We start from the raw sequence: 532,195 nt of genomic DNA, 5'->3' as shown, positions 1-532,195 counted from the left end.
CACCAGAATGTGACTATATTTGGAGATTTGGAGGTAGGGCCTTTAAAGGGGTAATGAGGATAAATGAGATCATATGGGTGGGCTCTAATCAAATATAACGGGTGACTTTATCAGAAGAGTATACAGACAACGTATGTGGATGACCACATATGAGCAGGCAGCCATCTGCAAGCCCAGGAGAGAGGCCCAGAAGAAATCAAACCCGTGACGCCTTCATCTTGGATTTCTAGCCACCAGAACTGTGAAAAAAAATAAATTTCTGTTTAAGCCACCCAGTCTGTGGTATTTCGTTACAGCAACTTTGCAAGCTAATACATTTCCAAATTAATACACAGATTCAATACAATTTCAAATAAAAGTCGCAATTGTTTAAAATGAAACTTTACATGCCAATGTTGATATATACAATAGCAAAAGACCAAACTAGCTGACACACTCTAAAAGAAGAAAAACAAGTGCCTGGGTGGTTCAGTCCATTAAGCATCCTACTCTTGGTTTCAACTCAGGTCATGATCTCAAAGTCATGAGATCGAGCCCTGGGACAGGCTCTGCACTCAGTATGGTGGAGTCAGCTTTGAGATTTTCTCCTTCTTCTGTTGCCCCTCCCCCCTCTCTTGCACACTCTTTCTCTCTCTAAAATAAATAAAATCTTTTAAAAAGTATAAGAAGAGAAACAAGGGAGAAGACTTCCCTAACTAGAGATCATGAATTTTTCTTTCAATTTCAAGAGTAATAAACATTGTGGCAATGGCACTGGATAAAAATAGAAAAAAAAAGTACAAAGTAATAGTCCACATACAGAAAAATCTAATGAATGACAAAGCTACATTGTGGATTAGAGGGAAAAGAATAATATTAATAAAGTTCTTGAGGGAGATTGGAGGCAGATATTTCCCTAGTTCAGTTTATGGATGAGGACACAGCGGGCCCACACCTTGATTTCAGCCTTCAAAATAGCAGAAGTCCCAGTTAAAACATGTTGGACTCCTAATACATGCAAACTGTGGGATAACAAATTTGTGATATTTCAAGCTGTTAATTTTTAAAAACTGAGGTATAACGGACATAACAGTTTCAGGTATACAACATAATGATTCGATATTTGTGTATATTGCAAATGATCACAACTTTTGAATATGCAATATAGTAGTATTAATTATAGTTGCCATACTGTACATCACATCCCCATGGCTTATTTATTTTAGAACTGGAATTTTGTACCTTTGACCCCCTTTACCTATTTTGCCCACTCCTCCTTTCACACTCTGCCCTTCCACCCCATCTCTGGACACCACTAACCTGCTCTCAGTATTTATCAGCTTGTTTTGCTTTTTTAAATTTAGATTCTGCATATAAGTGAGATCGTAGAGTATTTCTGTTCCTCTGTCTGACTTAGTTCACTTAGTATAATGCCCTCGAGATGCATTCATGTTGTTAAAAATTGCAAGTTTTTTTATGGCTGAATAATTTCCGTTATACATATATACCGCATTACATATATATCACATTTTGTTTACTCATTGATCCATGGATTGATACTTTGGTTGTTTCAATATCTTGGACATTGTAAATAATGCTGCAATGAATATAGGAGTACAGATATCTGTTCAAAATACTGATTTCATTTTCCTTGAATATATACTCAGAAGTGGGCTTACTGGATCATAGAATAGGTCAATTTTTTTTTCTTTTAGAAAACTCCATACTGTTTTTCATAGTGGTTATACCAATTTACATTTCCACCGAAAAGGCACAAAGGTTCCATTTTCTCCACATACATACCAACACTAATTATTTCTTCTCTTTTTGATAATAGCCATTCTAACAGATTTTTTCCCCAAGATTTTATTTATTTATTTGACAGAGGGAGAATGCTCACAAGTGGGGGAGTAGCAAAGGAAGAGGGATAAGTAGGCTCTCTGCTGAGCAGGGAGCCCATTGTGGGCTCAATCCCAGGAACCTGGGATCATGACCTGAGCCAAAGGCAGATGCTCAACCGACTATGCCACCCAGGCACCCTAATTCTAACAGATTTGAAATGATATTGTGGTTTTTTGATTTGCATTTTCTTAGTGATGAGTGATGTTGAGTACCTTTTCATGTACCTGTTGGCCATTGTATGCCTTCTTTGAAAAAATGTTTATTCAGTTCCCCTGCCCATTTTTAAATTGGATTGGTGTTCTGCTATTGAATTGTATGAGTTCTTTATATATTTATATATTTAGAGTATTAACTCCTTAACTAATATATGGTTTGCAAATATTTCTCCCATTCCATAGATAGCTTTTTCATTTTGTAATTTCTTTTGCTGTGCAGATGTGTTTTAGTTTGATGTAGTCTCACGTATTAATTTTTGCTTGTGTTGCTTATGCTTTTGGTGTCATATCCAAAAAATCATTGCCAAGACCAAAGTCAAGGAGCTTTGTCCTGTTTTTTTCTAAAGATTTTATTTATTTATTTGATAGCGCATGCAAGAGAGAGCACAAGCAGGAGGGAGGGCAGAGGAAGAGGAAGAAACAGACTCCCCACTGAGCAGGGAGCCTGACTGGGAGCTCTGGGATCATGATCTGAGCCAAAGGCAGATGTTTAACCAATTGAGCCACCCAGGCACCCCTGGTTTTTTTTTTTTTTTCTAGTTTTATCACTTTAGTTCTTATGTCTAAGTCTTTAAACCATCTCAAATTAATTTCATTATTCTTCATGTGATTATTCAGTTTTCCCAACATTATTTATTGAATAGTCTGTCCTTTCCCCATTGTCTAATCTCAGCTCCCTCATCAAGTATTAGTTGACTCTATCCTACAAAAGTTTATTCCTGGGCTTTTGATTTTGTTCCGTTGATCTATATGACTGTTTTTATGCTAGTACAATACGTTTTGATTACTATAGCTTTGTAGTATAGTTTGAAATCAGGAAGTTCAGTGCCTCAAGTTTTGTTCTTATTTCTCAGGATTGTTACCTCTATTTGGGGTCTCTTGTGATAACATACACATTTTAGGACTTTTTTCCTATTTCTGTGAAAAATGCCATTGGAAATTTGATAGAGATTGTGTTGAATCTATGGATGGCTGTGGGCAGTATGGACATTTTAGCCATATTAATTTTTCCGATCTGTGACTATGAAATATCTTTTCACTGGTTTGTGTCTTCTACAACTTCTTTAATCGAAGGCTTTAGTATATAGATCTTTTACCTCCTTGGTTAAATAAATACTTAATTCCTAAGTATTTCATTGTTTTTGATGTAAGTGTAAATGGGATTATTTATTTCTTTTTCAGATGTTTTATTGTTAATATATAGAAATGCAAATGATTTCTGTATGTTGTTTTTGTAGCTTGCAACTCTATCGAATTTATTGATTAGTCCTATCCGTTCTTCAGTGGAGTCTTTAGGATTTTCTGTATATGAAATCGTATCATCCCCAACAAAGGTGATTTTATTTCTTTCCTGTTCTGGATGACTTTTATTTCTCCTCCTCCTCCTCCTCCTCCTCCTCCTCCTCCTTCTTCCTCTTCTTCTTCTGATAGGAACTCTGTGCTATTTTATTTATTTATTTATTTAAATGTAATTAGTCAACATATATTGCATCAGTAGTCCTTGATCTAGTGTTCAATGATTCATTAGCCTTTTATTTCTTCTTATCTGATTGCTCTGGCTAGGACTTCCAGTACTATGTTGAATAGGAATGGTGGGAGTGCACACCCTAGTTTTGTTCTGATTGTAGAGGAAAGGTTTTCAACCTTTCATCATTGGATATGATGTTAGCTGTGGGCTTGTCATATGAAGCCTTTGTTATGTTGAAGTAGGTTCCTTTTATACCCAAATTGAACATTTTTATCGTGAAAGGATATTGTATTTTGTTAAATGCTTTTCCTGCCTTTATTGAGATGATCGTAGGATATTATCCTTCATTCTATTAATGCAATATATCACAGTTATTGGTTTGCATATGTTGAACAATCCTTGCATCCCAGGGATAATCCCACTTGATCATGATCTGTGATCATTTTAATGTGCTATTGAATTTGATTTGCTAATATTTTATTAAGAATTTTGCATATATATTTATCAGGGATATTTCTCTATAGTTTTCTTGTAGTGTCCTTATCTGGCTTTCATATCAGGGTAATGCTGGCCTCACAAATGACTTCATGAGTATCTCCTCCTTTCCAATTTTTGGATGATTTTGAAAGGGTTTCGTGTTAATTCTTCCTTAAATATTTGGTATAACTCACCAGTGAAGCCATCTGGTAGTAGGCTTTTTGTTGGGAGGTTTTTGATTACTGATTCAATCTCTTTACTCCTTATTGGTCTGTTGCAATTTTATATTTCTTCATGACTCAGTCTTGGTAGTATGTTTTAGGAATTTATCTATTTCTTCTGGGTTATCCAATTTGTTGGCATATAAATGGATAAATGTTCAAAGTCTCTTATGATCTTTTTTATTTCTGTGATATGTTATAGTGTCTCCTCTTTTATTTCTGATTTTATTTATTTGAGTCTTCTTTTGTCTTAGTCTACTTAAGGTTTGTCAATTTTGTTTCTCTTTCCAAAAAACCCAGTTCTTAGTTTCATTGGTCTTTTCAGTTTTCTTTCTTTCTTTTCTCTTTTCTTTTCTTTTCTTTTTTCTTTTCTTTTCTTTCCTTCCTTCCTTCCTTCCTTCCTTCCTTCCTTCCTTCCTTCTTTTTCCCCCTGGGATCTTTGTTATTTCCTTTCTTCTGCTAACTTGGGACTTACTTTGTCTTTTTTTTTTTTTTTTTTTTTTTTTTTAGTTCCTTAAGGTACAAAGTTAGGCTTTTTTCCTTGATGTCTTTCTTTTTCCTTTTTCTTTCAAAGACTTTATTTATTTATTTAGAGAGAGCATGTGAGCGAGGGTGGAGGAGGAGAGGGGGAGAGAGGGGGGAGAGAGAGAATCTCACGTAGACTCTGTACTGAGTGTGGAGCCCAATGAGGGGCTTGATCTCACAACCCTGAGCTCATGGCCTAAGCTGAAATCAAGAGTCAGAGGCCTAACTGACTGAACCACCCAGGTGCCCCAAGATTTTTTTATTTTTAAGTAATCTCTATACCCAATATGGGGCTTGAACTCACAACCCTGAGATCAAGAGTCATGCTCTACCAACTGAGCCAGCCAGGTGCTCTTATATCTTTCTTTTTTCTTAATGTTTCTGTAAACATCCCTCTTAGAACTGCTTTTGCTGCATCCCATAAATTTTGGTATGTTTTGTTTCCATTTTCATTTGTTTTGAGATATTTTTTTATTTCCCTTTTGATTTCTTCTTTGCTCTATTGGTTATTCAAAAGTATGTTGTTTAATTTCCATTAATTTGTTAATTTTCCAGCTTTTCTCCTATTATTTATTTCCAGTTTCATTCAATTGTGGTTGGAAAAGATACTTGGCACGATTTTAATCTTCTTTAATTCACTCTGACTTGTTTTGTGACTTATCATGTGATCTCTCCTGGAGAATGTTCCGTATGCTCTCTGAGAAGACTGTTTATTTTGTTGCCGTTGGATAAAAGGTTCTGTATATGTCTGTTAGGTTCATTTGATTTAAAATATGGGTCAAGTCCAATGATTCTTTGTTGATTTCCTGTCTGGATGATCTATCATTTGTTGAAAGTGGGGCACTGAACTCCCTATTATTTCTGTGCTGTTTTCCATTTCTACTCACAGATCTGTTAGTATTTGCTTAATGTATTTTGGTACTCTGATTTGAGTGTGTACATATTTATAACTTTCTATCCTCTTGATGAATTTACCCCTTTATCATTATATAATGACCTTCTTTGTCTCTCATTATTATTTTTTGCTTAAAGTCTATTTTGTCTGTTATAAGTTTAGCTACCTCTGCCTCTTTTGGTTTTTCCTTGCATGGAACATATTTTTTATACCTTCACTTTGAGCCTACATGTAGGTAAGGACTTACTGATACCATCTTATTAATTGTTTTGGAGCTGTTCTATAAGTCTGTTGTTCTTTTCTTCCTCTCTTGCTGCTTTCTTTTGAAATTGATGATTTTCCATGTGATACTCAGTCTATTTTAAGCTGATAACAATTTAACTTCGATTGCATACAAAAACTCTTCCATTTTATGTTTTTAATGTCACAATTTACCTCACCTTTATAATATATATCCATTTACAAATTATTGTAGCTGTACTTATTTTTTAATACTCTTAGTTTTTTAATACTCTGATACTTTAACCACTCCATCATATTCCTGACTAAGGTCCTAACACACCTCTACTAGGATGTTGTATGTTTTTATGTGACTGATTAGCATCTTTTCATTTCAGCTTGAAGAACTCTTTTAAGCTTTTTTTTGTAAGGCAGGTCTGGTGGAAGCAGGTGTAGGCCTGAAGGAACAAAGAGAAAAACTTAGGGAAGGAGCCTTGGGGTGTTGAAACCTAGATGTCTGGGGAGCAAACACCAGCCAGTTAGTGCTGGTGTCTGTGTGGGGTGGCGATGAGGCTGGTTCCGCAAGTGTTGAAAAATTGCAAACTGGATTCAGCTGCTGTTACAGAAAAGCATGACTGCTACAGGGGAGAACAGGTGCGGCCAGAGTGAGTTTTAGTAGAACCAGTAGCAGATAGGAAGCCCCCAAGAATCAAACAGGAAAGAGCAAATCCCTTCTTCCTCTCATATTGTAGATTTCCTTTCTTGCCCCTGCCGCAAGAGCCTAACATGTGATTTACAGAGTCCAGATGTCCTCCACTACATAGGAGATAGTGAAACGGTGGGTGAAGCTAAGAGAAATTATCTGGCCCAAGGATTTATAATAGGGGAAAGCAGAAAATATATATGTGTGTTTGTGTCACTGGTGATGAATCTAAAGGAACATGCTAGCTTCTTAACGTGCTCTCCACTTCCCACATACATGCCCAGTCGGCTGTATTTCCTGCTGACACCACCATTTACCAAGTCACCATTAGAGAATAATCTTTGATTCCTTGTGTGCAATTATTGACTTAATGTCAATTAAATAACTTTGTCATGTATGCTGTCACTCACCTCGTTTAGGCACACATCATTTTTCACATGATCTAATGTAACACCCTTCTAAGTGGTACTTCTATATCTAGTTTCATCTCTCTTTAGTCTAGACACTCTCACCCCATGCTCTATAATAATACCATCTGGGAAACTTTATAAAAAATCTCATTCCCAAGGATCCTGATTTAATTGGTTTGGACTGGAGTCTGAGGATCAGCATTTTTAAAGCTTCCTAGGTAGTTCTAAAGTGTAGCCAGCTTTGAGAACCATTATTTCAGTCTGCCTGTATTAGTAACAAATTATTTTATTATTATCGTGTGGCAGGCAAATCCAATAATGTCGGTCCACGACCCAAAATTCCTCAGTGGTTATCTGTATCAACAGACCTTGTATCCAACAGGCATGCCCATGGTGCTTGGTCCAGTTTCTACATACTTCTCCAATGCCTGTCCTGTTAATTCTTCCTAACATTCTCACTGAACTGTAAACTTCTCACTTTATTTTCCAACAGTATTGAGGCACTTGCAATTTCTAACATAAGATATTCTCTCACTTATCCATGCATGTGCATATTTCATTCCCTGCAGGAAAGGGACCTCACTCAAACCACAGCAAGTTTTAATCACATGGTTAAAAACACATAATGTAATTTGAATGTTTTAAAGTATCCCTCAAAATAGATCACTTCCTGTGATGTCAATTATATGAAAAATTGTGAATGCATGGAAAAGAACTTGAACAAAATTAATTAAAATGTTAACTATAGTTGTCTCTAGGTGACAGGATTATAGATTTTGCCTTCTTCTCTATAATTTTTTGTAGTTCGGAAATTTTCTGCATTGGCATATATTATACTGTTAAACAGGAAAAAATAAAATTTATCAGCAAAATAATTTATATATTTAAAAATACAAGATATATCTACTTATCTGAACCTCTTTGACTCCTAAATAAAGATAAAAGTCTTTGGTTAATAAAATGCGTAATGGGGAAATACCAACATTTGCTTAAACAAGTTTTACCCCCATCCTATGCAAAAATATATTTCTTCATTAGCCACTAGATGGCAGTCCCTTCACATGTGTTGGCCCATTTATAATCTTGAAGCGCCTTTGTAGGGATTGTGCACGGTTTACACACAGATTTTTATTTTTCAACTAACAAATTATAATATATTTATATTTACAAGATGTTGCAATACATGCTAAGAAAATTATGGTTTTTTAATTATTTAAAATTTATGTCCATTTCCTTTTAAACACCTCACATGTATTGGTATCATCACAATCAATTGTATTCTAATAGCCCCATCTCACTACTTAAAAGATGGCAAAATTCCTTTCATGCTTGAATTTCCTTTTGCTTTTATTCTTGATTTAGACCTTTAGGCTTAAAGATGATAACCACAGGAATTACTTGGTCTAGCTAATGTTATTCAGGGCTAGGAGGCTACCAACTCTATGTTGGCAGAGACCTAAGAATTGGGTCAATCTTCCCAAAGTCAGAGAGTAGTAGGAGAAAGAATATTTCTGTGAAGAATGTCCTAATGATACATATATATGGCAGAATGATTTAAAGTCTTTCTTGAAATAATATATTCAGGGATATTGATATTTATTTCTAAGATTTTAGAGGATACCAAATCTTTAGTCATGATTTTTAGAATTAATTATTGCCCATTTCTTACTGCTGTTTGCACATAGGCTATTACAGGCATCAAAGACATCCCAAATCCTCTCCAATTGTTTTCTCTTACTCTATTCCTTTCTTTCCAAGTCCAGTTGCTTGTTAAAGATGATTCCTCCCTATGTTTCACTTTATTTAGATGATGACTTATCTGCCTGGCATTACATTTTCAATTTATAATAAACAGTACTCAGGGAATAAGTCAAATTTGGAAGAATTGGAGCAGTTTTTCAGATCAACTGGGCCTTTTTCTTTCCAACATGTGAGGTGCATTTTTAATGTCTAAATTTAAGGCCTGAACATTATGTTCAAGGGGAATTACTATATATTAAAGAAGAATATATGTGCACTTTATAACTTTCATATTTTTTTCTGATTAAAAAATATATGTGCTTTATAAAATTTTTGATTCCAAAAGCTCAAAGAAGAAAAATTAAAATCATTCCTAATTTCCCTACACAGGGAAATATATCCCATAATATATACCCAATTATAAGGGCTTGTCTTTAGAGAAGTAAATCAGTATCTCTGCCTTCTCATCATTTTCCCCAGTGACATTTTCTTATTTGGAATTCTGCTGCTGTTGTGAATGATTTTAAAGACTGTAGCAAAAAATATAGTGCATTTTGGTCTTAAAGTAGATGTCAACCTATATTTAAGAACAAACCAGTTTCATAAATTATTAACAGCTTATTTTCTTTGCATGATGTGTAAGGTTCAATATTTTTCTTAATTTATGTTAACACTTTGGGCTACAAATGAACTCTGTGACATGAACCGGAGCTATTCGACGGAATCTTTCCTAGGATAACAGAAGCTCTGAATGCCGTTCTTGCTACTCCATGATTTTCTGTGGGGGCTCAGCAAGTTAATTACCTTCTTTGTGTGTTTAATCCTCTTAGAGAGCAGCCGTCCTCTCTTCTGCCAGCTATGCCACTCTATGAGGATGAATGTTTCTCTTTATCCTCTGCATATAGAAATGGAAAAAGGAGAATTAAAATGAGAGAACGGGAAGCCTAAGTTCTCTCAACCTAAGAAATATGGCCTCAGTGTCTAGAGAATTAAAAATATCTGCTTCAGTCCTTCTGTGCATTACAGAGCATAATTTGAATTTTAAAATAAGAAGATTAGAAGTCAATATTCAAAACGAATATGGGTTGCTTTTCAATTATTTTTCTCGTCTTTTCAAACAAACAAACTTAAAAATAACACCATCTGTGCCTATTAATTGCAAATTGGTGTGAGTGTTAAGTGATTTTTTGAAATAAGTGGAACTGTGCAGTTCTTCTAAAAACCTTTCATATTAATTCACCCAAAGAACACTGTAGATCACAGAGATAGATGAATAAGACATAGCCTTTACATAGAGCCTAGTAAAGGAGTCAAGAAAAATGTAGAATTATAGCGTATGAAAAATATTTACAGTGCTACTGTGTTCCAGGCAGTGTCTTAAACACAGGGCTAGAGCAGTGAACAAAACACACAAATATTTCCGCTTTTTTTTTTTTTTTTTTTTTTTTTTTTTTTTTTTTAAGTAATCTCTATGCCCAATGTGGAGCTTGAGCTCATGACCCTGAGATCAAGAGTTGCATGCCTACCAACTGAGCCATATGGGTCTTCGGGAACATTGTAAAGACTTTGGCTATTACTCAGAGTGAGGTAGGAAGCCAACTGGAAAGTTTTGAACAAAAGAGTGAGATGATCTGTGGTTAACAAAGGGACACAAGTTAGGAGGATGTTGCAGTAATCCCCTGGAGAGGTGTTGGAAACTTGTACCACCATGGTACAAGGAGGTGATACACGGTGGTCAGGTTCTAGAATGTTTTGAAGGAAAAGCTGACAAAATATGCTGATGGATTGGATGGAGGCCATGAGAGAAAGAGCCAAGGTTTGTTTGTTTTAGTGAAAACATTCACATTTTTTAAATGTCTCTATTATGTTGTATAAAATACAGCTTCTATTCTGCTTTGACTACTGTTTATTCCAGCAACTTCTTGAGGTCGGTTTTTATTTTTATTTTATGGTTTTAAGTGGGTATTTTTTGGTCATCTGTTTTATCACTTACTCGTCTAGCTAAGTCCTCATCTTACATCAAAACTTTGCAATTCCAATAGAATACAATTGAGAATATGGAGATGTAGCTTTTGTCAGAAAAGGCAATATACTTCAAAATCCTGACTTACCAAATTATCTCTGGAAAGCAATTAAACCAATTATATTCTCATCTTATATCCAGTATTACATAATAAACTTTGAAGGTCCTTCTTTTCATGTTTCTCTCTTTCTTTTTGATTGAACAAAGTTAAAGCAGTTGTATTACAGGTTATTACAGAGCCTGTAATATTCTAATTCACACATAACAAAAGACCAATACAATGTGTGCATTTTCCACCACACATGTTTGTTCATAGACTTCCCTTTTTTTCTACCACCTTCTGTAGAACTAATGTTTGCAAAACGTACTTAGAAATATTTTAATTTCTGGGAAGCCACCTTGGTTCCTCAATTTCTAGTGTCATTTTCAATGTGCTAATTCTGAAATTGTAATTTAAATCTTAGCTACAGTGTTGGTTAAAAGTGCAAATGAAAGCAGACACAGAATTACAAGAAAGATATTTTTCTATTATTAAAAATTCAACGTAAATTATAGTTAAATAGTACACACTTTTAATGGTTTTTTAAAAAGTTTTTACTTAAATTTGAGTTAGTTAACATATGGTATAATGATTTCAGGAGTAGAATTTAGTGATTCATCATTTACATATAACACCCAGTGCTCATCATAGCAAGTGCCCTCCTAAACAGCCTTCACCCATCTAGCCCAACCCCACCCTCCATCTCCCTCCATCAATCCTCACTTTGTTCTCTATAGTTAAGAGTCGCTTTTTTTCCCTTCTGCTATATTCATCTGTTTTGTTTCTTAAATTCCACATATGAGTGAAATCATATGGTATTTCTCTTTCTCCAACTGACTTACTTCGCTTAGCATAATATATTCTAGCTCCATCCACGTCGTTGCAAATGGCAAGATTTCATGCTTATTTCTATAATGTTCGCAGAAAAGAACAAGCCCCAGTGCACCTTTCTTTAATCTTATCACAGTAACCCATCACAACTGTAAATGCGTTGAATCCTTCAATTAGAGACAATGCAGCACTGCAATAAATTCTCCAAGCACCAAACCATTGTTGGGCTGCTTTTCCTATGAACTGAGTCTGTGCTCCGAGGAGAATTGTGTTATGATGTGGTAAGTGGGGGTGGCAGCATGTCAAGGAACCAGTATTCATTTCTTTGGGCTGTGGTAACAAAGTACCACCAACTAGGTGGCTGAAAGCAACTGAGATCTATTCCCACACAGTTCTGGATGCTAGAAATACAAAGATCAAGGTGTTGGCAGGGCTGTGCTCTCGCTGAAGTTTCTAGGGAAGAATCCGTCTCGTGCCTTTATCTTCGCTTCTGCCGCTGCCAGCAATCCTTGTCGTTCCTTGGCTGTAAACGCCTCGCTTCAATCTCTGCCTCTGTCTCTGTGTGGTGTCCTCCCTGTGTTTTAAATCACCGGTTTATTACAAAAGCAGGAACAGCCAGATGGAAGAGATGCTTAGGGCAAGGTATGTGAGAAAGGATGGTGGAGCTTCCACACCCTCCCGGGGTGTGCCCCTCTCCCAGCCCCTCCATATCTTCACCAACCTGGAAACTCGAGTCAAGATTTGTGGTCCAAGCAATAACATTTTTAGTTAATGAGAATCAACATTGATAATTTTACACTATGACAGAGCCCATGTAATTTCTTTAACGCTAAGGTCATAGATTTCTGCCAAAAAAGATTTATTTCTTTTCCATGCCCTAATATGCACCATACTCCGTATAACTGGTTAGGCGTCCTGTAATCTTCAATCAGAAAAAGAATAAGAAACTCTTATTCTGTAATGACTATGAGGCTTCAACAGTATTTCTACCAAAGATCCTGCCAGATCTTTTTCAGTTTTCAAGGCACCAGGTTATGGACCAGATCCCAGGAATGAGCCAAGTGAAAGACCATCTCCATTCACTACCTTTAATAACAGTGACTTGAAACTTTGTTTGCATCATTCAAATGGTGTGAAGTCCCTGCTCTTTTCTAGTGAACCAAAGTCTTTCATTATCTATGGTAAGAGGCAGTGCTTGCCTGGGGAGTGTTATTTGGCTGATCCTTCCATATAAGCCAACTTCGTCTAAGCCATTCGGATATAACCAAGACCTTATGAACTCTGTTTCAATCCTGGTTCCAGCAGCTGCTTATGGCGCTCCTTCTTCACGCGAAGATTGGTTTGAGAATTCATTTGGGTTTAAGCTTGCAGGTGGGGCTGTCTGTGAGCAGAAGAAGCTGGCAATGACAAAGGCAAAGGAAGTGAGGCAGAGACTGACACCTTATTCACAGTTGTTCCTAAGTAGCACCTTTTTAATATTCAAAAGTCATCACCAACTTTACTAGCTATTTAAATAAGGGTCATTGGGACATATCACTTCTGCCACCACTGTCATACCTGGGCCCTAGGAGGTGTAATGATTCTTTTAAGGAATACTTCCTGAGTACTTAAATCCATACTTAAACGTCCTGGTGCTAAGGATTCAGTGATGAATAAGGGCTCCACTGTCATAGTGTTTGCATTTTATCAGGAGAGATAAGTAAGTACATATGTTAATTAAATAATTTCCCCAAATGATAAAAAAAATAAACAGGGAAATGTAATAAAGTTACTTTGGTAGGGGGTGGGTGGGACCATGAGGCTTCTTTAAAATGAGTTAACAGGAAGGTGACGTTTGACACGAGACCTGAAGGGTGAAAAGGAACCTGTCATCTTAACTTAATAAACATTCATTTAAAGCCTAAGATATAGGGGCTCCTGGATGACTCTGTCGGTTAAGCCTCCAACTCTTGATTTTGGCTCAGGTCATGATCTCAGGGTTGTGGGATCGAGCCCTGCATCAGGCTCTGCACTCAGTGGGAGTCTGTGTGAGATTCTCTCTCTCCCTCTCCATCTGCACCGACCCCCCTCCCCGGCCCCTGCTCACGCATGTGCACACCCTCTTTCTCTCTCTCAAATAAATAAATATTTTTTTAAAAGTCTAATATATATAAGCCTCGTATCAGGTATTGGAAAAGGTGTACTGAGAGAAAAATATAAAGATGAAGACAATATGGTCCTTGCCCTTTGGAACCTGATATATAATGAGAAAGACAAACATATATGTTAATATATGCAGTAGGGAGAAGTATAAGAGAGATGTAAGCAAAATGCCAAAGGAGTACAGAAGGAGAGGGACAGTTCTCATTAAAGTATTTGGGAATATTCAAGAGATGAGCTTCACAGATGAGGTGACAGCTGAGCTTGGCAATGATCATAATGGCTCGGAGTCATCAAGTCCCATCTCTGTGTCAGCCACTATGCTAATGCGATTTACAGGAAATTTCTCATTTAATCCTGCTAACCCTAAAAGGCAGAGACTATTAATCATTCTCATTTCACAATAAATATATGGACCTGGCTTTGAACTCAATCTAAATATAGAACTCATTCTTATACAGATACTATGCAACTAAGTAAGAATCAATTTGTTCATATGTTTTTCTCTTTTTAGCTTATTCTTTTGTATTGTGTATTATCTAAACAACTCTTACCACATAATTCTGATTCATAGTATCATTCCCAAAATCTATGTACGTAATATAAACATTTAAAACTATGAGAAAGATGTTATAGCTCCCGTACTTAAGAACACAGAAGTTATTTTTTTATATTTCATGTATCATTTTTTAATAATAATTTTTTATTATGTTAGTCACCATACAGTACATTCTTACCTTTTGATGTAAAGTTCCATGATTCATTATTTGCATATAACACCCAGTGAACCATGCAATACGTGCCCTCCTTAGTACCCATCACTGGCCTATCCCAATCCCCCACCCCCCGCCCCTCCGAAGCCCTCAGTTTGTTTCCCAGAGTCCACAGTCTCTTGTGGTTCATTCCCCCTTCTGTTTACCCCCCTTCATTCTTCCCTTCCTTCTCCTACTGATCTTCCTGCTATTTCTTATGTTCCATAAATGAGTGAAACCATATAATTGTCTTTCTCTGCTTGACTTATTTCACTTAGCATTAGCTCCTCCAGTCCCGTCCATGTTGCTGCAAATGTTGTGTAATCATTCTTTCTGATGGCTGAGTAATATTCCATTGTATATATGGACCACATCTTCTTAATCCAGTCATCTGTTGAAGGGCATCTCGGCTCCTTCCACAATTTAGCTATTGTGGACATTGCTGCTATGAACATTCGGGTGCTTATGGCCCTTCTCTTCACTAAGTCTGTATCTTTGGGGTAAATACCCAGTAGTGCAATTGCTGGATCATAAGAAAGCTCTATTTTTAACTTTTTAAGGGACCTCCACACTGTTTTCCAAAGTGGCTGTACCAACTTGTATTCCCACCAACAGTGTAAGAGGTATCACCTTTCTCCACATCCTCTCCAACATTTGTTGTTTCTTGTCTTGTCAATTTTTGCAAATCTAATTGGCGTAAGGTGGTATCTCAGTGTGGTTTTGATTTGAATTTCCCTGATGGCTAATGATTTTGAACATTTTTTCATGTGTCTGTTCGCCATTTGTATGTCTTCATTGGAAAAGTGTCTGTTCATATCTTCTGCCCATTTTATGATTTGTTTATTTGTTTCTTGTGTATTGAGTTTGAGAAGTTCTTTGTAGATCTTGGATACCAGTCTTTTATCTGTAGTGTCATTTGCAAATATCTTCTCCCATTCTGTGGGCTGCCTCTTAGTTTTTTTGACTGTTTCCTTGGCTGTGCAGAAACTTTTTATCTTGATGAAGTCCCACAAGTTCATTTTTTCTTTTGTTTCTCTTGCCTTTGGAGATGTGTCATGAAAAAAGTTGCTGTGGCCGATGTCAAAGAGGTTACAACCTATGTTCTCTTCCACAATTTTGGTGTGGATTCCTGTCTCACATCGAGGTCTTTCATCCATTTGGAGTTTATCTTTGTGTATGGTGTGAGAGAGTGGTCAAGTTTCATTCTTTTGCATATACCTGTCCAATTTTCCCAGCACCATTTATTGGAGAGACTGTCTTTTTTTCCACTGGATGTTTTTTCCTGCTTTGTCAAAGATTAGTTGCCCATAGAGCTGAGGGTCCATTTCTGGGTTCTCTATTCTGTTCCATTGGTCTATGTGTTTGTTTTTGTGCCGGTACCATGCTGTCTTTGTGATCACAGCTTTGTAGTATAGCTTGAAATCAGGCAACATGATGCCCTAGCTTTGTTTTTCCTTTTCAACAATTCCTTGGAGATTTGGAACCTTTTCTGGTTCCACACAAATTTAAGGGCTGTTTGTTCCAGTTCTTTGAAAAATGTCATTGGTATTTTGATTGGGATAGCATTGAAAGTGTAGATTGCTCTGGGTAGCATAGACATTTTAAGTATGTTTATTCTTCTGATCCATGAGCTTGGAATATTTTTCCATCTTTTTGTGTCTTCTTCAATGTCTTTCAAGAGTGATTTGTAGTTTCTAGAATATAGATTCTTTACCTCTCTGGTTAAGTTAATTCCGAGATATTGTATGATTTTTGGTGCTATTGTAAATGGAATGGATTCACTAATTTCACTTTCTTCAGTCTCATTGTTCGTGTATAGAAATGCAACTGATTTCTGAGCATTGATTTCGTATCCTGCCACATTACTGAATTGCTCTATAAATTCTAGTAATTTGGGGGTGGAGTCTTTTGGGTTTTCCATATAGAGTATCATGTCACCTGCAAAGAGAGACAGTTTGACTTCTTCTTTGCCGATTTCAATACCTTTTATCCCTTTTTGTTGTCTGATTGCTCTTGCAAGTACTTCTAGTACTATGTTGAATAATAATGGCGAGAGAGGGCATCCTTGTTGAAGAACACAGAAGTTATTAAGATAAAGTGCATCCCAGGTGTCTTGGTTTGCTGTTTCTAAACAGAACTTTATTTATTTCATATGAAATTAATAACATAAAGTAATTCCCTAAACCATCAAGCTAAGAATGGCAAGTCTGTAAACCCTAAAGCCAACAAAAGATCCATAATCTGCATAGAGTGTTAACAAACAGAATCAAGACTTTTGCTGGAAACCTAATATGTGAGCTTTAGGCTCAGGCAGGTGTTTTCTTTGGAAAACAAGATATTAGCTTGTAGAATTTGTATTTGGAAGGAAACAACAAAATAAAACATATTCTCTTTCTCTCTCTTTTGTCTTTTATGAGGAACATTTTGGTGACCCTGGAGATGTAGGAATGTCACATGTTGATTTGTTATTTTCTGCCTGTGATAGATGATAGATGATTCTAAAAGTTACATTCTACTGTATTTCAGGTAGTAAAGCTGAGTTGAATATCAGACTACATCAAATTTTAAAAATGAAACATTTATTATTAATTTGGAAGGTCTCTGGTTTAAGTTTACTTAGGTGCTGACTATAATTTTTTTCAATCTTTTAAAAATTATGTTCCAGGAGAAATAAATTGAGGAGCACAGTTAATATTCTAGGATATTAATGCTTTTTTAAAAAATTGCCCATCTCAGCAGAAAGTATATAAACTGAATGACATTGTCTATTTGACTACCTCACTTTTGTAAGACTTAATTCTTTAACAACATGGTTGAAGGGGGAGTTTTTGTTTGCTTGTTTTACTTTCTTGCCTCTTCAAAAGCTGGGAAAAAGAAGGATAGACACATGACAGGGGTATAGATTTGATTATCAATCAGCATTTAACTTAGATGCCACTGTGGTATCTAATTTGATACTGTAATGCATGAAATTATTTACATGATATGCGTTACTACATTATGCAATCATTATATAATCCATATATATTATATACAATACATATATAATGTATATTATATACAATACACATATAATGTATATTATATACAATACACATATAATGTATATTATATATTATATATATAGAATAGGTTATTAATATTATATGATACTATAATGTATAACGATTTGGCAACATAATGTATGAAAGCAATTTCCTACTACTTTAAACACTTGGGGAGAGCTAGCCAAAAAGTTGCACTAATTAGAATTGGAGAGGCATATGGGTTAGCATTTGAATTATGTGTATAATCCAGAAGTAACCTACAGAAAGTGAATTGGCACTTCAGTCACTGTAGCAGACTGTGATTTTATTTTATTTTTTAAATTTTAGAAATATATTTACTTTTAAATTTTATTTTATATAAATTCAGGTAATTAACTTATAGTTCATTATTAGTTTCAGAGGTAGCATTCAGTGATTCATCAGTTGCATATAACACCCAGGGCTCATTACATCATGTGCCCTCCTTAATGTCCATTGCCTCAGACTGTGATTTCAAAAAAACAGTTGCAATGATGTCTCCTACCCATGTTCCCTTCAAGACCCTTGCCACTACTCAAAAATTGGAGTCTAGGTCCTTTCTCTTTGAGCCCGGGAAGGCCGTTGTGACTGCTTCAAGTAAAGCAAGGCCATATCCACTTGTTTTCTTGAGACACTCACTATCGAAACAGTAACTATACTATAAAGAAACACAAGAAAGCCATGGAAGGACACATCTAAAGAGAAACTAAGGCCCCTGGCCACAGCCACAGCTGAGCTCTGAGCTGACAGCCCACACCAACTTACTAGGCATGTGACTGAGCCATACTGAAATTGGATCCTCCAGACCCCAGTCAAGCCATTCCAGCTGACAGTCACTTTGCAGAGCGGAGATGAGCCACCCAGCTGAGCCCTGTGGATCTGTAAGCAAAGAAATTGCCTTGCTTTAAGCCACCGTGTTTGGGTGTGGTTTGTCATGAGGCAATAGATAACTAATATAGTAACCTAAAAGTTGCACGAGAAGATAAATCTGGAAAGGAGCTCTGCTTTTAGTCCCTGAAAATGGTAGCCAATGAATATCAAAGAATTAAGTATTTCCTGTGTAGATAATATTGTTTGGATCTTAATATTTTGACAATGATAAAGTGTTCAAGAATTTGCATCCGTGGGGAAGACAGTGGAAGCTACCAAAGAAGAGAAATCACCTAAAGTGACAGGAATTTGTAAGAAAAGAAGACCTAGAAAAAGTCACAAGCAGCTTTGGTATTTGAGGGCTGGGTAGAGGAGAAGGAGTTGGCAGAGTTGGCAGAAAAGAAGCTGCGTGGGAGTAGCAAGATGAGCAGAGTCTGGGGTAAAGAAGAAGCCAAAGGGAGAGTGTTTTAAGGTGAAGCAACTGTCCATGTTGATCATGTTTTATTTTTGTTAGAAGTGAGAATTAAAAATAAAGAGGTTTTGAAGAAAATGTTATATATTACCAAGATCGAGGTACAATCAAATGTTACCTATGAGAGATATAAAAAAGTAGCATACAAGCATATATATCTTTTAAAAGTTTACAACATAGTTGAGAAATGAACTATATATATAATGGCATAGAAGTAAGAGGAGAATATAATTAGATTTGGGGATATAGGATAGTTCAAAGATGATTAAGAATTATCTTAGTCAGTTTGGTTGGAGGTGGGGCTTGAGCCGTAGTAGTTAGAATGGCAGAGAGCAAGATAGGGATAGAAGAATGGATGTAGGAATGAAATGCATGTAGACAAATGGCAGTTGGGCCTAGGGAGTTAATATTATCACCAAGGACAAATATAATACTACAGGGAAAAAAGATCTGCAGGGAATTGAAGAACCTGTAGGAGAGCACCTAAGGGAAGACTTGAAGACAAGGTAGTCTACCGCAGAGTAGTCTATTGAGTAGCTGAAGGATTAAAAAAAAAAAAAAAAAAACTAGAAAGAATTGAAATGTGAAATTTTACAAAGCGGTTATCCACACTATCCAAAGCTAGTCTGCACTAGTGAGAGATGCTTTATTTCTAGAAACAGTTATTTTAAGCATTTCCATATCAAATATATTTATTAATAAATTCTATTGCTAATGAACCATCAAGTCTGAACAGTACAAGACCAAAGATTTGTTTTTTTTCATGGCAGTTTTGTACGATACAAATTTTCCGTGTAATCATTCAACCCTTTAATTGTGTACGTATAAATTTTTACAACCTTTCTAGCTAGTGCTAATCTTAACTTTCCATTCATTTTAACTGTGGAAAAAGTCAAAGAATATTAATTTTTCTAAGTCTAGCATTTCCGCATGTGTTCCATTCTTCTTCTAGATGTCAGAACTAATCTTACCGTCCTTAAGTTTAGCTCACGACTGGGCTATGATCCCACGATTTGTCTGGCCAGGAAAACTCCAAATTCATTGGCTACTTTTCAAAAGATCAACAGATGTTCCTGCTAAGATTGTTTGTTCGTCTCCTGAGTCAAAAGGCACCCAACAGAGACAGAATTAACAGCATACTAGATTTCTAAACCATAGCCTAACGCAAAAGAGAAAGAAAACGATTCCTAAGAAGGTAAAGAAACACAAGTCCTTTGAGTAAAGGCTTATCTGTACAATATTTTTCTTAAAGTTAAATTTTAACATCTAAAGAGATACACTACTGTATTTGTACCAACCAAAGCAACAATTTTCAATTTACATTGGCCTTTGGAATTCTCACACCAATAGTCCTGAGAATCATAATAGCTTAAATGATTCAGGTGCTAGCCTAATTATTATATTGATTAAGCCATTTGGTTTTGAGTGATTCTAAACCATACCTTTTTAGAGAGCATGGATTTTCTTTGGAAACAATAGTGCAAGAGAAACCTTAAGATTATTTGCTCCCTACAATCAAAAATGCCTTCAGTGTCTGCGAAATTTACTGTAATATGTTATAGTGGATGGTCAGCCAGATAATTTTTTAATGTATTTATTCATCTCATTTATGAAATACATAAATTATCAGAATTTGTTTTTTAATATTAGAAGCAGTAATGTTGCTCAAAAGTTTTAAAAAGTAGCAGGAGGGTACTGAAGAGCAACATGAACAGATCTATACCTTACTGAGTATCTGGAAACCAAAAAAAAAAAAAAACCTTACTTACCTTAAGTTTTGCATTGCTCAAAAGTCACTCTTACCTATGATTTCAACTCAATGATTCATAACTCGGGGTTATTTCTTGAAGGTTAAGATATCCACCAGCTAGCATTTTTTATAATGATTCCACCTTTCCAATTAGAATAATTTTTTTACAATATAAAGGCAGAACATCCTCACCTAAAGTTATAACCTACTAAACATAATTTTATGGTTTATGAGTTAAATTTAATAATTTAATATTGCTTGAATGATTCAAGAGTTTAGAAAATTTTAGCATCAGTATTTTGAACATTAATTCTAATTATGCAAAGTGACATATGGACTTTTTATCATTTCTTTTTAAATAACTGTTGTGTTAATCTAGGTGCTCTGAGAAGCAGATGCTGAGACAGCAGTAAATGGGGAAGAGTTTGTGTTGGCGTGAAATGGAAGAGTCCAGAGAGGTCGAGAGACAGGTCCGATCCCAAATGAAGGAGAGAGAAAGAGAAGATTGGGAAGAAGGAAGTTTGGGTGGGACCCCGGTACCCTGGACCACAGTGGATAGAAGCCTCAGCAAAGCGGTTGGTGAGTCCTTGAGCTCAAGTTGGAGGACAAAGAAATCCTTTGTCTTCTTAGGCTGATCTGCCTTAGTATTCTACGGCACCTGCTCATTGGCTGGAAGCCACCGGTCAGAGGCCTGTCCTCAGCTCAAACCCTGAGGGCAGTTTAAAGTCTAACAGCTGGAGCCCTCAGTTAACGGCTTTCCCTACAGTAGGAAGCTTGTCAGGCATATTCGCATGGCTGCCACAACCCCTAATTCAGCACCTCCAAACCTGGCCTTCTTCATGATTTCTGCTTCGAAGTTGTGAACCGCACACTGGAAAGCTCCATCCGAATGATCTGCTGACATCTCAGATTTAGTGATCCAGTGCTTTCCAAAATGAATACATCAGTTCTATCTAACTCACATCACTGTTCCGCAAGTACCAAGGGCAACCTGTCTCTTCTCCCCTTTGCCTTCCAGATCCAAATAATGGATTTTGTGGATCAAATCTCTACCCCATTTTTCCCTTCTGTCCCTTCTGTAGGCTCCCTGTGTTACTGCTATAGTTTAGACTCGTTACCTTCATGCTACGTTATCTGTATTGTTGGCCCCTCTGCAGGTGTCTCCCGTCTCCCAGCTCTCCTTTGTAATACTCTGAAAATGCTGTTGTCAGGTTACTCTTTTCGGAAGGACAGTTTTCACTGTATTATTAACGTACTTAAAAAAACAAACGCGACGTCTGGGTGGCTCAGTTGCTTAAGCGTCTGCCTTCCATTCCTTCTGATCCTGGGGTCCTGGGATCGAGTCCAGCATCAGGATCCTTGTTCAGCCGGGAGCCTGCTTCTCCCTCTGCATGCCACTTGCCCTGCTTGTGCGCGCTCTCTCTCTCTCTGACAAATAAATAAAATAAAATCCTTAAACAAACAAACACCTTCAATGGCTTCCAATTTCTTACAACATGAACATCTATATCCATAACCTGTCATTCAGGGGCCTCCACGATCAGGCTCCAATCAGGCTTTTCGATTTTACCTCCTAAAATTCCTTTTACACACACTGATTGCAGTCTTCTTGAGTTACAGCAATACCACAATTATGCTCTGAACTTTCCTACCTTCATGGAATTTCCTCACAGACGTGCTTTCATTTCTGTCAGTCTTGTCTCTGTTGCTTCCAAACCATCCATCACAGCCGTGCTCAAATGTTATTTCATCTGTGGATCTTTCCCCAAATCCCTTAACTGGAAATACTCTATTTGCTGACCTTTGTTGGTAGGTAAAATATACTACCAGTTTATAATAAAATTCGTGTTGTGGGAGGCGGTGATGAGTGAACATTAGCAAACATGCTTTGAAATGGTTTTGTGAGGAAACATGTATTATTTGGTTTATGTAAATACAAAATACTATAATCCAGCAGGAAGGCATAAATTCTGGGTAGGCAGAACCTATAACCCTTAGCCCTGAAACACGGAAATCACTCATTTCAAAAGAAATGTTTTGGTGTCATGGACGACTGGCGCGTAGCAGGCAGGTACACAGTAAATTTCCTGACGATTGGAAATCACGCGATACAGTAAAGCAATGCTTACTACGGTATTTCAGTGAGTGTTTGAACGAAACGTGGAGCCACAATGAACATAAGTGGCTGAAGTACTGTAGAGATAGCTCAAGTATATGTAGGAAAAACTATTTCTTTAAGGACCAGAACAAAATATAAGGCACAATGACAAACTTGAACAAATTTTGGTATCGTGTGTATGAATGAAGCAAGTATTTGTCAGGGCGCCTGGGTGGCTCAGTCAGTTGAGTGTCGGACCCTTGATTTTGGCTCAGGTCCATGATCTTGGGGTTGTGAGATTGCCTGGAGTCGGACTCTGAGCTCAGTGGGGAGTCTGCTTGTCCCTCTCCCTCCGCTTTTCCCCTAGCTTACACTCTCTCTCTCACTCAAATAAATAAATAAATAAACAAATACACAAATAAATAAAATCTTTGAAAAACAAATAAATAAATGAAGCAAGTATTTGTTGAATATTGGCACCTGGCAAAAAACAGGAAAGAGAATTAGGTAAATACATTAGCTTGTACGCGATGTTATAGTAATGCCTTTGCTGCCTTTAGTTATGGTTTATGTTGGCAATAAATTTAAACACGAAACATTTGGGGAATAAATGAAACACTACTTTGGATCGGCCTATGGTCTGTGGTTTTTATAGTTTTGCTAAGAAAGATGCCAAAATGATGCCAATGCAAAAACTGCAATTTTATTTCCATTCTCTGAGCACTCTCGGTCCCAAGCATCTTGCTGCTTGTACCCGCTTCACCCCGTCGTGGCTCCACTGAACTCCACTGCACTACAAGATTCTTGAGAGTAAGCTCTACGTTGACTCAGCTTTGTATCTTCATAATTATTTGCACATGCACGAGTGAAGGGAATGAGATCCACAGAAAAGACAGTCAGGACAAATAGAAGGAAACATAAAGGCTGATCATGTGGACCAGGAAGGAAAGGGAATTGGTGGTAGGCTGAGAGAAGAGTGTGTGAGAAGCACTTTCTGTCTGTGGAGAAACTGTGAGAAAAGAAGCTGAACTGGTCAAAGCCAAATCGTGAAAAACCCACATGTCATGCTAAAGAGTTTGGACTTTATTCTTTAGGCAACGGGAAATCATTCAAGGAAGTGGAAAGACAAGACTTGTATTTCAGAAAGATCATTCTGGCACCATAGAAGTTAGCTGGGGATGTGAGGGAGGGATAGACATGTGACAGTGGGGGCAGGGAGACCAATTAGATGGAGGCTGTTCTAGGGTTTCAGACAAGACATGACTGGGGTTGTTAGTCTTAAAGCCAAAGTGATGGGAAGGAAGCAAAGGGGAGGGATCTGAAAAATATCTGGAAGTTCTAAGCAACAGGAGCTGGTGATTGTACACAGGCAGTGAAAGAGAGAGAGCGTCTAGGACAGATCTTGGATATTTGCGTGGTGGTGCTATCCGTGATAGCAGTGCTTTAGGACAGATACTGAGTTCTGTTTGGGGACCTGAGAGGTGGGAAAATAATGGGGCTCGTAAAGCAAACAGAAGAAATTCGATTCAAGGGACAGCTGGAGAACCAAGAGAGAGTTGTTTTTAATACTGTACTTTCACTGTGCTTTAACTTTTCATAGCTGGGGCCATCATTCTTTCCTTCTAATCATTTGTTCAGGCTTTCAGAACCTTTTAATATTCATACTGTCTGTGGAAGAGCCCTAACAGAATCCTCTATTTTCCTTTATACATAAGGACCCCTTGATCTAGTGTATGTATGTTCCCTATGTTTTACTGATCCTACAGAGCCCCTCCCCATCCTCACTATTCCAAGGGTAAAATTTAGGAAGAGACCTAGTAGGCCACTAGGTCATTCTAACAGGAAATTACTTTTCAACATATAATAAGAACATCTTGGACATTTTAGAACCCTCAAAGAATAACACTTCCCTTATATTTTTTTTGTATCAAATTGCGAATGAGACTTTTTGGTGAGCAACAGTATAAAACTATAAAATTGAAGCTGCAAATTCTTAAATACTAGTAGAATCCTTGAAGATAATATTTTCATAGGCAAAAGATGTCATGCTCCTTTAAAAAAAAATCAATCTCTACTTTTCTACAACAGTACATTGTCCTTCAAAACAAGCAGAGTGGGGAGCTGGGTGGCTCGGTTGGTTAATGGCTGCCTTAGGTCATGATCCTGGGGTCCTGGAATGGAGCTCAGCGGGGGAGTCTGCTTCTCTTTCCTCCTCTATCCTCCCCCCCCCCACCAACCCCCTCTGCCCATGCTCTCTCTCTCTCAAATAAATAAATAAAATCTTAAAACAAAACAAAACAATTATTTCTAAGGGCAGGACTACAAAGATAGCAAAGGTAGTTGATGTTTAAAATTTAAAAAGGAGAGAGGAAAAAACATTCTTGTTTAACTGAATATCGAACTGTTTCTCCATTGAAAAGCAAAAATGCCTGCTTTAAAAAATGAAATAAATATGATAAACTCACAACCAACATAAAACAGCTCACTGTCTCAAATAATTTACTTTATCTTATTAAGGATACATTTATATCCATGGGGGAAATAAGTAAATTTTTCACATAAGTAAAAATTTTGGGACATCTCACCCCATACTTCCCCGTACCAGCACAACCTTGAAAAAGTAACTTTGTGCATTGTTCAAATGTGTTTCTAACAAGAAAGAACTCTTTTCTTTATACGGTTCCTTCTCGTAGTGCTCAAACGTCAATTTTAACCTTGCTGAAATCAGCATGTTCCATGCTGACTCTTTCTTCACTGTCAAAGAGTAATTTTTAAATCCACTCATTTCAATCATAATACTTGGAATCTTGAAATGGTCAGGATCACTTACAAATTTCAAAACCCAAGGGCTAAAATGGCTAACAGACCTATACGTGAAAATCATTTATTTTTACCAGTGATATGAAACCACCTCTGGGGACATACAAATCATCTCAAATTGTACCAACTTGATGCTTAACATCTCTTAAAGCAGAAAGTGAAAAGCTTTAAACTGTAGGAGAATTGCTAAATTTCAGACAACACATATTTACACTGGAATTTAACCCCAAACCCTGGAACTGATACTCAAATTATCTATGACACATAGACCAGAATTGAAGCATTTGAATTCTCAACACAGAGATCTTCTTACATAGACGACAAACAAAATTAACAGCTGCCAAGTTTTATGATTCGGTCAGAAGACGATTTGTTGAAATTTTTTTCCATGATCTCAACATCTTCAGACTTCAGAGAGTGAAGTCAGAGAAATTGTAAGTAGTGCAATAACTAAAATATGAAATACTTCAAAGCCTACTTCTAAGAACCAGGACAGTAACTTGAATTCATTGCACTCCAATTCTGAGATGTGCAGGTACTGTTTATAGACTTTCATTTTCTTTGTTTTGGTTCCTGAATAATTATAGATGTCCACAGGATAGTTTGGCTATGCCATTTCAATAGACTGTTTTCGGTAGTCTATTTTTCACTTGTTCTTCTTAGTGAATATTTTTTCTTGAAAATGTTATTGGAGATAACTGTGACAATGAGGGAAGAAATTCTGTATTTCAGAAGCTCACTGGGAAAAAAAGTCCCACATGTATTTAGCATCTTCTGTATTTCAGGCACTGTACTGGGTGTTTTCACTTCTATTTACTCGAAATGCCTCAATTTATGTCAACTCCAAATAGGCGCATTGTATTAGCTGGTATGTAACAAATTACCACAAATTAGCAGCTTTAAACACCTGACATTTATTAGGTCACTGTTCTGAAGGTCAGAAGTGTGGTCATGGTGTGACTGGTCTTAAGTAGCTAAAATGAAGGTGTTGGTCAGGCTGCATGCTCATCTGGACCACAGGGTCCTCTTCCAAACAGAATTCAGTTCCTGTGACTATAGAAATGAGACCTGCATTTTCTTGCTGGCTGTCAGCAGGGAGCTACTCTCACTTCATGGAGACCTCCTGCATTCTTTGCCATATGGCCCCCTCCATCTTCAAAGCCAGCAGTGGAGAATCTACCTTGGGTTGAACTCTCCCCACAATTCAGATCTCTCAAGGAAGGTCCTAGTCCCTTTTATAGACTCACCTGATTAGGTTAGGATATCTGATTATCTAGGATGATCTCCCTGTTTTAAACTGATCTGAGATCTTAATTACATCTGCAACATCCCTTCACAGCAGCACTTAGGTTAATGTTTGATTGAATAACTGGGAGAAAAGATGTGTACACCAGTGGGTGGGGAGTCTTGGGGACAATCTTAGATCCTGCTTATCACTCTTACAAGAATGTAATCAAAGTGTCCACTAGGCTGTCTTCTCATCTGAAGGTTTGACTGGGGAAGACTGTGCTTCGGGCTGATTCAGGTTCTTAGGATTCATTTCCTTGTGGCTGGCTATATGACTGAGGACCTTGGATTTTTATTGGCCATTGGCTAGGCACCACTCATCAGTGTTAGAGGATACCCATCGCTCCCTGCCATGTAACCTTCTCTATAGGCAATTCACAACATGGCTGCTTGCTTCTTGAAGGCCAGTAGGAGAATACCTTTCTCCAGTCTGCTAAAACAGAGTCTTTTATGATGTAATCTAATCATGAGAGTGACATTACCTTTCCCATATTCTTTTGGTTCAGAGCAAGTTACAGCTTTTATCCAACACTCAAGGGAAGGAAATTATGCAAAGGTGTGACTCACTGAGAGTCACCTTATGCTGTGTCTGCCAGAAAAAGTACACTCAGAGTGACTGTGGAAGAAGTTCAAATCAAAGTGGATTTCAGTTTGTCTGAGTTCCATGAACAGGTCCTTGGGGGGTGCAACTTTAGGTGTGTTGAGTGTACAGTAGTTGCCATTAGAATGTCAATCCAAATGGATAAAAGGATGTCCTATCTTCAGACCCCAGACCTATAGCCAATTGTGTGGGTATGAATCCCAGTTCTGTCATGGATTAACTATGCAACTTTACTTCTGTGCCTCAGTTTTCTCCTCTGAAAAATGAATATGGTAGTACCCCCAATTAAAGGTCAGTATGAGGATGAAGAAGATACCATTTAAAAAGCCTGACATACAGTAAGTGCTCAGTAAATATTAGACATTATTTTAAATTCCTTATTTCCCTCTTGGTGATCTACAGTGCATCTGTCATTCATGAATTTATCTAAATTTTTAATCCCGTGTATTTTGTGTGATATGAGGATTTTGGTGTACCTTGTCCAGGCTCCTCAATTTTAAGGGCTCATCCTTAAAGTTCATTTAACATGTTTGAATTATATGTGTTGTGTTCTTCAGTTGAGGTTGAGTGGTAGATTACACGTAAGAGCTGATAAAATCCAGTGAGTGTTGGTACTTAAAAATATATATATATATATATATATATACAGTTTGTAGTGCTGATTAAAGAGCTGTGTGTAGGAATGCTCATACACATGGCCAAACATCCTGGGAATTTACACAGTCTGTGTGTCGGGGGAAAGCTGACTCAAATTTACTGAATTAAACTGAGTAGCACCAATTCTGTGCTCAGCTCTACACCAAACTCTCTACAGGAACGAAAATGAGATAAGCCTCATTTCCTATTCTGGGGCTTATAGTGTTGCTAAGGAAACAAAGCTCATACATATTAGACAGACATAATATAAGATTGCATGGGATTGCATTAAAATGAGATAAATGAGTATATGGGTATGAGTGATATAGGATCTCAAAGGAAGGAGGATGGATCAGGGAGGGTTTCCTACACAAGCTTGAGACCGGTTTGGATTACAAATAGAAGCTGGATTATTGAAACGTGAGTTTATCATTGTTCTCATCTTGTCACAGCAGACGTTAGGGTAACAGGGATTAAAATACCCATTTGAAACATGGGAAACAAAATGCCAAAATATGAAGTGACACGATCCATGTCATCCTGCCAAGTGTTAACATAGGATCGTGTTGTCTAGTTTTTTTGTTTGTTTTAAACAGAAAACCCTACCATTAATTTTTTCAGTATCTCACAACTTGAGAAAATGTGAGTAGCCTTACATGTAATTGCATATGAGTATCAGAGACAACAAAACAGGATATTAATTTCTCATCTAATTAAAAGATGTCACAAAGTATAAAATGCTCCCTCTTGTCTTACAGTTATGTAAGTTGAAAAAGTACTTTCGGGTCCACACTTTCTTTAGATTGCCACGACAAGTCTTTGACTAGAGAGCATGCTTTATAGCTAGCTACATTCTATGTGATAACCTATCTACAAAGTTATATTTCACGATATGTAATGGGAGAATGTATTTTAAATGGCTATTTATAAATCGCATTAAATCATACAGGCAACATTATTCGTTGAGAAAGCTAGTAATTGAATGTTATTATCCAATTGTTTATGACCTTATCATTTTTCAGAGTCTCTCAGAAACCAATTTTCTACAGTGAGCTATTGGAGTAAGTAGAAAGATAGTCAGAAATTCTTATAAGCTGAAGTCTACTTCTCCCAGCCATAAATTCTTTGTCTAGTAAATACAAGTTCATCCCGTGCTTGGAAAGCAGGGCACTACACTTCTTTTCAGCTATTTTAGTACATCTTGAATGTGTTTCCTTTTTAACTGAGAAAAGAATTGTACTCATAAATTCTCCCTGAACTCCTGAAAGTCACAGTGAGCACTGCCTACAGAGAATCCATTCCAGTAGATAGCCCTGGGATCAATATTGATAGTGACATTGAATAAATGGGTTGGATCTTCCCTTTTAAACACTCAAGGCTACAAGTAATGCAATCTCAAGGCAACAGATGAGGAAAAATAGGCGTGGGGGTGGGGTATCCAGTCTTACGTCTTACTGCACTAGAAACTAGATTAATCGTCTTTTGAAACCTCTGTCTATTTTCAAGTCAGACAGGAGAGAGGGACGGGACCTCCTACATTTACTTTAACCTGAAGGTTGCCTGTTTTTTGTTTGTTTTACTGCAGGGTATGTGCCACTGAAGGGCACCTGGCTAAGGGGGCAAGTGGGGTTAAATTCCGTTCTTACTTAGCTTTTGCCAATCTATGTGCCTACATGGGAATATATCTGCTTGGATGAAGTTGGCATCCTTCTAGTAGATGGCCCTACTGAAAGCCACCCTATTTGTACCCAAGCAAATGTATTAACCGTACCCGGAGAACTTGAACCACTGTGATAAATGTCTTCACTCTGCTTATTCTAGTTAAAAGTGAGTGCCTCCTTCCTCTGTGAAGACTGTGTGAAGAAGAAAATTTTCAACTCATAAAGACAACTTTCAACTCTCTTTAATAGAGAAGAAGAGAAAAATACTCCAGCTTCATAAAAGGCTATTGTTTGTTAATTCTACCTTTCTGTCATGACATTTCAAAGAAAATATTTAGCTCTGAAATAAAATATAATGTCACCAGTCCCTTACATGAATTCTTACCCCCGCTAAACAGTTCTACAGTGTGACTCCCAAACACACGTTGTAATTTTATAGTTGACGTTTTACCTCAAACTCAGAAAGCTCTCCTTTATTTTTTCTGCCCTTCAAAATTCCCCTTCCTCCATGTTTCAAAGCTTAGGACAAGGTCTACCTTTTCCAAGAACCATTTCATTTTTCTCTCTTCTATGCTAGAATATTCCTCTATTCTGTCTGTTCATCTCCATAACATACAATTGGGTTGACACAGCCCAGACTGTAGGAAAAGACCTCATCAGTCTTAAGCAGAGTGGCTTGGGTTTAGTGGGGGTGGAGCAGCAGCCTCCGTAGGAAGACAGATTTAGATAAAAGGTGAAGTTGGTGGCAGTAATGGCATTGGGCAATGCCATGGAGTTGATGAGAGGAGGCATTCACCAAAAAGAAACAGCACCACTTCAATCTTTAGGCCCCCAGCAGAGACTACTGTCATTAGCATGCTCATGGGCCCACATAGAGAGCTCTTGATCCCTCTGATACTGCCTGGGAAAAGAAAGGAAATCTGGGTAACTAGGACAGGTTTCACCTCGTAAGTACTCACCCAGAGACTCTGTAGAGTATCTACTATTTTATAATTCTGCTCAAAACCCCTCGACTGTCTTACCTTAGGCCAATGAATGGGGAATCCTAGTATGCACAACCACTGACGTGTCCAAATTGCCTCTGTGCAACTCTGCTACCCTCTTAAGCTATTCCCTGCTTTATTTTACTGTGTATTTACTTCCTTCTCCATCTCCATACTGCCTTTTTCTAGCATATTAGTTCTTTGCCCTAATATCAGGATTAGTCTTTGAGCGTGAGGATAATGTGGTCAAATAGTCCTTGCGAGTAGAGCAGTAAGTAAGTAGCTGGGAACCTAATAGACAGAAACACAGCAAATTAACCTGTCCACTCTTTCTGAAATGTGCCCTGGTGTCTTTGCTCATACGAGTTTCTCTACCTTAATTAATTTTCTCACTTTCTCAACCTATTAAAATCAAACCCATCCTTTAATATTTAAGTCAAACACTACTTCTTAAAGTATTTCCTGAAATACATGTGTTTTTTTTTTGTTTTTTTTTACTTCCTGTTGGCATGTACCTTACAGATTTAGAAGCAACCTGAGGCGGGATGAGAGCATGGAAGGCCAAATGGATGAGTCAGGATGCCAATGGTCCTGGATAGTAAGTAAGGGTGTAGTGATTGGAGAGAGAACGTAAATCACCTCTAGCATGTTAACACTAAGAATGTGGAGCAAGTGGGAAAGCTGGTCTGGATCCAAAAACTGTAGCCAAAATTTTGGATATAATTATAGAGTATTGACGCCAATGTGAAGAATCAGTGGATGATCTGGGGGTAAACATGGAGCAAAGCATGTTGGATAACATTTTGAAGTTCACATCTAGCTCTAGATAATCTTTTTTTTTTTTAAAGATTTTATTTATTTGTTTGTTTGTTTGTTTAGTGCAAGCAGGGGAGGGGCAGAGGGAGAGGAAGAGAATCTCAAGCAGACTCCATGCTGAGTGCCAGCCCGTCCCAGGGCTTGATCTCATAACCCCGATCTCATGACCTGAACTGAGACCTGAATTAAAATCCAGAGTGGGCCACTTAACCAACTGAGCCATTCAGGCACCCCTCTAGATGAATCTTTCTTCCTTTCCAAAGAGTTAGTACTTGTGAGGTAGTTCCAGAATTTTCAGTCCTTAGTTTGTACTTTTCTTATAATACTTATCATGCTATGCTTTGAAATGCTCATCCCCCTTACTATCTTATAAGCTTCTTGAAGGTAGACACTGGTTTACTCTTACTCATCTCACGTGCATCATCTAATGCAGCGCCCTTTACCCAGGGATGTCAACAAATAACTTTTGAATTGTAGCTTTGAAGATGAGTTGAATTAATGGAAACTATTAAGAATTTAGTACATGTTGAGATTACAGACATCCAGTGGGAAATATTCCACAATCAGTTGGAGGTGAAAGACTCCATGTTCAGAGGGATTGGATGGATGAACAGGTATATTGGGATGATTTCCATATAAAGGTGAAAGCCAAAGACGTATGTGCAGAGATAAAAAACCTCTAAGTTGAGGGCTAATTAGAGGGGGATAAAAATTCATTTATTCAATCAATATTTATTAATTATTTAGAAAGTTCCAAACACTTAGCTATGCATAACTATACAAATAAACTTAAAGGAATAAGAAATAGTCTCTCCAATCAAAGATTTTCAGTCCTCCAGTGGTGTGACATACTGATAAGGAGATGGTTGTCATATATATGAAGTGGAGAAAGAATATTCAAAAAGGTAGGTGTGACTAGCAATGTCTTCAAAAAATGAAGACAAAAAGGAGCACCTGGGTGGCTCAGTCAGTTAAGTGTCTCCCTTTGGCTCAGGTCATGATCCCAGAGTCCTGGGATCAAGCCCCGCATCAGGCTCCCTGCTCAGGGAGCTTCTCCCTCTGCCCCTCTGCCCACACATGTGTGCACACTCACTCTCTCTCTCTCAAATATATAAATAGAATCTTTTTAAAAAATGAAGACAAAAGGAAAACAATTTTATTTGCCCATAATGAGATCACTGACCATCTTTGAAAATTCTGTTTCCTAGGCAGATCTGTGGCAAATCTGCTTAATGTTTGTCATACTGGTTATGTGATGACATAGAAAATACATATACATTTTATAAAGTCTTGCATTATTATTTGGTACAACACCTGCTAGGAAAATTCACCTATCTCCATGTTTCTTTTTCTTCCAATTTCTTCTTTTTCAGCCAAATGTGATGCTCTGAATAATCTAAATGTTTTCTCTGACGTTCATTCATAAAGATGGGATTTTAATGGTCATGTTAGTCCAAATCTTAGGGTTCCAGAATCCTATATAAATGAATTGTTTAGAAAAACAGTGGTGGCAAATAGTGTAATGAGGTTATCTACAAAGTCCAATTTTGTTCTCTCTTTATGATAAAGTACTTTGCATCTTCAATATAATTTTAGACATCTAGAGAAGATTATGCAGAAAGATCATTTCAAGGCAATCACCATATTTAAAGATTTGAATTAAATATTGGCGGTCCATTTTGCTCACTCAAGTTTTGTTCAGTGTTATTTGTGCCTCCGCTGGTAGCTTACAGTTTCACATCATTCGAAACGAAAAGGAAGTTCTTTTCAGCTAAAACAAATTCTACAACATCTCACCAGGAAAAAAAAACGTTGCCTTTCCCATAAATTACCAAGTATTTAGAAAGGTGTGGAGCCCACATGCAAAAGGATTGCAACATATTGAGGAAAATACAATGAACCCGTTATGGAGACTTAACACTGGCCGTGTGTTGCAAAGAGATTATGCATCACTGTGGATATGAAAGTACATCACACAGAGACCAGTACACAGCACGTGCCCTGCAAATGTTAGTTCAAGTCTAAGCTGTTTACTTCTCTAGTGTATAAGGGGATAAAGATTCAGTTGAAAGGTATCATTAATCAATGGTTATTCATTTTATTGACAAATCAATTATAGACACAAGTGAGAGGATTATCCCTGAGGTCTTAATGGAAAATGGCTTTAGAGAATCTGAGAACAAAGCCTTCCTTGGGTGAAGGGGAAAATGAAGTTGTTTATTTTTCTAAAGCATCCTATTCTGGATTCTGGTCTGGATACAATGAAAAACTAATGGTGATAGGTCTTTTTTTTCATTCCTTTATTAATTGTTATTATCTTCATAAAATCATTTTTATATTAAACACATGAATTTAAAATATGATATGTAATTTAATTAAGATTTTGATGCCGTTTCTCAAATATCTACGGTAACTGATAGCACATGATTTGAGAAATATTCAGAAATTATTGGCAGCATTTCTTTTCTCTTTCTTTCTTTCTTTCTTTCTTTCTTTCTTTCTTTCTTTCTTTCTTCCAATGGGTTATATTAGTTTCAGGTGTACAATATAGTGATTCAACAGTTCCATACATTACTCAGTGCTTATTAAGATAAGTGTACTCTTAATCCCTGTCACCAATTTCACCCATCCCCCTACCTCCCTCCTTCTGGTAACCATGTTTATTCTGTATAGTTAAGAGTCTGGTTTTTTTGGTTTGTTTCTTCCCCCCACCCACACCCTTTTGCTCACTGTTTTGTTTCTTAAATTCCACATATGAGTGAAAGCATATGGTATTTGTCTTTCTCTGACTGACTTATTTCACTTAGCATTATACTCTCTAGATCCATCTATATTGTTGCAAATGGCAAGATTTCATTCTTTTTATGGCTGAATAATATTCTGTTGCATGTTTATACCACCTCTTCTTTATCCATTCATCTGTCAGCACTTGGTCTGCTTCCAAAGTTTGGCTATTGTAAGTAGGGCTACTGTAAACAAGGGGTGCATATATACCTTCGAATTAGTGTTTTTGTATTCTTTGGGTAAATACCCAGTAGTGCGTGAACTGGATCTTAGGGTAGCTCTATTTTTAACTTTCTGAGAAACCTCCATACAGTCTTCCACAGTGGCTGCAGCAATTTGCATTCTTCCCAACAGCGCACGAGGCTTCCTGTTTCTCCACATCCTTGCCAACACTTGTTTCTTGTGTTATTAATTTTAGCCATTCTGACAGGTGTGAGGTGATAGCTCATTGTGGTTTTGATTTGTATTTTCTTTTTTTTTTTTTAAGATTTTATTTATTTGAGAGACAGAGAGTGAGAGAATACAAACAGGGGGAAGGGCAGTGGGAGAGGAAAAAGCAGGCTTCCTGCTGAACAGGGAGCCTGACATGGGGCTCAATCCCAGCACCCTGGGATCAGGACCTGAGCTGAAGGCAGGTGTTTAACCAAATGAGCCACCCAGGCACCCCTGATTTGTATTTTCTTGATGATGAGTGATGTCGAGCATCTTTTCATGTGTCTGGTGGCCATCTGGATGTCTTCTTTGGAGAAATGTCTGCTCCTGTCTTCTGCCCATTTTTAAATTGGATTATTTCTTTTTTAAGTTTTGGGTACTGTTTATTGGATATGTCATTTGCAAATGTCTTCTCTCATTCAGTAGGTTGTCTTTTAGTTTTGTTGGTTGTTTCCTTTGCTTTACAGAAGCTTTTTATTTTGATGTAGTCCCAATAATTTATTTTTGCTTCTATTTCAATTGCCTCAGGAGACATATCTAAAAAGGTGTTGCTACGGCCAATGTCTGAGAGATTACCACCTGTCCTTTCTTCTAGGATTTTTATGGTTTCAGGTCTCACATTTAGGTTCTTAATCCATTTTGAGTTTATTTTTGTGTATGGTGTAAGAAAGTGGTCCAGTTTCATTCTTTTGCTTATAGCTGTCCAGTGTTCCCAGCACCATTTGTCAAAGAGACTGTGCCTATTCTTGCTTCCTTTATTGAAGATTAACTGCCTCTATAATTGTGGGTTTATTTCTAGGCTCTCTATTCTGTTCCATTGATCTATGTTGTGTGTGTGTGTGTGTGTGTGTGTGTGTGTGTGTGTGTGTGCCAGTACCATACTGTTTTGATTACTACAGCTTTGTAATACAACTTGAAGTCTGGAATTGTGATGCCTCGTTTTGGTTTCCTTTTTCAAGATTACTTTGGGTGTTTGGGGTTCTTTGTAGTTCCACACAAATTTTAGTATTGTTTGTTCTAGTTCTATGAAACATGCTGTTGGTATTTTGATAGGAATTGTATTAAATCTGTAGATTTCCTTGTGTAGTATAGACATTTTAACAATATTTGTTCTTACAGTCCATGAGCATGGAATGTCTTTCCATTTTTTATCAAAATTTTATAGCTTTCAGAGCACAGGTCTTTCACCTTCTTGATTTTGTTTATTCCTAGGTATTTTATTATTTTTGGTGTAATTGTAAATGGAATTGTTTTCTTAATATCTCTTTCTGCTGCTTCATTATTAGCGTATAGAAATTATTAGCAGCATTTCTTAATGGAAACTCCACTAACTCCATTTTATTTGAATTTAAGCAGCAAACACCTAGCATGATCTTTTAACCAGGAATAAATTATTCACCATGTGATTTCATAAGAATATATTGACAAATTTAATGCTCATAAATGAAGCTAATAGTGAGATAAATCAAATTCAAATCTTTATTAAGTAAGGGACTCATTTAACAAATGGAATGGCCCCTTTTTGCTGGATATTACTCTGGGCGCTGGGACTAGAGCTATGAGGAACTGTGAAGGGTCTGGAATTTTACTCTACTGTCAAGCTAGTAAGCTAGTCTGTTACTGTGTCATGATGCTGGCAAAAGACAGAGACTCTTGAGTCAGAGACACAGGACTTCATTGCTCATGGCACAGCAGGCAGAATAAGCTTCATGTTCACTCGTGTCAATTTGTCACTCTCCCCAAATGCCACTGAACGACAGGGGGGACATATGTGGGTGCCACACACTCATTGGATTGCATGACAGGGGAACATTGTGCTTGGTGAATCTATCAATTTCAGAATGAACGGTAACAAGCCTGTCCTTTGTCTGGGAGTTGTTACTTCTTCCCTCCAAAGTTGCTTGATACTAACATATCCCTGAAAAATGGCCCAGGCAAAGACCACTGAGGGTCTTGTATTCTTATCAGATCTAACAAGACAATGCAGAGATTCTCAGGACCCATGAGCAGATTGCCTCTCCCCACAAAAGCCCTAAATCCTTGCCCTTGAGCTTACATTCTGAGGTTAAGATTCTTACTGGTTTAAGGGATTTCATAGTAGGCTGTTTTATTCAAGAACTACTGTCAACATTACCCTGAAGCTAGCACTGGTCTCTTCCTCATTTTCAGTTTTTACGCTCCCTGTTGCTCTATTGTCTGTGGTTATTTACATCTTAAGTCTCATGTATTTGTCAGATTTTGCCCAATCCTATATCCCAGGAGCCACCTTGCTGTCCTCAAGACTGGACTGAGTTCCTCAGAGATATTTCCCAGGCAATTTCTTCAAAGCCTCACTACCCATTCAAAGTATCTCTTTTGCCTAAAGCAATTGTCCCATTTAGGTCTGAAGTCCGGGTCAGTCACAGTTTTGCCCAGGACATTGTTTAACAGTCCTGAGCTGGACTTCGAGACTGTGGGTCTCTGTATCTGGTCTGTCCAGCTGGCTGTTACACATCTATGGTCCTTTGCCCCTTCTTCCTATCCTCAGCTCTGGTTCTTCATAACATGATTGTGCACTGAAATTTTGTTTTGAATAACGACCAGTGTTAGAAAGAGAAAGGTTTGTTTATGTTACAGTTGCTCTGCTCTGAACAATCTAGAGAATCTGAAACACCTAAGTCTACTTTCTTTCTTTCTTTTCAAGATTTTATTTAATTTTTTATTTAGAGAGAGAGAGAGAGTGTGTGTGAGTGAGGGGAGGGGCAGAGGGGGGGAGAGAGAGAGAGAGAGAATCTCAAGCAGACTCCTTGCTGAGCGCAGAGCCTGACACGGGGCTCGATCTCACATGGCCTGAGCCGAAGCCAAGAGTTGGATGCTTGACCAACTGAGCCACTAAGTCTACGTTCATAAAGGACTATAAAGAACCACAAATTCATCTTTGCTCTCCCAAGATAGAACCAGTGTTATGGGGTGACAGCAACAATGCTGAGAAATAGAAAAGAAAGGTGGTTTCTTAGAAGAGAGGGTAACTTGATGATGCCCATAGAAGGCTTATTATGTAACCTCAGATGAGATGATGTGGTATAAAAGAAAAGAAATATTTTGAACTATTCTGTAAAGTCCGGTTGTGTTTATTCTGGAAAACACTTCATCTGAATGCTCTTCCAAACAGTTTTAGGCACAGTAGTTGGGTTACCCATCAGTACACCACGATCCCGGTGATGACAAATGTGGTTAAGGAGAAAATAGAAGAGTAGGAGATTATGGCTGTATGGATAGGCCTGTGTCGTATGTCTAGATCACAACAGTTAATGTGTATGTATGACTAGGTACGTGAGTCTGTATATAATACACTGTTTAAAGGGGGTTGTGTACTGTATCTATATTTACACACACACACATGTATGACTGAACTAACTAGCTCATAGTATGTTAGGTCCAAGATAACATGGTTTTAGAAGACTGAAGTAGTCATCTCCTTACCAGTTTCGTTATGTCTTATAGAAATACATGTTCTGCATAGGAAAGAAAAAAAATGTTGTATAGGTGAGGAAATTTGTATGAAAAAGATACAGAGTGTTTGAAAGAGACTTAAAATCTGTGGCTAAACGAGAGAAGGAAATGACGTTTCGAATACAATGCCGTTGGCAGGATATATTAGAGAAAATTTATGTCATCGACTAGCCAAAGAAAGAGGCATTTGGATGCTACTGACAGTTGATAAAATACGTATGAGGAAATGAATTTAAGTGTGGGGTGAAAAAAGGAAAGAGAAAATTGAAAGAGAACCAACTACAGAGAGGGAACACCAATACAAAACATAAAATGTTTAGCCACATGTAATGATTTTAAATATCATCACGTTAGATTCTCAGTGATGGATCTGTGCTGACATGGCGTCTAGAATTTCCAACCAAGTACTCTGTTCACCTGGGATTAAAATCATTACTCTAGACTTGAGCCAAGGGCTTCCCTCTGTCGTGGCAGCTCAGCTGTTCATATAGTGGAGCATAGGAGTCTAAGTTGATCAGGCAGAAGTCCTTCTGGTTTCAGAATAAAATGACAAAGTCATGGTGCCCCCGTGAAGATGATGCTGTGTTCAAAATTGCAAATTCTGGCTTACGATAGTTTCAACATAGCGTTGCAAGCAAAGAACCTAAGTGACATTATGAGTTAACTAAATTAAAGAAATCTACTAATGTTTCATAAGTTGCAGGAGGGGAATACATTTTTAAATATTACCCTCTACAGATGCCTAGTTTCTTAAGAAATTGCCCTTCTTTTTGGAAAATGAGACACCTTTTGGATTCATGCAAGCCAGTGCCTTGCCTGCTGGCTGCAGCTGAGTGCTCCGGGATATAGCTGTGACTATATCTTGCCATGAAGTAGGCTTTGGACCACTGGTAGGAAGAACTCCCTCCCAGAAACCAGAGAAATTCGAGAGGGATCTGAGAACTATGAGTCATGTTTGGCACATACTGAAAAGTACTGCTAAAAAGGTGGGCTCTGGAAGCCAAGAAATGAAGGAGATTAAGTGAGAGTCTATATCGTCCAGCACTGGGGGTTATTTGAATAACATACACTGAGCTCAAGTGAGCTTTTGATAGATACTTGATTGATGAACTCCTTGATTAAATCTTCTCTAAGTATTTCCTATCCCTCATGAATTGTGGAGGCTAAAACCAGATTTGGTGTGTTGATGTCATTATCATATATGTATTCCAACACTGAGCAAACAAGTAAGTAACTTGTGTTGGTAAAACATAAAACTTGTTCTAGGTGGTGGGAATAAAAAGAAATACCAGAAGTGACCCTGTTATTAAGGGCTTATACCTTGGGAGACAAGACATATCCATAAAAGGAGAGATAATAACCCAAGATTGCACCAGCTTAGTTCTGAACATATTTGTTTCCTCTCTCTCCAGAAACTTCAGAGGCAAAGCTTTACTCCTTTGAACTAGTTTCTTCCTCTTCAATCATCCTTTCACCATCATCCTCAATCCTGAGGAGCTGGAAAATTTAGATCATTTATAAGTTCTTGTCATAACTTAATTTGAGAAACACAGTGTAGGCAGTAATTGAGGAAGAGGAGTAAATGTGTGTGGGGGGTGGTAGTTGTCGGGCCTCTTACAGAAGGAGCAGGGCTCGGATAACTAGATAGATGTGGAATGGATATTGCAGGAAGGGGGAAGAGCCCAAGCAGCCCATGTTTGAGGAATAAACGAGTAGACATGTTTTGCTGAAATAGGTAGGATAAGGTACTCTGGGAGCAAAAAAAGAATGTTGAAGAGATATGGGGCAGTAGGCAAATTGTGAAAGATCCTTTTTTAAAAAAATTATTTATTTATTTATATGAGAAAGAGAGAGAGCATAAGCAGGGGAAGGGGGCAAAAGGAGAGGGAGAAGCAGACTCCTCACTGAGCAGGGAGCCTGATGTGGGGCTCGATCCCAGGACTCTGAGATCATGACTTGAGCCGAAGGCAGACACTTAATGGCCTGAGCCACCCAGGCACCCCTGTGAAAAATCTTTAATAGAGACTTATTAACCTGTAAGCAATGAAAAGTCAATATAAGTTGACATACGTAACAATATAAGTTGACATATATTCCAAGTGTGTAATATATTCAAAGCAAGTTTAACAATTCTGCATTGATATTTAAGTGGAATAAAGATTTGAGAAGCTAAGAGTTGGACAGACTACTGTAACAAAAGCTAGAATGAATTAAATAATAGTCTTATTCAACTTCCTCCTTTTCTGATAAGGTGAGAGAGTGTGTGTGTGTGTGTGTGTGCGCGCGTGTGTGTATTAGGGTGAAGGATGAGAATGTTTGAAGCAAAGGTTTTCTCAGGTCACAAGCTAATCAATAGCAGAGACAGACTGGGACTTACGTATCCTCACTCAGAATTTAGGACTATTTCCCCTTTATCATGATTAGGAATCTACTGCAACATCGGAGCTTAACAAATGAAGGCCTGAACTAGATACTGCCATTGAAATTGAGATGAAACAGACATTTGAGAGGAAGTGTAAAGTAAGAAACAATGGAGGCGTGATTGGTGATTGGATAGCATATTCCTTTCTTACAGCTGCGCTAACAAATTACCACAAACTTGATGGTTGGTCTAGAACAACACAAATTTATTATCTTACCATTCTGAAAGATCAGAGGTCCAAAATGGGTTCCACCAAGCTAAAAATCAAGGTGTTGGCAGGGCTGCATTCCTTCTGGAGGCTCTGGGAGAGGGTCTGTTTCCTTGTCTTTTCCAGCTTCTAGAGGTTGCCCGCCTCTCTTGACTTGTGGCTCAACTCGCATCTTCAAAGCCAAAAATGGCCTGTTGGGTCTTTATGAGGCCAAGTCACAATAACACTGACTCTAAAGGATCCTTGTGATTACCTTTGGGCTCACCCACCAAACAGGATGATTTCCTTATTTTAATGCCACTGATTAGCAACCTTAATTCCATCTGCAACCTTAATTTCTCCGTGCTATGTAACATAATATATTCACAAGTTCCAGGGATTGGGACATGGACGTCTTTTTGGAGGAGGGGCATGTCCTTATTTTGCCTACTCTGTGTAGATTATATGGGAGGTAAAATAAATCAAGGATAACTCCAAGGTTTTGAACCTGGAAAAATGTAAAGAAAATGATAACAATGTCAGAAATAAGGCAGTTGAGAGGGGAAACGGACATTTTGGCAAATCATCTTGAGAAATGTTGAGTTTCAAATAATGCTATATTCAGATGAAATTTCCTAGCAGGCTTTATCAGTATTAGAAAAGTTGCCGTTTGACTACTGCTAATTACTACTATGGTAAGACCTTCTCCATGTTCTTAATTTTTCTATTTGTATGTTTCAGTATATTCAATAATTTTTGCAGTAATACTTTAATATAAAGCATATATAGAGATTTGTTATGCATCATAAAAACTCATATTATGATTAACATGTCTTACTCTTCCGGAATTTAGTTATTTTGCTTTTAAAATCATTTTCCCATGCATGGTATTATATTATATATGAAAAACTGAAAACAAGGTTCTAGTGTATTTCTCATAGATCCAGTGTTCTAATAGTTCTAGGCATCTTCAGATGAAAATACGTCGTATTTTCCATAGTAGATACAATATTCAAAGTCCAGAGGCAGTTGGCCATGATTCAAAACATGTTCAGATAGTTGCACATATCACTAACAGGTACCACTGTGAATTATTCCAAACAACATTCCAGAATCAATGCCAACATCTTATCATTTTGAGAAATTTAATTCCCCAAATACTTTGCTCTACATGTTTATAAGTTTATTATGTGATCGGTCTAAGCCATGCTGATTGGGTACAAGAAAAAATAGCAAGACAGCAAGACTTGTATGGTATAGCAATTAAAACGGCATTGTATTAACACAAGAAAAGACAAATAGGCCAAGGGGAAAGAATCAATAATCCACAAATAGACAAAAAAAGGGAACTGGGTGTGTAACAGTTTTATTAATCAGTAAGAAGAGGATTCTAGGGTAAGCGGCCTTTAGAGAAAAGAAGAAAAGCATCTTCCTACTTCACACAATACAAAAAGTAAATATGAATCATATTAAGATTCATATATGACAAGTGAAATCTTAGAATATTTAGAAGAGAATATAGCACAGTACATTCATGTCACTGAAAGCACCGGCCATAAGGAAATGGATTGTTACGTTTAATGACATAAAAATTTAAAAACTGCATTTGACAAAGACGTTATTTAAAATCTTAAAATGCAAACCAAAATTGAAAAAGATGTTTAAAATAGATCTAACTAACAAAGAATTACAATCCAGAATACATGAAGAGTCCCTGCAAGTCAGTAAGCATAAGACAAATAACCCAAGAAGAAAATAAGCAATGGATCGGGAAAAAATATAGAAACAATATCCAAAAGGTAGTAAAGACAGAGATGTTCAATTACGCCCAAATTCAAGAAGAAAAAAAAAATACAATGAGATATAAGGGGCAGAAGGAGAGAATCTCCTGCAGACTCCCCATTGAGCTCGATGCCTGACGCAGCGCTCGATCTCACAACCCCATGATCGTAACCTGAGCTGAAACCAAGAGTAGGACGCTCAACCAACTGAGCCCCCCAGGTGCCCCAAAATACAATGATATATTATTTTACCACCATCACACTGGCAAAACCTTGAAATGATTGATAATAACAAGTGATAGCCAGGGTGGGAGGAATTCGTGCTCCCAAATTCTGTCCACAAGGATGAAATTTGGTACAAAGGCTTTGGAAATTAGCCTAGACTTTATTTAAAGTGATAATAACCTCTAACCCAGAGACTTGCAACTTTAAATGTATACTCCTTGATAAACATTTGTAAACACATTCAAGGAATGTTTGTTCCAGTATTTTTTATTTTTTTCTAGTAGCAAAAGTTTGGAAACAAATTTTTATTGCTGGAACGATAAATTAATTGTGCTATTTTAACACAGTGGAAGATTATATGGAATGTAAACGGATGTACTGTCTACATATGTATACATGGATAGAGTTTTACATTTTAAACACCATGCTAAGTGTAAAAGAGGAGGCTTTGAAAGCTATTTTTATATCATGCATGTAAAATGTCCAAAACATTCAAAACAGATACATATTTAATTTATGGATATACACATAAGTAGAAAAGAATCAAATATGCATGGGAATGATGCACACCAACTTTATGACAGTGGTTATTTCTCAGCAAGGTGGCAAATGTGAAGGCCAGGATTCCAACTTATTTTGTAGCTTTTTGTTTTTCCTAAAAAAAATTTGGCGCAAGGACGCCTGGGTGGCTCAGACTCTGTCTTCTGCTCAAGTCATGATCCCAGGATCCTGGGATTGAGTCCTGCATTGGGCTCCTTGCTCAGCAGGGAGCCTGCTTCTCCCTCTGCCTGCCACTCCCCCAGCCTATGCTCTTTCTCTCTCTGAAAAATAAATAAATAAAATCTTTAAAAAAAAAATTTGTTGCAAAAATGGCCAAACAACATATTTTGAAATCTTGAAGGTATGTTTATGGGTCTACCATGTATTATATGTGTAATATGCAGGGGTTTTTTTCATTCTATATATTTTCTAACAGTTTTACTGAAATATAATTTGCATACCATATATATTCACCAATTGAAATTACACAATTCAATGATTTTTTTAGTATTTTCACAGAGTTGCGCAACTATATAATCAACTCTAGAATATTTTCATCACTCCAAAATGAAACCGTGTATCCATTAGCAGTCATCCCTCACTTCCTCCAAACCCCCCATTGTCCAAGGCAAGCACTAATCTCCATCCTGTCTCTGCAGATAATTTGCCTGTTCCGTACATCTCACGTAAGTGGAATTATACAATATGTGTTCTTTTGTGGTTAGTTTCTTTCACTTAGCATAAAGTTTTCAAGGTTCATCTGTGTTGTACCATGTATCAGTATTTTTATTATTTTTATGGCCAAATAGTATTCTATTGTTTGGGTGTATCATATTTTGTTTATTCATTCATCAGTTGTGGACATTTGTAATGCTTCCACTGCTTGACCACCGTGAGTAACGCTGCTATGAACGTTTGTGTACAAGTTCTTCTGTGGACATACGTTCCTATTATCTAGGAATGGAATGGCTGGGTCATCTGTTAATTCTGTATGACGCATTTTGAGGACCTGCCAAACTGTTTTCCAGAGCAGCTACGTCATTGTATGTTCTCACGAGTAATGGGTGAGGATTCTGAGTTCTTCACATCCTCACCAGCATTTACTATCATCTTCAGTTTGAATATAGCCCTTCTATGGAGAGTGAGGTGGAACCTCACTGTGGTTCCAAGTTGCGTTTCTCTAATGGTTAATGATATTGAGCATCTTTTCACGTGTTTATCATTTCTCCGCCTTTTTGAATGTATGAAATATTTTATAAGTAAAAAAAATTGACGACAATCCTTGCGAATTAAATCTTGATAGGGAGCTGATGGCCTATGAAGCCTGTTAACATTGATTTGGCTGAGTGTTGGAAAAAGAATAATGCTTTAAGTATTTTTTTGGTTACATATTTGGGACAAAGCTGCGCAGAACATAAAGCAAGAGCAATATTCAACCAGTGGTAGAGAGAAGCGCTGTTAGTTGAGTGTTAATGTAATTATATAAAAAATATAAAGCCCCCATTTCACAATTAGAAGAAAAGGGTGTAAAAGGGTGTCAACATGATTGATGAGTCATTATCTGTATCCATTTTTATGCAATAAAATACTAACAAAATAAATCGGGACACAGTGAGACAGAGAGTCTAGTGGGTGCTCTCCCTTGATAATTTAAAATAGAGAGATCATAAAATCTGGGACAGAAACTTCTAGTGAAAACAGTCTGTTCGGTAAAAATACATTAAGTTGAAAAGCAAATGTTGATCTCTGTTACAGACTGTTGTAATTCAGATTCATTTACAAGTTTGATGAAATTTGATTATGAGGTCAAGGATCAGAGCAATACATTCTTCTATTCCATGAATAAGATGACACTGCCAGAAAAACGACAGGATGGTGCAAAACTTATTTACAAAGAGCTGTGAAATCATAGTGAGAATGGATTGGGAGAATTAATCAAATCTTTGTTTCCTGAAGTACTAGCATTCTTTCAAATACTGTGCCTTGTTTAAGGGGAAAGTACATCTTTCTCCTCCCTCTCCCACCCCCTCACTCCCCTTCTTCTTCTTCCTCCTCTTCTTCTTCTTCTTCTTCTTCTTCTTCTTCTTCTTCTTCTTCCTCTTCTCTCTTCATAGTGAGAAAGGAGCATTAGAAAGTGTTCATTGTGAGAAAATTTACTTAGTGAGCACATAAAAAGAAAGATAAACCTCCTTTGGCAGCCATGTTGGAAGCAAGAAGTAATATATCTATATTTTAAATATTTGGACACGTTCTAATTATCATCAATTTAATTCATATAATACGTGAAAAAATCAGTAATAGCTTCAGTGACTATAACCAAGGAAGGAAAAGAAAATTTTGTCATTGTTTTCCTCTTAAGTCCTTTTCTGCTCTCCTCACTAATTTCAATCTTGGTCAAACTTATTTGCACATTAAAGGAAGAACCAGCTTCCAGCTCACATGACTTTCAAAGAAGAAAGGGCACGTGCAGACCTCCTAGGACTGGCGCAGTGACTATACAGGACCAAGAGGGTTACTGGCCCTTCGTTCACCCAACAAATATGACTGCAGCCTACCTGAATAGGCCAGGCACTCCAGAAGCACACGGTGTAAAAAGCAAGCAGATAAGTAAACATCCTAACAATGCAGGGTGATGAAGCGTAAGGCTCTGAAGCGTTCTAGGAAGGAATAGAGGAAGCTAGGTACCGAGACTAAATTCTAGTCAGGAAAGCCTTCTTAGAAAAGGCAACCTTTTTTTTTTTTTTTTAAAGATTTTATTTATGTGACAGAGAGAGAGACAGCCAGTGAGAGAGAGAACACAAGCAGGGGGAGTGGGAGAGGAAGAAGCAGGCTCCCAGTGGAGGAGCCTGATGAGGGCCTTGATCCCAGAACGCCAGGATCACACCCTGAACCGAAGACAGACGCTTAACGACTGAGCCACACAGGTGCCCCAGAAAAGGCAACTCTTGAGCTCTGCCCCAAAGGATGACTTTCAGAGACACCACCAGGTGAACAGTTTGGGAAAGTGAATCACAAACAGAGACAGTATCACGTGTCCAGAGGTGAAAGAGAGAGAAGCACATTTGGAGAAATACTCGTAATTCAATATATTTGAGTTTGAAGGCCTGTCGTATGGAGACAGAAGGCTAGTAGGACAGGTTGTTAGCAATACGACTCTTCAGGCCTTGTTTGTGCCATGCTAGGGACCTTGAGCTTCCTTTGAAGAGAGCGGGGAGGTACTAAAGGTCTTAAAGCAGGGCATTAATGTGATTAGTGTGATTTAGAGGTCTCGGCCTTAACAGCTTATGGCTAAAAATAAGATTGTACTTACTGTCAGTGATCAAATTATGTTGCTCATAATGACAAACGTTTATATAGGGTTGTCCATGTAGCAGCTGCTATTCTTGGTCATTGCGGTTTATTTATTTGTTAAACCCAGCTTGCTCTATTTTGTATCCACAGGGCTGCTCCTGTTGCCCGTGACCCTCATGAAATATCCACCTTGCTGGGCATAGCTGCCTTCTGTTTGCTGCTTTTGCAGCTCTCAGGAATTCAGTACAACTCTGTACAAATCCCTCTTCTTGTCCCCCTCCTCTGATCAGGCAGACACCTCGACTAAATCTATGTGCCAGGGGCAGCTCCTCAATGTCCACCAAAACCATTTCACATATTTCCTTTATTGCGAGACCAAAATTATCTGCTTTCTAGTTCAAGAAATAGGAAACTTCTTCCCCTCTCGAGCCATCACCTGCTGTCTGATTCATGGGATTTACTTAGTGGACGGATGATTGATACGGCAAACATATGTCCCCTTTAGAGAAAACACGGTTCTCAACTGTTGCTCTTATGATCCCAAAACTGTGATCACAAAATGTAGTCTAATCCGACTACTACAATTAAAAGGAAGTTTGGTACTGTTGTGATTCCTCATTTCTCCCCATGAAGGGACTAGAGAAACATGGTCAAACATGGGTAAGGAATTCTCTCTGTTTTAGTTCAGTAGATGAGAACTTGCCTTTCAAGTCAGATTTTAAGGCCTGACTCTGTCATTATGCTAGGTGATAATTTAAGTCTCATAACCCCCATAAGACAGAGGTTCTTCATCTGTAAAATGGCATAAATGGTAATATCTATATGGAAGATGGTTGTTAGGATAAAATGAGATAAGATATACAAAGTTCTAGAAGTGCCTGGCATGTAATAAGCAATAAATATTAGAGATTATTATTTTGATTTATAATTCTTCTTTATAATTCTTCCTTTCCTACTGATTATGTTTTATTGCCCTTCTTATTATTTTCCTAGTATCAGGGTGTTTATTCTGTAGTAAACAGTTTTCTGTCCTTTCTGTCTCTACAATTGTTTGGAATATCAATTATTTTATTTGCTTTTTTTCTAATCATGTCCACTTCTAAATTCTGACTTTGTTACATAGAAAAGTATCTGATACTACTTATTAAAATCTGACAGAATTTTTTTGTTGTGACTGGATTTCAAAGTGTTACTACTTCTGGATATTTGATTTTTATGGCTTTTCTCTCCTACAGTAGAATGTGGTTCTTACTCCCTCAGCATAATTTCAGGAATTCGTAAACATTCACATCTAGTGCAGTTCATCTTTACATGTTTCTTTCATTGATACTACACGGTTTACTGGATAGGTTTGGTGGAGGGTCCTACAACTAGCTGCTGCTGGTAAGAAGCCATGGTTCCTGCTCTTAAAGAACTCATGCTCTTCTACAGAAGATGGACATGCAAAAGATAATGGAAACACAATATTGTAAATGTAATAATAGGAGTTAGGTGTGGTTTAGGCAAAATTGGTAACATAATGCATTTAATAATAAGCCACCTGCAGCAGAGAAGGAGGGGTGAGGGAAAGCTTCAAAGAGAAGGCCATGTTTACACTAGATCTTGGCAAACAGAGACGCTCCCTATACTTACCAAGAGGGGGAAGGCATTCCGCTTAGGAGCGTGCATTGCGCGTGCGCGCACAAAGGCATGGAGGCACGAAACATGATGGCTCTTTCAGGAAACTGAACAGTTTGGGAAATCAGTGCAGGAAGAAGATAATAGAGAAGAAGATAAGGGCCATATCATATTGTATTTGAGGACAGAGACTGGACAGTACTCTGTAAGCAATGAAGGTTGGTATTTTAAGTCACATGTTCTTATATGTATTTGGGGGACAGGCTGGCAGCAGTTGGTAGGCTGCCTTGGAGTGAAACTGGAGGTACTTTGACCTATAAGGAGATCTTTGGAATGACTAGGAAAGAAATGAGGGCCTGAAATATGTTAGTAGTAATGATGATGGAAAGGATCTGGCAAAGGTAAGTGTGTTTTAAGAAGAAATTGACCTAAGAACTACTGAGCTAATGGATGTGGGAGAAGGGGAGAAACTCAATCATTTAGGGAGAAGGATGACGATTCTAATTTGGGACTGATGAGTTGAGATTCCTGTAAAACGTATAGATAGAAATGTTGGCTTATCGGTGTGGAATTCAGTAGAGAACTTTGGGCTAGAGATATAAGTATTGGGAGCTGTGGTCAGAAAATGTAGAATTATAACAGAAGAGGACCAGGAGCAACACCCTGCAGATACCAACACTCTTCAGGTAGAAAGAGGACACAAGACTGCCAGAGACTGAGAAGAAGCAATGGATCAAGGAGGAAATGGTCCTCTGACTGACAGTACTAGAAACTCTGAAGAGCTTATCCTTGGAAGGAAAGACACTACCAGTGCAAATACATACTCTTTTATTTTTTTAGTCTCTCATTTTATTGCTTTGACTGCTCATGCCTAACCTTGCCCATTGCTGTTGAAAAATAACTGACAAGCAATATTAATGATGCCTGTAAAACTAGAGAACATAGAGTTTTCTCACAAATCAAAAAAAAAAAAAAAGCCATTCTCTTCAGCAGCAAAATAATAAATAGAAGAAAAACCTGTAAGATTTGTCATTTACTGTATCATGAAATCTTTCAATTTCTATAAAATCCAACTATATCATCCTCTAAAAATAAAAAGTTAATTGAGAACTACCTCATGGTGTCTTCTACTGAATTAATACTATTCTCTCACTATAAAAAATTTTTTTTCATTTATTTATCTTCAGAAGATTCTGCTATGTTCCACATAACTCCGTATAGATAAGCTTCCCATTCTAGTTCACTCTTTTATAACTACATATCAAATACGATTTCAGAATATTTAACAAATTCCATAATTAGAATATTGCTTTTTAAAAGAAAAAAAAATCTTACCCAGTTAAGAATTATTTAATTAAAACAAAGAAGTATAAGCAAGGAACATTTTCTTAGTCATGCTTACTGTATTAAATATTGCTTCATGGTGAAAATTTCGCCAATTTTCTGAGTAGAGTAGAAAAGCATCGGTTGGATACTAAAGTTGAGTCCTGATTCTGTTGCTCATATTTTTAATAATCTTGAAAAAAATTAACTCACATAGGTAGGCTTTGGTTTTGTTGTCTAAAAAGTGTGATAAACAAAATGTTCCCAGTATATGTTGTAAGGATAAAGGTATCACAAAAAAAGACTTAGAAAAAAAATTGGGATTCTGTAATTTAATTAATCTCAGTTCTGAACGAGCAAATATATCCAAATAACACAAAAAGAAAATAATCAAGCTATGACTCTGTAATACTCAAAACCCAAAGTACTTATCTAAAAGAATACATAGCGTTAGCATAATTTATAAGTTATAAAGTACACGATTTAATTTTAGATATCAGAAAATATTGCTGTTTCCAGTTAAAACTTTAATAGAGGATATTTTTAATGCCAAAAATTATGGTAGTTTCTATGCTTAAACTCTACTATATTTTCATTGTGGTTTTTATTTACAAAACTGGTAATCTTCAAGGTTTGTCTGTACTATATTATAAAGAATAGAGAATTTCCATAGGAATGAACCTTGAAAATAGAACCAGATTCTCCTTCTAGTCTATGGCGATTAAAGATGGCCACTTTTCTCCTTCTTCCTCTTCTTCTTCTTCTTCTTCTTCTTCTTCTTCTTCTTCTTCTTCTTCTTCTTCTTCTTCTTCTTTTGGTGGGTGGGGGGGAGGGATACTCCCCTCATTAAAAGGAGGAATTTATGTTTGCTTGCTTTCACTCTGGGTCCGGTTTGTGTGACTAATAGAATACAGCAGAAGTGGTAATGTGACAGTTTGTGAACCTGAGCCTTAAGATACTGACAGTTCAACTTCCTTTTGAAATATTAGCTTCTGGAATCCGTTTGCCATGCCATGAGGAAGCCCAAGCAGTCCTGTGGAGGGGCTCACACAGAGAAGCTCATGTGTAGAGGACCCAATGCACTGAGCCAATAGGCGCAGCTGAGTTTGAGCTAAGCAAGGGCAACCAGGTAGCTGTGTAAGTGAACCATCACGGAAGTACAGTCTGCCCGGGTCAAGCTGCCTCAACCGATGCTGGGCTGAACAAAACATGCCATTCTGACAAAGACCTGCCGAAGTTGCAAACTCATGAGCAAAACCAATGATTATTTTATTTTAAGTTACTAAGTTTTGGGTGGTTTGTAATGCAGTAATAAATGACTGGAATATAGTCTTAAAAATATCACAGTATGGGTGAAGAAGAATCCTTAAGTAAAATACTTATATTGAAGCTTCAAAGTTACATGATGTTAAAACAAAATTTTTGGTTTTTGTTTTTTGGGTTTTTTTGGAATGGCTGAAATGTTCTGTCATTCTGCACACAGATGATAGTAGAGTTACCACTTCCATGTTTGGACTGAGCAAAGTGGGAAGTTGGAACTCCAGGTAAATACAGGAAGTATAAGAAACTAGCACATAAATTCAGACAGAGGACTACACTGACAGATACAATGTTTTCAGATATGCTAGTGACGCACATTTCTCTGACATTCCTGTAAAGTCTTCACAAGGACCAGTTTTTATTACCTAGTTGCTAGGAGGAGCCCCCTCAGCAAAATTTTCAGGGCACAAATTGGACCAAATGACAAAGGAAATATATAAAACTTTACCTTAATCACTATTTCCATCTATACAATACTTACTGTTTCTTGCTACTAAAGTGAAACTAATGTACGTTTGGGGAACTAGACTGTGGCCATGGCTGACAAGTAGAAAACTAGTGTAATAATTCTATTAAGAGCAGTAATTATAAATTCTATTATCAGCGCAAACATACTGCTTATTTAGACTGCGGTCTTGGGAGGTACTGAGGAGGCAGTTCATGGGGGACGGGGGGGTGTTACTACATCATGGCAATCCTGTTGTCCTTCATCATTGATTGCTCTAGGGGTGAGCATGTGAACCAAGTCAGGCCAAAGAGAAATGGGGGAGATTAGCTGGGGCTGCTTGGAAAACATGTCTTCCCCTGTAACAGAGAAAGTCCCTTAAGGGGAATACCTTCTTTCTTATTGCTTTTGCAACTTTGGGGGGACTGCACAATGCTGGAGCAGATCCTCCAACCATTGTGCAATCACATAATTGGCAGAGGGGAAAGATGGGAAGACCCTGTGTTTTTCATGCTACTGAGACTCTTGCCCTATTTTCAAATTGCCTACCTCCAGACTTTTTGAGTGAAATAACAAAATGACTTACTATTGTTTAAGCGAATTATAATGGGATATTTTACAACATAGAGCCAAAAGCAATCCTAATTCATTAATGCTGTGAACTGTCTGCATAGTACCTGAAAAACAGCATGTGTTTAAAAACTTTGGTTATTACTCCTGTAAGTAAAATATTAGGTACAACATAAAGGTGAATATGTCAAAATCACTGTTGATTCCCACTAGGTACTCATAATCTTTCCTCGTTCTGAAATGTCAAATTATTTTGTCCTTTTTTTTTCATAAAAAAAATCACATATACTTTAAATTTGAATCATTTGTGTGCATGGATTACATTGTCCACTGGATGATAATCTCTTTCATACCATTGATAGCCTTATATTCAGTAAATACTCAAAAGCTATTTGTGTTGAATGAATTAATAATTAAGTCAATGTATTTAAATTATGTAAGTATGAAGAAAAGCAGACATCTTAATTTCCAAGGAGAACTGTACCCTTGAGGTGTGTGTGTATGTAATTTAACAAAATCACACAATAATTACTAAACTTCCTGGTGGTTTATTTCTCTTTTCACTTTTGGAGTTTATTGTTAAATATAATTTTAATCCTGACTTCAAGATGGAAGTTACATAAGAAAATGTAAAGCCATTTGTGTGTCTCAACTAGGGTTCCTCTCAGGAAATAGAGGATAGGTCAGCCTAGTTTCCTGAAGTTTTACTGCAGATGGAAACCAGGTTCCTGCCAATGTGTTGCCCTAAACTTAAGTTCATTTCTTTTTTAAAAAATTTTTTATTGTTATTATTTTTTTATTTTTAAAAAAGATTTTATTTATTTATTTGACAGAGAGAGAGACAGCCAGCGGGAGAGGGAACACAGCAGGGGGAGTGGGAGAGGAAGAAGCAGGCTCCCAGCGGAGCAGGGAGCCCAATTTCGAGCTCTGCGGAGCTTGATCCCAGGACCCTGGGATCACGCCCTGAGCCAAAGGCAGACGCTTAATGACTGAGCCACCCAGGCGCCCCAATATTTTTATTTTTTTATTTATCTGAGAGAGAGGGTCATGAGCTCCTGAGCACAAGTGAAGGGAGGGGCAGAGAAAGGGGGAGAAGCAGACTCCCCGCTGAGCAGGGACCCCCCCCCCCATGCAATGCGGGGCTTGATCCTAAGACCCTGGAACCATGACCTGAAGGCAGATGCTTAACCAACTGAGCCACCCAGGCGCCCCGAGTTCTTTTCCTTCCTTCCTTCCTACCTCCTTCTTTCCTTTTTTTTTTTTTTTTTAAAGATTTTATTTATTTATTTGAGAGTGTGAGATAGAGACAGCAGGAGCAGCAGGGAGAGGGAAAAGCAGACTCCCCACTGAGCAGGGAGCCCAACGCGGGGCTTGATCCCAAGACCCTGAGATCATGACCTGAGCCGAAGGCAGCCGCTTAACCAACTGAGCCACCCAGGTGCCACCCACGGAGTTCATTTCTTTTGATTACAACAACCGCAGTGACATTTTGGCCATAAAATCATGACCAGATAATTCTAGACACTTCTAACTTTAAATGTTGGAAAGGAATAGTTACCTAATAAGCAAGTTTTCAATCTCAAAATTGCAAGTGTTATGAAGCAATGAGATACAAGATTTGATGAAGGGTAATCGGTCGTTAGTATGGCTGAGGAGAGCTGGGGAAACAGATCAAGGCACGCAGGCTCCCAGTGAGGGAGGAGTGTCCACAGCCGAAGCTTTTTGGAGTTGGTTGGAATGGATAAATCAAAGAGTTTGGGCACCAAAACTTAGGTCTTGAGGGGAAAGAAAAGAATTGAAGATTGATTCTATTTTTAAAGTTTTCCTTAGGACCAGCCACAATAGAGAAAAATGGGAAAGAAAGGAATTTGTCTAGGTCATGTTTATCTTTTACGTTATTCAAAGAGACTATCTTCGGGGTTTAATAATTTTTAACTTTCTACCCGTGTAAATTTGGATAAGTTATTCCCCTCCCTTCCTGAGTTTCTGTTTCCTTGATTGTAAAATGGGGATAATAATACATCCTTCACAGGGTTTTGAGATTACATGAAATATATACAGGGTGTGTGTGTATGTGTGTATTTTATATATATATATATATATATATATGTAAAATTACTTAGCATAGTGCCCTGGACATAATACCGCCCTCATATCCCCTCCAGAAACGTTAGGCTTATTTAACCCATGCTAATTTCATGTCTACCAGCTGTTCTGCTTTAGGCACTGGTCATATAAAGGTGAACAAGATGAAGCCTACACGTAGGGGATGAGTATAAAAAGTGTTAAGTAGAAATGACTAACTTTAGTGTTTAAAAGACACCCAAAACAGGGCACCTGGGTGGCTCAGTCAGTTAAGCATCTGTCTTTGGCTCAGGTCATGAATTCAGGGTCCTCGGATCAAGCCCCATATCAGGGGCTCCCTCCTCAGTGGGGAGTCTGCTTCTCCCCTGCTCATGCATTCATGCGCGCGCGCTCTCTCTCTCTCTCTCAAAAATTAATAAATATTTCACAAACACAGGGCTGTGTGCTATGGGTGGTCCCTGTGCTAATAAAGACTTTTTGAATGTCCACTCCAAATAAATAAATAAATAAATAAATAAATAAATAAATAAAATCTTAAAAAAAAATAAAAGATACCCAAAAGAGATTCTTGATGTTTGGAAACTTACGTATAACGTGAAATAAACATATAGAAGATCGGCAAATCTTCGTAAAGGGAAATGCATACTGAATTTTAATGCACAATAGATTTGTTGTATAGTATTTAGAATTTCCTTTTAAAACAGTTTTATTTCTGGATTGTAGTGGACATGACAGTATCATCTCCTGGAGGATTTTGTAAAGAAGGAAGGGGAAAAGTTGAGTAGAACTCATAAATGAAACTAAAACATAGAGGATTTAGATCCAAACAAGGTTAGGAAAAATAGCCCAGAGTGAAATCAGTAGGTATAATGAGGCAGAAAAAAGAAGTATTGTTGACAGTCGATCATAGAAGAATAGGATAAAGATAGTCTATTTAAATTATGCAGATATTAAACAAACAAATCACACTAACAAAACCCAGCTGGAGGCTAACTACAAAGAATGACCAGGGGAGAAGCTGAAGAAGAATGAATAGCATATAAAATACTTTTCATGCATTAGGAGCCCTTAAAGAAATGCGTATGAAATATGTGCTGGACATACACATATCTTACCAGGATATCATTAATACAAAGTCAAAAAAAAAAAAAAGCTGGGGAAATGACAAAGGTGCATAATCCAACAGTAACAATTAGTTGCATGGAAAAAATGGAATAATTTTCTATTCACACTATAATCCCTTCAAAGAGATTATGTGGATAAATGCCTGTGTACATGTCTTAGGAAAAAAATCTATATAATGCCATTAATCTGAGGCCATTTCTAAAATATTTGGGTTTTATGGGGTGGTTAAGAGAAATATTTTTGTTTTCATTTATGTCACAGACCCACACGTTTTCTTAGTAAATCAATTTTTGGACCAGAGCAGATCAGAAAGCCTGCAGTTGTTTAGAGCTTTTGAAACATCTGGAAAGTTATTCTGGCAAGTAGGGTCAAATCCATGAGCAAAACAGATGTTTTCCACTGCGGCGGGAAAACACAACTCTCTTATGTGTATTGCATATGGTCCAAATCCATTTCGGAAATAAGATTCTATCTCTTAAAGGGTCTTGGTACCACAGTACTCTCCTAGACTCTGCCGATAAAAGCATGGCTAAGACCATTTAGATGTTGGAAAGTCAGTATTTTATGATAATCTTTTAATGTAATGTTTTATGAAACTAGAGAAACAAGTTATAAAAATCTAAGTTGCCTTTCCAGGGCCGCAGTTAAAAAGTTGGAACTGGATTAAAACCAATTGACAGGACCCCTGGGAGCTAAGAGTGGGGAAAGGACAGTAGGTCACTAGAGAAGAACAGAAGGGAGTTGCGCTGGCCTTTTCCCCTAGAGAAAGTAAAGAGGAGCTTCTTCCCACCAACCATTAGGACAGAGTTTCAGAAGCTCTAGGAGATGGGTCTTGTCAAAAAGTCAGAAACTGTTGTGTCCCAGGAATATAGAAAATGGATCGATTGCAGAAGTACATTTAGGGGAAACTGTTCCTTTCACAGATGAATCTCACATACAGATGAATCCTCATTATTGGAGGGCATAAAGCACCTATTCTAGGGTGTTTTTTTAGCCTTTTAAAAATAGACATAATATTTTAATCAACAGGAAGCATTCACATTGGTTATTTGCCACTTAATTGTTTTCACCTAAGAAGTTCCATATTCCTAGCCAATGTAACATTTTCCTGGTTTAACACTCGGTTTCTGCTTTTTTTTTTTCCAATCAAGAAAAATCAGAAATAAGGAAAAACAGAATGAAGGAATTATTTTTATTATATCAAATAATGTAAAAAAATTTTTTTTTACCGAGAGTAAAATGAAGGAACACTTGCCCGATCAAGCTGATTATATTGGTTTAGAATCATCAGCGTTGTCAATATTTGAAAATGTTCTTACCGTATAAAAAAGTACTTGGGCTGCCCCAGGTTACTGCTGACTATTCTAAAATCTTTTGTAGTTACAAAACATAGCCTATACAGATAAAGAGTGCAAATCATTATTTGGATTCAGAGCTACGAAGGTTTCTGCTGTATCTAGGAAAGTATTGTTGCCTGCTGTCACAAGATGTTTTAGGTCTCTTTATAATGAGGTGCTATCATGGGACAGGCTAGAGTACCGACAGAGATTCTCTATCTGAGTTCCGTTCATCTTTGCCCGGTGCATAAGTCTGCCAGAATAACTATTGTTGCAAACGATGGGATTTGGATTCACATGTGTCAGGGAAAATGTGAATAGACTTAATCACTGATACTAGACAGACACTTCTTATTTTCAACTTCTTATTAACATTATAACCTGATTCACTTATGATGTCATTGCCGTTTCTATTTACCCTCAGTCCTGTCTGAAGCTAGCTCATCAGGAATTTTAGAGAGAACGCCTTTGAACCTGAAACACTTTAATTATCACCTTGCTCCAGGGAATTGTGAGCCAGAAAGATATCCTGTTTTAGAGGGGAAAATAAAGATCTCTCTAGGAAGATTATTTGCATTTGTCTAGGAGATAACGTTATTCATCCATTGTATGGAGGGGTGCCCAGAATAGAAATGAGGAAGAAGCAAAGATTTGCTAAGTGGACAGCTTTCTAATTCGTTTTGAGACATGTCTTCCAAGGATAGCTTTACTTCGTTTGAAGTGTTGTGATTTTTCCAAAAGTGGGGATATACCAATTTTGGTAAGTGTGAAAACACATTGGAGAGCCAGAAAAGAAATGAGTTCTATACTTTTTTTACAGCCAATCTCTCCCCCATCTTACAGCCCTACTAGTGGATAATGGAAAACTGACATTGTGTGGATAGGACAAGAAGCAACTGGAGAGAGAAAGGTTGTACAGAGGTATGAAACGAATAGGAATATGTGTAACTGAAGGACGTGTGCCAAGAAAGGGCTTTGTGCAGATGAGAGTAGAGGCAAAATGAAATGCTAGTATAATTTCTGGAATTGGCATGTGTCCACTGAAGTCAGGTACGGGAGGAGAAGGGAGGGGGAAGTTTAGCGTAAGAGTTGGGAAAAGAGCTGAGGTGTTTCAAGGGATTTAGTAGAGAGGGAATGGCAGGAGACCACACTCATGATGACATTAAGACATATTGTGAAAGAGACAATATTGCTTTTCTATAACTTCCTGCCCTTTAATTTTTTCCTGTGGAAGGAAGGGAAGATCACAAAAATGAAAGGCAGTGGAGGAAAAGAACATGAACCCAGATGACCTCAACTCCTTTTTTCCTAAGCTTAGGAAAGAAAGCAAAAAATATGTCATCAGGCCAAATCCGAAGACAGCAAAAACATCAGGTCTCTCGCATCAGGACAAGCAGTGTCACAGACCAGGATGGGAAAAAATTAAAAGCTCATGACTTAGAAGGAAACAAGAATAAATAGGCACTTAGGTTTCTATTTAAATCCATCTTTAGGAGTGGATGAGATTATTTTTCCAACTAATTTTATTGAGTGAAATCTTCCATCTGGCTGCACTGGGAGAGAATTTCCGAGTTGTGCAAGAGTGGAATCAGAGTTGGAAGTAACCTGCATGTCTTTTCCTCCAACCCCCTCATTTTTCTTCTAGCAATTCTGGAGTGCGATGTAAACAGAATCCATCAAGTGCACATGTTCCAGACTTGCTCATTAAGCACCACACAGCTTCCGCCACGCCTGTGTTCCTTTCCAGCTCTTACTGCAGCCCTCTTCCTAACTAAGCTTCGTGCAACCAGCAGTCAGTCTGCATTTGCTCTCCCCACTTCCTCACCTTCCTTTCACCTCCCCAGGCCACTGAGCTGCCACCGTATGGAAACTGGCCTCCCCGAGGGTCCTCGTGAAGCATCCATCTGCACAAACGTGGGCTTTGGAGCAGGACGGCTGAACTTGAAATCTTGCCTCTGTCACTTGCTTCCTGTGTGACCCTGGGCAGCAAGTTCACCTCTCTCTCTGCTTCATTTTCTCATCTAGAAAGTGGGAATAATAATAATGGTCTGTGCTGCACAGGGTGTTGTGAGCACGGATGGTATCAGGCCACGCAAACTGTTAACAGTGATCCCTGGCATGTCAGAATCCCTTAATAAAACAAATCCGGGATCTTAGGGATCACTGTCTTTCTTGATATTTTTGGAGTATTATTGATAACCAAGGCTCTCTTTCCAAGCTTCCTTCCGTCCCTCCCTCTTGCTTTACTTCCCATGGGCTCACCTCCTAATTGTCCTCTTTCACTCTATTACCTGCTTCTCTGTTTTCGGTGGAGACTCCTTTGCCTCTCTCTGCCTCTTGACCTCTTAAATTATCTTTAAAACTTGTCTTCTTACATTAATACATTTTCCTAAAGATAAAGGCATCCATGCTATTCCAAACCGTCTTCCGCCTTGACTTCACTCATAGCTCTATGCTTGTCTCCACCTCTTACAAAGATACTTCAATCCCAAGATGTCCAACGCAGAATGGATTAATCTTGCTAGTACAGCCTCTTTTCACCCGACCTGGTTGTACCTTGTACTCAATGGCACCACCACCCATCTGGACACCCACAACAGAACCCTCTTTCTTCATTGACTTCTCCCACATTCAATCACGTGACAATTCTACTTGTGTCCCAAGTGTGGTCTCTCTTCTCTATTCCCACTTTCTTAGTTCAGGCCTTCATTATTTTTCTCTCTACAGAAGACCAGCCTTCTAACTTGTCTCCACTTCCTACCTTCTATTCCACCAATGCTCACATATTTTCTAAGATAAAAACTAGATCATTAATTCAATCATGTATTCGCTCACTCACTCATTTACTCACTTACTTATGTACCTAATCACATTTAATGAAAACCCACTGTAGGTCAAGTACAGGTCATCGTACCCCGCAACACACGCATGCTTGTGCATAAGTGCGAACACACACACACGTACACACGCGCAATGTTTCTCTCTTAAACCCCCCCACAATTGCCTCACATTGCCTTTTTGTCATAGCACTTAACACAGTCTGAAATCATCTTGTTCAATTCTTTATTGTCTTTCCCTTATGTAAATTCTGTGAAAGCAGGGATTTATAAGTTGTATTTGTTACTGAATCCCCAGTGCCTGAGCAGAATTGAATGAATTAATGAGGAAAATTTTGAACCAAGTTATGAACATCCAGCAGTTTGTCAAGGGAACCTGGAGTGAGGGGCTGGGGGAGTGGACACAGAATGTACAGAGGCACAAGTGTAATAGAAAGGAGTCAAGACACTTTGAGGAATTTAGAGGGAAATAAAATGATCTGTACTTGGCACACAGTGGGTTTTCATTACATGCTATTAAGTAAAAGTGAGCAAGTGAATAAACAAGTGAGTGAATGCACGATTGAATTAATGATAGGTTTTCATCTTAGAGAATATGTGAGCATTGATTGGTGGAATAGAAGATAGGAAGTGGAGATAAGTTAGAAGGTTTTAAATAGGGTAATTGGTCAGAGAAATCTTTTCTGATGAGGTAACATTTGAGCTGAGCCCTGAATGAGGTGAAAGAGTGAGCCATGCAGTTATCCGGAAGGAGAGCATTCCAGGGCATGGGAACAGCAAGTGCTAAGGCACTGTGGTGGAAGTGTGCCAGAGTGCTTGAGCAAGGAAGTTGGAAGGAGATCAGTGAAAGGCCATACAGCAAGTCTCTAGGATGCCAGCCTGAGTTTGCAATTTTTGTTGGGCATCCATTTCTCTGTGCTCAGACAGGGCTTGGTATGACATTGTGCTGCTATGACATGGCGTATGGTGGTCACTATTGGTTTATGTCTGTTTAACTGCTAATACTGCAAGCCCTCAAGTGTGCGGACCATTTCATACTCCTTGTTGTATCCCCAGGGCCTATCCCTGTGCTTGGTAGGTGTTTGAACCTTTGCTGAAAAGATGAATCAGAGGCCCTTAAGATGTTTTCTCATGTCTGAGTCACCTGAATGGGTTTCTGGATCCCATTGTTTTCAACACTCTTCTTTTCATCACCTCATTCTCTTAGTATCTGGTAGTAATCTTCTACTGGCTTTGGCTACTTCCCTCCTGGCACCTTGCATCACGGACATTCCTGTATTGATTTCTAGTCATGACCCTCTACTCCTCCAACCAATGCTCAGGTTTCCAATGTATTTGCAGTGATAAGTGTGGCCTGTGGGGCCAGAGAGCTCTGATTATTGGAGCTGTGGGAAGGCTCACCAGTGCACTGATAAATGAAGATAAATATATTGGGGGAGGGGTCAGGAAATGGAAGAACTTGCAAGTTGAGCGAAGACAGGAAACTGACTGTGATTATTCAGAAATGTTATCCTGCAATCGTACTCTAAGATTTTATACATACTTTGATATTTACTGTCATAACCCATTTTTTTGTGCAAGAATGAATCAGCTCTAGACTTTAGCTTACTTGAGATGACCAAAAAGACATGTTTGCATATATTAGAATAACATAGTTTCGTAAGATATCAGTCCCTGTAAACAGGTGACATCTATAAATTAAACTCTTTTTTTTATAGCAAGAAGTTGGAGTTAATTTTTAAAGGATAACAATCTCAAAGATTGTGAATACAAGTAATAACCATTAACAAACAAAAAAGCCTCTCAATTGTCGAAATAGGTGTCATCAAGAATGTGAGCAAAATCTATACATCTTATCATAAAGTAACTTTCGAGTTCCCTATGTAAAACCTCCTTAGTCAAATTTCATACACAATTATAATAATTTGGTTGCCCATTGTTTTAAGTCACAGCAGACTAAAAGTAATAAATTACCAGGGCAGAAGATGGTAGAGGAAGTCACAGCCACAAAGTGGATGGAGGGATGCCCAACTGCCCAGAAAAGGCAGGACGACTTAAAGAAGCAGACGTCAAGGACTCAAAATGATGCCTATTGAGGGAATAATGCAGTTACCCTCTGTGGCATCGCCACACAACTGCATAAGACTTAATCTGCAACGCTGAGTTGAAAGATTCCAATTTTTAAAAATAATTATTTATTTGCTTTTCAAATCTCATATGCTGACAGAGCCTCCTTGAATTGCACTTGTGTGGCCCCAGATCTGGTCTGAACTGGTAGAAGTTGATTTACAAACTTTATTCTAATTCGTGTGAATATGTTCTCTGCAGAAGCAATGTGTTAATTACAGACCCTGCTGGGGGTGTTAGGAATATATGAAATAAGCACCATGCAAGATCCTGCGAAGGTTATCTGTATCTTCAGAGTGCCTTCACACAATGTAAACGTCTTAGTTGCAGGAGCTTTGCATAAGGGGGTTGTGCACCTGTGTAGTAAAGTCGTGAATACACGCAATGATACCTGTGGTTAATAAGATCGGAAATGCTCTGCTTAATGTGGTAAGAAAGTGCGGGAAATGCTTTGAAAGCTTTGTATTTGCAAGTGTTCATTAGAGGAAAGGAAAGTTGCAGTGTATTTGGAAAGTCAACAAGTCTTTATAGTACATTTTAGAGGTTTTCCTCTGTGTGTGTGTGTGTGTGTGTGTGTGTGTGCTTCCAAGTCTTTTAAGATGAAATTAGACATGGAATCTGGGGGATGTATTTGCTCTTGCCCTGCTGAAACTTGGATTTATACACTTATCAGAGAAATTATCTTCAAGGTTGTTGGTGTTTTCTCGAGGATATCTGAGTGAGAAAGCTATTCAGAGATCTGATTTTGCTTTTTAAAACCTTACAAATTTGTAATAAGAGTTCTCTTTTGTTTTGTTTGATCCCCTCCATCCCCCAGGATTCTACTGCCAATGAAGAACAAATTTTGGGTGCCAACTTGAGGAAGCGGAGTCTGTGTTTGCAATGCCAATGAGCGTACCCAAAGGGAATTGTCAAATAGCTTGAGGGTTATTATAGCTCAGAAACCTAAAGACATAAAAACACAATTTTAGACGTTAGGGCTGAACATTTTTAAAATCTAGCTGAGTTACAGAGGAGTAAAGAATTCAGAAACACCCAAAAATCACAATAGATGATAAAGTATTACTATCTTATCTTCTTTGCCTCCAAATAATATAGGTCCATAGTTAAAAATTCAAATATTATAGAAATATGTTAACCGAAAGAGTGGAAATAACTCCTCGCTACCCTGTCACCTGTCTCCCCATAAAAGTGCTGTTAAAATGTTGGCTTGTATTTCTCTTACATTCTCTTTTATATGAATTAACTCCTACTGTATAGTGCATTGTAACATGCCTCCCCCCACTTCACTTAACAACTATATACCTTTTTTTAAAAAAAATTATTTATTTATTTGAGAAAGAGAGAGAGAGCATGCATAAGCAGGGCGAGGGACAGAAGGAGAGGGAGAGAGAATCTCAAGCGGACTCTGTGCTGAGCATAGAGCCATACTCGGGGCTTGATCTCAGGATCCTGCGATCATGACCTGAACTGAAATCAAGAGTTGGATACTCAGTGGACTGAGCCACCCAGACACCCCAACAACTATATCTCTTGATGTCCATCCAAGTTAGTAGTTAATTACCACCTCATTCTTTTCAATCATAAGGTAGAATTCTGTTTAATGGCTCTACTGTAATTTAAAATTGATGATTATTTACTCTTCCCTGTGGTTATTTTACTTTTCCCTTTTGAATCTCTTCTGCTTAGACACACACTGAAAAATAAAAAGCCTAGTTGGACTAGAAATAGTTGCAAATAGTGAAACAAGGGCTACCTTTGAATGGCAAATTTCCAGTTCTGTGGAATAAGCACAAAATGATTTCAAAAAGATAAAACAAATGATGTCTGTTTTGCATTTTAAAGAAAATTCAGAAAAAAATTAAAAGAAAGAAAAATATTCAGGTGTTACTAGTAAATGGATCAATATCTCTCAGACTCAAAAATTAAATTTCCTTCGGGGTGCCTGGGTGGCACAGCCGTTGAGCGTCTGCCTTCAGCTCAGGGCGTGGTCCCGGCGTTCTGGGATCAAGCCCCACATCAGGCTCCTCCGTTATGAGCCTGCTTCTTCCTCTCCCACTCCCCCTGCTTGTGTTCCCTCTCTCGCTGGCTGTCTCTGTCTCTGTCGAATAAATAGGTGGAATCTTTTTAAAAAAAATTAAATTTCCTTCAATTGTAGAAGCAGAAGAAGTTCTAGGGGAAATAAATTGTACTGTAACAATAAACTTTCACATTAAAAATGAGGAACAGAATATCTGTGGTCCTGCTCAGAAAGCAGTGCTATATCTACAGAGCTCATCAGTCATTGAAAGGTCAGGGATAATGAGGAATGAGGCATTCTGATGACCTGTGTCCAGGTAAATAAAAGAACTGGATCACTTGCATCACAAATTAGACAATTTGCCTTGCCCTTCTCCTGTCATTCTGCCTCATCTCTTTCAGGCTCTCCGTAGCTATAGCTGTCTCCCTGCATTAATGTCCTCCCTGCTGTATGCAATCCAACAGTCTTTTCCTCTTGCAGGAGCAAGGACAGCAAGTAAGGTGAACACCTATGCTCACTATTGCAATTTACCTATGTTAGCCTTGCTGGTCTAGCTCCCTTCTTGTTCCTCGGAGGTAACTACTGTCTTGAATTTTATGCTTAACGTTCCTTTGTTTACACACTAGTTTTAAACAAATGTATATGTGTTCCTAGATAACATATCATTTAGTTTTGCTTGTTTGTAAGCTTTGTCAAAGGGCAACTAGAACAAAATCTGGGGACTCCAGTCATTGTTATGTTTCTAAGAGAGTTGTCTATGCTGCTGGACATACCTGTTGTTTCCTCATGTTCCCCACTATAGAGTATTTCATGATCTGGATATATCAAAATTTATTTCTCTTTCATTCAATGGCGAGCACTTTTAAATTTTCATTCTTGATTTCTTCTTTGATCCATGAGTTATTTAGAAGTCTATTTTAAAATTCCATTCATTTAAGTTAATCTTTAGAAATTAAAATGTACTGTTACTTAAATTTTAAGTTAAGCTTATATCTTTAAAAAATTAGTCTATGAATTTCTAAATCTATTGGGACATTTTAGTAGAGATTACAGAGTCTAAGTCAGTGATCAACAAACCCAGACTGCCATCTGCTTTTCTACACTAGCGAACGAAGGATCGTTGACACATTTTAATTGGTTGAAAAACGCAAAAGAAGGATAATACTTTGAGGCAGACGAAAATGACATAAAATTCAAATTCAGTGGGCCCCTCAGTGGCTCAGTTGGTTAAGCTGCTGATTTGATTTTGGCTCAGGTCATGATCTCAGGGTGGTGGGACTGAGTCCCAAGTCTGGCTCCTCGCTCAGCGCCGTCTGTCTGTCCCTCTTCCTCTGCTCCCCCCAGCCCTCCCCCTGCCCGCTCTTGCACGCGCTCTTTCTCTCAAATAAATAAATAAAAATCTTTTAAAAAATTCAAACGTAGCATGCCTCAATAAAGGTTTACTGGAAAACAGTCATGGCTATTAACTTAATTACTACCCTTGCTCCTGCAGGAAAAGATAGTTGAATTGCGTAGGCATATTTTCTATGGCAGCTTTCATGCTACAGTAGCAGAGTTGAGTAGTGGCAACAGAGACCTGCAAAGCCAATGAGCTTACTATCTGGTTCTTTACAGGAAAAGTTTTTCTACCCCTGGTGTAGATAATACAAATTCTTTGAAATGTATTAATATGCTGGTTAATTTACATAACTATTTCTCTCTTTTTTAAAAGATTTATTTATTTGAGGGAGTGTGCATCTGCATGTGGGTGAGCGGGGGAGGGGCAGAGGGAGAGGAAGAGAATCCCAAGCAGACTCCCTGTTGAGCACAGAGCCCGACAAGGGGTTGGATATTACAACCCGCCTGAGGCCACCCCAGCAGAAACCAAGATTTGGAGGCTTGACCAACTGAGCCACCCAGGTGCCCCAATTTTTGGAAATATTTCTTATGGGTTTGATGAGAATATACATTCTCTAAATGTTGTGTATCTACAGCTCTACATCTATCTATATACATGGAATTATATATTTATATATATATTTATATATAGATTATATATATCTATCTATATACATGGAATTATGATAATTTATCAGTAAGTGAGAGGGTGTTGAAATGTTCCCCCATAAGGGTGGATTTGTCAATTTCTCCTTTTAGCTTTATCATCAATGATACTTTTTTTTTTTTATCTTAAGTCCACTGTGTGTGATATCAATATAGCTACACCAATCTTCTTTTCATTTTTTTATACCTGATATAGCATATGTTTTTAGTTCCTGGAACCTCAAAACAATAACAATAGAAACATCAAAGATCACTGATTACAGAATCATCATGCCAAATGTAATAATAATGATGCAAAAGTTTTAAATACTGCAAGGATTACCCAAATGACACAGAGAGATATGAAATGAGCAAATGCTTTTGGAAAAAAGGTGTCGATAGACTTGCAAGATGCAAGGTTGCCACGAACCTTCAATTTGTAAAAAAAACCAAACCCACCTTTGAACCATCTTTGAAGTGCAATAAAGTGAGTGTAATAGAACAAATGATGTCTGTGTACCTTTTCTAATTTATTACAGATATGTGTTGCATTATTTGCTTTTAAGACTGCCTATAAAGCCACACACGGCAGTCCCTAAATGATATTCAGGCATTACATTGGGGGATTGGAATGGGGAGGGGTATTTGAAGAATATATTTGACTCCTCAGTAGTTTAGATACAGTCTTAGTCTTCAGATTACATACATTCAGCCACTACAATTTCTTCACATTTTCTGTGTCTAGTTTTTACACCCGGCTGTAGACTAAATCTGTTCCCCAAGTTTTGCAACTTCACTCCACCTCTGAAAGACCTTATTCACTCCGTATATCTCATCCCCCACACCAACATTAACAAATGAGGTTTTTAGAAAGGGGAAACTTGGGTATGGTGGCACTACAAACAGGAAAGTTTGACCAATTCTCAGCAAAATTATAAAAGAGATTATTAACATTGGTTCTAAGCACTTAGAAAAGGTAATGGGGATCATTGATGCCAGAATGGGCTAATTTGAAAATGGGTCCTGCTTAGCTAAATTTGCCTTTTTTTCTTTTTTTCCCCTTTCTTTAATAGGTACTTGGACTGGTGTATTTAGGGATCCTAGATGCAGTGAATTTTCATTTCAGTAAAGCACTTAGGAAAACCATTCATGAAATCCTTGTTGGTTATAGTATGACTGCATGAACTAAAGTGCTTGATCTCGAAAAGTGTTGGTTCATAAATTATTATTATCTTGGAGATTATTTTTGGTGGTGGGCTACAAGACTCTTTTATAACCCTGTTTTATATAACTTTATTAGACTTAAGTGGAAACAAAAAAGCCATGTTCATTAACTTTACAGATACTATAAGTTAAAAGTGATCACTAATAAGATTTTAAAATCTGAAATTATGTCTTAAAACAAACAAGATGAAATTTAATATGGATTAAAGGCAAAAATTGGGTTTAAACATGTAGAATTATAGGAACATAGACTATGAAAAGTGGAAGCTATGGTTGATTGTAGTCCATGTAAAATAGACTTGGATGCTTTATTCAACTCTAAGTAATACATTTGCTAAAAGAAAAACATAACACAAGTTTGGATGCCTTACTGACAGGGTATGTTGGATCAAGGGGTACTGATCATTACGTGACAAAGTTCTTGGCCCACTGTATTTGAATGTTGGGCTCTCCTTTGAGTGCACAATTTAAGAAGGAAAAGGAAAAGTCGAAGGACATGCAAAGCAGGGTAAAGAGTGTGGTTATGAGGGCTCACCATTCCATTTGCCAAATAAAAGGATATAAAAATTTTGAAAAATAGAAAAACATTAGATATTCTGTTGGTTACTTAATAGTTTGCTTCAAGTATTTCAAGGCTTGCAATGTCTATAAAGAGTGAGATCAATTAATTCTTAGGGGTCAGAATCAGAACGAGTGGTGTTAAGGGAAGTTGAACTGATGTTCACAAAGCAAATGGTCATAGACCTTTTAAGCAGACCTGGGTTTTATAGCATCAGTACCGGCTGTGGCAAAAAGATGATACTTCTGAGCTTACTTCCCTGTTGAATAGGGAAAATAAGGCTTATCTTATTTTAAGGATTAGAAATAATATATGAAAATTGCTTAGTTCCTGGCATAGGTAAAAATTGAATAAATAATTGTGATTATGCATAATACCAATAAATATAAAGACTTCCAACATTGTAAAAGTTTTAGTGGATGATGGTCTGATGGAAATATTGCAGAGAGGATTTCTACTTCAGATAGGGGACTGAACTTAATATCTATCTGAACTTTTAGCATAATGGTTTTAATTTCCCCCATGGTGTGAAACTTTGCTTTCCCTTGACTGCGCTGTCCTTTTCCTTGTCTCACAAAGCAAGCGGGTCCACTCTGTTTTAACCAAGTTTACCTTCGTTGATTTCTCAGAGTCAATTGCCTTTAAAGAAGTTAGAACAGGAAGGGGGCGTAGCTATGACAAATGAGTGTTTTAAGAGTAAGAAAATACAGCGCTCGAAGACCACAGGGCTTCTCATTTAGTGGCTCAGTGAGCTACTCATGGAGGAGGCAACGATTGTGCGGGTTGGTTAAGTTACGAGAGGGATTAAGTGAAAGAAGTCTCCACTACTTCAAACCACGTCAGGCTCTTGGCAAGAACTACGTGAAGGATGGGATCTAAGGCAGGCTTGCGAAGCGGGTCTGGGCTTGCTGGCCGGAGCTAAGGACCGAATGGAGGCCCTTGGGTGCCACCAGTTGATGGCATGAATTGAAACAAGAGGAGAGCGACAAAAGGGGGAAATAGGTGGCAGGGCCGCCAGAAGGAAGACGAAGGTTGGCGAGTCGTTGAGCGCGGCGAGCTTTCTGCACACGAGTTGTGCGCCAGGACCCGGGGCGCTGTAACTGGGCACTCCCACGGCCAGAGGCATCAACCCTTGCCCCGGGGCGAACCTCTCCAGCCGCTCTTGTTCCCCGTCCCGCGTCTCGCAGCTGCTAGTCGGTCCTGCTAGGGCACTTCTCGAAACCTGTCCGCAGCTAGGAACCCTGGCCCGACTTTGATGGCCTCGATAACTTAGCGGGGCACCCTGACCTCTTTCCTCCCGCCCCTCTCACGCCCACCCGGCCCTACCGCCCGGTTTGCCTCCAGCACTGGGGTCGACCAGATACTCTACGGCTCGGCTGCCGGCAAGACCCGGAGAGTGGAAGCAGCTCGGCCCGCGCTGGGCGCGCGCGCGCGTTCTCGCTCGCTCCTAGCAGGGGTAGTGGGCATGCGCGGCGCGCTGCTGGCTTTGGCGGCGAGCGGGTGAGCGGGCGGGCAGCTCCAGACTTCGCAGGCGGCGGCGGGCGCGGCGGTCTTGCCCAGCGCGAGGCCGGCGCTCTGCTCGCCCGGGAGATCACTGCACTTCAGCCGGGCGCAGACGGCGGCTTGGCGGCTCGCGGAGGATTGGAAGGGCGTGGTCCAGGTCGGGGGCTTTCTCCTGGCCACCTCTAGCCTCGTCCCGCCTCGAGGCGTCTCCGGGGAAAGCCACGGCCCCGAGGGCGGATCCGAGGTAAGAGCCCCTCGGGGCGAAAGGCGCCGGCCGGGGGTCCAGCTGTTTGAACTCAGCCTCGGTTTTAAAAATCCGCCTTTGTTGTGCCTGGATGGAGCGGTGCCAGGCGCCGCGTCCGCTTTCATTCACTTTGCCTGCTTTCAACTGGTGTTGGGAGCCAGGTGTGCCAGGGCGCTGCTACCGGAGCGCGTCCGTGCGCCGGGTTGTGGTGCGCCGCGGAGCGGGTGCTGACCTTCGGCAGCCCAGCTGCCCCGCGCCGCGCGCCGAACCCGGGGCTCCGGGAGGGGTGGGCAGAGAAGATTCTCAGTGTCCTTGTAATATTTCCTGGTAACCTGAGCTTCCGCACATACACCTGCGCTTATCTGGTCGGTGGGGCGACTACGGAACCGGTATCCTCACGACTTATTTTAGGCTTGGGGTTTCGAGAGCTACCCTCCCCACCCTCAAATGGAGGGGGTCTTTTCGAATTGAGAGTTTGGGGCAAGGTCCCACCATCGCAGACCCTCTCAAATTAAGATAGCTCATTGTTTTTGAATAGTTGTCACTCCTGATTCCTGTTGACTTTCCGTTCTTAGTTTGTTCCACTTTACTCACCATTTTACTTTTGGAAGATGGCCTTTCTGGTTTCTTTGTCAATTAATGCCTTTGGAGATTTCCCCACGTTTGAAGACCCGGCTCGCTTCTCTTATGGTCACACTTCCTACTTTCAAGGACTATCTGTATGCAAAAATCTGCACGGATTGTTCTCTTCCTTTGCATTGTTTCTCAAATCCTTCTTTTCCTCTAGTACCCATAGTACTGCTGGAATCTCTTTGGGGGTAGGACGCCTGTGGTATTAGGATTTGAAAACCATAGACGTCTAGGGCAGTAGAGCGTTAAGAATTGGAATTCTCCTTTACAAAATGTATTTCAATGAAATGTATTACTGCTTTTCTTTCGAAGGTTTCAGTTTTTGTCTCATAGTAAGAGGAATCGGTAATACCTTAAGTTCAGATAAAACTTGGTTTCAGATGCATATGAACAGCCTCATTTTGGCTTTGTTATTCTTTTGGGAGATAGGAGAATTAAGATTCCTAGAAGAATATAAATACACACACACACCTCTCTCTCCATATGTGTATGGATATATCCATATACGTGTAGATACATATATATGTGTATGTATCCATATGTATCCAGACACACACATATATGGATATACACAGGAGCAGCAAAGTAGCTGTGTTGTGAGTTGCTTCTAATTTATTTCTACTGAGAGGATACCATTCTAAAGGGACTTGGGTTTTGCAAAGTGTGCACTAAATGTAGATCGTGTGGTCATTGAAATTAAAGTCAATGTCATCCTCTCTCACCTAGTATGGATTTTCAGTTTGGATTTGGAGTTTTTCAGACAGATTGTTATAGTTCTTAAGTTGCTAGTGTGAGAAAATTTTGGTCATGAGTTCACACTTTGACTTACAATCAGAAAAATAATGCACTTTATAGAATTGCCACTAAAGGGTATCACAAGTGTAATAACATTTTATAGACATGTTTAGTGCAGAATTCATAGATTAAGACTTTTTAAAATTCCACAAGTCATTCACTCCACAGCAGGGAAAAAAAAAGAAAAGAAGAAAACTTTTTATTCCACTATTCTGAAATAACCACTGTTCACAATATTTGGTACATTCTTTTTGAAATCTTTTTTCTTCTCACTTTCCAGTGTCCTTGAATATCAATAAATTGTAATTTTCAGCCTTTTATTAATGATGGGAGAATACTTGAAGTTGTATTTAGGGTGATTCTTCAGCATGGTTTGTTCTGGTTTGTTCTCTGTCAGGAGTCTAATGTCTAATTTCGAACACTTTGCTTGTTTCTGATCAAATGAAAATATTTCATTTTGTTTTCATTTCGTATTTTTCCTGTTTTCAATTTTTTTATCTATGCTGATACTTTTCATTTATCAGGCCTTTTCTATGCTATAACATAGGCTTCGTACTCTTTGCTTTCAGTCTCTGATAGACCCCAAATCCTGGACCCTTCCTTTTCTTGTGCTATACTACATACATGTTCACTCACTGCCTTTTATTTTTCTGATGAGTCTCCTGTTTTCTTCATTTACCTATTTTAATTCCGCAACAGCTCACTTAAACCATGGTTTGTATAAGAGAATATAGTATCCACAATAAAAGATGATAGTTTTTTTTCAAGGTCTCTCTTTAGATGCTTGAAGTTTTGTTGGGTGAGTTTTTTAACACTGATTTCATTTATATAAAATTTAAGTTAACTTTGGTGAGTTGTATTAAACAGATTTGGATCACCACAAAACAACACAAGTTAATGATAGGTTACCAACTTTCAGACATCTGCAGTGGTATGTAAGGGGAAAAGTGGAATTTTAGTTAAAGTACTTTAGCTATAGGACATCCCTGCTGGGAATTACTGCATGAAATTGTTTGCAGCTGTTAGTGATTGAAAATATTTTCTTAAGGAAAATTCTGTAACAACATAGTTGTCAACATTTTAACTTTAATGTATGCAGGGAAGGTGTTCAGTGTTTCACTACAGCCTCTGCGGTGTTTTCTAGATACATTCTTAGATGGTATTTTAAAAAAATATATATTATTTTTTAGATCAGTTTTAGATTTATGGAAAAAGTGTAAAGAAAGTGCAGTGACTTCTTATATACACTTTTACCCAATTTCCTCTCTTATTACATCTTACATTAATATTTGTGATAATTAATGAAATGGCATTGGTACATTATTACTAACTGAAATTCATATTGTATTTAGCTTTCCTCAGTTTTTTTTTTTAAGATTTTATTTATTTATTCAACAGAGATAGAGACAGCCAGCGAGAGAGGGAACACAAGCAGGTGAGTGGGAGAGGAAGAAGCAGGCTCATAGCGGAAGAGCCCGATGTGGGGCTCGAACCCAGAACGCCGGGATCACGCCCTGAGCCGAAGGCAGACGCTTAACCGCTGTGCCACCCAGGCGCCCCAGCTTTCCTCAGTTTTTATCTGATGTTTTTATTCTGTTTCAGGACCCTACCATCTTAGATACTACATTACACTTAGTTGTCATGTCTCCTTACGGTCCTCTTGGCTGTGACAACTTGTTAGACCTCATTTTTGATGACCTTCACAGTTGTGAGGAGTATTGGTCAGGTGTTGTGTAGGATGACCTTCTGTGGGAATTAGTGTGACTTTGTTCTCATGATCAGACTGGGCTTTTAGTTTTTTGAAAGGAGGATCAGAGAAGTAAAATGCGGATTGTATTACATCATATAAAGGGTATGTGCTATCAACCTGACTTATCACTGTTGATAATGATCTTGATCACCTGGCCATTGTGTTTCTGCCCTGAAAAGTCACTCTTCCTTCCATGCTGTACTTTTAGAAGGAAGTCATTGTGCACAGCACCACATTTAAGGAGTGGATAGTTTTACTTCTCCCTGAGGGTGGGATATCTATATAAATTATTTAGAATTCTTCTGCATGGCAGATTTTTCTTTTCTCCCCATATATGTGTTTATTCAATCTTGTACTTAAATTGGTCTGTACTCATGGATATACATTATATACTTTGGGTTATAATCCAGTACTACTTTATTTCGTTGCTCACGCTGTTTCAGCTTTGGCTATTGAGAGCTCTTTCAGTTGGTTCCTTTGTCCCTTTGACATGTCTCCATCAGTGTGAGTTTTTTTTTTTTTTTTTAATCATTTCCTTACTTTCTGGCGTTAAAAGATGCTCCAGGCTTATCTTTTATATTTCCATTTCCTGTCCCAGTCCTAGAATCAGCCGGAAAACAATCTGTTTCTTCTTCTTGGGAAATAGTGTTAGAAGCCAAGATTTGAATGCTGGGTTCTTGTTGCTACTGGGGCGTCATTGCCTCTAGACCCTCTGATCTACAGAGCAGGAAACAGATGTATGTATACAAACCCTGTATATACACCTATCTATACATATTTCTCTATGTAATCGTATGTATCTATGTTAGGCAAAATATGAGTTCATATGGATGCCTGCAACTTTACCTACTCCGTTACCACCTGTATCATTCTGTTCTTCTCTTCTCGCTTATCTGTAAACTCATTCCAACTATGAAAAGAAACCTGGCTCCCACCATCTGTCATTCATTTACTTAATTGTCAATCCTATTATATACTTATAGCAGTATTGAAATTGTTCAATTATATTCTTTTTACAGAGAGTGGGAAACAACTTTATCAACTAGAATGCAGTGCTTATGTACAGTTCCTTTGGTTTTAGTTTATAGATTCCATTCCTTTTTCTCCTATCCCACTTAGTGGGGTAGTTGCACACATTACTAATTGTATCAGATCCTTTTGTCACAATTTTCATTCCATCCTGGGATCCTTCTGACCTTCTAAATGATTTTTTAAAAATTTGCATACATTAAAGTTCTCTCTTTGTCCTGTGAAGTTCTCTGGGGTTTGACAAATGCATCATTTCATGTATCCATTATTTTAAGTATCAAAGTATCCTACATTAAAAAAAAACCCTGTGCTTCATTTATCACTCCCTTATCCCCCCTCCCCCTTTCTACCCTCTCCCACAACCACTGACTTTTTTTTTTAATCCCTATAGTTTTGCGTTTTCCAGACATCATATAATCAGGATCATACAGCCTTGTTAGACTGGTTTCTTTCACCTGTGAATATGCATTTAAGGTTCTTTCGTGTCTTATTGTGATTTGATAGCTCATTTCTTTTTATCACTTGATAATTTTGCATTGGGTGGGTGTAACACAGTTTGTGTATCTGTTCATTTATCAATGGACATCTTTGTTGCTTCCAGTTTTTGGCCACTGTGAACAAAGCTGCTACAAATATTCATGGGCAAGTCTTGTGTAGACACAAGATTTCATATCATTTGGGTAAATACCTAGGAACATGATTGCTGGATCATATGACAAGATTATTGTTAGCTTTATAAGATATTGCCAAACTGTTTTCCAGAGTGGTTGTGACATTTTGCATTCCTATCAGCAATTAATGCAAGCTCCCGTTGCTTTTCATCCTTGTCAATTTTTGATACTGTCAGCTTTTTGGGTTTTATGCATTCTAATATCTATTAGAAAATGAGCAAATGTTTTTAATTTAAATAAAACCCAACTTGTCAATTTCATGGATAGACTTTTGGTGTTGTATTTTAAAATCTCATTGCCAAACTTAAGGCCACCTAGATTTTATCCTTTTTTTTTTTTTTTTAGGAGTTTTATAATTTTACTTTTAGGTCTTTGATCCATTTTGAGTTCATTTTTATGAAAGATGTAAAGTCTGTGTCTAGATTCACTTTTTTCACTTTACCAGTACCAAGTAAATGAGATTTTTTAAGTCAAGTAGATTATAAATTGGGCTTAGGATTGAAAAGAAAGTGTTTTTATTTGATTTTTAAAAACCTTCTGCAAAACTGCTTAAAGGAAACAGTTTTGAAATGACTTGGAAACTAAAATGTAGTAATACATATAGACTGTGTGTTGAGATTGGTTCCTGGACATTTGTGGAAGATGAAATTGTTTTATTTTATTTACTTATTTATTTTTAAAAAGATTTTATTTGTTTGACAGAGATAGAGACAGCCAGCGAGAGAGGGAGCACAAGCAGGGGGAGTGGGAGAGGAAGAAGCAGGCTCATAGCGGAGGAGCCTGATGTGGGGCTCGATCCCGTAACGCCGGGATCACGCCCTGAGCCAAAGGCAGACGCTTAACCGCTGTGCCACCCAGGCGCCCCTTTATTATTATTTTTTAAAGATTTAATTTATTTATTTGATAGAGCACAAGCAGGAGTAAGAGGGAGAAGCAGGCTCCCCACTGAGCAGGGAGCCTGATGCAGGACTTGATCCCAGGACCCTGGGATCATGACCTGAGCCAAAGGCAGACACTTAGCCAATTGAGCCACCCAGGCGCCTGGAAGATGAAATTGTTAATACAGAGTGATATCTATCAGTTCTTTCAGATCTAACAATAAGAAATAATTAATAAGGTTTTCTTTTTCACAAAGACGATCCGAAATAAGGGATTGCAAGGATATGCTGAGAAGAGGCAGATGATATGTACCATCTAGAAACTTGAGACTTAACTTATCCCATGCCACTCTTCTTGCCAGAAAGAAGTAACTTTTTTTAAAGTACGTTTCTTTTGGTAAACACTTTGTGTTATTGACATTGGGACCAGAATTTTTATATTGTTATGCTACAGACAGAACCACTGGGTTCCAGAAAGTATCTAGTGAGGTCTGACATAGTGAAAATAGCACCTTTGGTATGGCAGGTGTTATACACATTATCTTTTAAAACTCTTACAAGAGCTCTTTAAGGCAGTTCTCCTTATTTCCATATTACAGGTAAGACATATGTTCAGAAAGATAAAGTGACTTGTCTGTGATCCATATGGGAAGAAAGGGACAGAGTTTGGATGGGAACTTTGATCTTTTTTGTCCAAAACTTTCCAGTTGACAATGTGGTCTCTCATAAGAGAAATAGTGCAAGAATAGTTAGTATCAGGTGTCCTTGATTTTATTCTTTTCTTTAAGGTTGTACATTACTTAAATGACTACTGAGTTAAATGAGAATGGCTCAAAAATTGTATTTTTGAGTTACATAGAAATTCTTTTAACCTTTATCTTTTTTCCTGTTGACTGATCTGCATCTATTGGCCCAGAGGTGTGAATTATTGGACAATGGTTATAAAGAATGAAGCTCCTTTAAAGAGAGGAACTTGTGAGATTTAGGAAAAATTAAAAAAAAAAAAACACATAATAGTAGAAGTAGCTAATACCTTTTCCTCACTGAATTGTAAGTTTCTTGAGGGCAGGGAACTAAATTCAGTTATCTTTAAGCACAGCATATCGTATATGATATACACTCATAATATGTTTGCTGAATGAAATAAGCACTTACTAGCATACTCTTTACAGAAGAATGTTTAGAAGGGGAGGAATTTTCCTCCCAGAAGAAGCTGAACATCGTTACATTTCATTTATTCATTCATTCATCATTTATTGAGCATTTGTGGAGTATCTGTTCTCTGCCAGGCATTGGGAATACAAAGATGAATGAGACAGGATCTCTGCCTTCTGTCTTCAGGGAACCCGGAGAATGGGGCAACCATTTTAGAAGAGTACAGAACTAATGAGAGTATATATTAAATAAACAAGCAAGCGAGCAATGAACTTCGAAATCAGAAAGTCTTTACCTGCCTTAGTTTTCTTATCTTGGAAGTGGAAACCATAATAGTACCTATTTGACACAGTTATTGGGGGTAGGTTAAATGAACAAAAATTATGTTTCTATCTCATTACATAGGAAAAGGGAAAGGCTCACTGTGGCTGAGGAATCAGAAAAATCTTTATTGAAGAATGTGACATTTGAGTTTTATAGGATGAATTTTTGTGGCCAAGAATAAGAATCTAAGGTGGGACTCTAGGGCATTCCAGGCAGAAAGATGAATATGTTTGACGTGCGGAATTGGTGGATATGACAGGAGAAGTGGGAAATTCTGCACATTCTCACAAAGCCTAAAGGGATATTAGAAAGAACTGAATAATCAGTTATTTTTCATTTTTGTAGTAACAATACAATACAGTTTTCACTGCATTGTAGTAGAAGAGGATAAAGATCCCAAACCTGTTTTAATTGCATGAATCTCCTCTTCTAATCTTATGACTTTCTAAATATAGTCCTTTATGTAGTAGATAATTTTTTTTTTCTCCCAGTCCTGTGATACTCAAGTGATTTTATTAAGAAAGAGGACTTGTGTGTTTTGGGATGAAACCAGAGGTTCTGTCTCAAACCATGCTTATATTTAGTAGCATGGCAACATTAGAATGTAGCATCCTGTAAAGGCACCATCTAGTCCTGTTGAGCCAATCCAGAATTATAAGAGCCACGAATGGTTTCTGAATAGAACCTGAAAGAATACTTAGCAATGTGCTAAAATAATTTGTTAATTGTATGTGCTTGTTGGGGGTTAGAATTCTACAGCTTCCCTTTTTAATATAAGGGAAGAGGGAAAAAAAAGCAAAGACAAAATAGAAAATAAATGAATATCAACAGAGGGAAGAGAAGTTTATATTTAAAGAGAGTGGCAAAAGTCCAGAAGCAGACTACTTCACCGTTACATTTTACCAAATATTTAAAGAAGAGTTAATACCTACCCTTCTTAAACTGCTCCAAAAAATTTAAGAGGAAGAAGTGTTTCCAAATACAATCTCTAAGTTCAGCATTAGTCTGATATGAAAACCTGATAAAGGCACGACCAAAAAAGAAAATTACAGACCAATATATATCCCTGATGAATATAAATGCAGAAATCTTCAAAATCTTAACAAACTGATTTCAGTAATACATTGAAAGGATCCTATACCAGGATAAAGTGGATACAAAGATATCCACTTTGTATCTGAGGATACAAAGATATTTCAATATCTGCAAATTAGTGTGATATACCACATTAGCAAAATGAAGAGTAAGAATTAATATGATCAACTCAGTAGATGCAGTAAAAGCATTTGACAAAGTTCAACATTCATTTATGATAAACACTTTATTAGGAGGGAACATACCCCAACCTAATAAAGGCCATATATGACAAACCCACAGCTAACATCATACCCAACTGAGAAAAACTGAAAACACTTCTTCTAAGACAAGGTTGCCTACTTTCACCACTTTTATTCAACGTAGTACTGGAAGTCTAGGCACAATATTCAGACAAGAAAATTGGAAAGGAAGAAGTAAAATTCACTATTTGCAGATAACATGCTACTATACTCTATATGGAAAACCCCAAAGGCTCCATAAAAAAACTGTTAGAACTAATAAATTCAGTAAGTTTGCAGGATACAAAATCAACAAGCAAACATCATTTCCTTATGCTGACAACAAGTTATCTGAAAAGGAAATTAGAAAAGCAATTCCATTTACAATAGCAACAAAAAGAACAAAGTACTTAGTAATAATCTAAGGAGGTGAAAGACTTGTATACTGAAAACTACAAAGCACGGATGAAAGACGTTAAAGAAAACACAAACAAATGGAAAGACATCCCATATTCATGGATTGGAAGATTAGTATTATTAAAATGCCCACACCACTCGAAGCAATCTTAAGATTCACTGCAATCCTTATCAAAACACGAATAGCATTTTTCACAGAACTAGAACAAATCTTAAGATTTGTATGGGACCACAAAAGACCCCAGATGGCCAAAGCAACCTTGAGAAAGAACAAAGCTGAAGGTATCGCACTCCCAGATTTCAAACTGTACTGCAGAGCTGTAGTACTCAAAACAGTATGGTATTAGCACAAAAATAGACCAATGGAACAGAATAGAAAGCCCAGAAATCAACCCACACTCATATGGCCAATTAATCTATAACAAGGGAGGCAAGAATATACAGTGGGGAAAAGATAGTCTCTTTAGGAAGTGATGTTGGAAAAACTGGACAGCTACCAGCAAAAGAATGAAACTGGCCACCTTTTTATACCATATCCAAAAATAAACTCAAAATGGACTAAAGAGCTAAATGTAAGACCTGAAACCCTAAAACTCCTAAAAGAGAACTAGGCGGTAAGCTCTTGGACATCAGTCTTAGCAACATTGTTTTGGATTTGTCTCCTCAGGGAAGGGCAACAAAATTAAAAATAAACAAGTGGGACTACATCAAAACAAAAAGCTTTTGCATAGCAAAGGAAACCAACAAAATGAAAAGGCAACCTACTGAATGGGAAAGGATATTTGCAAATGATATGTTTGATAAGGGGTTAATATGCAGAAATATAAAGAACTTAGTACAGCTCAACACTGGGTGCCTGGGTGGCTCAGTTGGTTAAAAATCTGCCTTCAGCTTAGGTCATGATCCCGGGGTCCTGTGATTGGGCCCCAAATCAGGCTCCTTGCTGAGCGGGGAGTCTGCTTCTCCCTCTCCCTCTGCTCCCCTCACCCTGCTCATATCTCTCTCTCCCTCTTTCTCTCTCAAGTAAATAAATACAATCTTTAAAAAAAAAATACAATTCAACAGCAGAAAACCTCAAACAATCCAAACAAAGGGCAGAGGACCTGGCTAGACACTTTTCCAAAGAAGACATAGAGATGGCCAACAGACACATGAAACAATGCTCTACATCACTACTAATCATCAGGGAAATGCAAATCAAAACCACAATGAGATATCACCTTACACTTGTCAGAATGGCTGTTAACAAAAAGACAGGAAATAATAAATGTTGGCAAGGATGTGGAGAAAAGGGAATCTTCAGGCTCTGTTGGAAGGAATTTAAATTGGTTCAGCCAACTATGGAAAACAGTATGGAGCTTCCTAAAATAATTAAAAATAGAAATACCATATGATCCAGGAATTCTACTTTTGAGTATTTATTTGAAGAAAATGAAAACACGAATATGTACTTGTATGTTCATTGCAGCATTGCTTACGGTAGCCAGGATATGGAAGCAACTTAAGTGTCCATCAGTAGATGAATGACTAAAGATGATATAATATATATATGTGTATATATATATATACTTGTTTATATATATATATATGTATATATATACACACACACACACACAATGGAATATTAATCAGCCATAAAAAGAATATTAATCAGCCATTTGTGACATCGTGGATAGACCTAAAGGGTATTATGTAAGTGATATAAACCAGACAGAGAAAGACAAATACTGTATGATTTCCCTTAAATATGGAATCTAAAAAACAAAGGAACAAACAAGACAGAAACAGACTCATATAAATACAGAGAACAAACTGGTGGTTGCTAGAAGGGGGTGGAGAATGGGCAAAATAGGTGAAGGGGATTGATTCTAAAAGATGAAGGGGATTAAGAGGTATACATTTCCAGGTTTTTTGTTTTTTTTTTAGATTTTTATTTATTTATTTGACAGAGAGAGACAGGCAGTGAGAGAGGGAACACAAGCCAGGGGAGTGGGAGAGGAAGAAGCAGGCTCCTAGTGGAGGAGCCTGATGTGGGGCTCGATCCCATAACGCCGGGATCACGCCCTGAGCCGAAGGCAGACATTTAACGACTGTGCCACCCAGGCTCCCCTCCAGTTATAAAATAAATAAGTCATGAGGATATAAGGTACAGCATAGGAAATATAGTCAGTAATATTGTAATAATTGTGTATGGTAACTAGGCTTACTGTGGTAATTATTTCATAATGTATGTAAATGTTGAGTCACTATGTTGTATATCTGAAACTAATATAATATGGTGTGTCAACTCTTCTTCAACAACAATAACCAAAAAACTAAAAAAAAGGGGAAAAACATTTTTAAAGTCCTATTAAAGGCTATTGATATGAATTTCATTTTATTTAGAAAGTCTTTTATTAGCACCATTAAAATGTTATATTTCTTTTAGAGTATCACCATTAAAATATTATTCCTTGTTCTAGAAATACATGTATATTATTTATTTGCTTAGTGCAACAATAGAATGTTGCCAGTGTCTGAAATATGAAGTTTGTGATCATTAAACACTGTTATTTTTTTTTGCTGATTCTAGTTTTTGTAATGTTTTGTAATATTGTAATTGTTTCTATTTTTCAATAGAAAATAAAATATTTTAAAGAGTACAAGTAGGGAAACAAATCCATAAAGAAAAGTATGTGTGAAATTTGTCATTGAAGACATCAAATACAATTTGTTTCATCTTCTATAAAAATTTTGACATTTGAAGTTAACGGTATTTTTAGACATGAACATACAGTAAGGTGATTTTAAATATGTTGACTTTTAAATTTAAAGATACATTTAACTTTGATAGATGTAAGAAAATAGAACATTACTATATCTCTTTAAATTTAAAGATACATTTAACTTTGATAGATGTAAGAAAATAGAACATTACTATATCTCTTTAAATTTAAAGATACATTTAACTTTGATAGATGTAAGAAAATAGAACATTACTATATCTCTTTAAATTTAAAGATACATTTAACTTTGATAGATGTAAGAAAATAGAACATTACTATATCTCTTTAAATTTAAAGATACATTTAACTTTGATAGATGTAAGAAAATAGAACATTACTGTATCTCTGTATAGATTCCCCCTCCGCACCCCAATAGCATGCTCAGCTTGTTTGTGTTTGTATGTCTGTGTGTAAGTAATTTCCAGTTTCCTTTCCAGTGTGTTTTCAAACTTTTAACTGTTTTACGACCAACCATATAGTGAGATTTTAAAATATTACTTTTTAATATAGAAAAAAATATTCATTAGAAGCCCTGTCTTTAGGTTGAATTGTCTTATTTTAGCATGTTTATCTTCATTATTAAAACTTGTGATGTATAATCTGTTTATTTTTCAGCAATGGAATTCTTTCTGTGATAAAAATCTAGTCATTGGGACAAATCTTATAGCATTTTTCACGTGAGACTCATGCATGTAAAGGTGTGGAATTAATATGTGTGTCTAAAGAATTTATATTAAAGAGGGTGTTTTTACTTATTGACGAAAGTAGCCCTCTAAAGATTTTAACTGGATTTACATTAATTTACAGATTTGTTTAATGTCTCATCTCTTCTTTATTTTTTATTTTATTTTTAAAGAGTTTAATTTACAGAGAGAGAGAGCACAAGTGGGTGGGGGGGGCAGAGAGGGACTAGTGGATTCTGCTGAGCCCCACTCAGGACTTGATCTCATGACCCTGAGATCATGAGCTGAGTGGAAATCAAGAGGTGGATACTTAACTGACTGAGCCACCCAGGAACCCCTCCTCTCTTCTATTTTTAAATGACTGATTCATGATAGCCAAGCTTGAATAATAATGTGTAAAGAATAATAAAACAAAATAATATAAAAAATTATAGCCTCATTTAAATTTAGGAATGATCAGGTCTATATTGTTTGTATATTAGTATATTTGTTATCTTTGTAGAATTACAGAATAAAATGTTTAAAGCTTCAACTTTTCTTTTCATATTATTTTAATTTTTTAATGTTTCTTTTTTTTTTTTTAAGATTTTATTTATTTATTCGACAGAGATAGAGACAGCCAGCGAGAGAGGGAACATAAGCAGGGGGAGTGGGAGAGGAAGAAGCAGGCTCATAGTGGAAGAGCCTGATGTGGGGCTCAATCCCATAACGCCGGGATCACGCCCTGAGCCGAAGGCAGACGCTTAACCGCTGTGCCACCCAGGCGCCCCATAATTTTTTTTATGTTTCTTATCCAAATAATTGAAACAAAAAGTTTTAGAACCATTTACTATAAGATCTATGCACTTGGCCATATTTCACATTTTTCAAAACTGTCTTAAGACTTGTTGCCTTCTGTGGTCTCGTGAAGAAAATAGTCATAAAAATTCTGAGGCAGGTAAATGACTGTGTGGGTTTTCCCTTGACACGCCTTCCCCACCTTGCTTCCTTCATCCTTGTTTTACCCCATCCTCTAGCCCTGGTGTCTGGCAGTTTTTCTCAATCCTCAGATGACTCAGTTGAAACACGCATCTTTCATTACTTTGCTATCTTTCCAGTTACTGTTCTAACTTCTTCTCACTGCCTGGTGAGATCCCAGTCATGGAGAGTGAAGTCTGAATAAAAGGGGCATTCATGGTGCTTATGACAGTGAAGGTTAAGTTTAGGCTGCTAGAGGGTTTGAAACAAAGGACTGATTGAAGCCCTCATCACCTTGATCTTATTTGGGTAGTAAGTAAATTATTTTGGAAGTAGTAAGTCTCAGTAGGAAGATAATGAAATCCTGTCCAGACTGAATATATTAACAGTGATTAGCTTGAGCTGGAATACATTTTAACACCAGTTTTTGTACTAATTAGGACAGATCCACTATGGTTTTGTTTGTATATTAGAATATATGCTACTGGCTCCCTCCCTCTTTCTTTCTTTCTTTCTTTCTTTCTTTCTTTCTTTCTTTCTTTCTTTCTTTCTTTCTTTCTTCCTTTCTTCCTTCCTCCCTTCCTCCCTTCCTCCCTTCCTCCCTTCCCTTCCCTTCCTCCCTTCCCTTCCCCTTCCTTTCTTTCTTTCTTTCTTTCTTTCTTCCTTCCTTCCTTCCTTCCTTCCTTCCTTCCTTCCTCCCTTCCTCCCTTCCCTCTCTTCTTCCCCTTCCTTCCCCTTCTTCCTTTCTTTCTTTCTTTCTTCCTTTCTTTCTTTCTTTCTTTCTTTCTTTCTTCCCTTTCTTTCCTTTTCTTTCCTTTCTTTTCCCCTTTCTTTCCCTTTCCTCCTCCTTCCTCCTTCCCCTCCTCGCTACCCTTCCCTTCCCTTCCCCTTTCCTTCTCTTTCTTTCTTTTCTTTCTTTCTTCCTTCCTTCCTTCCTTCCTTCTTTCCTTCCTTCCTTTCCTTCCTTCCTCCATTCTCCTCTTCCCTCCCTTCCCTTCCCTTCCCTTCCCTTCCCTTCCCTTCCCTTCCCTTCCCTTCCCCTTTCTTTCTTTCTTTCTTTCTTTCTTTCTTTCTTTCTTTTCTTTTCTTTCTTTCTTTCTTTCTTTCTTTCTTTCTTTCTTTCTTTCTCACATTTTGTTTTGTAGGAGCCCCTTAACACTGTAGGGAATTTTAGAATTTGAATTCAAATATATCCCAAGTGAAGTCATACAATATAAAAAAATAATTTTACATGCAATACTACATAGCCTTCTAAAGGGTCTTCAAACAAGAATAAAAGTCTCTTTATCTTACCTCTAAGACTTCCTGCCCTCCACCTATATCTGTTACCAGTAATTTCCATTTTCTTGCTCTGCCAGGTAGTTAATGGAATATTTGAAGTATGAATTTGTGAGCTGTTACTTTATTGTGGACTAGAAGACCTGAGAATAGGGAATAAGTTAGCCTAATGGCTACCAGTTATATTTTGTTTTATATATGTGGTTTTCAAGGGTACTTATATGATCAGACTAAAAGATTCCAGACTAATGGATAAAGTAGTAAAATGATTGGGAAAACTAGCAGCGGTAGTGTCTGATTGTAGAAATAGTTTGGTATGACAAGAGTAGAACCGTAAAATTTCACAGGGATGTATAAATCATTTTTACCATCACGGAGCTCTTCATGAGCTACATCTGGGGAACTTTGATTATACATATTATACATACGTATATATACACAACTTTGATTATACATATTGTAACAATGTATTATGTGATAAAAATGTTTATTCAAATAAACACAAAATAAAGGCTTTGGGTTCAGAACATGGACATTCTTAATATTGCAAGATTTAACAGCCTGATCTTTCTAGCCAACATCGATTCTATTAAGCTAATGTAGACATTAATTGGATTTTAGACATTAGGGGTAACAAACACTTACTACATATGGAGGCTGATCTAGTTACATATTCTCTTTTTTTTTTTTTTTTAAGATTTTATTTATTTATTTGACAGAGAGCCAGCCAGTGAGAGAGGGAACACAAGCAGGGGGAGAGGGGGAGGAAGAAGCAGGCTCCTAGTGGAGGAGCCTGATGTGGGGCTCGATCCCAGAACGCCAGGATCATGCCCTGAGCCGAAGGCAGACGCCCAACCACTGTGCCACCCAGGCGCCCCCCTAGTTTCATATTCTTGAGAGAGCAGACAGGAATTTGGGGGAAAGCTTTTTAGATTAGGTAGCTGATCCAAGCCTGCTGAGTTTTTCTCTCTTCCAAAGGACAAGAGCCTGTGGATTTTTGCAAGGGATTGATTGGAGAACATAATTTTTAAGACCAAAGAAACTAATTCAGCTCAGAGCGTTGTTTTGTTTTGTTTTCCTGAAAGAACTTCTGAAAACTTCTAGCCGTGATCTTTCAGCTTCCTATTCCTCCCTCTCTAATTATTCTTAGCAAGTTTTGTGACTGCTGTCAACCCTAGTGGTCACTGGGAAGGATACTACTGGACCGAAATTGCTTTTAAAAGAAAATTGCACAAGAGGAACATGCACACGAATGCATACTGAATAAATAAAATGCATATGGAACTGTTCTTCGTGTGTAAGGGTGAGTTTTGTTTGTTGTAGTAGTGATAGAGCTTGTTTGATCCCTTTCAGCTTTCTGCAGTAATTCTTCTTGTGATATGCATATGTGAGATAGTTATGCAAGATTAGGGATTTGGCTAAACTATTAGCAGAGTCATTGGCTTAATTCAACCCAATTTAATTTCTTGATTATAATAGTCTTGGACATATACAGCTTTATTTAATAGAAAATAGTTTTGTTTCAGTTAGTGGAATTTATATGTCAGTAAAGAAACATGAAAAAAATACTAAGTGCCTACTAAGTGCTGGATGTATTACTAAATAAAGAAGATGCTGCAATCGAGACAGATAAAATTTATATCCTTCCTGAATTTACACATGTCAGAAGCCTAAATTAAAAGAAGCATAACAGCTTAAAGATCAGATTCTAGGTAAATGGTCAAAAATGTGGAAAAAAAAGAATAACCATTCTGGCCTTCTCTCCTTCCTTCCTTCTCTCTAACTTCTAAGAAAGCGAAGATATTCACATTTTGTATTATAATTTTTACATGTACTGATATTGTAGATTTATAAGTACTTTGAAATTATGTGTGATTTTACAATAATTTCACTACAGGAAGATTTATTTATGAAGAGCTTTGGGAAAAATTATAATACAGCAGTATTCCCTTTGAAAGATTTTCAGCAGTTAAGGTTAATTTAAGATCAGATCAGACAAGCATGGTTTGTGTTTTTTCTATAAACACAATTCAGTTATTTTTTTCTTGGAAACTTTAAGGAATGAAGAAGCCATTATTCATAAAATGAAGTCATACTGAAGACTGAGTGCTGGTTGTAAAGTGTTAATCTTTAGAGATGGGGAAATATTTCTTATCTTGAATTTGGAATGTGGGTAACTTTAAGACTGCTGTATGAAGCAACATTGCCTTTGCATTTTACTTACAAGAGAGAAAAATGTGGACTCCTTTAGTGGAGCAAAGCACTTTCTGACACATCTCTCAAATTACACACCATTGAAATGAGCCCCACAATGTGTTTGGCTCACGTGTTTCTAGTTAGCTACTAAGAATGAAAGATTCATAACGATCTATTTCAAAAAACATCTTTATTTGCATTGCAAAGAGCTTAATTGTTTGGAAACAGGATCAAGAATTGCTTTCAAGTTGTAAGTTGGCATGTATGGGTTGGGCCATGATTAGCATTGAACTTTAAAAAACAAAATTTCTGTGCAAAGAAGGTTCTCAATAAATATTTATCGAAGCACTGATTACTATGTTGACTGTAGGAGGATAAAAGTGCCTGGGTTTTCCCACATTGTTAGTGATGTGGACCAAATATTTTTGTAGCTATTATAGACAGTCCTGATAACCTTTCCTTTATCTTGCCTTTTGGGCAGTGTATAACAGAATCACAGGGAGGAGGAAGTCATACAAACTTGCCAGACAGATGATTGGAGTCCCTGTGGCAAGCTTGTGACCTAATTTTCCAAGCTTGTCTACCCAACTGTAGAGTTATAGCTATATGCTGTTAGCTTGAATAACACTGGCCTTGTATACAAGTTTGGGGGCTGGGGAAAGAAGGGGGAATAGATATATAAATCTCTCTCTCTAGTGTTGCCAGATCCATAACATAGAAGTACTTTTGTTAAAAAAGAAAACTTAATTCATTATTTCCTCATTTTGGTTTCTTGTATGGGTCTCAAACAAATAATTAATAGAGGACCTTATTTATTTTTTAAAGATCGATGGCATACTCAGTTATTTTTGAAGTTTGTTTTGAAGACTTTTTTTTTTTTTTTTAAAGAAAAAGGTAGAATGAGAGTGTGTTGGTTAAAGATGGAATTGTTTCCATGCTTTTCTTATGCAGTAAATTAGTTTGTGCATTTCGGGTAGCAGTTCCTTGATGATCCCAAGATGATGAGACCGTTTTCTTCTCATTAAGCAAATATTTATGAATACATGTAGTCGATTGTTTAGTAAAGTTACATGATTTCCAGCCTTTGTTACATGTTTTACAAATCGCTACTGCAAAAATGAGAATTTTAAATACCAGTATGAGGCAGTTTTGTTAGGTTATACGCTATCTTCTACTCGCCATCTTGCCTCTGTAATGTTAGCCAGACATGGATAAGACCTTTATTTTTCTCCTGGTAGGTATATAGTTCATGTCATATGCTGTTTTGAAATATGTTGAACCAGCTGGGATGATAAAACTGACAGACTCATGTCATCTGGACTTAAATAAGTCTCACTATTTTTTCTAGTAAGTACTTAGAATACTTATTTGCCTCTACCACATCATTGTCTCTCTCCCCACCCCCAACAATTTCTGACTTCTCTCTAGCATCTCTCGAAGGGGCCAGTAAACCCAGTACTAAAATATTTCATGCATCTGTCTTTAGCAGGTAATTGGTCCCACGCATATCTTTAATACCCAACAGCATCAAGGTATCTCATTCATTTTCCTTCTTTCTCTGGGGGGGTGATTGAATTTCTTTGGCCTCAGGATTGCCTTCTAATTTTCAACTTGACTTAAACCAAATTGTAGTAAGAGAATCATTATTAATCAAAATTAATAACATTGGAATGTAATTTTAATAATTTAGGCCTCTGTCTCTTGTAGGATGTATTATGGAATCAATTTAAAATGTTATTCTTCTCTGTCTTACATGTATGTGTCTATGTCAGATTGTTTATATTCTAAGCTCCTAGAGTCCATGTGTCTCTGAATTCTCTTGATGCGATGTTATGTGTATCTGGAAGTTATTTTCTTAATGTCCTCTTTCTGCTGCCTTATTTCTGTTGTGTTCCCAGCAGAGATTCCTGAGGAGAACCTTATTACCTGTTGTTTCCTCTTCCTCGCTCTTCCTACAGTAGTCCGCCCACTGCAGTCCAGTGCCTGAGCTCATCACGCCTCTAGGTCATTTAAAGTCTTGTAAACGCCAAGCCAGAGGGCAGATGTTTCGTTTTTATCTTACTTGGTTTTTCTGTAGCATTTGCTGCAAGCCCTTAGAGGACACGGACTGTGTTTTGTTCACTATTGAACTTTTTATTGCTTAGAATTTGTAGCACTTTGTAGTCCATTTGCTGAACGAATGTATGCTTGTAATGATCACTTTTTTTTTTTTTTTTTTTAAAGAATGTTCTCTTCCTTTGGCTCCCATGGTGCTTGCTATTCTTTCCTGGTTTACATCCTGCCTCTCTTTCGTTACTTATTTGCACTTAGATGTTCTTTCAGAAGCTCTGCTCCTAGGACTTTAATATGTATCCAAAAGTTGTTCCGAAGTGGTAGGTAATTTCCTCAAGTAAATTGTAGCTCCATCTGTTGGTAACAAAGAAAGCCGTGCTTTTTTTTTTTTTTTTTTTTTTTTGGCTCTGTTTATGGTTTTGTTCATAATCTGAACACTCACAAGTTGAGAAGTTTCTGAGTTTTCCAGAATTCTTTCCTCAGCTCTCATCTCATTTCATGTTTCATGGCTTTCCAAGATGACTTCAGCACTTCACATTGTTCTCATTAGAACAGTGACTTTGAATTTTTTCTCTCTTGCTGGTAGCAATGCCCTAAACTCTAATCCTTTGTTTCTGACTATCCCTGAAGGTTGCACAGGCCTCTTAGACTTCACATTTACCAAAATATATTTGTTGCATTTTTCCTAAACCTGCTCCCCTCTCTCTCTCTTTTTTTTCCCCCCGCATTCCTCAAAATGGAGCCACTATTACTGAAATGGCAACATTAATGATCTGTGAATCTTTCTGGACTCTTTTCTTTGCCTTATCCACCACTCTGTCCCACCTTTAAGTGATCAGTCACCAAATCCTTTGATTCCTATTACAGAATGGCTGACAGAGCACTCTCTTCTTCTCTGTCCTCACTGCTAATCATATTATTACCTTGCTTAAAACTCTTCAGTGTTCCCCATATGCTCGTTATAAAGTCCACTTCCTCTTTATAGTGGCACACAACGAAGGCTCTCTGTGACACAGTCTCCCTACTTTACTTCCAGGTCTCATTCTTTGACTCTTGTACTCCACAAATGCTCTAATAATTGTAGTAATTGAATACACTTAGCTTCATGCTTCCAGGACTTCATATAAGCTATTTCCTCGGCTTGGAGTTTGCTCTCTGTCAACCTCATCATTTTGTCTATATTATTTTACATTTGGCTTAAAGGTTACTTTCCTGGAGAAAATTAGTCTCTTCTTTGTGTCCAAGTGGTATCTTATACTTACTTTAGAGTAGTAATTAAGTTGCATTTTATGATTTATTTACTTGTTTTTCCCTTTAACTAGTCTGAACACTTGCAGGTAGAAAATGTGTCTAAAATCTTTGTCTTTCTTGTGCCTTAGCCATGTTAAGTATACAGTATGTACTCAGTTTTTGTTTTAATACCTTTTCAAGGAATGAATGTTTAAAATGCTTTTTGATGTTAGTGAGATTCCAGTAGCTCTTCTGCATGTAAACAAAGGATGATAGAAAAACTGAGCAGGGTTCATTTGTTCACTGTTTGACTGTTTCACCTGTTCTCTCTCCCAGAGTGTTCTGGAGGTGAACTTGTAAGGTAGACACAGTTTATCTGCAATATCATTCTGTTTCTTTCTCCCTCTTCATTTTTCCATATTTTGGACCTAGATGTCACAAGGTTGTTCTCCAGCTGCCCAAGACATACCACTGTTCCCATCCTTCGACCTTTATGAAGTTTGACATTCAAGTTATATCTGGCTGGAGAGCCTATGATTTATAGGTAAAATGCTGGGATTGGGCCAGTATGGGAAACTTTAAAATTGAACCTTTTGCTTCTTGCCACCACCCTTTATGACCCTCCTTTCCACTAAAAGTAGACCTACAGTATTTGCCAGTAGATCAGTGTTCAATCAAAACGCCTCTCTGGAGGTGACTAATTTTATAATCTTAATTATTTAAGAAAAAAGAGCTTATTAGTAATCAGAATAGATGATAAATCATTTTAAAATGTAAGACATATGAGATATGTAAAGACTGTGTGTTCTAGCTATCTTATTTTACTAATGAAGAAAGTAAAACCAAGACAGGTCACATGATGTGTCCGATGTCATTCAACTAGTTCATTGCATTGTTAGTCTTAAAATCTGAGCATCCTAAGCCTTTGTGTGACTGTACTGATGCTCTCATGAATTTGGTCAAGAATTTGAAAATTCATTTATTCAAAATGTTTATCAACTCTATCTATTTATCTACCTATCTGTAGTACGTATAGTGCTGGGCGCTAGGGATGGTGATAAGGTAGCCCTCCATAGCTGGGACTAAATCATGGAGTGAGGGAGGCATAAGTTATTAAAATGATATGAATGATAGTTCATCTACTCAAATCACAGGTACAGTACTTAGGCTTTTATTCAAAATCTCTTTATTAAAATGTTAGAACGAATTTGTTCAGTTTATTTCCAATCCCAGAAGAATAAAGAAATAGAAGGCGATGATGATGCCCTAGAGGGGTAGATAAACAGCAGTGGGAAGGGACAGCTGAGAGGCTGGTGAGAGAGAGAGGAAAAAATGCTTGCACATATTGTATGCTATCTATTTTATACACCGTATATATTAAGCAAAAGAACCGAAATCATTATAGACTAAGTACATTTAATTGAGGGGAAAAATTATGTTTCACACCTCAGTACACTGTAAGAATGTTGTAACGCATTATGCTACTTGATATTAAAAATATTCAACCACAAAGTGACCATTAGGAAATGATTATAGGCCACAACCAGGGCAGAATGTTGGTGGATGAACACCCCTTGTGCTACTGAAGAGTGATGTTATCATTATGGTGAAATAAGAGGTTTTTTGTTTTTTAATTTTTTTCCATTCTTCCCTCTCCCTCCTGCAAAGGACACCAGTTTTGATAGTAGTGCCCTTGTGGAAGCCTGGGAGAGGCTAGTTCCAACACATCATTGGAGCAAAATAAATAAATAAATAAATAAATAAATAAATCAATCTGAGATTGAACACAGTGAAGCGGGTAACAGGGACAGTTTCACTTAATCTGGGTTGCCCCTCCCCCAAGGCATAGCTCAGTGCCAAAAGAGACCTTCTTGGCCTGGGATTTCTCCTGTGGGGGAAGGTGAAAGTATGTGAGTGAGTGTCCACCTTCCCCAGTATATGGAATGCCACCAAAGAGACCTACTTCTTTTCTGCTCCATCCAAAATACCAAGTAGTGAATTGTGTGACTGGGAAAACAGCAGTTAGGGCAGTTAGGGCTCAGGGTGGAATGTATCAAAGGGCTGCAGATCCTACTAACAGCTTTGCAGACTGTATCAGGAAGCCCATCCCTGAGCTGCTGGGGATGCCTCACCTGTGGATCTCTACAACTGGCCCACAGGCACCTCCCCCAACACTCCATGTACCTTACCCCTGCACCTCCCCATGGTGGCCCCATATTGGGCCAGCTCCTGTGTATAGTCCTGAAGCAGTGAGAATGAACTTTTGCAGACAGTAAGTGAGCACTTGCAGAGAGCTGGCCTGACTCTGCAGAATCGGAAGAAACTACACAAGCTTGAGCTTTCAGTACTGCCCTAGGGAAAGCAGAGGGAGGTTATCAGCATTTGACCTGACTTGGAGGATCCACAGAAGGTATACAATCTTACGAATTCCTCCAGAAAAGGGAATAAGAAGCATGCAGCGGAGATATCCATAGAAAAGATCTGAGAAAGCCTCAGAATCCTTAACAGGGCTGAAGGAAGGTTTTTTTTCCTAAAACAAGTCAGTAAAGACTGGAGAAGATGACTATTTCTTCAAATGCAAAGACAGCAACACAGAACTTTGAGGAACCTAAACAAATGAAAGAAAGGATTCCTTCCTTCCACCAAAGGAAGACGGTTTTCCAGTAATTGACACCTTACCCTCTCCCATGGATGTTTTCAATTTTTCTGATAAAAGAATTCAAAATAGTTATTTTAGGGCACCTGGGTGGCTCAGTTGGTTAAGCAACTGACTTCGGCTTGGGTCACGATCCTGGAGTCCTGGGATTGAGTCCTGCACCGGGCTCCCTGCTCAGTGGGGAGTCTGCTTCTCCCTCTGACCCTCCCCCACTCTCGTGCTGTCTTTCTCTCATTCTCTCTCTCTCAAATAAATAAATAAATAAAAACAACTTCAAAAAACCTCAAAATAGTTATTTTAAGGAAGCTCAGAGAACTACAAACAACCAACAGAACACAGAAAGGACAATTCAATGAAATCAGGAAAACAATACACAAACAAAATGAGAAGTTTAACAGAGATAGCAATTATAAAAAAAAACCAAAAAAATTTTGAAGCTGAGGAATATAATGAATGAAACAAAAAATGTAATAGAAGGCATCAACATCAGACTGTATCAAGTAGAAGAAAGAATTTGTGAAGTAGATGACAGATTATTTCACATTTTCTGGTTTAGAGGAGACCCACAACAAAAAGAATGAAAAAGAATGAAGAAAGCCTACTTGAACCATAGAATACCATTAAAAGGAGCAATCAACACATTTTTGAAGTCCCAGAAGGAACAGAGAGGGAGAAAGGGGGCATGAAGCTTATTAAAAAAAAAAAAAATGGAGCTGAGAATTTGTCAGATATTGGGAGAGAATTAGTCATCTAAGTTCATGAAGCTCAGTCTCTCCAAGATTTCAACCAAAAATGATCTATCCCAAGACATCTAATAAAATGGTCTAAAATCAAAGACAGAAAGCCAAAGAGATGCTTGGGTGGCTCAGTCAATTAAGCATCTGACTCTTGATTTTGTGTTAGGTCACGATCTCAGGTTGTAAGATTGAGCCCTGTGTCAGGCTCTGCACTGGGCATGGAGCCTGCTAAAGATACTCCCCCCCCACCCCGGCCCTGCTCATGTGTGCTCTCTCAAAAAAAAAAAAAAAAAAAAAAAGACAAAAACAAGAGAAAAAAGTTCCTGACATACAAGGGATCCCCCATAAAGCTATAAGCTATTAGTGGAATTCTCAGCAGAAAGCTTGCAGGCCAGGAGAAAGTGGGATGATATAAAATGCTGAAAACAAAACAAAACAAAACAAAAAAAACAAAAACTGCCAGCCAAGATTTTATCCAGCAAAGTTGTTCTTAAGAAATAGAGAGATAAAGACTTTCCAGACAAACAAAAGTTGAAGGAATTCATCATCTGTGTACTTGCTTTATAAGAAATGCTGAAAGTAGTTCTTCAAACTGAAATGAAAGGATGCTAATTAGTAATAGGAAAACATATGAGAATATAAAACCTACTGATAAAGCAAGTATTTAGCCATATTCAGAATGCTGTAATACTATAATCTAGTGATACATTAACTTATTAACTCTAGTACAAAGATTAAAGGACAAAAGTATTCAAAATAACTATAGTCATAATACATTGTTGATGGATATAAATTACAAAAACAGGTAAATTGTGATATCAGAAACCTAAAGTGTGTGTGTGTTGGGGAGTAAAAGTGTAGTTTTTGTCTATGATCAAAGTTAGGTTTTCACCTTAAAATATACTATTATATCTATAAGATGTTTTTGTAAGCCTAGTGGTAACCATAAGCATAAACCTGCAGTAGGAACCCAAAAGATAGAGAAGGGAATCAAAGTATACTATTACCAAAAATTATCAATTCACAGCAAGAGAGGAGGAAAGGAACAAGGGGACTACTAAACAGCCAAAAAACAATAAGATGACATTAGTAAGTCCTTACTGATGAGTAATTCTTTTGAATGTACATGGATTAAATTCTCTAATCAAAAGACATAGATGGATGAATGGATTAAAAAGACAAAAGAGAGCAAGAGCTAACTATATGCTGCCTATGAAACACTCACTTCAGCTTTAACAACACACGTAAGCTCAAACTGGAGAGTTGAACAGTATAATTTATATAAATGGAAACCTAAAGAGAGAAGAGGTAGCTATATTTAAATCAGACAAAACAGACTTAAAGTCAAAAACTATAACAAGAAAGAAAGAAGGTCATTATGTAATGATAAAAAGTAAATTTATCAAGAGGATATAAAATTATAAATATACCTATGCACCCAGCATTGGAGCACCCAGATCTATTAAGCAAATACTAAGACATCTGTGGGGAGAAATAGAAAACAATACAGTATTGGTAGAGGACTTTAATACCCTATTTTCAATAAAAGATAGATAATCCATACTGAAAATCAGTAAGGAACCATTGGATTTAACAATACTTTAGATGAAATGAATCTAACAGACCCATGTAGAACATTCCATCCAAAAGCAGCAAAATGAATAGTCTTCTCAAGTACACATAGAATATTCAGGATAGATCATATGACAGGTCACAAAACCAGTCTTAGTAAATTTAAGAAGATTAAAATCATACCAAATATCTCTTTTAACCACAGTGATATGAAATTAGAAATCAGTAACGTGAGGAAAGCTGAAAAATCTTCAAATAGTGTGGAAATTAAACAGCATACTCCTGAATAACTAATTGGTCAAAGAAGAAATTAGAAGGGAAATTTAAAAAATCTTAAAATTATAACAGCATACCAAAATTTATGAGACACAGCCAAAGCAGTCCTAAGGGGAAAGTTTATAGCCATAAAATCACTGAGAAAAAGGAAAGTCAACAACCTACCTTTAAATCTCAAGGAACTAGAAAGATAGCAAATAAAGCTCAGAGTTATTAGCAGAAGGAAGATCAGAGTAGAAATAAATGGAACAGAGACCAGAAAACAATAGAAAAGATCAATAAAACTAGACTGGTTTTTGAAAAGACAGGCAAAATCGACAAACTCTACACATCACAGTAATCAGGGAAATGCAAATCAAAATCACTATTGGATAATAACCTCACACTTGTTAGGATGACTTTCATCAAAAAGACAAGAGAGAACAAGTATTGGTGAGGATGAAAAAGGGAGAAGAGGGAACCCTTGTGAGCTGTTGGTGAGAATGTAAATTGGTACAGTCATTATGGAAAACAGTATGGAGGTTCCTTAAAAAATTAAAACCGGAACCATCATAAGATCCAGAAATCCCAATACTGATTAACTGAAGGCTGGGAAGTTAGGATCTCAAGGAGGTATCTGCACCTCCTTGTTCACTGTAACATTATCACAATAAGTGAGACTTGGAAACCACCTTAAGGTCCATCCACAGATGAATTGGTAAAGCAAGTGTGGTGCGTATTTATGTATGTATGTGTATATGTATGTATGTGTGTGTATATTCCTATATATATATATATTCATTCCTATATATAGGAATATTATTCAACCAGTGGAAAGAAGAAAATCCTGCATTTGTGACAATGTGGATAGATTGAGGGCATTATGCTAAGTGACTAAGTCAGAGAAAGACAAATATTCTATGATCCCACTTACATGTGGAATCTAAAAAAGCTGAACGTACAGAAACAGGAGTAGAATAGTGATTGCCTTGGCTGGTTGTAGGGCAAATGGGGAGATGTTAGTCAAAGAGTACAAGCTTCCAGTTATAAGATTAACAAGTTGTAGGTATCTTATGTAAATACCACACTGTGACTATAGTCAGTAGTACAGTATTATATCCTTGAATGTTGCTTAGAGAGTAGATCTTCAATGTTCTCACCCCCCCCACAAAAATGGTAATTACTTGAGGTTATAGAGGTATTAACTAAAGTTAATGTGGTAATCATTTCGCAATATACAATATGTGTATCAAATTACTACATTGCATACTTTAAACTTACATAATGTTGTATGTTAATTATATCTCTATGAAGCTGAAAAAAGAGAAATGGTGGTAATATTCAAAATTCTCTGTAGAAAGATTGGCAAATAGAGTTATGAAAAAGATCGCTTAAATGATTAAGAAATATCTTATAAAATGCTATAAAACATACATTTTTATAATAAAAATATATTTTAGACTTTTATAAGAAGGAAAGTAAAAGTAATCAAAATAATTTCAAAATTACTTTAAGAGGTACTCTATTATCTAGAAAAGTCATGTATGTGGAAGAGCTGTATGTTATAATTGAAATGATTTGAAGAGTGACTTATCATGCATATTGAGAGGCTGTTATTTGTTCACTTATATTTATACTTCGCTAGAGGTATACATATAACTTTTTGAAGAGTAGTAACTTTAAAAAAAACTTTTCTTGTCCAGTGCCAAAGTTAGGGTCTGGTTTATTGCAGAGATTATAGTGTGTTGGCTGAGTACTGAAATAAATCTCATGCTGAAATTATTTTCCCAAAACATCCTGAAAAATGTTATGTTCTCAGGTGAGTTTGAAGAAGTTTATTTTGATCCCCAGTAGAGCTGATTTATAGGGACTAAAGTTTTCTGCTTTCATAATAGGAACAAGAATCGTAAAATCCATCTGGGAACCTGAGAAACATATCCTACCTTTATTGTTGCCAAAACCTCTTGAATAATATTCTTTCTAGGCTTCCTCATGTGTTTAACCAGTCTGTTCCACCCTGCACCCCACCCCCTGCTCTCCCTGTGAGAAAGGTTTGCATCTCTCCTTTCCATTTGCTGATCCAGGGGTAGAAGAGCTTCTTTTGCCAAAAGAAGATTCTGTTTTCTGTATGATAAAGTGATTTAGTTGGTTTATCTCATTTCAGCTGTCTTTATCCTAAATTATATTTATGCTGTTTAAATTCTTGTTTTGTGGAGACAGTTGACTCTTGAACAATGTGAGTTTGAACTGCACTCCACTTATATGTGGACTTATTTCAATAAGTATAGTATAGTAAATGTATTTTCACTTCCTTGTGGTTTTCTTAATATTTTCTGTAGCATATTTTATTATAAGAAAACAGTATGTTATATATATATATATATATATATATAACATGCAAAATATGTGTTGATCAACTTTTTATGGTATTGATAAGGCTTTGGGGCAACAGTAGGCTATTAGTTAAGTTTTTGGGGAGTCAGAAGTTATACGTGGATTTTTGACTGCAGCGGTTGGTGTTTCTAACCCCCACATTGTTCAGGGGTCAACTCTCTTCTGTTTAGCATCCAAACTATTCCCCAAAGTCTCTAACATCCTGATAAATTGATTTTTCCCCCCAGATCATCTACTAGAGTGTTATGACTGACATTAAACTGAATTAGAGACTGGAGGTAAAATATTCCAAAATTAAAGCATGAAAGTAAAAAGCTTAAGGACAACAATTTACTCAGCCATGTTTCATGGGATAGTTTCGCTCCTTCTGGTGACAATGTGTTATTTTGGGTTGCTTAGGCTAGGACTTGTCTTTGGTTGATGTCCAAAAGTTAAGCTCCCTTGTTTTGGTAGGGAGTGGATCGGACCCCACAACTCTCTAGAGAACAAAGCTTTTCCACTCCAAAGTGCTAACTCTGTGCTTGTTCCAACCCTCTCTTGGTGTTTGGGCAAAGCTTACTCTTCTATTCAAGTGGCTTATTGCCTAGAGTTTGAAAAGAAAGTTATGATTGGATAACATTGAGTTTTGTGTTTTGTCACTTGAATGACTTGTATATGATGGGTATGTTTTCTCTACTTCATTTCCAAAGGTATACAAATAAGCAGAGTGAAGCAAATGTGGACAACAATGTCTTTATGTCATTTGAGTTCATGATGAAATTGTACAAAATAAGTCCGCCCCCCCTTTCTTTTGTATTTTGAAATTAGCTCTCAATACTGGCACAAATACAACGAGTTAGCTCCAGGAATGGTTCAATTCTGGGAAGAATTTCTAGCCCATTAGAAGAACATATCTTTGACCACTTCTTTCTTTGCCATATCCAATTGGTTGCCAAGTACTGCTATTTTCAAAGTGAAGTTTACCCTTTCTTTTGCCTTATTTGCCCTACTTTCACTTTTTTAGGGCCACTTGACTGTTTTCTTCAACTATTACCTTCTAAGTGGTCTCTACATCTGCCTCCGTCGTACTTCAATTTCTTCTTAAGTACTACTTCTAGATCAGTTTTGCTAAAGCTGAGCTTAGATCATGTCGGTCCATTACTTAAAACACATGCCAGCAGAAGCAGGTTCAATTTCAGCCCTCCATCACCTAGTGACTTCCCTTCATTTTAAGTTTAGCCCTGCTACTCTCTTTCCTATGAATTGCTGATTAGCCAAGGTGAAGTACTGCACCCTTCCCCCTGTCCACCACAGTCTTTCCAATTCCTCTGCCTTCAGTATCCCTCCTCCCTCTTTCTACCTGGAATATGTTTGACTTTGTCTTCATGTACAAATCGAGTCTGTCATTGGGCAAATTTATTCTATGCCATCACGGAATAATCTTTATGTTCTCTGATAGACGTTCTCCCCATATGCTTTCTCAGGATCCTTTGGCATTCCTTTTCAACATCACGTAGTGTATATGTATGTCTTACCTTCCAGCAGGTATTAAGCTTCTCCAAGGGAGGCTCCATATCTGATTTCTACTTTGAGACGAGTCACCAGGCCTAGAGTGGTGATTTTGTGTGTGATAGGAGCTCAATATACATGTGTTAAATGATGAATTAAATGCATTCCTGTCTTGTATAGTCCATTGTGAATTTTGTATATTCCACTGTGAGTTTTGTACCAGTAACACCTCAACTCTCAGTCTGACAAGGAAAAATGTAATAGTGGCCACAATTTTTACTGAGCCTAAGTTGAAATACTCTAAAAAAGTTTAATCATGGAGACAATCAGAATGTACTCTGTTATTTAGAATAAAACCTCTGGCACCACATGCCTGTTTTTCAAGTTCTTATAAGGTCTTTTAAATGTAGGCTATGATTATTCCCTTTAAACATCTCACAGATTTAATAAGTTGAACCATTCATTGTCTTAAAGTAGCTTATAACTTACTCCGTGGAGAAACTGAACTGACATAAAAGGCCAGTAAAGGTGAGAGTATTTCAGTTTTACACCTTCCCTTTCTATCCATTCCTGTCATTAGAGTACCGTTTTCAGGGTTTGTGTAAAATAACAATCTATGAGTAAGACAATGAGATCTTTCTGATATTTTCATTAAAAAAAAAACACTCATGAAAAGGGCCTCAAAAGCCATGCTTTAGCACATTGTTTTTATCAAGAGCCATGGTAATGATGAATATTTTTAATAGTATGAATAATGCAATCCACTCTTCTGCTTTTTTCTAATTCATTTTGCACGTTTTCTGTGGTGAAGTGAATTAAATTCACTGTTGCCTATTAGGGTATTATTAAGTGATTCTTAATCCAGGTTTTTATAATGAATCAAATCCAATTAAAAATATGAAAATTACAAATAATTATGGCAGTGGAACTATTTTGGATATTATTCAGCTGTTCAGAGTAAAAAAATAAAATTAGAAAAACTTTTGAAAAATAATGGAAACATGGCTTTGGTCAGCATGCTCGGGAAATTTTTTTGTATTGTATTCAGTTCATTTTGCTGTGTACTCAGATTCTGGAGAATGCTAGCATTAGACAAAGGACTGACAATACGGTTACTATTTAGAGATGTTCATTGTTTGAGGAGAAATTCAGCAGAATCTTGAATATTCTCATGACATGTATGGAATAATTTTACAGAGGCTATTTTAAATCATAAGTGCCTTTTATATGTTAATGTCTTAAAATGTGTCTTGCTTTCAAGGTATGATACTTAAGCTATTTCTGTGGGCATGTTTTAATTTTTGCCAACAGTAACGTCTTATACCATATTTGTTTGAGCTTTTGAAAGTTGATTGATAACCATGATGTTAATTTGCTTATTTTACCTGAGAAAAAAATTTTTTTTAGAGAGAGAGAGAGAGAGCACAAGCAGGGGGGCAGAGGGGCAGAGAGAGAGAGAAAGAATCTTGAGCAGGCTCCACACCTAGCACGGAGCTGGACGCGGGGCTCAGTCTCATGACCCTGAGATCGTGGCCTGAGCTGAAATCAAGAGTTGGGCACTTAACTGACTGAGCCACTCAGGTGCCCCTTTTAACTGAAATTTTGACTAATTCCCTTAAATGTTTCCACAAAAATGCATTTTTCATTTATCTCTTCCTTGTGTGTATTTTAATGAAAGTCTCTGGATAAAATTTACAGAAGTAGAATTGCTATTTTGTCTTAATGATGGAGGAATGACTTATAACTTGTACCTGATTATCTCTTATTTTGTGTACTTTTTGATAAGTACATACCAATTTATTTTACCAACATTATTCTATAGAAAGATAACTCCTGTCCTTCTCTTTTTGGATTTTGGAACATCAGGTAAATGTTTGGTTTAACTTGAGGGCATATGGAAAGGGAAATTGGCTCTTTCTTCACAAAGAATTTAGGAATCTTCCAGAGAACTGTTTGCCACTGCAATTATGAGCAACTGTAGCTGTGCTTAATTTTTATTTTCTATTTTAAATGCTCAGGTGATTTTAATCTCATCATAAATGTTAAAAGTATAGTCTGATTAAAAGAGTATGTGTCTTAGAAATGGTTTTGGTGCATTAGTTTCTTTTTCCTTTTTCTTTTCGACCTAATCAAAAGGTGTGTGAGTAAACCTAGAAAACCTACAGAGAGTGCCAGACCTTTTCTTTTTGTCTTTTTTCACTATTGTATCATATTTTCCTAGGTATCATTGTTCAGATGACTTCATGAGACAACTGTCAATATTGTTTAATGTTAGTTATCCACCTACATGGGTAGGAAAAAAGTTTTTCCTGTATGGGTGTGTGTGGATAGACAAACCACTGCTATGATAGAAAGAGATTATATTTGCTTGATATTAACATTAAAATTTTTTCTCCCCTATTAAAAAATTGGCTTCTGATAATTTTGCGACTTAAGGTATCAAGAATCCAACTTTCAAAGTGGTATTCTTTAATTAATATTTGGTAACTACTACACACCCGACTTTGTGTATTTTGCTGGGAAACTGCTTTAATCTCTTTTAAAAGTCACAGATCCCAGTCTTCCCCCATTCCCCCAGAATTATTCAATAATTAATTGTATAACCCAGAACAGTCTTTAAAAAGTTGGGTATCTCCAATATTCCTTCCCAGCTCTAATATTCTACAAGTCTTAGATTTTAATCTACGTCACTTCTCAACTACGGTGGAAGAGTAGTACCATTCTCACTTTTTGGGTAATGTTGATCATTTCTTTACATTATTCTAAATCTAATGGAAAACTTTGTATGTAAAATAACAACCCCAAAATATCTAGCTTTTATTCTCTGGGAAAAGAGAATTCTGTAATATATTTGTCTACTTGAAATGTTTTTACTTTGGGAAACCCTATGGGGAAAATACATTTCCAGACAGCTTGAAACTGACAAATGGGCATTTTGCAGGTATTCCTGGAAGGAGCTCTATACCCACCAATCTTTTCAATTCCATCATTACAACAACTGTGTTTAGTAGAGACTAAGACATATCACAGTTTGAAACAGGTATTTAGTTTTGGGGTGGGTGACTACAAAACTTCCTTAATGTATTGGAAGAATAGAGCGTTTAGTTTGCTCTTATGAAGACTAGAGAAACTCACAGTGGTGGTATAAAGTACTTTTTTATGGACCAAGCACAACCTGTTATTGTGAACTTTTGTGTTTTCCATTCAGTAGGATGTTCCTCGAGGAGGGTTTTGTTTGTACCACTCTTCTCTGTCATTTAATGGCCTTGTCCTTTGTCCAACCTGTGGTTTTAGAGCAGAAAGCTTCAGAGTAAATTTTATAACAGGAACAAATTTTGTGGGTTTTTTTTTTTTTTTTTTTTTGTAAAGTACCACTTGTAAGCAGTATTCTCCAGACCTTAGTGGAACTAGTCTATTTCTACAAAATTAATTTGTGAAAAAGGTGACCTGAACTCTCTTGGTTCTATTTATATCTCATTCTCTTTCCATTTTGTAAACTCATTAGCATGGATATATATTTTAAATAATATTCTTTAGGAGTTCCTTAACTGTATATACACACTGTTGTTTTTTGAATGGCATACAAAAAGCAAACATGCAGTCTCTTGTTCTTCACTTCACACCAAACCTTCGCTGCTGCCATTTTATTTCTCCACCACCATCATCACCATCGTCATTGTCCCCTTCGTCAAAAACCGGAGATTGCCGTTTGATCTGTAGAATTTGAAAAGTATAAATCGGAGAATCTTACAATGTGACCTGGTGTTTAAAGTTAGAGGAAGTGTTAAGAACAGCTACAACTTAACACTAATTCCTTTTGGTAGTAATGATTGAATGATTTTGCCTGTTTCAGAGAATCAAGTCAGGTGTATATATGAATGACCCTATGGAGTCTTATTTTCTATGTTTGAGCCTGGATGAAAATCAGTTTCACTTAGCTTTTAACGAGGACAAGGGTCTCATGGTATCACATTCTTTTTTTCTTAAACTTCTTTTTCAAACACCAGAACAAATCACTGAAGAGTATTCATTTCTCTGTTAAAACTTTTCTCCACGTGTAGGCATGTCTCTAAAACAAAAGTACTATATGAGATTTATATCTCATTTATATGAGATTTTTGTAATTCCTCTAACTTCCTGTAGACATTTTGGAAAGCACTTCTTTGTAATAATAATGATCACACTTCTCCTCCTCCTTCTTTTTTTAAAGATTTATTTATTTATTTTAAGAGAGAGTGAGTGTGGAGGGGAGGGAGAGAAGGAGGGGGAGTGAGGGATTCCCAAGCAAACTCTGCGCTGAGCGTGGAGCCTGACACAGGGTTCGATCTCATGACCCTGAGATCAGGACCTGAGCCCAAATCAAGAGTCGGTGCTTAACCAGCTGCCCCCAGATCACACTTCTTTTCTGAAGAAAATTGGTTCTTCAGTTTTTGTTTTTGTTGGCCTCCTGTTGTTTATTTCTCACTCTCCCATCCCCAGTAATTTCAGTGTCTCATACTTTCATCCTACTTTGTCACGTTGAAGCTTTACCAAGCCCAGAAAATACAACTTTTATGACTTACAGTGAGTCATAGACTTAAGAGAGAATAGGTCTTCAAAGGCCTGTTCATTTTAATTTTCATAAAATCAGTCCTTGGTCCTGATCGCTTTTGTTTGATATTTGTCCTTTCTCCTACTGATCCTGGCAGGTTTCTCTATTTGCTTTTGCCTAGAACCATGGGGATTTGAGTGGATTGTCTCTTTTTTTTTTTTTTTAAAGATTTTATTTATTTATTCGACAGAGAGAGAGACAGCCGGCGAGAGAGGGAACACAAGCAGGGGGAGTGGGAGAGGAAGAAGCAGGCTCATAGCAGAGGAGCCTGATGTGGGGCTCGATCCCGGAACGCCGGGATCACGCCCTGAGCCGAAGGCAGACGCTTAACCGCTGTGCCACCCAGGCGCCCCAAGTGGATTGTCTCTTGACCTCTCATCTAGCTAGCTACAGCTAACTTTTCTGATAAAATATCTTTTATACTCCAGCATTGTACAAATACTGTGCTGCATATTGTTATGGATAAAAAATGAACAAGTCATGGTTTGTTTTACAGTAGCGGGAAACTACTTGGAAGATGAATAATTCTGTATACTTTAACAAAAAATTGTAGAGATGTAGGTAAGTGGAGGAGGCATGGGATAGGTATGTCCTGAGTGTGAAGTGTGTCTGGAATTTGTGACTTTGAAGTCTAAACTAGAATAGTGGCATCATGGTATGGAAGAGCCTCACTAGAATTTATGCCAGCCTAAAGTGGGACAGAGAAAGGAGGGTGCCATGTAGCATGGGCCTGTGTAGCCTTGTGAATTTATCTTTTTTTAGTTTTAGCTTCTAGCTGAGAGGAGCATAATTACCTTTAGAAAGCCATTTGGAGTTCAGAATCTTTGAGTATTTTCCATTAAGGAACAGAGGCCCCTTGTTATAAATCCAGCACAGTCACTGTGGTGCAAGGTGGTAGGTTGCCTTGCATGTCAAGTCTGTTCCTGCCTCTTATTCTCCTGCCCTAAGGATCCATTGTTGGAAGACTAAGGCAACCGTCGGGCTGTTTCCGTGTTCTCTAGTAGGCTCAGTCTCTCCGTGTATTTTGGAACTGGCCCAGATGTGCCAACCTTTAGGGCTGTTAAATATTATATTCCACATGTCATTGCCTTTTTGTTTGTATAACCAACTTGGAAAGTCGGGTGTTTGAACCCAGTCAGATGTCATTATCTGATATTATTAGCATACAAACCTATTCTTCTTATACCCAGCTATGATTATGACTTCTTTCTAAAAAACACACACACACACAACAAAACTCTCTTTTAAAATATGTCTGTATCAGAAACATCTAATTAATAATTTTATAGTGAAAACACAACCTGAGATTTAAAAGAGCTTGAGAACTTTTTTAATATATGGAGATTTAATTTGCTGATACTTGTATATTTCTTTATATTTATATATTTTTCATTTCAATATAATTCTTTTTTGTATATACCTTAATGGATTCATATTAAATACTTTAGGCTTTTAGTATTTTATTTATTGTGTAAAATCATTTCTCTGTTGAATCAGTTCAACATTCTGAAAATATAGCTAATTGCTACATTAAAAACATGATATAACTAGGATGTTAACGAGACTGAGCATGATCATTTTTGCAACATATACAAATACTGAATCATAATGTTGTACACCTGAGACTAATATAATGTTATATGTCAACTATACCTCAATAAAAATATCTGGAAATAGTAAAAAAATTTTTAAAAAGCATGATGTAACTATTTTTGCTTTCCATTTGAATTAACAAATGTTACTTTTTCATTTTTTTTAAAGTAATCTCTACACCTAATATGGGGCTCGAATTTACAGCTCCGAGATCAAGAGTTACTTGCTGTATCTACTGAGCCAGCCAGGGGCTGTCCTACAAGTGTTCTTTTTAAAATTTAATCAGTCAATCAAAAAATATATGTATTTTGAAGAAAACATATTTATTTAAGAGAGAGAGAGGAAAAGAGTGTGCATGTGTGCGCGAGCTGCGGAGGGACAGAGAGAAAGGGAGAGAGAAAATCTCAAGCAGACTCCCCGATGAGTGCGGAGCCCAACATGCAGCTCGATCCCAGGACCCTGAGATCATGACTTGAGCAGAAACCAAGGGTTGGATACTTGACTGACTGAGTCGCCCAGGCACCCCTCAAAACATATTTATTGGGACACTTTTGGAGTATCATAGCACTCTGTTGGTTACTGTTGAGATCCATTGAAAATATAGGAGTTATACAGTACCAAGTCATAAAATATGAAACCATAGCTGATTTTGATAATACAATTTATGTAAGAAGTATAATAGATATTAGAGAAGAAATCTTTCTATTAAAAAAATTTTAAGCCTAAGGAAAAGTTGAATGAACAGTACAGTAAGCACCCATATATGCTTCATCTAAATTCCCCAGTAGTCAGCATTTTACCAATAATTGAATTCCTTCTTTCCTTCTTCCCCCTCCGTATGTATGTCATATCTGTCTGTCTATAGATACATACACATGTATGCTTCTTTTTCCCCCCCAATCATTTCACTGTAAGCTGTAGACGTCAAGGTGCTTTACCGCTGACTACATTATCTTGGAGGAACAAGGATATTCGCCTACATAACCACTCAACCACTTTCATAATAAAAAATTCTACCACTGATTCAGGACGGTCTTCAGTTGTCTAGTCCATTTTCCGATTTCTCCAGTCGTAGTAAAATTGCCTTTCTTAGATTTTCCTTGTTTGAGCTAGGATCTGTCAAGGCAAATGCATTATATTTGGTTATCCTGTCTCTTCAGGACAGGCCTCCTCTGATCTATACCTGTGCTCTCTGGTATGGTAGCCACTAGCTATAGGTGACTAAGTAGATTACAATTTAATAAAATAAAAAGTTTAGTCACTGAGTGACACTAGGCCTGTTTCATGTGCTAAGTAGCCATATGTAGCCATATGTGGCCACTCTGTTGGACAGCACAAATACAGAATTTTTGCATCGTCATAGAAAGTTGTATTGGACAGATCTAAGACATGCCTCACCCCATTTGTCTTTCATGAAATTTACTTTTTTAAGCATTCAGGCTGGTTGTCTTGTTGAATATTCCACATTATGAATTTGTCTTGATTGCTTCGTAGTGATTAGATTCTGGTCGTAGCAGATTATTTCTTTCAGAGGTCCTAGATGTAATAGAGATATACAGTCCCAGCTGGGGTCTATCTGAATAGCTAATGCACAGAAACAGAGAGAGCTAATAAATTATTTTTTCTTGCTAAGCGTTGGGGAATTTTCACACAGCAGTAGATAACTTACACAGGTTGGACGATTTCGTAAGGGTACTCCATGAGTGATGGTGCGAATTTCCTATTGTGTCACATCAGGAGGGATGTGATGTCAATGTGACTTATCGGTGATATTTGATCGCTTGGTTAAGGTGGCGGTTCATTCTATCTCTCCATCATAAACTTCTTTTTCCTTTTCTAAGTAGTAAGTAGCCTGAGAGAAGGTTTAACTTTGCAAATAATATAAGCTTCCACCAAGTTCCTTGTTAACATGTCACGCTACACCGTTGTGTTGAGTGGATCTAAAAATGGAAATGATCTTAGAAATCATTTTACTCTTGTCATTTTGCAGCCTGATTTAATAAACATGATTAGGTTTCCATGGGAGATACTACCTTGCAACAAGGGACATAGAAATATATGAGATTTGATTTTACTGCCTTGAAGCATATGGAGGAAAACTAATATGACTGGAATTCAAAAGGCTTTGACTAGGTGACACTACATTTGTGTTCCAAGATGATTCGGCTAAGACATTTTATTTTCCGAAAGAGTAAAATGATGTCATCATGGTAACTGTATATTGTAGTTTAAGACGAGGGGTGCCTGGTTGGCTCACTCTCTTAAGCTTCCGACTCTTGATTTTGGCTCAAGTCGTGATCCCCAGGTTGTGAGATCGACCCCCGAGTCAGCTCCAGGCTCAACGTGGAGTCTGCCTGAGATTCTTTCTCCCTCTCCCACTGCTCCTACTGCTTGTGCTGTCTCTCTCTCTGAAATAAATAAATAAATCTTAAAAAGACTAGTCAGTAGTGCTGTCTGAATTATACTTTTGTCAGACAGAATTGAACTTAAAAACAGGCCTTTTTGGTTTGTGTTTTGTTTTTTCCAAAGCTTTTATTTATTTGACAGAGAGAGACACAGTGAGAGAGGGAACACAAGCAGGGGGAGTGGGAGAAGGAGAAGCACTCTTCCCGCTGAGCAGGAAGCCCACGTGGGGCTCAATCCCAGGGCCCTGGGATGATGACCTGAGCCAAAGGCAGACGCTTAATGACTGAGCCACCCAGGTACCCCTGTGTTTTGGTTTTTTGAGAGAGAGCACATGTGGTGGGGAAAGGAGCAGCGGGAGAGAGAGAATCTTTTTTTCTTTTTTTAGATTTTATTTGAGAGAGAGAAAGAGCCCAAGTACGGGGAGCAGCAGAGGGAGAGGGAGAAACAGAGTCCCTGTTGAGCAGGGAGCCTGATGTCAGACTCGATCCCATGGCCCTGGGATCATGACCTGAACCAAGGGCAGGCACTTAACCGACTGAGCCACCCAGGTGCCCGGAGAGAGAGAGAGATCTTAAGCAGGCTTCCTGCCCAGCACAGAGCCCAACAGGAGGCTCCATCTCATGGCCCTAAGATGATGAACTGAGCCAAGATCAAGAGTTGGACGCTCAACCGACTGAGCCACCCAGGCGTCCCTAAAAACAGATTTAAGTGCACTTTTCTATTAGAAGTTCTGTGAGTCCTGTATTTCAGGAATTTGAATGTATCTTTTTCTAAATATAGAAATGTATGTGTTTTAAAATATAAATCTGTCATGGCCAAAATTTCTTACTATTAAATACTTAGTAAATAATAATGTTTATTAATCGAAGACTGTAAGGATAGAGTGAATTCTATACAGATGAACCAAGCTTTACAACCCCTGTTCCTTGATTATGAATAGAAGACATATAAATTAACTCTGTGGGGGATTTAAAAGTTTGTTCTGCCAATAAGAACCTGTAATTTTCTATAGTTGTTTATTTTGTTCTGGGACATAAGAATGTTAGAAGTACTTTCTGTTTGTTTTGGTTTGATAATGGTAAATTTGCAGATTTATACGTTCTGAGTTCTATTTAAAGTTCTTGGTAGGACATATAAGTTAATACAAATAAGAAGGAATAAATCCCACATTTTAGAATCTTAGAATCCTAACTGGGTTTCTGATAGATAAGTAATGTGAAAAAAGTACAAAATGTGCCAAATAATGTATTGTATAATCAAACAGTTATACATGTGCTTATTGAAATGGTGTGAAACTTTCCTCAAAGGATGACTTCATCCCTGTATGTATTGTGAAAACAAAGTGAAAATTAAAAATATTTTTCAGCGCAGTCTCATTGTGGCTTTGAGATGTTGGGATTTCCTCACTCTAAAAACACTCCTCGAAGCCCTGCAGTAAGTATTGATTACTGCTACTTATTGTTTTCATCATTTTAATGTATCATTATAGGTCCACTTAGAGTATTTTATTGTTGTCTTTTTCTGGTGTAACTCTCTTGGTTAGACTACAGTGCTAATGTTATTAAGTTCACAATATTTAATTCCTCTGTGAACTACACAGTTCCCTTGTTACTTGCTCTCAGACTGAATATTTCGCAACATTTTCTTCCATGTAACTTTGGTTACAGGAAAAATTCCATGAGAGAGTGAACTCATCAACCAACAATTTAGAGAAGGATATCAGAGTACAACTCTTGCTTAGTAAAAATGGTATATCTTGAATCGAGGGGACATGTGATTGGAGCTGCTTCAGAATCATCTAAAATATACCAGTAACGGTATGTAGCTGGGGAAAGAGCTATCAAAAGCATTACTTCCTGGAAGTATAAAAGAGGCATGCGGTGATAGGAAGGCCTCACTCTGGGAGAGTGAGATAAATGTGCAAGAACATGGGATTATTTAAGAAATGGAGCAAAACTGCAGAGTAAAGAGTCAGCGGAGGCACAGGGAGAGATCATTGGGGTAGGTGTGAATGTTGGCAGGTAGGAAAGGAGAGGGGAGAGTAAGTTTGTTAAATTTTGAAGTAGAGGTGTGGGTTTGGGTGCTTAGGAAACAGTCGTTTAAGCATGAGACACCACTGCTTCAGGCGGCGGCAAGAGGAATACTTTTTAGTGTGTCGGAGGAAGGGCTGGTTTTCCAAAATCTTGAGACAGAAAGCATTGGCTGACAGCCTTCGAAAAGCTCCGAAAGTGTGCCTGCATGTGAGCGATGTCCTCTCCCTGGACCTTTGGTAGATGTCATCCATAGATGTTTACTCTCCTGACAGCTTTAACCAGTAGAGTCAAGCAGGCTTGCTCTCGGGCACACCCTTTCTGGGTCTGTGCACATAGGGCCAGTGAGGTACTTTGGTGGAGAGGGTAGTGAGATGAGGAACTGTGGTCTCAAGGGCTTAGGCTTTAGACAAGGAGCACTCTTCCCCTTCAGGTGGAGAGGTGGAGAAGAGAGTGAGTGGCAGGGAGCCCAAGGATTGCCCAGGCCTCTTCACATCACAGCATCCCATTACACATTGCTCAGCCAGCCTTCATCGCTGCCTCTAACACCTGGGCAGAAAATAAAGCTAATTGTTGTTCATAGAGATTTATTTGGGCGGGGGTGTGGTTCTTTCACGTATTTCACATACACTTTGAGCTAAATCTTATGGACAGTTTGCTTGGAATACATGGAGTTGGGTGTTCAGGGACAGGAGTCATCATTTCCGGTTGTGGAAAAAGAGTTTGAGAGTTATCCGGGGATGTCTTGGTCTCTGTTAGCGTGCAGACCGTTACTCTGTTCACCCAGGACCTCACTTATTCGTCACTTACTACCAAGCCATGCCAACTACTAGATCCTCAGAGGAGCTACTGAATAAAACAGGAATCTGTTATTATGTGACTCATCCTTCTGTTTTTCCCCTGTATTTCAGATTTATAATGCTGTAGTGTGAAGAGATTCAGGATTTCCATTCCTGTTTTCCCTTTCCCGCCAAGCTCTTGACCCCTGCCAACTCCATCCTTTCCTTCATTTGCAATTTTGGTTTGGGTTCTGGACTGTTTGGGAGTTTATAGAACAGGAACCATTTAAACTCCTTTTTTCCAAATGGGACAAGTATCTTAATTGAGGTCAGGCCAACACTGTGACAGAATCTTCTCCTCACCCGCCTGGCACGGGCAGAGAAGTCATACAGTAGAAGGAAGGCATGAAACGGTGCCTCCTCACAGTGTCCGTTGGGATAAAGCTAATGCCCAGTTGGAGGCACAACACAGTGATTTCTTTTGCCAGGCTTGATTGTTCTGCTTGGTCCCAAGCCAGATGGCAACCTGGTGGGCTCTGGCCTTTCCCCAACCCCCTCGCGTCTAAGATAAAATGCCCAGCTGTCCCTCTGCAGGACTTACCCTGTGGAAACAGTAATTGCCCTCACTGTTACTTGATATTTACATAATTTTGTTTAAATTTGTAACTATAGTACTACCAATATGGCTTTATTAGTAGTAGGAAAGCTTCAAATTGCTTGCCAGAATTCAAGAATGGAATCCATTTAACACCAGGCTGTTGAAGTATTTAAAGAGCTTCTGGAGTGAGCGTGGGAGAGGAAGTGCGATGATTTGAATTATGGCACTAGTGTAGTTCACGTGCTGTACATAGTTATTTTGATCACTGGAAATACTTGTAGCAAGGTTTGCATTAGTTTTAGTACCTTGTATCTTTTTGTCACTCTCTGAAATATGTAAGACAGAAATGAGCATCCAAAGTCTCCCTCAAGTGCTCTATATCTGCTGAATCAGGTGGTACTTACGCTTTTGTGCCTGGATTGGAGTGTAATATGATGTGCGCCTCATTTGAATAATGGTAATAGAATGTGTATCTGTTATGATTTGTTTTAAAGTTTCAAATGGAGTTGGAGGTACATGAAGAAATCAAGAGAGAATTCTGAAAAAGAAACAAAGACCTGGTCATTTCACAGAGATTCATGTGTATAGTTCTTCCATTTTAACTCTAGGTGTGCTTTCTGCAATTATGATGCATTACTAATAGCATTCTGACAATTACATTTTATTTAATTAAAAAATTCTTTTTGAAAGTAACAGAAAGCCCAAGAACTTTATTGATGTTTCTGAGACATAAATGTTTCTAAACAAAGCTAAATAATTTGGTTGGTTTGGGGGAAAAACACTTACCCTTGTTTAAGCCTACACTTGGGGTCTCTTGTTCACCACTGGATTTTTAGCCCTAGGAAATGTCCTGATTTCTTAAGGATCCACTTACAGCCGGAAGCACGTTTCTGTTAGACAGGCTATAAATGAATGATGCTTATCCTGCAAATGCTTTTTCTGCCGTAACGTCACTGAAATGATGCAGCTAATATTGTTGACGTCATTACAAAAGTAATGATTGCCTTGCCTTCCTCACAGGATTTTATGAAATGAAATAATACAGTAGATTCAAAAGTAAGATTTTAGGTGATCAATAAGTATAAAGAGACATTATTATTATTGTTACAATTTAACTTTTCTACTATTTTATCACAACCAACATCATTATTAACATCTTCACCATTTGATTATAATTTCGCCGACGCATCTTCTCTATTTACTGACTAAATTTACCAGGAAAGGGAAGGCACGTCATGCCAATTGGCAATCTGTAATTTCTAGTTGGAGACTTATTAATGGTTTTTCTTGGAGAATTGAGGCCTCAATGTAATAATAATCCTGACTCTGTACCCCTAAATTTCTTTCCCCCCTGGGTTTTATTGAGGTATAATTGATAAAAATCGTATGTACTTGAGTGTACAATGTGATGGTTTGATATACATATACATTGTGGAATCATTACCACAATCAGTTAACACATTCATCACCTCACATAGTTAACCTTTTTTTGTTTTGGTGTGGCGAGAGCACTTACGCTCTCTCTTAGCAAATTCCAGGTATACAAAACAGTATTACTAAGTCTTACTCTCCATGCTATACATTGGATCCCCAGAACTTATTCGTCTTCTAACTGGAAGTTTATACCTTTTGACCAACGTCTCCCCTTTACTCCTCACTCCCCAAGCCCCTGACAACCACCATTCTACTTGCTGGTTCTATGAGTTTATCTTTTTTTAGATTTCACATACAAGTGAGATCATACAGTATTTGTCTTGTTTTGCCTGGCTTATTTTAATAAGCATAATGTCCTCCAAGTTCATTCATGTTGTCTTAAATGGCAAGATTTTCTTCTTTCCATTGGATAAATAATATTCCAATGTGTATGTATGTAGCACATTTTTTTTATCCATTCATCCCTTGAGGGACACTTAGGTTGTTTCCATATGTTGGCTCTTGCGAATAATGATACAATGAAAATGGGAGTGTATCTCTTTGAGATACTGATTTTATTTCCTTTGGATATATACCCAGAAGAGACTGCTAATGGAATGAGATTGCTAGATCACATGGTAGTTCCATTTTTAATTTTTTGAGGAACCTCCATACTGTTTTCCATAATGGCTCTACCAATTTATATTCCCACCAACAGTGAAGGGCTCTCTTTTCTCTATCTACTTGCCGACACTTGTTACCTCTTGTTGATGATAGCTATCCTAACAGGTGAGGTGATCTCACATTGTGGTTTTGATTTATATTTACATTTCCCTGATGATTAGTGATGTTAAGCATCTTTTATGTATTTGTTTGCCATTTGTGTGTCTTATTGGGCAAACTGTTTATTCAGGTCCTTTCCTCATTTAAAAAATCTGATTATTTTTTGCTGTTAAGTTGTGTGTGTTCCATATATATTTTGGACATTGACCTTTTATCAGATATATGGTTTGCAAAGACACATTCCTTTTAATTTCATTGCTGAGAGTATTTGATTTCTGCTTAAAGCCTCGGCCTAGTCCTGAAGGGCCAGTTCTGTCCTTCGGAGAATTTTAAGAACCCTGACTCATTAGCTTCTTACTTGATAGCAAATACTGTTGCTGTTGATTCTGTGTTAACTTTGTGCCTCAGTCTGGTAATTGGGTTTCTGTCTTGCTTGTATGGTAATTACCCCAGGTCTAGTCACAGATTTCCTATATTGACTCTTTGTCTTGGCCTTAAGAACCTGCCCAGAATCCCTTAATTCTCTTTAATTTCCTAAATTTAGCTGACTACCCCTCCCAACCTTCCCATACCCACACACAAATTTAAGTCTTTCTCGAGTCTCTGTTTTTTCACCAGCAATCCAGTTAACCTGTTATCTGAACTATGGTATAAATGGAATTTGGTAGGACTGGTGCTAAGGAGAAGGGAAGGTATCCAGAGGTACGGAGAAGGGGAAATTGATATGAACAAAGCAGAAAAGTTCAAAAAGACAGGTACATTTCTTGATTCACAAGGTTGTGAATTTTGTAACGAAAAAAATCTTGTCACACTGTTTACTGCTCTATTTCTGTAAAACTGTCTAAAATTGCTCAGCATTTAACCTATCCAGTAAATACTTGCTGAATGAGTGTTTGGGACATACTCTGAATTGACTGGTTTGCCTAGAGGGCTCTTTAATGTGAACTTTTAGGGATTGGGATCATTTTAGCCTTGTTTATTACTAGAGCTCCATATATTTTTGTTGAACGAATGAATAAGTGATGGGATTATTGGAGTAGAGGCTAGAATGCTGAAACTGATAATGCAAAATCTTGAATGTCATGCTAAGGATCTGGTTCTCTTGACAAGAAAAAGGGCAGAGTTTAGGATCTTATTATGGACACCTACTGCCTAATGTAATAAGAATTTTATTCTCTAAGTATACTCTTATTTGAGCTGAAGGGTTCAGGAAGAGAATCCTTTTGATGCTGATGAAAGAAGGGCTATTTTTATGTAAGATATTCCTTTTTGAGGTAAATCTAATATCTAAATACGTAAATATGTTTCCAAAACATGCTTTTAAAAATTGCTTGTATGAATAGTTAATACTTTTATACACCTCAATTCCAGAAATATATTTCTTTTTAATGTCGTGTGAATAATGCTGTGCTTTCAGGGACTCAACGAGCTGATGAAAGGCATCCACTGTTTTCATTCTTACTGGTCTATTTTGGCATCCTGTGGTGTTAAGCAAGTATTCACTGCTTCAGGCTCCTTGAATCTGGGTGTTGGAGTGAGTGTTTCTAGGTGTCGAACACACCTCTTCACCGGCCTTTATCTCTGGACTCTGGCATGGGCCATTTTAGGCCATAAGAAGGTATACTTTCCAAATACCATTACTCTGGAAAGGTGAAACCTATCCAGTGTACAAACCAGATGATTTTATTGAGGAGGAAACTTATCTTGATAGATGCACTTAAAGGAATTTCTTCTCAATGTCTTCATTGAGTGCTTGTACTGTTTAGGGGATCAAATCATCCCTGATTGTGATAAATATTAGTTTTATATATACATAGGAGTCTTTTTTTTCTCTCTTTTTTCTTTTCCTTTTGTGCATGTGTGTCTGCCATAGGATAGTGTGTAAAGCTAGGCTTGCTAATCAAGAATAATTGTTTCTGCCAGGTATGACCTAAAACCGGAGTTGGAATTAGGGCAGGGCCGTGGCAGACTCACACAGAGCACTGGAATGGCAGGTGTGCCCTCTACAGGACAGGAGATCACGGTCACTCTTGGCTCCCTGTTTTCTCCTTATCTTCATCCAAGCACCTGGCAGGTTCAGAAAGAGTCCAATTCTCCAGGCAGTCGTCCTCAGCAGAAGTGAACCAGGGAAAGTTATCATCTGAAATCATGGACATAGGGGGCAAAAGGCAGGAAGCTTGAGGTTTTTGAAACGTAAATGTTCTATGGCAGGTGATTAATTTTTCTTAGATGCATTACTATAGCCAGTCTAGATTCTCGAGGAACTGATTATTTTTAGGCTTACTGGTGTAGATCACAAGTAAATTCTCCTAACCAGTGTCGGAAAACCTAGACAATAGGAAAATAGCGATCTATAATTTTAATATACAAGGACAATTGCTTACTAATTTTGTATTTGATTTTAATGATGAACAAAATGCTTGCTCTCTGTTGTTTTGATGAGGCTGATTTGTCTTTCTACTACCACTACTAGCATAATTGTTCTTGTCATTGTCTTCATCATCATCCAGTATTTATTAATTCCTTGCTAATAAGCAAGAAAAGTTCCAGGAAGAGTGGAGAAGATAAATAAGTAGAAGATATGACTTCTTTTTTTAAAGGAGATTATTTTCTGCTTAGGACTGAACATATGTCCTAGGAAATAAAATTAAAGTATATGATTTATTCATTATATAAATGGTCATTAAGGTCCCTTATGTGCTAGGCACTGCCCTCAGTATGTGAGAAATAATATTGAATAAAATATAGTTTCTGCCCTTAAATTTAATGTCCAGGGGAGTGATAGACAAGCAAATAAGAATTTCAGTAAATTGTAACATGTGAATTGTCAAAGTGCCACAGAGAGTGCTTGCTATAGGAAGATGTCTATATTAAAGATGTATGAAGTAAAATATTGGACAGTTTGGAAGCCAGAATAAAAATGTTCTTTTGGGTGCCTGGATGGCTCAGTTGGTTAAGCATCTGCCTTCGGCTCAGGTCATGATCCCAGGGTCTTGGGATCGAGTCCCGCGTCTCCCTCTGCCCCTCCTCCCACTCGTTCTATCATTCTCTCACTCTCTCAAATAAATAAAATCTTTAAAAACATTCTTTGAAGTCTTTATTTCTTACGTTGCCCCTTCGTAGTCTTTATTTCTTACGTTGACGAAGGCATAACCTTAGTCAAGTAATAAAACATTCTGATAACCATGAAAGTACCATAGTTCGGGTACATTACATTCAGCTCTTCCAAAAGAACACAGGCATGGATCTTGTGAAGTTGGGTTAAATGGGCCTTAATTTCTTTCTTGTCTTAATATTTGCTTTTGTCAGGAGTTTAATGTTAACATTTGACAAGCGTGGGAAGTGCTGATGTTCTGTGGTGTGGATTGAAAAGAAGACGTTGTTTTATATGCTAGGTTGGTAGGTGTCAAGGTTAGTATTCCATTATGAAATTTAAGAAACCTGATCTGCATTTTTTTTTCTTCTGTTTAGGCAGTGTATATTTCCACTTCTGCAAGGAGGGAATTTGATGAAGGAGAAAAGGCTTACGTCCATTACGCCTTGGCTATTTTGTCTCTTATCTGCCATAAAACTTGTTGTAGAATAGAATTTTTTATAGCCAATTACTCTCTTTTATACCAACTTGGTGTATTTTATTTTCTTTATATCAGATGAAAGAAATCAGAACTTTTTCATACTTTAAGCTGTTTAGTTCCAGAGGGAAAAATACCAAGAGAGCTGTGGAATTTCTCTCCCTAGAGATCTTTAAGGTGTTCAGACACTTAACTGCCTGAAATTGTTTGTGTAAAGTTTTGTGTGTCCTACTTTAGAAAGCAAGATGTATAAAGACCCAGACTTAGAAAATTGGTATCATTAAGGATGATTCTTCTCTAGTCATTTTAGTTTTCCTACTAGGTAAATTTATTTGATAATAAATACTTAAAATTTGTGAGTATTTGACTTATGAATATTGCTTACATAATAATTTGTATTGTGAAGCATTTTTGCGGTTATCAGAACACTTTTTCATAATTGTGTTATTTGAGTTTCAGAGGTCTTATGTAGTAGACAAGGCTGGTGTTATCATGATCCCCATTTTGCTAATGAGAAATCTGAGGATGCGGATTTGTGAGACTTTCCTGTGGCTATAAGTTATTAAATGGTGGGGTTTGGCACAGGCCTTCTGACAGCACATTCTTTGCTCTTTTTAGTATGTTTTGGGGCACTGATTTTTTTTTTTTTTTTTTTGGTAAATGAGTATTTGTTCTGTTGTATGTCAAAATCAGGTCTGCGTGGTGTCTCTGGATCATTGATTTCTCCTTTCTACAAGCTGAATGATCACTGGGGGAATGGAGGACGTGTTTGGCCTTCCTTCCCAGTTACTATTTCATCATCTGGCACTTTCTTACCAGTGCGGTTTTGAACGTGGTAATTGGGGGTTCTCAGATCAGCTCACAAAAAATAATTTAACTTGCAAAATTACTGAATTGGTATTATTGGAACTAACTTGCTGCTCATAAAATCGATGTTTAAAAATTGGTTGTTTCTAGGAAACAGGGAGTGGATTTGTTAATGTACTAAAATTAAGTACTGTCACTAACCACATTGATATCCGCTTCAGCTGAACGTTGGTAAATTAGACTGTGCACTCAAGAGAACCAAAATAAAATCAGTTCAATAACTATTGAGTCCTTTCACTGGGGCCACAGCTTAAAGGGTAATTTTAGAGTTAACGGGGCCAAATGTGTCCCAACGAATAAAATCTCTAGGAAGAAAAAAGACGTATTATTGATAATTACTAGGTTAGGCTTTGTATGTTGAGGTAATTTTACCTTATAGCTCTGGTTTAGGAATTTTTTCCCCCTGAACATTTAGTACATACATAACAGAGTGTAAAAAATTTACATATGTCAGAAAAGGACAAAGAAGAACATAATTCCTTGTAACCCCTCTGTTTGAGAATGTTTTTGGTAAGAGAAAGGTGAGGTCATTTTAGAACAAGGAATTAGTAAAGCGCAAGCATGACTGACATATTCAGGGGCATAGAGACAGTAGCGAGGGGTAGGAGAATACTTGCTGGGGGATAGGATTAGCTCAGTTATGTTGGACCGTGTATTCCGGGACAAGAGATTTATTGCTCTCAAAGTAAGGGATTGCAGAGCTCTTGTAGCCTAGGACTCATGTTTTCCAGGAAGGGAAACCAAAGTGAATCATTCAAATAAGTTCGTGGAGAAATTGGGACTGGAGCCCCGCCTTCTTGACCACTAAAGCGAACGTTGCTTTTATTATGTGATCTTATATGTTGCCGTTGTTGGTTCTGGGATAGAAGAAAGCAGAGTAAAAGCATTGCTTTTTAAGAGTAAGTTTTCACAGTCTTAGAAAAAGGATTAGAAGGAGAAGTTAGTTGAAATAGGAGGACAGGTTAAGCTTATTTTGATAATCCTGGCATGAGGAGATCCAGAGTGGAAAAGATGGAGAAATGACTAACAATGAGAGTTTCAAAGTGAGTGATGGGAAAGGAAGTTGCATTAAAATAAATGAGGAAATTTGGAGAGTAAACTGGTCTTGTGGGGAAGATCAAGTTCAATTCTGAATAAATTAGGAAATCAAGGAGAACTGTTTTATTAGGCAGACAAGAATATGGGGCTGATGTTGTAAATGTTAAATTATGCTTTGCAGATAATGAGGATTGACTAGAAGGATCGCGTGTATTATAGGACTCATCTCTTCACACAGTACAGCTGAGGGCAATTTAATTCCAGAAAATCTCCCTAAGACTGTTGGTTCAAGAAAGAATAACTTATCTATTAGATGTGTCACTGAATGAAACATCGGTTAATTAACTGGTGTGGGCAGGCGCGCCTCAAAAAGACCTTTACTGGCCTGCTTGTGTGATGCTTCTTCTTCTCTAATAAAAATATTAGGTGTATGTGCAACCCCGTGTGAAACCTACGTGTTACAGAGAACGGCCTTACCTTTTAGCCATGCATTGCCAGAGTGGCGTCATGATATTTTATGGTGTGACCACATTTTTTTTTTGTCATGATTGTAATTCAGTTTAATAATGCTGACTGGTTTTCTTTGGGCAATGCATCGCCCTAATCACCCACCATTTATTGTTTTTAAACTTCTTTGTATGAGTGAAACCAAATGTAACAGCTGTTCATGTTTCTGCTAAGAGGTAGTGAGCTGTTATCTGTATAGTCCATGAAGGTTTTAAAGAGGAGCCCATGTCTTTGTTTTCCTTCTCCTGGTGTATTTCTAAGGATTTCTGAGACTTTAAAACATATTTAGTTATGTATTTGTTTATTTTAAAGATTTTTATTAATTTATTTTAGAGAGAGCATGAGCGTGTGGGGGAGGAGCAGAGGGAGAGGGTAGAGTCCCCTGTGGGGCTTGATCTCCCGACCCTGAGATCAAGACCGGAGCCCAAATCAAGAGACAGATGCTTAACCGACTGAGCTACCCAGGCGCCCGTAAAACGTATTTATTAACTTCATCTATTACTAACCAATATACTTAAATTTGGGGGCCTCGGTGTTCCTATAACCAGTGTTCCAGCATTTATCACATTATGTTATCCACCTGGGTTTGAGTTCAACTTCACTGCTTAGTGACTGAATGGATTTGCAAGTTATTACAGTTCTCCATGTTTCTGGATTTTTTTTTTTTTCTTCATTTATAAGACAGTATTACTGCCTACCTTGTGGGCTTGTTGTGAGAATTAAGTTATTAAATATGTCAAGCACTCGAAGAGCCCGGCACACAGCAACTCTGAGATCCTGGCTGTTAGTGATGTTGCCCTCACTCTGCCGTTCATGGTTCATCCTTGTATGCCTCGGACCTAGAGCCGTGTTTGCATTTAATAACAGTTTTTGAAGGATTAATTCACTAAGGAAGAGGGGGCAGAAGGTGGTGTCACAAGGTATCTTACAGGGTGAAACAGGAAGAGGCCAACTCTTTTTGTTACAAGTGCTATTTCCATTCTTGCTCACCTCCACTCTAGGTGAAAACTTCTCCTTAGTCATTAAGAATGACGGTTACTGATCCCAACATGGTGTTGTCAGGAAAGCAGTTGGGTTAGTCTAAGTTGGGAGTGGTTAATAGTTTTCCAGTGGCTTTTACACTTGAGAAGGTATGCTTACCGGCGCACCTGGCTGGCTCAGTCGGTACAGCACGCGGCTCTCGATCTTGGGGTCGTGAGTTCAGGCCCCACGTTAGGTATAGAGCTTAGTTTAAAAAAAAAAAAAAAAAGGTTATGTGCTAAGCATTGTTGTTGCTTGCTTTTGAAGCCTGCCCTGGTGAAGAACAGTTTTTTTCAGATATACCTTTCTGGGTGGGGACCCCTATGTGGGCAAGTCCAGTTCTGCCTCGGAATCTAAGCCTGAGGACAGCTCACTAATTGTTTTTAATTTCTTTGCTGCTGCCGCTTTGGAACAGATGTACTTAGGTTAATGGCTTTGGGCCACATGATGTATTAATGGTTTTTGTCATAATTTTGCTACACAGGAGGTATTATTTCTATTTTACGTACCTGGAAACTAAGGCTCAGTGTGGTCGATAAGTACCTTTCCTAAAGCCACGCAGTAATTGTCCAAACTGAGATCTAAACTTGGGAAAAACCGTCTTACTCATTAGCCTCTACTATTTCTGCTGGCTCGAATGAAAGTTTCAGTGTCAAACCTATATAACACCTATGTTCAGGTGCAGCTTCGCACCTTAGGAAAAACCAGTTTCCTGAATTAGTGTGTGTATTTCTATGTGCTTTGTAGCTTTTAGGTTCTATACAGGTGTTAGTCATTAATAGCGATCTCGTCCTTTATACGATTAGATTCTGCATCTCTCCTTTTTATTATTTTCTAGTCTTGTTCACAGGATTTCTGGACTGCTCGGGTTTATTTTCTTTAAGCATGATTTCTATGCTCAACTCTGTCTGCTGCCATCTCAGCGTAGCTTCTGTTGGTTAGGGTCCCGGTGTGTCAGAAAATGGAAGGAAAAAATGAAGGACTCCCCAAAGGAAACGAATGTTATAGGAACATCGAGGCCCCCAAATTTAAGTATATTGGTTAGTAATAGATGAAGTTAATAAATACGTTTTATGGGCGCCTGGGTAGCTCAGTCGGTTAAGCATCTGTCTCTTGATTTTGGCTCCAGTCTTGATCTCAGGGTCGGGAGATCAAAACGAACTTTTAAAAGCTTATTTAAAAACATTTTAAATCATCTCAAGGGACTTTCAGAGTCTTTTTTGGAAAGTTTTGTTTACTAGCAGTCTTCTGTTCCGGGGAGTCCATGATTGAGAATGTGCAGCACATTCAGACAGACCTGGCTCCAACCCTTCCTCCGCTCCCTGACCTTGGGACACTGGACATATTTCATAACGTCTTTAAGCCTTAGCCTTCACCTGTAAGATGGTAGTAACACTAATACTTACTCCCAGGTTATCGTAAAGAACACGTGAACTAAAGTACATGCTGTGTTTAGTGTATTACCCGACACAGACAGTGCTGTCAGTCAGTGTTAGCTGGTATTGCAGATCGAAGGCTAGGCTGGGAAGAGGAACCCAGGGATATAGTCTGTCCTGAATTTGAACGACCTGAAGTAGATGTGCCCTCTGCGGAATAAGGGGTAAGGATAAGACCACGGTGGAAGTCTCTTCAGGTTCTGGTCCCAGGGGTGGTAGGCACAGTTCCATCATGGAGTGTTTAACAAGGGGTACTTAATGATTTGATCCAGAAGTCCTTAGAGAAGGAAGGTATATATACTCCTATGTGAATTCAGCCAACACGTACTAAGCACCTGCTGCTGTCAGGCACTCCCTATGCAGATGCTGATGATAAAAAAGAAAATAAGTCTTCCTCTGTCTTTTTGGAGCTCATATTCCAACTGTGGGACCAGTATGTGATGAAATGACTGATAAAACATGGTAAGTTATAACAAAATAAGAGCTTTAAGGTATATGTGATATGCCCTAGGGCATCGGGGATTTGGAAGGAAGCCCATTCTTGTTGATACTTTATCTTCAAGGGTAAGAATTTTCTTATAGAAGCATTAGTCCAGTGAACTACTTTGATATTTTTTAGGATAGATTTATCCTTCAAATACCAGGTATATTTCAGATGTAACTTAAATTTGGCTATGTGACTGAAAGCAGCCTATCTTTAAATATTTGTAACAATATTATTGATCCAAAATCTTTACAACTTAGGTAAATAAAAGTTTTTGGCAAATTCTCGTCCTGCTGATTACATAAAGGACACTCGGCTTCAGTGTATAAAGGGGTTTCTTAGTTCATCAGAGTGGATGTGTTTTCCAAATTATGATTTATACCAATGGGGAATATCGTTCGCATTTGGGGAGAAGTGAGTTTAATATCAGGTAGCATAACAATACTATTAACTAGCAGAGTAATGATTGGATGTTGACAATTAGAATATTAGCTACTGTGAAACACTAATAGAACACTGCTAGGAAATTGTGTGTGTGTGTGTGTGTGTGTGTATACACACACACTTCTATAGTTTATATAAAAGATTACGATATATTGAATTTTTTATAATATGAAATCCACATATCACAACATTATATGGAAGAAATTATTTTTATCATTTTACAGATGAAGGAACTAGAACTTGCTTGAGATGATGTGAAAACTAGTAAGCGAGGGATCAAAAATTGAATTTCAAGGGCACCTGGGTGGCACAGTCGTTAAGTGTCTGCCTTCGGCTCAGGGCATGATCCCAGCGTTCTGGGATTGAGCCCCACATCAGGCTCCTCCGCTGGGAGCCTGCTTCTTCCTCTCCCACTCCCCCTGCTTGTGTTCCCTCTCTCGCTGGCTGTCTCTGTCAAATAAATAAATAAAATCTTTAAAAAAAATTGAATTTCAAAGCCTCTGTTCTTTTTACCTTTTTGTGTTGAATACAAGTGTTTCTCACTTAACAGGATTCATCACACAATAATTTACCCAACTGAGCTGCCGAGGCACCCCTGATAATATCTTTTAAAAAATGTGTGATGCTTTGAGAAGTATACATTCTATGAGACAGTACCTCAATAGGCATTTAGTTCGCTCTTAGGTATCTAGTGGTGAAAAGCATGGATTCTGAAGCCAGACTTCCTGTATTTAAATTTTGTTTCTTAGCTAGTGTAGCTTGGGGCAAATTACCATCCGCGTGCCTCCATTTTCTTATTTTTTAAACCAAGATAATAATAGAATCTTCATCATAGGGTTGTCGTTGAGGATTGAATGTGTTCATACATGTTAGGCTCTGAGAGCAGAACCTAGAACATAATAAATGTTCTCAATATGTGTTAACTGTTGTCAGTAGTTTTCTTTGCTATTACAGTAAAAAGGAGGAGGGAGGGAATTTCTGATGCTCATTTTTAATTCGAGTCACAGAGTTTTATTTTGATATATCTTTTCTCTTGTACTTTATATGTTCCAGCCTTCTTTAAGTCACACTTATAACCCTTACTGAATTAAAGAGTCTAGGCATTGCACATCAGCAGTTGATAACATCATAAAAAGAGAGACAACCAGATATTATGTCTCTTACTTGTATCTCTATTATACAACTAAATAGTATTAAAATTTATGTATATATATGGTGGCGTTTTCTTTTCTTTTTTTTTTTTAAGATTTTATTTATTTATTTGACAGAGAGACAGCCAGCGAGAGAGGGAACACAAGCAGGGGGAGTGGGAGAGGAAGAAGCAGGCTCACAGCAGAGGAGCCTGATGTGGGGCTCGATCCCAGAACGCCGAGATCACGCCTTGAGCCGAAGGCAGACGCTTAACCGCTGTGCCACCCAGGCGCCCCTATGGTGGCGTTTTCTATTGAACTGTGAACTTTATGAGGGGAGAGACTTCCCACTGTTGTATCTAATATAGTGCTTGGTTTTAATTACGTGGCCTTGTTCCCCAATATTTGCTCCGTTAACTACATTAGCCTCTCATTTATCAGGTTTGCCTAGTAATGCGCTTTTCAGATTCACAAAAAAGTGCATTTCCTAGCTATCTGCTTCATGAGTTAAAGTATAATTCTTAAACTATTAGAATTTTTTAAATTTATTTTTAAACTTATTAAGATGGTAATTTTTCTTTCAAGTATCAATTTCTTGTCTTCTTAAATCGAATATAATTTGTCACTGTGCATACTCTTTATTTGGATTGTAATATGGGTGTAATATAGTACATGGTCCTATGGTTCTATACCAGATATTCTCAGGATGCTTTATGAATGTGTTCTTCCCATTGTATGTCATATTTCTCTTGTTATTATAATCTACCAGTTTCTTTCTGCTGTCATTTCTTTCTGCTACCTCTAGCAACCGTAGCTCCCCAAATTCAGATTTAATGCATCTGACCAGTGCTTCTAACCTGCCGTGGATTGATTTGATTACCAACTTCATTTGACCTTTTTCTAAAATGAGATTTTAAAAGATCTAAGCTGAGCTTGAGGGCATCTGAATAAAATGGAGAAGTTTAGCACATAGACTATGTGGCATCTATTTAACTAGCCATGTAACTTTTTAATTTACTCTAGGACATTGCTGAGGTTGTCATTGATGTGTGGCCTCTAGGCAAGTGAGATTATGTTATATGAGGATCTGAACAGAAGAATGAAGTCTGATCTTCAGTATTTCCATGCTGTTATAGAGTTGGGATTCAGATTCAAGCTCCTGTATTCCAGAGTCCTTTTCATTGCTATTAGTCATATGACAAAGAAGTCCATACTGCAATTAGTAGCTCTTAAGCATTATATGGTATTAGTGATCGTTTTTAAGTTTTTTAATTTAATTTATTTTTTTAGTGACCGTTTTTTATTTAAAGCACAGACTCTTTGTCTTGTTATTTAACTTTTACAAAATTGTGACACGTATGGGTTCTTTAACTATCTAATGGATAGGTGCCTATTCACAATATATATTACGATATTTTTAGGTACGCACGTATGTCATTTAATAACATGCACTCATAGCGTGGGTCTGCATTTTAAATACCTAGGTAACTATGTGTATTTATAGACCCTGAGCTGAATGTACAGGTCTAACTACATATAGGAAAAAATTGAATATGCCTATGCTATATATAGTTTGTGAAATGCTAGATAAATGTGAAAAGATGCAAAATAAAGTACCTCTGAGGCATTGGTATGTTCAGATCCTAGTATAAGTCTTAGAATTTTAGTTTGTTTAGAAGTGAAGTACTTCTAAGAGTTACTGCAAGGATTAAATCAGATGGTATATTAGTGTGCTCATCACCATATTTGATCCTGTATGACTTCTTTCCTCTTTATCTTTTCCGTCCATATAATTTTTAATCTACATAAAAAGAGAACAAACAATTTAAGTAAAAGAGAACAAATATAAGTGTTAAGCAAAAACAGCTACTGCTTTCCTACTGTGCTTCAAAATGAAATTTTATTTTTATTCACGTATTTTTATCCACAGACCATCTCTAACACAGCTCTCAGTGGACTAAAGTAGAAGCATAAGAATTGGAGCACATTTTCATTTTTGAGGTGAGTCCATTTGTAGAAAAATTAAGACATTGAAAGCCATCTGCTGTTTCTTAGGAAATTTTGGCATTTGCATGTATTCTGAGAAATACTGCAATTATCCATGAAATGCTGTTAGCGTGAATCTGGCTGGAGCTCCCCCCACCTTCATGCCTCGTCCTGGTTACCTGACTTCTTTGGGTCAGTTTGCCTATTTTTAAAATGGGAATAATGGGGCTATTGACTCTGCTTACCTTCCAGATTACATGTTGTGAGACTAAATTGAGATCATGGATATGTAAGTGTCTTTATATTAAGAAAAATGTAAGGTGGAGGTATTAATACTGTGAACTGTCAGTGAATTAAATGGAAATTAACAGTTACATATGCAGAGAATCTGTGTAAGTATGACGTTTTTGAATGTAACTGTAGCCTAACCAGTGGAATGGTAGGAAGACTGCGCCATCTTATATATTGTTTCTGAGAGAACTGGTGAGCACAAAAGAAGAGGGGAAAGTACTAGGAGGAAGAAGTGGCAGAGGAAAGAGAGCCAAACCAATTACATGGCTCTGAAAGTATTGGCATTTTTAGAACTAAACATTTATTTACATATGAGGACGTATTTGAAGGAATTATCAATCTGTGGATTACGAAAAACGTATTTTCTATTGAAAACCTGTTACATCGGGACACCTGGGTGGCTCAGTTGCTTAAGTGTCTGCCTTTGGCTCAGGTCATGATCTCTCAGGTCCTGGGATCGAGTCCTGTGTCAGGCTCCTTGCTCAGCAGGGACTCTGCTTCTCCTCCTGCTTGCCAGTCCCCCTGCTTACGCTCTCTCTCTGACAAATAAATAAAATCTTAAAAAAAAAAAAAAAGAAAACCTGTTACATCTTTTCAATACTTTTATATTCAGTATTTTACTTTCTTGCTGTGGGAAAAACATCTAGTTCTGATTTTTCTCCTCCCTGGAGTTTCAGCCATTCATCTGGACGCCTTAGTGTACGAGGCCTGAGTAAAACTGAATGGTCTTTGTTCTCACTCCATCAGTTTTTGTTTGTTTCGTTTGTCTTCTTAACGTCCTTTATTTCTCTTGTTTTTCTTCAACTCACCCCACACATGTCATGTCTTACCTCTTTTTGGGCTTAAGTTTTTACACATAATCTTTTGTTCTGGGTCTCCCAAATTGTACCTTGAGGCTTTTCAAAGGTGCCAGGATACTATTTAGCAAATGTGATTACTGCATTTCTTTCTAGTAACTATGTTTTGAGAGTAATTTACTCATATCTTGGGAGAGAAAGATAGTGGTAAATCGGTAAAATGGTAGTAAGAGTCCCGTCTTCCTGCACTCTGTCTTCAGGCGCTACTGATTCTGTGTGGTGGTCATGACTCTGTAGCTAGGTGATGGTCATCTTTGGTCAGACGCTGCTGCTGCTATCTCTGTGTCTTAGTCCAGAAGAAAATGTGGTGTTTTTCTCACACAATGGACTTATTCAGTTCTTTGTGGAGTGACTGAGGGGGTGGTGTTCAAGGCCCTTCCCAGCAATCAGGGACCTGTCTTTTAATCTCCAGTGCCAGCTCAACAGCTTTAATTCTCCTGCTGCTGCTTTCACCTCTAATTTATTGTTTGGCTGAGTCATCCAGCAACTACTTTTGTGTTCTCTTAATACAATTGCAAGGCATATTCTTTTGTATTTTTGTTTCTTACTTAGTAAACAAGTGGCTTATTCCATTCCGTTTATAAGTCATTTCTTTGGTTTCCCCCCCCAAAATAATTGACCAGTCTAAAGAAACATAATTGTAGAGGGCTTTTACCAGTTGCTTTTCTTTTTAGATGGTGGGTGTAGGCTGGAGGAGAGGGTCTGTTCACGGTCTTCACCATCTACCATTTGTAAAATTCGGGGCATGCATCCTCTTGAGCCTCACACTTCATGGTTGTAAAATGGGTATAGTGTTCCTGACATTGTAGAATTGTGAGGATTAAAGGAGATAGCATACTTCTAGAAGGTGCCCAGTATGGTGGCGCCTGGGTGGCTCAGTCAGTGAAGCCTCTGACTCTTGATTTTGGCTCAGGTTATGATCTCAGGGTTGTGAGATTGAGGCTGCATCTGGCCTTGTGCTCAGTGGGGAGTCTAATTGAAATTCTCTCTCTCCTTCTCCCACTGCTCCCCCCAAGCTCTTTCTCTTGTCTATAAATAAATCTTAAAAAAAAAAAAAAAAAGAAAGAAAAGAAAGAAAGTGGCCAGTGTGGTATGGAGACCAAATATGTGCTTAGGTAATTATTGTCATTGCTGATTTATCCTCCTCCCTCAATTTGTTGTCATCATTGTCACGATTATGACGTAAAGCCCAAAGGGAATTACGTATAGGTGAGCTTGTAATGGAATGTGGTGTTGACAAATCAGGTCTCTTGTTGAAGTTGTGTATAATTGTGGATTCTCTGATACACTCACCATCTTCATTAACATGAGAAAGTCCAAGCTTAGAGATAGGTCAACATGTCTGACTGAAGTTACTGAGATGAGTTAATTGGTCTTTACTTAGCTGTTTCTGCGACTAGTGTTAGAGTTTTCTGAAATGCACTGTTTAACTGGATTTAGTTGCTCTCGGAAGTAGGCAGTTATTTAAACTGTTTATCTTTGCAAAAACAACACACAAAAAAGTATTAAGCACTTAAAACATTTACCTTTTCAGTGTGTATTTCTGTTTTATGGATATGATGAAAAAATTCTACAAAATCAGGTTTTATTTTATTTTTTTTAAAGATTTTATTTATTTGAGAGAGAGAGAGCACAGAGGGAGAAGGAGAAGCACACTCCTCACTGAGCAGGGAGCCTGATGTGGGACTTGATCCCAGGACCCTAGGATTGTGACCCGAGCCGAAGGCAGATGCTTATCCGACTGAGCCACCCAGGTGCCCCCAAAATCAGATTTTAAAGAACAGAATATATAGTGATTAATCATTCAGCTTCCTTTTGCCTACACACTGGCATACTTTATTTTCTGTTTTTCATTTTAGAGTGTGAGCATACAGGCTGAAGGGGTTAGGTAACAGGACATTAAGTGACTTCTAGCTGTCCGTTTAGGGATGATTGAAATCACTGACGCTTACACAGAATGCAATGAAATCGTTTTTATGCAAAAATACTAGAAAAAAGATGTTTCTATTTGGAAAATACTCTAGCTCTTTGAATCTTTAGTGTGAAGTTCGCATGAGGTGAAAAAGGCCTGAGTGAGTGAAACATTTAAAATGGTGAAGAGTTTATCGTAAAGTTTTATATTCTGAATTTAACCCTTAAAATATTTTGAAAAGAGAATAAATATTTCAAGAGGACAAAGATTCTGTTTAGGGAGTTTGATTAAATCAGTGAAAAACTTGGATAACAGTTGCCCAGAACATTTTGATTTTTCTATCCAAAAATGATTTATTTCCAGATGATATAAAGACACGCCTTTAAGATACTGTAAGATATATTGTTGACTGAACTTTCTGCCTGAGATGCATTTCTGAAATGAGTAAATGGAATATTGAAATGTCATATGCAAGCTTGTCATTTGTGAATCCATTTTTTAAAACAATACTTAACATCTAATAGATCTTTTGTGCTATTAAAGATTTTCTTAAAAAAAGATTCTTATTTACATGTGGATAAGGAGGTCATGTGGTTTGTCTCTATTTTTTTAGTTACATGGGAAGTGTAATTATTTTCTGAGGAAGGGTGATGGAAAAGGAGCATGCTGTAATTGTAACTTGAGAATATGGTTACTATGGGGAATATATTGTGGAACCAAAAAGATAGAAAGTGTTGATGGCCAACAGTCAAAGACCAACTAAGACTGATAGAGATTTATAGAATGTCTGATTGTCAAGTTTGTAATTCTCCTTAGTAGCCCAGGAAGCAAATATAAAGAAGGTTGAGTGGTATTAGGCCACAATAAAGATAAAGTCCCTGCCCTCAAAAACTTCATAGTTTCATTGACTAAACAGAATGTTCTGTCTTAAAGCCCCTGAGTTTCTAAGCTCCCTGTAGACATGAACAGCCTAGTTCCAATTTATCTTATCGAATCTGTATTTTTGAGATCATCTCCAAGTACCTAGCTCAGTGTTTGGAATACGTATTGGTTAAATTAAACTGGCACTATGGAATCAAGTGCTAGAGGGGAAGCTGTGTGTTCACTCTTAAGAGTGGCTACCAGCACACAAAGTAGCTCATTTATAGAGGAATTACGCTGGTCTTCTCTTCAAAAACCATGTAGGCACGAGAATACAAAGTGAGATATTTAAAGTTATGGGAAAACCAAACCTCCAACCACCAAACTAGAATTCTGTATCCCTGAAATTATCCCTCAAAAGTGAAAGAGACATAAAGATTCTCTGAAACAAAACAAGGACAATACTGCATTGGGAATTTGTCACCAGTGCACTTACCTTGAAAGAAAGAAATGTTAAAAGAAAGATGATTTATAAATATTCCAGGCCATGGCTTGTCTTTTTATTTTTTTGATTGCGTTTTTTAGCATATTTTTATTGGCTTAAATATTTTGTTCCCAAAGCTTGATACCAAAATATATTGTGCTTCATTTCTGGAAATCATGTCTTTGACTGTTTTCAGTAAAGCTTGTTTAAAATCTTAGATATGGCATGAGTAGGCAGGGGGAGAAGTCAGGTTACATTGTAGGACCAATGACACAGACTCCTGACATCACCCTGAGTTTTGGAGCAAAAATGGCCTGTGAACGTTGTCCTGCATTGGACTGAAATGGCGAAGTATCCATACCCTCACCTTGATCACTCATTGGTTGTGGGCCTCCCTGGGAAGGATGTGACCTTCAGTGGGGTAGCTTGCTGCCCTGAGGCCGTCCCTCAAAAGGCTGATTGCTCAAGGCTGTCTGCTGACTGTACTGCCAGCAGCTGGGGCAAAAAAAAAACATTCCTTTTTTTTTTTAAGATTTTATTTATGAGAAAGAGAGCAGGAGTGAGGAATGAGAGTGAGCATGAGCGGGGGGCGGGGGGGAGAACAGAGGGAGAAGCAGCACCCCCCCCCCCCAACGCTCAGGACCGTGGGACAATGACCTGAGCCAAAGGCAGACGCTTAACCCACTGAGCCACCCACGTGCCCCAATAAGTCGTTCCTTGAAGGGGTATCTGGGAGGCACATCTCCAGGTCCACCTCAAATCTATAAGCCTGGGATCCATTTTATGTCTGGTAAGAGGCCCAATAAATATGGGGCAGAGGAATCTTAACAAATCTGCAAATGTGGACAAACCCGAGTTCCCTTACAAGAGCCACCTGCAAAGCCAAGGGCTCAAAAGCAGGGCTTCGGGGAACAGTGAAAGGAAGTAGGTACAAAAAAAAAAATAGTACAAGTATAAAGTCTTAGATTTGTAATGTTCTTTTGTATTCAAGTCACAAAGCGTAAATATCAGACTTGTATTTTCACGCAGAAAGTATATGCTTTCCTCAGATATGATGCTGTTCTGAGAAATGCCTGACCTTTCAAGTTCAATTAATGACTCAGCACCTGGGAGAATGTTCCTGATTATTGTTGTCGTGTTTTTGTAACATCCTCTATGGTTCTTCGCCTGAGGAACAGATTACCTTTCCATGCGTTAGCAGTCAATATTATTAAAAGGGCCACTGCTGTCCTTTCTCTAAGCTTGATCTCTTGGACTGTTATTGGTTTGGCACAAGACACTATATAAATTATATACATATATACACCCCCAAATCGCGCCTTGCTTTGAAAATAGAATCTATGAATTGGCTTCTGTGTCTGTTTTAAGAGTTATTACCATGGGGATGAATAGTCTGCTTAGTTCTATGGTTGGCATGATTCTTTCAGGTTAGGGTCACCTGTGTTTTCTTACTACCAGTTGCCCACACTTAGGGCAACAGTTAAATTTCCATCACTAAAAAGTAAGTAGTTAGAATGCAAAGCCTGTCATTACTAAGAATTAGCTACATCAATGCTTTTAATCTGTTGATTATTTCCTTTCGTGCTAACTAGCAGGAGTTTACCCATTTCACAGTTTTAAACTTTTCCATTGCAATCAGAGCTGGTGGGGAATTATTATCCTGTAATGCAGTTGTAAACTTTTTATCACTTTTTGAAGCATTATGGGGGGCGGGTAGAAGAAAACCAACAGAAACATCATGATAAAGAAACTAGGCTTGTCCATTCTTAATTTTACTGAGGCACCATAGCATATGTGGCATATATTTTGCTTTACTGTATTTATATAAGCTGTGGCAGGGAATCAGCTGTCAGAAACCTGTAGGTTTCTATAGACATTAAAAGAAATGTTAAGGCGTTTCAGTTAGGTTTAAAATATAACACAAGAATGAGGAGGGGTGAATACAAGCAGAACAATGAATTGGGGGTAGTGATTTGATTTGGAGATACATCTGTGTACACACACACACACACACACACACACGTTTTCCAAATGGCCAAACTGAATATAATGAGAATTTCCTACTTCGGGTCCGTGCTCCTATAGCAAACCCAGCTCTGTACAGCTTTAGGTGTCAGAAGGTCAGTCAGCCAGGGAAACTGCGAGAACCCCAGATGCCACAGTCCTTGTGAGATGAAAACAATAAAACTAGTTACTTGTGTATAATTCAGATTTAACTCTTAAGATTTCTCGAGTGGAATGATGATCTAAGAGAGTTAGTAAATTTCAAACCCTGACAACAATATCACTTACTGAATTACAGTCTTTCTTATTTATTTAATAATTTAAATCTGAGGAGTCCTATATGCAACAAAGTTTAAATTAGTTCTGGTCATGTTATATCCTCTCTAACCCGTAACTCTCAGTAATCAAATGGTTCTCCTTTTGAATTGAAGAGCTTTTTCTCTCTTTCTTTTACTTCTGCATCATTAATACAGTTATAATCATTTCTGCTCCTAGGACGACTATGTGATTTCATTTACACCTAATGTACACACTACATAATAGGCACTCAGTAGATTTTTATTTATTTATTTGTTCTTTTAGGAGGCAAGGAGAGGCAGGATAATTAATCACCAACTTATATTAAATAAATTGAAAGATAAAGCTTTACACTGTCACTTCAAAACCTGCCTCTTATTACCATTTCACCGTTTGGAGGAATGCCTACTGTATCACTAACGCGTCCAGCAAGAGAGCATCCTGTGTGTGCATATGTACGTATATACATACATATGCATTTCTCTGCACTCTTTGCTGTCACTCCAGAGACAAACAGGCTTTGGACAAAACCTGGCACTTCCCTCTTGACTGTTTTTCATAAATCCACCTGGCACGTATCACTGTAGAACTTTTGTTCTAGTTCTTTTCCTGGACTTTGGCACATATTTGAATTCTGAGCCCTGCTGCCTTCTCCAGGTGATTTGTTTTTAAGCTGTTTTTTCCTGCAAACCACAGGGACTGAATTTTACATCCTATAGGTTCTTAGTCCCCTCCCCAAACCCGTCAGTCTATGATCCTTGACAAGGATCTCTCTTGTTTCTTGCTGTTTTTCTGCTTGTATTCTTTTTCAACTTGTCTTTCATGTGAAAGAAACAATCCTTGCTTTATCAGGCTCTTTAATTTTTGTCGTGGAATTATCTTCAGGTATTAAACTCCCCACAAAGCCTTTCTATCCTTACTGGAAAAGAAGTGGCAATTTGCTTCCTGAAACCTTTCTATTTATTCAGTTTTCATGATCGACTGACTCCTCACTGGCTATCATATTAAAGTCTTCTGATCTTTTGTTTATACATAAAGTATGATTTCATTAGACTTATGCTGTGTTCAGCGTTTATACATATACCTGTGTTACTTGTGTGCTTTTAGTATGCGTATGTAGATATGTCATACAGATTAACCTAAAGGGCAAACTCTATTTTGTGTGTGTATTTATATCTCTAGCATAACCTAAAGGGAGAATTCTATATTTTTAATGAACCAGTCAGCCTACTGATGGATTCAGGGCAGGCTGCCCCAAAATATACTGCTTTGGCATATTGATTATTGTGAATTAAAGTCACTTAAGAAATAGCCCATGCAAGAAGGACACTGACTCTCTTCTCTCCCTCTGAAAGCAGGAAATAAATTCCCCATCTGAAGGGTACCCTCCCTGCACCTGGAGGGTAAAAAGCATCCTTATTGCCAAAGAGAGAGAATTCAAGTCTGAGAAGGCTGTATAAACAATCCTTGTTACTACTTCTTTACTAATTTCCTACCCCAAGCCCAAACCACTTTGTCTTAGCATTTCCTCACAAATATATTCTTTCTTTGTCTAAAAGAAATAAAAGCTGCCTGTTTCCAGTTACTTCTTTTTTTTTTTTTAAGATTTTATTTATTCATTTGACAGAGATAGAGACAGCCAGTGAGAGAGGGAACACAAGCAGGGGTGTGGGAGAGGGAGAAGCAGGCTTCCAGCGGAGGAGCCTGATGTGGGGCTCGATCCTAGAACTCCGGGATCACGCCCTGAGCCAAAGGCAGACGCTTAACGACTGAGCCACCCAGGTACCCCTCCAGTTACTTCTTTGAAACTCTTATTTCTATGAGCTTCCATACTTACGAGTTAATTTCGTTATTCTCCTGTTGTCTGTTTTATGTCAATTTAATTATTAGACCGAAGAAACTGGGAGGGGACAAAGGAAAAGTTTTCCTTTCCCCTTCAATACTGCATGAGACGAGCTTCCAACAATGTTTAAGATACTGTTGACAGAGCTTATGAATTTTTAAAATTCATATTTTTCCCCTCATTTGTATTTTTTCCCCCTCATCCATCTCTCTGTCCTTTGGTGGTGAATCAGGGCTGTTGCAATGAGATTTCTACAGGTCTGACGTCCAAGGTCAGTACCGAGTAGTGGTTGGGGCACCGTATGACTAAGAATCACTAGTGTAACCCCATTGTATAATTTTTGATAAGGTAACAAAAGTACAAAAATTAAGAAGAATAGTGTAAGTGAAAGTGCTGTGTAAACCATAGAATGTGTGCGTACACACACTCTGAGTGATTTCAGTTCATGCAGTTAGTGGTAGAGATGAAGTGCGTTGCTGCTATAATTACTGACAGCCTCCATAAAAGAATACAAATTGGTTTAGAAATCTAGCAGGTAAGTAGATCTGCTCACTTACCTTAATTTATTGGCATAGATCCCTGGGCTGTGGTATCCTAATTGAATGCAGAACACTGTTTGCTCCTGAGGTTAAACAAAGTAGATATTTCTAATGTTCCCTGACAGAATACCTAGGTGATCTTCTGTTTTGATACTGAATTTTATTTCATTGTTAAATGAATCAAAATGATGTAAATTGAAGACTCATGGTTTTAATGCATCTTATGCTATTTTAATTTGGGGCTGGGAAACCTTGAGGACTGATAGGTTTTTAACAATGAAACAGTATCTATTACTCGCAGATACTGAGTTGTCTGTAAACAAGCCCCTTTGCAAAATGGAGCAATGCCAGGAGAATCCATTTGGGGGTTGTGCATATGTATGTGTCTTTCTAAAAGAACTGTGTAAAAATCTACTGAAAATCCATGTAAGCTACAATTTAATATGTACGTACTATACCATAGCAGCCAAATTTTAAAATAGTATTATAGTCGATATGAATTAATTTCTATATTTAAAGATATAGAAAAATTTTGACAAAATTTACTAACGGTCAGAAAAGCTGTCTTGTTCTTTCTGCATCTTAGTCTTCCCTACTGTTGAAATCAATTAATGGAGACTTTTTGGTGGTATTTGAAATATACCTTATATGTTAAGTGCACAATTTATCCTGGGAGTCTGAGATGTGGATTAGATTTTGACATCAAGTTCTGAAAGTTCATAAGCCTTAGGGACTGACTGACTCATGGGTTATAGTTTGCTTTCTTATTAAGAAGCCATAGAACTTTTATGTTATGTGAATGAATACTGTAATACTCAAGGTCAATGGGAAATTAAGAATGACAACAGGCATCCTTACGTAAATGAAGTGATGCTTTAATACTAGCATACTTAACATATTGGTTATCTTAAAAACGGAAGTTTGTGTTTGCAGTAAAAATTAAGGTGTGCCCTCTTTAAGATGGAAAAGGTGGCATTAGGTTAATGTGTAAAATGATCTTAACTTGGGAGTTACCCAACAGGCACTTTTGGTTTTGGATTAAATGTAACTAGAATAGGGGTGCCTGGGTGGTGCAGTTGGTTAAGTGTGTGACTCTTGATTTTGGCCCAGGTCTTGATCTCAGGGTCCTGGGATCGAGGAATCGGGCTCTACACTCGTCCTGGAGTCTGCTCGAGATTTACTCTTTCCCTCTCCCTCTGGTCTCCACCCCCCCATGAATTCTCTCTCTCAAATAAATAAATACATCTTTAAAAAATAAATATAATTAGAATAATCTAGGCAGATATATAGAAAATATTGCCACATGTATCAGTTTTATAAAAAGAAACACAAATGTGGTTGTTACTTTAAGGAATAATGTCCGACATTATTGAGAGTACTGAAAGACCTAACCTACTACCCTTTTTTGTTGTTGTTGTTGAAGATATAGATATAGAATAGGTCTACATTATGTTTTCTAAGTCAGAACTTGACACTGACAACATAAATGCAAGGTACATGTTTATTTTGGTTTGGAGGAAAAATGTTATGTATGTTTATGCCTTATATACACAATAAAAAATCCATTCTGACAACTAACAGAATGAATCCCGTTGATCTAAAAGAAAAAGGTGAAAAATCAGCAAGAAAAATTTGAAGTTACGGGCAAAGGGTTTTAATGAGGGATCACTGTTAAACTAAGAATTATATTAAAAAAATTTCTCTGTCAAACTGGGATAGATTTTTATAAGTGATCTACATACAGTTTTGGTGAGAGCGAAGTATAGCATCTGTGGAGGGTAGGGGAGGAAAAAGTTTACCTCAATCCTCTTAGGGTCTCTGGCTAGATCTGCAAATTAAACTGACAGAGATTAATAGGAGAAAAGAATACAGACTTATGTAATAAAAGTTTTCATGAGGGAGGAGCCTTCATAAAGAAATGAAGGAGTCCTGAGTATTTTTATCTAGGTTTAATGAAGAGTGGCCAGTCATGGAGCAATATGCTAGAACAAAGAGTATGGAGTAAGTATAGTAAACTGGGGGAAACTTAGCGAGGCCTGTTCGCTCTGATTCTTCTCAGTGTCCCTTTGTCTTCAGAGATAAGGATATTCCTTTCTTCCTCTCACATGAGGATTTTGTGACCTGTTTCAGGAGAGAAGGGCCGGGGAAAGTCAGAATGACTGTCCTACTTTTGCCATTTTCTCAAACCCCTTTACCTTAAAATATTCAATTTGCCAAGGTGCCATATTTCAGGGGTAGTATGTCCTGAACCATGTCACTCGCTCCCCTGTCCGAAACTTCTCAAGAACTTTCTTGGTCTAGAAAATGATTTAGTGGACTATCCCATAGCCTTTTGAACCGGTTTCTCCGTCCTGGACATTTCTGTGGAGACAAAAGAAAAGAAAAAGGTTAACGGTTAATGGTTAGAACAAACCATAAACATGGTTTTTGAGTCCAGAGGGCAGTCAGTCATCAAGAATATTTATAGGTATTTGACTCAAAGCATCTTTAGATGGGGTGAGGGCAGATGGTAGTAACCTGGCAGGTTTTCCTGGTTTGTAGTTCGAATGTCTCTGGTGGTAATCATCCGGTGCTCTGGTGAACTTTCTGAGTGGCTCACATAGCAACAGGCACGAAGGTTGTCCACCATGAGCTGTTGTGGTGATTTCTTGATGACATCAAGTTGTCCAGCTTCAACTTGCAGGGCTTTAGGAAAGAGGCAGTTTTAATTTTTAGTGATGCCAAGTCAGAATGGTGGGAGAAAAATTGGAAACATTAGTTTGGAGAATTGTAGCTAGATGTTGGAGGAGACTAGAAGAAATCAGGATCTGGCGCTTTATAAGTAGGTAACAAAACCTTAAAGACAGTGAAGGGGACTAGAATTTAATACCTGTGGGGGTGTGCTCTAGTTTTCCATTGAAACTTAATTTTTGTGTCTGTAGTCGCCCCCCCATTTTTATCAAAGATAATTTAAGTAAGACCGATTTGTTTGCAAAATAAGTCTCGTTTCATTAATTTGGCCTGATTATTTATATCAATGCAGCAAGAAGAATGATTGGCCATATATGCTTTTTTTTTGTTAAAGTAATCTTTGCTGGAACTTCTAATGAGGAATCTCAGATCGGACTTTGGAAAGCCTCTTGAGGCTAGGAGACCAAGCCAATGACTCCCTGTCAGATTTTGCCTGCAACACTAACAGATGTGGGTAAATTCCTCTCTTCTTGAGGTCCCCCGAATATCCTGAGGTTCCTAGATCAGCTAGGAAGTGACCTTCCTTACTTACCAATCAGGCAGAGATCCTATAAGCAAGCTACTAGGCAGTTTTTAGAAGGGAAGATTTATAAGCATTGGCTCCTTAAAGTCAACCTTAGTTCATTAAAGCTGTCCAGTCATACCGGATTCTGTGCATATCAGTCTCAAATATGGCACTCCAGTCAAAATCTTTCCGATATAACCAATGTTTACAATGGTGTCCTGTTGCAAGAAGGACAGACTCTTACTGAACTTATGCAAATAATTATATTGCCATGAAAATAAGACTACTCACTAAGAGTTCTCAAATTCTGAAGGGATGAGGTAGGGAGAAAAGATCAGTGTCTTCAATTCTGTTTACAAAAATATAAGTTACCAAATTGCTTTGAGTTATAGATAGCTCATGAGAAAAGAGGAAAAGGTTTCCTTAAATCTGAAAAATACAGCAAAAGTGCTGCTTCAAATAAAAGTTGTAATCACCCACATCAGTTCATTCAGTCCCTTGTAATTAATTCTTATTTTGCTTAATCTTTGGTTAACAGGTTTATGGATCCATCAGTTTCTTCAGTAGTTCTGGAATTTCTTACCCAATCCAGTGGCATAGTCTCAGAGTTTTTCAAGTGACTCCATCATGGAGCATTCTCATAGTAGATGATTGTAAACACTTTCAGTAACTCTGTGGATGACAGAAGACTTAGAAATAGTCATGGTTAAAATTCTGGTGAGAGTCGGTTTGAAAGGAAAATTTAGTTATTTCTGTGGTATACAACAATTTAAGATAACTGGACAGAGTATTGACAAGTTTCTGTGAACTTTGTACAACTTCTAGAATACCTATATTATTAATAAGATGTATCCATAAGCATGTAACCGGTGAGTGTTTATCACACTTCTTACCTGACATCTTTCTCATGTAATCTACCATACCAAATAAACCTAATTATATTAACTTCTCTCTTCTATAAGAGGAGAGACAAATCCTTTGAGATTTTCCAAGGGCCCTCTGGGAAACTTAATCATCTCTCGAAAAGACTGGGAATTTTGTCAAAACTACCAAAAGGTTTGGATAGTTGACTAAATAGGATCACAGATGACTATAAAATAATACTTAATTATCTAACCAAAGTGAAAAAAAGATTTTAAAGGCAAATACAGAGGATTACCTACTTGTGAACAAAATTCTTTTAAAATGGAGAAAACTCAGTTTTCTTAAGTAATCAATGACCTGATGAAGACAACATGAAGTACAGGAAATTATTCTGAGACAATATCCAAAGTAGGTTACTTAAAAGGTAAAGAAAACTCAGAGAAGCAGTGGTGTTTTTTATGCTAACTGTTCATTACTTAACCACTTTTTTACACTATGCTGTGCTCTTTACATGCATTATTATAAATTATTATTATAAATTCAGTGTCTCTGAAGAATATACTATTATTTTCATATTGTAGACAAGCAAACAGACTTAGCGGAGTCAGTTGGCCAAAGTCATACAGCTGTAAGTAACAGCACTGGTATGTGTGCTAGTTTTACATACGAACCTGAGTTGTTTACAGCTATATTCTATGGCCTACATTAATGATTTGCTTAAGGTCATGGGACTAAATTGTAGAGCCGGGGGAAAAGTTAAGCTTTTTGGTTTCGAATCCATGGCTCTTTTGACCATCACATTTCACCTGTGACATAAGTTTATTGACTCTGTTTTCCATACCCCATGTCCCGAATACAAAGGAATTAGATACTAGTGTTAGAATCGTCATCGAAAGGGCTTAAAACTGCAAACTAAACAAAGATTAAGAATTGGTTTGGAGGATCAGTATTTTATTCACTGAAAATAAACTTGAAAGTAATTCTTAATATTTTGCCCAACCAGGCTTAACTTTCATTGTATTTAACATTTCAGCCAAAGGCTGTATAGTTACATATTCTTCTGCTTGTGCAAACTCTAGTCCGGTGATATTCAAAGAAGTTAAATTGCTTTTAAAATGGATATAGCCTCTGGAAATTTCATATCAGTGTATCACTGTGACAATAGCTTCGGATCTCATTGAAGCTTTGCTGTAATGGCTTCTCTTTCTATGACTGTGTCTGATTTAAGTGCCCTCTGCCACCCCTACTTATTGGTAACATTTGAGCTTCAAGGATGACTTGATGTGCAAATTTAATTGCAGGTTTTATTTTTGAAGGATGACATAAGCTATGTCATCCTAACAGCTATTTATACAGCTTTTTCTAAACTGCTGCTCTGAAAACATATGCATTTCATTCTGTCTATTGTAATGCCTCCTGATTTAATTTTTCAAGGCTGCTTGCTCAGTTAGCTTGCTCAAGTATACATATGACGGTTCTTGGCAGTATTTCAGTAGGTATAAGCTTTGAAATTAAATTTGGAAATTTCTCCTGATTTTTTGAAAAGGTAGCTCCTTACAAGCATTTGCAGTCTGTGCTCTGTATTTGCCGACCTGCCCCCCTCCCTTTCATCCTCCACGACGTTCTTCCCAGTGCTATAGCACATGATTATAGTTCTTAGGAGACGCTAAGTCTTACTATCTAGCTAATGTGGTAATTTCTTGACTGTATTACAGAGTTATGGTAAAAATACTCTGGAAAGGATCAGTAGTCTAATATGAAATGCCTTTTTCTTTCCAAATGGCACTTAAGAATCCAGAAGCACCCCATGATTTTAATAAACTAAAGTAGTCCTATTTTTTTTCTCTTTTTTTTTGAGTTTAACTTTTTGTGGAAAGCACAGGTTTGGGGGATGATGTGTTTAAAAAACGGTGTTTTACAAGGAACCTCCTGTCAGTTCTTTTGATATGCATTCACTGAGCCAGTTATGTGGAATGCTAGCACCTTCTGAGTCAGGTGAAATGAGGAAGCTCTGAGTGAAATCTTACTAGTGATAGGAAATACTGGTACTATATGCCAAACGTTTCCATTTTTCCTGCCTCCCAGAAATTCTTTATACTTACTGTACTAAATTTAGCAGAATTTATTTAAATCAGAATTTTTCAGCATAAATTGAAGGTTCTATGAAAAGCGTTGTTTCATAATTTGTGAGGTGAATTGACAGATGTCCTCATAAGCAACTAATACTTTTTCCTCATGTATCATTAGATTTCCTGACTATTCGGCGATTTCATTTTTTTCTGAAAATTTACCATTTTATGTGGAAAAGCGTCAAACTACCATTTACTATGTTTTAGCCAAAATCTAATTAAATAGATTTTCTGTTTTTAACTTTGAGCTATGTAAATATTCTAGAATAGACCTGACTGAGAGCTTGCAAATTTGTCTCATTGATCTCACATTTTTACAGGTAAGGAAATGGAGGCTGAGAGAGGTTCAGTTACTTGCCCAAGGGTACAGAGCTATTAAGTGGCAGACTGGGTGCATTAAACACAAGCCTTTAGTTCCTTAGTACTGAGATCTTTACACTTTACTACTTGTCTTTGCTTATAGGACACGAATAGAAAGGAGAAATCACTTTTTTTTCCACCATTAGTTTTTTTTTTTTTTTCTTTTTCTTTTTGAATGTAATTGCCAAATAAGAGTGTGACTTACCGGACCTGTATGGTGATTACTAGGTTGAAAATGACATTTAAAATCCATAACCAAATGCATTTGTGTGGTGTTTCCCTGAGTATATACCTAAACTTTGCCAGTTTAAGGTGAAACTACCATTTGCCCTTATTTACCCTGTTACATAATTTTGCAGTTCATTTTTCTCAGATCAGTATTTCCCTAATTTATAAGAGACTCAAGCCATCTGTAGACTTGAAAATTTAATTATGCTACCATTCTTCTAAATAACTTACGTAAGAATGAATATTCTTGATCCTGCTGTTTATATTTATTCATCCCAAGAAGTGTCCATTGTATGTTTGTTTTGTTTTGTTTTGTTTTCCACCTTTAATCCAGATTCTATCCAAGCAGCAACTCCAAAATGATAGTGACTCATTCAGTCTTTTTTCGTATGAACAAGTTGGTTCTTCGTCTCATTCACATGCCACGCATATTTGCTCTTTTGTATGCCTGTAATATATTAATAAATTTACATGATTCTCCCCAAATATGAATTATATTGCACTGCTACTTCATCTCTAGGTAAGTTATTAAAGCATTTGGTTGATCATTCTGCCCATATGAATTGAGCTAGCTTAACTGGTATGTAGTTGAGATTTGACGATATGCAATTTAGAGTTTAGAAACTTCTTTTGGATTCTCATATTAGTAACATATTAGTTTCTTTCTTCCATTAAAAAAGACTTTTAAAGTCAGAAGGAGCAGAAGGGGTGGTTTACAGAACACAAAGCAAATGGTGATAATCTTAGGAGAGGAAGTAATGAAAGACGAGGAACTGTGATTGAACTTACAGGAACTGAGAATGAAGTTCTGCCATATTTTCAAGGTGAACATATTGTGACATTGTTATTCCATTCTGCTTGCCTGCCTTAATAACGTATGTTAATGACTTCCTGTCATTGCAGATCCAGTGGTCTTACTTGTTACGTTTTGGTACAGCTTATCTTGTCTGCCTCTGTATTTGCGGTTACAAAGTGTGGAATGTAGGGCAAGGTTACCAGTAGAGAGGTGTGGGTGTACAATTTCCAGCTTCCTTCAGTAGTTACAGGGAAACCTGCAGCAAACAAATCTGCTGTGTTCCAAATATATTTCTCATGGCTGCTCTGGTAAACTGCCCTATCGTAGAAGGGTGAGACAATCGACAAATACCTGTGAGGCTCGCTTAGGTTAGTCCCATGTCTTTGGCATCCTGAGTGTGCATATGAGTGAATGTAGTTTTAGTCCATGCAGTTTTTTATTAATATTCTTTATAATGATTAGTTATATACCAGTCTGAACTAGATTAATCTTTTATAAAGCCATTATTAACAGCTTTACTGATGGTTTAGAACCAAAAGGTATATCAAAATTCTGTACTTGGACCATGGGACAAATATAAACAAGGCTCATGGGTTTTGTTGAGTCCCTCACCCTTCTAAGGGAGGGCATTTACCAGAAGTAGCCATAAGAAATACTATGTATTTGGAATGTGATAGATTTGGTTGCTGCACATTTTCCCATGACTATTGAAGAGAGCTGGAAATTGCATACATACATCTCTACTGGTAACCTTGCTCTCCAGCCCGGAATTAAATGTACCAGTTATTATTAGGAAAATGACTGTCTTAGGAGTATAAATGGCCTATGTCTAGGCAACAATATTTTTGGCATTTAGCACACCCATGGACCTAAGAGATGATACCTTTAAAAAGATGGGTCGGAATGGGTGTACCCTGTAAGATCCCTTTTGTCTTTCAAGTTCAGCAAGACAATTGAAATGTTGTATTGGAGTTTTGTGATTATAATATTTATTTAGAAAAAGGCTTTCCCTTGTGCTGCTGATCTCACCAAAGAGATATTAGCACTTTCTGGTGTTCCCCTCATTGGTTTCAAAGCTTTATTATTTTTCTCTTCTCACTCCTTTAATAGTGCTGCCCCATATCCTGTCCTTTTTGTTTATGATGCTCTTCTGTTGCAGTCTGGGGTCCCCAGGATACAAACTCTGAGATGGAAATTAGTGTGCTGGAAGTTTCTTAGAAAGTGCTCTTTGGATCGACCCCTGTGGGAGGGAAGGGAGAAACCAGTATTGGGCAGAAGGGAAGTTAGGCTATTGTGCAGTCTTTTTTTTCTTTTCTTTTCTTTTTTTTTTTAAAGATTTTATTTATTTGTTTGACAGAGAGAGAGAGCACAAGCAGGGAGAGCGGCAGAGAGAGAGAGAGAGGGAGAAGCAGGCTTCCCGTTAAGCAGGGAGCCTGATATGGGGCTGGATCCTAGGACCCTGGGATCATGACCTGAGCTGAAGGCAGACACTTAACCGACTGAGCCAACCAGGTGCCCCTATTGTGCCCTCTTAATGGAGATCTGACCCAATGGGGAGTTCTGAAGCTGGGGGGCTGTTCACCATTGTCTCTAGTCAGGGAGAGAGGGCCAAGTCTTTATATTCCCCATGTCAACCAGTCTTCGGATGTGGGCTGCCCTGGGAAGGGAGCAAGAGCTTGTGTGAGGAGAAGCTTCAGCCAAGGCTGTTCTCAAGCGAGCTGATAGCCGAGGGCTGTCTGCTGGCAGCTGTACAACAGGGGAATAAATCATTCAGTCCTGAAACGGGATCTGGGTGGCACATCACAGTTTCCACTCCATCTTTTTTGCAAGGGTGCTGGAGATGGTTCACAATGGCCTGGGGGATGGGTCAGAATTCCAGCAATGAGAAGTTGCAAGGGCAGAGGGGTAGACATAGTAGAGAGGGGAAGTTGGTGTGGAGTAGATCCTACCATATAATTGAGTTCCTGCATTGATTAGTGTTTTTCTAAGTAAGTTTTTAAAATTCTGTGTATCTATACTAACACTATTCTCTTTTTAAGTTATAGAAACTCGATGAAAACTCTGGGTGTTCTATGCAGAGTGTGTGTATATCTTTGTATATAAGTTCTGTATGGTTTTTGTAAAACCTACTTTTTTTCAGTTTCCTATTCTTTATAGGCTTTTTTTTTCTTCCTCCATTTCTTAATAATAATGCTTTGTTTTTCTGTCTTCATATTACAAAATATGTGCTAATTTTTCTGTTTGGTATACTTGTTAATGCCCAATCACAGGAAATCATTTTCTTACATATTTTGTTATTTCTAAATTAACAGGCTCATCTTCAGTGGGGATAGTTTTTTGGTTTTGGTTTGGTTTCGTTTTTCTAGCTTGTAGAGATCCCATGTGGCCTTGTTTATGGAATGTTACTCTAAAGTAGTTTCATGTTTGTTTCTTCCAGATACTCCAGGGATATCATAAGCACAGACCCCAGTTTTATCTTAATTTCTTAGCTTGAAGATTCTCATACAAATTCAGACTTCAGAACTGTTGTGACACAGGCGTAGGGCTTTTAATTTCTGCTTGTAGCATTTCCTCTGCACTTTATCCAGATTGTCGGAGACAAGTTCCCTTGAAGTCTTATTAAGACAGTGGGTGGATTTGTCCTGTTCTCATCATTTTTTAACGTGATTGCAGCCTTTTGAAAATAGCTCTGGTTTTATGAAAGGACCTCAGCACCAAATTTAAACCTTGTGTGCCTGAGATCTCTTCCTCTGCCCTTACATGGCCACCAGAGCACAGTTGGGGAGGTTGTATCCCATGTTGAGGAAAAGGAGGGCCAGAAATCTAGCCTAACTCTTCCCCCGAGAGAGCACCTTCTTCTGATCTCCTTACTTGAGGGGGCGTCTCCTCCTTACCAGTTTCTGTTAGACTTAAGTGCTAAAGAGACGTCTGTGATCCTTCCTGGAAGCCATAACTGGCAATATTTGCCTTTGCGCATACCAACTAGTACCAGTGGATTTTCTTTATTGTCAGTAAAGCTGTGTATTTATTTTTAAATCTTGTTACACTCTTTTTCATTTTTTCCCTGCCTCTCTCGTGGAAGGTCTTCTTCATTAGCTCATTTAACCATATTGCTGTACCTGGAATTCCTACAAGTTACTTAGTAACCTCTATTCCTCAGAGTCGACGTCTTTACAATGGGAATAATAATAGGCTCTGTCTGTATAGTGTTAGTTTGGAGCACATAGTAAGTTCTCAATTAGTGTTAGCCGTTATTTTTTGCACCCTTTAAAGCGTTGCTTTATCACCTTAGGGAAGAGTTGGACATGTAGTAGTGGTTGTGTTTACTTACTTAACAAGAAGAGGAAGTCTTAGTTAACGCCCTAGAGAAACCAAAGGAGAAACTTTGTTCACTACAGTGCAATGCCGAAACTGAATCTTAGAGTCCCACCCTTTCTGTTGATATGCCGAAGGTCACTTGGCACCAAGAGGAAACTGAGAGGAATGTCCTCTCAGTGTTGCCTGGAAGATCGCTTAGAGAAGTCTTGCCTGGATTGTGTGGATAGGTAAGTTTGAGTTTGTGAATATTTACTTTGCTAAGGAGGGCTCTCAAAGGCATAATTATTACAGAGGATATTTGTAGACCTTGAAACATGCAGTAATACTTTTAGCCCCAGTTAGCCTTTTGACAATATTATAAATTCCCATTTGGTATTCCAACTGGATTCTGAACTTGTTGAAATTGGTACCTCAGGTTCCTCTAGAGTCCTGCCTCCTGCCTCCTACCTCTTGGGGATTTAAAGGATTTCCTTCTCTTAGGTCATGTGTTTAAGAGAATAATTCCTCTCCATCCCCCCAGAGTGTAGGTAAGAAGAAATCTGTTGACTAATAATAGTTGGGGAAGCATAGACATAATCTATCAAGTTTTCTTCAAATGACTTTTAAATTATTCTGATATGCAAAATATTGTGATTATCCTATAAATATTAACTGCTTTGGATTGTTTATACAATGTTAGTTGTACTACGAAAATTTGCTTATTACCAAGTTCAGTTTTCTTAGGTTGTTATTGGCTTTGAGTCCACAGACTTAACACTGCCAAATTTCTGTGTAAACATTTTGCTTGGGACCTAAAATGTAGTGAATATGTGTATTTAAAGTTTTTTTTTTTTCCTTCCCCTAAACCCATGTATATTAATGGAACTTGTAAACATTTAAAGAGCCAATTAATGGAAATTTTTAAGGAACAACTCTTTCAAAAAATTCAATTATGTAATTATGTTGTTTTAAATATAAAATTTGAGCCTTGTGAGAAATATATATAATTCTTGTATGGAGATCTAATTTTGTACCTCTTATAGATTTGTTACATTTAATTTTATTCGGGAGGAGTCTTTTCCTTGTTCTGTTACTAGTGATTAAGTGCAAGGTTAAGATCTATGCTATTTAAAAACAAGAGTTAATATTGTATCACAGTAAACTAGATGGAGAACAAAAGCAAATAACTGGTTACATCTCTGTTTTGGTGCTGGGAAATGTAATGCATTCTTGAGTTCAGAAGCCATGGTTATGCCTGTATTGATCTTTTTGAAGTCCATTCTTGGATATGTTGATTTTCCTCTAATTGTCTGTTACTGTATTAAGACGACACCATAAGGAACATTATCACTTTTCACCAAAAACTTTACCCATACAAGCATCACGTACATAGTTGTTTGGTAGCATATACAGGTGAGGTTCCTTGGAAGGTTTATGGCTTGAGTTATTCTTAACCTTGTTGCAAAGCTTTTGTCGGCTTTGTAGGCCAAATTCTAAAGCAAGTGCCAGTGTCAGGTTTGGTATAAATTTCATATATGCTCTGGGAATGGTATGTGAAGTATTTTGTCCTTTGACCTGTTCTCACCTTAAAGAGGATATCCCTGCATCTCCTGTACCTGGGGTGTTTTAAAAGTGGTTTCTGTTTTTCTACAGATAGGCTCGGAAACACTTGCTTCCGTTTAAGTAAATTATATATTAGAGAAAATGACTTTGGAGAGGATAAGATGTTTATACTCATTTTCTATGTAATTCTGAAAGAAGTTGTGTAGAGAAGTTTCCTTTTCAGTTTATTTTTCAGAGAAATCATGTTTCTTTAATTCATCAAGGTACTGTCTCAGAGTTTTAAGCAGACAAAAATTAGCGTATTATATTGTAGATTTTTAAGTAATAGTTTACTTGAATTGTATAAACTTTTTGTGCAGATGATATACCGAAGTAGATATTCTTTTTTTTCTTTTTCTTTCTTTCTTTTTTTTTTTTTTTTACGAAGTAGATGTTCATATAGTCTTTTGATCATTTTCCCTGTAGGATAGTTCTAATTTAATTAAACTAATTATTCTTTAAAAATTCTTTTTTATTTTAGGGATGCCTGGGTGGCTCAGTCATTTAAGCGTCCTACTCCTGATCTTGGCTCAGGTCCTGATTGCAGGGTCCTGAGATTGAGCCCCTCCTTGAGCAATGTGCTGGGCTTGGAGCCTGTTTAAGATTTTTTTCTCTCCCCCTCCTTCTGTCCCTTCCCCAAACCTTGTCTCAACTCTCAATCTCTCCCTCTCTTAAAAAAAAAAAAAAAAAAATTATTATTTTTTTAAATTTAGAGTTGAGGTTTGTATATGTATTTTTAATTTTTTTAATGAAACATTTTTTGGATTTTTCAGCTATATGAAAATATATTTCTTATTTTAGTTAAAATTTGTGACACTTCTGTCTTATGTATAGAATATATTAACTAGATTCAGAAAAAAAAGAAAAAAGGTAGATTCAACAATATGATTGGAAGAAACTTGTGGTAGTTTTAATTCTTAATATATTTTCTAAAATTTTAAAGCAATATGTGAAATACTATCTCTTTGTATTTGGCAATGTAAAATCTGATCTGAAATGGAGTGTGGGTTTCTTAAGCTTGCCTTAGACCTTATATGAACATTTATCCAAGAAGGCTCTGCTTTGGGGAACATTGGTATACAGTTTCTTAAGGATAAAAATATGTTGTGTCAGATATTTAGATATAATTCAGAACCATATTATTTAACTTTCCTAATTTTATGATCCTAATGATCAGATTTAAATATCTGATAATATTATTATTGCTATTAGGTTGCCTTATATTCTTTTTTTCCTTCATTGTTTCTAAAAATATATTTCCCTCTGATTTTGCAGGTCATTTCTTTTTATTCCACTATTTTATGTAGTTTGCCAGACCAAATGACACAGTTAAGATCCATTAAGTAGAGCTGTGAATATCAATCTTGGACACAAAGCTGGGGATTGTTGTTGGGAAAGCCCTCCTGCTGCTCTTGCTTGGCATTCCAAAGACTCTGAATGAAGTCTCTTAACTTATTCAAAGCGTGGATTTGTGAAGGCCAGTTGGGCACCCTTTTGCCCATTCATAACTGATGTTGTACTCTTCTGGTTAAAAATTTTCAGTGGCTTTCCCATTTCGCATCAGATAAAATTCAAAGTTTGTTGTGTAACTTATATTATGCCCTAAGCTTCTTGACCTTCATGCTTTATATGTATCTCACATTTCTTGCCTTTTTCTTTACTCATGCAGCAATTAGAAAGTCTTTCCCTCATAATCAAAATTCACCTCATCCTAAAGTCTACTAATCACCCCCATTAAGTTTTTCCTGGCTCCTTCTAACAACATGGAAAGTAATCTGTTTTTTTCTGCATTTTCTTAAGGTGCTTCATATTATGTGTTAGTTATTTTTACATATGTTATAATATGTTCTTTAAAGATTTTATTTATTTGAGAAAGAGAGAGAGCATGAGGGGGAGGGAGAGAGAGAATCTCAAGCAGACCCCCTGCTGAGTGTGGAGCCTGATACAGGGCTTGATCTCCCAACCCTGAGATCGTGCCCTGAGCAGAAACCGAGTGTTGGACACTTAACCAACTGCGCCACCCGGGCGTCCCAACACATGTTATAATATTTTACAACGCCTGTATAACAGTGACTGACTTTAAATGATCCACTGAGTTAAGTCTCTTACTCTCTTACTAGGATGGGTGGAGTTGGTTTTGTCACATTTCTCCTATTTTTCCTTGTATTCAGTAGATGCTCATAAATTTTGGTGACTGAATAAATGGAATGACATGACAGTGAGTTATTGACTACCAGATATTTTATTGCTCTGTTGGAATGGACATGTGAGGACAGGGGATCAGTTAGGGAGCTAAGCGGTTATGGCATGACTGTCTGAATTTGGGCTGTCCCCAGAAGGGACAGCTGAAGAGACATCAAAGATGCAGTTAAGAAATGTTTTAGATCGGGGAGCCTGGGTGGCTCAGTCGTTAAGCGTCTGCCTTTGGCTCAGGGCGTGATCCCGGCGTTGTGGGATCGAGCCCCACATTGGGCTCTTCCGCTAGGAGCCTGCTTCTTCCTCTCCCACTCCCCCTGCTTGTGTTCCCTCTCTTGCTGGCTGTCTCTCTGTCAAATAAATGAAAAAATCTTTAAAAAAAAAAAAAAAAGAAAGAAATGTTTTAGATCATGTTTAATGGCTCAATACTGATAAAGAAAGAACAACTTTTTCTAGATAAAGACTTTGGGCTGATAGGAAATTGAAGAGTAACACAGGCTTTGTAGATCGTGACTACGGTTCTGAGTCAGAGAACATTTGTCACGAGTTTGTAGTTTGGGAATGAATACAGTCAGTTCTGCTATAATGCTTGTTTTGAAAATGGGAATTTATTCCTACGTTATTGGTACTGGGGAACGATTTGAGGATAACGTAAATTTCACATTTGTTATATGTGATTTTGTCTGAGAAATAGGAGGTGAACACAGAAAGTGCCACCTAGCTGAACTGAGCCACATAGGAATACACAAGGCATGTGCACAGACCTCAGACATCTTCCAGCTACCTCACTGCATTGCACGCTGTGAGCCACAAACACCTATATCTTGTTTTATAATTTTCCCTCCAATTTCAGATAACCCTTTACCCACCCTTTCACAATAACTCACAAGCTATAACCCTTTGGACAGCCCACTCGGCAGGCAAACTTCAGGTCTTTTTCAATGTCAGGTACCAGGTTTATTGTAGTTTTTATTTATTTCTAACCATTTAACGTGTAAAACTGTGTTGTGATCTTTATTAGGTTCTTTTCTTTTTTATGAAGTGTCACTGACAAGAGTTTTTGAGTGTTGTGCTTGTCACGCCATTTTCTCCATAAGCCCTGTGATTTTTTAGTGATGGGATTTTTGCCTAGCATCACGATCTTTGGGGATATGTGTTGCGTTAAAACAGAACTGGCCATACTAATTGTTAACGTGCAGTGTGTGAACTGATGGTTCTGTCTCTCTGCTTCCTTCATTTCCACTCTTCCTCTTCCCGCTTTTTTGACAGTGAAAGACACTAAACAGTCCCTGTAAGGAGGAACACAGCACAACAGAGCAAAATGCCAATGGACTTTAAAAAAAAAAGGGGGGGGGATAAATTTACCAGTGGAAATAAATGGATAGCTTCAAAAGCAGGTAGAGACTAAGAAGTAAACATAAAAGGCCTGTGGGCTCTGGAGTGAAAATATATCTTACCTTTAAATAATAATAATTATGTTTAACATTTTTTGAGCCTTTACTATGTGCTGGGCACTATGATAAGTGCTTGACATGGATTACGCCATGTAATCCTCATAAAACCTTATAAAGTATGTTATTACTGTATTTTACAGATGAGGAAAATGAAACTTAGAAGGGCTAATTATCTTGCCCAAGGTAGATAACTCATAAATATAAATGGCAGAGCCAGTTCTAGAAGCAAGTCTGACTGCTGAGACTTAGATTTTAGTGGTCTGTTAGAGTACTTTATAGGTGATAAATTAATAACTTCTGCATGTGTTATTTCCTCGGCCCTTAACTGTGTCCGATCGGCATCACAGGCTATTTCAGCCCTTGCAATAAATGAAGAAACAAAGGTGCCCAGGCTAAGAACTACACAGATTTTCAGAAGCAGAACAATAACAGAAATGAATTCTAATACCTAATTCAGGGTTTTTTTTCCTGGGGCTTATGCATAAAAAGGGAGAAAATTTGGACAATTAGCAATAAGGTGAGCTGAGCTGAGTAGGAGAAATGATCGTGTTGGAAACTGGAATAAAAGGGGGTGAATTTATACCATTATGTCAGAATTGAAAGGAGAGGGCCTAATGGTGAATGAGCAGTGGGAGTCCTCTAACTCTGTGGCACAAAGACCTCTAACTGTGGCACAGAGACCTCTCTGCGGTACAGGAAGCCCACTCAGATTCTCATAAAGGAACTAACACTAGCACCAATTTCAGTACAGGGTTATAGTACGAGAAATCGGAGGTCATGAGTATAAATTCGTCATACTGTAAATCCTGATTAGTAGTACGTTCAGAAAAAAAACAGAGGAAAGAAAGAGGTGACGCAAGAGGAAGCCTTCCAAAAGCTTTATTCTGGGGCGGAGGGGAAGCTTTATTTGTACTTCTTTTATTGCATGTCCTAAATCAATTTTTCTTTAGGTGTCCAGTCACCTCGTAGGGCTTTACATAAAACAACTAAACTAGTGTTAATTGCTATTTGTTAAATGGAAACACTGATAAATAGTAGAGTAGTTCTTCAGTTGAGTGTTGATTAAAAGCTATATATTATACAGGTAATAGGATAAATAAGGGTGGAATTGGTAAATATTTATGTGTTTAGAGCAGGGGATTAGGAAACTGGCCAGTGGGCTGTTTTCTTTCTACAAGCCAAGAATGATTTTTACATTTTTAGTAGGTTATTAAAAACAAAAACAAAAATTAAGAATATCAGCAGAGACCATATGGGGCCCACAAACCCCAAATATTTACCACTTGACCCTTTACAGAAAGTTTGTCAACACCTGACCTGAAATACTATCCAAAAAAAGTTAGACTTGTTCTCTTAGGAAATCAGATTAGGTCATGGAAACTGGTATTATATTTTGTAGAGGGCTTGATTTTTGAACTTGTGCCTTTTTTTTCCTTCTGCATGTGGGAAGGAATTGATATTTGCTTTATATATTTTGTTAGGGGCTTTGTATACTTTATATTTATTTCTTGGACCCTTGAAAGATATTACAGCTACTGTAAAATGAGGAAATGAGGCTCATAGAGGCTTAAATAATCAAAAATTTCACATTTAATAAATAGTGGGATTCATATGTATTTGTCTGGGTCTCCCAGATAAGAAAATGGTAAAAGTTGAGTATATACTTATTCAGATTTCTGGCTTGACTATATCTAAACAGATATCATATGTGGATATTTGTAGTAACATAAGCTACTATCTAAAAATATAAACAAAACATTTATATTTTACATACAAAAATTAAGGTTGGTTGGAGAATTGTAATTTTATTATATAATTTTCATATGAAGAAAGATCCTGGGATAAACTGTGGAGTTACAAAGATAAAGTGTAAAGAAAAAATTCAAGACTCATATTAAAAACTCAAAATAATATTCACCTTAAAGAAAGAGGAGACTTAAAATGTTTTCAATAGAAAGTACAAAATAGAAAAGTTTGTTCTGTTTCAATAGAAAGTGCACCAGGCAGCAATTTATTTTTGAAAAGCCATGTTAGACAAATATTGGCCTGTATGTTAATTATAAAGTCTTATGGAGAAGATTTCAGGGTGCTGTGAAAACATGTAATGAGGGTTCTAATCGTATAGAGTAGAAGGTCAGGACAAGACTTCCCAAGAGGGGTCATTTAAGCTGAAATACAGGAGTTCGGCAAAGACAAAGAGGATAATTATTCCAGACAGATAATGATAGGCCTTGAGGATGGTAAGAGCTTGGCATATTCAAAGGGATATCAAAGAAGGTCATTGTATCCCCTGAGAACTCTGAGGACAAGAATTGTATCTGTTTTGTTCATCCTTGTGTATCCAGTTTCAAACATATAGTATCTGCTGGCACATAGAAAGCCCTTAGCAGGATTTATTGAATGGACAAAGAATGAATGGACATTTCACTGGGAAATTCTTGGTATAATGTTGAGTACAGGGATTGCCTGGATGAAGGCTACTACCCTCTCTCTGAAGCCTACCTAATTACATTAAACTACTCAGATTGTTGGTAATCCAGATTATCCTAGGTCACTTGCAGCCCAGGTGTCCCAAACCTTGGTAAACCACTGTCAAAGTATCTGAATGGAGCTTTGACCTAGAGACAGTCTGCGCAGAAAAAGCAGGAAAAGTGAATGTAGACTGTTCAAGTTAGATCTGAGCCTGAGAAGGAAAGTAATTTTGCATTATTACGATGTCAGGAATAAATCTGAGGTGGAATGAATATAGCCACTTTTCTAAAAATAACCACTGGAAGGGAAGGGTATTCTGTACTAGAACATAGGATCCGTGGTTCTCTGGGTGATCACTGGTGACCAAATAGCACGTGAGCATCAGGCTTAGAGGTTTAAGTTAAGAAGTTAAGTATTCAAATACTTGTTATTTATGGAGCCTATTTCTGCAAAGTCATTTTTGGGCTTTTAAATTTAGAGAATTTCACTTATTGGTTTGAGTGCACTGAGAAATTTATAAAGTAGAAAGAATGAGGAGAGGATTGCATATTTCCCAGGTCTGTGAAATAAAGTTGTAGCAGCCGTGGAAGTGATTATTTTTACAAAATATTGACCATACGTTGGAAGTGAAATAGAGGCTTACAACAGTAAAGGAAAGAGAGAGGATAACTTTAGGTGGGAAGGCAAATGAGAATTGGACAAAAAAGAAAGAAAACATTCCCGGGCTATTCAGGAATGACAGTCTTTGGGTTTTTTGTTTGTTTGTTTGTTTTTAAAGATTTTATTTATTTATTGGATAGAGAGAGACACAGTGAGAGAGGCAACACCAGCAGGGGGAGTGGGAGAGGGAGAAGCAGGCTTCCCTCGGAGCAGGGAGCCCGATGTGGGGGTCGATCCCAGGACTCTGGGATCACGACCCGAGCTGAAGGCAGATGCTTAACGACCGAGCCACCCAGGCACCCCGAATGAGGCACCCCGAATGACGGTCTTTGAGTTAAAAAAAAAAAAGTAGTCTCTAAGTGGTAAAAACAACACACGTACAACTAATTATGTAAGAATTTAATGACACTTGCATATGCTTTACTTAAGCTTACACTTCAGTGAACTTTAGTTTAATGGTATCACATTGTTGGGGATTTCCTATGAAGTTTGAGGAATTCCTTACTGGATGTCACAAGTCTATTTCCTTACAAAATTAATACTGGCCAGCAGATGAGGTAAGTACCAAGAGCTCTAAGTTTTGTTTCTGTCAGTGAGAAAAAAAAAGACTTTCTCTTGCCCCCCTGCAGATAATACATGGTTTTCAAAGGGTGTGTTGGGAGGGGGATTGGTGGTACTGGCATGTGAAAAACTCTTAGGTGTTTATTTTATTTATGTATGTATCTATTTAAAGACTTTATTTATTTGAGAAAGAGAGAGAGAGTGCAAGCAGGGGGCGGGGCACAGGGAGAGGGAGAAGCAGACTCCCCACTGAGCAGGGAGCCTGATGCCTGCACAGCTCAGTCCTAGGACCCTCAGATCATGACCTGAACTGAAGGCAGCCGCTTAACCGACTGAGCCACCCAGGCGCTCCCTCTTAGGTGTATATTTTAAACAGATTCTTTCTTGAGTATTGAAATTAGTGAGTTAGATATTGTCAAGTGTGATTAGTCTCAGTTCCAGGAACAGAGGATATTCTAACTATTGCATTTACAATTGATTTGCCATAAGACATCAAGGTCACGATGACTTTCTTAACCAAAAGTACCGGCGCATTCTTTAGACCTTTTAAATGAATCGTTAACGGTTTTTGCTGGCATCATTCTATAATTCCTGTTGATGTTTGGTATGGCACTTAATTATGGGCTAATTCATTATAAAAGCAAAATTAAATAATTTCTTCTCTTATCACTTTAAAAGTTGGACCTTTGAAGCCATCTTATTGAATATATGTATATTCAATGCATCAGTTCACCTTTGAACAATTGGGAGTTTGGGCACCAACCCTTTGCATAGTGGAAAGTCCACATATAACTTTGACTCCTACTGCTAGTAGCCTTTAGTTGATTAACACATATTTTGTACATTATATATATTATATATTGTATTCTTACAATAAAGAAAGCTATAGAAGAGAAAATGTTATTAAGAAAAACGCAAGGAAGAGAAAGTATACTTATAGTACTGTACTGTATTTACTGAAAAAAAAATCCTCGTATGAATGAAAAACGTGTTTTTCAAGGGTCAGCTGTGTATATGTGTGTGCGTGTTTGTGTGTGTGTATAAAATAAAATACATCACTATTCCTAAGGGGGAAATACATACACATCACCCCCTTAGGAATACTGATGTATTTTATTTTATTCAATGCTTGTTTTCCTCAAAGTTTCTATGCCCTTTAGATTGTTTAAAAGCTCAATTAAAAAATGAAAAATGCAGAGAAATTTTAAAGATTTCTTTAACCCATTTCATAAGTCAAACAATCCTTTTGTAAGGAGCATATCTATTCCAAATCATTTCAAAATTTAAAAGTAATTATATGTTTACATCGTCTTATTTTATCCCTTCCGTATACTGTGAGATCGGTGTGTAGGATGGAACACAGATACTCCATTTGACGGGTGAGAAAATGGAAGATCGGTGAGAAATAGCATTTGCAAGAGAGATTGCTAAATAATGTTAGAGCTGAACCTGAAATCAAGAATTGGTAAAAACTTGATCAGTTTTACTGTTTAATTTACTGGTTTTTTTTTTTTTTTTACTGTTTAATTTACTGTTTTTATAGATTAGGGACTTTGTGTCTTCATCTTTATTAAAGTGGAGTACATGATCTAGTTTATTTCAAATTAAAATATATACACTCAGGCATTTGTGCATATGGATGTGTACACACACACAAACACAAGATTGTAAGGATGGTTTTAATTTTTTTATGTGTGTATTTGCCACAGAAATTCTTTACGTGTCCAATACTCGTCATTGACAGCCTTCACCTTCCGGACCAGGTGGTCACACCTGATGGGCTTGCAGACATGCAGTAGTCCATTCATTCTTCAGTTATTTATTTTTTATTATTGTGGTAAAGTATATGTGACATAAAATTTACCATTTTCATTGTTTTTAAGTGTACATCTTTATGAACTGAAACTTTGTATCCATGCAACAGTAACTGCCCATTCCCCCCCCCCCCCCCCAGCTTCCGGCAACCACCGTTCTACTTTCTATCCTTAGGAGTTTGACTACACTAGGTCCTCATATAAGTGGAATCATACAGTATTTGTCATTTTGTGACTGACCTGTTTTACGTAGCGTAATGGCTTCAAGCTCCATCCATGTTGTTGCATGCATCTGAATTTCCTTCCTTTTGAAGTCTGAGTAACAGTCCATTGTGTGTATATACATTCAGCTTATCCATTTACCTGTCATTGGATACTTGGGTTGCTTCCACCTTTTTCTATTGTGAATAATGCTGCTGTGAACATGGAGTGTAAATATCGTGTTAAGTCCCTGCTTTCAATTCTTTGGGGTATATACCCCGAAGTGCATCTACTAGAATATAGATGGCGATTCTGTGTTTAAGTTTTTGAGGAGCTCTGCTGTAGTTTTCCACAGCAGCTGCATCATTAAAGGGCTGTTTTCAATGACAAACAAATAAAACAACCTTCAATTCTCTTACTTTCTGGATTTTTAAAACGAACTTTTCTAAAATAGAATGAATATATAGCTTCAATGGATTTCTTATGTAACCAGTAACTCTAGAAAATGTGGGCTGTGTCCTTGTAAGTTGTTGGTAGACACATTTTAGATTAGTTAAATTATCTTCCTATTTCTCTTTGGAGAACTCAGAAATTATGGGAATGACATAGGTGAGTCTTAGTTTTTCCAAAAAATACGTAGAGCAGAATAAAATTGGGATACTTCCCATAGGAACGAAAGAAACCAATACAATTTTCTTTAAATTAATTAACTTTGATTCCTTATCTAGTCTGCTTCCAGAATGCCCCCCTAATTATTCTATTAAAAGTCAGTAATATGACTGTTAATCCCTCTGTTGGGTTACTGTTTCCATAAAGATTAAATCCAAATTTCTGTACATGTTCTACAAGGCCCCTCACATCTGTCATCAAGTTTTTCTCAACCACATTATCTTTTTATATGCCTAGATCGCAGCCACACTGAGTATCTTACTATGCACGGAAACTCATGTCCTTCCATGTACTACTCTTTGCCTATGCCTGGAATGCTGTCTCACTGCCCCCTTACACCTACCAGTTGACACACTGTGTCTTTTAACACCTGCTTCTACTGTTACCTCTTACGTGAAATCTACCAACAAACTACCCTAGGTAGACGCTTCCATAGGTGGTTCATACCGTGACCGTAGCATTTACTAAGTTGCATTGTGATGATCTCTTTGCTAAACTGAACGCTCCTAGAAGAGAGAAACCGTGCTGTTTATTATATGCCCTTGTTGTGAAGCACACCACCTGGTAGGGGTGGGCAAAAAATACTGGACGAGTTTCTTATATGGTTTTGCTGGCTATATAGGATGTTTTCTCAGTAGCTTACTACTGCTGCATTTCTGCGCAGATTTCTTACATTAATGGGCACACTGACTTCATAGCTATTCTCATGTTACTTTAAATTCCTCCTATCCTAGCAGAAAGTATCTGATAATTCATACTTATGTGTCAGTAATACAATATATTTTTACTTCCAGAAGTGTCTGAAATTTAAAAGTGGTTCTTAGGGGTGAAAACACTTAATTCAAAAGAACAAATTAATTTCCAGTGGTAGAATTTCATTCACTGTGTCGCTTGGGTAAATGATACACTTTAAAAAAGCAGGATGACTCTATCTTGGCCCTGAGATCACCCTGGGCAGGCAGGCTTCCCGCATCCCCTGTGCATCTTCAGCACCTCCAGCGTGGCTCCGGGAGTATTATATTTCCATAGGCTGCTGCTTTAAGGACTTCAGCCTCTGTGATAGATTTGCCCTTCTTATACTGCTCCTTAATAATCTGAAGGGCAGAGTGCTGTGGCTTTTTTCACAGTGCTTATTCTGTCTCATTAACTAACTAGGAATTTCTTTTTCAAATGTTTAGAGCTAGAAATATGCAGCCATTTAATATTTAAATTCGTTTCTATGAACCAGGTATAGATATGAGTGAACACTTATTAGCTGAACCGGCATATTAAAAGATGGTCTTTCTACTGAAAGCAAAATACTGTGAGAATCAAATATTTGAACTCTTTCCAGTCTAGATTACTCAAGAGGAAACAAACAGCAAGATTCAGTTTAATTGCTTATTTTGAAATAGGAAATGTTATGTGTATTTTTCTTCCCCAAGGACTGTCCAGGACAGTCTCATTTTGGTGTTTTTATAGTTCTGTGAGCTGTTTCCAGTGTTTTAGAAATAAAAAACAAGTGAGCGGGACATAAATGTATCTGGACAGTGGACTCTTTCAAAGCTGATCTAAGTAATTGTTCTTCTAGGTAAAAGACTTGGTATTATTTGAACACAAATCCTGTTGGTGTAATAGTCACGTTAGGATTTATAAACTAATGTGAGAGGATGTACTAAATTTTGGCACACATTATGTAAATGAGATGTTTATACAGCTATGTGTATGTTTACCTATATGTGTGTGTTGTGTGTGTGCTAGAATGCTTAGCAAGCATTCTAATGGGAGGCGTGTGGTCACACGCACAGACCGCAGAGAAACAGTTTGGGCTCTTGAGTTGGTCTGCCAGGGTTTGAGGCTTTACTAGGTACTAGGTGTCACGGGGCAAAGTACTTGATTGTTCTTGTCTCAGTTTCCTCATCTGTAAATTGAGATAATAATTGTACCTACCTCTTCGAAGGGTTGTGATTATCAGTTGAGTTAATGCATGCTAAGAACCTATAACAGTGTTCGGCACATATAAGCATTTAATAAGTGTCATTTATTCTTTTTGTAAATTATTATTAAATATTGGCCACAGAGTTGATTCAGAGAGGGGAAAAGAATTACCTTGAGAAAAAAATGACTGTTTTGAAGCCAAAGACATTAGTTTATTTTGTGGATTAGAATCATAAGGTTGTTTCTTTATCATTAAAAGATTATGGTATAAGGAAAGATATGTGTACGTAGTCAGTGGTTTATTCATTATAATATACCTGGGATTATCCATTTTTGACTGTATTTAAAGTCTTCCCTTTTATGACCGGATAATATATGTTTATGGAATGGTCTACTTTGAAACTTGGTTGGCTTTGGAAAATACATGTCTTTTTGTCCATTTTGTGTTAGACTTCAATTTTGTCTAATCAGTGTTTGAATGAAATGGCACTCCTATAGACTTCCTTCCAAGAAAAACATTGGGTGTTTCAGGAAGTGGTCTTGATGAGTCAGAGGATAATACTTTTTCCTCTGAGTCAGTTCTGAGCCTCCTTGATATAAATAGGCTTACTTTTACCAAAAGTTCTGCTTTTTAGGTCATATGTTAAAATCACTGATACATGACCACACCGACACTAGTACTTATATTGGTATTTCCACCTAATATACACCAATAATCTTATCTAATTGTGGTTGTAGAAACTCTGTTAAATAATGTTCTAAAAAAAAATTCAACGCAGTTTCTGTACTTCTAAACTAGTGTTTATTTTGCATCAGTTTTGCCTCGGACAGGACTCATTTGTATCAGGCAGTCATTTGCGTAAATCTTAGAGGAAATATATATTGGTGATAATGTCTCCTTTGATCACGAAAATCCTAGGACTCTTCTTTTAGCACATGTGTATAAACTCCTATAGTATGACTTGAGTACAGCGTTTATTTCACAGAAGATTATGCTAGTTTGCCATACCCCAGAAGTGTGTCAGAGATACAAAGGAATAAACTAGAGTTCTTCTTCATAACTACATTAAAAAATACTAAACAAGATAAATGGTTGCCGAAGGACTAGATACCGTTAATGCCAAGTTGGTCCGGGAAGACTAAAATAGGAGTATGAAGAGTGGAATTGAGCAATTGCTAGAAGGAAGGTACGAAGTGGCAGGCAGAGTATTTAAGGTGAGAGCAGAGGCCTGAAGGTGAATCAGTGCACGATATGCTCAGAAGAAAGTGTGATGTGGTGAAGGTTTATAGGTGGGAGCGCTAGAGAGAGTATGGACCAGAGAAATTATTTAGGAAAAAATTGTGGTAGGCCTGGGTAAGCAAAGGACATTTCTTTGTGTGCGTGTGAGTATGTAATTGGTAGCATTCTTTGCTCTGACTATTATGTATTTCTCTTGAGTTGTATCTGATTGCAATTGGTTTTTACTTCAGTGAATCTCATGTTTAGAATCCATGTTTAAAGAAAAACCTCTCCATTTCTACTTCTCTCCAAGACACATTCTTCAGGAAAACAAAGAACTGATAGTTGTAGATAAATCTTCAGTGACCCACATGTGCTTTTGCATGTAGTCTTCATAACACTCTTATTTCACAGATGAGCAAACAGAGGCTCAGAGCCGATAATGTTTGTTCAAAGTCACAGAGACGTGGTAGAGTCAAGATTTACATTCAGGGCCGTCTGCCTGCGTAGTATGCTCTTTTCACTGTCCCACGGTACCACACTACAAGCATTGGGATACGTTTTGATTGTTTCTGAAATAGCACCCCAAAAGCATTTTTCTTCTTGGCAGAAATACTATTATTATTTTTTGGGAACAGGAAAGTGGTCTTCGGATGCTGGGAAATTGCCTTATGGGCAAGGTTGCTCATGCCTTCTCCAGGAGCAGCAATAGGGCTTTGTTTTCTAAGAGTTGATTGTTGTCATTTGAGGCTCTGTAAGGTTTGCAAGGGCGGTCAGATATGTTTAGGCACATTTCTGGGTAGCAGTGATCCATGCTGTGGATTATCCGTCCTTTGTCCACTTACATTAGTAGATTACTAGTTGGTCAGTTTTCACTTCTTCTACCTTAAGCATTTGGGCCTAGATCAGGTGGGTTCTTTGATTTTCTGCCTTGGCACATACGGTCCCTCCTGGAGTAGGCCACTTTGCTTCATCCTATTTCTTGCATGGCAGGGAAGCAGCCACATGGCTCTTGGCAAAACTAGCCTTCCCCGAGGTGACAACAGTGGCAGTTAAGATTAAGCACTATTCTTGTAAACATATCATAGGTCATAAAATTCAAACACTTGTTTCCTAGAAACATTTCCTTTTTAGCATCCCAAAATAGAGCAGCTTCAGTTCTTGGGAGAGCAGGGACATTCATCTTACCCTTCCTAGCTAACTAAAGTTGGAGGAGTGTGCCACTCTGTGCTGCTATGTGCTGTTCCCAAGGCTTCTTACCAGCTAAATTGTAAAAAAAGAAATACAAAATTAAAAAATTATATCCCATGCTTTCTTTGTAGGCAGTGTAGGCAGGCTTTAGAGGTTGTGAGGGTAACGTATAGCCAGTCCTCAAAGTTACCTCTTAACTCCACCCGACCTCTCCCCAGCACCATGAGAAAATAGGATACTTTCTCCTGTGTGCTCTTTTGTCAGATGATCTTTAGAGGTAAGTTTAGTTGACAAGCAGCACACTAGCCAGTGTGCTGGCCTCCGTGGTTGGTGTCACTGAACTAATGCACCGGACTTTGGAGCTGCAGAGAACTCCTGGAAATACCCTAATTTCAAGCTTACTCAGTACTAATGAGGACCCCATGAGTTTAACATGTCCATGGGCCCAGAGTTAGGAATAGTATTGACAAAGCAAGGAATAGTATTAACTTTGGTGTTCCATGTTTTCTAAACTCACAACAAACCTAAATCAAGTTGGCATCTAGGATGTTCCGATGGCAAGTCTAGGAACAAAATTTTCTCACGCTCACAGAAAGTGGTTGGATTCTGGTAGTATTGATGCTCACCATCAGACAAGGGACAGAATTGGAAAGGTGAGAAGGTATGGTTAGATGAGGATTTTTTTTTTTCCCATTCCATTTGGGGAAAATCAGGAAGGTGGCTGAAAATAAGAGAAATCAAGATGGAGAGGCAGGAGGGAGATGTGTATTTCACAGTGTGGATCGGGTGACTCAGAGGGATTTGGGTGTAATAGTGGACCATGTTTGCTGTTTTCTTTGAGTGGCTCTTGTTAGAAGCTAGTGATGCTAAACATTTTCCGTTTTCAACTCTTCAACTAGCTAAAATAGTTCCCGTCAGTTTTTCATTCTGTTTTTTCTTAAGATTGGTCAAGTAAACATATAACTGTGGGCATAATGTTTTTCATTCATTGAATACGTTTTTACCGAGAACTTACTATGTATTAGGAACTCTGCTTCACCCTTGTGATCAGTAAAATTATTTAGCCCCTGCCCTCAAGAAACTTATAATCCTATGTACAAAAAGAAAGCAGGAAGTTATGGTAGTATGCTAAGTGCATCTTAGTGATAGACTCAGACATAATAGGAACACGTGAAAGAGGTGTCTATCTATCCTACTTTACAGAAATCAGGGAGGGTCTCCCTAGATTGAGATCTGAAGGTTGACTAGGAGCTGGCGAGGTGAAGGTGGCAGGGAGGTTTTTGGGTGAGAGAATATTCAGGATAGAAGATGTTACTTGGTGGCAAGAGTCTTCAAAATGATGTATAGTCTGTGCAAGTATAGGGAGGGTTTAGGATAGAGGAGCGGGTCTGGGATGGAACAGAGGAGGTGGCAGGAAGGCAGAAGTGGTGAGAAAGGAAGTTTAATGGTATAAAAGACCAGATCACAAAAGAGTACTATGCTTTTTAATTGAATTGAATGTTTTCTGGAGAGCAGTGGGGAACCATTGATTGGATTTAAGTATAAGAATAATAAATTTAAGTTTTAGAAGGTATTAGCTCAATTTAAATTTTATCTACAGAAGCTTCTGAAATGATTCCAGTTTAGATCATCAAAAGAGCACTTAAGTGTTGCCTGGGTGGCTCAATCAGTTAAGCGTCCAGCTCTTGATTTTGGCTCAGGTCATGATCTCAGGGTTGTGAGATTGTGAGATTGAGCTGAACCCAGCATTGGGCTCTGTGCTGGATGTGGAGCCTGCTTAAGATACTCTCTCTTCCTCTCCCTTTGACCCCCCCCCCCCAAATAGATCACTTAAAATCCTGGTAATCCTCTCATTAATAGATTTTTACTGCTTGCATGACACAAATACATGGAGTTTGAAAACTACTTTAAGAAGTAGTGCCAAGTTTTGAAAAAGTATGTTTTATCAGAAAGAATCATGTATCTCTCTTTACAGTGTAATATATTGAAACTATTAAAAGAGTTTGCTGAGTTTAAGCTATGCTGACACTTAGTTTAGCAGCTTGAGGAAAATTTAACTGCTTTCGTCATCAAATTCAGTAAAATTATGTAAGATTATGTTAGAAAAAGCAGCACACGTTTTTAAGTTGATTTGTTGAAATTACTGAGAAAATAAATTTTCCAGAGAAGTAGGAGGAAAATCACCCACTGTGTATAATTCTGCTTAATAGAGATAAAATGGATTATTTCTGCATTTTCATAGAGAATTTTTTATGACTTTATTGCCTTATTTTTTAATAATAATTCATATGTTAACATGTTTGTAAAAACATATGCTATCTTGAATATAGCATATTGAATATAAACTTGAATATAAAAAATTCTAGTTTTATTGATTGCCATTATACAATTGGAAATGTGTTCCCATAGAGAAATACTCTGTAATAGGCATGGATTTTGCTGATCAGAAGTCAAGGTGATGCCATGACCTTTAAGAATTTTGTGATCGTTTGAAACTATAGGGTGCATTGTTTTTATTCTCGTAAGACCTTTGCCTTTATCTTAATAATATTTCTAACATTCCTGATTATCTCCTGCCTTTACTTCATAAACATTCAGAAACCAGTTCCTTTTCTCTCTTCTTTGTAAGTAAATCTACACTGTTAGCTCTTTTATGTACAAATGTATGTACTCTTATTATAATAAATTTATAGCAAAACGAAAAATCTTTTTAGTTCTATTTAGATGCTATGTGATCATGTGATTTTGGGCAAAAAACTCTCTCAACATTGTTTTCTTCTTATGGCAAAGTGATTGGATTTTATTCCATATCTACTACCTATTAGCTCTTTGACATTGAGAATTTGATTAAATTCAGTCCCTAGCTTAACTCACCTGTAAAGTGAAGATAGTAATGGTCTTTACCTCATGAGGTGGTTGTGACAATTACATGTATTTAAAGCACTTGGAATTGTGTCTGGCACACGGTGCTATCCAAATGGCAGCTGCTGCTCTTCCTCCTCCATTGCTGTTAGCGCTTACAGTGCTAGTTTGGTTCTCTTAGTGCAACTGATTTTATCAAACAGTTGTTTTAAAATGGTAGACAGCAGTTATGCCAGCTAGATTCCACCTAGTTTATTTAATAGAGCTGGAATTAATTGGGGCGGCTATTTAGAAATATTCAACTTGTTCTTCTTACGAACAACACATTTCAACTCATTCAGGTCATGTTTCTCCCCCCAGTTTTACCTACCTCAGTCTATGGACCCGTTTTCTAGTGGCTTAGAGACGGGAAAGATGGGAAAGTAAAAAAAATGCAAATGTGGCATTACTGGCCCTTGTGCTAATGCTCTCTTCAAATTTCTTCTTCCTTTGACCTGAAATAGCCTACTTACCCAAACAAATCTATCTTAACTTCCCAAACAAAAATCCACACAATATGATCCAGGAACGTGAAGGTATTTGGTGCTTCTCCCTTTCTCTGCTGATCCAAGCACCTCTTTTAACTTATTAATTTACTATATTGAGTTCTGTTTGCTGTGTTACATTTCCAGGTGTTCAAATCTAGCAATGTAATTTCTGGACAAATTTCTTTTCCTTTCTTTCTTTCTTTCTTTCTTTCTTTGTTTCTTTCTTTTCTTTTTTTTTTTTGTTTTTTTTGTTTTTTGTTTACAAATTGACACTGGCCCAGAAGAGGACTTGTTACCATAAAAAGTTCCATTTCTTTCCAAGTGGAATAGTACTTAACTTGTTTTTCTCTCACTTCCTGATCCCTCAAATCCAGATTCTTAAACTTGGAGTATCTAATGTTGGCATTTTATAGACTGTACTGTTTTATTTTTTGTGATTCCTCTTCCTTACTCTCTTTCATTTTATTTTGTTTAAATTCAGGCTGTTAATAGGATAAAAAGAAATTATCCTTATTCAGAATTATTTTTACATAGACTTCTTTGCCCACAGAGCACTGTTTCTGTGCGTCAGTCTTAAAACATTGAAGGCACTTTCAAAAAATGCACCAATTTTTTGTTTCAATGGTTCACTAATTATCCTGAATTTTATTTTATTTTATTTTATTTTATTTTAGAGATTTTATTTATTTATTCGACAGAGATAGAGACAGCCAGCGAGAGAGGGAACACAAGCAGGGGGAGTGGGAGAGGAAGAAGCAGGCTCATAGCGGAGGAGCCTGATGTGGGGCTCGATCCCATAACGCTGGGATCACGCCCTGAGCCGAAGGCAGACACTTAACCGCTGTGCCACCCAGGCGCCCCTAATTATCCTGAATTTTAAATAAGGAATCCCTGAAATAACATTTTCAGCATGAATCTCTTAATCCTATAGTTTTTAGACATTCATAGCTAGATGTGATCCAGTCTGACTTTATATCCTTATAAATACTATTTTTTCTATTCTTTTTCTTTTAAGCCATTAACAGAAATTGTAATATTATATTTATTATCATTTATGTTGGCTTTCCCACTAGAACGTAAGCTCCATTTAAGTGGGAACCGTGTCTGCTAGCTGGGCACTCAGTACCTAGAGCTCTCCTATTTAATATGATAGTCATTAGCCATATGTGGCTATTTACATTTAAATATAAACTAATTTACATTTAATTTTTTTTTAAGTAGGCTGCATGCCCAGTGTGGAGGCCAGTGTGGGGCTAGAACTCACAACCCTGAGATCAAGGCCTGAGATGAGATCACGAGTCGAGTGCTTAACCGATTGAGCCACCCAGGCACCCCTAAACTAATTTAAATTTAATAAAATTAAAATTACATGTCTTCAGTGGTACTAGCCACACTTCAGGTGTTCAGTACTTGTGCTCAGCTACTGTATTGCACAGTGATGATATTGCACATTTTCATCATCACAGGAAGTTTTATTTAACAGTACTCATCTAAATCACTGGTGGGCACATAATGGTTACATAGTAAATGTTTGTTGAATGAGTGAATGAATAAATTAGTACTGGTATTGGTTGGTGACAGTTACTACCGAATGAATCTTATTTGAATTTACAAAGGTCATTTTGGCTTTTAATTAATAAGTGTTGACATATCGCTGACCAATTTCAAAATACTGTATTTATCAATAACTAAAGGGAAGTATACAATAGTTAAAAGCATGAGCTGTTAAACCTTAGCCATGGTACGTAGATGTCATGGCCAAGTTACCTTTACTTATAATTTTATAACTCCCAGATTCCTCATTAACATAGGATAATGATGAGGCAGGAGGGAAGGGAGACTAAAGAGACAAGTGACCAAAGTAAAGCCATTTTAGTTTTAGGCTGACCCTTACCCTAAAAGTAAGTATCATAAACAGAGTCACAAGATTCAACTCATGGAAAACTACAAGACCCCACTTCCTCCAGAAATAAAAGCCACAAAAGCTGGACATTCTTAAAAATATTTGCTGTGGGTAATTCCATAACCCTAAGACAATGGAAAACTGACCACCTAATGTAAGTGATAAACCCAAAGTTAGAGTAAGCCCCTCCCCATAGGGTTAGCTAATTAAACAAACAAACAAAAAGCAACCTAACAAAACCCTGCATTAGAGGCAAAGCCGGAGTCTGCTTTCTTATTTGGGAGGAGAGACTGCTTCTTTGTGAAATAGTTCCATTCTTCTGTACTTAATAAATCTTTGTCCCTTTTCTCTAAAATGCTTGCTCTTGAATTCTTCTTCACACAAATCGTCTTGGCGAGGGACCTTTGCCTGTCTGGTATCAGTAAGCTCTTACAACCTCATAAGGTGGGTAAGAATTAAGTAAGGTAATATATAAAAAGCACATGCACAGTGATTCACACACTAAAATCCTTAATAAATGAGCTTTTTTTTTTTCCACAGTAGCAAACAGAGATATGTCTGTGATTTACCCCAGTTCATGGATAATTTGAGGCTTATGAAGAACTTTACTCCTATTTTTGAGGGCTTCTGTTGTTATAATAGACATTTTTCAAGATTAGTTTTATCCATAGCCAAAGCTTATATTTACTGCCTTTAAGTATGAAATTTAGTAGTCTCAATTAAAAAAAATTTTTTCCCATTGGACTTAATTTTTTTTCTTTAATTTTTATGACTATGTAAATATCTAACCTCCCAAGGAAAGAGTTTCACACTACGTTTATAGGCCACTTGATTGTAAAACTAATGCACAGATATCTCTGATTTCTCTTTTGGGAGTTGACCAAGAATTTATTCCCACCTATATTCATTTAAATAGGGCTTCTTGGGGTGCCTGGGTGGCTCAGTTGTTTGGGCATCCAGTTCTTGTTCTTGATTTTGTCTCAGGTCATGACCTCAGGGTAATGGGATTGAGCCCCATGTCTGGCTCGCAGTCAGTAGGGAGTCTGCTTGAGGGTCTCTCCTTCTGCTCCTTCTCCCACGCAGTCTCCCTCTCTTTCTCATAATTAAATAAATCTTTAGAAAAATAAATAAATAGGGCTTCTCTTTGGAAAAAAAATCTGAATAATTAAAATGAGTAGGTCACTGATTATTTATCTAAGGGTGATTTCAGGTTTCATTTAGTCATCTATTGTGCATGTAAAAGTATGATTTAATTTCTAGAAAAACAATTAAGGCATTTTTAAAATTAATAATGCCTGATTTATTTGGGGATATTGTCTCACTTTTACAGACTGTAATTGTTGTTTCTTTCCTGGGATTTGAAAACAGCATTTGTTGTTATATATAACAACAGGTAGTTAAATGTACGCTACCAAAATATCAGCTGACTTTATGTTAGGTAAATTTTCTTCATTTTTTATTGCTTTCACTCTGGCTGTCCTGGACTTTTTGTTTTCAGTATAAACTTGTGCTCATATTTCATAGTCCACCTTAACCTCTCAAGTTCATATTGGAGGTGACTTGAATTTTTCTCCTGAGTTTTTCATTAGCAAATATTTGTCAGTGTTTTGTCAATGAGAATATGTTACAGGAAAAGGCAGATCAAGCACATATATTTATTCTGCTCCTTCCAAAACAGTAACAGCAAAGGGATTTTAAAAATGTAGAAACTCGGTGAGATAAAGTGACTCTGGAAAGCCCATGGGTGATGGTAACTAACCTACAAGTACTAAGAAGCTGGAAGCTGAGCTGCTAGGGAGAGAGACTTCAGAATCTCAGAAAGTGAGGTGAGAAAACAGTGGTAGGTGGGTTTAAAGTGAACTTAGACCCCAGATGACTCCCCACACTCTAGCAACACTGGAAGTTAATTCTCTGGAGAATATGAGCTAGAGAACTCTTGAGTGGGGGATACCAAGGCACAGAAGGATGGTGGAAAATTAAATGAAACACTGAATAGTGAGATACCCCCCATTGCACTTCCTCTATTCATCTCCAAAAATGTGTCAGTCAGATATTCTCTGTATATTCAGTTAGCAGATGCTTCTTTGAAGAATCTGACCTATCTGTGCAAAAGACCTGTGGATACTGATGGTTGGGGGTCTCCCAGTGGAAGAGCCCAGTGAGATTGTTCCGCAGTGAAGCCTACCTGTTGGCAAGCTCCGCTTACCTACACAGGCTTTCTAATTGGCCTTTTAGTGCTCCATCTTCAATGTGAGTAGTAACCAATGATCCCTAGACATTTGAAGAAATTTGGAGACCAAAACAAGCCTGGAGAAAACAAGGAAATTGACAGCAATAGACACAAAGGGAGAAGAAGACAACTTTAAAATATTATCATCAATATTTTCAGAAAGATCAAAGAATATATTGCAATCTGGAAATAAGTATTATATGAAAAGGGGCATAAAAATATTCTCCTGAAAATTGAAAATTGATAGAAGACTTGAAAAATTTTAAACGATTTTTTGGAGATGAAGTTAAGGAAGCCACCCAGAAAGTAGAACAGAAATACCAGGAAATGACAAACAAACGTGAAAAGGCAATAAAATTCAGAGACTCAGTCTTCAGAATAGAACAGTAGAATTTTTTAGAAAAGCAAATTTTAGAAAATGTGAAGAAACGAAGAAGTAGCTCAAGACAATTTCCTAGAATTTAAGGGCAGTGATTTTCAAATTTGAAAACACCTCTTGAGCTTCTAATGTATCGATTTTTTTAAAAAACAGCTATAGCAGTATATTCTTGAAATTTCAGAACATCAGGGAAAGAAAAATGAAGATTCCCAAACTCCAGAACTGCCCAAAGGAAAAAAAAAAAAGGTCACTGAGAAACAGAATGGCACCTAACATCTCAGCAGGGACACTGAGGACAGACCAATGGCTTCAAAATTCTGGGGCAAAAATAATTTGCAGTATAGAACTGGAAACCAAGACAAACTACCAGTCATCTGTGAAGGTAGAATAAACACGTTTTTCAGTCATGTGAAGCTTCAGAAATTAGCTTTCTTACACTCTGAAGGGTGTGCCCTTCCAAGATAAAAACAGTAAAAGTAAAGAAGAGGGAGTGATGGGATCCAGGAAACAAGGATCTAAGACAGGAGGAGATGAAAGTCACGAATAGGACAGTATTGATTAGGATACCACAGTGAACACCGTGCGGGAGGCAGTGCGCAGAGATCAGGGAGAGATGCCGGAGGCAGAAAGATAAAAATGAGAGCGGAAGAGATTGTGTTTAAATGCTTTGAAAGGCCATTGCACTTCTGGTGGAGAGGGAAGGGATGAAATTAATGGAAATGGAGGAAAACTAAGGATTGAAGGTAAGATGGTTATTCTAAAAACAGGAGACTGTACAAACAAAGAAATGTAATCTTAATATTGACTGTGAGTAGCAATTACACAGACACGTTAGTAAACACTGCATTTTGGTCTAACAAAATTTGATATAAAAGTAAGCTTGCCCTCTGTGATAGGCAGTCTTTCTGTGACTTTCTACGTCTTATTCTTCGGTGACTCTAAACTGTGGTGGTTTCTAAATGTACCACCCTGTCTCTTGTCTTTGCTATTCTTTTTCTGGGTTGAGTAACCCAGAAAAACTCACACATTACAGCCTGGACGGAGGCTTTTATGAACTGAATGCCCTCCCCTCCTGCCCCAAGCTTAAGGTCCCCACTTTGCATTCTGTCTTTCCACTTGCCACATCGAACTATAAATGATCCTGTTGATGTCTCCCTCCCCTACTGTGCTACACATTTCTAAAGATCCTTATGTTGCCCTCTTCGATTCAACCCTTCTTTGAGGGAGATTTTCTTTTCTAGACCCACTCCTAATCTAACTTCCCCTTAAACTTGATACTACGCTGTCCTCACATTGCCCGTAATGTGCTCTTTTCCTAAATATACTTTTTCTTTCTTTTTTGTTTCCCCCTAAAATTTCCATAGAAGATGGGAAAGTCTTCAAGGAAGATTTTGTTAGGATTTGTTTTCCTAGTGGGAGTACTCACCGACAGTTATTTTTATATTCAGCCACATGTAGATAATTACTGGAATTGATTTTTGTTTTGTTTTGACTGTTTTTTGTTGAATCACTTTCTAACAGCATACTGGGACTACCTCTGTTTTTGAAGATAAGTGAAAAGTAGTGTTTTGAAAGGAGTGCATTTTTATCTTTGTCAACAAAATGTTAAGCAGTGTGGCATAATAGGAGTAAGGATTAGTTAAGAATGATTGGAGAATTTTACCTTATTAGCCCAGTCATGAACTCTCTGTTGGCTTATAAAGTTATAGATGTTAAACTCGATACACCTGCCCCCATATAACCATCCTGCTGCCATTTGGTCCCTAACACCGTATCTTGAGAAAAATAGAACAGACAAATTGAAATAATGAATAATTCTTGGTATGATACCTCTCCGTCCTCTTATCCAAATAATCGGTGTTGAGTAGTATGTCAGACAGAAAGAAATGAGCTTGAGATGAAAAGTAGCATCTTTTTATAGACTCTCTGGGAGGCAGTTTCAGGGTGACGAATGTTATCATACAGTAGCAAGCTTTGTTTAACCTGCATTTAAACAGAATGGCGTCGCTTCAAGTCCTGTGTAGTTTAGAAATTAAGCATTTCTTACTTGTCCTAACCTTGGGGGGATGTATTTATGATTTAGAAAAGTAGGATGAATACAGTATCATAGTTGCTTTAAAGTGACATTTGCCACTTTGTAGATTGTAGCCATTTACGATGAAGCCACGTCGAACAGTTTGTAAAAGCACTGATCCTCTTAGCGGTACTAAAAGTGCAGAGTGAAGCCCGAGCACCCGAGCAGTGTTTTGTTTACTGCTACCTGGCCTTTGCTCTGGGTAATACAGAGAAAGGTAGTCATGTGGCAACAGGGTAGTTAAATATTAAAATGTTATATCTCATCCGTGGGTTAAAACTCTTCTCACTGTACCTGGAAGGTTTTATGATTTACTATTTTTAGAGGCCATTTAATACATCATCATGAAATTTGAATTCAAGAGTTTCGATTTCATCAAAGATGGTTTTTAGAACATGTTTTTCTGTCTACCAAGTTCGGTTGTGTCTGGCCCAGATAGCTCTTTATCGCTTTGCCTTTGTAAAATATGTTGAACTGTACAAATTTAGCTTGTGGCATTACTATGGAAAAAGAATATCTCACAATAAAAATAATCATGTGAGATCCTGAGTTCCTCAGTAGCTTTTGTTTGGCAGTAATCAGTGACACAAAGTTTCACTTTGGAACCTTTCCAAAGGGTTTATAGAATGTCAGTGAATACTAACCCTTAAGGCGATTTTCAAAACAGGGAGATTTGAAGAAAAAAAATTACCAGGGAGTAGGGAAGAGGTGAGGTAGGTGGGATGGTTCTCTTTACTTTTTGTTCCAAAATGTTGTTCCCTGATATGTGTTCAGTTGAGAACTTAACTGACAGAAAAACTTGTGCTTTTATTCTTATTTTGGAAGCAAATGCCCACAGGGAATATTCTCCCTCTTCTGAGAATCTGTACTCAACAACTTTTTGCTTCTGGGAAGATTTGAACTTCTTAGATAATGTTTACTTTTTAAAATTCTGATCATCTTTTGGTGGTGTTAGCCAGGGTTTTGTGTTAAGGGCTATGATCTCTCCCATGCCTCAATTTCTTTCTCTCTCTCACTTAGCACTCTGCTATACCCAGCACACAATGGAAGCCTAACGCAGATCTCATCTGAACCACCTAGAATAGGAGTTTTACAGGGGATGAATAATCAAGAGTTTCTATTTGATGAATCAGATCCCCTCTTATATGTTTTTCCATCTTTTCTGTCAATTAAAAAATAGAATAAACAGGTAAATACTGGAAAATACACAAATCTCCCATACAGACGAATTCCAAATAATTCACGCAGATATTCCCTCCTCTAGGAGGCGGGGCATAACTCTCCACCCCATAAGTATGGGCTGCAAATAGTGACTGCTTCTGAACAGGCCTGTAGAGTGGTGGTGAGGGAGGTCACTTTATAATGGAGAAACATGACGAATGCTACTTTAGTCAGCGAGCAAGGCTAGCATAAACAATGTTGTCATAGCGAATAACATGGACTTTTGTCATGATGTGGTGAGAGTGGCACATATCTTTGTGGTCTTCCTCCCCAAAACCTATAACTCCAGCTTAATCATGAGAAAAACATCAAACAAATTCCAATTGAGGCACATCTTATGGAATATCCAGATACAGTACTCCTCAGAGGGCAATCCAGGTTATTATTGCAGGTTAAATTGTGTCCCCCAAAACGGTATGCTGAAGTCCTACCACTCTAGGCTTCAGAATGTGACCTCTTTTGGATAGGGTCTTTGCCAGTGAATCACAACGCGGTCATACTGGATTGGGGTGGACCCCAGTCCACTGACTGGTGTCCTTATGAGAAGAAGGAAATTCGCATATAGCTACACACCCAGGAAGGCCATGTGAAGACAGAGCAGAGATTTGAGTGATGCATCTATAAGCCAAGGAAAGCTAGAGATTATCAGTAACCATCGGAAGTTAGAAGAGACAAGGAAGGATTCCTGCCCTACAGCCTTCAGAGAGAGCTTAGCTCTGCTGACATCTTCACTTCGGACTTGTAGCCTCCACAACTGTGAGAGAACAAGTTTCCGTTGTTTTACGCCACCCAATTTGTGATACTTTATTATGGAAGCCCTAGAAAACTAATATAGTCCTCAAAAACAAGGGGAGTGTGAGAAATGGTCACAGTGGAGAGGAGCCTAATGAGACATGAGGACTAAATGCAATGTGGTGTTGTGGATAGAATCCTGGAACAGAAAAAAATATTAGGTAAAAAAGTGAAGAAGTCTGAATAAAGTATTGATTTTAGTTAATAATAAAATATTGCTATTGGTTTATTAATTGTCACAAATACATCATGCTAATGCGAGGCGCTAACAGTAAGGAAATTGGGTGCGGGTTATGCAAGGACTTTGTGTTCTATTTTCATAATTTTTCTGTAAATGTAAAGTGATTCAAAAATAAAAAAGTTGATTACAAAAAAGTTTTTAAAATCCCAAATTTAGCTGCAGTTTTAATGAGACCTCCACGACATGTGATGGAGTAAATGGCAGTCTGTTTCACGGTGTGGCAGTGGTGACCAGGCACCTGGGCCTGTCTTTGCTGATTAATTACGTCACAGGGTGATTAAATCAGGAACTTCCACTGATAAAGTATATCCCCCTTTAAACGTCAGTTTATTGCAGCAGTCATTATATAAGGCTAACTGTAAGTCTATTGTGAATTGTGGAAATAATACAATCAGAATGATAAACACTTTGATAAAAGGTTTTTTTCAAGCCTGTGTAGGCAAGGTATATGTAAAAAAGGAAAACTCAAACATAAATAAATATGTGGAGATTCAGTTAAAATTCCTCATGTCACTTATGAGATTTAATGGACACTTTGCTGAGTAATAGTTCAAAATGCAGTCCTACCACCATTTCTTCCAAAACCCAACCCCGGGATATGCTTCAGTGGGATGGGGGCCTGGTAATAAAGAAGGTTTAAGACAGTTTCCTCTCTCTGAATTTTGTTCCCTTTCCTACCATATTTTTATTTTTGTTGGAGGATTCCAGCAAAATTGGAGACTTATTTCTCCCTTCCCTTAATGTGTATTTAATTATAATGGAAGAAATACAGATGATCCAGGTGAATTTATGGGTATCACATGCTATTTATATGTGAATGAAGCACTAGAAGACCCACTTTTATTGCACTTTACCCATAAGGAACATGGGAGTTAGGGGCACTGACCCCCTCATAGTAGAAAATTATCACAGAACTTTTGACTTGTATTATATGTATTATATACTCTATTCAGTACAATCAAGTGAACTAGAAAAAAGAAAATGTTATTAAGAAAACATTTTTCTTAATTTTTCTCATAAGAGAAAATCCATTTACAGTACTGTACTGGAGTAATTGAAATAAATCTGCATCTGAGTGAAACTGTGAGTTTCAAATTCTGGCTTCTTGTGTTACCACTTAGGCAGATGTCTTAACTTATTTGAGACTGTCATCTCACCTACAAAATGAAGCTAATAACTACCTGAAAAAGTTGTTCTAAGGATGTAGTAAGATGAAGTTTCTAAAACGTCGTATGAAGTGGGGGCTCATGGAATGTCATTTTCTTTCCCCCTTTTTGTTCATTGCTTATGATTATATCTGATAAAGAAACATTACGTAATTCTTTTTTTTAAATGATTCTATTTATTTGGGAGAGAGAGTGAGCAAGCGTGAGAGAGAGAGAGAGCGCGAGCACAAGGGGGGGGGGCTGTGAGGCGGAGGGAGAGGGAAAAGCAGACTCCCTGCTGAGGGCGGAGCCCGATGCGGGAATTGATCCTGGGACCCTGGGATCATGACCTGAGCCGAAGGCAGATGCTTAACCAACTAAACCACCAGGCGCCCAGATAGTGTGTTACTCTTTTGTCATTCATGGAAACTAGATGATTTTTAAAAGTTTCAAAATCACATGCAAATAGCATGTAGTCTCTTGAGCTCAATTTCTTCATCTATAAAATGAGAACAGAAGATAGTACTTCATCAAAAATTAATGTGAGTATTAAATAGGGTAAGGGATAGAAAACATTTAGCACAACACTTGGTACAGGGTAAACTGTCAATAAATAACAGTAGTTCTTTTAAAAATAGCGTATTTTCCCAGATCAGAAAAGTATTGACAGTGTTTTTGAACTGAGATATTAGTCGTTTCCAATGTATAATATCAAGCAGTATATGTGAGCTGATGATGCCATCACAGCAACCAGAATTAGAGGGAAATACTCAAATAGCAGTAATAGGATCTAAATGGCTCTTCTCTGTATTAGATTTCTTATGAAATCTATCACGATGTTGAACATACAATTAGTACTAAAGTGCTTTTTAGTTGCTTATTAAACTTCTACAACAGGTATTTTTCTTCAGCTAGTTGTTAAGCCAACAACATCCTGGATTGAATATAGACTTGCTTCCAAATCGTCCTAACTTGTAAACAGCCTAAGAATTTTCTCAGCATTATTAAAAAAAGAGAGATAAAAACAATTATTTTAAGTGATTACAATGTGTTGATTTAAAGGTACAGAATTACTCTTGATCGATACTGAGAAAATACTTACAGATGGCTTAGAAATTATTGTGATACCTGCCCAGATGTTGGCCACTATCGTCATCATCATCATCATCATTTCTTTTTTTTTTTTTTTTAAGATTTTATTTATTTATTTGACAGAGATAGAGACAGCCAGAGAGAGAGGGAGCACAAGCAGGGGGAGTGGGAGAGGAAGAAGCAGGCTCCTAGCGGAGGAGCCTGATGTGGGGCTCGATCCCATAACGCCGGGATCACGCCCTGAGCCGAAGGCAGACGCTTAACCGCTGTGCCACCCAGGCACCCCCATCATCATCATTTCTATTATTGTAACAGTTTAATGTACTTATTAGTTTCCCAAGTTCATTCACACACAAATTCTTTATTACTAAATATTAGACCAAGTGACAGAGAAATAGAGAGTACTATCCTGACGGTAGTGGTAACATGTATGAAAAGTGGTTGCTGTAGAAGACATGGCGGAGACAGATCACGTGATACTTCAGAAGGGTTAAAATAAATTCTTGGTGTTTTTATGCTTTAAGCACAGTCCCTTGTAAACGATGTTACAAAGTACTGCTAAAAATAAAATTTCAGTGATTTTTTAGTTAAAACCCTAAATAATGATGACAATACCCATTTCCCACCCCACCCCCCGCCATTGGTTATAATTTAGACCAAGAGATATGAATTTAGTTGAATTACAGTCAAAGTCGAGATACTTCAAGATACGCTGTCACACCTAAACAAGCAAACAAAAACTTAAACAAAAAAAGTCTGACATTTCCTAAGAGAACAAGTTAGTTCAAGGGCAGCTCAGTATGCAGGGAGCTCCTCATTTTTTGGTGGCCAGATTGGGTGGGTGGTATTCTAACACTGAGTGATGACTACCTACTCATTCATCAATTCGGAAATTGCTATGATATGCCAGCGAGAGTAAAGAAAAGGAAAGGGAATCTCAATATTTATTTATTTATATTTGGGATCTTAACACTTTCTCATATGAACTTAGCTTTCTGGTTTTGCCTTATTATAGAGATAGCCTCATTTATTTCTGCTTATAGTGATTTTCATACGTTCTGTTTACACTGAGGATTTCAGTGTTCACCATTTTTGGTGTACTTAACTTAGATCTTAAATTGACCATTTTACTCTTTCTGTTGGTTGAAGAATGTTACTTTCTGTGGAAAATAAGAAAAATATAATAACTGTGACTTACAACAAGTGTTTTTATAGGGAAAGTGAAGCTATAATTTCAAATCTGTGGAAGCTATTAGGACAGTTTTAGTGTATACCGTTAGCAGGACCAAGTGGTTAATTTAGTAGAGTTAACTAATTTGTGACCCTGTGAAGTGATAAAGAAAATGTTTGTCTCCTTAGTTTTAAGTTGTTTTGCTTAACAGTTAATAAAAATGAAAACACCTATTTTTTTTTTTTTTTAGTAAGACTTAAAGGTTCCTCTAAACTATATATATGGTCTACATAGCTACAATTTGGATGTGTCTTTTAAAAGCCTGAAGGAAAACCAAGCACTTGTAATTGCTTCCTTTGCAAGGTGTGCACTCTAATTGCTATATTTAAATATTTGAAAATTCCATATTGCTACATGAGCATCTGTGACAAGTGACACTGTGATTGCCAAATAGGAAAAGTTTCTATATTTAAAATTCAGTTTAGCAAATTGACATTTTCTCTTCCCTTTTCTCATATTCTCTTATTCTGACAGATCACAGTTTTAAAACAAAACACAAACCACACATTTATTCGACTGTCATGAAGAATTAAACACGAAAAGGATGAGATGCGGTGGCTATCACTTTTCATTAAAACCAGCCGCTGTGGTTTAAAAATGCAAACCAGGTTAAAATCAGTACAAACCCTGGGGGTTTAATTTATATACTGAACGAACCAGCTTGTTTTGAAAGAATACTTAAAAAAAAAAAAAAAAACTTCAGAAGAAACTCACACATCCATCATTTGATTTTTCACTAGCCCTGTGAATTAGAAAAACCCAAGAATTATCTCTATTTTACTGACGAGAAAATTGAGACAGAGGCTTAATTGACTTGTGTAGCTAGTTAGTGCCAGAAATAGAGTTACAGGCTTCTATGAATGTCTGTGTCTACCCATGGGCTCTAGATCCAGAATGTTATTCCTAGCCTCTGTCCTGGCCCAAATTCTAGAATCTAACAGTGATGTGCTCCGTTTGGATCCTATAGGCATATGAGAACCAACTGCGAGATATTTAGGAATTTTGTAAGCTGCTGTAAAAGTATTGATTGCTTGAGATGAGCCGTAGTGGAAATATTTATACCATGGAATTCAGTAAGCACTACAAATCAAGATTTAATTTTTCCCCAGAGAACTGGTGTACCTGTATACTACTGATTATATCCAAGTACAAATTGAAGGAGAACAAACAAAAACAACAATAAAAACCAAATATGACAATGTAATATGAGTGTAATATAATTTTGTAAATGTAGTAATTTTGTAAATTAATGTAATGTAAATGTAATTTTGTAAATCAAGGGGAGAGGTCAATATTTCTTTGTTCCTTAATTTAGAAATTTGCTTCTAAGCTGTGAATAAATATGGGCAGGACTATTGGGAAAGCTTGAATTAAACTTGAGTGTTTTGAAGACCTTTATAAATCCTTAACTATTCTTTAAGAACTAGGTCAAGTCTCACCCCTTCCAAAAATTATGGCAGTCAGCCTGACTTTTCCCTTTAAGTCTCCAGTAGATTTAAAATAAAGCCACATATACCGGGACTTATTTACTGTGTGTTCCAATAAATTAATTTTGTATGGTTAAGAATGCAATAAAATTTTTCAAAAGTGGGACATGGGCTTCCTTCCTTTTTTTCTTTCTTTGAATACATATGTAATTAACACCTATTCTATGCCTGGTACTATTCTTAACTGCTTTAGAAACAGCATTAAACAAAAGTCTCTGCCCTTATGGAACTTCTAGTCTAGTGAAGAGTCAGGAATTTAAACAAATGAAAAATTATAGCTGTGAAAATACTTTGAAAAATTGTTTATAGTCTGAGAATGCCCGTAGTGGGCTTTTACCTATTCAGGGAGGTCAGTTAAAGCTTCCCTGGGGACATTGTGATTGAAATGAGACCTGAAGAATGAGAAAGAAATTAACTTGAAGTTACTGGTCTTGAATATAATTTCTTTCTGTGGGTTTTCTACAGCCTCCTAATCTGGATGGAGTTCCCTTTCAAAATGGACCCCCATCACCCTTTGTAATAGAAGCAACAATTTTTAATTTCATATTTATTCACTAAGTAACTGTTTTTCCAACTAGACTGTTGGCCCAAAGGTGGGACTGTGTTTTGTTCACCTTGGAAGTATCAGTCATATTACCTGACACAGAATAGTCACTCAGTATTTGTTAATTCTACTGCTCCCTCTGCCCTTGTCTTACAATAATTCTGGGATGTGCCCTCCCTACCGTTCTGTCATTGAGAAGACATAGCAATATAATGTATACAAAAGTCAGAAAAGTAAGATAAGGTCCAGAATTGTTTAGTGTCACAACTAAACACAAGAAGGCGCAAGTATCCAGGAGTAAGGAGAAATAAATCAGGTGCGGGGATGCCTGGGTGGCTCAGTCAGTTACGCGTCTGCCTTCCGCTCAGGTCATGATATCAGGGTCCTGGAATCAAGTCTCCCTGCTCAGTGGGGACCCTGCTTCTCCCTCTCCCTCTGCCTGCTGCTCCCCCTGCTTGTGCTAGATCATGCTCTCTCTCTCTCTCTCTCTTTCTCTCTGTCAAATAAATAAATAAAATCTTAAAGAAAAAAAAGAAATAAATCGGTGTAAGTATTGTCTCGGAGAACAAGGAAAGACAAAGCCATCGGATTTAGCAAGAGGAAGTTTTACTCATTAATCTTGTTTGAAGAAATTTTTTCAATTTGTGAAACGTATTAAAAATGTTTTCTGAAGTTAACTATCTGGTGTTAACTCTTAAAATTGCTTTCTCATGAAAAGTAAAAGGAGTGTGTAAATGGATACCTTCTTGGAAAAAAGGTGTATCCAAGTATGTGTGTATAGGGTGTTGTCAAATGTGCTTCGAAGGGAGAAAGAAAGAAGAAAAGTAGATGCAAGAAAAAGACTGGAGGGAATTTACAGGATTGTTCAATGATAGGGCTCTGGGTGCTATTTTTCCCTTGTGCTTTTCTATATTTTGCACTTTCCTGTTCTCAAGGGTTTTTGTTGTTGTTGTTTGTTTGTTTGTTTTCCAAAGTATTTGTTAGTTGTTTATTTATCAAGACAAACTATTCCATAACCCAGTATTTGTGTTTCATAGTTCAGGAACACAGGTCAGTGACAAACTTCAATGGAACTCAACCCAAAGAAATTCTTTTTTTTTTTTTTAAAGATTTTATTTATTTTTTTGACAGAGAGAGAGACAGCCAGAGAGAGAGGGGAGAGAGGGAACACAAACAGGGGGAGTGGGAGAGGAAGAAGCAGGCTCCCAGCAGAGCAAGGAGCCCGATGCGGGGCTCGATCCCAGGACACTGGGATCACGCCCTGAGCTGAAGGCTTAACTGACTGAGCCACCTAGGTGCCCCATCCCAAAGAAATTCTTTATAATCCAAAATCACTTTGCACTCTGAAAGATACCAGCCTTCTTCATCTCCTTAAAATCTTTCATGGAATCATGATTTCTGTAGAAATCTGCATACGCCTTCTTTCTTGGTTCGGCCACAGCAAACTTATAGAAAGCTGCAACCCCCAGGGATACAGTGAATGCTCCAACAATATGAAATTGCAAACGCTTGGCCAGAAGGCCTTACATCTGAGGTTTCGTCAAAGCACTGGAAGTCATGGTAGTTATTCTCCTTGATAGGTAAAACTCAACACCAACCTCAAACCTAACGTCCTTCCTAGCTAATACAGAAATGGACCTGTTCTCAAGTTTTTAAATTTAATGAGCCTATATTACTTTCATAATGAAACAGTAAACAACGTAACATTCCATAAAACGAGACTTAAGAGTCTGAGCAGAGTATACAGTTATGCCTCTACTCTAGAGGTAGAGGACTCAGAACTATATTTTAGATTTTTCTTTTACTTGCCTAAATTTGCTCACCGTTCTAGTACATTAATGTTAAAGGCCAGTTGAATCTTTGTCTATATGTCCACCTGCACTTCCGGTGCCACAGCTCTTTAAGGGTGGAGACCTTTATCTTTGTATTTCTGTCATCCTGGCAGTGACATGTATTTGTTGAGTGAATAACTTGAAACTGAAATGCCTGGACCTTTTTATTACGTTTAATCTATGTACTTTTCTTTTTTCAGAACCCAGGAGTGAAAACTACAATGAATGGTCATATTTCTAATCATCCCAGTGGTTTTGGAATGTATCCAGCTCAAATGAAGTAAGTTGGAAGGTTTATTTTTAATTTGTTGGGGTTCTTTCTGATTTTTTTTTTTAATGATTTATTTATTTATTTTAGAGAGACAGAGAGTGCATGAGCAAGGGGAGGGGCAGAGGACGAGGGAGAGGACCTTAAGCAGACTCTGCTCTGAGTGCAGAGCTCAACGTGGGGATTCCATCCCACGACCCTGAGATCATGACCTAAGCCGAAGTCAAGGGTCGGAAGCCCAACCGACTGAGCCACCCACGCGCCCCTGTTGGGGTTCTTTTTGGATTTGATTTGGTGGTTTTGTTTTACATTTTTATTAAAAAGATTAACTCCCTTTCTTTATGTAGTTTATTCCTCATTAATACATAATTTCTTTCTAATTCTAAGCGATGATAATATTTAAAAGTTCACTGTGTCTGGAAAGAAAAAGATGGTTCGTTAATACCCACCTCCAGGACAGTGACCTAATAGACGTTTGTTCTGGTATTTTGTGTATTATTGTTTTCCATAGTTGAATATATACTTTACTTCAGAGATTTCAGTTTCTCTGGAGCATTCTATCATTTTTATTTATAAAGTACTGGCATGTGAGGTGAGTTAAATGTCTTCTCGTCCAGTCTGTCGAGATACTTATCACTGTGTAAAACAAATAAAAAGATCAGGCAGGCAAACAAAACAATCCCTGTGGTTCCAGGTATAACTTGAAATCACATCCCTGACGTAAGTTGCCGTTCCCTTACACATTGTGGTTAGTATTATAGTTGTTTTATACTGACCATTGTGGTATAGAGTTCACTCAACATTTTTCAGAATTCATAGGTTATTCACATTGTAAAGAGTTATGCATCATCTTTTCTCTGTACAAGGATCATTGCAAATCTCTTTAGTACTGGTCAGTAAGAGACACCCAGGGAGTGTCGTCTGGTCCTATCTTTATCTTGTCCATCAGTTATTCACGCCAGAAAGTTTGGCTACGCCCTCAATCTTCCTCCCTTTTCTTACAATAACTATCCATTTAACCACGAGTTTATAACATTTTCTTCTATTAAGGAACTCTTGTTTCTGTCTCTTCTTTCTATTCTAGCTCTACTTGGGGCCTTTTTTCTACCATAATTTTTGGGGTACCCTCTACCTGGTTACCTTGCCATTCGTTCTTGGATTATTTTCTTTAAAAATGTTTTTGATCATGTCACATCCCTGTATAAAAATATTTGCTGCATCTGGAGAATAAAAATTTAATTCTTGAGCCCTCTATTTGCCTTCCCTATGTCTGAAGCCATTCCTGGCTTCTAGACATACGCCATTAGATGCACTGTTCCCTTGGGCACCATGCTAGTCACTGAGCCAGGTCCACACGCCTTTTCCTCACTTAATTCTCCACCTGTGTGTAGTGCTTCTTTCCGATCTTTTATATTCTGTGGAAATGCCAACTTGGTGGTGAAATCTTTTTACACATCCTGATAAAAATTGAATCCTTCTTTGATCTTACTCGTAGTATCTATTAGTTTTATCCAGATATCACATTCTATTGTAACAATTCAACTTACTTGTTTTATTAACGGAACCATGTCCTGTGCCATAATCCTTATTCTAATAGATTTTGGGGTTTAATAAATGTTTACTGAACAAGTTTTAAAAATTCAAGTGATACGTTTACTCCACCTCCCATATTACTGACGGGAGGCTAGAACTAGGGTAAAGCTGGTCAAATTTAATGATAAAGTGTTATTTTACATTTTAAGTTTTTGTGAGAATAATGTCCATTCCATTATAGGTTAAGTCATTGAGTACTTTTTCTGACTGGATCACTGCTCACAACTCAATTTAGTATGACAAACTTAAACTCTTCTAAGATGGTTTCAGCCTTTCTGACTTCTGGCGAAGGTTCTGACTTGGAGTTTGAGAGGAGGCTGTGATTTGCACCTACCTCGGTCCACACTGGGGTAGTGTGGTTTATATTCTACTTCTTGACCAGAGCAGGATCTGGCTCATTTTGACAAACCTAGTTAGCATTAACTCAGTATGTTTTTTTTAAAAACACACAGTGGTGGTGGTACGTTGGAATTTTTATTTGTAGTTTTGAATTTTTATTGCTTACTTTGGACTTTAACCCAGCTCAATGACCTTTTTTTTTTTTTTTTTTATTACAGTGGCTATGGATCATCACCTACCTTTACCCAAATGGACAGAGAACACAGCTCAAAAACAAGTGCAAAGGCCCTCTACGGTATGTGTGTTTACTTGATGAGGTGTAATTCTGCTTCGAACCACATTTTACAAATTATGTATTCAACTTCGTAATTTGAACCTAGGCCTTGTTTATATTATTTGGAGTGACAGAGGTAAGGATTGTTTTAAAAAGAGGTTTGTTTGTTTTTTTTTTTTTTTTAAGATTTTATTTATTTGGCAGAGAGCAAAAGCAGGGGCAGAGGGAGAGGGAGAAGCAGGCACCCTGCTGAGCAGGGAGTCCCATGTGGGGCTCAACCCCAGGACCCCAAGATCAGGACCCAAGCCGAAGGCAGACGCCTAACCAAGTGAGCCACCCAGGCACCCCTAAAAAAGAGTTTATAAAAGCTACTAAGATATGACTTCTGCTTACTGTTGTAAAATTTACAACCCATGGATGAAATATATTGCAGTGTTTTCTAGGGAATCTTTTATATGGCATCAATGCCTTAGCTGGATTTTCCCAGCTAATTATTTGTGATACGATTGTTGATCTTCATGAATGATCCATTTGATTGTGGGCTGACAGTTGACTGAACTTTTCCTTATAACTCTTGAACTTTTGGATAATGTTATAGTATCATTTCTTTCTATACTGTGAAACCAGCAGGCTTTGTCCCTGATTCTTCTTTATCTTCCATTTTCCTCTCTAGATTCATGTGTAAATAATATATTTTTAGACTTTAGTATAAAATAGAAGTCATTACTAAAAAGAAGTTGAGGACTCCTGAAATATACCATGTGTTTGGAAATGCACTTTTTCACGGGTTCTGCATGGGCTTTTATTATTGTACAACAATAAAGAATAAGAATAGTATTCTGGTTAAAAGACTCAGAATAGTGTTGTGGTTAAGGGCAGAGACTCTGGACCCAGACTTTCTGGGTTCAAATTCAGTTCTATCATTTATTAGCTGAATAATCTTGGACAAGATTTTTGTACCCAATTTTGCTTATCTGTATAATGGGGAGATCTTATAGATTTGATGTGACAGTTAAATGAGTTAGTACATGTAAAATGCTTCTAATAGTGCCTGACGAGCAGAAAGTAGTGTATGTATTTGCTACTATTGTTGGGAGTATCCTTATTATTATCTGTCATAGGAACTAACACCCTTTTATAAATTTGGAATTCTCTGTCTCTCTCTCACTTTTTTTTTTTTTTTTTTTTTTAATTTTACCTGTCTTTTTTTTTTTTTTTTTTTTAACGTTACCTGTCTTGGCTGTGGTAAGAATGAGCAATTCTAAGGTTTTGTGAATCTCTTTCTGCCTGTGTATTGAGTGACTAAGCCTTAGGACTCAAACTATGCGTTCATAAAATAGACTTTATACCATACGTGGATATATTTTCTTATGGCCTTGTCAGTCTGATCAGTGTTGGTTTCAGTTTTCTCCACTACTATATTATGACATCCTTACCATGTCCTGCTAGTTGTGAATTGTAGGTCTAGAGAATATATTCCACAGATGCTTATTTTGTGATTAATATGTGCACCGAACAGAGCTAGTAATTTATGGTTCTTGACTTTAAGAGACTCACCGTCTAGAGAATGACTTGAAGAAACTGAAAAAGAAGGTTTTTTGTTTTTTGTTTTCAAAAACAAAATAGTTCCTTCAGTCTTTCATTTCTAGGCTGATATTTATTAAGTACTTCTGTGTGCCAGGCCAAGGTCTTCATAGTCTGTTTCCATGACGATTCAGTCATTCCAAGATGAGTAAGACATAGTCATTGCTTATGCACTGTTTTGGTGAGGTAGACTAGTAAATGCACTGTTATAATAAAGAGCTAAATAAGCTTGGATGGCAGCGTATAAGGTGCAGTGGGGGTCTTCGGTTCTTCTGTGTGGGTAGGGTGGGAGTCAGAAGGGATATCCTAGAGGACTTGAGCATCGAGTTAAACTCTGAAATGTAAGTAGTGTGCTCCAGGCATTTGGGAGGCTGGCGGGTGCTGTAAACAGCAGCATGAACCCTTTATAACCTAGATTGTGAGCTCTGTAAGTTGGGCCATCTTTGCCTTGCGTACTTCAGGATTCCCCAAGCATAGCACCGTCGTGAATGTATACTTTACACTCAGTAAATACTTGCAGAATGAATATAATGAATGAAAGAACTGCAAACAGTTTGGTCTTAACTGGAGGTTGCAAGATGGTGCATTGGGAAATAAGATAGAAATATAAACATGGGCCACAGTGCGAAGAATCATCCTGAGGAATTCGGACATTGTTTGCAGGGAATGCCTAGCCACCGAAGTTTTTAGTCAAGGGAGTAAGAGGTCTGTTGTCTCGGGTCACTCTCATAGCAGTATTGAGGTTGGATATGACGACTATGAATGGAAATAGGTAAGCCAGACATCTAAATACTAGCCCTAAGTCTTTTGTTAAGATGGAGCAGTGTTGATCATCTCACAATACCATAGATCCAAAAATCTATTTTCAGAGAGCTAAGAAAGGGGTAAGGGATAAAAAGTAGAATTCATTTGCAAATTTTAACGTTTATTTTGTGTTAGGAACGTCTTCATAAAATCATAGATCTGAGGGCTGAAAATCATCAGCCTATAAGCAGTAAATTTCTGTTTTCCCCTTTTTGCATATAGAACAAGCCGAGGCTCCTTTCCAAGGTGAGATGATTTGTCCGAGTCACAGAACTTTAAAATCTTGATTGTAAGAAAATGTGACAATTTTGTATAGTGTGACAAAAATGAGCAGTGTATAGGTAAAACAGAGGAGATAAAGAGAGGGAAAGAAAGGGGCAAATCCAAGAGACATTTAAAAAGAAGGAAGAAGTCTTAGCAAATATATTTGGCTTAGAAGCAAGCAGGTTTTACGTCCCTTGAAGTTGCAGATCAGATAATGTTTCGTTCCTCTTTGTATCTAATCCTCTCTGCTCCCTCCCAAAAGGGGCGCTCAGTCAATGCCCATGGAATGAATGGTGTGAACGACAGGGAAGAAATATGTTCAGATTTTGAACGCAACTTCGCAATAAGCAAGTTGCAGTTGAAGTTCCAACTGCAGTTAGTTAAACACTCAGTGTGTGTTTAGCCTCCCAGTCTCAAGTTCTAACTTTTTTTTTTTTTTTGGCTAGGGAGTTGGTAAAAGAGAGATTTTTAATGTAGTTTATCACAATGTATGCATTTTCTTTAAAATTTCTCGTTTCACAATGATTAAACCAGTTGAATAAATCTTTCAAGAATGAGTTTCTTTCCTGGATGCTGCATGAACCTCTCTGGTGTGTGAAAATACTATTTAGTGCACCGGAACATGAGTTTTATGGTAATGACCGTTGTTTTTTACACACTGACCACAGGTTAGATACTTCATCTAGAGTTTCATGCAGCTTGTCTTTTTCATGAGAACGCTTTTCAGGTCTGACACCATAATGTGCCCCCCACATTGCTTCAGTAACTCAGTAACTTCAGTCTCAGAGAAACTGAGGGGGTCTATACATTGTGTAGAGTGGGTTTTGGGGGCCAAGCAATCTGGGGCTGAATCATGGCCCTTCCACCAAAGGGCTGCCATTTTGAGCAAATGATTTTATGTCTTGGCCCCAGTTTCTTCATCTATAAAATAGAAATGATAATAATACTGTGGTAGGTTTAGATGAGAAAACAGAAGTAATGCATCTGTCATGGCATGGAGGAGAAGTATAGGGAGTTACTTTTTGTCCTCCGTCCTCAGATTAATCAAGGCCCTCAAATTTAATATTTTGATATGACCTCCAAATGATGTTATATGTGTAATCACAGTGATACTTGGATGGATCAAAGGGTAATCTTCATCATATTTTTCAAGCTTTTATTCCAGATATTACCGAAAATATATTTTTTTGTAAATCCTGTAAATGTACTGTGAACTGTACAATTATGATGATATATATTTGCTTCTTTGGGATATGTATTAATTTATGCAAGGAAAGCAGTTAAAATATACTGCAGTTTTATAACCCTGTTTTGTCATTTCTTCATTATGATACAAGAAATTTCAAAGCCAGCATGTGAGCGTTTCTACATCACCAAAGTCCCTGACAACATAAATAAATAGAAAATAAATATTAATTTCATTTTCCTCCACATACCTCATGACCGTAACATTTCATTTGGCTGCTGTTATTGAGAAGTTGAAAATTTTGTATTTTTCTCCAGCTAGCCTGCTTGTCAGAGTCTTTAAGCACTAAAATTTAATATCATTTTTAAGGAAGTACTTGTAAAATATATTAAACATTCCCTTCCATCAGGGTGTGGTGCCTGTAAGCTCTTGTCGATGACTCAGAGGGTCATCAGCACTCACGAGCTTATGTGCTGGGATGTGCTCAGAGGCTATAGTCTTTCCCTTTACACGAAATCATTCAAAATCTTTTCCCTTTTGAATATTTGTGGCTACTTTTTCCATGTGGCTATGTCCCAAGCCTGTTATTTTTGCTTGTTGTTAACATACCTTCTTCTAGTATTGCTTCTGATTCGTATGGGCTGAAAAACTAGAAAGAAAATCTTAAGGAGTAAATAGGTTTTGAGTGGGGAATTGAGAGTGCCATTAAAGTCTGCATATTAAAATGTGCAAGTTTCAATGTATAGACCTTGTGACATCTGTCTACAACTCAGACGACTTATTTAAGGATGGGCTCCGCTGTGTTCTGAATAGCTGAACTTTTCAAAAGTAATCTCTCTAAATTTGATACTGCTGAATTTATAATATAACCATTCATAATAATCAGCTGTTTAAAGTCATCCTGTATCCAGAAAAACTTAAGTTTCACAGAATTACCAGTTAGCTGTACTTTTTTTTTTTTTTTTGGTCATTACTGACATTTATAGTAACTTTGAGATTTGTTTCGTTGGGAGTTCAAATAGTATATATGATAGACAGTCACTCTCTCAACTCTCAGCCTTAAGTTTGAACTTTTCTTGTGAAGCCAGCAAGGAGGAAAATATATTTGTGTTTTTCCTGTTTTTCTTTTTTTTTTGTCAAGGAAGTACTGGTAAGAATTGTGTATAAGTAATCTATAAACCATATGACCAGTTTCTGTATAATTGACTTCACTATAAACTTTTCTGTATTTTTACACAGTGCTTGACTTATCGTCCTCATAGCAATATCCCTGAGTATAGCACTTTTCTTAATAGCTATGTACCCCACATATATATAAATTTTTTCTTTTTTTTGTACCTATCTTTCTTCTCTTCCTGTCCCTTTCTATCTTCTGATCTTGGTTGGGAGTTAGTCCCTTTGTGTAACTGTCATAATCGAAGCCCAAGCAATCTCTTACACATGCAGGTGGCATTCAGGAATTAAAACCCATTTCTCTTTCCTCTATCCTCGTCGTTTACGGTGTGTATTTTACCAGAGAAAACATTTAAATCTTCTTTTGTAAGAACAATTTTTTTTTTAATTCTTGAGAAGGAAATGGCCTGTGATTATATATTATCAGGAAGTCAGGCACTGTAAGAGTCACAGTTCAGCCTCAGAGAGTGTACTGGTGCTCTGTGACTCAAAAAGACAGTTGGGCAGTTTTCCCACCTTCCCTGAAAATTTTAAAAGCTCCTTTTCTCCTCATGGGATAAGCTGTCTTATCAATTTGTTGAACAGGCCAGTAGAATTAATTCTTAAATAATGTAGTTTTGTAAAAATGACCTTGTTTGTTTGTACAAACAGGATCTTGGTTTTGATACTGATTTGTCAAACTGTGACGGCCTAGAGAATGAGAGCCCCTACTTATCACTCTGTGCTCCCCACTGATTCCCGTTAAGCACCTCACCTCTGTGGAAATTACACACTAAGATAGTGGGAAAGGAATTCTCCTTTACTGTGCTTGAAAGTGTAAAGCAATAGGAGCAGTAGCCCATTGTTTAATTTAGAGAGAGAAATAAATACTCAGCAGCTGCTTTTATGTTACCTTTTTTCTTTTTTATTGCCGAATCCTTACTTCGATGCTATGCTTTATTTTCAGAGAGAGAGAAAATAAAATTATCTGAATATTAGCTCTTTTTTAAAATGATTTTTTCATTTATTTTAGAGAGAGAGAGACAGAGAGAGCGTAGGGGTGGAGGGGCAGAGAGAGAGGGAGAATCCTCAGACTCCCCACTGAGCACAGAGCCCCACATGGGTGTCTATCGTGACCTGAGCCAAAATCAGGAGTCAGCCACTTAACTGACTGAGCTACCCAGGAACCCCTGAATATTAGCTTTTACAAATCTTGCTGTATATGCATAAACAGCAATATAGGCAAAAGAGAATTATGTTTAAATACTGAGACCTGCGTATTGTTATAATTGCCGTTACACTAATTGAAGTAAATGAAGCCTACATTTTTTGGGAAGATTTTATTAATTTATTTATTTTTGAGAGAGAAAAAGAGAGAGTGGGGGGGAGGGGGGGAGGGAGAGAGAGAGAATCTCAAGCAGACTCCACACTGAGTGCAGAGCCCAGTACAGGGATTGATCGCAGGACCCTCTGAGATCATGACCTGAGCTGAAATCAAGAGTCAGACACTTAACCGACTGAGCCACCCAGGCATCCCAAAACCTACATTTTTTAAAAATTAAGAGTTGTAGTTTTAGGTTCCTAGCAGAATTGAGGGGAAGCTACGGAGATTTCCCATACACCACCTTGCGTATGTATAGCCCTCCGCTATCAAGCCCGCAGCAGAGCGGTGCACTTGTCACAATTGATGAACCTACACTGATATAGGTTCACCCAAGATCTTTGGAAAGCTGAATTTAATGTTCCCAATCTGGAAGCTAATGATCATGTTTTGCAGCAGCAGCATAGCAATTCAATTATGTGAAAATAATCTCTAAAGGACTTTGATCATTGGTTACTGAATTCACCTATTTCCATTTCTTTTGGTTGGCGTAGTCTGGTCTGTGGTATTAAAGCCAGTAGGAAAAACAGTAAAACCACAACCAGTGGCACTGCAATCAAGTCAAGTTCGTTCCTGGCTCTAATCAGTTCCGATTCAGAGAGGTAGGGAGAGAGAAACTGAGGCTTTTGTATCAGCAGTCAAGCAGCCTATAATATGAGAAACCCAAAACTCTGCTGCCAGATTTATTCAGCTATTATATACTATTTGACCGTGATTTACGCTCTTAATTTGGAAAGAAAAATTTTCAACTTAGAGAAGTAACATGTAGTAGATGAGTTGGCCTTTGTACAGCGTTTGGGCCGGTGGTTTCCAGTCCTGGCTGCACAACAGGATTGCCATTTATAAATCCCAATGCCCAAACTGCATCCTAAGCCAGTTACATTAGAATCTCTAGCAGGTGGGACCCCAGCAGTGTTTTTCCAAGTTCATTCTAGTGTGTGGCCAAGGCTGAAAACCCTTGTTGAAGTGGGGAATGTCATTAGAGGCTTTGAGTATCATTGAGGCTTCTTTTAGATTTCTCGTACTTTTTTAAGGCTTTTGGTGAGATTTTCAGCTTAAGAGCATAATTACTATTTACAATGGTACTTGAGAGTACATATGATTCTCGTAAAAAAGAAATGTACCATAATTGCCTCTTAGGAAACTTCTTTCAAAATTTTCCTATTAAAATGTTAATATTACCCTTTATTTATTCATTGACTTAAATCACTAGAACTACTAGTTTATTTATAAATTCATTTTATGGCATTTATATATTGTTAGGATCTTTAAAAGGTAATTTCTTGTAACACATGCATCTTATTTATTGGCGCACTGGAGAGAAAGCAGTTTAAGAGTTTCTAAATGGAGTCTTCATTTGGAATATTAAGAATAACACCTATCTGCTAGGCAGTCAGAGTGATCAGTTAATGTCATGTTTTTTACAAATACTATCAAATAGGCACTGTTTTTCTATTGTATTTATAAAATACGGTTCTATGGGATTAAGAAACTGTATTAGAAAATGTGGAAGAACACATTCTTACTACTTCATAATGAGAATCTTTGATTACAAAACATACAGTTGAGCTTCAATCGTGTTTACCGATCACTTATCTGAAAGACTCGGTGAAGCATTTGAATGTCCTGGGGTTGCCATATCACAACTGGGTACCATGGCAACCACTGCCATTTCTTTCGCTGTCTCGGTCAGACCACGGGAAACAGAACCACCTTCATGTCCCGAGTCTGCCGAGTCTGCCGTAGAGAGTTGTGCTAGAAAGTGATAACCCAGTGATTCTGGGATTGTGGTTATTTCTCAAAGTGCTTTCGTCAGCTATGTTCCTCACTTACATATTGCATTTCAGTGGTTCTCCTGAGAACAGTTATCCATTTGTTACTATCTCACGTTGATTAATTCTCAGCTAATGATCAGAAAAATAATGGTGGTTTATTTTTTTTAATATGTAGAATACAGTCACATAAGTGAAGGTTACGTTTTGTTATATTGGAATAGAAAAATTTAAGGTGAAACCAGATCTTTCTTTTTGATCACGCTATTTTGTTAGGAACAGATGGATCATACTTCTTCAGGTCATCGTCCAAACAAAAAAAGAAAGGTAGAAGATACTGAATTTTGTAGTGTGTCTGTTTCTGTTAAGTAACTTAATGCTGCAAAAGCAAAAATAGAATATATCGGAGTAATGTCAGACTGATGTAATCTGGGGGATATGGATATTTTTCATCCAAGTTTTAAGGTAAATATAAAAGATAATTACTTTTGTATGTATTGTGAAACAATAATTTATCAGAGTTTTCAAAATCCTGCTAACATTCCGAATCTGTATATGTATTTTATATTTTTGTACTTGCTTTGCTTTCATGCTCAACAGAACTTTTCAACTTCTGAAGTTGTAGGAAGATCTAAAAGTTTCTATATTAACTGAAAGAAACATGTTTATATTTGAAAAGCAGGTAGATATTAGTAAAGCTGAGGCGTGTGTGTGTGTGCCTGTGAGCGCACACGTTTGTATCTGGGTGAGTCTGAATATTAGTGCTGTAGGAGTCTTGAGGTTTGATCTTATTTAACCCTTTTATTTTACAAGAAGAGTGCTGAGATCCAGAGCTAAGCGTCTTGCCTTCAGTTAGTGTCCTGCTTAGTGACAGAGCCAAAGCTAGAATCAGTCATCTTTGGTTCTTGCTTAGGGCTCTTTTTTCATCATAGCATTCTGCTTTAGAAAGAATAGGGCAACTCTGAATTTACAAATAAGCAAGTGACTTGATTAGAAAGCAACAGATACAAAATACTGTCTCCACATATTTTATATTTTGGTTTTGCAGCATTTTATGAAAGAAAATAAAGGTTTGTTTTTGCTTTTCCGATAGCGTGGTGCAGTAACTTTCTACCTAACTCCCTCATATTTTCTAACAGTTGGTATCTACAATTCTGAGTATCACATTTGTTTATTCTATAGCTGTGTGGAACCTGTTAAAGTTTAATGACCATCAGTATGATTAAATCATGTTCTGAATCTCCTCTGACACTCTCCATAGTTTGGATGTTGTGAAAGGACATGTTCCTTGCAGTGGCCATTATCTTGATAATGTAGTCTAACTCCTTATAATACAGTATCTGTGACAGATTTTGCAATTCTGTTTTGTTCTCAGTACATTAAGAGATGAGAGTTACAAGCCAGTTTTTACCTTTTTACCAAAGAGTAGGTATCTGATTAATAAAACCCTTAGACTAACTCTTTTTCTTACAACATTAATAATCTAGATTTTACCTTTGGGATTCTGAAAATCTGTATTGGGTCAAATTGTTCTTGCATATCATTTAAGCTTTCTGTTGGCCTTTTCATTTCATGTGAATAATGAGTGTTTTCAGATACACCACACAATGGCGACTTGTCAGCTACTGTATTTATATGTGAGATAGACTAGTTTTAGAGATGGCCACAAGACACCGATACATGAACTTCAGCCTGTTAGTGGGTAAATAATGACTTCTTCAACTTCTCTTTCAGAACAAAGGAAGAATTATGCTCGGGACAGTGTCAGCAGTGTGTCCGATATATCCCAATACCGTGTTGAAGTAAGATGTTTTGATGTTTGCTAAAATTTAAAATGAACCTTGAGGGACATAAAAATTTGGTGGTAAAATCAGAATTGTGTTTTATTGTATCCCTATGATGTACTCTGAATTATGTTGACCTTTTTCCTTTAGATTTTTATAAAACTGAGGTGTAAAATAACGAAGTATCTTGCTCATCGGGGGTCTGTTTCATAGAGAATTAATTAACCACTCATTGTTATTGTCAGCCTTATTTTGATTAAAAACAGGACAGAGGCTTCTATTTTATATTCTAGAATCTTCTTGAAATTGCACCTTTGATGGTTTCACTGAGTGCTTTAGTTTTAGTTTTACCTGAAGTCATGACTAGTCCTGTTTAAACAATGGTTTTCTTGTTTAGTTTTTCCTGTGTTGTTATCTTTTAAGATATGTTTGCTCTTGAGTGGAATCTATATAGGTGACTTTTCGCTTATAACAGAATATATTTAAGTAGGGAGTAATTTCTAAGTTGCTCTTATTTTCCATTTTCTACTCATAGCAAGCGTGCTTCACGAAATGTGAAGTTTTGTTCAGAACCGTGCAAAGTTTGACAGTTGCTACAGTGGTGACAGACTACCGCTCTCATTTATCAGCGTCTTAGTTTCAAGCCGCAGTGCAGAGGGCCTGCTGTGGCTCAGCACTTAAGGAACCAACATGGAATGAGATGGGAGGGATCGGTCTTAAGAGAATGTTATTTAAACTGTTCAGAATTTATGTTCTGTTTATGTAGCTCAGCATGGCTCAGTATGAAACAGATTTAGGTATTTTACGACTCAAGGCACCCTTTGCTCAATTCACAAAACCCTGCTTGACTTTTTTATCTCAGTAAGGGAGCCACGAAGTTGTGGGGCACCTTGTGTTGGCTCCTCTCCACTCCACTCGCTGACTGCAGTCAGGTCACCATTGCTTTCTTTTGGAAAACGTGCAGTAAGGGAATGTGTGTGTTATAAATATGTTTCCTTCTTGCCAATCGTTAGCACTTGACCACCTTTGTTCTGGATCGGAAAGATGCTATGATAACTGTTGATGATGGAATAAGGAAGCTGAAATTGCTCGATGCCAAGGGCAAGGTGTGGACGCAGGATATGATTCTTCAAGTGGACGACAGAGCTGTGAGCCTCATCGATTTAGAATCGAAGGTAAGGTTGTAAAATTTAGACTGTTTCACTTCCAAGAAAGTTCCACAGCTATTTATGTTGATAAGCAGGTCGTATCGTTTAAAAGGGGATGAAAGTTTGACAAAATAAAATATTCTGTCAGTGATTTTAAAGAAGAAATATACTACTGCATACACATTATGCCCACAAAATCAGTTTGTGAAACTAAAGATACAGGGACATGTATATTTTTTTTAACCACAAATGATGAGATGGAGGAAGTGAGAAAAAAAATTCATAGCACTAAAATAAGGCCCCAGGGGCCCTTATTCTTTATGACATATATTAATTATATACTAGGGTAACCATATCCCAGTAAATGAGTAACCTAGGATGAACCAGTTGTGTGTGTGTGTGTGTGTGTGTGTGTGTGTGTATATGTATGTGTGTATTAACTATGGCAGGCACCTTTGTTTTGCACAACCACTGGTCGGTAAGATGCTGGAGCTCTCAGTACAGGACTTTTCTGGGCCCCGTCATCCCATAAGCATTTTAGTTGCTAAGATAAAGAAAACAACTGTCATAATCATTTTGGAGCACTCCGATAGGACTCGGAGTCAGATCTGCCCTTGCTTTTCTCACATCCATCGTGCACTGTGAGAGGACAGCAGCTGAGTGCTTCTCTCATCCGCATGGTTTTAAGTAATTATATAGAGAAAAGAGATATTATTTAATTTACTTTTGCGAAGAAAGACAATTTGTTATTTCTCTGGTTCTCTGAGGAATTGCATTTTATTTTGATGGAACCAGAGCTTCTTGTTTTCCCTTTGCCTGGATCTCAGAGAATCAAAAGTTAGAATAAATTTATGGTGTGATGTGTGTATGTACCATCTGTAATCAAAGTATCTGCTTTTTCCTTTTATGATTTATTTTATTTATTTTTATTTATTGGGGATATTATATTTTGTTTACTTAAAGTCACTGTTTCTCTCATTAATGCATTATGATCCACTCACTATTTGTATAATGACGTTAGTATAATAACAAGCATTTTAAATGTCTCATTAAATACAGAATTCTAAGTGCGAACAGAAAGCTCATTTGTTTAAGAATCTGTCAGTGTATTATTTAGGTGGCTGTTTATAGGTTAGAGAATATTCTCGTTTATACTACCAAACGTCTTAAACACTTTGAAGGATGTATTTTTTAGTGAGATCCCTCTGGCCCAGCTGTTTGACATTTTTGGCTAGAATGAATGAATGTATATATATTCCCTGTATATATATATTCACTGTATATTTTTATATATATTTTTTTCATTTGAGAGATTCATTGAAATAAAAAAATGTATAAATGATGTATTATTTTTAGCCTAACATTTGTGATCGCTGAGGGTAGAAACTAAGAGTATGACTGTTCAGTGTTCACGTAAAAGAAAATTCTAACACTGTATAGCCAGAGTGAAAAAACACCATGTAAGATGGTGAATAATTTTGGAAAGAGTCCTCACTTTACTTCATTTTCTCTTAAAGGCATCATTTCGACTCCATAACCTGAGAAAGTCAGTAATGCTAAGTTCAGTATTTCTTCTGTTTATTAAGAACACAACTTCATCCCTCTGCTAAATATTTCCTTTTTGTTGCTCTTTCTCCCACTCCCTTTCTAGCTCCACCTTGTTTCTCTGTGGCCACCTTGTATCTGCTCCTTCTCCACATCTGAGGGTTCACTAGGATTCGCTGTCAGTGTGATCTGCACCCTTTACAAAGTATTTGTACAGTGTCTAGAGCTCTTTGTTCAGTCAATTTTAGACATACAATAAAAGTTAAGGCAAGTTATATTTTTACTTTGTTTACAGAATGAACTAGAGAATTTCCCTCTGAGCACAGTCCAGCACTGCCAAGCTGTGATGTATTCCTGTAACTATGATTCAGTTCTTGCCCTGGTGTGCAAAGAGCCAACTCAGAGCAAGCCAGATCTTCATCTTTTCCAGTGTGATGAGATTAAGGTAAAAGAATGGTGCATTTTTCCCCCCTTTAAGTAGATGTTCTGACAGCCTTTGGATTATCCACGTCAGTCATATGACCAGTGGATTTGTAGTTTCTTAGGATTTTGTAAGGAAAACAAATACCTCAGTATCTTCCTGAGGGGTTCCAGTAAATAAAGAGGAGATAGAGTGGTATTTAAAAAAAAAAAAAATGCATTCTATTTATTAAAAAAAAAAAAAACAGGCATAGATAATATATTAAATTCTTCATTGAGTTACTTGGACTTCTAATTAAAAATTGATTCTTCCAAAATGGACAGTAAGTAATCACACCATCCTATTTTATTCCGCACTAATCACATAACGTGATTATTGAAATGAAACCCTTAGACATTTTCCATGATACAGATTTAAAGCTCACCATTTAATTATGTGACTTGAATAATTGCTCAAGATATGTAATCCCCAAGTGATAATGTGAAAGTAGGTAAGCACAGTTACCAGTAAAAACATGCTATATCCTGAAGATCGGTGTTCAAAGTACACTGTAATTTTCAAATGCTTATCATTTGTGATGCTTTGTTGGACATTAGAAATTATTGTCAGCCTTGAATATTTTTATGTCATGAGTTGATTTCTCCAAAAAGGAAATCATTTTGGGTTGAGTTGATTGGTGCTTTGCCAAAGCAGTGACTTATCACTGTGACTGTATATTATAAAATATGCAGATAATTTTTATCTTATAAAGAAATGCTGGGAGATTAGCATGAAGTGTCACTTGATCTTTTCTGTATTTCTTTGACATTAAAATATGATAGATAAAGTAAGATTGAGTGTCAACAGTGTATGTCATAATTTTCTTTTTCTTGCTTTATGTATGGATGACTTTCTAAAAATCTTACTTGGAAATAACTGGCATTTAGATAGTTTGCATTTGTGATGTTCATCAAAATTTTATGTAGTACCTTTTGAAAGTCATAAAGGGTATCAAGAATTTTGCAAGGTTAGAATTGTTAAATATTAAAGTGAGTATTTTTTTCTGAAAATATACTGAAATTTAATTAAAATATTTTTAAAACAGAGGACTAAACTAAAAGACATTTTAAATCTGGTGTTTGCCTCAGTGCTCTAAAACTTACCCTTTAACTAAGAGTTACTGTGCTGAGTAAAGTTTCTGGATTTCAGTGTTGAGAATAAAGGGCTTGTTTATCTGATAGGGGATTCTGGTATTGATGGGTCTGAAACAGATTCACTGAATTACTGTTTTGTCTGAAAGCTCAAATACCACTATGCAGCTCTGTGTTTTTACTCATTAGTGCTATATTCCACATGAGACCTTTTCTTTTTTCCCTTGACACATTGAAAATATAAACACAATGAAATATGATGTGGTTTCTTTTATATGGGTCATGTTGCAACATCACTTTTGAGTTTTAAAGTTTCTTTATTATGGGATTTTACACAACGCTCCTGCCCACCTCTGTAGTAAAATTTTTCTTAGAAATATGATAGCCCCCCCATAGGAAGTTCAGGGTTCCTAAGCATCTTTAGTTTTATTTAATATCCCACATAACAGAGAGTCTTTGACATGTTTATAATGTCTTCCTGAAACTTAGTCTTACAGAACTAGGGTGCATTAGCCCTCACATTTAATTAGGAATGGGACCTCGGCCAAGCCATTATATGAGTATTCTTCAGTTTCATTAATTATAAAACAAAGAGGACAGGTAGGATAATCTTTAAGTTTCCTTCCAGCTCTCAAATTTTATGGTCATCTGTGCTTATGGTAAAAGAATATACAGCATACCTATTTGAGAAAAACATACATAATGACAAAGAACAAGCAGGAACAAAAAATAGAAGATGAGTACATCCCAGCCAGAATTTAATGTGCAGTAATAATCACTGGCCATAAATAAAATTCATGCCAAACATAAATTTCTTACGAAGCTGCTAACTTCACATTGGTTCCCAAGAAAACCAAATCAAATACTCTTGTTGGAAAAGTGTTAGAGAAGGTCATTGTTTGGAGAAAGTTTGCTTTTACCTGAAATGACAGAATGAATTGGTTATCAGAAAGGGTACAACCTAGTGCTGGGGTTCATCTCAGGGTTGTAGTATATTTGTCCCAAACTGGGAGTATCTGCTGGGACTGAGTGATTTGTTCCAGATTAATGGGTGCCCGCCAGAGCCTGACGTTGAGAAAGGGGAAGGTGCTCTGCTCTGTAGGCATTCACTTCTAATTCCTTCCTTTCTTTTCAGGCAGAGTATTTCTCCCAGTTACATTTTCCACCATAGACTTAAACGCAAATCCCTTTCCTCTTTGCCCGTATGCAAGGATAGCTTTTGTCTAAACTAAGGGAATCTGGATTAAATAATCTTTAAGAATTTCTTCAGTTTTTAAAATTTGTCATGATAAAATTCACCATCAAAAAACTGCAAGAGTCATGTTTTGAAAGCACACTTTTAAAAAAGAAAACACTTCTCTGTTGCATCAAGACACTTATTGATTCAGACGGGGAGCATAGTCCCTTTATGTTGTTGCTGTTTGAGCCTGCACATCAAGACAAGAAGCATCTGTGACCTCCCAGGTAACTTGCCTTTCACTGCAGGCAAACCTCATCAGTGAAGACATTGAGAGTGCCATCAGTGACAGTAAAGGAGGGAAACAGAAGAGGCGGCCCGAAGCCCTCAGGTAAAAACATTAAAAGAAACTAAGGGATAATCAGAAGGGGGAATGAAGCATGAGAGACTATGAACTATGAGAAACAAACTGAGGGCCTCAGAGGGGAGGGGGGTGGGGGAATGGGATAGACCGGTGATGGGTAGTAAGGAGGGCACGTATTGCATGGTGCACTGGGTGTTATACACAACTAATGAATCATCGAACTTTACATCAGAAACCAGGGATATACTGTATGGTGACTAACATAATATAATAAAAAAAATTAAAATTAAAAAAAAGAAAGAAACTAAGGGGTAGAATCGTTTTGTTCTTAAGTTTTTTCGTCTGCATTTTTCTTTTGTTTTTTGTTTTTTGGGTTTGTTGTTGTTGTCGTTGTTTCTGCTGTAAAGATTTAGGAAAATTATCTTCAGTGAAGGTCTGTTTTACAGATTACAACCTGTGATTTCAACTCATTCACTCTTCCGAGTTTGTCGGTATACGTGTGCACCTTTTTTCTCCGAGTTTCTGGTCTTTCTCTGAGAAGGCTTCTCCCACGTGTGTTCTCAGAGTCAGGACAGATGAGTGGCATTTTAAGGGAAGATAGCCTGGGGGAGTACAAATAGATATGAGGAATATAGTTTGTTCATAGCCTCTCCAAGTCACAGGAGACCCAGAAAAAACCCTAATGTTAAACCTAGTGTTCAGTTGAATTAACATTTTTCTGTGTTTTTGTATTTCATATATATTTGTAAATATACATATGAAATGGTTAGGAAATTCTTGTTGTCCTCCCCCTTGACATCGTTCTTAAGGTTGAGGAACTAGTACCACCAACAGAGAATTGATAGACGTGGAGATGGTAAAAATTCTATTTTTTTCATCTTTTTTAGGATGATTTCCAAAGCAGACCCTGGTATACCGCCTCCACCAAGAGCTCCTGCCCCAGTGCCCCCTGGGACTGTTACCCAGGTGGATGTTAGAAGTCGGGTGGCAGCCTGGTCGGCATGGGCCGCCGACCAAGGGGACTGTGAGTGTCTCTAGGGATTGCTACTTGTTGAAATTGACTTTGGGTTGTGACATAATTCTTGCTTTCAAATTCTGATGCTGATTTCTGAGCTGAAGCTTGAGGTTAGCTTTTTTTTTAATAAAAAAAAAATCTTAGATAAAGGAAATTTAAACCTTGGACACCATAAGATTATTGTATATGAAGAGTTCAGACCAGTCATTTAGATAAATACAGTGTTAGGATTATGGTCTTCTTTCTTTTTTTTTTTAGTGTGATCAAAGATGGGAAGTTTGAGTCAGCTAAAAAAAAGATAGTAATACGATATATACCAAAAAAGAGACTATCAGATTTTTTTGCAAAGACTACCCTTCAAAATTCTTTCCATTATTATTATCTTATCACTCTCCTGTTTGGGAAAATTGTTGTGCTTACATGAAAAGGCTGCCAGGGCAGTATTAGGACAAGAGTAAAACCATCTCCATCTCACTAACCTTGTCAAAGGGGCCCTTTGTGTGCATTATCATTTTACCTTGATGTTCTTTTTTAAAGACAAATAATCCTAGCATAGAACTTAGTGTAACTTTCTATATGTCAGAATGCTTTTTTTTTTTTAACCAAATCTGAAGATTTTTATGACTGAAAATGCCTTAAAATATGTTTGGTCTAATCTATTCATTAAGAGTCAATAAATTATGATCCAGCGAATTTGAATTTGATCAAGACTAGAACCTCGCTCTTTTGCCTCATTGTTCAATGGACTTCTTAAATCATTTATCCTTTATCTAATAATGTATTTATTCTTGCAGATACCTAACAATGTAGCTAAACAATAGAACTTGATTGGCATAAATGAGTGACACTGGACTTTGAGTCTGGTGAGTCAAAAGTTGGACTCTGGAGTAAGACCAGGATCAGCTGTGTGACCTCGGACAGTATCTCTTTGTGTTTCAACCTCCCTTGTAACGTGGGGATAATAATTCATGGGTTGCTGTGAATCTGAAAGCAAATAATGTCTACAACAGTGCCTACTGCAGTGTAAAACACATAATGTGTGGTTCATCTCATTTTTGCCAAATTGAGTTCATTTTATTTCTGAATTCCTTTCCATTTTATTTAGGGTTTTTTTGTATTCTGTTTTCAGAAATTTACACGTAAGCCCAGCTACCAAACAGACAAAAGAAACATCCATTTATCAAGAATGAAGTAACAGAATTATTTACTTTAACTTTATAACAGTTTGTTTTGCAAAATCATTCAAATTTCTATTGATCCATTTTTTCTGCAAAGTTTTGTGTTTAAAAAAACTCACAGGAGTTTATAGTGCTTTCTACTTTTTGTGTTCTCATAGTACTTTTGTCGTTGCTACTATATTGGTAGAAGAGATAATGTGTTTTTTTTTTTTTTTTAAAGATTTTATTTATTTATGTGACAGAGAGACAGCCCGTGAGAGAGGGAACACAAGCAGGGGGAGTGGGAGAGGAAGAAGCAGGCTCCCAGCGGAGGAGCCTGATGTGGGACTCGATCCCGGAATGCTGGGATCACGCCCTGAGCCGAAGGCAGACGCTTAACGACTGCGCCACCCAGGCGCCCCAAGAGATAATGTTTTTGAGAGAGATCAAAATGTTCTTTGAAGTTGAAGAAGGATAAGACATCTTAAGTTTGGGGCGCCTGGGTGGCGCAGCGGTTAAGCGTCTGCCTTCGGCTCAGGGCGTGATCCCGGCATTACAGGATCGAGCCCCACATCAGGCTCCTCCGTTATGAGCCTGCTTCTTCCTCTCCCACTCCCCCTGCTTGTGTTCCCTCTCTCGCTGGCTGTCTCTCTCTCTGTCAAATAAATAAATAAAATCTTAAAAAAAAAAAAGACATCTTAAGTTTATAAATATTATGAATAAATTTGCGAAAACATCTGTAAAACCTAATATAATTTACAACAAAGAGAAAATTTTGTTTCTGAGATGTTTCTGGGCTCTCATTAGATTTTGTCTAAAATAGGCTGTGCAGTTCTATCTATTTAAATGAGAATAAGAAAGGGTTTTCAGAACTTCTAATTTTCTACTAGGACAAATAGAATGTAACACTTAACATGTGAGGTTCCATCTGGATCCAGGCCAGTTTTTGGTTGGAAATCTCCCCCAAAGGAGTATCTTTTTAGTCCCTCTGAAGGCTCTGGGTAACTCAGATTAAACATCTCCTTTGAATCCTTGACATAGCCTTACCCCTGACTTCCAAAAGTGCTCTCTGTAGAGTAGTGGCAGTGGGTTCCTTCCTAGTGGTGCCAGAGGCCGTGAAAAAGTCTGCAAGATACTGCATCTCCCTTACCCTCCAGCTGATATTTTGGGGCTTATCTGGAGTTCTTACTCGCTATATTTCAAGTTCAGTATGCTGCTTTCTGTAGTATACTATACTGAAGAAAGCCGCTACCTCCATGTAAGACAACATTTAACTGGCAAGATTTCATAAATATAAATTCTAATTACCTTAAAGTACTTAAGAGCCACTAATTAAATTTCATAAGACTCCATAATTTCTTCTTTTGGGGGGACAATATTCCATTTATGGGGAAAGGCACAGAGAGGTAAAGCAGTGCAGAGTTCTCAGGACTTTTTGTAGTTTTCTATGTTAAACATCATGAGTCATGATGATGTATTATGAGTTTTTTCCATTACTGATGATACAGATTTCCTGTTTCACCTGTATAGTTTTTCTTTTATTTAATCTATTGCGAAATATTTGTAGAAGTATCTGTGTTTAGTGGTAGTGTTAACCCGAAGGGCGTTCATTATAGAGACCTTATGATTAACATCATGCTTTAGTTAACGTTAACTGAGCTAGCTTAACATCTCGAATGCTCTTAAGGTATTTATTACTCAATTTGCAAATCCTGTAGGTATTTATATTTATAAAGTATGAATCAGTGAGCCCAACATTGTGGGTTTAAAGCTTCATGACAACTAGAATTTTAAAAAGCACTTTACTGTCAGAACCCCCAAAGCCTTATTGTGATCACAGTGGCGGAATGTGTAAAATTGGAGGGCTGCCTTAGAAATTCGTTGACCACTTTTGGAGGAGCAGGTGTTTCAATGTGAGTTTATATTTCTTTCTTGTGTAGGAATTATAGGGTGAGAAGTCAAGGTGGGTTCTGCAGACAGCTGTCATTGGGAAGAGGGAGAACGGGGAGTTCCAGGGTAAATCAACATCATTAAAGGGTGAAGGCAAGCAAGGCAGCCCTGACCAAATGCTTCTTAGTTCCTGGTGGCAAAGATGTGTGTCATTCATAGAGGATGAGCAGTTTTGATTTTGTGTCCAGTGTAGGTGTTCCCTTTTGCAAACGGCACTCTTTTCTAGCCACTTTTCACGTTTCATTACCTAGATTGATCTTGCTTCGGTAACAGGTTGAAAGACTTGTGATTCTTCTTTCTTTAGTTGAGAAACCAAGGCAGTATCAGGAGCAGGAAGAACCGCCTGAGATGACGGCAGCCCGAATTGACAGAGACGTGGTAGGTCCGACATTCTTCTTTAGGTCATTGCCTTTTTTTTTAAAGAGGAAAAGAAATATCAGCTGGGAAAATGAAGTTGATTTAAATAAAGATGTTTTGTGGAAACTGTATTTTTCTTTTTCCATTGGTGGTTATGCCCTTTGAATTATTTTTTTTCTTAACTGTTTTTTGCCTTTATGCCAATATTTAGTTAGTAGGATGGGGCTCTGATAGAAGAACTAGCATATTAACTAGTTTACAAAGGAATTTAAACTGAATTTTCAAATTTGGGGGATTTTAATTTTTTCATAGTTTATAATTCATGATTAAAATGTCTTCTAAGTATCTTTTCATGGCTGTTATTTAAAAAATTTTATAATGCCTGAAACATAAAAGTTAAGTGGAATTTTAAAAAAGTAGATATGTAAATTTTAACTCTTGATAAAGCATAAGGCTGTATTTATTTTTATTAGTCCATAGTAATTTACTTACAGAATGACAGTGCCTTGTGATGTAACAATAAAATAGGACCTCAATATAATTACCGTTTATGTTATACACTTTCCTACCTTATTTAGAAGCAAATGTAGGAATTTGAAGTTTGGAATTTAATTTTTATGTTATACCATTATTTATTATACTTAAAAGTTTATTTAACCCCGATTTCTAGTCTTTTAAATTAGAAGAATGTCAGGTTTCACACGTAGTAGAGGAAGTCAGCTAAGACTATAATAATGAGGTAATCAAGCTGACCCAGTAATCCCTGAGAGCATAATTCGTCATTAGTTCTATTTTACCATGTGGAGACTCTCATTAATGATTATTAGTCTAGATTATGTGTGTGTTTATTAGGTTATCACAACATTCTATATACCTTTAATTCCATGAAATAATATTGTTGGTACTTCATTGGCATGTTTATTAGAAAAACAAAAATGCTCATTGATCTTTTAACAAGGTGTTTCTTAGAATTTTTTCCCCTAACTTTTTGTGGGAGAACACAAGGAGAAAATTAAAGTAGTTGAAAATAATTAATAATCTGAATAGATACTGGGAATGCTTTCTTTATGGTATGAGAATAGAACAAGATTAAGCTAAAGAAAAATGTAAATGTCAGACTTTAGCCTCAGGTATAGGTATATTTAGTTTAATTCTTTTTCTTAGAATTAGTGATAAACTCGAAATTTGCATGTGGGAGGTCTTTCTTTCTTTTTTTTTTTTTTAACTTTCTGATTTTCCTTTACTGACTAATAGCACATAGTCGAGGCAAAATGGTTTTATTTTGTCTTATGTTCTATTCCGTCATTTCTAATTCCAGCAAATATTAAACCACATTTTGGATGACATTGAATTTTTTATCACAAAACTCCAAAAAGCAGCTGAAGCATTTTCTGAGCTGTCTAAAAGGAAGAAAAGTAAGAAAGGTAAAAAGAAAGGACCAGGAGGTAAGTTGGATTTTCTCAAACTTCTAAAGACCATTCAGAACCCCAGCACTAGGCAGAGTTTCTTCCCCTGTGAACTGCTCAGCAAAACTCCATTGACAATGGGCCAAAGTCCCTTTTCTAGTTTTGGGATAGCACCTGGGAGTTAGGCAGAGACTAAGAAGAGCCCAGGGAATGGTCCATTTTGGTCCCAAGTTGGCTGCTGTAAGAGAAGACTCTAGGATGCTTAACCTAAATCACAGAGACTCTGAGGTTCAGCTAGTGAACATCTCTTTGTAGTTTTAATTAGTGACTGTAAAATTAATGTCTGGTAAAGAAGTCAGAGCTCTGATCTTCCCATATTTTGATTTATTTCATTATATTATGTAGAACCTCATTATTTTGTTAAAAGGATTGATTTTTCTCATTAAAATAGTTACAAATATCAATGGATTTGACTTTTTTTTAATCACAGAACTCCCAAACAATATATTCGGGTCACATACATGCAGTTTTTGGGGTATGCTGTAGTTAGTTATTTAAAATGGCCTCAAAATGTATAAACTTAAAACTGTGGAACAAAATGAAGTACATGAAAGAATAGTGAGTAAATATTCCTTTCACGTCATAAAACCTCCCAGTCCTTCTCTAGCTCATGCCTACATCCTAAGCATGCGCCCTGTAGACTTGTCTTCCAGATGTGTACATTTGGAGATACGCCACCTCCCTATATTCTGAAATTAAGTATTACTGCTTCCTTACGTCTCAGACCACTCTTTCCTGCTGTATTCTCTATGAAGGGTGTACTGTCCTCTTGGTCATCCAGATTCAAGACCACGGATTCTTGTATGACTTCATTCTCTAGCTGGCAGCCAACAGCAATTTTTATTTTTTTCAATGTGTTTTATATCCAGTTGTTTCCCTTTTCATTTTCATAGCTAGCGTCTGCTTCAGGCTGTCCTCGTTTTTTACCCCACTTTCTAAGTAGTCTTCAAGCCTCCAGTCTTTTACTCTGGGAGGACAGTTGTCTTCAGGCTCTCACGCAGTCACTTCATTCTTCTGAATAGCATGTTAATTCCATGTTCTGTTGATTTAAGTCTGCTCCTCCCCCTGGCAGTCAAGGTCACCCACAATCCAACCTTGGTCTAGTTTTCCATTCTCAGGTTTCTCTGCTTTGGTTTGTTGTTTCATGTACATGCAATTTCTTTTTTCCGTGTTTTTTTACTTATGCTGTTATATCCAACTATGACATTTTCTTACCAAATTGCCGTGTAACAGACCTTTCAGGTCGCATCTTAAAAGCTACCTTCCTCACGCTTCAGAGGGGAGGGGGTGGGGGAATGGGATAGGCTGGTGATGGGTAGTAAGGAGGGCATGTATTGCATGGTGCACTGGGAGTTATACGCAACTAATGAATCATCGAACTTTACATCAGAAACCAGGGATGTACTGTATGGTGACTAACATAATATAATAAAAAAAATTAAAATTAAAAAAAAAATTAAAAAAATTAAAAAAAATTAAGAAAAAAATTTTTTTAAAAAAAGCTACTTTCCTCCTGAAACATCTTCCTGGTGTCCATTTTCTCATCTCCCAACCAGCTGCAGTTTCTTTCTATAGCACTTACTCGGTGTATCTTTGTTACTTACCGATTCGTGTCTTCTAAAGATTTTAAGGCTCTTCAGAGCAGGGCTTGTAACTCACACATTTTTATAGTCTTTGCAATGATAAGCATGATAATTGGGACACAAAAGGGCTACAGCATACATCGATGGAACTGATGAGGAATTAGTAGTGCCTAAGGGTAGAAGGATCCATTTCAAATGTCGGATCATCTTAGTTTGTTACAGTGAGTCTATGAGGTGTGGTAGAGTAGCCAGGAAGCATGGTATCTGGTATGATCAAATTTTATAGACACGAATGTGGCTTTTTATTTTTTCATTTAACAGATTTTCTCACAACTTTGCTTTCACCTGTCCTCCTTCCCGTGTATTTCTTTTAGAGGGCGTTTTAACTCTGCGGGCAAAACCTCCCCCTCCTGATGAATTTGTTGACTGTTTACAGAAGTTTAAACATGGATTTAACCTTCTGGTAAGTGAAATTTATTTGTATATAATTAAAAGAAATAAATGAAGGAAATCAAATTCTGGCCAGCATGTTCCTGATTAAATGAAGAGATAAAATGGTTCTTGTAGATTTTTTGGTATGTATGTTTCGATTTTCTTTTAATTAGGACAACAGATATAAAACCTGTGTATCCAAGCGAATGATCAAAAAAGAACAACTTCTTTTTTTAAACTTAATTCCCTTAATCTGACTTACCCAGGCTGACTAATATATTCCAAGTGAAACTAGTAGTAAAGAACTCTTTCTCTGAGGCTGTGTTGGACCTTTATGAGCATCTGTTTTTTGCTTGATTACATCATAGTCATCTGTTCATCTGCTTTCTTAATGCTGCAGGCCAAACTGAAGTCTCACATCCAGAATCCGAGTGCTGCAGATTTGGTTCATTTTTTATTTACTCCATTAAATATGGTAAGACCGTTAATTTAAGAAAGTAGGCACTCTTAGTATGTCTGTCTGGAGTATCTTGACAGTTTTCCTTCATTACCTTGCATGGATACTATTTCTCTTGGCATCTGTGTGACCATCGAGAATGTGCAATTTGAGAATTTGAAAGAACCTTAGAAATCATCCTGTTCAAACACCTTATTTTGTAGCTAGAAACCGATATCTGTGACAGAGGTAGGAAGATGAAAAGAAATACTTATCAGATGCTAGTGTTTCAATATATACTAGGATATAATAAAAATGGCTATAATAATGTGAAAGTTTTTCTCTTTCTCCCAAAATAGGCTAGGCATGAGGGGGTAACTGGTACTGGATGGAGGGCTTTGCTCACTTACTTATTTATTTATTCAGAAATATTAATTGAGAGCCCGTTATGTGCTTAGCATTATTAGTAGCTTATCAGGAATAAAACAGACATAAATTTTTACCCTCTTGAAACTTATATTGTAGTATGGAGGGGCAATCAGTATCCTAAATATATGCATAAATAATACATTTTGCAAAAAATAAGTGTTATTTGAAAAAAAAAATACAGCAGGGACAGAGAACAGGGAATATTCCAGGTGTGTGCTCATGTCAGCGTGCACACGTGTGAGGGGTGGAGTATTACCCTTTTTGAATAGGGTTGGTTAAGGTGAGAGGGTGTCATTTGAGCAAATGAAGGGAGGAATGAGTCATGTGGATTTCTGAAAGAAGAGAATTCCAGACAGAGAACAGCTATTGTGAGTGCTCTGGGATGGTAACTGCAAATTATGTTCTTGGAATAAATAAGTATTGTGACTTGAACAGAATGAGGGAGATCTTAATTAGGAGATGAAGTCAGCAAAGCAACAGGAGGTCATATTTTGTTGGTCTTTATGAGTGATCATGAAATCTTTTACGCTTTTGGAATGTCTTTGGCACAAAAGGATGGCTCTGTCTAGAATACTTAACAATCTGGGGGAGGGGGCTAGGGGCTAGGGTGGTTATTAAAATAATCCAGATCGGAGATTATGGTGTTTGGACTGGGTGGCATTAGAAATCGTAAGAAGTCAGATTTTGGTTATAAACCATAGAAGCCACATTTGCTGGTTGATAAGGTGTGCTTTGCAAGAGCCAAGGCTGTCTCCAAAGGTTTTGGCCTAAGAGTGGAGGGATGGACTAATTAATAGAGATGGGGAAAACAGTGGGTAAGACAGATTTTTTTGGAGGAACATAAGGAATTCAGTTTTAGACATGTCAAAATTCTGTTACATCTAGATGGAATAATTTGATTTGGTAGTTGAATACATGAATTTGGAGTTCAGTGGCGAAATCAAGGCTAGAGATATATATTTGAGGATCGTCTGCATATAGAAGGCATTTAAAGCCATGAAATTATCACCAAGGTAGTGATTATAATAAAGAAGAGGAACAAGGACTGGTTGAGCCCTGGGCAATTTCAGTGTTAGGAGAATAGAAAGAATCAACAAAGAAGATTGAGAAGAAGCAGTTAAGTCAGGAGAAGAAACATAAGAATATTATGGTATTCTGGAAGCCAAACGAAGAAAATGTGTCCAAGAGAAGAATTGAGCAGCTGTGTCAGACATCTCTATGACGGATGCTGATTTACCTCCATGCCCTTGTTACAGCTGTGCAAGGGCAAAGAAAGATGATTTATTTTTAAGGAGGTGACTCTGAACTTAAACAGATAATTTCTGCCTTTGTCTAGTTGGCATATGAATATTTTCATATAGTCGTACTGAACACCAGAGGAATATAGTCTCCCTCTGTGTGGCTGTAGGTTCCTCTAAAATGTAGGGGCTTCTCTTTCTAGAAGGAGGAAGAAAAGAGTGGACACTAGGGAACAATTAGTAGTCTTTAGCATGCTCTCTCTGTTGCCAGGTAGAATGATAATGCACATAGTGCAGTTATTTCCCCAGAAAACTCCCTTCTCATACATGCGTATTTTTACATAGGGTATAATTTTTGAAGCTAACAAAAGGGTGTGTTGGGAACAATTCCCTTTGTGAAGGATGTTCCTAAGAGTTTATCCAGCAAAAGGTTATACCATAGGCCAGGATCCAAGATACACACCTTCATTTTCTAGGTTTTCAATATGCAGCTATGTTCTTTCCTTATATGGTATGGTAATATACTTCCCTTCCCATTATATATTTCTTAATATCTGCAAATGGTATAATAGCCACTTTTCTAGGCTGACATTATGTACAACCATCTTGTCCTACAGGGCAGCTGGGAGAATTTGCTGGAATATTTAAGAGTACACGACAATAAAGTGCACGGGTTTGGGAAAAGCGTGTGACAGACAGCAGGTGGCATAATTGTTGCCCTCACATGCAGACAGATGTGAAAAGAGAGTAGGCTACAAATCACTCTTTTCTACGATTCCACCAATTAGACAGGTCATTCCGGTGTTTGTGGGAGGACAAGTGAGCGAGGAGTGGAAAGAAGGTAGAACTCTAAATACTTCCAGGAGGACAGAGTTTCCTACTTTCTGGGCTAAGGCAGGCATGGGTGGAGTAGTTGTGAATGGCTCTCCCTGTCAGAAGAGCAAATGATTACTTTGTAGAATGACAATAGCAGTGATGATAATTGTTAGTAATGTGTGATTGTCCTGTGTATTATTTCTGTGATTGTTTTTTTAAAGAGTAAGAACTATACGAAGCAGATAAATTTCATTAATTTTGGTTTAGGGCATATGAACACTATGGTTTGAGTACTCTAATATTTATCAAAAATGGAGCAAATTCAAATGCATTCCCATAGGTTTTACTTGATTATCAGAAAAAATGAGAAAAAGAAAGTCCACGTAACAAAAAGGGATGATAAATCTTTTCCTTCTTTCTCCAAGAGCAACTAGACAAGACCTGAAGTACAATATGAAATGAGTATTGCTTTACAAACACAGGAAAGTAATGTTATCAGCATAAATGTCAGAACTGGGCAATAAGAGATTAGAAGATGAAAGTCCAAGGCTACATCAATAATTTATGAATGCTTCCATATGTTGTTGCTGTATATAGAACATCAGATTTCTACTTGTCTAGTTATTGTTGAATAATTCTTGCTTTATAAGCTCTTTTAAAAATTACATCAAGGCCATTCATATGCAAAGAAGCCCATAGTAGCTCATTAACAAAATTTATCTCCCTTATTCTTTAACACATTTGATACTGTCTTAGTTTGAATATTAGGAAGTGTTGACTCTTAAGCAGCTTTTGCCACCTCCTCGTTCTTGGCCTACCCTTTCACACATCATAAGTAGGTATGTAGTCATTACATAAAGGAGAACTATAAGATAATGGGACGGGTTTCCCTAACATGTAGAAATTAGCCTTTGTGATCAAGCTGTGTATCTGAAAATAGGATTTATTTTGTCTTTTTTTTTTTTTCCCCATCAAAAACGACTCCTTATTCATGGTCTCTCCAATCAGAATATGTCTGTTGCTCCTTTTAATGTTCTGCCTGCAGAGCCCCAGACATATTACTTGGACAGGAGATGTGGGGAGGAACATTTATTTAGGGCCTACGACCAGCCACACAAAATTTAGTGCTCTAAACCTTTCAAGACCCTCCCTATGCCCTCAGCATCTCCACACACGAGCACACCCACAGCAAGCATACATGCGTTCGTGCTTAACATCTATTCTCGAGAGGGAACTATGTCTTATAGGTTTTTATTTACATTTCTTCTCTTTCATTCTCTCTTCCCTCTGTTATGCCAAAGATTTTAAAGTTCTTCTACTTCTACTTCTAGATTTTACTCCTTTACTTTTCCCTCTTAATCATCCCTACATATTCACCAGAAGTGCTTATAGGGCTTGGAAGTAAGAAAATTACTGTACCAGGCAGTCGGTAAATTTTGTTCTCAAGTAAGAGTCAGCCTCTCTCCTTATTTCTCATCTTTTCTTTCACTGATTCTCAGTCATCCCACTAACACTATGTCTTCTGTAATTGACTTGGTCCAAAACCTCACGGGAGGGAAAACTGAAAAATAAGCCGTAAGTTAAAATGTAACATGTTCCTAATATGCATAAATTATTTTGGGGACACTGAGGTGCCTCAGAGCTTTGCTTTGGGATTAAGGAGGGCTTCTTGGAAGAGGTGGTACCGGAGTAGAGTTCCACCTGATAAAGGAAGGGCCTTCTGGGGAGCTGGGAAGCAGTATGTGCAGATGCACGAGGCATACAACAGCATAGCATGCTCAGAGCACGGATGACTGGGGAGAAACCGAGAAACCAACCCTTGGTCTGGAGCCATTCAAAAAAATCCCTTTTTCCTTGTGCCATATCTCTGGGAAGGTGAGATTTTTATGAAAGGGCTCTGGTTTCTGCTCTAGGAGATAACTACCATTCTTTAGCCAGGAAATAGCCTCTGAGAAGTCCATTTGGAGCAGTTTCCGGACATACACTTATCATCATTTTGTTTATCAGAGAATTGCACCTGTTTATTTGTTTCTGCTAATCATTAAATTATCCACTTTAAATCAGGACAATTTCCTAGAATTAAATTCTGGGGAAAAACACCATGGATTCAGAGTTCTCATTCTTCTCTCACTTTTCTCTCTGGATCCTTTTATTTTTGTATGTCTTTATAGGCACAACCATAGACTGTTAAGTTGAGCCTTATTTCTCTCTGTAGTATTCATTTATAGAACCATATTTTTCAAATTTGGGATAATAGATTTGCCAGGAAAGATACACGTACTTTTTTTTTTTTTAAAGCAAAAAGCAGAGATAGTTAAACCACCTGACCGAGAATTCTCTGGATAACCATTAGTATTTTCCAGGGAAAATACAGTCATATGCAGCCAACAGACAGATCCTGTGAAAGTTGTTAAACTACTAACTTCTCATTCTAGATTATTAGTCACCATTGGGCTGGGCAGGTTGACTTAATAAGCCGTTTTTCATTCAATGGTATACTGCACCACGTCAAAATTTGAGTATATAAAAACAGTGCTTGTTTTTGGCATGGATTTTACATATTTTGAAAATATACAACTAATCATCATCTTCTTGCTAAAAAATGAATTATTGTCATTTTAGGTCGTACAGGCAACAGGAGGTCCTGAGCTAGCCAGTTCAGTACTCAGCCCCCTATTGACTAAGGACGCAATTGATTTCTTAAATTATACTGTCAACAATGATGAAAGACAGCTGTGGATGTCACTGGGGGAAACTTGGATGAAAGCCAGGTAAACATATATGAGTTTAAAACCTGTAATACTTCAAGTATTGTTCTTTGTTATTACATGAATCTAACGAGACATTTATTTCACTTTCTGCATATGAAAGACTAGTCACTACAGTTGAAAAAGCTAAACCCTTAAAAAGCTAGTCTAGTGGAAAAGATATAAAGTATAAGGCATATTAAGTACCAGGAGTGACTCAAACTACCGTTGTTTGGCAAGGGGGAGCCATCAGGAAGAGGATTTGAAGAGGGGGGTAGTTAGCTTTCAAAGAAGAGCTGACATTAAAATCAATAGATAAAAATACTAGTATATTATGTAATAAATATGTATGCACTATACAGATAGTATTTGCCAGGCACTCTTCCATAAACTTTACATAAGTACTGTTGTTATCCCTATTTTACAGATAACAAAACCGAGGCATAGAGTGGTTAAGTACTTTGCTCAAAACCATACAACTCTTAAGTGGCAGATCTGCAATTTGTACCTAGGCAATCTGGCTCTAGAGTTGGTGTTCATAATTATATGCTGCCTTTCAGCATGATGAATAGGATTTCTGCAAGTACATAGTTGGGAAGGGGCCTTCCTAACAGAGAGAGAAGCACGAGTGAGGGCATGAAGCAGGAAGTCAAGAGAATGGAGAATGAATATGGGTTTAGCTGGTATATCGACTTTGGGTAGCAGGTGCTTGTGGGGAAGGGGGTGAGGAGGGATGGTGTCAAATGAGGCACATGGAAATAAGCAGATGAGCTATGAAGGCTCCCACTGCCATGCTAAAGAGGTGGAGAAGATTCTGTAGGCTATGGAGAACCAACAGCCGTGTGAATAGGAGTGTGACATGATTACATCTGTATCTTAGAAGGATCAGTCTGCTAGTTGAGCCTAGCAAGGACAAGAACCAAAGTAACTAGAGGCAAGGAGGCCCCTTGGGATGGTGATGCTATAGTCAGGGATTCCTTAGTAAGTAAGCAACATTCCCTGGGTCTCGAAAGGTAGTAGTGGGAATGGAAAGGAAGAGGGGATCATTTTAAAATTCGTATTTTGTCAGTAAAGTGATTGTGGAAGACAAATCATTTATATTGCCTCATTTAACACTGCAGTGTTAAAGATTCCTGAGCAAGGCAAAAAAAATCTTTCTTTCTTTATGACATGTGAATAAATAATTTTGGCCTTCCTAACTTACCCAAATCATTTTCTTTCTCTCACTACTTAGAGTGAGTCTTCAGTGTGGTCACTTAGAAGCTTTTCTTCCTAATGCTTTTGAGTGGACTAGCCTAAAAGTAATGGATCAGTTCATAATTTTTTTTCTCCTCCTTTTCTTCTGTTGAAACAGATATAAACTGTGTTTATATATAAAATATAAAACTTATATTTGGACTTAGGCAACAGCTTGTGTTGGAATATGGTTTACATATTGAATGGTTTACCAAGCAAAAAATTATTTAAAAGCACTGCAGTTGTTGCTTTTATATTGAAAACAATATTTAAATTTATTTATGTACTAATACAACCTACTGTATCATGCTATTTATATATCATACTTGGTTAAATAGATTTTTTAAATCTATTAAATTTTCATAATTTATAATCTTATGGTAAGCTTAGGTAGGATCTTTTAATATTTCCCCATGAAACTTACTAAACTAATCAGATTTCCTAGTACAAAAATAGCTCAGACTTTCTAATTTCTTGATTTTGGGTCCTACCTCAAAATTAGAAAATGACCATTGGAAAAACTACACGAAAAGGAAGTATATTGTTAGCTCTTGACAAGAGAAAAGGTGATTTTTTAGATCCTAATTGTTAAGAGTATTAGGAAATGAATATACTGATTTAAAAATTCATAAAGATAAAAAGATCATGAAGGTACGTAATAATCTGAATAAAATGGCTCATTTCATTGTAGTAGAAATATAACCTGAAGAATTAATCTTTCACCTGTGAAAGATAAAACAACACAGTATAGCAGAAATGAAGCCACAATTTCTGTCCCAGTTATTTTTGTGCTTCGTGAGTGATTAGAGCTTGTAGAAATAAGCCTCACTCAGAGTCATTAAATAATGAATGGGTAATGATTACCATTCCAGATTAGTCCTAACTTGATTTTACTGATTAAAGGCTCGCTGATAAATTTAATTTATAAAATTGGTAATGTTTCATTTAGGGGACTTTATAACTTAAAAAGTCATAAATGTTAAGAACATTCTCTCTTCTTATCTTTTGAAAGATATATCTGATACCGGGAGGGTTCATACCGATGGGAGGGGAGGGAAGGGAAAGAGAAGAATCTGAAACTACTTTAGATACAAGAGAATTTCATGTTCTAAATACTTTTAACACTTCTAGCCTCATGCTCCCTTTCCAAATTTTCAAAACCTGTATCCATGTTACAAAATCGAATTAATGGAGAATTGAGGCAATGTACTGCAAACATATTATGAAGCAGAATTCAATCTTCCTTTCATTTTGTTGGCATTCCAGACTATTATAAGCAGGTTCACGTTCCCTTTTCGAGAGGACAGAGGGCAGATTAGGTATGCTTTGTTTTTGTTGTTATCTGTTTTTGTTTTTTGCGGCTAACTTTATCGAAACTAATTTTGAACATGGATATATTTCTTAGTATTGTGCCTTAATGTCCCTTTACAGAGCAGAGTGGCCAAAAGAACAGTTCATCCCACCCTATGTCCCACGGTTCCGCAATGGCTGGGAGCCCCCCATGCTGAACGTCATGGGAGCACCGATGGAACAAGATCTGTATCAGCTGGCCGAGTCTGTGGCAAATGTCGCAGAGCATCAGCGCAAACAGGAGACAAAAAGATTATCCACAGAGGTACAAAGCCTTTTAGCATCACCTTTTGTAGAAAGTGCAGTAACCTGTGCGTCTTCTTGTAATTCTGATTGTGAGTTCTCATTTTATTGATCTGAAGATTGTTCTAGAACAATGACTATATGTCCTGCTGCCCTTAGTTACCTCTCACAGCTTTGTCATTGCTGTGCCAGTTGCTCTGTTTCCCTGTGAACCTAAAACCAGCCTGTATCACTCCTTAGAGTCCTGCCAGCCCTCACCCCTACCCACCTGCTAGTGCTCCCTGAGCCCTGGTGATCCCATCTCAGTTTTTGGACGCCTGCTTTCTCTCCTTGTCAGAGAAATGCCCTATTGTTGCTTGGCTTGTGCTTTCTCTTTTTCTCTCCATCGTTTCAGACCCTTAAGACAGCTAGCTCCGTGAACCTAGGTCCCTGAAGCCTATCCCAAGCAGCTCTTTCCCATATGTTCCATTTCTTCCCTCCTTCCACCTTCCTTCCTGCTTGCCCTCCTTCCCTCCTTCCTTCCACCTAGTTCTAAACCCCGAAAGCCTCTCAGCCTGGCTAGAAGGCCAGAGTTCTCCTGGGCTCAGTCCCCAGGCTCCAGTGATGATGTGTAACACTAAGAAGATCACAAAATTTACACCCTGAGAAGATCACAACATTTATTGTGCTTTTTTAAGTATTTAGTAAGCGTTAGAGTAGAACCTGTTTGTAGAGCCCCTTGAGGGATTGAAGTTGGGTAAGTTATCTCTGCACATTTCTTAAAAATGATTTTCCTGTGACTCTTGTTCTGTCAGAAAAGAAAATCAAACATTGCTTAACGCTGAACCAAACCAAATAGGAGGACCAGAACCCAAGGAATTCGGTGAATGAGGTCTGGTTTGGAGAAGAAATAGTAAATGATGACTAGATCCTCCTTGAAGTCCAGTTCACTTCCTTTATTTAACTGTAGATTAATTTTTTCAGACTGCTGTGGGTATTCATAATATGGCAAATATGATATGAAGGAATGATTAACAAACCAGAGTAGATCCTCACTTTTAAGGAGAAACACATAAATTAAAAATTTTAAAAATCAGTCCCTTGGACAGTAACCATAATATTATAGAAGACTGGTTAAATTTTGAAACTTTAGAAATAAAGCAGAGGTACTGGTTTGAAGATACATGTTTTTTCTAATGTAGTTGTTTTTTCCTCTGGTGCATGGAAGGGTAGAGTCTCTAACTGCTGTTTCCTTCTAAGTGATTAAGAACATGGCCCCACGGTGTTTGCATTGGTTGGCAGTCCCTCTCCAGACTACAGCACTGTGGATTTTATAAGTCAGACCTCAGCGCTGTGGATTTCCTTTCCTCATAGAGGACAACTTTTCTAGAGGAAAAAAGATGTAATCGAACATGAAATTATGACATACTTGTTGCTGTCGTTACAGCCGACTATTTTCAAATCACGGAAATTTCTAGCTTACAGTCTTTGTATCTTAAATAAGAAAATACATCCACCTAATAATGTATTGCCTCAGAAATTCACTTTTGTGTGTTCTTTTTCAAAAACTTGTGTATTTAAAGAGAAAGTAGTGTGTTCTGGGCTTCCAGTGTAAAAGTTGCCTATACTCACTGAAGAAGTAATTTTAAAGGAAGAATTATTGAGAATCCTTACTTGTAATGAGTTATCTCTTTCCTGTTGTAAACTATTTTCCATTTTATGGTTTAAGTACTGGTTCAAAGGTTTTAAAAAATGAAATGAAAAGCGCCTGCTAGCTGTTTTAGGGGATTTTTATGCCTTAAGAATTTGTCGGAAAAAAGGCCAACAAATGGTGATTTAAAATGCATAAAAAATGCAATCATCCCCAGAAGAGGAACTTTATTATACTTTATTGCTACTAAAATAAATACACTCAGGGCAAGACTTGGATGATTCAGGATCTGGTGGTTTTGTGTAGAATCGAAAGGCACAGGTGACGTGGGGTGTCAAATATGGGTGGCAATACTCCTTTACTTCCTCTGAACCAGCGGCAGCCCTAAACAAGCTTGTGTAGTCATCACAGTTAGTCATTCGTCATCATTTCTCTCCTCCCTTGCAATATTTCCAGTCACTCCCAGGACCCAGTGATCTCATGCTGCCTGACCTCACTCTGTTCTGTTCAGAGTTAGCCAGAGGTGAGGGTGATTCTAACAGGTTCTTGCACTCCCCCCCCCCTTTGTAACAGCCTTTAATAAAACATTGCCTAATCATCTAGTGCCTCTCCTCTCCACTAGGAAAATGATAAACTAATTAATTAAGCTACTTAATTGTCATTTTTTAAAAGGTTTTATTTATTTATTTATTTATTTATTTATTTATTTATTTATTTGAGAGAGGGAGAGAAAGCACGAGTGGGGGTAGGAGCAGGAGGAGAGAGAGCAGCAGACTCCCCGCTGAGCAGAAAGCCTGTTGCAGGGCTCGATCCCAGGACCCTGCGATCATACCTGAGCTGAAGGCAGATGCTTAACTGACTGAGCCACCCAGGAGCCCTGTTATTTGTCATTTTTAATTTCAGCTTTATTGAGGTGTAATTGACAAAATCATAAGATATTTAAGGTGTTCATCTGGTGATTTGATATGTATTGTGACAGGATCCCTCCCCACCCATCTAGTTAATTAGCTTATTGACACATCTGTCACCTCACATATTTATCTTTTTTCTTTTGGTAGAACATTGAAGTTCTATTAGCAAATTGTAATTACACAATATTATCGGTGCTATCAGCTGTACTCACCATGTTTTATATTAGATCCTCAGACCTTATTCATTAATAGCTGAAAGTTTGTACCCTTTTACCAACTTCTCCCGATTTCCCCCAGCCCTTGACAACTGCTTTTCTACTCTCTGTTTCTATGAGTTCAACTTTTTTTTTTTTTCACTTGTAAGTGATACCATGCAGTCTTTTTCTTTTCCTTTTTGGCTTATTTCACTTAGCAGAATGCTTTCAAAGTCCATCTATGTTGTTGCAAATAACAAGATTTTCTTCTTTCTCATAGCTGAATAATATCCCATTGTGTATTTATACCATATCTTTACCCATTCATCTGCTGATGGCCACTTAGGTTGCTTCCATATTGTGAACAATGCCACGGTAAATATAGAGATGAAGACACCTCTTCAAGATCCTAATTTCATTTCCTTTAGTATTATACCCAGTAGTGGGACTGCTGAATAGTATGGTAGCTCTATTTCTAATTTTTTGAAGAAACTCCATACTGTTTTTTTTTTTTTTTCAAGATTTTATGTATTTGTTTTGAGAGAAAGAGCTCAGATGAGCCAGGTATTGGGGGCAGAAGCAAGGAGAGAAAGAATCCCAAGCAGACTCCCTGCTGAGCGTAGAGCTGGACATGGGCTCAATCTCACAACGGGGAGATCATGACCTGAGCTGAAATCAAGAGTTGGGTGCTTAACCGACTGAGTCCCCCAGGCGCTCCCCTCCATACTGTTTTCCATAGCAGCTGCACCAATTTACAGTCCTACCAACAGTGCACTAGGGTTCCCTTTTTCCCCCACATCCTCACCAACACTTGTCACCTCTTGTCTTTTTGATGATAGCCATCCCAGCAGGTGTGAGGTAACATCTCATTGTGATTTTGATTTACATTTCCTTGATGATTAGTGATGTTGAGCACCTTTTCATGAACTCTTTGGCCATTTGTATGTCTTCTCTGGAAGATGGCTGTTCAGTTGCTCTGCCCATTTTTTAACTGGATTGAGCTTTTTGTTTATTTGGTTGTGGTTTTTTTTGTTTTTTTGTTTTTCTCCTGAGCTATATGAGTTCTTTATATATTTTGGACTTTTAGTCCTTATCAGATACATGACTTGCGCATATTTTCTCCCATTCTGTGGTTGTTTTTTCATTTTGCTGATGATTTAAGCACAGGTATTTAAATGGAGAAAATTGCTTCTTTCTGTTTGTGCGTTAAGCATATTCTAAAGGAGTAATATAGTGTGGGTATTTTGACGTCCACCCCGAGTACATCGGAGAAGCCTCACCTACACCATCTGTGTTTAAACACATTCCTACTCCTGCCAACTCAGTCTTTAGGATGAACTACAGTAAACATATATCTCAGACTTTTCTAAAACATTTCCAGTTTCATATATTTTGCCCCAGTGAGTTCATAGCCAAGGATTTCCAGTACTTCATGGCCTGTTGTTCGTCCTCCATACTTCATTTCACAGAAGGAAACAGCAGAAAATCTTTACATGAATTTTTTTTTCTTTGTTTCGTTGTTTTTTTCCCCATAGCTTTGAAACCATGGTGCTCGCCGGGGCCCATAGACCTGTGTTCCCTCTCCTAGTAGCACCCAGTGGACTCCTGTTGGAACTGGGTTAACTACAAAAAGGAGTTACTTCAGCATTGTCTTATCCTGTATTGACTGTTAAGATCAATGTGTTTCTTTCTGTATTTCCTTCTGTCTTTCTGTATTTCTCTCAAAAGTAAATCTGATAATAGTGGCTGCCATTTTTAAAAAAAATACAAATAGGGTTTGTGCACCTTTAAAAAATGAGAGTGTAGTATAATTTTAATGCACAGAGTTTAGATGATTTTCATGTGATATTATTTACTTTGCTAGAGTGGTAAGGGTCTCTTAAACAGAGAGAGCAAGGGGGGAAAGTTTTTTTGTTGTTTTTAAACCAATTTTATTTTACGTAAGCTGTTAAAAGTGTACCTAATACCAAAATCACCTATTACTGAAATGCCTGAGGAAAGAATTTATTGCTTGTATACCCAGTTATTTTCAGAGTTACAATTTAGCTTTTGTACTAATGACTTTTCCTATTATAAATAGGTCTTTGACAAAAATGTGTCACCCCCATTTCATAACTTGTTAATAATGGTCAAGCACTTGAAAATGAGAAACTGATCACGCCCCAGTTGGAGGGTTTTGTTGACCGATGTTAGTGGTCATTCCAGTAGTCTTAGCGACTCTGTAATCTCTCTTCCTCTGTCTTTCAGCAGTCCAGTGTAGCAGAGTGTCCTCCAGCGGATGGGTATGCATTCCATAACATGTACGCAAGAGGGCCCCATCTGGACCAAGGGGAAGCGGCTGTGGCTTTTAAGCCAACTCCTAATCGCCACGTAGATAGGTAACATTTCACGGGCACCATTTGGAGAGCTGCGGATAACGGTCTCTGATTTAGTGCACATAAAGGTCCCGGCGTCTGCATTGTCACTACTTCTTTAAACTTCCCGTCTGTTAATTGTTTGATGGAGTTTCAGTTGTTCCTTTATAGAATTGGCTTTGATAAACCAAGCCTCTAGTTTATAATTCTTACTGGAAAACCTCCAGCCTATAACTCTAATTTAGTGCAAATGCCTTTGGATGACTTTCCCTTTTTAAAAAGATGCTCTGACAAAAACTGTGAATTACGAAGAAAGAATTGTTTTGAAACTCTCCATTAGTTAATACCAGATGGTCTCTAAGGATCTTTCTAGCTCTGTAACTTTTAAAGGAAACAATTTCCATCTTTCTCTCCCCCCAACAAAAACAAACCTTTCTTTAGATAGAACTATTTCAAAGTATAAACTAGATATTTAGAAGGAATCAGTGCCTTATTTGCCATTCTTGCCATTTCATCATATTATATTGTATTTTCACTTTCCAGTTTTATATTTCATTTATTTTCCCATAGTTTCACTCTTGAAAAAAATTCAGTATGGGCAAGGCTGGAGAATTGAGATGGGAGAGAAGTAAAGGCAAAAAAGAGTAGGTTCACTTCTTCAGTCTCGTTTTCCAGCCTCTGCGAATGAGGCTGACATTGTGGCCAACCCGTCTACAAAAGAGAAAGAAAAGGAAGTGAAAAAAATACGGGAGAATGGTCATTCAGATGAAGTGGGGTAGAGACAAAGCCTCGCCAACTCATGAGTGTTGTATTCCTTTTCCTTCTTCTCACTATATTTTTTTTCTTAATAGAATCTAAAGAAGATGGAATTTAAAATGTTTGATTTTTTAGGAATGATAACAGAGGTAGTACTTAAGTAATTGGTGTGGAAATTTTACAGATATTACTCTAAGGACACCAGTAACATATTATATTGAGTATAAAGTCAGCAATGAATAATACATTTTGAAAATGCCAACATATGAAATAAGTTTTAATTATAGATTCAATTTTTAGTAGCTAATACGTGAAAATTATTTTTGAAGTTTAAAAATTATTTCATTGAAATTCTTCTTGACTAACTTCTTACTCATCCTAATATTTTCTTTTCCCTTTTTTGGAATTTGCTTTTATAATAACTTTTATTACCCTAAACTCTGTTACATTCCTGGAACTCAGTAAATGCCATGCGAAGTAGTCACTCTTCAGTGAACCTTACCACGCTGTTAGGTAAACCACCTGTTGAATTTAGAGCCCTCACCTTTGACGGATTATAGGTTACTGCTCTCCAAAAGCAGTTTGTGTTTTAGAGATGTCTCGGATCATTGCCGCCTCCAGGTCTGCTCTCTATCAAGTGCATATTTATTACTCCAAAACCATATGTTTTGATACATTACAGATCTCTTAAGAAACTTTCATATATATGAAAAATTACAAAGTATGATTTTCAGATTGATTACTATGGTAAATATCATAGCTAAATTTAATCTGTAGAGAACAAGAAACTAAACTATGGAGATTCGTACATTCTAAAGCACTTTACAAAGTGCATGCTAGGCAGTCACCTCTGAGACACTCGAGATAACAAAGACTTCAAGAAATAGAGCGTACTTTTCTTTTTGACTCGCTGGTTCAGAGACACAGTGGCAGAGAGTTATTCTACCTTTTGTTATAGTATACTCAGCCCTCTATTAATAGTGATTGTTTTCTAGATGATGGGAGGGAAGAACTTGAGGGAAGAAAGATAGGACTGAAATTACTGCTTTTCTGACTTTTGAAGTGGTTGAATTTTTTTATCCCCCCCCCCCAAATGAAATCTAAGTAGAATGTAAACATGTAACCTAGGGAATAGGAGTGGGAAGTCCATGGAACATTTTTAAAATTACTATTATTTTTTTATTATTATTATACAGTAATTATTTGGCTATAATGTTACTTTTCTCACTCTTTCTAATTTTTTAATATATCAAAAATGGCCAGTTGATAGCATAGCTTACGGGTCATCTTTTTCATTGTCCCTTAACTCTTCTGGAGTTGCTAAGAGGTTGCAGATTGCCTGTGATGACATGATACATTGTGTCCACAATTGTCATGCTGGCCCTGCTGGGACTCAGTATTCCAGAGGACCCTCGTGGGCCACTTGACAGGGACAATGAACAAACATCTTTAGTTCCTTTCTGCTTTTTCTCTTGTAAAAATGAGTAAGGAAATGTAGAAAGGTAAACAAAGGAGAAGAGGGAGTAAAGTTAATAAAAAACAGTTAAAGTTATTATTGAAATGAATAAAATATTATCAGGACATTATTGATATTAATGGTCATTTAATGATTAAAGGAAGTATTTGGTTCTTTAAGAAAGTTTTCTTTTTAAAAAAACATAGGACTCTTGGATCTATTCTTACCATTAAAATAAGTTTATAGGGAATTAATTAATTAATTAGGAAGTGCTATTAGTCTTGCTTAATCTGTACCTTTCCTTGCATTTTACGAACTAGACAAAGCTTTCCTAAAAATTGACACTTAGTCATAATTTTTAAATATGAATTGAAGACATTGCTTGAGTTAGTGAAATCAACATATAATTTAAATTACCACCATGGAGATTATCTTCAGTCTCCTTTAATTTTATAAAAAATGCTAACAGTGATCTTTGTCCTAGTTCCTCCATGGTAGAAATGCTAATTAACAAAGCAATACCCCAGTATATTTCATGGACAAGGAGTTCATAGATTTGCATTCTAGTTTCGGCTTAGTACCCACTAACCTTGTGATTTTGCATTATTTATTTTTGCCCTTGCCATAGTTCGCTCATTTTAGTAGTAAGAACACCAAAGTTTTTTTTAGTTCTCATATTCTATGAAATGTGATAAGCTAAACTACTCTTGAAATAATTTGTCAGAATATTTTCTGGTAGGAATTAGCTTGCCTTAATGTTTTACTTCTGTTTTCAGCCTTTAGGAAGAGCTAGCTGAATGATAATTTCTCTTTCTTTTTATAGAAATTATGATCCACTCAAAGCACAACCCAAGAAATATGCCAAATCCAAGTACGACTTTGTGGCAAGGAACAACAGTGAGCTCTCAGTTCTAAAGGATGATATTTTAGAGGTAATAGGATTTTACCTTTTTTATACTCTTAATAAAATGGATTTATTGTATTCCTCTTTTGATGTATATCTGAACCTTCCTCAAAGAAATGCAGAAGTCAAGAAATTATTCTTCAGTGTTATTTTATTTTATCAAGGATGAAAGTATATTATAGGTGCCTGGATCTATTTAGAGGGGAGCTGCTTTATTTTTTGTTTGTTGGCTTTTTCTGGGGGAGGGGGTGGAGGACAGAGGTTGGATTTCTTGTCTTACTTTGTCCTCCTTTCCAAGCAAGTCATCTTAGTCATCTATAAGTACTTCAGATAATGCAAATAGTTAAACATTCTTGGTAGGTAATGAGGACCTCAGAAAATGATCACGGTGGTTCCATACCTGTCCTATACTAGTGATTATTAGTGTAACTCCTGGAAATCATTCAACCCACAATATGTTGATAGTAAGTCTGTTTATTAGAAGTGAAAAGAGTTTCTTGAATTTCTTCCATAGATTGGTTTTGGTATGGAATGATGCCTTTATCTTTTTGCATGATGACAGATCCTGGATGATAGGAAGCAATGGTGGAAGGTTCGAAATGCGAGTGGAGACTCTGGATTTGTGCCAAATAACATTTTGGATATTGTGAGACCTCCAGAGTCAGGATTAGGGCGTGCTGATCCACCTTACACACATACCATACAGGTATTTATGATTTTTTAGCAAAAATTTAACTTTTATAAACTTTCAAATTCATCACTTTTCAGTGGGATTTTAATACCTGTTGTGTATTAATCATTTTGGGACTTAATTTGCTGTATAATTTGTATAGTTTTTTCGTAGGGTACTTGAGGGGCAGTGGTGAGAGATATAGGGAAGAATTATATATATATTTTTTTCTGATTTATTTCTTCAGAAAATTGCTCAAAATATTTGCCAGTAAGTGACTGTTTCTCTGAATGCTATTTTCCCCCCACCCTACAATGCTTCTGACATGTGGAGAGTAGTATTTCTGCCTCTTCACTCTTGCCCAGAGCCTTCCTATCCAGGAGCTTCCTCCTGATAGAGGGTGGGACTGTGACAGTGGCTGGAGTATCCAGCAGCTCATCTCTACCATCCTTTGCCCTCATTCTCTTAAATGTTCCACCACTGACTAACCTTGAACTTGCACTCTTCTCACCTGACACTAACACATGCGTCTTCCTATCTTGATTTTATGATTAAAATACACTTATGATATAGGGTAGGTAGTTCAGGCTCTCTCTCCTTGATCCTAAATAAGTTTTGAGTGATACACTACATTTTTAGGACTTTGGTGACCCTGGGTATCTCTTTCACCCCAACTTCTGAACTCACTCACTGTTAAACCCTGGGGATTTTCGACCTGTGACAGGATCTCTGGAGTCTGCTCTGCTAGCAGAGGCCGAATGGAGGGACCAGCTCCTGCACAGCCTATGAAGCTGTGGTGGCTTCTATATCATGCCCCCAGCAAGAATTATTTTAATTCTCAGAATCTTGAGCAACAGATCACAACTGACCCCATAAGAACATCATAGATTTGAGTAGAAGCTATATAGAATAAATACACAGTTAATTTTCGTGCCAGGTCTAGGCTCAGTAAGACACAGATTGTCCAAACCTAGAATTGCAATCATACTCCTACTGCCACGACCTTTCACTTAGTTACTTTTGGCTCCTCATGGCATTCGAGTAGAGCGCGGGTCCTGTACTTATCTAGTGGGACTTTTGGCCTCATTAGAATTCAAGAGTCAAGCAAACTTTGAAAATAAAGAATTCGTGTACAATTTACATATCCTGATAAAGTGATATCTGTGGAAACTCTGTTTGCTGTGCTTGTTTTGGCTGGTCCGATGTGTGTATGTATTATGTGCTTAATTAATGTTCATCATTTGTCATTAGCTGTTGATGCCAAAGAAGGAGTTTGAGTTATTCAAGGTACGGTCTGCTCCATTTCCTGTGGATTTTTGAAGTGCATTTTCTAACTTAGTCTGAATACCTTTTTTTTTCCTAAATTCTTTTCTGATTTTGAGATGTGGTTACCTGACATAACTTAGGCTCCTGCCTGGTTTATAAATGCCAGTTCTTTACATTCTTTCCTGTAGAGATTTAGACCAAATGCCGTAAACAGTGTGAAAGAGTGTGTACCTAAAATGGTGAAACAGTGTATACCCTTCGAACTTCTGGAATGTTTTTAGCAATTAGCTTGTGAGAATCTATAAGAAACACTGTTCACAAACAAGATCCCTAGATGCTGCCTATGAACAGAAGCCAAGGTTTATATTTTTGAGTTAAAAAACAATTATTCAAGTTTGTGTGTGGGCTCTGTGTGTGTGTGTGTACTGGTGCTAAGAATAAGCAAATCTGATACAATCCCTAAAACTTGCAAATAATATCAATTTTAAGTCTTTTCTCCTGCCTGAGATTTCCTAATGAATTTAACCTCTTTTACCTTTGCCTGTTTACGTGCAGTCTTGTCTTTATCTTCAATTCTGACTCTTGGCCTGAGCTATCAGTTTACGTTTGTTTAATGGTTGCTTCTGTTTAAAACGGAAACAAAACTATTAATACATATCCTAGGTAAGTAGAGTCCTTTTTGAGAGCATAAAATCTATCCCTCTTTTCTTGAACAGAGCCTCATCTTATATTTTTGTCAACTTTGGCACAACCGAGAAATTTTTTAAGTGCTCACAAGTTTCAGGGATTTGTTTTGCTACTTTATGTAAATAGAAATGTGTGTGGTTATTCCCTGTTTGGGCTGTTTCCTTTTGAACTTTTCAACACTATCTGACAGTCTTCTAAAAATTCCTGGATGCAGCTCTGAATACAGTGATGCATGTAGAAATCTTATAGAAGCTGTGTGTGTGTGTGTGTGTGTGTGTGTGTTTGTGAGTTTAGGTTAAGAGCCCTACTTTTAAAAGGTTTTATTAAAAACAGTTTCTTTTCTAACAGCTCCTGAAAACTTTGGGCTGAGCCCAACAAAACCACCAAAATCTTGTAAAGTGTTAATAAGTAGGCTTGACAATCTGCTATCTGGCATAAATCCTACTCTAAAAGAATTCCTCTTCTCAAGGCATTTGTAACAAACACACACAGAATGACTAAAGTAAGCTGGAAAAGAAGAGCATCCTTAGAAATATATGCCAGTCATTTTCTATCTGTAATAACAGTGTTATCAGTCACCTTTACCTAAAATATCTAAAGAAAAACTCTGTGGCTTATTTCGAAATGATAATAAAGGTACCACCGTAAGTGTAGATTGCAGTGACCCTAACCCCCTAGGCTTACAGAACTCCACTGGATTACAGACACACCAGAAGCAATTCTGTCTTATTTATCGCTTCATTCATTCACCTCCCAAATATTTATTGAGTGCCAGGAGCTTGCATTTGATGAAAAGGAAGACAGAAAGCCTAGCACTGAGCACATCCTCCGTTAAAAGCCTGCCGTCTGGAATCGGAACCTCCAACCGTCTGCCAGGCTTTGCTCCTTTGTGCTTAGAGTATTACGAGCAGTGACCCTCTCTCCCCTCAGAAATGGATGACACACTTTCCCCCTGGTATCTTCTATTCACTGAGATCAAAATTTTGAAGGGATTTAAAGAAACCACATCTTGCAAAAACGTTTTAGATCCCTGTACTGTGCTGCAGAAAGATACGTAGTGATGGATTGCTTTAGCTCCGTTCACATCCACAGACAGCAATGGTATTACCTCCAAAGTAGAGACGGCCAGTGGTCAGTGCTCATGCTATGGGCCAGGCATTGCTTAAGGACTTCACCAGTATTCGTTTAATTCCCACAGCAAGTCTTATGAAGCCAGGCACATTTTATATATGAAGAAACTAGGGTATGAAAAAGTAAGTCACCCGCAGTTAGACAGCTGCGAGAAGCCCGAACTGGGACCCCGAACTCTGGATTCAGAGCCCGTGGGGAGTCAGGCTTAGAAAAGATTGTTTTCTCATGTTGTATATACATATGGTTTTCACTACACGATTGCTTCAGGAACATTTTCTCAGAACAGCTTTACCATGCATTGTACTGTGACAAAAGTTAATCTGATAGTTACCATCCTCAGAATGGGATTTCTGCCTTACCCATCAATTCCTTGGATTTCATCAGTTCTTTCACTGTTTTCATCATTTAGGAAAATAATCCAAGGTACACAGTTTACTTAGAAAGTAGGCATTTTGTGGATGGTGGGAATAAGGGAGTTAGCTGTAAACTGTTCCCTGGAACACCTATAAGCCACCAACGTTTTAAAAATGCACAGGGTTATGACTCTTCCTTTTTCACACCCCCGTGTTTCCTGTGAAGACTAATGGCGGTCCCTGGGCGGGGGCGCAGGAGCAGCCCTTGCTGTGGTTGTTCACCTAGTGTGGGTTGGAGAGTCTCTTCTGATAGCGGGCATGCTGGCAGCTGGCAGCACAAGTCCGTAGGTGTTGAACTGCCACCTCGTGTCCCTGAGAGTCTGGGTTGTTTAATATCCTCACAGTTGGAGTGATTTTTAACAGCTCTGTAAAGACTGCCATTCCCACCTAATGTGTTTCCCCCATGGGTTCCACAAAATTTTAAAAATAAAAAGGAGGGAGGTCATGAAGAATTAATGAAAGATAGGGAACATGAAAAAAAGATTTAATGAAGCCACAGGGAAAAGGAAGTGGGTGCTTGTGAGAGATTGTGGAGAAATGAAGATAAATGACATACCTGTTGATAAAAACTGTGTTGTAGAGCATTCTAGGACTTGGTTGTAGTTTAGCTGGGCAACAGGTCGATATCCAGGGTGCTTTCTCCCCATCTGGAATCTACTTGCCACATAAAGTTTCCTGATATTTCCTTTTTTTTTTTTTTTAAGATTTTATTTATTTATTTATTTGACAGAGACAGCCAGCGAGAGAGGGAACACAAGCAGGGGGAGTGGGAGAGGAAGAAGTAGGCTCTCAGGGGAGGAGCCTGATGTGGGGCTCGATCCCAGAACGCTGGGATCACGCCCTGAGCCGAAGGCAGACGCTCAACGACTGTGCCACCCAGGCGCCCCCCTGATATTTCTTTTGACTTGATTGCCAGACCTCTTGCACTGTGACTGTTCACAGTACCTTTTTGCCCACGTAGACTCTCTTGCTCTATGAGAACAGAAACTAACCCCTCCCTGCTGTTATTTCTGGTGCACTCAAAGGCTTCACTGAAGACGTCTTTCATTTATCATTAATTATTAAGTCTGTGTGCTTATTAAATATTGTAGCTACTCTTACCTGCCAAGGAACAAATAATTAGGATTATCTGGTCATTACGGTCCTGTGAATTAAACAGAAAGTTTCCCGTCTTTGTTTCCTAGGAAGAGATACTGCGATAGTGCGGAAAAGGCCCCAATCTGGATATTGATAGTCCAGGATTCTAGTCCTGGTTCTGTCACTAACTAGCTGCGTGATATTAAAGCATTTTATTTTTCTGTGCTCTAGTTTGCTCAGCTGTGAAATGGAGGGGGTTGACAACTTTCACCATCTCCACAGTCCAGTCTAGATATAAACTTCTGGTATTTTTTTCTATGCATGTTTAAATAGCCCTAAATTAGAAACGGAAATATTTCCCGCGGGTGAGTTTTAAACCACTGGCAGTACTAATTTCACCCCGTGTTATGAATGCTCTGTTTTTCAAGCTCAGTCCAGATAATTCAGATACTGCTAGACAGACAGTGACCATTTTACTAAAGATGTTTTCATATTCATTCCAGCAGACCAGCTTCCTGATAATATTCAGTTTTTTAAAATGTGTTTTTTAAAATTAATCTCAGAACATTCTATTCATCTTTAATTAGAGGCATGGTTTTTAGATAAGGATGCTTTTTACTCTGCCTCATGTGTTGACATTTTCCCAAGTATTTCTTGTAATAATTTGAATAGTCTTCTCCCTCTCCCTCTCTCTCTCTCTCTAGATAGATAGATAGATTGTGTTTTACACTGCTTACAAGTTTAAATCTAAAGCTCACTAAAACACACCATGATATATATTTCCTTTTGTAAAGTCAGCTTTTAAACAGGAATTAGCCTTATATTTAATCTGCTCTAATTGTATTCTTTATAAGCTATCAGAATAAAATGAACCTATCTTAATATTTTAAAAACACAGTACTCTAATATACAAATAGTTACTGAAATACTCCATACTGTTTACACTGTAGCATGATTCTATATAATTTGTTTTCCATGGCTAGAGAAGGATATTGGAAATTATATATTTACAAGCACCTTCACTGGTTGATTTGTGGGCAGGTAATTTTACTGTCAACAACTAATTTGCTCACGCGTTCTGATACTTGATGTGAATTGTATCTGATATTATTATAGTTCCATCTCCTGTGTTAATTTTCTCATTTGATGTGATTTGCTCCATTTTCCTAATAGCAATTACTTGGCGAGCTGTCAGAGGTAACCCACATTTGTTCCCTCATGGCACTTCTTTTTAATATCATTTCTTGGATTCGGTTTCTGAACTTAACACCCTCCAAATGTTCCAGCTGTGCCTTTTTTTTTTTTTCCCCACTGCAGAGTTCCAAAGAAACCAAATTTAGAGGAAAAATGTGTAGGTTAAATTTTTAAGAACAGTTTCATTTCATCGGCTTTGTCGGGCTTGCTTGCATAACTTCCCCTCTGGAGCAGTATCTTGCACAAATCAGGAGCTTATCTCTACATAACTTTCTTTAATCCTAGAGAATTTCAGCTTAAGTGGCTAAAGAAAAGTGACTCATTCTGCCTTAATTATCGATAAGAAAGTAGATTTGCCATGGGGTCTAGTAATTCTGACTCCTTTCAGAGAAACCAAAGACAAAGATTTTTTTTAAAAACAGAACGTTAAATATATTTCTGGGAGATAAAAGGCAAGAGTTAAGAGGGCGACAGTCCCACAGAAGTTGGTCCATATAGGTGACCAGTCATGCTGGTGTGCTCACCACGGAGGGGTTTAAGGACGTGGGACTTTCAGTGCTAATACTGGGAAAGTCCCGGGCAAACCAGGAAGAGTTTGGTCAAGATGTTGGGGGGGCAGGATTTAGAGCTTCAGCACGTGGTTCGGGAGAGGAGAGTTGAGGGTGTAGTTCCGCTCTGCAAGACTTCCCATATATTGGGGAGCCATCGATTTGGATCCACCCCCAGGCAAAAATGACCACGAGACAAATCATGAAGGCAGGAGCAGTAGCTGGGTGGTAGGTACAGGCGCGTGAAGGAGATTGGGAGGGCCACAGAATAGTGGTTTCAGGAGCCAATACGGGCTCTGGTTCCTCCGCACCAAGAATGACCAGTCAGTTTCCACAGACAAGCTGCCTTGGTTGGGGTTTCAGGTCAGGTTCTAATGATTCGAGGCAACGCTTCTCCCCCTTTTCATTCCACGGGTTGAAAACATGAGGCAGGAAGAAAGGACCTAGAAAAGGGGAACATATGCAAGCAAATTCATGACAAGTTTTCGTATGGTTTCTCTTTAATCAAATACGTATGTCTTAAGCGCCTTGCTCTGTTTGGTTATACAGCTCAGGTTGCACGATCCAGCAATGCCAGATGGATGAGATGAGGCACGAGATTTGGTGAGCCTGTTTCAGGCTCGATGGGGACAGTCACACACAGCGTAGCCCATTCTTCACAGTATTATTTGATGGATAGCAAAACACTAGCCACTCTGGTTTTTAGGAGCAGGAGATATGAATCACGTCGTGGAGAGCAGGGCTGATAGCATTTTTTGTTTGTTTAAGCTTTAAGAGCAGTAATTTAAACTGACACTTTTGAGATCCTACTGAGAGAATTCACTAACCCTTTATGAAACTACACTCAAAGGATATTCTTGTCGAGGGAACATTGCATGTACATTAATGATAGGACTTTGGTGTGTGCTAAGTATAACATTTTGGTGATATTTGCTGTATTTTGGTTGCTTTTAAATATCTTATTGGCCCAAATATAGGAATATTGTTTTGTGGGAAATAATAATAATGAAACTCTATTATTGAATATATTAGGAATGTTTTTAGGCCTCCAGTGCTGAGAGGGTCAGCAGTCTCTCTTTCTGTCCCGTCTAACTTCATGGAGAGCTCTTATGAATCTTACCCTCTATTCCTCCCCCCCTATTTCCTTCCCCCTTCTGTCCTCCTCTCTCCAGTATCTAGTAGCATTACAGACCCTTCTTTCACTTCTCTTTTCCTGTCTGCTTTATTCCCTTCCCACCTTCTTCACCCCACTGGCTGGTGAGTGGTAGTCTTTCAAGAAAGAGAAGAACCAGGGTTTCTTCCTACACCGGTTTCCACAGGTGTTACGCATTTGCTGTGAAGGCAACTGTGATTTTTGGTTGGTTTTTGTTTGTTTTGTTATGTTTTTAGTAATGATTTAATTTTAAAATGGTGTGTGTGTTGTGTATTTTTATGTTTTTCATCTCTGTGGAAATCGGGGAGGCTTCTTCTAAAATCAATGTCACCTTATATTTGGGCCAATTTAGGAATTAAAAGTAAATACTGTTCTAACCAAAGGACCAGATTACCAAAAGGCCTGCCTCTGCAAGTTTTTTCTGCTAATCTTGAATTTTAGCATAATTAAAATTGTGCCGGTGCAGTATCTAAACTTTGCCTAAATTATAAATCATTGTTCTGTATCTTAGATTCTACCAAAAAACACCAAAAACAAACCAAAACAAAACAACCCAAAAACTGCCTTTTGAGAATTTGGAACTTATTATAATGCAATTATCTATTAGTTAAAATCATTGCGTTTATAAAGTTTTAACTCTTCTGTGTAGTTTAATGGGGAATATACAAAAATACAGTTTTCTAATAGCCTAACAATCATGATTTAAAAAATTACTGAAAGTTATTGTGTATTTTAACGTATTCAGCTTTTTAAAAGCAAATTCTCACGTGGACTTTTTTCAATAGCTGTTTTCAAGTCGCAGTCATGAACATTTAAAGACCATACTGTTACTAACCACCACCTGCCCCACAGCATTCCTGTTTAACAAGGAAAGTTTCTGATTTTTATAAGTTGACATGAAGACGGTGGCAGAAAGCGTTATGACTTGAAAAAATTAACAGCATTTAAAAATTATGTATTTTTAAGCATAGTCCTTTTATCTACTGAGATAGTACCCTTTTTCTTAACAAACTACATGGAAACAGCATAATTAAATATTATTTAATGTAGCATACTTTTAAACTAAAGAGTAAGTAATGCTTTATGTTATTGATATTTTAAACTTCCAGTGCAATTAGACGTTAATATTGATGGAAATTAAAAAATAATCAGAAATCTTTTGACCTACCTTGGTCTTGTGTGATTCCAAGTTCAAATTTTATTTTTTGACATTTATTACTATTATTATACTACTATTTGCTATTGGTGTATCTTTTTGACTTCTTAATTTACATTTTGAATTTGAACAAATAATGGAGAATATTTAAAAGATGATTTTTAATGATCATTGTATCATATAGGATTGGAGGGGGTGGGTGTGTGCTATGGATTTGCAGGTAAGTCTACAAATAAACAGCCAACAATATCCTGTCGAGGTATACACCATTTTCCTAGCCTAGGTTTTATATTTTTGCAATTTCACATGAATTATTTGTCTTTTTATAGAAACAAAGGATGGAGTATGGTCCCAGACCAACGGATACTCCCTCTGCTCCATCACCTCCTCCAACACCGGCTCCTGTTCCCGTCCCGCTTCCTCCTTCTACTCCAGCCCCTGTTTCTGTGCCAAAGGTCCCGGCCAATGTAACCCGTCAGAACAGCAGCTCCAGCGACAGTGGCGGCAGCATTGTGCGAGATAACCAGAGACACAAACAACTTTCCGTGGATCGTAAGTTTCCCAGGGAGCCAACAATGTGCAGTTTCATCTGTGAATTAAAAGCACTGCTAAGTAAAATGTTGTTAGTTCTACTGGTATTAAACACTATTAAATATAAATAGTGGGCCTTTATACTTGCACAGGACTTCATAGATTGCAGAGTCTTTCATCCAGTTTCTTGTCCTTCAAGTCATTCTAAGAAACAGGAAGTTCTCTCCACTCTCTGTTTTATTGTGTATGTTTCTACACATATTCCAGTATATTGTGGGGGTTGAATGCAGACTGTGCTGCCAGACGTACTTGAGTTTGTAGAGTGAAACACCACTGATGGCCATTGACCTTCAACAATTTAATAATCCTCTCTGTACTTCAGGGTCTGAAATGTGGGGGGAAATCATCGCATCTTCTTCATAGGATAATTGTGAGGATTTAATGAGGTTATAATACGTAGAAATCATTTAGATCAGTCATTCTCACCCAGAGACAGTTGTGCCCCCTTCCTGCAGGGAACATTTGGTATTGTCTGGAGGGACGTTTGGTCACAGTCGGGTGGACGCTACTGGCATCGCACAGGTGTTTAGCAACATCCTACAATGAACAGATCGGTCCCCCCCCAACAGAATTATCTGGTCCAAAATGTCAGTGATGCTGAGGTTGAAAAACTCTGACTGATTTTGACCAGTATGACACATACTAAGCAGTCCAAATATTTGCCGCTATCATCATCAATGTCATCATCGTTTTCCCGCTCCCCTTCCTCATATTTGCCCCACACACATACTCATACCAGCTTAATGCAATCAACCTGCCAATACCAGTGTCAAATTTGCCCTCCAAATTCAGGTTTTATTTGATTTAGACTTCAACTTTATATGTTCGTAACATTAAGTTTGATTTGTTACATGAATGATTTCTGTGAAAACCAGATTTTAAAAAGCTAAAAGAAAAGACACTGTGGCAAAGTTTGGATTATCCTTGTTTGTACTGTTGAACAGCATTGTAGGTAATTTGAAAATTGAAGGTAATTCTAAGATATTTTTTCTTATTATTTACTCTTCAAATTATGTTTGTGGAAGTATTATAAGATGACTTGGCTCTTCCTCTACTGGACATGTAAAAATTCTTGGAAAACGAGGGCCAGGAAGGTATTTCTTCAGTATGTGTGTGTGTGCGAATGTATAAAGGGTGTCTTTCGTTCTTTCAGTGTGGCTTCTCCTAGGGCTCAGTTCTGGATTCTTCCCTCCATATAAACTTACTTTTACTGTCAGTGATCAATCTATTTCCATTTCTTTTAATATTGTCCATATTGGTAGAGAAGGAATGACTCCCAAATTTGTCTTCATATCAAATCTCATCTCTGCCATTCAAATACAAGTACTGAACTATTAACTTTATTTTTTTAAAGGTATATTTATTTATTTTGGGGGGGAGGGGCAGAGAGAGAGGGGCAGAGAGAATCTCCAGCAGACTCCCTGCTGAGCACAGAGCCTTGGTGGGCCTCGATCTCAGGACCCTGAGATCATGACCTGAGCTGAAACCAAGAGTCAGCCGCTCAATGTACTGAGCCACCGAGGCATCCCCTGATATTAACTCTAAAGCTGAGATTGGATGATCAGATTCAAAACTAAATTACCGAACCTTTTACTCCCATTTTCATCTGACATTTTTCTTATCTCAGTAAATCATAGCCACATCTCTTCAGTTGTGGTCATTCTTGATAAATTTTTTAAAAAAATTTAAAAGAAGAGATGTATATTATTGTTTAGTTATTCTAGAAATTCTGGCTAAATGCAATAAGCATCAGCCTACTTTTATATGTTACTTTCTTCCCTAAAGTAGAGCTGATTTACCACCTTCTTAGCCATATCCCAACCTTACCAAAAAGGAATGGAAAAGTGCAGCTTTAGAGAAATGATTAACTGTGCAGCAGAAACAACCGTGTGTGAGAATGTGTGTGTGGAAGTATGATCTACTAATTTTTTTCAAATGTTTGTGTATGTTTTTAAAAGATGCTTTTATTTTTTTTCAAAGACACTTAAAAACATAGTTTTGAGATGAGAAAGTTCTGTAAATATTTTTATTGATTTCCCTAAGGAAAATTTCCCTCTCATAAATGACTGTTCTTTTTTTCATTTTTACCACAAGTTTATAACATTTCCCTCCTTTGATACGTCAGCACAGTAGTCTTTGACACTGTGACGCTCCTTCCAGGCCTAGGTCAGAGTTCATAGGCATCTAGTCCCCATTTGGAACAGTCTGTGGGTTGGGACAGCTTGTTCTTTGTCCTAGTCTAAGAAACTAAGAATAACCTAATGGGAAAGAGGCATAGTTTGAATACTTTAAAGATAGAGAACTCTCCTGATAATTGTGACTCATCCTTTTTGAATCTGTTTTTCATAAATAAAAGGGTGACATTGGTATATAAAATATAGACATCTCTCTCCAAATTAACATCTGTACTCGTTTCTTTACAATAATAAAAATTTGCATTTACCTACACAAAGTTCCCTTTTAAAGATATCTCAGAAGCATAGTTTCATGTTAAATAAGTATATTTCTTTCTATAAAGCACTTATTTTCATGATAGCTTTTTCCTGAGCACGTTTTTGGAGAACAGTTTTTCTGAATGAATGTGGGGGCTTCTCAGCGGTCTTGTAAAACCAGACAAACATATTTAAATGTATATTTGTCAATAGCCAGATTTCTCTCAAAATAAGCCTTTTATTAAAGCTTCCTACATTCTCTGCTTACTGCCTAGACTTCTGATAAAAATAAAATGGAAGGAACTGGAAAGTGAATACTCACTCAAAAAAAAAAGGAAAACAAGGAATATAAAACAAGGAAAATAAACAAGGAAAAAAGTCAACATGCCTGTTTTTTAAAATTTAGCAGGTAGCAAGGGTGAGACAAGGACAATTCTTTTGCTGGAATGACTAGGGTTGCCTCTTCAACTGGCTGCGTGGAGCCGGGGGTCCTATAAGCTATTCAAATTGGTTTATCGCAAGATTCAAAAAGGTTCTCCTTTTATCACTTTTGAAGATATCAGTGCTTTAGGTATTTTGCATTTCTTCCACTTCCTTTGAAATGTTAGTCCTTTTATTTGGGCTTAATCTTTTGTAATCAGAAGTGTTATTTCAGAAAGAGGTGTAAAGTCAGTCCGGTTCTTTACTGTGCTAGAACATTGCAAATGGAAACCCGAAGGAGGAGCACAGCCGAAGAGGTTTTTGTACTCCCGTGGAAGCTCATGCTGTGGACTAGAGATGATCTTGCCGTGGCTAAGTTAGTAGCTAAGAAAATAAATCTAGTGTGGCGATGCTTCTTCCCTTTGAGACATGCTCTTGTTCTGTGTGGCCGTTTGTTGCGGTGACTTAACAAAAGCTAAAGTGCGTGCTGTGTATTACTGAAATGAGCCAGTCAGTAATGTTCCCTCTCACCCTCTCTAGCCCCCCTCGTTCATTTCTCCCTCTCGCCCTTCATTTCTCCTGTCTCTGTCTTTTGACTTCTCCAGGTTTCTGGAATACCTAAGCCATGAAAAAATTAGAAACCGTGAACTGAAAGTCAGGAAATCCAGTTCTAACTAAATTCTGCTAATTAATAATGTGATTTTGACAGATCATTTCTCCTCTTGTGGCCTCCATTCTCTTAGCTGTTTCTTTCAGGGGTTTGTATATGATGCTTTTCAAAGTCTCTCTCCCTAAAAAAGTCAGCAGGATGCCTCAGTCATTCATTTATTCAGTGAGTATTTATTAAATCCCTACCCTGTTCTAGGGATTTCAGGTGAAGCAACCGAAGCAGGCACAAATCCATTTTCTCTTCAGGTATATATTTTGATGAAAGGAGATAAATAAATGATTGAGTTGATAGAGAATATTATAAGTGGTTCTGGAGAATAATAAAGCCATGTGGGTAGGAAGTGCCGTTGGGGAGAGGGTTGCAATTTTAAATATGGAAAATCTGAAGGAGGGGAAGAATGAGCCAAGTGGATTCGTGGGGTAAAAGCATTCCAGGCAGAGGTCTTAAATTTCAAGAGCACCAAGGAAGCCATTCTGAGATAGAGCAGAGGGCTCCGAGAGCAGTAGAGTTACCTCAGAAAGTGGTCACCTGAGACATTTTACTGGGAGTACTTAGTCTGGAGCAGAAGAGTTGCAGTGTATAAAGACCATGTTAGCTGTTCTATTGAAAACAGGATGAAGAGCCAGGGCTGCAGTGGTCGAGAGTAGACGGAAGGCAACCTGTGAATAGGCCAGTGGCTCAGACCGAACTAGTCACGGAAAAAAATGGAGTGAAGGGGTTGGATTTGGGGTGTATTCTGATGCTAGGACTAAGCGTTTGCTGATGGAGTGGATGTAATAGAGGACAAAGGGGAGTCTAGCAGAGCTCCATGGCATTTCGCCAGAGACACTGAAGAAATGGAATGACCATTACCCGAGTGGGGAAGTAAAGCATAAAAGCAAACTTCAGGAAGAAGATAAGCGGTTCAGATTTGGACAACATTCTGTTTGAGCCACCTAATAGCCATCTAAATGAATCTATCAAGTAGACAGTTGGCGTATATGGGTCCAGAGTTCTGAGGAACAGTCTGACTGGAGAAATAATTTTGGGAGTCATCAGCTTTTAAATGGCGCCGGGACCATTAATGGAGTGAGTTCAGGCAGAGGAGAGGTCCAAGGATTGTGCCCTGGGTTGCTTCAACGTGAATTACTAGGGGGAAGAGAAGAATCAGAAAAGGATACTGAGAAGGAGAGGCCAGGGAGACGGGAGGAAAATCAGGTGAGTGTGGTGTCCTAGAGGTCAAAGGAAGAAGGCATTCTAAGGAATGTTCTTTCACCTTCTTCATATATTGCCAGTAGGTTAAATGAGACTGACTGGGAACTGACCACAGTAGTTTAGCAAAATGTAGTGGAGGGATGGGGCCCAAAGCCTCTTTTTTAGCCATGAATTCAAGAAGAAAATTGGAGAACAAGAATGGGAGTCAGCTAGTATAGACAGCTTTTCATGGCCTTTTACTAAAAGGGGAGCAGAGAAATGGGCAGTAGCTGGGAGGAACATGGGGTCAAGAAAGGGCTTAAAAGGGAGAGGAACAATAACAACATAATAGTGTGTTTGTATGCTGATGAAATGATTCAGTAAAAGAGGAAAATGGATAACCTAGATAAATAGAGGAGAAATTACTGTTGAAGTATTTAAATAGACAGAGGACATGGGATCTAGGGCACATGTAGAGGGCTGGGCCTTAGGAGCGTGGAAACAGTTGATCCATAATGGAGGGAGGGACGGAGGGAGGGGGGAGAGGAAGGGAAGATAGAAAGAAAGGAGGAGAAAGAAGGCAGAGTGCATGGGGAACGTGCTGGTAGGTGAGGAAAACCGCTGAGGGAATTTACGGAGGTTCTCTTCCAACTTCTTTATTCGACATTAGGAAAGTGAGGTCATCAGTTCAGGGTGAGAATTGGGGAATGAGTGCTGGAGGTTTGCAGAGAAAGAAGAGAGTAAATACTTGTCTAACAGCAGGCAGTTATTTGGTCTAGGGCAGATTCTCCACCTGAGCCATGTTGACACGGGGCTGGATAGTTCTCTGTGGTGGGAGACTGACGTGTGCATAGTAGAACGTTCTGTGCAGCCCAGGCCTCTGCCCGCAACACGATAGTTGGCATCCTTTCTCCTCCTCCCCTCTAACTGTGCCATGGAAAGCGTCTCCAGCCATTGGCAGATTTGCTTGGGGTCAAAATTTCCCCCACTTGAGACCATGGACCTAAGGAAACGCAGTACGATTGTCAGGAAACAGCAGCCTGGTTGAGGTTCATATTCATGAATTTAACAGGAGATCATTCAGCATTGTGGTGTGTACTCACTGCGCAGGTGCAGAATAAGCAGAAAGTTCGATTTAACACGGGTTGGGCTTTTGCCAAGTGACTACAATGAAGAGAGAGGAGAAGAGCCAAGGAGTGATTTTAATAATTGATCGTGGAGTTTGTCCTGGGTGAGGATGAAAGTGAGGAAGGATGGTAGGAACACTAGATTAGAAGTCCTTTTGGGGTCAAAGGATTCGGGGCGTTGGGGTTCTAGAGAGAGTGACACGTGTTAGGGGTTTTCAAAAATAACCTGCTCCGCGTTGGTGTGTAGGAAGGAAATCTCAGATGGAGGAAGTGCAGGATGAGCTCATCCACAGACTGACTATCGGTCGCAGTGCCGCCCAGAAGAAGTTCCACGTGCCACGGCAGAACGTGCCAGTTGTCAATATCACGTACGAATCCACACCAGAAGATGTGAAGATGTGGTTACAGTCAAAGGGGTTCAGCCCTGTGTAAGTCTCCGGGAATACTTTGCATTTCTATATGTAATATATGCCTTATTTTGAGTTTGGTCGCTAACATGTCATCATTTAAACATTTCGGGAGCCCAGACTGCCTTTGTTCCATGCTCAGGAAATAACTATAGATACTTATAGCTAAAAAAAAAAAAAAGGGGGCGCCTGGGTGGCACAGCGGTTAAGTGTCTGCCTTCGGCTCAGGGTGTGATCCCGGCGTTATGGGATCGAGCCCCACGTCAGGCTCTTCCCCTATGAGCCTGCTTCTTCCTCTCCCACTCCCCCTGCTTGTGTTCCCTCTCTTGCTGGCTGTCTCTCTCTCGGTCAAATAAATAAATAAAATCTTTAAAAAAAAAAAAAAAAGAAGAAGCAGAAATAACTATAATTTGCTGTTACCCTGTGTCCTAATTGCTAATGTCTACTTCTCCTCGGTCCCTTAGGCAAACTGTCAGTAGCTTTGAGGAGTTAGCCTCCTTTCCCCCTCATCTGGTTACAAAGGGTAGGACTAAGTTTAGCTGGACTGCCCAGACCTTAGAGGGCATATGGAAGAACATTCTGCTGTAGGATATGGATCCTCAGCCAACTGAAAAATAGATAAATTACCTATCATAGATTATAACCTAATAGAGCTTTTCCCGTAGTAAACCCGTGGCAACAGTTCTACTTATCTACAGTCTAAAAATTTGAAAATATTTTATGTGTATTTGATACAAGGAACTATTTCAATCATACATATTTAGAGAATTTTATAAGCTCATATACCCACGTGACTGAAAAATGAGATACATTGGTTAGTCAGTTGCCTGGTTACTAGAAAGTTACCTGTTCCCCTATAAAACACCATATTTTAGGGAATCGGTACTCAACAATAATGACAGTAAATACAGTCGGTTCCATTATCATCTTTTGTAGCCTCAGGGCCATCATCATGAAGATCCCTTGTCACGGCCCTGAATAGGCACTCTAGTACCATTTTATAAGAGTTTCACCGTATGGAACACTTAGAAAAGAGAGGTTATGGCAGGACCAGAAACTTCTTTCCTTTGTTTTATTTAGATTGTGTGCGTGTGTATATATATATATTTTAGAGAGAGAGAGGGAGAGCATGAACTGGGCGGGTGGGGGGGCAGAGGGAGAGAGAGAATCCCAAGCCGACTCAGTGCCCAGTGTGGAGCCCAACGCTGGCCTCCATCCCATGACTCCAAGATCATGACCCGATCCAAAATGAAGAGTGGGACACGTAACCTACTGAGCCACCTAGGTACCCCTATCTAGGTAATATTTTTAACGCTGTATTTTTCTTTCTTCTGTGCTTTTCAGGACTGTCAGTAGTCTTGGAGTATTAAACGGTGCACAACTTTTCTCTCTCAACAAAGAGGAACTGAGGACAGTCTGCCCTGAAGGGTCCAGAGTCTTTAGCCAAATCACTGTACAAAAAGCGGCATTAGAGGTATGGCTTGTCAACCTAAGTCGGTGTTTGTCTGCATTGATCGAGAGTGTGGACTGCAAATTGGAAGCTCTGAAATGAGCTGTTTAAGTCCATAGTGGTCAATTTCCCTTTCATACAGAGCTGAATTAAATTTGACTCCGCTTCTGTAATTGATCATTGGAGACCAGCAGTGACCATTTGCAGGGAGATTAATTTATCATAAATGCTCCTGTAACATGAAGCTTGGAGCATATGCTTTTGGACATTTAATGAAAAGCCTAATGTTCTCATTTTATATGCATTAACTACTTCTGTAAGAATTTAAATTTTGACACAATCATGGACATTTACTTCTGAGTGAGGCCAGAACTCTTTTGCCTGTTCTTAATATGTAGTTTGGAGATTCTAGTAAGCTAGTGATTACAAGGTCTTAAAACCCTGGCTGTGGGTCTTTGGTCTTGTCGTATATCTAAATTGTCAGACGGAAAATATTAAGTAGGAATCATTGAAAAGAAAGAGTGCTGAAGAGTAATTATTTTGTCATAGCTGTTGGCAGGAAAGGGGGAGAGGAGGTGTTTTCTAGATTGAATATCCTTAAGCTTCCTGTACCCTACTCTTCTTAAAATGGGCTGTGTAAGGGGAGTAGTTTCAGACTGTTCTATCTCATAGCTCTTAATAGCTTTCATGAAATTATACTTTGACTCAAATGAGAGGATATTGGCTTTGGAGTAAAATTGATACATAATTCTCTCTAGCATGTATACCCTCTAAATTCAACAGTGAAATAAGTCAGAGTGAAATAGCTTCGTGCATGCAACCCTGCAACCACTCTCAGGAGAAATTTTATTTCCTTGGAGATGTTTCCTAGAACATTGATCTTGGGAGTTCCTTATTGGGTGGATCTTGGGTGTGTTCTGTATTAGGCATTCTGTAATATTGAATATGAATAAGGATTGTATCTTTTCTGAGGCAGGTTTTTTTTTTTTTTTTTTTACCATTTTAGCTTTATTGAGAGTGTATAAATTTCCTTCTCAAGGGTATGATAGAAGGTTCCAAAACTTCTGAATTCCTTTGTGTCAGATTGTACTTCCCCTCACCACCCACTTCTTGGTCTCTCACTTCCGTTCCTCTGGATGTGAATGGGGGTTCTTCATCTTCCTCAGCTGCCCTCTCACCACACCCTTCTCTTGCACCTAGTCCATCTTTTAGATGAGTCACCTGGGTTGTCAGAAGCTTCCACTGATAAGAGCAGAATAAGGAGGGTGCACAAGGATGGTAGATAGAGCGTGGCAAGGAGAAAAGCTGACGTGAGGTCAGAGGGTCAGAGCCTTCCTGTATTCTGAAGGGAGCTCGGTGTACCCTGAGCCCAGTCTTGGAGCCGAATTTAGAATCCCCTAAGGGCAGATGAATATCTTGCTTGACTTGAGGGTTCTTTGATAATTTACCATCTTATTATGCTTATTGTGCACATATCTTATTTCTCCAGGGGAATCTGGAGCATTCCACATACATTATTGATTTATCTTTATCATGTCCAAGTGAAAGGCATGGTGAATGAATTGCCTTAAGACACCTCATAAATGAAAAAATGATTAATGGGATGTATTGGTGAAGTCCAGAAGCATCACTTTATATGAAGGGCAGCCTTCAGTTTTCCCCAAGAGGTATTAGGAGAAAAACAAAGGACTCTTACCCTGAACCGTTTCATTACATGACCCGCAGCCTGCATCAACCCGTAACCGTCTTGTCTGAACCGTGTTTATTTTTCAGGATAACAGCGGCAGCTCCGAGTTGCAAGAAATCATGCGAAGACGACAGGAAAAAATCAGTGCCGCTGCTAGTGATTCAGGAGTGGAGTCTTTTGATGAGGGAAGCAGTCACTAATTTGTTTTTAAACTCCACTTAAATTTGTGGCATTATTCCAACGTGCTTTGTTTTAAGAAGCCATGAAGGGAATGTCAGATTCTTATGTCTCGGAATACTTAAGTTATCGCCATAAAGAAACAATGCAAACATAAGTAAGCAGAGGACTTGTTTCCTGGCCCGTTATTTTTATTAAAACCGGCTAATTTTAAGTAGATGTTTTGCCCTTGGGAAGTATGTTGCCTGCTTTACCAAGGTGAGGTTTCTCTTATTGGATAAATTATTTCATCCCCATCTCAGTGTGTAAGCAGGCATCTTTTGACAGCGGTTAATTTATTTACTGCAGCAAAACAAAGATATTGCCCATGATTTAAAATCTAAGTAATTTCAGTTTTGCCCATGACGCTGGTGTCTGTCATTCAGAGTGTAGCTTACTTGAGGCCAGCCTCTGCTTACTTAGGTCTCTTCTTTGACGTACTCAATGATAGACTGTTCAGATTTATTTAAAGTTCTTAATGCCAAGAGTTTTTTAAAAAAAATCAAAACATTTAATGAACTGCAAAATACAACAAGGCCTTGGACATGCAAATATGAACCCATGGAGCATTCCCAAGACAATTTATTTGTCATGGCTCTGTTGATCACAATTCCTTGTATAGCCTGTATTTTGATTTAGTTTATATTCTGCTTATTATCTATGTTGTGTTCTTCTATATGAGAAAGCACAAGTGGAAAAGAGGTCAGATGCAGTCAAAAATGTGTCCCAGAAAGTAGCCCGCATTGGTGTGCATTACAGTATTTTGCTTAATGAAGGCCTCAGTTCTGAATATTGATATGAGTAGTTAAATGGATAATTGGGGCCATTTTATCTGTGTATCTGTGTCAAGTTTTTCTGGTAATAAGAAACCCTTAATTTACGCATATTTTAATCCTGTGACAGATTCTAGATAGAGAAAAGAAAGATACTTAACCTTCAACAAATGTTATTTTTGGAAACACGATTTTTGTCATTAAATGTTATATTATTTCACATATATAAAACAGATGTTATGTAAGAATGTTGTATATTTTAACATAAATCCATTTAGAGAGATTATCTAGATTCATTAATTTTCATAGTGCCTTTTTCACATGAGTCAGCTGGAAAGTCTGCAATAAACAGTATTTGCTGTATGTTAATAAATGGCCTCTGTCTCGTTGGCAAAAGGGATCTTTGGTATGTAGACTGCGGATCGGGGTTGAGCTGAATGGGAAACACAGAGGCCCACTCTTTTTTTATTGTTTTATTTTTTTAACTGATTTTCAGTACAGTTCAGCATCTAGTAAGAGCTGGTCACGGGTAAAAACAAATGTGTTACAGCACTTACGATTACTAAGTGCTTCCACAGAAGTATTTCCTTAGGTGTCTACATTAGCTCTGTGAGTTGTGTTTTATAGACAAGGAAACAGCGTCCTAGGGTCTAATTTCCCCCCAAATTATGAGAGATACGGGAGTTGCTAATCTTCCCCGAAACAGTGCCCCTCGGGCAAAGTGAAACAAACATAAGAACCATGAAGGTTACTCTCGATCTTCTCCGTGTCATAAGCCCTGACACTCATTTATAACTTAGCCCTTATGGACAGTCTCTGAAAATGTAGGGATAAGAGAAAGTAGATAGAAAAGTTAAAATAGCCTGAGTGGAATGAGACATATATGATATTAAAAGAATGGTGTAATTTATAAAGAGGTCTTTATGCTATGAAATTCCAGTGGAAAATACCACAGTGGTGGCGATGGCAGGAAGCAGTTGCCTCCTTCCGGGTTGTGGGAACAAGGGAAGAGTTGGAAGTCACAGAATTTAGAAGCTTGAGGGAGAGGTACTGCAGAGTTCGGAGCCAGACATCTGGGGAGTTTGGTCCCTGGTACCTGAGAAGTTTAGAAGAAAGACTCCACAGCTCGTAAACAAACCCCTGAGAAGGGGGCACAGCCTGTCCGGTGCTGTGGCCTCAGGAATTCAGAGAAGAATTCAGTTGAGAAGATCCCACAGAGCTGGGATTCAGACCTCAGGAGACCATGCCAGCCAGCTGGTACTCAGATTTCTGTGAGGGCATAATGAGGCTGCCCTGGGAGGGCAGGAGAAAACAAACAAACTGGTAACTGGAACCTACTGGGGATCGCTTGCTACTTAGTGAAGAACCATTATTAGGGTGATGTTAATATGAGCGGGAAGTCAGACGGAAGGGAGCAGGTGCCCTGTCCCCCTCTAGCTTCCTGTCTCCCTAGAGCACACACTTCGGGCAGAATCTGGTGGGAACTCACCTGGCAAAGCTCCAAATCACGAAGCTGAGAAAAGAGAGGTGGATTTGCAGAAGCTCAGTAACCCACCCATTCCAACGCTGACTACTTATCCTGTACACTTCACTTTTCTACGCATGTTGGAGATTCCATACAATCCTTTTTACAAATTCATACTTTTACCTAACAAGATGTAATCATCCTTCTCTGTTTTTTAAAACAGCATTTAATAAACAGAATTGGTGAAACAGGAAAAAAAGAACACTGAGATATCACAGAGGTCGTCATGATAGGAAGCAGCTTCCATCCCTTGGGCTAGGGGAGCAAAGGGATGGTTTGGGTTTATCAGCATGTAGGAGCCTGGGAGAAGGGCCCTAGAAAGCCTGGACCCAGCACCCTGGGGGAAGTGCTGTCTGGTGTTGGTCCTGGAGCCTCAGGAACACAAAGGAGAGATGCCCCGATTAGCTGGGACAGAAAGCTTTGAGGAGAGGATGCTGGGCAGTTGAAGCTGGTATCTCTGAGGGGGCGTCATGATACTGGTTCTGAAAATGGGGGGGGGGTGAAACTAGAATCACCTGCTGCTGTGTTCATTGCTGCGGCCAAAGTGCAGATCTCTTCACTGGTGTTAAGCCATTCGAGGATGGCTTGGCCTTTGTGTAGCTTTCTTCTTGTTTCTGGATCTTGGTGTCCATTGAGCTTCTTGGGATTGTGGGATTACAGTTTTTATTAAATTTGACAAAATTTTCCGCAAGTATTACTTTTTCGGGGGGATCCCCCTTACCTTCCTGGCATTTTCCAACTGCATGTTTATTAGGCCATTTGAAGTTCCCCAAGTTCATTAAGGCTCTCTTAATTTTTTCCCCAGTCCCTTTTCTTTGTGTTTCATTTTGAGCGGTTTCTGTTGCTGCGTTCAAGTTCACTAGTCTTGTCTTCTGGAGTTTCTGGTCTGCTTGTAGTCTCTTTCATTGTGTTTTTCATCTCAGACATTAGTTTTCATCTCTGAAAGTTCAATTTGATATTTTAAGATATCTTCCGTGTCTCAATTTGCTCAATAACTCTTTGATTTTATCAATCAGAGAATATAGTTAAAATATATGTCTTAGTGTTTCTGTTTATGAATTCTGTCATCTTTATAATGAGTAGGTTAGTTTTGATGGATTCTTTTTTTCTGTATTATGGGTCTATTTTTTTGCTTCTTTGTGTGCCTAGTGATTTTTAATTGGATGAAAGACCTTGTAAGTTTTACCTTGTTGGATACTTTTGTATTCCTATAAACAGCTTCATGCTTTGTTTTGGGATACTGTTAAGCTACTTGGAAAGAATCTGGTTCTTTCTGATCTTGCCGCTGTTAGGTGGGACTCGAATAGCATTGCATTAAACCTGATTTTATCCCACTATTGAGACAAAACCCTTTTATACCCAAGCTATTGTTCCATGAATTAGGATGTTTCCCATTCTAGCCGATGGTAATAAGAACTCTTCCTGGTTCTGTGTGAGCTCTGACAGTTGTTTCCCCAAGCCTTGGGGGTTCTTTCCTCAGCCTTGGGCCATTTTCTTGTATACTTGTACTAATCCATACTCAACATAAGACTCTGCGGGGATCCTAGAAAGATCTCCAGAGCTCTCTCGCCTAGCTTTCTCCTCTCGTTACTCTGTGCTGTAAACTTAAGCCCCTTTGTCCTTGCTGCACTGTAATCTTTGTGTTTTCAACTCAAAGAGTCTGCTTCACTCCACCTGGGCTCGCCCTCCCTGCACTGCAGGTTAGAAACTATCTCTAGGCAGAAAGCTGAGCAATTGTAGGGTTTTTTCATTTGATTTCATCTTTCAATGCCCAGTGTCCAATATTCTGAAAACTGTTCTTTCATGAATTTCATACATTTGGCTTGTTTTTTCATTGTTTCATGCTTGAGGGTAAATCCAGTTTCTCTGATTCCATCTGGGCCCAAACTACATATTTCACTGAATACAGAAATCTCAGTTGCCGGTTTTTATTCTAGAACCTTTAAAAGTGTTATCCCACTGATTTTTGGCTTCCATTGTTCCTAATGATAAGTCAGTCAGTCATTATTCATGCTTTTCCTTCTGGCTGTTTTCAAGATTTTTTCCCAGTGTCCTTCATTTCCAGCAGCTTGATTATAAAGCTGATAGAGGTAGTTTTTTTGGTATTTATCCTGTGTGGGGTTCGATGACTAAGTCCTGTTTGCCCATTATCGAAGCCCATATTCTTTCCAATACTTTCTTTTGCTCCTTTCTCTCTTCCGTTCTTTCGCCTCCTATTACATGTATGTAGGCCACTCGATAGCATCCCAAAGATCCCTGAATCTCTTAATTAAAAAATTTTTCCCATTCTTCAGGTTGGAAAATTTGTGTTTTTATGTATTCAGATTCGCCAGCTCTCCTCCCCCTACCCCTGTGGTCTCTTTCCCAACATGTTGTAATACAAAGAATTATTTTTCAGTTACTGTATTTTATTCTAACATTTCCATTTCATACTTTGATTTAGCTTTCATTTCTCTGCCAAGACCATCTGTTCACTCATTAAAATATTGCTCTTTAATTCTTTGAATAACTTTCTTCTATTTCTGTAACACGTAAAACCTACATTATAATCCTTACCTGCTAAATCCAACATTTGGACCACCTCAAGCTCAGTTTCCGTTGATTGCTTTTTTCCTCCCCCACTTTGGGTTCTAGTTGCCTTTCTTAGCATGTGTAGTAATTGTTTATGATATACTTGGCATTGCAGAGATGTCTCACTCTAGAACGTGTTATCTTTCTTTGAAGAATATTTATTCTTGTTCTTCAGCAATTCCGTGCTGGCCGATCACTTTGAACTTGTGCAGCTTTGGTTTTATACTTTGCTAGGATGGTCCTGATGGCTCAGGTTGGTTCACAATGTCTTCTAACTTGATGGGGCTTTATCTACAAACTCTCTCTTTTGCAGATCTGGTCAGGGCTTAATTTTCTGCTCTGTCTGTACCTGTCAAGAGTCGTTTTTACTGTGGAGTCCTGACTTCTAAGGAGTTTCCTTAGTTTTATGGATGAACTTCCCGGTTATTTTGTATCTCAGATGGATTCCCAAAGTGTTAAAAGGTGTTCAGCAGGTCTCTTCGCTTTTGCTGGGCTGACTTCTCATGTCCTCCAGCACCGCTACCTCTGGTAGCTCGATTGTACTTTCAACCTTGCCGCAGCCACTCTGCTAGACACTGGGTAGCGTGGCCCTATGCAGACTCCACTCCGGTGCCCTCCTTCAGGAATTCTAGCCACTTCCAGTGCCCTGACTCTGATCTTGGCCTCCTCATTTTGGCGGGACTGACTTGCTCTGCTTGGAGCTACCTCGCTGTGCTGCGGTTGGGGAGTTATCCCCAAAGAGCCAGTGGGTTTCCTTATCCCAACGGTTGTCGTCTTGTACTGCTTATAAAAGGTGAGCAGTAAATTCTCTTCCCCGCCTCCACTGAAGAGGCACTGGGTCATAGGAAACAAATGTGAGAGATACTCTAGTTACTTAAAACTCTTCCTTTCAGTATTTCTCTCTAAGAAAATCTATAGGAAATTGAGATTCATTTGTTTTCTAAAAGTAAATTTATGGCGGCTGCGCTAGGGGTTACGTGGAGATCTCACCAGGGCTGCGTCTGCTCACTTTTCCCCTCAATGCTTACACGAGCAGACTGGAACAGTATTAGAAAGTCTGGATTCAATAAAGGGGTTTATATAGAGACTGGCTGTTTCTAAGTAGGCGACGACAATGTTCCTTCAAAAAACATTTAGTAAGTGTCTACTTTAAGAATTAGATAGAAAGGCAAATCCTAGATACAGCCTCTGGCCTCAGGAAACATACAATCTAAAGAACTGAGCAGCTTGCATTATTTATCCCTGGCGCTAGTCTTATTGATCTCCTGGGGGCTAAAGTACACCCTAAAACCAGCAGTGGGGTGTTTTCTAGAGGCTGTGATTTTCTCCTATGACATTTAGTTTTTCCCAAACGGCGTGCCTCCAAGATCTTTGTAGAGTTATGTAAGGCCCCTAGGAATGAGGTAGGAGGGGCAGGCAGGCACCATTCTACCACCCTTCTCTGGGGGCTTCTTTTCCTTATTTGAAACAAAACAAAATTTTAAAAACAAAAAGCTGCAGTTGCTATAGGCAATTCCAGAGAAAGGTGGTATTTCCAGTAGTCCTGGGTCCCAGACGGAAACGTCCCTGTGGACTCACATTTTTACCCTCCCCAGCCATTCTCTCCACCATCTTGGTTCCTCAGTGTCCTCTTGGTGGCGGGTATCTCCAAGATCTACTTCCACATCACCTCACAACCTCCTTCCCTGGCCTCTTTGTTCCTTTCTGTCCTCAGAGTAGAGGACAGGAAAGAGGCGGAAGAAGCTGGTGCTCTGAGCAAAGTTTTATAGGAAGCACTCAGTGTTTTGGTGGAGAAGGGGCATAGTTACCACAAAGAGTACTTTCCAATATCCAAATATTTGGGTTTACCTCATCAAATTTGTAAAAGAAAAGCGAAAACATAAAAAGCTAGTAAAATTCTGATAAGCTAAAAGGAATTAGGAAACTAGGAACTGCACTTAGTAACTGACTCTAATCTGACTGGGGAGACACGGCTATCTGTTGCTCTGAGAGGACTGAAGTCCTGAATCTGGATTTCTGTATCAAAGGGGGTATTTTAAGAGCTGAGATGCTTCCTGAAGAGCCTCAGGCACACTGCCTTTGCTTTGGTGTGGGGACAAGGTGGGCAATGAGTCAGTGCTCCTGCCAAGCCCAGATGGTCCTGGTCCAGGCTGGTCCCATGGGCTCTTTCCTTCCTGAGTGTAGTTCCAGGCACTTGGCCCAATTCCTGCTGCTTTTCTTGTCCCTCAAACCTGGCTGTAATTTGTCCTACTTTAATTATTCCTATCATTCCCCCAAATGAACACACAGTGTCTTTCAGATAATGGAAAACAAGGAATAATATACTCACACAGTGAGAAATTAGTATCTATAGCTGGTCCTGTTTCAAAGTTTCTTACTTTAAGCTGGTATCATATGCTAAGGCTTTCTGCCTCCCATTTAGTCTAAGGAAAGGGAAAAAAGAACTGAACTCAGTATTCTAAGATCTTTCACATATAACCCCACTTTACAGATGGGGAAATTGAGACTCAAATATAAGTCAAGTAGCGTATAGAAAGTCACACAGTAAGTACAAAAACTAAATTTGGACTCAGTTCTCTTGGACTTGTATATAGCCTGCAAATCTTTACTCAGATATCATGGGTCAATGTAGTAAAAACTTCTAAGCATAAAAAGCACCTTTTCAAGACCTGAAATTTTATACAGTATACCACTGTATAAATAGGTAAAATCAGAGTTTCTCTTGTCGAAGCTGCAGAGAGGAGATTTGGAGCCTCATTTGGAAATCACTGGTCCAGGTTCCATAGATTCCCTCCTCCGCAAAGACCCTTGCAGGTGCATATGAAGGTGGATTGAGAGCTGATCGTTCCATGGCCACAGCTAGACTCGGTCTCAGCAGTCATTCGCATCTTTGGGAAATTTCAGGTGGCTGACCACCCCTTCAAAACAGCACTTTATTTAGACAGAAAAACTGCCTTTCAACATCCTTTCTTAGTTTCTTTTTTTTTTTAAGATTTTATTTATTTATTTGAGAGAACCTTTCTTAGTTTCTTTTTTTTTTTAAGATTTTATTTATTTGAGAGAGAGAGAGAACAAGTGATGGGGAGGGGGAGAGAGAGAGAGAGAGAACTTGAGAAGCAGACTCCCCACTGAGCAGGGAGCCTGATGTCCTGGGATCCTGACCTCGGCCGAAGGCAGCGCTTAACCGACTGAGGCACCCCCTCTCTGAGGTTCATACTTATGCTTTGAAGTAGAAATTATATAAGATGCCAATAAACTGACAAATACTAGTTGATTCTGGTCCCAGTTTTCTACGAGATAGCCCGGCCAGAGCCAGGAAGAGATACGCATTGGCTGCAAGTTAATCTGTGGTGTGGTGTATGCGGTAAACGTGACAATGGCGGGGTCTTCTTCAGCTCCCGGGAGGCATGTTGAACAGCAGTGTGACTTGCACCGGGAGGAGATGGCAGCGGCAGAGCCATTGCGCCGCAGGCTAAGACAATTGCCATGATCGGTTGTCTAGCTTCCGAAACACAGCCTTTCGCAGGGTGAGGACGTCTAGAGCATTAGTAACCTGTAGCAACCCGGGATCCTGCAGCCAGTGAGTGAAGACCCATTTTCCATTAGGAAAACAGCACAGGGAAGTTAATTACCTCCTCTCTACAACCAATCTTACATAGGGCAGAATTGAGACATTTAGGTAATTCATTTCATTTGTCCTGCAGCAATAGGAAAAAAGAAATGGAGGAAGTGACTATTGTTATTTTATGCCTTGGTGACAGCACAATGGATTTACAAAATGCAAATTAGCACAGCTATCTGGAATGGCTTGGAAGCTTCTCCCTTCTTGTAGCATTTGTCAAACTGAGGCTCCCACACCCCAGTCGGACACGAGTGTGCAGCTGAGACAGATGCCTGTCTTACAGTCTCTGACTCCCAAGTCCGGCAGCACTGAGCACGGAGGGTTGTTTCGGCGAATCTGGGGAGCCGGCCTCGCGCTGGCCATCGCGTGGGAAGTGCGGCCACAGGTGGATCGCGGAATCATCTGCGCATGCCCACTGTGGAGGTGCCCCGGTGCTGCAATGAGCGGGGGTCTGGCGGTCTGGACGTGCCGAGGGAGGTGGAGAGCTGGACAGCGTTCATGGCGTGCCAGCTCGGCCAGGCCCCGGCTGTGACAACTCCACAAGGTTGGTATTGCTTTGTTTTTGCGGGGACACTTAGGCTTAAAGACGGCGGGTCACTTCTCAAGGGCTCGCTGCTGCTGCATTTCGCAGCACAGGCTGCTGTAATCCAAGCCTCTACCTTTTCCATGATGTCACTGCATCCTCAAACCACCACGCACCACACCAAAGACTACGTCTAATCCTCCACACAACACCGCGGAGGAAGCTCTTATTCGCATTTACGATCGAGCGGTGTTCGCGGCGCCTGCCCACGCCAAGCCTCTTTTCTTAACTCTACCCGGGAGAGTTAACGCGTAACTCTTATATCTTACGGTTTGTACAGATCTGCGCCTTTGGCTTAGACGCAGCCAGCTTTGCAGACGTTTCCGTGCAGAGAATCGGCACAGCTTGTCTGCGCGGTGGCGGACGTTTTCCCTGAATGTCAATCAGGTCGTGGCTCTGCTCTGCTGTGAATGTCTATGTGGGTGATGGGCAGTAGACACGAAACACGTTGCTGATGCACTGGGCAATAGAGAATCACTGCGGAAAGCCGCCCGGACAGTCCGGACTCTGATCAGGAGGGGCAGCTCCTGCTTCGGCACCCCACGCTTAGGACATGACAGTCCACAATGCATCCCGGGCTGCACCTCCTTCATATTCTGAGCTGTGTGCTTAGGTGTGGTCGGGGTGGGGGTTCACTTGTCACCCTGGGGAAACTGACCCAGCCCAATTCAGGGACCAACTTCAGATTATCTGATCACATTTATAAGAATTCCAAGATGGCCCTTGGGAACGGTGGGCGCTTGGCTTGTCCCAGGGGCCATGCAATATGCTGTTTTTTCACATATTGGTTTCAGCTCCAGCACATGTTATTGTATCTTCTTGAAGCCCTGTGCTACCATAAAGCCACCGTCAGCATGTCCATTTCACAGATAAGACAACTGAGTCACAGGCAGGCAGAGTCTCAGCTCAAGTCTTATCCATCGTCTCTTGTTCTTTTTTTTTTTAAAGATTTTATTTATTTATTTGACAGAGATAGAGACAGCCAGCGAGAGAGGGAACACAAGCAGGGGGAGCGGGAGAGGAAGAAGCAGGCTCATAGCTGAGGAGCCTGATGTGGGGCTCGATCCCATAACGCCGGGATCACGCCCTGAGCCGAAGGCAGGCGCTTAACCGCTGTGCCACCCAGGCGCCCCCATCGTCTCTTGTTCTAAACAGCTCTGCTCTGCTATACTGCTGGACCCTGGGCTGGCCTGCTTCCCCGGCTCACTCACGAGTTAAGAGAGGATGTGATCTAGTTTGGTTTTGGACATAAAGGAACACTTCCAAGACCATCCTGTTCTGTATCTGTCAAGGCGGTAGTGGTTCCAGTGAACTTTTCCTACTTTGAACCCCTTTGGACTTTTTGGTGTTCTCAGAAATGAACAAAAATAATTTGTGTCCGCTGGCTTTGAACTCCTATCCACTGCTCTGGAACTTACTATAACAGACACATGGCGAAGGCCTGGCTTGCTGAGCACCACCACCCATGCCAAGCCTCATGGCCTCCTGTACGTTTGGGCTTTTATTGATGTGAAACCACCGTGGGGCCTATTGTTCATAGGAATCCAGGACTTTGATTCAGAGCCAATAGTCTCACATAAGGCTAAAGAATTCAAGTGGGTTTCCTCAGTAATGGCCTTCTTATGATAGGGTTTAAGAGGGGTAACAAAGAGCAGGAGAGATCTAATACAGGGGAAAACCAATTCTGGAGAAGAATGCATATATTTCCATAGAAAACTTTATTACAAGAACCATCATTGCTCCTGGGGCCTTTTCCTTTTTTTTTTTTTTTTTTTTTTTTTGGAAGATTTTATTTTTTTATTTGACAGAGAGAGAGAGACAGCCAGCGAGAGAGGGAACATAAGCAGGGGGAGTGGGAGAGGAAGAAGCAGGCTCCCAGCAGAGCAGAGAGCCCAATGTGGGGCTTGATCCCAGGACCCTGGGATCACGCCCTGAGCTGAAGGCAGACGCTTAACAACTGAGCCACCCAGGCGCCCCACCTGTAGCCTTTTCCTGAGCCCTTGTTTGCATTGTGGGGTAACCTTGCTCTGCTCTGTTTCATTTCTCACCTGCCTTCTGGGAATTTTATTGGGAAGTACACACCTCTGCCCTGGAAAACTCCCATGCTAACGGAGGCCACACATGATCGTAAGGCATATCCTTGTGCTGCCATATGGGTTCAGAGCAGCTTGACCGCCTGGGCTGGCCATACCAGAATCACTGTGAGAACACAACAGAAAAGTGTCACTTGGCCACATCGCGGGCCTGCAGGCAGGTTTTCCTGCTCCAAGTAGTGAGTCAGAGAGAGAGACAGGCAGACAGATGAGCAGAGATGGAAGGTTGGTCCTGGGTGATTTTCAGGGGTACACAGGCCAGGGAGCAGAGTTGGCCATTTCTGCCTATCTTCCCTGGGACAGCACGAACTGCAAGTAGCTGGAAAGTGTCGGCCTGAGATACTCTGTTAATGGGGGTAACAGTAAATCCACTGGGTTCTGCTGCATGACGCATGAGCTAGAGCTGTCTGTGGAGGCTTGGAAAGAAACTGTCACTTTGGAGTCAGCCAGAAAGAAAAGTTTCAGAAGGCAGGGTTGGAGGTGAATTTACCCAGATGGGCCCTAGTGACTGGTACAGCGGGTGTTCCGAATGCTTGCTGAGCGCAGGGATGAGTGTCCATCATTAGCATTTCCTGATATGGCTCTGCAGTCTTTAACACTGTCATACGGCAGAGCAGTCTTTTTGACCCTTCTAGAAACAAATCACCTGTCCCACTCTTGGCCCCACGTGGGATGCCTTATGCTTTCCTATCACAGCGCCTGTAACACTTTGTCTCCCTTAGTTTCACTTCTAACTTCCCCTAATAGAATAGAAATTCCTCGAAGCAGGAACCTTGTCTCATCCATCTTCATAGCCCCAGTGCCTCATAGGGGATGTTGAATAAATAAAGGATTTTTTGAGAGGGTTAGAAGTTGACTATTTCTCAGATGGGATGGTTCGAAATTAGGCCTCTGTTCAAAGGAGCTCTGGGCACTAGCACGCACACTTAGCCCCTGCCCTTTTACCAAAGTGGGGATGCGATTGGGGCTTCCAGCCTATATCCGCGACAGGTATAGACTCAGACATGCTTCATGTTAGCAATAAGGTCCTTAGATGTGTAAACAAAAGAAGGAAATGCTTTCTGACAGACGACGGACGGGCTGCCTGGTGAGGGGGCAATTCTGCATGCCGGACGGGCTCGGGAGAAAATAACCCCCCATCTGCCGGGATATATATGGTTGAGGAGAACCCTGTTTTGAGGAGGAGAGGAGGCTAGCGTGGTGATTCTCCTCAAGGAGCAGGGACCATGTCAGGGTCCGTGGTGACCAATGAGCAACAAGAACAATGAGAAGCTAGGTCACTGTTCTACAAGCCACAGGGGAAAAAGCCTAACACCATTATCTTGACTGGTAGACGCTGCAGAAAATATATTGACAAGGTTTTAAGATATATAAGTGCAACATGGTGAAAAAGACTTGACTACCATTTTCTCAGTCCTTCCAACAACCCAGCGGATTCCATGGCACATTTTTGAAAGTGACCATATGGCACAGCTTGTGCTTCTCACGGTGCCCAGGATATCGCACGTCGTCAAGAAATCTTTCACCGGTCAATGGATTGATTCATTCCACAGGATTCGATCCACAAACCTTTGTTGAATTGAGTGAATAAACAAAGGACGCCAGCTTTACTCCAGGCTTTAGGGCCCTGCTTCTCTCAAGTCTTGTAACTTTGACCTGCTGTTTTCCACATCCCTAACCGTTCTGGCGACCCTGCCCCGGACGGCCTTCCATGTCTTAATGTCCTTTGTGATACAACTCCCAGAGCTACACATCACACTCCGTCTTTCCTCGAGTGACCCACCAGGATCAGGCCTGGCCATAAGCATTGGCTGAACCTGAGAACAAGGCTCCTGCTGGTCTGAAAGGCCAGGCGTCAGACATTTCATAGCTCAAGTGTTTTTGTTTTGTTTTGTTTTTGTTTTTTTTGTTTTTCCAAATACATCCAAATGGGGCTGTGAAAAACTAGGGGTAGAAGTTTGCATGTGTTATGTTTTTGCTGCTTTATAACCCCTTTGGCCAAAGGAGATGTTATATTTAGTCCTGGGCATGGCCTCTGGACTCTGAGCCTGTGCCAAGTACCCGGCTAGAAAGCTGTGAGCCAGGAAGCGAGCCAGCTTATTTGAAGCACATTACATCAGACGTTTCCTGAGGTGGAAAGGAAGGCCTCCTTGCTAGAAAGCAGGGAGGATTTTGGCTGTTAGAGATTGGATTCAGTAACTTTAACTCCTTGGCTAAGGGCCAAGCCTCTAGCAAGCAGCTATCATATGGTCTGCAAAAAATTCAGATCCACCATCTCCAGCCCCTGCCCTGTGTTGACACCACAGCCTTCTTTGAGAGATGTGTATCGCCTTTTGGGGCAGTGGGGGGGAGGGGGGAGAGGTGGAAGGGGCAGCTTTTAGAAAAGGAGAGGCATTAGAAAATCTGATTAAAGATTTTATAAGAGATTAAAATAATCTTACTAAGTTCTCTCAATTTGAGGGGTCACGTTGACTCTGTAGTGGAAAATGATAAGCCTTGAATTAAAATGCTGTCCAAAAAAATGTTGTCATCCATCACTTTTTTTCCCTTTCAAGTTAAATAAAATCATAGAATGTGTAGTGAGGGATATATTGGCATTAAATATTAAATTTACAAATTAGGCCCTCATGGTAGTTTCTCAATTACCTTTAGGAATTGACTTTTGCATGTGAAGAAATTGGATCTCCACACACTGAAAGTTAAATATTTTGTGATTCCAAAGTCTTCCTCTCTTTCTATGCACCACGTAGGCTATTATGACCTGGATATGCCAATGCCTCTGTGTTCAGAACATTGTAGCACTACTCAGATGATTACAACAGCAACAACAACAGCAAAAACCTTATTAATACTAGAGAGGCCCTGGCAGCCTCCGCTCTGCAAGCTCAAATTGAGTCCTGGAGTGGAAATGAAGCTGGTTGAAGTGGCTTTAGGGTCCATGAGAGGACAAGATACGAATCGCCTTTGGGTAGATTATCATACTGATACTCTTACGCTTTCTATCTGAAAAATCTGGACTATGGCGGGGCATTCGACAGTTCATGAACAGAGACTCGGGAGAGAGAAGTCCCAAAGGCATCTGCTGGGATGAAAATCCAGGTCTTCTGACAGGTGGATGCTTTCCTCAGTGTAAATTCTCCAGCCCCAGGAGCACCCGTGTGCCAGTGAATGAAGTGACGGCTCTGGAGACCCCTGAAGGAAGCATCTGGAAAAGTGCTCTCGTGGGAACTGTCTGTGGTCTCAGCTCGGAGTCTTCTGTCTAAACTCGGGATACTTCTCTTTTGGGAAAATTGATCTGGGACTATTTGATCCCGACATTGAAGGGGTGCTCAAGAAAGACATGAAATATTTATGAGGTGCTTTAAGTTTCAGGGGAAGTAATATCCTCGTCTGCGAAACCGAAATGAATTCCAGCTCACCCGCGCCTCTTCTCGGCCCCATCTGAGGTTGCCCACGTCACTCCTGACCTGTCCTTGTGTGCAAATCTAAGAGTGTCACACATCCATTTGCCACCTTTCCTTAGCCCCGTGGGTTCCTGAGAGCGGAGCGATATGTTATTAACACGTCCAAGAAGGGAAATGAACAGGTAGGGGTGAGAAGAGGAGGTGGCAGCGGGGAGGCGAGAAGGGGAGGAAGGGAGGCGAGGGAGAACTAACACCACCTGAGGAGCCCAAGCTGTTAAGCCGCGGGGTCTGGGCGTCCTCTGCCGTTGGCCCTGCAAGGTGAACCTGAGACTCACTGGCCAGGTCTTGCCAAGAACCGGGCCAAGGTCTGCCGTGGCCAGGCCTTCTCAGTGACAGGAGACGGCGGGGTGCGGAGCTGTTCGCCTGGCACCCTTCACCGCCGCTAAGGTCACTGGTAAATGCTTAAGCTGCTCCCAGGCGCATGGCTTCGTGAAGAAGATCAGGAGTGAAGGGAAGCCAGGGCAAGGGGTAGTGCTCAGATGCACGGGGAAGAAGCGTCTGGAAGCACGCACGGGACGGCAGGACAGCGCATTGCCACAGGGAAGCAGTCAGCTCGCGTTTACTCTCAGCTGCAAATGTTTTCCTTTCTATATCCATACCATCACCTCGTTTTTTAAGGAAGTGACACAAAGCAACGGGCGTCACAATGCTGTCAGGTCCACCGTGACAGCGCGTGGGGCACCATACACAATCATGTACCGCAATTATACAAAATCCCAAGAAGAAAACGTTACTAGTTACACTGGTTAAAATGAAACTGACAACCCAAAGGAAAACGAAACCCAAAGAAACCTCTGTTGGAATCCATAGAGACGCTTGACAAGAGCCAAATAATCGTCCTAGCATGCTGCAGTTCGTTACCGTAGCTTCATAAGCCCCCAGCTCTTTGGGGGGAAGGAAAGTGCGTTTTCACAGCCTGTATAGTTCTCAGAGAAATCGCTCTCACATGTATGCAGGTCCACAGAAAAAGGAGTGCAAAGTCTAGGCACCAAGGTTGCTCAGACAGCAATGGAGTCTTAAGAGTCCTTCTTCAAACCGTTCCGAACCAGCTGTGGTTTGGTGAAAAAAGAATCTGGACAGTGACATTAGTTCAAGAGGGCCCAGGAAAAAACAACACTTAACTGTTAATAAGGAAGAAAACCATCAAGAACTAGAACAATTAAGACTTAAATATGTTGTCTACTCTACTTTGAAGCTGAATTACAGCTTTCCATATTTGGGAAAGATATGCAGTGAATCTGTGGGTAGAACCCTTCTCTCGTTCCCCCGTCCGCCCGCCCCGCTCCTGATCCAGCAGCTTAATGTTGGAGGACAGATAGCACTGCTTCGATTTCCTTGCAGTAGAATTAACATTTCCTCATGTGTGGCCAGGCCACTTTTTAACAATGAGGTAAAATTTGATACTAACAATTCCTGTTCCCTCTTGGGCTACGGGCTTGGTCGGTCGTGTGGGTAGAAAACAATCCAATTTCCTGATAAAATCACACATACAAAAATTATTGCACTTAAAAACAACAACAACGAAAAACTCAGCCCAACCAGCCAAGGGCCAAGGAAAGTCTTCGGAAGTGCTGTGCTTCCTGCCCTTTGCAGAGCTTCTGGACCTTTGTGGTGTTCGGTTGAATTCGGTCCGTTATTAAATGTCCAGAATGAAGGAGTCCAAAAGACACTGTAGGCTCTTTAAGGCTAAGTCTTCCCGGTGCTTCAGTGAGATAGATTATCTCCTTGGCCACGTACTACAAAGCAGGGGCTCTTCTTAGCAAAATGGCCAGCAGGGCCCCTAAAAAACTCTGGAAGCAAGGGAGGATGGGTGCACACCATGTCCTGTCCTGTGGATGAGAGAGAGAGAGAGACAGTAAGCAGCCTGGCAGGGACAGGCCACACACTGACAGGTCTGGGGCTAGGAGAAGAGCATCTTCCTCCTGGTTCTATTTGCTTTCTTTATACTCAAACCCATCGCCCATCTGGACATAGGCTTGTCTGGGCATCTTACTCTGTAAGTCCCTTTGTGTGTCTAAATATCTTTCCCTTTTTGGCAAATTTGTCTCTTAGTCTTCACCCTCCCTGCCTCCTTGCGCTTCCTGTATTTTTTTTTAATAATGATTTTTTATTATATTATGTTAGTCACCATACAGTACATCCCCAGTTTTCGATGTAAGGCTCGATGATTCATTAGTTGTGTATAACACCCAGTGCACCATGCAATACGTGCCCTCCTTACTACCCATCACCGGTCTATCCCATTCCCCCCCCCCTCCCCTCTGTAGCCCTCAGTTTGTTTCTCATAGTCCATAGTCTCTCATGTTTCATTCCCCCTTCTGATTACCCCCCCATTTCTTTATCCCTTTCTTCCCCTACTGATCATTCTAGTTCTTATGTTCCATAGATGAGAGAAATCATATGATAGTTGTCTTTCTCTGCTTGACTTATTTCACTTAGCATTATGTATTTTGATAGATATAAAGGTAGAATACTAATCCTACCCTGCTACCCCCGATCCGTATGCTCTTTACCCTCCATATGAATCCTTCATGCACCCCTGTCCTCTCCCAACCCTGTGAATGGTACCCCCACCTCACTGTACTCAGATATATTTCACACTCTGTTTACTGACTTGAATTGGCATATTGTTACTTCAGGTAAGAGTATAACATCTCCAAAGTCGGATCTCCTCGTCAAAGTTGAGCACAAGGCATTGAATATGTTACTAATGTTTTCAGGAAGCTCTCAAGTAAGTGTTCACATCATGGACGGAAGCAAGGCATTCCTCGACTCCGCTATTCTGAGACTAGTGTTAATATTGTTTTTCTTCTTTGGGATATGTACCAGCTCATATCTCCTTTGTAATCCCTGGTATGACCCTTGTAATCAATCAAATATTTGCACAAAATATTGAGATAAATAGAGTGGGAGGATAGCATCCTGATATCTCAGGCCCAGATCCAACGTCAGAACAATCGAAGGTTCCGGATGGAGGGAAGGAAAGTCAAATCATAATGAGCTGCTGAAGCTCTTGCGTGTCATACCCCCCAACCAAGGTGCACTGAAGCTCTAAGGTCTGCACGGTATTACTCTCTCCCTATAACCACATTTGGGGGGTCGGAATCAATACAGCTGGCGACTGCTGCTTTCTGCTGTGTCCCATCACGTCCCCTTCCATGGTTCGAAGACAGAGCACCCACGATGGCCTCGTCTACTTACTGCTCTGGATTCTGAACTAGGACTTGCTAACATTCTCATAGATGACGTCGCTGATGCAAAACTGCTGCTTCTTCTTCATCCACATCAGTTGCACACACTGATGGATAAAAATGTACTGCTCCTGGAGCAAAAGACCAAAGTGGGGCTCAGAGCGAGGTATTGTTGTGCAAACGCACGTTTCATACTATGACAGGATTAGAAACTAGGATCTGATGGCAAAGGAAACCATGCCCATTATTTATGAGATAATTTTATAACTGGAAAATCTAAGAGAATCGACTGTAAAAATATTTTGATTAATAATAGAGCTTAAGTCATCACAACGTAACACTAAAGGCAATGACTATCCAATCAGTAAATCACGGGCTTATTTTGAAAAAAAAATAGTGTATCATCTCATAATACACCAAAATGAATTCCAGGAAGTTTAATAAATTAAGCCATAAAAATGTGGGGGGCGGAATACAGGTTAGTTTTTCTCTGAATACTATTAGGAAGGACTTTCTAAACTTCAAAGCAATGTAATAAATTACAAATAAAAATTTCAAACTACCATATATAAAACAAAGTAAAACGAATAAAATAAAGAATAAAATAAAGGTTAAATTGTTAACTGGGAGGGAAATTTATTTTCTAAAATTATGACAAAGTGTTGATACCTTTTTTTTAAAGACACATTTATTCAGTATCATGATCAGACTATTACATTTAGCAAACAGCATGGGTGCAAAAAAAAAAAAAACTGCATTAAAACCCGTTGTTGAATGCTTTACACTTTTCACAGAATAGAAACTAAAATAACCTGCTATACAATTAGTCACAAATTCAGTCCTCGAGTTTTTTGCCTATGCACGTGAGTATTGTCTAACATGTGTTTTCTTTGTAGCAATGAGACCCTGCCTCCACTGTGCCTGGCTGAGGTCACACATCTGTTGTAACCTGTAGCTTCCCTGTCTCTTCTCTGGCTCTCTTCTCCTGCTCAGCCTTGTTTCCTGGCAGTAATGAAAACCTTCTGCCACTGCCGTAGCTACTGCTGCTGCTGGAACTGCCGTAACCACCTTGGTTTCGTGGTTTGGCAAATTGTTGGCCTCCACCACCACAGGGGCCAGAGCATCAGTCTCCAAAATTTCCTCCTTTCATGGGTCCACGCTTTGAAGACCGATTGTTGTAGTTGCCAAAATCATGAGAGCTTCTGCCTCCTCCAAAATTTCTTCCATTACCAAATCCATGATAGCTGTCCTCACCGCCACCACCTCCACCACCACCTCAACTGCCACCAGAGTCACCTCCCCGGTTTTCTCGTGACCAAAGTTGTCATTCCCACCAAAACCTCCTCCACAACCACCGCCAAAGTTTCTGGAACCACTTTGACCTCCTGGGCTGGATGAAGTACTAACCATCTCTTGCTTAGCTGGGACTTTTCCTTACTTCACAGTTGTGGCCATTCACGGTATGGGATTTTTGAATGACAATCTTGTCTACAGAGTCATGGTCATCAAAGGTTCAAGAGCAAAGCCTCTCTTTTTGCCACTGCCTCAGCCAGTTGATTTCAATCGTTTCAATTTTCCCATACTGTTCAAACTAATCTGTTAGGTGATGTTCTTAAGAGTCTTCTTTAATGCGACCAACAAGAATCTTCTTCAGAGTCAAGTGTGCAGCAGGTCTTTGAGAATCTTCCCTTGAGACAACCCTCTTTGGTTGCACAACTCTTCCATCCACCTTGTGTGGCCTTGCATTCATGGCTGCCTCCACCTCCTCCACAAACCAGAGCCTCTGGAGCGCTTGGTGTTTGGATCTCTCATGACCACACAGTCCGCGAGTGTTCCCCATTGCTCAGAATGGCTCCTTGGACTCTCATCAGTTGTTTTGAAGCTCAAACCTCTGATGAAGAGCTTCCGCCACTGTTCAGGCTCTTGGGAGACTCTGACTTAGATATAATGGCGGTGGAAAGAGAGACTTCAGGGATGCTTACTTAGCGGGCATCCACGGACAGAAAGGAGAAACCTAAGGAAAGCTTCTCAGTACCTTTATTTTTGTTTAAAATTCCTCCAGCCAGTAACACACACACTTAAATTGACCAATAAAATATATCAGTAATGAGACCAAATATTCCTGGAAGGCAGGAACTATATCTTTTTATTCCTCATGCCTAGCTCTCAGTTTGTGCTTGTGAAAGGTTTTCTGAAGTAAACTGAGGAAATATTAAAACATATGCCAAAGATGGAGATATAATAAAAAACATAAGTTGAAACAATTGTGTTTCATGCACGACATGAGCAGAGCTAAAGGAAAATGGTAACGCTCGATGATAACTTGAGTTTGCTGAAGCTGTCATTTTTTATCTGTTGTTGGTGGAGATATTATTACTAAAGAGCTAGTATATGGCCTTGTGGACACAGATAGTAAACAAGTGGGAAAGGATCCAATTTAATGTCCTATAGAAAGGAGAATAGTTTAAATAAGACACAACAGATCTGTACTGAAATATTATTCGGTCTTTAAAATGAGATTTATAGAGTTTTGGACAATTTGGGATGATATGTATAGCAAAACGTAAGGCGGAAAAGCACGGTGTATAGTATATGTCTGTATAGCATATAAGCGTAATTATATAGAAGTTATACTTCAACGAAGATGGAGATGAAATACATCAAAATATTGACAGTAGCTGTCTTGGTGCCATGAAATCAAAGTAACTTCGCGATCTTTCACCTTTTTTCTTTATTTCCTAGAGCTTCTCTTGATACCAGTAGAAATAACCTTGGCGTAAAAGCCAGTCATGATATGCACAGGATTTAAGGGGTCTCTTGTATGACAACTTTACAAAGGTTAGATTAATACTTCAAACCTCACTGGGTTGACACCTCAGCCTGATCGGGAGTTTTCAACAAGCTTCGGAGAAAATATATTCCCTTATTTTGTGATAGTATCACATCCCTAACTGGCCACCTCCTCTCATGATCACACATCACTCCGTGGTTTCTGGTGTCGCATCAAGCACTGAGCACGGTTCAGGCCAGAGAGTACCTTGTTTTTCAATTCATAACCACTCAGTGGCCAAACTTTGTGTCACAAAGAAAAAAGAAGTAGCTGGACCACAGGAAAAGTAAATGAGAGACTATTTACAGACATATCCCCGAGAGCCCCTGAGAAGCCTAAGCTGCTGATCGGGATGATGGCTGCTCAAAGCAAAGCCCGAATTGACCTCCAGGGAAAGCCTATTAGAGGAAAATCAAAGAGAACATTTGATAAAAATAGAAGAGGGCCCAAGAGAGGTGAATGCCACCCACATAGGGCGGTTTATGGTTTCAAAGTGCTTGTCTAGATTATATCATTCACATAATGGATACTGTACAGCAATTCATGAATGCGCCATTCAGATTTTACGGATGAGGACAGGGAGCTATGAGAGGTGAAGGAAGCTGTACAGAGTGACCCAGGCCGACTCACAGTCTGGCCTTCGGACCCCGACTCTCTAACTACCCCTTGTTGCTCTTGTGGTGAGGCTCAAACTATGTGTGGGGTCTCCCATCCAAGTACTAACCAGGCCCTGCTTAGCTTCGGAGATCGGACGAGATCGGGCGCGTTCAGGGTGGTGCGGCCGTAGACTGCCTGGTCAGTTGAGAGAAGGGAAGAGAACATATCAAAAAGCAGCCCATGCAGCGTGTTGCCATGACCTGAAATGTGCATCTTAGGACAGGCTGTTTTAATCAGTTAGTTCTGCTATTCCTAGAGTGGGGTGGGATGGTGGAATCGAGATGACAGGCAGTCTCGAGGAGGTAGGAAAATTAGAAACCAGCCACGGGAGGGATTCTGAGCCACCACACACAGGTGGTTTATATAGAGAATCGGAAATCAGCTGGAGAATCACTCTGGCCTCTCGAAAATCGTTAGTGTTAAAGGGGTACTATGGGATGATAAAGCTGAAGAATATAATTTGTTTACTCTGCTCCTTGCTTGTTAATATCAGTGAGGTGGAAGGCAGCAGGACTGGGGTATGATGAATGGGCTCGAGGAGGACGTTAGGAAAACCCCAGGTTGAACCATGAAGAGCACAGGAACCAGGAAAAACCAAGGTAAACGGACAAGATGTTCCAGACATAACTAACAAAACAGACCTAAATAAATAACTCGAGCTAGAGAGCAGCCACTGCCGAGTCCCGAGGGAACTCAAGAGTGAAGCTGGAACAGTTGGAAAAAATCAGTAACCTGTGCTGACCTCCGCCTCTTTTGCTGACTTTGAGTTTTCCCACCAGAGTTCAGGGCAGGGATATTATACTTTAGAAAAAGACTGTTTTCCCTGGAGATGTCAACCTAAAAATGCTGCCATAAACAAAGAAGCCAAACAGCCAAAATTTGGGACCAGAAAGTTGGGGAGAACACAAAACACTTCCCCCGCTACCCAAAGGCACAGGTGCGATTGGTGCGATTACCACACTTGAGGAGAGATAATGGTGTTGAAAATTGGATGGAGGGTCTGCCAAGCGAAAGAAGTTTTTAAGAAGGCATTAGGATTCCGTGATTGGGAAAGCCGAAGGCAAACAGGCTATAATCAAAGTCTATAAAGTCATAAGAGGCATAAAGTAAGTCAATGGAGCAGACAATTCATCACATCGAAAATACTTAAAATAAGGAGTGGCCCTTTGAAGATCAGGGATTAATATACATAATGGGGAGTTTTAACCACGTATTAGGATGTCAATTTATGGAAGTGAAAACCAAAAATATGGACCGATTCATAAAGCACTGTTTAATCACTAGGTAGTGGGCTTCTCTGGGGAAGCAGAACGTTTTAAGCTTACGCTAACGAGGTAATATTCCGGTCCCCACCACCATAAATTAGAAGGCCCCAGGGCTGGGACGTGAATGGGCTCAAGGAACTGAGCAAACACCTCATCATCAGTGAGACACCTGCATGTGAATGGATCACTCTTTCCAAAATGGGATGATCTTGCTAGGGCGCTGAAATAAATCCCTTGGGTCGGTTGGTTGTGTCGAGCCTTGGTCCGAGGGAGTGGGGAAGCAGGAGAGAAAAGTTAAGAGTGGGACAAGGAGAAACCGGAAGCGCGAACAGAGAGCAGCCATTACTGCAGGCTCTTTGAGTTATACTGACACCTCGTGGTGCTTAGTAGAAAAGCATGGGAAAGAGGAAGGCAGCATTTCATCTCCTGGAAATTGAGATAAGAGGTCAGGCTAGGTATTTTCTACTCTACAAGCATTCCTCCCCCACACACTCCTTGAGCAGAAAGGATTATTGTACGCTCTAAGCTGAGAAGTCCCAAGAACGGCATGGTCATGAGGATTATGAACCAGCTATTGTGCGTAGGTTTCGGGGCGCACCTAGGTGCCCACCCGCTGCTGCTGGGACGGTGTGCTGCTGTGTGCGGGCAGCAGCCCAGGGCTAACCACTCCCGCCGGAGTGCATCCTGAGGCTTCCAGGCAGGAGAGGCAGAAGAGGTGGAAGAGGGAGCACAAAAGACTGGTGGATATTTCTGGGGATGTCTCCATGTTGTTACAACGATAAATCCGCTCCTTCAGATCAAGGGTGCTGGCAGCACTGCTTGGATGGGAGCCGGAGATCCTTAAAATCATACGGGGGACAGAAAGTATAAATCCAACCCCTGGTTGGATCCAAAGTGCATTGGGACAGAGAGTCACGTGGAGGACGAACCAATGCCAAACTTATTGAATCAGTTCTAGCATTTCAAATATAAATTAAATCATGTCAGTTCCATAGTCTCCACTTTGTGGCATTTACCCAAATTGGCTGTCACCTTCCTTGAACTCTCAGTCTGTCCAAAGCGGTTTTATTCTATTATAGATATTATAGATACATGCATGCGCTCTGGATTACTGAAGGGCATATGATGCCAACAGCAGTGTAAGCACCATACACTGAGTGGATTTCTAGAGGCTAACATCTGTTTTTTTAAATACCTTGAAGCAATTTGAACATGCACACTGAGACACTGGCAAGAGCAGAGGCAGGACAAAAATTGAGACGATTGTTTTGAAACATGAGACTGAATCATGGGAAATGTCTCAGTCCAGGGCATATTTGAAAATACATTTTGATTCCATTCCTACCTCTGTCTGCACCATAGACATCCGGTATGATCGCATTTCGGACACCAGCCCCAAGATGTCGACAAACTCATGATCCCGGATGTGCTGCAAGAGCCTGTCCAGGGCAATGAAAGTTCCCGTCCGGCCGACTCCGGCGCTGCAAAAGAGTGTTCGGACAGCACATTCCTCACACGTCCTTTTACACGGTCACAAACACACTGGCCACTAGAAAACCCCCAACACGAGATAGCAGCACTGAGAAAAGACAAGAAATATTCCTGACGATATTTTCCTGATTTGGAAGTATGTGAATGTGGTTGGCATTGGTTTTTTGTTTTTTTTTAAGATTTTATTTATTTATTTATTTGGGAGCGAGAACACAAGTGGGGAGCGGGAGAGGGAGAAGCAGACTCCCCACTGAGCAGGGAGCCCGATGCAGGACTCGATCCCAGGACCCTGGGATCATGACCCGACCCGAAGGCAGACGCTCTGTCTTTCAATGTCATGTATCTGTCACATTTCTGACTCACCCTGCCGCCTCCCTCAAAGAGGCGTGGGGCTATGCTGCCTTAGCCACACCCCCTCCCGCCGCAGGGAGGAAGGTAAGGATTCCAGAGGGAGCCTGCTGGAGGGCTGCTTCCTGCTCTCAGAGAGCTGATACACAGAAAACAATTCCAGTCCTCTGTGTAGCCTCAGAGTTCGGGGCACCCCCTGGGGAAAGTCGGCTTGAGAGGCCACACGCTAGCTTTAGCTCTGGGCCTAGCTACAGCCACTTGCAGGTGGTCAATAATATTTATATTTTTCAGGGCTGTGATTAGCTGTTTTTAATCTGACTTTGTATTTGGCCATGTTGTAAACCACTGAGAAGCTGGGGTAATATCCCACAGCACCTAAATGCACAGCTAGGAGCCTTACTGTTTCCCCATTCTAGCTGCATGAATTTGTGCCTCAGTGCTTTGTTTTGTTTTTTTCATCTGAAAGTGAGAAGAACAACATCTACCTCATAAGCTATGGGAGATAAAAAAAAAAAGCCATATTGTAAGTAAATCATGTATTTAGTAAGGTATCAGTTAATTGTAAATTTTAATAAGTTATAGTTCATGTAATTGCGAATTCAGGGTGATGGGGTACCTGGAATGGTGGGCTCTTCGCTTTCTTTATAAAGCAAACCCCTGGTGCCCTAACAGAAGATTCAGCTGGTGAGGTTACCTGCAGTGCACGATCATGGGGCCTTTGCTCTTGGTTGCTTGCTGTCGAACCACGTGCACAAACTGCAGGATGCTCTCCGCAGCATTTGCCGTGGGCACCCCGTGATCAGGCCACGCAGTGTAGTTGAAATGCATCACGTCCTGCATCTCATCAGCCTTTAGGAGAAAAAGCCAACACAGGAGTGAATGTCTCAGTGCGCCGGCCAGGTGGCCTAGGCCTCCATGGCAGCTCACAGGTTAATGGCCTAAGACGTTCAAGCCACATTCCCCTCCTGGCCGGTCCCCTTCCCTTTCCAGCTCCAAGGATGGTGTTTGGCCCAAAGCGGGCCCTGAAAAAAAATACTGATTGTATAAAACTTCAAAGAGTAAGATAAGTAGGTGAATCCATGCCTTTGTAGAGATAAGAGGTCAAGCAGGTCAGGGTGTGCCTCCTGGCTTGGCCGTTTGGCAAGTGCATCAGCATTGGCCCAGGAATCCGGTGGAAGGTGCTCTTGGTGCCCCACCCCCCGGGTCCTCTTTGTCAGGCTGATGCACCCCTTTTCCAGCTGCTGCTAACAGCATATGGCTATGTCCTCCTCCTGGCTGTCCTCCACAAAGGGAACGGCCTTGCTGGAGAGTGCCCGACAGGATGTGTTCTCCTAATGAGGGCGGTCCACAGCTAAGGAATGACGGATACTGGAGTATAAAATGGCTGCCCCTTACATCAGGGGGGCACAGCTAACAGCACGGTGTCATTCACTGCCCCGGCCGTCTCCGTGGGACCCAGCTGAGGCCAGAATTCCGCAGAACCCACAGCGGTGTGTAGCTCCTTCCCTGCCCTGTTCTATCCTGCTTCCCTTGTTCCCTTAGAAATTTTACCCAAGATTACACTTTCAGAAACTCACCACTAGGACAGTCCCTGTCTTGTGCTCTGACCCAAGACAAACTTGCTGAACACGTTTTCTCATACCTAGAATGGGCCCTTTTAGAGGTTATGGGATGAAATAACCCACCACAAGGGGGTTGTGAGGATTCAGTGTGCTCATGTCCATGAAGGGTGGGACCTGGTAGATGCGACCATCGCCACTCCCTGGCTACCACTACTCTCTCCCACCCAGCTCCGTGCAGGTGTATGGCTGGTTCTGGGAATCCCAGGGGGTCGGTATGTTTTGTATATTTATCTTATTCATATTAACCCATATGTCAAATGTATTCTTGTCCCCTCTGAACTGAGTAATTATCAGTTAGGGTGTGGGCCTTCAAGATTCACTCTTTTTCTTTTCTTTTCCTTTTTTCTTTTTTCTTTTCTTCCTTTTTTTTTTTTAAGATTTATATATTTGAGAGTGAGAGGGAATGCAGGGAGAGGGAGAGAGAGTCTTAAGCAGACGTTGCACTGAGCACAGAGCTCCACGAGGGGCTCCATCTCACAGCCCTGAGGTCATCACCTGAACCAAAACCAAGAGTTGGACACTTAACCCAGGCGCCCCAAGACTCACTCTTTTTAGTCTCTACTAATTTGTAAGCATAACGATTTATTCTGTTCTTATTATCAACTGTCAGAAATATTCCAAATCTAGGCCTCACAAAGATCTGATTCATCCCCCTTCCCTCAAGCTTGCTATGAGCCTAGAATCCACTTGGTGAATGGGATACTGTATCATAATTTGGAAGAATCTGGCCTGGTTATGAAACGAAAGTTAGGATCAGGTATTCAAGAGAAATGAATTCCAAAGGGCCAGTGGTCTCGGGTGGAGTAAAATTTGTATAAATCTAAGTAATGCATAAATAAAGCATATACATAAATATGTAATAAGATCTGTGTAAACACAAATAAATCAGCACTTGAACTGGAGCCCCTGTCCCCTGGGCACTTAAGGTTATCCGTCCCCAGCCGCAGGTGGTGCCTCCCTCACTGTCTTCAAAGGCTCTTTCTTAGACACACGGAGCATGGGTGCGAAAGTCTGCAAAGATGCTGGCCCCTCTCACTGCTGTTTTCAGGAGGCATGGCAAGGCAGTATCCGAGCATAATGAATTGTGCAGAATGACTCCGTTACTCAGCGCCATGAGGATTTTAAGCACACTCAACACTAGATACCTTTGGTTGCCCAGAAAAGCTCACAAAAAAATGTTAGATCTTTTCAAAGGCTGATTACAGGCTTTTTGCAAAGACTTGTACATTGTAGGCAATATGTCTGTGTGTGTATGTATATGCCTATATATATAGGCCTATATATGTTGGATATATATATAGGCATATATATATAATTAATCTGAAAATGTATCCAATTAAAATATGTAAGGTGGTTCAAAACTAGGAAACTTAAATTGTCTTAAAATGACTTAAATTGTCATGAGTCTCTCTATAGCTGCAAGACAGGGTTCTTAGAATCAGGGAGATCCCTGCCAGCCGAATAACAAGGCCCACATCAATAGGAACAAACCCATTTTTGCTGGTTTTAGTCTCCAGTTCTTAATTCAGGCCAAGTTTTCAAGCCCTGGAAAGGGACAAATTGTGTGTTATGGTCATTTTCCTCCTTTCTTGTTGAATGAAAGAACCATTCTTGTACGTCTTAGCCATTCCAAAATTTCTCTTACCCTGATTTCCTCATTCATGGACTTTTATCTGGTTGTACTCTGAAAGCTCCCATATACCGATATGGAGGGACTAAAGATGAGTGTGAACAAAAATCGAAACAAATAGAAAAACATACCCACTGGCATAGCACAATGTTCTGCAACATAACCTTCATTCAGGAAGCATAAAATTTAGATTCTGTGTTTATGGCCAAAAGGGGGCACTCTAGGACCGAAAGCTTGTAACTACTGTAGCCACATCTTACCGGAAAACACTGTTATTCAATGTTTTATTTCAGTGTTTCAAGCCCTTGACACGATTATCGTTGAAAGGTAAGTCATCGTTTAAGACCAAGGACAAGAAGCATAGTACTGACCAGACAGTGATCTATGTGACCCCTCTCTGTCAAGGAAACAGCCATGGGAACAGGCCCTATTTTGTATTTTGTCCTGAATGCAAACCAGGGAATTACTTGTTTTACATTTGCCCAGTAGTTTACACTGGCTTTCTGGCTGAAATAGCCAAGAAACAAAGCAGGATTCAAATGGCATTCAGATTGTCAAATATTTTCTCTGAGGAACGTCTGTGATGCTTTCCAAGTGTTTTATTATTTTTGAAATCATTCGTTCATTCACTCATTTATTCATTCCTCAAAGATTTTGTAAGTGGCTAACGGTTGGGATTACAAAGCTTCTTAAAACAGAGTACTTGCTTCCCAATCTCACAGCACACTGGGGAGGAGGACATGAAGGGAGACGATTATAACCACCTCTGTTGTCCTGTGATAGAATAATCCAGGGGAGACTAGAACAGAGGGGGAAAGAAATAAAGGTGTCTTGAGACCAGGGAAGGCTTAACAAAGGAGGTGACCTTTGAGTTGAAACTCTGAGTGGGAAGTGTTTGTGGAACAGGAGGAGATGGCCATTTCAAAAAAAAAAAAAAAAAATGGAACAGCAGCGGGAACAACAGTCTGCTACGGATTTGCCTAAATTCCCCTTTTAGCAAAAGCCAGTGTTAACTACCAGTAGTTAAGAAGTGATTAAACTTGCAAATATCAATAAATGATGAGTTAATGAGTACTTATGCTGTATTGATATGGACAATCTTGGTTTCCATTGTCCATATTAAGGGTCAGCAAACATTTTCTGTGAAGGGCAGACAGTAAGTAGTTTCGGGGTTAGCGGGCATATGGTCTCTGTTGCAACTACTCAAGCTTGATGGAGCTTGGTAGGTACAAGCTTGAGACGTACGTAAGCAAATGTGCGGCTCTGTCTCAATAAATGGTACTTGTGGACACTGAAATGTGAATTTCAAATCATTTCCATATTTCATGTGAACTATTTTTCGTTTGATTTTTTTCACCCATTTAAAAATTTAAACTCATTCTTGGCTCACAGGCTTTCCAAAACAAGCAGTGGTCCATTGGTCCACAGCTCGGTCTACCATCCCCTGACCTACACAGTTAGGAAGTGCTGGTTCTAAGCAGAGAACATTGCAGTGGGGGTTTTCCCATTCAATGCCTCGACAGACAGCATGTTCAAGTGACTACAGGAAAAACGCCCTCCTCTTCTCTGGAACTGTGGTGTGTGAAGAAGGCAGCAGGGTGACTGGCTGATGTCGGCCCCTGAGCAGCACATTACATTCAGCATAAGCTCCAAAGCTGATCATCCGAGAGGTAGCAGGCCCAGGAAAAGCAGACTTTTTCTGACACGCTAATATTCAGAGATCAATAGCATTTCAAAGAGGTATGGAACCCTGGTAAAAAAGGCCTAGAAGTACCTTTGACATAATAAAAACCAAACCAGAACAAAGATAAGGCAAAAAGCCAAACAAAACCAAACCCAAACTACTGAACTATGGTCTAAGTGTTTAAAGTTTAAGTGTATCTTATATATCCTCGCTGTTCTCACACAGAATTTAGTGTAAGTAATGAGAACTTCTCTCGTCAGTCCTAACTGGTGAGCAGTGACTCCCCGTGTCTCCCATGGCCCTGGGCTAATCTGAGATGGAACCGTGAGGACCTTTCGTCCCATCTCCCCGGGCTCTCCAGGCCAACCATTTCATCCACACCACTGTTGATGAAGCTGGAAATAAATATGTTCGGAGTGGGATTTAGCTCTTGAAGAAAGCAGTGTTGCAAAGGCCGAAGAGCTCACAGTCTGACGTGATGGTGGTCGGCCTCTGACACGTGGGTGTCCCCTCAGCACGGGGACAGCCCCTGAACGTGCGCGTCGTGACTTACATAGTTGATCCGGAAGTGTCTGCAGGCCCAGTCATCCCGCTCTTCCTCCGAGATCATCTCCACGGTGATGTCTCCGTAAGCTATGGGTTCTTCCGTGAACGGCCAGTAATGGTCACATTTCACCTGAGGGGACAATGGCACAACCTTTTAAACCAAACAGGCTGTGGAAGAGAGTCTGTGCTCACTTAGGGAACACAGAAGTCCTTGCCTCTGAAGGACAGTAACGTACTATTGTGAGGATGAAAAATGAAGCAAGCGGAAGTTTCTGGTACTCAGCCCTCAAGCCGTGGCTTGAGTACAGGTTGTGCTGCCAGTGGGGACAGCCCCCTTAGGCACTTACCCTTCTTTTCTCATTACACTGCGTGAGCATGACAATAATCTGGGACTTCTGTTGTAGAACCATCTTCCAAAAGTCATTTCTGGTCTCAGGCAGTGGCCCCTGTGTGGCAATATACTCCTGGGGTGAGTTGTATCCCTGAAAGACGAAGTGACAAAGTTGTCACCTAAGGAGCCACTGTGCACACCAAATGCTGTTCCACACGAAGGAGGAAAACCTGAGAATTTCCTGGGGATAAGCCTGGCAAAGGACCACACACCTGAGTTGTGTTCTCTCCCTTGTTCATCAAAGAGGTAATCAGAGTAACGGACCCGCATCGGTCTGCGTGATGGTAAGCCTCGTGCTCACACCTTTTTTGTGAGAACAGTCACTATTTTTAAGGCACAGGGGCTCAGGTGGAACCCTTTGAGGTGGGTTACCAAAACTGAAGTTTAAATGCGAGAAAAATGGTCTTTAGTGTAATTATTTACTTTCACCAGATCTTTACAGAGAAATCCGAACATTACTCATCTACAGGCTCCCCCGGCCCCCGCCCCTCGCCATTCGTTATTCTGAAGAGGACTGATGGGAACTGTTCCTGAGTCGGGTGGCCAGGTAGAGAATGGCTTTCTTTACAACTGTTGGAATCGTCCTCTCTGGCTGAGCTAGAATTTGGATGCCCGGTTTTAAAAAATGTTGTATTGTCTTTTACTTACAGGAATGTAGTTGGCATTGATATAGTCTGTACCTTCCTCTTCATTCATGGAGACTAATCTCACTCGGCTAAAGTCATCTGTGAAGAACAAGAAGAAAAGAAATATTAAAAATGTGAGCAGAAAGAATTGTCTTGACCTTCTTTATCCAAATAATAACTCAGATCAGCCCGTGACAGAGTAGGTCAGGTTTATTTTAGCCTGATATCTCAGCCACACCTCCATCTTAGTTTCTTGTTTAAATAAATACAGAAACACATCTCAATCACTGTTTCCTCCCCATCAGCTCCTCTGTCCTTGTCTCCAGGTTGTGGGGACATTGTGCAGGATATTTAGAGGAACTAAAATATCTGGTAGGTTGTATGGAAGGCTAGAGGATGTAGCCTAAACCCATGATTTCCATGTCACCTAGCACATCCAGAAAATCCATTACCTTTGGGAAACCTAGGGAAGGTGGAGTTGCGCGGGCTTTGTGTAAACAGACTTCAGATGAGAAAAGTACATTCTGGAATGCGTACAGATAAAGTGTTCTAAAGATGACACCATGTAATTTTATCAAGAAGGCCGATCAAGAGAGTCCTTCTAGAGCTTTTCAGCTCCCCTCCTCCCACTTCTCCATTTCTCCCAGCAATCCCCCCACGTCTACCCAGTGTAGCAGAGAAGGAAGTTAAATCTATATTAGAATGTATTTTATTTGTCTGGTAAGTGCTTCATATTACTTTTTTTCTTGAATGTTGCTTTTATTACCAAATGCTAAGCAACGAGAGAACCTGCCAGAAGTAAGAAAGAGGAGGCATTTTAGTACATTGCACTCCTTCCCTTGTCAGGGAGTTGACCGAAAATAGTTTATGAGAGCTCGGATGATCTTATCCTAATTTGGCTAAGATTTCTGATCTCCGAAGAGCCAAATGGTCAGTTTTTCCTGATCATCAGACACAATTCAGTTGAAAGCAAAGAAATTCAATATTCCTACATAGGATGGGATGTAATAACATCAAAGCATGAATGGGATCAATGCAATTGCAGAGATGGCCTTGAGGTTCCAGACCACAGCTGGGCTTAGCCAGAGATTGGTGAAACTGATGAATCTGCAGTAACAGTCCATCAACCTTTGAGAGACGTGAATAGGACAGGCTCTGGTGACAATCTTACATGGTAGGATGTTTGTGTAGCGATTTTTACATCGGTTCAGTGGAAGGTCTGCTGCAAAGTGTGGAATGTCCAGTCCAATCAATTTCAACTCCTGTAAATGACAGAGAAGAGAGTTGAGATTTCGGTACTTGGTGTGGATTGGATTATTGTTCACGGTGGCTTATTGTATTCACATTGGATTATTCCTCACTCCCTGTCTGTAATAGAATTTCACACCCCCTCTTCCACATGATGTTCCAGTCACACCCTTTTGGGACAGAGGGTTATTCTCCACTCCACTGTCATCAACTTGCTTTGGCCAATGAACTTGGGTAGCAATCATTCCGATCAGCTTTACATGTGCGTGCTCAGTTTGGTTTTCCCTCCTGTGCTACCGCCCTCTGCCACGAGAAAAACATGCCGAGGGAAGCTGCTGGCCCCAGAATGAGGAGATGCTTGGAGAAGACCTGACTCTGCCCCACTGCCTGAAGCAGACCTGCCCACTGTCCTACAGACCCTTGAGAGAGGAAAATAAATAAATGTTGCGGATCACTGAGATTTTGAGATTTACCCAATAGGATGCTTCTATAGCATTACTGCAGGAATAGGGCTAATATAATACATAACTACCCTGAACAGCTTAGTGACCCCATGGAGAAGGTAAGAATTATGTGTATCACTCAAGGTATGGAAAATTTGAAAACAGAGACACATTTCAGATTTTTGGAGGTATATGTTAACTGAAATGTATGCAATATGTGTAAACATGTCTATTCTATGGGGAAATGTAGATATTTCTCCTACAGGTGAAAGTAGTAAAAGAATGAGAAACAAGTACGGAATATTCCCTGTGTTACAAGAAGATCTACAGGCACTAAATATCTGGTAATAAATTGGACAGTAAGGATGAATCAGTAGCAGGTAGGCAAACCTTTCAGTGAAAATAGGAACAACCAAATATCTGTCTGCATGTGCCTATCAGCACTGCTATAAATCTTATAACCAGAATGTGCATTGGTAGGGGAATTTTTATGTAAACAGACAACCATCACATTTCAACAAGATTATGTGATGGGCCAGGGGGGCTTCTAAGCACTCATCTCATGTGTCTTATAGGAAACAAGCAGGTATGGTCAGGCCACCTGGATTTCCCAGGAGGCATCGTTGATGCTGTGGTCGATGTGAATAGCTCCCTGGAGTTGGGCAGTGCACGACCAACGCAGCAGATCTGGTTATGTTCCTGCACAAAGTTCAAGGGAATATTAGCAAACAGCACATACAACCATCTACAAATGGAATTATCTATATGGTATGCACTTCTCTGTGAGACTTCACTGAGGCGGTAGAGAAACCACTTGCTGTAATTTTTGTTACTCAGATAAGATGTTAATGTTGCATACACATTTACTTTTCATAAGTCCTCCCATTTTTTCCTCCAAAGATTCATAAGCGAGAGGAATACATAGCTGGGGGAAGAGTTTGGGAGCGTCTTTGAAAGACTTTTGAAGGGGGATGGAAACATTGGTGATGTTTTGAGAGACTGAACAGGCATATCTCTATCATGGCCTTTCTGTCCTGATTTAAGTGTTCTTTGCAAAGCATATGCATTAGAGAGACCAAGTTCTTGGGTCTTCTGTTGTTTCCACATAGAAGTTTCTTGACAGCTTAATGTGCTCACTGGTACTGGCATGCAAAGCTGCGGTCCACATGGATGGACTGACCTGAATCACTCAGATCTCTTCCCTCCTTTCATTCTGCAACACTTGGGGCTTTTTAAGATCACGAAATCCCGAGCTCTGGGGCCCAAGTTGAAGCCAACCTTAAAGACAAGCTCTGCTGACTTTGATCCTCAATTCACAAAGGGACTTTTTCTGTCTCAGAAAAAATCCTTGCTTGCTAAATGCCTTTAACCAGAAGCGTGTCACTGTCATTTATAAGTGGTTTTTCCGTTTTAAAGGGTTTTCAAAGACTGACTTTATTGTTTCTTATAAGTAACAAAATTTACTTTTAGCAAACCTCAGCTATTTTTAGGTTAGTTCCTCTTGGCAGCTAGAAGCTAGTTTAAACGACGCTCCCATTGCGTAACATGGTTTGGAAGTCACCCTCCTCTTAGAGAGTGTCTTTAGAGGTGGCTGGTCAAAACCTCTGGCTTCCTCTGGTGCACCACTCAGAGACTGTAGGGTCTCGGAAACGTAGTTCAACTTGGTGACATCAGTTCAGTTATCTGTAAGATAAGGCTACCAACATTTCCATCCTTCGGTCACGTTTGTGACTTTCCAAGGGAACGATGACACTCCACAAATATGAATACGGCACTACTGGTAACGGTGGCAAAATGCTTCTGTTCGGATTCTTTGTTTGGCTTTGTCTGGACGCCTAACGTCTCCCTCCTCTGCCATTTGCACGAACAGACCAACAACCTTCCCTGAAAATCCCCTGCTTTGAGGACAGACTGATGAGCCATGGGAAGAGGCCTCGGTGGCGAAAGAAAGGTGTGGGAACAGATTGGAGCTGGGAGCCAGAGCACATATGGAAGCTGGCTAACTGATAGAACTTGAATTGTGAGTTGCCTCCCTGCCGTAAATGCCCTAGTTGATAAGAGAGGTTTAATTGGCTGAACACTGTACGTGTAGACTGCCGAGGCTGAACCGCGGCGGAGTGGGAACAGCAGGTGTACACAAAATGCTTCGCAATCTTTTGTAATTTAGCCTGTCGCTAAGTGGAAAATCAAATATTAAGTTTCCAGTTCAGTAGCTTTGCAGTTATTCTCTTTCCAACCATATGGAAACTCCGCAGGCTTATATCTTCATAAAGGCAAAGGATGAGGGGATGGCCTGAAACCGGCATAAATCATTTTTGAATTTTGATTTGCCAGTTTTGTTTCTGTTATGATTTATCACCGCGTGTGTTTTTTCCTGGGCCATGTAGTCAAGCACAGCGGGTTGAGTGGTGGCTCCCCCAAAAGATGTGTCCCATTCTGGCCCCCAGAACCTATGAATGTGGCCTTATTAAAAAAGAGGCTTTGCAGATGTAATTAAGTTAAGGATCATAAGATGAGATTATTCTGTATTATCTAGGTGGGTCCTGTATCTAAGAACAAGTGTCCTTCTAAGAGAGACAAGAGAAGGCCATAGAAAGACGGAGACATAGATTGGAGTCATGCAGATGTAAGCCAGGAGCATGTGGAGCTTCCAGAAGCCGGAAGGAGAAAAGAAGGATTCTCCCCTGGTGCCTTCAAAGGAAACATGGCCCCGGTAACACTTTGATTTTGGACTTCCGGCCTCTAGAATTCTGTGAGAATTAATTTCTGTTGTTTTAAGTGACCAAGACTGTGGTAATTTGTTTCGGCAGCCCCAGGAAACTAATATAGTCACTAAAGCCCAATGAGTCTACGTTGGGTTGGCTGTGTTCGAAGCACACAAGTCGGGGAAAGCAAAGCACAAACGTATGCACTGCATCAGTCTGTTCAGGCTGCCATTGCAAAACACCACAGACTGGGTGGTTTGGACAATGGAAATGTATTTCTCACAGTCTGGAGGCTGGGCAGTCCTAGGTCAAGGTGCTGACAAACTAGACTTCATTCTGGGGCTTCTCTTGGCCTGCACGTGACCATCGTCTCGCTGTGTGCTCACATGATCTTTCTTGCCTCACCCTACTTACCTTCCCAAGCCTCCATCTCGTCAACATATCCATTTCGGGAGGACGCATGCAGCCCGTAGCATGCACAGTCACCTTCTGAGAAGAGCGAAAACTCTATTCTGGCTCTAGAGTCTGTAACAATGGCAGCAGGTGCTAAGTATTTGGCATTTGCTTTGGGACGGGTGGGACATCAGAGTCAGGTGAATTCGATGACTAGCCTCGAACAAGTGAGGAGTCACGACGTCACCAGTGGTGCTGACAGCGGTGGTACCATCTGGGGCAAGTACAAGGCTCAGTGGAATTGGGCAAGGTCTGCCTCGTTTTCAGGTAAACACACAAGGAGACGGGATTTAGAACAAGGTGCTTAGTGAGGCTCTGATCTCATTTCTGAGGGCCACCATAACAGCACCACAAGCTGGGTGGCTCAGAACAACAGAAATTCATTGTCTTATAGTTCTGGGGGCTGTAGATCTGAGGTCAAGGTGTTAGCAGGGACTTCTGACCTCTCTCACCTCTGTCATTTATAGAGGAATATTAGGACATCCTTCCCGCCTCTTCCTAGTGTCTGATGGTTTGCTGGCAACCTTTGCTATTCCCCTACTTGCAGCTCTATAACTCCAATCTCTGCCTTTGTCACCACATGGCCTTCTCCCTGCTCATCTCTGTGTCTTCACACAGCTGTGTTTCCATAGGGACACCAATCAGACTAAGAGCCCACACCCCTCCAGTATGATCTCATCTCAACTAATTACATCTGCAATGACCCTGTTTCCAAATAAGGTCATATTCTGAGGAACTGAGTGCTTAGGGCTTCAACATATCTTTTGGGGGACACAATTTAACCCAGGGCAGGTACTCTAAAGGAAGAATGGGGTACAGTAGTAATGGGCGTCTTGGGGAGGTGATGAAGGACTGGAGGAGAAGGCTGCCAACCTCGGGAGAGTCTAGCAGTAGCTGGCAGGCCCTGGGCACTAGGTTGGGGTTCAGGGGCAACACTCCAGCTGCTGGACAGATTGCTAGTATAGGCATCTGGAAACAGAGACCAAAACTAGAAGATTAGGAACAAGAAGAGGGAAAACTCAGGTCTGGGAGCCAAGCAAGACCCCTGGAGTAAGCACTGCTGGAGAGGGTTTCAGGTGACTTATTTCCACAATGGCTGCAGGTAGGTCTCCAGGGAACTGGACCAGAACGTGGGTTAAAAGAGCTGCCAATGGGAGCTGCCAGCAGAAATCAAGGCTCATCTCTCATGAACTATGTGGCAAGGAATGCAGTTTGTTTTGGCCTTTGCAACCACATTTCTGAACAAAGATGGCAAGGGCTTTCGCTAGCATCTTGATCAAACAAATACAAAACACAGAAATTAATGGCAGAATGAGCAATATATGGTATGTCTCATGGGCTCTCCAATTTCGAGCTCTAAAGTCTGGCTCTTCGAAACCTTTCCATATGAGACATACGAAATGAGGAACTGAATCTAATCCCTGAGTCCCAAACCTCCTTAAGAAAAGATGCACATTTTCATCAGAAGGATAATCAATCTTTCCAGCAGATCCAAAATCAGATGCAGAGTGAAAAAGGAATGTATTTAGTGAGTGCAAATTAGCAAGTCATATAGCTTCATGTATGACTTATAGCTGTATTGGTAATATATGTAAATCCAGACATTAGTTTCAATTTGCATAATGATTATAAATGATGTAATTTCTCAGTATGAGTGTGATCTTTCAATGTCAGTATCCGAATGAATACAAGTATTAAGCATTCATACAAACAGAACAAACAACTGTTCAGCTACTGAATTTAGCCAGACCAGCTGATCTGGCCATCCTAATACCCTCTTGGGTTCTTACTAGAGCAGGAAACCTTCTTTTTTTCCCCTCAAGTTTTGATTAATTACCAATTTCAGGAAAATTTGATGGCTGCCATGTGACAGGTCTGATATACATCCCAAAACCAGGTATGGGGGGTGGAGGCTGGCGGTGCCTGAGGGCTGATGAACGAAAAAGGAAGTGAGTCAGGGTCACTGCTTGGGCAAATGTTAGCTCAAAAAAATACAGCCTGAGCCTGTGACTTAAAGCAAACTGCTGGAGAAAAATTTGTATTTTCTCACCAGAGCAGGGACACAATAGGAGGACTCGGCACCCAATAAATTACCTATAGGATCAACAACGTTCTAAGAACAAAAACAGATGAAGAAAAGCTTCAGAATAAATAAAGATACTAAACACTCTTTCCACTCATGGTGTGATGGATAATTTTATGTGTCAGCTTGGCCAGGCTAGACGGTGCTTGGTCAAACATCAGTCTAGATGTTGCAAGAAGGTATTTTTTTAGGTGTGATATTACATTGAAATCCATAGGCTTTGAGAAAGCAGATTGCTCTCCATAACGTGGGTGGGCCTCATCCATCAGGTGAAGACCCTAAGAGAAAAGACTGAGGTGCCCTGAGGAGGAGGAAATTCTGCTTCCTCACAGCTTTTGGATTGAGCAGCAACATCAATTCTTCCCTGGGTCCACAACCTGCCCTGCGGTTTTCAGACTTGTGAGCTCCCACGACTGTGTGAGCCCGTTCCTTAAAATAGGACTCATATATTTCTTCTATTGTATTATTGTATATAGGATATACATATCATAATACATAAGAATTCTATAATTGTATAAGAAATACATAATGTAATCAACTTATGGATGAATTATATTACTATATTATATTTTATTAGTGTTCATCTATGTATAAATGTATATATTTCCTATTGGTCTGTTTCTCTGGAGAATTCTAATACACATGAGTTAGAAAGCTTGGATGTACTCTTGTCCCACATTTAGTCCAGTGTCTCTCAGTGGAATACTATTTGCCTGGGACAATTCTTTATTGTGCAGGACTGTCCCACTCATTGCAGAACATTTATCATCCTTGTCCCTTTCTCCATTGAATACCACTAGTAGCTTCTTCCCAAGGCATTATGAGAACCAAAAATACTCCTACACAAACTCTCCCTGGGGGACTGCCTGTACTAGCCCAGTTGAGAACCACTGATTTAGTTCAGCCTACTCATTGAATGGATGAACAAATTGAGGGGATGAGAAATTGTGGCTTTTTTTAATATAATTAATGGCAAAATGGTTGTGAGAATGAAGGGGTTTGGATTCCCACTTTAGTACATTCCTACCTCCTTTATAATTCTTATGGAATAAGCCTGAATGTGTTCATTTATATATTGAATGTATAAAAGCTCTCAGCATGGTATAAATTAAACATTTAGCACACAGAATTTATTATTCTACTTTTCACATTTTTGAAGCATCTGAAGCTAGGATCTAACCATTTATTGTTTGGTTCTCCAATGTCCTTCCTTTTTTGGGGAACAGCGCCCCCCATTGGTTTAGCCAAGCGGTTCCAGTAAGAGCTGTCCAGTTCCTACTTGACTCTGACCTCTCAGGCTGCAGTTGGCTTGAGAGGACATCACAACCCAGGCCAGCCAATCAGTATTCTCTCCTGTTAATTTTTAAACTCTGAATAAGAAGGAGAGTCAACAGTTCCCTTTGGAAACTGAAAATTCTCGGATGTGATGCTCAGGGGTTGTGGGTGGTTTTGTTTTCCACTGTGAGAAAGAGGTTGGTTTGCAGCGAAAGAGAGAGAGGCCATGACAGAGAGAGAAGTAGAAATGGAAAAAAAAAAAAAAAAAAGCAGGTCTCTGCAGGGGTGTGGCCCCTGGTTCCAATCATTCCTGAGACTGAGCTGTTCCCTTTCCTCCCTCTGGTTTAGGTCTGATTATATGATTCCTTTGATTAGATGAGATATCTCAGCACCCTTTGAAAAATGCCCTCTTTCTTTGGTCTAATTAGTCTGAATGATGTGTCATTCACCATTAAAATCATCTTTTCTTTTTACCAAAAAATGGCTCATTGAATTTTCTTTATGATGGTTCACGACAGTAATAATCACACTGGGGCTTGATGGCATAAGCTGGGAGGTACTCCCAACCCTCCCAGCGAGGGCAGTGACGCTAGCTGTGTCACCAAGGTCACATTGTCGTGTAGGGGTGAAGAGCTGGAGGCTTCAATGAATTTGAAAGTGTACATACATCATAATTTTCATCACCGTTATCAGAATTATCCAGACATTTATTTTTTTCCCGAGTTTGGCATATGTGTTCTTAAAGAAAATCTCTTTTTTTTTTTTTTCTGAAATGCCATCTTTGTCATAGATCTCCAGCTCACACGAAAGTTCTATTCTCTGAGATGTAGTGTTTGGTGTAGCACCCACAACTTCTTGCACACTCGCGTGCAATGGATAACTGAGCCGGGCTCGGTGCGGAATTTCTGATGACACAGGTGGTAGTTAGGGGGCTTTGTATTTGGTAATCATCCCTAAATTCCCTCGCACTGTATCCACACCAGGACTCCTGCTGCTGCTTGCAGACCTAAGATGTCCTCAGCCGAGGAGGGGAAAGAATAAATACGAAAAACCAGGGCAAAGCAGCTACCTGCGACAGCCTGGTATTTCACACGAAAGAACACCTAAGACCTTTAAGAAAACACTGCCGTATTTAGAAAAGTCACTTGATTTCTTTCTTTTCCCTGGTCTCCTTGAATCACGGCCCACCCAAGCCTTGCTGTAAGAACCTGAAGGATGAGGCCGCCCAGACTGTCCTGAGCTGCGAAATACACGGGAAGAAAACCCGAGGACCGCTTATACCCCTCACACCGCTGAGATCCGAGGCTGACTCCTTTCCATCTCCTCGGATGCGTGGTCGTGGACTCAAAGAATACCCTTGCTTCAGAGAAAGGAGGTGTTGCCATTTGTTTTTCTTTTTCCATGTGAACCATGTATAACTCCCTAATTTCCCCCAAGAGCAAAGGAAACCTCGCAAGGAATTATCAAGCAGAATGCCAGGGGTCCTATAGCTTTAAGACCTCCCCCTGCCCCACAGGCTCTTCTCTGTCCAGAAGACAAAGGGGGGTTCCGTCTCACCCACCGGCTCACCTACCCTTACTGTGGCCTCCGTGACATAAAGGACGCACTAAAAATTCCCTGAAAGGGAAATTCTGTTTCCCACCTAAATCCTCACCTTGCTTTCCCCCGCACACCCGATTGCACTGGTGTTCAGTGATGGTTTCTCGTAGGACTGTGTTTGCTCACCCCACTACCACGTTTGTTCTCTCTTTTCCACCGGGGTGCCTAGCCCTGACCTGCAAAGGATGCCCTCACTTTCATCAGCGGAGGAGACACGCCCGGCACAGTTACCGTGCTGCCCATTATGAACGTATCGCAAGTCCTGCCCGGTGAGCAGGGAAAGGGCGCCCGTCCCGACCGGCCAGGCCCCATGCCTCATCCACCATAGGAGGTGCGAAATACCTGATCCACTCACCTCAAATTGAAGAGAAAATTTATAGTCAGAGTCTTTGGCCATATCCTTGATGTAGGCGTCAAAGTCATCCAGCTGAACTGGGCTTTACCAAACACAAAGAAGTGTAGGTTTTAAAAATCTGGTTGACAGGTATCTATACTGTTTAATGTCATACTTTTCAAACATGGACGATTTTCTCGGAAAAAAGAGAAGCTTTACTGCTCCAAGGTTAGCACTCATCTTTTGTTGCTGTTGTTGAAGTTATCAGTCCCTAATAGGTTGTGATTAAAAAGAGGGGCTTAGAAATTATACTTCTTTGTGATGGGAGAGAGCTCTAGATTTTCAATTGGCTCTTACTCTAGCAATAATATATATATATGTATATACATATATATATTTACTTATTATATATTATATATAATATATATATACTCTAGCAACAAAACATATATATAATATACATATATACACACACACTTATATACATAGTATTTATGTTGTTTCTAGAAAACGCTGATATATGGGGAAGAACAAAGGATTAGAGTCTGAAGAACTGAGATTCGGTTTTATTTTATTGACCATGTGATCATGGAAAATTTGCCTGACTCTTGTGAGATTCACATTCTCATCTATAAAATACTGTGGTCATACTTACCTTCCAAGGTTGACCCATGGTATATTAAAGAACCTTGTAAGTTTAAGCAGCTTTCCAAGTATAAGGCACTGTATTGCTAGCTACATTGTCTCCTCAGAGCAGAGGCAGGGTGCGAGGAAGCACATATCCAGAAAGCTTCTAGAGCCTCCTTCCTAGAAAGCCATGTTTAGAGGCCTGTGTATCTATAAAAATATCAAAAAGGCTCAACGGTACAACCAAGTAAGGCTTCTGAGCTTATGTGTCTGTGTCTATCGCTGAAGTTCTCCCCTCTTTCCTTCTTCTTTTCGTGAATAAGAATTATATTTTGCTTCCTACAGTTTTCTGTAGCCGCTTATCCTCCCCGAGTTTACCTATGCCAACCTGCTCCCTAAGCTTCCGCAGGATGCTGTGCTCTGTCATCGAATCCAAGCCTTTCCACTTTGGCAGGATCCACACAGCTGACCTTTCCCTTAGTCTTCCTGTGAATTACTCAGCTTATATCATTCACCTGTGGCCTTATGTCCTATTAGCAAATACATAGTATTATTAGTAGTTGTTTGTTTAACATTGTTGATTACCCAATCTGATAGATTATGTTAAGATTTTAGTAGATTTTAAAGGGCGTTACACCTCCCAGAGACACACTTGAATTCTAATGGTTTCATCCAATAGCGTTAATGACTTGTATCCATAAAACACATCCCAGTGCGTATGTTATAATTGCGTAGGCCATATTGCTCGGTTAATCTCTTAACTAGACATGGGCAACATCAGCCCCATGCTTCAGGTGGGACAGCCAAGGCTAAATGAGTCAGCTGAATAGTCCAAGATCACGCAGCTACTCGGCAGGAGAATGCTGACCAGCACCCTGGGAGGATGATTTCTGGTTGAAAGCTGTTCCCACTTCAAACTTGCTATCCTTCCAAAAGAATGGCTAAACCTGGGGCTCCTACCCTAGAATGAACTCTATTAGATCTGCCCTCTCTGGCCGTTGTCTTTGAGAAGTGCATTGACCTTAGGGTTGGATTTAACGATTCTAGCTTTCATCCCAAATGGAAGCACGAATAGGGAAGGCAACCAGAAAATATTTGTGGGTTAGGAAAAGCAAAAGGAAAAGAGAGACAGGAGGAGGGCCAGGAAACAGAAGCATGAACCTCAGGGAGAGGAGGAGGATGGTAAGGAGGAGCAAAAGCAAGCTGGGACGGAGCAGAGATCAGGAGGACAAAGGTTTAGAGGAAAAAGAGAGACGAGAAGGTGGAGCAAAGGAGGGTGAAATGAGAATAGGTACAGACAGGAAAGGGAAGCTAAGGGGGACATGGTGTGGGGTGAGGGGTGGCTTTGGGAGGGGAAGAAAGAGGGTAAAGAGAAAGCAAATAGAAATGTGGGGCAGGGAAGCCCCTCAGGAAATGGCTTTTAGAGAAGGAGGGAGGACCAGAAAGAAAACGAGAAGAAGGAAGGAGGAAGCTGGTTTGACGTGATGTGACGTGATGCGACGTGATATGACGTGACGTGACATGGCTTGTGGGCAGGTCCTACCACACCTACACTCTACCCAGACTTTCGTCCACGTCCTGCTTCTCCTCCTCCCTGTCGGGTCTTGGGAGGAGAAAGCCCCATAGTTTCCCCTTTTGGTGCAGAGACCCTGTCTTCTTACTGCTCGAGTCTATACCTCTCTACCTCACTTAACAACCCAACCAAGAATTTTGGGCAACAAAGTCTTTCTGCTTCTGTCAAATCATTCTTTCCAGGTGACACTACCTCTCTTCTGTTTTAGTTGCTCTTGTCTCTCTTGCATCAGTTGATCTATGCCAATGGAACGCACACTGATTTGAAACAGATTAAGGAAAAAAATTATTCTTTTATCTATCTGTGCCCAAAAAAAATCTGTATGTCACTCAAGGCTGAAGAGAAATATTTTGCATCAACTATTCTTTGGTATTATATACTTCATTAGCGTGAATGCCACAGATTTGGCTGGAACACCTAATTGCTTCCTATTAATTCACCAATATTTTATCCAAGGCAAATATCAAAGATGAACTCTACGCACGGAAAATGTTCCACTCTTTATATGCAGAGTTTTAACTAACGGCCTGGAGGTGACACTCTAATTACGCTTTTGAAATCAACTGATGGGTAATTTTTGCCCATCAGAATCTTAATTCTTATGACTTAGCAGTTCAGTAGATAAGTGAAACCATAGGCTAGCTACAGTAATTATTCTTTTCTATTTATTATAAAGATTTCCTGAGACAGCATTTCTCAAAGTACTTATTATAACATCAAATGGAGTAAAAGCCTTTCCCTGCACTAAGCACAGCATTTCAAGTATAAAATGGCAAAGGTTTTTGTACGGCTTTGACGTAGCTAACTATTAGAGGTTTCCTTGATTTAGAATGGCAGACCTCCTTCTACAAGACTTTTATAATTCCTAACAATGCATTCTTTCTCAGTTTTCACATGATGACAATTTTCCTTATTCCTGACTTGTTTTCTGGGATACACTTTCTTAGTGGGTCTCTGCCACCCATATGGGTAAACACCCACACATAATAGTTTAGCTGTTGAAATATACACTTGCCTTTTTTTAAAATTTTATTTATTTAAGTAATCTCTACACACAACATGGGGCTTGAACTCACGACCCTGAGATCAAGAGTCGCACGCTTCTCCGACTGAGCCAGCCAGGCGTCCCTACATTTGCCTCTTTCTTAAGCATCCCTTCTGTTTGAAGACCAGCAATTGTTTTAATAGACAAAGTGAAGAACTTTATTTAAATCAAACATTTTAAAAAAGAACAGTGAGAAAAACTTACTGTATTATATACTTCAAAGTTTCTAAGACTAATCTTTAATGTTTTCACCACAAAAAGAAACAGTAACTATGTGACAGGATGGAGATGTTGGCTAAATGCTACGGTGGGAATCATACTGCATTATAACAGTGTATTAAATCAACACATTGCATACCTGAAACTTACACAATGTTATAGGTCAATTATGTCTCAATAATAAGAAACAACTTACTTAGTCAGCTTCCTCTTCTTTAAACCATTTTTACTCCTGAGAATTAAAAAAAAAAAAAAGACAGTTTTATCTGGGCAAAAGAATCGATTGACATAATGATGAAACTTGAAGAGCTTTAAATAACTACATCAGGCACCTCAATTTTATTTAATTTTCATTAACCATACCTCCCGTTTGTTTAATTACTTTTCCTTATGTGAGAAGAAGATAATGATGATAATTTCAGATTCACTTCTTAAAAAGTCTATTAGATTACAGGAACATACTTGTACTTTACGCTTTGGATTTGCCAAATACTAAATTCTAGAAATATAATCTCTTGCTACTAGTGGTTATGTGGCTGAAGTATTTTATAAATATATAGAAATATCTGTTGCCTGAATACTCTGGGACCTATAAGCAAGAAGGAAAGAATTGGGGAATAAAGGGGAGAACTAAATGTCTGGGAGGGTCAGCATGTTGGTTGTCAAAGACTCAAAGAACCTTTTGAGCATCTTCCCCCGGAATGTGAGTTTGGCTATCAGTGTTGGCATGTATCTTTTTTTTTTTTTAAAGATTTTATTTATTTATTTGACAGAGAGAGAGACAGCCAGTGAGAGAGGGAACACAAGCAGGGGGAGTGGGAGAGGAAGAAGCAGGCTCCCAGCAGAGGAGCCTGATGTGGGGCTTGATCCCAGAATGCCGGGATCATAGCCCTGAGCCAAAGGCAGACGCTTAATGACTGAGCCACCCAGGTGCCCCGGCATGTATCTTTAAAAAAAATATATTTATTTATTTGAGAAAGAGCACGCATGAGCCGGAGGGGCAGAAAAAAAAAATCTCAAGCAGACTCTGCGCTGAGCACAGAGCCCGACTTGGGGCTCGATCTCATGACCCTGAGATCATCACCTGAGTCGAAACCAAGAGTTGGATGCTTAACTAACTGACATGCTTCTTATAGAATTCTACTATGGCACTGTTCTTATTTAATTTTGAACTAGTTTTTAAAGCTATCTGCAGAACTGTACCTATTATTTGCTAGTTCTTAATTCATTACTATTTTGTAAGTTCAAACACATGTAATGCTAATGTATGCTTCAGTTAATTACGTTTTTAGGGGCTATTGAGGGTAATCGCTCTCAACCAACAAGTAAGATAACTGACCTAAGTTAGTGAATGTGAATATGGTCTCTGCTGAAACACTTCACTACTGTATTTTTATTGTTTTATGTAAATGATAAATATCGATATCATTTTGAGTGACAATTTTTACAAATAGTTTTCCAAGGTCTTTAAATATTAATGGAAGCATTCAAACTTTCAGGAAATAAACCATCTGTAGTAAATAACCAGTGTGATCTGAATGCTCTCATATGCCAGAATATTTATTTATATTAAAAATTATGGGGGCGGCTGGGTGGCTCAGTTTGTTAAGGCACCTGACTCTTGATTTTGGCTCAGGTCATGATCTCAGGGTGGTAGGATCAAGCCCCGATTCAGGCTCCATTCTCAGCTCAGTCTGCTTGAGATTCTCTCCCTCCCTCTTCCTCTGCCCCTCCCCCTGCTCACGCTCATTCTCTCTAAAAAAATAAGTAAAATCTTTAAAAAAATAAAAATCAGAATTGTGAATGTCTGGGTACCTTCATTTCTAGAAAGGCTGTAGCCGAATGAAGCACTGCTTCCTCTGCTCTCGTAGCCCTTTGTTCATGGAATATTTCTCCCGGTGTCTGTCAGTCACATCTGTGCTCCTCACTACACAGTCCTTCCCAACCCCACCCCCCAAGAGCCGAGCACAGTTAATAGGACACATGGTGGTGCTCAATAAATGCTTAGGGAATTGGGTTGAAACAATATACCTTTGTCATGTTGTCCCCACAATTTTATTTAATGATTCAATGAGGAGTTTGATACTAGACTCAGGAAGTGGAACTGGGAGACGGACAGGAAGTTACGAGGGCAGGGAATGTAGGGAAATATCCACTAAGGCAAGTGGTGTTTCTGGTTTTCATTTCCTGGTTTCAGGCAGTTTTTACTTCTTCCCACTTCTGAGTGATGACCATCCACTCAAGAGCGCCTGTCCTGTTCTCTCTCATCCTCTGTCTTCCATATTTGGGATTTAGAGGGAATAGACATTCTGGTTTTTACTTTGCTTCTCCCTCACCCCCTCAAAACACCACTGTCATGTTGGGCAGAGCCATATCATCTAGGCATTTTGAATAATTTTTACTCAGCTCTTGTGGGGGTAATGCAGTTAATTTTAGGAATTCCACATTCACTTTGTCTCGTGGGAGTTGATGACTTTGGTGTTTTATGACAGAGGAATGTTCGCTGAGATAACTAACAGTTTGGTGAAGTCATGAGGCTGCCAACATATCTTGTGCTTGGGAGTGGGGAAAAAAAAACACACCCCCAAACCAAACCTTTCCTATCCAAACAGACTTTAAGGGAAACTGGGAAGAAACAAATGTATGTGGGAGAGTGACACTGAATAAATTCAGTGCTGAAATATTAAGCTGCTACTATTCAACAGCTGTGTAGAAACCTGATTCCTGGAAGACAGGCACTTTTTTCCTCTCAATCTCATTCATTGATTGAGTGAACTTTACACAGAATGTAAAATTCCACCACACGTTTTCAATGACTTATTGCCAAAAGGGTATGTTTAAGTGGATGTCTTCATGATTTGTGTACAACCTTTACGTTCTGCTTAGATTTTGCAGAATTCCCAATGATTCCACCGGGTTCTCATATCCTTAGGTGGTGGGACAAGGATAGGACTGAATTATGAGACTCTATGGCCACATTGATGGAATTTCCCTACGTTTTCAACTGCTGTGCTAATTCTAAGACTCACATTAGGGGACAACTCACTTTTAAACATGGGAGTGGAGGTTTTGTCAGCCATTCTGACATCAGTGCATTATGGAAAGAGCTAATGGGTGTGCCTGTTACTGTGAACATTTGAGGTGAGGTTTAGGGTGTCATCTTGTCATTGCCAAAGATTTTTTGAGTAATTGGTAACGCTCGTCAGACAAACAGTATATATGCATACATGGTCATGCACATCTTTCAATTTTCGCTTTTACTTTTATCAGATAGGTAAGGTTCAAAATCCTAATGACTTCAAGAAGTTAAGATGCATAACTCTTCATGGTTGTGAGATCTTGGAAAGCCGGCCAGACTGGAATTCATTGCAAAGAGGAGGCAATGGCAGAGACATGGGATTTACAAAGACTAAAAACAAACAAGCAACCCCCCCCCAAACAACAGCCTCCAATACTCTAAATGTCCCCAATTTCATAAATGCTACTTACTCTGTCATGAGCTAACTGGAAATCATCCCCAAATCTTAAAAAGGCATTTAGAGTTATATCGTTCTTTGAATAAAATATGGAGGAAAGCTGAGCAGTTGAAACTAAATGTTGCTTCACACTTGAAATGACAACCGTTGTGAATTTCAAGCAGGCAGATGAATACTTGAGCAGAGCATGAGGTGACTATGGTGTTAATAAAAAGAGAGGAGTAACCATGAATCCAGAGAGAGCTGGTCCCAATGAAATGGTTTTCTCTGAATAGGAAACCCGATCTGAGATGAGGGTAGCCAGAAATCCTGGCAGAATACCATCTCGAAACTAAGCCACCTGGGCACTGGTGCTCGGCTCTGGTTTTGCTATCACCCTGGGAGAAGATTTGAGCAACACTGTGAGAGAGAAAGAGTCTCCTGGTTTCCACGTGAACCACTCATCAGGAAGATTTTACAAAATTAAGGGGAACGTCTATTCCCATGAAGCTGTCAGTTTGGAGAAGCAGGCCGTGGCTGAGGAAGGAGGTGGGGTGGGTGGCTCTGTTATTTCTAGTGGTTGTTAACAGACGAGGTGAAATATGAAGACAAACACATCTGGAGGAAGATTAAAAATGGCTTCTAGCAAATGAAAGCAGGGGAAAACATCCAGGAGTTACTAGATGAAAAGTAGTGAACAGTAGGGACCTCGGGTGGCTTTGTGAGTGGTAAGCTAGGTGTACCTGAAAAAAAGCAAGGATCATGTATTTTACTTCTGTTATATCTGACCTAACACAAGCCTACGGCTGAAAACTGAGTCTATATTCAGTCTATTCTATTGGTTGATATGTGTATGGTTTGCCGAAAGTGACAGAAAGCCTGGGGCTCTACGTTTTGCCTTCTCTTCTCATCTGGAATTAACCATTTACAGTCTCAAGACCATTCTTCTAAAAACGACTGAAGGGTTTAAAAAAAAAAAAACCAAAACAACAAACAAACAAACACAGCTACTGAAGGGGATTATCCCCCCTAACTTGGGTCTCACGCTATTTGATCAGTACTATAAATGGCAGACCTTGAAGGGGTTGTTGGAATTGGAAGATGTGTTCATCAGGGGGACCTACTAAGAGAGACATGCAAAAAAAGCACAGGCCTGATATAAGCTTAGAAACCAAACTGTGGGAAAGTCAGAGAATTAAGTGGAAAAATTAATACGATAGTATATGCATCTTTTTGTTTGTGTTTGAATTGAAATCTGTGGAGGGTACTTTAAGGGTTTTGGGTACAAGGAGTCTGATGGTAGTAAGAATACTTGAGAATGATCAGGAGTTGTCCAGTGAAAAGTGATGCCTATTTTGAAGGTCAAAATGGAATTTATATGCACTACTCATAACTGAATACTATCTGATATCAAATACTTAAAATATCGTGCTGGCTATGGGTAAAGCCCTATACTCAAAACTGTTATTAAAACCAACTTGGAATAACAGCGATGTGTCCTCATCATCCAGGACAGTCTTCTGACCTCATTACTTAGCACATCAGTGTCTACCATGTTTCAACAGTTTTCCTCTAGTCTCTCTTAAAAAACAAAAGCAAAAACAAAAACAAAAACAATCGCCCCCTCCCCCAAATGATGCTGGTATTAATCTGTACTGTGAGGAAGTCCTTTTTGGTATTTCTTCTATTGCAACTTGAAGTCCTAACCTTGCCAGCTGTATTTATTCTGTCCTTGGAGGAGCTGAAGAACATTTGATCAACTGTCTTTTTGAATAAATAACTTTACAGGTTGCTTTTCATCTTTCTCTCTCCCCCCACTCCCTCCACTCAAAGGCCATTTTTCCTAGCTCATGAACTATATTTATTGCTTTTTTCTGAGTCCTTCTGAAGTTGTCCATATATCTGGATCTGTCTGTACATAATTTAGTACCTAAACACCATGGAAGACTTCAGGACAATGATTTTTGGTTTTCGTCAGGAAACCACTACTTTTTTTCCTACAGCTCAGGAAAAGAAATAGTCCTCCTAGGTATGCTAGTCCCAGATTTTAAGATTATTGTTATTAGATTTTATATAAACTGAAAAGGATACTCTTTGAGATTTGATTATTAAAACAATTTAAAGGTTAAGAAAATGAGAATTTAAAGGAAGCTGCTTTTACAGAGGAAAGAATAGATTTTGGAGACACCTGGGGTTGGAACCTGGATTCTCTAGATAGTAGTATGATGTTAAGATAATCTCCTTAAGCCTCTATTTCCATATCTCTAGGATGGGGCTCTGCAGAGTTGCGGGATAATTAAATAAGATAATTATACAAAGAGGTTTGCACTTAGTTGTTCAATATTCATTGAGTTAGCATTACTTTGAAAACACTAACACCTGTACAGTAAAGTATTCTGGGCTTCTCTATGTGAATGCATTTCTCCCTTCTTGGAAATACGGAGCTCTCTAATGGATGGAGATGGTAAGGAAAATAGGGAAGCACCATTTACAAAGATGAGAAGCCAATGCATTGACTGAATGAAGAAACAAATGACTAGTAATAAATGGAAGAAAAGCTTGCCAAGAACATCCCAAGAAGAAAATTTTAATTGGAAAAACATTACAGTTAGTTAGCATCTTGGTACCATGAACTATTTCACTCCATTTCAACACATGATTAATAATTTTAGATGCCATCCAAACACATCAGATAATTAGAGAGAGTTTTTCCTTTTGGTTTTACTTTTGGAGAGCTAACTTTATAGACTTTGTGTTAGGTAAACAGTAAAAAAAAAAAAATCACTTACCAAGGATTAATATAAAATGCCAAAAGATAATCAGTCCAAAGACATGAGGGTAGCAGGGTTAAGAAAGCAAATATACTCCTACGCCTGTGAGCATTAATAGATATAACAGATGTAGAGATGAAAAAGTGGCAAGAGTTAGTAACATAAACTGTGAACAGATATCAGTAAATTACCTACTGGGATCAATTAAAATGACAAGCATCTTAATTACGAATAAAGATTATTCCATTCTGCAAAATTGAAACGTGAAGGCTTACGTGCTATCGTATGGCCAACACCAGCTTTATGCACACACATCCATATTGTAATCAGATATATTCCTTTCAACCTATTTTGTGCCGATTAGTCTGCTATTAAGTGATTACAAGTTACATTCAGTTAATTGAGGCTCTTAAATGCCTCATTTGTTACCTCCAGTCTTATTCTTGGATATTGTTACCTTTGTCATGCTTGAACCAATTTTAAGGAACCATTATAACATCATTGGATCGCTAACAGCGGCTTGCGTGAGGAAATATCAACCAACAGTCAATTTCCGCTTATACTGATTCTGGTAAACACCCCAAGCTTCCGGGACACGTTCTCATAAAGCTGCACTCCTAGGTGTGACTTTCTATATTACTTTTCGTTTACGTTAATACAGCATCGCAGAAAAATCACCCTTAAAACAGAGCGATGGGAGGACGCTTAGGTATCATTGATTCAAGACAAGTAGCTCATGGAAACTGCCTGGTCCGTAATCTGACTAATACTGAGCTGAGTGGGAGCAAAATCATATCGTCATACTTTACTTCTAATTCAGTCTGTTGGTTTAAAAAGCGCGGTATGAGTTCAATTTCAGGTATTCAAACCACGTGCAAAATAGAACATTCATTAATGTAGATTTTAAAACGTCCTATGGCTGCGTCTATAGCTACACTGAGAACCAGGAGGGGAAATGCTGTCACCTTGTCACTTTAGTTACTACAGATTCCCACTGAGATATCTATTCTGTCAGCCAGAACATGCTGGTGCTGGAAAAACCATCTTTGCCAAGAGCAGGAGGAGAATTTTCTAGATTTTCTAGAAAGATCCTGAAGTGAATTCTCTTTTGCCTTAGCTCTCCCGTAACTGGTGTCCCATATTCTGTCAATTGTGACTGTGCAGTTAGTCAATACACAGCTATCCTGAGTCCCAGGTATAAGTGGATTAATTCCTAGATGGGCTGTTCTTCACTGCTTTGTGACTGGGTCTTTTTAAAGCGCGAGCCACACAAGAAACAAAGATCAGTGAATTAGTCTCTTAATCTTGGCAAGATGTTAATATATTTGAACAAACCTAGAACTGTTCACTGACTTTTTACCATCGAGGGGTTATGGGTTTTCTTTCTTCACAGTTGGATTAATTGTCATTTAATAGCAAAATTCCATTCAGGCTAAAATTTTAAAAAGTACAACATACTGTCTTATTAAAAAGAATCCTATTTCAACTAGACTTTCCACTGCCAGATGCCCGTTCAGGGAAGCAGAAGTTATATTCTGATTAAAGCCCTCCGTCCCTTATTGATTCCGTTATGTTTCTAGCCTCACCTATCTATTTCTTGAAGATCACCATTTTGGGGGGTTAGGAAAACAAGAAAAAAAAAAAGACCATTTAGCAAGGATTAACATGAAATGTATACGTTTAAATAAATGTGTTTTGCATGGTGGCTTGCAAAAGAAACAAACCTGATCATGTAAGCAGGGCTGGCTTTATATTAAATGGTTACTTCAGTAGCAATTTTGTTGGGTATCCATTGCAGCGCAGAGGATAGGATCGTTAATTCTCACGTATCAGTGTTAAGGTATAATATCAAGCAATTTAATCTCCTGATAAAGCGTTCTTAATTCTCCAAATACCTCCTCCCTCTAGGTCCTTCATACTCGAGAATGGGGGGAAAAATAAGGCCAGGTTTTCCCAATGGACTTTACTGCCTTTGCTATTTATTCACCTGTAAGTGTAAGAGCCGAGAGCCCTGGGCTGTACATGTCTACTGGATTTTGAACAGAAATGGGGGCTCATATTCTTAGGAACTGAAATGTCAGTTTGAAATTGAGATGCTGCCCTGTCTCCTGCTGCTTTGTTGGGGTCTGTCCTGTGTCTTCGTCACACTTACTCGTTCAGTGTGACTCCTGCATTGAAGCCCTTTGTCAGCATGGTTTCGAGCTATATCCATGCCTGTGTTAGTCCTTTGTTTAAAACAGTGAATAGTCAGCAGACTAAGACATTTTCTCTACTTCACAACCGTAGTAAACCTATATAAACTAATACATCCAGTGAAGAAAAGCTAACCTTGGAAGGTCCACTCTCACCGAAATTGCAAAAGGACAATCAGACAAAACCATGCATCCCCCAAAGAGAGTAAAATAAAGTTTGGATAACACACACAGCATAGATAAGCTATCTAGAGGCTTGTTCCAAAGTAATTCTCACCAGTTGTATGGAAGCTTTCCATCCCTCTCCAGAGATGCAAAGTTGACAAAAGTTCCTGCTCCGCATTCCCTGTTTGAAAGGAACCACAAAATCAAGGTTACTGCTTGACAGAGCACTCTTTTACCTTGACATAAAAGAAACTCTCTACTGGCTTATCATCACAGCGATAAATTAAAAAAAAAAAAGAAAAAAAAGCTAATATAAGTTCCATGTGTTCCTCTTTCGCATGCAATGCAAAATAGAAAGATAAAAAACTTTTTCATAAGGTTGCACAAGCCCTAATCAAGTTGTTTGAAGTCAGGAAGAGTTGGTTTACAATCTTTTCCAAAGGGCACTTGTGAACCTAACATAAATCTTTGAGCTATTTGGGGTATATGGGTTTCACAAAGCCTCCTAGCCCGAGGGTTTTCTGTTTTTAGCACATACTCTTTGTGGGGTTGTTTTTTAAAGCAGTTTGATTTCCTCTCTAAAATGATGGTGGATGAAGTTGGATTATTTTTTTCCTCCAAAATTTTCCCCTCATGTAGGGATGCCTGTGTGATTTATCACTTGAGATAAGAGTAAAGAGAGTGAGACATATTGAAACAGATTGGCTTATGCAGTGCCTCGTATCCAAAAGGTTGCTTATTAATCTGTCCGTAGAAAATACTGTTAAAGTTTTTTTTTTTTTTCCAGAAGAAGTGGAAGACAAAGGTAAACATATTCTCATGCCTTCTCACCTTTGCCTAATGTCATGGATAAACAACACAGCTCACCGGGGCTCATGCACCTCATTCTCCCCCTAGATGAAACTGATGGACTTACTCAGAATTGAAGCAGAGATTTTGACATTATTGGCACATCTGTTAATCACCTTAGCGATCTCCCTGTTCTTATTACCGAGTGTAAGAACAGTTTTCTTCTTTGAAAGATGTACTACTATATTGTTATATCATGCTGTGTTAGAAATTACATATCATCAATGAATTTTCCTTTGTTAATTTCCCATATGTAGGATTTATTTTACCCTGTAATTCAATGGGTCTTACCTGGTGCTCAAGGATAAAATTTAGAGCTCCGTGAACATAGTGGGGGAAAAGCACATCTTGTTTTCACAACCTCTAACTGAAATCTAGCAATTCTTTTAATTACTAAAATAGGCAATAAGCCACAATAGTATCATCAGTGCTAGCGAGATTGCTAACCACAGAAACTGCACATGTTTTTCTATAATGAACCTGTTGCAGGTATCGAAATATTGTTCATATTCATCACTTTGATGAAATTATGAGAGTTATTAGATACCCTAAATATTATCTAATGTATTAATAAAGAAACATGCAATGCAGTTGTTGTTAAATACTCTGATTACCATATTTTAATATAATTAATTTCTTTTTAATCCTAAGTATTTTATTTTTTGCAATTAAAAAGAAAGCTTTATTCTTGGAAGAGATCCACAGGCTTAATCAGATTGCCAGAAAGGATCATGGCACAAAAACTGTGAAGAATCTCTGCTCTAATGGTCGGCTGGCTGAACGAGAATCACTTCTCCTAAACCTCTTGCTGTATGCACCACAGAGAACGCTCCTGGAATGGTACCCATTACCACACCTACTACCACCCCCTCCACTATGATTATTATGAGCTGACATTTGTTGCATGCTTCCCAATTACGGCATTATTGCTCTTGACCAACCACTTCCATATACACTCTTTCCCTTGCTTCCAGGCTACACACTCTCTTAGTTTTTCTTGCACTCCACTGGGTGCCTCTGGCCAGTCTCCTTTGCTCTTATCTTTTTTTTGCCTCCCTAAAAATCTGAGTATTAGATTGTTCTGGTGCTTAATCCAGGGCCCTCTTCTCTCATTTATGCTCTCTCCCTCCAGTAATGGAGAATTTCATTCAGTCTATTGCTTTAATACCAACTTATATCTTCAGTCCAGACTTCACTCCTGAACACCACTTTTATGTTCAATTGCCTACCCCACAGCTGAACTTGCCGTCTTCTCAAACTTCTCATTTCCAAGACTGAAGCCTCGACGCCCCCCAACTCTGAAATCCTCACCTGGAATCCTATTTCAGTTGACGGCAACTCCATCCTGAAAGTTGCTAGCACCAAAACCCTTGCAGTCATCTTTGACCCTTATTCGTTTCCATTTCACCTTCGATCTGTTAGCAAATCCCCTTAGCAAATGCCTCTATTGTCAAAATATATCCAGAATCTGATCATTTCTCCCCACCTTTATTGCTGCGACCCTGGACTAAAGCGTTACCATCTCTTGCCTGGGGTACTGTAATGGAGGTCCCCGTTAATAGGCCTGCTTTGCCTCAATACAGGCTGTTTTCTTTTCTTTTCTTTTTCTTTTTTTTTAAAGATTTTATTTATTTATTTGACAGAGATAGAGACAGCCAGCGAGAGAGGGAACACAGGCAGGGGGAGTGGGAGTGGGAGAGGAAGAAGCAGGCTCATAGCAGAGGAGCCTGATGTGGGACTGGATCCCACAATGCTGGGATCACGCCCTGAGCCGAAGGCAGACGCTTAACCGCTTAACCGCTGTGCCACCCAGGCGCCCCCAGGCTGTTTTCTAACGTAAGTCGACTCTTCTGTCCCAAGTCCTGCAATGGCTTGACTCAGAATAAAAGCAAGAGTCTTTATAACGGCTTACAAAGCAATATGTGATCTGACATCGTCTCCGGCTGCTCCTCCCTTCATTTCCTCTGCGTTAGCTGCACTAAACTTCCTGTTACTCTTTGAACTTGTTCCAGCCTCAGGGCCTTTCCACTGGCTCTTGCCTCTACTGGGCGTACTCTTCTGCCAGAAAGCACATGGCTCACTCCCTCACATCCTTCACTTCTTTTCTCAAGTATCATCCTTTCAGTGAGACCTATCCATATCCCAGAGCTCCTGTCCGTATACTCCGCACACCTGTTAATTTCCCTTACTCTGCTCTATTGTTTTTCTCTTACTGTCTGCTCACACACCACGCAACCTTTTTACTTCTATCAGTGTTATTATCTATCTCCTCTGCTAGAATACTAGCTCCATGAAGGCAGAAATTCTTGTCTGTTTTATATACTGTCATATCCCAAGCATCTGGAAGAGTCTGGCACACAGCAGGTGTCCATTAATATTTATCAAAATATCCATTAATATTTATTCATATTAATGAATGAAGTTTCAGTGAACTGCACAAGGTCACATAGATTGTAAATTAGGGTTTGATCCCAAGGAGTGTAATTTCAGAGCTCTCTATACTAGTCACAATGCGGTATCACCTTCCTCCCTGTTCTTCTAAGATTTGTTTAAATGCCAACACTTATAAACCTTGATTTTTATACTCAGAACTAATCTCTTTTCTCTACATTCATGGAATCCCATTTTTATCTCCTTTCTGCGGCAGGTGAGTTTATACCTTTAAATATATTTCTTTATGTACATATCTCCAGCTACGTTCTAATTTCCTAGTGGACAGCTTGGACGTCTGATTTTTATTTAATCGTGCCAGATAAGACACTGATTAGATCATTATTGGATGGATAAATTTATTTATGACTAGGTAACTGATAGAACTCTGAGAAAGAAGAAGGATGTTGATTGACAATTCAGCAGGCTAACACTGGGTAAATATAAATTTCAACCCAAATTTCCCAAACCCAGCAGTATTCAATGAGGCAACAATTTTTAAGAGAATTGATGGATTGTTCTGATAATATAGGAGACCACTGAAAGTACTTGAGAATGTGCTTTGATAAATGCATCAGTGGTCAAAGGGATAGGGAATCAGCAAAATCATAAATCAAAAGTCTTTTCTAGCTGCAAGAAAAATGAAAACTGCCTCAACTCTGAGTAGTAGGAACAAAACTAATAGGGGACCTCAAATGGACCTAATCATAAACTCTACAAATGTTTGCTGATAAAACAGCTTTGGCAGAACTGATGAAGAGCGGGACTTTTTTCTTTCTTGCGGTCTGTCCATATATTCACTCCTTTCATTAATCATACTGGGTAGCCAGAGATCTTCATTTTACTCCAAAGTATATTTGGAAGTATCCAAATGTCATTAATGGATCCCTTTGTGTGGGTTCCTTAAAATGACAAGACTGATAGTAAGAAGCCTGGACTTGTGTAAACAATCCTTTGCTCTGTCATTTCAATGGTAATGTTTTCTAAAATAACGTTTAAAAGCCTACTTCAAAAACACACAAAACAGACACTGAAAACCAAAATCAAACTTACCGCTATGCAATTCAAATATTAAATTAAAATATTTTAAATGATAAATGAAAGTATTTTAGTAGTATTAAAATAATTATAAATTAAATTTATAAATTAAATTACGAATTAAAATACTTTAAAGCCCCACTACATGACTTAGGTCTGCAAAAGCAGACCTGTAGTATAAATTAAAATATTTTAAAGCCCTTGGGTAGAAGATCCACAAAAGTGAACTTACCTTGCCATCTGCAGGTGCTTTTTCCTTAGAATGATAAGGGTCACGAGCAGCAGCCCAATTAACAACGTGCTGAGGATGGCCAGCACCGAGATGACTACCACATTGGGGTTCATCTCTGTAACTAAAGAGAGAAGCCATGCATTTTCATTATAACTCCATTATACGAAACTGATAGGAGCACTCATCATTTTCCATTGATTTTTAACAGCGCTGAACGTATCATGATGACAATAACAGCAACAATGATGTTTCTCCAATGACCTCCTCTTGGTCAAACATAACCTAGTAAAGCAGATTGATAAATGGCGTTCAGGTGCCTAGCAGAATTGTGTCCATCTCAAAGGCTTACATTCAGAATGTTCTTATACAGGAAAACTACACACTACGAATAATGCCTGGACCATAGTTTAAATTCCTTTGAAAATCACAAAATCTAGAAGTCATCATCATGGATTATTACTGTTTAGGATTTTCAGAAGTTTAGAGAATGGCAGATTTTCATTTTATGCCTATGACTTTGAAGTCAGAAAGCACAACTGTATATTTCGCTCACAACTAATAACGTATATGAAAACGGCATTAGCAAGCTGCCATCTGCTGCCACACTTGACACATCGCTAGAAGCAGGCATTCTGATGATCTGTAACCATATGTTGAGAGGCTCTCCATCTGCACAATTCAAAGGATTAAACCTATTAATAAGTGGTGGGGCCCTGAAGAGCAGGGGCTCTGCCCCTTCCTTGTACTTTCTATGGGAGCTGCTACGGAACGTGCACATTGCAAGAGGGAATATATATCAAATGTTCTTATAAAACTCTTAACCAGAGACCGGCCAGAGCCGGGGAGAATGGTACCATCCTCTGCCTTGATCTAAAATCACAGAGCTGGCCGGTGCATTCAATCCCTAAGACTCTGTGTATTCGCCACTTCCCATTTGGGCCAGCATGACTCCCGTTCATGGGCAGAGTAATTGAACAGAAAGAACATTAGACTCATGATCAGAAGACCTTTTTCAAGTTCATTTGACTACTAACTGCCATTCGGAGAAGCTATTTTATCTGTCTCCCTGGACTTCATTTCCCTCACTTGTAAATAAGTTGAATAATACACCTGTTTCACTGGGTTGCTATAGCAACGACAAGGAATAGTGGACAGGAAAGGCTACTTGGAATGCTGTATAAAGACATAGAAGTGAGAGACCGTTAATATACTTGGCGGGTCCGTTTTTGGTCCTCTTTTCTGGAAAAATAAAAATTTAAAGCAGAAAACAAAAGGCCATTCTAGTCATCGCTGAATAGAGTGGCTCCATATAAGATGAATGCGACAGAAATGACAATGCACTAGTAAAGGGATCGTGTGACGCTGAGAGCAGGTGTTTTACAGGTGGTGTTGTGGAGGGTCTCAGAACGCAGAGTCAGCCTCCAACAAACAGGGCAGTAACACTTATAACTCAGAAGAAAAAAAAGGAAGCACCGTTATTCTAGAGCTTTCATTAATTTCTGATTCCCCCTTTTATGGTTTGGCTTGGTTGGGAACTTGCCTGCTTTGACCTGGGAATTTAATATTGTCATTGCTTGACCAGGGACGGCTAAGGCCAAGGAGACAGCAGCCGAGGCCGAGTGGATCAGGGTACTGTGGCCACCACTGGGGAGGAGGATGGGGCCGGCAGAGTGGACGGGGGCAGCTATCACTCACACGGCGTGTGTTAGGGCTCTTCATTTCTATGCCTCGAAACAGCTCCATGGGGGACGTATATTATGATTCCAGTTTTACAGATGAGAAAGCAGAGGTTCAGAGATGGTAAATATCTTTCCCTCAATCACATAGCTAGTAAGTGCAGTGAAGGCCTCCCTGTCCCCAGAGCCTGGAATGTTTCAGCTGGAACATGGTTCAATTAAAGGGTAGAGTACATATATTTGAAAAGAAAACAGAAGGAAAATCGAGAAAGATAAAACTTCCAAAGACAGCAGATTCCACAAATGCACAGCATTACCCATTGTTGAGACGGCTATGAATGTGGGGACACTGGGGCTGTCGTGGCTGAAGCTGGTGACACTACAGTTGTAGGCCGTGGCAGGAAGGAGGCTGGAGATGGTCACAACGTGAGAGGAAACAGAAATCGGTTCCTGGAGACGCAGAACATAGATGGATGTCATATTATCTTCCACTGTTTTGTGTTTTTTTAGACTGTTTTTCCGAGTTGAGTGGATAATACACAAACAGAGTAAAACGTTTAAAAGATGCGAGAGGATAGCAGTGAAAAACAAGTTTCCTTCTTGCCCTGCTTTCTACCTCCCCAGTTCCTTCCACGGAAGGAGCCATTGTTGTCAGGGTTTTTTTTTCCTTCCCATCTATATTTAATGAATGTGAAGACAGAAGATGCAGCTAAGCGAAACCTAAGTGATAACGTGGTTTACACATCACGCTGCTTATTTGTTACCTTGGTTATCAGTGTGTTTTGGTGGTCTTCTCGCATCAGCACAGATAGAGCTGATGTATTCTTCCTAAGGGCTGTGTAGAAATTCACTGAAAGGACCTACTCTATTTAACCAGTCCCCTACTGAGGAATGTTTCACTTGTCTCTGATTGTTTGCAATTACAGACAGTGCTACAGCGAACAGAATTTTAAATTATGGGAACAAACATCTATGGACACACACTCACTTAAAACACGTATGTGTGTATGCATGTATACTCATACATACGTGTGTGTGTGTGTGTGTACGTGTGAATGTACGTACATATATGGATACTCATATTCCCAGCGGTTGAATAATGGGTCCAAAGGTTGTATATTTTTCAAAATTTTGAAAGCTATTGACAAATTGCCTTCTTTAAATTTTTCCTTTTTTTTAAAAGACTTTATTAGTTTATTTGAGACAGAGAAAGAGAGCTGACCAGTGTGGGGAGAGGCAGGCTCCCCGCTGAGCAGGGACCGTCCCTGCCCCCAAAGCGGGGCTCAATCCCAGGGCCTCGAGATCATGACCTGAGCCAAAGGCAGACACTTACCGACTGAGCCACCCAGATGCCCCAACAAATTGTCTTCTATAGACACTTTCCAAGTTATCCTGCTGCCCTCAACGTGTGACAACATCTCGTCTCCTACACTCCTTCCAATCCAATATATTTGTAAACTCTTTGAGTTTTCCCAATCTTCTTAGTGGAAATTGCACCTCATTACAGATTCATTTTGCGTTTCTTTTACCATGGGTGAACTTGATCATCTTTTCATACGTTTAAGTGTCTTTCGTGTTTATTTTCTATGAACTATTTGTTTTGGGCTATTGGTTTTCATTTTTTTTAAATCTGTAGCTGCTCTTCGTATGTTCAGGACACTATCCTCTGTCCGCCTTCTCAGCTTTTAAATAGCGACCAAAGGCACAGCAACTTTGTGTTCTCAACAACATTTAATAGCAACTTTTCTTTTTTTTTAATTTGTCACATTAGAATTTTTACTGATGTATACAGCACTTGTTTCATGTACATATAGGCGCTTAATAAATGGGGAGTTGCAATTTCACTCAACTTGTTTCGTTAGTATGGTCGAATGACAGAAAAGCTATGACTATCATAGCAACTCTATTTTAATAGGCTAGAAGATACTTTCAGGTGACAACATTTACAGTTTTGCTAATTCTTTTCTTTTTCCTTATGTACAACTGCTCTAATTATCAAAATATAATGTATTATCTATTTAAATGAAAAATTTTAAGCTTGTATCGTATGTCCTTTTCAATTTCATTTTCCAGTAGTTTTTATTATACTTGAGGGAAGTGTCCATCAATGAATTACTAGAAAAAGAAAGTCCTCACAACAGACAGTTTAAGAAGCACAACTCTAGTGCACAGGTTAGCAAGTTATAGCCTGCAGTCTATTTTTCTAAAGTTTGACTGTAACACAATCACATCTGCTTGTTTACCAATTGTCCATGGCTACTTTCACTTAGTAAGGCTGAGTAATTTTGAAAGAGACCATATGACCCTCAAAGCCTAAAATACTTTTTTTTATTATAATAATATTTTTTAATTATATTATGTTAGTCACCATACAGTACATCCCTAGTTTTTCATGTAAAGTTCAATGATTCATTAGTTGGTTATAACAGCCAGTGCACCATGCAATACGTGCCCGCCTTACTACCCATCACCCTATGCTTGAATAGAACAAATTGTTAATTTGGTGAGCCAATGATTAGACCAGCGACAAGTACCACAGTACAATATAAAAATATGAGCCAGCGTAACATTCTTTTTCAAAACAGGGATCCAAAACACTCCTGCCTAAAGAGATGAGAGCCGTCAGCACTTATTTCCAATTCCACCTTTTGTACTGTTCTATGGAAAGACTTTTGCTAGCAAGACTCCGTTGCAGGAAGTAGCTGCATAACCATTGTTTTCAGAAGGGGAGGCATTACTCTAGGTGCAGAGAAGAAAATCCACTACTGGCAAAGCAGTTATTTCCAAAAAGGATTCTTAGAACAGGAAAAAAAAAAAAAAAAAAGATGAGCTGTTCAGATCAAAAAGAGATAAGTTTGTACAAGAGAATATCAAAAGAGGAAAGAAATCAAAGCAAATTATCTTAACACTCGTATGAAAAGATTCCTATTCCCAGAAATCCTTTCTTCTTTTCAATCTTCTGAACTGCATTATTTAAAAAGCATCAATTATTCATGTTCACAGAATTAGTCTGTACACTGCATTCTGTGACATCCGTCACAAACTTGACCTTTCCCTTCCATGTCTGGCTGTAAAATATTTCTTTTCGTGTGGCTTTGTTACCCTCGGAGCTGCTGGATCGTCTCTCTCCTTCCCTTCCGTTTGACCTGGTGAATAACTCAGCAGTCATTCTATCTGCTACTTGCGATTCTGAAGCTTTAACAATCACCTCTCTCTGCCTTCACTTTCCCAAGCAAAATTGTCCTCCTTACTAACTAGAAATGGTCCCTTCTTTAAATTCTTTTAGTAGAACGGATCTCTCTATGGCACTTGGGTTTTACCTTAATTATTTCTAGACTGATGCAATATCTGTAACTACATGAAAAAAATTTTAAAGGCAAGTATTGATTCTACCGTTCGTAGCACACATAGTGCCTTTCACATAACTGGCAATCAGTTCATATTTGTTAAATTATATTGTATATGGCAGTGTCTATCCCTTTGATCGATTTAATGCCAATAGGAAAAATGAACCCCTTTCAGTCCTCAGTATGACCCAGGGCGACTAAGGATTAGGAACAAAAGATACATGCGAAGATGAAAATCAACTTTGCAATTTGGCAAATTGGTTCTTAGAGTTAAGACTTGCCCTAAGCCGATTGTTAATTTCTATCATTGAAATACAAAAGTGCAAACGAACTTTTGTTTTCATTTTCTATAGTTTAAACAAATAAAAGACTGTCATTTACTCAGCTAATTAGCCTTAATCTAAAATGAACTCAGACAAGGAAGATCAAAAAGTCCAGTACCTGGAGTTTTGTTTCTTGACTCGAGCCAACTTGTTGACAGAAGACTTCAAAAAAGTCAGCAACTCCCTCTTCTACCCACAGCAAAGTCACTGAAGTCTGGGTTTTATTCACTGCAAACAGTGATTTTGGAGGAGCTGGTTCTGAGCAAAGGCAGAGTTTTAAAAAATTTCATTTAATTGAATACATTCTCTTTTTTCTTTCACCGATTGGCAGGATTAAACAGGCAAAAAAAAAAAAAAAATCCCAAATACAGGTAGTTAAGAGCAACACTGAAATGTTATATTATTGCTTTTGAAATATGTCCCAACACAGTCGTCATCTAACTTGGAAGGCAGAATATTTTGCCTTTTTCTCCCCCTTCCATTTTATACTTCCCTCTTCGGAACACTTCTGTTTTCTACTTCAGCTTTATGATATCCATCATCTATTAATAGTTTTTGTGTCATCCGCACCGGGGCTAGCCCTGCCCTGATAATACAGAGCCGTCTGCAGGAGACACAAAAATGTATACTTAGAGAGTTGAGAAAAATGAAAGTGGTTTGTTCCCACCTAACAGAGACATTCAGTCTGGTCCTTAGCCAAAAACCTGTCTTTCTTTTCCGGAGACTATTTGGAATAAGTTAGTCCGAGGAATGGCTTCTTGAAAATTTAGTCGAAATTCAGAGGGGTAAAGATATGATTTTTTTTTTAAAGGAAAGGATCAATGGAAGGGCACTGGATGGTTAATAAAATGTTAGAGGACTGAGTTCTTTATCTTCTTCTTTTAGACATTTAATCGTGATCAATAAATTAATCCATTAGTCAAGTTAACTGTGCCCCTTCGTACTCATTTCCAGTAAGTGAGTCACGGGATTTGTTGGCTTGACACCAAACCCCTGCCTGTTCCCCAGTTTTAGGAAGTGGTCTTGTGTCTTGTTCCCCCATTCCTGAATCTCTCCTACTCTCCTCCCTGTGCCCTGTCATTTGGGTGTTGTCTTTCCCTTGAATTCCTCCAGTACACAAAGCGCTATGCCTGAACCCCACTGCTTCAGCCAGAGTCCCTGCTCGCCTCTGTCTGACGTCCTTGACATTGCTCGTTTGGACATGGCTAGCTGCCCGGTTCACGGAACATCATACTCTGCCCACGTGCGTGTCCCCGTCCGGTAACTATGCACGCAGGGTGCTTGTTACTTGGATTTCTTTTTATTCTTTGTCCCATGCTCCCAAGTCTGTTCTCTAGCTCCTGGATTTTAGCAGTGCTTGAAGAAGCCCCCGGAGGCCATTTCACTCCTTTGACATATCCATGATCTTTGCGTGGGAAGGTTTGGAACTTCTTTCCAGAATATCATCTTCATGGCGCTATTCAGAACCAGGCAGTATGTCAGAACCATCCTTCACGTGATTTATTGCAGGCAACTTAACTTTGTGCCCAACTAAAAAAGAAGCAGGTTTCTTTCCAGAGGCAACCCCACGAGGTTGGGTAGAAGAGTTGAAGGAGGAAAGGGGAGGGTGTTCGTCGTGCGCAGGCGAGATTCACAATAGATGTCAGGACCCCTTTCTCATTTGCGATGAGTCCTCCACTCCCCCAAACGTTGTGCTGTTGTACTGTCTCACTTCCCCTCTGATGAAAACTGTTGATGAAACACGCGGTCAGCTTCCACTTCCCACATCCTTTATAACTGTCACTGCGAATAGGGATGAGTCAGAGGGTAGGTCCTCCAGCGATTCTGACTCGGGCAGACCTTGAATCTTGGGAGGCAAGTGTGAGGTTGTCTGGAGCAGAGATGGATGCTTTTTAGGCTGAACCTTGGTTATTTCTATTTTGAAAACACACATGTGTGTGTTTTCACAGAGAGTCCCCTGAACTGATCAGATTCCCTAGGACATCTAAGCATTTTTTCCCCGTTGGGTAGATACACTCAGGTTAGCTATCCAATATGAACATTGCCCGAGTCCTGATCTCCAAATCCAACTTTTTACACGTCTTTCCAATCACCTACCATCCGCGTTTCCTCACGAGCACCCCCTATTCGTTCCCTTGTCTGGCCCGACAGCCTTGAGGCTCTCCTCTGGCTTCTCAAGTCCCGGAGAGCATATCTTTAAAGAATTCTTGTCATCTCTTCCTCGCGTCTATTCTTTTTATTATATTGCATGTTCAGGCTTTTGTCATCACACTTCATCAATCATCACAAAAGCCTCTTCATTCTTTTTTCCTGCTTTTAATCAGTTCTTTCTCCACTTGTCAATGAGAGCTTACATCGTCTTACAACACCACTTCGCTTATGTTAAGTCCTATCTGTGTAATAATCTATTGTGATCTATGTCTGTTGCACCAAATCCAAATAACGCCAAGTTTTAAAGACCCTACTTACACTGGCCACATGTTACCCATCCAGCTTCACCGCCGTCCCTTCCGCACAGAAATGCTTCCCCTGGTAGAGCCAATTCACTCACTGACTGTCATACAAGCAGTACTCTTTCTCGACTCTGTGTACTTTTTCTTCTACTTGGATCATCCTCACATCAGGAAAAAGTCTTTTCTCTGAAGCTTTATCTGCTGACTCTGTCTGTTGATGATCTATCCCTTCTCTGACCTTCTATTACCCTATTTGATCTATGTGAGTAAAGTCCTGATTCTAGGGGCGCCTGGGTGGCACAGCGGTTAAGCGTCTGCCTTCGGCTCAGGGCGTGATCCCGCCGTTATGGGATCGAGCCCCACATCAGGCTCCTCCGCTATGAGCCTGCTTCTTCCTCTCCCACTCCCCCTGCTTGTGTTCCCTCTCTTGCTGGCTGTCTCTATCTCTGTCGAATAAATAAATAAAAAATCTTAAAAAAAAAAAAAGTCCTGATTCTACTAGGTCCTACTAGATGCTTTAAGAACAGGGACCATGTGCTGGAAATTATTTTGTTTTCACCTTGAACTAGCCACCTGCAATTGTTCAATAAATCTTCTCTATTGGCTGATTTAAACCAAAAGTCAAGATCAGAGTCAATATCAGAGATATTAGGGTTGAAGCATCAGGTAAGACCAGACACATTAGGGCTACATTTTTGATGTTCTCTGTCTTTTTACAGTGATCATATTGGTAAAATGATCAGCTTTCAGTGGCAGAGTCATGAATTACAAGTGTTCTCAGTGGACCAAAGAATATGACTTGGATGTTGGAATAGTGGTTTCTTTGGGGTCTGGCTAAAAAGGTGGACCTAGGTGATAGGTAGAATCCTCAGGAAAATCTCCAAAGGGTCTGGGACCTTTGAGCAGCCACGTAACAAAATTTTCTTTTCAGGTGGTATATAAGGGCAATAGATTATTCCAAGGTCACCGTGCCCATTATCACTGTATCCTTTTCTGAAAGACATATGCATATTAGCTCTGTAGGTCAGTGAGTAACATACACAAATCACCTGCTTGGGGACTGTTTAGGATCTCTGTGAGAGATATATTTCCTTAGATGTACTGGAAAGAAATTTCACCAGCTATTCCAAAGGAAACAAAGAAAGTCATTGCAATATTTCATAAAGGAGGTGCAATTGGATTGGAAAGGGTTTCTAATTAAATTTCCTACTCAAGACAACATCTGCCCCCGGAAATGTATTAAAACGTTAGAACAGTACTGTCCAACATGGTAGCTATTAGCCACATGTAGCTCCTGAGTACTTGAAATGTGGCTAGTCTACACTGAGAGGAGCTGCAAGAGGAAAATACGGATTGAATTTTGAAGATCTAGAATAAAATAAGAATAAAGATATTTCATTTATAATTCTTTCTATCAGTTCCATGTTAGGATGATACTACTTTGATATATTTGGTTAAATAAGGTATGTTAAACTCAATTTCACCTGTCTCTTTTTAGTATTTGGTCATGTGGCTACCAGAAAATTTAAAATTACATCTGTGGCTCTCGCTGTATTTCAATTGTACGGTACCGGGTTAGAGCATTCCTTCCTGTTTGGTAAAGCAGAAGTGTGGAAATTCTTGGCAGAAGCTGGTTGGAGGTTTCCTCCTTCTGTTATCTAGCTCCTCTCAGAAGAAGGCAAAGTCAGCTAAACTCCATAGCCTAACATGACTTAGATGATTCCTCTTTCCCATCCTCGGGCACAAGACAAGAAGGGAGTTGTGGCTATATATATATATATATATATATATATATATATATATATATATATATATATATATATATTTTAAGATTTTATTTATTTGTCAGAGAGAGAGAGAGCACAAGCAGGGGGAGCAGCAGAGGGAGAGGGAGAAGCAGACTCTTCACTGAGCAGGGAGCCCAATGCGGGGCTTGATCCCAGGACCCTGGGATCATGACCTGAACTGAAGGCAGACGCTTAACTGACTGAGCCACCCCGGTGCCCCAATAGTGTCTAAATATCGTTCGGGCAATTTCATGTGATTGGGAATACAGTGGCATGCAACAGCCTTTTTATTGGTCTCTGTCTCTGTTATGGGCTGAATTGTGCTCACCCAAAATCCTAGGTTAAAGTCCTAAGTCCCAGTACCTCAAAAATGTGAACACGGTTGGAGATAGGGCCTTTCAGGAGGTAAGTTAATATGAGGTCCTTAGGGCGGACCTCAATCCAATCTGACCGGTGTTCTTATAAGAACAGGAAATTTCGGCTAACAAGGAGAAACCAAAGATGAATGGGAACACAGAGAAACCATGCGAGGACACGGCTGGAAGGTGAGGTCACCTGTAAGCCTTCTCCTGGGAAGAGAAACCAAACCAACCCTGCTGATACCCGCATCTTGGACTTCTAGCCTCCATAACTGTGAGAAAATAAGCTTCTGTCGATTAAGCCACCCATCTGTGATCCTTCATAGGGCAGCTCTAGGACAAGAATACAGTTCTCTGGGGGCGCCTGGGTGGTGCAATCGTTAAGCATCTGCCTTCGGCTCAGGGCGTGATCCCGTCGTTGTGGGATCGAGCCCCACATCAGGCTCTTCCGCTATGAGCCTGCTTCTTTCTCTCCCACTCCCCCTGCCTGTATTCCCTCTCTCGCTGGCTGTCTCTCTGTTAAATAAATAAATAAAAATCTTAAAAAAAAAAAGAAAGAATACAGTTCTCTTCCTCTTCAAAACATTAAATCCAGGCCAGCTCATAAAAGGGAGGGAGAGGAAGGCCTCAATGACGTTATGAAGAGCAAGTGAGCTTTAGGATAACATACTCAAAACACTTTTGAAAATAGAAAGAGCCAGGCAGATACTAGCTACAGAACATCCCCTGGCTAGCACTTTCTACTTCTCAAAATGACATTTTAAACCTTAACTTCTTTAAAATTCCCTGGCTTCATAATGTCAGATTTCCTTTTGTTTAAAATCACTTTGGAGTCCACGATACTTGGCAGGAGAACCCGTGGATATGGGGAAAGAAGACAGATGGACTCTTTACAAAACAAGGTACAGAGAGGGGGTTGCTGGCTTTAAAATATTCTCTGAGAGCTTTCTAACACTGCCGGGGTTATACTTAACTGTTCGGCCCTCTTCTTTTCCTTCTCTTCTTGCCTTTTCAGTGCCTCAGAGTAGGGGAATCCAACTTAATTTTCTAAGGAAATTAAGTACAAGGCACAGAACATGGGCAGAAAGGAAAGCTGTAAGGCTATCTCCACATTTAATTTAGATTGGATTATGAGAGGCTCAAGCTGTTCCCTAGGATCTCAGCGGAGTGAAGGTGACCTTGGGTAAAGGATGAGCTGGTGCCCGACTCTTATTCTTTGCTCTGGCAGCAAATTTCTTCCTTTCCTAGGAAATCCCTAAGGGAGTCAGCTTGTAATATTTCACGTTGGAGCAGAAGAGAATGTATTTATTGTCTCAAATCCATCTTTTTCTGACAATTATTACCTTGTTTCTTATTTTAATGGGACCCATTGGTTTAGCTGCCGAAAGAATGATGTTAATGAGGCCAAGATTATATCCACAAGGGCCCACTGGGTTCATTCTCTTTCTAGTTTATACCTCTAAACCTGGTGAGTCCTTCTACAAATGTGTGACGTTGGTGATAAGGGGAATTCAATAGAAAAAACATTGTAAAAAATGATCGCTACGATCAAATCTGATTTCAGTCCTCAGCATCACTGACAGTGTTCGCTTGTGTACTCTTCATACGCGAAGAACGGCCTTGCGTGTCTATAGTATTGTAGGCCTTTTAAATAAATCTATTTTTTATTTTCCGCAAGGCAGGCAGTTCTACCTTAAGGGGTGTAAGCTTAACTTCTATTCAACTTGGGCAAAGAAAACATTTGTGACTTACACGGTGCAAGCCGCATAAATTATGTCCAGCCTGGTCAAAAACAACATCCACAAAAGAAAGAGCACCATTTGAAAGGGGGAAAAAGTGTTAGAGAAACCATTCATGGTGAGTTGAGATTGGTAGGCAGTGATATTAAGAAGACGAAAATTCATATTAAATAACAGCAACCTGGGTTAGATTCCAAGTTTACTAAGCCCATTCTCCTGTCAATTTACAGAGATTCTTTTAAGAAGTAATGAGAACACTTAAAAACAACATAGGGAAATATTAAAAAAAATTCAGGCAAATATTATACTATATTCAGGCCCTTTCCATATGCAAAACATAGGATTTTCTCAGGAATTAGAAATACCCGTGATTTCTACTACATTTTAAATAAATTCTTTATGGCTTAATGATAGCTAGTGTAAAATCCCCTTCTGTGAGTCACTGGGTGTTTTTATGATTTTACCAGCTCTAGTAACTTCTAAACATTAGTAGAATTTTTCAAAGAAAGCTCTCATTTAACCTTACTTAGTTTCAAAACAATGTTTCTGACCTCCTCCTTTTTCGGTTCCAAGAATATGTTTTTTTACCTAGCATTTTTATTTAGTTAGGAATTATTTTTGCCAAATTCTTAGAAAAATGTCACTACTCTTATTGTATCATTACCTTTTGCCTTTACTCTAAACTCAGGTATGAACTAAATTCTAAAACTGGAAGGGACATTAAAGATCATTGTGTTCAGACCCTTACTTTCTAGATGAGGCAACTGAAATCCAGGAACCCTAACCCACTTCTTAAAGTAACACGACTTGCCTGTGAGAGCAAGAACTGGGATCCAGACCTCCCTACACCTAGTTAAGGGTCCTTTCTACACCTGGATTCCTCCCTAAAAATTTGGGTGTTTGTCATTCATTTCCATATAACTGAGGATGATAGGGCGTCCTGAAAAGTTCCTCTTTCTAGAAGACTAATTTTTCCAGAGTGGGCCCTTGCTCGTACATTGAGATCAGTGCCGGACATCACAGTTATGGCCTTATCTGTCCATCATCCAGATTCTTCCAATATGTTGAACAGAAAACTACAAACTCGGCAAGTCACTCTATGGTATGCAGGAGAAGTGCTTTTAAGGAAGTGCTAAAGTTGTGTGGCTTGCTGTGGGCAGCTGACAAATGACAATGAAACTCACAAGACCACAGTGAGAAATGAGAGAGAAAGAGATTGAGAAGGGGCATCAGTTAATCTCAGGATGAGGGAAGGAGCCATGAAACAGTGACATGCCTGGCAGCCCAACCCAGAAGATAATGCTGGCATGAGGCTGCTGGCCTTGGAGGACTCTACAAGAAGGGTTAGCATGGCGGTCATGAGCCTCTGAAAACCTAAAGAACACGTGTGTGTAAGAAGTCAGTAGAAGAAATCTTCCACAAGCTTCCATCATCACTCCCACCTGACTTATCTACCCCACTGGTGTCCATACACCCTGTCACTCTTCTTTACTACAGATTCACCCAGTTTGAGGCCGCCCCCTCCAGTGGCACCTAAGGTCCTGCCACTTCTGGCCCAAGCAAGGACGTCATTTAACGAGTGTCACCTCTAACCATCCTGCCCCCTCAATTTTCCTTGTTCTGTTGAATCATTCTGATTAGCTCATTGATAAGCTGTTTCCACCCACTTCAAAAAATAGAAAGAAAAAGAAAAATCCAACCAAACAGATAAAAACCCTTGGATTCTATCTTCAGCTCCTGCTCATTTTCTCTCCTCTTTATAATCACACCCCTCAAAAGTTCTGTTATTCCAGCTGTCTTCAGTTGTTCTTTTATTCTCTCTTGAATTACTCTTAATAACATATTTTGTCCTCACCACACTCCAGCCAAACGCCTCCTCCCCAAGTCACCAATGACTTCTGGGTTGCTCCCATCACCAGTCGATTCTCATTCCACATCTTACTTGACTTACCGGCAGGCTTGACAAGTTGACCCATCAAGCACTTTCTTTGCTTGGTTCTTTAGACATCACACTTCTTTGTGTTCCTTCTTCCTTCACTGACCATTCCTTCTCAGGTTCTTTGGCTAGTTCCTTCACGCCACCTCCATTTCTTAAAGCTGGAGTGCCAGGGCTCAGTCCTTGCATTGCATTCTTTTTCCTTCATTCATTCCCTGATAACCTCATCAAGTCTGTTTCCTGACTACCCTCAAATTTATACTTCCCAGTTCTGAAATCTCCCAGAATCCAAACTCCTTTATCTAACTGCCCACTCAATATCTGTTCTTTAATGCTTAACAGACAGCTTCAAATGTTGACACATCCAATCCTCAGCTTCTGGTCTTTTGCCCAAATCTGCATCTCCCATAATCTTGGCATCTCAGGCCCCAGATTTTGGCATCTCCCTAGACTTACTTAGTTCGTTTGTCTTCAGCTTCATCTTCAAGGTACATTTTGAATCTGATCACCATTCTTCACCTTCACAGCTACCACCCTGCGGCAGGCGTGAATAATCCCTTATTTGGATAGATGCAGTAGCCTCTTAACTTTAAGGTAACTGTAATTTACCAAAAGTGTCCAAACTGAAATACTTTGGGGGGAAGAAAAGGATTGCAAGAGGGGGAGAGTGGCCTTTAACTGATCCATAGCAGGTGTCAACTGGTATTATCTGTAGTAACTCAGACCTATGGTCATCTTATCTACCTGGTTTCCCATTTTACCTTGATCTCTGAACACTCTATTCTTACCAAAGTGATCTTGTGAAACTTGTCAGGTCATGAGACTCCATCACTTGAACCATCCAGCGGAGTATCATCTCACTTGGAATGAAACATCTTTTCAGTGATCCTGCATGATCTGTTCCCTTGTTACCTCTCTGTCCTTTTATCTACTACTCTCCCCCTTGTTCCTGCCACTTCAGCCATACTGCCTTCCAGACTTTTCCTTGAACCTTGCAGGTACACTCCTGCTTTTGGAGCTTTGCACCTGTGATTTCCTCAGCCTACAAAACCTCCCAGTTATCTTTTTGGCCCACTTCCTTACCTCCTTCAGGTTTTGACTGAAAAACCACCTTCAACCCATGTCACCCTTACAAAAATGGCACCCTACTCCCCATAACACTTTTTGCACTGCTTCATTTTTCTCCATAACGTGAGTCATCATCTGGCATCCTTATATTTATGTTTAATATCTCTTTTTCTCTATTAGAAGGAGGGTACACATTTTGTCAGTTTTGTTCATTTCTGTATTCTCAGCACCTAGATTAGTATGTAGCACATAGTAAATGCTAAATAAATATTTGTTGATGGATAGAATGAATTAATTTTTATTTAATTTTTATTAATTTATATAGATTTTTATTAATTTATTTCTTATTTTATTATTTTGATATTTTTATTATTTTATTAATAAATTAATTAATTTTTATTTTATTAATTTATATTTATATAGATTTCTAATCCATAGAAAACCTTCCGTGATTGAGATTAAGAAAATCAAGCTAATGTTATTAATACTCAAATTCCAAAAGAGGAACAAAGAAAGCCACCCAAGTGGGTGTGAAACTCCTCTCTGCTCTGTTACAAGTGTTCACTAAAAAATAAAGTTTTTAGAAAAAATACACTCCAAATCCAGGAAAACATAAGCAACAGATGGATAAAAAGGGCTGAATCACTGTTTCTCCACCCAGACTCAATAATGTGTAAAGTCAAATATCTCTAGGTCCCAAGTTGCTCAAATGAAAGCATTGTACTAAATTATCTCCAAATATCTCCTAGCACCTCAAAGGGCAGAAGTTACCTGATTCCTTATCTTGAACCGGTCTGAGCACAGCTGTGGTCAGGATACTGTAGATGTTTGACAATGGTGGTGTATACGTTCTGTTTCTGGTTTTCTCTGACCTTACTGGCTGTACCTTCCCAGTCTCTCTTGCTGACTCTTCCCCTGCTCAAAGTCTAAGTGCTGGAGTGGTTCTTTTCTATTTCTGCTTACCAGTTAGTGATCTCATCTGGACACTCCAAAATTTATATCTTCAGTCCAGAATTCTCCCCTGATCTCATCTCTAGATACATAACAATAATCATTTTATTTGACAACTGTACTTGGATGTCCTCTCAATTTTTTTTATGTCCAAAGAAGAATCTGTGCTCCTCATCCTACCCCCAATTTATTCTTCTTCTAGATTTTCTAGTCTTCCATCTCAGTGAATTGTACCACCATCACCCTAGTTGCTCAAGAGCAAAGTCTAGAAGTCATTCTTAATTTCCCTTTCTCTTATTTCCTATTTTCACGCCACCAGAAATCTCTGTGGACACAAGCTCCAAAATAATTCCTGAATTCTGTCCATTTTTCTCCATTTCCATTATTACCACTTAAGTCAAAGTTGCTATCATTTCCCATGGAACTTATTGAATTAGAATGCTATTTTTGAAGATTTATTTATTTATTTGAGAGAGAGAGAAATGGGGGGGGGAGAGGGAGAGAGAATACCAAGCAGACTCCATGCTGAGCATAGAGCCCGACACGGAGCTTGATCCCTTGACGCTGAGATCATGTCCTGAACCAAAATCAAGAACGGGCTGTCCAACCAACTGAGCCACCCAGGTGTCCCTAGAATGCTATCTTTAAGCTTTGGACACATGGTCCCTTAATTGGTCTCCACGTCTTCATTGGTGATCCAACAATTGTTCCTCCCTTGAGCAACCAGAGGGATTATTTTAAAAATGTTAGATGGTTTGTTTTTAATTCTCTCCATGCCTTCTTATTGCACTCAAAATAAAATCTCAGCTCCATCTTCTTAAAAATCCTATATATTCTGGCCTCTGCCTATTCCCTCTGCTTAGCGTGCCCTTTCCCAAACTTTTCATGCCAGATCCTTTCTTGTTATTCATCTCTCTCATCACTGCTTCCTTAGAGAAAGGTTTGCTGCATACACAATCTGTCCCACACTACCCTGTTTTAATGCGCTATAGGGCACTTCTTACCATCTCCCCCTTCAGTAGATCATAAGCTCCTTGTGAACAGAAACTGAAAGTAGCCCTTTGAATTCATTACTACAAGTAGTCTGGCATCTGGGCAATCCTTAGAAGGTTCTCAGTAGGTATTTGTTAAATGAATGAATGAATGTATATTCCACTACCATACAGCTATTTTGTGATACGTCCAACACTTCTCATCTCTATTTCTTTCCCTTTCTTTTTTCTTTTTCTTTTTTTAAAATGGTTGATCCTCTGATGTAAACTTACCAAATCCTCTCAAAGTTGGCCCAGAGTTTTAAGTAGATTCCCCAAGACCAGAAGTTATGACTGGTTGCTGGTTGAAGCCACAGTTGCGTGTAGACCAATAAGTTCTTGTAAAATGACACGTTTTAGTGCAGATTTGATTGACATTTGTATTGACTGCCAAAGAGAGCTGTCATCACACACCACCATGGTACCGTGAGACTGCTGGCAACCTAAAATTCTTAATAGGATGACTGGCTCAGTGCCCTGCAAACAGCACCACTGCTGGTAGATGTCTTCTTGTGGGTGCTTCCTGATGACATAATAGTTGAAAATCCTTGGCAATTGTTTTGAGGGCTCTCTATCCTTGTACATGACATTTTGGATTAACTTATATTATATTGGATTCATTGGTAGCCTGGTTTCTTTCCACAGATGTCGATTCTGCCCTCCATGATGGCAAATAGAGCCATTGCAAAGAGGCTTTTATCACAGAAAACTGAACTCAAGTTTAGCCCAACCAGTTTGTTTGTTTGTTTGTTTTGGGGGGGGGGCAGAGGGAGAGGGAGAGAAGGAATCTTAAGCAGGCTCCACATCCAGCTGGAGTCCAACCCAGGGCTTGATCTCCCCACCCTGACATCATGACCTGAGCAGAAATCAAGAGTCCGACACTTAACCGACTGAGCCACCCATGCACCCCAGCCCAACCAGCTTTGGTCCCAGCTCTAACAACATCATTCTGATTCAAATGAGCCCTAACAACCTGTGCCAAAGTTGCATGTTTCTGTAAAGCAGAATTAATATGACTTCTGTGTATACCAAACAAATGTATATGGAAACATAAAGTGATTAGAGCAAAAGTTTTGTGAAATAAAAAATGCCTGCAATCAGTTATTACTTAAGTGAAATGTTATTTTACTTCTCTGAAAGGTAAAGCCTGCAATACTATTTTCAACTTTGAGGTCTGTGGTTGCAGTGTGGTTTGAGGAGTGTCTATTGACCATCGAAGTAGACAAGGCCTTGTGTGTTATGGGAAATTGGAAGAGCTGCAAAAACACAATAATGTGATTAGTAGAATAGAAAACAAACTTTTAGACAAATGGATAAGAAGTGAGGTTATTTAGTTTTCAGGGGGAGAAAAAGTCTGAGTTCAGGCCCATTATATACACATTGTCTTGTTTTCAGAGAGGAACAATATAGAGGCAACATTTCATCTCATATATAGATCACAAAAGGGAAAACCTTACTGATTCCAAGAAATAATTTGTATGGAAACATGCCTTCTTTTCTTGAAAAGTCTGAAGGGTCTTTCTAATGGGGTTTAGGTAGTTCCGTCTATCAACAGGGAGACGCGGAGGCTCCAAAGCTCATGATAAATTTGGGAACTATCATGGTTTTTACTCCTACTCCTATGTAGTGTGAGTATAATTGTACCAGCTCATGACTTTAACTCATACTCCTGATCCTATATCAGCCATAATGTCGAATAAAAATCACAGTGAAGCTCAGAATCGGTTCACTGAACGCTACTTTGGTAAGACCTACCTTTGAACTTCGAGGAAGACTAAAAAAACCCAGATGAGTTAGAGAAAGCAGCTAGGACTCAAGAAACACAGCTTCCTGTGACCATGAAGCTGCAGAAAAGAAAGGCATGGGGACGGTGAGCATAATCTTTAAGCAATTCCAGTTACCCGGAAACAAGTTTTGAACTGATCTTTATATCCATGGAGGACAAAATCAGACATAACAGTTGAAATGGATAGACAGGCAATTTTTTCTTAAGAGAAAGATCATACAAGGTTGGAAGCTGGTGGTCTCCACGTTCCTAGAATTGAAGTATAGATTGCTGGGGAAGAAGAGCAGATTGCCTGCAGTGAATGAAATTGAACTTGTGGTTCTCAGCGGGAGGGTGTTTGTAAATTTGCAGGAATGTTTTTAATAGTCACAAGGAAGGTTGCTAACGGGCCTTCTGTGGATAGGAAGCAGAAGTGCTAGGTGTCCTGAAATGATCAAGAAAGCTCCAAATGGAAAAACTGTCCCGTGTCCTACATCCTACATACCTTTGTAATGTCACACCAGTATAGACCCACTATAAATATAACTGTGAGTACTTCACCACATGATAATACTGGAAAATTTTTTCAAGAAGTTAGGTAAAATAATTAAGAAGAGATTTGTCACCAAGAAGAATTAAGGTGTTATTTACAAATTATTCAGTAATTTTCTTTTTCCGCCCATAGTGTCTATTTAATGTGTTATATATTTCTTTTTTTTATAATCATATTTTTTATTATATTATGTTAGTCACCATACAGTACATCCCTGGTTTCTGATGTAAAGTTCGATGATACATTAGTCGCGTATAACACCCAGTGCACCATGCAGTACGTGCCCTCCTTACTACCCATCACCAGTCTATCCCATTCCCCCACCCCCTCCCCTCTGAAGCCCTCAGTTTGTTTCTCAGAGTCCATAGTCTCTCACGCTTCATTCCCCCTTCTGATGACCCCCCTTTCTTTATCCCTTTCTTCTTCTACCGATCTTCCTAGTTCTTATGTTCCATAGATGAGAGAAACCATATGTGTTATATATTTCTAACTACCTATTTAATGTTAAAGCATTCCAGTGCAAGAATTTAACTTTTGCCATGGCAAATACGAGACACACACACACACACACACAAAGATTTAAGACTTAGTGTCTTATGCATTGAATTGTAGAGAAATGCAACTATTGGGGAAATGAAGGAAAGACTGTGTTTTGTTTTGTTTGGGGTTTTCTAAGAGTTTCCTAAAGGTACATCACTGCCAGCAATGCCACTCAGGGTGTTTAAGCTGCTAATAAAACACCCTGAATCAGTCTTTTCTCCTCCTCCTCCTCCTCCTCCTCCTCCTCCTCCTCCTCCTCCTCCTTCTTCTTCTTCTGGAGATTTTATTCATTTATTTATTTGAGAGAGAGAAAGGGAGGGAGAGAGAGAGTGCATGTAGTGGGGAGGGGCAGAGGGAGAGGGAGAGAATCTGAAGCAGACTCTATGCTGAGTGCAGAGCCCAACGTGGGGCTCGATCTCATGATGCTGAGATCATGGTCTGAGCCAAAACCAAGAGTCAGATGCTTAACTGACCAAGCCACCCAGGCACCCCTCACCCTGGATCCGTCTTTACTTACAGCTGCACATCTGCACATGTGTAATAATGGTGACAATTTGAAATTCTTCTGAATAGACTCAGAAACAGAGTCTAAATTAGCAGACGTCTGAAACAGTGATGTCAGTAAGTTGCATTAAGTGTTTTGGAAATATTTGTATTGCTATTCTCTATACTTTTCATTTTCGAAATATGGAAAGGAGCTCTCTGCTGTGAAAATGACACATGGAAGTGCATTCATTTCCAGCTTGCCCCTCGTACACTGACTACCCCACAACTCTTTGCCAATCTAGCCTCTTTTGCCTGCTGCTGATTATGGAATATTATCTCTGAGGTCCCTTTATGTATCCGAAACTAAATGTATACCTCACTACATGGAAGACTGTTGAATGTAGAGGATGCGTTTTGTGTTAAATAGTATCACTTCCCAGTTGTAGTTCATAATATAAATAATTATTTTGACACAACACTACACAATAATTTCTAGCTCATTTGCAAGAATATTATATTTTCCTCATTTTCCCTCATCCACAGCCCTTTATTTTTCTTGGCATGTTCTCTTTACTTTAATTAAGGTTATTTTCCTCTTTCTCTCATCAAATGCAAATACATCTAGTCTCTTATCATCACAACGCTAGGTTTTATTCAAGGGCCCACCTGTATTTATGCTTGCTCAGTTATTTCATTTATTTTTATACTTGTATGGAAGAACTACCGATTCCTTTGCTTCTTAGAAACTCAAACTTGTTCATGTTAATTATGTGTCATCATTAGGCAATTTCATTATGACTTACAGAAGAAATATATCTGAACGAATACCTAGGGAATTCATATGATTTTGTTACACATTTGTTTCTTTTATCTTGGTTTTAGATTAGGGTTAGGACATTATATCAACTTAGAAAATCAATATGTGGGTTGTTTTATGTACGAGTTTCCATCTGACATATTAAAGAGGGCATCCCATAATGCTCCTATGAGAAGGGAATGGTGTCTGAACACTAGATAATCTCTAAAGTCTTGTCTCCTCTAAATTCCTCAGACTCCTTGGTCTCTCTAATTTCACTAAGGATGGTGAACACTCCTGTCTCTCAGCGGAGTAAAAATTCCATTCAAAGAAACTTGTATTAAGTTGAACCTAATTCTTTTAGTAGTATGTATGTTTATTTTGCGCTTAGAAGAGAGTGAACCATTTTTCCGTTATTTCACTGAATTGAGAAGACCATGACAAATCAAGAGTTGCAAACACCAGTTCTCTGGACATGACTATTTTCTCATACACACACACACACACACACGCACACACCCGTGTGCATTCTTCTCACCTAGCTTGACGAGGCGGAGCATGGAGGTATTACTTCCTCGTTCCGTGCAAGCGGTTACGGAGAGGTTGTAGATATCTCCAGGAGGCAGGCTGAGAATCGCAGTCATGACATTGCGTGTGACCTGCAAGGGCCATCAAAATCAAGGGTTTAAACTTCTAACGAACTTGAACTAGGATGGCTCTCCACACGACAGGGCTGCGGCAGGCACTCCCTCTCTGTCTTGTGCAATCGATCTACAGTTAATTACAGCCTTAGGGATACTTTATTTCCTTTGAAAATGATATAAATGCCTCAACTGAGCCAAGGTAGCTCTGAACATGCAGAGTACGTATCAGAACATTTTTCTATGAATTCTCTATTTGAAATAGGGATTCCTCTGATACTTTTCCTCATCTTCACAGCGAATTTTAGAAAAGGCATTTGCTAGGTTGTTACTGATGTGGACATTGCTCAGCCCTAGCTGGGAAGCTCAGAAGAAACCTAGTCCTGTTTCTAGCCACCTGGCTTCTCAACGAAAGACAAAATTTCCCAGTCTCCTCTATAGCTAGAGGGGACCATGGGACCCACTTCTGACCAATCGATCGTCAGTGGAAGTCACACGAGCAGCTTATAATTCTGTCCACACCCTGTAAGTGCTGGGCTTCCACATCTCTTTTCCTCTCCCCACAGGCTAGAATATGGATCTAATCACTATGAAGGTTTACCTATGCTCCGTGGTAGATGGAGCAGCAAGACAAGCAGACTCTGGACCCCTGCATGATTGACCCCTTACAGCAGAGGTGCCCTGATAGTCCCGCGCTTGCATGAGAGAAACAAACTTTTATTTTCTTTGAGCCTCAATCTTTGTTTGTTTGTTTTTACAGTAATGTAGTCTCTACCCTAAGTAATGCAATGTCAAAAAGTTTAATAAAGCAGAAGAAATCAGTATTGCCAACGTACCCAAATATTTAGGCATTGGTGATAGATGGAGAAAATATCAAAACATATTAACTGATTTTCTTGAAAATGTTTGACATCCGGAAAATGTTTGACAAAAGCTTAAATCATAACTTTAAATATAAATGAATTACTAGTTATAACTATTATAACTCATTATGAAAGATTAAAAGGTAAACTCTAGGAAAGGAAGAATTAGAATTTTTCTTCACTGTCCTATCATCGGAGCCTAAAAGAGTGCCAACAGACATAAGACATTTGTCTAATGTTCAATAAATGTTTGCTTAATAGTTTTCAATAGTTTATGTAAATGAATGTTCAGATGCCCGATATTGGGATTCAAAGAAACATACGCTCTTTTTAATTTTCTTCTTCCCTTCTGCAACAACCATCCAGTGTAGCATTCTAGAATGGGAGAGATCAGTTGTGTCATCACCGTATGTCCAACTGATGTATAACAGACTGTTGAAATACTCCACGGATGTGATTTCTGGAGCAACTGGGGCTACAAGGAAAGAAAGAGGTGCACTTTAGCTTAAGAGACTAATACCAATTAAAGTACTTCTCAACAGAGCGTGAAATCTCACGTAGAGTTAACTTAGAGAATTAAATTTCACACCATATGATGGCCTTGGGGATCCCTGGACCTCTCAGTAGTATGGCAAAGGTTGGTGGTAAAAGGCAGACACTTGTTTCCTGGGACCCCACCTTGCATGGCTCAGACACAGGGCAGCAGACCCTTCTGTACCCGAGGATATAGGGTCTTTTATACCAATTTCACAGTTACAAGATTCCTGAAATGTTCACCTCTTTGAGTATGCTTGTTGCATCTATAAATTAATAGTATAAGGCATGGCTGAACCTATTTTCCAATCAGTACTGGAAAATTTGGGGTCCTATAAAAGTAAATTTTTCATTGTGTGTGCAGCAAAGGTGTTTATGGAAATAAAGGACCGTAAGGTCAACAATTAGAGGGACAGAAAATAATTATTGTTTCTATAAAACGACAAGGCAATATCATTGATCGTGTCTAACCAGTGCTTTGCAAAAAGTGGGCTCTTACTAGATGTTGCTGAAGCCAGTAGTAAGGGAAGACGGGAAGGGCTCTTTGCTAAATTCTAGCACTGAGCTTATTAATTTTTAAATTTTCTTCCACATTTAAATTTAAATTATTTTTAGTGGGGAGGAGGGTTCACTACAAGCTTTATAATATATGAGCTACGAATGTGTATTTTATTTTTTAAACTAACTGATAATTCTGAAGATTTTAGGAAACACATACACAGTTGAATTTGAAGTCCATGTGTATGTTGGTTTGAAGACAGGCAGGTGTTCCATTCCGAGAGACAGCACAAAACGAGCTGAAATATTTGGAGGAGAATTTCCATACACCATGAAGATTCATTTTTCTCAAGATTCTGCTAGTACTCAAAACAAGCACTCATAGCTATGCTTTCAAGAACAATTATTCGCTGTAGAGATTTGTAATATAGAGAGTAAAGAACACTTCTGTTTCAGCGTGCCTGGGTGGCCCAGTTGGTTAAGCGACTGCCTTTGGCCCAGGTCATAATCCCTTGGTCCTGGGATCGTGTCCCACATCGGGCTCCCTGCTCAGTGGGGAGCCTGCTTTTCTCTTTCCCTGTGCTCTTCCCCTCGACTTGTGCTGGCTCTCTTTCTCTCTCTTTCTCAAATAAATAAATAAAATCTTTTTAAAAAATTGTTTCATGTGAAATTAGTGTTTCTATATGTTTGACAATAAAATCTTGAAATACCAATAATGTATCTAGCAAGTAACACAAACCTGCATCCCATTTCAGAATAGTCTAATGAAGAGAATGATACCTTTGCCTTCTTTATTCTTAATATATTTCTATGTATTTCATTATACATATGTATCTATACTTACATTCCTTCAAACGAGATTTTCTTCTGTTCTAATTCTAGTAAAGACAAGAGATGTATTTAAAATCGTCAACCCAGAAGTGTATAACTCCCCCTTACAGGTATTAACGAAGTCTTTAGATTTTTTTTTTTTTAAGATTTTATTTATTTATTTGACAGAGAGAGACGGAGAGAGAACACACAAGCAGGGGGAGAGGGAGAAACAGGCTTCCTGCTGAGGGGATGTGGGGCTCGATCCCAGAACCCCTGGCATCATGACCTGAGCAGAAGGCAGACACTCAACCGACTGAGCCACCCAGGCACCCCAAGTCTTTAGATTTTTATACTCTGTATTGTTGCTTTAAAATGCAGCATATTGCTGAAAGGCCACAAGATGTCACTATTTGTTTATTGAACATTATTTGGTATACTAGCATAATTACTATGCATTGACTTGAGGACAAATTTGCCTAACAAAGACAGGGGACCTGAGATCCTAATAAATCACCCTTTATTCAGATATTTTATTCCTATATCCTTTTATATCACACGGTTTGGCATTTTGGCTCACAACTAAAAACAGAGGTAAGAGAAGCATGCTATCTTTGTTTGCTTTAAACTTGAAACAAGGGAAGAAAAACAAAATGAGACAAGGCTCAAATTTCAACTTTTTTTTTTTTTTAAGATTTTATTTATTTACTTTAGAGAGAAGTGGGGAGGGAGAGAGGGAGAAGGAGAGAAGCTCAAGCGGACTCCTGGCTGAGCGTGGAGCCAGATGCGGGCTCGATCTCACAACCCTGAGACTGTGACCTGAACCGAAATCAAGAGTCGGACGCTTAACCGACTAAGCTACCCGTGTGCCCCTCAACTGGTTTTTAAAAATAAGTATAAAAATAAAAGTCAGCCACCATATATATTTTAATAGTGATTTATATTACATAATTTAATTTTCACACTACCTGTGAAATTCTATTATTCCCATTTTATAGATGTGAGAATTGAGACTGTGTTAGCATGCTTAGATGAAACTGTGAACTGCCCATGTCAGCATGACTTCGTAGATTGTCCCAGGAAAAGGTAAGAAATTCCCAAAGTTCAATTTATTGGAGACAATAGGCTGCTCACCTAGGCAAGTAGCTCACTTATTTACCTTATAACTCTCCAGATTTGCCAGGCACATCACCTTTGCCAGATCCTGGTCAGTTCTGAGCTTTGAAAGGCACACCCCCATCACTTGAGTCCAGAACTCCAAATCCTGTTAATTTTTCATTTCTGATGCCCCCCTTCAGAGACACTGCAAAGAGCCTCTCACGGCAGTTTTATGCCTTACTGCAGTGAGTTCTAATACACTTGGTTTTGCTCTATTAGCCAGCTGTTAGGTGGCATTTTGAATTCTGCCAATGAGAAAAGACAAGTCCGGGATCATTAAGATAACTTGCTCCGTGTTCGACAGCTAGAATTTTGCAGAGCCCACTCTGCTCAATCAAGTGTGCAGATGCAAATTCCGGGCTTTTCCCAGACATATGCTCTGTCTGAGAAGGAAAGAGTATTCTCAGAGAGGCAATGTCAATAAAGTGAAGCTGTACGAATTATTTATACAGTAAAATGTAATTAAAGTTAAGTACACAATTATTAATATAGTCAAGAAGCTAACACAGTACATGTCACATAGTTGGTATTTTCTACTTTTTTGGCATTTTTTGACTTTCCTACCCTAGTGTACTGTTAACATCTGGAACACAGGGAGCTCTAGATATTGGCCAGTAAAGGAAGGGGATGTACTATGTATGTTGATAGTGTAAGAATTCACATGATTAATTTCTTTTTTTAAGATTTTATTTTTAAGTAATCTCTACACCCAGTGTGGGGCTTGAACTCACAACCCCAAGATCAAAAGTCGCATGCTCTACCAACTGAGCCAGCCAGGCGCCCCCCCCCATGATTATTTTCTTTTCATTTTCTTTCATTTTGATAAAGTCTGATAGAGTAAAACTAAATGTCCAGAAAAGAAAGTATTTTGCTAACATTATTCTTCATCTAGACATGTTTTTCTCATTTCTCCTCATAACACTAATTATAGCCTTGTAGTCCAACCAAAAGTTCCTGAAAAATCTTAGTTCCAATAGGGTTCAGAAAGGGTTAGTGTTCCTTTGATGAATTTCCCCTTTTCGTTGTCATCTCTGACCACCTCTGCTATTTCTGCTATATGATAAGGAGCTAACAGTTGTTTTAAGTACTTAAACTTTGTGCCACAAATTTCACAAAGTAATGTATTGGGGGGGGGCAGGGGCAGAGGGATAGAGAGAATCCCAAGCAGGCTCCATGCCCAGAGTGGAGCCCGACGCAGGGCTCGATCTCACAACCCAAAATCAAGAGCGGGACGCCTAACTGACTGAATCACTCAGGTGTCCCCTAAGTCACGTATTTAAACGGAAAAGAATAATAGATACCATTATCATATCCGTTTTACACTTAAAAAAACTGCTTAGGAATGTTAACATGCACAGATTACATGCGGCACATGGCAGATCCATGATTCAAACCCAGGTCCACCTGTCTCCAAAGCCTATTTTCACTCCCGCAATGGACAACACTGCCATCAGCCTATGACCTTAAAAATGGCTAATGAATAAGAAGATGGAGGCACTCTAGCAAATACAATCATCGAATGCGTACAATCAATTCCTCTCAGGGTGAAGCTGAAAGGTCTGTCTGCTACAACTCCATTCTAATCAATTCCGAATGGGGCACACAAATAAAGGACAGTAACTCAGGATAAAAACACATTTTAATTTTTAAAGACTATCATTTAAGCAAATAATGAATTTTCAGAATCAAGCATACTGTCGTCCATGAAACTGATGCTTGATCAGGGCCAGGAGAGCAACTGGAACTTTCTGGAAGTGCATCTCTTCAGAAACCCCTCCAAACAGACTTCTTACCCCACGGAAGCAGTTCCCCCACACCACTCACCTGTTATGAAGCTGATGGTGGAGCTGTCACAGCAGCTCAATTCCGGGTCTCCCCAGGTTACCATGGTAACTCGAAAGTTGTAGTACCATGCTGGCAACAGATTGGCTATCCTCTAAAAAGAGCAAGGAGACAAGAGAGGAAAAATCATGTTTTTGGAACAGAGTTATTTTTATTAGGTCATGAAGGTAATCAGTAAGTAATCTTTATTTTTATTTCTGTGCCTTTTTTGTATTTCCCCAATTTTCCATTAAGAATTCTTTCTGGACTGCGGTGAGGGGTAAATAGAATGGTAGGCAAACATAATTTTTTTAAAGATTTTATTTATTTGTTTGAGAAAGAGAGAGCATGAGAAAGAGAGAGAGAGCACAAGCAGGGGGGAAAGGTACAGAGAGAATCAGGCTCCCAGGGAGCCTGACGTGGGACTCGATCCCAGGACCCTGGGATCATGACCTGAGCTGAAGGCAGATGCTTAACTGACTGAGCCACCCAGGCGCCCTACAAACATAATTTTAAAAAAGTGATTCATAGGTATAGTTAAATATTTCCAATTGGTTTTGTTTTGCAGTTTCCTAAGTTGTGTTACGCACATGAAATGTACTTATTTGTAAATGATTGTACATATGCATAGCCCTATTTCTAAGAAAATTGGCCTCTCACACTCTGCATTCTCCCAGTTTGGACTAGAAGCGTGCGTCCTTGTTGGGTGGCAAATATCAGCGTCGTCAACTGGGTAGAGGGCAATTGTGTACTTCATGCGTGACCCCTAGGAACCTGCACGTTAGAAATTATTCCTGTCTCAGAAAGAGCAATCTTTTTTTTTTTTTAAGTTTTTTTTTTCTTTTTTCTTTTTTTTAAAGATTTTATTTATTCGACAGAGATAGAGACAGCCAGCGAGAGAGGGAACACAAGCAGGGGGAGTGGGAGAGGAAGAAGCAGGCTCATAGCAGAAGAGCCTGATGTGGGACTCCATCCCAGATTGCCGGGATCACGCCCTGAGCCGAAGGCAGACGCTTAACCGCTGTGCCACCCAGGCGCCCCAGAAAGAGCAATCTTTACGTGCTCTCTTGAAAAGCATCCTCCAATGGCCTGACATTAGAGGTGTTTTACAGGTGTGTAGATGTTAAGAAAAGGTGTCAACTCATTATTGAAAGACTAAAGGAAATTTTTTTGTGTTTTCCTCCTCGGGAGCAGGAGAAACAGTAAGTACTTGATAGTTCTACTAGAATGTGGATATGCTCAGTTAGGGGTGAAAGCTAGTTTCATATAATTTTTTTTTCTCTCTCTCTCTCTCTCTCTCAATCTCTTCCCAAAACAAAAATAGCCCAGAAATCAAAAACAACTAGGAAAATCATGAAAGCAGGAAGCCCCCCATATGTATTTACAGGTAACTTTTTCTGATACATTTGGTACAGAAAGACGTGTCTGTTTACATGGGGAAGTGTGACGCTACTTACCACGGAAGCAGTCAAGGACACAGTCGCTGCGATTTCATAGTACGTTGTCCACTCCGATGTCATTGTTGCAGGGTTGAAATAAAACATTTCAACTACGTATTTTCTGAACACTCCTAAGTAAGGTCTGCTCCAGCTCAGAACCACTGCCGTAGGACCCAAGGGATAGAGCGTTAAATCCTTTATTCCCGTTGGAACTAAGAAGAAGTGGGGAGGGATGAAAAAAAAAAGAGCCAAGAAGGAATGTTTAATATCTTAGCAATTGGCTTCAAACTTCTTCTTAATAACTAGGGTTTTCGCTCTTCCAATACAATTATTGAATAAATCATACTCTCCTCCCATGTTATTTTTCCTGAGCCTTAGATGCTAACGATATCCCCTCCCCCCCCGGTATACAACGGTAGTCATGCATTACTCAGAGTGTAGAATATTGGGTGAACAAGTATGGGCCCCTCCCCATATAGGATGATAATGACTTGGACCTGGGCTTTGGAACCCCGGTCCCCCCAACAGTACTCTGATAAAGTTTATATCAAGGCTGGCAGCTTACCGATAGCAAAGGTGACAGGATCTGAAGGTGGTCCAATCAAAGGGCCTTTTCTTAGGTACATCACAACCTGGTACTGGGCCCCAGGCACCAGATTCTCAATAATAGATTTGCTTGAGTTCACCTTTAAACCAAACACCCAATATAATTTTTTTAGAGCTGGGCTTTCATAATGTGACACAAAAGCTGATATCACATTCAGGGTAGCCACAGATGCCTTTGAAATCCAGAAGCCTTTGCTTGTTCTGGGGAAGGTCAGATTTCAAAATTAGGATGATTTATAGTTTATGTGAACACTGAAGGGAACCCAGAACATTCAAATTCTATGGCTGGATTTAATAAGCCCCGTGAACTGCTTTATACCCATCAATGTCAATTTTAACTATGTACACTAGAGACACATCAGCCTCTAACCATAATCAAATCAGCAATACCATAAGCGGAGTCTGACATCCTAAACCGTAGTGTCAGCTAAAAACATACAAAGACCAGTGCAGGAACGTCTTCGGTCTCTCGTCACTTAGAAGCATATAATATCTAATTATAGAGATGAAAATGACCTCAGAGATTATCTGCTCCAAATCTCTCATTTAATAGATCAAGAAAGTAAAGCCAGGAAATGGCCAAGGTCACATATGTAGATTAAGCGCTGGGGCTGGAAGTCTAATATTGTGACCTCTGAACCCTGCTACAGGCGGGTCACCGGCCTAAGTGTGGAGGGACAGCAATAAGGGCTTCTCAAGGCTATTGTGACCCCATAAAATAACATTGTAGGAAACATTCCTCATTTAGATGAGCTCTTCTTTGCTGTTCTTCAAAAAAAAATAAAATAAAATAAAAAAAGGAAGAAAAGAAAAGAGAAAGAAAACTTTTGGTTCGGTAACAAATGCAATATAGAGAACAACAGAACAGACAGATGAATGAAATGTCCTTACTAAGGTTAAATGTTGGTGTGCACGGGGATTTGATGCTTCAGCTTCCAGGTCAAGAAGTGTGTGACTTTGACCTTTAGTGCCTCTCATAGTTATGACAGTCTTGCTTTGTAGAAAGAACACAGGCTCTCTATTCAGACTGCCTGAAATCAAATCCTGCCTCTACGCCCTTGTCAGCACGGAAATTTATTTATAATTTATTTATAATTCTTATCTTGACTTCTTGACTGATAAAGTAGAGATAATACTATTCCAGACCTCACAGAGTGGCAAGGATGCTTAGACTAGAGTATCAATGAAGTTAGCTCATCACTCAGCAATTTTGGGGCCTCTAGGGTACATTACATAAAATCGCTGTGGAAAGGAACATAATCAATGAAGAACAGGATCGTTGACAACTTACCTATGCTATAAAGGTTTTTTTTAAAATTAAGCTTCATTATGATTTTAAGAATAAACACAGAATTGGTGATATGATACAAATTTTAAACCTTTCCAATACCAGAAACCAATTCTGCACAATAGACATTGTATAATTTGAACTGGTAGAACTTGCTCTAAATGTAAGTGGGGGGACCAGCATACCATAATTTCTTTTCCAATAACTTAAGCAAAATAAAATTAAGTCGAATGAATGCATTAGCATTTCCCTCCTTTCTTTCCTATTGACACTCATCAGAATTTTTTGCCCATGCTTTCAAAGGTGAATTCTGCTGGAAGCCATCTAGGCCCAGTTGGTCAGCCCGATATCTTTATCTGATAGAGCATTTCCTGAAGAGATAAACTATGAACAAGACACGTATGTTGTGCAAAACTAAGTGATGCTGTCTTATTTCTTTAAAATAAATTTTTTAAATGATAAAACTTATAATGTTCATTGTGGAAATTACACAGCAGAAGAGCAAATGAATAAAATTGGCAATTTTTCTGTTCTCCTCCCTTCATTTCCAACATTTTGGTGGCAATCTTCCAGGCCCTCCTCGATACATATATACATAAATAATATGACATTGACCCATATATGTGCTACTTCATTAACATCGCTCTGAACCTTTCTTTAAAACTAAACAACACATCATAGACACCTAGGCATATCCATGAATTCCAGCTTAGCTCATTAATCACTCATTTAGATTATTTAGAATAGCAGGACCAAAAAGTGTAGACTGGGGGCACCTGGGTGGCGCAGTCGTTAAGCGTCTGCCTTCGGCTCAGGGCGTGATCCCGGCATTCTGGGATCGAGCCCCACATCAGGCTCCTCTGCTAGGAGCCTGCTTCTTCCTCTCCCACTTCCCCTGCTGTGTTCCCTCTCTCACTGGCTGTCTCTCTGTCAAATAAATAAATAAAATCTTAAAAAAAAAAAAGTGTAGACTGCTTTAGGGTGGTGTTAAGGTTTCTTTGGTTTGATAATATTTTAAGCAAGTAGTTGATTCTGATTATTCAAATGACTGTGTGAGATTGGAGCCACTTAAATATGCCATCATATTTAAATACCCTGAGAATATCGGACTAGTGAAATAAGTCGGAGAAAGACAAATACTGTATGATTTCACTGGGTGGAAATTAAAAGTAAAACAAATGAACAAACAAAACAGAACATAACTTAGAGGTAAGAGGAACAGAATGGTGGTTGCCAGAGGGGGGGGTTGGGAGGTGGACGATATGGGTGAAGGGGGTCAAGAGGTACAAACTTCCCCTTATAAAATAAACAAGTCATGAGCATGTAACGTACAGCAGGGTGACCATAGTCAGTAATACTGTGTTGCATATTTGAAAATTGTTGAGAGAGTAAATCTTAAAAGTTCTCATCACAAGAAAAACATTTTCTAACTTTGTATGGTGGTGGATGGTACCTAGGCTTACTGTGATGATCATTTTGCAATGTATACAATGATTGAATCTTTATGTTGTACTCCTGAAAACACGTTCTACGTCAATTACACCTCATATAAAAAATGTGCCATCATAACAAATTCACCCTGGGGACATTATACTTCTTTTTAAAAAGGTGTTATTAATTTATTTGGGAGAGAGAGAGCACGAGCTGGGTGAGGGGCAGAGGGAGACGGACAAGCAGACTCCCTACTGAGCATGGAGTCATCAACTCTGACCTGGAGCTCGAGGAGGGGCTAACGGTGGGGCTCCATCCCAGGACCCCAAGATTAAGACTTGAGCCCAAGTCAGATGCTTAACTGACTTAGCCACCCAGGCGCCCCTACCTTTTTTTTTTTTTTTAATAAAGAAGCAACTATGTGTATATACATTACATTATTTTAAAAAATGACCTTGGTAACAGATCATAAACACCAAGTCCTTCCTGCCACCTCGTTTTTGAATATTTGCTGAGCCACCAGCCTGTATCTATGCTTCTACCCTTCCATGCCCTTGTATTTATCCTGGATCGCCTTGGGGTAAGTAGACGGAAGGCAGAAGAAATGCCCCTGAATACGACTTACTAAATAACACGTATTTTATTCTCCAGAGGATCATTCCACATCCCCTCCCCCAATTTTCATCCCATCTTTGCATTCTACTATCTCCTCTCTCACTTTCCCAATGGGCTTTGTCTCCATTCCAGAGAATTCAGTGCAGCCCAATGCCCCTCTGATGAGGCACCAGTCCTGTTCCTCCCCAGCTAAAGAGATAGGAGAAAAGCTGCCCTAGAGAGCCTAGGAAATACACAACAGACTGATAAATTACAGGGTACGTACATTGTCGGAAAACACGTAGGGACCAAGGCAGATCACACGTCAAAGTAAACATACATACATCTATTATACGACTTTCTTAATCCTCAAATTTAGGATTGTGTGTGAGTCTTTGGAGAAAGTACTGAAAGCACATCTGCTTTGAAGAATTGACCGGGTCCTTTACGTTGAACACTGACGGAGCACAGACGTGACGTTCAGCATGTATTTATTACCCAATAGCACCGAGATGGTTGTGAGGAGGCATACGTCACAAACCCCCTTTTCTACAAGCACTTGCATGCAAACTCAGACACGAAACAGCAACCAGACGTGAAGAGCACATACATGATGAGGACGAATTCAAATTAATACAATGTACCCACACGGAAGGCCAGACTCTAAGCGTCGTGAACTCAAGGTTCAAGTCAAATTTGTTTTATTTCTAGGATGTTGCACAGGACCCACCTAACACCCAGAAATCAGTGGTGGTGTCAGGAAGAGTGGTGACACTAGCAGTGAGTCTCATGGATGATCTAGGCGATATGTAAAGCGAGGATCCTGTGCTATAGTCCGTGGTAGAGGCAAAGCAGGCAGAGTGAAAGTATAAAATAGTGAAACATTATATTAACTGTTGATACTGTAGTCCCCCCCTTATCTGCAAGGGATTTGTTCTAAGACCCCAGTGGATGCCTGAAAGCATGGGTGGTACCGAACCCTATGTGGACTAGGTTTTTTTACTACACATACATACCTACTGTAAAGTTTAACTTCTAAATTGGGCGGAGTAAGAGATTCACAATAACCAGTAATGCAAACAATTACAACCGTATACTGTAGTAAAAGTGATGTGAATGTGGCCTCTCTCAAAATAGCTTATTGTACCACCCCCACCCTTCTTATGGTGCTGTGAGATGATAAAATGCCTGTGTGATGAGATGAAGTGAGGTGAATGACGTAGGCGTGTGACCTATTGTTAGGCTACTATCGACCTTCTGACTGTATGTTGGACGAGGATCACCTGCTTCCTGCCCACGGGTGACCATGGGAAACTGAGTCCATGGAAAGGGAAACCATGAATGGGGGGAGGGGACACTAAGTGTTTGGCTTTAGAATCACTCTTAATTTTTGAGCTGCATCTTGAATATTAATTCAATCACAGTATCACTGAATACAGAATCAAAGCAATATTATTATTTTTTCTTTTTGGATCATGTTTGCTTTGGGGAAGAAGCCCAAATTGGACTGATACTGGTGATACTATCTTCTGGATTCTTTTGATTAAAGGCCACATGACTGCAGGCCAGGTTTTGATACTTTTTTAAAAAAAAGATCTATTTATTTATTTGAGGGGGAGAGGGTCAGAGGGAGAGGAATAGAGAGAATCCCAAGCTGACTCTACGGAGCTAGGAGCCGGATGAGGGGCTCCATCTCACAACCCTGAGATCATGACCTGCGCAGAACCAAGAGTCAGGTGCTTAAGTGACTGAGTCACCCAGGCGCCTCTGTTTTTCAGACTTTTTGAACTGATATTTCCTTATCTAAAAACCTGTGTGTGTGTGTGTGTGTGTGTGTGTGTGTATAGTGGGGCAAAGGATAATGTTGGTGCAATAACAAATCTTCAAAATTTTCTTGTAATTGAGAGAACACCTCACACAGCGATCCATTTTAAATATTGCCCACTGTGCCTATAATCCTTAACAGTCTCATGTTCGCATCTCAAAAAGGCATTGTCAGTGCACTGAGACCAGTCTTTTCTGGCTCATTTATAATTTATAATTTTTATCTATACTGTTAGCCTTTGGCTTCTGTGCAAAAGACACGTAATTTGTACATTGGATGAGGGGTGAAGAAATGTACCTTGGAGCAGTCAAGTTCTGTGTCATGTTCTGTAAGAGAAACACATTTTTCTACCAATATAATGAGTCAGCTGTCTTTCCCTTACTCAGGAAGGGAAGCCACAAAGCTGCATAGTGAGTTGTGATTACAAGTTAATCGGTTTAGCATATTTACTCCTTACTTTAGTTCAAGTCAAGGGGTAGCCTCATCTGCAAGCAAGGGCTTATCTCAACACTCTTAAGCCTTTCTAGAGCTCCAAAGGCCATGATTCCTGAATTCTACTTATCAAGTTTAAGTTTCTCACTCTTTGAATTTCCCTAAGTGCCTAATTTTCGTGGGATAAATGGAAACATTCACAAAGCTTTCTATAGCAAACATTGTTTTTGAGTATTATATTTCCAGTGTATGACACATGAGTTGATAATTAAATTTTTTGCCTTTAGGGAAGTAAATATTGTGTTTGCGAGACACCAGGAATCAGTACATTTGATCTTATGAAACAAACAAACAAACAAACAAAACAACCCAGGTTTTAGGAAAATAGCTCTGGGCTCCAGGCTCCCTGTGGATACTTAGGGCAATGGAAAGCAAGGTCTGCCCTGGGGCCCACGTGGCAGGCTTTCACTCAGGACTGTCGCTCAGGACTGATGGCTGGGCGCATGAGCTCATTCTGGTAGCCATTTCCAGACCTACCGATTTGCACCCCATTTCCGCATCCCTCATATCCCCCCTTGCGCTCAGCTAACTCCTATTTATCCTTCAAAGCTCTTCTCAGTTGCAATTAGTGAAAGGGGTGTGTTTTTACTTTAGTACCTTTCATTTTTGAATTATTTTTTCAGTGAGCTTAATTACTTTCATAGTTCAAATAACAAGAAAAAAATAGAAAGAGTAAAACAAACAAACAAACAAACAAACAAACAAAAACTCCCCAGAACCTTCTGCTTGGTCATCTTGTGCCCTGGGAAAAGTTTTTCTGGCCAGTTTCCAAATCCTTTTGTCCCAGTCCATATTTACCTGTGCCCTTTCTTTCCCCATATTTACCCATGCTCTTTCTTTCCATGAACTCATAGGGCCTCTCGATCATTTACTTTTAGCCTAGGCCTCATTTTATACTCTTCAGTAGTAGTTGTATGCTCACTTATGCGTTGTTCTCACTAGATTATAAACTCTGCAAGCAATTATCTAGAATCCCAACATCTATCCTATCCGAGTACCCGGCACATCGTAGGCGTCTTGAATGAGGCATGAAAATAAAAGGAAGATGCTAGTGCTGGGAGGGGGGGAGGAAGAGTGTAACTGCAGAGCCTTGCGCACTCATTTCCTGCTCACACCCCCCTCCCAATACCCCCACCCCCCAGACCCCAGCACCGCCTCTTGCAATGGCTGCGCCCGCGTGGCTGGGCTGCAGGCCGTGAGTGAGCGAGCCCCTCCGCATTTTCCCTGTTCCTTTACCTGGGTGCAGTACTGCTTTTCCAGCCTCTGGCTCTCCTTCTGTTTCTGGCAGGTGAGCGACACCACAGACACGATGGTGCCGCTGTAGTTCTCCTGGGCAGATGTCCAGGACATCAGCGCGGTGGTTGAGCTTAGAACGTGGACACTCACGTGCTGGGGCTTCTCGGTCAGCTCTTCGATCCACTCTCCGGAAGGGCCTGAACATTGCAAATAAGAGCACAAGGGAGGTTTCATGCTGAGCTGGTGGAGGTAAGAGAGTCGCGTTTTAAAAATCACGATGTTTTCCTTTTGCCCTTACACAGAGAGTAGAGGTAAGACCCGCAGCTGGACGGCACGGCTCTCTGCCCCTGCCTCTCAGGTTATTCCAGGAAATTCTTCACCAGAGAGACTCTACTTCTCTTTCAGTGCAGAGTGGGTGTGGAAGTGGGGGCATTTCATCAGGGTTTAGAATTCCTTTGCTAGGATCTTCGGTTTCTAGAAATAATGACTTTGAGATTCAAATGAGCCTCGACTGCCATTGTGTGAAAGGATTTTAAATTTGGTAACAGGGGGATCAAAGAGGCGGGGTGTGACTGTATTGAGAGAAGAACTAGGCAATAGGCTAGGTCAATTACAGAAGCTGCCTGGGATCTGGGTGCTAATTTGAGGGACGAGGTGGGTTCCTCATTATAAAGCATCTCATCAGAAGGCCCACTATTAGTTTTGTTCTTTAAGTTTCTAAAGTGGTTATTAGCACCGTGCCCGACACATAGTAAGGACTCAAGAAGTGTTGAGGTGGTTATTATCTACAGAAGTTCCTTGTCAAAATGCACATATGCAACCTTTCTTTCTTTGCTTAGGATACACTCCTCAGTGTCTTCATAGCGAGCTGTATTCGTGGGCTGGAACCCAGGAGGGGGACAGCAGTCTCAGGCTCACAGCCAATGGGGCCAGGCAGATAATGACAATAAAAAATGACAATAACAATGGTGGCAAAGAGCATTTGGCATGTCTTAGGCTCTGTTTTAGGGTTATGTGTGTTTACACATGTCAATCCTTCAATTTTCATAACAGACCTATGAGAGAAGTACAAGTATGAATCCCACTTTCAGATGAGGGCATTGAGGCAAAGATAGGATAAGTACAGCCAGGATTCACCAACAGGAAGGCTGGTTCCAGAATCCACACTCTTAACCCCTGCACGAAACCTCTGGGGAAACTAGGAACTGTGAGAAGCGCTGGTTTGGAGAGAGGAAAGTTGACCCAAACTCGGCTTTGCTCATTATTAGTGATATAACCTTGGGCAAACGGTTTAACTTCTCTGAATCTCTGGCAATGCACTGGCAAATGGATTAAACCATAGAATGTTAGAATTGAAAACTTGAGAGAACCAATACCTCATTTCATTGATGAGAAAACTAAGGACCAGAGATGTGTTATAACCTGTCCAATGTAACACAGCGAGTAGGTGCCTGGAGCCCTACCCAGACCTCTCGTCTCCTGGCTCAGCAGTCTGTGACAATTTATCATGATGCCATCTGTTGCTAGGATCAAATGAGATCCTAGGTGTTAGAGAACCTGTAATTGTGAAGTGTTTTCATCGTCATTAGGAAGATTACTGGGAGAGCAGGGGCACAGACAGCCAACGTGGGAGGAAGCCAAACACATTCACTGGTTCAATGGTTTTACGTTAGGACTGACCTGATAATCAAACCACGGTAATGGGTCAGGGTAGGCTACGTGGAAATGGACTTTGCTAGCAAATATTCCTAGGTTCTAGTCCCATTTGGACACTTGGGAAAGTCACTAACCTTTCTGTGCCTCAGTTTCTTTCCACCTGAAACATGAGGATCACTGAAATGTAAGCCTGTTGGGGGCCGAATGTAAATGTCTACCTTCCTTCTCATCTCTGAGGAAAGCCTTCAAAACCATGGAAATATAAATCATAATGCAACAAGAGAGAGAAACATAAATCTTAATGGAATTTAATAAATATTAATGTCATAGCTTAACACCGGAACAGTTGGGTCAGGAAAATGGGCTGTGAATATCATGTAGCTGGTATGAGTCTGTACTGTGTGGAGGGGGCTTACTCGGTCCAGTATAGTATTTACAGCTATAGTTTCCTGTTTTAAACTAAGTGTACACAGAGTGCATCTCAATAACTCCTTACTGCAGAGCGGGATTTCCAAGCACTCGAAGTATTATTCTTTTATTGGCAGAGAAAAAAACCCAGAATTTTTAGGGCCCTCTATCTTTCTAAATGAATATGAAGATGCATCTCTTGGAAATAATCATATTTTGGAGCAATTCTGACACATTCTCAACAGCATAGTCCATTTGGATACTCGAGAGCAGCGTGCCTGACTCATGAAAGTTGTTCAGTGAATATTTGTTGAAGGTACCCCAGAATTAATAACTATAACCCCAAGCTAGGATTTGTTAATTTGGTGTGCGAAGTAAGATGGACACAAATAAAACCGATCTAGAAAAATATCGTACACAAAAAAGGCCCGTGTTTTGTGTCGTGCGCTATGAAACACAGTAGAAATTCAGAGAAGGGAAGGGCCAGCCTAATCCGAATAGCTGAGGGCGAGTTTCCAGAAGCCGCTGACACTTGGGGTGCGTCCCTACTGACAGACACGGAAAGCTTCTGGTTAAGGGAACATTTTAAGCTTCCCGGGAAGAACTGAATAGTAAACTTCGTTCTCATTCTCAAGTGACCTCATGTCAGAGACCTCCCATGCAAGGGAAATTGTGACTATTCTTTCTGCATATCTGATGGATCTTTGTTGAGGCTACTTACCAGTGGCGATGTTTTCAATTTCTTAAGTAGAAATGCTACATGGGACATTTTCAACATTTTTCAGCTGTTAAATAAACAGATCTTTTCCCTCTGTCCCCCACCCACCCTTTTTGAGGGTTATTCGGTGAAAGGTGGTATTTTGCCTTAGAGTGTGTGGTGGTCATCTTTTTTGAAGAGACATTTTTATCCATTGCGTTCTGGTTTTTTTCTTTCTGCTGACGGGAGGCACATTTAGCTGCTGATAAGCTAGGTCACTGACTTTTGGCCTCGAAACCTCTGGCGAGCATATTCAGATTACCTACAAACATTACAGACATGCACGATTTGTGTAGCTTTTAGAAGCCATTTATTTGCTCCATTATTGCCCCTCGTGGAATCAGTAGAAGCCACCCTAAGACTCGACACTGGGGCTTTGTCTTCTTGGGCCAAATTTATGGTGACCACCTAGGTCCCACGACACTTAAATCTCTGTTTTTCTTTTGAGCTCTCTCAGCTCAATATTCTAATGAGACTTTTCCCACAGTCCAACAATATCCATTTCCTATACGGCCTCAAACAAAAGTCATTGTGTCCTAAACAGTGTGTCCGCGTCCTTGGAGGGTTTGTTATGGCTAGTGTGGAAGGTCAGCTTAATAAATGTTCAATTCTCACAACAATAAAAAAATCCGTAAGTTAAATCTCTGGGTAGGTTTGCTACCATTAAACATACATGTATTTCCTCTGCTGTCAGAATCTCATGGATCCGGGCCTCTTCTGACCTTGACGATTTCTCAGGGTCTCTGAGGTCTGATGAATAATTGATGTGTGAGCATCGTTAATCTCCCCAGTTCCGTTGTCCTAGCTCCCCTGTAAGTGCAAAATAATCTCTTTGGTACTTACTGATATAAAAACTGAGGGATTTTGCTGACTGACTTTTTCGGGTTTCACAAGATCCTGAAGAACTAAAGGTTGTCACGGATAACTTATATTTCCCAGGCTCCTTCAGTTCCGCAACGAATTCATGGGCTTCTTCATCCACTGTCAAATATTCAGTAAAGTTTTCTGAATCATACATAAAAAAGAGAATATATATGAATTGAAACCCGGAAGGGCCTTGAATGTAGACAAGTCAGTTAAGACAAATGAATAAATATTTTTTAAACTGTTTACTTTTTTTTTTGTCAAGTTCAATTTTACATCTTCATCCAAGGTATTAGAAAAGAAACATGATCAAGGATTCAAATTGTTTGTAATAATTAAACTAAAATACGGCATCCAGATCAATAGAGCTTAGGGTTGAGTATATACTGCATACTCTTATGTACTTTTACCCAACAACCTTATATGCACAGAACAGAAGAAGGGGCGCCTGGGTGGCTCAGTCGTTAAGCGTCTGCCTTCGGCTCAGGGCGTAATCCCAGAGTCCTGGGATCGAGCCCCACATCAGGCTCCTCTGCTGGGAGCCTGTTTCTTCCTCTCCCACTCCCCCTGCCTGTGTTCCCTTTCTCACTGGCTATCTCTCTCTCTGTCAAATAAATAAATAAAAAAATCTTAAAAAAAAAAAAAAAAAGAACAGAAGTAGAATATCAGGAGAAGATTGCAATAGTTGACCGTCTCATCTGGATATAAAGAATAAAAAAATAACCAGCAGTAAGTATCTTATCAATTCTTTGTGGTAGTATTAAATACCCAGAAATGCTTTAAAATAAATTGAATTATTTGTAGTTGGAAATAATTCTTCTGGGTAGATTTTCTGACAGTTGTAATACTTGTCCTTCATCTGTCTTCTTTCAGATTTTACTTTCTAAAAGTAAAAAGGATTTTTGCATTGCTTCAAAGTCCATCTCCTGCTGCTTATTACTTCATTTGAAGTTGTTTTTCATCAGTTGGTGGCTACAAGAGCCTTCAACAGAACACGCTGCAGTCAGATAAAAGCATGATTGAATGTTCATGGAAATACTCATTAAAAAAAATTGTAAGTTACAAGACCCTATTTTCCACAGAATATATTGTGGAACGGAAAAATAAAAGACAGATTAAGGGCAGATGAAGACAGATAGCTTTATACAAGTAATTCCAGGTAAATGTGAAGACTTTTGACTCAAATACTCAGAAATGATAAAGGATTTCAATTTTACACAATATTTGGGTATGGTCGATTGCTCTATAATCCAGAATAGAGGAATCCAGAGATTTTGGTGTCTTGTTCTATAAAATAAAATAAGGGCACACAATATGTAATACATGATACTGCATGATATTAATGCCCTACCCTGAAAATAACGCTATCATTTGAACTTTAAATTTTGACAACTCGACAACTTTTGCCACTCAAACTACAAGACTGGAAAGTATAAAATGAAGTATGTTATTGTAGAAACAAAACAAATAACGAATAACTATAATAACCTACCAAGCAACAATTTAGATGTGATTCATGACCCACATTGCCTGAAGGCCAGGGCCCCGTTTTTCGTAAATTAGTGGACTAAAACAAGAAGAATGGCTCTGGGATGCTGGACCAATGACTGTGATACGTAATGTGGCAGCTATGGGGATGGGGTAACTGGGGGATGGGCATTAAGGAGGGCACGTGATGTGATGAGCGCTGGGTGTTACACGCAACTGATGACTCATTGGACACTACATCTAAAACTAATGATGTGCTATATGTTGGCTAATTGAATTTAAATATTAAAAAAAAAAGAAAATACTAGTTGTTGTGCATTTTCTATTTTACGACCAGCTCCCCTTCAGGACGATGTGGAGTGGGGCCTGTCCCCGAGGGACACACCCTGAGGCAAATCAGAGTCGCTAGATGAGAGGACCCAGGGCTGATGCTCTTGGGAAGGTAGTCTTCTTGTTGGAAAGATTGCTTTGCTACATGCGTCACCAACTGTGTGCCAGAAAACAGAAAATTTCTCCAGGATATTTTGTAATTTGTGATGGTTAGAACTTCAATTCAGAATTTTTCCAAACAGAAGGTTTTCCTCCACGGCCTGGGGTATGTGACATGCTGGACCACGAAATGTGCACAAATTGTGAATGCTTGCAACTTAGAAACTCCCTAAACCTTGGATTCTGATCCAACCTGTTTGTTTTCTAGTCGTGGTGGGCATGGCTACTCAATTAAATTCTTCCCTTTCTTGACCATTTTTCCTTTAAATATTAACTCTCTCCCATCAATTTTGTTTTTCTAAATGTTTTAGTCATAACTTATGTCAATGCCCTTTCCTTTGCACACTGTTTCTTATTTTTGCTGATTTCCTGTTACTTTACCTTCTCTTTCTACGTGGATGTGGAACCCGTCGAAGGCCGTGGGTGGTTTAGGTGGTAACCAATTCAGGATCATTTGTACAGGAAAAAATGAGAGAGAGCCTGCTGTTGATTTCTCGGTCTCGCTGAGGGTGCTGTTATTTTCATATTCCACAGGAAGGACGCTGACAAAGTCATCTTCACTTTCCGGGGCTGCAGATGCGCTTCCCCACCAGTAGGGCTGGGATGTAGTTTCATAGTCACTGCTGTTGAAATCGGGCCAACCAGAAGAAATGTTGCCAGAGGGAATTTCAGGGGTTTCGTCCGTAAAATGGAAGAGCTTGTCTTTTCTCACTGTATCTTGTGATCTCATGAACGATTCCTCTGGGAAACTGCCACTCTGTTCTTCCCAATTGTTCTTGTTCAAGTTTACAATACGAACCGAGATATTTCGAGGGGGATAAGGGGCTGAAAGAGAGAGAATTTTCATTTTCCAGCAACTTTTAGTTCTATTATAGTGAATACTTAATCTATTAGTGAGTGAAATACACACATGAGCGTATCACCACTCATACTCCAAACACATTAACTAGTGATATGATGCTTGTCCAAGTGGTCATTTAACCATTTCCAAAGCACAGTTTCGTAAATATTCTTTAGCTTATCAAAATCTCCTTTTAAGAAAACCAAGTCTTGGCCACTGGATCTTTCTTAACAACAAAAAAAAGCAACTCTAATGTACTCTAGCTATGGAGATAAAAATACTCTCGGTGACATTGTTGCACTTAGGAGAGTTGCATATATCCCTTTAGAAACATTAACACACATGTTAGGAATACGGCTTCACTCCTCACCTCTCCAGAGAGAAACATATGAGCACAAAATCCACGTGTGAATTACGGAAGCATACTTTTCTACAGGTGAAAAATTCTGAAGGCATGCTGTCTGATCTCTACCTGCAACAGTTTCTACCTGTCCTTCAAATAGCAGCTGAAATATCAGCCCTTCCATGAACTTCGAATAAAAATTAATCGTTCCTTCCTATGTGCAGTTGTACAATTTTGTACCTCTTAGGACATGTGTCAATCCTGTCTTATATGAATGCCATTTGTGTTATAGCTCTACCATTTTTGAGGACAGGAAACCTATCTCACCAGACTCTGTCTTCATCTCTCTCATACTTAGAACAACTTCTCAATAGAAGTCACTCAATTGATAACGTTTCCTTACTTGAACTGAATAATTAAAAATACAAATAGAATCTTAGATGTTGCCATGAGGTGAATAACTTATGTAGCTGAAATAGTTTCTTTGTCTTGTCCTATTTAATGAAAATCATGGCATCTTGGAATTCCGACTGGCAGCGTCTCAGGAGTGATCTACCACAATCCATACCCAATGTTCATAGGAAAGGCATTTCTAACATTCCTAATGAGTAATTTGGACACATTAGGCACAGGCAACGTCAATTACATTGGTATTGGTGACAGGCGTTTAGTAGGCGTATATTTATTTCCATCCATTCTTCCATCTATCTATCCATCTATCCATCCATCCATCCATCCATCCATCCATCCATCTTATAACAGTGTTTCCTATTAGTGATGCTACTAAAATTTAAACACTGCAAGTTTTAGACACATCTGAATCCCAATATTTTCCTTGAATAATCTGATATTCTGTCCTAGAACATCTGCTATCAGTTTTACTGCCATATGGGAATTTTGCCAGGTTATAGAATAACTGATGTCTACTTGGTCAAGTTAAGCTATTTAATTATAACTTTTCGTAGGATCATGTACTTTTTTCCATTCAAAGATAATAAATCTATGATTACATTGACATATTTTAGATTTTTCTTTTGAATATTTTACTGTTCCTTTTACATTGATAGGGAATTTGTTTTAGAGTATTACAAATATATATTTATTTTATTTCTTGGCTCTAGAACAGAATTTTTCTCAGAATGTCAGAAAGTATACATGCAACAAACGTATAGTTTAATTATTTTTTTAACTGAATTTGATTTTTCAGAAGACTTACCAGTTCTATGCTGTTTGGGTTCATGACTGACACCGCTGTACTCCACGAGGGTACTTTTATTAAAAGTTGCCTCAGATACCAACTGAAAAGTGATGTTACTATAACATATTCCTGGCAGCCAGTGATTAAATACTGTTTTTCCCTTAAAGAAATCTGAGATTAAAAACAATTATATTAGATTTTTGATCTCTTAAATGCCACATACTTCTAGAACATTCTAAACAATAATGATTAAATAGCCCTGAGATATTATTTCCTGCAACTTCTGGCATGGTCAGTAATACAAAATTGGCATAAGATTAGAGATGAAAATTTGGATCTTTATATCCAAAATCCTGAAAAGTTTTTTTCTGCAGGCATTGGATACAATGGAATTAAATTTTTTTTATGGGAACATTTTGTGTATTATGGAGAAGATAACATACAGAAAATGTAGGGATTTGGTTTATGCTAGCCATTTATTTTATGATAAAAATCAAAGATATTTTGCTACCTTATGACTTAGGAAAAAGTAATTTTATAAGACATGTTTTCACTAGGGTTACTTGAAAAAACTGGCCTGTTTTTAAAGTAGAATGGCTTATCTGCCAGTTGGCAGCACCTGATCAAAAAAAAAAGTTGGATTTCATTTGGAAAACATTAAAGAAAATAATACAATTAAGATTCCAATCCAAAGTAGAAAGAATGTGGGAAAGAAACTGAAAGTACCATTTATTGAGCTAAAAGCCAAAAATAAATTTAAAAATTCATTAACTTAAAAAGGAGAGTATACTGACTTATTTTAAAACTCCTAGTTTTTGATTCAACAAAAATTCCAGAGAATGCTTTTTAATCATTCACGAACCTCTATTTGCATGTGATCAATAAACACATAAGGCCCCATTTATTAATCTGCAGATAATGTTTTCATTGAAAATTTAAAAATGCAATAATTTCTGGGGTCCATGTTTATATTTATTTGATGTTTTAAAGTTTCAAAAACTATAAATTCACTGCATGTGTTTGAAACCATGTCTCATAAAAAAGAAATCCAGAGAAGTAATGCATTTGTAAAAGCAGCAAGTCAAAATGACACTTTTCTGGATATCACGACCTGTGTGCCTCAGTATCCATTCTCCACCTCACCAGTATCTATTTCCAGTTACAACCAGTCAACTTTGATAATCATCTAAGCCCTTGGAGAGCAATGTTACAGTTTTGTATCTGAGAGTGTCTAAGTTCCTTTCCTTCCCAATTCACTCCCAGTGGAGCAGAAAGCCCCTCCCACCTTTCCTCCCTCTCCATCTTCTCCCCACCAGTCTACTCAGAGAAAGGGCCCAGGTTCTTTTGAAATGATTGATTCCCGTAGGATCTCTTTTTCTCCTCTCCCCACAGGGTCCGCATCAGGACAGTATAAACAATGAAACCAATTTTTGTATATTAATGCAATCATTTAGCTGGTCATACAGATAAATACATTCAAAGGAACAAAAAAGCATTATCATTTGCATTTGAGAATAATCTTGGACCACCTGCAAGTGAAACTTGGTGGAAGGTGCCTTTCTAGCTTCTTAGTTCTAGAAACGTCCTTCTAACACATGCAGAAAGAAATGGTTAGGCGAGGTGTTCTAAGTTTAAGTTTGAATTTACTTCTTGTACCAGACATGCTGCCTTTGGCAAGGCTAACATACAAGTGACCATAATTTGAGTTTTTCTTATACTTAGGCATTGCATGTGACTCCAGCAAACCAGGTATTCTAAGATTCCTCATGACAAGATTTTCATAAACTAGTAACTATTTTTAATGGTCTTCCCTGGTCAGATAGTGAATCATAAGACCTCTTTAGAGCAAGACAGATGACCGTTTGGCAAACACGTAAAAAGGAGTCGTTATCATTTATGACCCTTCCTTTTGCTTCTTACCTTTATATAGCATTGTTCGGAAGTCTTTACCTTCCCAGTAGCTTATGTTTACTCTCGTGAAAACATTATATTTTTCTGGATAATGAATTTCAAACAGGACTCCTGTTTCAGGAGAAGGTTTATAGTCATATATTGAAACGCTGGTTACAGGTAGGGGTTCTGCAGAAGGGAAGTGAAGGGATGAAGGGAAGTGGAGAAAAGGGGAGAAAGGCCATTATCAGTACTTGGAAGTACCCCAAATTATACTTATCAGAACACTTTTATTATCCATCAGCACTAAACTCCCCCATACTCATGAGTTGACTGTTCTCCAGAGCGGTAATTAACAAAATACATTTACGTGGTGGTGTGCGGCTTTCAAAGAACTTTCATATTTATTTTTCCATTTGCCTTTTGTAACAACTCTGGGATCTAGGATGAGCAAATATGAATATTGCCCTTCAACCGATAAAAATGATGATTATTTTAAATTATTTGTCAAGTGTAATTTAATAAGTACGTGGCAGTCGGTATCTCCAGATTCCTAGTTCATTTTTCTTTTTCCAAGCCAAGAAAACTTGATATTAATAACAGACCAGTAACAGAAAATACATTTTGGCTCGGACCAAGGATAAATGTTTATGTGATCATTTATTTCTTTGTATAAACTTAGTATTTATTTTTCTACATTAAGTATAAGATTGCAAAGCACCCTATGTTGAGAGAATTATAGTTTATGGTGTTTATCAAACCACTCTTCTTGCAGAAGGTTAAAAAAATATTTATTTCTAGTTTGCTTGAGTTGACTCATTACAAAACTTTTTAAATACTCATTTTTAATTAATTATTTTTTTTAAGATTTACTTTTTTTTAAAGATTTTATTTATTTATTCGACAGAGATAGAGACAGCCAGTGAGAGAGGGAACACAAGCAGGGGGAGTGGGAGAGGAAGAAGCAGGCTCATAGTGGAGGAGCCTGATGTGGGGCTCGATCCTGGAACGCCGGGATCACGCCTTGAGCCGAAGGCAGATGCTTAACGACTGCGTCACCCAGGTGCCCCTATTTTTTTAAAGATTGTATTTATTTATTTGACAGAAAGACAGCCAGCGAGAGAGGGAACACAGGCAGGGGGAGTGGGAGAGGAAGAAGCAGGCTCCCAGCGGAGGAGCCTGATGCGGGGCTCGATCCCAGGACCCTGGGATCACACCCTGAGCCAAAGGTACAGACGCTTAACGACTGAGCCACCCAGGCGCCCCATAAATACTCATTTTTTAAACTGCAGTTTGATGCACACCTGCATCTCCTCTATATCCCATTCTTCAGCAAAACCCTTGTAAAAATGACTGAGCTCCGTCACTCTTCTGAACGAGCTGTTGGATAAGTTTTACTTGCATTCGTTTGATTTAAAAAAATCATTTAATAATTTGGTTTGGAGTCAACTATTGTATTACAGACAAAAATAATTTTGATTCAGTTTTATCCTTAGAAGATTCTCAGACATCATCTTTGGCCTAAATGAAAGCAATAGCCTTTTTTAAATTTTATACTTTTAAAATTTTATTTTCAATTCCATAGGACACCAAAATTTGATTTAATTTATTCCATTGAGTCTCAAGTACCTACTTTGTCTTAATCTGTAGGTAAGTATTTTTCATTTTGCCCTTTGGATCTTAACCTATTTTAGTTTTTGCTTTTGATTGAAGAGATCCAGGAAGGACTGAAGCAACATGTTAAAGCTTTGATTTTTTTCCCGAATTTTCTTAGACACCAAGCCGATATCTATCAAAAAAAGTCCGGAAGGACCTTCAGATTACAGCATATATTGTGATCATGTCCCAGTAGACCACATGCTGTATTCTCTGGCTGAAGTGTTTCTATTTTATCTTTGATTTGTCCTTGCTTAAAGGTAATATTTACGGAGTGCACTCACTTGTGCCATGTAAACAAGCCAACCAACCAAGTAGGGAAGACTCTTGTGTCTTTCTCTTTGATGAATCCCCCAAAGTTCTGAACTATTTGAAGGTCTTTCTTTCAACCCAGTCTAATTACTAACCCACGGAGTCTACTAAATCCACCTGCTGCCTCTGGGTCTAAAGGAACCAAAATGAAAGCCAACAACAAAAAGCAGCCACAGAGCAGGAACTCTTCCATCCCTGCTGTCTGGTATCTTAGCCTCATCAGGGTTCTGTCTCCTGAAAAGGGAAGTGAGAGGTCCACCCAATCTTTCATGCCCAGAGCCATGGCATCTGCACATGAAAGCCACAGTCTAACTTTGAAATTCAAGAGATACATGAGGATTACAGCATAGATATTTTATTTTGTGATTTTTTTTTTTTTTTTTTGCTTCTGCAAGCTACTTAAATTTAAACCAAGAATTTTTAAAATGCCTACTTGCTTGTTTGCTCCCTACAGCTCTCTCAGCTTCAACCAAAGTGACCCAGGTTAGCTGTAAATTCTAAAATCCGAGCCCGGGTATTACTCAGGCATATTTAACTCAAGAATTACTATTTTCAATAGAACTCAAATGCATTCTCTAAAAATATTTTACTGTCTCTTCAGTGACTTCCCTCATTATTTTTCTTTTTAGAAATTAAGTGGTGTGCTATAAACCAGAGCTGTTATTACTCAAGTGTTTTTCGGTAATGACAAGGTTTAATCTTGATCTAATTCAATATTGCTTTCTCTGCCAGCCACCCTTTACCCTGCCATTTCTTGTCTTAGGAACCAGGCAGGACTGGAGAGTTAAACAGAGTTGTTAGAAAATGTGAATCATTTGTTACTTTTGTTTGTTTATTCCTTTTTTTGTCCTCAGGTCTTTTTATTTTTTAAAAAGCTAAGTATTACAAAGTATATCTGAAACTCCCCCAGATAACTCACTCATTTGCCTTTCACCGTGGCCCGAGGTAAATCAGTGCTCTGAATTGGGTGGTTAGCTTCTGATGTGTTTCTTACTTTTATATTTATATGTGTCCGACATCCATATGGAACGTTATTTTGCATGTGCTAAAGTATGTTAATGATATCATATAGGAATCATTCTGCAGCTTACTTTTATCAACTATCACTGCTTTTGAGACTTGTCCGTGATGCAAGTATTTCTAGAAAATTTGTTTTAGTGTTCACTTTAGAATTACACGAACCATACAGTTTATCTGTTATTTTGTTAGATAGGTTGTTTTCAATCGTTCACTTTTGCACATAATGTTGCAATAAATGTCTTGAGACAAATTTCTGGACTATCCAAATCCTGGATAGTAGGGAATGAACATCTTGGATTGTACGAGATATTGTGAAAATGTGTTCTGTCAATTTACATTTCCATCAGCAGTGTGTGATAGTTCCTCTTTCTCCATATTCTTATTCAACACTTGTTCATATCAACCTTTTCAGTTTTTGCCACTCTGAGACATATGAAATTTTGTCTCTTTTAATTTCTTGTTCACAAAAGAGGCTGATTTTCTTTTCTTATGTCTATTGGTCATTCAGCTTTTCTTTTTTTAAAGTTCTTTGATTCTTTTGCCTGTTTCATGGGTTCTTTTTCCAAAGTCTCCTGCTAATTTGTAATATACCTTCTGTCATGTACTGCATTCCTACTGTCAATTTTTTTTTTTTATTGTGTCCTATGCCTTCCTCCTGGATTCACCTTCCTTGTTAAAACATATCAGTTAGTAGTTATTTAAGTTAGAGTCTAGGTGTTAAATTCTCCTAGGCTTTGTATTCTGGAAAAGTTCTTTATCTTTATTCTTTGTTTTTTATTATTTTTTATTTTTTTTAAAGATTTTATTTATTATTTGAGAGAGAGAGAGAGCATGAGCAGGGGGGCGGGAGGGGCAGAGGGAGAGGGAGAAGCTGGCTTTCTACTGAGCAGGGAGCCTGATGTGGGGCTGGATCCCAGGACCCCGGGATCGTCACCTGAGCTGAAGATAGATGCTTAACCATCTGAGGCACCCAGGCACCCCTTTATCTTTATTCTTGATGTAGTTTAGCTGGATATAAAATTATAAGATTTCCTCTCAGTATTTTGAAGCTATTCCTCCATTGTCTTTTTGAATCAATTATTGTAGAAGAGAAACTTCTGTGAGCCTAACAGTTATTCCTCTCTACATATTATGCATTTTTTCCTTTGATACCTTCTAAGCTTTGTATTTGTCCTTATAATCTATTTCACCATCACATATCTAGATGTAGTCTTATTTTTGAATTACCCTTTTAGGTATTTGAAATGCTTGTGGATTCATGTCACTCTTCAAGTCTTGGATATCTTCATAATCAATCTTGAAATATTGCTCCCGTTATTCCCTCCATTCTCTTTCTCTTGAACTCTTAACCTCCTTAATTAGAGCCTCTCCCACCATCAAATCTGAGAATTGGGCTAAATTATGAGACAATAACAAAGTATTACCTTTCAATTTACTATCTAACTTCTATCAGTCCAGAATTTATCCCATCAGTTGAGGTTTTTCGATTGAATTTACATTTGACCAATTAAGTGAATTTTGCCTAGTCTAACTGAGTAAATATTAAATTAAATAATTGTATTTTCACTTCTAAGAAATTTTAATGTATGTTTATTTGATACGTTTGTGTTTAATTTCTGCCAATCTTTGCTTCATTATGTTTTAATCCTTTTGAATGGATGGAATTCTTAGATTTATCTCTTTGAACATCATAACATACTGAAAATTCATTGTCAAATTGCTATGCGAAATAGAGTTCAATGTTATAGTTGTTGTTTTGATGTCTATCTTTTTTAGCATGGATTTCATTGTGTGTTTTGAAATACAGGCCCTAGGCTAATCTTGTGTCTTCTTATTGCCCTGTTTCTTGCTTAACTTCTTGTGGACGCAATTTAGCCATTGCTTCCATTCAGCTCACCACAGCTCCCAGCTGAGAACCAGGGCAGCTAATAGTAATCTGAGGTTCTTGATATTGTGGATGATATAGCGGCTATCACAGATTCATTCCCTGAGTCAGAGGGGAACTCAGCTTGGTCCTTGGTAGTGAGACTGAATGTGTGTTCCCTGCGTCCCAAGGCCTCCATCTTTAGTTTTATCACAGGCAGAAGGAATCTCTGTTCCAAACAGAAAGCCTTGCTCTGGGCCCTATCTAGTATGGAGCATTCCAATCCTTAATACGTTGGGGCCCAAGATCAGGGCTGTGCTCTTTTAGCTGCAGAGCACAGAGGCCCCAGGACTTCAACCCACTGCGCCCCTTGGACTTTCTGTTTTGTTTCTGATTCATAGAGACAACTATCTTATTTTTGAGCCTACCAATATACTTCTGGTTTTCTTTTTGCTTTGTGGGAGGAGCAAAGAGTGTGTCATAAGCAGATACATACTGCATTATGTTTGCAAGAAATCCTAACATGAAATTTCCATTTTTTTCTTTTAATAAAAAAATGTTACATGACAGTTAATATGGGTGTTTTTTTCTCATTTAGGTGTCCCACATAATAAAATCTGAAGTTTAATTGAGGTCTGTTTCATGTCCCTTAATTACCTTTGAATCATTCATGACAATCATGAATAGGAAGTTTCTTAAAGTTCTGGAAGTAACTATGTGAGATGGAGATGAAGGAACAAAACAGATGTAGAGCAAATACTGTTTTAAAAAAGGAGAGTTAACTCTGTGCTTGTTGGTAACTGCTAAGAGCCGAGAGGGGCTTCCTCCTGAGATCTCTCGGTTCTGATGGACTAAAACTAAAGGAGCTGTTGGATCAGTGACCAGGGTCCTTGCTTTTGATGTGACCGACCTACAAATGTGTCTGTTCTGATGCAGCCCCTTGAGGGAGAGAAACCTGTGATTTGACTCTCAAGTTTTTGTTTGTGTGTTTTTGGTTTTGTTTTTAGAGAGAGAAGGAGAGAGTGTGAGTGGGTGGGGTGGGGTGGGACAGAGGGAGAGGGAGAGAGTGAATCTTAAGCAGTCTCCCCACTCAGTGCAGAGCTGGTGCTAGGCTCGATCTCAAGACCCTGAGATCATGAGCTGAGCCGAAATCAAGAGTTGGCTGCTTCACTGACTGAGCCACCCAGGTGCCCCAAGGCCCTCACTTCTGAGGGCAGGAGTAGAAAAAAGGGACTGATCCCAGGTCCCAGGCCAGAGCTCCTAACTTATGTTTAGATGGTGATTTGGAGCTTAACCTAACATCCCCCTTCTATCCACACAGGCCACTGAGGTGAGCTGACAGCAGCCTTCTCCCATGGTCCAAGAGTCATGATCCCTATCACACCCATGAACTTAGTTCAAGTCTTCACTATGTCCTTCCTGGAATATTTCAACAGCTCTCTACATTATTCTTCTTGTCTCCAATCTCACCTTAATTTTTTCTACTTGTTTCTATTCAAAACTTCTAAGCCCGCAGGCTACCTAATACTCTCAGTTCGTCAGTCTCTGCCTTACACCTGTCACTTGCACCTCACTGACTTTGTCCTGCCTGATCTGTTTTGACTCTCCTTTGCTTCCAACCCCTCGAGTAATTTTCTGTTGAATACCATTGGTATTGTTTCTATTTACTGATCTTACATGAAGTGTTACACATTTTGTTAAGGAGAGTATTGTAATATTTTTCACGTTACAAAATATTGCATTATTTTACACTACCCGCTACCAAATCAGCAAACTCACAGCCCTCAAGACAAATCCAGCCCACCACTTGCGTCTGGATGACTTGTGAGTTAAGGATGGCCTTTATATTGTGAGACTGTTGTCAAAAATTAACAGAGGAATAATATTTCGCGACGTATCAGAATTATATGAAATTCAAATTTTAGTGTCTTTAAATAAAGTTTTATTAGAACACAGCCATGCTTGTTTGCTTATGTATTGCCAATGGCTGCTTTTGTGGGGCAACACTAGAGTTGAATCATTGCAACAGAGAGTGTACAGCCCCCAGAACCTAAAATATCTATCATTTAAGTCTTTACAGAAAAAGCTTGCTCACGTCTGGGATAGATTAAAGATTTAAAAACTGAGATTTAAAGAAAGTAATAACTTGCCTAATGCTACACATGTGGTTTCCAGATTTCTTTGTTGGCTCTAAAGTTCATACTTTGAACTACTACTCAAAACACCTGCTTCATAATTTGTCCATGCCAATGCAGGATTCAGGATCCTACAACTTACAGCTTTAAAAAGGAGGTTTCCTCAATAAAATCTTATTAGGTCATTTCTTTGTATCTGTCACCATTCCTCATCACTTATGGGTTAAAATCTAAACTCTTCTAAGGTAGTCAAGGTTCCTCCCAATTTTTCTAGTTACCTTTCTTCTTATTTTCTGGAACCACGGAGGCTTCCCATCTTAATTCCTTGCAATTCACAAGAGGGTCATGCTATGCAAGACTCCATTCTTTGCAAATATGATTCCCTTTGACTCTGTTGTAATACCTTCCATTCTTTATTCATTTAGCAAATTTTCACTACATTTTGAATGATTGTCTCCCCTGAGGTGCCTTCCCAATGTTCACTAGGAAGGCTGGGCAATCTCTCTCATATACTTTTCTTATAGCATTTATCATGTCTTTGTAGTGGTTTATTTGTCTTTTACACTGTAGTGTACCATCTTTCAGTTGGGTATGAAGGACATGACATACAGAATGTGCATAATAAATAAAATAAAAATTCATGCCTTATTTGTATTTATAATACATGAATTTATATTTGCATAATGTATGAATGCGCGTTTCTATTTGTACAATATATTATAGAATACATAATACTATATTCGTAGAGTGTCTCTAAAGTGTTCTACGATGTTTACAACTACTACCTCTCAGATTTTATTAACACATGAGACAGCGGTGTATACATAACATTTCTCCAGTTTTTAAGCAATTGTTTTCCTGTGTTATTTTCGCTATTAAGAAATGACTTCTAAGTGCAGACAATATACTGACAGTTCTTAATCAATGAAATATTAATCAGATGTCAGAGCCTAAGGGTTGTGAAACGCCTTTGCACTGGCCAAATGACTTATTTGTGCTGAATTTATTTTTTGCCGTGTTTCTCCGCTTTCTCTAAGAGCCCCAGACTCAGAACAACCATAGAGAACTATCAAAGGACGGCCCCAGGGCCGATTGCTTTGTCACTGCTTATTTCATCAAGACAAGCATTTACCACACAATAAATGACTGCAACAAATGTACCCTTCTGTTGTCAAGAGCAATGTGTCATCTCCTTGAGCAGATACTGTTAATGTTCCCTAAACTTTAAAAAGAGCTTCCCGTTATAAAAATAAAGATGGCAAAAATACATCATTCACTGACAAAGAGTGGTAATTTTAGAGCTCAAAACTAACCTTACTCATCACATACTTGAATTCTTTCTTTTTTAAAGAAGGAAGCTGAAACCGAATGTCACCTAATGTCACCTCATGCCTAAGGTCACAGAAATATTTGTGCCTTAATTCCCAATTCTTATACTCCGAACCTATTATCCTTTTTAAAATCTGGGATGATGTAATCGAGTCTTTAAAAATGAGAGAGAGTATGGGAGACAAGGAACCATCATTAATTAATTTTTGCTCTTTAGAAATCAATGCAGATTTCCTCTTCCACTTAGGATGTAGAAAGCTACGAGTCAATGTCATGCTCTCAACCCTCAACAAGAAGAAAAAGCCAAATAAGCCATGAGATCATGATTTTTCTTGAGTCTATCAGAGATCTGAGATTGTAAGGCAAACAAATGAGCTACTCCAGTCCCTGGACCTTTTTTGAATATGAAACAGAAGCCTTAAGGCATGTGGGGAAGGGCAGAAACATCTTTCCCTCCAAGTTCTCAGGAAAATATACCCCCTTCTGAGGGATGGGTAGAAGTGAAAGAATCTGTTCCTGGGAGAGAGGCAGAAACTCTCTTGGACCTATGATCACGCACTCATACAAAGTAGAATTCTACTACTACTGGGGAAAAGGCAGGAAACTCCAACCCAAGACCTCCTACAGATTTGAAGTAGACTGGTTGTCAGTGTAGAGTGAGGGGTAGGAATGCTGAGAATTCCCCACTTAGGATCACAGGGTCTGCCTAAGCCTGAGGCTGGACCAGGAGAACCAAGAACCTCCAAGAACCTATCCTCACCAAAAACTTAGCACTAGTAAATACCAACAGCAATCCATTGTGAGGGAAGGGGCAAAATCACGGAGACTCTGTGGTGCAGGCGTTCAGGACATGCTGACACCGAGGGTGGAATTGGAACACTGAGAAATACACTCTACCACTGCTGACAGGCTACACTGGAAAAACTGATACCTGTGTGAGCTGAAAGTGACTAAGACCTTAAACCCAGCTTGACTCAATCTCCCACACTACCGGCCTAGCGATATGGTAGATTTAAATTAAATCTAATGGTATAGAGGTGTCCGAGGTGGCTCAGTTGGTTAAGTATCTGCCTGTGGCTTAGGTCATGATCCCAGGGTCCTGGGATGGAGCCCCGCATCGGACCCTGCTCAGCAGGGAGCCTGCTTCTCCCTCTCCTCCGCACTTGTGCTCTCTCATCTCACTATCTGTTGCTACCTCTCTCACTCAAGTAAATAAATAAAACCTTTAAATCCAATGGTATAAATAATACATACAGAAGTATAAATGCTCTAAACTAGCACTATCAAAATTGGTATCCACTAGTTACACATGCTGTTGAGCACTTAAAATGAGGCTAGTGCAACCGAGAAGCTGAATTTTTAACTTTATTTAATTTTAATAAACTTATGCTTAAAAGCTATACATGAGTAAACTTTTTATTGACTATGTATTGAAATAGTAATATTTCAAATGGAATTGATTAAATAAACTGTTATTAAAATTAATTTCATATTTTCAGAAACTTTCTAAAATGTGTGTACCCCAAAATTTAATATGCATATATGGTTAACATCCTATTTTTGCTGGATAGTGCTGGTCTAAACACTCTAATTAAAAGGCAGAGATTTTTGAAAAAATAAGAAAATAAAAAATAAAAGGCAGAAATTTTCAGATTGGAAGAAAAGCAAAATCTAGCGCTATACTGAATACAAGAAACCTATGTACACATAAAGACATAAGTAGGTTGAAAATAAAAAGGATAAAACAAGTATACAATGAAAAGACTTAACAGAAGAAAATGAAAATATTTATATCAATAGCAGATAAAATAGACTTCAACACAAGGTGTATTTCATGGGATAAAGAGGGCCATTGCATACAGATAAAAATGTCAGGCCTCACTAAAGCTGGTGTATGTGCCGTGGCCCTGGGCTCCCCCACTGCCTCCCTAAAGCTAGAGATCTCATACAGTCCACACAGGGGATGTTCCTTAATCACCTGACTCTGGTGACCAGGGGGCTTGTGTGGGCCCCACAGGACTGAAACAATTGGAGAAACAGTTCTTGGCAGGTTACAACCCCAGGGCACTGCACAAACAGTAGACTGTAATACACCAGCAGACTTTCTGTGACAAAGGCCTATTTACTTGTCCTGGAGCTTCCACCTGAGAGTCAGGCTTCAGGTTTGCCACATATCTAGAGGCTGTGGAGGTGCTCTTAGGGAACTTAGGTCAGGTTACACTTTTTGTAACCTGCCTCAGTTGAGCCACAGCTTGCTAGTCCTGAAAGGAGCTTATACACTTGTTTGGAGCCCCAAATTTTGCAACTGTTGTGCAGGGGACACTTCCAGATCACCTGGTCTGGAGGCCAGCAGGGTTTATAATTGTGGTCCCACAGGACTATACGTATTTGCATACTTTAAAAGCTTTGCCTGAGGTCTTGGTTTCCAATCAGCCTGAAACTAAGTGCTGACTGAGATCCCTCCCTTTGGAACACTGACAGGTCTTAGCATACCCTCACCAGCTGGGAATTATCAAGAATAAATCAGGCTGCTTAGACAATCACAAAGGTTCAAGAGACAGCCAAGAGCTAAGGCAAGGTTGAACAGTAATATTCATCTCCTACACAAGGCCACTTCTTCCAGACTGGGAGAGGTAGCTGTTTCACTTAATACATAGAAACAAATACAGAAAGTTGAGCAAAATGAGAAAACAGAGGAATATGTTCCAAACAAAAGAACAAGATTAAATTCCAGAAAAAAAATCTTAATGAATGGTAAGTAATTTACCTGATAAAAAGTTCAAAGTAACCATCATAAAGATTTTCACTGAATTTAAGAAAATGAATGAACACAGTGAAAATTTCAACAAAGAATTAGAAAATATAAGAATTTACCAAACAGAAGTCACAGAGCTGAAGGAGACAATAACTGAACTGAAAAATGCACTACAAGGAGGCAACATCAGACTAGATGAAATGGAAGAAAGGATCAGTAGAAGACACAGCAGTGGAACTCACCTAAACAGCAACAAAAAGAAAAAACAGTTTAAAAAAATGAAGGCAGCTTAAGGAACATAGAAGACAGCATCAAGTGGAGTGACATTTGCATTCTAGGGGTCCCAGAAGAAGAAGAAAGAAAGGCAGAAAGCTCATTTGAAGAAATAATCACTGAAAGCTTTTTTTTTTTTTTTAACTTAAAGAAGAAAAAAGACATTTGGATCCAGAAAGCCTAGAGAGCTCTAAATAAGATGAACCCAAGGAGATCCACTCAAGACACATTCTGATTAAAATGTCAAAAGTTAAAGAGAGAACCTTAAAAGGAGCAAGACAAGTTATATACAAGGGAAACCCCATAAGAATATTAACACATGGGAGCCTGGGTGGCTCAGTTGGTTAAGGTTTGCCTTCGGCTCAGGTCATGATCCCAAGGTCCTGACATGGAGTCCCACATTGGGCTCCTTGCTCAGCAGGGAGTCTGCTTCTCCCTTGGCCTGCAGCTCCCCCTGCTTGCGCTCACACACACTCTCTCTCTCTCAAATAAATTTAAAAAATCTAAAAAAAAAAAAAAAAAAGAAAAGAAAGAAAAGAATATTAGCATATTTTTAAGCAGAAACTTTACAGACCAGAAGAGGGTGGCAAATATATTCAAAGTGCTGAAAGGAAAAAACTTCCAACCAAGAATACTTTATCTGGCAAGGGTATCAGTCAGATTTGAAAGAGAAAAAAAATTTCCAGACAAGCAAAAGCTAAAGGAATTCATCATTACTAAACTAGCCTTACAAGAGATGTTAAAGGAACTTCTCTAAGCTGAAAAGAAAGGACGTTAATTAGTGTCATGTATGTATATCACTAATTATTATATATATAGCTAATTATTATATTACTAATTATTATTTTTATTATCAGAGGAAATGACTAGACATTTTTTCCAGAGAAGACATGCGGATGGCCACAAAGCACATGAAAAGGTGCTCAACATCAGTAAGCATCAGGGAAATGCAAATCAAAACCACAATGGGATATCACCTCACACCTGTCAGAATGGTTATTATCAAAAAGACAAGAAATAACAAGTATCAGTAAGAATGTGGAGAAAAGGAATTCTCGCGCACTGTTGGAATCTAAACTAGTACAGCCACTATGGAAACAGTATGGAGATTTCTCAAAAAATTAAAAAATAGAACTACCATATGATTCAGCAATTCCACTCCTGCATATTTATCCAATGGAAAAAAATTAATTTGAAAAGATATATATGATATGTATACATAAGATAGATATATATAATTTGAAAAGATATACCTCTATGTTCATTTCAGCATTATCTATAATAGCCAAGATATGGAAACAACCTAAGCATCCATCAATGGACGAATGGATAAAGAAGATGTGGTGTATCTATGTGCAATAGAATACTACTCCACCATAAAAAAGAATTAAGTCTTGCCATTTGCAACAACTTGATGGAACTTAAGGATATTTTGCTAAGTAAGTTAGACAGAGATAGACAGATACTGTATGATCCCACTTATATGTGGAATCTTTAAAATAAAGCAAAACTCATAGATGCAGAGAACAGAATGGTGGTTTCCAGAGGAGAGAGGGGTGGTGGGGAGGGCAAAATGGGTGAAGGGGGTCAAGAGGTACAACCTTCCAGTTGTAAAATAAATAAGTCATGGGGTTGTAATGTACAATATGGTGACTATAGTCAATAACATTGTATTGCGTATCTGAAAGTTGTTAAGAGTAAATCTTAAGTGTTCTCACTGCAAGAAAAAGAAATAGAGGCTGAATGGTGACAATGGTAACTTGACTAATTGTGGTGACCATCTCGCAGTATATACAAATATGGAATCATTGTGTTGTATACCTGAAACTAGCATAAGGTTATATGTCAATTACACCTCACTAAGAAAGAAGACATAGCAATCTTAAAAGTGTAAAGATGAAAAGCTTCAAACTTCATGTAAAGTTCAAAATATGTAAAGCATAAACTAAAACAAGTACAAGGAGAAATAGACAACATAGATATAGTTGGAGACTTTCACATACCACTATCCGCCATTATTAGAACAAGTAGACAGAAAATTAGTAAGGGTAAAAAAGACTTGAACAACCAACTTGACCTAATTGACATTTATCAAAACTTCACCCAACAAGTGGCCACAGAGTACAGACCCAGACAGACCGTACTTGGGGCCATAAAACAAATTGCAACATTTTTAAAGTAATTGAAATCATATAAAGTATGTTCTCCTATTACAACAGCATTTACCTAGAAAGTAATGAAAAGATCTCTGAAAAATTGCAAAATTTTGGATATTCAGCAACACGTTTCCAAGCCCACATGTCGAAAAAGAAATCACAAAAGAAAATAAAAAAAAAAAATACTTTGAATACAACTCATTGCACACACTAAAATATCAAAGAGATATTATGGAAATCTCTTAACATGTACTTACTTATCATTTACTTATCATTCACTTACTTATCAAATGTCTTTAGGAACCATTAGCTAAAGGGCTGACTGCGGGAGTTTTTTCTGATCTGGAGTGGCTTAAGTGCATGCTAACGAATGTTAGGTCAGCGACAGTAACTACACTTTTATTTTGCTTTGTGCCTTAGTCTTTTCCCCCCCCTGGTTCTTTCTCCTGTTACTTGCTCAACAGAATTGAATTAATATTTATTGATCACTTTTTACATATAAAATTCATGCTAGGCACTTATGAGGTTATGAAGCTGAGTAAGGCAGTACTACTGATCCAAGGAATTGTATTATAGCCATTGTTTACCTAGGTCTGCCGCCTGGACCTATTAACTCCCAGTTCACCTCTCCCAGCCACTTGTTTAAAACAGTATTTCAGGGGCACCTGGGTGGCTCAGTCGGTTAATAGGTTGCCTTCGACTCAGGTCATGATCCCAGGGTGGTGGGATTGAGCCCCGCATCGGGCTCCTTGTTTAGCGAGGAGTCTGCTTCTCCCTCTGCCTCTGCCCCTCCCCACTGCTCGTTCTCTCTCTCTCTCAAATAAATAAAATCTTTAAAAAAAAACAACACAGTATTTTAGAACAGGCAGTTTCTTCCTTTAATTCTACGAGGTCCTAGATTTGCTCATTATATCTATCAACCTTGAAGGTCTTGGGTTTGTGCCATTCCACTCCAATTTTTAGGATTCAGTACTGATTCTGGGACTCTGCCATGGGAAACTTTAATTAATTTTTGACAGACATATTAAAAATATGTCTTCTAGCTTGATTCTGAGGTCTTGCTTCTTGATGTTTCTCTTCCCTTTTATCCCAAGAGAACAATATCACTATGTCCTTCTCCTTAATTGTGGTGAAAATGACTACAAGGAGCTGGCATTTAAAAAATCGCAGCCACTGGAAAACGTGCTCTGAAGAACAAAAGCAAAAAGAAGTTCACTGAGCCATTAAATTGCTCTAGTGGTAAACTCTGCCATCTTATAGATAAGTTTTTCTTCTTTTTTTTTTTTTTTTAAAGATTTTATTTATTTATTTGACAGAGATAGAGACAGCCAGCGAGAGAGGGAACACAAGCTGGGGGAGTGGGACAGGAAGAAGCAGGCTCATAGCGGAGGAGCCCGATGTGGGGCTCGATCCCATGATGCCAGGATCACGCCCTGAGCCGAAGGCAGGCGCTTAACCGCTGTGCCACCCAGGCGCCCCAGATAAGTTTTTCTTCTAACAGACACACCGACATATACAGTAAAGTTGCATCTGATTTTGAGATTAGGTATTAAAGTCTCAGAGAGAAAAGTGAAAATCACATAGAGTTAAAATTACTCCTAAAAATTCCTAATGTCAGCATTAATGCTTTTAGACATGAACTACCGAAGGTTAAAAGGCCAATGATTTGTTTTTTCTTGGTATTTTTCTTGGGCAGTGGAAGCCAAGGCTATTTGGAGGGTGAGGTCAAGAATAGAAACCGATAAATAATATCTTTTTCTCCCTCTCAGCTAAAAATGTATAATTAATTTCAAAAAGGCTAAATATGAGTATAAATTCATTGCCTCAAAACCCAAGTGGCTTAATATAAGAGTACGTGTTCTGGAAAAAAAACTAGCTTAGTTATGATCATATTATTCAGTTAAAGCAAAAAATTACATGGTCCAATCATGAATCTAAAATTATTTTTCAGTCTGAAAATATACTATCTCATTGAGGTTGACTTTTTTGGGCTTAAAACAGATTTTTCTTTAACAAAAGGTAACAGTTAAACATTATCCAACTGTGGCAAGAAACTGTGTTCTCAACATAAAGCAGAACTTTGAATTTATGTCGCTTGGCTTCAAGGTGATCGGTCTTGCCATCCTGGGCTGACTTTCTTTCCACGAGAGAGCCCCATGAGAATATACCCAAAAAGAAAGACAGAGGACAATATTACAAACGATGCTTACTTGTTAACACAGTGATTGACCTGGATGGCTTGGTAACCACATTTCCATTTACCACTACCAGAGTGATTATATAATAAAGGCCATGGTAATTAGCCTTAAAGGTAACAGGAGGAGGCAAAGTGCTGTTGAATTCCGCAAATTCGAAGAAGTAATTTTTGGATTCCCCAGTTATCTTCACAACATAAACAGATGATGGGCTCATGACATCTGAAGCTTCTAAAGAGACAACGATGCTATTATCGTCTTGAACAGTTACATGGAATGTTGTGGCATTCTGTTTAAGAAAAGAGAAAAAAAAAAGGAAATGAAGGTCAAATTGAGATCATTTGCAATAAAATTATGCTGAGCTCATTTTCCCCAAACTAATGTTTGTGATAAGCATCGTACAGGTATTTTAGTGTTCAAGGAAAAGCAGAAAGAGAGACATTAACCCTCTTATGACTAAGGGTCTTTTCAGGCTTTTACTTTTGATACTTCTCCATTGAAAAGCAGCTCCCAGTTCATCGATTGTGTCACGTCATAAATACAAAATAAACATTGTGGAAATGAGTAAAGAATGAAATGAATGAAAATCATCTTGGCCCTCAACTTCCAGGGAAATTCTTGGTTTCAACTATGTTGGAGAAACTACATGGATGAAGCACTCTATTTTACTTTGGAAGGAGTAATGCTGTGGTAGTCCTAGGAGAATTCTAGAAGAATGCCACAAGGCAGTTATTTCCTCTCTCACTTTTCACCTGTTAGTTCTGAAAATAAAATTTAAAAAAAGAGTCAGGACTGAGAATCCTGTGATAATCTTCCTCACTGGAGGTGAGCCAATCTTTAATAAGAGAAGCTAACATGCTCTTTGAAGAAGAAACCAGACTGAGTGAGGATCACTGGCATCTATGGAAAAGACAGCAGTTAGGGGAAAGAAAACTGCTCTAAGTGTCTAGATAAATGTTTGTGGACAGTATTTGAAAAGTCATGGTGTGGTTGGTTGGAATATTCCTTCCTGATTCTTTCCCATTCTGTACAGGCAGAATAGTGCTTCTGCTCTCCGGTCTCACATAACACTCCTATCCTTTGTATCACTGCTGCTTTGTTTTTCATTCATCTTCTGGGTAGGTGGGGTCCAGGGAAGGGATTTCACTGCTCTGAGCCTCAGATTTCTCTTCTGTGAAAGGGGGACAGAACAATTATTAAAACTTGCTCAGGACTTACCAGGATCCAGATACGAAGCTGGGCAGTCTAGAAACACAGTCATCTCATTTCGTACTCAAAATGACCTGATGAGGTAGGTATTTTTTTCAATCTCAGTTTGTAGTTAAGGAAACTGAGGCTCAGAAGGATTGAGTCACCTGCCCAAGGTCACACATCTAGTTTGGACTTTGAACCACGGATCCACACGAGTACCAAAACTAAGCTTCATTATGTCCACATGTCTGTGTCTCTTCCCCTCTTGACTTGTTTTCCTAACACTCAGTCTGACACACGGTGTACGACTGGTAAACCTCTGTTGAATGAATGAAAGAATTGCTGATTGCATTAATTTTATGTGGACATTTGCCTCTTAGAATTAACCTAATGGTACCTCCCATTGCCAGTAGTCAAATCAAGCACACAGTACATATCAGAATCCTAAAGGAGGCTAAATGTACCTTTAAAAAACGTACTGATTCTTTCTCTTATTATTTAGTTGTTTTAGAAATCTAATTTTTACAGGTCCTAGTATTTGTAAAGAATATCGGCCATTTACAGACATTTAATTCTATGCTAACATTTAGTAGACTTAATTGTGTTCATGATATCCTCACTGTATGAGACCCTATGTTCTTTGGGGGCAGGGACTGTATCTTATTTCTAGCTGCATCTCTAGCTGCAGCACGACTGCCTGGCATATGCTAGGGACTCTGTGATCTGCATACTCCCAGGGAGGTCTCTATAATACAGATCAGTCAGTATGGATTGACTTTTAAAATGTCCTTTTCTCCACATTGTCTCTAAAATTGTGTACTTTTGGGAAACAAAACAAACACACAGAAAACGTAATGCACCATTATTGCCAGCGATCCACGTGGATCTGTGAGGCTAAACCAAGCATCCAATATCCAGTAACACTGAACTCTTGCTTTTATTCATTATTGGTTACAGAAATGGATTCACTAACTCAGAAAACAGGAAGTGTGTACAAACATCAGGTTCAGGATTATTAAGAATTTTTTGTTCAATGTTTTCATAGCCAATAACAAAAAATTTTGTGATAATGAAAAGAGGGATACATAGACTCAATTTTGCAAAGTGTTTAAGAAATATGTATCTGATGGGTCATGATGCTTCATAGACAGTGCAATCTTCCAGGGAAAGGGACTAATCTTCCAAAATCTAACGACAGCTTTGGGGATGATTTTATCAGCCATGAAAATAAGCTTTGGCCCATGGGCTCCCAGGTCGCCAAAAATAAATCAGGGTAGGCTAATCAGATTCAGTCAGTGGGACTAATGAGAATAAGGCAGCAGGCCAAGTGAGTCTAGGCAGTGAGCCTAGAGAAATGTCATCACTCTCTTTCTTCTCTGTCCTCCGTGCTTCAGCTTTTCCTGGAATCTATATTCAGGAGACCATTCTGAATGCATGCTGCAGGCACGGAATCCCTGCTGAGATGTACAGCAAGAAAGAAGAGTTAAAAGTTACAGAAATGGATTTAAACGTAGGCAAGGCCAACGTGGATTTATTTGGTGGATAGAGAAATATTTCAAACTTTTTTTTTTTTTGAAACCGGGTAATAGTATCTCTTGACTCTGCAATGAAAATATTTTTACTGAAATTTCCTTTGCATAATACAATTTAATATAGAAATTTCTCCGCTCCAACACCCTCATTTCACACTTGAAAGAACAGCGGTGTAAATGTCACCCAGCTAATTGATGTCAGAACAAGGTCTGGGATGCACACATCCGTATGTCTCCCGGTAGTTCTCTTTCCGGAACTAGAGGTAGGCTGCTTGAGGCAGCAAAGGGTGGCTGTGTGCTTGGCAGGAGATTGTAACCTGCTCTATGGCCAGTCCTGCGGGACAGAAGCTAGTGGAGACAGAGTGGGCATCACTAAAGAGGAGAAAAATGCAGGATGAGTTCCTGGAACGTGAGACAAAAAGAGAACTGGTCTCATATGTTCCAGTCTGACATCGTAGGAAGTCTGACAAACATTGCAACTGTTATCTATGGATCCCCTAATCTAAACCACGCTTTACACTTGCCATTTCATATGTCTTTTTCTTTTTTTCCTTACAACAATCTTTTTAGGCCAAAAGAAATCAGGGTCTGTTTTAATACAGAAAAGTGACATAATTAGATCCCAGGTTACAAAGATCAATATAATTAGGAACATGGGCCAGTGTAGCTAGGGATGGCCCGACTACTGGGCCCACCCAGGGATGGCCCGACTACTGGGCCCACCTAAGGCCAGTAGACTGTAAGGCGGCTGTTGCACCTGCTCCAGTAAGACCCGATGAAGGTCTGAGCAAATGCTGGCTACCCCAAACCTGCCTGTGTGACATGCATTTAGAACATTATTAATGCTCCAGTTGGCAACCCAATCAATGATTAGACTTATTAGAGGGCCTTTTAGAGGGAACAGTTAGAAAATTCTGCTGTGCTAAGGTTACCACAGAAGAAGTAATGGGATGCTCAGTTCTTTTCAGCAGTAATATCAATGGTGTCCGGGGTTCTCTAGCACTATGGCCATACTTCTCCGCAGACGCTACGGAGTTCACCCGCTAGCCTCCTGTCCAGCTGCAGGAAAACTCTTCCAGCAAGATCTTCTTTCTTTTCAGTTCCTTCAGGAAGATCAAGTTCCCAGAGCTGTTCTGACTGGTCAGAGCTCCCCTTGACACTTTCTCAGAATTATTATTTTTTTATAATAATTTTTTATTATGTTATGTTAGTCACTATACAGTATATCCTTAGTTTTTGATGCAGTGTTCCATGATTCATAATTATTCACAGCTCTCTTTCAGAAATTGTCAGAACAGAATTCGGATGTCGATCTCAAAGGCTAGGGGTGATGGTCTCCCCCTCATTTTCTATGACGTATGCAATCTTCAGATATCGAGCAGCTGGCATATATCAGGAGCTGTGCCAGATGCTGGGGATTCACTGTCTTTAGGCATGAAGAGGAAGATCGGTATTATGTGCCTCTGTCCTTTCTACATCGTGTCTGACCAGTAATAGCGATGATGCTGGTCAGGATGCTATCATCATAAAGGACACTAATTTACATAGTGCTTCTAATGCACTGCCAGAAACTTCTCTGAAGCGCATCCAGCGAGCTGTTGATACATGCCTGCTGAGTGAATACAGTTACAATCTGTTGTGTAGTACCAGACTGCTACATAAGAGTCCTAAATGTACCTTTTCAGGTAGGGCGTGTGGGTTTTCTCTCCGTGTCTGAGTCCACATCCACGCCAGGTCAAGCTTTCATGTTTTCCATGCCTACATACATTCACTCCTGTTTTTATGATTTCATGATACAGATTCCTCATCTCTTTTGCCTCTTTTTGGTAAAAGAGTCCAAACTGACCTGTCAGGCAGGTCATATAAATGAGACAAGTGGTCTAGGGTAACAGGAGGGATTGCTGAAATAGTTAGCCAGTGGGAGGGGGCATGCATGACCTAAAAGCATCATTAAAAAGCACAATTATAACAAAATAAAACAATGCTGGCCCAAGAAAACACCTCTGCAGGCCAGTCTCAGCCCAGAGGCTTCCAGATTACAACACCTGAATTTGTCGCACTGCCATTTCCTTGATCTAATCCTTGACCTTCAGCTTCTGATCATACTCTTTGCTCTGCCCAGCCGGAATGCAGAAATGATAACTAAAGTCTGTTACCCCCTATGCATTCATTTAAAATAAACACAGATGGCATTTCCTTATCAAGTTACCAGGTGTGTATATGTGTGTGTGTGTGTGTGTGTGTATTAAATGACATTTTATTGTATGTATTATTGCAGTAATTATTTCCTGATTCCTAATACAGTCTTGTAGGAGAAGCTCTGAAGAACTCTTAATTCTGGAGATTAAACAAAACATGCTTCCGAAAAGAATTTAACCTGGCATTTTTAAGCAGAGAGAAACCGTTCTGCTGAAGAGATGTGCCACAGTTCGATGTGCTATTTAGGAAAATAATAACAGCCATATATCACATTTTACATTTTCTAAAGCACTTTCAAACCCATTTTCTCATTTCATCCTCAAAACATCCCATTAAGTTATTATCTCACTTCCCGGATGAAAACACTGAGGTGCAAAGACATTAAATGGGTTTCTCGAGGCTACTCTAGGATGACGTGGGGGAGCTGCCACTCAAGGCAATTCTTTAACTATAAATTTTATGACTCTATTACACTACTATTCCCAGACGATCCGGTCCTGGAGCCGGAATGATTTCCCAAATGCTACTTTTAGTATCTGTATTTAATTGGTGGTGAACTCCCTCAGCACAAACAATGACTTACTCCTCTAGGTTATGACTGATAGATGCTCTCCAAGGGTGGCATCATGGAAAAGGGCAGTTTTGAGAGATAAAAAGGAATTCTGGGGCGCCTGGGTGGCTCAGTCGGTTGAGCGTCCGACTCTTGGTTTCAGCTCAGGCCATGATCTCCGGGTCATGTGATTTGGGTCCCACGCTCAGCTATGGGTCCCACGCTCAGCAGCGAGTCTGCTTGAGATTCTCTCTCCCTCTCCCTCTGCCCTGCCTCCCACTTGTGCTTTCTCTCTCCCACTCCCTATAAAACAAGTAAATAAATCTCAATTGATTAACGGATTGATAAATTAATTCTGGAGACAGGCACACCTGGGTGCAAGTCCCACTTCAGTGACACTCTCTCATTTTGATTCTTTGAGGCTCAGTTGCTTTAGGTAAATCATGGAAACACGAAAATAACTAGGTTTTTGAGGGGAAACAAACGAGATTAGATGTGTGCGTTACTTAACCCAATACCGAATATTTAGTAGAGTCTCCTGACACAATACCTGATTGTTACTACCAAATTTATGACCCATGTTTTCACACTGACTTTCTCTGGGACATGTAGGTTTTAGAAGTCATATCTTTTTAGGACACTAACACCATGATTCCTATGTGGTTCAATAGCTATTCTGCCCTTCAGTCTATTTATCCAGTAATCAGTATTACCCCCTTTTGTGGCATCATGAACAACAGCAGCCAGTATTTCTTTTTCTATTATGCCTGTGTACCACAGCCCGAGCTGCCCTATTTGACGGAAGGTTACCATGGGAACAGTTTCCAGGACCTACTGTGCTGAGTGGTTTAGCGACCTGGGAAGCTGCGCCTGGCTGATGATGGACTCAGGAGGAGGTGGGTCCACAGTCCAGGAAGCCACAAAATTCATTTGTTCTCAACAGTTCAATGATCAGGCCACTTCCAAAAATACGCAACATTCTTCTGGCTTAATGTGTTATGAAAAATAGGGGTTACTGGCAGGTGAATTCTGTCTGTGAAATAAGTATTATTTTCACAGAATCGAGCACTCGCAAATAGAATTTTGCCTCAATTTTTTATTCCCCGAACCTCTTTTCTATCCTTTCCAGTATTTATAGTTTTATTATAGTTTTACCTCAGAAAGATGCTTAGGAAAATGCAGCTGTCCCACTTATTGAAAGACAATGTCGAAGTTGATGGGAATCATTTATTTTAGAATGGATGAGTTCAGTCAAATTTCCCCACAGGCATGAAGTGTCTCTCCAACTGTGACAGCAGTTAATTAAATCCAGATGACAGCTAACAAAGAGGGCAGTCTAGTTACCAAACATGCAGTTCACAGAATGTCTAGGTGCCACCCTCGTGACCCTTTATGAGCACTGACCTTTAACTTCCCTGAGCTGTTAACATCCTCAGCAACAAAACCGCCAGACCTTCAACGCTAGAGTCTCTTCTGCCCTCCACCATCCCTGAGATTTTATGGTTTTCCTAGAAGACCTATCCTTCCGTGCCAGATAAACTAAAGCCCAGAAGTTCAAGGAGATGAAGTGCCATCCTTTACATACGAACTTTGCTCAATGTTTACCTTCATGTAGTTTTTAAAAATTGCGTGCTTACTGTAGGCTTGGTGCTAAGGACATAAAGGTTGAGAAAAGAAATTTGGTCGCTGTCCCTATGGTCTTTGGTGTCTACAAAAAAGAGAGGAAATACACCATTTTAAATAATTAAATAAGGACAAGTAGAAAAGGCATTGTTGAGAAGACCTTAGCAGGAGGATCTAACCTGGAGGAAGTAAGAGTCTAAACATGTAAGTCCAGGCATCAGTAAGAGTTAGTCTGATGAGGAGCTGGAGAAAGAACAGGATCTCTGAAGAACAATGTATTTGAAGACCTAGGGGCTAGAGAAAGCGCAGTATATTTGAGAAACCAGAATAACCCCAAAATGGCCAATACTGGAGACCGGATCATGGGATACTTTATAGGTCCTTCTTAAAGAGTTGAGCTTTATGCTAATGGCAATGGGAAGCCACTTATGGGTGATTAGGGGCAGGAAATGATCAGATTTGCATCTATAATAGAAGTAAGATACTATGTTAACTTCTAGCTCTCGAGTTCCTATTGGGGGAACTTTCAATGGAAAAGTACCTGATAACAAACCACTTGGGATAGAAGGAACACTCTAACAGTGTGAGAAGAGGAATCTGGGGAAACGAACAAAAACAAGAGCAAAAAACCATTCAAACTAGTATTCGAGTTACATAGAAAAGAATGGCTTTATTCCAGAAAGGAAGAGGGAGAGATGAGAGGGAAGGGGCTGGAAAAAACATGTAGAGAAGATCCGGCAAGATGGTGTGATGCTGGGATACAGAAGGGCAATCAGCCAGTGGAAATATCCAGATGGAGGAGGTCGAAGAGCATTTTAAAACTGGAAATGCCTAATGTTCCATTTGAAGTTAGCATTTCAAATAGTAAACACTTATCCATCTTTCCAAATTTCTATCTTTAATAATATTTGCTACACTCACAACTTCTTTGTGTGAGCGGGTCATCTGTGAAACTTGCTAGAGGGCTGCGTTTCACATCCAAGCGTTAGGGCACGGAAGCGCTATTTGTGGAACTTGGTGTCTGGGGGAAGAGGAAGTGAGAATGCAAACGTCCTCCAAATTGGCAAAAATCCCAAGGTAATTTGAACTTCCATCAGAGATGGTAAGGGATTTAAGGCCAGGTTTATTTAGGTCTCAAGGGTGCAGGAAGCTCCTTCCGGGTCTAGTGCGGAGAACTCCTTGGTGAGGATAGGCACAGGTCGGTGTGATTGCACTATTCTTGGAGAGAAATGAAGGTGGCTAGGACCAGGGTGATGTCAGCGGAAATTCAGAGGGTATGTTCCCCAGAACTCAGTGACCTTAGATTTCAGTTGGTTGTGGGCTTGGTCGTGGTACTGATTTCATACACACTTACCATCATCACCATCGTCACCATCATTTATAGGAAAGGCTGCAGATATTAGCAGGGTCAGAAGATGAGTGATGCGTATCATTCATTCAGTTCATTTTGATACTTAGTGAGCATGTGGGACCTCCAAGTGCAAATGCCGAGTAGGCGGTAAGATACATGGATCCAGAATTCAGAAGAGAGGTCTGCCTCAAATATTTGGAACAGATTGTATCACAGATGGCAGCTAGGGCCCTGGAAATCAAGGAAATACCACAGTGTGGAAATACAACTGCTACTATTATTAAGAATGTACTTTGGGCCAAGAGCTTTTTAGACATTACTTTGCTTAATCTTCTTAACCACCCTCTGAAACAGATATTATTATTTGCATTTCCCCGATTGGTAATTGAGCCTCAGAAAGATTAAGTAACACATCAAAGGTCACATATTTTAAGTGGTAGACAAGAAAATTAGATCCACATTCCTTTGATTCCAAAGTCTGTATTACTGCCATGAGCTGTATTTCAGACTTTTACTTAATTTCTTTGCAACCAAGAGGCATGAATGTCACTTTAAGTGATCACTCATCTTTTTTTTTTTTTAAGATTTTTATTTGTTTATTTGAGAAAGAGAGCCAGAGAGAGACCACAAGCAGGGGGAGGGGCAGAGGGAGAAGCAGGCTCTCCGCTGAGCAGGGACCCCAATGCCGGACTTGATCCCAGGACCCTGGGGTCATGACCTGAGCCAAGACAGACACTCAGCCAACTGAGCCACCTAGGTGCCCCTCAGAACTCATCTTTATTCCATGGGGAGTTACAGAGCATTTGGCTGTAGTAAGAAGAGTAGTGACTTAAAGGCACATAAAGTTGAATATGAATATCTGTGCCACCACACAAGAACTTTCTGAACTTTAGTTTCTTTTTCTAGAAAATGGGAAAAGGGCGCTTACTTTATAGGGTTGTTATGAGACTACAATGAAAAAAAATGTAGTTAAGATACTTGCCATATTTTATGCCTTACACATATTAAGTGCTTAATTTTGATGGTTTAAAAGAAGTGGAAATTACAGCTAATGAATCGGGCTAAGAAAGCTGTTAACTGCGTTGCAAAGCTTTCTGATTATCATAGGAAACCTAACAGACCACCAAAGGGATTTAAGTTTGCATTTGTGCAAGAACCCTCAACGTCATAATAAAACCCTAAATTAATAATCATGCAATTTCTCAAAGTGCATTTTTCAAGAACAATGGTAGCAACAGATTCGATGTTACTTGAGCTAGTGATAGACATTATTCAATTTAGAAATATTATTTCTTATTGTTTTATTAAAATGGCCTCTAAACTAGTCCAACTTTCTCCCATTTTCTCTCTTCTTCAAAATACGGGATTACCAATAGTAACAGAATTGTGAAGTTACAAGGTTTTGGTTAAACAATAAAATTATGAAAATAGGATTATGAAGAGTAAGGGACATAAAATTCAGCATAAAAAATTGTTGCTTATTAGATTGTTGAACACGGACAAGTTGTGTAATCTCTCTGAGACAGATTCTCATCTGTAAAACGGGGTTGCTCATCTTCTTGCAACTATACTTCTGTGGTGACTATATAGGATACTGTTTGTAAACTGCCTGGCAGAGCTGGGTGCATTCTAAGCACCCCCGAACAGCACAGTTCTGATTGTGTGAATGTTCTGGATTAAAAACTCGGGGGAAGAATCACTGAGCTTAATACTCACTACCAAATAAGAACCAGATTCCGTTGCTTGGTGCTCAACCCCCTCCGCAGTCTGTCCTCAAATTTACGATCCCATCTTATCTGCCACTACTTCTCTGTCGGGAATTCCGTGAACCCCACACACTAGTCAGCCTCCCCACTCCATATGCCCCAGGAGCTTTCCTGCCTCTGTGGTTCTATTGATGTATTCTTTCTGCCTGAAATACCCTTCTTCCTACTTCAAATATCCAGTTCTATTTGACACTTTTGACACTGACATCTATCAAATGTTTTTTTTGTTTTGTTTTGTTTTGTTTTTTTAGTTTCAGGGGTAGAGTTTAGGGATTCATCAGTTGCATACACCACCCAGTGCTCATTACCTCAAGTGCCCTCCTGAATGCCCATCACCCAGTTACCCCTTCCCCCCACCCACCACCCCTCCAGCAACCTTCAGTTTGTTTCCTAGAGTTAAGAGTGTCTTACGGTTTGTCTCCCTCTCTGATTTTGTCTTATTTTATTTTTCCTTCCCTTCCCCTATGCTCATCTGTTTTGTTTCTTAAATTCCCCATATGAGTGAAATCATATGATATTTGTCTTTCTCTGACTTACTTATTTCGCTTAGCATAACACCCTCTAGTTCCAACCATGTCATTGCAAATGGTAAGATTTCATTCTTTTTGATGGCTGAGTAATATTCCAGTGTGTGTGTGTGTGTGTGTGTGTGTGTGTGTTTGCAGGAAACCATTGTGTATGCCTGCAGTCATCTGTTGATGGACATCTGGGCTCTTTGCATAGTTTGGCTATTGTGGACATTGCTGCTATGAACATTGGGGTGCAGGTGCCCCTTTGAATCACTATGTTTGTATCCTTTGGATAAATACCAAGTAGTACAATTGCTAGGTCATGGGGCAGCTCTACTTTTAACTTTTTGAGGAACTTCCTTACTGTTTTCCAGAGTAGCTGCATCAGTTTGCATTCCCACCAACAGTGTAAGAGGGTCCCCCTTTCTCCACATCTTCGCCAACATCTGTTGTTTCCTGAGTTGTTAATTTTAGCCATTCTGACTGGTGTGAGATGGTATCTCATTGTGGTTTTGATTTGTATTTCCCCGATGCTGAGTGATGTGGAGCATATTTTCATGTGTCTGTTGGCCAAATGCCACCTTCTTTGAGAAGCCTTTATAACCATCCCAGAAAAATGGTCTCTCTCTTCCTGTCACCTCACAGCCCAGTATCTACCTCTCTCCCAGGACACTTCACTTTGTACATAGGATCATACACATCTAGTAGCAGGTACATTGTTCCTGCACGAAGACATAGAAATAATTCCAAATAGCTCTTCTTTTACCGAGATCCTGTATCCTCACGTTAAGTATTTATGACATCTACTTAAACCATTTGAAGTGAACATTTCACGTATTCCTCTTCATTTCACGACGTTAGCTTTAAATTGTCACCATTTCCTACTTTTCACGGTGTGAGTAAGACGTTCAGCGAGCACTGATGCTATTTTGAATTACAAGAAGGCTAAGGCAGCAGTCCGATATTTATGTTTTATAAATGAAGCTCAAAAATATCTTTGTCTTTCAGAACAGCTGTAAAAAGACAGTATGCAATTTAGTGCATCAAGTGAAAGGGTTCTATTCTTTGGGAAAGGATGGCATTTATATAAATCATGCTGGGCTATTCGGTAAGGAACTAGCATTGCTTTTACTTGACATACTGCACTTGTTGCTAATTGGTATTTCATTATTAGATATTTTCTTTTTTTTTTTAAAGATTTTATTTATTTATTTGACAGAGAGAGAGAGACAGCCAGCGAGAGAGGGAACACAAGCAGGGGGAGTGGGAGAGGAAGAAGCAGGCTCATAGCGGAGGAGCCTGATGTGGGGCTCGATCCCACAACGCCGGGATCACGCCCTGAACTGAAGGCAGACGCTCAACCGCTGTGCCACCCCGGTGCCCCTCATTATTAGATATTTCCTCATTGCCCTCTATAATATGTATCTTAAAAGGTGAAAAGTAGAAATATTTGCATCATTGAGATAATCTTAAAAAGTGGTTTTTACCTTTAGAAAACTTCGATGGTACAGAATCTAACGGCAATGGTGAAAATTTTCCATAGGCTTCTTTACGGAAATGTTTAAATCTCGTTCCACATCTTTAACTATTATTTTAGTTTTATTTATTATTCTGAAAGGCAGAAGCTGTTCGCCTTTATAATAATCTTCGTTGTTTGCATTAACAAAAGATCTTTATTTACAAAGTTCTTATTCAATTCATAATCAAGATTTAGTAAAGTCATAGCATGCAGTACTTTTATCAAATGGCTGAGTGTGGGATCTATACGATTTTTATTAATTTTATTAATTAATTAATTAATTTATTATTTATTTACTTATTTACAGAGAGAGAGAGAGAGCATGCAAGTGGGGAGGGGTGGAGGAAGAGGGAGAGAGAGAATCTTAAGCAGGCTCCATGCCCAGCTGGGAGCCCAGTGTGGTGCTTGTTCTCATGACCCAGAGATCAAGACCTGAGCTGAAATCAAGAGTCGTATGTTCAACCGACTCAGCTACACAGGTGCTCCTGAGTTTTAAAATTAATATCAATATACTTTAAGTTCTGAAACATGCCTTTCTTATCTTAAATACCTTGAAATAGAATACTTATGATCAACATTAATTTTCCATTTACCAATTACTCTGTTTCCTCCTCCCTGAATAATATTCCCCTTCTCTCTTGTTCTATACTCTTTTTTTTTTCCTTTGCTTATTTTCCTCTCTTTGTATTGCTTCTCATGGTCTGCTTTGTGCTGTGTTCAGTTAGTTCTGTCTATAAATCTCCTGCTAGGGGCGCCTGGGTGGCACAGTGGTTAAGCGTCTGCCTTCGGCTCAGGGCGTGATCCCGGCGTTATGGGATCGAGCCCCACATCAGGCTCCTCTGCTATGAGTCTGCTTCTTCCTCTCCCACTCCCCCTGCTTGTGTTCCCTCTCTCGCTGGCTGTCTCTATCTCTGTCGAATAAATAAATAAAATCTTTTAAAAAAAGTAAATCTCCTGCTAGATTTTAACTTTCTAAAGACGAGCATTCAGATTTCACTTTTTATCTGTCACAATATGTTACTATTTGGAACTTAACAGATGTTTGTAAACCTCAATCATCCATCCATCCACCTACTGTACATTTATTGAGGCTTTAATGACATATTCTTCGTGTGTCTGTCCAGCCTATTCTTAATATGTCTGAATATTTATAACTATAGTTCGGTTTCTGGATTATTAAACTAAAATCATACCTTTGTATTATAGAAATAAAAGAATACTTGGCCAAACAAAGAGACATATTGGGAAACAGTTAAGGAGGCAGGTGGAGAGAAAGGAGGCATCCGATGAGGAGGAACGATTAAAGAAACAGAAGGGAAGAATGGGTGGGAGACAGTGGAAAACAGTTGTAAATTGGGAAGGCGTATAACAGTGAACAATAAACCAGTAACCCAATAACATTCACATTCGTATCTTTACTGGTCCTGACTTCTACCTCTGTCATTATTTAATACTTGACAGAGAAAGAAAATCAAGCTAAATTTCTACTAATATCTCAACTGTTTCCTTATTCGCTATTCACCTCCCTTTTCTCTCCTATGACTACACTATAATCTGTTTCTGATTTGCAGAGAATATTCTATACACTCATAGATAAACCATTAATAAATCCTATGTTGCTATGGGAACTAATAGAGGTTTAATGGTCTAATTGCTCAGGCAGAGGCCATCCATCCACTTGGCTAGGATGGTGCCACGGAGATTCAAATACTGCATGGGAGATTGGGCTTTAGGACCCCTATAACTTTGAAGAGTTATAAATTAATAAAAGCTGAACCTATGAGTAATTTCTAAGAATATTAAGAGATGCATGCCAGATTTCCTTTTAGGTTATAAGTATCCAGGATCTGTTTTCTTCAAAATGACAATTTCGCCCAGGCCTTTTCCATTAGTTTAAGCTTTGAGGAAACAAATCATACAACATTTACTGGAAGAATTTAATCATAGTTTATGATAATTCAATACAATATTTTCTAAATATATTGCTGCATAATTTATAATAAATGAGATTCATTATATATATTTAGTATATAACAATATGATTCTTTATTTCATTGGAATAAAAAAAATACCATTAGTCTGATCCATTTGTGTAGTTGATTAATGTGTCTACTTCTTTGTCTAGTCCCTTGAGCATTCAAAGTAAGAAAAAGATTTTTAGTTATCAGGCAATTATAATTAAGACCATATTAAGTGTTATAATTAAAGAAAGAAAAGAAAAACAATAGTAATAGCATGTCTTAAGTGCCTAATATATTCCAGGGTTTATTCTAGGTGCTTTAGATTAATTATGCCTCATCCTTAAAACAACATTTAGAATTTATCATTATTTGATCAATAACTAGGAAGTAAAAGACTAGGAATTCAAGTAGGAGTAATTCAAACAATAATTCACAGGGCTTGCTTGGTGTTAGCTACAAGAGCGTGATTGTGAGCAGGGGAGAATGGTTTCAGACCTCGAGAAGATTCATTCTAATGGGCAGTAAGAGTAAGAAGCATCAACTATTATGACGAGCACAAAGTACTGCAGTAACAAGAACACCTTACTCAGTGATGGTGACGTTGACGCTCGGACAATAAACAGGACTTGGCTGGGGAAGAAGCTGGAGTGCAGGGCATAGTTCAGGCAAGGGGGGGCTGGAAACCAGGACAGAGGACAGCATAGCCCCTTCAAGGAACAGGAAGGGCCTTGAAGGCCACGTCCAGGTGTTTGAACATTACCTTGGGGCCACTGAAATGTAGTCAGTATGAGGTGGCCATGAGTAGATTTTCGTTTGAGAGCAGAGCAAGTGTTGCTGTGGACCTGGCTATGTGGAGGGCAGAGTGACACAAGAGATCGATTAGAAGACCCTGGTAATAGCTGAAGCAAGGCTGACCTGGGCTTCGCAGCGGTGAAGGAGATGAGGAGGGACAAGGAGAGATCTAGTAAGGAAGTAGTAGAGTGCCTACAAGTGTGCAGAACGGGAAGGAGCTTTAGACTATGTTGTAATCCAAAATGGATAACGATGAGGAAACTCAAGGCGCAGAGGAGGGAAGGGGCCTGCCTAAGGCTATCCGGCTGGTTAGAGGAAGACAATTTCTTTTTTCAGTACAGTTGACCCACAATGCTACATTCCTTTCAGGTGTACAACTTAGTGCTTTGACAAGTTTAGACACAACACTATGTTCACAAGCGTACCTACCGTCTGTCGCTATCACGTTGCTATTACAACATCAATGACTGTATTCCTTAGGCTGGGCCTTTTATTCCTGTGACTTATTCAGTCCATAACTAGCAGCCTGCATCTCCTGCCCCCCTTCACCCATTTTTCCCAACTCTTCATTCCCTTCCCATCTGGCAACCACCAGGTCTCTGTATTTATGGATCTGAAGTCTGTTTTTTGTTTGTTCATTCATTGTTTTTTTAAGATTCCACTTGTAAGTGGAACCGTATGGTATGTGTCTTTCTCAGGCTGGCTTATTTCACTTAGCATAACAGCCTTTAGGTCTATCCATGTTGTCTCCAATGGCACAATCTCATCCTTTTTTATGGCTGTGTCATATTCCTGTGTTTGCACGCACGCACATGCATGAACACACACATGCACTTATACACACCACATCTTCCTTATCCATTTGTCTATTGATGGATGCTTAGATTGCCTCCACATCTTGGCTATTGTAAATAATGCTGCAATAAATATAGGGGTACATATATCCTTCTGAATTAGTGCTTTCATTTTCCTTGGGTAAACAGCCAATAGCAGAATTATTGGATCATATGGTATTTCTGTCTTTAATTTTTTGAGGAAACTCCATTCTGTTTTCCTCAATGGTTGTACCCATTTACATTCCCACCAACAGTGCACAGAGTGTTCCTTTTTCTCTACATTCTTGCCAATACTTGTTATTTCCTGTCATTTTAATTTTAGCCATCCTCACAGGTATGAGGTGGTATCTCATTGAGGTTTTGATTTGCACTTTCCTGATGATCAGTGATGCTGAGTATCTTTTCATGTGTCTGTTGGCCACCTACATGTCTTCTTTGGAGAAATGTCTCTTCATGTCTTCTGCCCATTTTTAAATCAGATTGTTCATCTTTGGGGTTTTTTTTTTTTTTCAGTGTTGAGTTGTATAAGTTCTTTATATATTTTGGATATTAACCCCTTATTGGATATATCATTTGCAAATATCTTCTCCCATTCAGGAGGTTGTCTTAGTTTTGTTGATGGTTTCCTTCACTGTGCAGAAGATTTTGATTTTGATGTAGTCCCAATAGTTTATTTTTGCTTCGGTTTCTCTTGCCTCAGGAGACATGTCTAGAAAAATGTGGCTACGGCCAGAGCAAGACTCCTTACTGCACGTCTTCTTGAACCCTCTCCAGTGATATTTCCATTAGAATATTTTACCCTCCCAAACCTACCAAATCAATTGATTTATTTTTTCTCTTTCTGCCATGGGAAAGCTGACTCAGATGCACTTTCCGTGCGTGCTGCAGAGGTCCAAGTCAAATCTGGCACTTAGGTTGTGAGGCTACTGTAAACACGTGAGTGCTTTCCAAGACGCAATGAAGACTGCCTTCAGAGTTGATCATTTTTTAAATAACAAATGAATACATTAAGAACAAAACCCAAGAAACTGAGAATTTTTTGATTGCCTTTAGTCACCAACATACTAAAAATATCACTATATCATAAAGGAAGGATTTTTTTTTAAAGATTTTATTTATTTGACAGAGAGACAGCCAGTGAGAGAAGGAACACAAGCAGAGGGAGTGGGAGAGGAAGAAGCAGGCTCTCAGCAGAGGAGCCTGATGTGGGGCTGGATCCCAGAACTCCGGGATCATGCCCTGAGCCAAAGCAGACGCTTAACGACTGAGCCACCCAGGCGCCCCAGGAAGGATCCTAAATGCCTAGAGTGCTCTAGAGTAGGGCTTTCCAAACTTAAAAGGCATGTGAGTGCGGGTGCTCTGGGATGGGGCCCAAGCGTCTGCATTTCTAACGCAGCTCCAGGTGGCGCTAAGGCTGCTGGTCCACAGAGCACTCTGCATAGTAAGGCTCTACTTTTCAGTTTTTATTCACTGGTAACAGGCTGGGATAGTTCATCAGCAAGGCCAGGAGCCATCTAGGTTAAGCAGAACCTGAAAAGTCAGTCCCTCTGACCGGGAGGCGTTTGCAGCGCGAAATGGCTCCAGGGGCGAACAATCCGCGGATAATCCATTGTGAAGCCATCTATAGGAAAAGACGACTCCCACCGCTGCGGCCACACGCAGATGAGGCTCCGCCCGAAGTGAACCTGGGGAAGCACCGGCCATGTGCCACCACAGTGGACAAATCTCCTGGACATCCTGGGTGTCACCCTGGGAGCACTAGACTCTGCCTCAGGGGCCTGTTCTTAGCTTTCTGACCTACATGAACCCATTTTACTCGATTTTACACCTCAAGCTTCCGTTTTTATGTTTAGAATTATTCAAAGAAGCTAATAAGAGAATGTGCACGGAAACTGTTAGACAGTAGGTGTTCAAAGTATTAGACGAATGCGTGTTTAAAAATTGTGGGAGTGAATCCTTAAGCCTTGGAACAAAATAGTCTTTTTCCCATTCCGGGTCTGGAAAATCCACAAGCCATTCTGTATCACAGTTCAATGTAATTCCTTACACACGCAAGGGTCTGTCAAAGAGTCGGAAGAGAGGGTGCACCTGTACATTTCCGGGGATGAAGGGATTGCGAATCAGATTTCCATGTGGCAGAGGCAGAAAGCTCGGGCTTTAAGAACTCATTTAAGCAGTATATACAGAAAGGCTTATAAATCAGTATTTGGTGCAACAGCAAAGTTCCTAGAAGGAAGTCACATCACATGGTCAACGCAGGCAGAAGGGCTGAGTGGCAAAGGCAGGAGAGGAAGTGAATCAGGACCGGAAAACAGACATCTCCCCGAGCTACTTTGAGTGGAGGGTGTCCAATACACAGGAGAGGAAAAGCTGGTAAATAAGCTATCATACAAAACTCCCCTATTGGCAGGGATGCTACTTAGTACTCACTGCTGCTCAAAAATTAGAGACAATATCCTGAAAGCCGGGTACTGTCATGGGGCTGTAGGAGACACAAGGTAGAAAAAAAGGCAGCATTGCTCAGAGAACTTGCAAACCCAGCAGGGGATATAAACATGGATACAGAGAGGTAACATACAGAACGTGAATGAACAATAAGAGCAGAGAACTAAGCCAGAGAGATTATATTCAGCTTGGGGAATCAAAGAATGTTTCAAGCAGGAAGTAGTACCTCCTTGAATCATAAGTCATTACATTTAAAATTAGAAGGGATTTTGGAAGTATATTTAGTCTGATCCTTCGGGCTGGGGAAATTGGGGAGGAAAGTTTGAGACAGTGTGAAGAATAGGACTTTCTCAGATAAGGTCCAAGGTTTCATGCAGTAATAGCACTCGGTACATGAGAATGAGAGACAAGGCAAAGGGCTAGATTAGAGCAAATGAAGATAGCCTTGAATGCCAGGCTAAGAACTTGAACGGTGTTGACAGGAAACCATTCAAACAAGGGTTTGATGAAAACCTACTGTTCAAGGCCTGTCTATCTGCACAGGCAGGTGGTACCAATTCTCTGTTCCTTACCACAGGTCCTGCATAATCAGAAGAGGAAGACTGAATACACAAAACTATGACCTTTTATATACGATCCCATGAGGAACATTCCTAGTATTAGAAAACATCCTTTTAAATATATACTGTAACCGTTATATTGGGATGGGCTAAGCAGGGGAGGTATATATGCATGTAACGTTTGGCATTCCGGCTAAAGAGATGAGATAATCATCATGTTTCAGAGTAGTTCTATATTTCTACAGCATGGCTACAGATTTGTGACTCTATTGTTACTGCTGCCTCAAGTGAACACAACCTGGAATTTCTGAAAACCGAAACCATCTCAATGACGACAGAAGCAATTTTCACTTGTTTCTGCAAGGCAGCTCAACTGGAATTATACTTCAAAATAAAACAAACATTTCCCGAGAAGACCTTCACGAAATCCACATTTTTTCTCTTTTCAATCACAATCCTTTTGAAATGAACCTGACATAAGATACTGCATCACGCGTTTCAAAAGAACCAGCAATCCAATGTATCTATAATTGTCTTTTTTGTTTGAAGACAATAAGAAGCAACTCACTCATGTAGCTGGCAAGTTCAACTCTCAAAAATTTGGCTTCCTGGGTTCTTCCTTTGTGGAGAGTCATAGTTAGAAGACACAGGTTTGTGGCAAGTTCAAGAATCAATTTCTGGGGGCGCCTGGGTGGCACAGCGGTTAAGCGTCTGCCTTCGGCTCAGGGCGTGATCCCGGCGTTATGGGATCGACCCCCACATCAGGCTCCTCCGCTATGAGCCTGCTTCTTCCTCTCCCACTCACCCTGCCTGTGTTCCCTCTCTCGCTGGCTGTCTCTATCTCTGTCAAATAAATAAATAAAATCTTAAAAAAAAAAAAAAGAATCAATTTCTGGATGCATCCCTCAGGAATCGCACCAGGAATTCATTAACTGTTTTTAAGTTTAGTGATTCCTTCATGGTGGGGTGTGTTATCTTCTTTCTAGAGTGAATTCTGTGGCGGTGTTGTCTTGCTCATCCAAAGTGTCTCCATCTTTCCTGGTGGAGGTCAAGGAGGTCCGGGAAGGTCAAAGGTAAAACAGCAAGACTCATAAATTCAGTAGCATTTGAAGCTAAGGTGGCAAATTTCTGCGGAGCCTGCTATCTTGCCTTTCACTCACATTGCTTTGTCTTTTTATTCTCTGCAAAGGGGCTGGAATTGAACAATAAGAACCCGTGGTGATTTTTTTTTTTCTTATTTACTTAAGCACCATTTTGGATCTGAATGTTCCTTCTTTTCTGACATTTATACTTTCTACTGCCTTTCTCCCCTGAAATCCATTAACAAAGAGAAAAGCCTGGCCATTTGATGTTATTCCATTTTACTTGCCATTAAGAGTTGTTGGGCGAGAACCACCTGTCAGTCCCTAAGCCTGGTTCTCTAACTAAAATCTTAGGTTTTTCCAGCAGCCCTCTCCTGGAGGCTTGATGATTCATATGCTGAACACAGGCTGCAAGAAGCAAATACCAAAGGAGTCCCTGGGGGTTGGGTCTGGGTGTCAACAGCAGGAAAGTAGGGGCCAAATGATGCATGGTCATTATGCCAAATGTGAGTAATGCAGGATCCTTGCAGGTGTTACTTTCGGCGGTGGAGGGGGTGTTGTTATTTTTGTCTTCTGGTGGTAAGAAAAAGAAACAAAGGGAAGTACAACTTAGCCTGCTCTTTCCAAACTTGCTTTCCACAGGGGAGTTCCTCCCTCAGAGATGTCATGGTGGCACCTAAGGAGATTGTTTCTTAGTTTGCTTTTGGACTCCAGTTAAATAAGAGGGGCTGCATGATTCTCGCAGTATTTTAGCCAGTTCACTACTTGCTGAGTACTTGCTACTTTGAGGACCTTGTGAGGCCTCTCTTTGCCCCTCATTTCTTTGGTGGGCAGAAGAGGAGAATAGAATGCTTTGAAAAATCGTAATATATCTTATTCTGCTTCTTCTAGTAATGCCCTTTACCGTGACCAGAAGACTTTAATTCCAGAGATGTGGGCATATTCATAAAATGTTAGCCTCAAGTTACATAAACTTATGTAATTTAAATTACAAAACCCCAAAGTTTAAGGAAAAAGGTTGGGATAATTTACTCCTTTTCAAGTTGAAGGACTCTAGGATAATCCTCAGAGGAGGTGCACTGCTATTAGGCATTGTTCTAGATAGCCTGAACCCTATTAATGAGGCATTAGAGTGCTAGATGATTCACTGTTTTAAAAACCTATGCGTTTAGTACTTTTTATGAGTATGCTACAAGTTCTACGTTGCCAATATCAATTTCATAAGTGCTCTCTGTCCCAGATAAATAAATGCTTCCAAGTTGGATTTGGCTGCTATGTTTCAGTTGAGCTGTTTCCGTCCCTCCTATTTTGACATTTGGCTGAGTTTTGTTCCACACATGTCAAAAGCCTGCCCTAGGGAGATAAGGATTAATTTATTGAAGAAAACTTACAATGCAGAAACCAAGCAGAAATTTGCAGAACCCGTTGTCGACGTCAGTTCAAGTTGGTTCATTTTAGTGAAGCATTTTTTTTTTCCCTAAATGGAGGTACCAAAGTATATTTTGTGAAACAGAAAAGTAATGCTTATCCATTTGCTATGGGCATGCGATCAATGGTAAGTTAGAACTCGGTGAGAGGAAATCCTGCTTAGATATAATTCCATTTAGTGTCAGGTTAAGCCATATGAAATCGCTAAGATTCAAGCAAATACATCTTTGAAACTAGACGCTTTGAAAATAAAAACCAATTAACTTCAGCCCTTCCATTTGGGTACCTATATCTGGTCACGCTCTATGACTATACACTGCATTTTTTGGGCCCTCAAGCCCGCCACTTAGCATAGCATATTGAGACACAGTAATAGGCCCTGAGTTGAAATTCAAAAATACTGAACAAATGATAAATAAAAAAATCATCAGTTCCATGAGTCCTAATATTTTAATAAAAGAAATACATGATCCTGATACCCAAATTAGGTCAGATAAATAAGAAAACGTTAACAACAAAGGAAAAAAAAAAACCTGCCATAAATCTATCACCCAGAGGTAACCACTCTACACTTGCTGACTTTTTTACGGTGGCATTGTTCTTTCATAAAAATGAGAGCATACTGCTTGATGACATGCTTTTCTGAATGAATATATGGGAAAATCTCTGCCCAACAATAGACATTGTCTGACTGTGTCGTCCTCCACTTTTGGGTGCTGAAACTTTATAGTGTTTGTCAATTACAGAGCCCAGAGTGAAACGAGCCATCTTATGCATCTTGGTCGTTGCCCCTCAGAGCGGTCTGTAGAACAGTGCCAGTCTGAAACTGTGTATTAATAATCTGGGACAAAGAAAGCACATCAGTTGAGGGTAATAAGCACTTTAGTTGTTTATGGCCCAAGTATGGTATGTCTGCTGACATGTAACAATAAAAACCAAATTGGGGCTTGCATTTTATATGTCTGCTTTAATGGAATTCTTCATACTCTTATTTCTGATCAAAGTGTAGGTTCAGGTAAATGGGGGGCAGGGAAAGGGGTAACCTTGGTCTTTTACCATAGATAACTAAAAAAACTGAGACCAAACTAGCTAGTCTGACTACAACTTCTTGGTCCAGAAATCATACTCTGAGCCAATGGCTGGCTGATAGGAATATTTTCAATGGTACGGTAACTAAGATTTGGGGTTATATAGGTTAGTATTTGGGAAACAGGTATGCCGCTATTCAGATGACTTTGCCATCATTTCTCGCTAGGGCCTGGCTATTGCTTCTAACCTTGGAATGCTGGTTACTCCAGACCAGCCTTTCTCAGAAATTCTGAATCAGGAGAGAAGAAACAGTGGTGATAGAGAAAAATTGAAAGAGGTAAAGAGGAATTATATGGAGAGATTGCCAAGAAGAAAAAGAGATGCTTTGCTAATTCATTTGCTGAGAAACTATAGTCAACCTGAGCTGAAATTTCAGAAGAACCACAGTTTATATCCCATGCAGTGCAAAGCTGCATCGGTATTGACATTAGCAAATAAGGTCTTTTTGAAAGAATGACGAAAGACTAACCAAGCAGAGACTGCGTGTGTCATGTCAGTTGGGGTACACAAAAATTTTTAGTTTCTCTTTGCTTTAGTTTTTAAGATAGCGGAAAATTGTGTTTTGTAAAACTATCCCAAATCATAGAAAATCATGCCTTATGAGCCATTATTTGAATGGCTAAGTTCACATACTTCTGAAAGCTCCCTTATATTTTTGATGGTTACAATTACTCTGATCCTCTGGTTGTTGAGAAGCTCGATAACCTCCTTTCAGCTTCATATCTACAAGTTACGGTGATGCGGAAGCTCTGTATATGGTAGTGATTGAATAAACTGATCAGATCTTCTCAGCTTATGGCAGGTGAGCTGGAGAGAACCGAGGAACCCTGATTTCCCTGCTCTCCAAAAGTAGAGCATGCCAAAAAATCTTTTGCCACCTGAAATCATCGCACAAAGTGAAGAAGCAATGAGCATTCATTTATATGGAGATTTTTTTCAGCATTCCCAGACCCCCCGAAATAACCTGTCTTAGGTTTTTCTGCTACCTCGGGACACATCTTGCTAATGGGTGCACGAAATAAATGGAGATAAGGCCCAGATGCTCACAGACACAGTTCAAAGCTCTGTTGGCTTGATGCTGAGAGCCCGAGATGCTGAGTGTGGCTCCTGGGGAAGAAACTTGGCGGGGCCCCTCTCGATGACTCGGGGTGTGCCCTGCCTTTACACAGATCGCGGCGAAACAAACACCGAATGCCTTTTTCTGCAAGAGTGAAAATTCTCTTCAAACTTCTTCTGGTGAGCGAAAACAGGTACTGATGTAGGTCTTTTGTAAAAGCAAAGTGGCAAAACGTGAACGTTTGAAAAGCAGAGCTTTTATGTTTCTGTGAGCAATGCTTGATGTTCGAATGGATTTGCAGACCCCTTGCAAAAGGTTTCCCCCTTTTCCCGGAAATATTGATCTTTGTGACTTGACTATTTACTTGAGAGAAAATAAAGCACTTACTTGCCCCTGGTTGCTTTACCGTTACTTGAAGGATATGCCGCCAAAATCAATTTACATTGAGCTACTTGGTGGCTTGTGAATCAAAACCCAAATGCTGAAGAGAGACCAATATGTATTTTGAAATTTGCTGTGAAATGGGAAATTCATTCATTTGAATGTAAGATATTTCATCTGGGGCTACATTGGTTTTCACCTGATAAGGCCATCATTTTTAAATTGTTTGCGGTCTCTAGCAGTTATGCTAAAATTTGATAGGATTTGTAAGAGAAATAAGGGAAATAATTCTGTGAAGGACAGTGTTACCGAAGTACTCATTTGCAAATGGGCAACCTTTGTGCAAACTGGTAAAAAGAAGGAGCCGTGGTACCGGCACACACAGGGACTTCAGTGGCTGTACTGGGACCCCAACCCCAGCTATGGAGTCAGCAAATGGACAGAGAGTTCTGGAGGATTTTGAAACTTAATCTACAGGACAATGTGTAGTCTTAAAAAAAGAAAAAAAAATAAGGTGCTGTGCTTAAGATCATAATGAACATTAATTTAAGCACACAAAAGAGGCGTGCGTGGTCCCAGAATGCTGGCGAAGCAATTATTAGAACCACTACAATTGTAATTGTTTTTAAAAATAACTATAAGGTCTTTCTTAGTTTAGCAGTAATGTTGCTCACACACTAAAATATTTTAATTATAAAAAGAGATGACTTAACAAGGCTCCTTATTGTAAAATCTTTGAAAAATTGAAGTGAGAAGAAAATTAAATGCTTTATGATATTTTGAGTGAAGAGAAATGAATAAGTGGTTTTCATGGCTTTTCAAAAGGTACAGTTTTTGAAGGCAAGGTCTTCCAATGTGAGTGAAATAACTAATCCCTTCTGAGATGATGAGGGATGACAGTACAATCCCCTCTCTCAAATCCAGTTCCATTCTTTGGGAGACAAAGGCAAAGTCTTAGTGGGCCATAATTTTGGTTTTTAGATTCTCATGGACTATCCAGGCAGTGTCCCCGAGGGAAATAACCACTTTTGTAGTCAAGAACCAACTAGTGGCTCTGTGGCCAAATACCTACAGCGTCTTGCCCTAGGACTGGAAACAGTAGCCATTTGTCCCCTGAGTGCGTGGAAATCCATACATTGATTAAACATCGTGTTATTGAAGCCAACATCAAAATATTGAGTAGTTTAAAAAAACTAATGACTTTACTATTTCCATTTATTCTATGGAGATGCTGTCCTCAGCAAAGCTACATCCTTACTAGAATCCTTGGAGAATTAGCTTCAGAGTGGTCCCAATATTAACACATAACACGCACACCCCTGACTCGAAGAGGTATTTGTCACACCTTATCCTTGCAGTAACATTTCAGAACCCCCTTGTCTGAAATCTGACTTTCTGTCCTTGTCTTCCTTGACTGCCCTACAGAATGGGATTCTGTTTAGTGCTCCCGAGTGCTCCTCCCTCGGCTTCTACCACACTAGAAACTTCCGGCTCAGCTTCCATCTGCCCAGCTACTCCTTTGCCATCCTCCTTTTGCCTGTTTTTTGCTTGTTTGTTTGTTTTTTAAATATTCAAGTTCTAAATTCTCCTGTTATCTCCGTAGGTGATCTCATCTGGGACTGTGGTTTTGTTACCAACTATCTGTGTGCCAGACACTCTAGAATCTGCTTTTCTAGTCCTGACATTTCCTCTGAGCTCCAGACCTGTCTATTTAATCGCCTTCCTGAAATACCTGCTCGGATGTCTGAAAGACATTTCCAACTCGAGGCTCTTAAGACAAACTGAAAACCAACACCTTGCCCCTAAACCTAATCTTTATTTGGTATTCCCCCGTGTCAGAAAATGTCTCACCATTCATCTAGAAATGTACACTCTGGAAATGTGGGGTCACCTTCAACTTCTTTTCCCCCTCACCCTCTCTTACTGAATCTAAATTATCATGTCCTGAGGTTTTTATCTCCTGAACATGTCTTGATTCTGCCCAGATTTCCTTCTCTCTTATTTTGCATGGATTTCTAGAGTTTATTATCTTCTTACACTCTTCCAAACTATTCTCTACACTGTATTCAGAAAATCCTTCCAATATATAAAACTAGTCATGTTGCTCTCTGCCTCAGACCCTTCAGGGGATTTCTATTGCACAAGTAACTTTATGGGCCTGCCTTCGTTCCCGCATTATCTTAACCTTGATAATCTTTCCAGCTTCATCTCCTCCCACTTACCATCTGGCTTTCTGCATTCCAACCAGACAGATCTTTTGGTTTCTTAACGGAAATAGTCTCCCTCCCATCTCGAGACTCGGGCATATGCTCTTTTCTCTAAGTGGTTTTTCCACTTCAGCCCCTTCTTTGAATAATTTATCCTCACCCATCCTTTAGACTGGAATATGTGTCTGTTCTCATCATGTTGATCTCAAATCCTAGTGCAGTGCCTGGTACATGGTAAGCACTCAAGAGATATCTTTGGAATGGATGAATGGATGAATGAATGAGAGGTTCATGAGCTTAAACAAAAAATCTGAACTGACCCGCTCAGATGGCATGTCGGATACTCCTCGATATCCTCAATATCCAATTCCTGCAATAACCCCTGATTTTTAGTGAGTATATGAATGAGGAGAAGTAAGGTGGTATACGTGGTGCAGCCGTACATGGTTATAGGACCAATTCCTAGTTACCGGGATGTAAGAGAAAAGTACAACCCTTAGAAAGTGTTCCGAAAGGAAAGGAATGTCCTTTTTTTCAGTTGTCTTCTTCCTTCTGGCTGAAATGTGGATGGAAATGCCAAATTTCCAGCGTTTATCTTGGATCCTGAGGTGACTGGGGAAATAGAAGCCAGGAAGGCAGAAACAAGATGGAAGGATTCTGCGTCCCTGGCACCAGGGGGCGCCATTCCAGTCTCAGATGAGCACACCTACGTGAGCAAGACGTAAACTTCTAGCTTATTTGAAACACTAGCGCTTTGTGTTTTCTGCAGCGTTAAGTCAAACCTAAACCTTCTTTGTTTTTTTTTTTAAGATTTTATTTATTTATTTGACAGAAAGACAGCCAGTGAGAGAGGGGACACAAGCAGGGGGAGTGGGAGAGGAAGAAGCAGGCTCCCAGCGGAGGAGCCTGATGCGGGGCTCCATCCCAGGACTCTGGGATCACGCCCTGAGCCAAAGGCAGACGCTTAACGACTGAGCCACCCAGGCACCCCCAAACCTAAACCTAATTAAGTTTTTCTTAGAACACTTGATTTTTAAAAAAATTTTTATTATAAAATAATTTTCACTCATAAAATGTTTATGAGCATAGTATAAAGGAATCCCAGAGAGTGTTTACTCAGATTTACCAATTGTAAGCATTTTGCATTTTGCTTTATTTGTTCTGTCTGTCCATCTACCTCTTTATCTATCTACCCATCCATATATATATAATTTGATTATATATATAATTTTTATTATCTGTCCTTATATAATTTTATTATAAAATGCATTTTTAGAAAATTTAAACCATTTGAGAGTAAGTTCCATAAATCATGACCTCTCTTACTTCTTAACATGTGCATATTTACTCAATAACAAAGACATTCTATTATATAACCACAACATAGTTTATCAAGCTTAGGACATTTAATATTGATACAATACTTAATGTAAAACTGAGCCCACATTTTGGTTTCACCCATTGTCCCAATAACACTTTCTATAGTAAATTATTTTTCATGTCTAGAATCTTATTCAGAATCACACATGCATTTAGTCCTCATGTCTCTTTAGTTTCCTTGAATCTGGAACTCAGATCATTGATTTTGAACTGGGGATACGGACACCTAGAAGAAGGACTACATTTCCCAGCTTTCCTTGGAGCAAGGTGTGCCATGTCATTAAATTCCGTTCAGTGGCAAGAAGTTCAATGTAGGTATTGAGAAATTTCTTTAAAAGACAAGCAGCATGTGCCTTTCATCTTTTCCTATCCCCCTCCTCCCCTTTGGTGCTTAGAATGCAGAGTGATGGCTAGAGCTTTGTTTTGAACCATAAACAGATGGGTTGGTTGTACCCTAATGATAGCAAGTAGAAAGATTCAAGATTTCTCGTCTTTGACATTGCAAAGCACCATCTCAGCTTGAGAGAAATACTCAGAATGTATTTCGAATTTGAAAACTTTGTTTAAAAAATAGAGAAAAACGAGGAAGGAAAGTAGTGGCATGAAATAAAGAAATCAAATTTAAACTTAAAATATTCTGTGTGTGTTTTAACCTTCAAAGCAGGTAAACTGCACCATATAGTTTAAAAGTGTGGCATAATCCAACACTTCGATAGCAAAATACTTGAAAGTTCAAACACACTGTTTTCAGAACTTTGGCTCTACTTCCATATATAATCGTTTTATAAGAAACTGAACTGTATTATAGTAGGTTTCCCTATTTCCAATTTGACCACTAATTATTTTCTGTTGCATATCAAAATAAGAGAAGAGATCCTAGTCCCACAGATGGATACTAGTACCACGCATGATCCATTTTGCCTTCCCCCGCCTTTTGCAGACAATGCTGAGCACACAGTGAGTGTGCAAAGGATCACTATATTATTTTAAGTATCATGCACCCTTACAACGCAAACATTTATAATAATGGCTCCAAATCGACTTGTTCTAAAAACAGTGTTGTTGTTTTCTTTAATTTCACATGGTCCTTTGTTAAAGCACTGATCTTAAAAGCGCTGCCCAGAGGAACAGTTGCTTTGACAGTAATGAAAGGGTCCAACTTTTCTGCCTCCTCCTGCTTATATAAGGAAAGAAATCCACCATCCCCAGACCTCATTTCCAGAAATTCTAAGTTTCCCTCTCCTATTTAGGGGAGAAGTTTATTGCAAAACAGGTTTTTACAGCTATTGTGAGAACCACTCTGGTTACCTATATTGATAAACCCAGTCCTTCATTTACAAACATAAATGTCTATAAATAAGAATGGATAACTGAGGGCTACCAGAATTTGAGGAAAAACAACACCTTCATGTATAAAAAGAAAGATAATTAAACAGAATTAATCCTAGAGGAATCTAAAATAATGCAACAAAAGAGAATTTAAAAAGTCACAGTGGTAGAAAAAATTACTATGAAAAAGGAATAATCTGAGATCAAGAAAACATTCTTAGAAATGAAAACCATGATAGTTAAAATTTAGCACTTTAATGAAAGGTCTAAATGATGAATTAATTTGACTGACAACATCTTCCAAAACAAGACATAAAAGACAAAAATATAAATTTAATAGAAAAGTTATAAGAAATAGAGAATAAATTCAGGATATTCAGTATCTATTTTTTACAAACTCTAAGAACAAAGAGACTAAAGGAGAACCCACCACCACCACCACCACCCCCACCATTTTGGTTCTATTCTATCATGAGAAAATCTAAGAACCTTAGACACACAACCAAATTAAGAACAGCCTATCTGGGGGATAGAGGTAACACTATTTAATATATCCAATGATTTCAAGAACCAATTTTCTGACATAGTACAGAGTGTCAAAGAAATAATACAAAAATATTTCTCTGAGCTGAAAAAGGACTTTAGTTCAAAAAAGCTCACTTAGTGCCAAAGAGTAATATAAAATAATAGTAACAACAACAATAAATATTCTGCAAGGATTGCTAGATTTAGCAAATAAAAATACACACATTTGAGACAGAGGAGACAGAGTTTTAATTCATTGTTTATCTGAAGTTAAATTAGCCTGGGTGTCTGGTACCTTGTCTAGCCACCTTAACGCTCAATCTACATGCATTTCAATGAAACTCAGGTAAAATCTTTGAACTCCGAGGATGAAACGAATTTAGAAACTAGCATGGAAAGGTGTGATGAGCCCTAATGAGTCACCACAGTGGAATGACTCTCACATTGGTATCAGATTTCTCCTCTGGAACACAGGATAGTACATTTGGAAAGATCTAGAAAGTTGAGACAAAGGATTGGGAACCTAAAGTCCTGTACTGGACAAAGTGTCATTTAAATGTGAGGGTGAATAAAGAACTCCAGGAATAAAAACTAAACTTCTGTGTCAGAACATCTTAATGATGAAACATTGGAAGCATTCCAATTAAAACCAGAAACTAGAAAACTAAGAATATTATCACCAATAGTTCTCATTATATACATGCAAAAAGGAGACAATATAATTAAAAAGTGTAAATACCGCAGAGGAAGCGATAAAGCTAACAATTTTCATAGGTATAACTGTCTAAGAAAAATTCTAAGATGACTAATTAAGAAACTACTAGAACTAAGATAAGAATTTAATACAGTGATTATATACAAGGAAGACATGCAAATATTAATAGTTTTTCAACACATCAGCAGGATCCAATTAGAAATTTTAATGGAATTTGAGATCTCATTAAAAGTGGAAAACAGTGAAAAAAAGCTCAGCAATAAGCTTAGCAAATATTGCATAAGACCTTTCAGAAGAAAAGTGTAAAGTGTATAAGAAAGACTTCAATAAATGGAAAACCACCAGATTCTTGTATGAAAAAGATAATCATTTTGACGATGTCAGTTTTCTCCAAATTAATTTAAAAGTACATTATGTCACAAGTCAAAATCCACCCTCCCTTCAAAAAAAGTATATCGAATTTAAGAGGCTGATTCTGTATATTTCTTTGGAGGGGTAAATGCAGGGGAAGTGTGACAAATATTTCAAGAAAAGAGGACACTTACTCTAACACTTATCAGCGCCAGTGCTATAAAGTTACAATTAGCACAATGTGGTAGCAGTGAGGAAGGGAACAAATTGAACAATAAAACAGAATCAAGGACCCATGTTAAAAAGAAAAGAAAAGAAAAGAAACCCATGTAGATATCAACATCTATTTTAGAATAAATGTATTATCTCAAGTCAATCCGGGAAATAGTGGCTAGTACAACAAATGATGTTACATTTGAGGAGAAAAGACTCTTCTCACTCAAATTGTGCACCGAAAGCATTGCAACTCCATCGAACTTTAAAGAAAGCAGGATCACAAAGGCTCAAAGCCTGCGCTCTGGAACATTTCCTGGACTCACGCATACCAACCAGGTGCGTAACCTCTCACGCTGTGGCTCAGCCTCCTTACGTGTTATTTGGGGATATTCATACCTTCTCTTTAGAGTTGTTAGGAAGAGTAAACGTGTTAACATTTTTTTTTTCAGCACGCCTGGTTTTTCCTTTTTTATTGAATATTTCAAGATAGAATTGCAGTTGAAGGAGATGAATGAGAATGAGAGGTGCATTGAAGGCACAGGGCTGCTCTTAGACCCGGCTCTAGACAGGTGGCAGGAGAGAAACGAGGGCTGAAAAAGGCAGGAGCCATGGCAGCCCGTGGGGCAGGTGAGGCGCGGCCCACAGGAGAAGGCTGTCACGTGAAAAGTGTGTGTTAACTAAACTTAAAAAATAAAGCTTGTGCACAGGATAAAATCATGGACAAAATAACAAGCAAAATGCTGGAGAAGCACAAGCCAAGCATAAAAATGACAAAGGATGACGACCAGGATTTGTAAAGAGCTTCTAGAAGTCAAAAAGCAAACGGCAATGAATTATGGGGAAATGGATGAAAAATATTCATCAAAGAAAAATGAAAGCCAAGGGGTCCGACCTTATTATAATCTCTAGTGATTGGGAAAATGCAGACTTAAACATGAGAGAAAGGACTGCAGTTTTAGAAGGAAGCCCTTGATGACTGAGGGAGGAGAGGGACACCTATCTAGTCTCCCTGATGAGCCCAGGACCTGTGGAGTGCCAATCATTCACATGGAATGGCCTGCACAGTGGGGCACGGGGTCACCTTCTCCATTGCTCTGGAGCGGCCCTGGCCTGGCCACCATTCCCTAAACACTCCACACGCTTCCCTTCACATCTGTGTCTATCCCCTCTGGCGGAAATGCCTTGTTTCTGTTTCTTCGCCCGGCAATATTCTGTTGTCAACACTCAGCTCAGGTGTTTTCTCTGCTAGAATACCTTCCTTAGCTCTCAGAAGAGAGTCCCCTCTTCCATGCACCCATTATTTTGTGGTTGTTGTTGTTGATACATCAACGATGGGTTCATCACCATCTTCTGATTGTTTTACCCTTTAGAGTGCAGATCTCCCAAAAGATCACAAGCTCCTTAAGGAGCAAGGCTCTTCCTAGTTTGTTTCTCTGCACATAGTAGAACCCAGGGCACAGTAGAGACTTAACGATATCTTTGCTAATGATGAGCGAATATTGATTTTAAAAGACTTCCTTTCTAGTTTCATGGATAATTATAAATTGATTCTACAGTCTTCAACAAATCTACTCCTACTTCAGGCATAATCATAGAATGTAAAAACTGTTAAATGCTAAAGGAAAAAAGGATATTTTCACCATCAATCAATGGCACTTTTTAATATTTCCATCTTTATACTCTGGTTTGGGAAAGATTTAAAAAAAAAAAAGAACGACCCTGTCAAATATGTGAATGATGATGTTATATATATATATATAAGAACATTTTTTATATATATATATAGAGAGAGAGAGAGAGAGAGTCCTGAACTATTTATTTGAGAATATTCAGTTACAACTTGAAGCACCTGAAAAAACGCTGATAAGTGGAAACGCTGTCCAGCAAGTCCGAGGTGCATCTTTTTGTAAGTTGCCTGTTCTATGAGGCTGCCATATTTTAAAAGGCTAATGAATTCCCTTGATGATCAGAGTTCTCCAACTGTGCCCTTAAAGCCTCGTCCGGAGGAAGGGTAAAAGCAGAAAGACAGGATGGAACTACAATCAGTTGTCTCCCTGGCTTCATCTCTCAGCACCAGTATTCACGGCCCTGGCTCTGAGTCATCTAAGTGGGTTAGAGAAGTAATTAGGATATTGACAGGCAGAAGCAATGGATACGAGGGAACCTATGATTATCCCATTACTCGCCTTCACCGGCGTGATGTTGAAAGCAAAGCAGCCACTCTACAACCAAATAAACCTGAGATGTCATTGCACACATACAAAACCAAAACAGAACATAAGACTTCTGGGTCCCCAAATCATGCTAGGGATCTGAACGAATCAAAATGTTTGCATTCATCTTAAAGCTTAAGCAAGCGGTAAAATTGGGTTCATATAGAGAGTAGTGAACAATGTTTGATTTTCCAAAAATATTCAAGTATTTAATAACTCCCAGCTATGTTTTTTTCACGCACTAGTCCAATATTGGTTTCACTATAACCCACCTCAGTGTCCACTTCTACAAGAAATAAACTGTAGTTAAATATGGAAAATTTTTTTGATCACAAGCTAATTCATGTTTTATCATTTTATTTCTTCCATCTTAACACTTTGCAAAGCATAAACTTAAACGATAATTAATGGTCTAATTTTACAAGATCAATAAATTATAAGAACTTGAGGAAAGTTGGAGAGCATCTAGTCCAGCCATCTTATTTCAGATCAGTAGAATCAGAGGCCTCGGAAAGGAGAGGGATTTACCCGAGGTTCACAGCAATTAGAGAGAAGTAGGTCAGGAGCTCTGCTCTCCTGTGTCCCCGCCAGGGGCACTTTCCACCGGGTGACCCTGCCTTCCACCCAATCTTTGCTTCGATTTCTCTAAAATGATCCTCTCCCTGAATGTGTAATATTTTCCCTTTCGCATTGCCCCTTAAAAAGTTAAGCAAACAAATAATAAATTCCCTTTGCATTTCACTACGATCATAACCTTTTAGAATTTAGGGAGAGAGGATGTACAATAGAAAACACAAATCAATAGATGGTAATTATCTCGTTATTACAGGGAAGAGGAAGGGTTTTTGGTTTTATGCAACACCGGATTCACATCTCTAACCCATACCTCTGCGAACACAGTGGCATGCTTTGGGTCATCTTTGATTAACCACTAAATATCCACCTTCTTTTAAAGATTTAATATCTTATTGCCCAGTTTCTCATTTACTCTAACAAATATTTCTTACATCTTTTATTATTCACATGACAGGGAAATATGCAAAGGATGTCGAAATTAGCCACTAATGAAATGAGCCCCAAAGCCTGGGCCCGTATCCACATGCTGTCACTTTGTAACCGTGTGGTTTAGGCAGGTCACCTAATCTTTCTAAGCCCTTATGTCCTTCCTGAAAAAAAAAATGAGAATGCTGTGATTTGGAGGAATGGAAAAAATGTATTTAGGCTGAGCCTTATTCCATGGCCATTTTCTTAGATTAAAAATGTCAAATTTTGGCAGTGTTACTTGGTTCAACCTAATACATAAAATAGCTGGCACACAGTAGACACTCAATTATAGATAATACAATTAGTATAATTCCTTTTCAAGGTATTTTTTGCTATTTCATTCATTATAAAGTCATGTTTGCACCAACCCATCACCTTAACAGCTATGTGCCGGGTACCATGTGTAAGTTGATGATTGCCTCAAATGCCTTGAAAAACAATTAGTTTAAAAAAAAAGTGAAAATCCATTTCATGTGGTGGTAATTTCTTTTTTTGTTTCCTCTTTGCCATCACGTTAGACAGAAGTGAGTATGAATGACAACCAAAAAGTATTTAAATTCCCTGGTTTGGCAATATGCAACTCCAACTCCTTGGGGTAAGTTATTTTGGAATTGCTGCAAAGACTTGTTTAGCAACTCTGTGGTACAGAAAGTATCTTAAATTGAATCATTCTTTTTCCCCCCTTAAATGGAAAGCTTCACATTTATTTCATTGTTCTGTTACAGCTAGATAGTAATAATATTAGCCAAAATCAAAAAAATAGTTATCATGAATCGAGTATGGTCCTAAGGATATCACGTACTCAACAATCCCATGAGGTAGGTGCTAATACGGCCCCACTTCAAAAATGAACTGAGGCACAGAGGGTGTAGGAGTGTTGACAATACTGACTCCATCTTTGGCCTTCCATCTTATTCATGTCTGTGCGATGATTTCCCCCAGGGTTATGTGTTCCAGGCCCCTTGGAAGTTAATGTATACCCTTACCAGAATGCAGGAAGGCTTGCTCTGGTCCTCCTTAAAGTTGTTTAGATAATTAACAGAGATAACATAGTTTCTTCGCCCACCTTTCTGGTGCACAGGTGGCCTCACAGGTCTGTAAGTGGTAGACCCTTTGACCTCACCACAGCACCCTCTGCACATCCCCCTCTATAAAATCTGCGGACTGAGGTCTGGACCTTGGGGAGAACAGTTGTTCAGTGTCGTTACCTGCCCGATCCCGTCAGTAAGTTACCCTGAATAAAACTGTGTAAACCCTATGGGGCGACCTGCTTCATTTTCTGCTCTCCAAGTGTCTTCTCAGTTTGCAGGGCACTTTACAGACCTTCCTCCATCTTCTGACGGAGAGTGACTTGCCAAGATCACTGAATTAGGAAGGGCCAAGCTAGAATTTGACCCGAGGAGATCGGATATTTAAACTTTGCACACTCTTTTTTTCCGCTAGATATCACCAGGCTTTAAATACAGTAGTCCTTCACTAATGACAAATAATATAGATTATTGGAAGTGGGGAACAGATGCAGATACCAGAATATACACTTGGGCACCATGGTGATATGGAATGACACGCTCTTTTATTTTTGTTTTCTTCACCTGTACCTGGCCCAGGCAATGAACTAACAATTTACCTGCACATTAAAAAGTGCATTTACTGAGCTCCTCCCATGTTCTAGGCAGCGAGCTAGAGACTAAGGTGAACCAAACAAAGCCACTGTTCTCAAAGATTCAGAGCCTCGATGGAAAGACAGGAAAACAATGAAGTTCAATGAAAGCCCGATCATACGTACTCCAAAGGTGTATATGGAAGGTACGGGTGTGGAGGGTATTATGGGTCTATTTAAGAAGTAGTCATTTTTTAGAGAAGCATTTGAAGGTAAACTGATAGGATGCCTGGAATTTGCTTTAACATACTCTAGGAACAGTATCTAGACAAAAGAGGGATAGATAAATGAAACCATAATGGCAAACCTGATCATCGCTAAAGCTTAATACATGAACAGTCATTATCTTATTGTCTCTGATTTTGTGCATATTTGAAATTTATCATAAAAATGTTTAAAAAATAAATCATCAGCATAGTTAACATTTATTGAATACTTACTAAGTGGCAGGTACTAAGTGCTTCTCCGGTACAAACTCATTCAACTCACGACCACCCTGTGAGGCAGGAGCTGTTATTGCACCTGTTCCACAGGTGAGCAAACTCACAGAGCGGTTCAGTAAGTTGCCTGGGTTCACAGAACTAGGGAGTAGTGGAGCTGGGCAGTCTCTCTATGTTGTATCGTTTCTCAGCATAGAGTAACTATTATAACATATAATAGTAGTTATGTAGTATTTTTAGGCACTGTGCTGAATACTTTACCTATAGTATTATATTTAATCCCTGCAAAAATATAAGGACTTTAAGTCCTTTTTATGGTGGCATGGGTTGGTCAGGAAATGTGGTCAGATGGGTAAGAAGTGATGGCTGATTTGAGCTTCTATAGCTGAAAGGCTATCTCTCGGGATGGAAGGGATATGATCCCATTCCAGGCAGTGGGAGAATCCTAACCCCACAAAGATATGACAGTCACACTGGTGCCTGCAATGGAGGGAGTTAGGTGTGAAGTGAGCGGTACAAGGGTTGGGCAAGGTTGGATAACCAGGCAGAAATGGGATCTGGAGGTTCTCATGACACAATGAGCAACTAGGACACCATTCCAAGAGTTATGAAAGAGACACTATCAAGTTATAAGCAGGAAAGTGATAAGATCAGATTTAGTTTTGAAAAAGTCAAGTAAGGGGCCCTGAACAGTGTGAATCAGATGGGGCAACGCCCAATACATGACTCCCACTTAATTGGTTTGTTTAATGGATGCTTTCAATGTACATTTGCTCATCTTGATAAAGTCTATGCAATGTTGGATTACTTCTCTTTTATCTGAAAACAAAAACAAAAGAAACAAACCACATTAACTTTCATTTTTTCTGGCTTTTCTCTCTCACACACGTGGTGCCTACTTTAATGACACGCTCTCAAAGGGCATTAAATAAATGTGGTGCACCGAGTTCATTTTCTTACCATAGTCTGTTTTTTTAATTAGAAGAAAAATGAATTCCCATAGGTCAATCTTTGAGGTCAGCACTCTTTATTCTGTGGCTTAGATGGCTTGAAGTTCATCTTAACTATTAAGAAAATGATTTGCTTTAGCTTCGGTTAAGTATGTGGTTATAGCTCTCATGTGTGATAAAAATATTTATTTCCAGGGGTCCTGAAAAAGGAGAAAAGCAATCTAAATTGCTTCATCTTCTGGAATGTACTCTTTTCTGACAGTTTATAGATGCTATTTATAATGGGCAGCTTTACTGCCATATTGACCTTTCTCCAAAACTCCTGGGTCTGAAAAAATTATATCACATCAATTAGCCTCCCTGGAGCATCTTAAAGTGATAAATGACTTGTTGGCACGAATGAAGGGAAAGGAAGCTTTTCTCAAGGAGCAAAGGAATATCCGTTAAAAAAAAAAATCATAGCTGATCTGTGCCTATTTAGTCTATGCCTCGAACTCACCTTTCTTCTTTCAAAATTGCATCTATTTTGATCTTCGGGGTACACTAGCTCAAAAGTCTGATTTGATATGCATTAGTAATGCTCTAAATTTTACATCGTAGAAAATGTACCATCTGCTATGCAAGGTTTTCCTCTCGAAGCTTCCAAAACTATCACAATTTTTCTAGTTTTATTGCAGTATTTAATACTTTTGTATGTGTGTTTGGTGTGACGGGTCCCTACAATCACTTTGGCTGAAGACTCTTTATGCAAGACTAACCATATCTACACCAAACATCTGCCGTTCAGGAAGCCCATAAGACAAGCCAGAAAAAAGAAAACAGCAAGAAGAATGACAGGAGTTGAGCTGGGTATTTCATTCATTCAACAGGTCCTTATCGAAGGCCATGCCTGGGCCAGGTACTGGGAATCCACCAGGGAGCACAATAGACGTTATGGACTTATGGCGAAGTTAATCTATGTTAGCAATTAACTTGGACTATAATAGGAAGAACTTGGAGTGATTAAGCATGTTCACACTTAGCAAGTGGAGAGGCCCTCTGCATTGAATTTCTTTGCCTGTGCTGCTCAAAGTCCTTGTCCACAAGGAAGACCACGAGCCTGACCTGAATGGAAGTCAGCACACTGTCGTAGTCATTGAAAAAGTCTTTCTAGGAAAAAAAAAATAGCTGAAAAGAACAGTATGCCGAGTGATTAGTAATTTACATTCTGGCACAACCTGCTTATCTCATCATACACATTCTATCAAGGTCCTCGCCTTGCTGCAGATAGTAAGAAACAACTCACAGATGGGCAGGGGGTCTTCTCATCCCACTTGGGAGTGCATTGCTCTTGACTACATTCCTGCTTTATTGAACTACCGAGTATAGACTCGGTTCACAAAGGCTGTAATGTGAGCACGTGTTTCAGGAAAGACTAAACTGTAGCATTAAAAATCCTGAAGAATTCCAGTTCAGAAGGAGATTTTGGGGGGCGCCTGGGTGGCACAGCGGTTAAAGCGTCTGCCTTCGGCTCAGGGCGTGATCCCGGCGTTCCGGGATCGAGCCCCACGTCAGGCTCCTCCTCTGTGAGCCTGCTTCTTCCTCTCCCACTCCCCCTACTTGTGTTCTCTCTCGCTGGCTGTCTCTATCTCTGTCAAATAAATAAATAAAAATCTTTAAAAAAAAAAAAAAAAAAAGAAGGAGATTTTGGGGAGCAACACAGACGGGATCGAGAATGTAGAAAGATCCATGTTGCTGTCCTTCGATTACATTCCTTTTGTCATTCTGGTTAAGAGTCTACCATCAGTTCCTTTGTGAGAAGGATCAATGCTTACTATGTACTCATTAAAGTAGCTTTTCAAACGTAATGTGCATAAAATCTCCTGGGGACCTTGTGAAGAATACAATTCTTATTTAATAAGTCTGGGGTGGCACTCAGTTTCTACGTTTTTGACACGTTTCCAGACAATTCCGATGTTGTTGTTGGGACAGTGGCTCACACTGAGTAGGGAGGCTTGGTATTTGCAGTATTTACAGTTCATTGCACAATCATTCAGAAAACTGGACTTAGTCATTCTCAATGTATTCTTTTGCTGTTTTCATACAGACATGAATTAAAGATCTATCTTATGTCAGATTCAAGTGTTATTAAAAACTTATAAGTAATATGCATAGAATTCATTCACTGCTTTCCCTTAGTATCTATATCTGCATAAGTATTTTTAATTAATTTTTTAACCTATACTCAGTACCTTTGCATATAGTTGGACTATGTAGAAATAAAGGATCTGACCATTTCCAGAAAGTTGTTCAGATAGCTCCATAAAGCATGGGAATCTAGAGTCTGGTGGCTCTCAGGAAGGTACAAATAGGGCTTGGGTAAATAAAAATAAGAGAATCGTTCAATTACATCCAATCTGTATAAGTTCCTGTAAAGACAGGGAATTAATATAAAATTTGTATCCAAGCCACTTTCCCACTTCTCCTCTTATAGCATATTGATTTTCTATTGCTTTATGTCTTTGGCCAACCACTGACACAAGGTCAAATTCATAAAGGTAATGAAGAGAAAGCCAGGGAACTTGAGTATTGTTGTTCCCAACCTGGAGAAAAATCTGCACAACCCCACTTAGTCAAGGAGAAGAGTATTTTAGTTGCCAAGAGAAGAGGAAGTGGTGAAACCCCTGCCAGGATATAAAAAAACCCACCAATTTCCTAACAGAGGGCTGTCAATAGGGATCTGGGAAATTAGATTAACAGAGAAGAGCTGAGATTTAGCTTGACCATTAATCATGGCATGTGGGAAATGTTAAGTAAGCTTGCGACTCACGATCCAATCATTCATTCAACCTGACAAGGACAGGGCGTTGGAAAAGACTCTAAAATCTTTTTTTTTCTAAAATTTTTATTTGTTTATTTGTCGAAAAGACAGTGAAAGAGAGAGAGAGCACGAGCAGGGGGAGCTGCAGGCAGAGGGTGAAGCAGGCTCCCCACTGAGCAAGTACCGAGAAACGGGACTCGATCCCAGGACCCTGATATCATGACCTGAGCCGAAGGCAGACGTTTAAGTGATGGAGTCACCAACATGTCCCAAGAGTCTAAAATCTTCCCAAGTGTGTGCTTTTTAGTATTTTTCAACAAAACTTGTTCAATGAATGTGAATTAGACACCGCACTAAATACAGGAGATACAAAGATGAATAAGACACAGTCCCTGTCCTCAAGTGGTCCACTGTTGGGTACTCACAGACAAATAGATATAGGCTAAAATATGTGAGTGCTATTTGTCCCATGTCTGTTCTAGGATCCCTGAGCTTAGATAGGAGACTTTATCGGTATTCTGATTTTAATAAAGCTCTTTATCATGTGGTTAGTTCCTGTTGGCATAATTTCTGTATTCTATAGCAAAAGGGAAACTTTTTCTCTCTTCTTCACGACAGCTTTTAATATTTGAGGCTGACTATTATAATTATATGTAGATACTTCTTCAAACTAAACACTTAATTCTTGTTCAAAGAATAACAGAATGAAAAAAAGTAACAGAAAGACATATAGTTCATTCTCAGCACATTATTTTATTTATATAATCAATAGAGTGTATAATAAATTGATTTCAACCAACCAAAGCACTGATTTATATAAGAAAAAGTGGAGAGAAAGAAGGAAAAGCTGGGGACAATTTGGAACAGCAAGTTTTGCTTACCTTTTTCCTTGAGCAAGCTGCCGATGAGCTGGGAGACTGCAAAGAAGCCATGTAGGCTATTTTACCCTTCGGCAGCTGGATGGGTCAGCAGGGGAAGCCATTTAGGTTATTTACAGATTTTCTAAAATGTGAGTATTTTTCTATGAAGTGCGCATAGCAGCTGTTTCTGTATTCTGTCTCTGTGTTCTTTCTTTGCCTCTCCATCTTTGCTACGCCAGCTCTTCACAGTTTTCATTAGAACTTCTCATGCCTAAATGCCTTCTAGATTCCACACCCTCTTGGTGGAGTTAGCTTTTGAGATTATTCTTGAAGAAATTAACGGGCACGTTTGGCTTTGCACTCTCTGCGGTAACATCGTAGGCTTAAAAAATAATCGAGTAGATTTAGGCCAATTTTGCATTCAAAATCAAGTGCAGATTGAGAAGTGGTGTTTTCCTAAATGGCTATACTAGATGACTAACTTGCCTTTTTCAAGAAAAAAATAATCACAGCCATTTCCCCCCCCCCCCTTTTTGGTCTTTTTAGAAATAAAATGTTAGTCAACACTTTCTTGCTTCTTTTACGGGTGTTCAGATAATTGAGTTTCTGGCCAAGGTAACTGTGAGAATGAGAAGCCATCCTAAAAGATAATTTATGATTATAATTGAAGCAGCTAAAGAAATTAAAATTTGAAATAAAGACTGTCAAAAGTACGAACCACACCTTTATGACTCTTAGATACTCAACAGAAGGGGCACATCTCTAGTAAAACAAGCTTATGTCCCCGATTTACCGGGAAAAAATAAAATAGCTTCTGTGCAGGGGATTGAGTTAGGGCACGAAAGAATAAAGGAGGAAAGAAAAGGAGAGGTTTTATGCCAATACACCTAGCTAACTTCCGACTGAGAAATAAGCATTTATCGAGGACCTGCCAGATGACGGGCCCTATGCTAGGATTTGCAGGCTTCTGGAATATTTCGTGTGGGGCCTGCAGAACCACAGCATTAGTATTATTTGGGAGTCTGTGATAAATGCATCTAAATCTATGCAAAGGCAACTGAACGGAGAGATCAGTGGTTTCCCTTCTAATTACTTTGCAATTCATGCTTTGTGGGTTGTAGATAAATGGAAATATTTGGCATACTGACACTTTAATTGTCAATGTTATTTGATCCCAAGTTGGTAGTTTTATTTTTTTAAATTATTTTCTGTGAATTTGCATATTTTATTTATTTATTTATTTATTTATTTATTTATTTATTTATTGCCATGTTCAGTTAGCCACTGTATAGTACATCATTAGTTTTTGATGTAGTGTTCAATGATTCATTAGGTACATATAACCAAGTTGGTAGTTTTAAACCTTGTTTTTTTCCGTCGTGGAACGCTTTTGCTCAAATGAAATATTTTTGACCACTTAAAAATAGTCTTGTAATCACTTAAAGTCTTTTAAAATCTTTTTCAAATCTCAAAAAGAGTGCGATTTTAAAATCTACTATGCATTTTTATTCAAAACATATAGTCACCCACTCTAAAAAATCGTACCCAATCATTAATTGCCTCAAGGACGTCTGTTCATTGGCTTGTATTTTTCTGTAAGTACAAAAACGTGTGTGTGTGTGTGTGTGTGTGTTTTGGTTTGGTTTGGTTTGGTTTTGGTTTTGGCTTATAACACCCACTTCTTGTCTTACAGTTCTGGGGGCCAGAATTTGAAATCAGTTTCACTGAGCCAAGATCAAGAGGCCCCTGGGGCCGCGCTCCTTCTGGAGGCTCCAGGGAACAATCCCTGTTTCTTTGCCTTTTCCAGCTTCTGGAGCTTGATTAGGTGCATTCCTTGGCTCCCGGCCCCTCCCCCCATCTTCAAAGTCAGCAGCACAGCATCTGGCCTCCGTCATTATGTTGTCTTCCTCCTTCATTCTGTGGTCAAATCTTTGTCTCTTTCTCGTAAGAACACTAGATCGCTAGTTTACTACAAAAGGATAGAACTCAGGAACAGCCAGATGGAAGAGACACGTAGGGCAAGGTATGGGGCAAGGGGTTTGGGGCTTCCACGCCCTTTCCAGGAATGACGCTCTCCCCAAATCTCCATGCATGCATCAGTCACAAAGCTCCACTTATTTTATAAAACGTAGTACTATTTCCAGTAACTAATGGCTAGCACTTGGAAGTATAAATCTTTCAGGAGAATGTGAAGATGTGTCAAATATTTATTTATAAGAAGATGCAAAATACAACATTATCCAAGACAATTACTTAGGTTTGTTTATTAAGTCACTTTGTTGTAACGACTCAACTAGTTACAAACTGGAGTTTAAAAAAAAAATAGATGTTGCTAGAATGTTAATGAAGGGTTTTCTTCATTCCAAAGCAGGAACAGCTAAACTCATGTCTTAACAAACAGAAAAAAGCATTTTTGGTGACTTATCCAATGAAGCCATGATAGCGTCTCTCACAGGGAAAGATCTGATTCGAACAGCCAGAGTCAATAAAAGAGTCTTACTTCTCTTGAAATATATATAAAATGTGGTAGCTGACATCGTACATTGATTTCAGAATGTATGAAATATTGGAAAAAATCTAATTTCTAACAATTGGTTTTCAAAAGGAACAGTATCCCTTAGGGTGGGAAATAATAACACTGCGTGTTTTAAAATACTGTAAGGCATTTTTCAGATGCTAGTCTCACCAGAAAATCTGGCATTTCCAGGTTAAGGATTCATAGTTTCAACCATGTGTGAGTGACCCCAAAGATATTTTGCAATTTGGCTGACGTATGAATCTGAGCCAAGTGAGTGAAAACAATAAACACGGTAGTAAATGAACTTGGCAGAATTTCCAGCATGCCTCTCCCAAGGAGTCTTGATGGCTCTCTTTTTCCTTATTCAGTGATAATTATTTAGATTGGTTTTAGACTGCTTGAAGCCTGTTGCTTAGCCAAGATAAACTATTTTCCCACAAATTGTAACAGGGCTAGGTTAAATATAGTAAAATGACCCCAGATAATGCTCTGAGCCTTTGTGGTACATGACTGACTATTTGAGGATTACGCTCTTTCTCAAAAATGGAATAACATGAATCACTTTCCGAGGGGACAATTTTCTGAGTGGCTAAGTGAAGCATCATGGTGGAATTTAGTATTGTCTTTTAGACTCTCCATGTTAAAAATCAGATGTGCCCACCAAGCACTTAGGTCAAGGTTGAACGTGCTCGAGTGCTCTATTCAGACTTTAGACCAGTAGTGAGGGTGTATTGGAACATTCTGTTTTGAATACACAGCCACTGTTGATTACGTTGAGACCCTAAAGCCCCACTTCTTTGCTTTTGGCTTCTCCATAGATGCTGTCACCTTTTCTGTTCCTTTTCCAAGGGTGACAGTTACTCAGGAGGAGCAAACAAAAGAGACTATTTAAAGAAGTTTTAAAAACCAGGCTGGGGCGCCTGGGTAGCGCAGTTGTTAAGCGTCTGCCTTTGGCTCAGGGTGTGATCCCCGTGTTCCGGGATCGAGTCCCACATCGGGCTCCTCCGCTGGGAGCCTGCTTCTTCCTCTCCCACTCCCCTGCTGTGTTCCCTCTCTCCCTGGCTGTCTCTCTGTCAAATAAATAAATAAATAAAATCTTAAAAAAAAAAAAAAACAGACTCAACTATAGAGAATAAACAGATGATTACCAGGGGGAAGGTGAGTGGGGGGATGGGTGAAATAGGTGGAGGGAGTTAGGAACGCAGTCATCATGATGTGCACGGAGTAATGTGTAGAATTGTTGAATCACTGTATTGTACACCGGAAACGAATAGAACACTGCATGTTAATTACACTTGAATTTTAAAAAATTAAAAAACTAAAAAAAAATTAAAAAATACAGAAGTTAAAAGCAGGACTGCTTCCTTCGAAGAAAACTTACTTCAGTCACCAGGAAAAAGACTTGCACATAATTCTTTATTTCATTTTCACATGAAATAATAGCCTGCATTTTGTGTATAGACAATGGAAGCAAATATCCAGAAACATTGAGACAAATAATTAACCTGGACCATATATAGTTCTCTAAATAAAACAAATCAGGTGATGGTGGGATTAAAAATCTAAATGATTGCTTTGATTGACTCTGGAAGTAAAAGAACCTTCTGAATTAACAAATCTCTTTCTTTTTAAAGTAATTTTATTTATTTATTTATTTATTTATTTATTTATTTATTTTAAAGATTTTATTTATTTATTCGACAGAGATAGAGACAGCCAGTGAGAGAGGGAACACAAGCAGTGGGAGTGGGAGAGGAAGAAGCAGGCTCCCAGCAGAGAAGCCTGATGTGGGGCTTGATCCCAAAACACCGGGATCATGCCCTGAGCTGAAGGCAGACGCTTAACCGCTGTGCCACCCAGGCACCCCTAAAGTAAGTATTTTAAAAATTACTGAATGACCATTCTCTTTAAGAAAGAATTCAAATATCATTTTTTATAATAACTTGACTTTTCTCATTGCAGTTTACTTCCTCAGACTTTAATTTAGTGAGTTAACATTTCCTCATTACCAAAAATACTGCGTAATTGTCCATGTAATTTCTTTAGGAAGATAATTGCCTAGCGTCCTGATCTCAGCTTGGAAAATTAGCTGTCAGAGGTAGATAATTTCTATGTGCCAAGATTTAAACCACTATCCTTCTGATGTTATCATCAAATATGACGAGCCCTATTGGATGTAAGAGTCAGTGATAAATCACTCCTTCAATAAGGAACCTATGGTGTCCCCATCATGAATTACCCTGCATTTCAATTCCACCTACAGTATTTCTCTGTCACACTGCTTACGATTCTGTTAAAACGCAATGATATTTTTACTATTGGCAGGACTTCCCACAAACTGATGATGAGAAGCGGATCTGAATCTAATTTACAAACTACTATTATTTATGTGAACAAGTTAATCTTCGCAATTATACCTGGAAATTATTCATGAAATCAGAAGTATAGGTAATTTATATAGAATATGCAGGATCATTTCTAACTCCCACTTGGTTTCTAGCATGTTTTCTGCTTCTTTCATTCTCAGTCTTTTTCTGTTGGTAAAAAGGATCTAAAGACACCTGTCCCTATGAGCTACAAAGGAGTGATTTACACAGAATCGCTTTTGTACATTTGGGTCATGAAGATACACTGACTATGTATGGAAAGTCCATATATCCATATAGTGAAAATGATACACAAGAAACAATACATACAATTACTATTTTGATAATACCTCAGTTTAATTAGTGGATAGACACTGATACCTGATGCTTCCACTGGAAATGAAACTAAGCAAGTATGATTACTTTAAGGAACCTTAATAATGTAATATTATTTATGAATCTACCTTGTTAATTATTTCAAAAACATACCATGCCCCCTCCCCCACTGCCCTGCCCAAGATCTAAATGGGATGCTTGTTCCAAGAAAGCCTTCGCGTGCTCTATTTTGTTTCTAAAGTTGACCATGGCTATTTTTTTCCTGTAATTGAGTTGGATAATTAAAATTTTTTCCTAACCCACCCTTCTCGGGATCCACAAGCCTTTGTTCTTTGGGGACACCATGCCTACTCCAAGCTGGAAGGCAAAGAGGGACAGGTCTGGACCTGGGGTTCAGGTTGCCCCACCCCCCTGGATTTACCTTCAAGGAAGGCAGTCCTTACATAAAGGAGAGGATCTAAACATGCAGGTTTTCAACGCTGTCCTTGCCTGGTGTCAAATGTCCTCCAGAGGAAGATGATCCTCTTGTCCCTGAGAAATACAGCTTAATCCCATTGGCTGGCAGTCCCACCCTCTTTTTGCCCCAAAGTCCTGCCCTAACCACACACAAAGCACCACCCACCCAGCTTCAACCTGCTGTGGACACCAGTAATCTCTTGCTGTGCCCCAAGGATATCCCATAGGCGAGGCTCTCCACTTGCTCTTCCCCAATATTGGGCCTCCTTCTTTCCTTCCCTTGTAAGGATTCACCTTTCTGACACCCTCCCGGAGTAGGCCCCCTTCATAGCTCTTCCAACTCCGGAGCTGTCCCTCAAAGCACTAGCCCAGCTCCCCACCCCATCAGATATGATTTGCCACCTCTCAAATAATAATCAAATAATCAAAATGCTAAATGTGATTATCATTAAGTCCAAAACTTCTTTTTTTATAATAACTTTTTATTATGTTATGTTAGTCACCATACAGTACATCTTTAGTTTTTGATGTAGCGTAAGTCCAAAACTTCTACACAAACACAACACGAGACGCCATCTTGAATGTCAGACACTGCACATTTCCTTAGAAATACTCTTGGCCATCAATAAAACACTTAAAAATCTCTATTATTCGATTAGGATACTGAGGCTCAGTAATTTGCCTCTGGCTACACGCTAAGAAAAGGAGTGGGAGAAACTTGATTCAAATTCAGGACCATCTTTGTTCACATACTTGGTTCTTTTTCTTTGCCACAATGATTTTCTTTTTCTTTTTCTTTTTTTTTATTTATGTGACAGAGAGACAGCCAGCGAGAGAGGGAACACAAGCAGGGAGAGTGCGAGAGGAAGAAGCAGGCTCCTAGCCGAGGAGCCTGATGTGGGACTCGATCCCGGAACGCCGGGAACACGCCCTGAGCCGAAGGCAGACGCTTAAGGACTGCCCTACCCAGGCGCCCCGCCACAATGATTTTCGATGGTGATTTATTCGACAAAAATCCTATTGTTATAATTATGCACCAGTGAGGAAAAATGGTCATGGAGTTTAACTAGTTTGTGCTAAATCTGATTAACATTTGCCCTCCCATCAAAAAAGACCAGAGATCATGTTGCATTTAGGGAATTATTTTTCTTACATGTTTCACTGGTTGTGTCTATTGATTCCATACTTGGCAAACTATTGCTTTTCCTTACTTCGTTAAATCTTCCCCCTTCTTTCTACCTATCTGTCTGTCTCCTTTTTTAACCATTATCTTTTAGCTTGTAACTCTTAGACCTTAATCAGGCAGGCATGATGGCTCTCTGTTGTACTACATTAAGTTTGTCAGATCCAGTGGTCCCTACTCTGGGAGTAAAGGGGAGAGGAGCAGATTCTTAGAAGCTGATGAAAGGACACTTTCCATGGGTTGTCACTACAATAAACATTACTTTTACACTCTAGTCTGCTGCTTATAGGAAGTGTTAATGTTGCTTTCACAAACGAAAGCAAAATACCCTCTTGGCTTGTGCTCCTTCTAACTAACTCTAAGTGCCAGGGAAAAACTCCGACGTAAACCCACGCTTCTCAGAGAGGCAACCAATACACCATGCGTCTATGAAATTGGCAAGACCTCTGAGCCCTTTATTGTCAGGGCTCTCAAATTTGGAACATCTTGGGGAAAGTCAATTGGCACAGTGAGAGACAAGGCCAGGTTTTGAAATCAACTACAGTGTTTTGACACGTTTGTGATTTTCATTGGCTGACTTCCATGAGATCCTTTGTTTCCAGAGTCTGGTAAGCAGATGACTTAGATCAAGTCAGTTATCACTATAAAATATTATTTTTAAAATAATAACTCCAGGAGGTTAATCTAGAAATCCCATTTATTCAAGAAAGCACAGAAGTGGAAATATAACTGAATTACCCCCAACTTTTCTTGAGAGTCTGGTAACCACAAGGCACTCTGTCTAATAGATCCTAGAGGTACACGGTGGTGTTGTTCCTTATCTCTTGAGGTTTACAATCTACCTGGGGAGACTGGACAGACATAAAAAAAACTAACATAAGTACAAGGTAGCATATGTCAAAAGACGAAATATAGAGAAGTATTTAGAGCAGGTAATAATCACGAAAGTCTGAATTTTCAAGTAAGGTTTTCTAAAGGGACCTAGGACTTGAATTCAACTTCGAAGAAAACAAGACTAATAATTAATATTAATAACAGATACCATTTATTGGACCCTTTTGTGTCAAACTTGGTGCTTTCTAAGAATCTACCACTCTTAAGAGCCCAAGGAGGTTGATATCAGTATCACCATTTTCGGGTAAAGAAACTGGGCCCAACAGAAATTACACTGTATTGTATCACTTTTAAAGTGGAAAACAAGGTGCATTTTTAAAAAATTTTCACACTTCAAAGATAATGTGTGTGGAGAAAAAAAAAAACCTACATAGCAGGTCTGACTACCATCAAGGTTAAAAAAAAACTTTTTCCAATGACATAAATTAAAAATGGAACCTCTCAGGGTGCCTGGGTGGCTCAGTTGGTTAAGCATCTGCCTTCAGCTCAGGTCATGATCTCAGGATCCGGGGATCAAGTCCCACATCGGGCTCCCTGCTCAGCAGAAAGTCTGCTTCTCCCTCTCCCTCTCCTTCTGCCCCTCCCTCTGCTCATGCGCGCGCTCTCTCTCAAATAAATAAATAAAATCTTTAAAAAAAAATGGAACTTCTCATGACAGATCTATTCTCCAATACTATGGATGTTTTGTGAAACATAGGATGTCACTGATTTTATTTGGGGAGAGATACTTGATAACACAGCCTATATATATAGAGTACTAAAGATAAAACAACTAAGTGGATCTTTTTCTAATGTGAAATGAAAAAAAGAACAGTGATGATTATAGCACAGACCAGTAATTACAAACATTATTGAAAATCCACCCACCCCCCACAGCCACTCCTGCATAGGGAAGCATCCAGGCATATCCAAAGGAGGGAAGTATTCAAATGGTTAATATAAATTCTCTATTCTCTCTTGGAACAATAGAATCTCAATCCTAGAGACCAAAATTAAATAATGATAAGAGAGTGTACTTAAGAAAATACTACTTAAGAAAAGAGGATACTTAAGAGAATAATCTTGAGCTAGAGTCTGGGATTTTAAGGAAATCAAGTGAGTCCTTTCCATCAAATCCCCCATCCTGTCCCAGGAGCGCCTGTTCTCCCTCATCATATAATTTCATCATCTTGTAGGAGCAGTCAACTTTGAAATTGCCAGGAAGGCAAAGAGAATGAGCCTGATAAATAAATAGATTGTTGCAAGTCTCTTAAACAAAGATCGAAGAAAAATTTGAAGGAATGGTCATTGATATGCTTATTCTTTTTAGTTTTCATTGTCCCCTCCTTTTTTTTTCAAAATCCTGTAAGATCTAATTTTCATATCTGATGAACATAATCAAATCTTAAAAAGAGAAAAGAAAGTTAAAAGGTGTTGGATTATTAAAAGAAATAAGTTAGAAACCCCAGTTGTAACTGCAGGGTAGGAATTTCATCCTGGGTAATAGTAATAAGTGGAATTACGAGCTATACAATGTACGTATAGGTTGTGTTCGTTAGTTGTTCTTTGGCAATCCCAGTAGACGGTAAGCTACCTGAAGGGAAGAAAGGCATTGGATGCTCTTCCTGTTTCTCTCACAAGACCCAGAACGGCTCAAAGACTGATATTTTGAAGTGTCTTTTGGCTTAGACACTCTATTAAGTTCCAGGGACTCAATCAATACTTTCAGGTTTGGTGATCAATTGAATTAGGAAAAGAAATTGGTAATTCTGTGTTTATGAACAAAATAAATTCCCATGAGCCTTTAAACAAACTGGATTAAGACTAGAGGCTATACAAGGGTCTAGGCTGACATTTGTTCTTACATTTTTCTGAACAATGCTGAGTCAAAACTAAACAAAACAAAAGACCAGAGTGGAGGTCAGAATATAATTTCAGCACTAACTGAGAGATGAAGCTTATCTTAAGGCAAATGATGAGGGGACCAGAGGCCTGCAATAGGTTGAGGAATTGTGGCATTCTTTTTCTTAGAATCTTAGAATCCAACACTCACACTGTGACGGAATGAGATAGTGGAAATAACAAAAGACTTCAAAATACTTCATGTACCCAAACCACTATTTCTACCTCTTTGTTTTAGTTTCTATTTCTATTTTTAAAAAAGATTTTATTTATTTATTTGAGAGAAAGAGTGTGTGTGTGTGTGTGTGTGTGCCTGTGCACGCATGCGTGCATGCAAGGGAGGGGCAGGGGGAGAGGGAGAAGCAGACTCTCCGCTAAGTAGGGAGCCCAATGCAGGATTCGACCCCAGGACCCTGGGATCATGACTTGAGCCAAAGGCAGGTGCTGAACCAACTGAGCCAAAGAGGCACCCCTTAGTTTCTGTTTCTAATCAGGATAGTCTGTTTACTATTTATTATATACTATTTAATATTTAAGTCCATACCATTTTTGTGATTAGGGAAAAATCAGGAAAAGCAACATGTATGGCTTTACTTTATATTGGTGCAAAATTATTCCCCTACTATGATTTTTTTTTTTTTAGTTCTTATTGTGTCAAATGTAACTAAAAGTCAGAACGTTAACAAAATATCATATGATCCTTTCTGAGCCTCCTCATTTATGTGGCATTTTGTGCACTCTCTATAAACACAATTATATCAGGACACTTTGAATTTATACCACTTATTTTTTACTGTGACCTGATTTCAAACCCTTGAGAAGACATTCAAAACTAAACTTAATCCAAGACCATGTCATCATTACCTTTGTTTAACCAAGGAGGCTCACTGGAGAAAAAATGCATATGAAACAGCCTAATGAGAAAGTGAGCAAACAGAAGGGTTGTAAGATCAAAGGAAGAAGATTAAAATCCGTATCTAAATCACTTTCAAAAATGACAGTATTTCAAGGTGGATATTGCACATAAGACTATAAGAAAAATTGATGTTGATTAAAACATGTTCTTGGACTGAAGTTTCAGGGTTCATGATTGATTTCGCTGTTCCAGAAACAAGAATTTCATTTGAAGTTTCATGGCTCTTTATGTCTTCGCCGAGCTTACAGAAACCATTTCCCTGCACGTACCCCTACATGTGTCGTGCAACTTATTTTAATAGTAGCCACGTACAAGGACTGCGTGCACGGTAGCCAGCAGAAGATGGATGGTGTATGTCATTGTCATTTGTGGTAATTACGAGTCAAACCACATCGGAGTTAGACATAGCGAGTTATGGTCACAAGAATATTATAGTGGACTCAGGCGACCCCTGAATTCCGGTCCCAACACGGCCACCAACTTCTTACGGCACAAGACTACTTGACTGAACCACAGACTAAAATAAAATAAATTGTATAATAAAAAATTTTAAAGAAATCACTTTAAACCTTAATCTGAAATAGTTTCCTTTAGCAACAACACAAAAAAATTTGGAATTTTTACCTGATCCCACAACTGTAGGCATCATACTCACACCCTTTTCTATTTTTTTTTCACTGTATCTCATGTCTTTTTTTTTTTTTTTAAGATTTTATTTATTTATTTGACAGAGATAGAGACAGCCAGCGAGAGAGGGAACACAAGCAGGGGGCATGGGAGAGGAAGAAGTAGGCTCATAGTGGAGGAGCCTGATGTGGGGCTCGATCCCAGGACTCTGGGATCACGCCCTGAGCCAAAGGCAGACGCTTAACCGCTGTGCCACCCAGGCGCCCCCACTGTACCTCATGTCTTGCTCCTTTCATTCTGCTCTATTTGTAAGACCGTATACTTGCATCAATCTGAATTAGGTGGAACTGTTAATCAACTCATCTTCTAGTATGAAGAAAGCATGTCACTCAGGATATATTATTATTATATAATATATTATTATTATTATGTAATTAATTGTCTTCGAATAAATTAAAAATGAGAAACAGTTACTTTAGAATACTTCCTCTTCAAATACAATACTCTGTATAGTCAAATGAAGGGAAAGATAATCTTGGATAATGGCTTACAAACTTCTTTACCAAAAAGAATACCACTGGTTTTCTTTTCTCTGCATAGATTCTGCATTATTAAGCATTTTTGTCTACCTAATAGTTAATTAGAAACTAATGCATCTTCCCATTTGTATTAGCCAGACATACAGGACTATCAATTACAGTTTCTAATTAATACGAAATAGCACTGTGAGGTGACAAAAGAAGTTGGCCCGAAGCTCAGAAGCATAACATCTCAGTTGGCCCACACAGTCTCAATGCAGGCAAATGAGCAATGTCCATTAGAAACCCCAAGACAGTCTTTCTAAAACTGGGAATCCTTGGATCCTTAGATCTTTTGCTGGATCACGTTCATGGTACACCCATGGGAATGTGACAATAAAGCAATCAGACTTATTTCTTCCCTTAAACATATGCACAGAAATATAGATTTAGCGAACTGCTGCTGCCAAGCATTGAGACATATTGACTCTCTAAATGTACACAAATCAGCTTCATGTAGAGTGGAAAAAACATGAATTTCGAGCTCGATAGATCTTTTTTTTCTTCCAAATTCTTATTTAAATCCCATTCATTAACGTACAGTGTAATATTAGCTTAGGGGAAATTTAGTGATTGAACATTTCCGTACAACACCTGGTGCTCATCACAAGTGCCCTCCTTCATCTGCATCACCCATCTAACCCATCCCTCGCCCACCTGCCCTCTGGTAACCATCAGTTTGTTCTCTAGAGTTATATTTCTTGGTTTTCCTCTTTTCCCTTCCCCCCCCATGTTCGTTTGTTTTGTTTCTTAAATTCCACATATGAGTGAGATCATATGGTATAGATCTTATTAAAACATGAGTCATTAGTAAATTTTTTTCTTAGTCTCAGATTATTCATTCACCTATGAGATATGATTAATAGCATCCACGTGAAAAACACTGGCAATCTTCATGTCATAGAGTATTGGGCACGAAAAAAATCGTAAAATAACGAAAGCCACATTTCTGTAATACACAAAATGGTTAAGAGATCAATGTCCTGATTATATAAATAACACTAACAGATACATTGAAAGCTTCCCTAAAAGAAAATTGAGGAAAATAGATGAATGTCACTAACAAAGCATACATATGGCCAATAAGCATATAAAAATGTCCAATGCCATAAGTAATCAGAGGCAAATTAAAACAACAGTATGCCATTTTTTTGTGATAAAATTAGCAAAAATTTTTAGAAAGATAGTACTGGAGACTAGTGAGGGATGAATTTTTTTATTCAGTCAAATACTATTTAGTGTATATACCAAGTACTCTTTTAAGACATGGGGATAAAGTAAAGAATAAGATGGTGAGGTCATTGTGCTTATGGACTTTACATTCTGCAGTGTGTGTGTATGTGTGCATGTGTTTGGTGTTTAGGGGAGTCAAGGAATAATCAGGTAAATAAAATAAAGTCATAAACTGAGCTGACTATAATGAAGGGAATGAAGAGGGGACTCTGATAGAAAACTACGGTAGAGGAGATAGGGAGCTGAGGGAAGGCCACTCCAAACAGGGTATATTAAGCTAAAATTGGAGCACTTAGAAGTAACTAACTTTGTTATAAGCCTTAAAAAGCATCCAGGCAGAGGAAATGCCAAGTGTAAAAGTGAAGAGGTCAGAGAGGGCTGAGTGTGTTTTAAGAATTATCAGAAATGGCAGTGGAGTTAGGGTACAGTGGTCAAGCGTGGTATGGTCCAAACATACTGTGGCAAGATGCGAAGGGACCAGGTGGGAAGGGGCCAGCTCACTCAAGACCTTACAGGTCATGGGAAAGGGTTTGAATTTTACTCTTAGTTGTAAAGTCTAAACAGATATAAACTCTCAAATGAATAAGAAACTAAATGTTTACTGTGCACATAGTATATAAAATAAAAGCTCACCAATCAACTAGGAATAAAACTACAAAGCCTGTAAGTTTTAAATTGTCAACACTGATTAAATGTGGCAGATGATCTTTGCTGACCCCACGTTGCATTGGGTACATGTATTTAATACCGAGTGTGACACGTAGGTTCTTTTTAGTGACACATACTTATCTTAACACCGATCTCATTTTAATGATTTTGAAACTATCCTTCATTTTGCTTACCATTTATGTGTCCCTTGGCTTGACTCCACTATTTTCTTATCCCTAACTATTTTTTTTATTCCATACATCAATCCTGAGAATAACTAGACTAAAACTGCTTGGTATTCGTGAAATAGCAGACGCTGAGATCTCTAGGAGAGATTAGCACTCCCATGGTCATTGCAGCGCTATTCACCACGGCCAAGATGTGGAAACAACCTGAATGCCCATCGGCAGGTGAACCGATACAGAAAATTCAGTGTATACACCCTTTAGCCCTTAAAAAGAAGGCAATCCTGCCCTGTGTGACAGCATGGGTGGACTTTGAGGACATTACACTAAGTGAAATAAACCAGATCCAGACAGACAAGTACTGCCTAATTCCACTCCTCTGAGGCATCTGGAATGGTCAGATTCATAAAATCAAAGACTGAGAAGGTGGTGATAGGTGGTTACCAGGACCCGGGGAGAGGATGACACGGGGCATTATTAATCAAGGCATCAAGTTTCAGTTGGGTGAGATGAATAAGCTGTCATGGTGTGCTAAACAGCACCACCCCTGCAGTCAACAATAATGTGTAGTAACAGGATGGATCGTATGTTGTGTTCTCACCATAATAAAATTAAATAAATAAATAAATAAATAAATAAATAAGTCAGACCTAAAAGACATGTCAGCATGTATCATTCTTATTTTCTAGAACCTTGTTTTATGTACATACATTCAATTTTATGCATATCAATTATTATTAAATAGGAAAGTAACATTTAACCATTTACATAGGAAACTCTCAGTCCTCCAAAACTATGTCCAAAGACTCCAGGTAGGAAGTTCTGCTCTAAAACAGTATCGTGGACTGTTCTTTCAGAGAGGGGCTCATAAGTCTCAGAATTTAGTAGCTGAAAATCCCGCTAAGCAGAGGCAAACAAATTTCACAAAATTCTTATATCTCGAGAAGGAATTCCTACTGGACTTTCTTATTGCTCTGGCTGATCTTTCTAATTTAAGTTCCCAAAGCTCCTTTCTTGCTCTAAATTAAAGACCGAGTTCAGTCAAATAAATACCAAATCCCCATCTGGGCATCGAAATAATCCTGACAATTCTTCCACTTCATATTGAAGTAAAATGCTAGACCATTTCTGTGTTTAAGAAGCATGACCCATAGTTAGAATTCAATGAAATTATGAGATACAATTTATACTCTAATGAATTTTAATTAATTTTTAATTAAATATAGGAAATTGAATGTTCAGGCAAAATACAAAATTAGAATTGGCAAGGAGAACAAAATCTGCAATAGATCCTGCTTTTCAGCCAACCCTGCAGGATGTGTCCAAGTCTGATTTGCAAAGCAGTGCAAAGAAAACAGCCATGCGAACCAGTCTAATGAAATCTGACCTATGAGATATTTTATAGTTCATTTGAAGAATCTATTTTTTTTTAAAGATTTTATTTATTTATTCAACAGAGATAGAGACAGCCAGCGAGAGAGGCAACACAAGCAGGGGGAGTGGGAGAGGAAGAAGCAGGCTCATAGTGGAAGAGCCTGATGTGGGGCTCGATCCCATAACGCCAGGATCACGCCCTGAGCCGAAGGCAGACGCTTAACCGCTGTGCCACCCAGGCGCCCCTGAAGAATCTATTTTTAATATATGGTGAATTCTCAGCTCTTTGCCGGTAGGTCATCTACTTTAAACTTTGGGCAGAGCACTTTTATCATTCTTTGTTGACTTCGATCAAACGATAGGTAGATGATGTAAGAGGAAGGAAGGCAAACTCATTTTATCATTAGCTTAATGTATGCCTACTGCGCACATTGTATGAATACATGTATTTCACAGAGAAATTCACACGTGGCTTTTATCTATATCATAACTCTTCTCCATTGTTATTAAGTCATATTTTCCTCAAATATTTATTAAAATCTCTCTGTGATAGTCAGTAGTGACATCTACCAAATAATTATGGCTCTTCCCTTTGGCCCTTTGCAGTCAGACATGGCCAGGTGACTGATTTTGGACAATGAGTTGTAGTGGAAGTGTTTTTTGTGCTTCTGGGCTAGAGTATTTAACTCTTGGTTAAAACCTTGGGGAGTCATTTAACTGCTGGTTAAAACTCTGGAGAGTTTTCTCTCTCTCTCTGGCATAATGACTGGCAATATTTAAGATGATGACTGTTCCACCGGGCTGTCCCTGAATGACTGTATTACCAGATCCCAGGCATAGAGAATGATCAAAAACCTGTCATGCTTTAAGCCAGTAAAATCTTAGCGTCGTCTGTCTCCCTGCCATTATTCAGGCTACTCCACGCAATACACTGTGCTTGGTGCCGGGGATGCATGAGTCAACAAGGCAGAAAAAAATCACCGACCACACGGCATTTTCATTTTATTGAAGAAATTTAGCCTTGCACACTAGAATGGAAACTACAAGAGTGCAGGGGGTTTTGTATATTTTCTTTGTGGCTGTTTTCTGGGGCTAGAAAAGTACCCAGTGCGAAGTCGGTGCTCATCTACATATATTGGATAAACAGCTGGAGAAGAAATGGAATGAGCTAATTAAAATATTGATACTTTCCACCGTGGAAATATACAAAGTGTGATGACAGTCTGTAACGATGCAAGGTGACCAGCCTGCCCGAGGGGGAGGAGAGGTGACAACTTCATCAGAATGGCTTCTGAGAAGCAGGAATTCGTGAGATAAAGGATGGCAGGGGAGGAAAGGAGAGCACATTCCAGGCAAATGGAATGGTATATGCAGAACCACTGGCATGAAGGAGAAATGAAGGTGATTTAGCCTAAGGGCAGAAAACAGTAGGCACAGGGGTGCAAGGTGTGGTGGGTGAGACCACTGGGAGGTGGGGGAAGATGACCCAAGGCCTTGTAGGTCTTATTAGAGATTGTAGGCTTTAGCCTAAAAAAACAGGGACATGGTGTTTAAAGGGATTCAAAGGGACACTCAGGTGGCTGTGAGGGAAAAAGACTGAGAAGAGTTTATGGGGGGTATTGTTTCAACTTCCTGCTACCTTTAACTCAGAGCTACATACAATGATTTGGATTTTCACAACTTACCCCAAGCTTCTGACTAAAACTAAGAGCCAGCTGGTTACAGAGGGAGAACCTGCTGTCTGCACAGCAACTCCCTCAGTAATGAGGCTCCTGTGATGCCTTGGTCTCATGTTAGGAGGCTGTGTAGAAAGAACGCGCACAGAAAGTTCTGGATGACATTGTTCATTTCCTTAGCAGGGTCTCTTTGAAGCTCCTTGGAAGAGATTTCTTCCTAGTTCAATACTAAGAATAGGTTTGCTTCTCCTTAGAAATACTCCTTTTATATCTTAAAGACAGGTAAAATTTTAAATTGATCAATTTCCCTTTCCCCTGTGCCTACGGGAAAGCTCAGGTCGAATGTGTGACCCACTTGAGGTAACTATGGCATTGTATGTATATTTATATGAACCCAACTCCACGGTCTGTCTCCGCCCTTGGTTTTGCTTTTTGACTTTACTGACTTCTAATTTAGGTCATCCTACCGTGAGTATTTATATATTCATGTTATGTCATCTTAGAGGTTTTTCGGTACTAACTATAGTATAAACAAGCATTTAGCAACCACTACCTCTAATCAGATAAATAATAATCTGGATAAAAAAGTTAACAGCATACTTTCCTGTGGTGTATCGTGTTTTTTTTTTTTTAAGGATTTTATTTATTTATTTGAGAGAGAGGGGGTTAGGGAGCAGGGGGAGAAGGAGAAACAAGCTCCCTGCTGAGCAAGGAGCCTGGCACGGGGCTCAATCCCAGGACCTTGGGATCATGACCTGAACTGAACACAGACACTTAGAGCCTACTGAGCCACCCAGGTGCCCCTCTGTGGTATACCTTTTAAAAGACACGAAAAATAGGAGCCAGATTTACCTCTGGACATTAAAAAAAATTACTTTTCTATACCTTAGTTTCTTCATGTGTAAAATAGTGATAAGTCATAGTACCTACCGCAGAGGACTGCTGTAAGGATTAAATGAGCGAATGTACGTAAAGAACTGAGAATAGTGCCTGGCATGGTTATATTATTGCTAGATGGTTTTATTACCTATAAAGAGAAAAATAATGCTTCAAGTGTCCCTGTGAAATACGTAATGGGAAACCAAAAGTTCCTTTTTCTGACTCATTTCTAAATAAAGCATTGTATATTGTTGAGAATTATGAGATTATTGAGAAAAAGAGACTTTGGGAACTCTCTTGGACAATTTCCAACTAATTTAGAAAACCCTGCCACTTTCCTGATGGATGCCCATTGGGCCACTTTGTTGGCTTTGTGGAAATGTAGCATCCATCCCTGAACAATCCCATCCATTTTATTGTGAGTCAGCTCTAATGGTTGGAAAGCCTTTCGAAGATTGAGCCAAACTCTTAAGAAAAAAGAAGACATTAAGAAGACTGGGTTTCCAGAACGAATTCTCAACATTTGCTGCAACATGGACGGCACTGGAGGAGATATTGCTAAGTGAAACAAGTCAAGCAGAGAAAGACAAATATCATATGGTTTCTCTCATCTATGGAACATAAGAACTAGGATGATCGGTAGGGGAAGAAAGGGATAAAGAAAGGGGGGGTAATCAGAAGGGGGAATGAAACATGAGAGACTATGGACTATGAGAAACAAACTGAGGGCCTCAGAGGGGAGGGGGGTGGGGGAATGGGACAGACTGGTGATGGGTAGTAAGGAGGGCACGTATTGCATGGTGCACTGGGTGTTATACGCAACTAATGAATCATCGAACTTTATATTGGAAACCAGGGATGTACTGTATGGTGACTAACATAATATAATAAAAAATCATTTAAAAAAAAAAAAGAAGAAGACTGGGTTTCCATCCCCAATTAATACACTAATTTGATATGCCTATGAATAATTTGCAATAATTTTATGCACTAATTTGATATGCCTAATACATAACTACTAAGTCGTACATAGTGACATTCATTAAGTGTGTTATCCTGAAAATATTTGAAATACAAAATGTGAACATTCAATCCACAAATATTTATTGAGACCCCACTTTGAATCAGGCACATGATTAAAAAATAAGGTTTCTGCAAAGGATTACATATTCCAGGATTTAACTCAATTTACTAAATGCCTACTTACGAGGCAAACAATTTATTTTTTATTTTTTATTTTTTTTTTTTTAAAGATTTTATTTATTTATTTGACAGAGATAGAGACAGCCAGTGAGAGAGGGAACACAAGCAGGGGGAGTGGGAGAGGAAGAAGCAGGCTCATAGCAGAGGAGCCTGATGTGGGGCTCGATCCCGGAACTCCAGGATCACGCCCTGAGCCGAAGGCAGACGCTTTAACCGCTGTGCCACCCAGGCGCCCCAGGAGGCAAACAATTTAAATGTTGCTTAATTCCCTCTATGGTAGGTGTTACTAGTTTTACAGTAAAGATGAAGTAAATGAGAAGCCAAGATTCAGAGTTATTTTTTCTGAAGAAATAGAGCTCTAGCTAGTATATAAATAGCAGATCTGGAACTAGAACCCATCTCTGTCCATTTTTTTTCCCCACTGTACCCAGAGGATCTAAGACTAAAAGTAATAAGAGAAAGTAAAAATGCACATGGCAGAAAGAATGTTATTTCAGGACACCAAAGAACCATTATTTAAAAGCAGTAGGCCCAAAGAGGGAGGAAGTATCATACTAAGAGATTTCTGAATGTTTGGACAATGCTTGGCTTCTGCGAACAACTGATTCCTCCAATACCACAAGCAGTGTATCTCTGTGCCCAAATGATAATAGTTTTGAAAGTGGCTCTCCATTCACCTCCATCAGTCCCACAGGGACCACTTTAGATTTCTCTGTATTCCTCTTCCCATTTAAAGATGGATGATCAGTTAACCCTTGCCTTGACCCCATGCTGCCTGTTTTGGGGATATCGGTTTTCATTTGGGGTTTATTCCTTTTACCCTTTTTCCCTCAGGGTAACTAAAAACAGGTTATAGGGTCAGGGGTGGTAGTCCATTGCCATAATAACGCATATTCCCAACTTCCGCAAGGCCTACCTTGGGAGAATTTAAGATGTCAAAGAGGTATGGTTTTGGTTATATGGGTCAATTAGTATTCAGAGCTTTGTGGTATATTATCTGCGTCCTTCCCCCCATAGAATGCAATAGAATGTAAGATCCTTGAGGGTCCGAATTTTTTCTGCTTTGTTTCCAACTCCTAAATTAGTAGATTGCACATAGGTGTTCTATAAAGTTTGGTTGATGGATGAACAAACAAGAACAAAGCCACAAATCTTATCTCCTCTAGGGCACTTGGTCTTCCCAAGGGACTGCCCTCAAGGCTGTACATATCTGTGTTCTCACTTAAGAGTTGACACGAGCTTGTAAAATCCAAGTTCAGAAGTGTGGCTGTTTTGAACACTGGCCAACTGAGGACAATTCAAAGCACTCTAACTGAAGAAAGTCTGCGTTCTCTCCGTCAGCCTGAGGCAGGGGCTTTTCAATCAGGGAGATCTGGCTTGTATTGTCAGCTGAATGGAAATAATGATATTAATCTCTTAGGGTTATTATAAGAAGTAAACAACACATGGGAAAGCATATTTCACAGTAATTGGCACATAGTTGTTGCTTAATGAAAGTTTAGTTCTGTTCTTCCTTTGTATAAATAAAACACAGTTGTTGTAGATATAAATATTATCAGTTGCTTAGATCTTGGTGGCTAAGGAAAGCAAATCTAATTAGAAAGAAATGTAATCTTTGAGTTACAAAGTTGGATGGTAGGCCAGTGACTAAAATATTATATTATTTCAGTATATCACACTACTTCTCTATTTTTTTTTTTAAGATTTTATTTATTTATTTGACAGAGATAGAGACAGCCAGCGAAAGAGGGAACACAAACAGGGGGAGTGGGAGAGGAAGAAGCAGGCTCATAGTGGAAGAGCCTGATGTGGGGCTCAATCCCAGAACGCCGGGATCATGCCCTGAGCCGAAGGCAGACGCTCAACCGCTATGCCACCCAGGCGCCCCACACTACTTCTCTATTGAGGACAAATACTGTATGGTCTTAGAATTTAGCGATGCATTAAAAGCAAAGGAAAAATATCCAATAACTCATGTGAATGCCAAGCTCTTGGACGTCCCAAAATGGCGCCACTCCCAGAGATTGCCTTAATTACATCATGTAACTCAGCCACTTCCTGGGAGAGTACTCTCTAAAAATACTTTGTCTTACATTGTGTGCGATCCTTCTACAATTCTATTTTCTTTTGTTAGACTTCCCATGGGAAGGCAAAGGATTAAATCTGCTTTATTGTAAATGTTTGAGGGGAAAGACTGTGTTAAGAGGAGTAAATGAATTAATAAAAATGCTTCCTTGACTTCCATTTTATTTTCTTCCTCAACAGAATCATAAAAGTCTATACAATGTTATAGAGTGAGCCTGTGTCAGATGAAAAATTGAGCAGCAAGTGAGCCTGTAGATATCTGACCAGCACTATGAATTTCTGTTTCTGGATTCTTTGTTCGATAAAGAGTGTCCTTTTGTTTGTTTTTTCCCCCACTAATTAGACATTATTATCACATCATGTTAAGAATCATATCTTGCATCCAGAATTTTATAGTTAGCTCTTAACTATAAAAAGAGTGCTGACTCAAAGCAATCTTTCCAGTAACTTCAGTGAAAATATATAGTAATTCAGTAATGTTTAAAGCAACAGTATTACTTAGGATATATATGTTTTTCTCAAAATTAATCATAAATACCTAACTGAATTGTTTTCCCACATTTTAATTTTAAAGTCACAATTGAAGACACAAGTGTGATTCAAATGAGTCCAGCACGTATGGGGAAGCCTTAATTGCACATGCAAACATACAAGTATATGCACCCAAATATACACAGTTACATATATGAACCTGTATATTTACGTGCTATTCACACATACATTTTCATCTCTGACATCACGTATACTCAGATGCATTTCTATGGGAACGCATCCAAAGAGGCACCCGACTTGTAAAGAGAAATTAAAGAAATGAACTTTTATAGACTATAGCACCCTCTAAAAATGGTATACTACACACACACATCCGTGATCTGTGTTCTCAATGGTAACAGGACTCGTGAGGAATTAGACACCTGCTTCTGTTTATAACCTTAAGTAGTCCCAAAGGCCTGATTACTTTGAAACAACCATATACTTGTCTTGGTTCATTGCTTAATCAATCTTTTCAGGCACACCAGAATACCCCATTTTCCGATACAAGGGCTTTCATCATCAGCGCGTGTGATCTTTAATTCTGCAGTGCTGTCATATATTAGGAGACAATAAAATGAAATAGGCTGTTATCTCTTAAAAAGCACTAGTAATTCAAATTTGGACAGCTTCAATTTGGGCATAGGTTGTTATCTCTTAAAAAGCACTAGTAATTTAAATTTGGACAGCTTCAATTTGGGCAAGGTAATTGTGGAAATATTCCCTTCCTTCTCTGTGCTGCAGTCTGACACTTAATGGTTTTGCAAATCTTACTGTACTAAGCTACAAGCAATAAGGAAATAAAATTAAGATGTTGGTCATAAAATTAGCCAATATAAGGGACTAAAGATTCTATTCCAAAAGGGGCCTGGCTATGAGATTTGTTATTATCCATGGGACTGAAAGAAGGAAGGCTTTCAGGGGAAAGAAGATTCTTTTTTCACTCTCTTGTATCTTTGCTTTCTCTTTGTCATCTTGACCAAAACTTTTTCCTGCTGTCCCAGTCCTAAACAACAACAATAACAGCGGCCACCTTGTTCTTCTTCCTCCCCTCCAAGCCAGCTTTCTGTCCCTTTTGCTCTTTTCAAGGGCCAACTTACTGCAATAGTTTAAACTCAATGCCTCAATTTTCTTAGTTTCCCTGTACTTCTCAAGCCCCCGCCACCTGACAACCGCTTCTGTTTTCTGCCTAAATTGCTCAAGCAAAGGCAAAGAATGTTGTCCTATTTTCTATGTCTACTGGCCCCACTTCATTCTTAATTCCTTTATGATATTTGACAGTATTTCACATTGATAACCGCTGTTTACTCCTTAAACTATTTTCTTCCCTCGGTTTGTTGCATCTGGCTGTCACTTCATTCTTCCCTCTGCTCCCCTGTGTCTCTTTTACTTTGGGTTTTCCCTCTGCCTCCCTCTTAAATATTAGTGTTACTAGAATTCTCATCTGTTCTATTTATGCGTGGTTTTTTCCACTTCTGTGGCTGTCTTCTCCAAGTGATAGACTTTGGGTTCAAAGACATCTCAAATGAATCTAATGGGAACATGAACCAACCCTGTGGTTATTTCCCCAGCCTCCTGAATGTATAATTTGGATAGCTCTCCTCTGTACTTGGAAGAGTTTTTCCATTGGCAACCCAATGAAGGGGCTCCAGTCAGTATGGTAGGGAAGGCAATGTAAACCGCATACCCTCTCATCACCTCCAGCAGAGACAGCAATCAGAAATCATACTTCGTGCCCAAAGGCATTTCAGACATTAACACCACCATAGAGCTTAAAAACTTCAGTTGCAATCATGGAGATTCACCTAATAATGCCATTTAATTAATTTGGTTGACCCTTGAATAAAGGAGGATCTGGGCATACGACAGTAAACTAGCAAGAATTAGCCATGTGGCAGTCCTAATTAGCACATGTTGGAGGTGGTACCTTTCCGGTAACCACCTCTTGTACTTGATGCTTGTCTACAATAGACGTGGTGAATGTGTTCGCCTCAACTCCCCATGGTAACGGAAACCAAAGCCGGATCACTCTTACATGGGAAGGACAACAACATACATTCATTGTCTGGCTTCAGGGCTACATTAAATCTCTCGCTCTCTGTCACTATATAGCTGGCAGGGACCTTGATCGCTTTTATATTCCACCACACATCATGTTGGTTTGCTATACTGGTGACATAAATGGTAATTTGACATGATTAGTAGAAAGTGGCCAGTATTCGAGGCATCCTAAGCTGCCTATGCTCCAGAGGGAAACCTTCAATAGAAGACTCACAATAAAAACCGCTAGGGTATTAGAGCAAAGCCATTCCTTCTGCAGGAAAGAATTATGCAACATTTGGAAAAAATAATTTGTGCCATGATTCTAGATTCTTAGAGATGTAGGATCCATCGAATCATAAGTTTGGGCAGGAAGAGTTGTGATTTATTATGAATGCAGCATTCAGGATCAGGCAGGCGAAGTTCCAGAAGACACAAGTAAATTTCAATAAACAGGTGGCCAGACCCCTAAACCATCTGTGTGGTATTAGTTCCTCTGTCACAACTCATAGCTGCGGCATCTTAGGTTTCCCTATGACTAAATGACAAAGGAAAAACTGAGGCCTGATTCACAGATAAGCTGGTACCCTTTGTTCGTGTTCGCTTTACTGGATAATTAATTGTTACACTTGAGGGTTCCAGAGGGCCAACTCTGAAAGACACGGGAGTGGGCTAGACCTTCAACGATAACATTTGCAAGTTCACTTTCCATGGAGTTTTGGGCATCTGGGCAGAGTGGTTTGGCTAGTTGGCCAGGACTCAGAAGAAAGGTGACTAAAGGATAAGGACAACAAAATCTTAGGACGATGCATGTAGCTGGATCTCTAGAAGCGGGCGAAGTGTGCATTTGTCCGTCTCATACTAATGTCCACTAGAAGCATCTACCTCAGAAAAGGAACTCAATAACCGAGTAGAAAACTTGTCCTGTACATGTTAGCAAGCCTCTTTCTTTGGCAATCCCAGTGCCAGTAGAATGGGACCACAAACAGAGTGACCACAGTGGCAAGGATATAGCTATGCAGGCTCGGTAGCAGGGATCTCATTCTCTAAAGTTGATCTGGCTACTGGTGATACTTAGGAGCAGAAAACAAAATCAAGCCCTCATTATGAAGTCATCCTTCATGGAAACCAGTCAGCCACTTGGTGATAGGTTGATTATATCAAACTCAATCCAGCTAGAAGGAAACAAAATTCATCCCTCCGTGAATTGACCCTTTCTCTGGATATGAATTTGCATTCTCTGCCTCAAGGGCCACCACCGTCTTCATCATCCTAGGGGTTATACAATATCTGACATATATTTTCATGGTTTCTCATAATTATCTCAGTTTAACAACACAGGGGATTAAAGAATGGGTGCTTAAATACACAATCCACTTGTCCCACCATATATCCCCTCATCTAGGAGTTGAATAATGGAATGGTCAATTAGAGGCCCAAGGAAGACATAAACTTGGGTACCGTCTGGTTGGGATGCTGTCCTCTAGGATGTGGTAGATGCATTAAATCAAAGGCTGATCTCCAATAGCTAGAACACATGCGTCCCAGAACTAAAGGGTGAAAGTAGGGTTGGTTCATCTCACCATTTTTCTCAGTGACCCACTTGTGGCATTTGTCATCTTCATCTTTACAAACGTGGGCTCTGCGGGATTAGTGGCCTGGGTTTGTGGAAAGGGACTGTTTCTACCAGAAGACAGAGGGGAACTCTTAATATATTCCACTTGAACTTGAATCTATAACTACTACTTGGTCATTTGGACTGTCCATGCCATTGCCCCAGCCAAGGTGAAGAATTTCCTTTTTTCATTTTTTTTTAAGATTTTATTTATTTATTTGACAGAGAGAGAGAGAGCACAAGCAGGGGAGCAGCAGACAGAGGTAGAGGGAAACACAGGCTCCCCACTGAGCAAGGAGCCCAATGTGGGGCTTGATTCCAGGACCCCGGAATCATGACCTGAGCCGAAGGCAGATGCTTAACCAGCTGAGCCACCCAGGGGCCCCTAAGGCGAAGAATTTCTATTCTAGTAGAGGTGATTGACTCTAATTTCTATGAAGTTCTGGGATTGGTGATATATAATGGGCGTAGGGAGGAATATGTGTGGAACCACAGCATTCATGAGGAGTGAATATGTGTATTTCTGTGCTAAGGGATAATGTGAACGGACAATTACAGTAGATATAGTCCAAAGAAGGAAAGGCAGCTAAGGGCACAGAGCTCTCAGGTATGAAACTCAGGGTCATCCCAGCAGACAAGAAAACTAGGCCAGCTAAAGTATTGGCTAAGGGTGAGGAGAATGAATGGTAAAGAAGGAGATGATAAATACCAATTACAATCTAGGCACTGCCTGTAACAGTGAGGACTGGAATGCAAGCCAATAACCTCTGGGATTCAGCCTTTTCAGAGATTGCATGTGATCACTACCCTGAAGGGGACTCAGTGACAGGTTTACCTAATGGGGCACATAGTGGATCTGAGTGGTGTGAGGAATGGACTGTACTGGACATTTCATACCATCTTAGTTCATCTCTTACCCCAACCCCCGCTTTGCTGACCAGTTCCATTAAATGCTTAACTAGCTTCACCTTGGTTCAGCCTTATTGTACCTCACTTTGGGCCAAGACCATGAAACTTTTCCTGCCATGCGACTTCTTGGCACAATGGTGTGGGAAACCCATGGGACCCTACTTGGCCCTCATGCATGCACAACCAGAGATGCATTGCTTAAGTTGCAACCTTAAGTAATGGGGATGGGGACCAATGAATGAATGGCTCCCCCTATTGCCCTAGGCCATTAGTTCCCAAACATATTTCATAAGACTCCTTAGAAGGTCCTATGAGACTGAACAATGGCTGCTCTTATGGCAGCTCACAAAAGCACATTTTCAAATTGATTTTTCCTCTTTCCCTGTTCAAAACCACTGTATTTATGCTTTTTCTCTAAGATGATATTCCCAAATAAAATAAAATAAAATAAATGACCTTTACACAAGCTTTGGTCTATGGCTCGGCTTTTGGGGGAAACCTAGATTAAAAGAGAACTTGAAAAAAATTTTGAGAAAAATATTTCAAAGGAAACTTTTATTTGGAGACTCTCTAGAAATATGAAGTAAAGGGACAACTAACTCTTGTCAATTTCTTGAACTTGGATAACCAACTGGTGGTGTCTGGGAGGAGAGCTACTTTGGGGGATGGGGAGATGAGAAGTGTAATCTTAGATCGTGGAACTGAATATGGAATTCTCCCAGAAAGCATTTGGCATTGAAACAAGGATCTAAGGTGAACGGATGGAATTGGATGATGGATAAAGCTGTGAGAAAGGGTAAGTATAATAAGAGCAATTTCCTAAATGTAACAGCAATATTTGGGAAACATGATATCTTCATTAATAAATTGAGCTCCCTGAATGTGAAACGAGAAAAAGCTGTCCCAAATGTCATTTTTTGCTTTCACATTCACCGTAACTTTCACTCTGAGAATTCTTGATACCTGTCTATTTAAAGATTCCCTAGGAGAAAAAAAAAAATACTGTCAAAATAGAGCTTTCTTTCAGAAGACAGAAAAAATATAGGCTTTTTTTCTTCGATCAGTCAGTGAGATCAAGGAATGAGGTCAACAAGAGTAGATGTTTTTCTAGGATGGAAAAAAGAATGAGCATCTCATGTGGATTTCATTTTTTTTAAGGATATAATATGTGCTTATTAAACATGAAAACCTTTCAACCAGCCATGGCAACAATTTCAGAGAACAAAATTATTTAAGGAGTTTTATTATTAATACTTTATGGATGTGCTCACTGATAAGACTTTTTTTTTCCCTCCTCTGAAACTAATCAAACAGAGCATTTTAGGGTAACACACTAATACTGCCACTAAATTTACATTAAAATTGGACATGTTGTTACCTACCCTACTGAAAAAAGCACGTGGTGTATCTATTAATCATTGCTTAATGTTGAATCTTAATACATGAACTTTTTCTAATTAAAGGGCTATTCAGCTCAGACACTAGCACCTTATCATCTTAGGTGTTTCATTATTCTTTTGGCATTTGTTAACGGCAGAACTTGCTGGCTATTACCAAAGGCCTTTCAAATCTTATAATTTCTGAACAGTTTTAAAAATGGGAGGAAAAAGAGCCTCAATGTTTTTTTAATTAAAAACCAGATTTTTATGATAAAACTATGGGGTGGATAGGTGGATATCTCTTCTATATTATCCAACAGAGGTGTAAAAAATTATATGTAATACTTATTCTTGTATTTATGTTTTTTTTCTGGAATTTGTTTTAAGATTTAAAACTTTCTTGGGTAATCCACGTATTATTCTCTCACATGATGGAAATTAATCATACTTCCACTAAGAAGACAGACATGCACATTGCTTTTTATTGTTAAAAAATCATTTGTGCTTGCAAGAAAAAAAATCCATGATTTCCTTTAGCATTCCCAGAGGCCTTCTGCGTTGGCCTAGCTGGAGGTTGTTATATAATGAGCACTGTTTACAGTTAAGTGGATCTCCTTTGGCTTTCCTTATGGAGTGCCATGATTCACATAAATCAAACTGTGAGATCAGGGAACTAATCAGCCCTGTGGATGTACAACTATAGTCTCTGGAAGAACCAGAAAAAGCCTTTGAATTCTGAAATAATAGTAACATAGAAACGGTTCTCTGAGGACTGGTATCATCAGGGAGATATGCTTTTGAGTTTGAAAACCACGGTTTAAGATTTTTCTGGATTGTTATGCAGCAAAATATTAGTGTTCCAGCATTATTTCCCTTAACTAAGTAACTTGCATTATTGGCCTTTTATTTCTTTGTTGGTTCATTCATTCGTTCGGCAGAAATACACAGTACCAGTTATGTTGTAGACATTGACCTACTCAGCATAAGCCGCCCCCCTCCCCCAAAAGTGAATTGTAGTCTAGGGGAAGAGGCAGGCAGAGATATAAATAAAGTACCAGGAAAGCATAAAGCAAAAGGCGTCAAACTCTGCAGAGGATGTGAGGGAGGGCTTCACTGAGGAACTAACATCTGAAAGGAAAGAGTAGGAGTTGCTATGTCGGTGAGAACAGCTTATAGGTAAAGGCACAACATGACGAAAGGCATGGAGTTCTAGAACAAGTAACCATGCTGGGAATTAAGAGTTCTGTGGGGTAAGGACAACCCCCCCCCCTACTTTTTGCTAACAATACATTAAGGAGTTGGGGCTTTTTCCTGGGGCAGTAACATTTTTTACTGGAGTGGGCTAGACATCCAACTTCGGAGGTGATAACTGATGGCCATGCGCTAGATACTTAGGTTACTGGGGTGTAAGACTGGAAACGAGGGCTAGAGGGAGGTTTGAGAAGAATCTAAACATTGAATAAAGGAACCTAGAATGCACCATGGAAGCAGTGAAGACCTCTGCAAGTGTTTGAGGCATGGCGGCATGGTGGAAGCAGGGTATACATGGAAGAATCTTCCTTTAAGTTGCTCATGCTCTTCTCGTTCTGAGATAGATTTGGCTAACAAGAGTTTCATAGACTATGTAATTTGAAGGGTTTTCTAACTGATTATTTCAAGCCCATCTCCGATCTTCATCCTAGAGCAATCTAATATCAGATGTTACTAATACTTGGTGGCCAAAATAAACGGCAAGGAAGACATAGCTGTTTCTACAAGCGTATTTTGGAGAAATAAGAGCCTTAGATCTAGATACTTGCCTGTTGAGGAGGAAGACGGGGAGATGGAGGTGAGCATCTGGCAAAGTTAGATAAGTACTACGTGTCACCACCATGAGCAGAGCTAAGCTTTGTAACCTCGTGTAGGGGTTCTACAATCCTGAAGAAATGTTACTATCATACAGGCTACTGGATGTGAGACAGAATTCTGAGAATCCTTAGAGAAACAGAATCTTGTCTGCCCTCATACGGAAAGGCTGTAACATATTGGGCATCTTCAGTCCAATATGTATATATTAGTTTAGCCATATAAAATTGCCTATATGCAATTGTTTTTGACACTCCGAACGGCAATTTTATATTGTTCAAAATAATACATATGCACACATACATGAAGTTATATGTACCAACTTATACATATCAGGTTATATGATCAGGTATCTATCTATCTAATCTTTATATAGAGACACAGACAGAGAAAGACAGAGATACAACAGAGAAAAGTACTAAAACGTTGGCTTGAGTGTCTATCATGACAGTATTTTAATTCTAAAAATCAAATGTGTTTTATAATAATAACTTCAGATATAATTATTGGATTTTTCCAACTCCTAACAAAATGATTCTTATATTCTCAATACAGTGGAACAAAAATATGTTTATATAATGACAAAGATTCTATTTCAAATATGACTCCTTATGGGAATTTAATTAGATATATATTGAACTGTCTCACTCTATCCTTTGTGCTTTCCATAGCTGTGTTCTCTGTGTTCCATTCTTTGTAATTTGTTCGGATCTATTTTATAATCTTTTTGTCAGTTGAATGTATTCTGCTAGTTAAGTCCTCCGTTTAATTTTTAATATTATTCATTAAATTTTCACACATGTAGAAATTCTTTTGGTTCTTTTTCAAAAAATGAGTGACCAGTTTTAATAATCTCTTGCTCTTTATTTTTTTATTCCTGCTTTAATATATTTAAACATGTCATCCCTTCTTATTGTAAATTCTAAGAAGGCAGCTGCCTATGAACCAGGAAGAAAGGGCTCACCAGGAACGAGGAATTGGCCAGAATCTTAATCTTGCACTTTCCAGCCTCCAGAACCGTGACAAAGTAGATTTGTGGCATTTTTGTTTTGCCAGCCTGAGGAGACTACCACGGTGAGCTGATGAATGAGAAGGAGAATACATACAAAGGTTTATAATGAAAGCCGAAAGTTGTGCTTAGTGGCAATGTCCTAAAATTTTTTTGATTTTTATGGTCCTTTTGAAGTGGTTCTAATCAAACCTTCATACGCTCTTNACCAGAGCAATAGCATATTCGTTCCTATCTGTCACTTGAACGTGAAGATAATGCTGCATTTCTATTCAGAGGCTGTGCTTTGAGGGATGGCAAATCAAAACGTTGTATGCCTCATCTCCTCTCCTGACAGCATCACCTGCCTCTGAGGCCCCTGCGGCCGCCAACAGCTCTACAAGGTCTCTTACAGACCTCAGGACGTCCTGTTCTCTCTCTACAATCTGTGCTGGGGGATTCTTGCCTCCTGCCCTCCAGCTTCCCCATGGGTGCTGAAGCAGGTGATGTCCGCGTTTGCTGAGAGCCCACGCACTTTTACTCGGAAGTGTGGGCAATTTAATGCCCCTCAGAATGAATCTTGGAGCTTTGGGAGATGGGAGCTAGCCGTTAAATTCTTCTCTGTTCCTCTTCCCAAAAGGGCTGTCCTGAGATTCAGGGATTTATCCTGCCTCTTGAAAGGTTGTCAAAAATGTGTGCGTTTTGCTTGGTCCCCAGTGGTAACAGGCTTTGTAATCACATGTACATTGTTGTCAATACTACACTATCTCCCTTTTTCTTGCCTCCTCCTTTCCTGAGATTGCACTCTCTAATAAAATAATCGCACATGAGCTTTGGTCACCCGCTTGTTTGCTGGAGAATACGGGCTCCGAAGGATGGTGGTAGAAATGATAAGAAATATTTTTAGATGCTTCTAATTTATTTTTCTCAGTTTATCTTCCACAAAAAGATATTAGCTATTTTAGAGACGAGGGAATTTTAAATTCACAGCTTAAAAATCATCTAAAGTTAGAAAGCCATGAAACTTTCATTAAACGTGGACAAATATTCTTCCAACTTAGACTTTGACGCTTAAACATAAACACCGTGACCTGAAAGCTCTTTTCCATGGAGGGGAAAGAAAGGTAGAAGGGAGTTAAACCTATTAAGTATATTTTTGTCATTAACGAAATCGAGTATGTCTGTTATCATATGTTCCATGGGAATTCAGAGAAAGAGGAACTATGTGCCAATCAAAGCAAAGGGAAAAACGGTTCCAATAAACAGGACCATTTTTGATCATGAAGTAGCGGCAGGATATCATGGGAGGTTGTTGTTGTCGTCTTCTTTTTTTTTTTTTTAAAGATTTTATTTTTATTTTTTTGAAGAGTTAGAGACAGACAGAGAGAGAGGGAACACAAGCAGGGGCAGTGGGAGAGGAAGAAGCAGGCTCATAGCAGAGGAACCTGATGTGGGGCTCGATCCCGTAATGCCGGGATCACGCCCTGAGCCGAAGGCAGACGCTTAACCGCTGTGCCAACCAGGCGCCCCTTCCTTCTACTATTGATCTCAAATTTAATTCTGTTCTGGTTAAAGAATATACTTTGTGTGATTTCCATTCTTCTAAGTTTACTGAGGCTCGTTTAATAACCTAACATATTGTCTATTTTGTAGAATATTCAATGTGCACTTAAGAAGAATGCATATTCTGCTGCTGTTGGATGGAATATTCTATAGTTGTATTTTAGGTCTAATTGGTTTACAGCGTTGTTCAAATCTTCGTTTTCTAGCTGATCTTCTGCTTTGGTGTCCTATCCATTTTTGAAGGTGGGATATTAAATTCTCCAACCACTATTTTGAATTGTCTATTTCCTTTCAATTTTACCAGTTTTTGCTTACTGTTCATATGTTTTTTCTCCTCATCCTTTTAACTTTCAACCTATTAATGTCTTCGAGTTTAAAGTGTCTCTCTTCTAGACAACAGATAGTTGGGATAGTTTTAAAAAAACCCTATTCTGTCAATACTTGCCATTTTATTAGGGAGTTTAAGGTAGGGTTTACATAGGCCATTATGCTAATTGTTCTTTACATTTTTCCACATCTTTATTCCTATATTCTGTCATTACTATCTTCTTTTGTATTAAGTAGATATTTTCTAGTGTGCTGTTTTAATTACTTTATTTTTTTAAATTATAACTTTTGAGTTATTTTCTTACTGGCTGTCCTGAGATTGTATTTAACAACTTAATTTAAAACAATCTAATTCAGATTAGTAACGAATATCAAAAATTTGCTTCAATATAGCTCTGTTTTCTACTTCTTTTTGTGGTATTATTATTTGGTACTGATGATATCTTTATACGTTATATGCCCTCCAGCTCAGTTTTATAATTGTTATATGTAGTTGTCTTTTAAATCATACAGGAGAAGAAAAGATTTACAAAAAATTAAATTATACTGCTTTTTATATTTACCTGTATAGTTACCCTTATGGATGTTCTTTACTTCTTTATGTGGATTGAGAATCTAGTGTTCTTTGAATTCAGCTTGAAAGACTTGCTTTAGTAAATCTTGTAGGGCAAGTCTAGTAATAAGTCCTCTCAATTTTTGTTTATGTGGGAATAACTCAATTTCTCCCTCATTTTTGAAAAATGATCATACTGAATATAGAATTCATGGCTGACTCCTTCAGCATTTTGAATTTTCATCTCATTGTCTTTCATCTCCCTGGTTTCTGATGACAAGTCAGTTATTAACTTTATTAAGAATCTCTTATACTTGGTGAATCATTTTTCTCTTGCCGTTTTTAAGGTTCTTTGTCCTTTGACAGTTTGAATAAGTGTAGCCCTTCTTGACTTTCCCTTACTTAGAATTTGTTAAGATTCCTGGATGTATAGATTGATGTTTTTCATCAAATTTGGGAAGTTTGTGGCTACGATTTCTTCCAATATTGTTTCTGCCCCTCCATTTCTCTCTCTGTTCTGGGACTCCCATTATGCATACATTGGTATGCTTGATGATGCCCCACAGCTCCCTGAGATCCTGTTCATTGGTCTTCATTTTTCTTTCTGTTCCTTAAACGGGGCAATCTCGATTGACCTACCTTCAAGTTTCCAGTTGTTTCTTCTGCAAGCTCAAATCTACTGTGAACTCCTCTAGTAAATTTTTCATTTCAGTCATTATACTTTCAATTCTCAAATTTCTTTTTTTTAATTTAATTTATTTTTTAAAGTAGGCTCCACACCCAACATAGGGCTTGAGCTCACAACCCCAACATCAGGAGTTGCCTGCTTTACTGACTGTCACCCTCAATTTCAAAAATTTCTATTTATTTTTAAATTTCCGTCTCCTTATTGGTATTCCTTATTTGAAGCATCACTGTCATACTTTCCTTTAGTTCTTTGAGTACATTCATAATAGCTGATTTAAAGTCTTTGCCTAATAGGTCTAAAATCTGGCCCCCATCAGGGACAGTTTTTATTGATAACTTTTTTCCTGTGTTCAAGCCATAATTTTCCTGTTGGAAAGTGGATATTTGAGATCATATAATATGGTAAATCTGGAATTCAGATCACTTCTCCATGATTTGTTATTGTTGTTTTTTGTTGTTCTCACTCCTGGGTTTGTTTGTTTGTTTGTTTGGGAGGTTGGTTTGTTTAATGACTTTCTGAAACTAATTCTGAAAGTCTATATGCTCTGTGGTGGTCAGCCACTGAAGTCTGTTATTAGCTAAGTGGTCAGAAAATGATTGGTCTGATATTTTCTTAAATGCTTGAACCAGTAAGTCTTCTACCCTTTGTCAAGGAACCCTTTGTTGAGGAATTCTAGGAATGCTCAGGGAATGTATAATTCTGCCTTTGCCTTTACTTCCTGCTTGTACAGGCCTAAAGACCAATCAGGGATGAGACACTGGAGCACTCTTGTGTCTTTCCTCACATGCACGCAGCCCTGCTTGTATATGTGGCCTTCCAAATCCCTGGCAATATGTCAGACCTTTTCAAAGACCTATGAACATCTCCTTTCCAGGTTTTCCTTTTATTTTTCTGTCCAGGCTCTTGTTTGCCCCAACTGGTGCTATATGTATCTGTGATATTAAACGTTTTCTGTTGGTTGTTTTCCACACATACCCTGGAGGTAGGGCTTTTGAGCTCTGATCAGGTTAAATAATGACAATGCCTTTTGAATGGGGATTTTCTACGAAGCTTTGAGACAGATCAAATAGTGACAATGAGCTGGGGATGGAACTATTTGAGGAACTCCAAATTTGGCCTACTCCCATGCACCATGGCTCTGAGGCTGTTGTTTTACAAGGCTACTGAAAAACCAGGAGAAGGGCATGGGGGTAGGTCAAGTTCAAAAGCCATAAACCTTGTTCTTCTTACTGAAGTGCTATAATTTCTTCTTCTTCTTCTTCTTCTTCTTCTTCTTCTTCTTCTTCTTCTTCTTCTTCTTCTTCTTCTTCTTCGTTTTTTTTTATTTTTTGGAATAAACACTCCTCAGATTGTTGCAAGTCTTTGGTTAATTTCTAGAGTTCTGAAAAAGTTAATTTGGGTAATTCCCTGTCCCCACCCCCATGTTTTCATTGCTTTTATGAAGGACTAGACTGATAGAAATTCTTACCCTAATATACCAGACAAAGTCCCTTCATTAACTCTTATTTTTACCTACTCTCTTCCCAATATTTTAATGACCCAGTTTCTCTTTGTGAAAAGAAAGTCCTCCCAATGGATATTGGTCTTGTCTTGGAATTGTCCTGTGCCATTGCAAAACTAGGAAAGAAATATACAGTGCTTTAAAACATTTACAAAATGCAATTATGGACAAATGTCAGTACCAATGTCAGATGTCAGCATATACTTTAACTTATTTGGTACCCTCATTCTTTTTCTTCAACCAATTGCTCTTTGCATTTTTGTAGTGTTAGAATCTTTGGGGAAAAAAAATGATGTATAGTATGGATTCTCACTCCCTAAAATGTATGCACATGTGAGTACAAAAAATATACACTTTTTCTAATATATTCACAGGTCTGAATCCCTAAGATCTCTCTGGAACACAGATAAAAAATTCCCATTTTAGAATTTCATATGTTTGTTTATAATTATTGTTTCTATATTTTCTAACATCTTTGTATCTGGGAGACTTTATCCTTGGTAGTGAATAACAAAGATGAAATCAACATTTATTGAGTGCTGATTAAATATGTCAGTTACTAAGTTACATAAAATGATTTGTGCATAATAGGTGTTTAATAATTACACTTTGTATAAATACTATTTCATCTATTTTTATTTTATCCTCCTTAACAGTTCCCTCAATTTTTGACAGATACACATTGCCCTCAATAAGGAACTAGAAGAATTTGATAATATATTACACTCATAAAATACTTGAGTCGATAGGAAAAAAAAGATGAAAAGGTACTACTGCATTTGATAATAGGTTCAAAATAGACTTTGGGAAACTTCAGAAATCTCTCAACTTCTACCATTCCTACTATCTGCCTCCCCAAAATATCCTTTGGTATGAAACCGTATAAAACAACTGATGAAGATTTGTTCTTGTGGGCCTCAATTGTGATGCCATTCTTAGCACCCAAATTACTTTCTTCTCTTGTCCCATTGTGTAGTTCTCACAGGACAATTTGCCATCACCATGCTAGTATTCACAGTCCAGGGCAGCAAGCCTATGTTCAACTCCATGTTCCATAATTATGTTTGTTTCTATGAAGCCCCTGTGCCCACTTAGCATTTTAGATATGGATCCAAATGTGATAACTGCTTCTCATAGGTACTGTAATTACTTCTGTTTTAATTTTTTCCATGTGTTTTAACGCGATTTCATGTAAAACGTCTGGAGATACTAATTATTGCCTGTCCTATAAATTTACGCTCCGATTTGCCCCTGTGACAATCATGTCATTAACTGATTCAGAACTAACTCTAATTAATCAACTGACAAATATAGATCGTCCACCTGCCTGTACCCGTCTTAGTCTGAATCCCACACAAAATAATATCCTTTGCAGCATTGCCTGTGAAAATCCTGGGCACTGATAAGACAGTCTATTTTTTTTCTCAGGCTAAATTACTGAGGAAAACTGACTATTTTTGTATTTTGAAATCAGTATCCAGCTTATCTTCAGGAGTGGGTTCAATTCTCAAGCCACTAGGGAGAGTCCTGTGCAGCGTCTCATGCCCATCCCCCACACCCAACAGCCTATTAACAAAGCTAAGTCCTTGCCGGGTATTTCACTTGCAAGTAGTTAGCTTCACTGTTTTGGCTGCATGCCAATCTGTATAATTACACTGTCCTCCCTCTTAAAGAAAAATAAAATCCCACCAAATCATAGTGGTTTTAATTAGAGAAGTTATTTGTTACTTCCTCTTTTAAGACAGACAAGGAGCCATCAAATCCTATTTCCACTGCTATACAGCAGTTGTGGTCAAACCAGAGGGGCTGGGTTTCACAGCAGCAAGGAATCTCCTGATTAGCTCCATGAAGGACTTTAGAGTCTTTTCCATGAAAGGCATTATGGAACGAGAACGGGGTATTACTGTACAAACGGGTGCTCCTATAGACAGGAAAAAGTGCAGTTCTGCCTAGCTTGCTCTCCTTAGGCCCCAAGATTCATGTTAATCAGGGATTTCAATTTTTAAATTGCACCCCAACATGCTAAGAAGGCAGAAACCATTCTCAGGACACGTGATCGAGTGGTTCATTAGGAAAAGACACCAACATTAATATATCAGATATTTGGCATGTTCTTAAAGAACATTTAGTGAACAGAATGCCTTTTAGGGGAGCTCACAATTTAAAGAATTTGGCAGAGTGTAAGTCCCTTAAAAGACTATTTAAATTTCTTACAAATTAATAAATTTATTACTATTTACTCACAATTCAGTCATTAATAACTTTAACTAATAGTATAGTCTGTTAATAATGTTAACCAATAACAAATGTTATTAGTTTAATTAATAATATAATTAATTAATAACCAATAATTAAATTATTCTGTTTATTATATATTAATTTTATCATAAAATCACAAGCACACATACATATAATGCCTGAAGATTATTATTCTCCTATAATCAGTGTTTAAAAAAATGTAAGCTTGTAGGTTTTGCTATTTACGAAACTTAAGAGATTACATTAAGAGTTGTAAAGTATTACAACTTTTACAAAATGTCATTTCTTTCTAATTATAAATATAATACTCTTTGCGTAAAACTTGGAAAATCATTATCACACTAACTTCAAAGAGCTAATATGAATAGTTTGGTGAAGATCTATTCATATTATAATCTGCATCACAATAAGCAGTCCATTTATTTTTTTATTTAAGAATACATCATCAACATTTTCCAGGTTGATGGTATCTTATCCAGCATTCTTGGTTTTGGTTGCCAAGCGTGAAGATGTCACAATTTACAATCTCTGGTTGTTGAAAATGTAGGCTTCTTCAGTTTTTTAATATTCTTAGTAGTGTTTCAATGAACATTCTTCATATGTATCATTGCATTCATCTTTGACAAAGGCTTTGTGTCATCTCGGATTAATCCCATAGGATAGACTCTTAAATGGAATTACTAGATTAAATGTATGCATTTTTTTGGCTTTTGTTTTTTTTTTAATAATTTTTTTGAAAAGATTTTATCTATTTATTTGACAGAGAGAGAGACAGCCAGCGAGAGAGGGAACACAAGCAGGGGGAGTGGGAGAGGAAGAAGCAGGCTCCCAGTGGAGGAGCCTGATGTGGGGCTTGATCCCAGAACACCAGGATCACGCCTTGAGCTGAAGGCAGACGCTTAACGACTGAGCCACCCAGGTGCCCCCGAAAGCAGACATTTAATGACTGAGCCACCCAAGGCGCCCCTTGGCTTTTGATTTTTAATCTCACTTGTTCTTAAAAAGTTTACTGAATTTTTTACTGTATCACTGCCAATAAAGAGAATTATGATTTATTTTCATCTTTTTGTGACTCTGAAAGGCAAAATCGTGAGGTTTTTTTTCAATTTGTGCCTGATTTTTAAAATTAGGTTTTTAATTTTAATTCCAGAATAGTTAACATACAGTGTTATATCAGTTTTGCGTGTACAATAATATTCAACAATTCTATACATTACTCAGTGCTCATCATGGTATGTGCACTCTGAATCCCCTTCATCTATTTCACCCATCCCCCCACCTCCCCTCTGATAGTCTTTATTTTAAAAGTTTTTTTCAACAAGAACATTTTTTATTTAAAGCATACTTAAGAATACATGGTTCTAAAAGATATATATAAAACATTCCATCCAAGAAAAATAGAACACACATTTTCTTATAAAGAAACTCACAAGTTTCTCTATAAATTTCTATAATACTCATTAGTGTTTTTTCATGCCTTTTTTTCCATTAGTACTTTCTTCTTCTTTTTTTTAAAGATTTTATTTATTTATTTGACAGAGAGAGAGAGACAGCCAGCGAGAGAGGGAACACAAGCAGGGGGAGTGGGAGAGGAAGAAGCAGACTCCCAGCGGAGGAGCCTGATGTGGGGCTCGATCCCAGAACGCCAGGATCACACCCTGAGCCGAAGGCAGACGCTTAACGACTGCGCCACCCAGGTGCCCCTCCATTTGTACTTTCTATTTTGGAACCACTTATTAATTCTTTTGCCTATTTTTCTATTGAAGTATTCCTCTTTTGAATCGATTTGCAAAAATTCTTATGTATTATAAGTATCAAGAATATAAAAAATTGATGGGGCTTCCTTCTCTTGCTGGCTGTCTTTCTGTCAAATAAATAAATAAAAAATCTTTAAAAAAGAAGAATATAAAAAATTGAGACTCCTGTCATTCATGTATAATATGCTTAGCTTTTAAATTTATTTATAATGAAATCAGACATACAGAAAGTTAAAAAAATGTATGTCTTTAGAATTATGCTTTGAGAAGTCCTCTACACGATATAATTAAATTAATATTTAATTTTATCTTTAAAAATTATTTTACAGTTTTAATTTGCATTTGAGGCTTTAACCACTTCAGGATTTATTTTGGTATTACAGATTTTTTTCACTGGATTTCTTATGACAGACCTGAAGCTGCTGTTCAGAGAGTTGTTTACTACTTATTATTATTATTATTTTTAATCACTTATGGATTCAAACATAAAGAAAGCTGGGATTTTAGGACTGCAGGGCAGAAGGGTGGGAAACATTTCAATTTTTCTTTAAAATATTTTAAATGCTTGTACTAGTTTTTGTAAGGATCTCAGTTTGTACAAAGTCTCTGTCCACAAGAATTTTACTCGAAGACCTTCTGTTAAAATATGTGTCACATAATTGAAATAACATATATACTTATATTAATCTTTGAGGAGGAAATAAACTTACATTTTTTATTGTCGATTGGTATGCCTCAGTTTTCACTTGTCAGAACTTCCCAAATTCTGTGGAGTTATTTTGGGTAATATTATCAATACATATTAAAGGACATTTTAGAGGCTGAAAATCACCTTTCATTGCATAAGTAGCTTTGGTGTATCCAGTAAGCTAATGAGGAAAGAGACATGAGCTAATACAATGCAAAACTTATAGTCTACGGTAGGTATCAAATTAATAATGTAGTAATTCCAATGGAATATTTTAACTAACTAACCCATCATGTTTTTCCAATTTAGGAAGTCTTTCAAAGGAGATAAAATTGGATGACTTGTTAAAATAAGCCACGTGGATATACTGAGCGTTCACATGTTACCTGGTAGGTTTACAGTAAGCTCTGTACCTTTGATTGTTGACATCTAAAAGAGCAGATAAATGGGAAAAATGGAAGTTGAAGTTGAAGACTTTAAGGTCAAAGAGAAAAAACTGACTACTCTCTTCCCTGTCACACCTTCTCAATGTTGAGATGTTTTTAATTAAAGGGTGTGTCTCCTTAATACACACTCACTCAAAGAAATCTTCCTTCTCATTGCAGGTTACATGTTCTCTGAACCTTTCCAACGAGGGATTTCTCCTCTTCATTTTCTTTTTATAAATTTGTATTGACTGAAAGCCCAATTAAAACTCCTTTCCAGATGTATGGCAGTCCCCTTCACACCCCCAGGGTGGTTAGAGAATTAATGAAGCAGTACATTGGCAAACTAAGCTTCATCTATCTGTCAGGCTTCTTTAGTGAGACACAATTTGCCACCTCAGTGCTTGTCCTCCCCAGGATTTCATGGCCCCCAAGAGCGTTTCCCATAGAGGAAAATGTGAGGTGGTTATCTCTGTCCTCTTCTCCCACCCCTGCAAGCCCCCACAGCAGATATACTTTATTTCCAACCAAGGGACAGCCCTCTTTGTCATCTCAGAAAAATAACAGGCTACTTAGCTACTTCTAAGAATTAAAGGTGTAACGATAAGCAAGAATTACATGACTTATAACATCCTCAGTGCTTAATCTTGGGAGACACACATTCAGAGAAACAAATAGGATGGAGAAATTTACCTAGAGGATAAATCCAGGCTCATTAATAAAATTCATATTTATCTACGCTTCCTGACATTTATTCCTTCATTTCCAACAACATATTCACTCAACAGTATTTTTTTGAGTTCTTCTCTAGGCTTTTGTACTGTTCTAGGTGCTGATAATGCGGTATTTTTAAAGCAGACAAAAATACCTGATTACATTGTAGAAATAGACAACATATTGATTGTTGAAACACAGAAATGCTAAGGAGGAAAATAAAACAAGGAAGGAATGGGGCCAGAAAGCGATGGGGAGATATTAAACTAAACCTTTACATAAAGTGGGCAGGAGAGGCTCCTTGAGAAGATCTGAATTTGAATAAATAGCCAAATATGGTTAAGGGATCCATGCTGAGCAGAGAGGAGGTACAAGGGGCATTCAAGGTAGAGAGAAGAGCTGGGGCCAAGCTCTGAGTGGGGGCATACCTGGCGCACTGGTGGAACAGCAAAAGACCTCGACTGGAACAGAATAGTCAAGTGCAGAGTAGGGCACATAGGGTCAGAAAGGTAAGAGGTGTCCCGGTCATGAAAGGCCTCATAGCTGATTATAAGCACTTTGCCTCTGATGTGTTTTCCCGAGACACGTTCAGATGATTGATCCATCAATTGATCGACTACCTGAGTAAAGCAAACAGTCCTTATTATCTCTCCATCACCCTTGGACCCAGGAAGGGAGGAAGGACAAGTTCTGTTGCCTGGGGCAGAGTAGAGTTATGGCTCTATCTACTGCAGGCTTGGCTCAGAGCAGGCAGTTATAACCATCAGCCGTCCACCAAGCAAAAATACATTCTGTCCTCATTTGAGGTGGGATTGGGCACTGTGGGGTTTGAGGCCATGGAGGGTGTCAAGGAAGATTCAAAAGGTTTGACCTGACCAACTGGAAGGATGGAATGACCGCTGAGATGGGGAAGAATATAAGAGAGTAGGTTTGGCAGGTGAATATGAATAGCATATTAAATTTGAGAAGCCTACTAGGCACTCAGTACACACTTTCACACGTGAATCTGGAGTCTGGGGGAGACCTAGACTGGAGTTATTAACTTAGGGGTCTTCAATTTATGGATGGGATTGAAAACCATGAGACATATTCACTCTCAACTGAGGTCTGCTCATTACGGATTGTCAGTTGGACAGATTGTACCTCAATTACAAAGCTGTGGAATGGTTTATGGGAAAAACAGTCACAACAACTGCTTAACTACCTTCCCCCCAAAACCTGTAAAATCCCTCATAGTGTTTCAAAAGAAAAATGATATTAATACCAATGTGGCTCTACTGGTCAAACTGCTTTATTTACTGTTCTCAAGATTGTTTTGCTGCATCTAAAATTTTGTATATAGACAGTAACTAGACCTCTTACAGTGATCAGTTCATGGTGTATTCAAATATTTAATCACTATGTTGCACATGTAAAACTAATATAACATTGAATGTCAATTATACCTCAATAAAAAATAATAAAATTTGGTCACAGTATTCTGGACTATCCCTCCCTCTTCTTTCTATCCATCAGATACCTACCAATTTTTTATTTTTTAGAGAAAGTAAGATAGAGCACATGTGTGTGAGTTGGTGGGGGAGTGGCAGAAGGAGAGGGAGAGAGAGAATCTTAAGCAGGCTCCATGTCCAGATCATGACCTGAGCCTAAATCAAGAGTCAGATGCTTAACTGACTGAGTCACCCAGGGGCCCCAGATTCCTACCAGTTTTTAAACTCCCCCCTTCTACTAAGGTTTTCTTCAGTCACTGTAGACTGATGATTTGTAACCATTTGCTTAGTGCCTTGTTGGTGGTGCCTCTTATTATCTTGCACTGTAATTTGATTCCTGCTTCATAAATGTGTCTTCATAAATTTTCCTTTTGGAGGGATGATACCCAAGGTTGTAAATACCCACATCCTTGAAGAGCCTAGAACATTGCCTGCCTAATGTCAGAAAATATGTATTGACTTAATTTAGCTGTGCTCTTCTGAAGAAATGAATCATTGCAACTTCCTTCTTCAGTTTACAGGAGGACTGTCTACCTTGCATGCACTGTAGAGCTATTTTATAATTTCCTTCATTAAATTTTGTTCCTAATGAGTAACTTTCCATGTTTTCCTTGATGTCTTTAATTTTTTAATTGCAAAATCACTTGTTGATTGGAAATCAATGGTGAATTGGTTAAATAAAATATGCAAATGAAATTACCTGAAATAAGTATGTAGGTACCTGACTTCGCTTGACATTTGTTAGTTTATACCATCTTCGTAATTAGCTTATTGGTCATACAGATACAGACAGACACACAGACACACACACACACACACACACACACACACACACACACACAATCCAACAGGTAAAAAAGGAAACATTTCAGTAAACTAACTTAAGAACTTTAAGTATTAAGATGGATTAGAATCTATCTCAGTTACGTCACACACACATTTTCAACAAAAAGACCTTTACATATAGCTTTTGTCTAACTGAAATCTTCACTTAAACCCTTAGAGATATTATTTTTACATATTAAGAAAAATGGGACATTTTGCTGAGTTACAACTATGCTTTTCAAAAGCCATTCAAAATTCTTAGGATAAAAGTATCAATATTAGAAGGTGTCAGAGTTGAAACCTTATGAATCAAAATTTTAACTCGGAGACTAACAGTCAATTTAATCTTTCCTCCTCATTCTGTTAGGGACACCAGACACCACTGGTAACTTACCTGTGAAATGCCATTCTGTAATCTCAGAAAAACATCAGTGACAATCTTCTCACTAAATATCAGGCTAAGAACTAGCAGTCCCAAGTATTTCTGCACTCTGATCAGATGTAATTTATCTTCAGGGATGCCACACAAAAAATATCACAAGAGGAACAAGTCACAACACTACAACAAAACAATACATGTATGTTTTGTGTGACATTTGTCACCTAATAATTGTGACTTTGCTTTGAGTGTGACCTGATAGCGTCATTACGCTCTTGTATTAGTTGTACCTGGCTGGTTTGGGTACTGCTGTTACTAAAGTCATTTTGCAGGTATACCTAAGTGTGGTTTTACACACTCTAGCAACTAGCTATGAGTTAGTTGAAGGTAAGAACTATGTTTATAAGCAACTCTTGTCCCAATGTCTGATGGGTGACGATGCAGAATTTACACTACCCCTAACGTGTCTAAATATTGCCATTTATCCAATAACAACAGGCACTGCCCTTCATAGCCCTCTGGTTGCATGGCTGGATACACACTGATCTATCCCCCAACTCTGGTTCTGTCTTTCTTATGCTGAGGACACGTATTTGTGAGCAAGCTAAGGGGCACCTGGGGGGCTCAGTCAGTTAGCGTCTGCCCTCGGCTCAGGTCATGATCCCGGAGTCCTGGGTTGGAACTCTGCATTGGGCTCTCTGCTCAGCGGGGAGTCAGCTTCTCGCTCTCCCTCTGCTCCTCCCCCTGCTTGTGTTCTCTTGCTCTCTCTCAAATAAATAAATAAAATCTTAAAAAAAAAAAAAAGCAAGCTAATCAGGTTGAAGAGGTTGTTCTTTATTGATGAAATGGAGAAAAAGGAACTGTCCCATTTTATTAATTTTTAATAGAACATTTCAGATAAATAAAAAGCTGTTTTATACAACCAAAGAATACTCCACAATAAGGTTTCTATAGTCACGGAAAAATCCAGAAAACAGAGTCTGGGTCTAAATGAGACAAGTATTTCAACATCTGTGTTGTGGGTTTAAATAACATTAATTTGTTGGCAGTCTTACATGGCCTGCAATAAGAAAAATCACAAAAACTAATACACTTTACTAATTTTGTTTTCCACCACCGTGAAATCGGTTCAGGCTACTATCTTTCAATTTCTTTGGAGGCAGTGCAGCTTAATGGTCTGCTCCGCCACTTACTAACTCTGTGCCCTTACCTCCTGGTTCTTTAACTTCTTCCTCTGTAAAGTGAGGATAATAATAAAGGTCAAATTCAGAAGTTTAAAAGATGCTTTTCGAGTTAGAGTAAATAAACCACAAGAAATAGTAAAGATGATGTGAGAAGGGACAGGAAGTCTAATCATTGTAAGCAGCACAGAGATCAAGGACAAGTAGAGATGGGAAAGGCAGCAAAAGTCTAATTCCCCTTAAATCGTACCCTGAGGACCCTGTTACTTTTCCTGCCCTTCTCTTGACTTCGTCTTAAGCTCAGACTCTGTGCTGAAATCTTCCCATTCCTTTTACTGAAAGGACAAAATCAGCAGTCACCTCATGACACACCCAAAGGCGAAAATTCCGGAACTTGCCATTTTCCATAGAGAGGGCTTTTCACTTTCTGTAGCAGCCACGGAAGCTTGAGAGAGTGGGGAGTACCAGTTAGCAAGTGGGGCTCGTGTGGTTGCCTCCTATCTGGTGGAACTTGGACTCAAGAGAATGAGCATGAAGTGAGTCACCATCTAAGGATTTGCTCAGCTCCTTGAAGCTATTTGCGGTTGTGTCTTGCTTAATAAATGTTCCTCAAACAGTCTTTTTCTTTAATGTAAATGTATTATATAGAGAAAACACAACTTCCATCTGCTCCCATTTACCTAAAGTCTGACTTTTTTTTAGAAAATTGTTTATTTTAAAGCCAGATTCTCTCCTCAAGCAAAAGGAAAACCACGTGGCAAGGAGTAGAGTTCTGAATTCCAGGGGATCTGAATGCATTTCACACAGTAGCATTCGGAAGTCTTTTGAATGGTTTTTACTTTTTGAAAACGAAGTTTCCTATACTTTTGTTTGATACAAAATTAAATGGTCATGTGAGTTGGCCTAATTTGAAGGGAGGGGTGGGTGGATAGAAGAAGGGTAAGAGACCAGGGCACCCAGAATCCAGGGATCCTCAAGACCACCACTGATGATAAAGGGTGTGTCCCGTGTAGAAAAAGCAGTGTAGTCAAAATTAGATTCAGAATTCTTTGCAAAGATAGAAGCAAAAAGTCAAAGCTGGGGAAGCGATGAAGAGCAGGGACAAAGCTTAATTGTAGAAAGGAAAATAAGTCCAGAAAAGGATCAGTGTAAAGGATAGGTCAAAACGTAGAAGTCAGGAGATTCAGTAATCAACGCACTGACAATGTTACTGTCTCTGGATCCCAGGCCAAGCATCTCTAACTGCAATGAATTGGTATTAAAATCGCAAAATGTGGTCTATCGGTCTCTTCAAAGAGCAGGTTCAATTAAGGGGACCAGTGATTCTCGGATTCAAGTGTCAGGCTCAGGAATATCATCTGTACCACTGCTATAGAACAAAATTATTCAATCTTTTCTTGTTCAGCCAAATGCACACACTTCAGAAAATCAGAGAAAGTTTTGGGGCAGGTATCCAGTATGATTGCTAAGACTTAATGAGTCCTGCAAATCATCCCACTCCTTCCCTGTCAGATAAGGATACCTCCCCTATAAGTTTAATTATAGTCGAGAACCTGGATTGCTGGGCTGGTGTGTTGGAATGTGCTCCCCCCATCTAACGTGAAAGCTCCTGTGTCAGCACTGCCTTGACCTGTCAGGATATTGTAATAGGAGATTCTGCAATTACAATGAAATAGACAGAAAGTTAATAAATGAGGTTTTGGACTAACGCATTTAGGAACCCACAGAAATCAATTATGGTAAATACTTCCAGAAAGCCCACCTGACATTCCTCTGAGAGTTTTTACTGTAGTGATTTATTTGTAGTGAGAGGAGCCAAGAAAACTCCTTTTTCCACCTGGGAAATGCACCAATTCTGTGATAATGAATATTCACATAGATACTAATAACCTTGCTCTTTTACATATGCTTGGAGGTTTATTTTGTCTCCTGGCACATGCAGCCTCTTTATGATCTGGAGTGAAGCCTCAAAAATGTCTCATATGTCATAGTCCCAGATCTTTTTGTGATTTTTATGTAGATCATATTTTTCCTTCTGTATTGTACAATGGTCAATTGTCAGCGTTTTCCAGAATTGTGAAAGTAAAGTAGATTTAATAAGTGTGGCGTAACTTAAATGGATGGTTCTCTGGTGTCATCTCATTTTTGCTACACCTGGTGTCGCTGATTCATGTGCCGTGTATATGCTGATGACTTCATACACATCATATTCTGTGCCACCAAGTGTCTTCAAGTTTATGAATTCTGTCAGAAGGGCAACTCTTCAAGTTTTAGTAAAACTAGCGAAATGAACATTATGTCAGCGCAGATCTTTCTGTCTCGGTTTGAAGGAACTTTAAATGAGCAGTAATCGCATTTGTTTCCAACAAGCCTTTAAGTCCGTCACGATGATTTTTTGTCAGCCTAAATTAGGTCTTAAACTATGAGTCCTTTCACTTACGTAGTACGAGTCACATTACTTTTTTTTGTTAATCAGACCAAACCACTAATTCATATTTAGCTTCTTGTCAAATCAAGCTTCTATATTGTGTTTTTTTTTTTTTAAGATTTTATTTATTTATTTGACACAGAGAGAGACAGCCAGCGAGAGAGGGAACACAGGCAGGGAGAGTGGGAGAGGAAGAAGCAGGCTCCCAATGGAGGAGCCCAATATGGGGCTCGATCCCAGGACCCCGGGATCACGCCCTGGGCCAAAGGCAGATGCTTAATGACTGAGCCACCCAGGCGCCCCTATATTCTGTGTTTTCTAACCCACTCTGCTATTCTGCTGTTATTAAACCATATCTCCCCCCATGCTGAGTTTGCTCACTTGGTGTCTTGGACCCAAGTATGAGATCTTGCACTTGTCCTTGATAACTTTCATCTTATTTTCAGCCTATAGCTCCAGCCTATTAAAATCTTTTGGAATTCAGATTCTGTCACCCAACATATTCATTATCTTTTAAATCTAGGCAAGTTGAAGGAGGTGTGTTTAATTTGTAGCCTGGCCAGGGTTGCACAGCTGTTCTTCGAAAAATAGAGCATGATTAAACACCATGTGGAGGAGAGGTAATTACTTTCTTTTGTCCCTGGAGAAGACAGTTTCAAAGTCTTGCAAAACTAAGATATTGAGGAAGCTCAAAGAAGTAATCTTCTAAATATTTACTTTCACTCCATATTCATTTCAAACTTCACTCCATACAGAAACTAAACTCTGGTTTATTTTGTTAAGAGAATTCCAATTTTCCTCCTAGATATACTCAAGGTCAGCAGAGCCATTAAATTCCCACCATCTTGAATTTATAGCTATTCCTTCTTGTTTCATTCTGATCAAATATTGCAACAAAGTGTTCCAAGATTAGTTTAAATAGTGAATGGTGAAAAGCTCAAGTAATAATAAAACACACATACAATGTTTTGAAATATTTTATTTGAAAATATTTTGGTAAATAGGTTTAGCTTTTCCAAGTTGGAATTAGAAAGTTCTGTATGTATTATTCTATAATAATGAGAATACTTAACTCAGATTTACATTTTAAAAAGTTTTCATGTAATTTGTTGATATCTGTTGAACATGCAAGTCATAATTTCATTTTTTTTGGAACTAGATTTGTATTATAATTAAAGCCACTTCTAGATTAGGAGGTCATTCCTTTTGGTGTATGGGTTCCTAATTTACTAGACCTCACTCCTAGTTCCCAATTCATTTTCTAGTGATCACTTAAAACTTACCAACTATATCATAGAGGAAAGGGCATATGATAATAAGATAGAGTAATCTGAGAAAATACTTTGTAAATATCAGCTGTTTCCTATTTGCTGTTTTCCCTCTAAAAGCCTGATATATTCAGAGTAAATCTCACATGAAATATTTAGATAAAACATATTTAGAAACATTTAAGAAAAGTTGAACGTTAAGTACAGGAATTACATTGCATTTATAAAATAAATTAAAAGTAAATATAACACTATTGTACAAAGCCCGACCTTCAGCTCTAAAGCCTGACCAAGAATGATGTCTATGGACTCAACACCCAATTCCTTATTTATTGTCCAACCAGGGTTACACTCATTTTGCATTATTTCTCAATAGCTGCTGGGGGCTTTCACAGCTCCTGGTGAATCTGGAGTCCTCGGTGACTTTCAGGGATGCTTAGAAGCTTGGAGAATGGAATGCAATGGTGATGTGTATTCTAGTAACAGCAACACGCATGGAAACATCCCCATAAATGGGGTCCATGGGACAGTTTGTGCTTCTGAGTTATGCTGTTCCAGAGGAACTTGTTATAAGAATAGGGATAATGAAGGGGGAACTATTCTCCACATAAAAGTCTGATTTAATGTTGAACATTAGGGGTTAAATCGTATATTAGAACATAGCATGACATCCATGTGCTGACAAAACCTCAAGAATTTCGGGTTTTTTACGTTTGCCAAATCTCCACATGACTAACTTATTTTTTTTTTTAATTCATTCACTCATTTGGTCATTTGTGCTCCTCAACAAAACCAGTCACACCACTGATACTTGATCCATTTATTTGACACATTAGAATAACTTTTTTTTCCTACGGCAGATTCGAGGTTCATTAACAGAACACCGTGTTAATGAACCTTGACCAAATAAACTCTATTCTTTACTGTTCCGAGTTTATGAAGCAAATGATTCCCAAATAATTTACTGAATATTTTTCATAAGTTTTTTTGTATTGGTATGCTTTTAACCTTTATGTTATAGTTTTCATCATATATTAATATATGACTAAAAATGTGACAAACTGTATAAATCCTGGTGGCCAAGAGCATGTTGATTTTCTTGTTGTTCCTGCATACTACCTTGAGACAGTACTTGGAACAGAAAATTTTGCAATTGTTCTTCCTCATGAATATTCATTATGATTTTATATTATTTGGGTCCTTTGACAATAGATACAAAGTGTATCATTATATGCTTAGAAATGTATCTTCTGTGCTATAACCTGAGATCTTCTTAACCTCAGCTCTCTCTTTCTGCATTCTTATATGTTCTGAAGAGCTACTATTTGTCAGACAGACTCTATTCTAGGTACAGGGAAGACAATAGTGAGCCACACGGGTAAGTTCCTTCCCCTCTGAAACTCATATTTTGATGTAAATACATAAGTAAATAAAAATACTTCCAGCTTGTGATACATTTTTCCAAGGATGTAAACATGATGCTGGTCATTTCAGAAAAGCGAAAGAGAGGGAGAGCCCACTTTTGACCACGTGGTCAAAAACAACCTCTCTGAGTAAGTTGATTTTTTTAATGGAGTCTTGAAAGATAGAGACAAAGGAGCTAATCACTTGAAGAGCTGAAGTCACTTGAGGCACAGGAAGCAGGAAGAACCAAGGTTCTGAGTAAGGAAAATGCTTGGAGAAGTCTAGAAACTATTTAAGGTCAGTGTGGTTGAAGCAAAGCTGGGGGTACGAGATGCGGTCAGGATATGGAAAAACAAACTCTTTGAGCCAATAAGAGGGCTCTGGCACGTGCTGGACGCAGGATCGACATAACAATCAGCTCTGTTCCAATAAGTCAACAAAAACAAATCAGAAAAAGTGGATAAACAGCAACCCAAACATCTTAATACCTGTGAATAAATCAAAGCACTGAAAATTAATAAAAAAGATCATGAAGAGCCTGAAAGAATGCCTAAATCAATGGAAAAATGCATCTATGTTCATCCATGGATAAGAATCAGTATAATAATAAGTGTTAATTACTGCCTCTTCAATCCATCTATTAAAAAACAATTTGCCTTTAGTAAATACACTAGGGGTAATATACGCTTTCTCTCAGAAATAGCGGGTTGGGTCTTCTGGAAAATACATGCTGCTCTAGCACCTCACTTACAGCAAACTTGCTGTGGAGGGCAGCCCAGTTTCATGAGGTTTTAGACTGCAGAATTCGAGCAAATTCTGGAGGCACCTACAATTCAACTCTGAGCGTGCAAGTACATGCAACGTACTCGATCATTTTGACCTCCTTCCATAAACTGTATCACGAGGGAGTAAATGAAAGTGGTGCAAAAATACCACGGGTCTTTTAGAAGATTCGTGTAAACGGAGCATAAAATTCCAAGCAGATGTAACAAAAACCGAACAGAAGTTCTGGCAGTGATAAACTTGCCGCGTTGGCCTGGGATTTGTACCACTGACAACTTCTGTTCACATTTTATCAGCAACATCAGTGACATGAACTAACCAGTAAAAGATACAGACAATGAAGTGAGGCAGAAAGCGTATTAGAGCAACAGATGGGAAACCTGGAGTTTTGTTCTGCCTTTGCTTTGGCTCCCGCGAGAACTTGGATCATTCGTTTAGCCTGGAGTTTCTTTCATTGATGCCACTTGGAAACTGGATTGGAGATTCTCTAAGACCTCAGGCCTAACTGAGCAGAGTTGACTGCCTGCAGCAGGAAGGAAGGCAGGACATGGTTTCAGGCTGGGTCTGAAACGTGTAGAGACTTTGGGGAGGAGGCAGGAGTAAGGATGGCGTTGAGCAGCTGTCCTCGCCAACATCGGGTAAGTTGAACTCAAGAATGAATAGACTGTCTTAACTAAACAAGGTTTGCGACTGTTCCATTTTCCCTTAAACAGGGTCAATCCACAATGAACATCTGCTGGTTTGAAAATTTTTCCTTAATGCTCATTTTTATTTCGTTGAAGCCATTCGGCATGTTGAAATGAATCAGTCCAGGAACTGCACACGCGATACAGGGGGGGCGAGGGCAGGGTGAGGGGAAGAACCCCTGGGCGCAGTCTGAAACAATCACCCATAGCCGTCCATTGTTGACAGTAGCAGTCAGGATACGTTGGCATGCAGTAATTAGAGATGGAGAGGCACAATTTCCACGAACTCGTTCTATTATTAGTGTATTTCAACAGCGGAGCTCCGAGAGAACAAAGGCAATAGCTTATCTGCTTATAGTGAATTACTTGCGACAGCAGAACCTGTTTATACCCTGCACTGGGCCAGTGTTCACACCGCATGCGCCGCACAAAACTGCTGTCACCAAGGTGACAGCCGCCCCCACAGTGACTGAGTCGAGGGATAAAGAGGGGAATGAAGACAACGAGAAAGCTGGAAAACAGCACTTATCCACAGCCTTGACCATGACTCCCCAAACCTCTCTAACCAAAACCGCATCCCCCACCCGCCTAACACTGTACAGAAAAAGAGGACAGGTATCGAAAAGAAAAGGATGACTTGAAAAATAATCGCAGGAAAGAAATTTTTAAAAATAACAGTTTGAGGGCTTCAGAGGGGAGGGGGATGGGGGACTGGGATAGGCCAGTGATGGGTATTAAGGAGGGCACGTATTGCATGGAGCACTGGATGTTATGCGCAAGTAATGAATCATGGAACTTTACATCAAAAACTAGGGATGTACTGTATGGTGACTAACATAATATAATAAAAAATTATTATTAAAAAAATAACAGTTTGAGGGGCGCCTGGATGGCACAGCGGTTAAGCGTCTGCCTTCGGCTCAGGGCGTGATGCCGGTGTTATGGGATCGAGCCCCACATCAGGCTCCTCTGCTGTGAGCCTGCTTCTTCCTCTCCCACTCCCCCTGCTTGTGTTCCCTCTCTCTTTGGCTGTCTCTATCTCTGTCGAATAAATAAGTAAAATCTTTAAAAAAAAAATAACAGTTTGAGCAACTAGTATATTTAAGATTTAAACATGAATCAGCCCATCTCATCCTTGTAGAAGAATGAACTGATTTTCAGAGACGTTTTAACTATTCACTCAGGGTTACAAAGAAGATACAACACATTGCTTGATGTAAAGCCTAGTGGACATCCTGATATGCTATTCAGCTATTAAAGGTAGATGCGGGGAACAATGTCCCAAAGAACGAAGCGTTACTTTTCTTCTAATCAGTACTATCTCACACAGGCATAAACATTGAGAGGGGAATGAACTCCCGGGCCAGGGGATATGGATCTTTCCATGTATGGGCATTGCTGTATACTGTCAGACACAAAAATCATCAAATAGAAACTATTTTTTTCCTCATTATTTATAGAGCACGTAGGACAAACATTTAAACTGGGAGTGACTTCTTTGCATAGAATACAGAGAAAAATTGGGAAAAAAATAATTTAATTCTTAAAGGTATCTTCAGAAACTTTACATATGTGGAACATTTCTTTCTCCAAGACAAAGTCCCATGCGTGAAATACTATTTGGCATAAAGTTGGTTATTGTGTGCCCTGATTTCTCTATATATGTTACACGGATTTTATTTCCATTTCCTTTGGCTGATTAAAATTCTGAAGTTTTGTTTTATTTTAGTGGCCATTAACATCTGTAAAATTTTGACGTCAAAAAAACAAAAGGTTACTTATTAATTCAATGAGTCTCTGAGCAACATTTTCGCCTGGAACAGTATCAGGCAAGGCTCCAGTCACAACTTACGCCTGTCATTTTCTGTAATTAAAAGTACACAGTCATATTTATGCATTCTGCCTCCCAGCAGCTGCAGTTAGCTTAACCGTGAACAAAGAAAACATTTTGACACAGTTAATTATATGGCAGTTCTCCTTTGCTAGCACATACCAGCTACCTCCTCAAATGAATAAAAGCACTTTTTTGTTATTTTTCTTTTATATAATAATATGAATAGCCACAGAAAACTTCAGTCTACACTTACAAGGAGTTTTAATCCTAACACTTCAGTCTCACCCATATTAAACTATCTGGTAACTTTCAATGCGGCTCTATGATTATCAGATGAAACAGATCTGACTCAAATGTTCTTTCGTGGGACAAGATTTCAAGCATTTTTGTTTTCAAACATCAGACGAGAAGAAAGATGAGCATAGGGTTTGGTTTCACCTCTGCAATATGTTGGCGATCACAACTCAATTTCTACATCTCTCGTCCTGTATATGAGGGCCACCCTGCTTCTCAGGAAGCCTCGCTAGGCAATACACGTCCTTACGGAAAGTGTGTTCTTAATAGTGGGAACTAAAATTCCCAGGCAAGAAATGGGCTGTTCCTGGGCAGAGAAAGGAAGTTTGCTGATGAGTCATCTGCCTAAGATGGCGGAAGCAAACGTGGAAATCAGTGGGAGAGAGAGAGCAGAGTTACAGTTACAGAGTCCATGAAACCCAAACTGACCTGTGAGTAAGGATGAGAAAGATCGCTTCTGGTCTTTACCTTCAGCTCTTTGAAGGAAAAGAGTGCTGGGAGTAAAGCAGTGAGACTGTGGAACAGATCCTCAGCCCAACCAGCAAGAGGCCCATCTCCTAGGGCAGCACCGGAAGGAGGCAGAGGGAAATGTCACCCAATACAAGTCACAGTTGCCTCGATTTCTAAATTCATTGTAATCTGTGTGCTTCTCTGTTCCCCTTCGCCCTCCCTCTCCTACATTCCTTTTCTGCTAAGAATTTCAAAAATAATAGAATTGAATGGATCAGTATAGACTCAGGGAAATGTATTGAGGAAAAATATGCCCAACAGTGGGATGGCTGTGCTTGTAACTACATGCATAGAGGATTTTGGTCTTTTGAGATCCTTTCATATAAAGTTCCATGAAAATATACAACAATGTAACAGAAATTTACTTAGTGGATATGAGAATGGGCTTTGGAGTCAATCCCACTTGCCTGGTTATATCACATCTCTGAGGATTGTTTCTCTCATTTGCAAAATAGGGGTCCCTTTACTTGTCTCATGCTGCTGTGAATATTCAGTAAGACAATATATAAGGTGTTTCCTAGAGCATATAGCAAGCCCTCTTTAAATGGTCTCTCCTATTATTACTCAATAATACATAAATGCATACTTTAAAATGGAAAAGAAATAATGCATAAATATGATTTAATTACAGAAAGTGACAGGGGTAAGTTGTGAGTAACTAGACCCTGATAGTTACCCTTACAGCTCAATAGATGCTAGCAATTCCCTTAGATGAGTGAAACTACTTAAACTTCAACACTTTTTAGCTTTATGCTGCGTCTTTGTGTGTGTATGGTGAGAGAGACTTCTATGTCTAATGGATATTGTAACCTGCATATGAATGGGTGTACGAAGGTGAGTGTCTGGAAAATTAGTTACCCTCTGTGAGAAAACACAGATGGATAATGCTGCCAGGAATCAGACCATGCTGAAAGCAAACAATGTCTTCAATAATCAAATTCCTCAGGAACTTGATAGTAGATATTTATTCCTGACACATATTTCTGGACCGATGGCAATCTACTGCACAGAGAAACGATTAAGGTTTTGTGCGGATTCATTGCTATGCTAAACGAAGGTAACTAAACCTGTTTGTATGAGCTTTTTTTCCAATCCATGTATATTCAGGCTGAGTCCCATTTCCTCTGTCTTTGGGATGATGTGAGCAGTGCAACCTCGCAATGGCAGAAGACACCTGATTTCCTCTGGGCTTTCCCACTTCTGAAAATCCCATCCTCGACGCCTCCATCCTTGATGTTCACTCCTCTGCAAATAGCGGCATCTGTAGCTACCAGCCATGAACCGTTCCTTTCTCTAAAAATGCACTCGAACAATTTGGGAAGAACTGATTCAGTGAGGGTAGCTGATCAAGTGGAATGAGCCCCGTAACACGCTCTCCCTGTTGCCAGATCCATCACTGCGGCTCCGTGCTGGGCTCAGCCTCCATCAGGGGCTGCATTGGGCAAGAGCCAAGACAATGACATGTTTCCTTAAAGCGCATCTGCCAGGCTTCCTCTTTCCCTATAGAGAAGAGACATGGAGACGCTGTGTTTCATGTTCATTTTTAGTGCTCAAGGCATCCACAGTAATTTGCAAATGACATATTTCCCCTGCAGTTATGTAGGAAAGTTTCTGTGTGTATAGAACTGATGTAACGCGAGTGTTCGAACAGTATGGAAAAAGTACTTTTTAGGGGAGATCATCTTTAATGTGAACAGATGTTTTTGGTTAAATCTTCATAGGCTACAAATTATGAAGACTGGACTCAATCCAGTTTAAGAATAAAAGGGATTTATTTTCTTTCATATTAGGGAAATCCAGTCAGGCATGACTGGCCTCAGGTACTTAAACGATATGATCAAAAATATCTTTTTCTTTAATATCTTTGCTTTCCTCTCTGTTGGCTGTATTATTTGTCAAGTTTTCTCTAAGTGGTAGAAAACTGTTCCCAAAGAGCTAAAAGTTTTGTATCTTTTCAATTCCTGATCTCAGGAGTCTCAGTTTCCCCATGCTCCTATCTTAGAAGTAGCATGCACTGATTGTCTTTCTTTGGTTCATAAGCCTGCCTCTGGACCAATTTTTCTGCCCAAAGGAATTGGAACCCCGATTCCCTAGTCTGACATGTAACCATATGAAAGGCAGGGCAGGCGTCTTGTTACTCCCCACCAGAATCACTTGGACTAGAGAAGGAACAATTTCTATAAGGAAAGAAGATAAGGGACACAGTGACAGATTTCAAATATTTACTGGAACAGGTCATTTGTAAATTAAATTTTGGACTTGAGAATTTTCTGGATTCAAACGTTGTTTCAAGACATCTTTTGTCTTTCCATCCAGGGTGACTGGGAAGCCAAACTGTCAGTCTGTACCCTGGAGACTATAGAACTTCCATGAAACGTTTTTGTCAAGTTTTTGAATCCAAAACCTGGAAGGTCTCCGTTTCTCCAAGTCCCTCATACAGTGAGGGACCCCTGAGGCGGGTAGTGTCTCCGGCCTCCATTTTGTATTTCAAGGCTAAGATAATGAGGAAAAAAGAAAAAAGAAATCGAGAACTCTTCTCAGAGAGCTCAAATGCTAGGAGATCCAGTTCTGAAGTTGTCATAGTGAGCAAAAGAATGCCAAGCCTCGCAGCTCCATGGGCCAAGTTCTGTTCCAGCCACATGTCTAGAGCTTCCACGGATATCAATGGGAGTTGTGTGTGTGTGTGAGAACTGAGCACAGAAGCTGGCTGTGTATAAATAGCTCTGCAATGGTGAAAATCTCTTCTTGTGTGTCTGGTATAACAGAGGTAGTCTTTTGCAGTTAGTGCCTGCTTTGCCCTCTAATAAAGTCACCAGGCAGTTTCAAGAAATTCCATACCAGAATATTCGATGGTCATTATTTCATTTACGAGATTTTGGTCAGAGAACAGGGAGCCGTGCTTGTCTTAAATTTCTCTCATTTTCCACTAGCAAGCTCAAGCCAGATTTAATGAATCTTAGCGAAACCGGCCTTCACTATTTCTTTGGCTGGGCTGTCATTCTGGTAATTGACGGACACGCAGCTAACTGGGGGGTGGGGTGGAAGTCAAAGTGTTCTTTAAGGGGTTCAAGTGTTATCTAAAGCGAAGTGCTTACATTCACACCAGCTGCCGAGGCACAGAGGGTCAGAGTTGTGTGGCACAGAGGGTCTGACCCCATCGGGCAGGACACACGGGTCAGATCCCTGGACCATTGGCCCTCTGCCATTCTGCCATCAGCCCCAGTCTGACATTGAGCACACTGATGTGAGTCTGAGCCATCTCCTAGCTTGGGTGAGAATTTCTTTCAGAAAAGAGTTCAAGATAGCCTTGTACTCTGTCCCTTAGAGCCTGGCATGCGACTCTCAAAGAGTTAAAGATAGACTCGTACCCTGTCCATTAGAAATAGGAGATGTCTCCAAGATTTGTATATGGAATGTTCTAGTTTATGAAAGTTACCTACAGGTAGATAACTTCCAAATGCCACCTTCAGTCAATGCCCTAATTCTAAACTCCAAGCTTGTATCTACCTGGCTTCTGGAAATCTCTATCTGGATATCCTATTCGCACCTTAAATTAATCCAAAACTTAACTTTTATCTCACCCCACCCCTGTCCCAGAACATTTCTGCTATGGCCTCTGCCTTAGTTAAAGGTGCCATCTTTAACCATTCAAGTCAGAAAACTGGAAGTTGCCCTAAATTCTCTCTTCCTTGTCACTGCATCTAATCAGTCCAAGCCCAGTTGATCTTACCTATTAAATTTCTCCCCATCTTCTTATTTTAGTCCCCTGCTCCTGCCATGAAAAGTGGATTAGAGTGCAAGTTGTAATTCCACTAATGCTAGGGTTTGAATCCCATTTTTGTTACCTCTTTGGGGGGGATGCATAATTTTGGAAGGAGCCTTGTTTTCTTCATCTGTGAGATGGAGATAACATCTACTTCATAGGACTGATGAATAAGGATTAAACTAGATTACATATGTAAAGTGTTGGTATAGTTGCTGACACATAATAAAGTTCTGGGAAATGGCACTTCATCCTTTCTTGCTAAGAACATTGGAGCAAACTCCCTGCACACCGTCTTGCCTCTTCTCTATTCTATACACTGAGGCTAGATCATACTTTCTAAAATGCAAATCCTTCCACCTTATTTATCCAAAAACATTTTCAATGATAAAGAAGTCCCTGTGATACCCATCTATTTACTCTATCTCAAACTGTACCCCTTCTTAGTCCAACATTTTACCAACTGGTGCCACATTTTTAACCATCCCTCCAATTAGAAAACTAGTATGTGTCACTTAAAAATCCATATTAAAATTTCCTCTTCTCTGAAAGTTTCCTTGATCCTACTCCAAATAGAGTTGACTCCTTTCTTAATTCCATCACTATTTTTGAAGCATAAAACTCCTATATTTCCATTATAGGTTTAATTATACTTAGTGGCATTATTTGTCCATATATCTGTTTTCCTGACCAACTGTTGGGCGGTCTTCAAGAAGGCCTTGAAGAAGAGACTATAATTAAGAAAATATCTTGATTATTGTTCTCTCCTTAGAGTTTATTAGCCCAGGGCTATATTCGTTTTCCACGGCTGCCACAGCAGATTTCTACAACCAGAGCAATTTAAGACAACACAAATGTATTATTGTACAATTCTAGAGGTAAGAAATCTGGTACGCATCTCACTGAGCTAAAATCAAGGTTGGTGGCATGGCTTCCTTTCTGGAGGTTCTAAGAGAGAATCTTTTTGCTCATTCAGGTTGTTGGCAGAATTCAGTTCTTTGCATTTATAGGACTGAGGTTCCATTTCCTTGCTGGTTGTCAGCTAAGGATGGTTCCCACATTCTAGAAACTGCCTGCATACCCTGGCTTGTGCCCTCCTTCCTTCATCTCCAAAGCCAGCAAGGGCTGAGTCTCTCTGAGTTCGTCCTGACCTATTTCTACTTTTTGCTTGTTTTAAGGACTCCTATGATTAGATTGAGCCCAATTGGAAATTCCAGGATAACTTCGGTCTTGGTAACATCTTCAATCTTTTTTTTTTTCTCTCTCTTTTTTTTAAATCATTTTTTCTTATAATATGTTAGTCACCATACAGTACATCCCCGGTTTCCGATATAAAGTTCGATGATTCATTAGTTGCATGTAACACCCAGTGTACCATGCAATACGTGCCCTCCTTACTACCCATCACCCCACCCCCCTCCCCTCTGAGGCCCTCAGTTTGTTTCTCATAGTCCATAGTCTCTCATGTTTCATTCCCCCTTCTGATTACCCCCCTTTCTTTATCCCTTTCTTCCCTTACCAATCATCCTAGTTCTTATGTTCCATAGATGAGAGAAATCATATGATAGTTGTCTTTCTCTGCTTGACTTATTTCACTTAACTTTATCTCCTCCAGTGCCGTCCATGTTGCAGCAAATGTTGAGAATTCGTTCTTTCTGATAGCTGAGTAATATTCTATTGTATATATGGACCACAACTTCTTAATCCAGTCATCTGTTGAAGGGCATCTCAGCTCCTTCCACGATTTAGCTATTGTGGACAATGCTGCTATGAACATTGGGGTGCATATGGCCCTTCTCTTCACTACGTCTGTATCTTTGGGGTAAACACCCAGTAGCGCAAGGTAACATCTCCAATCTTAATCAAATCCGCAAAGCTTCCTTTATCACGCAAGGTAACATATTTATAGGCTCCAAGATTAAGGTATAGACAACTCTGGGAGACCATTCTTCTTCCTATCAAAGGAGCCTCACATATTTTAGGTGATCAATAGTGCATGTTGAATGACACAATAAATGTATGCTGATGAGAATACATATGTAGGTCTTTTGATTATATTAGCTGATCTTATAGGACCATAGATAAATTAGATAATTTGGTATTATTATCTGATTTACTTGCTATCACTTTTTATAAGAACCCTAGATATTATGTTTTCTAGATCTTTGCCTTTCATGGGACCATGGCAAATGCATTATACCCAAACAGACCAAATGAATTTTTCTACACTCTCTGATTTACCATAAATCATAAACATTATTAGTAAAGGCTAATCAAGAGCCATCTAGAGTCTCTTGTCTTGTCCTTTTTGTGACTACTTACAGACAGATTTATCATTTGTATGAAGTTAATATGAATGCACACATTTATTCTCAAAGTATTTGAGTGTCTGTATGTGCCAACCTGTGTGAAAGGTAAAGAGTGGTGAACAAAACACGGTCCCTCCCTTACAGGGCTTACTGAGTAATTGGGAGACAGATAATTAAAAAGTAATTACATGTCTAGCATGAACAGATAAGGAAAGACCATCTTTGGGATACAAGATAATAAAGACATGGTAACAACATTGGAATTAAAATTTTAAAAAAGACCTATTACACTCTAAGACAATCTCTTTCCTCAAGAAGTTGATATGACAGCCCACCAGGAATACAACTACATGGACAAATGTTGCCACTACACTGCAACGAAACTAGTGACAGACATATCTTCACGCTACAGGGATGCATTAAGGAGGAAGGAGCCCACCACCCTTGGAATGTGGCTGCAATGGTTTCAAAGCAGTGAACATTTTAAGTTGCGTCTTGAGGAACAAAACAAGACTTTTCCAGATGGACGTAGAGGGATGGAGTGGGGAGGATTTCTAGGGAGAATGGAGAGAGTTAGAGCTCTTCTCCCAGTCTGGAGGACAGAGAGTCAGGAATGGATTTGTGGATAAAGGGTCATCTTAGCTGGGACCTGGAGGATGAGCATATGCTTGTTGCATTAAGGGGAGAGTGTGGAATAAAGGAATTTTCTAGGCAGAGAGAATGGCACATTCAAAGGACTGGAGGATGGTGAGAATGAGCATTGAGTATGAGGAACTGAGAAAAATTCGGATGACCGCAGCATAAAAAGTGAGGAGACTGAAGAAATGATACCAGAGAAGTAGTCACAAACTACATCAAGAAGGGACTTGGAGCCCATGAAGGAGTGCGGAGTGTATCCAAAGACCTATGGAAAGCTATTTATGTGTTTTATTTTATTTTATTTATTTTTTTTAAGATTTTTAAAATTTATTCGACAGAGATAGAGACAGCCAGTGAGAGAGGGAACACAAGCAGGGGGAGTGGGAGAGGAAGAAGCAGGCTCATAGCGGAAGAGCCTGATGTGGGGCTCGATCCCATAACGCCAGGATCACGCCCTAAGCCAAAGGCAGACGCTTAACCGCTGTGCCACCCAGGCGCCCCTATTTATGTGCTTTAAACAGAAAAGTGAGATGACAGATTTTCATCTTGCACAATTCCATTACCTCTGACTAACTGAATTAGTTGGCAGTTCTCCCACTGCCTGCTAAAACTAATCTCTTCTGTATCAAGAGATTCCTCTTTCATTGATTATCTCGTTTCTTTTTTTTTTCTCCACAACAAATAGAACATGCAGGATTCCTGGGAAAGATTGGCTGATATTCTTCTAGTCTACAAAATCACACTTGAGGGGACCATTAAGCTTGCCTGGGATCCGTATCACACTGGGTTGAGCAAAGGCTGTTCCCTCAAGCTATTCCCGTCTCTGGCAAGGTGTGCACAATTTCCTATGGCTCTGCATCTGAGAAAAAGAGAAACAAACCTCCAAAGATAAAAATGATGGGGGTATGCTGTTGTCATAGCCATGATGGGGAGGAAATGGGAGAAATAAAATAACACTTAAGACAGCGTTTTGAAAACTTAAGTCAAAAAGAGATTTGAAATAAGGTTCCTGGAGACAAAGTTCTAATGTGATATGGTTTGTGCTTATACTAGGAGCACATTCATGGCATTCGACCACTGCTAAGTGGGAAAAATAATGTGGCAGGCACTTAGGCTTGTTATTCAAAACATGGACCTGAGGATATGGGCAGTTTCTATGTTGGTCGGAGGATACAGAGGCACTAAAGCCTGAAAGTCAAGAAAGAGAAAAGAGGGTAAAAAAAAAGTGGGAGCTAATATCAAGTATGTTAAAAGAAAGATGTTCAAGTCATTAGAGACATGAAACCTATCATATTTGTAGACATTTCTGATTCACACTTACTCTTTAATACCAAAAGGTGGGAAGAATTCTTAAAATTTATGAGAGGGGTTCACAAGAGAGAAGTGGGGGGAGGATGGGGGAAGAAACTGAAGTCAGATTTGATATCTAAGTTGGGGGGGGAAGAGCCCTTTCCATGTCCTTGTCCTTCACAACTTCTCTAGTGCCTCCCTGATATTTATAAAGACAAGAGGAAAGTAGAAAGACCTTGAAAGCCTAGTCACAGGCAGTGACGTTAAAACATCAAGTTATTCTATAAGTTGACACAGGCAATTAAATTCCTTGTTACAAAATATAAACAGGCTGCAGGCTAGATTCAGCAAGATATTATCTGCTCCCCCCCTCCCAGAACCAAAAACTGTGTAGCTATTTTCTGATGCTTTAATGTACATTTTCCAGTGATTTATATATGAGAAGAGAAGAGGAAGAAAGAAGAAGGCTCTCTCTCTCTAAAGTGTAAATAATAAAAGTATAGACCAGGGAGTAGAGAGGGAAAGATGGGACAGGAAGAGAAATTGAAGAAAGACAGGAAAATAGGAGGCTGGTGGGTACATACAGTTGGAAACAATTATTCTGTGTCTTAGAACACTTCAGCACTGCTGGAAATCATATCCAGTGTCAACCTTGAGAAATGAGGTGGGCAATGGTGAACTGGCCCTTAATGCCATGAGCTGTGGCATTCTTCCTGTGCAGAAACGTTGTATCACAGCACTCCAGGATTTATCATGGAGGTGTGGTGCCATGGAAGTGAGAGGTGGGTATGCGAGGCCATCTGGCGAGATGCGACTTGTCAATCTCCCAGATGGTTTGTGAAAAGAGAGAGACTTGATATTGAACCGAGATCAGCATATGAAAAGAGCCATGAAATCCCCAACTTAAAACCCATTTTTTCACATAGTATTTTGAAAACTTCATTAAGGAAATTTTGCATGAATTTTCCATGACCTGAAAGATCACATATAGAAGTTTTAATTTATAATATGAAACCATTTCAAAAACATTTACTACATTTGCTTTCATCTCTTTTAATAGGTGTTTTATTAATCTTAAGTTACTGAGTTAAAAGGAAGAAATTGATGTTATTTTCATTGATTGACTTGCACATATCCAAGTTTTAGAAGACGTCTGTAGAATCTGGCTGTCCTGAATTATTCCTCTGGACAAGAATGCTTTGTTTATTTATTTATTTATTTATTTATTTATTTATTTATTTTTAAAGATTTTAGTTATTTATTTGACAGAGAGAGACAGCAAGGGAGGGAACACAAGCAGGGGGAGTGTGAGAGGATAAGCAGGCTTCCCGCCAAGCAGGGAGCCCAATGTGGGGCTCGATCCCAGGACCCTGGGATCATGACCTGAGCTGAAGGCAGATGCTTAACGGCTGAGCCACGCAGGAGCCCCAAGGACAGGTATGCTTTAAAAAATCAGTGCCATGTTTGTGAAATACTTGAAGATGATCTGCTTTTTTAATGCAAATTTCCAAATAAATGTATTTTAGAACCATTTGGGTTATGCTCACTAACAAGTCTTAAAATGATGTAATCAGCAAGCATTACACTTAAACTATAACATATTCCCTATGTTTCCATAACTTTGGAATTTTTAACATTAATAATAATTAGAACTGGTAGCTTCAAAATGGTGTAAATTTCTTCTTATTTTTTTCAAGAAATAAAGCCTGGTTTTCATATTTTATTTATTTTACTCTATTTTAATTAAAACATGATAATGATTATATAGACTCATATAAAATTCTCCCTCAATTTAAGATATGTTCATGTGGACAATAGAGTTTCTTTTGTAAATTTAAATTTTGAATTCATGTAAAATGGCTACTTACTTGGGACATTTAATGTAAAATGAAAATACTTTCGAGATACATAGGGCTTTTAATAATTTGTAATATCTCAACCATGGAGGAATTGAGAAATAAATACCTGGGGTAGAGTCTCAAATATAAATTAAATTTTGACTTTGTATCTATTTTCACATTCAATTAAGATGCCAAATTTTTATAAAGACCATAAAATAAAATGTATTTAACACAAGCTTTCTTCTTTCTTTGTAGTTAGGTTGTCTTCATGTCTGTTTATCTTTCGGCATGCTATTAAGCATTTGATTGTTTCACTGTCCACCAGTTTATCTGACTTGACTGGAAAGTCGACAAGGTAAATGAGAGGCAGATCAAATTAGAGAAGTAATTTTTGCTACTGTTAATGTTATGGGGGGGGGTCAGATCTCAGCTTCTGTCTAAATGAAATTCACAAACGCTGGAAGAATTAATGGGACAGAAATTCCAGAAATCCAGGGCGCCTAGGTGGCACAGCGGTTAAGCGTCTGCCTTCAGCTCAGGGCGTGATCCCGGCGTTATGGGATCGAGCCCCACATCAGGCTCTTCCGCTATGAGCCTGCTTCTTCCTCTCCCACTCCCCCTGCCTGTGTTCCCTCTCTCGCTGGCTGTCTCTATCTCTGTTGAATAAATAAATAAAATCTTAAAAAAAAAAAAAAGAATTCCAGAAATCCATAGGCTCACAGCTGACAGGCTCTGAGGGGAAAAATGAAAACCAGAACACAAGCTTGACCAGTAAGAAATCCTCAGTTATCAAGGGGACAGAAAATGTTGAGTGAGGCAGGGAAGGTGATGGGGTTCAGGAGTAGTAAATACTTAGTGGAGTGGGGAGACGTCTATAGGGGAATGTAGGGCCGGGAAGGCGGAGGGAGCAACCAGAGAAGGTTCCATAGCAAATGCCCCCCTACTCTGAGAAAAACTCAAGTGGGCCCTTTATAGGAAGAAGGCTGTTGCCTCCCGTGTACTGATGGGGCCAACTGCTTTATACCAGGACTTACTGTAAATATGTACCAATTTATACCCACAGATGAGGGAATCCTGAAGAAACAGTGACTGATTAGCACAGGATTTGGCATATAATTGTTGCTCAATGAATGTTCATGGAAAGAAGAAATGAAAAAAGGTTGAATATACCATATGAGAGATGAGCAGTGTTCATATACATAAATACTGTATGAATAGAATGCTTGACAGTATTTCATGCACAAAGTTAGGTTAAAAATCCTTTTTTATTCAATGATCTAATCTATAGAAAAGAGGCAGAGCTGACGTGAAAATATTTTTGCCATTAGATATATAAATTTAATCAGTTTTGTATATTCAGTCATACCAGTCATATAATCAAGCCGTGATTATAGATGACCCAAAATTAACTTGGGTAGGGGAAACCTTATTTTTTAAAAAGCAGAACATACTACAGTATTAAGTATAGCCCTCCATGACACGCACTACACACACGGACAGATAAGCATAAATGTGAAAAAAGAAAATCTGTGTGTATCAGAGCAAATGAAACGGGATACAATTGTTTTTAATAAGATATCATATATTTAAATTGTGTCTTACAATTTACGAAGTCCTTTCAGAGATTATCTCATTTAGGTTGCACGGAAATCCCATGAAGTAGAAGTGATTATAATTTTCATTTTTACAGAGGGGTAAAGTGAGTCAGTGATTGTGGGCAAGTAATCTTTCCTCTATGGTGCCTTGTTCCATTGATAACCCTAACATTTTTTCCCATCAGGTACTTGGTTTTCTCCAACTTGAGATACCTATTACATTGTATTAAATATTAAAAACTTAGAAAATATGCTCATTCAAAAATCTTCCCATCATTTTGCTTCAAAGTGATAGAAATCTATAAAGGCAGGACACCTTTAATAATAGTACAGCACATTTTGTCATGAGCAGTCTGTTCCTTCAAAAATTATCATAAAACAGATTGAGAGCTAAATATGAAATGCTGAGCTCTCCAGTTAAAGCACAGACCTCATTTCATTCAGATCAACTCAAACAGATGAGACAGAAGAAATGGCTGAACAATTATTCTATTTTATTTTCAGCCCTGGTAGTACACTTCCCAGCTCAAGGTTCCAATAATTTAGGGAGGGGATCGTATGGCAGAGTGTGCTTGCTAATAATTTCTCGGCAGGACATATTCTAAAGCAGTAATAGCCATATTCTGGGGCCTTCCTTCTGTGCAAACATCATCATTTTTTAAAAGATTTTATTTATTTATATGAGAGAGAGAGAGAGAGAGCACGAGCAGGGGGAGGAGCAGAGGGAAACAGAGAAGCAGGCTCCCCACTGAGCACGGAGCCCGAAGTGTGGGGCTCGATCCCAGGAATCAGGACCTGAGCCAAAGGCAGACACTTAACCGAACGAGCCATCCAGGCTCCCCAAGCATCAACATTTTTATAACTTTCATATGCGGAGCTTAGCATCTCATAACCAGACAGAAAAATGTAAAAAAAAAAAAAAATCAAAATAACACATCTTTGGGCAAATGAAGTAAGCTCCTTAAAATCATGTTAACAGTTAATGTTCTCCCACATCGTTTTTCAGATACTCGAGTCAATTAAATAAAAAGGGAAAAACAAACAAAACTCTTATCTTCAGGTAGGCTTTTTCTTTCCAAAACCAATTTCACAGAACAGTCAGATATGTAATAATGGGTGTCTCGGGGATGTAATTTTTTATGCAACTTGACATGCAAGTCAGGAGTAATTAATTATGTCTTCTATTTACACTTTGTCAGATAAGAGTATTAAACAGAAGAGCTGAGAGGAACACAGAACACTACCATTAATCTGTTTAATTTGCAAATCTAATGCAATCAAAAGGAAGACATTAGTGTTAAAATTGTTTTTGTCCAGGTGCTATCCTTCGTGGAGGGAAAGGCCTGTCTGAGGTGTCAAGGCTACGCAAAGGCAGCAAGCCACAGACGCTCGTGCCGGCTTCCAAAGCCAGGGCATCAATCTTCCCGGGTGCTTATGTCATTGATTCTAAAGGCTCTATACAAAAATTAAAGTATGCGCCCTCACATCAACACTCGCATTATATTCGGCTCTGTGCCATTATCTAACCACGTGAAGAAGCCCTTGATCCGTTAAACTGAAGGTGGTACATGTGACTGACAGACTGATCGACACAAGGAGAAGGTGCAAGAAAGATTTCTGGGTGAGCAGGAACCAACTGTCTCCAGCAGTAACCCGTACCCCGCTTCTTTCCAAATGGCAGTCCTCACCAATGACTTAGAAAGTGATTCAGTTCTCCTGTGTCTCAGGATATTTCTCTCTTAAGAGGAAGAGACAGAAGATAGAAGGTAGTGAATGAGAAAATGGAAGCCATGTCAGAGTTTTCACACACATCCGTATGACGGGAGTATGCGAGTTCTATGGTTTCATTCCTAAAGCCTTCAATACCTCTCTGAAACTCAGCTGACTCATTATGAAAACAGTGATGATGATTACAAGATTATATAAGGATGGAATGAGATCATGTATGTAAAGTTCCTGGAACAGTTCCCCAAAACCAGCAGCCCCTCAATAGGTGAGAGTGATGGTCAGCACCACCGCCATTGTTTCCAGTAAGACAGTGAGTTTTGGGAGAACAAATCTTTTCATTTCTGCCAGAGATACTTGTACTGGATGCTTCCCTATAGATATACCTTATAAATAAATGTGGCACTATCGGTGGGACCTTGATTGCTGCGTTGGTAGGGTGTTTATATATATAACAGAGAGATTTAGATCCTCTATTCAGTTTTGTCTAGCAGCATGTAATTTTACTTGTAGTTTTAAAACTGTAGAAGAAATTCTGTAAGTATGACAGAATATGTATGTGAATTATAATTTTTATAATAAACATGGCAATTTTTAGTCACATGCAGAGGATATAAATTTGAAAGTGTGAAGCTAAGTAAAGGAAAATCTCATTCAAAATGGAGGTCCTCAGTTGGACTTCAGAGGGGAGGGGGGTGGGGATTGGGATAGGCTGGTAATGGGTATTAAGGAGGGCACATATTGCATGGAGCACTGGGTGTTGTACGCAAATAATGAATCACGGAACACTACATCAAAAACTAAGGATGTACTGTATGGTGACTAGCATAACATAATAAAAAATTATTTAAAAAAATTAAAAAAAAAACCAAAAACGGAGGTCCTGGGGCTCCTGGGTGGCTCAGTTGGTTAAGCATCTGCCTTTGGCTCAGGTCATGATCCCAGGGTCCTGGGATTGAGCCCTGCATCAGCTCACTCTCTCTCTCTCTCTCTCTCTCAAAAAAATAAATAAAATCTTATAAAAAAAAAGAATGGAGGTCCTGAAGGGGGAGCTCTGATGCATGTACCACTCCTTGCAGCTTACTTTACATATCTTGATAAGAAGCAGCTTACGTTACTACCCCGAGCAGGAGGAAGGAAGATTTTCTCCTCACCCAGCAACAACCCAGCCAATGACAACCACCACAATTCAGCCAATGAGAAGTCGCCACAACCCCAAACTCTTACTCACCTCCTGTAGACAAACAGCCTCTCCCAAATTCCTCTGTTCCTCTATAAAAGAATACTTCTCTCCTTTGTTCTCTGTAGTTGCCTGTGGTTGGGCAGAGTTTGCATGTCCCAAATTGCAATTCCTCTGCTATTCCCGAATAAACTCATTTTTTTGGTAAACTAACTGGCTATTTTATTTTTAAGGTTGACAAAAATATGCTGACAGTTACAACCTGTCTCTGAAAAAATCCACTTATTTTCCATTTATCTCGAAGAGTGCCTACAGATTAATGCATAAACAACAAGATCCAGGGGAGTTTAAGTCTAGGGACTAATTTACTGAACTACCCAACCAACAGAGGATTATTTTATCTAATTAAGACAGAGCACACGTATTTAGAATTAAGCATTTGCATTTACCAGCAAATTCAGAATTATAAAAGCAATTAAAGCTAAAATGAGGTATGATAATTTTTTCCTGCACACCACTGCTGAGCGGAAGCTCATGTTAATGCCTGCCTTGGTAGCACTCTGGTACAGAAGGTTATGAATAAGAAGCTCGTGGCTGGGCAGAACCCCCCTTTCCACCTCGCTTCCTGCCACTCAGCCTCCTTAGGACCTGAATCCAACCACCCTGTTTTACTCAAGCCTCCTAAACAGAGCCTACATTTTCTCACTTCCTACTTTTGTTCCTCTATTTCTCCAACCTGGAATGTTTTCCTTAACCTCGTCTATCTATCTGGCAGTATCAGACCAGATTCAGATTAAAATCTGTCTTCTTTCATGAACCTGGTGCTCCTTCAAGCCTAAGTGCTCTGTCCCTTATCTGAACGCAAGGGCACTTTGCTGCATATAGTCCTCCGTCTCGTTCACTTGCAAATAAATATATTACTACTTCAGGAATCTCTTACAGTAGTAAGTCGCAAATTGCCTTGTAACTTGCTACATGTTTATGATTTCCCTTTTATAGTACAGACTTCAGGAGGGCATAACTTTGTCCTCTACTCTTAAAAATGATGAGCACAGCACCTCTCTTAGATGTCCAATTTGATATATGTTTGATGATTGATTGGTGGAAATAGCGAAAAACCTATTCACCTTCATATATCCTCCATTCGTCTCCCCTGTTCTACTCGAACCTCCTAACTTGGCTTACACTTTCTATTTCACCCTAATTTATTTATTTTATTTCCAGATATGTTACTTAATAACTGCTAAAAGAAATGAAGAATGCTATCACTTAAACAATTAAGTATTTTGTCCTTACTTCCCACAATGGTAACTTCCATCACTCCATTTTTAATTATTTTCTGAAGAGTCATTAAAATGTTGTCTCTCACATTGGTGTTATGGGAATTATGAAAGGGCCAATAACCTGTGGTCCTTTCCAGAACTCAGTGGATAACTCTTGTAAGAATGTAGTTCAATACCCAACCTTCCTCATAATGCATTTGAGTCTGTGGCTAATGGGGCTTTACTGGGATCCCTGGGTATTTTCCTGAGTTTTTTCACATTTGCTTAGATATCTTTACTTTCCCTGCAAGTATAATTATTGTCTTTCTGAGACAGTCCTCATAAGACAAAGGCTCTAGGGGCGCCTGGGTGGCTCAGTCGTTAAGCATCTGCATTTGGCTCAGGGCATGATCCCGGCGTTCTGGGATCGAGCCCCACATCAGGCTCCTCTGCTGGGAGCCTGCTTCTTCCTCTCCCACTCCCCCCTGCTTGTGTTCCCTCTCTCGTTGGCTGTCTCTCTCTCTGTCAAATAAATAAATAAAATCTTTAAAAAAAAAAAAAAGAAAAAGGCTCTAACTGTCAATTAGTCAGTTAATTAACCCTAGTCAGAGTGCCAGGCACAAGAAAAGGAAAGAAGGAAGGAAGGGAGGAAGGAAGGAAAGAGAAAAGGGAGGGAAGGAGGAACAAATGAACTTAATAAGGTTGTTTAAACTTTTTCTTTGAGAAAATTACAGATTTATAGAATGTTGCAAAGAAATGTACGGTAAGGTCTCATGCACCCTTCACCCTGCCTCTTCGAATATTGACGTCTTACATATCCAAACAAGAAAATATCCAAACTATGAAATTGACATTGGTACAATCCATAGAATTTATTCAGATTTCACCAGTCATTATGTGCTTATTTGTGTATGAATATGTATAGACCTATACAACTTTATCACATGGACAACGTCATGTAACTACCACCACAATCAAGATACACAACTCTTCCATTAACACAAGGCTCTCTATACCTCTCCCCTCGCCACCTAATCTTAAACCCTTGGCAACCATGAATGCGTTCTCATCTCCATAATTTTGTTATTTCAAGGATATTATAGAAATGGAATCTTACAGTGTGCAACCTTTTGAGATTGGCTTTCTTCACTCGGCATAATTTTCTCGAGGTTCATTCAAGTTGCTGTGTGCGTCAAGAGCTGCTGAGTAGTATTGCCTGGTATGGAAGCATCACAGTTCATTTAACCATGTGCTTATTGAAAGCCATTTTGGTTATTTTCAGTGTTTGGCTAGCACAAACAATGCTGCTATAAACATTCCTGTGCAGATTTTATGTTTTGATGAAGTTAATTATAGTTCCTTGTATATCGCTAATTGAACTTGTTCAGGTTGACCACTGGTTTTCAGAGATGGGTGAGGAGCTAGTACATTCTGCATTGGACGTTTTTGTTAGTATATTCAGGAGGGAGTAACCATCTGTCCTGGTTCTCCCGAAACAGGCCAACTTATGTCTGCTCTCCTGGCATAACGATCCCTTCACTCTCGGAAGTGCCCCGGTTACTATGAAGTTATATCATCACTCCGATTCAGATTACTTAAAGATTCCAAGCATGGGTATTATGCCTGCTTGGCTACGATGGAATTGCACTGTAGTAGACTGCTGTTTTGTAATCTTTCTGAGTACCTGCGGAGTAACTCTCTGGCGTCTGAAGAATGAGATAGTCTTTGCAAAAAAGAAGCCTTGTTGAAATCTCTACTGTTCCTCCCTCCTTTTCAGTCAAAAAGTGTCACTCACATGTGGAATGTAAGAAACGAAACAGACAGGGGCTCCTGGGTGGCTCAGATGGTTAAGCTTCTCCCTTTGGCTCGGGTCATGATCTCCAGGTCCTAGGATCCTTGCTCATCCGGGAGTCTGCTTCTCCATCTCCCTCTCCCTCTGTCTCTCTCTTCTGCTCGTGCTCTTTCTCTCTCAAATGAATAAATAAAATCTCAAAAAACATTTAAAAAAGAAGAAACAAAACAAACAAAGGGAAAAAAAATAAGAAAGAGAGAGACAGAGCAAGAACCGGACTCTTAATTATAGAGAACAAACTGATGGTTACCAGAGGGTTGGGGTTGGGGGGTTGGGTGAAATAGGTGAAGGGGATTAAGGAGTGTACTTGTGATGAGCACAGGGTGATGTATGGAAGTGCTGAATCACTATCTTGTGCACTTGAAACTGACATTGCACTGTATGTTAACTAACTGGAATTTAAATAAAAACTTAAAAAGAAACTATACTGTTAAAAAAAAAACAAACGGTTCTTCTTGTGTGTCCGTTTTATGGTTGGGGACAGTTTCCAAGCTCATGTCTTAGCTCTGTGTGTCTTAGCTCCTGTCATAGCTCCACAACTGAAAGGAGAAGACTCTTCCCCATCATTGCCAGTTTGAAAATACTTGCCGGGATAGCTTCTGATAGGTTTGGCTTAGATCAATGCCCATCTCAAAGACGATGATCAGTGAGGCACAATCCCCAAATGGGCTTATCGTAGATCAGGTGTTCACCCCCTTAACTGATCACTCTGTCCAGGGCATTGAGGCCAAGTAGGAGTATGGTATGACCTTTCAGAACATGAATCAGAAAGAGGTTTCCTCTAAGAAGGGCAGGTGGTGGGGAAGATGGCAGACGTGGCCACAGAAGGAATGGTGATCTGGGCAGCCACTGTAATTTGTGTCTGCTGTGAAAAGATCAGAAATCCCACATCTTTTTGACTAGAAAACCTATATTCTTAATTTTTTTATGCATGGTATTTAGCTAAGGAGATATGGGTAATAAATATAGCATCTGAAGTTTTTCTATGTAATTCTTTTTTTTAAGATTTATTTATTTGAGAGAGAGAGCGTGTTGGGGAGGGACAGAGGGAGAGGGCGAGTGAGAATCTCAAACAGACTCCGTGCTGAGCATGGAGCCCCATGCCAGGCTCGATCTCAAGACCCCGAGATCGCAACCTGAGCCGAAACCAAGAGTCAAGCCACTTCATGGAGGCACCACCCAGGCATCACTCTCTGTGATTAATTCTTAAGTAGTCACACTAGTGAGAGGCATACACATAGGTCATGGTCCCCAACACTTCGTGGTCATAATCGATAGGTATAATCATCCACATCCTTAACTGAGGCAAATACAATTGGGAGTTGAATACAATTGACCCAAAGACATATGGCCTAATGTCCTAAATTCCAGAGGACCGAAAATGCTTGAAAAAAATTATCATAATACATTTAAGTGAAAAGAGTATGCTGAAATAGCAGGATAATTTGATACTTTTTTTTTTTTAACAGACTCAGATACACAGACATTGGAAAAAACTTGGAATGATATATCCCCAGATGGTGGTTATTTTGGAAGAGAGTGTGTAGGAATGACTACTTTCCTCTTTTTCTGCATGCTGTATTTGACACAGTTTCCTCAGTGAACGTGTATTAGTTTTCAAATTCTTAATCCACTATTATCAAATTCTTGTGTACGGAGATGCGCACCTGATTCAGACTTCCTTAGCGATTTCAAATTAAGAACTCCCTCTTTAGAGCCTCCAGAAGCCACAGAGTAAAAGGCTAATTGAAGGCCTCGGCACGGCAACAAGAATGTCAATAGAAAGATTCTCATTAGGTTCCCAATTAGCCTTCAAAAAAATAAATAAATAAGAAGATGGTGCATCACTCAGATGAAAAAGGACTTGAAGATACAGCTGTCTTTTGTGAGTTGCAAAAATGCAAAAAAATGAATTCAAGGAAGCAATGTGGAGCACCTCGAAAGAACGGCTGATTTTTCACAGCTTTAACAGTTTCAGCTAATTAAAAAGCAGCAACTGATAAGCTGTTTTTAGGATTAAGTCCATAATACTTCATTCTAAGCCCCTGCAATCATTTTAACACAGTTTTGACAACACCAGAATTTCCATATTACAAATCCCAAGTACCTAACCATTTTGAGTGAGGCCTATAGTCATTTCCGAGAGACTAATTAAAAAGTATAACTTAGCTACGGGAGACCGTAGAGGAATTTCTTGGGGATGATGAAAAAAATGAACCTGGCCACGTCCCTTCACTGTATCTATATGTAAATAACTCTACTGTACCGACACATTCCATATATCTATGAAGGATTTTTCTATAGTCCTTTAAGGGAGGACCACATGACTCACGGTTTAATAATACATTACAGACAATATACAATTCCCTTGGCTTTTTATTATTCACCTTATTAATCAACTTATTCAGAAACTTAAGAAGCCCATTTTTCTTCCTAGATAAAATCTAGGAATTTTAAATACATCCAAGTAATAAGACATTTCTTACGGTAATGGCATTGGCGCTTATCGTAAATATGATGCTTTTACTTTGCGGTATTTGGCAAGCGCACTCCCGTTTGATGACTACACTTTAGTTTTCAACACAATGTCAAAGTAAATAGAAATGCCACAGCAATCTCACCAGGATGTCTATTTCATGGGCCAGCAACTTGACTTACAGAAGAAATCCCTGGTTTATCTCAGAGAAAGGATGACGTAGTCTAATTAGTCTAATCCTGGTGTACCCCTCGGAGACAGAAAGAGACTCCCATAAATGTGTGCTTGAAGAGTTCCACAAACCTAGGTTTGTGGATCATTACACTTAAGGAAAATAATTTATTAATCACAGAATCGTGGTTAATAGCTGCATTTGTGAGTATATCAATATCTGATCACAATTTTCGTCTATTTTCAGTTATAAAGGATATTAATGAATCGACAAACAAAACCAAAATTAAAGTAATAGAAAAAAACTACAACTAACCCAAACTTCCACACTTTATCAGCACAGGAATAGACTAAGATATAGATCGGTCTATTACAAGCTGATGTAATGCCTTTCAATTCTCTAGTGAAATACTGATTTACGTAAGTCAGAGCATTTGTTTTATTTTTTTATTTTTATTTTTTAAAGATTTTATTTATTTATTTGACAGAGATAGAGACAGCCAGCGAGAGAGGGAACACAAGCAGGGGGAGTGGGAGAGGGAGGAGCAGGCTCATAGCGGAGGAGCCTGATGTGGGGCTCGATCCCACAACGCCGGGATCACGCCCTGAGCCGAATGCAGACGCTTAACCGCTGTGCCACCCAGGCGCCCCAGAGCATTTGTTTTAATCATACTTTTGTATTTTTGCCATTTGAAAATCTTGACAATCCAGGTTTTTGGTGGATATATACTAACATTTTAATGAATACAACACTAATTTAATCAGCCCGTTTAACTGTCCATATTTGGACAATGAAATATTTATTTGTTTATTTATTTTTAAAGATTTTATTTATTTATTAGAGAAGGAGTGCCAGAACACAAGTGGGGGGAGGGGTGGAGGGAGAAGAAGACTCCCAGCTAAGTGTGAAGCCAAGGGTGGAGGGGCCCTCAATCTCACCATCCTGAGATCATGACCTGAGCCTAAGTCAGATGTTTAACTACCTGAGCCACCCAGGTGCCCCAGATAATGAAATATTTATTATCTAATACTTCAACTGAGTGTGAAAATTACCATTAATTTCTGTATAAAATTACCTGTTGGGACCTTATATGGGAAAGGACATCCATAAAATCCATTAAAAATTTTTTCTATGAAGTACTTATATGAGTTTAAAAATCTTATTTTTAGGAGTAAAGAAAATATAAGTTCTAAGTATTATAGAAAAGCAATGATTTATCGTCTAGCTCCAATTAGTTATGTGAGTTTCTAAAAATGAGTTTAGAGGTCGAGAGCCAATCTGAGTACATCGACATGCATGGTGAGAGAAAAATGGGGAAAAACATTGTTTATAAAATTCTTTTCATTTAGATATTTTCAAATTGTAAAGCCAAGAAAAGAACACACTTTCAGACTTTAAGAACTCTGAAGCTCCTTTGTTTTAGAAGCTAAAGTATATTATACACACAGTGAATAAGACAGAGAATAAATGATCAAAATTCTGAGTTTTTACTGTACCACAGATAAGAATTCACCACACAAGAAACCCCATCTGCTGCTTGGCCACACACATCTTTTGTCCTTAGCGGTTTATTCTGACTTAATAAAATAGCAAGAAAAAAATATGTGAGGAACCTTATCTTGGTGTCTAAAAGAGTTCATTTTCACTTATAATAAAGCCTTTGCTTCCTCCACAAGATCAACAAAGCAACGTTTCCAGACCATTCTTCATTCTGATTCCCTCCCTCCCACGCCCCACTCAGCACCCCCCGCCTGACAGACTCTCCCTCTTACTTCATCTCGCTGTGCAGCACCTCCCTTCTCTGCCCCCGCATGCCTGCATCCTACTCTTCCTCTTGAGACTGTCCCCTAATTTCTACTTGACCTTTCTCACCCCATTTACTCATTCAACATTCATTCATTTATTCAGCAAGTATTTCCTGTGCACCTAGCGTGGTCCAGGTGCTCTTCTAGCAGCTGGGGGTACAGCACGAACACAATGGATAAAGGCCTTGCTGTGTTATGGAACCTACAAGCCTTCCCACGGGGGAGCGAGTCATAATAAAGATCCAGTACAATGTCACATGATGAGTGAGACATTCTCTGAAGAAAATAAACCTGGGTAAAAGTGGTAAATTTTTAGGGAGACTCTTTTTTTTAAGTAGGCCCCCCACCAAGCATGGAGCCCAACACGGGGCTTGAACTCATGACCCTGAGATCCAGACGTGAGCTGAGATCAAGAGTCTGATGCTTAACCAACTGAGCCACCCAAGCACCCCTGATGGGGAGGTTCTAGATTCGTTGTTCATGAAAGACATGTTGAGGAAATATCCTTTGAACAGAGATGAGAATAAAATAAAATCTGCATTTATAAAATGCTTGTTATGGACCACGCAATTTTCCCACTCTAGCACTCTCAAACCCTTATCATGGTTCCTCATGGGCTCCTACTGGGAAGAATGAGAGCTGCCTTCCATCCAACTGGCTATTTTGGCCACGAAAGAGAAGAAAGGGTAACAAGCAGAAAATGTGGACTGGTATAAACTGCTTGAAGTGATATGATGGACGGCTGAGGACAGGACAGAGAGATGACAAGCTTCTCACATTTTATCTTTATCACCTGTCAGGTCTGTTGGCAAGCGATTACTCAGAACACGCAAGAAGGCAGGAACAGTCACAACACAGTGCTCCACTAACGTGAAACCGAGATAGTAGTAATGTGTGAAAGCTACAACCAGAAATAGTCCGTCTCAAAGCCAAACCAACCAAACAACGAAATGGGTGTCTAAAAGTGGAACGGCCGCCTCTCAGCTGATAGTGAGTCCACCATTTATAACCAATTGGCAATAAAATTAAAGACAAAAAATACTGAACAAAACATATTGTTCTCTCAAGTTTTATATTAAGATAATTATATTAGAGAATAAGGTTAAACTGAATTTTCCATTTTTTAATACCCAAAGGCCAAAGAACCTTTTTGTATATACAGTTACCAAAACTAGAGTTAGCATAATTCATAAAATAAAGAGAATATGTACATTTTTTTTTCTTCTGAGAGAGTTTCTTAAACATCAATCCCTGATAAGAAAGTTGGGAGTGGTTGCTTTTCTTCATGCAAATTCTTCTGATTTTGAGATTTAAATTATAACTGATCTTGCTGCCATGTTTCTCCTATCATTAAGGTTATATTGCTCATTTTAAAAAAAAGAGTGGTAAGGGGAAAAAAGGAAGTGTCGAGTGTACAAGCATTGCTACTGTTTCTTAGAGTATAATCACTATTCCCATAAATTATTTTTAGAAAATGAATTCTACAATCAAACTTGGGAAATGCTACTGCTAGATATCCCTTCTGGAAAACACGATGCATATTAACATCATGGGGGTTCTGAGAAGTCCTGGTACAAAAAATAATAATAATCAATGAATTAATAGTAGTTTAAACAAAGTTAAATAGATTATTTCCCAAATTCCTGTTACCACAGAAGTGCTTGTGTTAGTATCTGTTGACACTGCAACTCGCATGTTCCATGAAGCATATTTTGGAAGATGCGGCCCTAGACGCATGTTTATTGTTCGACCTCTTTAACTTTGCTTTAGCTATTTTCACCATCTTATTTCTTGCCTTCTTTTTTTATTTCTCTACGTAACACTTATTGAGTGCTTACTGTATTCTAGGCACAGTTTAAAGTCCTTTATGGCCATTATCTCACTTACTCCTGCCTAACAATTATCCTGTGAGATAAATTCAACAGATTGCCGAAGGGGCCCCGCACACAAGAGAAACAACTTTCTCCACATCCCGCTGATTGGTAAGATAGAAGTCCGGTGTCTCTGACCTGATGCCTATGCTCTTGACAAATCAGTGGCCGGTTCTCTACTCCTCAGCTCCTCCCAAGCGCCACAGAGACCAACAGCCTACCGATTTTCCTGTCCAAGGATATTTTCCAGATCTTAGCTTATAGGATTTTTCTATTGCGTTGGATGCTTTTCGCCAATCTTTCCCACTTGCAATTTCCTAGACCTGGGATTTCCTTGATTCTGCTTTCCTCTTGTACCTCTCTGGCTGTTTCTTCTTCATCTTCTTAGGTTCCTAATAAAATGTTAGTGCCCCTCAAGGCCCATTGTGGCCCACTGCCCTTCTCCACCTTGCTCTCCGCTGGGAGATCCCCATTCACATCTCCAGGCCTGCCATCTCCTCAGGACATCAGACTCATATCTAATAAGTACTTGTGTGGCAGTTTTTGGGCACTTCAAACTCAAGAGTTTTTCCACTAAATTCATCATGTCCCATAACAGTCAAGGTCCCCCTAGAACACTCAGGGGAAATCCTAGATAGTTTAATCAAGGGACCGTTAATAAAGGTGTGGAGCAGGAATAATAGTACTAAGCATGATGGCGAAGGGGATAAGCTGAGCTGGAGGATGGACACTGTCCAGTACGCATTGTTAAAACTGCAACATTTCAGGCAAAGAAAGGTGTCAGTTACCTGGAAATTAGCATGAAAATTACGTTCTCGGCAGTTCTCCACATCTAACCAGTTTTGTCAATTTCACTGTTTTTAACATTGTCTCTCTTCTTTTAGTGTCTTTTCCCAACACCCTGGGGTCAACATTTGTCATCTCTTAATTGGACCATTGTAATAACCTCCTACCACTTGAACCGCTTCCAGGCCTGCTCCACCTTCAGGATAACCTTTCTTACAGCCAAAAGCTCTCTTGAAATGCAAATCATACCCCACTAAGCCTTGGCTAACCCTTCAGTGATCCTCTTCACCTAGAAAATAAAGATCCTACTTTTCGGCACAGGATACAGGAGTCTCCCTGACCTGGCATCTATCACTCCCTTTCCTTTTGTACACACTTGTATTTTCCTAAACACTGCCCTGCTTTTCACAACATCGGGCCTTTGCTCATGCAGTTTTCTCTGTCTTTGTGTCCATATTTCTTAACCTAACTCAGGCTAAGCTCAGGGCACCTTTTAAGAAACCATCTCTGAAACCATGAGATATAGTCTCTCTTCTAGCATATTACCATGGTTTCCTCCACTAAACAAACAAAACCTCACTACATTTTAATGACTTTTTCTATGTCTATTTTTCCACTCTGTCATTTGTGAGGATTCAACTGACTGTTACCCATTCCTATACCTACAACACATCTAGCACAATTCCTGGCACACAATAGATATTCAATCAATGTTTGATTAACTGAGTGGAACTGGACCGCAAATCATCATCCTGGAATCTGAAAGACAGACTTAGTATTGAAGAAGAAAAGTAACTTCTCAATGTGAATTCAAGAAGAAAAATAACTTCTCAATGTGACCGTTCTGGTTTTGGGGAAAGACTAGTCAGCCAAAAAAGTTTATAGGATGCTCTTTCAAGGAATCTAAATGACAGGGAGAGATTAACCAGAAGGTAAAGCCAGGATCAAAGGGTAGTAATGCTAGAGTTAATCAAAATAAATCCCGATTCAGAAAGTAGGGTAGAAGGCCTTAGAAACCAGACCTTGTATCCGACCAAATACACAAAGGGCACTGCAGATTCTATGGAATTATCCAACATCTGGTTTGTACATGCCAATCCCAAGCTCCTGTGGGAGGAACCAAGAGGGAATCACAGTCTAGATCAGTACACAGAGCTACAAATGGTCTCTGATATGGGTTAAGGGCAAAGGCAACAAGGGACAGAAATTTCTCTGCATTCCACTTGGTCAGTAGGAGGGCCATGATCAAAGAACAGGACGAAGGGCCTGGTAGACCCATGATAATTTCTCACACATAAATAATCTACTATAAAAAAGTAGGCAGGCGGAAAGAGAAAAAAACAAAACAAAGTCTCAGCTATCTGAAAAACAGTTAAATGAGGTGATACAGAGAAAGGGAAACATCCATCATTTAAATTCACATACACACTAGTATTACAAAACACAATTCTGATTTTGGACCCCCTCATTGTAGAGAAATTCTTTTTATTTGTTGATAAGGGTTCAAAAATTACCAGGTTCATTTGGTTTTAATTCACTTTACGATAAGAACAGTTTTTATAGAAAAATGAGTTGCATAGCATTCCTATTCAGGAAGAGTGGGAAACCAAATACAGGAAGAGTATTCAATAAGGAAACACACTTATTTGCATATAAATAGAAGGATGGCAATACAATTGTGTTCCTCAAACTTTTTCACTTGATTCCCTAATTTTCCCTATATTCATTTTCTTATAGAAATGATTATGCATATTTATAATTTGTAATATAATTCTCAAACTCAGAGTCCTATTTCCAACTCTGGTTTCTGAAGTATTTTCCCAAGCTTTTATCATTTTCCCCTCTTTCATCTCAATTTCCTGACAAAAAGGAAAGGACAAACCTTTCTTATCAAGAAACCACTACAACCTTGTTTCAAATATCCTCTGTTTGTTTGGTGGTTTTAATATGTTCAGAAGTAAAAGGCGTTGGCCTTTTAGGTGACTGCAACGTCTAGGAAAGCAGTCTTCTTTCACTAGAGAACGAGATTCTAAATGAAAGAGTTGAGAATGATTTTCTGACACAGGGATAAGATACGGTTGTACTTATAGAAATAAATTGGAAAGTGCCATGTTCAGAGGAAAGAAAAAAACAACAACTAAGGATCAGCACTCTGGAGATCTAGGACAAGCTTGTGAAAGGACAAACTTACTAATTAGGAGTAATTAGTGATTGTAGATTACATGAGAGGTGCTTAATAAGGTTATTTACATATTGTTCTGAATAGCTGGTAGGAACAGTAAGGAACCTGTTGGAGCCAATAGCACCAGGAGAGAAGAGGATACGAGTCTTTGTATTCTGCCTTTAACTTCATCCCCCCCCCATGCACCCTCTTGCTCATTCTACTTGTGCTGTATTAACTTTGTTTTCACTCCTCAAATCAAGGGCACAGTGCCCAAAGAAGTGTCTCACATATTTATTTAAGCAGAAACAGCTTAATGGGCCTTTGAGGCCATCATCGAAGAGTTCTTTAAGGCTTTGAGTGATGCTCCTGGATTAAACACTACCATAGATAGAACCAAGACTAGGGTGTAAATAGCTAAACTGTGCAAGGAGCCGAGATGCCCTTCAACAGACGAATGGATAAAGAAGATGTGGTCCATATACACAGTGGAATATTACTCAGCCATCAGAAAGAATGGTTACCCAACATTTGCAGCAACGTGGAAGGGACTGGAGGAGATGATGCTAAGTGAAATAAGTCAAGCAGAGAAAGACAAGTATCATATGGTTTCACTCATTTATGGAACATAAGAAATAGCAGGGAGATCAGTAGGAGAAGGAAGGGAAGAATGAAGGGGAGGTAAAGAGAAGGGGAAATGAACCACGAAAATCTATGGACTCTGGGAAACAAACTGAGAGTTTCAGAGGGGAGGAGGGTGGAGAATTGGGCTAGGCCAGTGATGGGTATTAAGGAGGGCATGTATTGCATGGAGCCCTGGGTGTTATAGGCAAACAATGAATCATGGAACATTATATCAAAAACTAATGATGTACTGTATGGTGACTAACATAACATAATAAAAAATTAAAAAAAAAAAAGACAAGGGTGTAGAAAAGGCTTCATCTCTCAAAGGCAAAGCTATGGCAAAAATTAGAGGGATTTCTGTTAGAAGCATGCAGAAATCTTTGTCAGTTGTAGTTGGTAGTGGTCACAGAAGAATGATGATATGGAAGAGGGAGCAAGAACATAACCTGTGTAGCTGGGCATTGGCTAAAGCTGCAGGCCACATATAGAGGTAATGAAAGCTATTTCCCCTATTATTTCAACTCTGTTTTTTCGTTTGATGATCACACATAGCAGCTGGGGTAACAATGGTGAATAAATGAGCAACCAAGAGTGCTATAGTTTTGGAAAAAATAACACTTGGTGTTTTGATTTATAATTTTAATAAGTTCTTAACATAGAGAACTGGTAACATTTTATTATTTTTTGTGTAATGATTTCATTGTAATTATAATAATTTAATTCACATAATGATAATTTTCTCAAGTTTTCCTTAAAGATGTGTTCGAAAGGCAGTATTATGGTATTTAACATTTCTCAGTCAGAAACTACATAATGCTGCAAATTTGCATTCTGTTTATGAAGGTTCTATTATTTGCCTAATTCTGCATACAAGCACAGTGGAAGACAAAAAGTACAATATACTTTCCTTTATTTCAAAAATAAATGTATTTGGAGTGATAAAATGAGCATACTAGGTCCTTCCTAGTAAAGCTAGTCATTGCGATGGGTCTCTACTTCTGGAAATGCAACAGCACTGAACTGTGCACCTGAAGGTATTAAATCAGGAAGAAAATGAGAAATAAATGTCTGCGGTCATTCCTCTTAAGCCTTTTATCGGGCCACACTGCTACCAATCACAATGGTCTAAATAAGTGCGCCAACTCTACCCAACACCAAAGGGCCTTTGCAAACCCCCAAGACTCAAGTTGTCAGGAGTTTAAATACCTTTAGGTTGGTTATTTAGATGCTAGACATGGTGCTACATTTAAAAATAAAATACAACTCTTAGGTCATTTCTAATTACTTATGCATATAGATTGTGTGTTTTCAGATGGACCAAAATGAGGCTGAGGTAAGGTGTGGATTTTTTATTCCTGAATATAACAACAGTCTGTCACACAACAACGAACAAAGGCAAACACGCATATAGTGGAGCATTACTACCCAATCCCCAGTAGAAGCCCAGCCAAGTAAACATTCTTCAGCTTACTGAGGATGTCATATGTGAAAGGGTTTCTCTAAAAGGTTGGCAACGAAAAAATAAAATAAGATAAAAATAAAAGGTAGGAAACAACATTTATCAAAGGAGTCAGTTGACAGAGGAGTTAATGACAGCCAACTTCATTGCAAGGAGGGTGGGTTAGGATGCTCCAGAAAGATGAAAAGATTATGGTTCATTGGCCAATCCTGTGTAATATAGAATGTGAATTAAAGCTCCACGTGGAAGTGAAACTTCTGTGTGTGTGCGTGTGTGTGTGTGTGTGTGTGTTCACGTGTGAAAGAGAGAGGGGTGGGAGAGAAGGAGAGAAGGAGAGACAGAGAAGTGGAGAAAGGCAGACAGACCTTGGAGAGTGGTTATTTCTCCTTAACAGGAGTAGTATGGCCAACATCATAGCACTCATGCTTTATAAAATTAAACATAAGCCTCTTTTCAGATAATATAACTAAGGCTTCTTTCAAATTTAATGTTCTTTGATTATATATCAGGTAAGAGCAGACCCGGAAGAAAATAAGAGAGAGGAGGTTAAGGAAAGAAAGAAGGATTCATGCCACGCCTATGAGTTTAGGGAAACACTCCACTTGACTACTAATGAGGACCATTTCAGGGAAGGCAGAATTTAAACTCCTATGATGTCATATTCTACAATTTGCATCTTAGTTGACAAAATACTGATATGGAGTGAACTGATACAGGAAGCAATTTTCAGGAAGAGGTTTAGTAAAGATGGGATAGGTGAGAGGAATTACATTGTTTTCACTGGGAATGCTGGGAAGATGAGCAAGGGGAAGACTCATCAGATAAATACTCCATTTACATTCATATGTGGGTAGAAGATTTTCAGATTGGTAGGCTCCCAGTATACTTGATAACAGAGTTTTACTTTTTTTTCTATTTTTATATATGTCATCAATGTTGATTATGAAATTTTAAAATTTCATAATCCATATTGTGCTTATGCAGATATTAGTCTCATAACACACAGTGGATGATTTAGACAGTCTGAGATGGTTGATTAAATGTTCTTATCACTTAGTTGTGGACAAGGCATCATGCACAAAACTTCTGTGGCCAGGCACATTTAGGCTGTCTCAATGAAATTGGTTATAGCCAGTCATACAGATTCAAAGTTTCAGACTTTCCCATCTCTTATACCCAGCTGCTAGCTCCTGATTTGTGGAAAAGATACAACTATAAATCAAGCCTCCCATTTTGGTTTCTCTAACTTTATGACTTTTAGGACTTTTCATTCTTATATAGAAGATAGCTCATGTGGAGTAGTGAAAGATTTGTTGACATAATGAGAGCCACAGAGATTTTTGGGAGGTTGGATAAATGGTTTGTTTCTGACTCAGCACACAGATCTTATCACTGAGATTCAATCAACAATGTGCTATTTAATAACGGAATTATTTTCAGATCTACTTTGCTGACACTTATTCAAGACCTTGAATGCAAATGTATTTCCAAATCATAAAGAGATTATACGATGTACCAAATTTATCATGTAATATGCTATTCCCAAATGCAAATGCATTATCCTTTGTGCCCAATTTAATACTTTGAATATTACTTGTCAACTGTAACAAAATAAGATTAATGAAATAGCATATGTGAAATATCTGGAAGACTGATGCATGGTGGGTTTTCAGTATATATACATATTTTTTTTTCCTCTGATATACTTTATATCCTGGTGACACAACACTGCATTTACATAAAATAAAGGGTAATGACTTGTTCTACAAAATTAGTTGTCCCATTATAATATTTATTTAAATGACAAGCCTTATCAATGTATTTACTATGTGATGCAGTTAACCATAATTGACACCAATCTACAAATGTGCAAAAATACACCTATTGTGTGGAACAGGGTGAACCTCTCTTACATCACTGAGAATACCATTATGCCAACATTGACTGCATTTTCTCTCATCTATATCAAGTTTTCATTAAAAGTTTTGCCACAGTTTTTACATTTTAATTGCAGCACTCTACCCCCACTCTTGAATCCATTATTTGACCATTACTGAAATTCTCACACATAATGAAGAATTCAAATGAAAACCTGCAGTTGTGCCAAAGGTTGGGTTTGGATAGGATGTCATACATGTAAGTCTTAGCTGTTACTTAGAAAAATGTGTGGTGATACAATTTCCCACTTTGGATTCATGACAAGTGTTGCATAGACATAATAATTATGACAGAATTTAACATATAGAAAAATTAATAGAAAACTTAAATAAGTCTAATACAATTGTGGTGTGTGCTAAAGAGCAATTTCCTAGAGTGATTGTTATTTACCAGATTTTAAATAAAATTATAATTATCAACTTAAGAAAAATGTAAAAGCATATTAAATATGTTTTAGAATTTTATTTATTCACTCTGTAGCTCTTTCTCCTTGAAACAATTTTTCCTATTTTCTATTAAGATAAAAACATGGAATATTTAGAATTGATGCTGTTCTCAATCCATTGGTCCTGTTCCACTATCTCCTTGTCAAGCATTCATAATTAATGGTGCATGTAAGCAAAAAGTGACTCTTTGGTAAGGAAACATTTGTATCCATTAATGTTCCATCCATTTCTAAGGTAGCTATCACGGTGGTGCTGAAAGGATAGCTCCCAGTCACCTGTCGAGACACCACTTAGCCAGGAAAGGAAAGGAAGGACTGTGACAAAACTAAAACAGACACACTGAAGACACAAGTGGTAGACAATTATCTCACAACTTCACATTACTTTCCAAGCAAACATCTAGCTGAAATTTGTTTTAAGATTTTACGTGCAGTATAGTTGTCAAATTAGGATTAAAAAAAAAGCAGCCCCCTTTCATTTTTCTCAAAATAACAGCGTAAAGCAGCATAATCCAAAGAAAACTCAAAAAAAGTTAATTTTACAGATTTTTCTGTCATTTAAATTTAAAGGTACCAGCCTTTGTAAATAAGGTGGGGGAAAGTCTAAAGACTTTGTAAAGGGAATTATCAGGTTGAAGATGAAGACTTGGGAGGAAGAGTCCCCTCCGGGCTCAAGCTGACACTCGTTCAAAGAAAACCATGCTCACGACCCACCGGGCAGTCTTTTTTGAGGACAGGGAGCTCAGCCCCAGGTGAATAATTCCAGGAGAAAGTAAATTAAGACAAAGCAGCAGTACACACCGTTGGGTACAGAGTGGTAAGGTGCACTAGGGACCAGAAGGAAAAGTGACCTCATTTTGCCTGGTGGAACACTAATTAACAAGCCCACCTTTGATCTGGATGCCAGCGGTGGTAAAAGAGCACAAAGGGTGAAAGCTGGAGAGAGCAAACTTCCTTGTTCTTCTACCCCATTCCTCCAAACCGCCGGGAACACGCACAGGCAAGGACAACAAAGCTTGCGCCCAGGCTGCACAGCCGGCGCTTCCAGGGGCCGGGCCATCGCGCCCCGGGGCGCGCCGCTCCCCCGCCGCAGAGCCGGGGCGTCGGAGCGCGGACGCGGGCAGGACAGCCGGGGCGCCGGGTGTGGGGGGGACGCTTCCCTACCTTGAGCAGCACAAAGAGCCAGAGCAGAGACAGGAGGCGGCGGCCGCCGCGCGGTTTTGTAGGCAGGTGCCCCATCACGGTGCCGAAGGGGACCCAGGGGGACGGCGGCGCCTGCGAGCTCCCCCGGCGGAGGCTCACAATGGCGAACTGAGGCTATCGCCTCAGACCGTGGGCGCCGAGGCTGCTCCCGGCGGGCGCATGCTGCCTCTCCAGTCCCCTTGCGCCTGCTCCCTTTCCTCTTCTGCGCCGGGGGTCCACCCGGAACGTGCCAGGCGCTGCGGTTCTTTAACAGCTAAGGATGGAGAGGGTGGGGATGGGAGTGGGCGAGGCTCTGCCTCCTCCGCCACCGAGGCTGCCGGTGCAGCCGCGGGGTCCGCGTGGTGAGCGAGAGGCGGGGGCCCTGCGCCCAGCCCGCCCCGGTCCTCTGGCAGCAGGACACTCTAACTCTGCGCCGCGGACTCATAAAGTGACAGCAGCCTCCCAGCCCTCCCACCAGGGTCCGCCTGCCGCCTCTTATCGCTGGACAGCCCCCACTCCAAGCTCCGCCCCAACCCTTTCCACAGTCTCTAGGACTCACGAGTTGTGCGGGGTTTCCCTGACTTCTCTTGAGCAACTTGGGGACGGGATCCCAGTCTCTTAGTCTTCCTACGTCTTCTCTCAGTTGCGATTATAAAAGCACAGAAACACTTGGAGGGAACTGGTGATTGTGATTGTAGTGTTGGAGTGCGCGGTGCCTGCGTGTGTGTTTGTTGGGGAGGATTCCATTCTCTCCATCCCACTACTACTCAGGAGGAAACAGTACGATTATATACACCTTCCATTTGAAATCAGCTCTTATAAATTTCAAGGGCTGTCTTTTGATACCAAAGTCTGTCAGGTTGCCTGAAATAGAATGTAGAAGTTGGGGTGGGGTGGTGGAAGGATCATGATATATTACATATATTTATAAACACATACTTTAAAAAATGTGTAATTATTAAAGAAACTGTTGAGCTTTTCCAGAGTGGCTATACTATTTTACATTCTCACCAGCAATGGATGGGGGCGGGGGCGGTGACGAGGTATGTAATTAAAGATAGAGGTAATATTGGTAATATTAGGAATCTTCGTGGTGATGAAACAGTTCCTTATTTTGATTGTGGTGGTGGTGATTTAAGTCTGCCTAGATGATCAAACTGCATAGAAACGCAGAAGGGTTCTGTAGGCCAGAATGCGCACATACAAATGTACTGGTGAAATTTGAATAAGGTCTGTGGACTATACCAATGTCAGTTTCCTGGTTTTGATACATACTATAGTTATAGAAAATATGTTACCTTTGGAGACAGCTAGGTGAAGGATAAATAGGACTGTCCTAAACTGTCTTTTTATTGAGATATAATTGGCATATAGTATTATATTCGTTTCAGGTTTACAACATAATGATTCAATATTTATATATATTGTGAAATGATCACCAAAACAAGTCTAGTTAACATCGGGCATCACACATATTTCAATGTTTTTTCTTGTTATGGGAACTAAGATCTATTCTTTTAGCAACTTTCAAATATACAATATTAACTACAGTCACCATCCTGTATATTACAGGCCTTAGACTTACTTTGTTTGTAACTGACAATTTGTAACTTTTGACCCCCTTCACCCTTATACTTTTAACAAGTGTGAATTACCCCTGAGTAACAAATCTGTGACTTTTTAGAAGCTCAGGCAACTACTTCCTAGCTGTGTATTTTCAAACTATTTATATCCCTTTGGTTGTTACGTGTAGTTTTTGAAAGATGTCTGTCAAAATAAACTATGGGGTACTCTATTCAAATATAAATCACTCCGGAGTGCCTGGGTGGCTCAATGGGTTAAGCATCTGCCTTCTGCTCAGGTCATAATCCCAGGATGCTGGGATCATTCCCACGTCCCCACATCAGGCTCTCTGCTCAGTGGAGAGCCTGCTTCTCCCTCTCCCTCTGCCTGCAGCTCCCCCTGCTTGTGCTCTCTCTCTGGCTCTCTGTCAAATAAATAAATAAAATCTTAAAAAAAAAAAACAAATATAAATCACTCCTTATTATCATGTAAATGACCCTTGCTGTGCCTTGCCAATAATGAAACTTCCTATTTGTCTTTGAGACATGCTTAGGCACCAGGAGACCGGCAAGGTGACCTTGGTTATGAATGCAGGAGTTTGTCTCAGACCACAGTTAGGGAGTAGTAGCATGAAAAAGACGCAGGGCTATGGTTACTCAACCTTTTGCTAGATAATGACCAAACACAAACCACTTGGTTGGTATGTATATGTGCGTCTAAGAAAGGTTTAGATTGAATATATTTACATGTGTATGTATGTGTACTAAATACTCATAGACATAAAGAATAATGGTGTGAATCTATGTGAAAATACTGCCTTTGGTGTTTTCCTTTGGAAGCATCTTTTGTTGTCATGTTCTTCCTCCCTCATTGCTCACTTTTAGTGTCTTTATGCCCTCTCTTTGTTGGCCTGGACCTTTTCTTTCTCTTGGGAAAATATTAGCTGCTTTTCCTTCCCTCTGGGTCAGACTCATGGGCTACCTGAAAATTTTATCCTTGGGACTGAACTTATAGGGGCTTTGTTTAATATGTTTTCCTTTTAGTTTGAAGATCCTGAAAGCAACATTCTATTCCCACACACTCTTGAAAGTGGCACTAAAGTGATTTAATGTCTAGAACTAAAGATATGTTTAGACCAAAGGCAAAATCATACTCACAAGTTGTTCAAGACTCCTCTTTTGAATTGCGTTTGATTTTAAAGTGTCCATGTTGTGGTTTGCTTATATATATATATATGAAGATCTTTATGTGTGTGTGTACATGTATGTGAGTGTGTGTGTAGATACATACATATAGGCTGAGCTGATAGGTGTAGGGCAGTAGAAAGCAACTCTACTGATCATACAGTCATCCTGTAAATGCAAAAAGAACTTTCACAGTGATGTACATTTTTATATAATCATATTTGCTATGTTGTTTTTCTATTTCTCCTTCCTCGCTTATACCACAGTTCGCTTAGCCTTCAATGCCCTCCTACATGGGTGCATATAGACCGCTTCTGAGGAAGAATAATGGTGAACAGTAAGCAGTAATACATCCCCCATTAAAGTATTTGGAATTAGCATTATTAATATTCCATTAAATAATACCATGATTAGATGGCCTGAAGACTGACAGTATCATTTCATAACCACAGAAGATTTTCTCTCCAGAGAAAAGTATTTTACTTAGCTGCAGCTGGGAAAAAAAAAAAAAAGGAGTTTCATTTGTTTTTATTGCATTTAAAACAGTAACAGTCTTGGGAATCTTCCTAGAAGAGGCTCCCAAGAAGAATGTGAAAGCAGGATCGTCAAGAGTGTGGGGTTTTCAATCCATAGGGCATGCCCTGTGTCTCTTTGAACTGTCGACTGGTTTTCCAGTGGAATACTTCCAAAGTGCTCCATTGGTACAAACGATGGTAAGTCTTACGCTATTTTCAAGACTCCGAAGCAGCAAGAATGGTTACGGGCAACAGATAGTACAAATAGGGATGTGTGTTTTACCGATCCTTTCAAAATGTTCTGATTTCATTATCCCGACCATGCTGTTAGGTGAAGAAGGCAGAGATCATTATCACCCACTATTTTACCCCTCCTGATACTTTTCCTGGAGAAAAGATGAATGGACAACACAGAATGTCTCGTGTGCTCTCAGGTGGGCGCTATAAAATGAATTTGCACAAATGGAAACGAGGCTCTCTATTGCCTTTGGAAGTAATACTGACGTCGTTAATGAACAAGAGACCTGAAGATCTTTCTAGAAATCTGTAAAAGGCCTCGTTTTTGTTAAGAAAGCCCATCTTTTCCTAAATACGTGAAAATGTGCCAAAGCCTGTGTGTTCACATCTATCTCTTCTATGGGAAGAGAAGCAGTAGCAGCTACAGAGAAAGTGCTGTAATCCCTAGGAGAGGTTTAACGAGGAGTCAAATGGAACTCTTACGGTGCTCCTGCCAATGAAGTTCAGTTCTGTTCTCTGGGGACCAAGTCTAATGCAGTTCAGTGTGTTCAGTCCTGGCTTCCACTACTGAAGTCGCCTACAAGGCTGTCAGCAGTTTGGGTATTAGAGTTGTATTTATGGGACTTGCTCAATGACACATACTTTACTTTATATAGAATGCAGGAAAAAAAAACCCCAAAAACTCAAGCCATTGAGTCTATAGTCTGCCTGAAAAGCACAGTGAGAGCCATGCAGCTTGTCATCCGTCTCGGGCATATGACCATTGTTACAGCATGGGAACTGGAGATTATGTGCAGTATGTGCTTCAGATCGGGTGCCCAGGCAACATTCCGATTTTCAATCTATGTGAGCATTTATTTTAGTTTTTCTCTTGATGAACACGGGTTTCTCGCCTCAAAGACATGTTGACAATTCATAAGCTCTGTCTTTCAAAGTGAGAATGACTGACAGTCCTCAGGTGAATAGCATGTTCCAACTGCCACGACTTACTGCTCCTGCCACACTTGAAAAACAGTGAAACTCACCACGGAAGGTCTTTTTTGCCTCTACACGGAGAATTTTTTTCTCATGGCCTTTTTTCCTTCTCGAGTAGCTCCTATTCAAGAGTTTTTCTTTTACTTGACTCTTACATGGTTTTAAGAAAAATCAAAGAATATTGTGTTACAGGGTATAGGCTTTATGACACAAGGTCATTTGCTCAAAGGAATCAAGAAAACATATGGAAAGAAGAGAAGATATTTATCATTGAACACAAACTGCAGGCTAGAGAATGAGAGATCCTAAATTAAGAAGGCAGATCGTCATTTTTAGATACCATCCCTTCTTTCAATTATATTCTAGGATTACTGTGTGTTGTTAGCATTTCCTTTAATTCCCCTAGAAATGGGAAAAAAATAGAAGATTCTAAGCAGCCATAAATTATGCAGTTTTATCCTACATTGTGTTTGCATGGGATGCATTGGCTAGTAACCTTTTATAATATTTGTTTTCTGAGCTTCCCAGACATTGTTATTGTCTATTCACTGAATTTTCCTTTTTGAGTAGGTTTCTTGACTAGTTCTAATTTAAAGCATTAAGATCCTGCACGGGAGGATTCGCTGTAGCTTGGCAAAAAAGCATGGCTAAAACTTGAATATATTTTACAGATAAAGCAAGACACATTATTTAAGTGAAAGTGATGTCTATTGATCTTTGCTTCCCTTCATTCTTCACTTCCCTTCAAATTAAAGATGCAATGCAACATTTATCGTGTTGCGGTACACAAGTTTATACACATCACACATAATGTCTACATACGTGTCACTCGAAAAGTGCTTGCAAATACATCATTATGGAAGATTTGGTCATTATGACTTCAGGTGCTGTTTAGGGACCATGAAAACATTAATCGCACGTTTGGAAAATGCACTGCCTTCAGTGCTAAGCATTTTACCAAGAGGCACAATAATATTGCCTTGACAATTATACTTTAAATCAATCACACCAAATCAATTTTTATACTAAAAATTACAACTTTAATAATATTCTCAAGTCTAACTGTGAGAGAAGGGGTAAAGATGAGTATAGTTCAAAGAAGGGTAGGGGACGTCACTGATGGATTGGTGTCATTATCTCTCTTGGCAGAAGGATCTAGAAGAAAAATTCTGAGGCAGGCCTAAATGTTGTGCGGAAAATTCCAATATCCAAGGAAAGAATATCCTCCTCATACAGGGACATGAAGAAAAGGTAAAATCGTGAAGCTCTGTATTTCTAGGTATGCCTGCACGAGTATTACAAGAGGAGCAATTTGGGAGAGGGAGTTGAATGTACAAATTCCATCTGTTTTGTTTGGCAATCGGATAACGCTGAGAAAATAAGGGTAAGCATTGAACATAAAAAGAAAGACAAAGGATGATTTTAATGAATCCAGTCAAGGATCAGCACATGTCAAGCCTATGGCGGTTCTCTGTTAATCACTGTCTTACACAAACAGCGATCATTTCCAACATTTTCTCCTCAGCTCAATCCTCATACCCTCTACCCTGCAGACACTTTCAGTGCTTTGGCTTCACCCTCTATCTTATAGAGGAAATACTGGCCATCAGGTGACAACTTTTTCATCTTCCCCCAAGGAGCTCTCTCTCAATAACCATCTAGGGATCATTCTACTACCTATTTTCTAGAGCCCATTTCTTCCAGCCTTCCCTTGTCTCTTATTTTCAACCTCTCTCTGTTAACATATTCCATCCCTTGGCTTTTTAACCAGGTTCACATCTTTACAACTGAAGGGAAGAAAACCTTCACTGAAATATTCATGCTGTCAGTTTCTACCTTTTCTTTCCCCTCACCACTGCCCCTCACCACTGCCCCTCTACAAGAATATTTTCCCAAGTACTGTACATGCTTTTTGCCTCCATTTATTTTCACTAACTACTTACTCTTCAAACCGCTTTGGTCTAGCTTCTACTCCCATCATTTCACCAACACTGCTTTCACTAAGGTCATTAGGAATCTCTTGGGAGCACATGCTATGTTGGTTTCTCTTCACTTCCTGAAACATTCTCATCTCCGACTTTCCAGAACCCAGCACATCCCTGGGTTTTCCTCGATATCAATGGGTGTTCTTTTGAAATCTCCCTTGCTGGATCATTCTCCCCTTCTTGTCCATTTAATGTTGCAATTTGCAATGCTTACTCCTAAACTCTTCTATTTTCCTCTGTATTCTTGTGCTAGTTAATCGAATCTATGGTCATGTCTTTAATCCTCACCCACGCAGATGAACCACAGGGTCACTTAGAGCCCTCTTTTGTCCCATGTGGACCCATACAGCTAACTTCATGTGTCAAATTCCGTTTGAATATTTAAAACACCCCAAACTTAGAAAGTCTGAAATTGAGCTCATACAATTACCTCAGAATTTTCTATTTCCCTAGATGATACCAACACCAAACCATCCACACAAGCCAGAAACCAAGGAGTCACCCTTGATGCCTCCTTCCCTTCTCCAAAAGCACCATATCCAATTTGATTCAGTGTCTTGTCATTTTACTTCTGAAATATTTCCCATGTCAGTCCACTTCTCTCTATCCAACCATCTTCATCCTAGTTCAAATTACTGTTATCTCTTTCCTGAATTATTGCAATACTTTGTTAATTGCAAGAGTCTACCTTTGGCCTCTGTAGCTCCCTCTACTTCACCTTGAAGCGTAACAGAAAAATGTAACCATCCATAGCCAGTTGGAACCAGTTTTCGAAACTTAAAACTGATCACTCTGACTTCCTTACGTAAATCCAACCAATGACTTCCAGATACTCCTGGGATAGCGACAAATTTCTCAGCCTGGTCCATGAGGCCATCTGTCCCTTATCTGCATCTCAAGTCTCTTGTCACAACTCATTTCCTTTCCTCTCTGAACTTCTAAAATTCACACGTACCATGTTCCCTCCTGACATGGAGATATGTGTCTGGTCTCTGTTTCTGGAATGTTCCCCTCTCTTTAATCTGATCTCTGCTCAAACTTCACTTCCTCAGCCTAATCCCATCGTCTAAAGTGTCATAGCCCATCTAGTATTTTTATTGTTGATATCCTATTTTAATTTTTATCACCCTTTACTTAATGAATAGCTCTTTCATTAGACTGTTAACTCTGCAACCACAGGAATTATGTCAAGTATTTCTTGCCATTTTCTTCAGAGCACTTAAGTCAGTTCCAGGAATAGAGTAGGTACTCAGGAACTTCTGGTTGAATGAATAAAGGAGCATAATTGCTAATGAGAATTACACCATCGAAAATTAAAGTATGAAATATTTATGTTATAGTTTTGATTTCATTGTTCAAGATGGGAAACTCTATTCAGGTTCACTTCTGCTTTTTTAAGGAAATGACTAATTGGGGGCAGCAAGGTAACAACACCATTTGCGCACGAATTCCCCTGAAGAACCTTTTGCAGCACACAATTGCTGAGTGATCAAAGAGAGGAACATAAAAGAACAAATAATTTTCATTAGGATAAGAATTTTACTCAAAATTCAGGCACTCCTTCAGCATTTGAATGGATAAACAAACCATGCTCTCTATACCCAATAAAATATTATGCAGGAATAGGAATGAATGAACTACTGATACATGCCACAACATGAATGAATCACAAATGCATCATGCTAAGTGCAAAGAAAGACACAAAAAGCCACACGTTGTATGATGTCCTTTATTTGTCATTTTAGAAATGGCACAACTGTAGGGGAAAAATGATCAATGGTTTCCAAGAGCCAGAGGGGACGGTAGGGTTGACTAAAAAGGGACACAAGGGAACTTTGGGGGGATGAAAATGTTCTAAAACTTGATTTTGTTGGCAGTCACATGACTTATGCCTTTGTCAAAACCCATCAAAATGTACCCTAAAAAGGACACATTTTACTCTGTTTTTTTATTTTAAAAAAAGCAAATAAAAAATATTCCAGGCAAGAATTAAGTCAAGGCATTGTCTCCCACAAAAAATAGTTTCTTAAAGAGGCAATATCACTTTGTGTTTATATATGTAAGCGTCAACATTTTTAAGAGCATTTCAAAGTGGTCAAGAATAACAATAATTGAGGACAAATTCTGTTTGGTGATTATATGATTGGCCTTCCCAAATTATCTCACGATAAAATCTCAGAATCAATCTTATAAAGTTACTTAATTCTCCTCTCTTTTGTCTCCTTTCAGCTGAGAGGTTTATACGGATTATTCATTAAGTCACTCAGCAAGCATATATTTTTCAACTCTTGCCATGTTGGCACAGCTAAGCTACAGCTGCTGACTTCTGGGAGCTTGCAACCTGGTAGGAAAGGCAATAGACTGAAAGAACTACAAGCAAGATAAAATGTAGTAGGGGCGCCTGGGTGGCTCAGTTGGTTAAGCATCTGCCTTTGGCTCAGGTCATGATCCCAGAGTCCTGGGACTGAGTCCCGCATAGGGCTCCTTGCTCCGCAGGGAGTCTGCTTTTCCCTCTGCCTTCCACTCCCCCTGCTTGTGCTCTCCTTCTCTGACAAATAAGTAAAATTAAAAAAAAAAAAAAGATAAAAATAAGTAGAAGCAAAGATAGAGAAAAATGCTAAAAGCACTCGACGAAGGAAGAGATAATTTACATAGGTAACTATCCAGGAAGATGGAGAGCCCCGGGTATGCCCTGAAAGATGAGCACAGTTCAGGGAAATGAGGTGATAAGACTGGCAGGTTGCAAGTCCTTTGCTCACCAATTCTCACGTCTATCTCTTCTTCCTGGGAACACAAGGCTACACTCCATTTCCCAGTTTCTCTTACAGTTAAGTGTTGAGATAATTCTGACTTATGGTTCATGAAATGTGCCAGAAGCATGTGCACCTTCAGGCCTGGTCTGTAAAAACCTTCATGTACAAACTTCACTCTCTTTTTCTCATCCTTAGAGTACTCTAAGGACCTAGAGACTAGAGGAACCTAAGGTGGAAGATGTCTTGATCCCTAGACATCTGTGAAGAGAGAGAGAGAGGGAGAGAATAAGAGAGAGAACACCAACTTCCAAATACTTCTAGGATAGTAGGATAGTGATAAAATTCCACTCTGGACCATGACCTAAAAATTGGAAAGGTGTGTTTAGACCAGAAGATCATCAGAGCCCAGGTGAAGGAATCTGTGGCTATTGAAGTGTTTGAAACAGAAGGAGTGACATGATCAGAAGAGGATCCTTTAGGAAAACTGGTCTGAGGACATTTTTTAGTGAGGTAGATTGGAAGAAGGAAAAGATCAAGGGATCATACCTTCCAGGAAAAGCGTAATTAAAATGATAGTTGTTGAAATCTAGGCTGGGAAAGGAAGCAAGTGAATACAGAAGAAAAAGATACGTGAAGATAGCACAAGCTCGAACCTTCTCTGAGCTCTTAACGTACTACTCACCTAAAAGCTATGCCATAGACAATGCTTTGGCCACATGTTGGCACCAAGAAAAACTCTCCAGGTTCTACTTTGAGCCTCTAGAATCCACTTGCTTGGTCAAGGTTCCAAGTTGTCTTATACCTGCTCATTTTCTTCACGCTGTCACTCATTTCGTTTGTCTGCTTCCTCTCCCCTCCTTTGCTATTTCCCTTCTACACGCTTAGTTCATGTCTCCTTGAACTTGATTCTCTGCATGCCCATGGTCCAATCCCAGCCTCCTGCTCCCAGAACTCCTGAACAAAGTTAAACTTCTCTTAATGAGGGTGAAGAAAGAAGGGTGGGGATAGGGCATGGGCTGTTGGATAGGCAAATAAATAAATAAATAAATAAATAAATAAATAAATAAATACGCCTGCTCAAATAGCATGGGTATGGTTGCCAGGCTACCTGGCTGTAAAACCAAAATATCAAGTTTTTAGGCACTGGTTTCTCACTAACCAACCATGAGTTCTTGGTCAACACCTGATAGTCCCTTGAGGTTTCCTCAGTAATATCATGTGGACAAATGACTATTTTTAATCACTAGACTTATTTTTTAAGAACAGTTTTGGATTACCAGAAAAAATTGAGCAGGTAATACAGAGAGATCCCAGATATCCTACCCATCCCCTCTCACCTGTCGTTAGCATCTAGCATTAGTGTGGTACATTTGCTACAATTAATAAGCCAACACTGGTTCATCATTGTTAACTAAAATCTATAGCTTTCATTAAGATTCAGTCGTGGTGCTGTAAAGTTCTATGGGTTTTGACAAATCTGTACCTCGTATCCCCTATCATACGATTATATAGAGTAGTTTCACTGTCCTCCCCTGTACTCCACCTCCTCATTCCTCCCATTTTACCCGAACCCCTGGCAACCAGTGATCCTTTAACTATGTCTATAGTTTTGCCTTTTCCAGAATGTCATGTAGTTGGAATCATACAGTATGTGCCCTTTCAGATGGACTTCTTTCACTTAGTAACGTGCATCTAAGTTTCCTCCACGTCATTCTGTGGTTTGATAACTCGTTTCTTTTTATCACCGAAGAATATTCTATTCGGTAGAAGCACCACAGTTCATTTATCCGTTCACTCTTGAAAGACATCTTGATTGCTTCTAGACTTTGTCAATTATGAATAAAGCTGCTCTCAACATTCATGTGAAGGTCTTTGCATGGATGTGAGTTTTCAGCCTATTTGGATAAATTCCTATGAGCATGATTGCTAGACTGTATGTTAAAAGTGGCTGTACCATTTTGCAACCCCAGTAGCAATGAATGAGAGTTCCTGTTGCTCCACATCTTTGCCAGCATTTGGTGTTGTCAGTGTTTTGGATTTTGGCCATCGTAATTAGTGTGTAGTGATATCATGTTGTTTTAATTTCCAATTCTCTAATAATATATGTTGTTAATCATCCTTCCATATGCTTATTTGCCATCTGCATATTTTCTTTAGTGAAGTATCTGTTAAAATCTTTGGCCCCTTTTTCAATTGGGTTATTTGCCTTCTTACTGTTGAGTTTTAAGAATTCTCTGTATATTTTGGAAACAAGTCCTTTATAAAACATGTGTTTTGCAATTATTCTCTCCCAGTCTCTGGCTTGTCTTTTCACTCTCTTAACAGTGTCTTACAGAGCGGGTTTTAATTTTTATAAAGTCTAACTTATAAGTTTTTTTCTTTCATGGGCCATGCTTTTCTTGTTATATCTAAAGCTTATCATCTAAAGATCGTCTAGATTTTTTCCACTTAATGTGTTCTTAATTATGATAATTACTTTTTTTGAAGTTCCAATTGTTATAATTTAAATTATATGAGCCTCTTCAACATTATTTCTGGGTCATTTTTATATGAACCCACTGATCTTTGAGCACATTCTTACTTTCTGGTACTATACAACCAATTTAAAAATCTGTCCTTTTGATAAAACAAATTAACATGGGTCTTAAATTATAATTTGTTAAATTACTTGACAAATATTTATTGTGCACTTATTATGTGTCAAGCTCTGCTTTAGTGCTCGGAATAGGAACAAAACCTAGAAAGGCCCTGGAATAGTGATAACTCTGACATGCTCAGTGAGTAGCAAGGACAGTGTGCCTGATGTGGAAACAGGTTCCCTGATATGGGGGAACGTCAGTGGTCCAGGAGTGTAGGGACACTGAAAGAAGATTGCATAGGACTACAAAGATCATCCCAAGGACTTTGGCTTTTAACCTGAGAGATAGGAAACCAGTTCAGAGGCTCGTGCAGCAGAGCAGTGTTATCTAACTTACATGTACTTAGTCTCTGTGTTGAAAACATGCTCATGGAAGCAGGGTTAGAAGACCAGTTGGAAGGGTTATTAGATAATGCAGGTAAGAAGGAATGTATAGTATAGATGCTGGGAAATCCTTAGTGTACATAGGGTTTTGTAGGCAGGGACAGCTGGAGGTGCTCAGGAATCAGATATGAATTAGATAGAAGGAAAAAAAGAGAGGAATCTGGGAAGACACCCAGGTTTTTGGCCAGCACAGAAAAATGGCACTTTGCCAATGTTTGGAAGAGAGAAGACTAAAATGGTGTGGGTTTTGAGGGAAGAGTAGGAGTTCAGCTTTAGACTTGTTAATTTTGAATATTTATTAGACATCTAATTAGAGATCTCAAATAGGAATTGAACAAACCATTCTACAAGTGAGGGGTTAGGTCTGGACTAAAGTAATACATTTAAGGCTCTTCTATATATAAAATGGTATTTAAAACTCTGAAACCATCTGAGATCACCAAGGAAGAGGGCACATACAGAAGAGAAGAAATTCAAGGACTGAGAATGTTAGGTTTTCATCTTCTGGCTTGGCAAGATGCAGCAGTAGGCTGTCTAGAAACAGATGAAGAGGAAGTCCTCTTCTCCCCCACCATCGAGATGAAGACAAATTGTCCTCCTGTACATAAGTTTTGGAGAGCTTCTCTTCAATAGCTACGTGGTTGTATAAGCAGTTGATAAAGTAAATATCATAATCTAACTTAATGGGGCAATCTGAATATGTCCATAGAAATAAGCACCAAAATAACAATTTATAAGTGTGCATATGCTTTATTAAACATTTTGCCAATAGTATTTTCATTCTTCTTTAGCCTAGTATCTATTTTATGAATAACTATTTCTTAATTAGACAAAATACTTCCCTCATCTATTCTTTTATTCAATAGGTATTTACTAAGTGTCTACTATGTATGAAGTATGTTTGACTAGTTCCTGTGACTATAAACATTGATACTTTTAATTATTTTTCTACTCCTTATGTTTTGAAAAACTCGCATTTGGATTTTTTAGCAGAAAGCAAGTGTGAATACTGTTATTTTTAGAGAGTTGAAAATAGATATGCAAAAATCAAATATATATGCATCCCCTCTGTTTTACAACCACAGCAATATCAGCAGAATTTCATGTTCAGAAACTCTTATAGAAAACGATGTAGAAAAATCCCACTACTGGTACATCCGCAGATTTTATAAAGTCAAATGCATAAAATTACTTTGAGTTTGAGAAGCCAATTAAATAGTGCAGTCATGGGTCCTTTGGCAATGACCTCAAATTGCTGAAAAATGTCCTGGGAATCTCACTGCTTGACTCTTGAAGCTACTCCTTCCTGTAGGTCTGCACTGATCCATAGCAACTCCTGTTGGGCTTCTGGTCCTAAACTAACTACGTGGGCTTCTCCTCGGAGTGCCTGGGTAGCTCTTGATTTTGGCTCAGGTCATGATCTCAGGGTCCTGGGATGGAGCCCTGCTCTTCGCTAAGCGGGTTGGCTTCTCTCTCTCTCTCTCTCTCTCCCTCTTCCTCTGCCCCTCCTCCAGCTCTCTCTCTCTCAAATAAATAAACAACCTGCATTTCTCTCTCCCTCTTCCTCTGCCCCTCCTCCAGCTCTCTCTCTCTCAAATAAATAAATAAACAACCTGCATTTCTAAATAGGCCTCTCCTTGATGTCAAGAATCCTTGCCATTTCATTTGTTTAAATAAAAAACCTCAATGTTATTTATAGTCATTTTTTTATGATAACTATAAGGTAAGGTCAACTTAAAAAAAAAGCTGCAGAAGATTTATTTTAGATAAATCTAGATTTTAGAATTACATTCCAGATAATTTCTAGACGTTCAGGGTCTCACAAATTCAGTGAACATATTGACCGTAATTTAGTGAAAAGTGATTCATTTGCATTGATAACATGTCCCTTTGAACTTTAAAATGGTACCAAATTGAGTTGATACTGAATTACTATCTTACAAAATACCTGTAATAGCAGTGAGTGAACAATCTGCATTTCTATTTCTTAAAAACGATGATCTAAAACCATTCAAAGTTCTTCATAAGCATGAAATTACCTCCTGTTACTGAGTCACAAAATGGTACCAGAACATAAATTAAAAGTAAAGATCCATATGAACATGAAGAATATTTGTCTACTTACAGATGTGCAAAGAAAATCTTCAGCGCATGCCAGGCCCTGGAAAGGCCCTAAAACTGCAAAGCAATAGTCAGAAGCCTTATGCTTCTAGGCAATGGAGTTTAGAAATCACTAATACAGGAAATTTCTGCTACCGAGAATGCAAATCAACCCAGGAAAAAAAAAATCTAAATGTCATTACTTGCACTCAGTGAAAAAGACATATTTATTTATTTTTATTTTTATTTTTTTATTATTATTATTTTTTTAATAATGATTTTTTATTATATTATGTTAGTCGAAAAAGACATATTTAAAAATGCCAAGAGATCAATAACTGAATGCCAGATTTTCCATGAATCGTTCATGAAAGTTGCATCTATTCACTGAACTGTAGAAAATAACAAATGTCTTAAAATTTGCTGGTCTGAATTTTGGTGTTCCACAAACTTTAAAAATTAATGGGTAAACAGGCTCCTCCGCTGGGAGCCTGCTTCTCCCTCTCCCACTCCCCCTGCTTGTGTTCCCTCTCTCGCTGGCTGTCTCTCTCTGTCAAATTAATAAATAAAATCTTAAAAAAAAATTAATGGGTAACATGTTCAGCTTTAAAGGTTAGCAAACATAAAATAAAATGATACCAAGGAAAGTTTAAGAAGACTGTAACAGATAAACAAACAAGCAAACACAAACTAAAAAGTTAGTCAAAGGATGTATAAAAGTCATACAAATATAACACGGTTTAACAAGATGCAAGTTGATTTTTTTTTAAAGAGGACTAATAAAAGAGCCAACCTTTTGTAAAATGGACTATGATTAAAATGAATAAAGGCAAAAATATTGAAAATAAAAAATGAAGCATAGTTCTTGATGCCCAAATTTTGTGTTAGAAAGGGATATAATGAAGAAATAACCTGTTTGAAAACTTATACAATATTCAGGTATCCGCCTTTTAATTTTCTAATATATTTTTCTATATTATGATTTTCCCTCTAATTTAGATGTGCCTCACAAGTTGTGATATTATCATTAAGTTCAAAATAATTTGTAATTTTCATTATGATCTTTGGACCCATTACTTTACATAGAAGTGGATTGTGTTTTTGATTAATGAGTAATTTACAAACAAAATGCTCAGATTTTAAGAATATTATGTAATAAGTTTTGACACTCATGAACCACTGTTCTGATCATTATATAAAGACATCTCCTACACCCCACTAATTTCTCCTATGCTCCTTTGCAGTTTAATACCTCATCTTTCTCCTAGTGGCAAGCACCGTTTTAATTTCTGCCAAAATATAAATGTATTATAAAGTATATGGTTTTTGTATCTGACTACTTTTGTTCCAAATAATTTTTTGAGTTTCACTATTTTGTTTGTGCGTCAGTAGTTCATCCTTTTATAGTGGTTAGTAGTAAATTCCCTTTTATGAATGTATCTTGATATGTTTATTCATTTTCTTGTTGATCAACTTTTGGGTTACTTTCAGCTTTTGACTATTTATGAAAAAATGCTTTGAATATTATTGTACAAATCTTTTTGTGGACATAAATATTCATTTCTCTTCGGTCCCCTCTGCTCTTGTCTTCAGTTTGGTTGTTTTTGTTGTGGAACTTGAAAAGTTTATTTTACATTTTTATGGAGAATTGTAGGACTGAGACTAGAAAAATACTTAAGATGAAGTAAGAGGAGGAAAGAGAAGGAGAAGAAGAAGAAGGAGGAGGAGAAGAAGGAGAAGAAGAAGGAGAAGAAGAAGAAGAGGAAGGAAAAGAGACAAAGAAGTAGAAAAAGAAGAGAAAGGAGAGAAGAAAGAAGAAAATTTCTTATCAGACATTATAAAATGTTTGTGAGACTATAAGAATTAAAAAAATACGTTACTGACAGAGGTATAGACAAATAGACTAGTGGAACATAATAGAGAGTCAAGAATCAGGCTCTCATAAAAACAGATACTTGGAAGACACAAATCACCAATATTAGGAATGAAACAGGGATGTCACTGTAGATACTATAGCCATGAAAAGTGTAAATAATAAGGGCGTACTAGAATAAACTTTTCAAGTACTACCCCCCACCCCAAATAATAGAAATTTACATCTGTCACTGGGAGCTAGAAAGCTTTTGAATACTTAAAGATTTTTGGTAAGATCAGTGATGATATAAATGTTACCCTTTTGATGTTATATAAAGATATATTCAATATCTGGAAGATCTACATGTCTCGATGAGCCAATATGGTCTAAATGATCAATGACAATGTTACAAAATCGTACATGGATCAGGATTAATGAAAAAATACATGATGGACCAATATATTTTAGTGTAGTAGAGTCTGAAAGTGCAGTTATAGCTGCATGTTCCATGTTACAACTAACTTTTAAAAATATTTATTTATTTATTTATTTATTTTAGAGAGAGTGCAGGGAGGAGCAGAGGGAGAGGGAGAGACAAACTTTAGCAGGCTCCTTGCTGAGGTTGGAGCTGGATGTGGGGCTTGATCTTAAGACCCTGAGATCATGACCTGAACTGAAGCCAAGAGTTCGATGCTTAACCGCCTGCACCCAGGGTCCCCACAGCTAACTTCTAAAAAACCTTTGGCTTGTCAAGTTTTGATATAGAATCAAAGAAAGATTTTATAATTATCTGAAAAAGGTATTAAATATCCCTCCCTTTTCTAAGTATACATCTGTATGGGACTGGATTTTTTTTCACATATTTCAACCAAAACAACATATTTCAAAAGATCAAATGCAAAAGGAGTAATGATAATTCAGGTGATTTCTGTTAGGCCAAACATTAAAAAGATACAAAAATATAAAATAATGCCGCACTTCTCACAGATTTTTCTGTTTGGAAAAATTAAGTTATTTTGCTCTAAACATGTTCTTGACACTAACATGTAATGCATTTACTACTTTTAAATAAATTAACAAATGAATATTTTAAATTTCCTTCTGTTTAAATTTCGAATTTGATAAATGCTGATGGATATAACCCACATAAACCAAAGTTCTTTGAGTTCTCCAATTATTTTCAGAATATTAAGCAGTCCTGAGATCAAAAAGTTTGAGAACCACTACCCTAGGAAAATACCCATGTGAAAGTCATTGGACAAAAATGTTCATCACAACCCAATTGTAACAGTTAAAAAACTGTTACCAAACCAAATGTCCACCAGCAATATCTTAGATAAATAAGCTATGATATAATTATGTACATTCATGCCCAAAGTTAATTCTGTTGTACTGCAGTGGAAATGAATGAATGATAGCAACATTACTGAGTCTCAGCAAGAAAATTTTGAATCAGAAATGCATGTGGTTAAAAAGTACATTAGTATGATCTCATATGAAGTTAAAAGTAAACAAAACTAAGTAAAATATTATGTAAGAATATGAGTATATTTGGTAAAACGATAAGCATAATCAAGGGAATGGTAGACACAAATTCAGAATAATCATTCCCTGGGAAAGGAGCAGGTGATTGACATTGAGGTGGGGCATAAAAGAGATTTCAGAGGTAATAATAATATTCTGTTTCTAAAAATGTTGTCATGTATGTGGATTTTTGATGTATTATTATTATGTATCTCTCACTCACATTTAAAAGTATTTAAGGGAAAATTGCAAGCTGAGAGAATATATTTGCAATAGATAAAACAGAACATTAAATTCTGAAAATATATAGTTTTTCAAACAAAATAAGAGAACAGGCAATCAAATAAGAAAAAATGAGTGGATATAAACAGGCAACTCATAAAAGAAATGAAAAATGATAAGATATTTAACCTAAGGACAATGTTAATTGTTATGTATGTATTGGGTATGCATTACATATCTCACTGATTCAGATATTATACAGTGTTTCTAAGGGTGTAAAAAAGTCATAAACTACTGGTTAGAGTATAAATTTGAAAGAATGAGTCAAAATGTGATGTGTCCATCCTCTGCCTCGGTTAATCCGTGCTATGAATCTATCCCCAAGATCCTTTATATGTACACAAGAGGGATAGAAAGGAATGATCTCAGCAGCGTTGCCTGTAAGAGTAAATTATGGAAAGTAACTCAACTTCCGCCTTAGGGAAATGATCAAATACTTGGGGGAATAGCTTACATTACGATCCTCTGTTGAAAAGGATGAGGTGCTCTTAAATATCCTGAAATGTAAAGATATCCAAGATAATGTTAAGGAAAAGAGACCATTTGGAGGACAATATGTGTGATCCCACTCATCTACAAAAATATGTATAAGTGGATAGGAAAGACTGCCAGGAGTATTGATTTCTGAAGAGGGCACTTCAGTGTACAGAGTAGATACAAAAACGAAGTTTTTACATTTGATTCTACATGATTTAGTAATTTTGAAAACTTTTACATTGATTCTATGTTTGATGAGCCATTGGCTTTATAGTATATAAAAAATTTACACAAAATAATAATACACAGAAAAGCCACCAATTATAGAAAGATTTGGAACAATACAGATTAACTTAAAAATGGATCAATGAGTTACTTACCGAAGACATGGAAATATTTGCGATATAAGTGGGAACACAATGAATGTATTTGAAATAGATAGAGCAGGAGTAATCATATCCTATTTTATTGGAATAAATGTCTGGAGAAAAAAGTCCCTCAAACTAGATCCACATCACTAAGAACAATGCCATGAAATTTGCTGGCCAACCCCACTTCAGCAGCTGTGACAAAATACGGGTATAACAATGACCGAATTTTCGAGTTGCAAATAAGCTACTCTCAGTCCATGTTCTGGAAAAAAAAAAAATCAATATTACTGTAGCATATTCCATTGGGGTGGTGAGAGGTCAGAAAATATGTGTTATTCTGCAAAGCATCTAACACATTTAATTCTTTGCCAGTCCTTTGGAATAAATTTCTTTCCATGCAATATTATTAATTATGTCAATATCAGACATTTGTGCTGCTTAGTATTCTGCAGTGAGCCAAGAAGATCCTTCAATGAGTTTAACTTTCCCTCAGGATTATGAATTTCATTAGAAACTAACAGCAATTAAAATATGTCGGAGAGAAGGTAGTGACATCTGTATAGAAATAATGGAGCCAGGAAGATGTCTCCATTATCCTACCTTGGTTAGCAGAGATAAAGATGATAGGAAAACAAGAAATACATCTTGGTCGTTTCCCTTCACACACACACATCCAAATCTTTACATAATTTGATTCCAAAATATGTAGGAATAAAACATCTTTTATATTTCTGATTCAAGCAAGCACAATTTTTACTCTGGGGCATTTTTTTTTTGTCACTTATCCTTTCTGATATTCTAAATCTCAGAACATGATAATTTATTCCATCACAAAGGGAAAAAGTTATTCATTTATATCTACTCTCAAATGGTATCAGAGAGAATTCGAAGCACTTTGGCATCTCCATATTTTATGTGAAATGTTTCTAAATAATTAATACAAGGTTCTGAGAAATCAGAGCTGAAGACTGAAAACATGTGTGGTAACAAGTGACACAGAGACAAGTTTACCTTTAAAAATAAATAAATTTTTAAAAATCCTTGTGCACTGTTTTGGTCATGATTTTGAACTGGACTGTTTTACTTGCAGGTGACAGATCATACCCCAGTGCTTGGTTATATCGTGGGTCCTGGAAGCTTGGAGCTGAACAATTCCATTTCTGGTCCCTCTAGAAGTAACTACGATCCAACTCCCAAGTGACCTTAACAATAGAATTAAGTCGAATGGCCACAGTTGGCCTTTTACATGGCGACAGGCTGGCAACATGCATTAGCGTGGAAGAAATGATCCTGACATCTGACAGGAAGCAACATCAGAGCCCAGGGATAGGCCCAAGTCTTCAAAGTTGAAACAATTTGAGGAGTCTTTTTAAAGAAAAATAATAAAAACTGAAAATACAAAATTTGATATTAAAATAAATACTTAGGATGAGAAGAAATCAACAAATGACAAAATTCCAAGCTAATAATTGTCACAAACATCATAAAATCCAGAAAACTAACCTATACTTTTATCTCCCGTATCTTTATTATAATTTTTTCCTGCGGTTTTGGTCCTTACTCTGGTTGCCTCTTTGTTTGAAAATCCTTTTGCGATACTGTTTTTGACTAAAGAATAGAAATACAATTCAGTTTTCCCTCAAACATGGTTGATCAAAATTTAGATTTTATTATTAATGTCTGGCATGCATAAAACTTTTACTTCCCACACATATTCGCTTTATGTGTGTGTAGTTTTCTTTTTGGATCCTAAAAACACAGGAATCCTGATTCCAGTTTGCCTAATTCCCATCAAAAAGGAAAAAGATATGATACTTACAATTGTACATGCTACATTTTAAGAATATTTCTGACAGCAGAGAGCATCCATATTAACAAGATATTGAAATAAAATCCTCTCTGATACTGAAGATAAAATCCTCTCCTTGCGATTTTAATGTCAGTTGGTTGAAAGAACTTCTCAGATTCCACATGTGCTCATATATCTAGTGCCGAGCACTGTGTGTAATATTTCTTTCTGGTGCTGTGTCTTTATGTCATGATGCTGGACTGTCAGGAGAGTGGACATGAAGGGGTATTCCTGGAGGCCATTCCTACACTGACAATAACTTTATATTTCATGGAAGTGACTGTAACGTATGTAAATACGTTTCCGAACCCAAACTAAATGTCTCTCCAGCTTAACTTCTCCTTTAGCTGGATCTCAAAAATGCCTGAGGCTTCAAGCCATCCAAGAGGGAGTGGATATGTATGAGGGAGGGCGAGTCAGAGGGAAGTCAGAGTGTGAAGACACAGGTGTTATAACTAAACACATTTTAAAAGCTTACTTTTACAAATTTTATAAAAACATGTGACCATGACATATCGATAGGGCCCATCCCAGAGTTTTAGAAGGGGCATTGGATCTCAAGTTCCGTTAGCTTTGTGGTCTCTGCCAGAGACGCCGTGCCTGTAGTCAGCCCAATACCTTCCCTTCCTTCCCCACGGGTGGGAGCAGGCTGGTGACCTACAACAAAGGCTTCCTCTAGCCCCCTAATACACTCTTTGGCTGTAGATTCTCCCCACTTCAGTTTTCTAAAAAAAATGCTGGTAGGTTAGTAGTGGTTGCAAGCAAGAGCACAATGGGGTGCAGGATCATAGGTAATTTTTTTCTCCAGGACTGTTCTCAACCATCATTTAAAAATCCAGATGGCATTCATCAGAGCTACACAAAGTACATCACCCCTTCTGCTGCGGTCAAGCAACTCCTACTACGTGTGCTTGTCTGTTGCATACATTTACCATAACCTGTTCTGTGAATACACGGCAAATGGTTATTTATTGCAAGAAAAGGCTAAGTGTCACTGAGCTTTAGTGAGGGCATTTCTTAATTAAGTTGAGTAATAGCAATCACTACAACTTTAATTAATGCCAAGGGTGGTCTTAATTTTAGATCTTTATCCACTATTTTTTTCTTACAATATTTCTGCCTGCTACTCTTTTCAAGTTACTTTTATGGCTACCATATAATGAATGTGAAGTAAAAGAATTCTGAACTATGGCTGCTAGAAAGCTAGATAATGCGAATGCACACGATAGGACATGAAACCACACAGGTGAAGTGGATCCATTTTCAGCTTGATCCCCAATGAGGAAGTCACCTTTTCCATCAGAGAAAGTGAAAGGCATTTCTTTTGGCTTCACCTTAGCATAATAGAAAAGTCTCACCCTGCAGAGAATAGAGAATATGTTGACAGTGATATAAAGAGAAAATTATATATATATCATATATATATACGTATCTGTATATATATACGTATCTGTATATATATATATACGATATATATGTATGTATGTACATGACAGAGAACATTTGAATCCGAGGAAAAGAAACCAGTCCTGGAGGATAAGGTACAGATGCTGACCCCCAGATTGGGAGAGTTCCAGTGTAATCAACCTGCCACCAGGTAGTGAGCTCCAAGTGTGGATAGTGGTGCCATGTGAGGGACTGAGCCCTGAGCTCATGTCGTTGGCAGGTTTGATGCTCAGCAATGGGGCAGGAGCCAAGCCAGCCTTGGAGAAAGGACAGCTGGGTTGTTCAGGCCATACATAAGTTGCATCCCTGATGGCTATTATGGAAAAGGCCCCATGTTATTGTTCATCGGTTGGTTGAAGACATATACCATATTCCAATAGGACAGCATCCCAACACCTAAGGAGCTGTATGCCATTGGGTGCCGTAATGAGTCCTCAGCTGCTCGGTTGTCCTGGGTGATGCGATACATGAAACATCAGTGAATTATGGGAAGAGTCCATTGGTACATTTTTTAGGCAATAAAGGTATCCCGCTTGGGTGTGATATTGGATAGGATATCAGAGCAGCGAATAACAGTTTCTTTAAGTCTACAAATGGGAATTGGGTAGAAGCCTTGCAGACAGGAAAGGAGTTTCCATATCCAGAGCAACCGCATACCAGGAGCCAAAGGTTGTGCTGCTTTTCTCTAATAAAGATACCCCATTGTAAGCACAGCTGTTATTGGCATCACTTCCTGATTCAGTGTGCTGTAATTCACTGTCATTGTCCCAGAACCTGTCTTCTACACTAGCCAAACAAGCACGTTAAACCGTTAGAATTACTGGCCCCTAGAATATATATTAGAACAAAGATGCTCCTGGCACTCTTATCACTTAGGAATTTACAAGGGTTTTAGGAACATTGTGCCCTCTCTCCAGCCCTGTGAGCATTAACTACTGTTCCTTTAGTACTTTCAGTGGTTCTTTCCTGGAAGTGGGCAGTGACCTCACTCACATGCTCTGGTAAGTGTTCTGATGGCTTCAGGATGTATCTTTCCAGATCTCTGGGACTCTCTCGCTTTGCAGCTCTCTCTTCTCTGGTACTCGGTCCCGCAAATTAGTCACTTGGGTCATCCCAGCCTCTCAGCTGCCTTCCTCAAATCAGAGTTCGCTTGACTCCACTTATGTTTCCCCTCCTTGAGCTGCCGCCAGGAAACTCTGAAGGCAGCAAGCTGAGATAATCACAAGCTTATCTTTTTGTTTCCCATTTGTCACGAATCACTGTTGTTGTTTTTAAGATTTTATGTATTTATTTGAGAGAGAGCACTAGAGCACAGTGGCGGGGGAGGGGCAGAGGGAGAGGGAGAAGCAGACTCCCCTGCTGAGCAGGAAACTGATGAGGGGCTCAATCCTAGGATCCCCAGAATCATGACCTGAGCCGAAGGCAGACGCTTAACTCACTGAGCCCCCCTGGATCACTGTTCTTTATGTCTGAATTCCAGTGTTATAAAAACCATTGTTTATTTATTATGCCAATTTTTTTATTTTTTAAAGATTATATTTATTTATTTGACAGAGAGGGACACAGCCAGCGAGAGAGGGAACACAAGCAGGGGGAGTGGGAGAGGAAGAAGCAGGCTCCCAGCAGAGGAGCCTGATGTGGGGCTCGATCCCAGAACTCCAGCATCACGCCCTGAGTCAAAGGCAGACGCTTAACGACTGAGCCACCCAGGCGCCCCTATTATGCCAATTTTTAAAAAATTAGGTTGGAGGGTAAATCTAGTTACTATTACTCAATCTTTGGCAGGAATGGAAATTCCTAAATTCGGTTTGTTTTAAAATTTGATTTGAATGGCCATCACCTCTGAAAAAGACAACTTCAAATATATATAGATCCAGAAGGATGAAGTAACAAGGTTGTCAGTGTTTGTTATATCATGATATCGTTTTTTCTATTTCGTTCGTCAATTACACAAAAGTTTTTTGTTAAAATGTAGCTATTGGATTTCTATCTTCCCAGATACCAATGATTGTTCTTGAAAACAAGTGGAAATATGTTGCATTTTTACATTTTAAAAAATGACTCAAAATCCATCAACACTGTTTATTTGGAAATATTTTGGAAGAGCTTAAATAAATCTGTGATCATATTCTTAAGTGCGCAGATATGAGAGATTTCATGGATGACACACTCACATCATTTTCAGCAGCAAAATCACACAGCGATGCAAACATTAGCAGGTAGCCTTTCTCAAGTGCTCTGCATGACAAGGAGTTTTTTTTGAGAGCAGATGAGGTAGAGAAACTGAAGGACTTTATAAAAATCTGCTTTTTGTTCCTTTTCCTGCTTCTGTTCTTGCTAGGACCTGCACCCCCACCCCACTCCACGCATGCCTTGTAATGCACAGAGCATATGCCCTCCTTGTAAGGAACAAGGAGTTAATGATTTCTCTAGAATAGATAACATCTAAGGAAGGACCAGGTGAAAATGACCAGAGGAAGCTATTGTATGTGTATTCCAGACCATCAGGGCTAGACAGCTCAATGCCAAAGCTCAGTTCCTGAATGCTTGAGGGGATGTGTCCACCAGACCACCCTCCTCAGTAAAAACCCCCAGACTCTGAACAAAGACAAGGTTCTCTCTTTTCCTTTCCAAATCTCTGGGACGCTCAATCTGTATCTCCCTCTATATACATCTTCAATAAACTCTGTTTTCACTACCTGCTGGCTCACATTTGATTTCCATCCTTCGTGAAGCCAAGGACCCTCTTGGCTGGTCCTGTGGGACCCCTCCCCCCCCCCGGGTTCTCGGACCTGGCCTGCCGGCCTCAAAGGTAGGTTTTCACTCTGTTAAAATTTCACCTTTAACCTTGAAGGAACAGATGAGATGTGTTTATTTGGGGCAACAGACCTTCTACGCAGCCTATTACTAATAGTCACTTGTTCTCACTGAAAAGGTCAGCAAATTGGCTTTCATGTCGCTTGCAACATCAGCGGGAAAGAATGGAGAGGTTTATCTGCATTTTCTGGGTACTTAGACTGTAGATATCCTACTAATTGTGATGGTTCCACCTTCTCATTAGCTAACATTACAAGGCAGAGAACACACATATTGAGTTTCATGTGAAACTCAAATAGCCTGGATAATTTTGAATTATTTTGGCCTCCTTCTTGTCATATCTGGTTACATCTTCATGGTTTTTACCCCTTGATGTGCTTGATAAAGAGCTCAAACTAGGAATAGAAATGACTGCCAATTTTTGTTGTTTGCCTGTGAATTATTGGTATTATGTTTAGACCAAGTGCGTGCGTGCGTGTGTGTGTGTGTGTGTGTGTGTGTGTGTGTGTGGTTGTTTTTTGTTTGTTTGTTTTTTTAACAAGATGGCCTGTGTCTCTGGCATGAAACCATCACCGTCACCTCCTCTGCAGTCAGAACTAATACCCTTTCCCCAGTTCACCTCAGTCACCGGTGTGACACAGGCCTGGCTTACCTACAGACTGAATTAAGGCACCTATGTATATCCATATATGACATGTGACTAAAGCTTAATTTCTCATGTTTTTAAATTTAAAATATATACCTAAAAGTTCTGATATTTTAATTTACATCCTGCAGCCCAGAGAGGAGTGGGTTGTCTTTAGGGTATGGTGCTTACTCAGCTAAATTAGAAAGCTCCAGAAAAGGGGAGAAGTCGACTCCCAAGGCCATAGCTATTGAGCGATGGGAGCAAAGAGACCACTCAGGCAACTATTACAACAACGAACAGCCTGCAAGAAAGAAAAAAATATATATACCCAGGACTGAAGTCTTCATACTGAGAACATTTCTGGGAGCAAACAGATATATAGGGACCATCCTAAAAAAATGTAAGCTTATGCACCAACTGGAGAGTAAAAAACAGATCCTTTGTAAAAGAAAACTCCTTGCCACTTCAAGATTAAAAATCGGGATAAGACCGAGATTATGTATTTTCTCGCTTCAGGAAAACCCGTCGCCAAAGACAGAAATATCAACGGAGCTGAAGTTCGCCTGTCAGCGGCACTTGTCATTCAGTGAGCCATGCACTGATGGTTAAAAACATCAAGGAGTACTTTTTTTAAAGATAGATTTTTATTTTAGAATTTTAAGATTCCACCAAGTAAGAACTCTTTTATCCAGACTGCAATCATTCCCCTGACCTATAGGCGTTACTTTTTCTCAGTCTCTAATTTTAAGTTTGTCCCATCAGGTTTACATGTACGATTTTGGTAATCCTTGCAAGTGTACAAAGCTTGTTTTCAGGATGTTGCAGACCTTCGGCTTCTATCCCTCGGTCCTAGATCATTCCAGAAGGAATGTGTGAAGAATGCATAGTGGAGAATGACCATTATGCTGGATATGAGATGCAAAATCCTGACCCCGAGGTAGTTTGTTGACAATTGGTTTATCACCTTCCATATTGAAATACTCTGTGTGCCTCAGAGGAGCCATTCACAAACCCAAAGTCAATGCGGTCAGGATGGGTCAAGATGGGAGAAGTCGGGAGGAAGAAGAGCCATCATCTCTGGCCCTACGTTACCAGTCTGCCTTTGGTTACCCACACCTGTGGTACAGTGGTCCCTACTGCACGTCTCTGAAGATGGTGTCCTTGACATCAACTTCCATTTCGAGGAGCATGGCTCTGAGAGCTCATTCTAACTGCATCACTGCAGCTCAGAGGAAAAGGTGGATGATGTCAAGAGTCTGCTCTGTGCCACCAGCAACTTGAGCAGGTGGCCACTGATGCCAGTTCCTCCTCTGAGAAAAGCATCTGAGCTTCATGATGTCAGATAACCTTCCTAGCAACAAGTGTTCCATGTTTCCGGAAGCTCTCCTTTCCTTGTAAGTCAACTTCAATTTAATCATTAAGTGAGACGTTTCTATGTGACACTCACATGTTGTCAGAAGATCGCAGAAAAATTCAAACATCGTAGATAGATTGCAGACACCAAAGGATTTTTAAATTATTTCTGCTTCTTAAAAACACATTTCTTACTTTTATTCCACATCATAAACTTCTCTTGGGATGATGGCAAGATCAGGGATTAAGAGGAAATTAAAAAGTATTTACTGAATTATTGAAAATCAACAATAACTTATTCCATATCAAATATAAGCACAGCTCTGTAGTAGTATTATAAAACAAGTAACAGTTAAAAATCAAACAGAAACTTTTCATTTTATCATGCTTTTAAAGATGTGGTCCATTTACAAATGATGCATAGTGGTTGATGAAATGATATTTAGATAAATGTATATATTTTTCTGTGTATTGAAAATTTAGTTAGGGGCACCTGGGTGGCTCAGTCAGTTAAGCATCTGCCTTTGGCTCAGGGCACAATCCCAGGGTCCTGGGATCAAGTCCTGCCTCGGGCTCCTTGCTTAGCGGGGAGCCTCCTTCTCCCTCTGCCTCCCACTTGCCCTGCTTGTGCTTTCTCTCTCTCAAATAAATAAGTAAGTAAATAAATAAATAAATCTTTAAAAAAATTGAATTAGCCCTTCAAACTCATGGTTTCAGAAATATTTTTAAGGGTAAGTTTAGTTCTTTTTTAAAAAAGGAGTCAGTTTGAAAACTATTTAAAAACAACCATTAGGTAAATAATTGCATAAGTAATATGCAAATATGGTAAAATAGTCCAGGCGGTATTGCCGAGGGAGTGAGAAACATTGCACTGTGTTGCCTATAGTGCCACGGACATCACCTCTGGTTTTTGTTGACAGAAGATCTTCCATGCTGTTTTAGCCTGCGTTCCCCCAAGCAGAGCCTGGGACAGGGATTTTTATGCAAGTGATTTACTGAGGGGGATGCTTTCAGGGAAAACCTGAAGGGGAGGAAAGCAAATAGGATAGGGCAGGAGAGGAGGCTAGGCCAGTTGTGATTTTAGGAGACTCTTAGCCTCAGCCTGACCGCACAGGGAATTTTAATGTGTAAATGCAACAGAAGAGATGCCCTGCCCAGAGGCAAGGAGATTGAGCAGTTATAACCCCACTTCAGTTTGGGGGAACAGTACACTTTCCGAAGCATCCGATGGCAAGGTAGCAATCTGCTGGAGAAGAAAGTGGTAGTCATAGAAACCGGAAGACAGGTGCTCTGACCTGGTGAGGGGAATCTGGAGGGGACACCAAGAGCGTCAGCCTGAAAATCTTAGGAGGGGAAAAAAAAGACTCGAAACAATAATAAACACATGAAGTACGTTGAGATCGCTCACTGATGACCATCCAGAGAAGCACCTGGCCACAATGGCTATACGTCATTGGTGGGAAGTTCTGGCAGAAAAGGAAACTCATCCATTCTCAGGGTCATCGTGACCCTCTCCATACCGGCGTCCTGTGTCCTATGCTAGCCCCCGTGGGCCCGATGGCAACGGAGGACATTAGCAGCGCCGTAACTGCCATCCGTCGGGGACCGGCCTCGGCTGACGGGTACCCGGCTTGAGCGTTCCATGCGTGTGGTCCTGCTAGTTTCTACTCTGAATTTCTGTTCAGTCATCACAAGAAAGAAATAGTTCCTCTTTGTTAGAGAGTCTATTATATAGGGATAAAATGTGCAAAATCAATTACATGTGTGGCAGGCTCTCAGAGGAGAGAAAAATGAGGTTTCAGCTTGCAAGAGGCCTGCCTTCCGGCAATGGCTGGCCCACTTCGGGGCATGCCAATTCATCGCCGTTGACCGTCTATTTCCACGTAATATCGGGTGAATATAAACCGGGTGCATCCGATGAAGTGCTCCCAGCTTGGGCCGGAGTAAGTGACTCACTGGCGGCGTGCCTCCCTGCAGCTATTCTGGGCACAGGGTTTGGAGCTGCGGAGGCTTGGCACGCTCCCCGCAGAGGCGCTCTCAGCCAGGGCCAGGTGCCTGGCCGCATTCCACTGCATTCTTTCATTCTCTTCCACTTAGCTTCTCCTTCTTGTGTTCTGCCTCCCCTTACCCTCCACGCCATGCCCTGAGGGGCAGACCTTGCCCCCCCCCCCCTCTGTTCTTGGATGCCACTTTTCTTTGGGCTTGGCTGTCTAACTGAGAGCAGCAGAGAAAGCTCCATACCACAATCAGCTGGAGCTCACTCGGAGGGGGAATGTTTAGCGGATTTGGTCCACGGCGGCCACTTTGGGTCCCTGGCCAACGAGCCTGCGCGAGGTAGTTCCTGTCGGACGTAATGACCTATGGTTTAGTGATGAACAACACAGACGCTAGAGCCAGGCTTGGGGCATTTGGACAATGTCATTTATTGGCTGCGTGACCTTGAACAATGTGCTTATTTGCCGTGCCCCAGAATGATCGTCTATACAATGGGAATAACCTGCTTCCTCGTAGATTACTCCTACTATGCCTGCAAATGGCAAGCAATAGTTCCTGGTACCTAGAAATATGCTGAGAAAGTATTAGCAATTTTCATTATTAGCAATATTTACATTGCTAATATAATTTATATTGTTTGTATAGCTTTGCTGTTCTAAGCCTCTTATAGCTTGGCTGACGAATTTTCACCATAACCCTGAATTATTTTGTATCTTGTCATTAACCAAAGTAGAGCGCAAAGAAACCTACTTCATCTCGTATTGACGTATTAATTTTATGCAGCAATTAAAAAGAATGAGTTTGATTTATTTCTAATGAAAGTATTAATTTTATGCAGCAATTAAGAAGAATGAGGTTGATTTATTTCTAATGGTTTGTAAAGATAAGCAAGACAAAATTGAGGAGTAACTGGAAGTCTCAAAGCAGTATGTATAACTCTATGATCCCATTTTATATTAGAAAAACAAATTCATATATATAAAATTATGTATGTGATTACATTCATATAGACTCTATAATATGGCAAAAATGATTAATTTTTGTAATTACTGGCACAGGAATCATTTTATAGAAAGAGATCATCTTTATTGAAAAGAAGGTTTGAGAGGACTTCCAAACTTTAAGAAAGTGCTTCAGCCTGGGGGTCAGAGTTCATGGGGACAGGAGCAGAGTTGCCGTGCAGTGAAGATGGGAAACTGGGCACGTTCTGGGCCCAGTGCGAAGTGGAGGAAGGTTAAAAAGAAGCAAGCCCCCAGCTGGTGGTAGTGTGGTGGTGGAAAGGAAACTTACATGCTGCCTGGAGAAGAAACCATCAATAAAACCCCATTGTCTCCTGCAAGTGAATTTCCTTTGTGTAGACTATTGCCAAAGGCTATGTTCTGCTTCCAGGTTAGAAAGGGGGGAAGACGGGGTCTTTGCTAGGAGACAGCCAGCATCTGAGTTCCAGGTCCAGATGCATGGGGAGATGTACATATGGGGACACACACACACACACACAGAGTGAGATCCCCACAGTTGGAAGGACACAGCCCAAACCTCCATGTGGTTACTGTTGGAAAAGGGGCATGAGAGTGTGGAGGAAGGAGGGTTAGCAGTCAACTTTCTCTGCCTCTCTTTATGCCCTTCTCCACCAAGGAGCCTGCATTCATGTTGATTTCGGTGAAACAAGCAAACAAACTGTTTATTCCCATGCCCCCTTAGTGAAACGCTCTGCCTTTCTCAGGATCTCTGGGCATCACTGTCCCCCTCACTGCAGTTACGAGAACGAGGAGGAGCAGGGGGTTTGGGGTGAGCGTGTGTCTGCTTTGGGTGCCTAGCATGGACGTCCCTCGCCCTTCTGATATCTCCTACCGACTTTTGTAAAAGATCTGATCGAGAAGTAGAACCACTGATGTCCTGAAATCAGCAATTCCCTGCCTGGCTCACTCACGATTCACCTTTAGTGTTCCTACCTACCTCCTACATTAGTCATTGCAGGCTCCATTTCACAGAAGAGGACAGGGCGCCCAGAAAGATTTGACTAATTGTTAAAGATCACACAGCTAGCCCTCCCTGGGCCACTGAAACCCAAGTTTGTGTTGTTACTATTTTTTTTTTTAAGATTTTTTAATTTATTTATTCGACAGAGAGAGAGACAGCCAGCGAGAGAGGGAACACAAGCAGGGGGAGTGGGAGAGGAAGAAGCAGGCTCATAGCGGAGGAGCCTGATGTGGGGCTCGATCCCATAACGCTGGGATCACGCCCTGAGCCGAAGGCAGATGCTTAACCGCTGTGCCACCCAGGCGCCCCTGTGTTGTTACTATTGTCATGTTGTTTGTTTCTTGTCCTAGCCCCAGTGTCCTTCTCCTTACATTGGGCCCCCATCAGTTACACACACTAAATCCCCAACTCTCCAGCGTGCCTTGCTCTCTAGTCCTCCAGCCTATCTCCTAGACCTCTTTCCTTCTTGTTAATCCCTGCCCGCTGTCCTCTTTATTCTTTACCTGCTTGCAATTTAGCCAGCTTCTTTCCCGATTGTTCTGTAGTTCGTTTTCTTTTTTGTTTGAGCCCAGTTGCCACAGGGAGGTTTTCCTTTTCTTAGTATCTCTAGATATAGTCCAATACACTAGCTCTCTGAGAATAGTACCATGCCTTGTTAATCTTTCCATTCCTAGGGAGCTTCATACTGCCTCGTAATCAAATGTTTTGAAATAGGATTGGATGGGTAAATGAATGGATTCATGTGGCAGATCGGTGGTGGAGTTTTTCTGCCCAGCCAGACCCACTTCTTTGTCCACCCTGCAAGGGCAAACAGCCCCCTCTCTCACAGTCTTTGTTTCTACCATCAAAGCTTGCCTCCCTCCCGTTCTCCCCGTGTTATCCGCTGGGAGCTGCAAAGGCTGGGTGTCCACAATGGCAGCATTATTTACTCCTTCTGAGAAAGCCTTAGCAAAGGAGAACAGCATCCAGGTAGTTCCCAAACCTCAGCCAACGAGAGTTGAGAGACCATTAATAAATAAAACTAGAGCCTTTTCCATAGCTTTCCATTTGTGGATGCCAACTATATTACGTGAATAGCTGACTCTTGACATTTTAAAGCTATAAAACATAAGTCGTTGAACCATATTTGTATATTTCATTTATGAGAGTGTGAAATCTCTTGAGAGAGTCAAGCCAAAATTACCAGCATCCATTAACCCCGATAGGGAGAGGATGTTGGCTGGCTGCAGGAATGTGCTGAAATCCTGCCATCTTGTGGCCAACTGAGACATGGCACTTGTTCTAAACTAACTCAGAACGCGAAACAGCAAGTGGCCACACATTGCCTTGGGAAGCTTTCTTCTTCACCACCATGCAGGGTAAACTGGCCCGTTTCCTTCCAGCTCTATCCTTTGATGCTCAGCATCTCATCTGAAAAAAAAAAAAAAAGATTTTACTCTTTCCAAATATATATTTGTTCCATGGAAGGCGAGATCCTCAATCCACGTACCTGAATGAATTTCGTGGCGAGAAGGTACATGATAGGCTTTTTTTTTCCCCCCAGAAACCATGAGATACTTGGTTTCTCTGAATATTAGGAAGCAAAAAAGGAGGCAATCACTATCTCACATGTGTTTTCCTTCACTCTTCCTCCCCTGGGTCTGGTTGTACTCTACTGAACGGATTTCCAAACACACGAATATTAGGCAGGATCCTAACCAACCTCTTGAAGGTAAACAAAAGATTAAGTGATGAGATGGTGAGCTGCAGAAGTGCCAGATGGGACAACGCTCCTGGATCTCAGCAGATGGGAAAGCCAGGCTTAGTGGGAACCTTCCTGCTGCTTTAATCTCCTTGTTTGCTCTATTCTGCCCCGAAATCAGAGGAACTTTTCCCTGCAAGCCACTGCCCTCCACAGACCTTGCAAATGGAGAAAGGCAAGAGGGACCTGCTGATTGAACGTGGCAGCCAGGAGGCAGAGTGGCCAATGCAGTGGGTCTGGCACGCATTTTTCATCATTTAATTAGAGATTTGGGTCACTTACATGGGTGCCCTAGAAATTGAGTTATCAATACTTTTTTACTATTACAATGGAATGAAAAGGAACTATTCATCCTGCTAATTTTTAAAACAATCCTAAACCTGGTCAGAGGAATCAAAATCTTTGTAGGTATTTCAAATGATCTAGTTCCAGTATTTCATGTGTCTTCTAAAAAGCAAATTCTTAAATGCAATGAGAGAGACTGTGAATGGTTTGGGGGGGGGAAATTGTTGTCTTCATCTATAATTTATAGCGGTAAAAACATGCAGAGGTGAGGCGAAATCGGAATGCCACTGAAACATATTTTGTGTGCAGGGTCATTTTTCTTGGTAAGAAGTCTAATTGCTGGTACTGGATGTACTTTATAATAATGACTCACTCTTGTGAATCATGTTCTGTAAACACCTGAGTTGATGTAGCATTTTCAAGAAAGAAAGGGTTTATAGCAGGCAGTAGAAAGAATATACTTTGTTACTTCTGAAGTGAGGTCCTGGGGTCCCCGTGTCAAAAGGCCTGGTGTGCTTGTGTGGATAGATTCCTGGGCCCCATGTGCCAGCCCTCTAGGACCAGAACTTGGGGATGTGGTCGCGGACACTGAATTTTTTACACTCAGGTCAGATGATTCTTTTGCTCAGCAATATCTAGAACAGTAGATCTCGACTTTCCAGAGATACTTTAAAATATATATATATATATAAAGTATATATTATATATATATTTCCAAACACACGAATATTAGGCAGGATCCTAACCTAGATATATATAACAGGATTATATTAGGCAGGATCCTAACCTTAAATATATATAACATATATTTAATATATATATTTTTTAAAATGATGCCTGATCCTACCCCTTAAGATTCTGAATTAATTGGCCTGCAGTCTGGCATGGGCATACCGATTTTTAAAAGTCCCCCAACAATCATAACACGCGACCAAGATAGACAACCCGTGCTCCAGGACAGAGATTGGCAATTTCCCGCCAGAGTAAATTATCCTAGGCTTTGCAAGCCAGAAGGCAACTGCCATAGCGGCTCCGTTGTACTCTTGCAGCTTGAAAGCAGTCATAGGTCATATGTAAACAAATGGGTGTGGACTGTGTTCCAATAAAACGTTATTTACAATAACAGGGGGTGGGCTGGATTGGGCCTGCTGGCTGGAGTTTGCTGACCACTGCTGTCTACTTACCGCAGATGCTCGAGCCCCATCTCAGGCCCATTTTATCATCTGTATGCACATTAAAGTTTGGGAAGCATTTAGAAAACAGCATGGTGTAGTGAGGATATAGTAAGTATTTGTCACAGCCTATGCCTCACTCATGGCAGATATTTTAATAAGTCATGATTGTTAAGAATCATTCTTAACACAACATTCCAAGCAGTATCACTTATTAGCTACATAATATGGGCCATAGCAGTTAATGTTCCTGTTTTCTCATCTATTAAAGGAGAAAGTCAAGAAAACTTCTAAGCTCTTTCTCCCCCAATGTTCTAGAATTCTAAGTGTAGCATAAATAATTGACCAAAATTAGCAAAAAGAAAAAAAATTAAACTAGTTGAAGCAGAAGCCAAAAAAATATTATTTATTTTAGAAATTGAGAAAAATATTCTAGTGTCTAATGATCAGCAGAAATTAGAATGTTTAGAACAGACGGTGAAATATAACTCCAATCTCCTAGAAAACAGCACTTGGCTGTCAGGAAGGAAATAGAAGAGGATACTAGAGGCTTTTTTTTTTTTTTTTTTTAATATCCAAAAAGAGCTGTTCCAATGGATCAAAGAGAAGAGGAAAATATAGATATAGGTGAAGGGGCAAATTCCCCAGAAATGAGGACGGAATTTAAATGCATCAATTTAACTTTAAAAAAAGGGGGTTTTCTCCCCTCAACTATGAAAGAAATTCACTGCTTCCACATGAAAGGATAACTGTTATGAAGTTCATTGATTTATGGCTCCGTAAGCAAGCACATTCCCTGCTCTTCAACTGTTTGGATTAGAAACCAGACTACACAACGCGCCTTTCAGTTTTAGTTTATTTTGACCCAGGTCAAGGCTGTGTGGTGATTCCAGGCAGACGAAGGTTTGAAGAACTAATATGTGTGCTCCAACCTAAGGCTAAATGTTCAGACTGAGGCGGGGCCCGTCTTACAACGGCTCTGACTTCCACGGGACGGGGTAGAGAAATGAAAGGACCTTTTAGTCAAAGTAGGATTACATTTGAATCCTTCCTCTGCCATTTACTATTGCTGTGACTTGGGCCAAGTGAACCTTCTGTTTCCTCCCCTGTCAAGCAACGACCTGCCTTGGGATTATTGTGAGCATTAAAGATGGAACATTAACAAACAAGACGTTCGTCCAATGCACAGTACCCAGCCATAATTATTAGCTTGCTTCTTGGGCCTCTTTTTTTGTTGTTTTTAAGTTTTTCAGAGAAATGAAGGTTTTTTCCCCCTGGTGGGTATCTAATGAGGAATATATTAGTTATACAAATTTGTAAGTCCAGCAAGGGTGGAAAGAGACCATAATGCCTTTAAGTAATCCACTTAACGAATGAGCTGAACTTTAAAACACACCTTCAATATTGTATTCCAAACCCTGCTTTCAGGTCTGCCCCAACTTACTCTTCTTCGCTATCCCTTAATGCTACCTTGGGTGATTCCACCGTTTCCTAGTTACTTATAGGTGTTATAAAAATATTATTATTTTCAGGGGTGCCTGGGTGGCGCAGCTGTTTAAGTGTCCAACTCTTGGTTTCCGAGCCCAGGTCGTGATCTCAGGATCTTGGGACGCAGCCCCGGGTCAAGCCCTGCATCGGGCTCCCCGTTCAGCATGGAGTTTGCTTAAGAGTCTCTCTCTCCTCACCTTCTGCCCCTCCCCCACTCTCAAATAAATAAATAAATACAATCTTAAAAATATATATTATTATTTTCCGGTATGAAATGTCCAGGCAAGTCTAACTAAAAACTTTAATTTCACCTTCAGTCCAAGACTGGTCTCCTTCTCCCAACTCAGCCCTGACTCACGGTGTGCGGACATGCAGTGGAAAGCAGATGTGACGGAGGCCACGCCTAGCACAAAAGGCACCTGAGGGTGAATTTTTAAACTGAGGCAGCTCCCACTCAAGGTAAGTTAAGAGGAGGGTTGGCTGGATTGCAGTCACTGTTGGGTCCCCAGACCCAGACCAAGAAAGTGGATGGAGTGTTTCTAGAAAAATGCAACTAGTGTATTCAACTGATGATGCCCTCTATGCCCTCTGTGTCTCAGCTATCTAAATGTTGCTTTTTGGTGTGCTTTGACAAATATTTTGAAGACTCCGTGCCCCTCATGCACAATTCCAAGTGCACTAGTGTCTGAGGATTCTGACTGAGGTGATGCACACTCTGTAGGTCCCTAGCCTACCACAGGACATCCCCTGCCTCTCTGTGCTACCGTCTCGTTGAAGCAGGGTGCCCTTTTGACTGGGATCCTCTTTCTCCTCCAAGACATCTCATTGGTCCATGGGAAAATCTGACCTCCTTGTCTTGACCTGTGGTTGCACTGCAGTTTGACCATCTACTGTCCCTTCTCACATTTCCTGTCACCACAACGTGTCCATTGGCCTCCTGCCTTCAGACTTCTCTAAGCAAGATGCAGGCACGGCTCTTCATTCTCCCATAACTGAGGGGCTACATGCAATTATTCCCAAGAATTCTCTCTCTAAGGTCCATTCTGGTGTCAAAGAGAAACAAGCCTGAACTTTTCAAAGCTGGAGACTTGTTTTAATCACCCCCCTTCTCTGCAGTAATGGTTCTCATTGTGATGGTGTGTGGGGGGAAGGGGACCCTATCCTCTCCTCAGAGGGAAAGGAATGACGACACTTTCCCCAGTGACTTTTCTCTAAGTCCATGTGGCATTTATGATGGAGCTGACTCTACCCCTGACCACAGGGAGATGGGAACCAGGGCTACCCAGTAAGGGGCTCATATTCTCTGCACACAGTGGTTGGTTTAGGGATGAGGCACTATCCTAAACCAGGGCCACCCGAATGAATCTCAGGGTTTTGCCTAAAGTACTCTAGTGGTAGTCATCTTGTTACCCTGAAGAGAAAGTTGGTCTGAAAATAAGATTAGTGCAGACAAAAAACACAAGAGATGAAGAGACTCTTGGCAATATCCTATCAGCACTTAGTAGCTAAACTCCCTTGTATTTCCCAGTAGCATTACTTCTGGCTAACACGTACTTCCTTCATAGCACTGACTGAATTCATTGGAATTTTATCTAGGTACATGTTCATTTCCCTTAAGAGACTGGAAACGCATCAAGGATCTTGTCTAATCCATCTTTGTATTCCCCAGTGGCCCACATAGTGCTTCCCACTTGCTGGTAATTCAATATATATTAAATAAAAATGTTTACATCTAAAATATTGATTTGAGTAGCACCAAAATGCCCTCATTTTTCAAAATTATTACCTGTAGGGTCACTTTTCTAAAGCAAAGGACTTGCTTGCTACCCAAAAGATAATAAAGACGTAGAGGAAGGATAGTTATTTATATGAAGCTCAGGGAAGGCAAGCCGATGGGACGGGACAATTGTAGAGGGATATAGACTGTTAAGACTGCCATCACTCTTCCTCCTGCCGGCGAAGTGAGAACTCCTAAAAGATAGCTAGATCTCAATACCTTTTCCTACTCACGAGTTGGTGAACAGCACAGAAGAAGCTAATGTGCTATTTTTTTTGAAGGCACAGGGTTATTGACAAGTCTGAAAACCCTTCCCACATCAGCCACAACACACACAATAATACTGATGAATGTAACGTATCTTATTTGTGAACCATAGCCTAGAGAAGTCTTTCAAACGGTGAAGTAGAGGAGATGTTTTTGTATATAAAGGTATAAGACCCTGCACACTTGGGGTAACATCGAAGAGTTCCAAGTCACATGAAAACGGAAGTCTCAAGCTGTGCTCCTGACCCGACATTATATTGAAGGACTTAACTTGGCTTTCCCCACTGCATCGTCAGTGCACGTGGACACAGGACGCAAGCACAGAGATCAGAAGGCAGCAGAGAGCCGGAAGGAGCACTGAGAAAGCTGAAAGCAAACTCAGAATTTCTGAGACAATCAGCAAAGCGAGAGGTGAGCATTTCCAGAGTCTCTTGGGGGAAGCAACGCCTTATTAAACTATTAATGATAAAGTCTTGAAGCCATTTAAATTTTATATATTGGGAGCCTTTGACAAATTGTGACGAAGGTTCTGATGCAAGAAAAAGTCATCACAATACAGACCAGATGAAGATGGCATAGGAAACCTGGAGAAAGGTCAGTATCACTCAGAAGGCAGAGGAAAAAAGTCAAATTAGTGAGTAACTAACTGAGATCTTTCTGCCTCCTTATATTTTTACTCACTTCTGATTTATCAGGAACAGATTACTTATTTCAAAATGTCACTATATATATCATTAATATACTCATAATATAGTATAGCCATTAATGTAACATAATCATTAAGTCCACGTACATTTTTTGAACACTGACTCCATGGAAAGCCTTTGAGTACTGAGGCACTTTAAAGGAAACAACACGCGTAGCAGTGGGGGAGTGACTACATGTATATTTCTGGACTGTTTACTCCTTCGTCCACTATTAAAGTCTAATTCTAATACCAGCAGACATGGAATTAATACCTAGTGGAATGTTCTTCTGTCGAAGTTCCCATCATTCTTGGTAGGAGGATCTAGGTGTGTATTGGGTTTGTGGCATAAAACATAAGACTGATTGTCTTACAATTGCCTAGATTAGAAGGCTGACACAGGTCCCACTAGACTAAAATCGAGGTGTCCACAGGGCTGTGTTCCTTTCGGAGGGCTCTTGGAGAGAAGCTGTTTTCTTGCCTTTTCTAGTGTTTAGAAGCTGCCCTCACTCCTGGACTCCTGGTCTTCTTTCACCCTCGTCACAGTTGGCAAAGCCAGGCCGAGTCCTGCTCGTGCTAACATCTGTCTGGTGCTCCCTTCTAATTTTCTCTTCCATTTTTAAGGACACTTGTGATTACGTGGGGTCCACCTGAATGATCCAGGATAATCTCCCCATTTTAAGGTCAGTTGATGAATCACGTTAGTTCCCCTTTGCCACATAATAGGCCGTATTCACTGATTTCAGGGGTTAGGATGAAGACATTGTTCTGGGAACTGAAATGCCATCATGTGTTTTTACATTTTCTATTTGCATGAGCTTCAAATATGGGGAAATTATACAGACCAGCTTTTTCACTGTGAATTAAGTCGAGATTTTTTTTTTTTAATTGGTAGGTGAGGTTCTTTAAAATGGCAGGTATGATATCAAGAATCTGGGGGTCAAGTAAAAGATTCTACTGCCTCTTTATTTGTGCCCCAGCTCATCTAATGTTAATTGGTCTTTTAAAAATATAATTTATTTTAGTTAATTGTACACAAGATCAAGATTCTTAAATGACATTTCTAAAAAATACAATATAATGTTTGTGGCAGATGATGTTTGAAAAACAGTGCCCGAATACTTTTTCTCATCTGACATATAACATTTGACAAGGAATAGGATAAAAAAAAAAAAGTTGACTTAATACATTTTTTTAAAAAAAATCATAGACTTTAAAAATCCTCTTTTATAAGTGTACAATCATTTTCACGCAAAAGAAGAGAAATTCCATTATCTTACCTCTTATTCTAGTCAGAGAGTATACAGCAGGGTGACTTCCAGCATAGAACAGACAAACAGAATCATTGCCGATCAAAGATCCAAGGAGAAAATAATCTCATTAAAACTATAAAATTTGTTGATTTGTAAATTGTGCTCGACATTATTTTTTCGCACATCTGTGAATTCTACATGCATTTGAATGCTGACTCTATGCCAAGTCTTTTAGGAATGAAGCACTTTGGAGGAAACAAAGCCCACGGGTAGGAGGTGAGGTGGACAGACATACATAATTTCGATATGAACCACCTGTGATAAATACTATGAAAGAAATAAGAATTCCACTAAAACACAAGATCTATGAAGGCAGAAGTTTCTAACTCCAAAGCCAAGAAATATGCTCAGTAATATGAAAAGAATGTACTATGGGAATATACAAAAGGAACAAAAAATTCCATAAAACGTAAGGGTAGGAATGGGAGGGGCTTCAGATGCCACAATTTCCATAAGTTTGTCACCTTAACACTTAAGATAGATAATAGCGTCATTAAATGGGGTCTCACGCCTCCACCGTGCTTCCCTTCTCAAAATTTTATTACCCATCTCTAACACTAGGTGGCACTACAAATGCAGGCATTGGCCTACAACATTTCAGAGATTTGTGCCTACCCCCTTAGAATGGGATTAATTTGTCTCTTCTGTGGGACTTTCTCCCAGTTAGCCTGAGCTAAAGGAAGGAAAATACTAACCGGAGTAACACAGGTGGGGATTTTTGCAAGAACAGAAGTTCTATCTAATACTTGGGTTTTAATCAGTATTTCTTTGGTTCACGTTACCGTTTGAAAATTAAATTTTCTTAAGACTTGAAGTTTGCTTTATAGGTTTATTTTATTTTTAACATACAGTAGTGTGGAAAAAAATGCTTCTTTGAATTGCCATACCCCGTAAAATTCTTTTTCAAACATCTAACATCATTACATATTTAATCAAATTGCCTTGGGCATGGTAAACTACAATGACGATTTTAATATATCTGGATTAGCTCAGAGAGTTAATCTCCTAAGACACAAACAGATTTTCTTTTAAATACCCAAATACAGTTCTAGCAACATCTTGCTAATCACTGAACTTGTAAATCAAATAAATCAGACTTGCAAAGATTGCAGATCACATTCTAAGCATGTCAAGCAGCTTGAGACCCAGACCACACACACAGCATCATAATGATTCTCTCCTAACTGGACTAAGCCAAGTCGTGTTGCTGCGGGCTCCTTTGCATGGTCACAGTTCTGACTTTCATGTGAGCAGGAACTCTCTAAAATTATTTTTTTCCTCTGAAAATAACTAGCTAGTTAAATATATATGATTGCACCCCCCCCCCGACCTCTGTGCCTTTGCCCTAAGTAACTGGTCCCTTAAATTGAAATGGGATTTTTAGGCCCTCACATTTATAAGCCGTTTCTGTAATTATAATGTGATATCTCATGGAGGTCTAGTGTGTGCTGATGGCATTAGAACCTCTACCTTAGGCTGGGATTATATCCCTCTCACTTTCATAATTTATGTGTCTCAATTCCCCACTTTCCACTGACACCAGCCTGGTACCTCTTTCTCTGAGACAAAAGCACCTCCATTTCCACTAGAGTTCCCAACACTAGACACGGGAGTCAAGGTATTTGGTCTAACTTGTGCCAGACGTCAATTCTCAGCAGTTGATCATGGAATATGGTGACAGCCAAATGGATTCCTCTAATTTATGACTCACTTCTTTCACTTTGAGGTTGTCTCTTTGCCCACCATAACCAGAAGTGTCAGAGAATTTTATCCGATACCCAAAGTACCAGATACTGTCAGAGATCATATTCACTCAGCTCCATAGTTTTACACAGAAGGAATTCTGAGGTTCTGAGGTTGACTTGCCCAAGGTCAGGTAGCTGGACAAGGGCAGAGCTAAGAGAAGAACCCAAGGATCTTCCTCTTTGCAGTTGCACTGCATCTGATGTGGGTTTATGATGCGGCAATCTTTACCTTATGAGTTATAGAATGTAGGGAATCATTTCATTCAAACCACTTACTTTATAGAAGAAGAATTGATGACCCCAAGATCACAAAACTAGCGACCGTAGAAAATGACTTTATTTCATAGACTTCAGTGATAGCTGCTATTTGGTGAACAAGTACCATGCATGAGGACTGAAATCGCGGGTTTTCCATGTATAACAACAGTCCTGTAGGGAAGGTATTATTAACTAATATAACAGATGAGGCAACTGAGACTAAGATGTTAAGTAACCTTTTCAGAGCTAAAAAAAAAAAAAAAAAAAAAAAAATCTGGAATGAATGTGAGAAACACCTGCTCCCAAACCAGTGTTACTTCTTTGTCAATGGAAGGCCTCTTCATTGCTAGCATTTCTGTTTAGGTTTAGTTTTCACCTGCTTTTAAAAGAAAAATATGTGACTTACTAGGATTTTAGAGTTTGTTAAGAGTGTATTTCAAAATTGCTTTTATTTACGTATATTACTGATTTGAAGTCGAATTTCAAATGATTGTTGCTCAGTGAGTTATAGGACATAGGGCTCTAGATGGAACCCTACAACAGTGGTTTCTGCTCATCTCCCTGTAGGCAGAATGAGGAATAATTTGGCGGTCCTAACACTTCTGGAAGTCCTTTATCTTGGGAATTCAGCCTGTGTAATTGACAGTGTGTGATGTCAGGAGCCCAGAGGTCGATGGTCCCTGGCTAATGCAGCAGTCTGTGGTATGTTTGTATTCGTCCCCTTGCCTGATGCTTTAGAGGGGAAGGATACGCCTGCAAGCATCGGGACTGCACTCCATAGAAGGAGAGGGTCCCTTCGTATCAAAAAAACTAAAGTGTTCCAAGGATCCCCACCCAGCAGACTTCCACGTATGTCTCTCTCCACTCACAGCAGGCCACCCTTAGACAGAATGATTGAAGGCAGAAGAGGACTGTGGCTCAGTATTGTCTCAGACAACCCACTGAGGGTGAACTACCAAAAACCACTGGAATTTAGAGAAAGAGGGGCAAGGGATGGAAATGCAATGACAAATCTTGGAAAATATAAGCATGTTTCTATCCAGGATTTCAGCAGAGCCAGGAGAGACTTCGGGGCTGCCATCCTTGAGAGCAGTGTGCCAAGCTGGGCAAAGTGCTAAATCCACAAAGTGGGAGAGTCTACATCTGTCTCACATCGGGATTAGTTCTAAAGTATGCAAACTTTCTCTCGAAAACCCTTTAGAGATAGATTAACGACTGACATATTGATTCTCAGTAACTTCAATGCTGCAAATTTCTACTTCAAGTTTTGGGACAGATCTCTTTTTCTGAGGGACCCCGGGATGGAATAGTTGACTTTCTTTCTGCACATTGTTTCACAACAAAATTGCATACCTTTAAAACTGTAATTGCACTCAAGTATTTCAAATGCTGAAGAGCGAACATGCAGCAGACAATTCTAACTCCTTACCAAATACCAGTTTTCTTCTTGCTCCTTATGCAGAATCTCATTGTTGCTGTCATCGTATTTTTGCCCTCTCAGGCTGTACAATTAGGGGTGGCCAAGTGACTCATTCCTGCCTAAATAC

General features: G+C 39.0%; 2 protein-coding genes across 5 annotated transcripts; one reads left to right on the top strand and one right to left on the bottom strand.

The window, feature by feature from the left end:
• The first annotated feature begins 68,921 nt into the window (after positions 1-68,921).
• EPS8 (epidermal growth factor receptor pathway substrate 8) lies at positions 68,922-244,015 on the top strand. 4 transcript variants are annotated; one of them, XM_008707050.2, is made up of 22 exons: positions 68,969-69,110; positions 124,960-125,030; positions 180,729-180,808; positions 182,947-183,023; positions 192,880-192,947; positions 193,943-194,104; positions 195,918-196,067; positions 198,659-198,741; positions 199,602-199,738; positions 203,141-203,214; positions 204,512-204,638; positions 206,617-206,705; positions 207,075-207,149; positions 212,216-212,364; positions 215,008-215,191; positions 220,155-220,282; positions 223,294-223,402; positions 223,937-224,080; positions 232,999-233,221; positions 239,330-239,510; positions 240,834-240,963; positions 242,713-244,015. In XM_008707050.2, the coding sequence occupies exons 3-22, from the start codon at positions 180,750-180,752 to the stop codon at positions 242,824-242,826; spliced, it is 2,463 nt and encodes an 820-aa protein (XP_008705272.1). In that variant the 5' UTR covers positions 68,969-69,110; positions 124,960-125,030; positions 180,729-180,749; the 3' UTR covers positions 242,827-244,015. The 4 variants fall into 4 exon arrangements, with proteins under 4 accessions (XP_008705271.1, XP_008705272.1, XP_008705269.1 ...); XM_008707047.2 differs by having other exon boundaries at positions 68,970-69,110; positions 220,152-220,282; XM_008707049.2 differs by lacking the exon at positions 124,960-125,030 and having other exon boundaries at positions 68,922-69,110; positions 220,152-220,282.
• A 14,001-nt stretch (positions 244,016-258,016) lies between these two features.
• PTPRO (protein tyrosine phosphatase receptor type O) lies at positions 258,017-370,626 on the bottom strand. Its single transcript, XM_040641896.1, has 27 exons — positions 370,615-370,626; positions 362,181-362,454; positions 346,501-346,659; positions 344,599-344,751; positions 342,580-343,023; positions 340,201-340,362; positions 336,537-336,733; positions 329,630-329,750; positions 329,083-329,276; positions 327,629-327,740; positions 323,128-323,279; positions 321,839-321,959; positions 305,955-306,094; positions 302,484-302,616; positions 300,491-300,611; positions 296,054-296,122; positions 293,603-293,686; positions 287,555-287,590; positions 283,916-283,997; positions 274,926-275,016; positions 273,777-273,853; positions 273,085-273,219; positions 272,745-272,867; positions 267,950-268,104; positions 266,762-266,897; positions 260,675-260,795; positions 258,017-259,302 (listed from the first exon to the last, which is right to left on the bottom strand). The coding sequence occupies exons 1-26, from the start codon at positions 370,624-370,626 to the stop codon at positions 260,691-260,693; spliced, it is 3,588 nt and encodes a 1,195-aa protein (XP_040497830.1). The 3' UTR covers positions 258,017-259,302; positions 260,675-260,690.
• Positions 370,627-532,195: the final 161,569 nt, after the last annotated feature.

The sequence above is a fragment of the Ursus maritimus genome, unplaced genomic scaffold (assembly GCF_017311325.1).
Source record: "Ursus maritimus isolate PB19 unplaced genomic scaffold, ASM1731132v1 scaffold_26, whole genome shotgun sequence".
In the NCBI taxonomy this organism is placed as follows: Eukaryota; Metazoa; Chordata; class Mammalia; order Carnivora; family Ursidae; genus Ursus; species Ursus maritimus.
The sequence above is the reverse complement of the archived record's forward strand: the minus strand, read 5'-3'. Positions and strand labels throughout refer to the sequence as shown.

What these genes read in the sequence shown, in the direction of transcription:
- EPS8 (XM_008707049.2), top strand. Translation starts at nt 180,750, where the DNA reads ATGAATGGTCATATTTCTAATCATCCCAGTGGTTTTGGAATGTATCCA. An exon ending in AGGCGGCCCGAAGCCCTCAG is followed by an intron (nt 198,742 to 199,601) that starts GTAAAAACATTA and finishes CATCTTTTTTAG; the next exon opens with GATGATTTCCAAAGCAGACC. An exon ending in TAAAAAGAAAGGACCAGGAG is followed by an intron (nt 204,639 to 206,616) that starts GTAAGTTGGATT and finishes TATTTCTTTTAG; the next exon opens with AGGGCGTTTTAACTCTGCGG.
- PTPRO (XM_040641896.1), bottom strand. An exon ending in AAGCACCTGCAGATGGCAAG is followed by an intron (nt 296,123 to 300,490) that starts GTAAGTTCACTT and finishes CCTTTCAAACAG; the next exon opens with GGAATGCGGAGCAGGAACTT. An exon ending in TCAATGCCAACTACATTCCT is followed by an intron (nt 273,220 to 273,776) that starts GTAAGTAAAAGA and finishes TTCGTCTTTCAG; the next exon opens with GGATACAACTCACCCCAGGA.